General features: G+C 36.4%; 6 protein-coding genes across 10 annotated transcripts; 2 read left to right on the top strand and 4 right to left on the bottom strand.

The window, feature by feature from the left end:
* Nucleotides 1-46,618: 46,618 nt before the first annotated feature.
* RYR3 (ryanodine receptor 3) lies at nucleotides 46,619-301,010 on the top strand. Of its 2 annotated transcripts, XM_087746608.1 has the most exons (106): nucleotides 46,619-46,739; nucleotides 98,778-98,897; nucleotides 107,645-107,752; nucleotides 115,991-116,002; nucleotides 116,302-116,376; nucleotides 117,374-117,452; nucleotides 120,024-120,136; nucleotides 120,584-120,683; nucleotides 123,744-123,837; nucleotides 129,920-129,994; nucleotides 130,861-131,017; nucleotides 136,674-136,847; nucleotides 140,778-140,899; nucleotides 144,146-144,314; nucleotides 145,412-145,547; nucleotides 147,191-147,286; nucleotides 148,032-148,150; nucleotides 150,571-150,704; nucleotides 151,342-151,583; nucleotides 155,421-155,613; nucleotides 160,522-160,738; nucleotides 160,940-161,044; nucleotides 162,584-162,687; nucleotides 163,140-163,223; nucleotides 164,987-165,146; nucleotides 165,565-165,712; nucleotides 166,674-166,879; nucleotides 167,591-167,765; nucleotides 169,432-169,640; nucleotides 170,901-171,085; nucleotides 171,823-171,859; nucleotides 172,231-172,391; nucleotides 172,954-173,119; nucleotides 175,633-175,719; nucleotides 176,099-176,325; nucleotides 177,382-178,183; nucleotides 178,703-178,903; nucleotides 179,499-179,601; nucleotides 183,449-183,586; nucleotides 193,311-193,584; nucleotides 195,470-195,584; nucleotides 199,581-199,713; nucleotides 200,739-200,842; nucleotides 205,067-205,202; nucleotides 209,726-209,906; nucleotides 210,360-210,465; nucleotides 211,667-211,787; nucleotides 214,853-215,022; nucleotides 215,699-215,919; nucleotides 217,150-217,240; nucleotides 218,690-218,830; nucleotides 221,182-221,363; nucleotides 222,319-222,397; nucleotides 223,805-223,894; nucleotides 225,314-225,463; nucleotides 227,020-227,082; nucleotides 227,524-227,599; nucleotides 227,769-227,892; nucleotides 232,319-232,434; nucleotides 232,725-232,792; nucleotides 233,631-233,752; nucleotides 236,067-236,116; nucleotides 236,826-236,886; nucleotides 237,927-238,165; nucleotides 239,106-239,187; nucleotides 244,535-244,665; nucleotides 246,047-246,367; nucleotides 247,681-247,921; nucleotides 249,068-249,155; nucleotides 249,262-249,354; nucleotides 252,207-252,227; nucleotides 254,011-254,025; nucleotides 257,038-257,208; nucleotides 257,676-257,735; nucleotides 258,847-258,978; nucleotides 259,825-259,937; nucleotides 262,703-262,802; nucleotides 265,556-265,665; nucleotides 266,518-266,569; nucleotides 267,251-267,304; nucleotides 267,581-267,680; nucleotides 267,925-268,004; nucleotides 268,270-268,346; nucleotides 269,988-270,061; nucleotides 270,301-270,318; nucleotides 270,812-270,892; nucleotides 271,310-271,398; nucleotides 271,803-271,931; nucleotides 272,304-272,408; nucleotides 273,552-273,633; nucleotides 273,951-275,275; nucleotides 278,711-278,769; nucleotides 281,906-282,074; nucleotides 282,721-282,807; nucleotides 285,170-285,367; nucleotides 285,983-286,113; nucleotides 289,112-289,154; nucleotides 289,754-289,881; nucleotides 290,821-290,881; nucleotides 291,935-292,081; nucleotides 294,028-294,162; nucleotides 296,115-296,271; nucleotides 297,340-297,404; nucleotides 297,516-297,616; nucleotides 299,246-299,297; nucleotides 300,106-301,010. In XM_087746608.1, the coding sequence occupies exons 1-106, from the start codon at nucleotides 46,689-46,691 to the stop codon at nucleotides 300,199-300,201; spliced, it is 14,670 nt and encodes a 4,889-aa protein (XP_087602734.1). In that variant the 5' UTR covers nucleotides 46,619-46,688; the 3' UTR covers nucleotides 300,202-301,010. The 2 variants fall into 2 exon arrangements, with proteins under 2 accessions (XP_087602734.1, XP_087602732.1); XM_087746606.1 differs by lacking the exons at nucleotides 46,619-46,739; nucleotides 98,778-98,897; nucleotides 107,645-107,752; ... (18 more) ...; nucleotides 162,584-162,687; nucleotides 262,703-262,802 and adding an exon at nucleotides 263,884-263,980 and having other exon boundaries at nucleotides 160,958-161,044.
* A 114-nt stretch (nucleotides 301,011-301,124) lies between these two features.
* Nucleotides 301,125-404,057, bottom strand: AVEN (apoptosis and caspase activation inhibitor). Its single transcript, XM_087746610.1, has 6 exons — nucleotides 403,745-404,057; nucleotides 380,300-380,480; nucleotides 308,227-308,297; nucleotides 304,481-304,576; nucleotides 302,787-303,147; nucleotides 301,125-301,574 (listed from the first exon to the last, which is right to left on the bottom strand). The coding sequence occupies exons 1-6, from the start codon at nucleotides 404,003-404,005 to the stop codon at nucleotides 301,456-301,458; spliced, it is 1,089 nt and encodes a 362-aa protein (XP_087602736.1). The 5' UTR covers nucleotides 404,006-404,057; the 3' UTR covers nucleotides 301,125-301,455.
* On the top strand, nucleotides 361,675-415,653 carry CHRM5 (cholinergic receptor muscarinic 5). Its single transcript, XM_087746609.1, has 2 exons — nucleotides 361,675-361,797; nucleotides 409,632-415,653. The coding sequence occupies exon 2, from the start codon at nucleotides 409,703-409,705 to the stop codon at nucleotides 411,287-411,289; it is 1,587 nt and encodes a 528-aa protein (XP_087602735.1). The 5' UTR covers nucleotides 361,675-361,797; nucleotides 409,632-409,702; the 3' UTR covers nucleotides 411,290-415,653.
* Nucleotides 415,654-416,818: 1,165 nt separating this feature from the next.
* Nucleotides 416,819-430,432, bottom strand: LOC104020407 (fibrinogen-like protein 1-like protein). Of its 3 annotated transcripts, none has more exons than XR_015702029.1 (3): nucleotides 423,611-425,542; nucleotides 419,242-420,201; nucleotides 416,819-418,444 (listed from the first exon to the last, which is right to left on the bottom strand). XR_015702029.1 is itself a non-coding variant. In XM_087746605.1 (3 exons), exons 2-3 carry the CDS (start codon nucleotides 423,756-423,758, stop codon nucleotides 419,501-419,503), a joined length of 849 nt encoding a protein of 282 aa, XP_087602731.1. In that variant the 5' UTR covers nucleotides 423,759-423,779; nucleotides 426,093-430,432; the 3' UTR covers nucleotides 416,819-419,500. The 3 variants fall into 3 exon arrangements, 2 of the variants coding, with proteins under 2 accessions (XP_087602731.1, XP_087602730.1); XM_087746605.1 differs by adding an exon at nucleotides 426,093-430,432 and having other exon boundaries at nucleotides 416,819-420,201; nucleotides 423,611-423,779; XM_087746604.1 differs by having other exon boundaries at nucleotides 416,819-420,201.
* Nucleotides 430,433-444,158: 13,726 nt separating this feature from the next.
* Nucleotides 444,159-453,250, bottom strand: EMC7 (ER membrane protein complex subunit 7). Its single transcript, XM_087746603.1, has 5 exons — nucleotides 452,958-453,250; nucleotides 449,743-449,862; nucleotides 447,558-447,696; nucleotides 446,926-447,006; nucleotides 444,159-444,816 (listed from the first exon to the last, which is right to left on the bottom strand). The coding sequence occupies exons 1-5, from the start codon at nucleotides 453,191-453,193 to the stop codon at nucleotides 444,664-444,666; spliced, it is 729 nt and encodes a 242-aa protein (XP_087602729.1). The 5' UTR covers nucleotides 453,194-453,250; the 3' UTR covers nucleotides 444,159-444,663.
* A 15,747-nt stretch (nucleotides 453,251-468,997) lies between these two features.
* Nucleotides 468,998-487,391, bottom strand: KATNBL1 (katanin regulatory subunit B1 like 1). 2 transcript variants are annotated; one of them, XM_087746601.1, is made up of 10 exons: nucleotides 487,261-487,391; nucleotides 478,242-478,369; nucleotides 476,587-476,627; nucleotides 475,933-476,212; nucleotides 474,457-474,575; nucleotides 474,221-474,271; nucleotides 474,050-474,139; nucleotides 473,406-473,495; nucleotides 472,903-472,996; nucleotides 468,998-471,367 (listed from the first exon to the last, which is right to left on the bottom strand). In XM_087746601.1, exons 2-10 carry the CDS (start codon nucleotides 478,353-478,355, stop codon nucleotides 471,335-471,337), a joined length of 912 nt encoding a protein of 303 aa, XP_087602727.1. In that variant the 5' UTR covers nucleotides 478,356-478,369; nucleotides 487,261-487,391; the 3' UTR covers nucleotides 468,998-471,334. The 2 variants fall into 2 exon arrangements, with proteins under 2 accessions (XP_087602727.1, XP_087602728.1); XM_087746602.1 differs by lacking the exon at nucleotides 487,261-487,391 and adding an exon at nucleotides 483,661-483,804.
* Between the last annotated feature and the right edge of the window lie 44,242 nt (nucleotides 487,392-531,633).

Here is a 531,633-nt window from a genome sequence, read left to right as displayed (position 1 = left end):
ACAACATTTTGTCTGTTTTATCTGTCCTAAGTGCAAATCAATTAACATTAAAAAAAGTCTTGAAAATGGTTAACTGCTTATATGTAATTGTGATTTTCTTAGTCTGTGCCCTATCATGGAAGACTGTACATGGAATTTTTATTAAATTCAGCAAGTCTGTCAACAGGCAAAAGCACTTCTACCAATAATAATGTTTAAAAATAATCATAAAACTCAAAGTGTTTTAAGATTAAACAGGTTGCATAGATCCCCCAAGGGGATTCTATCTTTAGCAACAAGACAACCCTCATAGGAAAAAAGCAAGAAGATTAAAACATGAACACACAGTATTTCAGCGTAATAAGCTTAAAATACAGCAGGATAAAAAGAATGGCTTTGAGAAAAATATCAACTTAAATCTTGATGTAATAAATACCAATTTTACTTCAAGATTTCAGTAATACCATTTAAAATAATTGATAAGATCTAATGAGTTTTTAAATGGAGGACAGAAGCAATTCAACATTAAGAATTTACAGGTCTTATGTAATTTTCTAAGGGCCCAACTCAACAAAATATATATGGTCTTGTGGAGATACTAAGCCCTCCATTATCACCACATAGAACCAGATTTAAAAACAAGCTGAATGTCCAAACTAATTATTAGAGGTTCAGCCTTCCATGGAAAGGGAAGAAACGGGAGTATCTGCATGACTAGGAGACAGTTACTTGGATAAGAATTCATGCAGCATATTTTGTGCACTTTCTTTCCCTGTTCTCGGGCAGAAGAGCTGAGACTTGCTATACATACTGTATCTCTACTCTAGCGACACGTACAGGGAAGCAAAATCACAAACATTAATCTCGAAAGATGTTATGAAATTGCATAAGGCTTTAAATGATCATGGCAAAAAGAAAAAAAAAGCAACCCTCCGATTCCCTGTTGCAGATAGCTCTAGGCTCTACAGGCTCCACTGTCACAGAGCTGAACTAGACAGATCATTAGGCATACAATCAAAAAAAATCAACAAAAATCACAAGGACTGACTTGTTGTGCTTGGTCATTAAAATACTAATGCAGTCTTTGCTCCTACTGTCTGCAAGTATGTGCAAATAAACATGGATGGTCACAACTAGCAATGATATGTGAGATATGATTATTAATAAAAAGAGGGGTTGAGCATAAAGGAATAATGTATAAATATATAAAACATGCTGAAACAGTAGAAACAATTTATACTCAGTTAAGGTTCAGATTCCATTGAGTTATATCTATTTGATCACTCCATGATGGACAGTTTCCTGCCTTTTTGGTGCTCTTCATGACACCTAAAAGCTAATGGAATATACATTCAGATTATATATTTTAAAAGTCATATGAGATCAAAGCTAGAAGAAGAATTTATTTCCTGCCAAAATAGCTAAAGCAAAATTAAAAGCTGACAAACGTTCTCAGATGCCAGGAAGACTGGGTGGAGAAAGGGATGCAAACTAATTTTTGAAAACAGCAACACAGAGGCACATGGACATTTTTTTCTCATTCAGTTCTTAAATACTATAGTAAAGAGCAGAAGGCTGTCTCACCCTAGAGCCTTAATGAAGACCTCTATGTTCTTGCTTTCCTTTTCCTGCTCTTGAGCACTCTAGAGAATATCATTTGGGGTCATTTACAACGGCTGCCTTTAACTTTTGGTTGCACTTTCAAACATTTTATGTGTGCAAGTTAAAGCAGGATCAAAGCTTCAGAAAGGCTCACCTTGTTAAATGATATTGTAAAGGCCTAAGATTACGTGCTTCTTTACATAGACAAATCATCAAGAGTTGTTTTTATATAAAGTGGAAAAAAAAATCTTTTTTTTTCTGCCAGAGAAAAAGTGGGATATTAGTCTTTTCCTAGTTAAAAAACAAAAACACAACCAAAAAAAACCACTAAACAAACCTACAAAAAACCAGTAGTTCTTAATATCCCAGACAGAACTGGCTCTTCATCACATTTTTATTTCCTGACAAATGTCAGTATAAAGTTGACATTCATTACCTTGGCATTTATTTTGAAAAGCAGCCATTTCTCAATTTTCTATTTGATATTTGCCTATGGCTTCCACAAAAGGAAAAGGTCTTCAGTTTCTAGTTGCTAAGCTTTCTCAGAGTGAGATTTTCTCCAATTTGTTGTCATCTTCTAGTAACACATTATTTTCTTCTTTGAAAAGTATTAAGTTTATTTTAAATTAAGTGAACAAGGTTTAATAGATGGATCTGTACACTCTACAGATATGAAAAACTGAAAACAGAAATTGAAAGGAAAATTTCAATTTTTCTGGAAACACCTGTCTATGTAAGAAAACCTCTACAGAGATAATATACTTTTACCCATGCCTCTGCTTCAGTCTTATCCTAACAGGCTGCAAAATACTAGGGAAACGCTCACGTGTTGTTCACTGCTTACTACATGATTAAGTCATCTATACCCATGTAGCTGTATACCTTAGACATACATCTATAAAAAACCACAAAGGAACATGCATGTTCATGGCACTTGACTTTTAATGAGATAGGTTGCACTGAAGTCAAAACTGATTTCCATTGTTAAAAAGACACTTCACAAGATGGTTTAATTTCATAGCAAACTGCAGCTCTCTATCCCTAGACATTCTGTCTACAGTCCTTCAAATTAAGTTAATGATGTTATGGGTGGATAGTTTCTTTTTTTAGTAATACTAAAAGCATTTCTTCTTTCTCTCTTCCACTCTCCATTTAATCCAAAGTGGCTGAACTGTTTCTGCTGAAACTTACCAAAACAAGGCAATTCAACTGCAAGCACAGGACAAGCTACCTGAAAGGTGAAAGTTTCAGAACATTATGTGTAAGTGATTTACCTGAACTTCATAGTAATACTACTGATATACTTGTAGAAATATCTTTTAATGTGTACATAATGGTTTAATGATAACACTTGCACAAGACTTTTCTACAAGTAAAATGATCATTAAACCATCATGAACAATTCAAAGGATGGATGGAAATAACTACCTACAATTAGGAATGTAATCAAAACTTCTCTATAATTTCTCAGCAATTTTTTAATATTGATTAATTTTCTGTGAAGCTCCAAGAAAGTAAGGACCCATTATGATTCCTGCTACACTCTTGGGAAAACAAATATCACAAGACAAGACAGTGGGACAGCTGGGAGGACTAAGCATATACAGTTCCCAGACCAACTCTCTGTCAGTCGTATCATAATGTGATTTAATATTGCAGCTGAAGACAGGAGACTGCAAGACAGCAAGAGAAGGGTTTCTCCAGAATGTCAGTATGTGTCCTTTTCCTATGTGTAAAAGACATTTGCAAACGTCATTATACAAATGCATTCTAACTGAGTGTAACAGTTCAGTAGCCTTATCTGCAATGGTGACTTCCATAAGCTTTACAATATACAGATTGTCTGAACGCTGTAAATATTAATCACGTGTTTTCCACTCATCTGCCCTCCTGAGTGCATGAAGATATTTGCATCCATCAAATGCTACAGAATTATAACAATCTGCATTCCCCGCTTCACTGTACCTATCCCACACATTAGACTGGAAGAAAAAAAGCGTACAGTTTTAAGAGTCATTTTGGGGTGGGGGGAAGTCATCCAGAAACAACTTACATTAATAGCGCTGACAGGAAAGGGGGAGGGAGGAAAGCTACGGACTTTCTTAGTTCTGCAAGAGAAACTAAGAGATCCCAGCTTTTGTGATCCCGCAGAAGCTATCTATAAATAAACAGCGAGCGAGCAGACGAGATGCTAATGAGGACTAAATAGATCTCTTCTCTGCAGTCTTGAGTTAGTGGGGTTTTTTTTTTAATCCATTCGATTGCGACAGAAGCCACTGCGGGGAACCGAGCAGATGGGCAGAGCGGTCGACAAGCAAACGAAAGGGTATTACCTTGCGAGAAGCGGAGCCCTGGCTTCAGATGCTCCTGCTGCTGTTTCAGGTGCAGGGGAGGACACAGGATGCCGAGCGGCTGCGGGACCGCAGCCGCCCCGTGCTATTGCCGGCCGCCTCCGCCTTCGCCTCTCGGCTCATTCCCGGCGCAGGAGCCCCTCGCTGCGCGCCCGCCTCAGCGCTCCCTCCCGACGGGGGAGGTGACGGGGAAGGACTGACAGGGCGAGTGACCAATCCCCGGGCCGCGCAGCTCCCCGCCACGGCGGAGCCGGGCGCGCGGCGGCGGAGCGGGGCGCGCGGCCGCCCGGGCGGGAGGGCAGGCGGAGCCCCCCCGCAGCAGCGGCCCCCCGCGGGCCGGCCGAGGCCGCGGGCGGGCGGGCGAGCGGCGTCCCTCGGCTCCCGGCCCCCTGCGGAAGGGTGTCGCTGGGCTGGAGGTGTTTTCTGGCGCTCCGTAAGGGCTGTCGCCGTGCCACTTATTCTTGCTGCCCGATGGGTCAGAAAACAGACTCTCCAGCAAGGTGTGGGTTCATCGAGGCTTCAGCCGCCTTATTTTTGTCAGAAACTGCCTTTGTACAATCCATCAAATCTGTTCTCCTCCTGGAGGAGCATCGCTGCCAATCACGCAGCTACCGCTTACCACAGTAATTGCAGTAAGGCCCTTAAGCAAACCAGACATAACTCCCAACTGCAACATTAGAGGACAAGGAATCCTACCCTTTACTCCTAACGCTGCTTGAAGAGGCAGATCACAATACAAGCTGGTTTCCTAAACTACCTCATAAAATACCTGGCTATTTCAAGGGACAGAATTTTAGACGGAGCAAGAAAAGGACCTCGTTTATTGGTCTGAACGTTATTTTTCTACAAATAATCTTCCTGCTACTCTTCACTGAAAGTACTCCGTTCTGGAAGGCACCATAAAGGAAGCAAAAGGCCTTTGGTACAACTTAATTAGGTGAAAATAATAGAGACAGTTCAGAAGTAAGAGAGTTAAGTTTAAAATATTTCTAGTAACAGACACAGTTGGGAGAAAGAAATGGTCTTGTGATTCCCATTGGTGTTTAAGACCCTTCTCAATATTGAAACATTGCAATGAAATACCTTTTCTCACCATAACTTACAGCCTTCTGAAAATGTCACATTTGGTTCTACTGAGCTTCATTAATACATGGCACATTTATTAAATTCTTTATTAGCTCACTGTGCAGGTTTTTCATAAACAAATATGATCTTACTTCACTTAAACAGAAATCATCCACCTCTGTTTTAAACACTGGGGATCGTCAGAGTCCTATCACTTTAGGCCCCTCGCAGCATCATTTCCTTTTGAAATCTTAACAAATTGATTTTTCTCCTTTTTACCTGAAATTTTCTGACCATCAACCAATTTCCTATACATAAATACTAGCTCATACTCTGCATATTGCGACATGTTGGCAGACTAGGGAATGGAAGAAACCCTGGCTGAAAGTAAGGCTTTCTCTTCTGATGTTTAGTATTTTCAAAGAAAGATTAACAATTACTTTGTTAGTAACTTCCCTTTTTGCAAGCACGTGGTTTACATGGAGACGGAGTTCACAAAAAGCAACCAACATGAAATGATTATGTCAGGCTGCAATGTAGGGCACACTGAGAGCAAAACCTAATCTCCGAGAGGTTTCCACTTCATCTGCACTCATCTGCGTAATCAGCTTTTCATCTTGTCATAGGATAAATGCAACCTGCCTTCTGCTTCATTTACCCTATATAGAACACTAGTATAGATTTGTATGAAGCAAACGGTAAGAGCTTATGTAGAAATGTATTTGGAAAGGAACTTGAAACCATTCAGTTTTTAAAGGAACATTAAAGGTTGGAAGTCATCTCTTTGCTAAGTCGATACACTAATTAGAGTTGAAAGCTATTCAGTACATCTAGTATGCAAACTGACCCTGCTTTAGATGAAACAAACCTTACTTTCAGCTACCATTTAATTTCTTAATCTGTGACTTTGTGGATGGTAAGCAACGATAGCTGTTGCTTAAACCTTTCAGAAGCTTTTATAAAGTGTTAGATTCCAGTGAATAAGCCAAGCTGTTGAGTGGAACTAGTATGATTATCACTTGATTTAGTCTCAGTTCAACTGAGTGTGGAAGACTCATACAAGTGAAGACCTTCATGGAACAAAGGAATGAGTAAGAGCCTCCTGCTCAGGCTGCTCCTCTATTTGGAAAAGTATCACCAGAAATCATAGCTAATCATCAAATGAAACACTTCAACAAAAATGTTCTCAGAAGCAATGTCTGAATTGGAAAGGTACTGACTGACTTTGATGTCTGGAAACCTAAGTCTAAACTAAGTTCTAAGGGCTAACAATGAGGATACAGGCTGGCCAAGTGAATGTTTATGATTCTTTGTGATCTTCTCTCAAAGGATGAATATTTTTCTGTACTATTGTCAGAAAAATGTTCATAAAGATGTATGTGTAATCTCCCAGAAGTACATGAGAAAAACATGAACCGTATGATGCAAAAAGGGGAGTAGGAAAGGTATCTCAGCTTGCTGCCAAAGCAGTTGTTACCAGTCTATTTGAACTTGAAGAACTAAAAAGCAAAAAGCCATCCTGTATAAGCCAGCTCCATTTTCCTTTTTTTTTCATGCCTGAAGCAAATTCTCATTGCTGAACAGGTGTTTCCATCTTTTAATATGTTTATGTTCTTGTCTTAACACTGCACATCAGAGCTGACACTGCAGTATAACAGGGATACAAGAGTTCATATTTTCAACTTAAAATTAATACTTTTGATTTTCAGTAAATTCAGGTCCATAATTCAACAATTCATTGTCTACTCATATTTGCATGGCCAGTTTTGAACCCAAAATAATTAAATTCTTTCCTGACTTGTTTAGATACATGAATTGAATGGTTTATGGCATAGTATATATGCCCAGAACTCTGTATTCTTCAATTCCTCCTCCCGTACCCCCTCAAATCCGCCTTGTGTCATCATTCCATATTCTTTAATCCACACCATCCCATGCCTTGGAACAGCAGTATGAGCTTTGCTTATTTGCTTCATCATTCCAGGAATTCCATGCACTAACTACTACTTCAGATCGTGATCCCTTTTCTGTCCTCCCTGCCAGTTTTCTTTTCATGTCTAAAACTCAGCAGAGATTCTGCTAACAACACTGAGAATAAATTGTGAAATTCTACAGAGTCCTTAACAGGATCAATTACAATTCTGGCATAATTGATAGACAAAAGAAGAAATCATCTAGTTAAGTGTAAGACACCATCTGTTTTCTCAAAAACTCTTAAAATAAATAAAATTTTACTTGTAGGACTGAGATTACTCTGTATCTTCATACAGAAAAAGCAAAGCAATACCACCATTTATATGAACAACATAAATGCAAATATATTGGAATGCCCTTATAAAATGGATTGGATTGATTTTTTTTGAGCAGATTTTTTTTTTTGTCTCTGCAACATATATTGTACTGCACTGTATTAATTTGGTTTATTCATAAATTCTTGACCCCAAAACAGCTAATACAGAAATACTACAGTTTACATTAGCAATCCATTTGTCATGCATCAATATCAAAGATTTTATCCTAATGAGAAATACAGATTTGCCCATTTCAAATTATACCAAATCTAATTTTTCAGTTCACCCAAACGATGAAGTAACTTAGGCCAAAATGGCTTTCTGTCCAATTAATGAATATGGAACTTCAAAAGACAGCAGAGGAGAATCTTTGTAATTTTCAAAATCCTGAATGTATAAGACTTTGCAGTACTGCCAACTCTTGCTATTAAATGACCTGATTTTGGACAGGAGGGAAGCCAATCAAAAGCAAGTGTGTGTTTGCAAATTTCTGAGAGCAGGGTGAAAAATGACTTATCTTTAGGGGAAAGGAACATCATTGGGACTGCTGCAGAAAGCAGACAAGTTACAGAAAACTTAATGTGAAGGATCTCTCTGGAAATGAGCACCTATTTAAGTGACTAAACTATTGCTAATGGTAAGGGTGTTAGTAGGACCAATTTCATCAGTAAATTGATACTGATGTATTCTCTGCCAGGCTTGAGTACAAGAAGGAAATCAAAGAAATTGTGGCAATTTAAATTTAAAAATAAAGGAATAATACCACAAAAAAAATCACTTCGTTCATGTAGTATAGTCTGAAAACACATGCATGGAAATTTCAAACATTCTCTAATGATTATAAATACAGATTATTTGTCTGTTTTGATATTTTAAAAAGGAGGAATTTACTGTTCGGCGTATGCTACATACTAACAGATTTACATAAAGCTATTACACCATCAAATCCTTATGAAATCAATAAAATTGGCATGACTACTTCTCATGCAAACTAAACACTCAGATTGTGAGAAAAGTGTGTGTGTGTATGGTATTAAATACTTTCTGGGAAAGACTAACAGCAACTGTAGATACAGCCATTTATTTAAGTGAGGCTAGTAGTAGAGTGCTGTGCCAAAAAAAAAAAAAAAAAGGTAAAGAAGGTAGTATATAATGACATGATATACATATCAGTTATACTGGCTGAAAGACTGTGGAGACAAACTGCCCTCAGAAATGGTCTTAAGGAAAAAAAAGCCTTAGGACAGCAGAAACTGATCAGCACTCCTACCTCTCTCTCCCTCTCCTCCTCTCTTCCAGATCCATATGCTACTTTACAGCCACTAGTGAGTCGAGAATCAAACATGTAACATTACAGGTACATTTCCTGAAGCAGAAATGGATTCAGTTTGCACAGAGATGTTAAAAAAAAAAGTTATAACTAAAAGCCCAATTATTGTATACTGAAAGGTTACATTCAAAATAAAGACTAAATGAAGAACAGTGCAGAGCACTGATGGAGAGTCTCTTGGTTTCCACGTCACTCTCGGCACACTAAACTACATACTGATAAAAGCAGCTATAAAGCAGTTCAGACTTCTGTCTCCAGTATGCCACTGTAGCATTTTTTTACTCAATGTATATGCTAAAGTTTAATATTTAAAAAGTCAGGAGAGAAAATAATGAGACTAAAATAATAACAAAAGCTTACTCAACAGATACACTGTCCCTTACAAATGCTTACTTAAGAAAAATACCAAATCCAGTGAACCAATGTTTTTAATACAAAACAGCAGCTGGTTCTGCATAATAAATAAAAATATGGGAAAATAAGCCATATTCTTTCTACCTGTATCAAAGGCTTTAAACACATTTTAACCAGATGCAGTTTAGCAACAGTAACAATTAAGTAGAATTAATTAGATGCAAAATTAGAATTTCTCAGGGGTAGTAGTCTGAAAGAAAAGGTGGGGGAGAAGATGAAAAATAATATATGGATAAACAAAAAACAGTTGTGCCTTTTCTAAAATGTGTATGTTCAGCAGAGTTGTAAAAAAATAATTAGGAAATAAATGCAGAACCATACAATGGCTCTTGCAACCTCCCTGAAAATAGCTGAACTTAAATCAAACTGGTTTTGGTAATCTGAGGGTGATTTACAAAATGTAACTAAATTATTACCTTGTGAGAATCTCAGTTTCACACTTGGGAGAATCAAGGAACACACTAAGGGAAAGTTGCTGGTCTAGGGTCACCGCAAGTAAGTGGCTGAGATGAAAAACATCCAATTCTCTGCATATTTTGCAAAGATGCAGAACAAAAATGTTAGTCCAAACAGTGACAGGAGACAATAATACTTCCAGATCACAATTAGCTATGAAGTCTAGAAATTATATTCTTTACAAAAAAGCCTTTATTCCAAACAAATTTCTCCTTATGTCTCTGTTTTGTTCTTTTTCTCAATTTATTCAGATTAAAAAAAAAAAAAAGAAATCACACATTCAGCTGCTCTGCAAACACTATAAATATGTGGAAGGAGAAAAACACAGATAACTTTGCATGATTTAATCACATGAACTGCTTCATAAATTGATCATGTGAATTTCACATATTTCTCATAAGAACATTTAGCTTAGAACAAAAGTATCTTAATTTACTGAAAGTTACTAAGAAATATTTCATTTACAACAAATATTTATGTAAGCTCACCAAAACAAAATCCCAGTTCAAATGCTTCAGACATTTAACAACTATATTTCTTAAAATTCTGTCTCTATCTAATTCGAACTTCTTGTAACTGTCTGATGCTGGCCAGACTTGGCATGCACACTGTCTACAAAAAAGCAGAGCATGCCAAGTCTAAGGCAACAGAGAGGAAAGCAATTAATACTCCCAATTATTCCAGGAAGAGGACTGATAGTAGCAGTGGTACTAGAATCAGAAATAATACTTATTTTACCTTCAAATTCTAAGCAGTTGGAAGCTTTGTAATCCTAACATTGATCCTAACAGATTTGAATGCAGTGGTCACAATGTTAAATAGGATAATCAGCTGATCAGTCATCAGACTGACTTTGTTAAAAACGTAAATTTCACTTTAGCTTGTTGAATATTTTTGTTTTGCATATGAAAAATATGAATAAATGTAGAAAATAACAGTCATAACTGACTGGTTTGCTTGCTAGTGCTTTTATGAGTTATGGTGAGCCCCAGACCTCTGTAAATAGTAAAATCACCAACTGCACATTTCTTTTTTAATATACAGAGATTAATTGATGTTTTTTTTCTTAATTGAATAAATGCTGTAATTTTCACTTGGTGGTGAGAATTTTATTTTAAATTTCTGAAAGCATTACATAGGAGGAAGTTTATTATGGTTTCAGCAGTGCAATAACCTTTAAAGCTTCACCAATACTTACTGCTAGATTTCTAGCATAAACAAACGCAGAAAAATAGTTTATTCCTTTGCTTCATGAAATTGTCAGCATCAAGGAAGAAAAGGTGGAAAAAAGAAGGCAGGGAAGGAGAACAGGAGAAGAAACGTAAGAAAGCGAGGTCAAAATACTTATTAATAACAAAAAAATAGTTTGTTTCTGTGCTGGGAAAAAAATATATATAGCAGTAAGATGATTGGCCCTAAAATCTGACTCTCAATACTGAAGAGAAGAGTCCAAAAGCAAAAATATGGGTGAACTCAGCATATGAAAGCTGCAGAGATAAAAAGTTGCACTTAAAAATTTCCGTAAGGAATTCTTCCATTCAAACTGAAACAAAGCAACAATATATAAAGCTATCACTGCAGATGGATCAGTCATGTCACTTGTGCATAACTTTGCATCTGTTTACACTTACTGGCAAGCAGTTTTTAGAAGAAAAATCTTTGTACTTCTCCAAATCCACAGTTCACTGCCTATTCATCAGCACTGAAAACTCTATCTTTAGAACTGCAAGCTGGAGATACATAGAACTAAGAGACACGACTTTTTACTACAGCCCTTTTGCTGTCATATGGGCTGATACCATATGATCACTTTTCTGCTGATCATGGTAAACCTAGCTTTATTTTTACCATTTTAAACCTAGCTCAGTTTTTAGTTTGCCTCAAGGGAAAAGACCATCACTAGTGTCAAGGCTCAAATTATTCTTGGCTATGTCATACCACTTTGTTCTGGAGTGCACGCAAAATTTTACACATCCCAAGAACAGACAGCTTCATTTCTATTTTCAAGAAGAAACGTGGTGATACTTTATATTCACTAAACTTTCTTCTGTAGGAATGGGATTGCTCCTGATTTCAAAACATGCTGGTTTTGTGAAGTACTCAACATATTCAATTTTCTGGGACACTGCAAAGCAGTTGATTCTGAATCAGTAAGCGATCCAGACGTTTATCAAGATACCTAAAAAGATGTTGGATGTTTTCCAATAACATTAACTTAAAAGCTACCTAAATTTTTCACTGGCCAGGAAAGCCTATGTCTGAATGAATCAGTTTACAAGAAAGAAAGAAGAATATAATGGCTCAGTAAGCTGCAAAATTTCAATGTAAATATTCATTACACTCCATACTTTGCTGTAGTGTTTTCTTCCTCTTCGGTTTTGTAGAAATTACTTTTATCATAAAGAAGTGGAAAAAGTGTGGATTTTTTTAAGTCAAGGAAATTCTTTCCAAAAGAAGAATTCTTAACTATTACTACCTTTAATTACATACTGTTTGCTTGACAAATTTTCTGTCAGTCCATGCTAAAATAAATGCTAGAATCTAAAAGTGATTTGAACTGTTTAACAGTTCAAATGCTTCACAGATTAATTAGTCACTGAAGCTACTAATGAATCTTTTTCCTATAAATTTTTTTAAACACTGCTCTCCAATTGAATAACCCATTTCATTTCATTAGATCAGCTATTTCTACAATTCCTTCATCTGTATGCCAAGATGGATGCCAACAGCAGAGCATTTCAATTCAAATGAATATTTCTAATGAAATCTGAATTTGGTGGTGTTAGTACTTTCCTGATTACTACATGGAAGCATACAACATGTTTGGTAGCATTAATCAGAGATTTTAAAAGTAAGAAAATTTCTGATTTCCATTCTTTCAATGTAGACTCATTTTACAATATGTTTAAAGCTGAATAATATGCAGGTCTATGGCATATTTTCTAGATATTTTATAAACCCAGAAAAAGACAGCAAGCATATGTCTTCACAATGTCATTATTTCATTATGTTACTGTCAATTAAGTTGATCAAGAACAGACTAGCAGTTTCTTTGTAGCAAGTTCTTTGTATGTGTTGGACTTTTCAGTTTAAAAAGAAAATGGCAAAACTAGATCATTAGCTGACAATAACACACTAACTGCATGAAGATTAAAAGACTGGATACACAAATTGTCTGAACTATTAATATTCTTCTTCCAAAACATCCTCAGTTTTTCCTAAAGTAGTCTGAATTTGCAAACATTGTCACCAGCTCTTTAGTGTCAAAAACATGACAATTTAATATGAAAATTTTACTCTGCTCTCTACAGCCACTTGAGATACTTGTATGTAGATGGAGCAAGAGAAGTCTGCATTGACTTGTGTTTGAACACTACTTTTAAAATACTATCCTTATCCTGTGAAAAACAAAGTTCTGCAGAGATAGCGGTCTGGCCTCTCCATTCCATGGAAAGATTTCTGTTCCTCAATAGAAACTAAAAAAGTGGATTATCTCACACTCCCTGTGCTCTTTCATGCTGGACAATCCTAGAAAACTTTTCCACTTTATTATTTTCCATTCTCTTAGTTATTCCTTTACATCTCTCTTTGATGTTTTTCTTAAAAGCTTGTGCTATTTCTTACCCCATTATAAATCTCACTTATTATCTGCAACTACTAAGCTGTATCTGCTGTTCTTATTTCAGCTGAAATAACTATTTCAGAATTGTCTTTGTGTAAATAAATTGTTTTTCTCATCTTAAACACAGCCTTAGCCGTTTCTATGGTTTCCCCAGGGAAAATAATTTAAAATTGGGAATTTAGTGTAATGTTAATATATTTGTTAATACTATACATGATGCCAATGCCTTGATGTTCTATCATTATAAGGAGTTATGATCTGAACTATGTGTCATAATCAGATTTATGGAATTCACCTGCTACTTCTGTTGCATGTGGGACCTTTACTTTCCAACTAGTAGTGAATAAATGAAATAATTTAGTGGAAAACAGAAATGAAAAAATAAGAATCAGTTTAAAGTAAACTCCCTTTAAAAAAAGGCTGAGCATATGACTCAGATGATACACTGGGTTGTTAACACTTGTTGTGGTTTAACCCCAGCCAGCAACTAAGCACCACACAGCCGCTCGCTCACTCCCCCGCGGTGGGATGGGGGAGAGAATCGGAAGAGTAAAAGTGAGAAAACTCATGGGCTGAGATAAAGACAGTTTAATGGGTAAAGCAAAAGCCACGCGCACAAGCAAAGCAAAGCAAGGAATTCATTCACTACTTCCCGTCGGCAGGCAGGTGTTCAGCCATCCTCAGGAAAGCAGGGCTCCATCACGCGTAACGGTTACTTGGGAAGACAAACGCCATCACGCCCAATGTCCCCCCCTTCCTTCTTCTTCCCCCAGCTTATATACTGAGCATGACGTCATATGGTATGGAATAGCCCTTTGGCCAGTCTGGGTCAGCTGTCCTAGCTATGCTCCCTCCCAGCTTCTTGTGCACCTGGCAGAGCACAAGAAGCTGAAAAGTCCTTGACTAGTGTAAACTCTGCTCAGCAAGAACCAAAACATCAGTGCGTTATCAACATTATTCTCATCCTAAATCCAAAACACAGCGCTCTACCAGCTACTAAGAAGAAAACTAACTCTACCCCAGCTGAAACCAGGACAGTATCCACCCCTTATTCCATACCATTTACATCATGCTCAGGTCCCACATTATCCAATACATCCTCATTAACCACCACCCCACTTATTTTATGGACCACCCCTGTAAAATGTCTGTAAAATGTCCATAAACATCCACAAATGTCCACATAATGTCCATTGAATTCATTTAGTCCGAGACTTTGGGCTCCATCTGTGATGGTGGTCACTCAGGACAGGAGAGGTGGTGTGTTACGTGGAGTTATTGGGCACCAAAGCCAGCTCAGGTTGGGTCACTGCTGCACTTGCACTGCTTCTTGTAAGGCTTCTTCTCCATTGGTTCAGGTGGTTCCTGGTATGGTAATTCCTATAACATGCAACTCAGATCATGGGTTACAACAATTTAAAGGTATTTCCATTACAATCTCCACCCCTGGCCCCTTTGGGCCAGGATTAATATTGCAAGGAACTCCTCCCCTTGCTCCTAGCCTGGCTAGCAATAAGGGGTTCTTGCTATAGTAATTCCCATAACATGCAACTCAAATCCCAGGTTACAACAATTTAAAGGTATTTCCATTACAATCTCCACCCCTGGCCCCTTTGGACCAGACCATTGGGCTTAACACTGCAATGGACTCCTCCCCTTGCCCCTGCTCCGGCTTGGACTTATCCACAGACTGCAGTCCCTTAGGGGTTTACCTGCTCCAAGCGGAGCCTTGTCTATGAGCCACAGTCTCTCCAGGGGTATACCTGCTGCGGCATGGATTTATCCACAGCCACAGTCACTTAGAGGTGCACCTGTTCCCACATGGCCTTCTCCATGGGCCACAATGCTTTCAGAGATATACCTGCTCCAGCGTGGCCTTGCCCACAGCCACAGTCTCTTCAGAAGTAAACTTGCTCCACCGTGGCCTTACCCGCAGCCACAGTCTCTTCAGAAGTAAGCTTGTTCCACCATGGCCTTACCCATGGCCACACGCTTTGAGGTGCTCCAGCATGACCTCATGCACAGCCACTGATGCCTCAAGGTGTACCTGCTGCAGCATGGACTTATCCACAGCCACAGATGCTTCGAGGTGTACCTTCTCCAGCGTGGACTTATCCTTGGGCCACAATCCCTTCAAGAGGTATATCTGCTGCGGCACAGACATAACCATGGCCACAGATGCTTCGAGACATACCTGCTCTGGCATGGGCATATCCACGTCCACAGACGCTTCGGGGTGTCCTGCTCCCGCATGGACTCATCCACAGGTCACAGTCCCTTTGACTCGAGTTCACACTGGAGTTCCAGCCTGTCCAGTACAGCAGCACAGAAACAGCAGCGATGCCCTGGCCATCTGCCAGCCCAGGCGCATGGCTGTTGTTGTTATCAAAATGTTCCCAGGCACAGCAGAGTAAGATGATAAGCAGTTCAGCAAGCAGCAAAAGCAAAAAGCAGCCACTAACGAGCACTAGACTCTAATATACAGTAAGGCAAGCAAGCCCCATGGCAAGTACAGAAGCCTGCCGATTAATACCTAAACAGCAATACCTGCTATAACTTCCATCTAGCACATTCCAATTAAATCTGTCGTTATCTCGAACCCTTCGAGGCCCACCCAGGGACGCCAAAATGGACTGTTGTGGTTTAACCCCAGCCAGCAACTAAGCACCACACAGCCGCTCGCTCACTCCCCCGCGGTGGGATGGGGGAGAGAATCGGAAGAGTAAAAGTGAGAAAACTCATGGGCTGAGATAAAGACAGTTTAATGGGTAAAGCAAAAGCCACGCGCACAAGCAAAGCAAAGCAAGGAATTCATTCACTACTTCCCGTCGGCAGGCAGGTGTTCAGCCATCCTCAGGAAAGCAGGGCTCCATCACGCGTAACGGTTACTTGGGAAGACAAACGCCATCACGCCCAATGTCCCCCCCTTCCTTCTTCTTCCCCCAGCTTATATACTGAGCATGACGTCATATGGTATGGAATAGCCCTTTGGCCAGTCTGGGTCAGCTGTCCTAGCTATGCTCCCTCCCAGCTTCTTGTGCACCTGGCAGAGCACAAGAAGCTGAAAAGTCCTTGACTAGTGTAAACTCTGCTCAGCAAGAACCAAAACATCAGTGCGTTATCAACATTATTCTCATCCTAAATCCAAAACACAGCGCTCTACCAGCTACTAAGAAGAAAACTAACTCTACCCCAGCTGAAACCAGGACACACTTATTCCCATTCCCCCAGTTTTCTTGTAAGAAATATTTCTACTAAGTAGAAGATATATTGTTAAGTATAACCCATCTTCGAAAAGGAAGGAATAAAGCATACATCACAAACCTGCATGTACAAGGGATTTCAGCATTTGCTTAGAAAACTAACCTTAAGCCAGATCTAATCTATAATGGGACAGAAAAAATTCTCATGGAAGTTATATGTCCAGGTGTGACTTCCAATTACTGTTCTTAATATTTCCATGGCCTTAAATGCCATGTTACCTTTTTAACTATCCATTGCCCCATCTATAGACTTGGATAAACCTTGTATCTTTTAGAAGTAATATTAATCTTTGGAGGTAGAAAGCATTGAAAGTGTATAGTTACTGTGATTTAAATAACATTCTGATCTTAAAAAAAAAAGTCTTCTACATTTAAAATGTGAGCTTATGAACAATATTCCACCTGTCTATTCCAACTCTTGCTTATAAAACAAGATACTGACATCCCTTGTAATATGATCAGTGATCAACAGATTTAAAAAAAAAATTATTAAAAAGCTAAAAGGTTTATTTACACAATATTTGCATAGGGAAAAATATACTAAGAAGCCTTGCTTTGATGATTGGGGAAAGACAATCAGCGTAGAATTTATTCTCTGCAACAGGATTTAACTGTTGAGCTTTGAGGTAAGCTAAATCTGTAGATGGCTGGTAAGGGTATACTTTGTCTATGAGCAATTAAAATTGGTTATTAATACCTGATATTTTATCAGAGATGAAATAAAAATTATTTTCTTCTCCCTTCTCTATGCACAAACATATTTTTACATATCAGGACAGAGTCAGATGTCAAATAATGCTGTCTAGAAAAATGACTGAACTAAATAAGAGTTGGAAGACTAGAATAGACAAGATATGACTGAACATTATCAGAATTCACTTTTTTAAGGTTAGAAGAGGACAATCTTGAAATGAAAGACATCACCAGATCATCTTAGAGACTGAGAAATTGCTCTGTATGGAAACAGACCTGGGAGAACAGAAAGCAAACCAAACTGCATTGAAGTTGGTCAAAATGTATTAAAGGCAAAGCTGGGAATTCCTGTAATACCCCATTTTTTCAGTATAAAAGAGACCCTTTCATATCAAAGAACACTTTTAGAAATAGAACTCTCAATAAACTTATTAATACTAACATGAGACTGAAATACATTTACCTCACATCAATTTTGAAAGAACAAATGGTGCCTTTACCCTCTTCATCAAATGTTGATAAAATAGCGATAACCAATGGAGTCTTGTGTTTTTTTTGTTGGGGAGGTTGGTCTCAGTGGGTTGGGGAACATCAAACACCACCACCACCAGACAGATCTGGAGGGTGGGAAAAACCAGATAATTATTGCATCATCTCTTGTCTTTCCTTTGGTTTCTTTTTGCAAAGAGAAAAGATAGGTGTAAAATTAAAGACCAAACTGGAAGTGCTGGAAATTAATTGTCATGAGCAAATGGTCTCTCATTCAGAAACATTCCCAATACCTGCACTTTATTAAGAATTTGAAAAGTGCATAATGGATCATATGGATAAAAGGCACACACTGAAACAGAAAAAGGACCTATTTTACTTTTATGAGCCAGTTATTGCCTCAAATTTCACAGTGTAATATTTATGTACTCCAAAGCAGATCACAATGAGGGATTGGTCATTAGGTATATCTACTTAGCCATAGTTTAATCATCTAAAAATATTAGAATGGTAAAATTTTGGGCCAAGATGTTCAACTTAATGGCCATAACATACAACTTGGCCCCAGAAAATTTGATTTAAAACCAGCCTATGTAATACCAGCAATCTAACTTCTTATCTGAAGTCACTCTCCAGCATAAAGCACAAACATGTCAAAACCATGCATGTCATACAATCACTGGAAGACAGATCATATAGTACTTACGGAGTGACAAAACACATCTTCTGCTATTAAAATCTACTACATAGTAACTTGTTTTCACTAAAGTCAACTTGCCAGGGAATGCCAGGGTTAGCTATGGGCAAGCTTCCTAGATTAAGAAACAACTTGGAATATGTCCTCAAAAATGTACCATAAGCTTTTAGGAGAATAAGCTATTGAAATTTTGAATGTATTTTTTTCTGCTCTAAGACAAATACATGCACAAAAAAAAGTTCTTCATGCATGTTTCAAAATATTTTCATTTATTAATTGCATAGTTGCAGTTTGGTATTCTAGAAAATTCCACAAATTTGCCTCTGGGACAAAAATATTCAAATACTCATAGCAGAAGCAGCATGCCAAAGATGGTTATTTCTGCAAGCACATTTTATAGATGTAAGATATCACAGTATGCAAGAGAAAGATCTTTATACAAGGAAGTTCTGCATGGAATTAGACTGGCTGAATAAATAAAGTCCTTACAATTGACTGTGAGAATGGGACATGGCAGGAGGGCATTCAAGGAAGACTGCTGAGATGTTATTCACTGGTTTCTTGTTCTACTGACAGTTACACGTTCCCTGAAAATTAGTCAGTCACCATCCAAAGAAAACAGGTACCAATTTGGCTATGAAGTATGTCTCAGTGAATTACATTTTGCAGGCTTTGGACATTGCAGTAAACAAACCACCCAGAAAGCGAGCTACTACTTGGAGAAGACCACTACAAATGACCTTCAAAAAACTCTGACTGGTTGTTTAAAGACAGTGTCAGGAGAAGGAGTATGCCAACAGATTTTGGCATTATGGTGCTCAATTGCTCTAGTTACTGTTGAAATACACGTCATGGTCAACATAACATCAAACAATTTGGACAGCACCAAATACGACTTTGCTGAGGATGAAGCTACAGCTTGTAACTTATCTTAGTTAACAGAGAATCATCAACAATAATGAATGAAGGCTACATATGCTTTCAGTATTTGGTGATTGCTAGTTTTGTTGTGTTTTCCAGAGGTTTTCTGTTATTGAACTTCCACTGCTGTGTCCTTGATTTTTTTTTATTTTGTGGTTTTGAACACAAAATCAATGGTATTGGCATACTGCATGCATGGATTCTAAGCAGATTCTTTCCAGCAGCTAAGAGTCAGGGGGATACTGTGCAGTGAAACCATCTGGTTGGAGGCAGACACCCCAGACTGGTGTTGCTTGCACCCAGACAGTCTACTGGGCAGACTGAACAATCACAGTTTCATTTGGAACAATGGTAAAGACATGCTGTATGTTTTACACACCAGGTAAAAACGAATGGAAAAAATGCACTAATCCACTAATGCAAAATGAGGCAGGCTGTTGACAAGTCTGTAGAACAGCTGTACCTAAGTCAAAGGTGCAAAGAATGTAGGAGACTTCCTTTCTTTTTCTAAGTACTCTACACTTGGTATCATTTCCTTAAATTTTTCCTCACTCTCAGTTCAGATAAATTCCATGCTGCCCAGAGAGTTCGTACTATCTTAAATCATTAAACTTTCCAATTTCTTTTATTACTATTTTGCTTTCTAACCTATCTGTTAGCAGAAGCAAAAACACCAGCTAAAGACCAATTTCATTCCTACAGCTAGTGAACATAGAAGTGACAGTTGTTTGAATGAAACTGACACAGAGCCATTTTAAAATTATGAAAGTCCACCTATCTATTACCAAAAGATGTACAGAATATAATAATTTGGTAGAATCACTGAGAAGATTCTCATGCCTTGTACTCATGCCCACAAAGCTGGTCTACTATTGCAAAACCTTCTCTTCATCTAAAAGCATGAAAATCATACTTCAAAAGTTTCTCTTACCTATGCTTCTGAAAACTCTATATGGACACACTACAGAATAAGTATTCTTCTAATTAACATAGAAACTCTGTTCAAATATATTACATAGTACTCTTAATGGGCCTGGTACCTATTAGATGAGAGTGAAGAAAGGCAACTTGCACACACCTCAAATTACAATATCAACAAAAGACAGAACATGTAGGATAGCAAATGATAGTCATAAAGTACAGAACAGGACATGACTTCAGAAGAGGACATGACTTCCCTATAGAAAAATCCAAAATCTGGTCATTATTAATCAGTTTAAGTAGTTACAAATAAGCTTTATTTTACAGTTTATAGCAATAAATACATAATATCAGGTTAAAAATGCTTCTTCCTGCCCCAAATAACAATATGAGATAGCTCTATTCAAGCTACTAGAAACTTTACATGCTCTTTAGTGTATATGGGACACTGGAGGTATTAGGCGCTTACATGCACATTTCATGAGCTGCCTCAAAGCTAGAGAAGTTCTCCGAGCTTCATCACTCTCTCTGTAGCGCTTTTAAGTAGCTGGTAACAAACTGCATCTACTTGGTTTCTAGAGATCACACACTATGCCCTTCCCTTTTCTGTCTCCTCTCTTCCTTTTTCTCCCTCCCCCTCCAAAAAGAAAAGAAAAAGAAAAAAAGAAAAAAAAAAGAAAAAACGTTTGTCCTTTAATGAAAGTGAAACAACATAGTTTTGTTAAAATTTCAGCTGAAGTATGACAAAGATGAAATGTCAGTTTGATTTTGATCATAGGCTTCTTTCATTGTTTCTCTGCAAAGTACTCTGGACTCTTCAGTGTCAAGCTGACAGTATTCCTACTCTTCTTGTATATTGCATATAGAAGACAGTATCTATAACTGATCTCAGAAGTGTTACTGTCACATATTAAATCACCAATAGCACTAAATACAGCAGTCTTATCATAGGCCTGCAAGTTAAATGTTTCAAATTACATTATTCCATCTTTAGAACATGGTAACTCAAAAGTCATAGCCAGAAGTAGAACAGTGCTTAAAAAAAAAAAAATCAATCTTAAAGAAAGCTTTTTATTAGGAAAGAAGAAGTAAGATTTTTTTCCCCAGCTATTCATTTGAACAGACTTATAAATCTCTTCCCTGTTTGCACAATAGGTAGATTAACTGGATATCATGAAAAAGAAAGAGCATCTGAACACTTAAATTCCTAAATATCCCATTTGAATACAGAGCAAGAAGCATCAGTGTGTCTCAATTTACAGCAGCATACCAGCTCTTGTTGTAAAGGAGGGCAAATCACAACAAAAGAGAGGGTAGTTTAAATGTACATATAATTAAGATTTTGCCAATTTGAAATGGAAGTTCAAGACTAAAATTTTATTCTTGAAGGCTGCAAATGCAGCTGAATTATCTCTTCACCTTATTGCCTCCATTAAGTTGGAGTACCAATACATATAATGAAGACAGAATAGATAGAACTTCAAAATTTAAACCTGCATTGTAAAAGAGTTAGCAACTTTATAAAAATAAAGAGCTGAAAAAGATAGGTTACCTATACTCTTTCAGAAAATAGTAAGGTTATTCAGGCTTGTGTGATGTATTTCATCAGAAGAAGTACAGCTGAGACAATCTAAGAAGTGGAATAATTTAAACCTAAAGTTTTCATGCTCCCAGAACCAGTTCTCAACAAGTAGCTGGAGTACCTTCAGATTTATTGTTGAAGACCCATAATAGAACTACTCAAACAAAAATTCACCTTCTGCAGAGAGATGTATGCAAAATTGACAAATATTCAGGACCAAAAAATTTTGGAGCAGAAGGTGTGACTGAATATTTGAAGTTGAATTGTGGCTTAAGGAAGCACATTTCAAGGTTGAATTGATACAAGGTTCTGGAAATAATGCTTATCAATGGTATGAAAATACAGCTAAGAAATAAGAAAAATACACTTATAGCTTCTTCAGTCCATGATGTGGTTCATGGTTATGAAGCTTCAGATCAAGCTGTTTTGTAGCCACATTGAACTACAAATTAGTACTAGGTTTTAACATTATAAATTCCCAAGTCCCTTTTCTCTTCAAACCACAAAGAATGTATTTACACTTTTCGAAATCAAATGTTACACTAACCCTCTTTCTGACAGTCTTTTTCCTTCATATTCATCCTAATTCAGTTTGATTTGTGAATATTAATATGAAATGCAATCTCATTGCCAGAAACAATAAGTAAGTTAAACAAACGCACAACACCAGTTTTCATGCTTTCCCATTAGAAACTACTTCCAGCCTACTTGATATTTTACCAAACCCTTTTAAAAGACAGACCCATAATGTATATACAGATTTCTGGGGTGGTGAATGGGAAAGAAGTGTTTTTAATGTGACACTTTGTCCAGAAAAACATTGGCAGGATAATTTAAATACGGTTTTAATAATACTTATATGTATTAAGACAGAGAAATGTGTCCAGAAAACAAAGTGCTAGGGGAAAAAAAAAAAAGCAGCTGTGTTTTATGACAATACAGTTTAAAGCCATCAAATTATTTACGGAATAAATGGGAATATGGGAAACATAATAATAAATAATAACAAATAAATAAATAACAAAATAAATGGGAACAGAAGTCAGAACAAATTAACATACTGTAAGACATTCAAAAGTGCTATTTAAATGTCTGTAATAGTATGTACATCTTTATGTAATTTAAAATTTGTACACATTCACATTTAATTGTTTTATTTTGTTAATCTTATATTAGAAGTATAACTTCATCTGATATTTCTTTTAATATTTTAAATGTAGCAGAATATGTAGGGAATTAATTTTATGCAATTTGATAACACAAGCGGAGTACTCCTTTCCATTAATTAGAGGAAGATAAAAATGCTCTTAGTTACTCTCTTGGGTTTCTGAGATATGTTAGCCACCTGTTCACTCTTGTAACTCTCAATGTCTGTGCCTGCTGGGCTTTTCACCTACTTAACTGTTCCTTTTTCCTTCAAATCATTGACCCTTCTCTTTTCATCTCTTGGTATTTCTATTTCTCTATCTTTGTATGATGTACAGGTTGTTATTTGTAATCTGCTTAGCAAAAATGGTGTTCCTCATTGTTGTGTGTGCAGCTTGTTCTGAATTTTAGACAATATTACCAGTAATTAGTAAAAAGAGCATAGAGAGGATTACAGTGCATTACTTACAGCACACTATTGATAGACCTTTATTGATGGGAATTGAATAGTACTGAAAAAATAATGTCATTTATTTCAGTTTAAGATATTAGGTCATTATTGTTTTTCATCTGACATGCAAATCTGGATGTTAGACCTTTTACAGCATTGTCTCATATATTAAAAGGAAAAGTTACACAGGGAAAGTGTAGAAAGTGTAAGAACCTTCCAGTAGCCTTCTATTATATAAAATATGATGGATCTAATCCGAGTAGCACTGCTAATACTACTGAACAAGAAGTGACCACAAATATCTAGGTCTTCAGTCATTTAGGATTTTATGGATTAAAACTAGCTGCATAAGCTCAACCATAACCCAAGCAGGAAACAAGTACAGATGGTGTACTACTCAGGCTATAAACCTGTTTGAACGCGGGTGTTCTACCACAATATCTCTTATTCAAATGATCTACTGAAGGGTATATGTAAAGGAACTAGATCTACAGAGAGATAAATATCATTTAACACTTTCATTCATTGTCAGACAGATTTGTTAATAAATGGTATGCTGTAGCTAGAAATGAGGTATCTTGTTCATTTAAATATTTCTAATGATCCATGACCTTGGAAGAACTTAAACATGTGACAAAAGCAATACTAGGCAGGTGGTGTTATCGCTGTCTGAACAGAATAATTACAGTCAGTCAGTCTCTCGCTTTATCTCCTGCATTGCCTGGAAGCTAAAGAGAAGGACTTCTGCTGTAATAATGTTTTGCAAATTACCACTATAAATAAGCATTCTAGGGTCAAAGTTAAGAAATTCCAGAAAGTGAGGTGAGTATAGAATATGAGAGAAAGCAAAAGAGAGAAACAGAGAAACAACCATGATAGATTCGCATATGGTAGCTCGCGCAACTAACTACATTTTCCCAATTTGTTAATGTAGTATGGAATTTCTTAATAGGTAACCATGGAATGCAGATATTTTAAAATAATAATATTAATCTGTTAAAATAACTACTTAGTACGTCTTTATTCTTCTCTAAGCTATAAATTTTTCAGTGCAACTGGCTACCGAGATACAGATCCTACAAATAAAGATGTACTATAACAAAAATCTAAAAGACAAAATTATAATTGAAATTGAAACATTTTCAAATAACACTTCAAGTATCCTTGAGAAACACAGGATGCCAACCCTAAGACTTTTGAAGTAATTGATAATATTAAAAAAATATTGCAGTTTAAAAAGGTAATTTGATGGGGCCACAGTAGATTTTTTTGGTTGTTTTTAAATTGGGGAGAAGGATATTTTTACTGTAAAAGGTGCTAAAAATTTCAATCTTCTATAAAAATAAATTTGAAATTCTCATACAATATGAATCTGGAAACAGGGATATCAATCTAGAAATTGGGAAATTAAAGCAAATCAGTCTTAACCCCTTGATTAAAAAACATGTGATAATGCTAAAACTGAAATAGATATAAATCTAGCATCAGCATAACAAAGAAAAACAGCAAATATTAAGATTAGGATATATTAGACAAAGACAAAACAGAAATATAAATGTTATAGAGATCTTAATGTCCAAATTCACCGGGTCAGGTGTACGTGACCTTGCATATGTAACTATGGGAACTTGCCAAAAGTTCCCAAATGGTTTGTAAATTTAAAGAGATATGCATATTCAGGTCAAGAAGCAACAAGATAATGTCCACATCTTTGCAAATTCAAGTCTCTTGAACATATATTATTGAAAAAGGAATAATTAAAAACATTAGGACCAATACTGTGTGGCTCACTCTTTGACTGAGGACTTAAGTGGATTCAACATGACAGTTTACAGTATTTAGCCATGACTTTCATTAATTCAAGAACGCAATTAATGTTTAATGTCTAGGTGAAACATTATCCTTCTTTACTGCTGTTTTTTTCACTCATGAAGAAATCTGCTACTGATTCTCCTTTCTCAACTTCTATCCTTCTGTCGCAGTATGTTTTTAAACACCCACCGTACTTTAAATGGTATCACAAAACAATCCAACCTAATTGAACTACCATCTTTCTTCCCCATCTATAATTAGTGTGTGTGTGTGGGAAAGGCAATAGAACTAGAAAATTTTTTTCTAATATTTATGAAATAAGTAATTTTTAATAATAGATCTAACTATGCCTGCTATCAATTGACTACCATCAGTTTCCTAGTTGTTTGATTTTTGTTATTAACTTCCCTTTCACCAGAAAACAGGATTCTTGTTTGTAACTGCTTCATGAAACGTTAAAGTGCTAATTGCTTTGGAACTGATTCACAGTCGGGATGAATTTTTTTTTAGAATTTGCAATGACAGCCAGAAACAATAGTTTTTTTGAAAAAGCAGCGATAACATTAATGAAACGTTTCATGAATTTCATTGTAACTCCCTTCCTTTGTGAAGCTATACTTTGTTTACACTTGGGATACTTTTTTGCATTTTTATTAGAAGTATTTGTTGGAAACTCTGTCTAAGGAAGAAAAGATGTTTATTATAACGTTTTACCTACACTCTACAGCATCATGACTCACACACAATTCATGAGAAACCACAAAATTACCTCAGTATCGGTTTTCAGAACTCCGTGAAACTTCAGTACCTGCTACTTAAGGTACTGAGGAGATAAAAGGTAAACACAGAGCTATAAAATTAATTCCTCAATCCAAGTCACTCAATCACTCATCTTAAATACTTTCCTTATTTTGCATATGAAGGAGACCAGTCCATAATAACTTTAAAAAATGCAAACCAAGTTCAATCAAAGTTTACAATCATATTCTCATCCCTCAAATTCTGGTAAGCCTTACCACATTTTCAGGAAAAGAAGTTATAAAATATATTTTTGTTAATGAATGCTGTTATCTGCTATGTATATCCTTTACAAAGACTCTGCTTTGAAGACATACGAACAGCCTTACCAATATTCACAGCTTTACAGAAGTTATCTAAAAAGTGGTAGTTTACCTTTAATTTGCTCTTTCTCCTCAAGGTCCTCCTCTCTAAATGGGCTATTTAGCAGTGGAAAATACATTCTTGTGCCTGCATCATCCGCCTGTTTTATTTTCATCTAATAACAATAAATATTTATTGTCAGTGTTTAGTGGAACATTGAAAATCCAAGAAAGGTCAGCAAGAGCTTGTCATCTTTGGGTTTGTTTTTTTCACTTTCCTAATAAGAAGACACTCTGTACTAACAAGGTTTAATTCTTAAAGTGACACTTTACAATCACAATTTTCTGGACATGAAGGTCTGTATGAATAGTGGACATGAAGGTTTTATGCTAGCAGAAGGAAACAGTGTTTTTGCTAGTGCAGAGTACAAATATGTTTAGATTTCACAGTGACCAGACACCTTCTGCATATAATCAAGGACCTCACAACAGAAATATGTATTTATATTTTGCTTCTATTGCCTATGATATATTCACATAGAAAATTATTATGTATTTCTCAGTAATAGCACATGTTTTACAACAGGGTTCTTGGCAGGGCAAGACTGAACAAGAACAATTAGGTAAAAAGACCCTTTTTAAGAACAGTTCATACACAATTACATATTAAAGAGAAGCTTTCAAAACCAACTGGCTGAGAATTTGTTTTGGTTGTATCCAAAGCAAAGGGCAATTTGGCAAATCAAGTGGGCTACTTAAAACCCATTCATTTTTGGGGAAAAAAACCCAAACAAACCCACAAAACATAAAAAGCTTCTGCAGGATAAAAAAAAAACAATCAGACTCATAATGCTTGACAATGATCAATAAAATGTTTTCAGAGACCTCTTATTATAAATGTTTCTAAGATAGCCAGCAATAATGTATACTGCCTCTGTGTTTAAATTTGCTGGACTGGGACCTTAATATCGGTAATATTTATAATACACTTATCTTTTACAATGAAATTTTATATTTCTCCTCTTATTATACCAGCTAGTTGAAGTATTTTCCAGAGGCACAATTATCCTAGGCCTTCTTTTAAATAAAGAAAACTTCTTGCAAATATAATGTATGCTTCCTGCCCTGTAAACATTTATATATTTAATTTATTGACTATGGATGATCCCACTGTATGAATCTTTGAATGGCTGCCTCCTTTAAGTCATATGACCAGTATAATAATAAGAATTCCATTTTATTTTGAGATCTCTGTGGAATTATCTGGAGGACTGAGATAGAAACAACTAGCGGAGACTAATCCTCCAAGTTCCGGTGAGCAATAAATTCACATCAAATATTTAGAAATTTATGTGACTATCACAGGTTTTTTAACAATTGCTGAATCACAACTTTTTTTTTTTAATTAAAATCTCCAGTTTCAAGAACTCCATATTGAGAATTGTTTAAATTTTATTTTTGAACAGCACTTTAACTTGGGATACGTGTTATTTTAAACACTTGTTGTCAATACTAAACTTTCTGTGAGAAGATATATAAGGCCTCTGAGCCTTGGACTGGAGGATCACTCTGGGAAACTACTACCCCAGTAGCAATCATAGAATCATAGAATCATTAAGGTTGGAAAAGACCCTTAAGATCATCAAGTCCAACTGTAAACCTAACACTGCCACGTCCACCACTAAACCATGTCCTCGAGCACCACATCTACCCTTCTTTTAAATACCTCCAGGGATGGGGACTCAACCACTTCCCTGGGCAGCCTGTTCCAGTGCCTGACTACCCTTTCAGTGAAGAAGTTTTTTCTAATATCCAACCTAAACCTCCCCTGGCGCAGCTTGAGGCCGTTTCCTCTCGTCCTATCGCTTGTTACTAGGGAGAAGTAGACTGACCCCCACCTCACTACAACCTCCTTTCAGGTAGTTGTAAAGAGCAATAAGGTCTCCCCTCAGCCTCCTTTCCTCCAGACTAAACAACCCCAGCTCCCTCAGCCGCTCCTCATAAGACTTGTGCTCCAGACCCTTCACCAACTTCGTTGCCCTTCTTTGGACACGCTCCAGCACCTCGATGTCCTTCTTGTAGTGAGGGGCCCAAAACTGAACACAGTACTCAAGGTGCAGCCTCACCAGTGCCGACTACAGGGCCACTATCACCTCCCTGGTCCTGCTGGCCACACTATTCCTGATACAAGCCAGGATGCTGTTGGCCTTCTTGGCCACCTGACCACACTGCTGGCTCATGTTCAGGCGGCTGTCAACCAGCATCCCCAGGTCCTTTTCCGCCAGGCACTTCTCCAGCCACTCCTCCCCAAGCCTGTAGCGTTGCATGGGGTTGTTGTGACCGAAGTGCAGGAGCCGGCACTTGGCATTGTTGAATCTCATGCAGTTGGCCCTGGCCCAACGATCCAGCCTGTCCAGGTCCCTCTGCAGGGCCTTCCTACCCTCCAGCAGATTGACACTTCCACCCAACTTGGTGTCATCTGCAAACTTACTGAGGGTGCACTCAATCCCCTCATCCAGATCATCAATGAAGATGTTGAACAGGACCGGCCCCAACACTGAGCCCTGGGGAACACCACTCGTGACTGGCCGACAACCGATTTGACTCCGTTAACCACCACTCTCTGGGCTTGGCCGTTAATGATGAATTAGGGTATTTTAACTCTCCATTGTTATACCCAGTGTGCTAATAGAAAAAGAATACATATGATTAATTGCCAAGGGGAGATAAAGGGCAGTCTTGCACCGATAGCACGTGGTTAGGTTTACCTTTACAGTCTTTTACAGATTACAGCAACTGTCTTTATTTCATCTGCAAAAGCCATAACCTTTGTTTGGCTGCAGAGCTGATTCATGAGAGTCTGGGCCAAAGTTTGTGACATTTTGAAGACTCTTATTTCCCACCACCCTCTTTTATTTCAGTGTGCAGTGGTTTTGAACCTTTCTACACAGAGTTCAGAAGGAGCCTGAACCAAATTTGAGAAGAGTGAGGTCTCCTGTCCACTGAGGCAGCACAGCATCAGCTGCCTCAGATTTGCTTTCTCTGTTCCCTCAGGCAGCTCACTGGGGAAGGTGGTGTTTAACTACGCTCATAATCGTCAAGTAACCAAGAATTTACTTATTTTTTTATTATTAAACATTTGTAGATGGCAGGTCAAACTACCTCCCGTGAAGCCACAGTGCTCGGAACAGTCTGGCCTGGCGGTCTTTCCCTGAGCCAGCAGGGTGCTGCCCGGTGCCGTGGCTGGGTCACTCGCAAAACGGCACCCCCAGCACTGCTGCTGGGCCTCCGACAGCCTGGAACACCATTACTTTGAACATAACAGCAAGATCTCTCCGTGCAATTAGGACCAAGTTGCCAAGACCAACGCTGTCTAATAGCACAGCGAGTTCACAAACTTAAGTAAATCTAATTAAGCATATGCTTCTTAAGCGTTTCTTCAGGGACCTGTTTGGACCTGCCTGTGGCCAGCACAGCCACCACTGGCAGCCTCGGGTTGTGCTGGGCAGACAGAGCCGGTCCTGTGCCTTCCTCCGGGCCTGCCGGGCGCCCGGCGGGCGGCGGAGCCAGGGGAGAGCGGCGATCCGGCCTCCCTCAGGGCCCCCGCCGCTCCGGCCTGGGAAATAGCTGCGCTCTCGCTCCTGAGCCCTTCCCTCGAAACCCTTTCTGCTTGGGGGAGGGGATGAGATCTCTGTATGCTTGATCTAGGAACTGAAGTGGTTCTGCTTTCCTGGAAAGAAGGGGAGAAGAGGGAAAAAGAGCGGTTTCTTTCACCGGTGCCCCAAAGCTGGTTACTCTGTTCAGATCGCCGGAGCACCCGGGTTCCCTATGCCCGGCAACCGCAAAACCGGCTGGTTACGTTTGCTTGTAACTCACCACGGGATCTGCTGAAGGGGAGGGGGGCCTTAGGAAAGCGGAACAAGGTTCAGCTGTAGAAGCTGGGGGAGTCAAGGGGCTGCACTTTTTAATGTCTTCTTAAATAAATACTTATAAATATAAGCTCCTTAAAACAGGCTTCCTCAGGGGTCCTGTAAAGCACTATGTGGTTTCATGAAGAGAAACAAAAATGAACTGGAAAATGTAGCAGAGAAAGGTGCGTGCAGTCCTGAAACAGCAGCTGCAGTCTTGAGCAGAGCTCAGGGTCTCCAGGAATGCAATGAGTGAAAGGTGGGGGAAAAAGCAAACAAAGTTTGTCTGTGCTATTTAGAAAACAGCTTTTTGGTTGTTGTTGTTGTTTGTTTGTTTGTTTGTTTTTCTCTGATTTAGCTAATAATACTGTAAAGTTAGGTGAGATTATTTAACTTCTAAATAATTATAAAATTAAAAACAGTTTTGAGGTGTACCAATTTAAACTAAGAATTAAGAAATAGGAATAAACTTTGGAGACACTTTGAACATTTTGAATAGTTGAAGAAATCATGGACTGCTGGAATTTTGTGAACCCTATATGAGACTGGATTGTAATGGGAGTGAGATGCAAAACAAGAGAGTATTAGAATACCGTTTTAAAATTAATACAAATGCAGATCAGAGTGCAAATTTTGCCAGAGATGATGTAGTGATAGGTGTCCCTCTGAGAAAATAGACTGATTTGGTTCTAGCTATTAAGCAATAAAGGAATTTGGAGATCTCTCCCTTTCTTTTGCCTGTATATTGTTTAATCTGTTGGGGAAAAAAAAAAAAAACCACAAAAAAACCCAAACAAAACCCAAAACCTCTGACCTTATTTTATGACCTCTTAATTGGACATTCTTTTTAACTACTGTCCAGTATAATGGATCTCAAAACATTCTGTGGTCAAGTTGAGATACACTGAACCTAAGGGATTAACTTGACTTGGTAGAATAGCAAACTAATTGAAACAGGTCACAACATTTCCTTGTCCTATTTTTTTTTCTTTTGTCTCTTTATTAGATGCCTTAACATACATTTTGAACAGTTTTCTTTGTTGAAGCTAGTTAGACCATCTAAGAATCTGAGTGATGGTGGTCTTCTATACCTGGGCTGATACCTGTTCTTACCTAAGCTCTGGCTTTAGCTAGGCACTGCTTGATCTAGAGAGCAATGTCTCTTTGTAATTGTTAAAGTTAATATATTCCTTTCCTCATATCCCATATATGAATGCAAATGATTAAAGTACACATTTCTAGAAGAGCTCTTGAGCCTAAGTTAATCCAAAGTAGTAGATGAAAGCAGATTTTTTTTTTTTTTTAGCACCTTTCAGACTTTGACTCCTTGGGAATATTTGGAAGAGTTAATTGTATAATTGGTTTCTACATTTTCCCAAGAGATCATATCTAATACTTTCAGAATCTTGTTACAAAAGTTAATTAAAGCATCTCCAGCACATTTTCATTTGGTGCAACATAAGTAAGATTACTAAATGTAAAATGTCTAAGCTACAATTGAGAAAAAGCATTTATTGATAACTTGTGACAAAAGCCTTATATTTACCTATTTAATCACCTAGTTAAAGTTGTGGAAAATTAACAACAAAACTTGAAAGTAAAACCCAGTAAACAAAAGAGGCGACATAAATTGGAATATGCATAAAGGAGAAGTGAGAAAGACTACTTTTTTCTAAAGTACCCAGCAATTACTTATCAATAAGCTCATGCTGCACCAAAAGGCATGCAGTGCAGCACAAGTCACTTTCTCAATGGGAGAAACTTTTTAGGCTTCTTGGTTTTTAATCATTAAGAAGTAAGGGAGCACTTCCGTGAACTCTTTGCAGGTAATATAAGATTTACAATTGAACCAAAGGAAAGTATGAAAGAACCAGAGCAATTTTGGATGAAAATAGTTAGGAAATTTTGTTACAGTGATAGATATTTTTTAAGGAGAAAGAATGAGAGAAAGTAGAGATACAGATTAATTTGTGCTTAAAGGAGCTGTAAAACAGAATGTGGCCTTCTAATAGTTATTTAGAAGGGAGTTTAGTAGCTTAGAGAAATTGTTGAGAAGCTACCAGTTGGTAGAAATCTAGTTCAGGATATTCATATGATGCATATACTGATGAAAAAAGGGCCATTAGCAATTGGTCAAGCGAAGTCTTCTTAGGCCATTTCTCACAATATGACACATGCAGCATTTGTCTTGCATATCTCTGTCAGGTTTTCACATTCATTAGCAAATTGTTTCCCTACTACATATTTTTATTTTTTGTATTTACTGAGCAGAATCTATGAGACTTGCACAGATCACATAGTGTAACTGTTTTTTTAATACAACTGAAGTAATAATAAGAAGAATCTGTGCGGGCAGTTCAAGGCTTGCATGCACTTGTTGAACAAATGTTGCCAGCAGACAGATCCTTTCATATGTAATTATGGAAATACAATTAAAGACAGGTAGAGGAGGAGACCTCTAGTGGAGGAAAAATACTGAAGAACAGGTTTGTTGCACTGGAAAATTAGGAGATGAAAAACAGTAACGCAGAAGAAGCTGGATATTTTACAAGGCCTAGATATGGCTCATTTCAAAATACAGCTGTAAATCTTAGCTCCCATTACCATTCCTTGGACTTACCCCGTTTTTGTTGCTCTCTTGAAATAAGGCGGTCAAGATTTCTGATCCTGGAAGTCCAGAACAAGTTGAGACATGGAATAAAAAACATGCCTAGGAGACAAATTTGGTTTAGATAATGTTACTATAAGGCTTTATAATTCTGAGACCCAAATATGATTTCTCTTTAATTTCTGTGCCAGTATCATATTATTTGCAAATCTTTTTTTCTCAAATGCCAGGTCAGGTAGTCTGTTACATGGACGGCTGGCAATTTGATCAGTTTGGAGATTTGTAACAGAAGTAAATGAAAGTGTTTGAAGGCACCATAAGAAATGGCAAAACAAGGGTTAAAAGAATGTCCTGAAATAATAACAGCAATAATAACAACAATAATAACAACTATTCCCAGTGGTCCAATGATTTCAGAATAAAATTTTATATCAAGACCAGAAAGCCTGCTCTCTCATAAGAGGATAGCGCTTGTCAGCAGACCCTGCAGTCTAACAAGTGGGGCATGGTAACAAGGTTGCAGAATATGGCATGTGCTCTTCCTTGCCCTGTTTGCCTACCAGGAAAATAGACATTCAAACCTACTGTCTTGGTTAAACCCCAGTCAGCAACTAAGCACCATACAGTCACTCACTCACTCCCCCCCGGTGGGATGGGGGAGAGAATCGGAAGGGTAAAAGTAAGAAAACTCGTGGGCTGAGATAAAGACAGTTTAATAGGTAAGCAACAGCCATGCACGCAAGCAAAGCAAAACAAGGAATTCATTCACTGCTTCCCATCGGCAGGCAGGTGTTCAGCCATCTCCAGGAAAGCAGGGCTCCATCACTCGTAACAGTTACTTGGGAAGACAAATGCTATCACTCCAAACGTTCCCCCCCCATCCTTCTTCTTCTCCCAGCTTTATATGCTGAGCATGAGGTCATATGGTGTGGAATAGCCCTGTGCTCAGTTGGGGTCAGCTGTCCCAGCTGTGTTCCCTCCCAGCTTCTTGTGCACCCCCAGCCTCCTCGCTGGTGGGGCAGTGTGAGAAGCAGAAAAGGCCTTGACTCTGTGTAAGCACTGCTCAGCAGTAACGAAAACATTCCTGTGTAATCAACACCTTTTTCAGCACAAATCCCAAACATAGCCCCATACTAGCTACTGTGAAGAAAATTAACTATCCCAGACAAAACCTGCACACCTACTTTTCAGACAAACAGAAGAAAATACACAATGAACTGCAATCTTGCCTAAAAAGTCTGTTCATAACCTACTGCATTGTTGCTGATTAAGAACTTCAGGGGTGTGATAAAGACTTGATAGCTGGCATCCCTTGTACTCAGCAATATATATAAGTGATTCTGGCCAGGTTGCTTGGGCACATGTATCTTGGAGCTTGTATGTAAGTGTGTGGGAATGAAATCTACGAGAGAGTAAGTGTGTTTATAAAACAAACTTTAGAGATTTCTGTAAATAAATAATGCTAAGTAAAAACTTGCACTGAATATTATTACACAAATTTTTCTGTGAGGAAAACAACCTCAACCCGTTAGCAGAAACAGAAAGAATAGGCAATGATTAAAAAATTATGTGTGTCAAAACTAAATTTATTATCAAAGTTTTACGAAACATTACCTTTAGAAGCATTAAAGTTGGTAGGACTACTGAATGATGGTTTGTTGTGAAATTATTGTTAGGATTAATTCACACATAGCCATTTTCATCCTCATACCCAAATGGTCACCGCATTCAGATTCTTCAGTTAAGATCTTCCCAGTTAAGGTACAAATAAAAACAGGTTTTCTGTTAAACAAAGATGGAAGGAGTGTTGTGCAGAATGCCTAGTATTTCCAGCTGCATTTCCAGTCTCTGCTACTGCCTCACAAGCATGTAGAGTGCATTCCCAGAGTTAGAAAATAGCTTGTGGAAACATAATTCTGTTGAATGATCACGACAACTGGTGGTTGCAAACAGACTTCCACTCTGTAACTATATTTTTAGAATTTATTATGGACGCTTTATCTGATTAGCAAAGCCAGTGGGGTGTAATTTCTTTGATGGAGACTGGTCTCTAACTTGTAAAAATAACTAGGCTAGATGTTTATGCAAAGCTTTATAAAGAAATGCAAAGGTATATGTAAAAATACCCGTTACTTCTAAATGTAAAATTTTTACGAACAAGCATTAGATTAGCATATTCGAAGTGTGAAGTGGGCCTCTAAGTACCCGCAGAATTTTAGCCTAGCTCCCGTAGATAATACTGGGTCTGTGCATCCAGATCTGCTGCAGCTGGAGACAGACATTCCCTCAGCTCGAGCGGGTTTGCAGCTGAGCTTTCAGCTACGCTCGTTTGAAAACAGTGGCTTTGCTCAAGGCGTCATACTCCTCCACACAGGTACAAACCCGAGAATGCTCTCAGAAACAAACGCAAGATGAGGGATACCGAAAGTAAGTACTCCTGCAATACAGCATTGGGGTGGGATTTTTTGCCTTTCTCCTACGTAGAAGAGCTCGAAAGACACCATACCGAAAACGTGCGCAGAAGATGGCGGCCAGCCTTGCAGCGCCTCGCTCCGCCAGCAGGGGCCCTCGGCGCTCCTTGGCCGTAGCACAGGCCGGGGTAGGGGAGAGAGGACGCTCCGGAGCAGGTGGCGGTGTTGGGACGGGGCGGGAGAGTCGTGGAAAGTCTCCAAACACGATGGAAACTGAATTAGAAAAGAGAGGGAAGGTGCTCCGACGAGGAAGGTGAGCGATAGATGAGGTGATAGCTGAGGGGCGCGAGCAGGGAGACAATACAAAGCAAAGGGGGTGAGGGGAGGGAGGCTAAGGAGGGAGGCTGAGGGTGGCAAGGGCAAGTGGCAGAGGGGAGGTACACAGAAAGGCAGGTTTTCCCCATGAAAGTCACCCTAGCAAAGATGAAGTGTGGAAGGGAAGGGTGGTGCAGGCTCACAGGTGCTGCAAGCTTTCAAGTAGTTTTGGAACATAAAAAAAAAAAAATAGCAAAAGGAGGCTCTAAGAAGTATACATTAATGATGCCTCAGGAAAGAGACCCAGGCTTTCCTTCCCGCTCCCGCCAGTTAGCAGCTAGCAATTCAGTGCATCCTCTGAGAAGAGGACTCAGGACCTGCAAAACAAGGGCCCATGGAAATACAGAAGGAGCACAAATGAGATTTGTGGTAGAATTGCTGAGGTCTTAGGTAAGCCGGAGTAGGTAGCAAGTGAAAACCAAACAGGGTATTGGCAAATAGTTGTGTGAAGGTGGGGAGAGGAGAGTGGGTATCACACCTCACGCTAGCTTCCCGCTCCTTGTAACACGGGAGGGGCGCAAGGGTGGAAAGGTGGTAGTACTCCCTTGTGGGAATGAAGAGGTTGGATCAACAAAGGCTGTGACTGAGTTAATGGGAGCTAAAAGCCTCTGTTGTTCGTGGGCTGGGAAGTTAAGACTGAAAATGGAAAGTAAGCTGAAAGTATTTATGTTAGTATTTATGTTAGTTCACTTATGGGAGGGAATGATGCTTGAAAAATTACGGGAAGCTTCCACGTAAATGATGTTGAAGACCTGGTTATGTGAAGGTTGTATGTGTACTGTGTTACTATGTATAGTACTTTACACTGTTTCCTTAGAATGACTTCTGTAATACTTGAATTTAATTGTCGACCTATAGTAAGATTAAAAATACTGCACCATGGCTTTAGAAGAAAGCATTCACTACATTAAACTTAAAATTGCAATCCTTTAGTGCCCCATGTTTAAAGTGTTTTTTGATGTCACAATGGTGTTGCATAACATTTCCTTCATTTTTTTTATAGGCACTGCTATGTATAAATTCTTATTTATTACAGGTTCTTTTACTAGTGCATGTGAAGGAAAAGATGTGGGTTTTTTTTAATTTGGTGTCTTAAAAAGTAGAAGCTGGAATTCTTTATTGAATGAAATGCAAATCTTGTTTAATTGATTTTTTTTTTACATCTTTGTATTATTAGTAATGCCAAGTTTGTTTTTAGAAAAGACTATTTTCTACAACTGAATTGTAGTTACCACATACAACTGTGAGGTTTCGAAATCCCGTATTTGTTGGTTAGCAGGAGGTGGAAGGTTTTGTGAGTAGACCATTGCAGCAGATTTGCTCTGTTCTATTACTTTTTTTCTGAAGTATTCACAAATGGGCAGTGCCAGAAACAGGCAGCTGGGCTGAACGGGCCTTTATTTTGACTTAGCAGTCCTTATATAACTTTATAATTTTATTTGCAAATCTAATATGAATGCTTATCTACACTTTGAATTTATCTGGCTGTTCAATTTGAGTTAGGTCTAATTAGGACTGGCAAGATAAAGACCATTATGATTTGAATAAATAATGGTTGTATATTTGGTATACCCAGAAATTATACCTGGTTATATGATACACAGTCTAATTACTGTATATCTAATAAGCTAGAGTAAGGTTATGGACACTTAAACTTTGTAAGACTGTACTGTCAGCATGATATATAAGGCAATTTTGATTGTATAGCAATACTCGGGATCCTTCTGACATGAACAAAGTTCAATATACAGTATATTCAAAATTGTTTTTGACTGTTAATCCCTTCTTATGGCCTTTCTAAAGAACCATTGAACCAAGCTGGTAAAATGTCATTTGCAGACGTTTTTCTCTTTAACCACATGAGTGATTCTAATTCACTTTGGGACCTGATTCCAGAAAAGTGAATTGATCAGACTTTGGAATAATGGTACTTAGTATGTCAGTGTGGCCTTACTTTTCAATCACTGGTTTTAGCATCTGCTGTATATAAATGAACACTGAGAATGCAGTCCTGCAGCTGGCTGCTTTCTTAAATATGCTAATTCTTTTTTTTTTATTACTGACAATTTTTTTTCATATAATCTCCTTTAATGTTTTATGCATCAATTGCCGTAGTCAGTAGTCATAGCCATCAGTACTAGCTCATTATCATCCAAATCTATGATGATTTCATAGAATATGAAAATTGTCTAAACAGTAAGAATTCTGTTGTCACTTTCACTGAATTTTACTATTGATATCAAGGTTGTCATTCGTTACAGGAGGTGCTGTGCTTACTGAGTGTATCTGTGGCTTATTTCGGGCTTCTGTGTCTGTTGCACAGTTGTTTGCAATTGTGCTGGACTCAACTTCATAAGCGTAAGAGCTGACTTCTCTTTATATTTAAAACAACTTATCTAGCATGGTTTGTGTAACTTATCTGCTGTCATGTATGGTTTCAGAATCTTATGTGTGGGTGGGTAGGTGTGTTTTTTCTTTATTTTACAAGCCCCCACCCCATCTTCCCCTAGCAAAATTGACTGAATGTTTTCTCTGTACCACAAAAAAAATCTGGTGAATGCTACTGATGACAAGCTGTATAATTCATATTCTCCTTGTTTTAAAGACTTTCAAGGTAGGTTATTTTTGGGTTTTTTTTTTTGATACAAAATGATGTATTCTTTCTAGGCACTCTGGTTTATAGGATAAAGATACTTCTTTTCCATTAAATATCTTAAATTTTTTGTAAAATAAGATATTGTGTATAAGGAATAAATTTTTGGAACTGTCTTTCTTTGCAATTCCTGGAAAATTAAAACAGAAAAAGCTTCCTATGCTTTACAAATAATGGCTTGTGCATATTTTTCTACTGTACATAAGATTTTCTTCAGAAATGCCCTGCTTTAGTGTGTATTGCTATTTAAAAAAAAAAAAGTGAAAAATTTTGCACTTTATTTTGATTTCATAACTAATGGGAGATTTTTTTTTCATTCCTTTTGCTTTGTCCTTTATAGGTCTTACTGATTAAGAGCTCTGTGTTCTTTTTATAGTTGTAAAATATATCTAGGAGAATTCATGTTACCACTATGTCAGTTTAAGTCTTGTGCTTTATGGAAGTATGACATGGCATAAGACAGATCTGGAGTAAAGAGGTTAGAAACTCAGCCATGTATTGAATTGGAGTCAGCTCAAAAAACCAGACCTACTTGTGCACGTGGAATTTACAATCTGTAACCATGCTTCTGCATAGAGGGTCTATTCTTTTCCATGTAGTTTCAAAGATTGTATTCATATGTACTTTTTTTGAACAGAAAGTAGGTTTATATCAAAATATAATTATATTCCTTTAAAGTCTAATAGATATATTTCATTATTAGCATCTTTTGGGCTAAGCGCTTTCCCAAGCATGTGGATTACTCCACATAGTTTGTAAACTTTGCAATCTGAAATTTTTTGATGGTACAGAATAGATTAATAAAAGTGACGGTTGAGAGGTGGTTGAAATAACAGTAGAGACCCATCTGCTTGCATGAATTATTCACATCCATCTCAGTAGTCACAGCTTGTGAAATTGTACCCCATAATGTCAGATTATATACTATGACATACAAAACTCTTGGTTGGCTTTTGGTGAGGGGATGTTCTGAGAAAATTCAAACTAGGCAAGCCAGGAAAGCTACCAAGGGTTGGATCTGAAGCAAGCTGCCAGGGAATCAAGAGGACGTTCATGTTGTGCATCCTAAAGTTCATTTTATCATATTAGTAATGTTTATATAACAAGGAAGTGATTGGTGTATAATTTTGGTCACTAGGACCAACCAACCTAGCGTGGGGCATGGTGCTTCTCAGTTCTTAATTATTAATTGAAATACTTCAGGATTGTTAAAAGATATTATTTTAAGTTGCAATATTTGTAAGTGGAACTTAAAGTACATTCTCTGAGGCTCCTTGGAAAACCAAAAGAGAACTACATCGCTGACTATTCTTGTACAATATACAATTCATAAGAAAGCAAGCCAGCCATAAATACGAGCATCAATTAGTAAAAAGGGAGATGTATGAAATGGGCAGTAGGAGACCCAGAAACATAAGGGGTTAGAATGTAAGCCACAAAACAAAATACTACAGGTAAGTGTTAGTGTTGGGGAGTAGGGTACTATCAACTTACAATGTAAGTTTCTCTGGTTCCTGTCCCAGTCATAGCTGTCCTTTCTTCTGAGCATTTTTCTGGAATTGGTATTTGACTAGGATTAATTTGTGATACAGTAAAAATTACTTTCGATAGAAACTATGCATTTCTTAGACTCTAATGCTTTCTATGCTACTGTGAGATCTCAAGCTGAACTGGTTTTATGTGAAGTCACGACAGTGGAAAATATGAAAGGATTAAAGATGTTCAGTATTTTCAACAGACGACCGTTAAGTTGCTTTCTCTAAGTCAGAGTGTGTATTAACACACTGTTAATTCTCTTTAGAGGAGGAGTGAATATTGAAATATTCCATGGAGTTTAATAATACGGATTAATTTCTATATGATCATTTTATATATGGTAATTAAGCATTTATGTAGAAAAGCTGAGAAAAAGAAGGTAAATCAGAAACCACAGTAAATCCAATGGAGAGTGCTTGCACAATTTTCTCAGTGGAAGTCCAAAAACAATATTGGGAGATTTATTTTACCAGTCACAACTGAACAGCACAGGTGAATACAAAGCACTGTATATATAAAATCTATTCATATTTAGCTGTTCAGATTAGGAGAATTATAGTAAATGTATTGACAGCAATTACAATGGTCTTGCAGGTAGTTAGCAGCTACAAAGCATTAAGATTTGTAGCGAAATTAAAGTTAGTTTTATAGTTGCAGCCCTGTAATTTGCTGATACGGTCTTGGCATTTTATGGGGGTAATTCTTTAACTATGTGGTAGATGCAAAAGAAACTAACTACATGCTAACTCTTAATTCTGTCATGTTATATTTTGATAATTTATCATTTGACTTATGTCAGTACTCTGTGTTTCGGACAGCCAGCTACTCAACATTGCTACTTCAGAACTTTGTTTCTATCTCAGTTCTTTGGAAATGGTTAGTTGTGCTTTTATTGCAACCAATCTGAATTAGTGCAATTCTCTGATGGGCTGAAAATTTTTTGCATAAACTTCAGGTTGTTCGTAATGTGTTGCCGTAGGTACTTCTGTAAAATCATAATTTAGTTTCAATGAACTCTATTCAAAACATTGAAAATCCCTCATTAAAATTTCCTAATTGATCATTAAAACAGTCTCTATTCATGTGCTTATAGAAGATTAATGCTGAAACTGTCATGTTGATCTATGCCAGATGGATAAGATTTTGGGAATGCATGACAGGAAAATACAGACATTTAAAGAATAAAACAAGCTTAAAAATACAGGTTTGTCCATATTATATACACAAGAAACTTGGTAGTTTGGAGCAGAAACGTGAAATTTGGTATTGGTGTCATTTTGAGATCAGGAATGGGTTTTGTTTTCCCAGAGGTAATCTCATCATATCTTGTAACTTTTTATAAGACACAAAACCAGCATTCATACTTACTCAGTCTAATTAATTAAATTCTTATTCTGCTTAACCAAAATTCACAGTCCTAGTGTTTTACACTGTGTAAGCTCTAATTTATTTCCTATTCCAAGTGTTGGCTTTAAGGACTGTTGTGGTTTAACCCTAGCCAGCAACTAAGCATCACACAGCTGCTCACCCCTCCCCGCTGGGATGGGGGAGAGAATCAGAAAAGTGAGAAAACTTGCGGGTTGAGATAAGAACAGTTTAATAATTGAAATAAAATAAAATAGTAGTAGTAATAATAATATACAAAGCAAGTGATGCACGATGCAATTGCTCACCACCAGCCAACCAATGCCCATCCCATCCCCAAGCAGCGGTCACTGCCCCCTGGCCAACTTCTCACAGCTTATATACTGAGTGTGGTGTCATATGGTATGGAATAACCCTTTGGCTGGTTTGGGTCAGCTGTCCTGGCTGTGCTCCCTCCCAGCTTCTTGTGCACCTCGCACAGCACAGGAACCTGAAAAGTCCTTGACTTAGTGTAAGCACTACTTCGCAACAACTAAAACATCAGTGTGTTATCAACATCATTCTCCTACTAAATCCAAAACACTATACCAGCTACTAGGAAGAAAATTAACTCTATCCCAGCTGAAACCAGGACAAGAACCTAGCATGAATTAAATCTATCTGTGAAGTTCAAGTGAAATATATTTTCCTGTTCAGTCCTTGAGCCTCAGTTTCAAGGGGAAATATACTGAGCTGAATGAGTTTTTTAAAGTCTTGCTATTTGGTGTGGGAATAGTTCCTTATGTACAAGAATGTGGTGGTGTTGTATTGTGATGGGGAACTGGGGTGGAAATTATGGCCAAACAGTGAAGTATGTCTGCTAGTGTTTGTGAGCTCTGCTTGGGCCATCTAGAACTGGAGATTTTTGAGAGATGTAGAAAATCTTTGTTTTGGCAGACTTAAGTCAACTGGGATTGGAGTAACTGTGGTTTTGGAAGCAAGAGAAAGTCCTACTCATGTATTGGCATTTTAGGTTTAGGAAGAAACTTGTGAGTGTACTTCCCCCCTCCCCCCCCCCCCCTTCTTTTGAAGAAAAATGAAGAAGATGAAATGTCAAAGTTCATAGCACTATAGTCTATAGTAAAAAATGTGTTGCATAATCTATAATAAAATTGGAAATGAGACTCCCAATGTCTTAGGTTAGAATAATGTGAATGGTTATGCTTACCAAATTAAGTCATAGGCAACATTTTTTTTTAACTTTTACCACCAGATGGCAATCTAACATAAACTTTTGATCATTGGTGAAAGCATGAGTTTTGAGCATCTGTTCTGAGACACTGTCCTTTCCTCGTTTTGAATTAAGTAGTGGTGAAGTTGCTTTGAAAGTCACTGAATTAGGCCTTACAAGCAGTACTGATACTATACTATGGATTCTGTGACACTATAATACACTTTATTCTTTCTGTATTCATAAAGAATTGCATCAAAGATTGCCTCAACTTCTAAAAACAAAATGAAACTTTGTGCTATATAACAAAGCATTGACATAGGGTACACATAAAGCCCCAACAAAAGTAATTTTAAAAGGACAGGAAAAAATGTAGATGAAGTTTGGAAATACGTGTAAATTAATAAAACCATTCTCTCTTTAAATTACTCAAACTAGTAATCTTCTGATGAAGGTTTTCCTCAACTTGACTAAGATCCCACATTTTCCACTGTACATTGTAACTTATTTCCTCTAGAATAAATAAATATAAAACCCGAAGCAAACTAAAACTTGTTAAGTGCAAATTCACACTAGTTTTCTGTGAATGGAGTGTTAACTTGTATTAGGTGCCTAGTGGTTGTGAACTGGAGAAGTAGTTGACTGCCTTAATGCATAGGCTGAAAATAGCCAACATAAGGAATTTGAGTACTTTTGTGAAGTTTTTGTAAAGGAAGCAATGTGCTTCTTTTAATGGCTTTCTAAAAACTGTATTTATACATATTTTTGTACTTAAGTGGGGCATAAAGAATGCAGAGACATGCCGGTCTTTTAAGCAGCATCTAAATTTTAGCACTTAGGCCTGGAATTATCAGTGAATACCATTTTGACTCCTCACCCAACAGAAACTTAAGTAACTGATATTACCTATTAGCCTGCCAAAAGCTAACCTAGAATCAGGAACTCATGTGAAGAGTCAGTCACCCTGGATCCTTTAGTAAGCGGGAAGAGCTTATGTTGGAGAATAGGCAGGCAGCATGTTGTGTGCTGAAAACGGAAAGGAAGTTTTCCTTAAATTTGTTTTGTAGACAAGTTCTTTTGATAGCTTTAAAATACGATAAGAGTCTGTCCAGAATGTATTCAGCAGCAAAAGTGCTAAATTATAGATTTACAATTGATTGGCATGAATACAATATCATAAAATACACCGTGGTCCCCATTCAGATTATTTGACCTGTGTGGCTTTCACAGTGGAATGCCGTACCTTACTTACAGTCATGTCCCGTAAAGCAGAGTCACTGTATATATATATATACACGCTGTATGTGATATGTAATCATTTTGGATTGATTTACTGCAGTGACCTGATGTCATTTTCTTTCAATCATTACTTCAGTAATTTTTTTTCCAAAAAGAAAAAAAAAAGAAAAAGATTTTTCAAGACAAGTTAGTGTTAAGAAATTAGAAATGCAAGGCATTATACTTTGTGTAAATGAGACTTCTGATTAAGTGCGGTTCCATAAACAGCCAAATCTCAATGTCAGAGCAATGGGGAAGTCCTGGAAAAAAAAACTACCTATGTCTTGAGGAGATGTGCATTTCATTATGCTGTAGCAGCTGAATGTTTTTCTCATTAAACATATAGGCATAATATGAAGCAGAACAAAACTCTAAGGAATAGAAGTGCTATGAAATGGCTTTGCAGTTCGCTTGACAATTTTAAAAAGATGAAATCTAACCAAAGTATTTTGCTTATTGGCGCAGGAAATTGTTTCCCAAAACAATGCACAGGCTACTTTGTAAAGCTGAGTATCAAATAAAGGAAAATAGAGGGACTTACAAAGAGAAAAACAACCCTGCTGGTGAAATTTGACATGAGTCAGAATTTTAGATGTCTTATATGATCTCTGTTACAATGCTAGGGGTATTACTGATACCCCTTTTTCCATGTGCTTTGTCTGTTGTTTGAAAATGCAAAGTGAGATCCTGGTGTGTTGACGTCTGTTTAAAAAAAAATAAAAATTGGTAACTTCTGTAGCTGCTTTATTAGAAGTTCTGGACATAGGTGTCTATAGCTATATTAACTGATGTAAACATAATATTTTACTCAAGAAGTGTCTCAAAGTTTCGTAGGAAGTGTTTTGATGGAATACTCCAATATACGAAGAAAACACTTGAAAAGTTACTTCACCCCTGCCTTTCCGTTTGATTCAGATGGATTAATCTCAGCTCTGCATGTTCAGAACTTACTATCTGGAAGTCTTACTGCAGTAACTGAAATAAAACTTGGCCAACAGATGTACTGCATGACATTGATTTCTATTTGTGAAGGAAATAGAGCACTTGTACTTTTTATAAGTCTTATGACTTGCAGTTATTTTCTCAGGCTTTTAGGTATTTCTTGTTTACAATCTGTCAAAGTAAAGTAGTATGCTTGAAAGGTTGTTTCATATAAGACGTTGCAGAAAAGCTGTCCTTACACGTGTAGATTTTTCCATGCAATACATGTATCAGATCCATGCTAAATATAAACGTATGGATAAGCATGTATCATCAGTAGGCCTCTCTACCTGATCTGTTTTTCAGTAAAAACACTGAGTGGCATGCTTTGACTTCAGGCCAATTTTCCCCACTCCTCTGATTTTTTATCAGGAATAAGTATATTCCATAAGGAAGATCTGTTAAGTTTTGGTTTTTATATTGATGAGGAAAGAGATAAAACATTCATTCAAAGATGGCTGGAGTAAAAAAAGCCCACAAAACCCAAACACAAAACTGGATGTTCAAGACACCAACCAAATCAGTTTTCTGGCACTTAAGAGAAATATTTTTCTGCCACGTTGCCTTTGTCTTGCACAAAGCTCTCTTTTTCTTGCTCACAGCGGTGAACAAAAACAGGCCAACCTGTATGACTACGTCAGCTACAGGCTTCTGAGTTGCTTTTGGCCTGAAATTGCCTGTTGCTGAGTAATGGGATTGTCATTATTTTTTGGACAGTTTCTCAGGGTAGTAAGAAGGAGTGAAATAAAACATTTTTCAAAGCATTTTGCCCTTCAGGGAGAGAAGCTATTGGGCATTTCACGGTTTGGCTTGTGTCTATGTTTACTTCAGTTAGTGAAAAATCAGAATACTGTTGTTGGGGGTGGGGGGGTGGGTGGAGTGGAGGGCAGTGTGCATTGGGTTCCATGCCCAGAGGACAGTTGTGTATAAACGTATTAGCTTGTGCACATAGAGAATCTAGTTTCAGTTTTCACTGTGCTACACTTGTCCTTGTGACCCCAACAAAGTTATTCTTCCCTTACTCTCATGCCTATGTTTCTCATTTGTAAAACAAAAACATGCTTTTACTGAGAAAAAGACTGTATATATGTGGTACTCTGTGAGGGTATATTTCGATGTAAATATGGACAGCACAAAGTTTGGGTAATGCTTCTCAGGGGTGGAATGTATAGGTAGGCTGTGGTTGCAACCTTACCACAAAATGTGAGATCATATAGTGAATTGGCTGGCTAGAGCCTCCTTAGTGCTCTCTTCTGTTTCCTTGTGTCCTTTCTTTTTTCCTCCCTTCACTTAAGTAAATTTTGTTCTAGAGTTGATCTGTTTTTTCCTTTCTCATTTGCTATTATTGAAGTAATAACTAGCAATTTTCATTAATTACAAATTTCTTCATTATTTAACTAGAATTTAAAGTTATTTTATTTTAACATAACTGTGGTTTTTAGGTTTTGAAGTAAATTTGTACTATCCTCTATACTTATTCAGGTGCAGTTCTGAAAAGGTACAAATAAAAACCTTGCAGTCCTTAAGATATGTATAAAAATACCATTTAAAAGGGTAGCACAAATAACTACACGTAGTAGGTTCAGATCATTAAGTCATCTTGGAAATCAGGTTTGCAGCTGCTTATGCAGAGAAGCAAGAAATGGAAGTTATTGTAAGCAAGCTGAAAATATCTGCTGTCAAAATCAGCTTGTCCTGTAATCACCTGATTTACATCCTTCTGCTGCACAAATCAGTAGGTTCAGAGTTGCTGAATTTGATACATTTCAGTGCAAAATTGGGTACCTTGATCTGTGAAAATGGAAGCGCAAGCTCTCCTTTCATTAACACTTCACCATTATTGCTGTTTTGACCAGACAGTATCTAGGGGAAAAAAAATCAACACCTAGTGATGCATACAATGCTTCCTGCGATACCTTAACAGTAGGGTTTTTTTACCTCTAGGGTAGAGAGAAAAGGAAAAGAATTGCTTGCTATGAGCTGGGAAGGCAGAGCAGTTGGCTCTGGCAGTGAGGGGGTTGACTGACAGTCTGCACTGCAGTGGAGTTAGCTGAGCTCCCTATATGGCTGTGGATTAGCTATATGCTAATACTGATAGGAGAAGAGGAGCTGTACCGAGCGCAGTGAGCTGACGGTGGAGGCGATCAGAGTCTCAGCAGAGCTGACTCCTCAAGAGCCATGGCTGAAGGGGGTGAAGGAGGGGAAGATGAAATACAGTTCCTACGAACTGTAAGTATCTGCTTTTTATAGGTCATGTAGTACATGATTTTGTGTCTCGTGTCTGTTCCTTTTCTGTTGTATTAAAAATAAAGTGTTATGTCTGTGCTGGGCTTTGCCAAATGGGAGAATTGATTTAGTCAGTGGAAAAAAATAAAGCAAGAATATGAGCTTTAATAGCATCAGGCAGTCTCAGTGTGTTCTTCCTTGAATCTGCTCAATAGCCAGTTTGGTATAAGGAGACCTATTTCCGCTGTAATCCCCTGTGTTTGAGGCGTCCTCGTCAACTTTGTACTTGGGTTTCTAAATGTAGCATGCCAAATATCTGACCTCTGAAACTTCTGTCTGGGTTAGATTTCACTGACATTAACAGAAGCTTTGCAAATAGGAGAGCCTTAAAACGATGAATAAACCAAGCAAGCCCTTGATGACCTCTTCTGATAAACATGCATACAGAAGCACACTTGTGTGCAGGGAATACCAACAGATGTTGAAGTCGGGGCTCTGCAAATGTTTGGGGTCTTTTCTCTGCTTACAAGAAGCTTATTTTAAAAGGGGATAAGGATTTCTTTGGGAAAGGGTGTTAATTAGTGAAATAGCCTTCACTTGGTGTAATTTTCTATAAAGAGCCCTCACACCATTCTTTCCTAAAGCTTTACACAAATCTAGTATGACAACCAATTTGGACTTTTAAGAAAGTAGTGTTCATGCACTAATTTTGGGGAGGAGGAGAAGATCCTTTTCATGTGTCATCTTGTGTCTCTCATTATTTTTACCCTGCATGACTAAGAGTGTGTTGTTGTGTAACTAGCATGAAAAAACTGCTATTGATATGTGTATTCCCTCCTCTTTCCGTACTATCTTTACTTCACATTTATCACAAATAATGTTCCAGAAACAGTCTGCTCTAGAGTTGATACAACTTTAAAGGATGAGTCTCTAAAATAAAACATGCTAAGAGCCCCAAGTAGGAAATTATAATGCTGATTTCTGGGAGGCTGGGAATATTTTTTTCTGGCAAGTAAAGGTTGGAGAGTGGTGATGGCTGCTGCTGCTTATATAAATTGTTTAGGTGTGATGAAGTGTCATTAGCACTTTTAAGCCTGGGAGAATTTCATGGGGGGAGGGAAATGGGTAATCACAATGAAGTATCCTTTCCAACATCCCTTCCCTCCACTCCACTTTTTAGAGGTATCTATATTACATAGTTTAATAGATTACTCAGCCTTTAGGGGAAGGTGCTTTTATCCAAGACTGGAGCTTTAAATGAATGTCCTTCATCCTTCCACTTTCTAAGATGTTGCCTTGTTCCTCAGTGATGAAGTGAGAAGCTTTGCCTGTTCACAGATAGCCTGTGTGTGCTACATGAGATAGCAATTTCTGCTGCTGTGACCCGTTCTCATGCTAGTAGAACTCTATGCACTTCTTTCCAACAGGTAAAATAAAGCGCTAAATAGAGGTGAGGGCCAAAAATGGAAACAGCAAAAGTGAGATTATGCAGACGTGTTCCTTCTGCTTGGTGTTAGGAGATCTTTTACAGGGGAAAAAATGGACTACATTTCTGTCTTGGAAGCCGCAGCTTCTCTTTGCTGTGAACAATCATGTCAGTTGCTGCTGTCTCCTCTCCATTATAACTGCCTTCACCTTTGTGGAGAAGGGATCAATTGTTGTTTTGTAATACACTGAGGAAGGAACTGTTTATGAGGCACTGAGTGCTACAGTGATGTAAGCCTTCAGTGCTTATGACTTACAGCTTTTATTGCTGCCTAAGCACTGTTTGTACATACAAACGTGAAGTGCAGTAGCTCTTTAGAACTCTTCCAGTGAAATTGTTGATCAATCAGGATCTTCTCTAGGTCAAAATGTTTTCTGGGAATTTGGATTGCTAGTGAACGTTTTCCAGGCTTGTGAAGCTGAATCTTCCTTTGAAATTGTTGATCTCCGTATTCTTATTTTTGAGTCTGTAGACAGAAGTGCTCTAGGATGTTTTAGGCTCTCTAAGATAACTCTTTCTTGGTGAGATATAAAATAAGATTAGATCTCTTTTGATCCAAAAATATCCTACAGTATTTTTTGAAAGAGCAAAAGAATTAACTCTTAAAAGTATAGTAAGACTAATTTTTGCTTGCTTAAAGGGAAACTTTCCCTTTGTTCCCCATTTTTTGTTGGTATTATGGTTTTCTTCTTTCGGATCTAAGTTATTGTATGGTTTTGTGCATCGTTTTTAGGCTCTCAGCTCGCATAGAAGGGCTAGACGCTCAGTACTGCATAAAAATGATACCTGTGTTTATTTCTAGGGAGCAGCAAACTTGTGGGCATATTTATAAACTTTGTTGGAAAGCTTTTCACTATCACTTTCTGTTCCAAGACATTCCTTGTATTTGATTAATTTGGCAGCAATCGGAATAAGAAAGACCATAAAAACAAATTCCAGAGAGGAGAGGACAGGAACACTTTCATTGTCATCGTTGTTGTAGTAGCAGTAGTAGTATGTCTTCAGTACTCGTTTCAAGTAAGTCCCAGTTCTTGTGTGAAGTCTTTATGTGCAATGATAGCATTTAAAGGAAGGCGTTACTAATACAGTGTAATTTCCTTTCTTTTTCCCTGACTTGTAAGTTCATTATGAATATAAATAAACATATAAATACACACAGTTTTTTTCTTACACTGCTACCCTGCTGCTGCGTCTGTGTTTTTGTTTCTGTAATAATGCTTGGAATTGTTTCTCTAGTTTTCTAGTTGGTGGCTTTCATCTGGATTTGACTCTGGATATTTGGTGTATGTGTGCCTACTTGTGTGTCGTGTATGGAAAGGAGAAGCAAAGCACTTGTTACATGTGTGTAATGTGCAATACTGCTGTCTCTTAGTTTCCTGCCCTGGTAATGTTTGTTCTTTAGATGACTTCCCCCTATCGTTTCTTTGTTACCCCTTCCTAAGGTATGAATACATGAGAAATTAATGAAGGTAATGTTTATGCAACATTAGGTGAGAACAGATATGTTAACCTGTGTTGTTTTGAGATATCATGCTGAGGGACATAGCAGGAACCCTGTTGCCCTTGGCAATGTGGATAAGTGAGTGTAAAGCATTCTCGTTCGAGCCTTCACTAGCTGCTGGGACTTTACTACTGTGGCAAATTGACAAAGTCCTGTCCTCTCTGGAAATACTCCCAAGTTCTCTGTCATTCCCGCTGCTGCCGAATTAATCAAATATGAGGTGATGCCTTGGAGCAGATAGCTTTTGTCTTCCTGCATCAAAAATACCTGTATAGTCACTTGCTAACAGAGAGCATGATGCCCAAAGCATAAGGGCAGTTTAAATGTACTTGTAATGAAGTATGTCAAAGTTGTGCATAAGGGCAGTTTAAATGTACTTGTAATGAAGCATGTCAAAGTTGTTTGCCGTCTTAGAGTCCCAATTATGGTGGTAACTTTAGTTAATAGGTGTATTGCTTTGTTATTTTTCCTGAAATTCATCGTGTTAACAGAAGGTGTTTCCACTTATTTTAATAATTTTTTTTTTTTTTTTGAGATGGCTCATGACACGTTAGTCAAGAAAGTTTTGCCTTGTTTTCCGTGTATCTGAACAGAGTGTGTGTTGGTGTGTATGGATATTTGTGTGTGTATGCTTTTGTGCATGTCTCTCTGTATGTGTGACTCTTTCACCAACTAGTTACAAATTCTTCATTTCTCTGAGTGACAAAGGCCTTAACAATTGATTCTTCTTTGACTTTTGCTCCTTTAACAAATTATCTCAGTGACCTAATTTTAAGTATTCTGATAAACCTCTCCAAACACTACATAAAACTTTACAGATAGGAATGGGAAATTGTTTTCTGTCATAGACTGAGTGTAGTTGTCTGTTGTACTTAAATAGCAAAGTACTGTTTTTACAAAGACCTAGAATAGAATATTTGGATTTAATTTTTTTCAAGATCTAGTCCATGTACACAGATTTACACAGTGAGTTCACAGGTTTTTTTCAGGTGTGTTTTTGATCATTTGTATGTTAAATTGCTGCTCAGAATCAAGATAATTGAGTGTCTCATACACATTTATATGTGGATGCACTTTCCTATCTATATGGTTTGAAAAGGAGCTCTTCTACTGTTCAGATGTTAAAGATGAGATGGGAAGTTATCTCAGTTTTACAATATGAATTGTCAGGTATAGTACAAGTTAGATTTTCTTTTCTTCAATAATTTTCACTGTTGCCAAATATAAATATAAAAAGTTATTTTATCAAGCCTTTTTTTATTATTTTAGGAGTTGTACTAAAGCACTTCAGTTTGCCCAGGATTAGTATGGCATAAAACCAGTTCTTCTTTAGATACTTTTAATGCATGTTTTTTTATCAAATCTGTGTCCCTAGTAGTGTATCCCTAGTGACGTAACAAAGAATGTGTGAAGTGGAAACATTAAAATAATTCATCCTTAGTAATCCAACTTAATATCTAATAGTTATGCTACTAACTGAATGCTGATATTCTCTAGCACAGATCTCTGTGGCTTGATTCAGTAAAATATGAATATCTGCTATATAACGGTCACCAGATAAATGCTTGCAAACAAATATATTGGACAAATGTCCAAATGTCAGACAATAGTGGAAGATATTTCTAGGGAGAAGTTTTTGGTAGTGGTTAATTAAAAACTAGGAAAATATGGAAATTGTTCTCAGTGAGTTGTGTATGAGATTATATAAAAGCAATATAGAAATTTATATATAGTAAAAGTCACAAAGGTTAAGGAACACCTTAAGATCAAATCAGTGGAATTTTCTTGAAGCCCCTTTTAAGGGAGCTGGCGGAGCATGCTTCTTGAACAGCTGAGTGTGTTCCATGGTATTGTTTTCAAATTAGTTAGGACGTTTTGCCTGTTGTCACTGAAATGTACTGCAATTCATGACACAGTAGTTGTCTATTAGTCAGTCAATTCGTTTTAGGAAAAGGGTAAAAAGAAAGGAAGAATAATGTTGCGTAAAACTTGAGTTGCTTCTGAGAACTGGTAAGTATTAGGAGCTTAAGTGATTTTTGAATTAAATGTTTATGTATCTGTATATCTATTTATCTCTGTGCATTGTCTCCCCCTTCTGATCTTGTTGCCACAGTTTTTAACAATTGTATAGCAGTTCATACTTCTAAGTCTTCTAAGAAGAAGAACAAAAATTGTACAACAAAGAAAAACAAAAACTCCACCGTGTCTCTTCCGCTCCATTAAAAAAAAAATCTTTCAAATAGATTTCTTTTTGTTTCTTAAACTTCAGGCTATATAGTTGCTTGCAGTCACACTTCTTGGCTTATTATCCTTCAGTTTCTACTATGGAAATCATACTGTGGAAATCATACATAAAAATTTTATGAATTTTTTATTAATTTATCCTGAGTTAAGTTTCTTAGAACTTGTAGTGTCCTTCTTTGTAAATAATGTTGCTTTGTTTATTTTTACCTGTTGAATTGCCACTTTTACTCCCTGCATGTGTCCTCAACTTTGTGAATAGGTTTGCCCAGTTTGTCACTATATGCAAAACAGATAGCTTACGCCCATTTTTGCTTAGGACTATTTCTGTGCTGAAGGTCTGGGTAATATTATAAGATAGATTTACAATACAACAAATTTTCCAGTGCATTGTATGCTGTGATACGCTGTGAGTGTTTATTTTTGATGAAATGAAGATAAGATCTTCTGCAATTAATTGCAACCCCTTTTCAAGGGAGAATTTTAGGCAGATGCTCTACTATACTGTAAACACAACAGTCATGCCTTCAGACTGCATAGTGTGTCTGTTTTTTAGCTCTGAACACGCTGGAGTAGTGGCTTGATATCTATATCAGAGTTATTCAATTCATTTGTAACAATTTCTCTTTTGGAGTGAAATCATCTCATTTAAGTGGATATTTCAGGCTCCTGGTAAGGAATAGTTCTTTGGGAAGATTGCACCATGTTTAGATGAAAAGGGAAACAATGAAGTAGTTTGGTATGTTTAATATAATGGAAGTTCTTCAAAGTTTATTTAATGGTTGGAATATTATAGCTGCTCTTGAGGAAAAGAGGGGTAAGTCATACAGCCATAACTGCATTACAGTTTTGTAGAACTTCGCGTGATTTGTCTTGATATACTTGGGTCTTTCTCATTCTCTGAGTTAGGATCTTGAGGTCTGTTCCCAGCTTGTGGTACAAACGCAGAATGAGTGGAATGTTTATGCCACCAAAAGCTTGCAATTAAAATAAGAGGAGAGATAACAGAGGAAGGCAAAAACCCTTTTTTTATGAGAAGGCAATGAAATGATATCCAGCATGTTGTTAGGTAGTAATTTTTATCTTCTAGTTACAGAAACAATTATAAAGTAGATTTACTGGTGTCATGAGGAAAAAAAAACCATTAATCAATATTCTGGGGAAAATGCATTTGCTAGGTGATAGTGTATTGAAAGACTATATCAGGTAAAGGAGGGCAGAAAGGAGAAAAGGCAAATAGAGTTTTTGCAGGCATAACAGGTGGACAATGAAGACTTGCATCATGATTAGTCAGAGGTGAAGGCTGATTTCTCTCAATCAAATTGAAGGTGGTTGAGTTAGGGACATACTTCTAAAGGTCCAGACGTTACAGGCTGCTGTTGGAGATGCTACATTGTTTGGTCTGTTTCCCTGATACCTTTCTTACATTTTGTTTAGCGTGGATCTATCAAATAGACTGTAAACCTAGGTTTTCCTCCAAGGACGTAGAGTAGTAATGTTCAGAGATGCATTGTACAACATTGCAGGTTGTATTATGTGTAATGATAGTACAGGTATGAATGATATATGTATGTATACATATGTCATATGACATACATATATATGGCATATATACACATATATGGGATATATGTAATCATATGTAATGAGTTGTACTTTTGCAAGCTGCTTCATATTGGTCCAGTCTACACCAGGTAAAAACAAAGCAACATCACACCACATGAACTCAGCATCCTGCTTTACTACTGTTTCTTTCTACAGCTTAAATAAAAAAAAAAAAAAGCTAATTCAAAAAGAAATCAGTGCATGTATTACAATATTATAAATACAGTTTATTGTTACAAAATGCAAGATTGAATATAGTCATGATTGATTTAACTCCTAGGGTAGATCTAACTAACTCCTTGTCAGTTTCTTTTCCTTTTTTTCTTTTTTCTTTTTCAGTTTTACTTTTTTTGGGTATCAGTGTCAATGCAGGTGTGCTGAAATAACATCAAATTTGGTACAATCAAGCAAAACTCTTCAGTCTCACCTCAGAATGTTAGTGAATTAAAAGCCTTTTTGATAGGATTTGTGACCATTCAATAATCCTAAAGTAATACTCCAAGCAGATATTTTCCTATTTCTCCCTAGCCCCACTGATAGCTGTTGTGGAGATTAGTCTTCTGCTCAAGCTCTGCTTTTTGGTGTCTGAAGGCGGGATTAATATCTTCAGTAATAAACAGTGAGCTTGCTAGTGATGTTCCCACATTTTTTATAGAATGCAGCAAGTGGGTTGCCTGGTCTTTGTGCCTTTTTTCTAATCCCCTGCCATGCTAACTGGGTATGATTCATATTGAAATCCAGCTGTGAATATTGCTTCTTTCTCAGTTCCCATGGCAGTGCTGTGACCACACAGCCTAATGCTGCCAGGTGCATTAGATACAGATTCCAAAAATTAAAACAGAGTTGCGGGCAGGGAGGAGAAGAAAAATAAATTTGGCACGCAGTTATTTTGGGTATATTGAATTCAATCACAGGACACTAGTTTGAATTCATGTATTTCTTGACTTCATTCATGAAATATTTATCTTCCCAAATGGCACAGAACAACAGTGCAGATATATAATAAGCACAGACCTCTATAGGCAGTAAAATTATCATCTCAATTTAAGAAAACAATTGCTAACATAAACACACTTTAAAAGATTCAGAAAGAAAACATGAGGCATTAATATATGCCTCAATGAATATTTTGGTTTATTTGTTCAGTGTAGAAATTTTAAATTCAACATCCTGTCTTTAATGTCATTAAAAAGTCACCAGACCATTCCTTATGTCTATGAGTTAGTAGGATATAGTGGTTTTGGTGCTGGAAGATTTAAAATTTTGTCCCAGACATTACTTAAAAAGAACATATGTTATTCTAATTGCAGAAGACTTTTTCCTCCTAAATACTTAATTCGCTTGGGTAACTTTTGGAAACTTGTTTTCTGAAAATTACAGTAATGTTCTGAGGCACAATTGGCAAATACGTGACATCCTCAGAATGTGTCTAAAGTAGTTCAAGATTTGGGATATGCATAGAAATTATAAAAACCCACAGGAAAATTGATTCCCCCCCCCCCCCCCCCCCCAATCTGCTTTTGGTAGTGTCTCACGTGCAGTATGATGCATACATACATGTGTGTTTCAGCCATTGCACACCTGCTGTCAGTCAACTCTCAGTCTTAACAGATGTGGTTCAGCTGTTAATAGGAGCTAATGGCCAGTCTGTTGATAGGTAACCTGTCTTTTCCAGTTCCCTCTTCTGGCCCATCATGTCTATGGTGAGGAGTGGCAGCTTCAGTCAATAGAAGCAATGGCAGAGACAACAGCAACATAAGGTGAAAGATTCAGTAGTAGCATCAAGTTTGTTCCTTCTACTGGGCTTTTATCCAAATAAGCAAGTGCTAGTTCCTCAGTAAGGCGAGTAGTCAGCACACGCCTGAGCTGTTTTTAGTCTGCAGCAAACATCTCTGTCAATCTTGAGCATTTCAGCTACTTCAGCACTCAACCATGTTCTCCAATACGTTGTACCAGAAAACCAACTTCCCTTGACCCAATTGCAACAACTTGAGTTCTCTCGAATAACAGTATAATGCAAAAGAACTGCAACTTCAATAAAATCCTTTATAAATTACTTGTACAAACAATAGAATTTCAACTCGGAGACTTGAAACAGCTGTTTAGCAGCAGACACAGAACTAATTTAAAACATTGAAACTTAACATGCTTTCAGATTGCATCAGCAGTACCATGTACAAACGGGAGTACAAGGATCATCAAGCTTAGAATATATACTAAAATGCCTCAGATGATTCAGTAAAATGCTTAAGGCCAAATGACTTCCATCTCCCAAGACTCCTCTGAAGTTCATTGACTGCACTGTCTCATCTTTTTTGTATGTGGAAAATGCCTGGAAGACATATCCACCTGGTACATATTAAAGATACTTAATGTCAGTAGTTTGTAGAATTCGGAAGCTGTTTGATAATGTGTAGAAATGTGGATACAGTCAATGCACAGTCAGTTAACATTTTGATTAAAAAAAAAAATAATTAAACCCCCCAAACTATCAGTATTATACTCTAAGCTACTAGCATAGCCTTCTTCTAAAATGCATATCCATTTCTGTTGCACTATGTTCCTACGTAGTCAAAGCTGGGAAAGGTAGACTTTAGAATTTGGAAGACCTCAATCTGATCATGTATGTCATGCCTGCATTTGTTGTTACCAGGTAACCTTTTCATGAAGAACATTCATAGGACAAAAGATTCTTTGCCGCATACATGTTGACCATCGCAGGAAAAAGTGCTAATAGGGATTAATAAGATTTCATTTCCTGATCAGTAACTATCTGTGGGAAGTAAATAGTGATTGTATTAATATTGTGTACCAAACCTTCATTTAAAACTTTGCATTTTTTCCTTTATTTTATGTGCTGTTTACATACATTAGAATTACTAAGAAGTAAGGTTTTTAAAATGCATAGAACAATAGCAGCTTTCTAATTTGTGGACCCTAAACCTTTTCTGTAAGAGCTGTGAGTTACTGTAGATCGAATTTAAGACTCCATGCTTGCTTTCTTAGTAAGGTTTTGCAGATCTCTTGGAAATAGTCCCGCCTGAATAGTGTGGAATTCAGCCTTCATTATCTTTATTTATTTTAATTACTTTATTACCATGCCTGGAAATAGTTGTAAGTAGTCTGGTATAGGTGAAGTTACAGGGAGTGGCTGATGGTAACTAGTACTTTTGATGGCTGAATCACCTGGGTGTTTCAACTGGGATGTCAGATGCATTTTTATTTTTTTTTTTTTTTTTAACACAGCGTAACAAAAAATGTGAACTCAAAGCTTTCAAAAATGTCAAGAGTTTTCTCTACTTACTATACTGGATCTTAGGTGACTGTCTTTGGTAATATTAAATTGGCCCCATCTTTAACGTAGCTCCATCCCGTGAGTGGGTAAAATAGTTGTGTACTTGAATACTGAGTATTGAATACTAACACGTAAACAAAACCTCGATTCTAATGGACAGGTATTCTTACTGGAATCAGTGATCATTCATGATTAGTATAAAAGTTCCAATTAAGCCTGTTAAACTGAAATCTAGCAGTTTTAGTGAACCTTCTGCTATTACAACCCTTTAAAGAAATTCTATCAATCAATATAGATCTGTTCCATCAGTCACTGGGAATGCCGATTATTCATGTTTGCTTTAGGTGTTTGGTTTTATTAATGATTTATTTATTGTATGTATTGTGGTTTTGCTCAAGATATCCATAAACTTTTAAAAATTGCTTCCATAAAATGGAAATAAGGTAAAATTTTGGAACTTGTACAGATCCAAAATCTTTCCACCTGTACAATTAAGTGACATTGCATCTCATACTGTACCAGATAATATGAATGTAGAATATTTGGATTATAGGATTATCTTTGGATTTTTGTCTAATCAAACCCATAACATTTTTTTCCCCTCATATTTTTCTTTATCTTAATAAAGATGTTGATGTATTTTTGGTGTAATAATGACGTTGATGTATTTCTTGTAGTGTTTAAGACTTTCTTTTTTATTATTTCGATTTTTATAAAGATGGGAAAAAAATGGTTGCTTTGTACATATATAATGAAATCAACTATAATAGCACGTACCAAAAAAAGCTTCAATAGTAGAAGTGTGTTAATATAAATTTGTGTTTTACATAAGAAGGAAAATTCAGCAACTACTATAGGACTTTTTCCACCCTTACAGTTTTGAAGCAATTATTGTATGCAGCACTGAAAAGACAAACTTCCTGGTCAAAGTTTGTTTCATAGAAATGAATATAATGGTGTTACTGGAGAAGGGTATAGGATTATATTCTTCACCAGTGATGTGAACCTTCTTGCATTGTTACTTCAGTTAATGTGTGAAATAGTAAAAGCTTAATATATCAAACTTGGCTTGATGAAGAAGTACTTTGCTTTACTCACGCAAATCAGCCTGAGTTTCAGAACTGCTTCAGTTACGCATTTTACACCCGATCCCCTTTATGCACAAAATTAACTATGCTGTATGGTGTGTTCGTATGACTGTGAAAGTTAAGAGCAGCATATACCAGCTACTAAACAAGATAGACATAAACAAATGGTGAGGTCTAGAAGAAGAACTTGGTATGATATGTCATTCATTGTAAACATTTTTTGAATGGCCATATTGTTCTTCCACTACAGAATATATTCTAATTGCTAAGTTGTTACATAATAATGAGTTTCCTCAAGGAGGAAAAAAGTAGGTTATCGCCTGCATTTAAACTTTCCACTTATGAAAATATACTGATAATGTCAAATAATTTACTTTATTAAGGAAGACAATTCTATCAGAAGAGAAAATGTTTTTCTTACTCAGGCTTTTGCTCATTTTTGCTTTGAAATGCCACACTTTGATGACTCATTGTGAACGCCCTAGCTAGCCTAACTGCAGATAAGTTACAGAAGCTGTCGTTAATGACCTTTTACTGCTAACCAGAGTGTAGTTCCTATTTCTTGTCGTACTGCTGCACAAGCAATAGGCTGTAAAGTTGCATCCACTGGTGCCTTGTTATTGAAAAAACAGCAACTTTGAGAGAAACTGAATCAGGAAGTACAAACTCTCTGTGATTAATCTGAAATTTAGGAAGCTTGATGGTATGGAAGATTCTAGATTCTTTCTGAGCATGTAACTTTCATTTCATGACAGAAGTTTGGTTTTGTCAGAAAGACTTATCCGTTTTTATTTGCCAGAGATCTTCCCAAGTCAGCTTCTCTCAGGGTTGACCTTAGGCTTAAATAACATCATTAACTAAATAAGGGCCTGTATATAAGGCTTAACTTGCTAATTAGGGTGGTAATATGACCTTTCCTATCCTTGCCAATATGAAGAACATTCAGAGTCATAAATCACAGCATTCTAAAGGGTGAAATGCATTCACCACAACATAGAAAATGAGGGACAAAATCTTCAAGGAAAAAAATGATGGCCAAAAGATGATAGTGGTAATGTTATAAGTAATCTGGGACATCAGTAGAATGTTTCTAGCACTGTTGAGAAAATTAAACATGTAATTGCTTAGCTCTATCTTGTGTTCATGCAATCTAACTTTATTGTAATCCATTTACTACTTTTATCTTTCACATTTGTGTTTCTTTTCTTTGTTTATCTAAACAACCAGACAGTGGCAGTAATAACAGAAATCAGGAACATGGGAGCTGATGGAAGATTATCCTGACCTCGGGCTACTTCCAGGCAACATCAGTTAACAATATGCAACCTCTTTATTTTTGTGCATCCCTTAAATCTCCAGCACCCATTGCTGTAGGGAAACACCCTTTCAGCTAGCTGTGTAATTTAGCTATCTCAGAACACTAGATTCAGATACGAACTTCTGTGTACTCTGTTTTCTCTTCCAATTATTTCTTGAGCCAGGTGTTTTCACAGTAAACTGGAGCTTGCAGTTGTTACAATAGAAGTCACTGAGCTAGTCCTCTCAAGTGCAGCTGCAGAGGACAGAGGCAGAGACAGTTATTATTTACTGAAAAGTAGGTATATTGTATAAACATGGCAAAAGTAGCAAGCTTTCAGCAATGCTGAGTTAGCCCCCGTCAGACCATGTCACTGTCCAGGTGCTGTTTTCTTTGGTGGTTGAAGTGGTGTCTCAAAGGTAATTTCTGTCTCCTTTTGTTCAAGCAGAGATTTATGTAGTCAGCGTTCTTGGCACATGTGACCATCATTTGTTTTCTTTAAATGGTTGTGGGGTTTGTACTTTTTCATACTGATCGGATGCAAGCTTAGTGGTTTGATTGTAGGATAACTGCTCATTGATCATGTAAGCATTTTGGGGGGACACACAAGGTGAAGAGTTACAACGTTTGCAGAAACGTCACGTTAGACAATGTTGGGCGATGTGCTGCTGTCCTAAAATAGTGGTCTGAAGCAATGGCAACACCTGCTTCTTCCCAAGTATTTCTTCCCCTGTTACAATATTATATATGTATAGTAATTGCTGTTCACTCTTGTTACTTTCCGTCTAGTACATGCATAGTTTGCATGGCTCTTGTGATTACTAGCTATGCTTGGATCACTGGCTGTAGGCCTTGGCTTCAGTTTTTTGCAAGTTAGTGTAATGTTCGTATGTAGAACTTGATAAAATGTTACAGCTACGTGTAAGGGTCAGTCCTTGGTAGTTAGGTGTGATGAAAGTGTACTGTTGCTGAATAGTAATTAGTTGGAAGGCAAATGTGCTAAACGTGAAAGCGTACAGTTTCATTAAGGGAGATGTAATCCATATGTTGAACAACCAAAACTGATCAGAAATTTAATTTCTATGTTTATATAAAGATTTGCTTGTGAAACAATGATTCAACATTAAACAAGTAGAACAACCACTCCTTATGATACATGGAGCAATAGTAATTTCAGTCCAGTGATCTAATGATGGCCAAACTTGAGAGAATTATCTTAAATCATCTCAAGTGAACCATGATTAAAACCTGGGTTTTAGCCTAATTAATATACTCCAAAGGACTCTATTAATGTTTGCAGGTGTTCTTCTTCAAGCTGTGGTGTTAATGTAAGTAAGGAAAATAATGTCTAGTACCTGTGATTGAATACAAATATATAAACTATCTTGGCAAGCAATATTTTTTAAATATTTGAGTGGTTCTGATTTAAAAATTGGTAATATTGTTGCATCCAGATAAGGGCTAGGGTCTACTAGGTGCTGTACAAACACAAGAAAACAATACGTATTCTGATACAAAGAGCTTACCTTGATCTGTGGATGGACAGGCTGCAGATGAGCGCACTAGGAAAATGAGACTTTGGTCAGTATGAAAAGGAGTAAATCATAACACAATTGAAATGTTGTTACACTGCAAAATGAAGGTGTTAAATAAAATAAAGGAAAAAAAACAACAAAAAAGAGGGAAAAGAGGTAGTGGGTTATGTCTGCAGGGAAGTTCCATCTGCGGGAGATGGTAGATGACCCCAAACTTGAATATTTTGTAGATGGGCATTTATGATTAGTACCACAAATTTATCAGAAAAGTGAATTTGCCTGATTGAAGGGATGGCAGCTAAAGGAGGGACGCATTGTAAAAGACTTAATTATTTAAGGTGATAAGAAGGAAAAGTGAAAAGACTAAGGTGCATTATCCCACAGAGATGGATTTTCTTGGTGTGACAAGAAGGATAGTAATACCATAGTGAAGAAAAAAAAAAAAAAAGGAAGTATGGGGGTAGACTTGTCTAGGGAGACAAAGAATCTTTATATTCAGTTACTGAGTATGCATTAATAGCGAATAGTCACAAGGAGAAATTGGAAAGAGAGAGAGGCTGAGACACCAGTTCGTACACATTTCCCCTTCAGCTCTACCTGAGGATGTAAAAATCAGAGTGAGAACAACTGTCCTTTTGTCTCTTGTTGCTTGAGGTCATAAAAAATTCAAGAAATTATAAGAAATGGCAGGCTTTTTATTCATTTTTGACATGTGTAGCTTGCCGAAAATGAGAGTCTTAAAAGGAGTTTGCTTGCTCTTAATGGAAAATTACAAATAAGTAGATATTTTTTGTGGAAAAGAAAAACTTCAAAGTGGAATCTACATTAAAAAATGAGCAAGGCCCCATCTTTCTGAATACAGAAGGAATGCAACAAATAGATAAAGATACTTTGCTGAGAACACTGAAATTCTTCTGTCATTGCTCCTCAAAGTTCATCTTCATGGGTTCTTTTTCAGACTTGTAAAGTCACTGAGACTTTCCAGTCTTTCTGTTTGTTTGCTGTCTCTGCCTTATTTTTACCACACAGCATCCATATGAAGCATCCTTGCTTAGAGTAGTCTTGCATTTGCTTTTGTTTCATGTAGAAACATTTATTTACGTATCACAGGAACATAGAACTAGAAAGAACTTTTTAAGTCATTGAATCCATTTTGAACTGTTAAGTTAAATTTTAAAACTAATTATGTCTTTTCCCTGCTGCTTTTTTCAAGGTACCAATCCATTGATCTAGTAATCTTCCTTCAGTTTTTCAGCTTAAATGTATTTATATATTTCTAGATTTTTTTCATGTGCCAACAGTGTCACCTATCAATATATTTATAAAGAAGAATTCCGTTCCCTCTCCGGTTTTACTTTTCTGGAATAAGTAACCTGAGTTTGTTTAGCTTACTTTCATATGGCTGGATCTTTGGTTTCCTCACAATTTTGTTATCTCTTGTTTATACTCCTGCTGGCTGAGTATTCCTTAAACATAGGTGACAACCACTTCGTGAACAGTGACATAATACTTTCCTATTTCCTTTCATAGCAAGGCCGTATTGACATATTTTAAAGAATATAAATTCAACCTAGAGACCAATCTAAAAAGAGACAAGCTGCACTTTTAACCCTTTTCTGAAGGCTGCAAAGTCTCTGATTATGCTAGTAAATGAAATAGCCACAGTCAATTCTCTAGCCTTGAGGCGAAGTGGAAGTGCACAGCTTGCCTGCATATAGCTAAACTAATTCCTCAGGGTGACGTTATCTGTACTGCCTACTGGGAACAGTCCCTGGCCTGTTCGGTATCCCAAGTCATGCTAATGTATTTTCTGGCAAGGATCTGGTAGGTGCAGGGCAATATATTTCCCAGGTTTGTGCTGAGTTAAATGTGTGATCTTGTGTCAGTGCAGTCACTCTCTGTAATGTTTTAGAGAAAGTACTGAAATGTCAGGTACTCGAGTAGTCACTAGTCTGTATATTGGCATCGGTTAAAGAAGAGCTTCATACTGCTTTTGATACACTTAAGGGTATTCTTTTTTGGTTACATTTCTGTGCAGTATCACATTTTAGTTTTGAAGGAAATTTAACTTTACTTCAGAAAGAAGTCATTCCAGGAATATCCTTTCTCCTTACAGCATCATACGGAAGAATCATAGAGTCATTTAGGTTGGAAAAGACCTTTGAATCATCGAGTCCAACTGTAAACCTAACACTGCCACGTCCACCACTAAACCATGTCCTCGAGCACCACGTCTACCCTTCTTTTAAATACCTCCAGGGATGGGGACTCAACCACTTCCCTGGGCAGCCTGTTCCAGTGCTTGACAACCCTTTCAGTGAAGAAGTTTTTCCTAATATCCAATTTAAAGCTCTCCTGGTGCAATTTGAGGCCATTTCCTCTCATTCTATCACTTCTTACTTGGCAGAAGAGACCGACCCCTGCCTCGTTACAACCTCCTTTCAGGTAGTTGTAGAGAGCAATAAGGTCTCCCCTCAGCCTCCTTTCCTCCAGACTAAACAACCCCAGCTCCCTCAGCCACTCCTCATAAGACTTGCTCTCTAGACCCTTCAGCAACTTCGTTGCCCTTCTTTGGACACGCTCCAGCACCTCAATGTCCTTCTTGTAGTGAGGGGCCCAAAACTGAACACAGCCTCACCAGTGCTGACTGCAGGGGGATGATCAGTTCCCTAGCGCTGCTGGCCAGACTATTTCTGATACAAGCCAGGATGCTGTTGGCCTTCTTGGCCACCTGAGCACACTGCTGGCTCATATTCAGCCTGCTGTTCATCAGCATCTCCAGGTCCTTTTCTGCTGGGTAGCTTTCCAGACACCCTTCCCCAAGCCTGTAGCACTGCATGGGGTTGTTGTGACCCAAGTGCAGGACCCAGCACTTAGCCTTGTTGAATCTCATACAGTTGGCCTCAGCCCATCGATCCAGCCTGTCCAGATCCCTCTGTAGGGCCTTCCTACCCTCCAGCAGATCAACACTCCCAGCCAACTGGGTGTTGTCTGCAAACTTAGTGAGGGTGCACTTGATCCTCTCATCCAAATCATTGATAAAGGTATTAAACAGAACTGGTCCCAATACTGAGCCCTGGGGAACACCACTTGTGACCACCCACCAACTGGATTTAACTCCATTCACCACAACTCTTTGGGCCTGGCCATTCAGCCAGTTTTTACCCAGCAAAGAGTATGCCTGTCCAAGCCGTGAGCAGCCAGTTTCTGCAGAACGCTGTGGGAAATGGTGTCAAAGGCTTTACTGAAGTCTAGGCAGACAACATTCACAGCCTTTCCCTCCTCCACTAAGTGGGTCACCTTGTCAGAAGATGAAGAATTCTATGGATGAAAATCTCTGATGTTTCTTAGGCTGTTTGATAGGTATCCATTTTAGGACAACCACTTTCATAATTGTGTTCAGAAATGCCTGAAATCACATTCTTGAAATGTATAGCTATTTTTCACCATTAGTTATGAACTAATATCTTTTTTGAAGATGTGGATAGAACTTCTACAGACCTTCAGATTCTGAAATACTTTGAGGGGAGGTATGCTCTGCTGTCTCTGGCTGTCTTCAGTGCACCCTGTTTGGAGACTTTTCTCACGAGAACCTGGTAGAAAGTTTAAAATGGTTGAAATTTCTCCTTGGTTTGAGACAGTGTATGTTTCATCTTTGTTATTTTTCTAATTCTTTACAGAAATAATCCTGGTTCCTGACTCTGGAGGTGTAAGAGTTTTTACTTAAGAGAAAAATGACAGCTTGGCTTTGGCAAATTATTCTCTGGAACCACTGAGCTGCTTCATAACTCCGATACATATTTCATATGAAATATAAATAATTCTAGAATCTCATGTTTTCAGTATAGCGTCTTACTGTTTGCCTTTTCATTGTGATGGTAATAGATAAGAGATGAATAACATGAGAGGCAAAAGTGAGTTAACATGGATGGAGCAGTCTGTTAACAGGTTACTTCTTACCACTGACTGACCTAGTTCTTCTAACAGTGTTTACTCGCCCAGCTTTATATTGTACAAGGCACAAGACATTTCTGGAAGTGTACCCTCTGAGACAGAATAAAAAAAAAAAAAAGTCTTTAATGCCAAATCAGAAGGAATAATTTAGGAATAGCACTGTAGCTTATCTATAGGCCAAAACTCTCCCAATCAGGTTTACAGTCTTGGCTGAATTTCTGTCACTGAGAGAACCATCCTCAAATAGCAGCATGGGCATTTCTGACCATTGAGTGTTTATGAAGAATACGATGTTAAAAGAAAATGTAAGCAAGTCTCTCACTTCAGGGATGTCAGTCTTTTAATATGTGTATCCTTGCTATATGAGAGAGTGAAATATTTTTGCTCATGTATAGTGCAGATCAAGGGTAGCCCTAAGTTTAAATGGCTTGTGCTCGTGATACACATGGTGAAAACTTGTATCCAAGCTAGAACAGGCAATCAGGGGGCATTAGGGCAGAACTAGAGCTAACTGCTATACTATCCTTCTCCATGAGTGCATGATAGTTTACTTCTGCAGATTACAGAATAGTTTATGCTAAAAATTTCCCAGAAAACTTGACTATGCCCTTATCACCGTGCCTTTAGAGCTGGCAAATCCTCTTTTCTTGGAATATGTATTAATTAGGTCTGAGGCAAAAGACAAACACATTTCATGAAAGACAGTGTCTTGCCCAGCTACTGAGAGGTAATTTTTGTAGTTGTAATTCTTTCAGGCATGGAACACCATTTATATTATCAAATTCAACAGTAGAAATGCAGTTCCTAACAAAGAAGGGGAAAGATTGGTGTCAGCATTCTTTTGTCCTTTTTTTTTTTTTTTATTTTTTCCCCTTTTACAGTCACAGTTAAACCATACCCCTCAGTTTACTTGGAACCATTATTGATAATAAGTAATTATATTAATATGGTGGAGTCTTGCATTGCACAAGAAACTTATCTGCAGTTCTCAGGCAAAGATTTCTAAATTAGAAAGGCTATGGCTGAAATATTCGGTAAAAGCCTGTAAAAATCCATCCCCTGAGCTTCCACTTGCAGGTAGAATTTGTGTGACCTAATAAAGCCTGAAAGTGGTGCAGTGTCATTTATTTGGCTGCCTGTGTGCTTCCAACAAATGTTTCAAAATGCTGTAATTTTTTTTCTGTGGGAGTCTTAGCTCCATGGTAACCATATCCAGTTTAACTCTTAAGGAATCTTGTCACTGCAGAGAAACCCTCTTATCTAATAATTAAATCTACTCCAGTCTCCTTTTAACAGTTTGCCTTTCCTTCCTACCTCTTCCCCTAAGCAAGGTTTTGTCAAGTGTGAATGCAATTGATCCTCTGGTTTAGGATGTCATGACTTCAGAATAATTTTTTGTGTTTTCCTCCTGAAGAAGCAGAGAAAAACAGGGTAAGGACAAAGGAATGGTAAGATGATGAGTCAGACTGTAGTCTCACAATTTGCAGGAACAGTACCATTGCCACCTTTGGAGTTCAGGACGTGGGGAAAAAAGAGTATGATGAGTATGGAAATACTTTTGCATGAAATGATGCTGAAATAATTGTGACCTTTAGAAAAGAAACAGTGTGGTGACAGGGATAATCTATAAGTTACATAGGAGTGCCTTTCATTCTGTTTCATAGCACAAGATAAATTTTGAAGGTGAAAGGTTACAAATTCCTTTCTAAAGAATTGTATTGAAGTAAAAGCCTCACGTTCAGAAAGAATTAAACACACTAGAGGATATAGGTTTTATAATAAGAAACGTACAAGGGTTTTGCAAGGAGTTCTGCGCTCTAGTGCATGAGAAATAAAATAACCGCTGTACATTTGGAGATTTAGGAGGAAGTTTCCAGAAGAATATTTCAAGATAACTGACTTTTTCAGATTTGCATGGTAATTTGTGGAGTCTACAGGGAAGGGGAAGGTTGTGAATATTTTCTACTTTCCTCACAACAACAGTGTTCACTATGAATCACAGTGACATGTCAGTAGCTAGACCACTGATCTGAATACTTCTGAAATTATTTGATCGAAACCCTAATGATATATATTTTTGTCAATTTCAGTTATTTTCAGTCAGCTGTCTGTGTATAACCAAGATGAGACAGAACTTCCTCTCCTTGAAGTCTGATGCCTGGTGCATGCTGAATATAGATTGATTTTTTTTTTTTTTTTTCCCCCCCCTTCATATATACTTGTTCTCTTAAGCAGATACCATACCGGCAATCTACAAGGGCATTAAATGCAAATTATATTAGTCCTTCTGCCTACACTTCCATTTTACTATCATTGTACTATTGCTTAGTCATTATAATGAAGCCATACTGATAACTTGCCTGAGACCTTCCCATCATTCTGTGTTGAAATGAATCTGTATGATAGTATTCTGATAGGAGTCACAATAGATGGAATTTTTTTACTCTTTTTTTTTTCTAGTAATTATTCAGAATTACTGTTTTTTATACGTGGTAGAAGACACAGCTATAAAAATTTAGCACAGCTTGAAAACTATACACATTTTATTATAGCTGAAATTGTTTTGTTATTTGCTTGTATCGCCAGAGGCTTTAATGGTACTACAGGTAGTACTCTGGATACAGCGTTTTTAAAAAATGTCTCACTTCCGTGGACCTGAATCTTACTAAAACCAAAAATTTCTTTGAATTATTGGTTGTCTTTGTCCCACGTTGCTTACAAAATACTGTCAGAGAGCATGGAACCCCTTCTAGCTGAAACTCTAAGCTAGGAAAACATAGGATTAAATGCCCTCTAGAATGATAGCACCAACTATTTTGTTAGTAAAGTCAAATCTATTTCAAGTCCTACCAGACAAGCTGCATTAACTGATGAGCTCTCACTCCTCTCAGGTCTGTTTGCCAGGAATAACACATTTGAGGGAAGTTGTGGTTACAGGCCCAGGACAATGTGTATATATTTTTAACACTTAACATGTAAATTCAATTTATTTTATACTCTCTGTGGCCATCACTGACGAAAAATGTGCAGATTAACTTCACAGAATGAAGCCATACTTTTTTATTATTATTTTTTAAAATCTTTTAGGATCTTGCATTTCGAAGCCATGCCCTTATATTAACTAAAATGTTTTTGTGCTAAATACTCAGAGTATAGTCTCTTTTCTAAAACAGGAAAAGGCACAATTTTAAAGGCTCGTAGTAATTGGAAAGAGTGTGTTGTCGGGTGATCCAAGAGAGTCTTTTCCTTATTTTTAATATGCGGTTATATGATAAATGCTGATTGCTTATTTAAATAGTGTATTTTCAAACCAATATACAAATGACAATGAAAGTTTCACAGCTATGATCTTTATATTTTTGATGTGCTAATTTTTTTTTAAGCCATCCTTTCAGACCTTTTCAAAAACTTGGTCTCTGGATTAAAATTTCAGTGTGACATGAAAAATCAAATTATAAATATTTCCCCACCTCCTTTAGTCACCCTTACTGTTATTTCTACTGATTATATGCACTAGTTTGAGTTTAGTTTTCTCATTTCCTTTATATTTTTGGTGTAAACTTTTGCTAAGCAGAGCTTATTGGTTAAAAAATGAACATAATCAGAAATTGCTTCTATGCCACTGTGATTAGTCTTTATTCAGTCTTTTAACTGAGAGTGTGATGAGTTCTTCATGTCTTAATGTGTGTGACAACACATAACTACTACTGTTCAGTGAGGCAAATTATCTTTTGTAAATATTTTCAGGCTTACAGGGAGAAAAATGAGACCAGCCGTTTTATTACCTCCCTTTTTTGGGGAACTAACAAGTTGACTTGTTCTTTGTATCCTCAAATTGGGTATGTGTTACATTAGCATAGTAGAATAAATGATAAATGAACATTAGATTTATTGCAGTATTTTCTTAAGTTTGGTGAATGAAGCATCTTATTTAAAATTAAGATTATTAGAGCCTTAAAAAAGAGGAGGGAAGAAAAGGAGAATATTAAGTCTTCTGAGCAATAATTTTTGAATTCGCTTTAAAAAACCCCAAACATGCCTTTAAGAGATGCTGCTTAAGTAAGACAGCTTTGTTGATTTTTTTTTTTATTTTACAATAATTGAAGCACTAAGTAAATAATCTATCTAGCTACATCTCTATTTCTATAGAAAGGATTAGAATTAGATGGTTGTTTCTTCTATCTCAGATGACACATAATCCAAAATAGATTTGCAAATCGTATCACTTCCTGCCTCAACCTCAATTCACCAACTTCCTAATTCAGAACAGAAAATTCAGTTCTTATCCATATGTACTTTGTCAGCTGCTTATTTCTTTTTTTTTTTATTTTTGTTTTTCCATGTAATGATGTCAAAGGGTTATAGCCTTGGACCAATATTTGGTTATGTTTGGTGTGCTAGAATCTCAGACCACAAAGGTGGTCTTAGTTCAAAAAGTCAATAATCTTTCACATCTGTCTGGCAAATAGCTTTTGTAACATTAATCAAACGTCCCATGATAAAATTTCATATAATGCAAATACCATTATTATCTTGATTATGAAATCGATCATCTTGAATATTTATCATCAGTTTTGTGCTTTATTTATTGTTAAAAGTTGTCTGTGAAAGCCAAGAGGAGACTGAGGTCTAGGAAATATATTACTTGGAAGCTAGGAAGCAGAAAAGAGTAGAACATTAGCATGCTTGACCAGTTCCGATATAAAAAAGAGCTTTAGTAATAAAAAGCATTGAATAAAATAAAATACTCAAAAGCATTGGAATTAAAATATGAGATTAGCACTTAAACTGTGGAGAGATACAAAATTAGGTACTTTCTGTACAAAAAGCAGAAAAGTGCTAATTGAGTCACTGAATTTGTGCTCTTAGAGAAATAAAACAAATTTAAGTAGGATATATTGGGAAGTTTCTCTGCAAGGAAGAAGGCAAAGAGAAACAGAAGCTTGTAGGAACAAGGGATCCAGGAGTCGCTTCAAATGCAGACCAGTACAGGCCTCTGTCATTGCCAAGTTTGCTGGTCATATTGAGAACAGCCAGTTCAGTTCTGAGATGCTGAGGTTGAGATGTTTAATAAAAACTCTGAAGGGAAGCACTTTATTTGGGAGGTGGGCTTTATTTTAAATTCTCAGCATATGTTATCCAGTGCAGGGTGAAATCCATCTTGGAACAAAGTGTTTTATACTTTTTTTAAAATGAAGAAAGATTAACATGAAGGCTATCCTATGAAGGCTGCTGAAGTCCTGAACAGCTGATCGATCTGAATGTGTTAAGATTTGTGGAATACATGTTTTTCCCAGATGTGGGGTTTAGAATAGGTTCATGTGAACAAATTAGCTGTGACCATTTATCTTAATAATCATGTAATGTTCACTAGAGATACATACAGAATACTTGAACTGTAGATTGTACTTTTACTAATAGTGTAATCTCCCGGAAGCATGCTACACTGCTCCTGGTGTTTAAATAAAAATATAGTAAGATCTCTTAAGCAATTTCAGGCTTAGCAAACCTAAACGCCAGTTGTTCGTTGTGGTCCTAAACTATCTCCAGTTAATGCAATATATTTAAAAATAAAACCTATTTTAGGAATTTGAGTCCGTTATTTATATAAATGACATATAATCGCCATGAAATTATAGTGCTAGCCGTAAAAGATGACTCTGTAGTTACTTAAATATTTTTGTCTTTTATCAATAATGAGAGTTATTCCTTTAATTAGTTTTGCTTGGAGTTATTAAATAATTCTGAAATTATTGTATTCAGAAAATATTCTCTCACAACTCTTCTAGCATGCCGTAGAGCCATCAAAGAGTTTTTTACACTTGATGTTAAACAAGTGACAAGCCAGTCACGTGAAAAGAAATCTGATGTCCCAACTACCATGACATGGAATTGGAAAGTTCAGGAGGTCTCTGTAAGGGAGTTTTCTCAGGCTTGCATTAGAAGATTAGTCCAGATCTTTCCAACATTCACAGCTGTGTTATGTTCATGCTGATTTTACATGTTAATCCATGTCCAACCGTAATGGAACTTACAGAAATATTTACATATTCTTATTGTCTGGGTGATCATGTAACCCTTTTCAAATTTTTCTGTGTATAAAAAATAGTTTATGTAATTCACTTAGTAAAGCACACTGCATTTTGAATCGCAGTTAGCTGAAAAACTTTAGCAGCAATTTTATGTTAACAGTGATTATTCTCTGCAGTAAAAAACTTTTATTCATGCTTACTATATATTTTGGAGCTTCATTCACAGAACTGCTGCTTTCTGAACTCTGTTCTGATTTCTCTTGATGGCCTGTAAAAACTATTGCTAATAAATTTAGTTTGATATGAAAATAATGTAACAGCATATTGGCTAATGGATATCCCAGCTATTCTTGCAGCATAACCAGAAACGCTTGGAGGTTTTGCGTATATATGCTGTATAGGATTTCCACTAAGGGTAGGGGAAAGGCTCAGTTTTGCACCAAGTTATAATCATCAAGCCTGTGATTGATTTCAGTGTAAGTTAGCAATACCTGTCCTTCATCATATGATGAAGGTATAGGATGTCAGGTCATCATATACCATAGTGTTTGATGATCATATGGTGTATGGTGCAAAGTTGTTATCTACCATAGTGTTTCATAATGTCTCAACTCATCTATGGAGAAAAGACTAGGAACTAGGAGGTTCTAGTATAACACCCTCTTTAAAGTATTCCTTGTTTCTATTGGTGGCTACAAATCAAATCTGCTTTTTTAGAGAGCTAGATTTGTTAACGATTTCAAAGACTAGTATTTCAGTGCAGGCTATTTGTACAATTGTGTATAATCTTAAGTGTATTATAATGCTACATATAGCAGACTTCCTCAATTATTATTTAAATTAAATTTTAAATGAGCCTACTGTTAATTGGTGAAAGAACTAATACTGTATATAAGCTCTGCTCTTCACTGTTTTATGTGATTTGGGGAAAAATGTAAATGATATTTTGGGATTTTAATTTAGGTTTTTCAATAAGTTGATCTAATGCTTTTGAGGCAGAATTTTGATACTGCCCCTACAGTGGTTTTCTGTCATATTTCAGTAGTTTTTTCAGTTAGCAAGGTATTGCATATGTTATTCTATAATACGAGAGAAGCGTTTTATACTGTGTGGACCAGAAGACATTAGGAAGGGATAGTACCTTCTTACCTCTGAAATTAATGTACAGTGTCTTGCAAATATGCTAGAAGCTTTCTCAGGCTTAAGTTTTCACATTAAAAAAGTAAGTATGCAAACTGGTTTATTGTATAGGTGCTGCAAGTGCTTACGTTTTCTGATGTACTTCTTAAACTGGAAAAGAGATCTCAATTTTATCTCGATTATTTGTGCACTGGAAATGCATAGAGTGAAAAAGCTTGGTGATACAAGCCCTTCAAATGTAGTTGAACCCATTGCTTATCCTATACATTTAATGAAATAACTACTTAAGAATACTTTTGTTTGATCACATTGTGCCTTGCTGCCTGTTAGGATCTGTTATCTGCCTTTCTGTTTCTTTTTTATTTCTGATAAATTAAGATGGAATTTCATCTTTTTCTTCAATTTTCTTTAGGTGGAAGAAATTAGAATCACAGATTGTGTTGAGGCAGGAGCTAATATCTTGGTAAAGAAGGAGAGATAGTAGAAGGGTAGGAAGTGCCAGTGCGAGAAGTGACTCAGTGAGTAATGCGATAGATGCATAGCTTATGAGATACAAAAAAGAAGGGTGCTGCTCTCTTGCAAACAGATTATATTCACCCATTTGTGCTTCCCATGCACAACTGGGGAGATAAGAGGGGTAGAAATAAAGATCTTGCTAAGCAGTAAGGGACTATATGATAAGGCAGAAGGAGGCACAGTGACAGAAAAGCAGAGAAAACTGGGACATTCTGTTCCTCTTGGCATTTGGGCTGGAGAAGGGGGTATGGAAGAGGTGGTAAAAGCCACTGTCCCTGACCTTCTTTGTCACTGGTGACCATGAGAATACACAGGCTGTTTGTGTTTAGTTATGTTTGTATGACATAGAGGTCTTTCAATTGGTGTCTGCCTCTTAAACAGATGCTCCCAGACTCTCATAGACAAACTGAGAAAAGCTTGTGCTAGACAAGTCTCTAACCTGTTACATTTTGCAGATCCTGACAATCGGTGATCAAACAACTGTCTAGCATATGTGAAGTGAGCTTTGAACGGAATATATATGACGGCATACCTCAAAGAACAGACTTAGTGTAGGGATAAAGAGATCTGTGTCTTAGGTTTGGGTCTATTTACAGATAAGGAGCAGTTTAATGCAATTCATGGAGCCCTATTAGCACTACCCAATACAGCACATAGTTACATATTTTTCAGTAGAGGCTCAGTTTAGTAACAGACAGATCTGCATTTTCTCATGCTTAAAAAAAGTGTTTATAGCTCTGTTGTGTATTAAATTGGGCATACTTGTTTATATGCTCTGCTGGGTTTGGCTGGGAGATTTGGCAACTATCAAACCACAAAACTAACAGCGATTTAGAGTTTACAGCAACTTCTTTGATTGCATACTTTAAAACAATGTGTTTACTATTTTTTTTTTAGCTGGATATAAAATTGTCACACAAGATGTGTCTGTTTGCATTGTGAAAGACAAGTTTTAAAAACAGTAGTTGGGCATTTGGTATGCCCATGCACATGAGAAGTAGCCAGAACTCTCCTTTAACTGAAATAGAAACATCAGGTGTGGGGTCGAGAAGGCAGTCAGAATACACAAACAGAGAGAAGCAGTTATAAGACTGACATGGCAAATGAAGAGTGAAGAAAATCAATATATGACAAAGGTGAGGTGAGAGATGATGCAAGGAATGGACATGAGAGACGTGCAAAACTGAAAAAGAGGAATTGATAGCTAGGCTAGGTAGGTCCAACTTTTTGAAAGCATTCTTTTAGGATCTTCATGTAGAAGAGCAACTGTTAGAAACACACCTAAATTCATTAAGATTTTGCTGATTCTGTATAGAGTATAATTTATAATAATCCAGTGTCAGGTACGTTGCTGGGAATCTTTGGAGGCACTTTTTGAGTTCCCATTAAAACAAAGACCATGAGAAAATGATTGGTGCAGGCCTTAAGTTGATGTTCTGTGAACTTTGTAACTAGTGATGCAACCTTTTGAAAGAGAAAGAATGGCTGAAGTTAGTAGTGTTGCGGAAATCTTCATCTAGAAATAGGAGGATACTCCAGGTGTTTTAGTGTTCACATAAGCATATTTTCCTTTAGTGGACATGGCTGAAAATACAAGAATAAAATAATTGTCTTGGAGTTTCAGATGTCTTTGAGCCCTGTACTAATGAACAGATGCAGAACCAAGAATGTAGAACTGGAGATTTTGCTAAGTTTGGGTGTAGTAGATTTTAAGTTTTCTATTATTCTAGTCAATTTTAGTTTGAACTAATAAAACTGTGCTCTGTTGAAGAAGAAAACTGGAACATGGCAGAAAGCCCTTTTCCACTCTGATTGCCATATAAAACACGATAGTTAACATCATTATTTTCATACCTGCCTTTCTGCAAGTATATAACTCTCTTCATACTTTAGCGTATGACCTTTGTAGGGGACTAATTAACAATTAAGCTTCAAAAAGGTCTGAAATATTTGTCTGTATGTGGGACAGACAGTCTTATTTGAAATAGATTTTTCTCTCTTACTGGAATTAAAATCATGTCAGCAGTCTCATCTGAACATTTTGAAAAAAGATACTGAGTGGTGTCTTTGCAGTGTAATTCCTTTTTCCACAGTATAAGTGTATGTAAAATGTGTCTGTCTACAAATAATACATTATCTGACTGCATTAATAAACTGTAGATGTACATAAAGTATGAGGAATGAAATCTTGTAATTCCTGTCTTGCTTAGAAGAACTGTTAGTGGGAGACATGACTGATTCCAATCATGTCTCATTTAATCGTGCAGTAAATTTAAAAACTAACTCACCGCTTCACTGCAAAATCTGATTTTATAGATAACAGTATTTGGAAAATACTTTTAAAAAAAAATTCTTTTTTGCAGATACAGCTTTAAGTAAAGTCCCTTTTTTTTTTTTTTCAATTCTCCTACACAACTGCAGAGAAGTAATCATTAAGGATGGTTAGTATGTTTGTAATCTTTTTCATGAATGGAAGTGCAGAAGGGCTAATGTATTTCATTCACTTAATTGTCAAAAGTGTCTGTCTTCTAATTGTTTCTTTTGAGATTTTAGCATTCAGCCCTATATACTTATTATGCATTTGCCTGCTGTGTTTATGATTCAATTATTTGGCTTCTTGTCCCTGTGAAGGAAATATTCCTAGCAATTAACTCAGGCTTATCCTTGGGGTTTTATCATAACAACCACACTCAAGGGATTTCGTGCTGCTGAAGGTGACTAAAGATACTGTGTAGCCTACTATGGTGATCTGAAATTTCAGTTTTATTGGTAGATTTTTCTCATGTGAAATCTACCAGCTGACAGCTCGAACAGTCAGCATTTAGTAAATAACCGAAAAGTGAAAAGACTCCTTGTTATTGTATGCTCAATCATAACATGCTTAAGCACTGCATACTTACTTAAACAACTTAACAAAAGGTGTGTATGTGGGGGCTAAACAGCCCTGTGCATGCCTGTAATTTTCTTGGTGCATGTAATTATCTTGGTGCGGTCGTTTAAAGAGAACATGTCTTTTACATGTTCAATTAATTACTAAACAGTCAAATAAGGTTAGAAGTTTTTCTGTGTCCAGTTATCCTACTGTTTTCTATTTCTGCCTAAAAATCTTGTCTGAGGGGAAAGAGATGTTCCAAAAGATCTTCAACATACATCCAGTTTTCACCACCATGCATACACGTATACATATAAAATTTATCTAGAATTTATATGAAGACAAATAGGTTCAATTCTGTCCTTTTGTTGTGGCTTTAAAACAGTTTCTGGTGAATGTTGAAAAAATAATTTGTAAGGCAGAGTGCATTATTGAGTACAGAGAAGGAAGAATAATGTAAGGGTAATGTGGCTTGCTGGTGTTGTATCAAATAATTTCTACCTTATTAATATCTCTGTAATGTCTTCTGTGACTGTAGGCAGAATATGCTCTAACATAATTTGGGGGGTGTGTGTGTGTGTGGTTTTTTAGGTTTTATGTTTTGTTTTTTTAACATTTAAATACCCAGCCATTGTTGAGTCATGGTTATAATTTTGGCTGCCAAGAATGGCAGGGCTGTTGCCACTTGCCAAGTATTTTCCACCTGTTGCTGGTGATACTGTAAATCTTTTGTAATGTCCTCTGTATTGTAAGTAATAGTAGAATAAACTAATGCAAATCTTGTCAAATATGAATGAGCTGTGCTTTTCTGAAGGTACTGTTGACATTTAGCAACTTCTCTCTGACTAGCTTCTCGGGTATCAGCCAAAACTTTCACCATTAGAAAGAAATATACAGAGCGGTTCTCTGAAGTTCTTGTGTTAGGTGAAGTAAATGTTTACTTTTTGTTTTCCATGGAATATGATGTAAAACAAATTTTGTAACTTCTAGTGAATTTGATAACTACAGGAGCTGCCCTTTGCATTTGCTCTGAGTGGCAACTCGTATTTCTTACTGGAGGCCAGGTGACTAAAAATTAAATGTCAGTCTGAAAATATTTGGATTCTCTGTGGTAGTTTAAATTGATATCTCATCTCTTACTTTGTATTCATATTAGATTGAAATATCAGTGTTAACCAGTTAACATGAGATTCTGAATCTGGTTCAAGATCAACTCAGAGCCCACTGGGTCCCCAGATTATATTGAAGTCAAATATTCAGCCAAGCTTATCTTTAGGTTAAAATGCATTTTACAGATTTCACTATGTAAACAGAACTTTAAACTCCAAGTGTTTTCTGTCCAGAAGATTTCCTGCCCACCCCCAAATAATAATAGTGGAAAGTATCATGGCTCATTTTTCCATACAAATGGGCCAGAGGCAGGAAATTTAGATACAGATTCAGATTTTCAGTAACTTTGTCTCAGGGATACAAGTTAAGTGGACCTAAACAAGAGAGTTCAGGCACGAATCTGTCTTTGCTTCCTAATATTTGTGTCTGACACACATCATAGTGTGTACCTTCAGTCCTGTGTTTTTGAAACTTGAATGAATGAAATCAAGTCCATTAAAGAGTTTGTTTGTATTTTGTAATTTTCAGAAGATGAGTATGACTGTTCAATGAGTGAGACTTTTCTGGAATTTTATTGTGACTTCCAGGTCAAACTACTTGTATTTTCTAGACAAAAGCTACCAAGATGACAGTGTCAGAGAACATGTTAATAATAACTGTTGAAACATCTCTGTATTAGTTTACTTAGGAAGTCAAATTTTTGTGCCTTAGCACCAAAGCAAAGAAGTTGTATACTAATTTGGTTTTGAGACAGTGTGGGGTTTGAAATAAATAAATAAATAAGCCTATATTGTTTATTTAATCATGAATGAGCATCTAAAAAACAGCCAAAAATTCCATGGCTACAAAAATGTGGTGGTAAAGTGTAGGTCAGCATTGAATTGGTAGAACTGAGAACAGAAGGTAGATGTGCAGTAGCAGAACCAGAATATTTGTAAATCCAGGGTAAGGTATGAAAGGAAGTGAGTACCAGATTTTACAGGAGGGAGGAGGTGGTACCAGGTGTGTTAGTTCGAAAAGATTTTTCTCTGTACTAGTGTTGTAGAACTGTGTCTTCATTGTTTAAGTCAGTGGCTTGAATTCCTACTAGCTTGTTTGTGTTTAGGAAATTGCTGTTGTGTTCTTCCCATACAACTTCTCAACAAATGGATGATTTGTTTGTATTGAAGTTTTTGCCCTCAATTAACTGCCATTGAATAAGTTCTGTGACTGATATTTTAAAGCACACTAGTCTCTATATGAAATAGAAGGCATAGAAATAGAGAAACATAGTATCAGAGTATGTATAGAAACACTGAGGCTATAGCGGCTGTGATTTTTACAGATTCCTGGTCCTAGATTTAGTAGCATCTCAGTATTGCAAATGTGAGTCACAAATGATTTGGTGCTCACAAGAGTCACACTAGTTGCTCTAGTGGTTGTTTTTTTCCTAGCTTTTGATCTTGTCTGGAGTCAGTTGTACAAAAGTTGGTTCTCATCCATTCTCTAACTTCAGACATCTGATTTATAACTGAATTAATTTTCAGTCTGATCTGAGTAAAGTCATCATTTCTTCACCAACTTCCCTGATGTGAATCTTAAAAAAGACTAGTAACAAAACTGACTGTGCTAGTGTGGCTTTTTTAGAACATAAAGTTATTTCCTGAAAACTGTCTTTGATAGGCAATGTTTGTTCACAGTTATTTTCTCTTAGGAATGGCTGAGTTGGGACTGGACAGAATGGGAAGGGAGGGATTGTTCCTTTCCTGCTACTGAGCTTGGGAGCAGCGAAGGGTGGTGTAGAGTAACTTGGAAATAACATGCAAGTGGGATGCTGCAGCTCAGGTAGCAGCTTCTGAAAGGAACCTGGTGCAGCCATTGAGACCTCAGTGAAGACAGAAAGAACTTTCTTAGCACTTAGATTTGCAATCAGTCAAAAAAGTAATTGATCTTTGTAAAACCAAACTTTGAAGCAAGGACCTGCATGCAGGAGCAAAATGGGCAGGCAAAAGTTGTTTATGCTCCTCAGTTTATACTGTTGGGTCTTCCCTACTTTTTTTTTTTTTTTTTCTATTTAGAACAGAATAGAATAGTTCAGTTCGAAGGGACCTACCAACGATCATCTAGTCCAACTGCCTGACCACTTCAGGGCTGATCGAAAGTTAAAGTATGTTATTAAGGGCATTGTCCAAATGCCTCTTAAACACTGACAGGCTCGGGGCATCGACCACCTGTATAAGAAGCCTGTTTCAATGTTTGACTACCCTCTCCGTAAAGAAATGCTTCCTAATGTCCAGTCTAAACCTCCCCTGGTGCAGCTTTGAAACATTTCCACGCGTCCTGTCAGTGAGTACCAGGGAGAAGAGATCAGCACCTCCCTTCCCACTTCCTCTCCTCAGGAAGCTGTAGAGAGCAGTGAGGTCGCCCCTCAGTCTCCTTTTCTCCAAGCTAGACAAACCCAGAGTCCTTAGCCGCTCCTCATGGGACATGCCTTCCAGACCTTTCACCAGCTCTGTTGCCCTCCCCTGGATGCAAGTACCTTATTCAAGTACCTTAACATCCCTTTTATTTTGTGGGCCCCACGCATTTTTCACTACTTAAATTTTAGTATTTAAAATTATTCTATTACAATCTGAAATTTTATTTATCTGTCTATGTTTTGGTTTAAAGCCTCTCTGTTTTTCTTGTGAAAGTCACTATGAAGAGAAGGTCTAGCAGATACACTCCAAACCTCTGGCTGTCTCACCTCTACTTCCATTCGTTTTGAAGTATGAGTGGAACTGTTAAAGTAACTTCACTCACTGATCTACCCACTGGTTATAAAATTAGAACTAGAGGTTTAGATGAAGAAAAAGTTATAGATTCTATATGAAGCAAAATGTGGATCTAGATTTGGGGGGGTGAAGTCATAGAATACTTGAAGATTCGTAACTCTAAGTAATTTTCTTACCCCGGATGAGTTTCATATACATTAACATTTTGAAATCATGGATGTCAAGCAGTAATTTCTGTGGCAGAAATCCACAGTGGGAATATAACAGTTCCCCTGCAAGACAGCTTGAAGTGGTGATAGATTTTGTAATTTCCTTTTTCTTCATATGTCAAGAAAGATATGAATCCAACTTAGCACATGCAAGCATAAAATCAGCCTCAGTATCCCTGATTAGAAAATCTAATTTAGCTCTCCAGTGATAACTAAACTTTCATGGAAACAGACAGCACGATTGTGAATTTTGGAAGTTCAGGCACACAGTAACTTGTAAACTTGAGGAAGAAAATTTGTAACTCTCTGAAACAGAAACGTGACTGCATTTGAAATAGAATATCAAAAGTAAAACTTTTTCCTGTTTTATCACTTACACCTGTGTGCTGTGTTGTATCTGCACCAGCAATCAGTTGAACCAATGGTGTTTATGATGGTGCAGCATTAAAAAAATCACTAATGTTCTGTACATCCTGGGTCATGTATTTTGATCATATGTAAACCAAACATGCTGTGAAGTCTTTAGCTTTTTCTGCTGTAAAAAGTGCTCATCAAGGAGTGCACCTGTTGTAGCTGATTTTGAAATGACAAATTTCAAGCATTTTATGCGGTCTTTCCCAACTCATTTCCTTCCCCAAGTAGCATTAAAATCTTTGCTGAATCTTTTTCCCTTTCATTCTTAAACCAAGGACTAAGTGGAGAAGAAGGAGTGGAGGGTGGGACTGATAGATAAACAAAGCCACACAGATACAAACCTAGTAGACATGGGAAAATGGAGGCAATGACAAAGACCAAAACTCTTCAGCTATTAATTGATGGTCTATTAAGAAGCTACAGCCAGCACTTTGGAGAGGGCCAGTCTGGACTTTGGTAAGAAGGCAAACATGAAGATTTTGAATATTTGAGGGGAGTCTGTAGGACTCTGCAAAACTTAGGAAAAGATGTTTAGGGGAAGGGGATTGGGGAAGAGCAAGGAACGGTAGGGGATAGAGAGGAGGGGATATAAAAAAGGCTGGTTGTGTGTAAACCATGTCCAGTCATGCTTGCCTGACAGCCCTGTGCCTGATCACTGCAATTTACCTTCCTATTAAATACTTTCTTAACTATCTTGCATGTAATCTCGCTCTCTACCCTGTGCATGACTGCTGTAAGGAATGAGTGCTGGCAACTGGGGAAACTAGAGGGAGTGAATTTGGAGCCAGCAACTGGAGTCAGACCTCAGGTGAAGCAGCCCCTGTGTCTGTGGTGCCAGCAACTCCAGCAACTGGAGTATCTCCATCAGTAGCTGGAGGGGCCATGGATCTTAGAAGGATTGACAGCTACTGGACAGACTGGAGTGAGTGGATTTGAGCCAGCAACTGGAATCAGACTTTGGGTGAAGGGACACTTGTGTCTGTACCAGCAACTGGAGCAAACAAGGGTTTCAGTGTCAGCTGCTGGTGTGGGACCATGGGTCCTGTGTGTCCTAGGTGCAAGTTTTGGGGGTCTGGGGTGAGTGAAATGAAGTGAGGGTCTTAGCATGAGCAGCTGGAGTGGGAACCATGGCTCATAGGGCCTATGTGCCTAAGCACAAACTGCTAGGGGGAATTGGAGTTTATATTTTCCCCTAACCTGGGGTACGTGGGCACGTGTGTGTAACTTGCCTAGCAAACTACAAACTGGACTAGCCGGCAAGTATGAGGCCCAGGTATTAGACAGGTTAGAGGGTCTGTGCTGGTAGTTGAGGGAACTGCACATTTTTGTATGCTTGTGAGTTTAGAGAGTTTCACTAACAAACTTCAATCCTGGTCCTGAAAATAAAATCATTTTTGCTATGGTGATGATGGTCAAACACTGGAACAGGTTGTCCAGTAAGGCTGTGGAGTCTCTGTCTCAGGAGATGTTCAAAACTTCAGGATGTGGTCCTGAGCACCCCACTGCTGTTGACTGTGCTTTGAGCAGAGGGTAGAGACTAGACAGTCTCTAAAGGTCACTTCCAACTCAACATCATTTGATGTGATTCTGTGTGGTTAAAATTTGTAAAGTGCAAAGGATGTCAGTGATTATTAAATAGCAGTATAATTTTATGAGCTTCTCTGCTGAAAACTTATTAAGGTTTGGCTCTCTAATTTGCTAGTGAATGTGATGGCTGGTTTTTGGTAGAACAGATGCTACAGAGTTTGTAAGTGAAGCTTATGAAGTGATTTGCAAGTAAGCAAGCACTGCTAACATCTTATCTGGGATAGAAGCAGTGGGAAATACATTGATACTGACTTTTCTATAGGAATCAACTTAATTAAAAAATTAAGTGGACTTTCCTTTGGCAGGGTCCACCATCTAATTTATGAAAAAAACAAAGCAAATTAACATGTCTTTATTATGCTTTGTAACATCAATTAGGTAGACACTGAGAAATATCTGTCTTAATTTTATGGGAAATCGTTCTATTCCCATTAATTGTAGTTGTTCTCAATTACAGATCCAGTGTAATGAGAGCATGGTTGATATAAGACATCTGTGGCTGAACATGTAGTTAGCTCACATATTTCCACTCTGTTTGCTAGAGGGTACTGATTGATTTATCACTTTTTTTTTAAACACTGCTACTTCTTGCAGATTTGTAGGTATCTCCTACTGGAGTAGCAATAACTTTAAGACATCTGTAAAATCACTATGCAGGGAGAACTGCCATGCAGCTGGTTGTTGGCGGTTTATTTTTTTTATTTTTGAGGATATATACGATGGATATGATTTATTTATGCTCTTTCAATATCTTGTCCCTGCCAATTCTGTCTAACCTTGAGTATTCCACTTCTATAGTCTAGCTTGAGTAATATGTGTAAATACTTGACATGGGATGGACAGCAGTTGAATGTACTTCAATTTTTACATTTTATTTCTGTGCCATCTTTTCTACTTTATTCTGTCCTTTTTCATATATTTTGTACAAAGGCTGTTAAACTATCTGCTGTGTTTTTCAAATCCTGTTTGAAAGATTTCTGTTGGAATTTTGACTGCATCTGATGCCTTTTCTCTTTTAAACTGTAACAGATGTGGATGATTACGGAGTGTAGTGAGGTTTTTGTTTTAAAGAATTGCCAAAAATATCAGAGAGTGCACTTCTGAAATAAATTTCCAGGAAGTCATCATTCAGGATTGTAACAGATAGTTAAGTTTAAATATACATGACTGTAATTTATGGTTTTCAGAATTTTTTATCGAAATAAGAGTGTAATTCATCTTAGCAGACTTTTGTTTGAAAAGTTTTACTGATAGAAAACATGGTAAACTAACACGTATGTGCATATACATAGTGCAGTAGCAGCATAGTGGAGTATGGACTAAGAAATGGAAGATGTAGCTGGATTTCAAAGGTGTTATATCCTCATATTAAGCATATTATTTTAAAATAATTTATAGGTGCTATTGCTCACTTTAAAAAGATTCTTTTAATTCTGCAGTTTAACATTGGGGAAGTAATTTTGATTGATGATGAATAGTGTGTATATAGCCTCTAGGTCCACAAAATAGAATGTGCCATTGAAATGTATTAATTTTCTGGTAAATTTTAAAAGCTTTGCCCAGAATTTATTATTTTTTGCTATGTAATATACTACCATATATATGGTGGCATTATGTGCCATTCTGACATTCACTCAGTAAGGATATTATCAGAGAAGTTTAATTGTTTGAAGAGAAGCACTGTGTGTAAAATCTCTTTAACGTTCTTTGCATCTGTTAATATCTGTAGATTAACTGAATATACCCATATATGGCTGTACCTTAATATATCTGTATATTCACTAGTATAGAATAACCATAGGTATTGCAGTTCCTTTAGAATTGTTTCTCTGTATAATTTATGATCCTCCCTGTGCACATGTAAACATTTGAACCTCATTCATACCTATTCCATTCTTACCAACCCATGCAATCCTGGCAGCTTATTTGCTCTATATTCACAGCCATATTTCAGTCTTGTCTATAGAAAGTTCAGGAAAGAAGCCTGGGATTTACTCTAAATCTCTGCTTTCATGCTTGAAAACTCCTTTAAAACGTGTCATTGTTTTCCCCTACATATAAAATAGTTACAGTTAAAAAGATGGGCATCAAGTAATTCTAGAGCCTGTGGTCCCCTGCATTTCCACTTCAGACCTATCTTGCCTCATCATTGATGTCATTCCATCATTGTGTCCTGGGCAAAAAATTTTTATTTATACAGTGACATTCCAGCTCACATGTCTTGTTTTTTTTTTTTCTTCCTCCTAAAAATTGGATAAGTAGCATTTAACTACTTATTCGCTATTTGCAGGCTCGCTCTGGTTCTGAGACCTGGTGCAAAGACCTGGGTCTTGTAAACACTCTGTATGTGTTTAAATGCTACTGCCTATTTTTCTGTGGTTCTGCTGCCTACACCTGACAAGGACAGGACTTAAATTCAGGTAACTGTGACACTGTAAAATCCGAATACTATTTGAAAAAAATATTTAAAAAGGTTTCTCCTAGCTTCATGTAGAAAGCAGCTAGCCTATAACTTCATATACATACTGAGCAAATGTCTGCTTTGTTTCATCTTTTTGTAGAACCTTTTCCAATTTGTTTTGAGATCTTAAAATTTAAGATAGATAATAGTTTGTCCCACTGTAGGTCCCTGATTTTCAAAGCTGTACCCTAAGTATCCCTGTTGCCAACAGTTGGTATAGACAATAAGTAAAACCCTGATTGGTATTGGGTTCTTTCAAAAGATCCACAGGATTTTTGCCTCAAAGTCACCATTTAAGTTTCCTAGCAAAAACCGTTAGTCCAAAAGGGAAAGCTTACATTCTTTTACAAACTGTGATGTTAAATGAATATCTGTGATATTTATAGTTGATGGTTTAGAGATAACAGTGATCTTATATACAGAACACATAATTTAAAGTATATACTAAATACTGTGCACACCCATTCTCATTTGAAATAGATATGACCTAAATGTCTGTTGCTATTGGTATCTTTACTAATCTGGTAGTGGTCATGCACTAAGATTCCAAAAGGCTGACAGCTTCTTTTTGGATTCCTTCTTGCTGTTAGGTGCCAAGTTTTTTAAATTGGTTCATCTGTAATTGAGACAAGATGCTGGCTATTCCATTAATATTTCTGATCATCTGTTAAACAGTAAAAATTTGTAAGTTAAAACCTGCAGGGTGAGTTTGTTATGCCAAAATTTTTCTCTTATATTTGTGAACTCCAGTTACCAGTTAACTGCTGAAATGAAAATAAATTTGTTGTATAAAGGTGTCCTATGTTATATCTTTCTGTTGCTAACTGGTTGGTTTGCCAGTATATCACTTGCACCAGATGTAAAAGAAGTGGGGGAAATAAACAAAATATGTGCAAGTATGTATGTGCGCAATAATGTTTTTTGTATTCATTTCTGTCTCCAAAAGGATGCTCCAACAAAATGAACTATAGTACCCTCCTTTCCTAATAAATCTTGCCATTTCTTCATTTGCTCATATGATATTATGCCAGAGGTCACGAATGTCAGAGGTGCAAAGCATGCCAATACTGACACCACAATTCATAGAATCATAGAATGTTTTGGGTCGGAAGGGACCTTTAAAGATCATCTTGTCCAGCCCCCTCCCACAGGCAGGGACATTTTTCACTGGATCAGGTTGCTCAGAGCCCCGTCCAACCTGACTTGAACGGTTCCAATGATGGGGCATCCACAACTTCTCTGGACAACGTGTTCCAGTGTCCTACCACCCTCATCCTAAAAAAATTCTTCCTTGTGTCCAATCTAAATCTACCCTCTTTCAGTTTAAAACTGTCCCATCACTACAGACCCTGGTAAAAAGTCTCTCTCCATCTTTCTTATAAGCCCCCTTTAAGTATTGAAACGCCCCAATAAGGTCTCTCCGGAGCCTTCTCTTCTCTAGGCTAAACAGCCCCCAACTCTCTCAGCCTTTCTTGATAGCAGAGGTGTTCGAATGCTCTGATCATTTCCATGGCCCTCCTTGGGACCCGCTCTAACAGGTCCATCCAGTAGGTAATGATAAGGTATTTAAGCAGGCTACACCTTTCTTGGCTGATTCCACTTCCTTGATCAGCACAGAATATATCTTGATGCTTTTAGTCAATCTGCTGTTCTGAGAATTAACACGTGTACTTAAACTCACTTAATTTCTTAAAGCAAGACAGGACTCTGCCTGATAAGAAAGGACATATTTCTTTTGCCACTGATTTGCATCAAGCCAGTCTGCATGTCTAGTTCACCCCAGCTCTGTTAATAAGGCTTCTTTTTCTCCGGCCTTACAGTTTAAAATCAAAGGAGTGATTTTAAAGAATATTTAGTACTCAGCTTTTATGACAGATAATGAATAAATATTTCGGATGTTACTTTTGGTCTTGGTATTTGATGTGGTTGTTCCTTTGTTGTCACTATCTCATGCTATCTCTTTTCTATGAAGAACTGGGCGAAGGGAGAGGCGGGGAAAGCTGTGATACGAAGGATAGCAAACTATGTAAATGCTTCAATGGCAAGTCTACAACCTGGAAGTTGTATTGAAAAAAGAAGCAAAGTGGTCAATACTGAAATACTTAACTTTCTGAAGCACTTTTTCATTCAGAAGTATTAATTTTTGTGAAAAGGACTGACTATGTTTTATTGCTGTCTAATGATTTGCTTACTCTGCCTTGCTGATGACCTGTTATAAGATATGGAAGTATGTTCCAGAGTTGAGATTAGGTTTTGATCCAACCACTGCTGAAGGAGTAGACTGACAACGGAAACCCCAATTCTATTTTTAAAATCTTCTGAGAACTGTCAGATGGTGGTGCGTGAATTTCCATCAAATAACTCTGCTGTCATCGTAAGGATCCATTTGCAGTGAACTGGCTGTGTTTATTGGGAGAAATTTGTATACTTACTGGGGAAAGACAGGCCTTGTTATGTTACTACCAAACAAATAAAGGCTTTTAATTTATAAAAAGATGTTAAAAACAACTCATAACAAGTAATGGAAGTAAAGCTAAATCTGCTGAGAATACACCTCCCCACCACCACCACCACTGATTTAAGGTCTACTCTGGATATTGGTTTCCTTCATTTGTTTGTGGTTTTTGTGATGATTTACAACATGACAGTTGTGACTAAGCACACTTTTGTTTTAGAAATTAACACATACTGCTTGCCAGAAGATTTATTTATAGACATTTAAAGCAAAGGAAAGCCTAAGATGATATATTCATGTGACCTCTTTCTAATTCAATTGCATGACTCTGATGTCTGTATTTTGGGACCAAAATATTTGAGTAGTATGCACTTCTGTATGGAGGTCCTAAAATAAACTTTATCATATTGCAGCAGAGCTGTATAAACTTTTTAAATTACAGGAATGAAAAACATAACTTGAATCTTTTATGAACCTTTTTTTAGTTCATAAGCCTACTCTGATATTAAACTTTGATTTGGTACTTGGATACATGCTTTAGTAAACAATATTCCTAATATTAATTTAGGTAGTAAGTAAATTAGAATTTATTGAAAAATGGCATCTTCAATATTGTAAGTGTAAAGTGTGGGGAATAAAAGTGCTCTCGAGAGAAGTACAGAGGAGTCATGTCCTTTTGGCAGAATGGCAGAATGTAACTGTTGTGAGACAAAATTGGGAGTTTTGTAAACAGGAAACATCTCCTTTACTGGCATGTATGTGAGGCAAAAACCAATACAAATGTTTTCATGACTGGCAATGTAGAATTTTTTAAAAATATTGGTAATAATTTATCCTGATAACTTGATTATCTTTCTTAGCAGCTTATGGTTGATTTTTAATTTTTTCCGTTATTATATTTGATTTATGTATTTTTTTGATGACCAGTTTGATTCTCCCCCTGCTGCCTGGCAATATGACTGGAACTCTTAAACATAGAAAGACTGAATAAAATATAGCAGTATGAGTCCCTGTTATACAGCCTTTGAAGTTGAATAGAAATATAAAGTTACTTATAACAACATTTAAATTAGGTCAATTAAGTAGTTCCAAACATAAGGTTAAAACTAATTATTCAAATTTCAGAACTTTTTAAATGTTCACACCTTCAATATGGATCATGTGTTGCATATTACTTCCTTGTTCTGTTTGTTGCTATTTTTATAAGTATGGGATTAAAGTTCATATTATTTGAACTAACTTCCTTTCTTAAAGTAGCATTTTGTTTTAGCAGTAAAAGTGAAGCAGGGAAGGGTCAGCATCAACTATCAACAGATTTCTTTACGTAGCTTGTCTCCTAATTTCCAAAGGAAACAGAGTTCATACAAAATCTCTTTCTGCCCATCTATTTTTCAGTACTGTCTTGAACTTGTAAATGTTTCTGTTCAGTTTAGACTTCAGCCTGTGTAAGCTATATTGGCCAAAGGGGAAAAGAAATGGCAACCCTGATTTAAAAGCAAGGTATCAGGTCAAGACATATTACCAGTTTAAAAAACAAACAACAACCCCCCTGCCCCCAGCCACACACGCATGCAAACACACACACAAACTAGGGAAGATAAACTTAGAGTAAACTCAGTCTTCCTTTACTGGAGAATGTATTTGTAAATGAAATTGGGGTTAGTACTCCTCTAAGGAGGAGAGAAAAAAGAAAAGAAGAGAGACTTGACTTGTAATTGAACCAGATGACTTGTCATCATTTTGATCTGAAGAAGGAAAGAGAATAGAAGAATACACAAAAGAATCTGTCATGGAAGACGTAATAACTTCCTTTCCCTGTGTACATTCTTAGATTATGTCCAAAGAGGAGATTCAGATCACCCCCTCCATTTCCAAGTTGACAGACCAAGGGTAATGATTCCTGCTCCTTAACGTAACCATGTCAGTAATGTACCTTTTCTCATGTGCTTTATAAGGGAAAGCTTCTTCTAACAAGTAATCAGTATTCAGTGAATCTCAGGATCCCAGGGGCATCTGCAGTCATTTTTGGAGACTGCTGATCAATGTGGAGTCATCAGTAAGGACATACTATACCTCACCAATATGTTGCATTTATAGCTACTACAGCTAAGTCTGTAAGCTGAGTTGGGTGTGGTTATTTTTTGTTTGGTTTTGTGCATGTGTTTTGGCTTTGTATTTTTTGAGGCTTAAAAGCATTTTTTGAGGTTTTAGTTGGTTTCCTGTTTCTTCTTTTTCATAACTAGTCAAAAAAAAAATTAGTTTTTTAAGTTAAGAAAGAGTAAGAAAAGCAAAAAATCCATGTCATGCACTAGTTTTGTATCTATAATAAACAATTTTTTTCAAGTGAGTAATCTACAGTTTCAACAAAAACAATATGCAAAAATTAGTCAATTGTGTACTGCATACTATACATCAGTATCAATCATAACATTACAATAAACAATGTTTTTGTTTATTAAGAATGGAATTGCCCTTTGCACAATAAATAAATATATAGATAAATAATTACAGCAGAGCTTTTGGAAATTTCCCCCAAGGACTTTTTTGTTGAGAGTCAGACCTTGGGGGGATTTGGCAGAGGAAAACTGATAGGACTGTGCAGCAAGACTTCCGATGCAGATATATGCTTTGCTTTGAATCTAACTTCTGCATGGGCATGTGATACATAATTACCAAACTGTTGTTATTAATTTCAGGAAAACTCACTCTTTTCTCTGTACAGGAACCTAAACAAACTGAATTGTTTTAGCTAGATGGCAAGTGAATACATATAAGTTTATTTTTCTGGATCATAGCCTGAAAAACAAAACAATCCAAGTAAAATTTAATCAAAGAAGCTTTTCATTTTTATGAACTAGTTAATTAGGAAGCCTAAATAGTTAATACTGTCTTGCCTTGGTAAATAATAAATTCAATAGCCAGAATTTTCCACATCCTTCATCTGAAGTAGAAAGGCAGTAGCAGAAATAAAAAGCCGTACCAGACCTGTTTTCTGTAACAGTTATATGCAAATTAATTTTTCACAATGTACAAGAGAGAAAGTATACAAATCTTGACTTACCAAGTGTTGCAATAATAATTACTGAAGTAAGAAATCCTAATGGTAATGTATGAGATTATAGGTTTTGAAAAGTTTTGTTCTTTTCAAATGTGGAAGTGATGGAATCTTTTAAAGTAACATTGTATGAAGCTTCTGTTTTAGAATGAGTGGAATGATTGACTATATCCATTAAGAAGTTGGAAACTAAGTAAATTATGGACTTTTTTATTTAAAAAATGGATCATTTGTTCAACAGAAACACATAAGTAATTTTATTTTTATACTAGTATTTAGGAAGCCTTGGTATGCTTCATCAGCTTGCTAACTTGAGTCACGTTTCTTCATTTTTCTTCTTTAAAGTAGCAAACTAAGGGATGTGTGTCATAATTTCGTATACGTTGTTAGCCTTATACCAGAAGGTGTGAAATTCAACTACGGGAAAGTGATTTATCACTCTAAGAAAAAAGAAATAAATACTGTCAGATCAAGTGAAGAAGTACTTTGACTACTCACTTAATTCTATACTTTTCACTATCATCTGGTGCATTTAGATTTGCTTCCTGCAAAACACTGTTTAGAAGTTGAGAGGTCTAACATACAGGTTTTAGTAAAGCTGTTGTATTACCCATGATGAACGATGGATATTGACTGTATCTGATAAGCTATATGATCTTCCTTTTTCATAAAAGCTGGCTATGATACTTTGGGTTTTTTTGAAAATAATACTTAAATGCTTTATATAATTTTAATAGGCATCATTCATACAATTTTTTAACAGTTGTTTCCTGTATTTAACTGAATTTGCAATACATTTTCTAAAATAAAAAATCTGATTCCTCACATGAATTTTAGCATTTGTTATTCTACTGATTTACTAGTTCTACAAAGTTTACAGTACTATACATGAGAATAGAATTAGACTCAATTTCTGTTTTCCCAACTTTTTAGGGTCATACTAAACCTCTTTGCAACCAAATATTTTTTTAATCACAGTTATGCCTTCTTATATAGCCTTTTAGTATAGGTGAAAAGTGCTGGGCAAAAGGTATATATTTTGCCCTATAGATCTTGAAATCTGTAATCAGAAACAGAATTGCAAAACAGCAAGTACAAAATACTTGCACCTGGGAGCGTCAGAATTAAGTTATCAGCAAATGTTTTGGCATGGAATATCTCTATGAACACACATTGTTTTTAAATGCATATTGATTTTTCTTTAGTTTAATTGTGGTGTTGCATTTCATTCCCTTGTTGAAATGAACAATTATCTTGGTTTATTCTCCCAGTCTTTGTCTTGTTTTTTTTCTTCAAAGAAAAGTCATTGTCAGAGTAGGGCTAGGTTTTGCTGGGAGAACAACCCTATGAGTAACAGGGAGAGAAGAAAGAAAAGGAGTTCTGTTATCAAGATATTCAAACATTAGCATGACCAAAGTTTTAAAGTAGAAACTTTAGTTCTATATTCACATTTTGTAATAGAGTAAATAAAGCCAGGATGTTTGTTGTCTGGAATTCAACAGTAGGAAATTAGTGTGATTTCTGTTTTGTTAGCATCCTGACTGACGGTACATTTGGTAGAGAAGCTAATTGTGAGATGTATTATTAATCTTTTTAGAATATTTATTGTAATTTGATTTATAATACAATGTTCAAATGTTGGTGGATAGAGACCATGAGCACCAATGAGGAAATAATGCAGTTAGAAATTTAGGGTGCCTTGTTTCTTGCGTGCTCAAGTATTGTGGGAAGAAAATCGTATAAATAAAACATATTCCAAATAAGATAGGGAGAAGACAGAATAATAAAGTACATTTGCTATTCTAATGTCTTCCTTGAGGTTGTGCATTCCTTCTAATGAGACAAGATGAAAACATGCATATGTAGAAAACAGAGGGCAACATTACCTTTTTGAGTCAGGATCAACCCAGCATGAGGGTCTGTTGCAAAATTAAGTTGTGGATACTCTAATGTATATTATAAATCATGTTCTGGCATGCAGTAGCCATGAAGGATTATGTATCAATTATGGGATCTTGAAAAAACAGAGCTTTAAAAGATCTCATGGCACATATATTCCCTTACCTGAGAAAAGACTGACTACACCCATGCAACAGCATACCCACAGATGTTAACATAACATGTTTTTAAAGACCTGTGGTGACACAGGCTCTACAACATACCCAATTTTAGTGCCTTGCTATCCTTATCATGAGGAAAGAAGGAAGCCTTTTTTCTAATACACAGCCTGAATCTTGCTGCAGTTTGATTTATATTACTAGTTCTGTCTGTTATGCGTGGGAAACATAATATACCCTTCCATTTTAGAGCAGCTTCTTATATATGTTTTAAAACTGTTTATCATGGCCCTCATTAGTTTGTTTTTTGTTTTTTTTTTTTTAATTTATTTCACTAAACCACAGAGTCACTGAGATTGGAAGGGATCTCTGGAGCAGCTTGCTTATGACATTGTCCAGTTGGGTTTTGAGGTATCCAAAGATGGATACTCCACAACTAATCAGTGTGTTTGACCATGCTCATGGTGGGGGGAGTGGGGGTGAGGGACACAGGGATGACACGGGAGGGGAAGGGAAGGGGGGGGGCTGGGAAAAGGGATAAAAAGGTAGAGCACTCATGGTAGGAAGTTATTTAGGGTAGCAAGGATGTCAGCAAGCTGTGAACCATTCTAGAAGGACCTTCTGAAATTAAGTAAATGCAGTAAAATGGCAGATGAAATTCAAGCTAAATGTGAAATTACAGACATGAGGAAAAAAAATAGCAATCCAGCTTCATGTTTAAAATGATTGGCTCTGAACTGAAAGGAAGATTCTGGTGTTACAATAGTTCAATGAAAACATCAGCTTAATACTTGTTAATGGCCAAAAAAGGCAATCAAATATTAGAAATGACTAAGAACAGAATAAAGAACACAACAGAGAACATCTTTTGCTAAATATTTAAATTTTTCCATACTTTGTATAGTATTTGGAATTCTGGTTACCTCATTTTAAAAAGAAACAGTTAGAACTGGAAAATATTCAGGGAAAGGTCAGATGAGGATCAGGATGACTATCAGATGAGGAACAACTTATTAGGAGGCTAGGACTTTTCAGCCTTGAAAAGACAGGCTGGGTGTGACATGATGAGGATGGACAATAATCTTCATTGACTGTTGTGATGTGGTGGCTTGGTGATATTAAATGGATCTTGTAGGAACCAGGTTCAAAACAAACACAAGAATTTGATTTTCCTGTAGTGGAGCTGCAGAGCAAAGGAGGTTGTCAGTTAAAATTTTACATGGAAGGCATATTCATTTCATGTTCAAAAGCTATGTCTGGATCTGGAAATTTCCTGACCTGCAAATAATGGTGCTCAACCACCTTGAATCCTGGATAATTGAGAAGAAATCATAGGCAGCATAAGAAACTCTCTTCTGTACTCTGAAGTCAAGACCTTTGAAAAAACTAAGTTGCCAAACTCTAGCAAATGTAAAATTCTAGCAAGGATTTGTGTGTTCATCTATTGCGATTTCCACCATACCCTCCTCCCCCTCACTTCAAATTCTAATGGGGTCAAATTTAGGAAAGGTTTTTTTCCCTTAGGAAGAGGAAAGTCTAGTTCCATATCCTAGGGCAACACTGTTGTTCAAGCTCCAGCTTAGAAGTAGAAATACTCTTCTCTTTCTCAATTAAAAGACTATAAGATTGTTTTTAAAATGGGCCAAAGACTGTATGTTTCCTGTATGATATGTAGATTCCTGTATATATGACAAAATATTTTGTGATAGTTGCCATGGACTGAAGCTATGCATTTTGGACAAAGTTCTGCAAAAAAACCCCAAGTGTTGGAGACAGCTTTGCAGTGAGACCATTCATCCTTGTGAAAGGAAGTGATGGGCACCCACAAATTTACCAAATCCATCTTTGGTTAGAGCATTGTCAACTCTGCCTATAATTCCTTATTTTGTTAAGAGTGCAGCCACTGTAGATGGCAGTTTCTGGTGAATTTTACTTGTTCTCCAAGATTATTCCAGAAAATTTGAAAGGAATACAACCCTGTGGAAGAATCAGTTTGTAGCTAGTGTTGAAATGCTAATCAAGATGTTTGTTTGCTTATATCCTGTGCTTTGTGATACAGTAAGATACATGAGTAGGATGTTGTCTATCAAAGAGTGAAGGCGGCTGTGGATTTTTACTTTGTACATTTCTTTGCAACACTGATCTATAATCAGCAAGTGTCACAGTCTCACTTGTAATCAGGCCTGTAAAGACCATCAACTTGATATGCCTACTTGTTTTACAATAGAAAACAGGAGCTCTGAGTTTCTTTCTTTAATGGACATGGGGTTTTTTTTCAAAGTAATATACATTTCTTCATGGAAAGGATATATTATCAAATAACACTTTTCCATGGTGTTACAGAAGAACGTACTTTCAAAACAATTCCGTATCAGTTTACATTAGTCATTCATGTGCAAGCACCCACTTATATGTTTACGTGCAGCAGTTTTCAGTGTCACGTAATTTTATCTTATCAGTTCGTTTTCAGTACTGAATATAATAGAGAATATAGAGATTTGGTAGATCTTGAATCATTAGGTAACAAACTAAATCATTTTGCATCAAAATTTGAATGTTTTATATGTATATGTAAATGTGCATGTATATATTTAGTGTCTTAGTGTTTTGTGCTTCTTAGTATGAAACATGTGGAAGTGTGTCTGTTGTTGAATACAACCTCTATACAGAATTAAATGTATTGTATAAATGACTATAATTCTGGGATATATATGCAACATAGATGAAGAAGGAGTTTCATTAGCTGTTGGAATTTCTTTATTCTCACATCCTGAGTTTAAAAACTAGGGAACTGAGCAGAAGCAAGGTCATGCCTCCAATACATTGATTCACCTTGACCATTGACTCACTTTGCAGCAAGTCAAGTCATTGATTAATTAAAATCAATTTTGTTTATATTTTGACTCATTACTCCATCACAGGAATTTCAGTTTAAGTTCACCATCACTTTATTACGAAGCCTGAGGAGGAAGACAGCGTGAAGATCAAGACCAAATACTGTCTGGTAATGAACCACTGGACTGTGGTTCATTAAAAACTCTCTTTTAAAATTAGATAGTATGCTGCTTAATGCTGTATTGCTGAAGGCTAGGAATCACAGTTTTCAGTTAAAGAAATTGCTTAGTATTAGACATACTTTTGCGAAGAGACAAGTTCTATTTTGGTAACTTGTTCTGTCTTAAAAGCAGAAGATACTGAGTGAGTGACTCTCATTTAGAAATACCTTTGTTTCTCAGCCTATGCAGACATTACTATGTAGTGCAAATGCAAATTGCAGATTCAGCTCTGGCTAAAGCAAATATTTATGTTTTCAGTACGCACAGTTATGCAGTTGCCTACTTTCAAAAAAAACAAAACAAATTTCCAGATCTCTCTTTTTGCAAAAGTCATGCATTTGTGTGAATGGATGAATAATACTGGACAGAATTATGATACATTAGCTACCGGACACTTGGTAGATTCTGCAGGATTTCAGAGTACCTGAAATTTATTTTAGCAATATCAATGTGTTTCTATGTATAAACATTCTTAGAATTGGGGTTGGAGTTACTTGGTCTGTGTCCTTTTGCTAAAGAATTGATGGTTGAATCCTAACCAGATAAGAGATTTCTGGACAGAAGGGGAGAATTTTCACTTCCTCTTCATGAAGAAAAAAAAAGTTAAAAATTGCTATTCATCTCTAGTTGTGAATAGATGTTAATTATGGTAGCACAAAATGAATGTCATGGTTAACTTCATGTAATTATTGATGATACTACTGGTGGAAACCAGTTATTAGTAATTGACACTTAGAATGTGTGTACTTTTTGAGCAACAATGCTGAAGGCATTTTCTTGTGTGAGGCCTAGTGGTATGCAAATGTATTATTTTTCCGTGTGCTCAGTAAATCATAGAAGTTTTTTGATCAACCTGAAATTAATCCCCCGATTGCTCACTGAAGCAAAACCTTGAAAAATTTAGAGAACCGTGATATGACTGTTGCATGTTACAGTTTTGATCTGAAGAGGTGTAACATATGGTGGAGAGGTGTGAATCTGTAACAATACTTCAAGCTGATCAGAACTTTGAAGTGGACTTTTTTCTTAAATTAAGCACATTAGATTACCTGAGAAACTTGATCTAAATTAGCCCTTCTCTAGTGAGGTGTTGGATCATTGCTTTCAGAGGTCCTTTCCAGCCTGTGATTCCATGTACTCTAGGCCTGTTTTATTAAAAAAAAAACCAACAAAAAAACCCAAAAAACCCCACCAAACTAAAAGGACTAGAACAAATTAAATTTCTAAAATTAAATTTCTAAACATGGAAGTAAGAGCTGCTAGATGAGAAAGACTGCATTTAAATTCTTGGTTGACAAACTGGATCTCAAGGAAGTTGTGTGGGTGTTTTTTTTCTTTTGCTTTGCTTTTGGTTATCTTTGAGAATTGGCTGTATATAACTTAACTAACAACTCATCACTGCTCATCGAATGAGTCTTCGCATCTCATTGGGCATGCAGGCTTCTCCTTGTCTTACTGAAAAAGGTATATTGAAGTAAATGGATGAAATTCTGTATAAGAGAAGTGAAAATCAAGGTTAAATGGCTCTGGCACCATGTATATTTAAAAACTAATGGAAGAAGAAAATGAGTTTACCAGGAAAAAAGTTCTAGAATACCAGAATTTGTGTGACAGAAGACTCAAGAAAACATGATACTGCTGAGACATGGTCTGCAATTTCATTATAGGATAACAACTCCATAAAACTCATTTCTATTAGCTTCTTCAGGCCAGAAAAGCAATTTCAGACCTCAACTACAATGATCTTACTTCAGTAAGTACGCTATAATACTGGGTCATCCTAACAGCAGTCATTGTCTTATTTGCAGATTATATAGATTCTGCTAATTCCAGTCCACCTGCACCTGAATGATAAACCCTTTAAAACTCTGCTCCAAAACATTCTGAAATACACTATTATTGCCACTTTTTGGAAACACTATTAAAGTTGTTCATCCTATGTAGCAAATAAATAGTTTGTTAAACATTGTAGCACAAATGAAAAGGTACGTTGGAAATTTAGGGCAATAATGTAAACCATTGATGTTCAATGCTGCGTACAGTCCTTACTTAAGACATTATCACTGTTTATGTTTTGGGGTTATGGCATTTAATGATTGATAAAGACTTTGTGATACCAGTGTAAATTCTAAGAATAAATGCTTATTTTTTCAATTCTAAAAAATTTAAATATTCATTTCATTATGGTAGAAACTCTTGCTTTTTTATGTGGATGGATTTAAAAAGAAAAAAGTTCATTTATTTGTGTAATTCTCATTTTAACTAAGTTTTTATGTATGTTGTCTGAAGACATAATTTTATTTTTTAGAAAACTATGAATTACAATAGGTACTATATATATGCCTCTGTGGAATGATGAATACTTTAATGTACTAGGGAGAATAAATACAATTTCAGCTATATATAAGTAATTTAACATAATCCACTGATAAGTGCAAGCTAAGTGGCAAATCTCAATTTTATTCTAAATCTTGGTATTTATAAATTAATGTTTTAGTATTTTATTCTTTTTAAATCTCTGAAATATGTATGTTCAAAGATTGATAAAGGAATCAGCAGATGAAAAATATTTTAAATATCTTTCTTTTTATCTTATACATGTTCTGACTTTTCCCTGCAAATAGATATGCTTCTGATGCCAATTTTTAAAAATTCTCGAACAGAGGGATGTAGTAACGAGTGCTTAATTGTATTGTTTATGATTTGCAACTTATTACACCAAAGTTGAAAAAGCAGAAATGGTTTTACTAATGAGTTTGAAAGCTGAGAATTTCAGAGAGCGTTTTACAGAAATGGAAGCAAAAGCATCAGGGGAAAAAGAAAATGAATTTGTTTGGCATTAATTACCTAATTCTGCCTACCTCCTACTTGACTATACATCTTAGAATTGTTTATAAAAATTTCTTGAATGCCCATTCGGTGCTGTTAAAAATGCTATTGATTGTTATGCAAGCTGCATAAGGAAAACACTGTAACTGCTGATTAGACTGAAATATAATAACTGTCCGTTTTAGTAGTAGTAAGTAGGCAGTGAAGTGTCACCTAAAAGAAAGCCATATAACTTCCACACCCTTGCAAAATCACACAAGTGAAAAACCTGCTTTTGAATTCCCATTTTAAAGGGCGCGTCACTTAATTCCTTTGGCGAAAATCACTTTGTCACTCCCAGCTTTTATTTCAAGTATTATTCATAGTATTGCAGTTGGATAAGGGGACTGGAAAAAGCAGTGCTGCTTTTAGAACATAATTGTTCAAGTGATCTCTGAGTTCAGTACAGGCGGCTGTTGTGTATCTGCTTTGACAATAATAATTGACACCAGTATAACTTCATAGCTGGATGGGACACTGACATATCATATCGCTCGTGTTTTGTCAGTTTCCGCCCCCTTAAAAACTTCTAAGGCAGTGTCTTTTGGTGAACAGTTACATACCTGTATAAAAATAAGTTCTTCTATGTGCTAGTCTGCAAGTGGTGTTTTTCTTGGTTAGTGGACAAGTTTTGGAAAATAAAATTATTTTTAATTTTGTATATACCTTTGGCACAGTTGAACACTAAAAATAATCTGTTTTGGCTCGCTTATATCAGCTTATATCACATGTTAAGAGGTGAATAAGGGCTTGGCACTTTGTAAGTGTGTCTTTGGCATTGCATTATGTAACAATTTGTAAAAGACCTTTTAGAATAATTAGGATAACTAAACAATAGGGATATTTCATGTCACTTTTCCAGAGTGTTCTTGTTCTTGGAAAGTGTCTTTTGAGGAGCAAGTTCTTACAACTTATTTGAACTGTCACTTGAAAAGTGCTTCTTGGATCTTTGGTTGTACTCAGAGGTTTCTAAATTAAACGAGACCTTAAAAGTTATGATTGTGCATTTAGAGGACTTGTGTTGATGTTTTACTGTGCTAAAAAAATAAATTTGTTTATATTTAGGTTACTGTTCTTTGCAAAATCACAGTAACAGGTTTTTACTGTAAACATTGAACATGTTTTACTGAGTAAAACCGAGTAACAGTGTACTTACCGGTTTTTATGGCACCATAGCAAGCCACTGCTAAAGCAACAGAAGGACACAACACTTGTGAAAGCCCTGGAGACAGTATGTAGTCTTTGTCACTTTGATATAGTCTTGAATATAAATCCATACGTAAAATCTGTTGACATACGTATCAAAAGAACCTCTGCATATGTACATGATATCAGTTATAGGAGTATAATGTGTTCATTTTCAACAGATTCCATGTTCCAGGATTTCTTAGCATTATAATGTGTATGTAACTTCCAAATATTTACTTTTTCTTTCCTACCTTGTTTTGTGACAGGATGACGAAGTAGTACTTCAGTGTGTTGCCAGTATTCACAAAGAACAAAGGAAGTTTTGCTTGGCAGCTGAGGGACTTGGGAATCGCCTGTGCTTTTTGGAACCAACATCAGAAGCTAAAGTAAGACGTCAGTACTCTCAACTGGTGTAACTGATCAATGAATGTTAACCTACTTATTATCGGAATACATTTAATCACGGTTTCTTTAATGTGATGCAAGATGCACCTTTTATAAGCTTTTCTTTCTGTGACTGCAACATGAGATTCTAAATATACTTTGAGGCATACCTGTTAACAGTCAAAAGCCACTATTTCACTATCTAAAATAATTCCTGTAACTGAAATACTTCCTATTTTCAAGATTAAGTCTTCAGGCTGTTATTAAGATTTAAGTTCACTGAAAAACTTATTCCTATTACTGCTGTAGGTTCAAATATCTTGATATGCTGGACTGATAATTTTAGAAGCATTGTCACCTGCTAGTTATTGGTGTTAAGTGTTGCTTCTAACTGTGTTGATTAATCAGAAAGTTGAGAGTACAGGGAACAGAATTATTAACTAATTGAAAAGTTTTAAAGATAACAAGTGGCAAATGTAAAAACAAAGCTGAAGAGCTGTGAAGAAAAAATAAAAGAAAATAGAGTAGTAAGAGGAGCTTGAGAGGAGAAAGGAGAGAAGAGATGAAACTTTAGACCTGTACTATAGCAGAATGTTAAAAATAAAGGCAAACGGAGGAGGACCTCCTCCCTCTCTTATTTGTTCTCTCTTCATAATTTTCTTTTTCTTTGTTTTGTGTATTTATTTCTTTTCTCTTCTTCCTGATAATTTATTTCTCCCGTGATTTTTTTTAGTCGGGTCTTTGTATTTTTTCTCTTGAAACGTTGGTATGTGGTCCTATTTTTAGTCTAGGTATTACGACCATGTTACATCCACAGTGTTTATATATGCAGTATGAGAGGTCCTTGTTCATCTCTAAGGTGAAAAATTATGCTGCTTCTAAATTTGCATTTCTTTGCATTCCAAGAGTTCAGTCAGATAATTTATCTCCGGTGTCCTTTACAAATCACCAATAATCTTTTCACATGCTTAAGTAAAAGCAGTTAGTTTTCACGTATGTATTTTCAACTATTGTCTTAAAATATTCCACAGTGATTGGGAATTTTTTATTAATCAACAGCTCAACTGCAGTGTGGTCTATCTATTGACCATCTTAATCTGTAAGACAGCATGTTGCTCATCTTATTATAAGAAAAGCAAGAATGGTATGCATTATTGTAGAATGCCATAGATCTACTTTACATTTCCTAAGTGTCTTAGTAGCAGATAATAATACAGAAGCTTCTGAAGTTTGTTAAAATTAAGAGGTTCAGAAAACTTGTAGGTAACTGCTTTAAAAGAGCTTACTGAGGAGCTTTCTGAACTGCTGGTCTCTCATCACTGAGAACAGTGAAGAATTTTGGAAAGAGGCGTGTAAATACATCTGTTGGAAAAATAAGAAGTGTAGAAGGTTGATCTGGATGATCAGAGAGTACAGTACTTACCAACAACCCTTAGCAATGACACTTACTTTCCTTTACATTTGGACAAAATTTTGGCTATAAAATAAGAGAAAACCAAAATGGCACACATCCAGTGGATTAAAAAGTAGTTATTGAATAGATGTGTTTCTAATCAAATCCTATAGGGTTCTGTTCTCACTGCTATGCTGTTGAGTATTTTTATCAATTAAGACATTATTTAAATCAACATATGCAGTTTTTTCAGATGATAAAAACTTTGGGGAACTGGCAATTGATCAAGTCATGTCACACACAGGACGATCTGCAGTGCCTTGTATATTGATAGAAAGTAGAGGTCTGTTTCAGTGCTGCCGTTGTAAAGTCTAATAACTGACCGTGTAAATATGCTTACAAAATGGGAAACTATTCTTGTCACCTGTAAGGAATATGAAGGTCATGGTGGATGTTACACAGTCATAAGTTCCCGGAGTGATGATGTGCTCAAGGGAATCTAGCATAGTCTTTAGAGGTATAATCAAAAGAAACTTCACAGGAGATGGGAAGTTATACTATCTCTGCAAATTTGGGTTTTTTTTTATTACCTCTGTGGCAATGCTGCTGGAATACAGAGTACAGTCATAGCATTCAAATTCATAAGAAAGTCGATAAAATGGAGATTGCTCCAGGAAGTGCTATGAGAATCATGATTGGAGGAGGACACAGTCTGTTCAGTTTAAAAAAGGAAAGTATGGACACTGCCCATAAGCTTCTAAAATGGGAACGTTGATAACAGAAGGCCTTTTATTTTAGACAGCAGAAGACTGTCTTCCCTGTTAAAATGGTACTATTTACCTGAGATGGATTCCTTATCCCTTCCTTATCCCTGGAAATTACTTTATAAAGAAGCCAGCATTCTTCTGTGTATTAAGAAATTGCATTATAGAAAGTTCAAGGCATGTTTATCAACAGAAGTCCAGAGCAGAAAATCACAGTGATACCTTCTACTACCTTCTCTTCTTCGACTGACCACTTTACTAGAAGATAGACAGGAAAAAAATTCAGTGTATCTGTTAATTCCAGAATAAAAAGGTGTAACTTCATGATTAATTTTTTAATCTGAGTTGTAGTAAAAGTCAGAAGACAGAAGTAGCTAAAAGGAAAGGGAGGCAAGGAAAGAGAAAGTATATTTCTTAAAAAAAAATATCTTAGAAACTTAAAGAGGAAAGAAATGAAATTTCTATGGTTGGGCATTAGCTGTTTTGGTAATTTTTGTGACATGCTGAAGGGAATAACAATTATGAGATACTTCTGTTCAAATTTTACTATAAATTCATAAGCAACTTGCATGTTATTTCTCTACAATTTGTTAGTAAAGCTATTACAGTGTTGGTTCACTAATAATTTATATTATGGTGACTGGATTTTAAATACACTTTTTAAAAGCACTTTTGCATTAATTCAGCAGTATGAAATTATGTTCCTCCTATCTATATGGCTCCTTTTTGAATTATCAGATGTTTGCCTAAATAATGTCTGATATTTAAAATGTAAGGGGAAAAATTTCATTACCTAGAGGTTAAAAAATTACATTTTTATACTAAAAAAGACATAGCAGAATTGTTGAACGACGTGATCTAATTATATTACTTCACTGCTGTTTTCCTTGTTTTTAAAGCGATACTTTAAAAGATGATGTATTTCAAAGCTGATAGTCTAGTGCAGCAAGGCTAACTTCTACCAATACCTAAGAAAAATACACTTCAAAAGTAATTGCAATGTACTAGCATCTGTTTTAGTAGCAAAATTGTCAAGTAAACTTAAATGCCTGAAGGGAATTGTAATGAATTGAGATTTTTGTTCTAATGACAGAACATAATAGTTTACAGGTCTGGTAAAAGTAAACCTAGTAAATCAGTAACCTGTACCAGCTTATGTCTGTTTTTCACACTGCAGACCAGAAGCTGTGGGAAAGATTTGGTTAGTAAGCATATCACCTGCAAGAATTTAATGTTATGATAGTGCCTGGAGGAATCCAGAAGACTGAATTGCATTCAAAGCATAATGTGGGAGCTGGGTTTTCCTATTAGCTATTTTATGGGCCTCCATTTCCCCCTATGCAACCCAGCACAAACTTACCATAATTATATATAAAACGGTTGAAACTGCCCTACAGCTATTTGCACAGCTATTATTTTTATAATAAATAGTAATTATTGCATATGGAAATAATAGTAAGCTGACAAAATAGGCATAAAACTGAAGAGAAACAAATTTAAACTTCAGCATAAAACTTATCTCAGTGCTCCCTCCACTGCCACTTTGTACTTGCCTGGCTGTGTCTCTTTGATGTAGAAAATATTTCCTTGGAATCTTTTGATATGAAGCTCTATTCATCAGAATGTGCTTGTTAAGAATGTTTCAGCCAGCATTAACTATGTGCATTGAGTCAATCTGTTATCCACCTTGGGGTTGTATGTAGAAGCCTGGTGTTAGAAACTTCATTGCAGTTTACTCTTCACAGAATCACAGAATGGCTGAGGTTGGAAGGGACCTCTGGAGGTCATCTTGCCCAACCCCCCTGCTCAAGCAAGGCCAGCTAGAACAGGTTGCCCAGGACTATGTCCAGATGGCTTTTGAATATCTCCAAGGAGGGAGACTCCACAACCTCTCTGGGCAACCTGTGCCAGTGCTCAGGCACCCTCACAGTGAAAAAGTGTTTCCTGATGTTCAGATGGACCCTTCTGTGTTTCAGTATGTGCTCATTGCCTCTTGTCCTGTCACTGGGCACCACTGAGAAGAGTCTGGCTCCATCCTCTTTGTACCATCGCTTCAGTGATACACAATGATCATCATCTCATCTCTTCCTCTTATGAGAGACCCTTAATCCTCTTAGTGGCCCTTTACTGGACTCCCTTCAGTAACTTCATATTGCTTTTGTACTGAGGAGCCCAGATCTGGGCAAAGTACTCCAAGTGTGGCCTTACCAGTGGTTATTCTTGTGGCCTTATTTTTTGTCTTGCTGCATTTTGCTGTCTATTCTAAGAAACTACAAGTGAAAATTAGACTGGTGTGTGTTATTGGCTGGCTTAGGATGGGTAGCAATCCTTCACTACTGATAATTAGGTATGCACATACCTTTACAATGTTAATAAATAATAACAAATTGTGAAAATACTATGTTTTATCAGTAAATCACAGTGTACCTTACAGGAGAAAATTTTTCTCCGTTGTCTCCCTTTTAAATGGAAAAATAAGATAAGTGTATCTATGGTCAGTCAGAAGTCTGTGAAAATGGTGGCTTGCTGTTCTATTCTGTATTTTCTATAAAGTATTTTGAGCTGTTTGAGAGAGGAATCCTACATACTGATAGATTTTTTTTTTTTTTTTTAATTTATTACAAAGCGTGGCCCCTTTTCATTTCTGTAGGTCTTCAGTTTTTCTCTAACTGCTTGTGTCACTCCTCTCTAGCTACTATGTAGCTGGTATCTTTTTCTTCATGTCACCTCTCCTATCAGCTTTGACCTATTGATATACTTCACCTGCTCTCTGCTCTTCCTCCAGAAATCAATTTCGATGAAAATAAAGTAATTTGACCTGGTCTCCGATTCATTTCTGTGAGAAGACAGAGTTATTTTAAGACTCAAGTTTTTTACAGATCTATTGAACATTTCCAGTTCAGTAGCTAGTTTTATTTATCTTAACACCTCATTCAGAAAAATTAGATATATTCAGTGTTATGAGTGTGTTAATGGAAAACTGGTAACTCCACATGAAAGACCTATTTGGAAATAATCTCAGGAATAAACGTTTTCTTCTTATAAGAAGAGCAGTTCTCAGGGTAGAACTGTCAATTGTTTCTTCAGATTTACTTCGCAAATTTGTGTATGTTTCCTACATTAAATTTGTCTTTTTGTTTACCTTCCTATATGTATGGACAAAACTGCGCAGAGGTGTGCTGGAAGAACTCCCAAAAACTCTAACTGACTTTGAAGAACTACTTATTCCAAATTCCTGCTTTCTTTTATTGTATGTCTTACCAGTCTACTTATTCTGCTACACAAATTCACTTACAGTCATGCTTGCTGACCATATCTTTAAATGCCTGTAAAATAAAATACTTTATTCTCCACTTGAATTTTTTCCTTTATTCATGATTCTTGAAAATGATGTTGTATTGCTTCTGTATGTACATTCCAACTTCTATAGCCAGAAGGGTGATAAATACCTATGTTTATTGTTACTTTACAGCAGATTTCTAAAACCTTATCATAGTACCTGAACAGATTTTGTTTTTCATTTCAGCATTAAGATTCCTGACATGAATATTTCCCCATCTTCTCCCTGTAGCTCTCACCTCTCAGTATTCTTGTTTCACTGAACATCCCTTATTGGCACTTCTTTTTTTTTTTTTTGTGGAATTCCATTACAATACAACATTGCTCAGAGTTGGGGGGAAAAAGCATAGATTAGCAGGTGGTCGAGATTTTATTAGACCCTTTTTAGCTGTGTAGTTATTAGGAGTGTAAAATGGTCTGCCACACAGAGATTGTTGAATATCAAACTTACGAAACAGTAGCATTTGCAAAAAGACCAGAAAACAAATGAGCCTTGACAGACTCCATAGTTAATTTTTTAATAAGTTTTAATTTTTTTTTTTTGGAAGAAAGGAAGCAGTCTAGATTAATTAAGGAGGTCAGTTGCTACTTAGGTCATATACCATCCACATAAATTAACTTTCGCTGGTATTTCTCAGGTCAGTGGAATGTAAAAAAGAATTTCTTGCCATCCAACCACAGAAGTGGGGTATGTGATGCCATGTATGTTTTAGCTTATTGTGTAACACTGCAAGTTTGAAAGGGGAGTTAGCTGCTCAAGGTCATGGGTGGAAAAATCATTAATTTCGTAATTCTCAGTGTCAATATTTTTAAATAAAACTGAATGTTCCGTAAGTTATGAAAAAGAATAAGAAGTGAAAAATTAATTGCGTTAACCTAAGATGTACATTTTGTACAAACTGTGACTAGGAGTACATTGTTTAGAGTGTGTCTTTCATTAATACAGCACTAAAGTAAATGGCTGCAACAATTTTCAGATCAAAATGCAGCCTATGTTGCACAAGACCAGTGGCCAGCGAAACAGATGGGAGTTCCTTTGTTCAGTTGGTAGGTATTGGATCATACTGATTATGCCATATTCAGTTTGGAGTGAGATTAAGTGCCAGAGGTAGTCTTATGCTGATTAAAACCGTATTACCAGCTATGTAAATTTTTCCCAGAAAAAAATTCCAGTTCAGTTTCTGAATTTAAGTTCCATCTTGCAAATAGAAAGACGTTATAAAGATAGTTTTTGTTTCTTTTTTTAAAATTCAAATGTACTTCAAGGGCAGCATGGTTTAATACATACTCAAAACATCTTAATAAAATGGATGCTGCATAATCTGAAAGCTGCCACAGGATGACAACAGAAAAATATCTGGGGGTTTTGTTTCAGTTTTTTTTTGTTTGTTTTGGGTTTTTTTTTAGTAATGATGTGGCTTATTTACTTGCTAGGTGCAATTAAAGGCAGTAAAGTAATGGGTGAAGTATTACTCAGAGGTTTTGTTTACCTGTCTGGTTCATTGGGAAGTAGAGACTACTTAATGTTGTATAGGTTTTTATGTTCATAGCAATAAAATATTCTAAATAAGTCTTTCCAGACTTTTCTAACAAATAAGAGACACAAAAATCTAACCTAATTTCGTTTGTAATTCATTTCTCTGAGAAATGGCGTTATCTTTCTGTTTCTGGTTATATGAGAGGCCTTGAATATAACCTATTAAAGAGTAAACTTCCAATTACAGTCTGTGTGCATGTGTGCATGTATATGGATGCTACATACACATGCACACACACATATATATGTATAGTATGAGTTTATATAACAGGGTATGTTGTGTGTGCGTGTGTAATGAATGCTAAAAAAAATAGTACCCCATAGTGGAGATGAGTGACGACAAGTATTACAGTTTAAATTGTTCCTCTTAGAGTTAATGAAATTAATGAACTACTTACTATTTAAAATTATTTAGTCACATAAGAAAGATGCAGGACTTCACTTTACCTCAATAATATATGTAACAATTATATATGTATCTCTAATGTATGCAATTTCAATGTCAAGTCTTTGGCCTAAATGTCTTTTCCAAAATCTGTTTGAAAACACCAAAAAAAAAAAAAAAAATCAGTCTATAGTAGAGATCAAAAGGTGGCAACTCGAAGACTGTACTTGATTAGCTTGCTATAAAGACTTTACTTCAGCAAGTTTAGAAATCTCTTAATTGTACTATTTCCCTTTTCACCACCTTAAAACTCAGCATTATCAAGTATTTTATTCTGTCACACTGATTTAAAAAAGAAAAAGGAGTGTATATCCACTTTAAAGCTCATTCATAGCCATGATCTATGTCATAAGTCACAGAATACTGAATCGTTGAGGTTGGAAAGGACCTGCGGAGATCATCAAGTCCAACACCTCTGCTCAGAGTAGGTTCAGCCAGAGCAGATTGCTCAGGACACCATCCAGTCAGGGTTTGAATATCTCCAAGGATGGAGACTCCACAACCTCTCTGGGCAACCTGTTCCAGTGTTTACCATGCTCGCAGTAAAAAAGTTTTTTTTTCCTCACATTTAAACAGAATTTCCTGTATTTCAATTCCTGTCAATTTCCTCTTGTCCTCTTTGTACTTTGTACTTTCCTGTCACATATATATATTGATGATTCCCCTTGAGACTTTTTTTCTTGGACACGTCTTTCCTTGGACACATCAATGCCAATAAATTGAAAAAAGTCTGCTGTTCTTGAAGTGAATGTAATTTTCATATTTCAAAACTAGCAGACATATTGATCCAACAGTTGAGAAGATCTCCTAAAATAGTTCATATTATTATATCACAAGATTCTGAATCTTTGCCATTTAGTGACGGCTATAAATACGTTCGGAGCTTCAATGTTATACATCAAATAAGATCATATACCTTCTCTTCTGTTTTGTCAATGATGTTAGAGAACAAATACGATGTTCATGGTGTCATTCTAAAAGACAGGAAAGCAATAATACATAGAAAAGAACCTTTTGCTTTTGAACCTGAAGATGTTTCATTTTACTGTGACTAATACAGCTCTAGGAAAAGTAGTTACTGCACTGACAAGTTATGAAGAATGGATTTATATTATTTTCATACAGGGAAATAGCATGTATCTCAAAAACAAATTAGTAAACATTAAGTATGGATTTTTAAAGTTAAAATACATGTGTGTTCAAACACACTTTTCATCCTGTTTCACCTGCTTTGCTGATCTGTTCTTACACTGTTTAATTTGTTTTTACAGTATGTTCCTCCGGACCTTTGCATCTGTAATTTCGTCCTTGAACAGTCCCTATCTGTCAGAGCCCTTCAAGAAATGCTGGCCAACACAGGAGATAATGCTAGTGAAGGGGTAAGTAAATTGACATCAAAGAATACTGAATTTCTGAATGTGGATTGTTCTCATGTCTTTCCTTGCTCCAGGATTTTCTGGGAGAGGGGCCTCATGCCATAGCAGATTCTTCAGTTTTCCTCTTTTCCTGGGATGTTATTGCTCCACTACTATAATCATATTCATTTCTCTTTAGCATTGAGGAGCAGGTGCAGTTAGTCTTTTGAAAGATTTACAAAAAACAGAAACATCATCTTCAGAGATCATTTATTACCATCAGTCCAGAACTGGATACTGAAAAAGGAGTAAGAGGACCCTTGGACTGAGTCTGGCTTTTATGAACCTGAGGAGAGTATATGAAATAGGTTTTGTCTGAAACATAAATCATTGCCATAAAAGCACTATTGTATTATAGTGCTATTTATTAATGGGGAAAGCAAAATGATTTTCTCATCATGTAAATATTCTATCTCATTTCACTGAGCTAAGAAAGTATTTCAGGTATTTCGATTTAATTTGATTTATCCTCACATGAAGCTAGTAGCTAGCAATTAAGTCCTTTCAATGAAAAAAAGTGACAAATTTAGATCTATTTTAGTTCAGATATAAAAATACAATATTTTTCTTTGTAGTTGTGTAACTAAACTGTTTCAGTATAATTTCAAGTTATTTAATCAGTAGTAACAAGCAAGAACTGTTGGATAGAAATAGTTATTTCAGAATTCTCTTCTTTGCATTTCTTAATCTTTTACTATATTAGCACAAGCATACTTAGTGGAATGCTTACAGTATAGTGTAAAGTGACTTTGCAGTCAAGCGAAACGTTGTAACTATGCTTGCATTTCATATTACTAAAGTTTCAATTGAATTATCACTTCAAATCTAAGATATATTAAGAGTGACTGAAAGAGGAGCAATCAGGATGCCAAAAAATACCCTGTACTTTATTATACATTATTTATTATTGACAAAGTTATTTAAGAACTGTATTTTTCATAGAACTTCTAAGCTATTTGTTTGGCAAAAGGTGATGCTGTTATAAGTAAAAATTAAGCCTAATCCAAGCCCCAGATACAGATTTGCCTGTATTTTCAACCATCTGCATGAACAACAATCATTTTTCAATGATCAGCTGAACCTCATTGCTAGTTGTTGAGATGAGACAGACTTACCTCTCATCTACGCACTAATACTTCTGGAAATTTTAGAAGTTACACTTGCTGTTGCATCTGTGAATCACTTGTAAGTAGGTAATTTAGGTAAATTGTCTAGTTCTATGTACTTAGGTAGAGCTTGTACTCTGAAAGTAAATGAAATTGACCTACGGTCTCCACTCGCTTGGCTGCTGCTCTGTTATATGCATGTGTATAAGTTTTAGGAATTTAAAATAAAATGTGACATCACCTTTATTGTTTTCTTCTATTTGGTGAACAACTGAAATGTGAAAAAAACTGGAAATGCCACTTCTTAATGTATGGGGTGAAGTATTATTAACAAACAAATATTAAATAAGACTTTACAGTGTTTATTTGTTATGACAGATTCTGTAATTAAATTCTGGCACCCTGAAAACCACAAAACTTGTGTAAATAAAAATCTTCTGCATTTCACTCTCACTTAGAGTTACATTTGGTAGTAGTTGCATGTATGTCTCTTAAAGCTGACTAAACTTGAATTTGTTGTGTGCAACCTCAGTGAATTGATGTTTACCATACCTCTCAGATCTTTGCTGCCTGATCAGATCAGCTTGCTATTATCTTCTATGATGCTGTGCTTTAACTGATTTCCCAGCATAGTCCAGAAGCCTGGGTGGAAGACTTATCTTAATTTGATTGCTTTGACCCTAACTCTCCAATTTCAGCTGAATTGAATTGAATTTAACTTTTATTCTCTCACGAACAGAGCATGATAAAACTCTATGGCTTTACTTATTTTATGAGACTAAATGGCAACTAATTACAATGCAAATAATCTGCAGAGCTAGATAGTCTGTCAGTTTGCATTTTTATTTTATGTAGAACGAGAAAACTCATATTTTCTTTGAGTTGTAATTTTTCTTTTATTGTACTTACACACAGAGTTAAGACTCTGTCACATTAAGTAAAAGGAAAAATGGATGTCTGAGGAAGAAACAAAACATAAAAATACAAGTAATCTCAGTATTATCTAAAGAAATTTACTTAAAGATAACATTACACTAATTTTTTTTGTGAAATATAAATTTATGCTGAATTTGTTTCATGATGAGAGGGGTTTTTTTATTTCTTTCTGGGATTCATATACTGTGCATGCAGTTTTAGTGTTTTCTTCCTTTTTTAGTACAATCCTAGAAAAGAAAATGTGTGGGAGGAGGGGAATTTTATGATTTAAGTAAATATCCTAGAAGGGAGAATCAAAAGCATGTTTTATTTACTTGAGGCTAGTGTTTTGAATGTCATATCTATCTCTGCAGAAGTGATACATTCAAAATGCGTATTATTTTTCTAAAGATGAAAATGGCTATAGAAAAACTTTTTGATATTTCTTCTGTTGAATTATAAATTGCCATTCATTCTGCAATCTCTTCATTGTTGTGCAATAATTCACCATTTTAAAACACTTTTCAATTTTATCTATTTGTAAATCAGATGAATCAAAGTGCTACTTAAGCATTTGTTACTCAACAGTGAGTCATCTTTTTTGCAGGAAATGTAAGTGTAACTAGCTATGACTGGCTGTGCAATGATTGCTTATTGAAACTTTTAATGGTCTGTATACTCTAGGTAATAAGGAAGGAAAAAAAATTGTTTTTGAAAACATTTTTATTTTTCAAAAAGATAAAAGTAAAGTTGGTCAAATATATATCTTAATTTATAAAATTTTCATTTGAATTCAAACAATTTGCCAAAGCTTTATATCATCCCAAAGAAACTAACACTGATGATGGAACTTGCTTTTTTTAAATTAATTAATTGCTGCAAGCATTCAGGGTGAGCTGTGGAGTGTCTTATTTCTGAAGAAAGAAATCACACCTTTCAAGATGGCTTCTCAGTTATATAAAATTATAAAGATGTTTAGAATGCTTCTGGATTAAAATTCCTCATGATTTCATGCAGATCAGTAAATATTAAATGACTCAAAACTACGATTTCTTTTTATCTGAATAATGTGGCTGCAGAATTTAAATTTAAAAAAAGTAAGAGAAGGTTGCTATTTAAGAGTGATTGACAAGAAAGAGTGAAACTTCACAGTTGCATGCTTTCGCAATTTTATAATGCCGTCTTCATTACCTACCTTTCACTCTATTAAAGAATATTTTTTTTTTCTCTGTAAGCTTGTTTCTGTTGTGCTTTATGTGTGGAAATCATATCAGTTCAATTAGGATATATGTATTCAGGACATGTAGCACCAACGTATGTAAACCATATTCATATAGAAATGTATGTACTGTATGCATAGAGGGAGCATTCTTACTGTATGTTTTATGCTCTTTCAATCCTCTAAGGTAGGGGCAGTTCAGCAGGCTAAAATCACGGCATACTCATGACTGGTGAGGCTGCACCTGGAATACTGTGTTCAGTTTTGAGCGCCTCACTACAAGAAAGACACTGAGGTGCAGGAGCGTGCCCAAAGAAGGGCAATGAAGCTGGTGAAGGGTCTAGAGCGCAAGTCTTATGAGGAGCGGCTGAGGGAGCTGGGGTTGTTTAGTCTGGAGGAAAGGAGGCTGAGGGGAGACCTTGTTGCTCTCTACAGCTACCTGAACGGAGGTTGTAGCGAGGTGGGGGTTGGCCTCTTCTCCCTAGTAACAAGCGATAGGATGAGAGGAAATAACCTCAAGTTGCACCAGGGGAGGTTTAAATTGGATATTAGGAAAAACTTCTTCACTGAAAGGGTTGCCAGGCACTGGAACAGGCTGCCCAGGGAAGTGATTGAGTCGCCATCCCTGGAGGTATTGAAAAGGTGTGTAGATGTAGTGCTTAGGGACGTGGTTTAGTGGTGGACTTGGCAGTGCTAGGTTGACTGTTGGACTTGATGATCTTAAGCGTCTTTTCCAACCTAAATGATTCCATGATTCTATGTTGTATTATAATCAATGGATAGTGGCCATGAGTCTATAGGAGTGTAGTTTAGGATAAACTACAGAAAGTGTCTTAAAATGCCCTAAGATATTGTATACATTGTGAACGCTGTTTGCATAGTGTACATGGTGGAATAAAGTAATTTCTAATGAGAAATTTTCTTATGTGTTGAGAGAATTGTTGCAGATTCATACATTTAATACTCAAAACTTCAGTGATAGTCACCCAGTAGGTCTCCATCCGGTTGTTGTTTCATATGCATGAAACCAATGATTTATTATTTTATTTACTATTTTTAAAATTTCTTTCATAGTACAGTATTAAAATTAAGCTATGGTAGTAAGCGATACATAAGCATAAATAGCAAAATAGAGTAACTTTGTACAACTTGAACACATTTCAGGAATTAACTCTTTTGTACGAAATTGGGAAAGCATCTAAATAGCGTATAGACTAAATGATATAACCATGAAATTATCGGATACAAATTTTGGCCTTTAATATAATAAATAATTATTATTATAGTTTAGAAATCAAAATCCCTTAAATATTTTCTATCTTTTTATATCTTCCAAATTAAGAGAGAAATATGATAGTGAAATAACAAATATGGATTCTATATCAAAAATATGTCAACCTGAAAAGAGAAAGGGAAATAAATTGATGTCTTATAATCCCTTACTGTATTAATTCCATATTAATTTGTCATTCTTGTAGCCATCTTTCTTGTTTAGATTGCATGGGGATGAGACATATGCTGTAGAAAGATTGTGTATTGTATGTACTCAGAAAGACTTCAGTATTTCAGTTAACATTTTCTCATCACGTCCTGCTATTTGATTCACAGGTGTTAAATTCTTCCTTCATTTTTACTTTTTGAGAAGTAGAACCACCTTTATTTTTCTCTGTAACTTAGTGGCAGGATAACCACTACCTACTGGCTTATTCTGTACTCCAGATCTTTAACTGGCCTATGGCACAGCTCAGGGAAGCTCCGGTCTTGCAATGTCAGCCATTGCATACATGGTTTTCAGACCTCATTGTTATTGACCTCTTGTTTTCCACTGTTTTCTCCAGTTTAAAGTGTAATTTTTGATTTTTGCAATTACATTGCTTTCTAGAAAATGGAACTCTTGATGAAAAAACCATTTGCTTAGGGAAAGTAAGATTCATTTAAACACTTCTAGGGCTCCTAAGCAATAACACAATTTTTAGTATTTCAAAAATATTCACCCAAAACTTAGCCAAAAGATTTAATCTGAGATTACTAGTAATAGATGAATATTTATATTTGGGTTTGGCAGTAGAGGACAAATAATCTCTTCAGTAAAAATTATCATACTGTTGCTTTGGGGGCAGTGGACAATAAAAAAAGAACATGTAGTCTGTTGTACCGTATTTATCTCAAAACTACCCTGCCCTGCATTTATTTTGAAGCTGGGTGCCATCCATTGGGGAAATTGTAATAGGAAAACAGCAGTTCACATAAATAGCAAGGATGAAATAAAAAAATGAAAGCCTGAATAATAACGCAAAAAACTATTTTTCTGGACCACAAGGATTTGTTACGTTCAGAGAAGGTGGACTCTTAATTAGCTTCTGTCAACAAGCTCTTGGTAAAATGGATGGGTTATTTTTTAAGTTAAAATTAACTGATTCTGTTTGGAGACATATGTCAAATATTTTGTATTACGAGGCACTATGTTTAGCACCGTGAAAGCAAATTGATATGGTAATAAATAATTTCTAAACTAAATTTCAGAAAAAGCTGGTTTTGAGATGAATAATACAAAATGCTGTCTTTTAATAGTTTTTATATATGTAGATAAAAATGACAGCGTGAAATGTAGGAATGCACATCTTAAAATGTTCATTTACATTCTGTTCTCAATAAAAAGGCATTGCTAAGAATAGAATTTGGCCTCATATAATTAACCTTAATCTTTTATTGGTTCCACCAGTCTTGTCATTCCATTGAATGGTTTGCTTTCCATATTAAATTTAGTTTGGAATAGAGTCCTGCTGTTAGTTTCAGATTTTTCTAGAGGAAGAACATAGCTTATTCGATTTTGGGGTTTTGTTGTTTTGTTGTGCTTTTTTTTTTTTTTTTTAATGAGTCAGCCTTAAAATTACAAGTGATTCACTTAAAAGCTTTCAGTAAAAAAACCAGCTTGAGGTATTTTATTGCTTTTTCTCAGTATGCATATATTTCTTACAAACTGACTATGTGGAATTTTCTTCTGACAACTTGTCTGTAATTACAGTTGATTTTGCTGTTAAGATTTTCCTCGTTGATTTTAAAAAAAAGTTGTAATTTATAAAAGAGGTATTATATACACTGTTACATGATGTTTTTCTGGTTTTCTTCCTCAAGCAGTGATAAGTTCCTGCAGGATATATTGTTAAAACCATTTTTTATGGACGACATATTTTGGAGGAGCTTGTGGATTTTTTTTATTTATTGTTTCTGATCAGACTTTTATAATGATATCTAAAAATATGCTATGTTCTCTGAATGCCCAGCAATAACTGTGTAATATTTGTCACCAATTTTTTCCAATAATCTAACACATTTTTTATGTGGGTCCAAAAATCATTATCCAGGAGTTTGGGGTTTTTTTAGGTTGCTACTGGGTGTACTGAGAAATTTTACATAATTATATGGATCATATTGTGAAAGAGATTATACATAGTATCCATATAATTCTGAGAATTTTCTCAATAAAATTTACTACATAAAATTACATAAGATTTTCTACTGTCTGTTAACAGCATTAAGTTCCAGTGTAACCAGCTCCCAAATCCCTGTTTTTTAATGTCTTTGTTATTAGCTAGAAAAATAGAAGTAGGATTTTTATTTCATTGCAGTCGTAATAAAAGACCTCTGCTGAATTGCTTTTAGATTTTTATTCCTTCTGTTTGGACAAATAATATTTCATTTTTAATCCTTTGAATTAGTATTAAGTATTCTATATGTTGAGCTACAGAATGTAGTAGTTTCCTTGTCTTGATGTCTTCTAAGTTGGGATTCTGTAGAACACAAGTTGTACATAGCTTGTAAACCTATTGACCTAATTGGTAATTTAACTCGTGTATTGTTCATAGAGTGCAAAATCATTTGCCTACACATGTAGAACCATTATTTGAGTTCCTGGAACTACCTTTAATTGTCTTGGTCCCTTCCACGTGAATCCAAGGAAAAGAACTGCCCTTAAAGGCAGTCCTTTTTAGCAATATGTAACATACTAGAGACGATCCCCATTCTATTTTGGCAAATAATCTCATATTTAATGATTGCCCCTAAATATACCTGAAACAAGAAGGCTGTAAAGTAAATGCTCTTTTAAATGGAAAAAAAGCTCTGTGTGTGGGGGGGAACGGTTTCAAGCAGTTACATGAGAAGTTAGATATTCTTAAGTCAGCAATGTCTAGCTTGTTATCAGAACCCTGATGTTCGACCTTTTGTTATTACTCAAGACTTACTGGGTGCAAATGTTATGATCTGGACTGAGAGAAAAAAAAAGAAGTATCATGTTGCCCGCCATAATATAATTAGTATTAACATTAATCATGATATACATAATTCTGCAAAATTTGGAGATCACTTTCCTAAAAAAGTGCTTCATACAATCTGGGATCGAGGATCTAAAAAAAAAAAAATTTCTTAGTTTCAGTGGAAAGCACCACAATAAATCAAGAATTTAATTTCTTGGTCGTATTATTTATTTAAGTTTGAATAGGCTTGTTATTTATAAATAGCTAGGAAATAAGGCGGTAGATGCAGAAAAAGCCTGAGAGAGGCAGACTTGAAAACCTATAAAGGCTGTTGTCGTTCCATATGTAACCTTCTTGTTAAGATTCTTCTCTTGGAATTTATTGTCGTCTTGTCACCAAAAGGAGCTCAAAAGATGTGTGTTAAATTCTCTGAAGGAAGCTTATGGAAAATCCAGTTTTGCCTTGCCATGATCTTGTAATAAATTTCCATAGTTGAAATTAATAACTGTGCTTGGTTGAAATTATGAATGCAGTTGCTTTAATGAATCTGGAAAATGCTTAAGATAACATGAATCCTAGCAAGTAGATATCCTTAGTATGTGCTTAAACTATTCTGGGCAATAGCTACATTTTTCCTCTTTCAGATTTCAGTTTGTGTATGTGTATATATACTTATTTTATTATTTTTTTTAATGCCTCTGAGAAGTTTATAAGAAAGGTAAGTAGTATCTTATTTAATTTAAAACATTTGTTTTGAAAATGCTGTGGTTTTACTTAATTATAATAAAAATGGGGTTACAATGTCCTTTGACCAAGAACAACATTTGTTCCCTTGGCAGATATTTGGTTATTGCTGTAGCTACTTAATATAATTTTTCCCAGCATATACATTTCATAATTTACTTGAATATTTGCACTTATTACTTGAACTGTAGTAGCTCTTCATGTTGTTATGTAATTCTGCTCGTAGTCCACACAGTGCAGTGGAGTTCTGACCTTCTCTGTCATGTTCTGCAGGCAGCTCAAGGGGGTGGTCACAGAACCCTGCTGTATGGCCATGCTATACTACTTCGACATTCGTTCAGTGAAATGGTAAGTGAAAAAGCATTTGCACAGAATGAGTAACATGAAACTCAAATAAACGCCTTTTTATCAAAATAAAAAAAATTAAATTTGAAAAAATGTTCTTTCTAAGTTCTCTTCTGCACTACATAAAAATTTGAATAGCTTATGGTGTCTCAACATAATGGAAGTGGCCCTTATATTTTAAATTCAGATTCTTCAATCCATTTCACTCAGAAATGTAGCTGAAAAGCTCCTTTAGCCATGGATTATGTCTGTGTCCTTAAGGAATCCATTTTAATGATAATTCCATTAGGAAGTTGCTACTGTCGCAGATGCATTTGTTGTGATACGTGTTATTTTTTCCATCATATTCTATAAGATAAGGTGTTCCTTTTAACATCCCATAGTTCCCAGAGACTATGCCCACAAACATGCTATCTTCAGGCTACCTTGTATAAATTTTGTTTCACTACATTGTACAACTGGAAAATTTTAACTGTTCTGGCTCTTTGACTTATTAGGGCCCATGCAAATATACCTAATAGGAGGCTGAAGAAATGAGAAGTCAAGAAAACGTCTTTCTGCCTTTTTCCTGTACTAGAACACTCTACATTAGTCTTTAAACTCTGTTACTTATGTTTATGAACCATACAAATTGTAGTTGCATTGACATACCAGAGTTGCAAGTATGTTTACTGCCTTTTGGTATGTTTGCTATGTTTTCATGAAGCAAACTTATTAGACTAACACTGTAATAACATGTTTGCCTATTCCTATCTGATGAACTAACTGAAACTTTGGAAGGTAGGAGCTAAATTGCACAGAGAAATATGTGCTAAAGTGGAAAAGGATTTTGATGTTTTAGTCAGGAAGAGCTTGTATACAAATAACATCATGCTTAACTAATTTAAAAATATTAAGCACAAGCTGAGAGTAAGATGGAGTAATCTGTATGTATTAATTTGGCAGGTGTGTTAATGGATACTGTTGGTTTTTTGTTTTCAATAACTTCACTATTTTGCAGTATTTGACATGTTTAACATCATCAAGATCCCAGACAGATAAACTTGCATTTGATGTGGGACTACGAGAAAATGCAGCAGGTATCGCAAGTTATTTTTTGAAGGAAAATGTGTTACACATTTCTGGTTTTAAAAGAGGCATCGAGATTAATGAATGTCATGTTCATGTGTTCATTAGAAATAAGATGGTTGAAAGTAAATGATGACTGTCTATACTGATGACTTTCAGTAAATTTACTGACTTTGTAGAAGAATGTGAGAGTGTCCTGCAATTAAACTGAGTTACCACAACTGCAATAACACTGGTGATAATGGTGAAAGTAAAAAAAATCCCATTGAATAAAATAAATTTGATGCATTTGCTTTCTATTTGTATGGTTTGGCACTTTCAATAGAATTAGAGTACAAAAAAGCCATATACCGGTGCATTCACAATATGCATTGTAACAGTGCAACAAAAGAAGTATGCAACTTGTAATGCAGGAAAACAGAAAAAATGTAATGAGCACATTGCTAAAAGAGCTTAAGAAACATAAAAGCATAAAATGGAGCAAAATAATAATGCGTTGGAGTGGAAGAGATACGACACAAACAAGAAATGACAAGAAAGCTTTAAAATCTGATTAATAGATTTCCAGGGGTACTGCCAGTAACAGTGCTGCTGACAGAAATATAGTAAAAAACCCCTGTGCTTCCGTGAAATCACATATAAATTATGAGATACCACTGGGAGCTATGTTAAAAGAATTTAAAAGCAACTCAGCCACAAAGAGACACAAATAAGTTTACGTGCCGCTGTATTCATAGCATTAATGATTCCTGAAAGTGATGCGTACTCATCAGAAAGTAACAGGTGACCCTGTAGTACCCAGACCCAGACATATACCTTGAAGGGAAAATCTAGGTTCCTATACACACACCTCATTAATGTGAAGCTTCAAATAAAAAAATGCCAGTTGTATTACTATAAACCTGTGCTTTCTATTGTTTTTTCATTATTTTGAAAAGAAACTAAAATCAAAATAGACTAATTGATGATGGAGAGGAACTGCCAATGTAGATGTTAAAATGTTTGTCGGCCATGATCTTTGAAACTTCCTTTTCAGGTGACTCTGCCTACATGACCTTCTGTTTTGAATGAGTGAAGTTTGTCTTTCAGTTGTTTGTAGCCATACAGAAGATGGTCTCAGACAGATATTAGCAACCTGTTACTTGATTATATCTTTGGTTGCTGCCTTAAAGGGAGACTATTTTCTTTAGGCATGTTGATAAAAGGAATGTATGTGTTCTATCTCTCTGAAAATAGTTTCAGTGAAATCTGTCTTTATAATTTTATAGGTTTTTTTCAGAGTTGTTGTGCATGTGTCTGCTTGTGCCCATGAGGTTTTGCAATGAATATCTCTAGTTGTCTCATGGGTATTTGCTTAACTGTACATATACAACTGTACATATACAAAAAGACTGTTGTATACATAGGTAAGGTATAAAAAACAACACATAAAAGGAATGCTTAGTTGTATTTCTGCACAGAGGATTTTGATAACTACTGCATGCTTGTAAACCTCATAAACTCAACACCATAATATCACTTCCCCATGCCCTACTCCCCCACCCATGAAACTGTCCTACTGAATCAATTTCAGCTGCAGGAAATATTCTTCACCTAGCAGGTACTGAGTGAAAAGCCACTGGATATTTAAAAGTATTCTCTTTTAAAGATTTAGCACTTTACACTTTAGGGATGTAACTTTTATTTATTGTCTTCTTTATAATTAGTTTCATAACTTTCAAATTTTGTTTTAAGGAGGTTTTGCATGAAATTTTTTAGTTGGTTAAACGGATTTTTGTGCTTTCTGTTAAGCTACCAATTTTGCCTTTGTTTAATTTTCTCCCACTTTGCATTGCCCAGTGAGAAAGCTGTATTTAACTCATTTTCTTCAGGGTCTTAACTAAACCATGAAAGGTGTGAAATTGTGGAATGAGTTGGGTAATCTCAGAATCGTGTGTATGTGTGTGTGCAAAGTAATCTGGAACCTTATATTTAATGTGTAGGAAATATTCTATGGTTGTTACCCTTAGGCTTGGCTATCCTGTAATCATATGGTCTGTAGTGCTACTGGAACTGCTTCCAGAACTGATATTTGTAGTGTAGCAATGTTGTAAAGTTATGGAGTATTTGTTTCAAAATTCTGTATTCTACAAAATAAATGTGGCTTAGAGTGGAAATGATACAGAAGATTGTGAATTAAATATGAACATTAAGCAAAAAAGACACAAAAGGTGATAATTAAGGCTGAGGTAGTTGTCAGCAATTTACTGGAAGTGAAAGCCTCAAAGGGAGGGCAGTTCTGAACAGTGTTTTGTAAGTGATTAGTTGCTTTAAGAAAACAAACAAACAAACAAACAAACATGAAAAGAGAAATACCTGCTTCAGTGATGACAAAGATTGGTTGACAAAAATTTTCAAGGAAGTTTCAAGGAAAAAGAAAAAATTTAAATCGATTGAAAAGAGGAATGAGGTGGTTTTATAAGGTGAATGTCTTATAAGACACAATTCTTTGTTATGTTATTTCAATGTTGTATAAATATATCCTTACATTTCTTGGGAGTTGTCTGTTTTCTATACCCTTGATAAGTATCTCTGTCCTTTAGGTGAGGCATGCTGGTGGACAATACACCCTGCTTCTAAACAAAGATCAGAAGGAGAAAAAGTTCGAATAGGTGATGATCTTATCCTGGTCAGTGTGTCCTCTGAAAGATACCTGGTAGGTTTGTTTGTTTAGCAGGTGGACACGGTGGGAAAATACAAAGCGCTGTGAAGAGTTGGGGAAAATGGCTGCGGTTTCTTATGAATGAAATTTTTTCTAATCTAGGAAATAATTCCTGGTTGTAGTGCACTTTTATTCTCAGTGAAAGGTTTTCCCCCTGCCTAGAACAAGACTGTTTCCATGCCTTTATCTCAAGGTGTACTTCAGCATTCTTCATCTTGGGAAGTTTTTATTTCTGTAACTGTGGAAGATTTCTAAGCTGCAGCTGGAGTCTGCTGATTAGATTTAGAAGAGAGTTAATTTTAAAGCAAGTGACTACAAATTTTTAAAGAATATTCATATATTTACTTTATTATGCATTCTTATTTTGTTGAGAAATTAATATGCTAAATATTTTAAAGTGCATAAATTTCACTGCTTCCTGTTACTGTCATCTTATTGCAGCATCTCTCCATGTCAAATGGAAGTATTCAGGTGGATGCCTCCTTTATGCAGACGCTATGGAATGTACATCCTACATGCTCAGGAAGCAATATTACAGAAGGTTTGTCATTTTGTTTATTTAGAAATGTATATACTTTAGATGACTCTGTATTGCTTTTAATAAGAAGTGAAAATGGAAAAAAAAAACACCCTCAGAACATCAAACCGAAGAGCTTAATGAAAATAAAGAAAATGAGCATAGGCAAGAAGAATAACAGAAGGGAAGATGGGGAAATACAGATACATCAGCCGGATTAACTGAAGAAAATCTAAATAAGTGCTGTAACTTTAGAATAGCAAAGCGTAAAATGCTGCATAAGAAATGAAGACAGAGAGCAACAGAAGAGTTTATTGTCTTCAGTTTAGTTCTGGGGAGTAGGAGCTGCAAAATAACTAAAGCCAGTATACTTAGATTTTGCACAGGATTTTTAATCACCCTGTAACAGAGAGAACAGAAGAGAGATAAAGGTACATGCAAAATGGAAAGCAGGTTTCTGGTAGCTCCTATTTCAGTCTCTTAGTTGTGTTTTTTAAGGATATTTGCCAAATATCCTTTCTGGATCTCACAGCCATGCTTCCTTATTGTCTGTCTGTAATAGTCAATGAAAATGAGCTCTCTAAACGCATCCCCTTAGTCAGCCTTAAATCCCACACCACAGGGTCAGGATTTCTTTCTAGGTACTTGACTGCACTTCGCAACCGTGTTTGAGACGCATCACCTTATTCTGTTTGAGAAATGTCTTGTTCTGTAATGAAAGGCTCATCCACTCAATATTGCTTGTTATTTCAATGCCATACTCTGTCATTAACACTGTCATAACAAACATTGTACTTTACCTCTGCTGGTCTCTGTTTGAAGTATCAGCCCTCCACATTCATGAATAGTAAACGTCTGTAAGTCAGGATCATTTTGTATCACCTGGCCCTAAATCTAGTCACTTACGATATAATAATATACAGGATCATAGGAAAAAAAAGGAGCTATAAGGGACCTGAAAGAGACATTGCATTTCCCTGGGATCAGCTATACTAAGTCTTGATAGAAGTAGAGTACCCTTATTGCTAAAGACTAACAGTCACTAGGCTTACCTGAACTATGGTCGGGTCCTTCTAACCCCAAGTGGTTTAAATCAGCATCCCACAGTGCTTCTGTGCATTGACCCATAAAAATCTTGTCTCAGAGTGTTTGTAGGTTTTCATGGGATATGGATTTTCCTTGTAATACTTTCTGATTATTTTGTGTTGCAAGAAGTGTTTTATGTTGGAGCTGTGTATTTATAAATGGCTGTCTGGTCCCCTGCCATCATGGGTCATAAACAGAATAGAGGTTAACTCTGGAAAAGTCCCTGCATTCTCAGGTTTCACAGGTAAAACAAAACCAAGCAAGCAGAAAAGCCATCCTATAATAAAATTAAAAACTTGTAACAGATGACAAGCATAATGAGCTACACAGAGAGATCATGAAAGATCAGTGGTATATTTTAGATATCTGTAAGAGCAGGGATTTGACAGCTGAATTTCCTAAGTGCTTACAGAATCACAGAGTGGTTGAGGTTGGAAAGGACCTGGTCCAATCCTCTGCTCAAGCAGGGCCACCTAGAACAGGTTGCCCAGGACTATGTCTAGACAGCTTTTGACTATCTCCAAGGAGACTATCTCCACAACCTCTCTGGGCAACCTGTGCCAGTGCTCAGGCACCCTCACAGTGAAAAAGTGTTTCCTGATGTTCAGATGGGCCCTTCTGTGTTTCAGTTTGTGCCCGTTGCCTCTGGCCCTGTCACTGGGCACCACTAAAGAGACCCCGACTCTGTCTGCTTCACACTGATGAGATCCCCAGAGCCTTCTCTTTTCTAGGTCAAACAGTCCCAGTTCTCTCAGCCTTTCCTCATGTGTGAGGTGCACCAGTCTCAATCATCTTAGGGGCCCTTTGCTGTACTTGGAACCCTTGTACTGTGTAGCTCAGAATTGGACACATAATCCAATATTGCATAATCAAAAAAGAAAAAAAAAGAGGATAGGGTGAAGTAAGCAGAGAAGTGGGTTTTCTGTGTGTCAGTTTTTTCCCAATTACTTAGGCTTAGGTTTAGCTGTATATACACTTCTCAGAATGGTTTACAAGAGCGATGATCATATGTCAAAAGCCTTAGCAGCCTGGCTCAAGTTGAATGGACAGACTGAGAAAGTGGGATTTCCTGAGTCTAAAATTGGACTAGAAGTCAGACAACATACTTTTTGTGATGTTTGAAGCACTTTAGATGGAACATAAATAGCAGGAAAGTATATTTCTTTCACATCCTTTCTTTGCTTTGACCTTTGTATTAATTGGCAACAGGATAATTGCCAGTTACTGTTTTCCTAATTTATAAATTTATACTGAATCGGCTGCACAGTATGAAGGTTTCCTTCTACCCTTCCTTCTTTATGTGTGTTTGTTCTTTTAAAAGGCATTAATTTCACTTACAAGGTCAGAACAGTTTGGACTGAGGGTCTGATGAATCATTCTCCTCCTACACCATTTTTTTTCTTTTCTTTTTTTCTGTGAGGCAAAGTGCCTGGTTTTGACCTGTAGTCTTTGTGTTAAATGGGTTGGAAAGTTAGCTTCCATTAAACCTAATCTTCAGAACTGCTAAGTGTTTTTCTGTCTTCTGTCTCCTGCTGCTGCTGTGCAGTTTTGATTTTGACACAAGATATAAATGTCAGAACAAACTGATGAACTTACCAAATCATTTTGTATTGAGAACATTTAAATTGTATTAAGGGGGAGGAAACTATGGTATATATTTGATATGGCTTTTCCCTAAAGCATTCAATTTTCAAAACAGTAATTGTTGCAGGAGTTTTTATTTTCCTTTTCTGTCCTAGAATCCTAATTTAATTTTTAAATGTTAAGAAGTTGCTTTCTTTTTGTCTTCATTTTCAGAAGAAATATTTTTAACTGAAAAAGATACTAAAAAATAATATGTTGTCATACTAACTTTGTTCTTCTTGTTTAATTTCAGTTATGAGTGAAAATTTGGAAAACAGATTTCACCTGGGTCTTTTGAATTTTTTAATTTTTTTGAGGGTGTTATTTTCATATTGTCAGTGTTTAAGCTAATAAGTAAATGTGCTTCTTCTACAGGGTATCTTCTTGGTGGGCATGTAGTACGTTTTTTCCATGGCCATGATGAGTGTTTGACAATTCCATCTACAGATCAGAATGATTCACAGCACAAGTAAGTGGTGGTGCCTTTTTATACATTTTCTTCTCTCAAAAAAAGAAATAGGTTGTTGATTGTCAGTTGAATTTGAGGTTAGATAGGTTAAATACTCTTTACAGCAATTGTCAGTTGAATGTGAGGTTAGATAGGTTAAATACTCTTTACAGCAATCTTTAATTAGGCACTGACATTGTTACAAGAAGTTGAAACCTATGAAGAAAATCAGTCATGAGTTCTTTTATTGCTGAAATTCAAGTTGTTGATTTCCACTGAGATTTCAGCCTGTTACGTTGCATGTCTTTAATGTGTACTTTAATGTGTAATAAGCAGAGGTAAGCAAGCATTCACAGGGAAGATGGTAATTTAAAAAAAAAAAAAGGCCCTAAAAGATCTCTGAAAGTTCAGCCTCTACAATGACTTTCATATTTTATATATTTTGCACCTTTTTGCAAGTTCTTGCTCTCTCAAATTTGATTAATACATTAAGATAATTAAAGCATATTGGCTATATTAAGTCACTTGTGTATTAAATCTACAGTTGTTATATATTACGTTGATGTATTATTTGGATTTAACTTTGCATTTTGCTGATAATCAAAGGCACAGCAAGCTAATCATTTTGATACACAAACCCCCCAGCATTAAAAATCATATTCAACACATAAGATCTCTGTACCTGTTGTGGCAAATAAGTTATGCTTTAGGTAATATGATACCACAAGTAACAATCAGTTTTGTCAAGTAAACTTTTCAGCTCTAAATTTTCCATTTTTACATTTCTGTGGAGTAAAAATGTCTCCAAAGCCAAAAGGAAACCCAAACTGAATGTCAGAAAACTTCACTTGTTGGTGAATTTTTATTGCTGCCCTCTTAATACGTGCATAGAAAAAAAAGATGCAAGTTTGCACTGAGTGCGAAAATGTGCACACCTAGTATAAAAACACTAGCAAAGGTATTAGGATCTAGATACCTCGTGTGGAACAGGTGTCATATTCAGAATAATTTAATAAACAACCAGTCTTAATAAGGTTAGAATAGGTGTCGAGCCTTTTCAGTATGTTCAGAAATGCTGTACTTTGCTATTGCTTTTACTTATCTAGAAGTCAGATATAGTTAAAACCAAAAATAATTGTGGAGTCCTATTGCTCTGTATGTTCTTCTTCTTAATATATGTTTGGTGTGTAGTTACTGCTTTAAACTCTGCTTCCATTTTTTTACAACTATGTAAATAAAAGGGTAAAATTAAAAAAGGTTTATTTTTCTGAATGAAATCTATGTGTCTATATTCCTAAAATAGGAGAATAATGTGAAAGCTATATTGAACATTTTCAAATGTGTGATAGTGATACAGTGTGCTAAGATTGATGATATGGAGTTGTCCTATCTTTTGGATTCGTGAACTGCAAAATAGACATAAGGCCAAGTTTGTACTGTGTCATAGTTGTAGGAGTCACGTTTACATTATACAAAACAAAATGAATACCTGAAAAAAAACCAAAACAACCAAATAGCAATAGGAACAGGAGAAAGAGCTGTAGAAAATTGTTGTGTTCATTTCCATCTCTGTTTAATCAGTTCTATGCATTCCATTAGGACTATTAAATAAGCTAAGTTAGACAAGAGTGATAATTTCTCTTTTCATAGAACAGACATTTAATTTTCTGAAGGTTTCTATAGAGAATGCTCCTTAACAATTCACACAGTGACTATTCTCTGCCAAGAATCTTAAGTTCTTTTATTACAGGCCAAGTGAAAATACAAGGGGTGGACTTATTGAACATCAAAAAGGCAGGTTTGGCAAAAACTGAGAATAAGATGGATGGATGGATAGATGGGTGGGTGGAATCAAGGAGAAGATGAAGAAAATGTTATGTGGATGCTGTCGTGAAAAAGCAGCAATTCTCTTTTACTTGCAGTTGTTTTACTGTAAGAGCAGGTCACTAATGCTAGTACAGTGTTGCATATAGAAAAAGCTGGAAAAGGGATAGAGAATTTAAGTAGTATATGAATTTAAGAAATATAAAAGGTGAACAGAGACATATCTATAGTATTTCTTCAGTGAAGGAATGGTTGAGTTGGGCCAAGGAGAAATGAAGGAAGTCAAAGAGAATGGAAATGGATTATTAGGTTTGAGCTTAGTTAGGAAGAGGTCATTGGAGTCTGCCAAAAGCAGCATCAGTAAGGTGAATGGGACCAAAGAGGATCTAGGATGAAAACAGAAAAGAAAAACTCCAGACAGTTATTGTGTATTCAGTAGATTCATGGAATCATAGAGCAGCCCAGGTTGGAAGGGACCTCGAAAGATCGTATTCATAGAGTCTGGAAATGAAGATGAATTGATAGCTAGTTTTTTTGTTGTCATTTTGTATTTTGATTCTAGAGTATCAAAAGCATTATTGCAGAAGAAAAGATGTGTAGGAAATGCTACTACCTTTACTATGAGGAATATATATTCTTACTCTTATGGTGCACTATCATTTCAAAATTTTTGAAATTGCATGTGTGTTCTTAAATATGACTCCTAAGTAATGTACAGGTATAGATCTACAAATCCATCATCTTATAAAGATACTGGATGCAAATGGTTTGTCACACTACAGTATACTTCATATTAATATATAGATTCTTCCTGGAATTTATTGGTGGTGTTCAAGAAGCAGAATATCAGATAAATTAAAACCTTAAGTGTTCTCAATAAAAGAGAAGTTGTAGAAACACTTGCTCAGATAGAAACACAACTTCTATTTCACAAGTTGAGTTTCAGGTCCCATAGTTGCACAAAACAGTGCTAAACAGATATATTTTTTTTTCCTGTTCACTATTGAAAAAGGAAAAGAATTTGACAATCTGAAAAGCCAGTTAAAATTCTGCATTTCAAAATGCTACTTTAATTCGGAACAGACTGTATAACAGCTAGGTTGTTACATTTTATGTATGCATGTGCAGCATTCAGTCAAGTTTGCCAGAGCGGGAAGGCAGATTTTAAATTCCCTCTCTGCACATTTTTTGAGATATGTAAGTACGATAGAAGGTCCAGCTCCCAGAGGTATAAAGAGGTTGTGAGGTATAAACCAAATCCTTTCCCAACAAGCAGATCATCTTGAGTGCCATTAGGTGGCACGTGTGGGACAACCAGGGAATCAGGCTCAGCCAGCCTGGGTTTATGAAAGGGAGGTCCTGCTTCACTAACCTGATCTCCTTCTATGACAAGGTGACCCGCTTAGTGGATGAGGGGAAGGCTGTGGATGTTGTCTACTTGGACTTTAGTAAGGCCTTTGACACTGTCTCGCACAGCATTCTCCTGGAGAAGCTGGCTGCTCACGGCTTGGATAAGTGCACTCTGTGCTTGGTTAAAAACTGGCTGGACGGCCGAGCCCAGAGAGTGGGGGTGAATGGAGTCAAATCCAGTTGGCGGCCAGTCACGAGTGGTGTTCCCCAGGGCTCAGTGTTGGGGCCAGTCCTGTTCAACATCTTCATTGATGATCTGGATGAGGGGATCAAGTGCACCGTCAGTAAGTTTGCAGATGACACCAAGTTGGGTGGAAGTGTTGATCTGCTGGAGGGTAGGAAGGCCCTACAGAGGGACAGGACTGTTGGGAAGGAAGGCAGTACTGTTGTAGGAAGGCCCTATTGATTGTTGTAGGAAGGCCCTACAGGCTGGATTGTTGGCCCACGACCAACTGTATAAGATTCAACAAGGCTGAGTGCCAGGTCTTACACTTAGGTCACAACAACCCCATGCAACGCTGCAGGCTGGGAGAGGAGTGGCTAGAGAGCTGCCTGGTGGAAAAGGACCTGGGGGTGTTGGTTGACAGCCGCCTGAACATGAGCCAGCAGTGTGCCCAGGTGGCCAAGAGGGCCAATGGCATCCTGTTTAGGGGAAGTTTAGGTTGGATATTAGAAAAAACTTCTTCACCAGAAGGGTAGTCAGTTACTAGAACAGGCTGCCCAGGGCAGTGGTTGAGTCTCCATCCCTGGAGGTATTTAAAAGAAGGGTAGACATGGTGCTTGAGGACATGGTTTAGTGGTGGACTTGGCAGTGATAGGTTAATGGTTGGACTCGATGATCTTAAGGGTCTTTTCCAACCTTAATGATTCTATGATTCTAAGCAAATTACAAATTGAAGGGGTTTTTTTGTACCTTAATCACATTATGATGCAGTCATTTTTCACTCTGCATTACTCTCTGTTTTTCAGTTTGACTGTCTTTATGGTTTGGGGTCAGTTCCAGTTATTTTAATTAAACAAGGAACAGTGAAACTTTTCTTTATCCTTCTTCACCCCTTCTTTCATTTGGGAAGGGGAAGAACAGGTTATATGAATTACCATTCTTACCTCTGACAAAAGTACAACAAAATTTATCATTAGAAATTGATGACAACATTTAGGAATAAGCGTGAATCAAATAATCTTGCTGAAAGGTTCAACCAACCTCTCCTTTAGGTATCAATAAATAAATATATGAACAGAAAGAACCACTGCCAGAAAAGGTTAGAGATACAGAAAAGGCTATATGCTTATATTGCTCTAAGAAAAATAAAAGAACCCAACAAACTTCTGGAAGTTTGCTGCACTTTGAAAAGAAGTTTGTGAATCAGTTTGTTTTGCATCTAGAATAATTTTGCTTGTATGTCTGAAACCTTCTTTCTTGCTCAAATTATGGAGGAATGTACTGCAGTATATTACAGTTATTAAGAATATGATTTTCTTATTGGTATCTGCCTGGAGGGCTCAGTTTCTGACCACACTCACAGTTTTATACATAGATGTTGTAATGTCACTCTTTCAAATGAAGAAGTAGGCATAGAAAAAAATATTTGTGTCATCCTCTAGTACTGTTTTGCTGTGTGAACAGATTTCTGTTCAGTTAGAGTGTCCACTGAGCATTTGCTACCAGTAACAGAAATTTCAATTTATTGTATAATGATGATGCAATAAACTCTTACATAGTACGGTATGGAGGACTGCTTGGGAGTCACATTGTGAAAGCAAGGTCTTCACTCTAATACAGTTCCCAATAGCAGCAATATTGCAGATAGTAGCCTAAAAATGTGTAAAAGAAATTAAATTTACTTAGTTAAGAGATTCTTAAAGTATTTTAAAATAGATAAGGTGCACATCAAACTTCCTAAATTATTATTATAACTAAAGTAGTTGAAGTTTATTATTTCCTACATTTTTACTGTTGCAGAATGTAATAAATACAATTATTATTTAAAATTATTATTATTAAAAATATTATTTAAAAAAAAAGGTTCTACGTATCCTTAGTTTCAGACCAAGACCTTTCCTATTATCCATTGTATTTCCTATCTCCATTATATATGAGAAAGGTTATACAAATTCTGGTGCGTGGATGACAAGACATGAATGATTAGTGAAAGATGAAAAACTTTCTTACATGTAGTCCTGTGAAGAGGACTAATCCACCATAGTTTGTATTTGATTATTGAGAAGAATGTTAGTTTCAGCACTAAAACATGTCACTGACCCCCAGACATTATATATAAGATTACATTAAAGGCTGAATCCCTTCACTTCCTTTTTCTATTTCTCTGAGTTTCCTAAAACTAATATATAATTTTATCTGTGTTATTTCTTTTGTAAGGATTATAATACAAAATTTTTGTTTTATCAGCACCATTTTTGTCTTTTAATAAGAATTTTGGAAGTAATTCTAGGACTGAAGTCTCATGCAGATAATTAATATATGCAAATGTGTATACTTATTTTAATATTGTGTTTGTATGTGTTTAAGAGCATTAGTAACTTAGATTAATCTCTTGGGAACTGTATGAATAACATATTTTTATGACTGATAAAGTAACAGCAAAAACTTCTCAGCCACTTTGAAGGCAAAGTATTTTATCAACTCCTGAGAGAGAACAGACATAGAGAATGTAAATAGCCTAACTTACCTGGGACATTTGGATTGTTTATTGTGCTCTCACTGATGAACAGGAATTGTCTGTCTATTCCACTCCATCTGTTTAGCTGGAGAGAAGCAGCAAGTCCTATGCAGTTTACAGAGGAGTAAGATAAATACTGTGTAGCACAAATAAACACAAGAGGATGATCTTCTGAATCTTTTCTGTAGGAAAGTACTTTATGAAACTGGAGGAGCTGGTGTTCGAGCAAGGTCTTTGTGGAGAGTAGAACCGCTTCGAATAAGGTACTGATATTTTTTGAACTCTTTTTTTAGCAGCTCGTATTATGTTAACAACAATTTGATTGTTACAGACCCTTAAGGCAGAACACGAGTAATATATTTGTCTTACTATATGATATATGTTAGTACGTTCATTGTCAATAATAAAAAGTTATCTACCATGATGTAATCATACAGCGAATGTCAGTATTTTAAGATTTTTTTTTTTGTCTATGCCCCATATCAAAAGCAATGTTGCCTATGAGATATGTCTGCTTGAGACATTGCTTCTGTCCTAAAGTAAAATGCTTTCCTAGTTTCCACTTGGAATTTTAGAAGCATGAGTGGAAATCAGAACAGTAATATCCCTCATGGGTGTATGTCTTTTTTTTTGGACTCTTATATCCCTCCTGGGTTATTAGTTTTCTGTTAACTTGTTGCAAGTGAAATTTCAATATATACCATAAGGGTGTTTGTAATTGCAAATGAAATACTCTCATAACTAACAGAGATGTAGGATAGTTTTTTGGAATGTTGAGTCCTCACTTAGGTTTAATTTGTTTGTTTAGGCAGTCAACTGAAATACAGTAGTTAATTTACACTTTAGTATTTTTCAGAAACGTAGGATTTTTTTATGGACACCATAGGTAACACTCTAGTAAAACAGAGAGAGGGTGTAGAAACAAGAAAATTAAAGCTATACTCCTTTCCAAGGTTCCCTTTGCAAATTTATTAACAGTTTTGCATCTGTTTTAATGCAAGTATTGACATCAAAAGCAAAAATGAATATATACAGCACATTCTATTTTCTGAACATCCTTTAAAACCCAGAATAGAAATATTAGTTTTACTTACTTCATAAATTATTTTTTGATGTCTCATATGTTTAGCTGGAGTGGAAGTAACATCAGATGGGGACAGCCTTTCCGTCTTCGACATATTACAACAGGAAAGTACTTGGCTCTGAATGAAGATGAAGGACTTGCAATGTTAGACAGAGAGAAGTCGGACACAACATCTACTGCCTTCTGTTTTAGAGCATCAAAGGTAAATAGCATCAATGCAAATTTGTCTTAAATGTGGAGCACTCAAATACTAGATCTGAGTTGGTTCAGTGACTTTATAAATTATTTGTAATTTTCTAAATTGAAGCAATTGACAGGGATTATGCTTTTAAATACAAATGCAAACAGCCTTAGTTGAGATTAAGAAAGGTTTCCTTGAGGAAAAATAGGGAAGATTAATAAATTTTAGAGTAAACTAAACTGTTAACAGGTTAAAAAAGCAAGATTAAAAACTAATACAATGCAAGACACAGTGGTTTAATATGAATGCTTTAATCATTATAGAATCATTTTAGTTGGACAGAATCTCATTAGAATGTTATTCATTCCAGCTCTATCTGTCATAATTGAGTTCAATTGAATTCAGTTCAGATGGGCAAAATTCTGCCCTTGCTATTCTTTGTGCAGTGTGTTGATAGGTGAATTGCAAGGAAAATGTAGTCAGTGATTTCTAAACCATATGTTTTCAAACTGTGCTCTTTAGTGAGCTGCTAATTGCATGTTACTAGTGCGATCATTGTTTCCAGCTGAGAAAAACAGTACAAGAGAGAGAGAGTGAAGAATGGTTATGGAAGTGGGTGAAATTAGTAACTTTTTTTCCAGAAAGTGGTAGTTTTTTATACCAAAGATGAGGAAAAGTTTTTATGTGCTTTCATGATATTACTTAAGTAGTTGCCATAGCTGCTCCAATAGAGTTTTTTATTAAATATGAGAAGTTAAATGTTCCATGTAATTCTGAATGCTGTATGGTCCCTGAAGGGCAGTGAAAAAGAATCTTTAAAGTTAGATATATACTAGATAAAATCTAGCATTAAGGGTCTAGACAGATGCTAGACTTTTGTTAGTATAATAAAGCAAATAATTCTTTTTAGCATGTTTAAAATAACAATGTTCATTTTATTAGTGTGACTGCATAGGGTATGCTGAGAATTTTTATTTTAACCAATCAAAATAATTGAGAAACTATCAGGAAAATTCCTTAGATTGATAGATGCTCGCCAAATAGTTTTTGGTTCTTTCTTCAGTGCAAAGGCTATGCAGTGTGTATTGTACATATGATGTTGTGCAGGGGCATTTATTACAGCTGTATTTTTTTCCCATTTTGGCAAATCATGGCACCCTGGTAAGGATGGTGAGTATGCCAGGAATGCCGCAGTTACTGGTTTAACATTGTGTTCAAATTCCTATAACGTACTCACTGCCTAACTGGACACCAGCTGTCCTGCAATTTCTTAATATTCTAATCTATGCATATGAATGTGTACATTTTACGTATATAAATTTTATGTTTAGGTATGCATACTCATAAAGTAAGTAATTTCTGTTGTATTGAATAAACATACCCTATTTTCTTACTCCCTTTGTTGAGGTGTGCCTCAAAGGCACATTAGTGAAATTTGTTACAATCCCCAAAATGACTAAGGTGAAGTACAGTAGTAATTATGCAAAAGCCAATGATGACTGTGTAATGCATTCATCCCTTCTACTGTGTTTGTACATAATATGGTTGTTAATGTACATTTTTATATGGAATACAAGTTCAGTGTCTCATCATCCTAGGATTTGTGCTGTCCTATATAGAAAAGAATATTTTTATCTCACAGTAGGTTATAAATTTGCTTTTGCCTGTGCCAAGAATAAGAATAGTTGTTTATTGTCTGGGCAGGTGAGAGCTGCACTGACCCATGGGTAGAGACATTAGTGTTTCCAAAGGTGAGAGGAACAAGCAGTGATAACTCTTCCTGAAGAAAGAAAAGTGAGGTTTTGGAAGCAAATAAACCCCAAAGATTGATCTGGACTGTACGAAGGAAAGGACTCTTAAAGCCAAGTGCCTATTGCATACAGATTGAGGGGAAAAAGAACTGTAGAACTAATAGTTAGACTAGATACATCCAAGTGTGATTATCTTAATTTCTGCACCTATGTATTTGTAAAACTTTGTTTTCTCTTGTTCGTTTTCTCAATGAAGAAATATTTTCACTTGCTGGGACCTTAATATGGCATGAATTAAGGGAAATTTCAAGATAACTGTCTAATACTTTCCTATCCAGCTGTGTACAGATCCTTAAAAATAGGGTGCTGGAATACCTGGCTGTTTACAGCACTGCTGTCCCTTAGAATCATAGAATAATTCTGATTGGAAAGGACCTTGGGAAGTCATCTAGTCCAGCCTTCTGCTCCAGGTGGGGTCAACACTGAATTCAGACCAGATTGCTCAGAATATACATTGCTGTGGAGTATCCAAAAGGAAATAAAACATTTCTGCATTGAGGTATTCTTTCCAGTTTGGAAGTTAGCAAAAGGGGTTTTGTGGAAAAAAGATATTATCTTTGCCAGTAGACAGAGCTATGTGGAGTATATGAAATCCCCAAGGCTTCCCAGGAGCCTGTAACACATGACTTAAAGTCTTATTTTTCCAACAGTTGTTATCGAGAACCTTTTGTTGAAAAAAGCATCCTAGTATATATACTTCATCCTCAGTATTGTTACATACCACTTCAGCAGTCTTGTGTGTTCCATGCTTTTCAAAACCTGTTATTGCATTCATAATGTATTTACTTTCACTGTTTTGTTTCCTTTTGCTGGGTAACACTGGAAATCGAAACAAATTTTAAATTATAAAATTCAAATTAGAGTTTTCCTTAATATGCCCTTATATAAATAAGAATAGAAGGGAGCTTTTAAAAAAGTGAACGAATATGCTAAAGAACATTGTGATGCTGTTTTCAATGAAAACAGCACATGCAATATATGTCTATTTGCTGCCAGTTACTGCAAACTAAGCTGACAAGCATTGGAAATTGATGGCAACCCCCCAAATTATGCCTTTTCTTGGGTTTAATTTGGAGCTTACTTTTGACAAAGTTTTAAAATATCAACCTTTATATTTTAAGGCAATGGTTCTGTAATGCCTTGTGACCAGAGACAGCAGTTTCCCTGCAGCAGATGGAATCCTGTTTTGAAATGGGATGTTCTCATTCCAGCACAGTACTTGGCTCAGTATACTCTGCTGAGCAGAACCCTGATTCTGCTTATAAATTTCTTTGAGAATAAACACGGTGAAGAACAAGAGCAAATTTAAAAATATTTGTTTATTTAAAAATTGTTGTAGTCCAGAATTAATATTTGAGATTTCATATTTTATTTTCATGATGGTATATACAATTGACAATGAAGAAATTATTGGTGTAGTCTGAGTAAGTAACATTCTGACACATTCAAAAGTCACAGATGACTCATGCAGAAAGATCTGATATCATTTTAATATTACTGCCAGCATGTATCTATCTTAGGGGCTCAACATGGCATTAGGATGTCGTAATAGTTTAGTAGTAATCATAAAGTTTAATTTGTTTTTGGAACAAGATGATGGGTCCTTTACCTACAATTGTCTCTAAAAGTTCAAGTATTTATTTTTAAGTTCATATTTTACAATTATCATTTCCCAGTAAGCACTGTATTTCAAATACAGTATTAAGCTTTTTTTTTCTACTTATTTTATATGGGAGGAAAAAGTAGAAGGTGAAATTAAAATCACTTTTTTTTTTTTCTTGTCTACTGGAGTGTAGAAATGCATACAGCAAAGTATGTAAGTAAGCCCACTAGCAAGATAGGTAGGCTCAATGTGTCGATCCTCTGCTCTTATATTTGTAGGCCTTTTATCTTTTTCTTTTCTTAAATTGTGGTAGCCTATGGCAGTACTTTTAATGCAATAACACATGCAAAACCAAAAGATACAATTTTAATTAGCTCACGTAGGTTAGATTTAGTAAGAGTTCAGCAGTCAGGTTGTCTTACCATTCTTAGGGGTACATAAAGAAGCCCTTAAGTTATCAAGAGTTCTTTCCTTACTGTGTTTTTACAAAAAGACTGTTGAAAAATCATTGTAAAGACAGTTGGGTTCGTTTGTCCTGTTCACACTGCCATTCTTTACCTTCCTTCTATCACGTAGGAATCTATAATTCTATGAATTTTCCTGTTTTCTAAATCTTGTCCTTCTAGTACATGAAATGTCTTGTGAAAATTACATCCTTGACAGCTTTGCCCTCAAGTTCCTTTGTTCATTCCTTCTTTCTTTTTTTTTAATTTTTTGTTACTGTTATTTTTCCTTTGCCATCTTGCAGACCCATGGTGTGATTTGTTTTCTTCCTTGATTCATTCATGGCCTGAGGGAATTAAACTGAGAATAGGTTGTGAAGAGAGGGTTTTGAAGGAGAAAGTGTTTGGATATTTTGCTGCTAAGATATGTACAAATATCTAGATAAGAGATTTTTTTTTTGTCTCCTTCTCCCCGATAATCTTTATCTGACTATACTTTTCAGCTGTTAGAAAATACACCCTCTCTTTGCACACTGCTATCAAATGACTTGGCTGAAATCCTAGAGAAACTGGACAGAGCACAAAGAGCAAAACATCACGAAGAGGAATTTATGCTGTATTGCTTAAAGTGAGAACAGCCTTCAGGCCCCCAAAATCATTCTCAAGCTTTATTTCTTAAATACAAAAGATCTTGGTTTTTCTTTATACTTAGTGTCATCAAAAAGGATCAGTATTGCTCAATTTTTTTCAAACAGTAACTTAGTTAGCATCACTTGTTACCACATAATAATTTCTTTCATTGAAATTTTCTTTGATGCTTGATTCTTGATGCAGACATAACGTCTGAGGAAAATGTTTTAATCTTCAGGGTGCTACATAAAGTCAAATAATTAATTGCTGACAGTTAATGAATTTGTGTTATTTTATTGTATTTTTCATTTAATGGCCTCACTGTAAATGTGTATTGAAAGAGTTTGTCTTTATCTGTATGTTGATAGTGCAGTCCACATAAATATGATGTGACATGATCTCCCCATAGTCTTGATAATGTAATGGTATCCCCAAGGAATGTCTTGTGATTTCATTCTACTTCATCTTGGCATTATAATGCTATCTGTTTGAACTAAAATTATTGTTGAAATGTGACAGCTAAATCCCATATAAATGAAAGTAGATTAGCATAGTTAAAATAGAACTTCACTTTACTCCACAGATGTTGAACATGCAGTAAACTGAGATGAAATAAGAAAACCTCTTACACATATAATAATTTAAACTGTGTATCAATGTCTTAACGTATTTTCCTTACTTAGCAACAAATGAGCAACTGTCTACACTTAAGGTTAAGTCCATCAGCATTTGAAATCATAGAAAAATTATATAATCTAATTATGCTATTTACTTAGAGTTTTTTGTTTAATCACACACATGCACATGCATCCATAATTTGCTATTACAGAATTTGTTGCATAATTCTGTTCTTACTCCTGAATTCAGTTTTGAAAGGAAAACTTTTATTTTAAAGAAAACGATACTTACTTTTGTGCTGGAGACAAAATCCTCTGGTTGTGAATGAAGAATAATGGGATTTTTCTTGCTTCAGTGAAAATGATGCTTCAGATTTGAAATTATTTGTAATCAGAATCTGACTAATTAATTGGATAGAAACAGAAATTATTTGAAATGAAATTTAGCTGCATCTTAACAACATAAGTAACGTAAACATTGTTCACTGTTGGAATGTGTTTCAGTGAAGAATTCAATGGTTTATCCTGTTCCAGTACAGGGATTAAATGCCAGCTTTTATTTTCTCTTCTTAGGAGCTAAAAGAAAAGCAAGATTCTAGTCTTAAACGTGACATTGATGGAATGGGAGTCCCAGAAATAAAGTACGGTGATTCAATCTGTTTTGTCCAACATGTGGCCAGTGCCTTATGGTTGACTTACAAAGCACAAGATGCTAAATCAGCACGTTTAGGTCCCTTGAAAAGAAAGGTAATGTTTGAGGGTTTTTTTTTTAATTACTTGTAAAATTAATGTTAGTTGCATAACAGTTTTGGTCTGTCCTGTTTTTTGCCATTCTACCAATGTGGCAATTGTGGGTTTAATTGTTTTGTGCAGTTTTATTGAAAATGGTGTGAATGTTTCATTCTAAAAATGAAAACAATGGTGGATATTAACATAACTATGCAACTGAATAAAAACTTTGCCACTAAGAAATGTATTTAGCTATTTTTCTTGCCAGAAGAAATTATTAATTTGGGGTAATTTTTTTTTATTTTTGACACTTCAGTAAAATACAGAAATTCCTGATTTGGATTGTCAAATCACTTTTTTGAAAATCTGCATTTAACTGTTTAAGGGTGTAAACTTATAAGTCATCTTACATTCACTGGTGTTTTAGATTTTTTTAATTGAGTATATTGTATGAAATGGAAATTTAATTTGTTACTTAAGAAATGGCCCTAGAAAGTCTTCATGTTTCTTAAGGGATATTAATGAACAAGATCCTGCCAAAATGTTAGATGTGGTGTGGCATCAAGAAGGTCTTTCTCTCAGCCTTTTGGTAAGAGGGTACAAGTATATTCTTAATTAGGAGCATATGACCTGTTATCTCTTCAAATTATGTTTACATTTCATTCAGAATTAAGGGGTTTAGTACTAACTTCGCATAACTGCATCATTACTAAATGATTCTTTGATTCTGTATTCATAGGTTTTTACAACTTGAACCTATCATTAGAACATGAAAAAGGAAAAAAAAATTCATTACTGAACAGAAGTTGGAATTCTTCTGTAATTACTTGTATGTATGTACATTCACAAGAGGATACTCATACACAAGGACTGTAATATAAAAAATGAGGTCCTCAGCACACCCTTGGCACAATCTCATTTATTTATGCAACACACATGGTCATAAACGGGCAGTGAGTGCCCAACCCCTTCGATTCCCCGCAACCTGACTGTTCAAAGAAATTCTTTTTATGCCAGTCATTCAGTATTTTCTTTATAAGAGATTTAATCACACAATGATGGCCTCTTCCTTTCCCATGTCAGTATTGGCTATGGGATTCTGTTTCTTCAGAGGGTCCAATTTTGCTTCTTGAAAAGGCAACATGTAGATTCTTCCTCTGCATTCAATGAAGAATTTTGCAATAGCTTCCTGTGAAGTTCTGTATTTATTTTCCCCCAGTTTTCTGCTCAGCAGCAAAGGACTAAAAGAACCTCCGTAATTGCCTGTCACTTTTATTTCAGTCATGTTCAAAGACTCCAGAATCTTTTGTTGCCCTCTCACCTGGAGAATTCTCTCCTGTTAAGTGCATTCAATCAGAAGAAAACCCAAACTTTCTCACTTCCTGTAATTGATATTCCTGTGGAGACAAGAAACAGTTTTTCATCCTCTGCAAAATATGCTACTAGACTATAATTTTGTGAGCAAGTTTAGATATATACATCCCTTTAAATTTCATATAAAATTTATTTTTCTACAGTAAAAGTGAAGTCGTAGCTTTGTATGCATCCTCCACCATCATTTTGTCAGGAGATTTTTCACTTTCAGTCACTGTAATCATTCTCAAGCTGATCTGCACTTTTTGTAACATGCCCCAGTACCCCTAGGAGGATTGAGAAATACCTTATTTTTGCAAGAGACAAAGGGTGGGGTTTTTCACATAACCTAGCTATTATCACTGACAGCTGCTGCAAATCTATAGAGAGGAGAGAACAACTATGGGATTAATTCTGTTATAAAATACCCAAAATGCCAAGTAAAAATTTCTGTTGTTTGGCTTTGGTATAGTTTCACGTATCTAGTTATCATGCTGTCTTTGCAAGACACAAATATGTAAGAAATTCTGGCATCATTTATGAGGCTTCTGTTGCATGATTTCTGCCAGAATTTTGATCTGTTGTATCTCTCTGTCTCTGAGATCTTGGTAACCAAGGGTCCCAGACTTTGCCAGGTAGTGATTATGTTTACATCAATATTCTATTTGACATCCTTCCACTATCCAGCGTGAATGATGGATGCCTATCTTTTCAGCTTGAGAGCTTGCTTCTATGCAAGCTATGAACTCTTGCAGAGCTCCAGAATGCTAGAGCTTGGAGAACAGAGAAACATATGCTACATGTTTTGGATTCTTGTTGTGGAGACCATTGCTCAGGGTGTGGGTCAATACCAATGCCCTGCTGTATCTCAACAAGCAAGGCAGTGCCAAATGCCCCTGTATATGCAGGCAAGTGGTTTATGTGAGGAATTGGCGTAGGCAGTGCTGGATGCATCTGGCCACGATCTACTTACTGGAGTTCTAAATAGCACTTTCCTGTCATTGTGGTGTTTCTGGATGATTTAGGTGAGGTTTGGGGATTTTTTTTTTTTTTTGTCAGAGAAATAGGGAAGATTAGGTCCTTCTAAAAGACTTCTCTCTTCCCTGATCTACTGCATACTTGGGGAGAAGAGTGCATGTCGGCTACACAATGGTGAAGGTGCAATTACTTTGCAAGGCATGCCAGCTTTTATATCCTATCTGTTAAATGTTTTCATTGCTGTATCATTCCTGTAGCTCCAAAATCTGGAGTTAAATGCAATGGCCTGAGGAAACATTATCTGATTGTCAAATGTTTTCATACTAGTTTTGTGATGGGAAGAACGGTTCTTTAGTTATTGTTCAGTTAAGACACCCCAGAACCCTTCTTTATGGAAACAGTGATATTTCAGCTAACAAAGTCACCCACAGTGTGACTCAGTATGAAGTACTTGAACAAAGAGGAAAGATGACCAATATGTAAACTAGTCTCCTTTAAGATAATATTCTCAATATACTCATTCAAAAATGTCTTCCTAGTCTTCTCCATCACATTTCCATGGATTCTATGGTCCAGATAAACTCGTAGGGTGATGTTTGCCTCTTTTAAAAGCGCTTCCTCAGCATGTTGGGAGGAACAGAGCACATGTGTACTTTGGATCCTGCCAAGTATAGAAAAACATCACTTTCCAATGCTTTGGTATACCTATATGCCAGTATGTACAAAAAGCTATTGGTAAATAACTTTCCTGTTTGTGGCAGTAACCACTTGTATAACATTATTAATTTCTTTGTTAACTATTCAGTGCCTTCAGAATTACTCAGCTAACTGGGAATCTGGGCAGCAAATTTTTACTATCTCAGAGCTAAAAAAATACATTTTTTTAGTGGATAATTCAATAGCTTACATCTTGGGCAAAGAAGCAGGATAGCTCACATTTAATTCTTACAAAAGTGGTGTAGGATTTTAATGACTCAAAATGATCAAGACTTGTTTTTGTGACTGAAAATTATGCTGGCTTTTTGTGAAACTGGGTATTTTTTTAAAGGGAAAAAATAAAAACCCACCAAAGGATCTCTATTATTGCTTGAAGTTCATATGATGTTCATATCTGGTTCTGATAAGAATCCAACATAATGTGTAGAGAATAGTTAAATGAGTCAGAAGTTACTCATAAATGTTGTTGCTTCTTTAGCTGCATTGTAATTTTTATGATGTTTGTCACTCCAGCTTGATTTTCTTGTCAGTAGTCTTTTCATGTGTGAATCCTTTAGTAAATGATGCTTAAGATAGTGAAGATCTTCTTTCCCTGACAGCCAGAATATAGAAAGAGTGACATTTTTTGTTTCATTTGGAAAATATTTCATAAGCGTATATGTTTAATGAATTGTGGAGGAATAAATGTACATTAAAATGTCCTCTCTGTCTAACTTTTATGTGAGACTGACAAATTTGTAATTAATTAATAAACAGGTGTTCAGATAAAGTGATTAACAAGTAGTAGCTCAGTATATATGCAATTACTGTTTTCAGTGCAATATTAAAATAAGTTACAAAGTATTTAAAAGCACAAAGGTTTTTTAAGTACTCATTGTGATAATTACTGACTTTCAATAGGTTATATTACACCAAGAAGGCCATATGGATGATGGTCTAACGTTACAAAGATGTCAGCACGAGGAATCCCAGGCTGCTCGAATCATTCGCAATACTACAAGCTTATTCAGCCAGTTCATAAGGTAGTTGTTACCATCTTATATACGATCATGTTTTGTTTGTTTGTTTTTTAAAGTATTCTGAAATGATAAGAATTTGTCTAACGGAATTCTTATTTCCTGCTTTCAAGTATTTGTATTTAGAAGCTATTAGCAATATATTTTTACTGACTTAAGTTTGTAATTTTGATAAGTAATTCCGTTAAATAGATAAAACAGCTTATTTAAGATTATTTACATGAAATCTAATACCTTGATGCCAGAAGCAAACTGGATCATAATCCAGGTTGAAGAAAACATGCTAAATGATCTTAGTGTAACTCCATTAGGAAGTATTCTATAGTAGCTAGAATTTCACAATATTCATAAAAGGGTACTTATTTTTCTATTTTTCTTTGGTAGACCAAATATTATAGCTAACTCTATTGAAATTTGTCAAACTAATTGAAAGGAATATTGATGCCTAATACTGCTTAGATCAAAAATACAATGGGAAACCACAGCAGCCCCAAGTTCATGCAAATAAACAATAGAAGGAAGTACAAAATAGTTCTCTGCACGTCTGGGGGGAGAATACCAATTTATTGTCTTCAAAATTTGGGCTGAAACATTTTACCTATACCTTTTTAATCACCCATCCTGTTGATCCTCCTACTTCTCTTTCACCCCTCTCATCATATCTGGAAGATTTAAAGATTAAGAGCAAAGGCAATTCTCTCTGGTATATGCAGTATAACAGATTATATGCAGTAACAACAATTAGGGCAGAAGGCTAACTGTCAGCTGAGAAGGTAAAAGGAAAAACTTCTTAACTTCTCTCTGTCAGCTAAATTATTATGTGAGCATTCCTAAATCTCCTGTTTAAACCAACATGTTTATTTGCCGTGGAATGGGTTTACGGGTATTCAAAGTCAGAAACAGCATCTCAGCAGAGAGACAGTGACTATATCTGATTTTAAGAAATAATTCAAGTTGTGGTTCTAAGACTTTAGAATAGAATAAATAGAATTACCTTCTGAATAGTATTTATCTTCCAAATCTTTGCTGTACTAGAGGGCAATGCAGTTAGTACTTATACCTCAGTAAGAATTATCCAAGATTGGGCTGTTCCAGTAACTGTATACTAGAACTCAAAAACTAATGTGGAAACAGTGATGCCTATTTCCACAGATCAAAACACCAAAGCCCTTCGATACCTGGGCGTTGTGAAACATGCAATATATGAGTACCCTAAGCATGGAGTCAATACTACAATGGATATTAGAAAGTCAGGGAATTTGAACAATTTAATATGATACCAGACTTGCTCTGTCATAATCTTGATTTATTAAGAAGGTTATTTGAAGAGTTGTACTTTTTAAGTAGTTGCCTAATATCCTCGTGGCAACACAATACCTTTCTTTTAATGGAAAAATACAATCTTGGCCAATAGCAAAACAAATGTGTTGGACGTGAATATCATTTAAAGCAGTTTATCTGACTTTGTATGTTGCTGACTGAAGAGCCTTCGCATCCCCAGGAGATACTGAATCTTAATGAACCATTGACAAAATGAGCATGAAAAGATACTGTATTTATCACATTTCATCCCTAGTTTGGTTTTCTGGAATCAAGCCTGTATTTGAACAATATTATTTATGAAATAGATTTTCTGAATCAAAATTTGACTTGCTTTCACCATATTAATGCACTCACTTCAGTTTAAATTATTCCAGTCCTCTTGAAGCATATGTTGTGCTTGAAAAGGTTTGTTCTACTGCTTTATATCATCTGGCTTGTCAGTTTGTACAAAACTGGTCAGAATGTTTTCTGTCACTTACCAGTTTAGCTTAATTTTGACAGACCTAAGTTACCATTAAGTTTGAGACTTTGCATGGAAATAGATGTAAACTGATTGTTCTGATGAGGGATTTAGTATTCGGTAGTGAAGGGAAGTACCATGAAAACTGTCTATGTGGTTGTATTTGACTTTTTGAATGATACCTTTAGCTATGTTAGTTTGAAAATATGGGACAATTTGAAGCATAATTTTATTATGCTATTTCTTTTGTTACTTTTGTTCCCCTTCCCTCATTCTTTAGAGTAAATTATTCATGACATTTATCTTACATTACTAAATTTACACAATAATAGGTCTTTAACACAAGCAAGACAAAGATTTTCAATTCTGTGAAAGTTCCATATTTCCTTCACTATAGCTCTTCCATACGATAGGCTTTTGTCTGAAGATCTTTAGGGTAAAATACAATTCTGTGTAAATGCATATTCATTTATAATTGCTGAGTTCAATGCCTAAGAATACACAATGAAATCGGTAAGAATGTATGGAGTACTGAAGAAACTATTTTTTTATAGTGCTTGGCAGAAGTTTTAGTTATGATAATCAAGTGGTCATCCTTGTATTATTGCCTGATAGATGAAAAAATACAGAAAAATGAGTTTATAATTAAGAATTTGCTTCCACAGAACCCAGCATATGAGACTGCATTTAAAACATCACTTCTTCAGTATCACAAGGGACTACACTACTCCTTTGTGTTTCTTCTGCTGAGGATATAAAAAAACAGAGCTACCTCTGCCAGAAATTAGCTCCTCCTAGATTATACTTTTAAAAATAGTGAGTCAGACCCTGAAAAATTGGGTTGTCATCCAAGACAGACCAAATGCTTGAAGAGGAAAGAGACATTATTTTACTGGCAATGGAAATTCCTTGAAATGCTTCTTATTTTTAAATTCCACCCTTCTTTATCTCTTATATAGAGTTGACACAGAAGACCTAATTGATGGTTAGGATTACCTGTTATTTTTGTGTTCTTTGTCTAGAAGACTGGGCGTGTACAGCCTCAATAACTGGTACTATTTTAGTCCATCAGCATGTTACGCGTGTATCATCAATAGGATTTAAAGTATCTAAAGAAAAACAACTATTGTAAGAAAGAACTTCGGTACATCTTTCATCTCTGTTTCATCTTTTTGCTGATTTACATTGTTTCTTCTGCTCATTTTTTCAGTTTTTTTAATCATTATCTCTCTTTACATCAGTGCAGAAAGGGAAATGTGATTCTACTTCAGGAAGCTCTGAGTGCTGGGCACCCAAATGATATATGTCTGAATGATTTGCAATTCAGATCAGCTGTTGCTCGTGTACATATGTCATATGTATAACAAGACTTGATTTAGATACCAACAGAAAATAGGCTGCTATATGATACTCTAAATTACAGTGGGAAAATGAATAACGCTGCCAGTCTTTCTCATTGTTTTCCATAGTGGAAACAACAGAACACTATCACCCACTGCCCTGCCTATTGAGGAGATGGCTCAGACTCTGCAAGACCTGATAACTTACTTCCAGCTTCCCGAAGAAGACCTGGAACATGAAGATAAGCAAAGCAAGCTTCGGTCACTCAAAAACAGACAAAATCTATTCAAAGAAGAGGTACAGAGAGAAGAATTGTTACATTATTTTAATTTTAAGTGTATCGTGTTGCAAACATTGAGAAGACCCTAAACATTATCATCTGGATACACGCATATGATTTATAATGTAAAGTTCTGTAGCTGGAATATATAATAGACTGTAATACCGTATGATAACTTGCTGTTACGTATTTTTCACTTCCACACTTGTCACAGGCCACAAGCTCTCTCTCATAAAATTTAGTCTTAATACTTCTGAGCATCTTTAAATAGATGCCATTTTAAAAAGAAATGATTGTGACAAGAAATTTCTTTTTCTCTCTATGAAGTTATACAGTCTGGATACCCCAAATGAATAATAGAACTTGGATCAATGATAGATGTTATTTCTGATGTCTTTTCTGTCCACCAGGGTGTGAAACAGAAACTTTTTATCTCTAGAAACTGGAAGAATGCTAGTTTTAAAAAAGGATATGTATTACATAATTGTAGAATTGCTCCTCTCTGAAAATGGAATAATTACACTTCTGTATAAATAGGAAATATATTTTACAATGTTTTTAGACATGTTTGGATTGCTTGCAGGTTTTCAATACTATTTTAGTCTCCAATCGAACTGAAGTTAGAAATCTAGTCTAGTATTTGGACTTGTTTGTTTTACAGATATTTTATTGGATAGTAAAATTTCCACCTTTTTTAATCAACAAAAATTCCTTTGTATATAAATTTAAAGTGGTTTTTTTTTCCTATGTAAGGAAGCTTTTATGTAAAAAAGAGCCTGTTCACAAAAATTATAAAATCCTTTGTTGTCAGCTTTGTTTATTCCTGACTTTTATAATACTTAGCTGAGTAGTCAGCTTTGTTTATTCCTTGCTTTATTTATTCCTTACTTTTTATAGTACTTAGCTGAGTAAGGAACAGTATAGAATCATTCTCTACAATTCTGATATAGAAAAATACATATTCAAATCTTGTAAGCACAATAGTTTTGTTGTTTTTTTTTTTAATCTAAGATGATGCAACTTTTAAATGTGTACAGGAAAAAATCTTTCAAAAGGACAACAACAAATGCTTTTTCATGTACAGTTCCCTTTCCTCTCTGTCATATGCATTTAGGGAATGCTGGCACTAGTTTTGAATTGCATTGATCGCTTAAATGACTACAACAGCACAGCTCATTTTGCAGGAATTGCAAGAGAAGAACATGGTACAGCATGGAAAGAAATTTTGAATCTACTTTACAAATTATTAGGTAAGTTCTTCAATAATCTGCTAATGTAAAAAAAGAGGCTATGTATTTTTTTTATATTCTACTTGCTGTTTCACCACCAAATAATACTTTCTGTGTTATTCATTCTATCATGCAAATCACAGAATTTCTTTCATATACTTACTGATATTTATTACAGAGAACAGAGTTTATTGAGCAATGATACAGCAGAAAAATAAATCTCAGCTAGGAAAAAGACAGGTGCAGCATGTCAAATGCGTATCTTTTTTCTTTTTTTTCTTTTTTTTAATGTACCTGTGGTATGAAATAGGCGTGAATTATTATTTTAAAAATTAGAAGAACTGGAAAACAGTCTTTATATATGAAGCTGAAGAGAAGCCTAAAAGTCGTAGTCAGAACTTGTAGGTCTGCTGAATCTATGTTTGTCACTTGAGGCTTAGATTTAAATGATAATAAAAATAATTACATAAAACAGAAATTAAATTTTTTTTTCAATTTCAATGCCATGCTTTCTAGAGCTAACTGCTTCTGTGTTGTAGTAGAGCCAAAATGATAGAGTAGAAGTATGTATATGTGTATTTCTTTAAATCACTAATTTGATACCTTAGTTGCATAATTCCTCATACAGGAGAATCTTGTCTTCTGATGGAATTTAAATACATTCTAATTTCATTACAAAGAAAGTTAGTCCTGAACTATAGTAAAATATGCAAGTCGAGAGTTAGGACAAGAATAACAAAAAACAGGGGGAGTGCTTTGAAGCATGAGGTTATTCACATAGCACAGACATGCAGATGCTTCTGATGAAATCTTCTCATTGGTTTAGAAAGTAACGAGATACCATTGCCTGCATTTTACTACAGTCTTATGAGTTCAAAGAAAAGTAGGATGAAAAAAACCTCTTTAGTGTAGGCCTTTTCAGATTTTGTCTTGATTTTGTTCTGCAGGTATATCTTGAACACACTTGTTCTGTTGTAATAAATACGAAGTTAATGCTTCATAATAAAAATACTTGACAATTGTATACAAAAGGCTTTTTTTGTTTTTCTAAAATCAGTAACAACTTCTGGAAGAAAAAAAATCAGCATTGCTTGAAATACTTGAATGCTGATAAACTTTCAAAGTGCGGTCAAATAACATTGTGTTTTGCGCTGCTGAAGACTAAAAGCTATCCATTTAACATATTTTAATCAGAAAGTAGAGCTAAAGAGCAGTGCACCCAAGCTGCACTCGAGCTTAAACTTCTACATGTGATCTTCCCGCTCATTGGTGGGAAGAAATAGAAAAAGAATTCTCAGCTTCTTGATAATGACACTGCTTGACATTTGCATCAAACAAGGGCGGTGAATAATTTCTATTTAAATTTAACAATAAAATAAAACATAAATAAAACATATTTTTTGCTGAAATTCTTGCTTATCCCGTAGACCACTGCCAACTTCAAAAACTACATGCTCTTTAGAAGTTATGTCAGTTGCTGATATTCAAATTAATGAAAATCTTAATTCTTTATTACCTTAACATATATATATTTAGGATTTGTCTGTTTATTATTTTGTGCAGTTGTTACAAAAATTGTGTTAAAATATAATATGATTAACATTGGTGATTTTAAAAGGAAATGTCCTGTGTAAATTTATACCTTGTGTTTTTTTTTTTTCCAGCTGCTCTCATTCGTGGCAACAGAAACAATTGTACTCAGTTTTCCAGTAACCTGGATTGGCTAATAAGTAAATTGGACAGATTAGAATCTTCCTCAGGTGAGATTCACTTTTATCAAGGTAAATTAACTATCAATACACCATACACAGCTGTCTTACATTCTAAATATCAGAGCAGTTTTCCTTGAAAACAACATGCATTAGAAAACAAATACACTGCATTTTTTTATAATTGAGCAAAGCATTACATTTAAACAGACATTTTTGTGGCATTTTTTGGTTCCATACATTTGGTATGTGCAATACCACATCCAATCAGTGTTGAATGTGACTTCGGTGAATTAATGGATTGGGTCAGACAGTATCAAGACTACTGTCCCATTGCTAGCGAATAACACCAGGGCTGTTTGTGGGCACAAGTACAAATATATATATATATATATATATGTATGTATGTATGTATGTATGTATGTATATGAGAGAGAAGTTTTTTATACTATGGGGTGTTCAAGAAAATATCGAAATACTATACAATGCTCCCTACTAAAATCTTTATCTCTCTCATTGAAAAGAAGGAGCTAAACTTGCATTTTTCTCAAGTGGTTTTAAAATTGTGGCTATTTCCAAAAGAAAACAGAAATTAACAGCTTCGTAATGCATTTATGTCTAATGTGGTTCACATCATAGTCATATGAATACTCTTTAAAAAGTGTTTTCATTCTTTTTTTAAGGTTGGAGAAAAGATAGCATCTCTTAAGATACTCTGTTATTTACTGAGCTTTTAGATTGTGTTCAGTTGCACAGATGATTTAATGACAACATTATTTCTGTGGCCTTCATACAGGTATTTTGGAAGTGTTGCACTGCATCTTGATTGAAAGCCCAGAAGCTTTAAATATAATAGCTGAGGAGCACATCAAATCCATTATTTCATTGTTGGATAAACATGGGCGCAATTACAAGGTATGTTTGGAAAAACGAAGGATGTATTGATAATCTTACAATGATTTGTGGAAAAAAAACAGAGAAATGTCTACATGGAAATACCTTTAAAGGAATAAAATAACCTTGAAGTACATCTGCAAAATTGCTTTGTTGAGATTAAAAAATGTGCAGTATATAAATGCTTTTCAGTTTCAAATACAGCAAATATGTCTGACAAGCAAATAGTTAAGAAATATTGATAACCAGTCAGAACTTTGAATTTGCTGAGAAAATGAAGCATTCTGGTGGCTGTAAGCATGTGGACAGAGTAGCTTTCCTTGTGATGCAGGGCTCTGCAGAAGCAGAGTTGTACTTGCAACAAGACAGAACTAAATCCTGCAAAGTCATTCCTAACTTGAGTAATAATAATAGTAGCAGAAAAGAACAAAATAAAATGAGAAATGGGAAAAATAATCCAAATATCTGAAAACACAGGTGTTCAGAAGAAAGAAAAAAAACCTGAGTTATACCAGAAGAAATAATGGTGGAAATTAATTTAGACATCAATGTGCAATTTATTATGACAGAAGAAGGTGAACACAGTTTCTGGCTGCGATCAGGATGACTTCACAACACAGAGGAGGATATAGTTTTATGTGTGATTTTCTGATGTGAGTTTCCTTCCTCAATTAAAATTTTATATGAAAGACTGATAACCTGGAGGAAGAACAAATAAAGTCTTAGTGAGCTGAAACTACTGATTTACAAGAGAAGGTAATACAGAGAACCTAACCAACTACAGATATGGAAAAGGAGAGAAGTATTTTTAAACATGGTTAAGGAATATGTACTCATATAAGTAGGCATAAGAAAAAAGTTGAAATTACAGCAGTGAGGTTTGCTTACTATTTTTAGCTGTTAGGAAGATTATTGTGCTGTGCCAGTCACCTGCAAAGAGAATCTTTCAGCTGGAGTGTCTTAATGTAGACCTCATAGTTAGAACTTAAAGCAGAAAAGGAAAATGTTGTATACAGGAGAAGAATTAGACTGGGTAACAAATTTGTGCATTTCCATTTGTAATGTCTTTGACTAAACATCAGTAAGTAATGAAGTGATGTGAAGTAATGAATTTATTTGTTACTCTGAAAACAATGTATCTTGTTGTCCTGCCAGATTAGAAATCCTGTTGTGATTTAGGAAATAAGGAACAGTAATATTATTAACGAAAATTGTCTTGGAAATTATTGATTTGAAGGATTTTTTAAATGAAAAGCCTTGTGTCAGAAATATGGTCAGAGAGTGCATAGAGATTATTTAAACAGTTTATATGTAAATTCTGAGTTATTGGTAATCATTAATGATATTAAGACACTTTACAGCTGATTACTGATCAGAGTTTCTGTGGTTATTTAAGTTACTACCTCTGTCCTTCTGCTAGAGGTTTCTAATGGAGATGGTAGAAAGGAAACTGCATGGGCTGGGACAAGCGAAGTTCACAATATATTAGCTTAAACTGCTGTTGAGGGTGGGTTTGTGCTAATCCACTGGGCAGAGAACAGGAGCGGCTAAAATGAATGTTCTGTTCTGCTGCTCCTTGTGTTGTACAACAGTTTTGAAAATGGTAATCAACAGTGTGAAGATGGTTCTTTGTCTTGGAGATGGTCTGTAAGAGTTTAGACCATTTGGGCTCATTGCTCAATGATTGCTTGTCAGAGCTCAAGTGCATCTTTAAGCTTCTCTGTTTTTTCCAAAACTGTGCAGCTTTGTCCCTCAACATTAAACAACACTATGTTACTGTGTTCTCTCTTTCAAAACTTTTTGCTCCAGTAATCTGTAGGAGAATTATGTCAACCTCTTTTTCACTTTTCAGACTGTGACCAAAAAGAAGAAAGCTGAGATTTCAGAATAAGATCTTTCTGAAACTCTGTTTTGCTTTATAGTGAATTCTTTTAAATGTTTTTAATTTTAAGAATAAATGGATTACTTCTTATATTGAAAATATGCTTTCAGAACAGATTCATAAGCAGCCTGAGAATTGCAGTTGAGAATTGTCCACTAATTTTACTCAGAAAGTTTTTTGGGCTGCAGTAAATTTCATTTTACATTTCAAATTTTTAATGAGATTTAACTTAAAAAATTGTAAATAGTTGACATACAGCTGTTATAGCTTTGCTTTTTTCTAATCAAAATGAGAATAAGGAATCTCAAAGGAAGGGGTTTTGAGGCATTTTGCAAACCCTGTGTTCTGAATTTGTGTTCCACGAATATTTGATATCCTCTATCAGCAGTACAGACTACACTTGGTCCATATATGTGAAAAGTATTTAGAAAACAATAATGATAATGTGTATTATATTCCTTCCTTTACATCTATTCTGAATGTAAATTAAGCTAACAACTGATTAATAGTATATGCAGCTGCCTTTACTTGACTTTCTTCTGATTTTTTCTTTTTTAAGGTTCTCGATGTGCTTTGCTCTCTCTGTGTCTGTAATGGTGTTGCAGTTCGTGCCAATCAAAATTTGATCTGTGACAATCTATTGCCTAGAAGAGACTTACTCTTGCAAACACGTTTGATTAATGATGTGACAAGGTATAGTGACATGTTTTATTCTTATATTAGGAAAAAATGGAACTTGAATGTCTTCAGTAATTGATTGAAGAAAACACTGTAACCTAAGAGATGTTCCACAGCTTTCAATATTGAGACACACACTTTAGGAAGTGTTTATGTATTAACTTCTGAAAAAACCGTTTTTACTAACAATGCGGCAGTTCTGATGGAAACTGTGCTCAAATAGAAATTGCTAATTAATAGTAAGATCTGTTCTGAAATGGAGAGATGAAAGTTGCTTGTTTCTCATTCAAAACAGAGCATGGCTGCATGGCTTTACCTAATAATTATTACAGAGTATGTAAACATACTGTGAAGCACTTGTGTGTTTTAAGAGGGATTCGATTTCCTGGCAACCTCACTCCTGTTTTTTTTATTCATCTTGTTATTCCTCTTTTGACCATAAGTTTTTCAAAGCATGGAGCCTATACCTTAGAAGATGATTCTACAGCAGCTTTATAGTCATAAAATGGGTCACTATTTTAAATATTATAAGCAAAATGTGGACATCTACACTCTTATTGTATTTGCAAAGTGAATTTGACTATTATACAGTAATATAATTCATATGTTGCATTTTAGTTTTACACTAACTGGCTTACATTTTCTTTCTTAGCATAAGGCCAAACATATTTTTGGGTGTTGCTGAGGGCTCTGCACAATACAAGAAGTGGTACTTTGAGTTAATAATTGATCAGGTTGATCCATTCTTGACGGCAGAACCCACCCATTTACGAGTTGGATGGGCCTCTACTTCAGGTTATGCCCCCTATCCTGGAGGTGGAGAAGGATGGGGAGGCAATGGTGTTGGCGATGACCTGTACTCTTATGGTTTTGATGGCCTTCATCTGTGGTCTGGTAAGTACTTTGTTCACTTCCACTTAGTCTTACATGTAGGAGTTACATACCTTTACCTTCAGTACTTCTGCGTATACAGCATGCTGTTTTATAGTGAGCTACATTCAGAACTCCAGGATACCATGAAGTTATTTAGAACTTCAGATCAGACTTCTTGTCTGAGATTTTAGTCAATATTGAATTATACCAATTAGGCTTTTTAGCAGATAGCTTCTGTTTTCATAATTTTGGTCAAAAAATGGCGTTTTCCAGATCTAGATCAATACTGACTGAAGTCTATCTGTTCAAAATCAATGGATGTATTGATCTCAGACAAATTCATTGTATATGGATCTACATTTGCATTATTCTTTCACTTTGTATCTACAGTTAAAGTAAAATGACATTATTATGCTCACACCTATTGATAGATTTAATAAATTGAGTTTAAATTTTGATAGTTTCATAAAAGATAATTTCGGCAATTAGAAATAAGAATTGCTACACTATTACCAGCTTCAGTTGTTTTTAGAACCTAAATTTCCATAGTGTAATATCAAACTGAAAACTGTAGTTGCTACGCTGTTTCAAAAATTATTTTTCATATTATTATCGAAGATAGGCTTCGCAGAAAAAATAGAGGTTTTTCTAGGAATGCTTCTTAATGTGTGTAGTAATCTAGGAGACTCTCAATTAGTACTGCAGTGAAGTGGTTACAATTGCAGTTTATAAAGAAGAAAGTTAATGGATGCCAGCAAATGCATATTTTGTGGATACTTAAGAATCAGTGGCAGTAAAATTGTGGTCTTATTAGCCATTCTTTGTTAAAGCAAATTGAAGATGTTAGTGGGCTAAGTTAATGAAAAAGTGGAAGTCACCGCCCATGCAGTCAGGTATATTTGAGTAAGAGCTCTAGAAGAGTAAAAGGAGTTCACAGGAGGCTCATCTGAAGTGTTGCAGTTCAAATAATTTTTGTAATAATGAGTGTGTTATAAAGAATAACCACCGAGGAAAAAGGAGAAAACAGAAGAATCTGATTAGGATGCTTTGGAGAGGGATTAGTGAGAGCCCTCTGGGGCACTTAGCTGGAGAGCGGCTTTGGAGCTATGAGCAAGGCTGTTGTTTTTTGTGTGGTTATCCTTCCCCCAATACTATATCCAGGGAAAGCAAACTAGAATATACTTCTTGTAAACAGACAGACTTGTCACAGAAGAATACGTTTTGACTGTGTCAATGTAAGTTCCAATAGAAACAACCAGCAAAGTGCTATTGGCTAATTGTAGGAATTAAACGGCAACACAGGAAATACTGATGGTTGGTTTTGGTTTCTTAAAGTTCCTCAACACTCTCTAAACAAGGAATATTTCAGAGAAGAAATAAGGCATAAGGCTATAAAATAGGAAAATATTTAGGTAATTAGTTGTATACCCTTGATTACATCATCTACTATCTTTGTAACATCATTCTTAATCAAACTACCAACAAGTAGTGAAAGGAGAAAGAAAAGCAGTAGGAAGCGAAACAGTTGCTAAAATTTCTGGAAGATTTTACAAATGTATTCTACTTACATAAATATTTAAAACAGAGCTCTGGCGATTAGGTTTTGTACCTAAAATGTGTAACAATCTATCTTAATTGGTAAAGGTCTTTCATTCATGTAGAAGATTTTGTTAAGAATATAGATGAAACTGGAAGATCACCTTTTATTAACATTGTATTAATAAGGTCCAAAATTGCATTTTCTCTGGCTTATATCTTTGTTAATCATAAATTGTTTGAGAGCAAATTTTGTTGACTGGATCTCTGCCCCAAAATAGAATTGAGTTGAAAACTGAGTTCATTTTCCGGAATGAGGTGAGGATATTTTTTTCCAAAGTTAGACAGTTCGGGCCACCTTTTCTCGGAAATGTTCAAACACTGAGTTGGGAATGTAACATTTTGTTGTAAAGGACATTTTGTAACAATTCGTTTCACCAGGAATTTAGCTTTCTATGTTTCCTGTAAAAGTCTTTTTAAATTTGTTCAAAAGACTTAGAAAAATCTTCTCTATCAGCACACTCTCTAGATCTGTCTTAATTTAACAGTTTTGTTTCTCAAGTGTGTAGCCATCCATGAGCATTCAGAAGTTTGGGGGGAAAAAAAAACACATTATTTTAGTTCTTGTGTGTACAATCTTTAATTGTGAAGTAGCATGTTATTTTTTCCTTCCAGTTCTCTCTTGCATACAGTAAATGATGGTTATTTTTTAGCTTGTTCAATTTGTGGCTTGTGCTTTATTTACTGTACACTATTCAAGGCAGGTAAGCAAAATCACTAATTTCCCCAAATTTCTTAGTGCCTTGAAATGCCATATACAGCTAAGTACTCTTTAATTGCTCAGAAAAGAATAGTGTGGGGCCATGCAATTAAAAGGTGTGTTGTAAATAAGGCATACATAAACGCACTGAATTCGATTTTATGGCCTTAATTCTAACATTTCCTAATTTGTGCCTGTTTGACTTTTCAATTATATTAGCATTGTTCTAGCATAGGATTTTGTATATAAAATATCTCTGTGTGTGTGTGCACACACATAATTCAGTATTTTTTTTCAGCACTACTGAACAATTCTCAAATGACAGAAATAATGATTTTGGGGAGTAGGCTGGGAGACATCTGTAACATACTCGATTAGCAATGGCTGGATAAATCATAATACAAAACACTAACTGAACCTCAGAAATACAGTGCTGGAAAGTCTCTTAAATCTCATCTCCTGCAGTAAGGGAAAACGCTACTTAAACTGTCCTGAACAATTGTCTTGACTTGTTCTTGAGAAGTTCCAACACAATAATTTGGAACAGTGTTTAACTGCTTAATTAGACTTGCTTTACAGTTAAAATACAATGTTTGCAAGAGAATTGTTTTGAAAGAGATTTGAAAGAATATCTGAAGAGATATTCCTTGGCTAAAAATATACTCAGAAACTCAAGTGTGATTGAAAAACTGCAGTTATCTGTAAATGTGTATAGTTAGATTACTTCAGATATATTACCTCTGGTTAATTGTTATTATAATTGCTGAGTCCTGTGCCTTGCTGTAAAGTTCCATCTTCCAAGGTAGGGGAAATGAAGCTGCCTCTGTTTAGTGTATGTCTAGTTGATAAAGAAAACCTGGCCCGTTAAATTCTTGATCCATTTTTTGGTAACTCGGTATACCACTCTGCCTCTTGATACTGTAAACCTAGATATTGGTCATAATCACAGCTCCAGTAGAATCACAGAATGATAGAATGGTTTGGGTTGGAAGGGACCTTTAAAGGTCATCTGGTCCAACCTCCATGCCATGGGCAGGGACACCTTCCACTACATCAGGTTGCTCAAAGCCCCATCCATCCTGACCTTTAACACTTCCAGTGACGGGGCATCCACAGCTTCTCTGGGGAACCTGTTCCACTGTCTCACCACTGAATATTCAGAGATATGTGAATCTGGTATTTCACAAATAACTAAAGAAAAAAAAAAAGGATATATCAATGTTAGCGTCATAAAGAGGGCATCATTTACTGTGCCTCAGTGCTCTTGCATCAGACTACAGTGTGAACTTGTGTGATCTCAGCTGAGCATGTTCTGTCATGCAAACGGTGTCAGACGTCTCAAGTGATTTGCTCGGTTTATGCAATTCTCTGCCACATATCAGTTTGAAGAATGTTGACTCACTGTCTCTAAAAGCAGAACTGTTCATAAAACAGATGAACACAAGATCATGTCTTCATGATGATGAACAAAGAAGTTGATGATGCTTTTGAGGAAATAATTCCATTGTTAAATCTGTGAGAGTCTGCTTAAAGCTTCTGATTACAGAATACTTTTATCCTAGGTCGAGTACCCAGAGCTGTAGCATCTGTCAATCAGCATTTATTAGCATCTGATGATGTGGTTAGCTGCTGCTTGGATTTAGGTGTACCCAGCATTTCATTCCGCATTAATGGACAGCCTGTACAAGGAATGTTTGAGAACTTCAGTACAGAAGGGTTTTTCTTCCCTGTTGTAAGCTTATCAGCAGGTGTGAAGTAAGTAAAACTTAATTTTAATTGTTGTTTTCTTTGCTGTCTTGTCACACAAAATATTGTCCGAATTCATGTATGAATTTTCTTTTTTTGTTGTTTCAGTTCTGCCCAGCCAGCAGGTGGGAGGGATCGAGGCAGGAAAGTACAGATTTGTTTAGTGATTATTTCACTTAAGGGTGAAATGTGAGCCTGTTAGCAATTTGACCAAGTCACAGTGTCTGAAAACTATTATTTTATTGATATTTGGTGACCTAGGGGAAATTAATTTTGTCTCGTTCCAATTATCAGTGAAAAAAAGGCACATTAGAAACACAGCACCACGTTTGGCACTAATTAAAATTCTCACTGGCTTTCTCAGCAGGAAATAAAAAAACTAAATCATCATGAAAACCGTTACTATGTTCACAGTAGGAAACACAAAGAACTGATGAGAAGCAGTTTTGGAATCTTGTTCCTAATATTACCCATTTCTTACCTGTTTTGTAGCTAAAATACTGAAACTTGAACTTACCATTTTCAGGCTTCTATTGTTATCTTACCTTTAATTCATTCCAAAAATCTTCTGCAAATGTCAGTCTACTTAAGTGGCCAAAATACTTGTGTTAACTTTACAAAGCCGACACAACAACAAAAGAAAAGCTCTTGCACTGTTATAACATAACCAATCTCTGTTCAGTTCATCTTACAGCACCTTTATTGCTGGTATTGACAGGCAACAATTTTAGGAAGGAAACACATAAAGATAATTAAGGAGAATTCTTCAGTAAGAAAGGTTGGGATTTTTCTGTCTTTTGTAGACTGAGCATGATTTCTGCATAAAATATGGATAAGTTCTGAAAATTTTTCACTATGAAAAAATGCTAATAGTCTAGATGTCAGTAGGTGCCAGAAACTGCCAAACTTAGAAGAAATAATGAGGAGTGGAGTAAGAGATTGTGGTGAAGGAGTGAAAAAATGCAAAGGGCTGGCTTTTATTTGAAGGGGGGTTTCTCTTAAGTGAAGTTTTGGTATGGCCAGATTAGACAGTATATAGCTTTCATAAGTGAAAGAAAGATCAGGTTATAAATGGTTCATACATTTAGCAATTAAGAAAAAAGAAATCTTTGTTTCTCTGGGGTGAAGTAAATCAGATAACTAGTTCTCTGTGGGCTTTTCCTTCTGCGATCAATACATAAATGCTTTTAGCATCTCATGCTTAAGAGAACCTCCCAGATGAGAATACTAGCAGAGACCAAACAGAATAAAGGAGGCCTGGGAAGGTCTTAACAAATCAATTTTCATTTATTCTCTGGAAGTGACCCTACTATGTAGCTGCATTAGTACAAGAGCTTTTGAAAATGTTCATTACTTTTTTCTGTAAGAAATCTGCCTCAATTAGTGTAATTATTTTTCTTCATTCTTATTTGATGTTGTTTGTGTATTTTGTGAGGGCATAATAGTAGCTGATGGCAGTAGCACGTTATATGTCATCTTCTGTGTCTGTTAGTATCAGAGAAATGGTATTACATGGGAATCCTGAGTGGAGGATAGTGTTCTGCACTGGGCACAAACTCTTACAGAATCATAGAATCATAGAATCATCAAGGTTGGAAAAGACCCTTAAGATCATTGAGTCCAACCGTCAACTTATCACTGCCAAGTTCATCTATACCATGTCTTCAAGCACCGTATCTATCCATTCTTTAAATACCTCCAGGGATGGAGACTCAACCACTTCCCTGGGCAGCCTGTTCCAATGCTTGACCACCCTTTCGGTGAAGTTGTTTTTCCTAATATCTAACCTAAACCTGCCCTGGCGCAGCTTGAGGCCATTTCCTCTCATTCTATCACTCGTTACTAGGGAGAAGAGACCAACCCCCACCTCACTACAACCTCCTTTCAGGTAGTTGCAGAGAGCAATAAGGTCTCCCCTCAGCCTCCTCTTCTCCAGACTAAACAACCCCAGCTCCTTCAGCCACTCCTCATAAGACTTGTGCTCCAGACCCTTCACCAACTTCGTTGCCCTCCTCTGGACACGCTCCAGCACCTCGATGTCCTTCTTGTAGTGAGGGGCCCAACACTGAACACAGTACTCAAGGTGCGGCCTCACCAGTGCTGAGTACAGGGGCACTATCACCTCCCTGGTCCTGCTGGCCACACTATTCTTGATACAGGCCAGGATGCCATTGGCCCTCTTGGCCACCTGGGCACACTGCTGGCTCATGTTCAGGCAGCTGTCAACCAACACCCCCAGGTCCTTTTCTGCCAGACAGCACTCCAGCCCCTCCTCCCCCAGCCTGTAGCGTTCCCTGGGGTTGTTGTGACCGAAGTGCAGGAGCCGGCACTTGGCATTGTTGAATCTCATGCAGTTGGCCCCGGCCCATTGGTCCAGCCTGTCCAGGTCCCTCTGTAGGGCCTTCCTACCCTCCAGCAGATCAACACTTCCACCCAACTTGGTGTCATCTGCAAACTTACTGAGGGTGCACTCGATCCTCTTATCCAGATCATCAGTGAAGATATTGAACAGGACTGGCCCCAGTACTGAGCCTTGGGAAACACCACTCGTGACCAGCCGCCAACTGGATTTGACTTTTGTTTCTGCTTCTGTTGCGGCTTATCTGCTTTTTCTCTACTTTCTGTGACTTTCTCGGATTCTGGGTCTGCTTCATCATTCCATCATCAGTTTTTCCTCTAAACCCTTGTCAGCACCTGCTTGCCTGCTCTGTCTCTTATTCTGTTTTTTACTGTAGGCATTTTCTCCCTATCTATCCATTTTTTCCTCCTTCTGCTAATGGTGCTATGAGCTCTACTTGTAGTACTACAATATGGCCATTCAAATAATCAAGGAATTTAAACAGCAACTCTGTATTGAGAATTCATTTTCTTTTCTTCTATTTTTATTTTCTTCTCTTCAGATTTATTTAACCTATTCTCAAAAAGTGTGTAAATGCAGAGATAAAGAAATGAAATATGAGATTAACTTTAAAAGAGCCATCCAACATGTTTTTAGGGAAGTTAGGGGTCTGGATGTATTGACATGAAAAGTTAACATCTTAAAAGTAAATGCCTGGTGCTTTTAGTAATGAAACATGAGGTACATTAAATACTGTTATCATGGTGGTCTTGTCTTTCACAAACAGCCCTTGTAGTAAGCAAAAGACTATTTAGCATAGTCTTGTCGTTCATGCTATGAAAACTAAGTATAGATGCTAGCAAATTGCTAGAATGGTAGGCACAGTTGCCTATATACATCCCAACTCAAAAATGAAGCAAAAGGAGTAGTAATTAACCGAAATAAATCTCTTTAACTATTTCTAGCTGTCTTTTAGGACTTATATTGATTTTTCAGGAGGGTTCTTTTTAAGGTTAAGGTCAGACAAATTAAAACAAGTTTTTCAAGTCGAAAGATCTGAATATTTCTTTTAAAATGAGACAAAAAGCCACAGCTTCTTGGAGTGTTTGGGTTTTTAAAAGAGAGTGCGCAGCATTAGGAGGATATAGCCTGTGTAGATGTTTAGATACTGCAGTGAAGAGCAGGGAGAAAACAGGCCTCAGAAGGAATGAGAACATCATTAAGATCGGGTGAGGTTCAATGGCTTGCTACAACTCAGAAAACTTGACCAAGTTGGCAGGAAGCACGGAACTATTTACTGGGATGTGGTCAGCAAGGGAAGAACTGCATGAGAGTTTTTTCATTTTGATTCTTTCTTTGACTTTTGTCTATTTAGGAAGTTAGACTTCTATGTCTTAGAATAAAATTGACCTCCTTTTTATTTTTAAAGTATTTTGATCTGTATGGAGGCTTGCCGTAAAGAGAGGTCTAAGCTCAAAGTTGTCATCTCAAATATTTAGCTGCCTTGGGATCATTCAAATATTTTAAACAATGTATTTTTAAAAAGAAATTAGGAAGTTCAAGCTTAATAGAAGTAATCAATTATAATATATTTCCTGTGGACATTGAACAGTTTCAGATATTTGTGACTTGTGCTTACATACATCCTGTTTGAGAAAACTGTGTCCTAATTTTTCTCCTCTTTTTATATTATTAATGTCTCTTGCTGTCAATGAAATATATTGATCTGATAGTTCTACTATTTCTAGAAGTGTAAGTAAAAAGTGGTATAGGCTTCTTCTGGTCACCCTATCACAACAAATGTATGGGCTGTTTCCTAGAGATAACAATTGTTTTTAATCTTCTGTGGTTGTTTACCTCTAGAGTTTGCCTACATGGGGACCAAAGTATGCAGCTGGATAGTTTTTGTCTTTGTTGTTTTTCCTGGTACACTCTTAAATTTATATGAAAAATATATATCTGAGGAGAAACAGAAAACTTTAGGGGTTTAATAGGAATCTTAGTTACACTTCTGAAATTCATTCCCAGTTGTAGTATTTGGTATAATTTTGTTTGCTTGATTTATGCATTATGATTACAGTGGGATTTTTTCACCATATACTCTGGGTTTTTTCTCATGTGCCAACTGCCTGCATAGGCACACTGAGAAGTTACTTTAAAACTTTTAAGTGGTATATAAATAGTCCCTACGGGATTTTTTGAGACTAACAGTCCAATTTAAATTAGATTTGTGTTTCCATATCATTTAAATGCATTAAAAATGTGACAATTTACAACCATTTGATTTTAAGTAAGAAACATTTTTTTTTAAATACAGTACTGCATTGAATAATTAGTTTTTCTTTGGCCAAAACAAATTTTCAAAAAGTAGTGGGTAGAAGATGGTGTTATTGATAGTATCTGCTAGTAAGAATGCTTAGTAACTCTCTGGTGTTTATCAAAGCATGAAATACACCTGCATTTTTGTAAATCCTATTCAAATAAATGTTTCTAAATGAAAACTTTCTAAATGATTTATTTATAATGTTAGTATATGCTGACTATTTAAGAGTATAATTTCTTAATTGAAAATTGCACAGAGTTCGTTTCTTATTGGGTGGACGTCATGGAGAGTTTAAATTTCTGCCTCCTGCTGGCTATGCTCCTTGTTATGAAGCATTGCTTCCAAAAGAGAAGATGAAACTTGAACCAGTGAAAGAATATAAGAGAGATTCTGATGGAGTGAGGGATTTGCTGGGTACAACACAGTTCCTCTCCCAAGCTTCCTTTATCCCTTGTCCAATAGACACCAGTCAGGTATGTTAAGTATGCAATAATGGAATTGTAAAATATGTCTTAACAAAATTTAAATTCACAATATAAGAGCTTGTCCCCTTTCTTAGCAATTCATCATTTGTGTGTTGTGGTGTATTTAATTGAACTAGATGATCTTGGATCTACAAAGTGTGGTAACTGGAACCTTTTCTTATTTGTGGAATTGTTATGCTCTCTTCTTAGATTGCTCTTCCTTTTCATCTTGAAAAGATCAGGGACAAACTAGCTGAAAATATCCATGAACTGTGGGGAATGAATAAAATAGAACTGGGCTGGACATATGGCAAGGTATGTTTTGAATGACCTGTCTGGGTACAGTCACCTATATTAGGTTAAGTTTCCTACCAGAAAACCTGGACTTGGAAGTTGAATGGAGTATTAATGGTGGTCTGTACATTACTAACAATAGATGAATATGTGAGCTGGCAGGAGACAGTGATATTAACTAGTGATTAGAAGGCAAATTTGAAATATAAACCAGACACATATTTTAGCACTATAAGTAATTAACCATTTGAAAAAATATCTTAATTGAGAAACATACTAGCTATACCAAGATGGTATTCTACTGAAAATCATACCAATAGTGACTAACCCCTCAACTAACTCTTTTGTTGCTCTAGTATTGGGGATCAAAGAGATAACAAGCAAAAAGTCCATTGTGGAAATTTGCTTCTGTTGATAATGGAGAACGGGTTTTGGTGACTCTTGTAAACATTCAAATTCCTCAAAGCTCATTTTTTTTATTTAATTAGTTACAGTTAAAACTTATCATTATAATGATACTGTATAATGTGGTACAACCTAACAGCTTGAAGTGAGTAAGGCCATCTGGTCAACATTATTTAAATGCATATGACACAGCATTCTCTGCCCAATGGATGTCATCAAATGAAAAACAATTAAAAGGGTAGGCCAAGAATATTATACTCAGAATATTATATTAAATTCAACAATTATATTAAAATTGGTACCTTCCTGTAGTAATATAAAATTCTGAAGGCTGTATTCTGCCTTGAATTTAGATTATTTCATCTTGCTTCTTTTCAAATTCACATTTACTGGGGTAGTCCTCCATGTGCCCATCACAACTGTATCGTACCTCAGAAGAATCTTTTTCATTCTCTTATCTTCTGATGTTTTTACTTATGGACTTGATTTACCTTTTTCTTCAATAACTCTATCATACTATCTGCTAAAATGTTGTTGCTATTGAAATTCTGAGCTTTACTAACCTTTTTAATGTTTCTGAGCTTTGGCAACTGAAAAATGTTTTCGTATGTGAAATGTTGTGACTCTTAGTTGCCAACAGGATAGAAGCACTTGGCATTGAGTGAAAGAGCTTATTTAATTAAGAGTCAGATAAGTGTTCAGAGACCTATGTCGGTATCAGAAAAAGAAAGCTCTGCTTTATTATTCCAGTAGAATTTGGAAAACATTACCAAATGATTCTTTAAGGTTTTTAAATCGTAGTGGGTACAACTGATCAGATTATGCTCTATTGAGCATATATTGCTTTGGCATTCAGCAGAAATGTTCATTGATTTTACAGACTTGCTTTTTTGTGTTTCGTGTATTTATGCAGAACACATGAAATAGCTATATTTTTTTCTGATTTTACTGGTTATGAAGGAGTACTTACAGTGTACATTATAAATGAATCATGGGAAAGTTAATTTATATAATGATGAGTAACTGTCATTGAACAAAGATAAATGGTATTGTTTACAATGTCTTCATTATTGCAAAGAATTAACTGATTTTTTACTCTGATTCTGTCTTGAATCTGGTATCAGGAAAGTACTCTTTTCTGTTGCTTTGTTACAGATTCGGGATGATAATAAAAGGCATCATCCTTGTCTTGTGGAATTCTCAAAATTACCTGAGACAGAGAAGAATTATAATCTACAAATGTCAACTGAAACCCTCAAGTGAGCTTTAAATTTAAAGAAAATAAATTTTTTTTATTATTTTTATTCAAGCACTTCATACTGTTGTAAGATATAAATACATTAGAAATATCTCATTCAAAATGTGTTCTGCTAACTTTGCTAGAAGTTCCAGGAACACATTCAGAGCAATTTAGAAAAATCTTGTCTCTACAGAGATACAAAGAAAAAAACAACACAAAATCCTGTTGGTTTTAATAAAGTGGCATAACTTTCAAGCCACAGATTTGCACCTTTTTAGACTTCGAAGATTTTAATTATTATTTTTGATAAGTTAAAATCTTTGGGGTTTAAAATTCCATTATTTTGAATTACTTCCCTGGTTCTTAAATATCATTAGTTCTGCGTATTTATACTAAAACCAAAAGAAATGTATAAAATGGGTGAGCACTATAATGTTGTGTTTCACTACTGGCATTTTTTTATGTTGGCAGAACCCTTTTGGCCCTTGGATGTCACATTGTTCATGCTCATCCAGCAGCTGAGGAAGATCTTAAAAAAGTCAAACTTCCTAAAAAGTATGTATCTTATGATAACTATTATGTATTATTTGTAACTACAGTGTATTAATTAAACAAAAATATTGTAAGGTCATTTAAAAAATACTTGATATGAACCCCGTACCCGATATGGACTGACAGAGCACATGGTTGGTCCGTTACCTTGCTTGCAATGATAGTTGACTGTGAATACTGCTGCATTACATCCCTTTGTGGAGTGATTCACAGAGACACAGTCAGTCATATACTTAAACCACATGCAGTTATATCTGTGTAATATGATCGTAGAATAGATGCTCCAAAGTTAAAAGCAATATTTCAGTGCTTTTCTATCACATAGGGAAGAACAGTATATGTATATGATGGTAAATTGATCTACTTGAAAAAGGGTATACCATTTTCCCATAACTCCTGTTTCGATTTGCACCTCTCTTTCCCTCCCCTCAAAGAAAAGGTTTGTTCAACATACACACATTTCCAGAGACATTATTAATGCATTTCTTTAAAGAAGGTAAAAAATAGAAAATTACTGTTCTTATAATGTCGCACATTTCTAGGAAATGTACATATATAAATTATTGCATAAAATACAGTTGGGTTTTTGCTTTAATTTTTATTTAGTAGCTAAACTGTGGCAGTCAGAGCTAAAATAGTTGAATGATCTTTTTTATTTAGACATCTTTAAGCCATTGGTAGTAATCACCCCAAAAGTGGCAAAGATTAATCAAGGATTACATTTGTATTTTAGCCTTGTCTGTGGGGATTCTGTAGCGCTCCTGGGACAGATTAAAGCCCTGCCCTGCAACAAAACTTGAAGACAGAAATAGTATTTGGATACTTGCCACTTCACATCAGTTTATCAACCCACAAGATGTCTTTTATCCTGAAACAGTTTTATCCATGAGAAACAAAGTTAGGTTTTTAAAGAGAGCGGTAAAATAAATACGTTTATGATATGGGAGATGGTAATCTTGATCCAGTTGATGGCATTAATTAAAAAAAGGAAAAAAGAACCTTTCCCAAGGTTCATACTGCAGGCAGCCTATCATAATACTGTTTTCATACTATTGTCTTCAATAACAGAACAAATAAATCTTAGTTTCTGACTCTTGTTAAATTATCTGCTGCCTACATGAATCATCCTAACAAATGGAAATGATCTGATTTGAGCACAAGAGTGTCTGCATATGTCTAAAATAGCAGAGTAGTCTTTATACTATGTGGAAGGGTTGCAGAGGGTAATACCTGCTACTAAAAAACTACTAAACTTATTATTCAATGAAAAAGTGGGAAGAACAATAGTTAAAATATGTTTTCATCTGTTGGAAAAATGGTAACGCAATCTTTACAGGCTAGTATATAAAAAACCCCATACTTAATAATGCATAAAAAACAATTTCATAAGAAGTCATGATGAAGATCTTTAAAATAGAAATTACTTTAAAAATTTAAATGAAAAATATATATAAAAAATAAAGGGTGCTTATTTAATAACAATTTGTTTTTTTTCATAGCAACTATTTAGGGATGCATATACCGATCTGGGTCACATTTAATTAGACAGGATGGAAGTAGGTGGAAAATGAGACTCTCTGCTAGGATACAGTTTATATACTAGTCAATGACCAAATGCAATGCAGGATTTTTGCGAAGAAATGGGAGAGTAGGAGATTGAAAAGTGGAGAGAGAAAATGAACCCCACCCTATGAATGCCACATAGAAAACTTTAAATACCATCAGTGGGATATCTTGACTCTATGTTTTCCTATGTTGACTTACAGTTACATGATGTCAAATGGATATAAACCTGCCCCTCTTGATCTCTCTGAAGTGAAATTGTTACCCTCTCAAGAATTTCTAGTTGACAAACTAGCAGAAAATGCACATAATGTCTGGGCAAAAGACAGAATAAAGCAAGGATGGACCTATGGCATTCAGCAGGTAAGGACTTCTTTAGATGCATTTGGAATAAGTAAAGAACGTGAGATTTTGTTTTCTAGAACATCAGTTGTGACTGTTAAATAAGAGGATAAATACTGAATGCCGTGTAATGTCTGGAAAAGTTAGAGGGGGTGGGGAGCAGGAAAAGAAGCCTTGCCCATGCAAGTCTGAGTAGATTGTCAGACCTGCATGCCTGCAGCTGCAGGATGTTTGAGAATATATTTCCATACTTTTTTCATTCTTTTGAGGTTTTTAATATTATTAACAACTGGGCTTGCACTCATAGAACTGTTCTTCATCAATATTGTTTCTCTCCTGTCACCTTAACATTATTTCAGAATACACTCTCTCATTATGTAATATCTTTGTGGTGTTTAAACACAGTTTTCTTCTTGTTCTTTTTTATAACCCCTTTTAGGATCTTAAGAACAAGCGTAATCCTCGGCTAGTGCCATATGCATTATTAGATGAACGTACTAAAAAATCAAACAGAGATAGCCTCCGTGAAGCTGTTAGAACATTTGCAGGCTATGGTTATAGTATTGAGCCACCTGACCAAGAGATAGGTATGTACTTTCAATAAGAATCATAGCCTTTTTTTTCCCTAGTGCTGGGAGAAAAAACAACCATAAAACACTGAAATAGATAGGAAAAACATATGAGATGAATTAATAGTAGTGTATTTTTGCAGTGGACTTTAATGAAAGGTGCAAATATACTTTGTAAATGACGTATATTACTTAGATTTTTTTTTTTTTTTTAAAAAGATTGGTTGTAGTTAATTTTATGATAATTCTAATTTCCATGCTTTTTTGATTGGAGAAAGTCTGGAGTGTGAGTGGACATACCGGTTTCCTTTGGAAATAATGAAAGAAGGAAAATAATATGGGATTAATTTAAAAGATTTTTTTTTTTACATGGTATGCAGATTAGGTTTGACTACTTCAAGTCAAGCTCAGTTCTTCAGAAGTAGTCAAAGAAGTACGCCAAGTTCAATAATTTTTTTTGTATTGAAATCAGGAGCAGAAATTTGTTTAGAAGTTTTTCTTCATATTTGCTATACCACTGTAATTTTTTGACAAAAATCCAAACTGAAACAAAACTTATTTTATAATTTTTTAAAAATGTTCTAAATGTATGGACTTGTATAGGAAAGTATTTTGTTGTGTTGTAATACTGCATTATTGCATTGGATTGTATTGCATGTAGTAATCTTACACTTCTGAGGTTTCCTGTAGTCAGTTTTGTGTTTGAGGCTCTGCACTGAGTTGTACTTTGAAATATTCTCATTCTAAATAGTGGATAATAACTCATCCTGTATAGAATTAGAATCTGCTAGCCTCTGTATGCTGATTATTGTTCCTTCTTTTTTAACATTTACTATGAAGGTTCTTAAACATGCAATGGTAGATAATGGCTGTTTTCAGAGATAGAAAATACTAGGGACAGATGAAAAGCTAAACAGTGGCATTTGTAGTTTCATCTAATTATAAAAGGTGGGGTTTTTTTCTCTGTTTATTTTTACAGCTGACCAAACAGTGGAAAAAGTCAGCATCGACAAGATACGATTTTTCAGAGTAGAACAGTCTTATGCAGTGAAGTCTGGAAAGTGGTACTTTGAATTTGAAGCTGTGACAGGTGGAGATATGCGTGTTGGCTGGGCAAGGCCAGGCTGTCGACCTGACATAGAGTTGGGAGCTGATGACCAAGCATTTGTATTTGAAGGAAGCAAAGTCAGTACATCTTTATCTTTTTTTCACCTATGAACAGGCTAGGCAGAGAACTGCAGTATAGGTTTCCTCTGTATACTCCGGATCAACTACTAGAATATTTTTGATTCATATAAAGGTATCTCTGAGCTCTGTTTCATGCTGGATAGTATCTGCATTTCAGTTCTGGTCATTGAAATTATGCTAACAAAGGTGTATTGGTTTATACCTATCTTCCTAGAATATAGCCAACTGAGTAAAGAAATCTGTCGTAAGCATAAACAAAATACAGCATTCACTTCCTTTTTTTATAAGTGGTGTTTTACAAAAATAAAACAAAGTTTCTTACAATGACTGGAAGAGAGAACCACAGTTCTGTTTTCCCTTTTCTGTCTTTTCTGCTTTTTGCACATTCTTTCTTCCCAAACTTGACTCCTAAAAGACCGGAAGGATGATAATGACACTGCATGTGAGAAGTGGAATCCAGTGAACAGTGGTTATCATCCAGGTTCTAAATTGCTGTTTGCATATTACTGAAGTTAGGGTGCCTTAGTTTCTCTATGTGAAATAACTGACATAGTAATTTAGTTAATTACCTGAAAGCCATGATCCGTACTGTTTGGAAATTACTTTGAGATCCTGGAAGGTGAAATATTTGTTTGTTTCACTTTATTTATTGTATGTTTTATTTTTTAATTTTAGCATGGTGTTTATTTACTTTGTTTTTTTGTTTAGGGCCAGCGTTGGCATCAAGGCAGTGGATTCTTTGGACGAAGCTGGCAACCAGGAGATGTGGTTGGTTGTATGATAAACTTGGATGACAAATCAATTATCTTTACTCTGAATGGAGAGTTGCTTATAACCAGTAAAGGTTCAGAACTTGCATTTGCTGACTTTGGAATAGAAAGTGGTAATTTTCTTTTTACAGTTACATTGTTATGAGAAGACAAAACAAACCCCAGAAAAACTAGTCTGTCATAATGGCTTAGTGAGCTGAGAAATCATGTTTCGTTGATCAGAGCCTTCAGATAGTGCTACACATTAACTTCATAAAAAATTATTTTAAGAACACTTAGATGACACAACTTGATTTTCTCTTTTTTCCTTTAGCCACAAGTAGATATTAATGGGATTTCAGCAATCAGAATGGGGAAATTTTCTTTGAGCCTTGCTAGACTTACTCACAGGACTGAACTTCACTGTTAAGAAGAAGTGGTAATAATAATCACCTTGAAAAATTCTCCAAAGCTGAAAATGTAGTCTCTGATTATCTCACTGGAGCATACACATATTATGTTCTTGTCTGTGAAGGACAAAATGAGTACTATGTGGTGAAAGGCTGCACCAAAAGAACAAATCTTTGCAACATAAATTGAGTCTGATTTGTAATTTTTTTTTTTTCTCTTATTCATAGCTTATCTGCATTTCTCCTTTTCCTGGGCTGTTTTTCCTCTTCTGTTTTTGGCCTTTGCTTTTTTGAACAGTAGTATCTACATGACTGTATTAAAGGAGGCAGGGAATGCTTTCAGACTGTTTTGTTTTATTTTTTAGTTGACGTTTTCTTTGGAAGCATGTCTCCTCTGACCAGTAGTAGCTTCATGCATGTTAGTAATTGCAAGAAGACTCTGCAATTGCTCACTATCCCTCTTTGGTCTGACTGTTGATACAGTTTTTCTAACGGTGGAGAATGAGGGACTGCTTTAAGAGAGCTTTTCTGAAGGCTTAAAGTTGAAGTGTAGGAGAGAAAATTTCCCCTTTAGAGGCTGAACTGTTGGCTTTTCCCTGAAGTTGCTCCGAGTTCTGTTTCTTGAGAGATGGAGAAATAATTCAACAGCCTTTCATCCCTGTCAGTTGGCTGTTGCAGGTATATGGAGACCAAAGAAGTTCAGTCATAAAAAATGCCAGCATTAAAGAAGTGTGTATTTTTCCATCATGAATGATGGAGGGATGAAGGCTGGCAACAAATTTATAGCTACTGATGACAAACTAATTTTAAACATATGTACTGAGATACCTGAACCTCATCTCAAAGTGCTTTTGAAACTTCATTGCCCTCAGAGACCATACTTAATATTTATTAATAACTTTGATCTAGCCAAGGTTGTCTTGGTCAGTGTCCAACTCATTGTATAAAGGCATGTTTATTAGTCTAAAAATGATGAAGATAACTGATTCTTCTAATAAATGAATAACTGAGTTGAGCAAATCTTGGGTTTTAAATCTGATTGTCCACAAAACTACCTCTTGACTTGACATTTTTTGTTCATTTCTCACACAAATCTACTACTACTTACTAATAACAATTGTTAAACTGGTTTAATGTTTAAATAAATGGGATAGTGTGTGTAATGTCCATTCATTGCCTAAGTCTGCAGCGTTTTTGGTAGCAATTATATTGAACTTAGACATTAGTATTTAAGGTGGCTTTAAATCCTTGCTACTGTCATCACTTCGTGTGCCTTACTTATAGGAGCTAAAGTTTAGTTCACGTTAGATGGATCCAAAATAGAATGCATGTGTTCTCCAAATAAATTACTGTTGGTTTTTTTGTTGTTGTTGTTGTATCGTTTTCTTAGGTTTTGTTCCAATTTGTGCACTGGGTCTATCTCAGATTGGTCGTATGAACCTTGGAATGGATGCCAGTACATTCAAGTATTATACAATGTGTGGCCTTCAAGAAGGTTTTGAACCTTTTGCTGTCAACATGAACCGAGATGTTGCTATGTGGTTTAGTAAACGCTTACCAACATTTGTCAATGTGCCAAAAAATCATCCTCACATTGAGGTAACATTACATGTTAGGGAGACACCTGTTTATCAACTGTTTGTTTAGCAAGCTGAGACATTAAACCCTTACTAATACTTACTGTCATCAGATAGTTTGTCATATAAATCTATTAAGTCAGTCTTAGATAATTCCAGATGATCTTGTCTATCTCCAGCTTCATTTATGGTAGTATTACCATTCATATGGATATACCTATCTGTTCTACTATATGTCTTACTAATTTATGTTGTTGTGGTTAGCTACTTGAAACATGTCAGTTGTGATTTCTTAGAACCATTTTTTATATTCTATCTTACATTCGCTTTCATTTTTTTAAACCCCCTCTACTATGCATTTTTCTTAAATATCTAAAAATTGTTAAAATGAATTCAGCATCACTTAAGGTAATGGAAGTGTGAGCTGAACAGAGACTGATTTAGTCCACTTTGCTAATCCAACGGACATTTAAGTGTACCTGTGGTGTCGCTGAGTGATATCTGTTTCATTCATTTGTAGGATGCACCAGTGATAGGAATTCCACAACTGTCTAACTAATCTACTCTAGAACAGAATGATATATCCTATGTTTTGTATAAAATATTCCATGTTAATATATTCCACAATGATATATTTGAATTCCTGATCAATTTTTTTACTATAATCCGTAGGCCATTTACTTTAATTTAGGTGGTTAGCCAATTATTCCCTAATACTTGTCTTTGAACATTTTCTTTTTAAATAAAATACATTTCACTGAATTCCAGCTAAATGATCTGAGCATTTTTTTTCAGTTTATCAGGATCATTTCAACTGTATTCCTGTCTTTTTGAAATGTTCCTATCACTGAGTTTAAAAACATAGTCACTTTTTCAGCACAAGAGACAATAATAATATCAGGCTCAGACTTCATAATAGTCATCTGAAGGATTCTAATTGATGTTTCTTCTCATTGTGGTAGAAAACTACTGATTCTTATGAAGCAATTTTTCCATGATTTGTGCACTCAAAGTGAATTAATTTAATAAAATTTGTACTTTTTTTTTTTTTTAAATGCTGTATGGAACATGAAAATATTTACTGTAGTCAGGATATACTGAATCTGTTGCTTCCCTTGCTCTTTAGGCTAGGTTCCCTGTCAGAGAAGAAAGATGCATAGTTTTGAAATTTATTTTGAAAAATTTAAGTTGACTCTTTCAGTTATCCTCTGGTTGCTTAATGAAAGTTTTCAGCATTTTTCTTGGAATAGTATTATTTTAAAATTACTTCTATTTTTTTTAGATATGGAGAATTGATGGAACCATTGAGACTCCACCTCGGTTAAAAGTTACTCACAAAACATTTGGCACGCAGAACAGCAATTCAGACATGATATATTGTCGTTTGAGTATGCCCATTGAGTTCCGCTCATCATTCCACTTCGGCATGGGTATGGAAAATGCCTCATCTGATGTTTTCCAAAAAAGGTTAGGCTTGGTTTTAGTTATCCTATTTCATGCTCTCAATGTAAATGTAAGATGTTCTATTATTCTTTATTATTGTACACTCAAGATTTCATACTTGTTTTTGCACTGAGCACACACTAGCATAGGATGCATGTTACTGAGATTTTTTTGTTCTTGATGGTTTTAATAAATTTATAGCACAACTTTGCTGCAGAATGCTATACCCAGACAAGAGAACTGTTTCTGAAGACGTGCATCACGAGGTTTATAGTTATTCATTGCTAAGCAGCTGCCATCCTTTCAAAATCATTAGGATTTGCAAAGCTCTTCAGCCAGGCTGGAAAACCAGCTCAGAATCTTTTGCCCACTGGATTAATGCTCATCTATGTTATTGTTCAATAGCTCATTGTTATTGGAAAAGTGACTAATCCATGCAGAGAAAAAAACATTATGGGACAGATTTTTAAAGTTACCAGGTACTACTGAGTTCAGCACCTTCCGGCATTGCCTTTATCTTTAGTTAACGGCTGTAAATCTATCTCTTCCCCTCCTCTCCCCCTTAACTGCAATCAATTATTTTGGGTGTATATTTGTATCCTGTACAGTCTTTGCATACTTGATTTACTCATGCATACTCAGTACCCAGCAAACATGAGTTAGCTTGTTAAGTACACTTAGTTTAATAATGAGTACTTTTTCAACTACTTTTCTTTTTTTTTTTTTTTTACACTAATTTACTGATGTTCCTTTATCTTTAGAAAGCATAGCCAAGAAACTGCTGCTGCTTCTACAACGGTGAGTAAATACATTGAGATGCTTAGTTCTTCTTACTTTTTGAAGTAGATTTAGTCATGGCAGCATGTTCGTTAGAAATTGATGTGTTGAAAGAAGCCTTTTTAATCATTTGCTGTGATGTAATACTGCGTATAAATAATAATGTCCAGAGTAGTATGACTTGAGGCATAAACCTCACTATCTTAAGCCACTAGTCTGTGGTTTTTTTTTTTTTTTTAATTTATGAGCATTTCAAATGACTTATTAAGAGAATGTGAATTACTATTATTAACGTTTGATATATAGGAGATTTTTTTTTAATCACTAGTTGCGTATTCCTTGATAAAATAATTTAGATTTCTATTACTAACATGTTCTTTTCCTCTTTTCAGTATTTTTATTCACTACGGATATTTGCTGGCCAAGACCCATCCTCTGTCTGGGTTGGCTGGGTAACACCAGACTATCATTTTTACAGTGAGAATTTTGACCTAAATAAAAATTGTACAGTGACAGTTACTTTAGGTGATGAGAGAGGCAGGGTTCATGAAAGGTATGGATTTATTTATCAGTTATTAAAGACTGTATTTTAATAGTGTTGTTCAAAGGTGAATTATTCACAAGCTTGATGATATTTTAAACATTAATTTAAACTAATAAGAAAATGGATTCTGGAGTAGGCATGTTCTGTGCTCATTTATATATGAATGTGTTTTATATAGACTTGTTAAAGTGAGTATATTTATCATTAATGTTCTGTTTGAAAGAATGCTTTGTGATGCTTCTTTCTTTTAACATCCATATGTGGTCACTGTGGATGAACCTGTTATTTGTTTTAATGTATCTTACAGAAGCACGCAGAAGCATGTGAAATTGTTTTGTAATTATAAAAAAGGAAAAAAAAAATAAAGGTGCACTTAGTCTGATCCCTTACCCATGACGCTTACATTATTTTAAAAAGGGGGGTTGTTAATGAGAAAACAAAACTAATAGCACCACAAGCAGCTTTGAGGATCTCTAACTATTACTCGATTGAAAAGTACGTCTTCACCGAATTCTTAGTCCAGTTCACTGTGACCTATGATTTATTTTCTTTGTTCTTGCTGTTCTTACAGTGTGAAGCGCAGCAATTGCTATATGGTTTGGGGAGGAGATGTAATTGCTAATTCCCAGAGATCAGGTCGCAGTAATGTTGATTTAGAAATTGGATGCTTTGTTGACCTGGCTACTGGAATGTTGTCATTCACAGCCAATGGGAAAGAGCTTGGCACTTGTTATCAGGTATTATCAGATTTTCAGGAAGCTATCTAGTAGGCTGGTCATTTTGATGCTCTTATAAAATTGTTTTTTCTTGTTGTGAAATCTAACTGAACACTATTCATGTGACAATAACATGTTTTCCTATATTATTCTGTTTTATCCTGCTTTTTTTTTCTCTCTCTCTTGTATGCTACATTTTTCTAAATTCTTGCAGTTGTTTCAAATGTTGAAGTAGTACAATTGGTAGATATGTTCAGAAAAATATTTTTTTATCTCTCAATTCTTGTGGTTCAGAATCTTGATTTATAACATTAATTATTCTTTAAAATATTTTTTTGTCAACTAAATCTGTTATATGATATAGGGGAAATAATTATTTATATTAGCATAAGATAAAAATTAGACTTTAGATATATTAATTTTTGGTATGGATTGATAAAATAAATTTAGTCTATTATTACCAGGGTTTGTGTCTTCTGCAGATAGCTATGATTTGGAAAGTTTCAAAACACAAAATTCAAATATGCGTTAATGTGCAAAGCCAAAATAAATGGGGTGGGCCCTAAATGCTGTTAATGTTCTCTAAACGTGGAGTCATTATGCGAATAGATCAGTAGTTGACAGAAGTTTTCAGCACCAGATTGATGAGATTTGCTCTTATAAGATCAGTTATCCATAGTAGAGCATCCAGTGTGGAAGAGATTATCTCGGTGTCTCTGACCACTCTTACAAAATATACCAAAATCACAGCTGCTAGGTCATCTCCCACCCTCATTTACAGTCTGTGTGCAACCTGCCACATTAATTTTCAATGGAGTGAGTATACAAAGTTCCATTAAATTTAGTTCAATAACATTTAAGTTTTATCTATATTACAAATTTGTGGGGTTTTTGTTGACATAGAAGAAAGCAATGCATTGTTCCATGGTGATATTCAGAAAAAAACCCACTGTCTACAACAGAAAAGTAAATGAAAGATTTTGTGTGTGTGTGTATTTGAGATTTTGTCATTAATTGTTAGGCCAATATTAAGGTATTTGTAGTAGAAAGGAGATCTTAAATAGTGGTTTACAAGATGTTTTATTTTGTTCTGAGTTAGGAATGGTTTTCTGACCTTCAAACAAGATTAGAAATTACAAATTCAATTATTGTTACTAGGAAATATTTATCTTTGGCCAGAGTCTGAGAGTTATATTGTTACTTTCAAGCTTTAATGAAATAAAAGACAAATTCTATTAGTAGTGCCTTTCAGTCCAGGATACCTTTTGTTTCTGGATTTGGGTTTGTGGTTTTCTTCCTTATCAAAAATGTTAGAATATACATACCCGGCCCTACTTTGTTTTGTCTGTCCCAATAGTCATAGCTCTGAAATAACTTTATGCTGCATACAGAGTTTTCAGTATATGGTATTTTACATTTCATTTAAGTTCTATTGTGTTTTGGAGCAGTTTTCTCATCTAAAAGAATATGGATTTTTTTATTTCTGTTTTGTGACTCTCAGTTTATTGTTTTGCAATTTTTGATAGTTTGCTATCCTTAAAGTTCGGAGTTGCACTCCGTCACAGCACAAGTATTGTAATTGTACTTAGTATGTGTAATGTATATGCACAGTTCATGAAATACATGGTGATGTGATTAAAATATTTAATTGAACTCCTGAAACTTTGAATTGATTGTGTAGAGTGTACCTCTTCAGCCACCCTGGAGCACTGAAATCTTTTTAATAATATACTATTCTATAAGTACCTTTTAAATTCTTTTTTTCATAGCAGTAGGGGTGGGTGATCTTGTAGAGAATTCTTCAGAAAAAACTAGTATTTCTACTCTGACATGTGCTTTGAGTCCAGCTATAATGGGGAAATGAGGATAATGTAGCTGTCAGAAAAATCTCAAACACTTTAAACATCTCAAACACTCAGACACTTTAAAGCTGCAGCACTGTGATTCAGTGTGATTCACTGTGATTTTATAAGACTGGAAACAAATGCTAAGCCTGGAAATAAAGAGATCTTTGAGATTTACATTATTACATTCTTCTACTTTTGGAGTATGGATCAGAAAGTCACTAATCTTAATAGGAAATAAAGATTTGCTCTGTCCTGATCAAATGATGCGCTCTCACCCTCTTCTTATCCCCCTCTGGTTCCTTCTCTCTTAGAAATTTGTTTTTGAGCTTTTTTGGTAGTGAATTATTTTGTCCAGCATAAAATGTGAAAGAACTCTAAAAAATGTCTGGTGGTCTAAAAAGCTGTATTTTACCCTCAGTCTGTGTTGGGGGTGCTTTTCCAAGAGCAAGAGACAAAGTGTGTAGCTGAAAATGAGGTGGGCCTATAAAGATAACTCAGCAAAAGCTTTACTATACTAGAAATAAACTACAGGTAGACACTAATCAACACTTTAATAAGTGTCTGCAGTTATTTGATAATGAAGTGTAAGATATATAGTATTTATTTTATATCATATCATATGTTCTGGGAGGAGATTCTTGTTGCTTTTTTAGTTTTTTAAATTTTTTGATCTCATTTCTCTTCTAGGTTGAACCAAACACAAAGCTTTTTCCAGCAACTTTTGTACAGCCTACAAGCACTAACTTGGTTCAGTTTGAACTTGGTAAATTAAAGGTACAAAATATTTTCTATAAAGGTGCTCTTTTAAATCTGTCTATTTCCACAGAAATTCCTGCTCAGTTGAATTTGCTTAGGAAGATTGAATCAGTGTCATGGCTTTTTATTTGACTTCTACATTTACTTCTGTAAATGTACTTATTATATGAAGTTAATTGTTCAATAAATCTAAACTGCATTTCTCAACATAAACTAAAGTTATTTGGGGAGAACACCCTTAATGTTGGGGGTTTTTTTAATGGATTTTGTTCATTGCAATAACTTATATATTTCTATGAGTTCTTTGCTATCAATAAATTATACTTCCTTTTGGTATTATAGGTTTATTCATAATTAGATCTTACAAAAATAACTTTAATACACTTATTTGTTTCAGAATACCATGCCCTTATCAGCTGCAATTTTTAAAAGTGAAGAAAGAAATCCTGTTCCTCAGTGTCCTCCTCGCCTTGATGTGCAAACAATTACACCTGTTCTATGGAGCAGGATGCCAAACAGCTTTCTAAAAGTAGAAACTGAGCGTGTCAGTGAACGTCATGGCTGGGTTGTGCAGTGTTTGGAACCTCTGCAGATGATGGCACTTCATATCCCAGAAGAAAACAGGTACATTTGGAAGGAACTACAGTGACTTGATGTGGACAAAATATATTGAAAGCTGATATCTGGGTATTGGTTAAACCTGCCTTGGAGAATATTTACACTAGAGTTGTTTAGAATTTCTTATCTTATCTGCTATAATATCATATTTGTGAAACTTAAGTAGATACAAGAGGCTGAATAATTTTAATGCCATGTGATGACATTTGCATACATAAGAGAAAACATGACTATTTGATTTTATTTACATTATAAAATAATATCTCTTAAATCTCTAGGTCTTTAAATATAGAGATTTTCTCAGCTTGAAAAAAAACAAATATAAAGAACATGCAAGTACTATTTTGCTGATTTTTTTTTTTCTGTAATGAAAACATGTAATCCGTTCCTGTTTCATCTGCTCTGAATTTACATTAATTAGGTTTTTATGTTCTTATTGACAAGGTCCTGATTTTCTTAGATTTTCATTAGGTTTTATCTTCAGAGTGAGGATAGTAAAGATGTGTCCAAATATCAAATATCGTAACCAGTGATAAATCAAACTACAAGCAAAAGCGTAGCAGAAAGATAATTTAACTGCTGTACTTTTATCAGTTATTTTGCAGCTTCCTTTTATAATTCAATAACCAATTTTATTTATCATTAATAAAACTAAATTCAAGAAAAGAGTAAAAAATACTGTGTTTGTGAAAAAATTGAACAGTAATCCTCAATAAACTATAAAGGCACTGTTCAGTGACAGTATTACCGCAGAGTTTCAGCATTCCAAATACATTTCTTTTAAAAACAAGCTCTAATTTACCAGAGCTTCCAAAGAAGCTTCTCTATCTTAAATTTTTCCTTTTTTTTTCTATGGAGTACTAATTGTAAATAATCTCATCAAATTATTACCACCCTTTACTGTGGTTTAATGGTGCACATGTTAAGATTAGTCAGTATCAACCTTAATATTAATGGTTTAAAGTGGAACTGACCAAAATGTGCAGAGATTATAAAACTTCTCTTTTACAAAATTATTATTCATGAAATTGACTGGTGTTCTGTTTCTTTATTTCATAACAGATGCGTTGATATTTTGGAACTATGTGAACAAGAAGATTTGATGAAGTTTCACTACCACACTTTAAAACTCTATAGCTCAGTTAGTGCTCTGGGTAACACTAGAGTTGCTTATGCACTTTGTAGCCATGTGGACATATCTCAGCTATTTTATACAATAGATAATCAATACTTACCTGGACTCCTACGTTCTGGATTCTATGACTTGCTTATTAGTATTCATTTGGAGCATGCCAAGCAAGCCAAGCTCATGATGAACAATGAATTTATCATTCCAGTTACAGATGAAACTCGAACTATTAAATTATATCCTGATGAAACAAAGAAGCATGGTTTACCTGGAGTAGGGCTTAGCACTTGTCTAAAACCAGGCTTTAATTTTTCTACTCCATGCTTTATTGTGACCAGTGAAGAACGTCAGATATCCAGCCCAGAGATACCCCTTGATATACTTAAATCCAAGGCCATTAGTATGTTAACAGAGGCAGTACAGTGTAGTGGTACTCATATACGAGACCCTGTTGGAGGACAGGTTGCATTCCAGTTCGTTCCTGTTCTTAAACTGATAGCAACATTGCTCATAATGGGCGTTTTTGATGACGATGATGTGAAGCAGGTGTTACTCCTCATTGATCCTAATGTGTTTGGAGATCACAAGGAAGAAACAGAAGAGAGGACAGAGAAGGAAGAAGTTACACAAGTTGAAGAAAAAGCTGTGGAAGCTGGGGAGAAAGCAATAAAAGAAACGAAAGCTCCTGCAAAGGGCTTATTGCAGACAAAATTACCAGAATCTGTTAAGCTTCAGGTGACCATTTAATATATATGTATTACATATGTTCTACTATAGATGAAAGGAAGGTAGTGCTTTTTGTCTGTTTTCTAGTTTGTAAGATTTGAAATCCTGAAGATCTTTATTCCACTTTGCCTTGTAACCTCACATTAATAACCAAATTGATGACGATGCAGTTCTTTCTACATGTATCTACACTCAAAATAGACATGCAAATACTTACTTATTTCATAGGTGTATTTTACAAGAGGGAGGGTTGGACCAGGTGATCTTTAAAGGACCCTTCCAACCCGAACTATTCTATGATTCTATTATTTCTACATGTTTTGAGTGCATGGAGTGAAAGACAGTGAATGCAATATAGTATTATCGATCAGATAATAAAACTGTATAAATTTGTCACCTTTACAGTGTTAAAATGTGGGAAAAAAGTCTCTCATTTTTAGTCTGTTGCAGTATATAGTATCCACAGCAGTTCTTCCCCAACTAGAGTTGGTTAAACTGTTGAACTTAAGTCTGTCTTTTCTATCCTAGATGTGTCATTTACTCAATTATTTCTGTGACTGTGAGCTACAACATAGAGTGGAAGCAATTGTATCATTTGCAGACCGTTATGTATCAAAATTGCAATACAATCAGAAGTACAGGTACAATGAACTCATGCAAGCCTTGAACATGTCAGCTGCTTTGACTGCCAAGAAGACTAAAGAATTTCGGTCTCCTCCTCAAGAACAGGTAATATTAAACAAATGGTTGAATCTAAGGATAAAATTCTTTGTCATGATAAAATAGAGTTCTGACTTCTTAACTACCATTGGAACTGCTAGAGAACCAAAATTGAATTTGAAATAAAATTTATTAAGACGCCACAAAATACTGAATGTCAGAATGGTTATACCTGTATTCCAGAATTCAAGCTCTAAACCAAAGTTGACTTAGGATTTCTCAACGGTATAGAAAAATTGAACATTACTGCTGAATGCTGAGGAGCTGAGATTCAGCCAGTTCTGCAAGATGATGATAATTTCATAATTTTAGTTGCTAAAAGTTAGCATGAAGTTAGTGTTGTGCTGACATTTGTATGTTGTAAATAGTCTTTTCTTCCTCCAGGAAATAGCTTTATTATTAAGTGTAACTGTATTTTGATGTTAATCATAATTAAAGCTTACAAAGTACCATTGCTTTAGTATTTCCTTTAAGCTGTATTAGAAATCTATGTTTTATGTTAATTTGATTATAAATTCGATTATAAACATGTAAAGTATGGCTATATATTAGAATATGTATTAGGCTAGCTCAGTGTTTTAACTATGTTTTAATTCCATTAAAGATTAATATGTTGCTGAATTTTCAACTGGGAGAGGATTGTCCCTGTCCAGAGGAGATTCGGGATGAGTTATATGAATTTCATGATGATCTTCTAATTCACTGTGGTGAGTGGCAAGGTTTTCTTAAGTTTGTTTGTCTTTTTGACACTTCACATGAAAAAAGAACAGATCAGTTTAAAAAAATACAAGTATGAGGGGTTTTTTGTTAGATGTATTACTGTCTACATGGTGACTTTCCTGACAGCCTTTGGTGCGTATTACAAAAATACTGGAAACCTGCGCAAGGTTTTAAGTTTCGTTGTTATATATCTATTAAATATTATCCGTAATTTATTCTGTTTATATATCAATTTTAGACTTAATTAGAAAAAATAAAAATTATCCAAACAAGAAGATTGGATTACCTTAAAAGACTTATATAGGCGTGTGTATGTGTACAAGCAGATGAAAAGTATCGAAAGAACATTACTGCTGTGAAGCTGAGCAGTAGAAAATTTAATAAAAAACACTAGATGAGGGGTGCTGCTGCTTAGTTTAGTTTTTGATTTAGTTTTTTAAGCTTTAGCTTAGTTTCCTGGTGTATTCATAACTGCGATGGTCAGTCGTTATACAACACTATTGTACTGCAGATTACAGCTTGAGTTGCCCCAGTCATTGAATTTAAATTCCCTTAGGGTATCCTCAAGGGTGAGCTGTATCAGATACACTGTGGAATTTATGTGGGTCGAGGAATCACATTTTATATGCGATGCCAAAAATATTTTGTTAGTCTATTGAGATCTTAGTCTAATCAAGACAATCATGGAATTATTAGTCCATTTACAATGATACTAACATTTTTAGTCTGAGTCATCCAGTTATTACTGATCATTCCCAATAATCATGCAGTTAAAACTGATATACACAACCTTTTTCATATGTGCCTACTTGGTAAATATATTGGTAGTCACTCTTCCAGTGCATTTCTTGGTCCTGTGGTTGATGGCACCCATCTTGTTCAAGAAGAAGGGGACAGGGTCATTACAGTGAATTAGCAGCATCTCAAGTTATTCCCCAGGAAGAGCATGGTAATCTTAATAGTTTCTTCCTCCTCCTTCTGTTTGCTTGAGATCACTTTTAAATGTTTACTAACACAGTCTGCTAGTTCTTTCACTGGTTATCCCTAAAACCAGTTTTACCCAGTTCATGGAATTGCATTCCTTTAGTGACCTGTAATTAACAGTTTGTGATTTATGTTTGTAGCCATGGTGCCTCCCATACCATTCTGTGCTCGTATTGTTAAGGCTTCTGCTATTTCTGAGTACCCTATTAGAATCTCCAGCAACCATCAAGCTGTGATTTCATGATAAGCCAATTACCATTTTTCAACTGCCTCAGCCAAAGATGAATAGGTCAGTGGGTATCTAGGTTGTGTTTCATCAGCTTATTTCTGAGGATATTGTATAAGACAGTATTAGAAGTCCTTAAAATCAATATTTGTATCTGTAAGGTTAGCTACATTATAGGTGGAAATTTAGTTGGTTTAAAGTAATTTGGTTTTGACAATCCTATGTTGATTGTTATTCATCCTTGCTTTGAAGTGCTTACCAAAACCTGTTTCTTTCATTCCAGCATTTTTCTTCCAAGCGTTACAGTGAATAGTTAATATCCTCGTAGCTACTCCTCTTTCTCCCCATTTTTCTTAAGATAGATACCGTCATCTCTATTGTTCAGTCACTTAGCACTTGATCTGACCTCTGCTTTTCAAAGATTTGGCATCAGAGAGTTCTCTGAGACTCCAGGATGAAGATTATGGAAGACCCCGACTTTCTTGGAAATGTCTTAACTCTGCAATATGTTTATTTTACCTTGAAATCTTGTCGCTGGTATTATTATTGAGTTAGCTTAGTTCCTGATCAGTCTTCATCTTTTCATGAGGTGAAACCCTACTAATTGTGGGGTATTTTTCTTTTTAGAGGTGTGCTTTTATTATTGTTTACTACACTATAAATATGTATGTTGAATGAGAGAGAGAATTGAAGATAGAGAAAGCACAGTCTCATGATTAAAATAGTTTAATGATCCTCTGGATTCTAAACAAAACCATATACATTACTTTGTACAGATTTGTCATAGGTGGTCGCTGTGGATAAATGCTCCTCATTATGTGTCCTGACTTAGTCCTGAAAATCAGTACTAAGCAATCACAGCTGCAGATAAAATGAATAGGAGTCGTGCTTGGAATATTTAATCAGCTTTTTAATACTAAGTATATTTTGTGATCTAAGTGGAAAAATATGTATGCAATCAAGTAATTAAAGGCTGCTTCATAATGAATATACACAAATAGTCTGAATTAAAGTTACTCAGGCAGTCTTAATCCTAGCGTGTCCTAACTCTGAGTGGTTAATTTTTCTAGCAAAATAATAGTCCTCTATCGTAATTTTTGTGTGTAATGTCTTGGTTATAAACAAACCAAACAAATTTACAACAGATTTTATTGCATAATATGAAATTGACACTGATCTGGGTTGGAACCATCTGTGCCAGTGCATAGACCTGTGCCACTTGAATTAAGTGATTAGCCAGTAGGAACATGAGAGGGACAGCTTCTGAATGCAACTCTTAAGAGGATGCAGAATGAACAATTAATGATATGGAGCAGTGAATGAGACCCCGTCTGGAGCACTCACAGACCCCATCTCCTCCAGTTCAACACTGTCTTAACTCATCATCCCAGTGCCTTTCTTCTTTCTGTCCGCTTTTTTTTCAATGCCAGATAGTTTCTTGCTTTCTTTAATATCCTTGTCTGCTTTCTCTTTCCTCTCCTTATTGGCTACATTTCCTGTTTTTAGTTTTTCCACACTCTGAGTGTAGCCTTCTTTCATTCTTAGCTTTTCATTTTGCCCAGCCAGTCTCACTTTTCCCATTCTTTAAATGCTCTATGTAGTCTCCAATTTCAATTTCTAGTTCTCTCATTCTCTCCCACTGCCTCTGAATTTTTTTCTTCCTAGTCACTTAGTCACTCCTAGTCATAACTTTAACTCCTTCCCCTTAGTAGCTGCCAGCGGCAAAGTTTCTCCAACCTGATACCACATTTCAGTTCTTTTTTCCTTTCTTAGTTTCTTTTTTTAATACCAGTTTTACCCTCTGCAGTTTATTCTTTTTCCTCTGCGCCAGCTTGTATCTTTTTAGTATTCTGTCTGGAAATCTTTTCCTTTTCTCAATTTCACTTTGACCAGCAGCCAAACAGCAAAATCTTACATTTCAGCTCAGCACAATTAGCTCTGTCTGAAGGGAACCTGCTTAGATGTTCTGTGCTTCTGCACGTAACACATGTAGTATCTGGTCATCACTAAGAGGTGTGAAAGATCTGAAAATGCTTTGAATGGTTGTGAAGCAATGTAGTGAACTGAACTGCCTTAAACTACCTTGTAAAATGACATCCCATCTCATCGTAGACATTTTCATGATAAACATGTATCACCGGTATAATCTCTGAACATCTGCCTTCTTACACTTTTAAATTCAGTTGATATGTTTGTTTATGACTGCTAAATATCTCAACCGAAAAATTGTACTATATTGTGAGATACAGCCATACATTTCTATCTTTAACTTACATTCTGCAATATGAAACAAAGGATCGCATATTTAATCAAATATGACTCTGAGTCAAAATTAATTGACATAGTAGAATCTTCAAAAAATACCACCTCTTTGGTCATAATACTGAAAAAATAATACTATAAATCTGGATATAAGAAGTATGGGTACTGGAATAAATATAATCTGAGGGGTGCTACTGTAGCTAACATGTTAAAGCTGCTGGCCTTACTACATTGTTTTTTTCCTGTATGAAATTTGCTGGTTAAAAAGAATTCCTGTAGATATTTTGGTATTGTTTAAATATTGAAGGAGTTAATCTTGAAAGGTTAAGTTTTGTTTCTAACCAGTTTTATTATCTGCTAAGGTATTCCACTAGAAGAGGAGGAAGAGGAAGAGGAAGATTCCTCATTGACTGGCAAACTCTGTTCATTAATATACAAAATCAAAGGTCCACCAAAAGCAGAAAAAGTAGAACCTAAGGAGGAAGAAGAGAAATCTCCTAGTAAGTTTTCTTTCCACATAAATACTTCTGTGGAGCAAGCGTTAAAGGTGTACGCAGTCAACAAGAGTGTATTTTCTAATAAAACTTTATAGCAGACTGAAGAAGGCAACTACCTGTTCAAGTTCCTTCTGCCTCTTAGAACAATTATCCTACATACTGAACATCTTAGATGCATTGTTAAACAAGAAATTAAAACGGGTGGAAGATTTTGGATCCAGATCATTAACTCTGGGATTGAAAATTTGCATATTCTTTACAAAGAAATGTAGAAAGTTAATTAGGGTGCAATAATCTAGACTCAAGCATTTCAAACTTGAGAAGTTTCCATTTATATGTTGTTTTTTTTTTAAATACAAAAACTTTCTTCTTTACAGCTTAACTCCATTTCATTTTTTTTGCTGCATGAGAAGCTGTATGCATCTCAGTACCAAGATACATATGACAAAATGGTTTCACGGTTCTCGTTTTTTGCATAAAAAGGGATGGCTTTCACTTATTTCACTTGATGATGGTGAATACATGCATTCATTAAAAACTAATAACTTGTTCTGATTTATCCCAAGCATCGCATACATGCACATATATATCCATACCATATCCTTTCTGACCATATAATTTCTGAATTTAAAGAAATATTCAATTTATTTGACTAATTAAACAGAAGGAACGTCTGTCTTTTCACAGGTACAAATTCTGTATTCATAAATGCTTGAGTTAACAGAATTTTCCAGAATGTAGTATTTCTATTTTTTTATTCTGCTCTTTGCTTCTATAGGTCTTTAACATGTGTGTCTCAAATCAGAGGGCAGAGAAAAATACTGTCTAGATATCATCAGTTTGCCTGAAAAGTTTTCTCTGTAGTTTATAAATCTCATTGCCTTTACAGTGAGATTTCATGTTGCTTAAATATACATGAGAAGAACAGACATCATTTAGCAGAATTTTTTTTAATGTTTCTTTCTGCAGCAAAATATTATAGAGGAAAAGGACTGGGATATCCCTGTGTGTTTGCTGAGTAATATTAAGCTATTAACATTTCTTAAAAATAGAACTCAAAACACTTGAAAAGTGTGTGTATATGTTTTGAAACTAATGAGATAAGAGAGACAATTTAATCCACCGACCTAGGAAAAATATATATGGCAGAATGTATATTACATCACTGAAAACAGTCCTTCCTCCTAGCACAGCTGAATAGGCACAACAGAGAAATGAGAGTAACTGTTGAAACAATGCAATAATTTATTTAAAGTTAGTTAGTTTAATGGTGTTTAAGAGTAAGCCAATAGATAGTCTTTATTCCTCTGTGTTCAGATCTGTAATGTTCTGTGGCAGTGATTTATAGAACCACAGAATGGCTGAGGCTGGAAGGGACCTCTGGAGGTCATGTGGTCCAACCCCCCTGCTCAAGCAGGGCCACCTAGAACAGGCTGCCCAGGACCATGTCCAGATGGCTTTTGAATATCTCCAAGGATGGAGAATCCACAAGCTCCTTGGTCAATGTGTGCCAGTGCTCAGTCACCCTCACAGTAGAAGTGTTTCATTTTGTTCAGGTGGACCCTCCTGTGTTTCCATGTGTGCCCATTGCCTCTTGTCTTGCCACTGGGCTCAGAAAAGAGCCTGCCTCTGTTTTCTTTACATCCTCCCTTCAGGTATTTATATACATTGATGAGATTGCCCCTGAGGCTTCTCTTCTCGAGGCCAAACAGCCCAAGCTCTCTCTTGGTTGATGCTGAGCAGATAGGTTGATGAACTTTCTTCTTAAAAAGGCCTGACACTACATGTTGCAAGGCACTGCGGAGGTTGGTTGGACTTGATTCATATGATGTATATATCAGCTGATAACATATATATCCATTTTATATATTGTATTAAAAGAAAGCTGTGCAAAGCTTGACAGATGTTGATCAATGAAAGTTTTTACTCTTGAATTAAAGTTAGTTCTTGTAAGAAACACAAATGTAGTTGAATCAAGGTTATTCTACACACAGAGGAATGATGGATAAACTTAGCACTGTAATTCATAGTTTTTGTAATACAAAAAGATGGTAAGTTTGTCTTTTCTGTAGAAGAGTAAATTAAAATGACGTTGTTATTTATACGCAAATGCCACATGCTCACCATATTTCATATCTGTTTTCTTATTACTTTACCATGCCTAATGGCATAAAGCAAGCAGAAAAGAAGATTAAGAATTTGTTTGATCAAGTTTTCTTCATATTCCTACAACCAGATTCAGAAGCATTATCCAGCAACTATTTGAACACTTACAGGGTATAATATGGTTTTTTATATACCTCTATACAGCGGAAATAAATTAGTTTTTACTGCATTCAATCAATTTTAACTTGTAAATGCTGCCAGAGCTTATAGTAAGTGCTATACTCTATGTGAACTATTTCTGGTTCTCTGAAATGCTGGATTTTCAGAGAAACCAAGCATGTTCATAACCACAGAGGGCTGTCATATATAACAGCTGGTCATTTCTTTATAATGCTTTGAAGAATATTATTTAGTTGGTTAACCAATTTAAGAAATAATGCACGTGCATTAAGTAATTGATAACTGCATGCAGTCATTTTAGCAAAGGAAAGCTGAAAATAGACTATTGCGTGTATTACTGGTGTCTCAAAGATACGCTACTTTTAATTAAAGGAAGCACTGAAATAAAAAAATGTAACAGATACCTTCCTGTAATGTTCGTTACAGAGGTTAGTTCAACCTCTTTCCTACTTGAGAGCAACACAGAGCTTGTTTGTAAATGGAAGACAGGAAAGTCCTACACCCTGAAGTTATCTCAAGTCCTGTCTGCTTCAGTTGAGTAGCAATTTGTCATTATTATTTCATCTCTGCAATATTTCATGTTGCATTTTGAAGGTATATTGTTCTTTTGGCTCTACTTCCTCTAATAAATTATTTATTGTAGCTGGTTCTGTTACTGGCAGGGAAGGACTAGTAGCAAAACAAAGTGTTCATATTCCTTCCTACTACTACCTCTTCTTAGGGTACATATGCACACAAACATACATACATGCACATAAACACCCCGAAACACTTGAAATCACAGACTTTTTATTCTGAGCATTCCTGTACATGTACATTCTCATACCCTATTCCCTAACACAGGAGGAGTGTTCATGGTCTAAATAGGTGAGATGAGTTCTGTGCTTGCAGTTCCTCTACCATCTGCATGAGCATTTTGTTGAGTCTTTTTGAGCAACTCACCTGGTTTTCACTGCCATGTATTAGCCCCAGTGAGGCTGATGTTTAGTGTGAATCTCAGAAATTTTGTCTTTGCTGTCATACGATTGTGAGTTTTCAATCCTTAGTAGTGACTGTGGATGGTGAGGAATAAGTAAGGCAAAAAGCGAAATTCCTCCAGGTCTTCCTTTAGAACATAAATTTTTGCTGAGGTTTCTCATTGCCTTTGCAAATCAAGATTGGGTTTTGCCAGCTCTAAGTTTCTATAACACCATCCAAATATCACATGCAGAATTGTGCAAGTGGCTTGAGGCTAGTCTTCGAACCAATAATGGTAGTAAGTCCTACTCTTCTATTTCCAATTTGCTCAGCTTGGCAATACGTCCTTGTACAGACCCAGAACAGTTCATTTTATTTCAGACAATCATTTCATCAACAGTTGTGTGAGATTATACAGCAATGCTATTTTATAACTCAGGATACCTCTTACATGATCTGCTTGTTCTGTAAAGCACCGGAGAGGGTTTATCCTGCCATGAAAGCATATTTTGGTCTGTTAAGTTTGATACTAGGTTGTAAATACATTAAATCTTATAATAATCTCATGTGCTGCATGAAAAAGGGTTTTATTCTCCAGTGACTCATCTGTTAGCATCTGCTTTCTCTTTAATGGTAATAGGACCTACTCAGTATCTGGGAAGTATCATTTCTTCTTCAGGCTTCATGTGGATTTTGTTCTCATGAATCAGGAAGCATTCATGCCTAAAGCCTCAGGGCACATGGTGTTTTGTCCTTGGACCAGAGTAGTTTGTGTATTTCATATACTGGAGCTTTGGGTCAGAAGAAATGCAGGCTGGAAAGTGATTCTACAGTGTCTGTTTTTCTAGAAATTTCAGGTAATCACTCAGGCTTGGGCTTCTCCTTGGAGTGATGCATAGTACAAATATGCATATGGATGAAGTCATTCAAAGGACAATGAAAAATTATGTAATTATTATATTATATTATATTATATTATATTATATTATATTATATTATATTATATTATATTATATTATATTATATACTTGACTGATATGTAGTCCATGTGTGCACTTCCCCTTTACCCACCCACCCACCCCCAGGAAATTTGGAACTCAGAGAGTGAAAGGAAATGGGTGCCTGAGGTACCGCAGTCCTCATGTGCATGAAGAAGGGTGGTGGTGTGCATGGCGTGTACCTATTGCCAAGGCTAAAAGTCTCTGGCTTGAGCATCTGGTCATACATACTTGGGGTGTCAATATTCATAGGAAGGAACTATTTTCTACAAAGAAATCTTCCTTTCCTCTGAGCATGCATTTGTATCTACTCACAAATGGACTTTCATCTTAGGAGAGGAATGCCAGCAATTTAAACTAGTGTTAATGATGAATTAGTAAAATTTGTTTTTAAAAACAAGCTGGAACTCAGAGAATAAACACATTGAGGCAATAAATTAGTGTTAATTATGATGATAGGACTTTTGTAACTGTCAAGTAATAATTTAGATAAGGCATATATATGGGGGAGTCATCATGCAGCCTTGAAAGATTGTTAAGGCACTGCAATTTCTTGTTAAAATTTAAAAATTGGAAAAACATTAGCAACTATTTTAGCTGGTTATCAAGGTCACCATGCCCAGTATTCAGATTGCTCCCAGCTTCTGTTACAGGTTAATCTACTGGCCTGCCCTTCACGTCCTTCCCTAAGCCAGAGGCTTGTGGTGTGATAAAAGGGCTGGTACCCCTTACAAGAAATGGCAAAGATAGACTTTTTATTTAAGATACTGAGTGATATGTCTACTCTTTAGTTTTTCTGCAGGTAGAAATGAAAGGAGATCAATGATCTCATTCATGCATTTTGGGAATAGAAACTATGGCTGTCAGGCTCACTTAACTATGGCTCTTTGGGTTCCTCTAACTTAGGGAGGGTATCTGCTATTATAATATGAATCTTTCACATAGGACCATATATTCTGAAGGTATACACTCAACTACTGGTCCTAGAACAGAAATCAGGAAATAGAATTTACCGGCTTGAACAAATGCCCTAATTCAGTTTTCACATTAAAACAATGAACCATGGATCTTTCAAAGTGATCTTAGTGTGGATATATGAGAATGTTTGTGTGAAAAGGTTAAGTCTCTGTTGAACAATATCCACTGCATGTCCAAAGAAAAAAAAGAAGATGCAATTATAGCATTAAGTTGAAGAATCGTAGATGGTGTCCTTTGAGACTTTGTTCCTTAGAGTGCTACTTACACTGAAACCACAAAATGTTAACTTATTAGTTGTTACTTACAATAGACTTCCCACTGGCTGTTAGCTCAAATTTTTTTGTTGCTTGTTTTCTAAATTTTGGTTACAGAATGTTTGGTTGCAGTACAGTACATTTGTGATTTATTAGCAGTCAAAAAGAATATTGCTGACTATTATTGAGATCATGCTGGAGTCATCCCATTTGATTTTTTCTCATCTATTCTCATCTTTTGGCTGAGTTGGAAGGTCTTTTTCCTCAAGTGCAACAAACATAGCAGCTTCTCCATTTCAGTATAGGGCAAAAAGAGGGTAGAAAGGGTTAGAGGGGAGGAAATAACAGATCACTGTCACAATACATCAGGTTAGAAAAAGAGACTCTAAGATGCACAGAATGACCAAGAGCAGCCTATAAAGAGCTATATTCTTATTTCCTGAGAGTTTTAATTGTAATGCCTCTTAAGGGATTATTAATAAAGTGTTTGTTGAATTTTGCAAGTGTTTCTGGCTTTCCTCTTTGCAGGAGTTAAGCTAGAAGACCTGAGAGAGTACTGCTGTGCTTAGATGTGGGCAAGTATATGTAAGCGGCTGGGAGCCCCAACGTGGGAAGTCTCTAATTTTAGGCAGTAGAAACTGGACTGCAAAGTTCTGTATCTTTAAGAAATATTCAGATAAGAAATTAATCCTGGGCATGAGCTTTATACACTCGGAGCTAGAAGCAGATTACAGTTTTGGAATAATATAATGCGTAACACAGGCTATAATGATCCATCCAACCCAATACCTTGTTTCAAACAGTGACCACAAATGGTTATCTGGGGACAAGTAAGAATAAAACAATCAGATATGATACTTAGAACTTTAATGCTGTCCCAGTCTCCAGTTATCTTCAGCGCAGGAGATCTTCTGAGTCTAAAGAGGTTTATCTTTTTATATACCCATTGTATCTTTCTGACAGATACTTGTGTAGTCTCCACTTGAGCAAATGTGAACTTTTAGCATCTGCCACACTTTTGGCAGGGATTTTCAGGGTTCTGTTGTCCATTATGTGAAGAAACACCTTTCTTTTTGGTTTAGCTCCTGCCTTGTGAATGGGCTTCATTTGATGGCCTCTTGTGTTGGATGAAAAGGTGTGACTGAACACAAAGGTGTGGATTAACGCAATGGCATAATGTACTCTGCTTTAACCATTCCTTTCTTAATAAATCCTGGCTTTTGATTTTATCTTTTTGACTGCCAGAGGGTTTGAGTTGATACTGATAATTGAGCTGATATTTTTATAAGTTGATCAGGGAGCTCTCTCTTAGAGATACTCAGAAACCACCTAGGCACAGTCCTGTGCAACCTGTTTTAGGTGGCCCTGCTTGAGCATGGGGATTGGACCAGATGACCTCCAGAGGTCCCTTCCAACGTCAACTGTTCTGTGTTTCTGTGATTTTCATGGATCTATCTGCCAGATCTTATGTCTGTTAACTTTTCATTGTTCTATTTATAAATGGGGACTATATTTTCCTACCTCATTTTATTTACAGTGACTTATTTAAAGTGAATTTTATTGCCCAGTTTTGTCCTTTTAAGTTCTGCATTTTTTTTCAGTTACACTCATATTTGCTGTCCTTCATAACTTTGTATCATCAAACTTGTTTGCATCTGCTTATCCTCTTCTCAGGTCTTTTAGGGAAGGAATGTGCTTAACATCACAGAACACAGCACGGATATATGCAGAACTTCACTGCTGTTTCTCCCTCTTTGTGACCACTACCATTTAGTTCTACCCTCTATTTCTTATCTTTCGACCAAAAATTCATCCATGCAAGGACATGGCTAATCGATTTCTCCAAGGCTATTTGCCATACTGCCTAAAAATAATTGCATATGGCAATATGCTGTGTAAAAGCTTATCAGAAAAAAAACTGAAAACCTTCAAAGGTACTAAAACCTAAGAAACACTAACACTTGTTATGGAGAAACATTTTCAAAACTCCAGAGAGAAGCTCTAAAGAACACTTAGACATGGGAACGTCTGCATAGACAATTCAGTATCAGGGAAACAATTTGGCTTTCATTTGTTCATTTCATGAGAAATGTGGAATATTATGTTTGTACTAAAAATTGTAATAATCTTTTAGTTACATGTATAAATATCTGACAGCTAACTCAAGTGTATAAAATCGCCCTCATAATTGACTCAGTGCAAATAATATTTTTATTGCCAAAATGGAAAATATCTATTTGGAGTGAATCATATTGTATTTTCCCTCATCAAACAAAAAAACCTCAAAATATCACATTATTTTGAAAGTAATATTCCTTTCAATCCAACAAAAATTATGTATTTCTGACAGCACTAAGGAAATAAGGAACTAAATTTGTAAAACAAAAAGACAAAAATTTGTGCATATTTTGTCCTTTAGACTTGTAAGAGGGGCCATCACCTAAGCTATCAAAGACCTAACATAATTTCACAGGAGGAAACCTTTGCTCCTCCTTGAGTTTACCACTTCACGTTGCTCTTTATCCCATGTTTATCCCTTTCCCCCACAAGCAGAAAGCCAGGGTAAGTATATTCTTTAATACGATCATTGACTTTCTGACAGAAGAAGAGTGTGTTATAATTATGCAACCAGAAATCAGTGACACTCAATGAGTTGGAAAGTTATGGGAAATTATTAGTTATTCTAAGAAAGAAGAGTTTAGTGCAAGAGTCAAAGAAGAGGAGATTGCCTTGTTGCACTGAAAGAAGAAATTGTTTTGATTGAAGAAAGTTATACAGTGTTTTGGAACAAAGCTTGTTTAATGTTTTCATTCATAATATGCCCCTAAGAATAGGACTGTCTTAATGCAATACAGAATCTGTGCCCACAGAAAAGAGCCTGTTTATTGAACAAGATCTGAGAATTAATGATGGTTTTCTACAAATACATCATTAAGTACACTGTAAGGGAGAAGAGTTAGCAAGTGAAAGGATAGTGTAGACAGAAAAATAAATGGTTATACACTAGCTATAAACACTTTTGTGCTGGAAATTGGGAGGGGCCAGTTTTTACCATTGAAAGAACTTTGGGAAAGTCAAGAGGTAACTTTGCTGGAAATAGAGGAAAGAAACTTGTGTTGGTTTAAGAGGGAAGGTGATTATTCGTGTTCTACTTGATATCAAAAATGAACATTTGTTGGAGCAAGGACTTGAACATGTGTTTAGTTTTCAGGTAAGTTTACTAAACTCTGGGCTCAGAAAAAATTGTTTTCATGGTCATTGAACATGTAATGTATACAACAGAACCGCTTCGAGCAATATGCATTTTGTAGTTCCAAACAATACAATTTTTTTAGAAAGTGTATTCCCAAGTGATAGTGACTTTCCCAAAACAGATGGGAAATACAGATTAAATTCCCCTATTCTAAGCCAGTTTGCATCTCCTACTCCTTAGTATGTTTGCATCATCATAAAATTCTGAGATGTTTCCAGGTAGATCATCTTTTTGAAGACAATGTAGATCCTTTGTTTGAACAACAAAATAGCTAAATATTCATCAAGTGAATGAGCAGCAAAAGCTGCTCAAGCCACCCTGGCTAGGCCTTGAACTGGATGTTTGATTAAAAAGGCAGCTATCTCATCCTGCTTTCTGGCAGTTTTGTAAGTTCAGAACGGATTTTGTTTCCTCCTCCTCCCGGCAAAATTGATTGGCAAGCTGAGCTCACATTCATGAATATTTCTACTGTAACTGAACTTATACTTGTCAGCCAATAAACTGTTTACTGAAAACTTAATTACCAATTTCTGTATTCCAAACCTAGGCTGATGATCATCAAAAATACAATGTTTCTTTGGCATTATAAAATTAGATTTCAGTATTCTTAATGAAAAGGTGTTTGTGCTGCACTTAGTGCTATTTTATAAATCTTGATGTAGAAATGAAGGATAAATTAAAAGTTTAACTATAGCATTTAACTTACAAGGATGATTCTTAAAGTCATGATCAACTAAGAAGTTTTCATTACCAGCAATGCTGGTATTGACTTGAATGCTAAGTAGATGTTTGTTGTTTTCCATCTCTCAAGAGCATCACACTTAATCTTGAAAGATCCAAAAATTATTTTTCCAGTGAAAAATCCTGTTCAGTCTGCTTGTGTTCTGTTACTCTCTTACAACTGCCTCATTGTCTACTGTTATCTTTTACTATAATACATGTTTTTATCATTTTTCGTTGTTGTAATAGCTAGTAACATTTTATGTATCTTATTCTTTTAGCTACACTGAAAGAACTCATATCCCAGACTATGGTGCGCTGGTCCCAGGAAGATCAGATTCAAGATCCAGAATTAGTTCGGATTATGTACACCCTCCTTCGTAGGCAATATGACAGCATTGGTGAGCTACTGCAAGCTCTGAGGAAAGCATATACTATTAGTGCTGCCTCTGTGAAGGATACCATTAATCTGCTTGCAGCACTGGGCCAGATTCGCTCACTTCTCAGTGTCAGGATGGGAAAAGAGGAGGAATTGCTAATGATTAATGGATTAGGGTATGGAATTAACATAATTTTATTTTTAAGTTTGCGTAAAGCTTTTTGTTATTTTAGTAAATCCTTTCATTTTAGATCCTGGGTTAAAATTACTGCTGTACTAAAATGCAGATACGTACCAGAAATTTTCATTTTCACAGATATTTCCAAGATGGCTCCAGTTGATCTCTAGCAGTATCAAATGTGTCAAAGTTTCTGTGAACTAAGGTATTTTCTCATCTAAAGAAAATGAGCTCCTTTCACTATAGTTACGCCTAATGCTTAAAGCTTCATCAAAGTACATGTTTTAGCAGCTCTGGAGAAAACAGATAACTTAAATCTTTATTGGTGTCAATACTACATCTTTCCCAAACATAAAGCTCATGTTATATTTCATGCATGAGTGAATAAACTTGCTGGTGTCTTTTTAATTGGAAGGTTTGTGCAAGCAGTTAGGTAGAACCAGCAAAGTGTTGTTGTGATCTGAAATATTTCAAACTGGTTAGTATTTATTATGTCATCATCAGTGGCAACTTAAAGTATTTGAACATGGAAGGCTGCTTATTTTATCCTTTATAACATTAAAATTATAAGAAATTGCCTTTATGTAATGCCTGCTGATGTGAGAATATTTCTTCTGCGTCTTTGCTATGAAATTACCACTGTTAAGCAGTGGTATTATGGTGCATGCCTGCATGTCTGTTACTCCTCTTACATGAATAACTGCCGGATTAGGCCATTTAATGTTGGAAAGAAAAAAAAAATCACAGAAAATTAATTACTTCAATTAAAATGGTATATTTAAAAAGAGAGAAAATGATAGTACAATTACCTGAGAACTGTATTTATTTGCCCTTCATCAAGAACATTGAACAATTTCTCTCCTTTAGGGTTGAAAGGAACTTCCATTATTTCTACTATTTCACTGTAAAGTTTGCATTGTTTCTGTAAAAATTGTAAAGACTAATCTCTTCAATTGAATTGAGCAAGTCATGTTAACAACTCGTTAGTTAGTGTGTGACAGTATTACCTAATTTGTCCCAGATGCTGAGTTTGTAAAGTTGCCAAGAATTCTAGGAGGGATAAAGGGTAAATTTTGTCTAAACTCAGCATGTGTGTAGACCCCTTCCCAGAGGTGCTGTATTAGGAGTCATCTTCTCTTCCCAGTTTTCTGTATTTCTTTGAAGCAGGCATGGTGTGTTATTTGCCATTTGTTTTTAACAGGTTGACCTAAAATGTTAGAAATCCCTAGATTCCCTATCAAAACACATAAATTGTGTTCTGGATTATAAAACCAATACAGTGAATTCTAGAACATGTTGAGAGGATGGTGGGCAGAGTGAAAATGTTAAAATATTCCCATTTAAGGGGACTGTATGCCATTTTACATCTTCTGACAGATGGTCTTAATTTTGGAAATATTGATGAAACACATTTAACAGATAACCTTGAATATTAAGTCTATTTATTGTCTTCTGCTTTGTGAACTGAGAAAATTAATTAAGGGGTGTTACTGCAGAGGCAAGATTAGATTTAGATTTCTTGATCCCCATTCTCTATTTAAAATATAACAGAATATATTCTTTTCCACTTAGACCATCATAGAATATATTTTTTTTCTTTAAACAGACCAGATGGTAAAAGCAATTTAAAGATGAAGAAATGCCATTTTGAAATAATTTAAAAGTTTAGATACTTATTATATAGAATTCATGAAAATGAGAGGAATTACAGCATATATGTGAAGCATTAAGTTGTCAGGTGGTTTTGTGTTATGCTGAAATCTAAGAATTTAAAATGATGTTACTACAGTAAATGCATATTTCTGAAATCTCTAATAATGCATCATTGATTTAAATTAAAATGGTGTTTCTGAAAAACATTGCTGCCTTTTCTTCCATTTTAGGGATATAATGAACAACAAGGTGTTTTATCAGCATCCTAACTTAATGAGAGTCTTGGGTATGCATGAGACTGTTATGGATGTGATGGTGAATGTGCTTGGAGGAGACAAATCTCAGGTAAATTCACCATAATTTTATTATGTGTTTTGCATTTTGAACCTTTCCAAAAGTATACTAGGATGTTTAAGAAGAAGTATCCGAAGAAAAATAGATCTCCCTCATGTAAGATAGGTTTCCCTTGTCCGAATTGAAATACTGATTAATGTTAAAAATAGAATGGTTTTTTATAGTACTAGAGGGAGAAGCCCAGCATTCTAGGACTTCATTTTTAAAAAGTGAGTGAGGGGTTATAGGTGTTTCATTTGTCTTTTAATGGGACTTTTTTTTAAATTAAATATATACGTTAGCTGTATTTATAGGAGGTGTAGCTCTGCTAGGAAAATATTCCTCTTCATCTTAGATAAAGTGTTATTAGCAATAAATTATAATAAGAGACTAGCACCAACTTAATTTTGAATGCTCAAATTCAAATACTTGAATTGAGCAATAATTTTCTTGCAGTGTTGTATTTTCCCATTTCTTAGCGTTATGCTTGAATATATATGTGTTAGTTTAAAGGCAGAGTGGCATAAATTTTGAGAAGCCTAACTGGACATTTAGGCTACTAAAGACAGTCAGAAGTGAAGTGGGCTTATCTTCTTTATTCTCTTTGCTTATGCCTGATGTTTTTATCCTGTTGCCTCCCTCCCAAAAAGAGGGGTCTCTTCTGATCCCAGTACTGCTTATCTTGTTTTCTTTTGCCTGGCCACTCTTTCTTCTTATGTATTTGAAATGATTTTCAGCCCATTTTACTACTTGGTGCTTATCTTGTAGCTGTCTGGCAACTTTTCATTACTTGAATGCCTTCTGTGTGCAGCTGCACCCCTCTTTCTTTGCCTCTTTGGTCATGTAGCTCATACATTTCTGTAAAATACTTACCTATTGGGTCTGGCTATACCATCACAGTGTTACAAAGTATTCTCATACTGGGTTTAGTTAGTTATTCTGTTTTAATATGCCCACATTTGAGTTCAAGGCAATCTACAATTAAGTATAAGATGATTAATACTTTGCTAATTTATAGGTGTCACAACCCTCTGTTTTTGCTACAACGTGTACATAGTCACAGGGCTACAGTCGTGTCATGAAATAACACAGCAAGGCTTATTAACAAAGAGTTTTGCACACCATTAGCACAGATTTTAAATATTGCAGTGGGGAGATTTCACAGAACAAAGCATTGGGCAGGGAACCATACAGGCAGAGAAGTGTTGCTTCTGAGTTCCAAGCCTGAAGTTTCCTTCATAGGATCTGCAACCTTGCAGGGAGAGAAAGTACTGCTTTTAAAATTATTGTCATCTGCTGTTTGTTGATCTTCTGCTGGCATGCTTAACTTCTAATCTGGCAGAGAAGTCTCCCTTGAAAGGTTATTGACCCTAGGTAGAACCACTAGGCTGTAATCTGGAAAAGGTACATGTTTGTGCATGCTGTGGATCTTTCACTCTGCCAGGTAATGTATTCTTCGGAATAAAAAGGAGTAGGGCCAGAAACAGTGAGCATGACTTGGTTAGCTATGGTTTTATATACTCATTTGAAATTCTCTGGGGGTTTGTCCAGTGAGTCGCTTTTATACAGTTCAAGTATAGTAGTGGCATCAGGCACTAGAACACTGCTTTTCTTGCTCTCAAGCAAGTTCTTCACAGCTAGATTGTTAGTATGTTCCCTTTGGTTTTCTCTTTCCAGCTTCATGGACATTTCTTTCTGTTCAGTGTTATAGCTTCAAGAGATGGAATGAGCAACCATGCAATGTAGTCTCTGGTTTAGGGACTGGGCGTTTTCCTATGTTGTGGCAGCAGACGGTTTAAGCTAGATCTCCAGCTTCTTGGATTAAGTGATTTTATAATGAGTGATATTATTAATATATTATTAAGTGATTTTATCATTTTATCATATTTTATCATAAATTATCATTTATCATTTTATCGTTGAGACTTGTAGTGAGAGTGTTACTGCTCACGCTTCTCTGAAGGAATGGTGAGAAGGTAAAAACTTGTCAGTTCAAACTGAAGAAAATTTATGCCAGGCTTCTTTCCAGCTGTGCTATTAATAAATGAGTCAGAAACAGATGAAGAGGTCAGTGGAATATGGTGTGGCTGAAAGTATCTCAGTACCTTAGAAGTATTTTGCTAGTACTAGCTAACAAAACCCTGGAAAGGTACTTCATTGGTGAAATGTATATCTCAGAAAACACTTGGGCAAGCATTCAGCATTTCCATCACAGTTAGGTTTCAGTGTGTATCTTAATGCTTAAAATAGTTATTTTAAAGACTCTGTCTTTAGATCTTATAATTTTGGAATCTTTAATGTCATGTTCGTTTCTGCCATTGGTTGTTTATTCATTTTCAGAGAATCCTGCGCAACACCCTTTTTGGCTGTCGAAATTGAATCTTTTAACTTCAAAATTATTTCTTACTGATTGAAAGTTTTAGAATTCCATATTCATATGTATTCCTGTCAATAACGAGGAATTTCTAAAATGACAATTTTTAACCTTCTTTAGAAAATTACAGCAACACCACCACTGTTATGTCATACATTCTGTTAAAATCCCTGTAAATTTGGGGGGTGGAAGTTTTGTTGAATGTTTTAATGAATGAATGAATGTTTTTCATTCATTTTCATCTACCCTGCATTTAAGAACAGAAATCGTCTGTAATGCTGCTTGTACATAATATCTCCTTCATGACTGAAATAGACAAACGAGCCACATATATTAGCAAAAAAACTGTGCTGAAGTAAAACTACAGTTAATCAAGTCTCTGGAAGTTAGGAAGTGCACCTGATGTCTTGAAAAGATAATACATGTCATATAGCTTTTAATTACATAATCACTTTTTTTGCAAGATTGTTGTCTCATTAAGTGAAAAGGGTGCACTTTTCAGAATGAATTAGAGTTGTGTTGTAAAGAAGGGAAAATTTATTAGACTTCGTTGTAATAAAGTATAAGCAATATTATTTATAGTTGAAAGGTATGAAGTGAAGGAGGCAGGATGTCGTAGGAAGAAAAAAAACGTTATATTGTGATTAAAATGCTCAGATACCACCTTGGATATTAAAGAATATATATATAATATATAGAATATATTCCTGTTTGTGCCTAAAGGGTGCTAGTCAGATTATTTAAAAAGAAATTCTTCTTGATGGTAATGAATTTTCTCATTAATTTTGTGAGTATCCTTAGGACATAGATCTGCAACTGAACTTGACATTTGTTAAAAAGTGCTATATAATGGTCCATGTAATAAATCAGATAGAAAAACCTTTAAACAAATATAAAAAAATCTGTCCCATGATTTTTGATCTTGTTCTTTCAGCTCCTTTCAGTAAAATGTGAGAATGGCATAACTTGTTCATCTCAGAAGATGTTATGACTAATTGCAAATTGTGAAACAATTTTTCATGAGTGCTACAGATGAAATTATTTTATTTTCCGAGGAGAAATCCTTGCACATAATGTGCAGCAAGTAAAGCATTGGGGTTTTTTTGTTTGGTTTTGGTTTTAAAAGCATTGGATAGTTAATGCAATTTAATGTTTTGTTTTATCTTATCAAGCCTATGCGTTGAACAACATAGGAGTCTTGTAGAAAAGTTTTATATGAAGACTGTATATTCTTATTGTAATATGGGAGGATAAACTAAGTTTCTTAGATATTCTTTATTCTGCTATGACCTAGTATTGGGGGTTGAGCTTGTCATTGTAATGCTGCTAAGGTAGAGTTTTTGTATAATTACATTTGCTAGTCTGCAAATTGCTTTGATGAGAATCGTTTCTCTGTTTTTTCGCCTTATATAGTCCTCTGCAAAGTGATTTTTTAACATTTTAAACCTAATGGCCTAATGAATACAAAAGTTAAAAGGAATGTGTGTCCTTTCTTAAGTTAGAAGCAAAGCAACTGTCAGCTGCTTATCGCCTTGGTAACTTCACTATACTTTCCTTGTTAGGAGTGCAGGAAGAAGAATTGGAACAGATTGGTAATTAACATATTTCACTGCTTTGTCAACTTTCTTCTTCAGCAGATCGTTTTTCCTAAGATGGTGGCAAGCTGTTGTCGATTCCTGTGCTACTTCTGCCGAATTAGTCGTCAAAACCAAAAGGCCATGTTTGAGCATCTTAGTTACTTACTGGAAAACAGCAGTGTTGGACTGGGTACGTCATGTAGCTGTAAGAGCTAAAAGCAAGACCAGGAAGAACTGTGATATCACAAGACTAGTGTCTAATTTGTATAGCAAGTTGAAGCATGTGATGAAGCCTCTCTGCAGCTTAAACTACTTTGTGGTTTTGCCTCTAACTCATATTTTTTTTTCCATTTTCCTTTCACCCTTATGTGTCTGTGAATTGTATTAGAAACATAATAGTCTAAATCTGTGTTTTTAAATACCTTGAAAAATTTAGGATTAAATCCATACAGTTTGACATTTTTTCCATTCAAAATAGTTGTGATTGGAAATCTAAGATTAAATTAACCCCTTACGGTGCTTGTCTTTTTCATCTGATTTCATTTCCCTTCCCTCTAAAGTTCAGGCTACTGATGTGAATTTCATATTTTTCCATTGGAACACTTAATGTATGTTTTTTAATGTGTGTGCATTAGGTTTTATAACACATGGTTAATTGTTTTGGCTAGATAGATGGCTATATTAATAAGATATAGCAAGGCAAGATAGTGTGTGATGTCACAGTGCTTTAGCTGTTCATGGTGACCATTTCAATGCCTGCATTTGCCCATATTAAACACAGAAAATGGGATAAGACTAAAAGAAAGAAAACAGGTAGCACTGAAGCTTGAAAAGGTCTCTTTTAGCTGAATGTATTTTAAAATCTTGACTTGATAGGGTTGTGCAGAATTACATTGTTAACATGTTGCTCTGCTAAAGAAATGGTGTAATATTCCTCTGATTTGCTATGTTATTAATACCGATTTCTTCATCTGCATTTAACACCAGTGTGGTTGAGTATGTTTATAGATATGGATGTCAAGTCAGAAAAAAAATTCAGCATTTATTTTAACATTGTTCAAAACATATTAACCATGTTCTTCATTGAAGAACAGCCATACAACATACTAGTAATGTATTTATGTTCTAGATTCCAGTGTGATTGCTGCCCTCTGCTGCATGACTGTGATTGCTGCAAACTGAATTTAATTATTGTATATTAACTTTCTTCTGCAGCATTTCCTTCAATGAGAGGTTCGACACCACTAGATGTTGCAGCAGCCTCTGTAATGGACAACAATGAGCTTGCACTAGCATTGGAGGAGCCAGATCTTGATAAGGTAAGTGATCGCTCTGACCTATTTACCTATTTAGTAAATAGCGTACTTGTGCTAGAAGAGAAAAGGACAAGTTTGATCATAGTAATTTTTGGATATGATCTCCTCAGAAATACTTGCTCTAGGTATGTACTGTCTCAAGGTAAGATTGTCTGAGCAGTATTTTCCCGGATTCTGCTTTACGCTTAGTGGGAATCACAGCAAAAGAGATTTATTTCTATCTTCTGCATCCTTTCACTGCTGTTATCAGGTAGAAAGGATGGCAAGAAAAAAGGTGTGAAACAGGAGAAGGGCATATCAAGAAACATTGCTGGGGAGAAGTAAATTTGAGAATTAAGAGGAGAATGTGAAGAAAGGAAGCAGGTCTTTTGGCTTAAATAAATCATAGAGATTGATGGGGATGGAGGTAAGAGCTAAGAGAATGGAAGGGCAGATATTTGAAGAAGGGCAGTTGGAACAGGCTTTTAAGGGTAGTTGCAGTAGGAAACTGAATCCAGGACTCAGATCATTGGCAATTGTTAAGAATAAAGGGAAATGTGAGGAGTGGCAGGATGAACTAGAAATGGTGGGTAAAAGGATACAAAAAATGGCATGAAAGTTCTTTATATATCCAGGAAGGAAAACGGATTAAGAGATGGAAGATGGGTGCACAGTCAGAAGAGGAGGAAAGCAGGGAAAGGAAGTGATATGTGCTAGCACAGCACTGGGGAACAGAAAAGAGAAGACAGGGTTTAATATAAATGGAGGAGAAGAGTTAAGCACCTAAATGGTAGCTTAGCACAGGGAAAGCCTCTATGCAGTATGGAAGAATCCTCTGATGAGAGTAGAACTGGTTATGAGGGTGTTTGTGATCAGCATATGCTGTAGGAGAGGAAAAGCTGGGAAATGGAAATAAATGGACGTATGATGGGGATAGCTAGGAGAAGACAGATACAAGAATATGAACGAGAAGGGTGTGAGAACGCACAGGAATATACTAATTAGATAAAGGTAGCGTTGAGAACAATTACCAATTTTGTATCACCTGCAAAATTTCTGGGAATGCACTCTGTCCTGTCATTAATAAAGATACTAAACAGTATTGGCCCCAGTATCAACCCTTGGGATACACCACTCGTGACTGGAATGCTACCAGTGACTGCCTCGTATCTTCATGGAAAGTACTGTAGGGCAAGTCACTTACTTAAACTGAATTTCATTGTTGACCATTAACTGCATGTTCCTCATTTACTGATTGCGTACCTTGGAATACTTGACACTGTACAAGTGCTGAATGTTCAAACAGTAACAGTTATCAGCTGCAACATACACAGTATTTTATGCTGAAAAATCAAGCTTTGTGTCTCAGACTGCACTTCCCAAACTCATCAGTCATTTTAGCTGTAAGAATGGTAATGTATTGGCTGTAATATATTAACTTTGGTGAGTCAATAACTTTATCTAGTGCATTATGTGGATGTTATTCAGTAAATAAATCTATATACTGAAAAACACGAAAAAACAAATACTGTATGGCTATCAGTTTGATGAATGTGTCATAGAATGACAGTGTTTCTGTGTGAGAAAAGTTTGTACCATAAATCCTGTGTTCAAAGCAAATAAATTGCACATAGACAATTTAACTTGTGAGCTTTTGCCATTGCAAATTTGATCTCTTTTTACTGCAAATGTGTGAATGTGTGGAAGGAGGAGGATTGCACAAGAAAAGTATCCCATGGCCTGATGGCTTGCTGTAGTAAACAATAGATTAAAATTATGGGGTTTGGTGGTAGCATTACAAAATCGGAAAAGAGATGGGAGAAGAGATTTATTCTACTGGTTTTCTCACATTCTGTATGAGCTGCATCTGTAGACTCCTACAAGTGTGTATTCACTCATAGCTTCTGAATGGATACTAGAAAACTATCGAGTCCTGTTAGGAAATGCACGCTTTTTCCACTGAGTGCACTGAGTAACTTCCTTACTGCATACTGTAATAAGCAAATTTTTCACATCAGCCCATTTTTCCTCTGTTGCAGCCTTTTGGAGGTGTCCTGGTTTCGGCTGAAATAGAGTTAATTTTCCTCCTAGTAGCTGGCACAGTGCTGTGTTTTGGATTTAGTAGGAGAATAATGTTGATAACACACTGATGTTTTAGTTGTTGCTAAGTAGTGCTTACACTAGTCAAGGTCTTTTCAGCTTCCCATGCTCTGCCAGGTGCACAAGAAGCCGGGAGGGGGCACAGCCAGGACAGCTGATCCAAACTGGCCAAAGGGCTATTCCATACCGTATGACATCATGCTCAGTATATAAACTAGCGGGAGTTGGCCGGGGGCAGCGATTGCTGCTCGGGGACTGGCTGGGCATTGGTCAGCAGGTGGTGAGCGGTTGCATCACTTGTTTTTCCAGGGTTTTGTTTCTTTCTCTCTCTCTCTCTTGTTGTTTTCCTTTTCATTACAATTTTTTTATTATTTATTATTACTGTTGTTGTTGTTATTATTATATTTCAGTTATTAAACTGTTCTTATCTCAACCCTTGAGTTTTCTTACTTTTGCTCTTCCAATTCTCTCCCCTATCCCACTGGGCTGGGGAGGGTGAGCGAGCGGCTGTGTGGTGCTTGGTTGCCAGCTGGGGTTAAACCATGACAGGACACAACTTGTATACTGTATCAGCAGAGGTATAATTCTTCTTCCTGAATTCATAACTAGTTTCTCTATTAGGGCATTAGATAATGACAAAATATGATCTCATATAATCATTAAGGTTGGAAAAGACCTCTGAGATCATCGAGTCCAACCGTTAACCTAACTGCCAGGTCCACCTCTAAACCATGTCCCTAAGCACCACATCCACATGTTTTTTGAACGCTTCCAGGGGCTGTGATTGTGCCACTTCCCTGGGCAGTCTGTTCCGATGCCTAACCACTCTCTCAGTGAAGACATTTTTCCTAATATCTCATCTAAACCTCCCCTGGCACAACTTGAGGCCATTTCCTCTCGTCCTGTTGCTTGCTACCTGGGTGAAGACACCGACCCCTGCCTCGCTACAACCTCCTTTCAGGTAGTTGTAGAGAGTGATAAGGTCTCCCCTCAGCCTCCTTTTCTCCAAACTAAACAACCCCAGTTCCCTCAACCGCTCCTCATAAGACTTGCTCTCTAGACCCTTCACCAGCTTCGTTGTCCTTCTTTGGACACGCTGCAGCACCTCGATGTCCTTCTTGTGGTGAGGGGCCCAAAACTGAACAGAGTATTTGAGCTGCGGCCTCACCAGTGCCGAGGACAGGGATGGTGGAATTGCTATAGGGCACTTAAGAATAACAGAATAACATATCTCCCTTTTCCAAATAGAAAAACCTATCTCCCTTTTGCTACCTGTTTTTGGCTGCCTTCCATTGTAAGAAATGATAATTTGCATCTCTTTTTACAGGTTCATGAGAGGTTCCTAATGTTCATTACCTATTTCAAAATATATTTAAATACTATAATCATGTTCATATGTTGTCCTTTGTGTATTTTAAGTAAAAACAAAAATCACATTTGTGCAGTTATCTGCAAATTTCCTTTTAAATGATTGGGAAATAATTCTGTCCATGTTTCAGAAATTCAGTTTACTATAATTTATGAAATTTGTCATAATTTATCAAAGATTTCTCTTAAAGATATTCCTCTTGATAAGAAATGCTGTGTTAGGAATTTACATATTACCAAAAATTTTACTCTTTCTGGTTTCAAACTCTTAAAACCATTGACTGATATTTATCACTCTTCTGAAAAATGTAATTGTTTACATATCTATTAAAATTAGAATTACAGTAAATAAACTTCTGATGCAATATTTATTTTGCTATTGTAGCAAATTAGCCATACATGGTTATTGATGTAATTTTTAAAGTTGTTAAATAGTTTTTTAACTGTTGTTTATGTACTGTTAAAAAAGATCTGAATTCCACAATATTTTATTCTGCTTTCTACATTCTGCATTTGTTCATGTTGTTGTATTGTTGTGTCATCATATAATTAGGTAACTTCAAAAATAAAGAGTGCTTGACTTTTTTCATCATCATCAAAAGCAAGAATTAGAACCTAAGACTGATGCAATAATGAGCTATGTTGGTAGTTTCTCAGGTGAAACACCTAGTATATAAAAACCTTGTTATTAAAAAAAATGATTATGTTCATTTTGTTTCATACTTATTTTTAGAAATTTATTTCTAAACACATGAATAAATGATTGCTTCTGTATTGTAGGTTGTTACCTACCTGGCGGGTTGTGGCCTGCAGAGTTGTCCAGTATTGCTGGCTAAAGGATATCCAGACATTGGATGGAATCCAATAGAGGGTGAACGTTACCTGTCATTCTTAAGATTTGCAGTTTTTGTTAACAGTAAGTGTAATTTCCTGGCATTCAAATTCCATCAAAAAGTTCCCTTAAAATTGCTTTTCTAACCATAAAAATGTGTTAATGGATGAAGAGAGGTTAATGCATACTGTACTCGTTACAAATATAAGATTACTTGTATATGCTGCTTATTGTCATTTTTTGAATCTTCATAGTTAGTTGCATTTTTTCCGTACTCTTTTTGCAACCTGCATAATTTAATAAAGTAACCTGTTAAGGTTGCAAATGATGTTAGGAATTCTTTCAGTAAGTAAACTGTGGTATTTACATATACCACATATGCTGGTTATAAACATAACCAGTGAGCACTGATTTTAGACCTTTCTTGTCCGCTGTACCACTGGGAGATTTAGACATTTTTAATTAAGCTGTTTTGCATTACAAAAAGCAAATTTCCAATACGTCACATTTACGTAGTTCTGAGGGATCAGTGTTTGTAAAGCACGCTGACTGCGTACCTTAAATCTGATGTTCTAAAAAAAGAAAAAATCTTCTCCTTTGATAACTATCTTATACTTGCTTCTGTGGGCAATTTCCTTTTGGAATTTATGAAACAAATATGCTAAAATCAAATTTAGATTATCTGAATATCACTAAACTAAAAGCATCCTCCAGTTCATGTGGATTTTTTTCATCAAACTAGTAATTTAGATTAAAGATTAGATGAGATCAAAAGATTTGTCTGTTTACCACCTATCTGGTCTGCCAATATGGAATGTGTTTTAAAGGACAGCTAGGGACAACCAGAAGGGAAATAATTTTAAATTTAATTTTAATTTTTAGATTTTTGCTGTTCTATTCTCATACTGTTGGTCTGAAATTAGGAAATGATACCTGAAACAGAAACAATAAACATATTTACTGTTCAGTTCAGTAAAGATACCTGAAGTATGTTCATTAGTTATAAGCCTGTAGCTATTGAGCGAGCTGCTAAACTAACTTGACAAACTGCTATGATATAAGAAATGTAGAACAGGTAGTCGATGAGTTAATATAGTGTGTGTTTTTCATTGTTGATTTTATAAATAAATGTTAACAGTACTCTGTATAATTAGATGAAGATAACTTTGATTTTACTTGTGATAGTTTATTTGGCATGAAGAGTAAACTTTGCTGGATGGACTACCAATCAGTAGAATTAAGTTTTAGTTTCAAGTTTCAGCTGCTTTTTTCTGAAAAACAGTTATGGTTGGGGTTTTGAACCTTCTCATTATGACAGTTTTGGAGACAGCACTTTTGAAAATCAGATTACTAATGTCTCTGCATCCTCTGCTTGAGAGGACAATTACAAATATAAATTAGTAAAAAATTTGGGTTGTTGAGATAAAAGCAACAAACACACACTTGTAAACACATGCATGAATTTTGATTCTGGCTTTGCAATAAGCAAAACTTCTTTCTTCAATCAAAATTCTTCATTAACTTGTCCTGTGAGGTAAATTAGAGCAGGCTGCAAGATATTAAAGCTATTTTCAGCAGTTTGGTATCCCATCAGAAAGGGTGTGGAAAAGAAATGTATATACAAAGAAGGTCAGAATAAGACTCTAATGGCAAATGCAGTGCACAAAAAATTGTAAATTCAAAATATAGACTAATTCATTCTTGATAAACTTTTATTGACTTAAGTAGAGCAACATTAAAGATTAATTTTATCTCTGTGCTTAAAATAAGTTTCTTTCCTGCCTGTTCGAAATTAAAACTACCTGCAAGGGCCTTTGCTGATATGTGCTTCCTTTTACTGTAAATTGCACTCCTCACAAAGCTATCACTGGTGTGCTGAAAACTTCCCAAAGTAAGATAAGTTTTTAACATCTAGATTTAAACTGTATTGGAAATGAGCCACTCAAAACAATATTGGTAGTGCTTTTATTAAACTAAAAATTAATTACATTTTATAAGTTTATTTGTATTTGCTATTTGATTCTGTAATATGGATTCAAACAGCCCCTTACAATTTTTAAGGGGGTTTCATATTTGCCTCCTCAACAAATATATGAAACACGCAAGGATTGAGGAGCATCTGGTAACTGTAGCTGAATGTTGTGCATGTTTTGATGATCATTTTTATATCTATAGAGAGGTATGTAGTGAATTTTTTTGAGATTAGATTTCACTTAGTTATTTTTAAAATCTTCACTTAAAAGGTTTTAACCAAATGAAACTAAAATTGTTGACTTTAACATTTAAAATCCTGCTTTTTCCCTGCAGTGTGAAAATAAGGTGAATGAAAAGGAGAAAGAAAGGAAAAAAGAAAAGAAAAAGAATCTGCACAAAGTCAGTAATTAGGGTATAGAATCATAGAATCATTTAGTTTGGAAAAGACACTTAAGATCATTGAGTCCAACTGTAAACTTAATCCTGCCAAGTCCACCAATAAACCATGTCCCTAAGTGCTACATCTACACGTCTTGTAAATACCTCCAGGGATGGTGACTCCACCACTTCCCTGGGCAGCCTGTTCCAATGCTTGACAACCCTTTCAGTGAAGAAATTTTTCCTAGTATCTGATCTAAACCTCCCCTGGCGCAACTTAAGGCCATTTCCTCTCGTCCTGTGTTCCATATCAAGATCATACCGGTGTTTAAGTGGGAAAAATACAAGACTGCCATGTTTAACGTGTTTAGCTGCTCATTCTAGAGCCAGTCAGTCCAGGTATCTCACCTACTATTGCCTACCATTGACTCTGACTTCCTGGTAGCACCACTGTTGCTCTCACCTAAACCACAGTTTCTAATCCTACTTTTCTGGTGGCTGCTAAATCTGTAACATTCAGTTTAATATAAACTTGCTACTTGCATTTCTGTACTGGTTTAGTATTGTAGCTTGCATGTAAAATATAGATACTGATGATCCAAGCTGCAGACATCACAAGTTCAGTGACTGTGAACTGTTTCTTTTCCTGTAATTTGTTTTCTTTCTAGGTGTCCCATTAATTTCATATCTTCCTACAGATTATCAGTATTCTTATAAGGTAGCCACTGTGAATGTCTAAACAGTTGCATTTAATCATCAGCTGAGTTTTTTGACCCAATTATTATTCCTATCGTGCTTCCACGTGCTGCTAAGTGCAGTCCATGAAGCAGTTAGTTACATACAAAGAGTTCATTTATATAAGGTTCCTTTTCCCTAATGCCTTTATTCAGCAAGCATCTAGATCACAACCTGTCTGCCTGTACTGAATTTATACAATAGTTAAACCCATTCTTTTCCCTTTTCAAATATACATACATTTTTTCCACTCAAAGCTGTTATAAATAGGGTTGTTTCAGGCAAGCCATGACCTTTAAAACTGATTTTAATGTGATTTTTGAATACAGAAATGATGAAGTATTCAATTTTAGGCTTTAAATAGCAAGCAGAAGATTTAACAAATAGTTAAACATGCAGTAGAAAGAATCAGGAGATTTTACTTTAGGTATATTTAACGTAAAATACAATTTGTTATTCTTTAGCCATATTGAGAAGATTAAACTCTGAGATGAGTTTTCCACTGATGAAGTTCTAAGGATATAATGTTAAGCAACATTCCTTGCTTCAGTTGGCCCATTAATCAAATAACTCTCACGCCCTGTACTAAGTCTGGTGGGAATGGAGTTAACTTTCTTCATAGCAACCTGTATAGTGCTGCACTTTTCATTTATGGCTAAAACAATGTTGATAACATACCAATGTTTTGACTGTTGCTGAGCAGTGCTTGTGCAGCATGAAGGCTTTCTCATTTTTTTTTCCCCACTCTGCCCCTTCTCCTCCTTCCCCGGCCCCAGTGAGTAGGTTCAGGGTGGACAAGAGGTTGGGAGGGGACGCAGCTGGGACAGCTGACCCAGACTGACCAAAGGGATATTCCATACTACCATGTTGTGCTCAGCAATAAAAGCTTAGGGAAAGGAGGAGGAAGAAGGGGACGTTCGTGATTATGGTGCTTGTCTTCCCAAATAACCATTACGTGTGCTGAGGCCCTGCTTTCTAGGAAATGGCTAAACATCTGCCTGGGAAGCAGTGAATGAATTTGTCTTTTTGCTTTGCTTGCATGCATAGCTTTTGCTTTCTCTACTAGACAGTCGTTATCTCAATCCATGAGTCATCACACCTTCCTTCTATTTTCTCCCTGTCCAGCAGGAGAGGGGAGAGAGCGAGAGGCTGGAGATTTGGCTGAAGCCAAAACTTACTTCCCGCCCTCCCCAATAGCAGACTTCTTGCATCTTGGGACTGTTAGCCTTTATACCAGAGAGAGTAGTCTTTGCCGTAAAAAGAAAATTAATCTTGTAAAGTGAACCTTTCTAGATTGAGCGTAGTAAAACTTTTTCAAGGCCAGTCTACACTGTCACTTTTAAACCTCGGTATATTTTTGATAAAGCACATCCAATGCTGCCAACTTGATACATTTTTGTTTTCAAAAATAAGGATGAGGATTTGGTTTATATTTTGTAAAATTTAGGGGCAAATGCAGTTCTCTTCTGACTTAAGGATAGCTTCCAGGAGAAATACATATAGTGCTTTTTGGTCCTTAGGTGAAAGTGTTGAGGAAAATGCAAGTGTTGTTGTCAAGCTCCTTATTCGACGGCCAGAGTGCTTTGGGCCAGACCTTAGGGGAGAAGGAGGAAATGGTTTGCTGGCAGCTATGCAGGAAGCTATCAGGATCTCAGAGAATCCTGCTTGTGACCTTCCCTCCCAGGCATATAAAAGAGAAGGGTAAGTAAATGTGAATGCTAATGATGATTTAATAGCTCATTTAATCATGCTTGCAATATGTGGATCATAGGCCCTGTTGTGTAAGGCATTATACAAACATAGAGCATTAGAGATTCGCACCCACAGGCAGTTGTCATATGGAATTCATAAAGCATGAGCTAGATAAAAGTGGAATGAGAGTTACAGACGAGAAGAAGCCTGAAGGACAAAGCAAAGGAGAAGGCTGTTGTGGAATGAAGCTAAGGTAAAGTGAAGGCGGAAGATAGAAGGCTCATGTGAAGTCAGTTATTACTGTTCAATTGCATGCTTACTGTAGGGATAAAAACCCTTTAATCCAAAGCCAGAGGAAATTAATATATCTGATTAATAGTCTCTGGATCATGGATCTAGCTCCAGAGAGGAGCTATAAAATTACAATAGCAAAAATGCTCACTGTTATTGTTTACCTTTTAGTGATGAGGAGGAGGAGGAGGAAGAGATTGTGCACATGGGCAATGCAATTATGTCATTTTACTCAGCTCTCATAGATTTACTTGGACGCTGTGCACCAGAAATGCATGTAAGTTCATTTTGTCACTTTTGAGATTTGTAAGTAGAACTGTACATGTCTAACTAAACTGTTCTCTATTCAAAGGCTTCTTCCCTTCAGAAGGTGGACTTTATTGCATTTCTTGCTGTATCTAGACAGATGTGTTCCCTGCAAGCTGTTTATAAAGAATCATGGCCTTTGATTTCTTGTGCTTTTTATTTATCTAAAATTTTCAGAATTTTTATACGAATATGGAATCAAAGCAAAGATGCACTGCTAGTGTTGCACATTTATACTACCAATGAAACTTCTGAAACTGGCCCTTTACTGTTCTCTAGAAAGCCATAAAAATAATTTTCATAAGAACGTGATACAGAGCTGCTTTTGTGTGCACTGATGAAATATGGTACCTACACCACATGAATTCATGGAGAAATATGTAAAATAAATGTTTTGACTGTAATGCCTGTAACAGCCACCTGCAAGACTTGGTTTTAGTGAGACTGACTTTTGCTTGTCAGTATTTACAATTCTTTAGTAGCATAAATCCAGCTGAAAATGCAATATGTACCTCAATACAACAAGAAGCAAGAAATTTGGCTTGTAGCCTCCCTACTTACTATTACCAAAAGTATTAACTTTATTAGCTATAAGGCTGTATGTAACTGTCTGTTGCCAGAGATAGTAGTTTCACATTAAGAAAATTACTGGAAGAGATTTCAAAGACACAGGTTGTGAATACCTAATTTCTGCTAGAATTTGAAATTAGTTGGTCACCTTATTGTTGTTAGTGCCTTTTGAAATTTTTACTGCATAGAAATAATAGAAAAATGTGTAGATACATCAGACAGGTTTGCATCTGTTCATGGTATAAAGAGGCAAGCTCAAAACTTGGCACTGTAGGTTCTGTAAGTAACATGAGTCTCTCAGAAATTTTCAGTTTCATCACTTTATCTGATTGGTTTAAGAATCTTACCCATGGGGGGGGGGGGGTTGTGTTATTGGGAATTTATAATATTGTGAAATTATTGATATGATATCAGAATTAGGACAGATTCAAAAGTAGGATCAGCTGAAAATCGGCAACTCCATTAGAGTACTGGGATAAATTGAATCTCTGTGCACTTTTTCCAGTATTTGGATGAAAAACATATTAATATCGGTATTTTGAGGAAATTTTTCTTATGTCCTTCAGTACTAAACTTCTTAATTGATAAACTTTTTCTAACAGCTTATTCAAAGTGGAAAAGGGGAAGCTATTCGAATCAGATCAATCCTTCGATCTCTAGTGCCAACTGAAGATTTGGTTGGGATTATAAGTATACCACTAAAGCTGTCAACAGTTAACAAAGGTAACTTCAATACTTTCACTAGACCATCTTTTTATAAAAATCTTTTAGCACATAAGCCTTCAGGTGTAAAATAGGGCAGTTTTGTTAGAGTTGAGTGCAAGCAGAGAACTGTTCTTCAGATTTTAATTAGGGGAGTATCAATTAGAGCTGCTCCAGTAGAACAGATACTTCCTCCTATGGAGCAGAGGATGTAAGAACATAAGAAATGCTTTACAGGATCACACTAATGGGCCATCCATCCCAGTACTTTGTCTCCAGCAGTGGCCGTAGAGATGCTCTCTCTTTAGGTAGAATGTGTAAGCTTGGACTCAGTCCCTTTGTATTTCCACATCATCCAGTCATTTGTTTAGAAAGAGTAGAGCATACATCCCTGCCCATTAATATCTGTTTCTGGACCTGGTGTCCAAGACGTATCTAATCCCTTTGGAATAATGTCTATACTCAAAAACTCCTGTGGCAATAAATTCCAGAACTTCACTATGCTACATAAAGAAGCATTTTAAGCATATCTTTTTTTTTTTTTTTTTAATTTAAACTTATACTCTACTAATTTTAATTAACACTCTTGTATTGTAGTATTTTGGGATTTGGTGTATAGCAGTCTTCTTTCACCTTGTCAGCTACATTAATCATTGTCTAAATCTCAGTTATATCCTTTCTCAGTCCTCATTTTGCCAAATCGAAGAATCTCAGCTTTTCTTAGTCTCTCATCCTAAGATAACTGCTCCATTGCCTGAATCATTTTAGTTGCCCTTCTGTGTACCTTCACTATCTCTATTCTGCAGTCATGAGATAAGGGAAACAGCTGTTCTGATTGTACTGATAGTGTGGGCACACAGTAGTTTGGTTTATGTATTAATTTTCTATTTTATATAGCAGCAAAATGATGCCCTCTCTCATATTCTGAATACCTGTTTCTGATGGTGCCCAGTATCTTGTTGACTTATTTGGTCACTGCTACACATTGAGCTGATGGTTTCACAGAATTTCAGTGATGGCCTCAGGATTGCTTTGTAATGTCAGTTCCAAGCTCAGCATTGTGTAGGCATGTCTTATTTTTCTGCAGATGTGTTAGCTTAGAGTTGTCTGCATTGAAGTGCAGCTGTCTCTACTTTGCACACTCAGTTTTGTTAATGAATTAACCATACAGAAGAATTTAGTGTTGTATACAGAATTTTAGACTCCTTTGTTTGTTTTCTTCTCCAGGTCACTGATGACTCAGTATAGAGTCCTGTTTGTCCTTGCTCGATTAAAATGTTGCACATGCACACTGCATTTTAATTGCCTTTCCTATTTCTTGGAACTGCTGTTTACTTGTTCCATGTCCCTTTCAGAGCAAGTGAAAATCAGACATACTCACTTTGGAACTGTCCCAGTCTGAAGAAGGTGCTCCTCGACATCTATCGTCTTTTCCCCATTTGCTAGGTAGAATGTTCCACTCTGACTTCTAATGTTCAATCCTAGAAGGCTGATTTCTTTTTTATTAAGGTGCAGGCTATTTCTATACTTGTTCATCTTGTCCCAAAAGAATTCCCCCTTTTATAAGCAATCTTAGTAAACCCCTTTTCTCTACACCACTATCTCACCCATCCTTTGAGACCTGAGATCTCTGCCTGCCTCCCACAAGGTCCTCCCATAAGGTATAGCCAAGTTATCATGGAATCCTCTTACACATCATGAAGCCACCCAGCTCAGTGCCTCATACAGCAATCTCCCACTTCCACTGCCTGCTTCTTCATATCCGTGTAGATCCTGTTTACCATAGGAGAATCCTATGTGCAATAGGACATACTGACATAGGGTGGAGGAGTGATTCTTCTCTTAAGAGATTAGATCCTTCCTTCCCAGGTAGGTACACTCCTTCACTAAGACTTATGTCCTCCTCAGTACCTTAAGGGTTGCCACTGTGGAGTTGAGGCTAAGCTGCTGTGTTCCTGGAGGACCTATCTGTTTCTCTTACTACTCTGATTCATATATTCTCACCTCTGGGGAATAAGACTACTCTCTGAAGACCCAAACATTGTGTACTGTGTGTACACATAGAAAACCTGAACCCAGGGCGTGGCATGGACCTGCTCTGCTCTCTGCATCAAACTGCGTAGCTCCCTATCTGTGCCTGGCTCCTTACCTGTGATTGAGGTTGAAATTGAGTTTTTGTCGGTGGAACTAACAGCCTTCTTAACACTACCTGTTAAAGGGAAGTCAGTGAAGACTCTTGAGTTTTCACCCTCTTCACACTGGAACTCAAAAATAATTCAAAATCGGTGTTCAGATTGCAGAGGTGTATTGATGATGCTGTTCTTGCTTGTTATGCAACTGTTGATTCTTTCCTAGAAGTGGTCAATGTGGTTATCCAGAGTGGATTGATTTCGAAAAAATAACTTTCAAGACAGCCATACAAATGGAAATTTTCTATAAAGCATAAACTTAACAGAGGATGAGGTTTTTATTTCTTATGACATGTTTCCTATTAATTTCTCCATGTTCCATGGCCTATAAACTACCAGTCTGTCATTTTCTTCTATGGCAAAATAACTTTACTCTCCTTCTGCTCCTCCTGTTGTCCTTTCTGTTTCACAAGAATTGTCTATTCCCCTTGACAGTCAGAGGTGGTTTATCTGATACCCAGTTAACTTCTGTGTTATTGTTGTCTTCCCCTTGGATTCCATGTTCTTTCTAGTCTAGTTTACATAAGACAAAAATTAAAATTCTTAATCTTCTGTGACTTCACAGTTACTATATATTTTTAATATTTGCAGTGATATTTATCTTTAATTTTACCATATAAACATTCTCCGTAATAGTAATGAAAGTAGTAGCATACTATTAATTCTTAAGCTTTCATTTAAGAGTGAAAGATTAATAAATTTCAAAATAATAGGGGTTTTGAAATAATAAAAACTTAGTATTCTTTTTCAGCATACAAGAAAACTGAACAAGAATATAATTTTCATTGAGCATGTGATTTTACACATTAAATGTAATTACAGTGTCTTTCATTGTCTTGGTGTTTCGTGCTTTTATCAGTTATCTGCTATTAAAAATTGCATTATATATTTGTGTAGATGGCACAGTAAATGAGCCAGACATGTCTGCAACTTTCTGTCCTGATCATAAAGCACCCATGGTACTCTTCTTGGACCGTGTCTATGGTATTAAGGACCAAAGCTTTCTCCTTCACCTACTGGAAGTTGGATTTTTACCAGATTTAAGAGCCTCTGCCTCTTTGGATACAGTAAGTATTTCGCTAGGGAGTTTAGGTGCAGTGGCTGGATATAGTGGCTCTGTAAGTGTAAGAAATGGAACTTCAAGTCAAAACAGCTTTAAAAAAAAAAAAAAAAAGGTAGTATAGGCTCACTGTAAACTCAAACAGTAATAATTCAGTTGCTGTTAATTTCTAGTGCTTAAGTCTGATCATAAGCATTCAGTACCACCTTATGAAGCAACAGTGTAATGTAGTTTAAAAACTTTTAATACAGGCTTACATTAATTATACAGTAAGTACATTGGATATACTGTAATAGGCCTAATTACTTTTATTTCATGTGTTCTTCCAAGAATTACACTGAAAATTCATATATGTGTAGGTATGAAGAAATTAAGTGAGATGAAAAGTGCTGCTTAATGCTTTGTGGTTTTTGCTAACCTGTTTAAAGAAAGAAGCTGCATATTCTTTTTTGCTCCTGTTGGTTCAGAGTGCAGTGGGGCAAGAGAGAGGAGATAAGTGGATGACTTGGATTTTGTCAAGTTCAAAAAAAATAGCTTTTGTCCTCATGTGTATACTGGGAATATCATGTTAGTACCCAGTGCTAAGGGAACTTAAGGGGTATTTCATTATTATGTTTTATAGACTTCATATTTAGTAAGCTTTATTCCATATGATATTAACAATCGTTTACTACTTCATACAGGTTTCTCTAAGTACCACAGAGGCAGCTCTCGCACTAAATAGATATATTTGCTCAGCTGTGTTTCCATTACTCAAAAGATGTGCTCCCCTCTTTTCTGGAACAGAGCATCACGCCTCTCTGGTTGACTCCATGCTTCACACAATATATAGGTTATCCAAGGGACGTTCCCTTACAAAAGCACAAAGAGACACTATTGAAGAATGCCTGCTTGCTATTTGCCAGTATGTATGTTATCTGTGTACAAATTGATTTCTTTTGTGCAGTGTATGTATTTTAATAATTTCTTTCTTTGTGTATAATGTAGAACTAAGTTTATTTTATTCTTGCATGAAATAAATGACCAGAGTGTATGATAGGATTTTTTTTTCCTAAGAGAAAATAATTTGATTTTTCCATTATGGGTACTGCATTATACAAGCTGTCATGTTGATATGAGCTTTATGGTGATGCAGGATAAATTCTGATTATTTGTAAAAACAAGCCCCCAGTAATTACCAAAAATGGTCTGGCAAGGCTGACAGTGAGAATGTGTTGGGGATTTAAGGGATCGACGTGTTTGTATTTCTGATTTGGCTTTGAAGAACATTGGCTGTAGTTTAAAAAAACAAAACAAAACAAAACAAAAAAACTACTCCCCACTTTCCAAATGCTAAAACTGATCCTAAAACTGAACTGAATCATAATTCTTGATCTGTGTCATAAACAGTAGTGCTACTTGTCTGTGTGGTGGACTGTGAAATTAGTAATGCAGTGTGCATTTTCAGTTTGTGCATAGCACTGGACCCCTGCCAAAAAGGGCATATAGTAGAAATGGAAGAGATTTGGAAAAGCCTAAAAAGAGGGATCAACATAAATAATTTCACTCCTTTGGAACAGCTTAGTAGACCAGGAATCTTCAGCCTGAAAAAGTGATGACTGAGGGGGGAATATGAAAGGAGCATTTTTACATTGATTTTGAGTCTATAGATCACTGAAATTAAATAGCTAGAAAAGAAATGCTGACTAATTTATTCAGTCTTCCAGTTGAGATTTATTTCTTATAGAATAATCATAATGTATTTACCAGATAAGTTTTAGTTCGGAGTGTTTTGTTGCTTTTTCGTGTCATATCAGAAACCATTCTGTTAGGATAATATTCTGTTTCTTTTGCTTAGATTGTTCCCTCTGTGTATTCTGGAAAAAATGCAGCACCCTTCCCTCTGCTATCATATGGCACAATCATACATGTTGTCTATTCACTTAACAGAGTCCAGAAGTAGCACATCTTTCTATGCTATATCCTTCTATATGTAGATGAGGCATAGTGAGATTCCTTAAGCACTTACCATTGATTTTTCAAAATACTTTTAGTGAGTGATTTGAATTCCAATGTGCAAATTTATTTCAATTTTTATTTCATTTTCACTGGACTGTATGAATTTTACTAAGAACTTCTATTTTTTAAATTACAGCCACTTACGTCCCTCTATGCTACAACAGCTGTTGAGAAGGCTGGTTTTTGATGTGCCCCTACTCAATGAATACTGTAAAATGCCTCTCAAGGTAAATGCTTTGCTTTCTGTACATGCATTCAGCGTAAGACTTACTTCACAGTAATCTGTCATCGTCATGTTTTTAAAAACAGAACGGGGCAGGGTGAAGCAATGTGAAATGACTTCTGAATTGAAAATAATGTTACTATTTTATAAAGTCTTTTGAATGGAATATAATGATTAAGGGTTTTGTGAAAGCTTCCCTAATGCAAGTTGATACATAGTTGATTGTGCAATTTTGTTCAGTGAACTGTTGACTTTTTCATTGCTTCAGCAAGAATATTTGAAAGTATAAAATTAAATGTTAGCTTTATCTTGAAATTTCTTATTCTGCTATATGAGCTATAATAAGTCTTGGCAGTCAGGAGTAAATTTTGAGTGAAGTCTACAGAGAATAGGATACAGGCAACAGGATTCACCTTTTATTTTTGAGCAATCTTTAACTTGCTTATCTGAATTCTTTTCTGTCTTCTTGTTATATAAATAGAGAATTACAATTGTGAGATGATAAATAACTTTTATTTAGAATTTTTCTGTCAAGTTTGCCTCCTGTTCTTGTTGAGATAAAAGGGCCTGATCTTAGGTATGCAGGTCTTTTTATGACAGAATTGAAATTCTGTCATACTCTAAAGCAGAGCTGCCGGATTCACAGGCATATTCTGGAGCATCAGTAATTTTGGAGCAAAAGTGTGGTGAAGAGGGAGTGTTTGATGTGGGTTTTTTATTATTGTTTTCCCTTCCTAAACAGAATTGCAGGAAAAATTAAAATGTCAAGAGTCTAGTCTGATGCTACAAGAAATCTTAGAATTTCCCATGGGGTAGGAATTTTTAGTTCTAAAGAAGAGATCAGTAGAAATTTGAAATGATGTGGAAAGTGCACCAATAGTCATATATGCTAGCTCTTTAACTGGTGTTTTACAGGTTGTCTGTACAATAGTTCTTTCCATAGGTTTGTCCAGAGTTGAGCAGACACAGCTAAAAGGGTGTACTGCACGTGTCTTTTGCAGTGTTTTGAATAATACTGAGGCCATCAAATACAAATGACAGAAGTAAAATCAATTTGAATTTGTAAAACTTTTTACCAGAATCTGTCATGTCCTGTTTGACACCCATATCATTGTCTCTATTTTTATACTGTGAGCTACTCTGTACTCAGATGGTGACAGTCCTGAAATTTTGTAATTTTGCTACTCACTGTCATCACAGAGAATCCCACAGCAGCAGTTGGGGATAATACAGGCTTTATACTTTCACAGCATGGACTCTACTGCTCTCCTAGAAAGAAAAAGAAGAAAAAAAGATCGTTTTTATGAGCCATTAGAAATGAAGAGACAGAAATGAATAATAATATTCATGTAACTGTTTAAACAGATACTGGCAATTCAGACTTCGCTAACCAGTATGTTATTTTGTTAAATACCAGTGTTTTATGTGCATTTTTATTTTCCTGAAAATCTAGCTTCTGACAAATCACTATGAGCAGTGCTGGAAATATTATTGTCTGCCTTCAGGAATGGGAAGCTATGGAATTGCAGCAGAAGAAGAATTACATTTAACTGAAAAACTTTTCTGGGGAATATTTGATTCCTTGTCTCATAAGGTAATGACTGTAATTCACATTACAGTATGGGATGACTATAAAAGCCTTACAATGGTAATTTGCCATGCCAAGTGCAGAAAGTTACTATTTTAACAATTCTTTCACCTAATATGGAAGATATGGCAATGAGTGCTTTCAATGAAGTAACTTTCTAATGAAAAAGTGAATGCTGAATCTTGAAAGATTCTCTTCAAACTAATGAAATGTTAAATCTTTGTCTTGATATACCTATATAGCCTTACACTAGTAGTGAGGCAAAATCCTTGCTGCACTAACAAGTCAGTGGTGAATCCTCTCGTGTCTTAGCTCTACTAAACTTTCTAAAATACTTTTTACTGACATAAAATTAATTTTAAGAAATGTATGTATATGCTTGTCAGATTGGTGGTGCATGCACAGTAAATTTGCATTGTTTGTTTTCAAACATACACTTGCATTTTGTTAGTTTTGTGTTATTGCCTAGCTTAAGAAATATGATGCAACATTCTTAGAAATAAACATTTTTCCATTTTCCTGTTCCAAAGTGTGATCTTGGGATTTTTTCACTTACTCATTTTTTTTCTCTGAGTAAGAAAAAGTTATATTTCTGATAGGAGAAATGCCTTACTAAGTAAATACTTTCTGTACTTGATTGGGCTCTAAAATCAGGTTCTCTCTATGGGGATTTTTTTCATTTCATCTCACTGAATTTATGTTCCAGTTCTAATCAACAGATTTAGATGATTGCTTCTCTAGGCATTCTGATTTATAGCATGGAAATGAATATGGTCTCTGCAGTATTCTAAAATGGCTTTTTAAGCATTATTTGTATTTGGCTTCAGTGACATTTACCTCTCTCTAACTGCTGTCACAAGTGCAAAGAGTGTCAGGAGGGCCTGACACAATGAAATGTTTCCAATTAGTGCATCTTAGCTTTTTACAGATAAATGAAGATGAATGTTTCTGCCAATATTGGTGGCCCTTTATAATAGCATTTTCATTTATCTGTAAATGGTTGTTAGTCTATTGAAAGGAGAGTTGTGTAAGTCTGCTGAGCTACAGTATTCTCCATGGTTCTGTTTTGTACTGAGATATATACAGGTTTGGTATTTTCCTGGCTTCCAGCTGTTTAGTGGAAGCAATTTATCCTGTGATCTCAATTCTTTTGTTTGTGCCATACATACTAAAGAATGTTGCAAGAAAACTAGAGGAAGTTAAAGCCTCAAAATTTTAGGCATTCTGCTTGCTGCGATATAAACACATGATTTTATCACCAAGTATTTTCAATGGACCTTAAAATTGTTCTTCAGCATTTTCTTGACACAAAGTGGTCATTCAGATTTATAGAAGCATATAGTCTTTCTATTTCTAACAATGAAGCAAGAGAAATATTTTTGCTGTGTAAATATTTTTTCCTATAAATGCTTGATTGGTGCCTGAGTCGTAACATCAAAAAGATGCCTGTGCTACCTGAGTAAAACTTTATTTAAAAAATTATGATGGCATCAAACTCTTGCACTATAGTGTTCATCAGTAGATCCTAAAGCCTTGTAAAGCTATATGATTATGCCCATTTTACAGATGGGGAATCTGAAAGGTAGACAAGTGATTTTTTTTTTTTTTTTCCCCTAAGCATACTAAGAATGTTGTTTGAGATCTGGAAGGAGAACCTTGGCCTACAGTGATCTGCTGCTACTTCTTCTAGCACATGTTTTTTATAATCTAGTGTGTAACAATTGACCTCGAATGTGTTTCACAGCAAGTTACTAGAGATAGATTCTTCAAATGTAATTCCACCTTATATTTTTATATATCACGTATTTCTATGTTTTCTCCAGAGCTAAAATGACTATTTAGAAGAGCAAATGTGCTAGTTCACCTCTTTGCAGGACAATTTTGAAAAATAATGAACTGACTTTGCTACAGTAAAATACGATTTCCTTTAACAAGCATGATTTCAAATTAAATAGGTTAGGGGAAAGGAGGGAGAAATGACAATGGCTTCTGCAGTTAAGATAGGAATTAGTCATTTTAGAACTAAGGCAGTATTTTATAGGTGATCATACTTCTATAACTAGTCAAACAACCCTTGACCCTTCCTATGTAGGCCTTAATGGCCCTAAGAAAGCTTAAGAGCCATACTTCTATTGATATACTTACACAGGTGTCAGCATACTCTTATGTTAATTTGAGTAGTCTTAAAAATTTATCAAGTTGATATCAAGAAAAATAGATGTCATGCGTCAATAATTTTGCTCTGTGCTTAATTTTTAAATGTTTTGCTGTTTGTTTGCATCTTCTAATATTTGTACATATGGCTGCTTGGTTTTCACTAACATTTTGCATGTTTTTCTATTGAATTTTCCAACCAGTTCCTATCTCTCCTGCAGAAGTATGATCCAGAGCTCTTTCGAATGGCTTTGCCTTGTCTAAGTGCTATAGCTGGTGCCTTGCCCCCTGATTATTTAGATACACGAATTAGGTCAACTTTGGAAAAGCAGACTTCACTGGATCCAGAAGGAAATTTTGATCCCAAACCTGTCAGCACAGCAAAGTGAGTCACATAAATCATAGTGATTTCCTTTCCTTAAATATTTTTATGCTATTCCTTATTAACATTTTTTTCTTCTCTGTAGGGGAAGTTGGCTGGTGACTGACTTTTTAATGATATTAGTACCTTTCAGAAGTAGTGTATGGATTTTTGCTTCCTCCTGCCAAATACTTCACTGCAACATATCCTGTTTACCAGACATAAACCATATTTTTCTCAGAACTGCACAGATGTTAAATATTTTCTCATTATATCTGCAGAGTACATAGTAAATTCTATACTCATTATGTACCCTATTACCTAATAGTTCAAATGTTCGGGATATATACACCTGTAATACGTTTGATACTGTCATTAGTTAGAGTGTGCTTATAAAAAATGGTACAAGATCATCAAAATCTGGTAAGTGATTCAACTGGCCTATTGCCCAATTTTTATGAAGTCTTCACTTAGTTTTAAGAATTGATGTGTAGCAACCTGATATGGCAAAATAAGCAGATAGTAGAGACTTGGCCTTCCTAGTAATCTTGTGCTTTTAAAATACATATTTCTAATACTTTCATATCCAAGAACTGAGGATCACTAGTTGATTCTTGCTATTAAAGTGTTACGCCTCCATCATTATGCCGCGTGAAACATCCATACTAATATTATCCTTTATTAAGAATTACCAAGAAAAATACCTGTAGGTTTTGGTGAAGCAGGTTGTTTTTTTCTTGTGATTTCAGTTGCTAATAAGTGCAACTGTTATGTATTTGAAGATTCCCTGTAAATGCCACTATAGCTCTGCTTTGTTTTGTGGCATTTCTTCTAAAGAAAATGGACTTGCAAAGCCAAGTGTCTTGCCTTCATCTGGAGGTGAAGCATTTTGATTAGTGCTATATTATACTGACACTTTTTTCATAAATCAGACTGCAGTAACTTATGATTGAATGACCATACTCCCCTTTGTTTACAGCCTTGTACTTCCTGAAAAGTTGGAGTATATTGTCAGCAAGTATGCTGAACATTCCCATGATAAATGGGCCTTTGATAAGGTAGGAATTATTTTAAGACTGGCAACTGTCAGAAAAGGACTAGTAAATAATACCTGGGGTGAATATTGAAAGAAAAACTGGACAGTTTAACTGATAGGCCCTTGTTTGGAGTGCATTAATGTCTGCGTATTTCTTTAGGGATATGTGCAAGAAAACTTTTGCTCAAGAAAATGCATTGAAATTTGTCACTTTTTCAAAGTGGCCAGAATTTATTAGGACAAAGATTTGAGGAGAATGAAAAAGGGGCACTTGGTTTGGGCTTTCTTTTCTTTTTTTTTTTTTTTTTTAAGTAAGAATATATAGATCTTAGCTTCATTTTGCCTGTTAATGATGCTTTTTGACTGGGAGTCAGAGATTCAATTTTACTGCAGCAGCTCTGTGATCTAAGAGAGTACCTGGGAAGACTAATGTCCTTTTTTTCATTTCAGAAAATGTAGTTATAGCTTTTCTTTCTTCTTAGCTTTAAGGTGGCTGTTATTTGTTGATTTCCTCTAAAATGTTCCAAGTGCTCTGTCACTGTGTTGTGTTTCTGTTTCACTTCTTCAAAATAGCTATAAGACAATACATACTAAGTGATTTTTTTATATCTTTTTAGTGTTACAGTGAAACATTTAATCAAGGCCTTTTTAGTGTTGCATTTTGCAAATAGATTTTAATGTTAATAAATATAACTTTTAGAGTTAAATTTGAGCAAAATAAAGTTTGATGGAGTTGTTGCAGTTTTTGATAACCATGTTTGAAGTGTTTGGATATGAGCAACTCGTTCAACCCAAGTATGAATTTTAAACCTCTTTCACTCAAGGAAAAGAATAGAGGTGGAGTTAAGTGATTTATTATAACAATAAAAAATTAATAGCAATTTTATAGAACAGTTATATAGAAATAACAATTCTGTTAATGTGTGGGGCTATGTATGCAAATTTGTAGAGAAATGTATACATGTATATATGGATATGTAAATATACACACATTAATCTCAAACCATAAATTTCAGTTAATGTTGTTTAAGGTAAGGGATTCATTAAAGTTACATTCTTTAGTGCTTGATCTGTTAACGTTACGTTTTCTTGTCTGTGTTGCTGACTTTAGCATCCCAGGGAACAGAGACACTTTTTTTGCCTTAGCCAGTATTGTCTCAGTGCACGAGTGCATTTGAAAGGAGCCAATGTATATTAGGCTCAGAACTGGTTGCATGAGACCTACTACTCATAGATAGCATCTAATCTGTCTGGGTCACGCTTTGTTCCGGTGTATCCACAGATCAATGCATGTTCTTCTAACAGAAATTTCTGTGGCACTGAGTAGCTATTCAAGTAGTTTAGCAGTTCAATATGACAAACTAAACTGGCCAATTTGCCATTACTCATCTATGTTGTCATCTTATTTCAGTATACTTATTTTTTTCAGACTAATAGTGGATGGAAATACGGTGTTTCACTGGATGAAAATATGAAGACTCACCCATTAATAAGACCTTTTAAAACTTTAACTGAAAAGGTAATAGAGGAAATTTCATCTGCATTAATACAAAGTAGATTGATTTGCATACTTTTTAAAGTCCATTTCAAATATATGCTATAAAAGGAAGAGAGACAAACTAGAATTCTTACAGTTAAGAACAGCAACATCTATATGCTAAAGTGGTTGTTTAGTTAATCTTACACAGAGTCTTGTATAATTTGCTAGTTAGGCAGTCTTCATAGTCCTGGGCCAATTTGTATTCCAAGTATCAATACACAGGGTTTTCAGGCCCTCATGGATGGGGAATGACTGCCAGCAACTCCTGGGTTTTAGATGAAAGTGTAATTTAACATATCTGAAGGCGATTTTGTCTTCAAGAAAGATGGTAGAAAAATTTAAAGAAAGCGTAGGAGATGCTTCAGTTGAAAATGGGGAAAAACATTTAAACTACTTTGAATGCATTTTTTATTTTAATTTCATGACTAGGCATGAATGTCTTCTAGTTGTCAGAACAGTGAACTGAATTTGAATTCTGTTACATATTTTTACAATGATTCATTGGGTGATGCAGATAAGTCAATTACATTTGTCCCTCTTTACCACACTTTTCCTGTTCAGAAAATGGAGATGACAAAAATAAAGAGGTTTGATTTCCCAAGGTTTGTAAATTGCTTTGAAATCTTTGGAGAGGAGCTGAAGAATTGTTCGCTGAGTCGTTATTAAAGCAGTTCAAAGAGAATTTTCTGAATTGTCTCAGATTAGAACTTTTGAACCTAAAAATCAGGTTTTTCCATAAAAACTGTCATGTTAAGTAACTGTCATAAAAATTCTTATTTGTGGGTGAGAACTTAAATACTTTTATTAGATTGATTTGAGAAGTCTTAATATGACAGAATTTTCTTTGCCACAACTTTTCAGATTTTCTATAACACCTTTAATCTTCAAAGGAGTGTTGGAATACAGGCTGTTCCCTAATTTTTTATCGATGGCTGTATTTATATGAAGAGCTGTATAGATCAGTAATGTTCTATATCTGTGAATGGATATAAATATAGGAAGACTAAAAAAAGGCCTCATGCTCATGCATTCAAATGCACGTAGTTGCCTAGCTAATTTCATAGCACTTGTAGTGCCATCAATTTTTTATTATTTTGGGCTGGAGGAATCAATGAATAAGTTTCCAGATACAAACTACATTATTGCTCCAGAGCTCACTTGAGCGCTGTTAGTTTGTAACACATATCCCAGCAATAAATGCCACTAAGAATAAAAGCAAAAAAATTTAAGTATTTTGAAGCTTCTTTCTCATGTAAAAAGAACTATATCATGTCTTCAGATACACAAATTTTGTTTACTTTTGTGGAATGTGAGAATTTATAAAGAAGGACAGAATATTTCTATTGAGTTTTTGCTCCTTGCTAAATACAGAGAAATTTTACATTTTTTTCTTTAAAGGAAAAGGAAATTTATCGTTGGCCTGCCAGAGAATCACTGAAAACCATGTTGGCCATGGGATGGAGCCTAGAAAGGACCAAAGAAGGAGGAGAAGCAATAATACATCAGCGTGAAAATGAAAAGCTCCGCAGCATATCTCAGTCTAGCCAGGTAAGGTGGAATTACTTAAATTTAGACAACTATATTCTTCTTACTGAAAAAAACCTGTTAATGTTAGAGTTCTGAGATTGGAAGTCATGTTACTATAATAAAAACCATGCAGTGACACTAAAGAGGGGGTTGCAAAAAGACAACAACTTTTAAGACGATAAGGCTGTCAGAGACCATATCTATTCATTTTCTCAGAACACCTGAAGAGAGTTTTCATATAGTCATTCAAAGAATACATGGCAGAGTATTTAAAGCCTTTATTTTATAATAAGTAAATCTAGTAATTTTCTTTTTTGGTCAAATAGAGGAGCCTGAAATGGGCTTTTGTCAAGATTATTATTATGATTGACAAATAAGATTACGCATTTAATACTTTTTGTTAAATCTACAGGCAAAATTTGCAGATAATTATATAGTATCTAGCATTTTGATGTGATATAGACTATTTTTTTCATTTGTAGTTTTTGTAATAGCATACTGAGACTGCTGCTCAATATATCTGTGTCTTGGAGGGGAGAAAGCTGTTTAAAACTGTGACAAGTGTTGGGGAATTATTATTGTACCAATTGAAGTGAATTAAACACACATTTGTGCTTACATATAGTGAGATTTAATGAGCAATGCACTGGGCAGAGTCCTACCACCATAAGCAGTTCTGCAAGGAATGTACAAAGATGTGTCACGAGCTGATTCCTTATATACACTTGCACCAGCACTGATCCTGTGAGCATCAGCATCAGGCACCTTCAGCCTGTGTTGAGTTCATTCCCCAGCACCAGTTTTGCTTACCAAAAGTGGCCCCTGAGCACTATGTTACAAGGCAATACTTCAGCATTTCTTATCTCTTCAGCAAACTTCACTCCCTTACAGGGAGTCCTTCTGTCTCCGACATCTCTGCTTCCAGCCAGTTGAACCTGTTCTGCAGTTGGGCCTTCTTGCCCAAGAAGATGCACGATAAAGATGATTGAGTAGAGGATTTCAGCACATGTTTAACTTCAGTACGCAGTTGAAATCACTGATTTATATGTGACCGTTCACATTTAACATGTGCCTAATAGGTTTGTTGCACTGGAGCTTTCACACTTTAAACATTTAAAGACTGCATAAATATATCACACTCCTCTTTTTTCTTAGTCTGTAGATTCCATGAGACAATAACCTATTTTAACTTTTTGTTGTGATGTCTTTAGTATATTCATTCAGGCTGCTGACACACTGTTCTGTCATGTTTTGAAGGCACATATTGTATGCCTCATGATTGGTCTTCTCTCTTAGGCTGAAAAGCATAGTTCTTAGCAGCTTGCCATCTGTTGTGAATAGAGAGATCTAAGTATCTGCAGCAACCTTCTTATTTCCACATCAGCAGATGTATTCTGTTAATCATTCTGTGTGTCTTCAGCACGTTGCAAAACAAAAGGTGAACACAGTTTCTACAAGAAAGTTTGAAAATGTGAATGGTGCTACTCTAATCAGATCAACAACAGAGATGCAGTTGAATATTTGATTCTTTTATGTGAAATACTTCTATCTGAAAATAATTCTCTTTTTTCCCACAGGGAAATGGGTATAGCCCAGCACCACTTGATCTCTCTAATGTGGTGCTTTCTAGGGAGCTTCAGGTTTGTATTTGTGTTTTGCATATGTTGTGCTGAAAAGAATTAATAGATTTGATTTTTATTATTAATAAGTTGAATTTTGTCAGATTTTATGAGTGCATTTGTGACTGTGGTTGTAATATGCTGTTGTAGAAAGGTGCATACCCTACTATTTACATATTTAAAGAAGAGATTTCTACTGTTTATCCTGTTGATGCTTCCTGAGTTCCTAGAAAAAGTTATCATGAAGCTAGGGAAGGGGCTGTAAATAGCATGTGATATATATGCATCCTGTGCCTATGCTGACTTCAAAGAACGGCTGAACGTAGAAATGATGCTTACTTGTGACGTTTCTTTATCACAAGAGTGTAGACTTCACTCAAGACTGTAAAACTATGTAGAATTACAGAATTTTTAATTGTCAGCTTTTAATTTTGCGTCTTGTTTTTTCTGATGGTAATGTAGGGAATGGTTGAGGTAATGGCAGAAAACTACCATAATATATGGGCCAAAAAGAAGAAAATGGAGTTGGAAAGCAAAGGTAAGCCAGAGTCCTATGAACCACACAAAAAAGACAAGGAAAATGAGGGAGAAGAAACAGTCTGAAAGAAGAGACAGTGTGAGACTATCAAAATCAAATAGTTCCTTTTTGTACTTTAAGCAAAATAAACCTTACAGTAGAAACTTACAGTTCTTTCAACTTACTAAAGGTGGAGGTAGTCATCCTTTATTGGTACCTTACGACACATTGACAGCCAAGGAGAAATCACGAGACCGTGAAAAGGCACAAGAGCTGTTTAAATTCCTTCAAGTCAATGGTATAATCATATCTCGGTAAGTTGCACATTTTTTTTGAGATACTTGCGCACATTCAGTGCACAGACCATGATGACTGTCCTTATCTCACTGCAGTCTGTTATTTATTAACATAATTACCATTTGACATATCTTCTGTAAATCAGAGTCCTTGTTATTTTTATGTTCAGAAAGACCGTTCTGAAATAGTGTAGACAGGTTACATTTTTAGTAAGTATGTGATCATAGTAAATACAAAATGCATCAGTAGTGTAATTAAACAAGCAGATGATTCAAAACTTCTAAATTAGCAGCCAGCAGGGTCAGTAAGGATCATGGGAAAATAAATCTGATGTCCAATACTGAAACACCTCTATGTAAAAGTGCTTTTTAATCCCGTTTTTAAGAAAGATGTTGGTTTGAGTTCTGGGAAGCAGTAAGGCAAAGTGGCTCTTTTGTGGGCATTTTGGGCATTTCATCCGTAACTTCTCAAGCAGAAGCACAGATTTAATTAGTTGTACTCTAACTTGAATTGCTATGTCTGGAAGTAAACTGGCCTGTGGAGACTTACACTGTCAATGAAATTAAAATAACTTATTATACTGTATTTTTGGCTTTATATGATGGAATTGTGAGTTACTATACTATAAGTATCATCTTTTATTGTATGTGAAACAGCTGAGCACATAGGAAACTGCGATTTTGCTGGCTTTAAGCATTTTTGTAAAGTAAACTGTATTAGTGAACAAATTTTTCTGTACATGCAGAGTCAGATCTTATTTTCATTTATTTCTGCTTTTCAAGTCTGTGTCTCTAGTGAAAGTATACACTCAGAAATTTATACAAATTAATTATTAGGATCTGCAAAATGTAACTTTGTTGGCTTCAACAATTAATAACATTTCTTAAGATAGTAGAAGACGGCTCTAAATACACATTTCTGCATCACTGCAGAGAAAAATTCCTTCCTGCCATATATGTAGGCTCTCAGCCTGAAACCAAAATGTAGGTATGCCACCAACCATTTTTTGCTTAATAATCACTTAAGAGCCATGGAATAAGAAAAGCAGGTTTCGTTCCTGCAAATGAATGGTCCTTTGAAACACCAATGGAATTGCTCAAATATTAGTTTTAATATCTCTTTGTAGCTGCATCTGTTCAGGTTAGGAAAACAATGTTTTCGGTGTTAACTGATGGGACAAGCCAACTTGAAAATGCCTGTTCAAACTCTTCTGGTGGGGTATGGGCAAAGAGTTTGCAGTAACTGTCTATATCAGGGTGAATCAAGATTATCCTCTTCTCAGTGTTTTCTTCAGATGAATATGTGCATATTTTAAGTATATATAAAATCTTTTGAGGTACTGATTGCAATTATCACATTTCCAGAGTATCATTCTTAAAAACGTTGGACTAATCATTAAAACATAGAAATTCTTTGTAACTGGAAACATATAGGCGGCACAGTGTGTGTACTTTACATATACCATCTGCCTCTGTTTTGATTTTTGTTCCTCTTTCTTTGTTGAGAACACTTTTGAAGCATTTCTGAGTGTTTATGACATACAGATAAATCTCTTGGGCCTTCTCAAGTATATGTTAGAAACAACACGGTATTTTGTTAATCATCTTTAAACCTCTACAAGTTCTTTTGATGTTGCCTTTGTTATTTAACAGAACTACTAATGTCTTTCAATATTTAGGAAAGTACATGTAATCTTTTAGCAACCATGGCTTACTATAAACTCAAAAAGAGAATATTTACAGTGATCTCACTGAAAATACAGATAAATACTTGCATTATCCTCTGTGAGAGTGAGGCAGCAGGAGATGCCTGTCAACCATACATAGCTGTTAATACATACCGAATCATTTGATTACACGTGTGATATATCAATTAATAGGAGGTCATAAAAGTATATAAACTATGACTCTTCAAAAGGATTTTTTTTTTTCAAATGAAACTGTAAGATGGGAGGTTAGAGTCCTTTTATGTTTATGTGTAAAATGGGTTTGGAACGTAGTCCTTGGTTCGCTGGTTCTGTTCCCCCAGACTACAACTGTTCCTCTCCTCTTACCCATGTTCTGACATGGTCAGGAACATACACTTTAGTATTAGATGGTTTTGTTGTTAAAATTTCTGCTGCATCAGCCTTCTCCCACAGAATTACTTTTCTCCTTGGATTCACCTCATAGCTGTTTTTCAACTGTTAGTCTAATCTTCCATTTATTCTCCCTAATTTATTGCTACACCAGTGCTAAGGAATCTCAGGACAAATGATCATTTCCTCCATACCACAACAGTGAGTCCAGCAACTTTCCTGCTTTCTTGTTCCTTTCTTGCTTTTGCCTCTGTGCCACAAACTGCCCGTTCCTCACTTCTTCCCTACTTCTGACACACTGTTCAACCCCTCTGTAGACTCTGCATCTCCTTAAGCCAGGTCATTTTCTCTAAATGAGAAAGGGAGAGTCTTCCTATCTACTACTATTTGAAGAATTTGTACAGAAGCAAATGAAGTAGTTATGGGTAACCAGAGGTTTCCCCTAATATTACTCAGTTAATTCCTCACTTGGCAAGCCAGTTAGATGTCCTGGGTGTAGGCCACCATCTATCAACTGAAAATCTCAAGTATAGTTTAGTCCTCTTAATGTTGGAATAAAGAGAATGTGAAGATGCTGCAAACTAAATAAATGTACAAGAAAACCTCAAGGAAACAAAGGAGAAAGAATTAATGACTTGTAAAAACAACTATGTTTGAAAACAGAATAAATTAAAAATCTATAGAGTTATGTGACTTCAAAAAGAAAAAGAAAAAAAAATCACTGTTCACATCCTGGATGATGAGACAGAATGTGTCCTTAGCAATTTTGTGAAATGAACCCTTAGCAATAAATTGGAGAGTTTGGCTGCCTTTCAGAGGACCTTTGATGGGCTGGAGAAATGGGCTGACAGAACTCCTGTGAGGTTGAGCAAAGGTACATGCAAAGTCCTATACCTGGGATGGAATAACTCCAGGAATAGGGAAATGGAGCCTGACAGCATCTATGCAGAAAAGCACTTTGAATTCTGCAAGTTGAACATGAATCAGGAGTGTGTCCTTGTGATGATGAAGGCTGACTGCATACTAGGTTGTATTAGTAAGTGTAGTCTGCAAGGTTGATGGAGGTGATTTTTTTTCTCCTTCCATTTTGTGATCATGAGACTGTATCAGGAGTATGTTGTTCAGGTTTTAGTTCACTACTGCTAAGGAAGACATTGACAAAAGAGTTAAGCAAGTGGAAGGCCACCAAGATGCTGTGGGGATTGGCACACATATCATGCCAGGAGAGACTCTGAGGAGAGACTAGATTTTTTTCAGTATTAAAACAGAAGGCTACAATGGGATTTTACCACTGTCTTCAACTACTTAATGCAAGGTTATAGAGATGATGAGGTCAAACACGATCTCCTCAAAAGTAACAAGTAGTTACAAGGGAAATTCCAGTTAGATACATGAAAAAATTTCACCCTTATTTTTTCACAGTGAGGGTGGCCAAACATTATAGTAGGCTCTCTACAATCATTATGAGATGTCAATCCATGAAGATACTCAGTACATTATTGGACAAGGTTCTGAGCAATCTGATCTAACTTTGGATTTGGCTTTGCTTTGAGATGGGACTTGGATCAGATGACTTTCAGAGGTTTCTTCCAATATAAATTTTTCTGTGATCCTAAAGAATTTTAGAATTTCAGTGAGGTAGGTTTCATTTGTAGCTAAAATAAAATCTAATATTTTAAATCTAGGCACAGCCAACCACACACGTTTTTATTCCTCTTTAATATTGTGCATGCACCAGTCATGACTTAGGTCATGAATTTATCTCAAAGAATAAATAATATATGCCTCTTTAGAAAGTATCACATACTGTTGAAATTTTTCAAATACTTTGAATAGTATAGTAGTTTGTTACTTGCATTTAGGTTTTCATTTAGTAGCTTAAGTCATTTTGACTTCAGTCTTTCATAAAATTCAAGGGCAAAAATGAAGATGAATAGTGAGCAATGAAATGCAGTGTAGTACTTAGAATGATTTTGTAAAGCTGTAATTGCTGACTTCCTAAACATTTGGCTCTTTAATTTGCCAGCAGTAGAAACTGAGTGGCCAGTGCATTGCTTTGTTAGTTTTGAAGGTACCATGGCTTCATTTCTGCAGTAAGATAGCTCTCTGAAGTTCTTATCCTAAAATCCATATATTTTCGATACTTTAATCCAAAGCTATTATACCTCTTAAAGAAACATGAACTGGTTTTAACATTTCTTGCTGTGTAGTTGATAACTAAGAGTTGCTGTGGAAGGTCATTTTCTCCTTCTTATGAAAATTTACCATAATTAAAAGATAATAAGGAATAGAATGCTTCATAGTACTGTCATCATTTGTACTACTGTCATCATCAGTGCTATTTGTCTTAATGCTTTCTAAAACAGGGGTCTGAATGAGTTGGAGTTGGATGCTTCATCCATGGAAAAGAGGTTTGCCTTTAAGTTTCTGAAGAAAATTTTAAAATACGTTGATTCTGCTCAAGAGTTTATTGCGCATTTGGGTAAGCTGCAGATTTTATTTTGAAAATAATTAAAATTGTTGATACTTAAATATTTGGATTGATATGTTTAAATTTATAGCAGCCACTATTTTTATTGCATTTAAGAAACTTAAATTCTGTCTTTTAATTTGCAGATTGAATTCTTGGACATCTGTAACTAGCTAAACTGTTTCTGCTATTTCATTTGTGTTTCAACAAAACTAAGTTTGCAAGGCTATATCAAAGAGCTATTGTGTTATTTATTATTAGACAACTTATTATTCATGTCTACCTTGATTGTATCCTTGCAGAAGCCATTGTAACCAGTGGAAAAACTGAAAAATCTCCACATGACCAAGAAATAAAGTTCTTTGCCAAAGTGAGTGATTTAGTATTTCAACTAATGTACATATACATTCCATTATACAGAACAGGGAAATTTATAATGTTAGACTGCTTTTCAGGTAATAGAAATATATCTTTCCCATTTTTTTCATGGTAAGTAATCAATTAAATGTTGTTAACAAATATTTGAAAATATCTTCAAGAATATTTCAATATATTTGCTAGATTCAAATACTTCAAAATATTTCAATATATCTGCTTCTACATGAGAAGGTACATAGAAATTAAAAGGCAGCTTGTTTATTACATGAAATTAAATACTCTCACTGAATATATAAATTATTTCTGAAAATTTTTGCCTTGATACATCACTGAAGTGCATAGTATCGTTTAATTAACAGGAAGAAGTATTCCTGTGCATAGTAATGTCATACACATTTGTGTACCTAATAAGAAAAATGTTGTCAATAATCAGATTTGAAGAAAGGAACATTTAGGATTTAATTTAGGATCTTAAAAAAAAAAAAAGCCCTCTCCCTTCATATCTATACTGGACAGTTATGTAAATAGAGGAGAGGAAGAGTCCTCTTAGTTCAGTGATATTTATCACTGTTGAATGTGAGAAGAGTAAGCCTGCAATATTAGATCCAAAATAGATAGATCTATGTAACTCTGTTTATTATTTACGTAACTTTTAAGTAAAATTGTAAGACTTAAGGTTTTAATTTACATGACTTTGTGTCTGAAATGAGAAAATACAACTGTTACAGAACTTCTAAAATTCTTTGAGTGAACTTTGACCAATCAGAGCATTGTTGCTACAATTACCATTGTGCTCTGTGAAAAATACATTTTGTATCTGTATTTCTTAGGTTCTTTTACCATTAGTTGATCAGTACTTTACAAATCACTGCCTCTACTTCCTGTCTTCTCCAACAAAAACACTCAGTAGCAGTGGATATGCATCAAATAAGGAAAAGGAAATGGTAGCAAGGTAAGTAGAAAATTAAGATATACACAGGAGGGTTCTATATAGATAATCAAAGGTCTCTTCTTAGATTAAAAATAATTCAAAAGCTCAGTTTCCTCAGATGGAAAGTGAATAGTTTATTCTGTATCAGAATGGCAGTGAGTGAATAGAATTGCTCATTTGAGTATTCTTTAATACATAATTAAAGAATTAAGTATATACACTAATTATATGTATTACAATATATAATTGTGGATGATAAAATCAAAAACATTAATAAATGATTCTGTGAGCAATGGAACTAATAAAACTTAGTTTCTGATGGGTTTGTGTTTCATTGTTGATGGCAGTTTCTGGTTGAAGCTTATCCCACTGATGGGTCATTTAAATGGTCTCACATTTAAATTTTCAGACATCAAAAAATGTGAAAATACCATGATGCAGCTTTTTAGGGGCAATTATGGATTCTCCCTTCTCTACAAAATTACTTCTGCCCCTGCACAAAAATTGGTGGAATTTAATAATTTTAGATATCTGTACTGTTCCAGATTTGGTTGGAATCAGCTATTTGACTCAAAGTTATTCTAGAAAACTCAATTAAAAGAGACAGTTGCCTTTTAATTTATAATGTGTTGCCTTTACAAAAATATGAATTGCATTTTTCTGCAATTAACATTTAAAAATTAATATTTAATTTGTTTTTAACGATGACTGTCATCTAATATTTTTGTTGCCAATTTTTTTCTCCCTCTTAAAGGTGTGCTGCCAGTTATTTTCTTTGGGAAGTTTTTTATCATAATCTTTCAAACTGTATTTTACTCTCATGCTTTCTTACTTTAACTGTCTTTCTCAAATTTCTTTTGCTTTCCTTCACTATGTTGACCAGAGTCGACTACTTTTTCCAACAGAGGAGTAGATATAAAATTTGAAAATAAAGGTTACTTACTCATTGTTACATAAGATCAAGCCTAGCACTGAACTTCCTAGATTCCATTCTTCAGTTTATCTTCCAAAGTATTTTTGCATTTCTCTAAATTATTGTTACCCTTTGGTTTCCATCTTCTAGGCGGATGGTAGTCCTTATATAGTAGTTGCCCATAAGAGTGAGTGTTAAGTCCCTAAAAGTCTGCTTTATGAGCTTTCAGATATATTATATACAAATGTGCAAGGTGGTCCTCCAGTAGCTGGGGAAGTCAGCTCAGATTCAGGAGGACTGAAGTTTCTCTTCATTTCATTTCATTTCATTTCATTTCATTTCATTTCATTTCATTTCATTTCATTTCATTTCATTTCATTTCATTTCATTTCAATTTCATGCTTCCTCTCTGAATACTCCTATTACTTCCCTAAAGCCAGTCCAGTCAGCTTAATAAAGGTAGAAAGACGCTTACTAGGGTTGTACAAAACACCTTTATGAAGGCACATGAACGAAGTTAGATGTCTGGCCTGCATGTCTGCTATTATAAATTCAGAAATATCTTATACTTCATTGTCCATTCTTCATTGAGAAAAGTGACTGTCAGTTATTTTCATCTTATAGGAAGTATAGTATTTCCTTACTATTGTGAAGATAATAATGACAATCTGTTGTTAGTAAGAGACCATACCAATTACTAAGGTATATTTGCTTCATTGTGTTACATCCTAATTCCGTTTGTAAAGTACAGCACAGATGATAAACAAGTCTGCTGTGTTGTCTTTGCTTTCAGAAGTTAAAGTAGTCCCTTTAATCTTTAGAGAGTTCGTAATTTTTCCTTTTTCTTAATTATCCTATTATTTTGACAGATAGGTTAGATATGCAAGTTTCTGACATACGTGCTCTTCTAGTCTGTATACATTTCAGGATTCATCTTATCAGCAGTGGATAAACACAGATTTATTTATTTACAAAGGATATCTTCACAAATAGTTTTAAATAGTATGAAGATTTGTAACCTTAATTTCTTGCAGAATGCCAAGTAAAACACTACAATGTTACTCAGTTTTTCTTGTTACCAAAAAAATTTCCTATTCAGAAATAATAGCCATAAAGAATGACTCAACCATATAATATGCCATAGTTGGAAACCACTGTAATCAAAAGAAAGTTTCCCATTTCAAGTCATCTCTCAAGTAGTAAAGCTTTGAAAATGAGAGAATTCAGAAGCTTCAAAAAGTTATTCTGCTTAAAGCAGTTATTTGACTGACTGTTATAATCATGTATGATTCAAAATACACTTTCCAGAAACTATCTTGTGTTCTCTCTTTCATATTCCTACTACCGTTTACCTCATATTCTAAATAAATCTTTAATCTTTGTCTTGTCTTGTCTTGCTCTTTCTGTTCTTTTCTACTTTAGCCTGTTCTGCAAACTAGCTGCTCTTGTTAGACATAGGATCTCACTTTTTGGTAAGTCGCTAAGAAAGATCTTGATAAAGTTGAAAATATGAAGAGTGTATAACCATTGCTTCTATTTTACCTGAAGCTTTTCACAAGCTCTAGGCAAAATTCCATAAAATGATACATAAACTTCCAGTACAATTAGTGAGTCCATTGAACATGGCTCTGAAGCTAACAGTTTATTTACTAACAGAATATGTAAAGTGTTGGAGCAGGAAGAAATAGCAGCTTCTAGGATTTTCAGACACCTTTAAAAAAAATTTCATGCCTTTGCAGTTACTTTTAGCTTTTCCAAAGTCATCTTACACTAATTGTTTTGATTTATGTCATCCAGCTGTTGAATCCAATAGATTAATTTCTCAATAGGTTAGGGGATGTAGGCAAAAATAACATACCTTTTTCAAAGGTATTGGTAATAAAATGATAAAAGAAATGTAGGTACTACAAGATACAAAGTTCGGAATGTTGCAGGGCCAAGTGATGAAAATGAGGCATAAGTAGACACTAGTTATTCTGTTTAGTTCTTGTATGGAAATGGACTTAAGAAATTGAAAGTTAGTTCTAGAACCAGACCTAACTCTTCCGCCAGTGACCTAATGTGGGAGACTTATGTCATGTCTTGTTTAACCTGTGCGTCTCCAATAATGACATTTTGGATCATTAGATTATTCTGCATTTTCTATACTATTGTGCTCTCATAGTATCTCTTTCTAACCAGGTAGTGATTCTGCTACAATGGTGAACTGCCTGCACATCTTAGCTCAGTCTCTTGACACACGGTAAGTTTGCAACATTTATACCAACTACAAACTATGTAGGTGTTGCAGAGCTTTTCAGGAGCAGTTGGATTGTTTCTGTATTTTTTTTATTCCTTATTTGTAAGTAGTGATATTAGCAGTATCAATAATTCAGATATTGACCGCCATATTAGCAGATTTCATCTAAAGGGTTTCATCTACATTTTTCTGTTCAATGCCTGTCATTAAAACATTAAAAACTTTTGTCACCCTGCCCAAGGGCATTTGAAGACTTTATTGGGAGATATAAATGGCATAAACTTTGGGACTGCAAGTATTGATACCTGTAGATATTGAGACAGTTTAGTGTCTATTGGAAAATCTGGCATTAGAAGTATGCAAAATGTATTAATATATGGGCATAGTTACATTTGCTAACTTTTACTGTCTACCATTGAAATGCTTATGTAGATTAAAACACAGTCCAGGATAGTTTTCTAATTTGAGCTGTTTTCTGGCCTGGTTACGTTATGCAGCAGCCTGACAATGAACTCACTGTGAATAAGAACACTGGAAAGCTTCATTAAGGGGTTGGAGTGCACAAAATATTAAGGAATGGCACTGTGATGCTGGTATTGCAGTTGCATTTTCTAGTTTTAGGCTGCTTTGAAGATAAGTAAGCATGTATCCTGACTTGAATACGTAGTTACTGTCGCTCCCATAAAAATTTAGGGATTAAGAGTTCTTATTCTTGAGCATATTATACGGAGGAGCTTTCTCACCACCTATGACATTCACTGAGAAGGCATTATATTATTTGAAAGCAGATCACAAAAACTGGAAAGACAGACTAAGGAAGCAAGTTCTTTGTTGCCATTATTTTATATTAAATACTCCAAGCTATTTGTTGCTTATACTGCTCTGTGTAGATGTAACTGTCCTTTTCAGTTCATAATGTAAAGTTCACTGATACATCTGTGTATCATGAGAGACTGATAGAATGTAACTAACATGTACATATATATCTATACAACTACTAAAGATCAATGCAAAGTTAATATTTTTCCCCTACTATTTTTCAGAACTGTTATGAAATCAGGATCTGAGCTTGTTAAAGCTGGATTGCGTGCCTTTTTTGAAAATGCAGCTGAAGACCTGGAAAAAACTTCAGAAAATCTTAAACTTGGAAAATTTACCCATTCACGAACACAAATCAAAGGTGTTTCACAGAATATCAATTATACTACGGTAGCATTGTTACCGATCTTGACATCAATTTTTGAACATATTTCACAATATCAGTTTGGAATTGATTTACTATGTAAGTCTTCTATTTTATTTTTGAAGTTTACTGTGTTATAATAATACAAATGCTTTTTAGTAATGATTGCATGGATTCAAAGGATGAAATTCTGTTTTCAGTAACACACACTTTCCAGCATTAAATCTGAAATTAGCTGCATAGTACCCTATTTCTGTTACATGTTTGAAAATAATACTCAGTAAGTTTCAAGTTAATTATGTACAATATTTCTCCAAATATTGAGAGAGAGAAATTAAAATTTCCCCTTAAATACTCTCTTACCAACTGTGTGGATGAGACTAGTTTCCTATAGAAAATTAAATTATGCTTATTTTTGTTACGTATTTTAATGTTATTAGGTTAAAGGAGATAACTCATTATTAATTTCTTGTGGCTTTTTTCTTACATCTGAAAACCGCTTTATTTATTTTAAAATAAATTTTCCTTATTTTTAGCATCTTTTAGTTTAAAATTACTGAAATGCCTCCTTGAGATTCAGCAATATGCTGTTCCAAAATTTTGTATATATTTGGGTGATCATAGTTTCAAAGCAGAAGGTAATTAAAAGACTGATAGCCATGAAAAGACTTTCTTTAAAAAGCTGGGGAGCCTTCAGGTCATGTTCCTGGAGGTTAGACACACCAACTGATGTGTTTTAGCTTAAAATTATACTCTGCAAGTGTGATAACCTGCAATATGTTATTAGCAAGTATCTGCTGGCCTCTTGGAATTGTCTGATGATCTGTTAGGTTTTGGAATGAAGGTAGATGACAAACCAGGTATCAGAGAAATTGAAGATAAATAACACATGTGCAGTATTGACAGCCTAGAATCTTCAGTGATACATATGCTAAAAGTTTTAGACACCATTTGTCAGATTGCTTAAAACACGTGTAATATTTGGAAAGTAGTCTTTAGTTGAATAAATGCTGATAATCTGCTTCTTATTTTCCTCTAGTGGGTGATGTACAAGTTTCATGTTACAGAATTCTTTCTAGCCTCTATTCCCTTGGGACTGGGAAGAACATCTATGTTGAAAGGTATTGAGTGAAAAACTCAGCATGTAAAATTTTCTCCTCTTTAGGAGTGTGTTGTTTAGGTAATAAAGCAGTTTGAATGAAAGGTGAATCTGAAACAGTGTGAGCATATTTAAAATACACTTCAATTGAAATGGAGTTGCCTATATCTTAGAGTTCAATTCCACACAAAAAAACCCAACCCAAGACTAAATAAAAACACACAATTCATCCTGCATATGGCAGTGTATCTGCAGGGAGGTTATTTTTCCCATAGGGAAAGCTAAATTTTTCGATGGGTTGCCATTAAGGTTCCCAAAGTTTGGCTACTGCATGTTGCTGTGATAAGTAGGCTGAGTACTAAGTAGGCTGTGTCTGTCTCATACCTAAGTCTATGCAGAGTTCTCAAAATAGTTGTCCTGAGCATAAAATCCTGAGCATATGTAGAGCATTCTGACAGCCTTCAACTCTACAAAGGAAACCACTTTACCAGTTAATTGCATTTTAAAAAGAGTAGGATCTACAGTTCCTTTAAGGAATCTAGCTGCTATGATATGTTCCAAGCCCTGGCTTTTAGATCCTCTTCCATTAAAAGATGCTCAAATCCATATCTGCTACTTCAGAAAAGAGAACCCTAATTGTTGGTCTGTCTATCACAAGACAGGAGCCAAGGTAATCATAACACTTCCTTATGCTTCTGAAGGCTGTAGGTTAGGCACTTTTCATGATCTTTCTTATAATGAGAAGTTTAAGATCCAGAGGGCCTGAGAGACTAAACTGGAAGAAATACAACTCTGTAGTCTGGTTAGGAGACGCTTTGCCTAGTATGAGGAATTCCGGTCTCGACTGCCTTCCTTCCAGAGTTTGTTCAGTAATTCTTCCATGCAAAATGCAAGAGCAGTCTGGTGGACAGACTGCCTCTTTCCTCCCACTGTGCATGCATGTTCACACGTGCACAAGCTCATTCTTGTGTATGTCCATATTCAATCATTTATACATCCATCACTAAATTACAAAGCTATACTCTTTCTTCTCTTTCTGGGCTTGAAAATATTAAATACTCTTTGACACAGATCTGATAGGCAAAACAGAAAGTGCCTTGTGATTGTGTTTGAGTTGCCTTTCGATGAGAAGAGCTCATAGCACAAGCCTCCACTTGATTGGCAAGAGCTATAAGCACTGGACAGTTACATTAAACGTTGATGTTACCAGCATCACCTTTTCCTACTGCAGTTGTCTTCTTAGAAGGGAAGAGTGATCAGATCAGATATATCCAAGGAAATGAATTCGTCTCCTAAGGCTGTGTGAGAGGTTTCCAACTGTGTATTTCATTTAGTTTGGTTTCAATAGACTCACTGAGGCTCTTAAATTAAGGCTGTAGGCAGACATCAGTGTCTAGGTGGGAGGCAGGATTTTAAACACACTGCTCAGTATTTCAGCAAAACTTAAAAGTGAATGATTGAGCTGACTTGAACAGTTATTCAAGTTAAACAATGCTCAGATTTAGGATCAAAGTGCAGTTTTTCTCCTAGTGAATTTTGGCAGGGACATTAAGAAGTTTTACCTTCCATTGCAGGACCTGTCATAGTTCACTTTTCATAGGTGAGTATCACTTTTCATGGTTGAAATAGTTCAGGTGATTCTACAAGACTCCTGGCTGCTGGGGCTCAGAACTAATAATAAGTTGGATTGCTGCTGCTGCCTTGTTGTGACGAACTTCCACTGACAAGGGTTTTATCCTTTGTAGAAAGAGTGTTTAGCTTGTTTAGGATGTTGGAGATGTTTCCGATTTCTCTGTGGACCTTTCTTCTCTAAATGTCTCTGTGGTTCATAAATGTTGAGAACTGGATGCAAAATGCAGTAGTCCTTGACTACTTTGAGCCTAATGCTCTACTGGCAAGTGTAGTATTATTGCTATAGGCATTCTGACCATGAATTCTATACTCAGGTACCCATTTCTTTTCATTCACTGCATCAGAAATTTAGGTCCTAAATTTGGAGTTGAAAACTCCCTTTTCTTACCCAGTACCCAAAAGTTGTATCTCCCTTTATGGTGTCTTGGTCTTTGCCTGGTTAGTTTATAGCAACACACTTCCAAATGATTTTTAACACAAATGATGAAATATCTCTGTCAATAATAAGAAATACAAACTTCTGCATAAGTTAAGAAATTATAGCAGTTTTTTAAATGTATGTAATTAAATATGACAAAATTAACTGCTGTATTCAGTCATGCATACATATCCAGATTGTTCAGTTTAAGACTTCAATTTAACCTGTTAGTGGCTTCTCAAAATGAAGACTGCCAAAGATGCGAGAAAGTCTGTTGTAACAATGGCATAATAGGAAATGCTTGTTCATTACTACCATCAGTTGGTGGTCTTTTATCTTGCTTTGGGTTTTCAAGGTCTAGATTGATTTGATTACATTTCAAGTGTTTTCCACTTCCTCCAAGACTTGCACATCAGCCTCTGACAGTTCTTCCTCGTTCTTGGGAGCAAATGTTTCCAGTTAGTTGTCTTCCTAAAATATTGTCTAAAGGATTAATTTGGCTTTTCTTTAAGTACCTTTTACTCCATTAATTCTATTGAACCACTCAGTTCCCTGAGTGATTTATTTTACATTATTTGCTTTTTATGTCATTGACTATCTGCTCTGAAATTCTTTTTAACTTTTCTAATTTCTGTCCTGCAAAATTATAGTCTTTCCCTTGGTTTCTTGTATTTAGAACTTCCATATGACAGAAGATATCTGTGTACTTAGAGTAATTTTCTTAGCCTTGTTGTATAATTGTTCACCTTCTTTTGGCTTCTTGGTATCCTCCTTTCATATAGAAAGATGGGTATGCGTTGTGACATTGTCATGCATGCAATTAAATAGCCTCAATGCATTTGATCTTAGTCTTTTCAAATTACTTTTAAATATGTGTTTGTGTACATATATATACACACACACCGAGTTTTTCCTTTTTGATCCAACAGAATGCAAAGATGTAATAAAGTTTCCTTTTTAGGAAAATTTGTGAGATCTCCTATATATATAATATTGCATCTTTCATTACAATTTAAATTGGAAGAGAACATTGTTGTGCTCTAAAATATAGTAGGAATTCTAATATTATCAACAATTTGCTTTTAATGAAATATTCTGTGGTTGCTAACTGTGATACTAATATATCATGTATTCTGTTGCAAAATGTACACTATATGGATGGTCAGAATGTAAGGAAAATGACATAGTGATATGGGTGGAGCACATAGTTTCTTTTCTTAATTATGTAGTAATTGATTTCTGCATTTTCCATTTTTTTTGATGGCAGTGAAACAACAGTAAACTGTAGTAATTCTGTGCAGAGAACGAATGACCATTCACCCTTGAAATAGAATAATATTTCAAGGTCCTGCACCTGGGTCGGGGCAATCCTTGGTATCAGTACAGGCTGGGGGATGAAGGGGTTGAGAGCAGCCCTGAGGAGAAGGACTTGGGGGTACTGATAGATGAAAAGCTGGACATGAGCTGGCAATGTGCTCTTGCAGCCCAGAAAGCCAACCGTATCCTGCCCTGCATCAAAAGAAGTGTAGCCAGCAGGTCGAGGGAGGTGATTCTGCCCCTCTGCTCTGCTCTGGTGAGAACCCACCTGGAGTACTGCATCCAGCTCTGGGGTCCTCAGCACAGGAAGGACATGGACCTGTTGAAGCGGGTCCAGAGGAGGGCCACAAAAATGATCGGAGCGATGGAACTCCTCTGCTATGAGGAAAGGCTGAGAGAGCTGGGCTTGTTCAGCCTGGAGAAGAGAAGGCTGTGGGGAGACCTTATTGCAGCCTTTCAATACTTAAAGGGGGCCTACAAGAAAGATGGGGACAGTCTTTTTAATAAGGCCTGCTGCGACAGGACAAGGGCTAATGGTTTTAAACTAAAAAAGGGTAGATTTAGACTAGAAAAAAAATTTCACTATGTGGGTGGTGAAGCACTGGAACAGGTTGCCCAGAGAGGTGGTAGATGCTCCATCCTTGGAAACATTCCAGGACAGGCTGGATGGGGCTCTGAGCAGCCTGATCTAGTTGAAGATGTCCCTGCCAATTGCAGGGGGGTTGGACTAGATGATCTTTAAAGGTCCCTTCCATCTCAAAGCATTCTGTGATTCTATGATTCTATATTATGTGAATCATGTTACATGAAATACCCAAGTGAACAAAAATCCTTTTTTATAATGTTTTTCACTGTAAGGCCATTGCTTTTGCTAATTTCTTTTGTTTCTCCTGCAACAAAAGAAGTTGGAGGATATATAGTTGCATAGGAGAGGTGTTCCATCCCTCTGATCAATTTTTTTGGCCCTCCTCTGGACCCTCTCCAACAGGTCCATGCCCATTCCAACAAAAACGTGGAGCTTCAAAGGATGAAAGGTGTGTGCTATCTTTATCCAATATGTATGTCAAGTGTAACAAAATCTGTAAGGCATCTTGTATAAACAGTGCTTCAGAACTTCAAAAGGGTACCTTAGCTTTAGTTTTAAGCCAATGTGAGTCTGGACTTATGCTGAAAAGGACTGTCTCAGCATCTCTTACACCTTCATCTGTACATTTCCACCCCTTTCTTTTTTTCCGGTAAATAGTGTTTATGCAGCCAGATGATGAGCATCTTGTGTTGCTGTTGGTTTGGCTTCGTTAGTTTTGTTTTCATGGTGAGGTTTATTTTTAGGTGGACCAGTTCCTTCATCCAGCTTATCAAGATGCTATCTAGTGCTAGCACAGAACAGAAAAATAGGAACATGGGAAGGTTGTGTGGGGGAATGCAGAATTGCCCCTTTCAGAACACACCACAGAATGCTATAAAGTCATGAAATTAGTCTTTCATAAGTAGCAGTAGTGTTTCTCATCATTTGACTATGTAAATAGTATAATGTGTGAAGCAAAAGAAATATATATATATACAGAAAAGAAGTGAAATCTTGAAAAAGGATATGACTGCCAAAACAAATTCCTATTGATTATATGCATTTGCTCCTTGTTTAAGCAAACTGAAGGTATAATAAGAATATGCAGTTACTAATCTATTCTTTGTGCATATTCTAGACATGTTTTCTATAGTTTGTAGTCGCACAGTTGCACTGTGGAGCAGTTTACCTTTAATATACAATACGTGGTGGAGGTTGGTTTTTTTAAGAACTGTGTTTATTATACCACTGTAATTTACAGTAATTTTGTTCATGTGAGAAATACAATTTTTCAAAATTGTCAAATAGTTCCTAATGTATTAAAAAGATAAACTAAATCAGCAGTAAATGTTAATGCTGCTTTGTTATGCCTGCTAGACATTGAAAGCCTAGTGAAAGACTTCCTCTCAGGTAACTTTTAGTGTCTCTCATATACAGGCAGCGTCCTGCACTTGGTGAGTGCTTAGCATCTCTTGCAGCAGCCATTCCAGTAGCGTTCCTTGAACCTTCTCTCAACCATTACAACCCATTGTCTGTCTTCAACACAAAAAGTGCAAGAGAAAGAGCAAGTAAGTACTGTTCCTCATGCGAAAAAAAAAAAAGAAAAAAGAAAGGTGTTTGCTCCTCTCCAACTACTAGTAATAGGAAGAAATTATAATAATGGAAAAACCCCAGATGTATGCCCCAGTAGAGAACTCCCTACTATTGCTCTTTCATTACTTGTCATTTTAGTCTTGGTCTTCTTTGTTGAGACTGTGTTAACATTGTTCCCTTTCTCCTAGCACATTTGGGTATTTTTCTGAACATGATGTTTGAATTATTTTCTGAAGCTGCATGCTGTAATATTTGAAGCTTACTTGAAGATCATATCTACATTACAAAAATTTTTAACAAATTGTACAGTTGTGTTCTTACTAGCAATATGCAAAAGGTGTAATATCTTATTTATGTGAACAGGAAAATTATCTATATTTTTTTGTTGTCTTACCAGTACTCCAATGCAGTTTGGTATAGGGAACTCCTGACAGAATATGACTTTGATTCCATGAAACCTTAATCAAAGGAGCATGAGTCCTTCTACAAAGATTTTCTTTGCTTGCTTCTCTTCCGACTTACTCTTGATAGACTCTCCTATCTTAAAGTATTTCAGTATTTTCCTCATTGATCTGTGTAAGAGTCATTACCTGCCAAAACCATTCTTCCTTTAAACAAACAAACAAACAAAAATGTAGGTAGATTGATTCCATATGCTTCATGAGTTTTTCCATATAAAAGCAGTTATGGAAAAGCTTGTGCTAGCCCATCCTTCCTGTCAGCTCTACTTTATAGAAGCAGCACTGGTGGAAGAATTTTGCTAGAGTGACTGGCATTAGATTATGATGAGTTGTTAATTGCTGAATAAGCACCCTTCAGTTTCTAATACAATCATCTGACAACTGAAATTCTTTCCTGGCATTTTTGTTGGGAGATAGATGTGCAGCGTTCCTGAACTAGGTACAGTTTAATTTTAATCTCACCCATAATTATGAACTGTTTGTTTCCTTTTCCCTGAGGTGGATTTAATCTTTTGCAAATTGACGTGGAAGTTGTGAATGATTATGGAAACAATGGTTAGAATTTATCCAATATTGATAAAAGCTCTGTTCTGCACTTTAACATAGCTGGGCTGCTCACCAGATAATTGCAGGACACCTTATGGTAAAGCCATAGCTTTATGGTAGCTATTGTCTACATCAGTGCTATATGCACATAATCAGAAAGACATAATTTGTGAAATGAGAGACCCGTGTATACCCCAAAGTCTTACTATAGTTATGTCTGCCCAAGATGGTGACAGAAAAAAAACGTGAGTGACAATGTTATTTGTATTGAGGGTCTAAACATAGATGAACATAGATGTTCTCTTTTATTTTGTTAATTAATCTTTTGCTTTTCTACCCTTACTTGCAGTTTTAGGTATGCCTGATAGAGTAGAAGAGATGTGTCCAGAGATCCCTCAGTTGGATGGACTAATAAAGGAAATTAATGATTTAGCAGAGTCTGGAGCAAGGTATACTGAAATGCCTCATGTAATTGAGGTTATCTTACCCATGCTATGCAACTATTTGTCCTACTGGTGGGAAAAAGGGTCTGAGAGTGTTCCTCAAAGTGCTGGGCCTTGCTGTACAATGGTAACATCTGAGCATCTGAGCGTCATTCTTGGAAACATTCTGAAAATCATTAACAACAATCTGGGAATAGATGAAGCATCTTGGATGAAAAGAATTGCAGGTACCGTAAATATTTTTAAAGAGTAATTGTACCTAATAATATTTCATTACTTTGCTACACTTTAACATGTTTCCCAGTGATATAATAAATTGTAATTAAAAACAGCAGGAAAGAAAGATAAAGAGTAGATAAGTGACAGTAAGAGAAAGATATTTTCATTTTAAAAAAAAATTTATTATTATTTTTATCCATGCATTGTAGCATCACTGTATGCATATACAACATAATGGATTATATTCTATACAACATAATGTAAGAGCCTTAGCATTTAATTGGAGTTGTGAATTCTTGATCTTCAGGACACCTAAGAACTGAGTATAGCAGTAGAGGGTATAAGTCCTCTGAATTCTGTTCATGAAATATCAGGACAAAAGGGAAAGAAAGTGTATATGGTGAAATAATCCCAGGAGTAACCCGGGTTCATAATTAGTTGCTTTGCCTGAGCTAAAGATTTCTCAAAATGTCCTGTAACATTTAGTAGCTAGCTAGCTAGCTAAAGAAATTTACTGTATCCAAATTTTATCATTCATCTTTAACAGTGTAAGAGTATAATATGCAATGAAGTGGTTCAAGAAAATCTACGTAAAGGTAATAGCTTCCTGCTAAATTTTAATGCCCCATTGGTACTGGGTTTTCAGTACTATTTTAAATACTGGAAGGTCTTTAGTAATAATAATGATTCCATTAAAATTTATTAAGAAGTTTGCTGCTTAATTGTAGAGACCACTGCTTGCAGTTTTGTAGTGGCTGGTTATTTACATAAGGAGATAATGTACTAGTGTGGTTCTTGCAAGGATTTTTGACTCAGGTGGTCTGCATTTTATTACTAATGCTTGTACAAAATAGATCTATGATCTTGAACTAGTCATTCATTCTCTGCATTTTAGTTTGCCCAAGGCAAAAGAGGTAAAGGAATTCTTCCAGAACACTGTCTCCTGACTATTTTCTGACATTGTATACTAAAAAAACCACAGATGAAAAAAAACGCACCAGTATTTTTGTGAGGAGTTTGTGTCTCAATCCCTACTTTGTTCAGGTTCTAGAGACATGTGACTTGCCAAAACCATGGTAGTCTAATTGACATAAGACTGAAATATTTATAATCTGAATTCCCAGTAACTAATTTTTAGTCTCTCAATACACACAACTGTTACAAAGCTATATTCATAGTTTTATTAATAATTTTATGATGCTCCAGAAATATATGAAGCACTATGACCTTTATGTTTTCTAGAATTGCAGAGTTCATATTAATACGATCAAAAACATCAATTGTGCATTAATCATAGGATTATCTATATTTTTATGTATAGTTTATGCTCAACCCATCATCAGCAAAGCTAGGCCTGATCTGCTCAAAACTCACTTTATTCCAACTCTGGAGAAATTGAAGAAGAAAGCTATAAAGATTGTGATGGAAGAGGAGCAACTGAGAGCAGATAGTAAAACTGACACCCAAGAAGCTGAGCTACTCATTCTCGATGAGTTTGCTGTTCTTTGTAGAGACCTTTATGCCTTCTATCCAATGTTGATACGTTATGTAGACAACAACAGGTAAGTAAAAACTAATAATTAAACTCATATTTATTAGTTAATCTACTGGAGTCCATGATCAGATAATCAGAAAGAACACAATGCATTTAATGTTATGCTGAGAATCAAATCCTGAGTATTTCAAGATTCTTAACTTATAGAATGATTTACCTTTACTTCACACCTTTTTCTCACATGCATTTGGCTTATTTGGTTGTATTGTAACTGCACAATTATTGAGAACGCATATACTGACCAGACTTGTTATATATGCTACAGCAGCCCAATGACATTAGAAATGAATATGCCTTTCAAAAACTAAAAATGGCTAAAACCTGAACTGTTAATGAAGGGTTGAAAAACTACACTGAGAATTATTTGCTTTTTCTAGATGAACTCAAGGCTTTACTATGTCAGACCTTATTGGCAAAGAAACACATAAAATTTTTAAAAAACATAGATTTAGCTGGGCTGTGGAGAAATCCAACTAGAAAGATAGAGTTAATAAGTATAAATAATGTAATAATTCTGTCCATGTCTGCTGTGAGATGCCCACTTTATGTATGGTCATATTAATGCATTTTAATTTAGAGATATTTAAGAGGGGTGCATCTGTTAGTACATTTGCCCAAGTTTTCTGAGCATCCTTGTGCAGACAGACCCAGACAGAAGTTGTATTAGTTCCTGGATTACAAAAATAAACCAACCGAAGTAGTCAGCCCTTACAGCTCTATCCACTGATTAATCTCCGTGTACTCTTCCTCCTCTCCCCATTATAGTGTTCTCTTTTGGATCAACACAAAGTTTTGATAACAAAGTTTCATTATGGAAAAAAAAGAAGACAGAGAGAGCAGAAAGAGTTTTGCTTTTCAGCCAGGTCTGTTTTCTAGTCTGGTTCACAGAATAGGCACAAAAACATGTGTTGGCACCATGGGGAGGAGCAGCAGGCAGAAATAAGTAGCCAAGAATTAGGAATTTTGTTGGAGACAAGTTAAACTACCATGAAAAATGGTCTCTCTAACCATGGTCACGGAAAATTGAAGTGATTCTCATTAAGTTCCAAGATTAATTATACAAATGTAACCTGATCTATTAAATAAAGATTGTTATATTCAGTTATCTTATTTTAAATGTCTTATTTTAAATTTCTCTTGTTTTTGTAATTAGAGCCAACTGGCTAAAAAAACCAGATGCAGATTCTGATGAACTCTTTCGAATGGTAGCTGAAGTTTTTATCCTGTGGTGTAAATCACATGTAAGATAAGATGTATACTTTTTCTTCCATTTCATTCTGTCTTTAAATATGAATGTGGTACATGCAGATGAATTAACTTTCCGCTGATTTTTTTTTTCATCTTTAGAATTTCAAAAGAGAAGAACAAAATTTTGTGATTCAGAATGAAATCAACAATTTGGCATTTTTAACAGGAGACACCAAGAGCAAGATGTCTAAAGTAAGTTAATAAAAATTTGTGGATCAGTTAAATCTTCAGCATCTGTTTAGTATGTAATAAGGCTCTGAAAAATCTACTCAGATTGTAGCTGCTGTGCTGGTAGAAGACACAAAATATAGTTTTGCTTCTTGATGATAGACTTGGCAACTACTATGCAAAATATAGGCTATGTACCTTAGAGTTACTCATTAAATGTCTGCTAAGTAGTCAAAGACATAAGATTAAAATAAAGGTCTTGATTTGAAAAAGTTACACATGTAAGAGAATATGGGTTGTAACATATTATATGGGTTGTCAATCTTTCAGGAAGAAAAAAAAAAAGGTAGACTATTTTATAAAAGCAAGTGAAGAAACATTGGTTTCCAGATCTTGTTCTTGTGAACATCCATCAGTATTGTTCTGTCAACACTGATGGAGGAATGCTGTCTTTGCATATACCTCTTTATTCATACATATAGCGTGCCACATGTGCACTGTTTTTCTTGTTTCTTATTAATGACTACATTCATTTCTTTTTTGCTCATTTTCAATATGACAAGATGCTGACATGATGGCTGGAAAGTACATTTATTACCTGTATAATAGAGAAAATGCATGTTGTCAAGGTAAAAAAAGCCGCTTTGACGTTAGCTGAGGAAGATTGCCTTACTCAACTAAAGCCAGTTGAAGTCTAATTCCAAATTAGTGTTGGTAAATGCAGCAAAGAACTCTTCGTTTTATTCATATTTGTCATGTGTTTGGAGTAATCCTATTTTGCAAGTGTACCACCAGAGAAGTGGTGGGTTTACTGTTTTGTATTTCACTATATTTTGATTGTCTGTGACCTAGCTACTGTAAGTCCAACTTCAGACAATAGAGAGTCTGATAAAATGTGCCATTACATTTCTTAATTCTCTTGAAAAATGTTTGCTGCTTTTCTATTATAACTTTTTAAGTTCTGAAATTTGGTTAAGCCAAACCCTGATATTGGAAACTTTACAAGCAAAAATAACAGATTTTCTGCTCATCATTAGTTAATGACTGGCACTGAACAGCAATTCAAACTATATAGAGAATTCTGTATTTGGAGAAAAGGAAATTTTCAATGTGTGTTCTTGTTTTCAAGATGCAGCTCCTTGAAATTGTGTGATAGAATTGAAATGTTTGTATTATCCTCATTAGTGAGACGAGTACTGGGCACAGTCCAGGCTATTTAATGATCAATTGGACAATAACAGAGCCTAACACATAGCTCTGTACTTTTGTAATATGGCAATCACTATACATACATTTAATACGTATAGTTCAACATTTATATGTTAGAGTTGGCCTAAGGAGCCAAGAATTAGGTGTACTTTTTTTTAAAACATGATAGATTAGAATCAGGTGATTCATATTTAATCTAAATTGTGTCTCACTACTACAGTATTGATAATAGGATAATATGATGTAAACTGTTAATGTCGTATTATTTTAGTCAGTCTGGCATGGCAGGAATGACAAAACAAATCTTTACAAAATAAAGAACAGGTATCCCTCGTACTGCTCCAATTTGGATAAAATCACAGGAATTTAACATCGACAATCTGTATGTCCCAAGTTTGAAAGAGTTTGGTTTTGAGATCACATTTTCAAATGTTGGTTGTGTATATTTAAATATACAGATATATTATGTATAAATACTTGTATAAATATATTTATACATAACAGGGATGTAGATGCATACGTAAATGTGCTTTTCTTCATATGAGTATACAGTACAGGGAGATTATAATTTTTATATGCATACAATTTTTTTGCAAGCATATTAATATCAAATAATAGCATTCAAGGACACTGTGCATGGTTATTGTTAATATAGGAAGAAATAAAAGGTTGTGTTTTTCATGACTGAATATTTTATTCATATGGTACCATGTCTGCAGGAGTGATTGCAGAACAGCTGATCATTTAGATAGGCAGTTGTTTCGCGATGACTTAATTACTGTGATACAATACATGAGGCATCTTTTAGAAGTGTTGTATTGGTTTTCTGTATATAGTTTCTAAGCAGGAAATAGATAACATTTCATAATATATAATGCAAGTGCTCTAAAACCAGTGCATTCATTAAAGCATACATTTAGATCTGAATAATTTTTTTTAAGACTGCATAGTTCTGAATAAACAAGGAATTCTCTAAGTAACTGAATTTCAGGGTTTCTTACAAGTTTTGATACTTATTTATATCCTCAGAGAATAATCAGTAGAGGACATTACATTAGGGAACATTATTTTTATAATTTCTTGCTTTAATATTAAAATTCAGCTCAGGAAGCAGTATGCTAACAGAATAATTAGCACTTTCCTCTTTATCACCAGTTCCTCTTTATTCACATTATTTTCAGTGGAAGTAATCATATCCAGTATTTATCAAGCGTGAGAATGTGTAGATAACTGTGAATATGAACATTGGCTATTAACAGTTGGCCCAAGACAGAACTGTTTGGGGTCTCTTAAAGGAGTAAGGCCCCATGCTGATCTCAGACTGCTTTAGACAACTGTCTGTCTTACAACAGAGACTTAGTATTTTTCCTAAATACAAGATACTGTGACAGTACTGGTCTGTAAGGTGTGATATATCATGTATGGAAGGTTCTATATCTTTACATGCCATATGCAGAAAAAATATGCAGAGGATGGTGGATTAGGATTACATTATTTATCAGTAGCTAATAGCAGTGGTAACAAATGATTCATCATTACAATCAATAAATTGATTAAGTACCCATTGTATTTTGATTATACAATATTAACTTTGTTAATATTTTCTCAAATAAATGTATTAACAGCTGAGCAAGTTTTTTAATTTTTCTTTTCTAAAAAAATGGCAGCAGATTGCTCGGAGGGGAATGGTAAGTTAGAGAACTTTCAGTCTGAGAGAGACTGGTAACTTAGATTGCATTGAAATAACAGATTTGTGATAGAAGTGTTGAAATGGAGAATTTAAACACATTCAACTCCACTAATCTGTTATTTTTGAACCCTTCATAGGTTTGTTGATAAAATAGCATTTTGATTAAGATGCAATCATGTCCTATTGTGTTTTACAGTTAATTGGTATAAAAGACTAAATGTATACATTCACATGTACATAATAAATGTGTAATACATATATGGGCAATTTTTCTCTGTAAGTTTTGGAATCTAAATGACTGTGTGGCTGGATATATAACCTCAGTTGCTCAACACTTGCATATCCTACTGAAGTTTTATTTGACTGGCCTTCATTATTAATTTTTTTTTATCTATATTTTAAAAGCATTTGGATAGGCCTATTATAGAAGTTTGAGGCAGTCATGAAATTCAAGTTTGTATTACAAAACAACATTGTGGTTTGTGCCCATTTGTAATATGTAATACATATTATTTGCAAGCTTACAATAATTTGAGGATTTAATGTTAGTATTTTCTGCAAGAATTTTAGATCTCTCTTTGAGACTATTTCAATTGCATAGAATGCGTTTCCTTTAGATATACTATGGTAAATCATGAGTGGATTACTTTTATGGTCATCTCTAATAAATGAAATATAATTAACGTTTTGTCTTTACTTACCTTCAGTGTGTATCTGCTGAGCCATGTCTGTGCGGCATCTACATATTACATGCAATTGAAATTTTCAAATAAATTTACTATTAGTCTGAATAAGGTATTGAAGGTTCTAAGATGCTTACCGCAATTTGCTGATCAGTCTTTCAGTCTTTCTTGACTTGTAGCTGATTTTCTTCACTATGTTATATAAATGTAGTAGGATATAAAAAGAGTTTTTAATAATAGCTTGGTTTCAACATTTTGAGGCTAACTCAAGTATTACAAGAAAACAAAGATACTATTAGAGCTGTCACAGAAGGGGGGGCTTGTTTGTGTGTATGTTTTTCTGTTTGTTTTTAACCAACAGTTTTCTATAGTATTTTCCCGTGCCTGGTCAAGGATTCTTTTGAGTAACACTTGAAACTTTTTGCCGTTTTACAATAACTACATGGTTTTGTTGTTATCTTCTTAAGATTGCCTGACACAATGATAATATAGTGTTGACTGTAGAATACATGTTTGTTTAAGTGTATTTATGGTATTAACATAATAAACAGGAAAAAAACCTATGTATGTATGAGAGGTACAGTTGAGTTCATAATAGTGTTCTCAAAATGGGTGCTGCTGAGAGATATAAGCTTAAGTCAAGTTTTCTCTCAGGCTGTCTTCAAAACAGTGATGAGCTATGCAATGGGAAAATACATCTATAAATGAAATGCTGCATCTTCACAGTGATAGTTTGATTTCCTTTTCTAAACATAATTTTTCTTAATCGTATTTTGATGGGGAAAAGAGGTAGTAATTAGTATATTGATGTGCTTACTTACTAGATGTGCTTCCTTATGTGCTGAAGCAACAAATGGTAGTGCTGAATAGCAACAGATAAATTCAGAAGTTCAATCATTTAATAAGGATTAAGCAGAAAAAAAAATATTTCACTAAGATCTCATTTGATAATACACTTACAGTCTATTGTTTTAGCTACAAACTTGTAATATTTTTATTGTCCTGGTAAAACTGAATAAGTTTATTACTAACTTGTAAAATTATCACCTTTTCATCTCTTTTACTTATGTTTTTTCCCTTTATTTTTCTTTCATACAGGCCATGCAAGTAAAGGTACAGGTCAAAGTGCATGATGTGTCTTTGTTTTAGATTTAGAGATGATCAGGCTCCAAGCATTCTTTCCATTGATCATAGCAGTGGCGTCACAAAGTGGAAGCCCAGCTTCCACCTACTATAAATTTTCTCTGAGTTAAAGTGGCGGTATTTGACCAGAGCAGCTGAAATTCCCTTTGGCACTCCCACATGTTGCTTAATGTGAAAATGTAGTAAAGTTACCTTTTGTAATTATTTTGGATGTACATTCTGCCACTGCTGTCTTTCTGCATTCTGATTTTTTGCTAATCTATTGAAGCAGACATTATAAAAGCAATGCCTAAGTAGAGTCATCAGAAACATGTATTTGGCTTATGATATTCAATAAGAATGTATGGGAGAAATGTGCTATAACCTATACCCTCTCTGTAGATGAATAGAAGATTGTATTAGAACCAGTAAGTTTAAATAAGATATAGAGTTCAAATCCTACCTTTTTCCAAAATTAAAATGATCTTTACTAAAGGTGTGAGGTGTGACAAAGCTTTTGAATATTCCTTGTTTCTTTTATGTATTAGTGTATCCAAAGCTTTCTTTGTCTCCAGTGAACCATAGTTCACCTTCCTTTGCATCATTCATATTATCTTTTTTTAATATGAATTTCTAATATAGATGAGTACTTTTCAGCCTATGGTGTGTTCTTCGTTGGTGACACAGAATGAACAGCAAAATGGAGCATAAAACCCTGTCATCTTTTCCTTCACCCTGTGTGCTGAGAAGCACGCATGATGCTGTGAAGAGTTTTTAATCAATTAAATTGTAAGCATAAGTTTAAAAGTGAGCAGTTGTGTTAAACTAATAGACCTGATTTCATGCTTTGCTATTGTCAAACTTCCCCAGGTATATAAAGTAGAATTTAATGAATGCTCTCATGATAATCTCAGAGAATTGAAGGTTTAATGAGGGTTGGAAATACTAAAAATATTAATTCCATCATCTTAACCAGCTGTAGTTGATTTTTTTTTTAAATATAAATAAATTCTTTCTTCTTTTTGATTGTGTATTGAATTATTATGAATCTACTGGAGAATCTGTAATTCTTTTTCTACATATGTTGTTTGAAGGAATGTCCATTTGTGTGTTTAAATCCTCAGACAAGTAAGATCATTATGTGCTGTTAGGCAACAAGATTATATCATTCTTCTTGTTGAGGTCCTTTTAGCACGGTTAATTATTCAGGAAAAATATATCCAATTTAATGCTCTTTACATATGAAATGAAGGTATTGTGTTTACTTGTATAGGTGCATATTAGAACTGAAAGAGACATAATTTTCTTGTCATTTAGGTTTCTGTGACTCTACTTACACATTTATCAGCAGGAGTTGTGAATTCACAGATAGCAGAATTTGATGGCAAAGGCAGAATGGATCTTCTTTTCATGTTTTAAAAATGTTCAGGTTTTAAGGTTCATCTGTCTTGTTCATACATAGTTATTAATCTTAAATGAAAATAAAGAAAATTGGATGTTTAAAATGTCCTCAAGCATGAAGATACAGAAAAGTAAACCAGTACCTCTGCTTTTCCTTTTTTTTTTTTTTTTAATATATCTATTATATATTTTGTTATTCCTTATTTAAGATGCAGAGTGACGCCACTGGAATACAGTGATACATTGTGGGATTTGTTTGTCTGCTGTCAATGTAGAGTACAAATAATGTCATTATTATAGCCATTACATCACTGCTATTTCTAAGGCACTTCCAAAAGCAAAGCTTTGAGGCAAAGTACTCTCTTGCAATTGTTAGTTCCTTACGAAAGGAAGCCACATCCATTGTGTGTTCCCTCTGACCTGCAAAATGCTCAACACCAGCTACATGCACAGAGATTCACCATCTAGAAGACAGAATTTGCCAAAATTTACCACTGAGTAGAATATGTATGGCTACCTTTTTTTCTTCTAGTGATTACTGTGATAATAGTGTGGTAACAATTGGTAAATAATGAATTGCAATGGATTCTGCTGTATCCTTATGTGGAACTACACAATGTATTGTAAAAACAGTAGTCAGTAAAAATTGACAGAGGGAAAAGGATGTGGAGGGTTAAATGCAACCATTTGCTATTCTGTAGTGTTGTATAAGCCTGGAGGCCTAGTCCTGAAATCTCATCTTAGGCAAAACTCCCCTGGAGGGTAGTAGGAGTTTAATCTAGGTACAGAATTCAGAACTGGGCTATTTTTATGTTGTTTTTGTTTACCATATGTTCATTAAATATATGGATCTGTTCTAAAGATTTTGATTTGCTGTCTCATAAATGAAAAGTTGTGTGTGAAATATTGTTGTACAGTGTCTGTTTTAAGAAGATAGGGCAGATGTTATTCTGTTGTGCTGTTTTCTTCTCTGTCTCTTTGTTTTCCTATTACTCATGATCTTCAAAGATGCAAAAGACTGAATTTTTCATCCCAGACTTACCTATATTAGCCAAAGCCAAAGGCCAGTGATTTTCTCAGAGGCACAAATTCATTGGCATTTCCTTGCATTGAATCAAAGCCTTTTAGATACTGGTATTTTTCAGTTGAGACAAATCAGACAATATTCACTCATTCAGACCCTGGATAACTATCTTTATGTAAGCTTCTAACGAAAATGTAAACATCCTGAATTTGTCTCTGTAACATCGAGAACTAAGAGTGTCCCCTGAGACCGACTCACCTTTTAATTTTAGGGTTGTTTCTCATTTGAGAGGTAAGATCCAGAAAATACAGTTAGATTCATATGTATGAATGCACACAAAAGTATGTTAACTGCTATTAAAATATTACTGTTCTTGCAATTTCTGCCTTGGTGCACACCAAAAGTATTCCTTTACATTTCCTGCTCAAGACTGTACACCCCTCCTCTAATGCAGCATTTTTAATTAATTGTACTACATCAGGAACATAGTTTCCTTGGACCATTAGGGGAAGAGCGTGTTGGAAAAGTGTGTCATGAGAGAATTACAGTAATTTACTTTCCTATTTTCTTAATTATAGTCTGGAGGACAAGATCAAGAGAGAAAGAAATCAAAACGCAGAGGGGATTTGTACTCCATACAAACATCCTTGATTGTAGCTGCACTTAAAAAGATGCTTCCTATTGGTTTGAATATGTGTACTCCTGGAGATCAAGAGCTCATCTCTTTGGCTAAGACTAGATATAGCCATGTAAGTGTATACTTTGTAATAGTTTTTAATGCAAAAATAAACAGAACTTTATAAACTGAACTTTGAGGCATAGATATCTAAGCAGTCAATATAATTCAATATATCAATGTACTGTAAGCAATTATAGCTGCTAATTGTGCTTTCACGAGAAAAAGTGGTGTATATAGACAGCTGCCGTCATTTCCATGTCCTTTTCCATTTGTATACAATGTACATTTTTACATATGCATAATCATTTGGAGCAAATACTGAAATACTATTAGTTAGCTTTAATTCTCTTCAACGTTTAATCCTTGTTTTGTGGTCAAAATTAAAGAAAGCCTTTGTCCCATGCCCTTCTGGTAACTTACATACTTTGAAAACAAAAGTGGTTGTTTCAATATTAAAATAATAGCTATTCTATGTTGTACATGTTCTTATGAGATGAGTCATAATCTGAACTGAAAAATACTTCTATCTTTCTACAGAGGGACACTGATGATGAAGTCAAAGAACATTTACGTAACAACTTACATCTGCAGGAAAAGGTAATATAAAAAAAAATCTGTCTTAAAGATGCTGGTGTGCACTTTTAAAACACAGAAGCCACAACTGTTTTGTTCATCGTGATACATAAAAAACAAAAAGAAGAGTATGTGAAAAGCTATTAGAAAAATTACCATTTTAACATATTTCTTCATAATTTTTTCATGACAATAATTAGTTTATTTGTAGCTTTGGCTGGTATTTTCAAGTTTCAGGAAGTCCTGTAGAATGGGACAAGTGTAAGGAATTGAGATATTGGTAGTTTTAAAGCTATAATTACTTAGAATCAACTCGATCCTAGAAGAAAGTAAAATTTAAACTGTAGTATTTTAGCTTCTCTTCTTGAACTCAACTTGCACTAATGATCAAATAGTTTCTAAGAATATATGCATTTTAAAGTGACTATGATAAAATAAGAAAAGCTTGTGTCATCTTAACACTTAAAAGTTTTACAAGCATGTTTATATGCTGAATACAATGTCAAAGGTGATACCAAAATGGAGTCCTCATCATTCTGTAAATAATAAATTTAGATCATTGCCTACCATCTTTGAACATAATAGGAGTAACTCCCCTGTCATGGGAGATGATTGTCTGTTTGCTAGAAATTTGTGCTTACATAAATTTAAATTGGACACACTAAGTAATTCAAATGTGTTTTTTCTATTTCTGTCTTGCAAACAAACCAAAACCTTTGGCTGTAACTCTTCAGCTACTGAAATTCCAGCTGTCTTTTATAGACTCCATAAAACAGCTTTCCAGAAGTGGTACAGAAGTCTTGCAAGGAGTTAAACTCAATCCCAGTACTAAATGTGCTTCCTTAGTTTTAATGCAGTTAAATGGGATACAGAAGTTCCCAGGGTGCTTTATTTGGTTTCATGAAATAAGAATACAGAACCTTGCTTAAGAATTGAGTTCAGTTACCCAACAGTATACAGAATCTAATGCCGTTTCTCCGAGCAGCTAGCAGATGGTAATTTTCAGTAAAAGAGGACAGATGAAGTGGGAGTATCTATAACATTCTTTATTAGACTATGAGAATAATAGTGGTGGTAGTAGTCAAATTCAGTATCTTCATTCAGCAGCTTACGTACGAAATATGTTGGTTTTTAGTCTGATGACCCAGCTGTGAAATGGCAGTTAAATCTGTACAAAGACATTTTGAAGAGTGATGAACCTCCTGACCCTGAGAAAAATGTGGAACGTGTGCAGAGGATATCAGCTGCTCTGTATCATCTGGAACAGGTAAAAAGTTAAATGTCTATACTGTGTTTGCTTTAAATTAGTATGAGGTTTTTTCCTTGTAGAGATTATTTCGATGTCAGTGAGTGTCATTATTCAAGTTTCCAGATAAAAATTATTTTTGCACATGCATGAATGCGCACAAACGCACACAGAGATGTATATATATGCAATGTTTTTAATGTAAGCTGTTACAGTGCCTCAATTTAGCTTCAGGGAAAACTCGGAATGTATTTGCCTCTGCAGAACTTTGTGAACAGTTGCAAGAAATATAGTATACAAATCATCACCATTCAGTAGCTGAAAACTGTAATTTTAGGACAAGATGTTTGTACGTGCAGTTATTTTTAATATACTGGTTTCAGCCCGTCTCCTATTTCTACACCTGAGGATGCTGTAGCAACTTTTGAATTGGTTGCCTGTTCATTCAAATGATACAATTTGAATACAAAAAGGCATTTGTACTCTCCCCACCTAAAGTTAATCCATTTCATTCACAAGTGATATGGCACAGAAATTTGTTCATGTGAACAACTGAATATGCATAGTTAGAAACAGACAAAATAACCATTTTGGAATTCTACCAAGGAGTCCCACACATGAGATACTCTGGCATCTTGAGCTTTTCTGTATAAGAGGTACTATCTAAGGGCCCCAGTATTTTTTCTTACTAATTTAAAAACAAAAAAACAAAATAAAGCCCCGCCACAACATTTTTTTTTTCAGATGATGGGGAGCGTTTGTAACATTTTCTAATTTGATAACTACATTAACCACTAGCTAAAAAGAAAATTTTGAATAAAAGTTGAAGAGTTTCCATTGTATGTACTAGAAGATATTTTCCCATAGGTTGAACAACCACTGAGATCAAAGAAGGCTGTTTGGCATAAACTCCTGTCAAAACAACGCAAAAGGGCTGTTGTTGCATGTTTCAGAATGGCACCATTATACAACCTGCCAAGGTAAATGGCTTAAAGGTTTATTTTTTTGTAACTTTTGTTTACATTTCTGAGTGCAAATATTGCTTGTGTGTATACCTACAAGTTTGTTGATTGTTAGGCCTATGTAATTTTGTGTAAGAGACAAGAGAGTTGGTTAGTTATCTGCTAATTCCTCACAGTAGCAAAATACATGTCTCATGACAAATAACCAGAGGGGGAAAAGACCATAGGAATTACATTGCTTCAAAACCAAAATGCTTCATTTTTGTCAGCTGTTATTCTGTATAGTTCCTCAAGTTATCTGTGAAAATTGTTAAGATGTTGCTGTTTCTGTCCCTTTTTTGCCTCTGATTGGTTGCTCTTTTTACTCTTTATTCTCCTGTGTTTGTATTCTTTTCTCTTTTTTTAACTTTGTGTGGCTGTTCCTCTCCTATTGCATGAATGCTTCATGCTCTTTAGCCTGTCTGAGGCAATCCTTAGCTACTACATCAGAATGTTATATGCATTAAGGCAGCTATTGGGGCAGAGCAGTACAGAATGATATTTTGGACTTGTGTGTTGTTCTGCTGCTTATTCCAGTTGAATGTAGCTACCACAAAGTCTGAGATAAAGTACATCCTGTGCCTGGATCCATCTACTGCTTTAAAAAGAATATTAAGACCATGTGGCATTGGGGTCATTTCCTTTACCCTGTTCCTCCTCAACAAATCTGCTTTTTGTTCAGACACAGCCTAAGCACATCTTTGATTAAGTTTGCTTCTCGCCTTCTTCTGCACTTTTTCACCTTTCACGTTTAATATTTTTGTTCAAAGATTGTTTGCAAGGTATTTAACAGAAGAGTTGCGTTGCATTTTTAAATGCCTTTATTAAAGCCAGTCTACATGCTTGATGTCAGCTAAAGGTCTGTAGCTGTGCCACTAACATACTGGAAGAATATTAGGTTTACACAAGACAAATAAAAAGCCAGTTATACTGTAAAAAGCACACATCCTTCCTTTGCAAAAAGTAGAGTATAATAACTTCTCTAAGTTGTCACACTACCACCAGGCAATCTTTAAAGAACCAGAGAAATGAAAAGGTTTAAGTACAACATAAGAACAAACTGGGTAGTATCAACCATTTAATCTTCAAGAATTGTGTTTGGATAAACAAGACGAAGTGGTATGAAGAGCACCCATTTCAGTATAACATTTTTGGTAGCTTTTTTTTTCTTTACAACCATAGTCTTGATTTATAAATTCTTAAAATGTTTGGAATATATATGAGCACCCAAATGATAAAAATGGTTCATCTTATTTTTGCCTTTAAAAAAAACACTTTTATTAATTATTTTTGAGGTTGATGGAACACTTGCCAGGGGGCAAAATGGGTTACGAATCTGTATTTTCATTTTCAAGAAAGTATGGAGTAATACCCATTGAAGTAGAACATTTACATTATCTGTAATTTTCATTAAAATCTTTTCTGTGTTAAAAAGATTGAGGTTGGTTCTTCTCAAACTTTATGGTAGATTTTGTGGTGGAGTTTACTCCGAATTTAAATATGAATGTGAGGCAAATCTGTCCAGTTATTTTGTCTTGTAGATTCTAAAAATGAACTGCCGTAAAACTATTTCAGCCAATTAATTGTGGTGTCTGCACTTCCAAACAGGCAAGAGTGAAAAAACACTTTGGACTTAGAATCATAAAATCAGAGAATGGTTTGAGTTGGAAGGGACACTTAAAGGACATCTAGTCCAACTCCCCTGCAATGAGCAGGGACTTCTAGCTATATTGATAAGTGCAGAACAAAGTTTTAAAATTCATTAGTTTATAGACACACATTTTTTCTAGAAAAATCATAGGATTCTGACAGGAAAATAAGGCTATCACACTATTATACACCTATAACTATCTCCATCATTTAAATTGATTGTGTTGGTAAGACATCTCTGAACCCTAGGGAGATTATTTCAAGTGGGGTATGATTAACTGTAGGAGCCTTGTAAATCCCTTTGTACCAGAGTTCCAAATGCAGCTCTCCTTATCTTGTATATTTCCTCATTTTAGTTGCAGCTTTATATTAGGAGTGTTAGCTCTAAATTTGATGCTGGAATCAATTACTTTAAAGGGCAGTAAGTAAACATTATGGTGGTACTCTTTCATTTATTCTAGAAAAGATTGATATCTTCAGTGAATAATGAGCTCTTTCTTTTGAAATTTTTCTGGAGATTTCAGTGGCTTTCAACATAATTTAATGTTAATCTCATATTTTAATCTAATTTTCTTCAAAATACATTCTTATATGTATCAGTTTTTAGGAATTCCAGTAAGATATTTCAGAAATTGAAATGTCTGTTGATGTGCAGGTGTGTGTTAAATCATAGAAAAATTACTTTAACTTCTACCATAAATATTCCAAATACTCCCGTTTTTGACAAGTGCCTGGAGATACAAAAGAAATAGTTGTATTTTAAAATATTTTTATTTTTCAAAGAAAAAAACATCACTTAAGTTAGGAAATACTAATTCCTCATGTTCTGTGTTTAATGAATGTACATGGCTTTGAAAAAGTGTCTTATGTGATAAATGTTTTTTCCGAGATGTGTGTATTTATGTTTGATGTTTTAAGGAAATTAATTTGTAAAAAAATTTGTCTTATTGTCTGTCATCTGTATATGCACATAGATACGGCAAAGTTGTACATGGCATTTTTTCATACACAGTTTACGAATACATTCTTTCTGACTACTTTATTGAATTTAACTTGTGTCTTTCTTCAATGAAAACCTATATGCTTTTCTTCAGACACAAAATTAGCAATTTCTTCCTGAGCACCTTTCAACGTGTTTGGCTGGAAAAAGTACATGAAAAAACTCAGTATGACAGGCTTATACTCAAGTTAACGGTAATGTAACTTGTGGAGAGCCTCTTCCTTATGCACACACTTATTCCTTCCCAGCCATGATTTGATGTTATCATAAAACATGAATTTGTACAATTTTCAGAGGGCATTCTGATTGGTCAGTTTTTGAAATTTGATAATAAAATGGCACCAGTGCCAGCAGGAGAGCCTAGAAAGTTGTCTCAATAGCTACTCCATTATTAAATAATAATTCATGTTCACAGTGTATTTAAACAAGTCATAGTATATACAGACAATTTGTATAGCTTTTGTTAGTGGTGCAGGATAAAAGTAAATGAAAAGGCTGTGTGGAACAACCTTTGTAACCTCATGGAGTGCACCTCAAAATTTGCCCCCAAATATAATGTAAAGATGGAATGGTTTGTCCATTATTATGTGTAGTCTTATTGCCATGAGCTGTATTTTCTGTGGAAAGTGAAATTAATGAGTACTGTATAGTAGTAATTAATATGCCTAAGAGTTTTCTAAAATTGATCATTTTCTAGAGCAGGTTTTATGTATTTCTAATCCAGCTTCTTTGAGGACACATTAATACTGCCTTGATTCGGAACTCAAAGAAAAGAAGCTGAGGTTAGGCTTCTCTATGGGGAAGAAGGCAATGATTGTCTTCAGATAACATGCTGGAAAGCACTTGATAATTATTTTGGTGTTGATGGCCAGCTTCTGCTGTCTCAATGTCTCAATCTAGTAAACTAGATTTACATCTCATAGGGGTAAAGCCCACCCACTCATTCTCAGTCTGTTCAAGTATGTATTTTTCCTATGCTTGCATTAAGGTTCCAGTCCTGCAGTTTTGCGTATAATATATATTAGCACTCCCAAAGCCTTCAGAACAAAAAGTGTATACATAGGTGTATACATATGTGTATAAAAAAATTAGTAAGAATGTTCAAAAGTACATGCAGGTTTGTCACTGAATGTTAGTTATGTTTTGCATTTTGTTTCACTGACCAATCAGAGGATCAGAATTGTACAAATACGTATCCTTACTAATCATTAACCACCTGAGCTGTTATACTGTGTTCCGTTACCCCTCTTGATCTCACTTTCACAACCCCCCCAGGCACCGTTCTATTAACCTCTTCCTCCATGGCTATCAGAACTATTGGATAGAAACAGAGGAATATTCATTTGAGGAGAAACTAGTTCAGGATTTGGCTGTAAGTACTGACATAATTGGGCATATTTTTCAGTGCCCACTTTAGTGTCTATTTTATGTATCTATTATAACCTATATTTAATTTGTGTGCTGTATGCATATGCATAAACTTATAAAATACAATCCTTATGCTTCAGGGCATAAGGTAATTTTCTGCTGTGGTCAAAAAGATTTTCGTCCTGTGATGGACGCTGAAGTGCATTAAGGTGGTTTATGCCTTCAGGTGAACTACATGATACTCATTCTTGGGAAGAGAAATGGATTAGATGAACTGTCAGACTATTTTTGTCATTATGGTAATTCCTATGTTCCTATATTTTATTTACTGGTTTTTTAAAGCTTGACACAATTGATCCTTTTCCCCTTTTTAAAATTTTTGTTGATGCATAATATTTAATTTTAACATTTTCAGCTTTGATACAAATTAATTTTGCTGTTTTCTTGTTGATACATCATAAGGAGAAGTAACTATATGCAGCCATATTCAGCAAAAATTTGGTTTACATGTGTGCTTGATAAAAGTGATTGCTAAACTTCAGCATTTTGTTACTGAATATTGATTCAGAAAGCCTAGTGCTTTTTCTCTTCCCTCTCTGTAGTTAGTTTGTCTAAAATACTTCCAAGGGGCCTATCTCCATAGTATGTAAACACCATGAAAATGAATATATAGCTTCATGGATCACATGAAGATGTATCAGGAGATGCTTCAGTGTTAACAAAAGCAGTCATGTTGTGATTTTAAAGACCCACTGGTATAGAAGGTTGTATGATTTTTCAAAATTACAGCTAATATATTCTTCCCGTACTCTGGTCAATTATATGATCACAGTCTTTGTTTGACTTCATTGTGCCTTTCTAAAGGAAGGAATGAGGCCATTAATCAAAGCAGTGATTACAATTCTTTCAGATTTACTAGAGAAGTAAATTGAACTTCTGTAATTACAATTATTACTATAATTACAATAATTTTACAATAGTTACAAACCCTACAAAGGGGGTGATAACACAAGTAAGGTAAAGGTGATACACTGCTCTTTTGCCAGTGCTGGCTACGTTACATTTCAAACTGCCAAAAAAAGTTTGAAGTTAACAATAAGAGCAGTCCTTACATTTGTTGAATCAAGGTTACCTAGAAACGATATATGAAAATATTGTAGCAAACAGTAGTCCGAAGAGGAAGTATCTGATGATATTATTAAAAATAGTTCTGTTTACCAATAATTCTCCTGCTAAATAATTGAGCTGGGACTTTCTTTCAATTCTGGTCCACTGGAAACACATAATTTCTGCTGAATAAGGCTTCCCTAAGATTTTCACTGTCTCATTCTCAGTACTTTGCAAATGAGAAACTTCTAATGTTACTATCAAATATGAATAACAATCAGATACTCTTAACTCCTTCTGAGGCACATAATATTGCAGGTTATGCTGTAAGCTGCCAAATAAGATGTATACTGGAAGTTAATACAAATTGGACAGAATAAAATTACTGAGATCCTTTCCCAAGCTTAATTACTCAATTTTTTTCTTACTCATGAAGCTTAATTTGTATATTCTGATATAAATCTTGAGACAGACACCTCCAAAAAAAGATGAAGAAGAAGAGGAAGAGACTGAGAAAAAACAGCCTGATCCACTTCATCAGATTATCCTCTATTTTAGTCGCAGTGCTCTCACAGAGAGAAGGTAAAAAGAGCTGTGTTGAAAAGCACATTGAGTAAAAGCACACAGTAATTGAATTTCTAATAATATTACAGAAGTGATTTAACACAACTGCAGTTCATTATTGAGCATGGTGAATACTTTCTTGTTTCTCAGTTTCATTAGTGTTTTCATGTATTTAAATTCAGTATAACCTTTATATTGAGACAAATGTTGACTATTTTTGACATTTTAAAAGCTTGGTAAATACCTAATACAGAAATAACCGAGCATGAATTCTCATAGAAACATAAAGTCTACAGGAACTGCTGGTTCATTCAGAGTACCCTCCCCTGGTGTCTGCTGGTAATAGATGTGTGTTCTTGTTGTTGGTATTCATTAAATTTTATTCAATATGTCAGAAGAGGTTTCACTGATGATTAGCATGAATCTCAGTGCCAGTTTCTGTTTTGAATTTAGACTGTTAATTAGAATATGTATTTCATACGATTAGAGTACTCCAGTGCTTCATATACTTTTTCTGTATGACTAACATAATATTGCCATCTGACAGTTATAATTATTCTAACTTTTATCTCCATAATACTTTTCTGCACCTGCAACAGGCAGTGATCCTTACTTATCCAACATGACTAAGTTGAATGTCCAAATATTCCTTTAAATTGTTTTTAATTAAAAAGTTACAGAGACTTAGTTTGAGATAAGAAAATAGATTTATAATATGATTTTCAAGTGTAATAGCATTTCAAGTAGACATGTGTATCTACTTTAATAAAATACCCTTGAATAAAAATGGTATTTAAATATTAGTAGGGATATGACATCTTTTTATTACTACATCCTAAAATAAATTTAAATATTTTTTACTCTTTATAGCAAACTAGATGATGATCCGTTATATATTGCCTATTCCGCCATGATGGCAAAGGTAAATATATCATTTCAAGCTCCATCCTTCACTCCACTCGGGTCCTTCCCTTTAATTTTAGATGCTTTTTAAGCCTTTTCTTTCTGTTTCTTGCGTGGACTGCTTGGTACTAGTAATTTCTATATTTTTAATGAAGCAAATGCTGTTCAGAGTTATATATGTAATGAGAAATTTCCAACATTAAAATATTATTATAAAATTCCAGTATGTGCAATCCTGTTGATATCACTTGGCACAGGATTAACTCATGAGCAGTCTTAACATGTTAGTTATCTTTATTCTTGGGTAATTATTCTGGAGTTAATATTTGACGTCTGTCAAAAATGAGTTGACAATCAGTTCTTGCAACATATTGACTACACCTGACACATGTGAGGATAGTTTGACTGTGACGTTAAATATTATGGATATAAATAGAGATATGACACAAGAACACATAGCCTGCAGTTACAGGGCGTATATGTAGTTGGATGAATACCCTAAAGTCTCATACATTAGGGAATATCAGCTTCTTAGTGTGGATGAGCACAAATAGTTACAGGGATTTTAAATCTTCTTAATGCCTTTAATTATTGCTTGAAAAAATTTCTTTGGTCATTTTTGTAGAAATACTGTAGAAAAAATAGTCATTATGTTCCATAATAAGCAAAATCTTGTGATTTCTGTTTCTAACATAAAAAGAGCTGTCAGGAAGAAGAAGAGGAGGAAGAAGAAGAAAAAGAAAAGACATTTGAGGTGAGAGTTTAAGTAACATTTCTTTCTCATTGCCTAATGTGCAAGTATTTTAAATATGTCCACTAGAATAAATGCAAGAATAACACAGTGTGTATTGAGCTGTTTTACTCTATTATTCATATAAAAGAAAGACTGTGTGTTCTGAAGCTTTGGAATCAAACAACCTGTGAATTGTAGAGGCAGATGGCCTTCAACAACTTCAGATTTCTCATCTTCCTATTTTTCCTGAATCAGTTGCACTCTGTATTCTGTTCTCATTTTTGTTCCCAAACCCAGGAGAAAGAAATGGAAAAACAGAGAACTCTCTATCAGCAAGCTCGCTTACATGATCGTGGAGCTGCTGAGATGGTCCTTCAGATGATTAGTGCAAGCAAAGGTAATGTTCTGTGAAGTATTAAAAATATGCATGATATACATATCATAGGTATAATGCTATACGTATATATAGTGTACTATGTCATTATACCTATGATATGTGTATCATATAGAACTTATGTTAGGTATATAATGAGGTAAAATAAATGTCAATTACAACTACACTAGGTAAAATTTCCAGACTGCTTTTCTGATTGAATGGTTCATAATTGCAAGTTTTAATGACTGTACCCTTGTTTTGACAGGTCATACAGGACCCATGGTTGTTGAAACACTAAAACTTGGTATTGCTATTCTAAATGGTGGGAATACCATAGTTCAACAGGTAATGCTTTTCTAACTACTGTGAGTCTTGCTCATATAAATGAGGCAAGTAATTTTGAGAATATTAGTGTTCTGTCAAGTTTTTATTTTGGTGCATTTAATTTTAAGCTAAACAGTGAAGAAATATTAGTCTATTTTTGGTACAATAACAATGATATTATTGCTTGCCAGTGATTTGCATTTTGAATGGTAATTCAGGAAGTTGTTAATTCATGTAATTTTAATATAATGTTTGTTTTTTTCCTCCCAACACATATACCCTCTAGAAAATGCTAGACTACCTGAAGGAGAAAAAGGATGCTGGATTTTTTCAAAGTCTCTCTGGCTTGATGCAGTCCTGCAGGTAAAAGCATAAATCATATTATTACAGTTTTGTCTTTATTCAGGTTGTTGGCTTATTGCTCAGTGCAGGTGGATTTGTTAGATTTAAATTAGAGCAGTCACAGACTGTAGAACTCTTGTTGGAAATTTTTGTGAATCGGAGGAATAGTATGTTAATCTTTTAGAGTATTCTTCTAAAGGGGAAAATAAAGCAAAGACTGTGTATGCCTTTGAGGGCTTAGTTTGGAGAGGCAGAAAAGTAAAATGTAATGGCTCCTTTACTGGTCCTAGATCCCTCAAGTTTTCTGTCTGAGTGGTTCTAAGGATGGAGAAAAGCCATCACTGAAGGAGAGACAGGCCAGTGAAGCTTTACTAAGCTTTCAGTTTCTGCACATCTCTGACGAGTTACATAATCTCTGTCTCTTCATCTGACTCCTCTGCATGTGTATCAGGTTTGTTAGAGATGGCATGTGGCCAGTGAGACTATAGTAGTCCATTCCCTTGATAAACCAGAAGTTCAAATTAGTTAAGGTAAAGGACTCCCATAAAGAAGATGGAAAACTGTTGGTGTTTCTGATTACTCTTACAGTAGACAATCTCCTTTTCTCAGGCTTTTAAAGCAACAGAAGGGTTCTGAAAGAGTAGACTGGGAATTAGTAGTGGAGAAGCTGTATGAAGACAGGAAAAAATGTGGAAGGAATGGCGATCTGCACTGCAGAAATTATTGCTGAGTAGTTGCAGCCTAATTAAATAAGATGTATCATGTAATTTTTCCATTTATGTAGAACAATTCAGCAAGGACTTGCTCAAACAGGACCTGCAGCGATGATATTACCAGTTGTGTATGTGTATTGTTCAGGACTTCATTTAAAACGTTTTGATGGAATGACTTCAACACTGACAAGAAAATGATGCTTTAAAAGTGCTTTTGATTTTAATGATGTCACTAGATGGGAGAATATGTGACTGCATTGCTGTTTAACTGAAAAAAATTAGATAATCATAGAATTATATTTGGACTGTTTGAATGAAAATATTCTGACTGGATGGTGAGAAGAATCATCATCTGCTATTCCACATGCTGTGCTATGCCAAGGTAGCAAAAGAAAATTCAGGTATCAGTGTATTTTGACCTTGGAAGATATGGAATCTCTGATTCCATATATGTCTTCTGAATATGGAATCAGAATTTCCATACATCTTCTGGATAACATCATAATGCATAATATATACAGTAACAATGTAATAGAAATAATATTGATAACTTAGTGGAAAACAGTGTGACTGAGATATAACTGCAGTAATATCCTTTTGGCAGGCAGGTTTAAGTCAGTATAAAGAGTAATATTTCAGGTTCCTTTTCCACTTTTCATTTATACATGAAGCCATGAATGATGTTACTGAAAGTGAAGTTAGGTAAGTGGTGAGACCTGACCTGAGACTCATTTCTTTTCAGAAATGGACACTGGACCCTTATTTTCATCCCAAGCTTTTTTATTTAATATTCATATTAAATAAAATATGAGGCAATGCATGTCATAGTGGGTCAAGACTAGCTGTTGAAGGCCTCCAGAGATTTCCTAGAAGAAAATAATTTTCCATTGTGTACTATAGTACTTTTTCCTGTTTGTTTTTTTTTGTTTGTTTTTTTTTTCAATATAAGTGTTCTTGACTTGAATGCGTTTGAGAGACAAAATAAAGCAGAAGGCCTGGGAATGGTTACTGAAGAAGGAACTCGTAAGTAGAATGAAATTGATTCCAGTAGTGCTTAAAACATTTGTCCTTCCTTCTTCAACTAGAACTGTTATTTACTGTGGCTTGAGGTTTCTGTTGATAAACTTACTATAAGTAATTCTAGGCTTTGAGTTCTGAATATGCTTTATATTAACAAAATCTTTAGCAATAATTTTTAAGACAAACATTGTAACTTTCAATATTCTTATCCTGTATTCTTGTTATTTTTCTTTGATTCACAGTCATCGTTCGTGAGCGTGGTATGTTTGGGTTTACAGTTTTCAATAATATTGTTGCAAAAATGTGTTGCAAATACAGAGAGAAATCTTTCATTGCATCTTCCCAGCTACCTTTAGGTTTAGCTTTATGGTCTGCAGCAGGTTGTGTGTTCAGCTTGGATAAACAGTTTGATGCTTATTAAAGAAGTGTCATTCATATTTACGGCATGATTTTAGTTATGACTAACCATTTACTTATTAGATATATATCCTGTTGCTTTCTTTTTTTTGTTTGTTTTTTTGTTTTTTGTTTTTTTAACCATGGATGCATTGGAGTGCTAAATATTTTGGCTTTGCTTTTTCTGTCTCAGTTTTTCTTTTCATTATTACCAGTCTGGGTTTTTTAAATTGCTTTAATGCTTTTATAATACTGTTTTTATTAGAATTCCAGTTTAAAAGATTGCTGTAAGATTATGTGTTCTGCATATTTAATCATGACAGTTGTCACATAATCATTGTATTTATTATTTTAAAGGTGAAAAAGTGTTGCAGCATGATGAATTTACTCGAGATCTATTTAGATTTTTACAACTGCTCTGTGAAGGGCATAACAATGGTAAGTGAACTGAATTAATTTTGGGGAATATGCGTGATGAGTCTGCTCTTAAATAGAGTTGAATAGAACTGATTCTAATGGTTTTTTTCCTCTAATTCATTTAGTTTTCTGGGGGGAAACTGGCATGCCAACAACTTGAATTGTGGATTTCAATTCGAATTTTTAAATCTTAATGTAATTTCCGTTTTTATGCCAATCGTTAATAGTAAAGCTGATTGCGAGTCATGTGGGTATCAATTCTTCAGTTGTATTTACCTTGTGATCTACTGTAGTTCAATTTGCACCACATGAGCATCTGAACCCAGCAAGGTACTTAAAAAAGAGTGTATTCTCCACGTCTCCATGAAAATATGAAAATAACATTGTATTTTTTATTCCTATATATACTAAGCAAGCACAAATCACTTCTTATTTCAGATTTTCAAAATTATCTACGTACTCAGATGGGCAACACCACAACAGTGAATATTATCATTAGTACGGTTGACTATCTCTTGCGTCTTCAGGTGAGGAAAAAACAGAGGAATATGGAGTATAACATATTTGCCTTTCCTTCATTTTTATAAATTCAGATTTTACTGGACTTAAATGTGAAAATCCTCTCTTCAGGGATATCTAAAATAAAGAATTCTGGTTTAATTTATTTCATCTCTTCATTCCTTTTAAAATAGATGACCTTTCAGAATTCTGTGTGAAACTAGGTCTTTGTTAATTTATTTCGTTGTTCACTTCTGCAGGGAGCATAGTTAGATAAAAATGCAAAAAGTTATTGTCATGAGAAATAGATGGACACAGAAATACTAAATTTCATCTGCTGCTGATTCAACTTTCGGTGATACAAATGCAGCCAGTAAATACTGCATACAGAATCCAAAACTAGAAAATATAACATTGTTGGTTTTTTTCTTAGGAATCAATCAGTGACTTCTATTGGTACTATTCAGGAAAGGATGTCATTGATGAATCAGGACAACGTAACTTCTCTAAAGCTTTGGCTGTCACCAAACAAATATTCAATTCCCTTACAGAATATATCCAGGTAAACAAAATGTTTTGCTCAAGGTACTAACAGTGAAGTTCTATGATTACATAGCCTGACCATGTCCTATCATAAATTTGTAAATACTTTGGCTTTATTTTTCTTAATTTTGATAAAGTTTCATGGAATCACTGGCCCAGTGTAAAGTTAATACTAAAACATGTAAATGGCTGCATATTTAACATGGTATGATCTAGTATTTATGCACTAGATACCAAAGAGACCTCGGGAAGCTTTCTCATGTAGCTTCATGGAAGCCTGAAGTTTCTTTTTATTTTTTCAGGGACAAATCTTAGGAAAGCAAACTGGTTTATTTGTTTTGATTTATTTTACTTTATATAAATAAAAAAGGCATTTTTCTTAATTTTTTAGGGCCCTTGCATAGGTAATCAACAGAGTCTGGCTCATAGCAGGCTGTGGGATGCAGTTGTTGGCTTTCTTCATGTCTTTGCCAATATGCAGATGAAGCTTTCACAGGTATTTCCAGTAGTCAAGTAATCCTTCTTTGCATATGTTTATAAATTACAGTCAAGTGAATGTTGAAAGCTGTAAAGCAATTAATGTGCTGATACTCATTGGTTGTGCATGGGCCTATTGTCATGTAGAGGTCCAAGACTGAATCTCAGCACTGGCATTTTCATAGCACTCCTTTTAGCGTTAATCATCACTGTGCACTCACCTTTTCTAATATCAAACTCACTGCTTCCAGCTCAATTATACCTTTCTGATAATGAAGGTGGCAATTTGGTCCCTTCCTCCCATGTTGCCAAAACCTGATGATATGTCAGATCACAAGCACCATTAAAAGCATGGTTCCCATGCTACAGCTAAGTAGGGCAAGAGAAAAGCTAGGAAAAATTCAAAGAGGGAGGGAATGTGACAGTCAGTCAACTTGTCCAGTTAATTCATCACCAGCATTGAGCACGAGGGCAACAGGCAGTGTTTATTTCACTGTGCAGGGCATTGTGGAGTCCCACCCCTCTTCACAGTTTCGGGCTTCTATGTTCTTTTGCAACTTCTGCTTAATGTACCCGTACACTCAAGCCACTAGGCACTGAATGCAACAGTGCAGAGAGTCATTTCCTCACTCTTGTTCAGTGTTTCTGCTACCCTCTGACTTACTCGTAAGATTTCTTCCCACCCTACAGAAGTATATCAGAATTTTGAGGATACTTAACAGTTTTTAGGTCCTTAATGTTAGTCACAAATCCATGTTAGATTCATCATGTTCTGTAGTTTAACTAAACAGTTCTAGTTCTGTTTGAGTGGTAATGCATTATGCCATTAAGTATTCCCTGTGAAATGAGAAAGGATGGATTCTTTCTGAGACGAATATTGCCAGATCTGTGGAGTAGCCAATTTTGTGAGTTTCAGCTGTCCCTTATCTGCACTTCGGTAATCCTTAATGCTTTATTAAAGCTTATCTTTGTGGTATTAATACCTCTGCTGTAGTAAGTTACCCTCATATTGTGTGACTATCATAATAAAATGACAATGAAATGTTGCTGAAAATGCAAACTACATTTAGATGACCACCCTGCATACTGTTTTTTTCCAAATGTATTTAGTTTTCCAGATAAATACAAAGAAAAAACAACCTTATACTCCATTTTTTTCCAGGACTCTGCTCAGATTGAATTGCTTAAAGAACTGCTAGATCTGCTAAAGGATATGGTAGTGATGCTCTTGTCACTGCTTGAAGGTAGGACCTGATTTTCTTTATGGTCAAATATGATTATGTCAGCTTCATAATGTAAAGTATGATAATTATGTTAATCTTTCTAAACTGTTTTTAATTGCCTTTATGTAATGCCAGGAAAAAACCTATTTCATATTTATTTAACAATTATTCTGGAATATACATAGTCATGAGAAAGAGGGCTGCTACAGAAAAGCACATTGAAAGAAAAATTACAAAGATTTAAGAACATTTTTGTTCTGTTCTCAGCATGAATATGAAATTTATTTATTTAAAATGTAGTGATGCCAAATAACTTCCTGTTTTAACACACTACTTAGGTAACGTTGTGAATGGAACTATTGGAAAACAAATGGTAGACACACTTGTAGAATCATCTAGCAACGTAGAAATGATTTTGAAGTTCTTTGACATGTTCCTCAAGTTAAAAGATCTGACTAACTCAGATGCTTTCAAAGAGCATGACCCAGATGGTAAAGGCATCATTTCAAAGAAGGAATTCCAGAAATCAATGGAGGCTCAAAAACAATACATACAGTCAGAGATTGAATTCCTGCTGTCCTGTGCAGAAGCTGATGAAAATGACATGTTTAACTATGTTGACTTTGTGGAAAGGTTCCATGAACCAGCCAAAGACATTGGATTTAATGTAGCAGTATTGCTAACAAACCTTTCAGAGCACATGCCTAATGATTCACGCCTTCAGAGCTTACTTGAACCTGCGGAAAGTGTTCTTAATTACTTTGAACCATACCTTGGCCGTATTGAAATAATGGGTGGAGCCAAGAAAATAGAAAGAGTTTACTTTGAAATCAGTGAATCCAGTAGAATGCAGTGGGAGAAGCCACAGGTGAAGGAATCCAAAAGGCAGTTCATATTTGATGTTGTAAATGAAGGTGGAGAGCAAGAAAAAATGGAACTCTTTGTGAATTTCTGTGAAGACACGATCTTTGAAATGCAGTTAGCATCCCAGATCTCTGAAACAGATTCATCTGAGAGGCCTGAGGAAGAGGAAGAGGCAGAGCCTTGTTACGTAGTGGATATTGGAGATGATGAGGAAGAAGAAAAGTCCCTGGAATCTGCTTCAGCTTTTTCAATGGCCTGTGTTGCAGTGAAGAAGAATGTTGCAAACTTTTTTAAAATGATCACTGTGAAGAACCTAAGGAAACAATACAGGAAAGTTAGAAAGATGACAGTAAAAGAGATGGTGAAAGTGTTTTTCTCCTTTTTCTGGATCCTATTTGTAGGGATGTTCCAACTGTTCTTTACTATAGTGTGGGGAATTTTCCAGATTCTTTGGAGCACTGTATTTGGGGGTGGCCTGGTTGAAGGAGCCAAAAACATTAAAGTTACTAAAATATTAGGGGACATGCCTGACCCAACACAGTTTGGAATCCATGATGATGTTATGGAAGCAGAAAAAGCTGAAGGTGCTGAGCATGGCATCAGAGCTGAACTTGTGCAGTTTGTGAAGGGTGAAAAGGGAGAAACTGACATAATCTCAGACATTTTTGGCATTCATACAAAGAAAGAAGGTGGCTCAAAACATGGTCACGATGCTGGACTTGGAGATATTGCAGAAATCCTTGGTACTGATATCGAGTCGTCTTTGGAAAACACAGTTCGTAAGAAAAAAGGATTACAGGTATGTTAAAGAGATTTTGTATTTCTTTCCAGAAAATAATAATACAAATATATTACTCAATTTTCTATTAGTAACGGAATTATTTGCCAGTTAACTGATTAATAAATGTTCTCAATGAGAACATACTTTATAATCTGTACTCTTTTAAAAACAAACAGGAGAGTTTACATGGCAGAAAAATTCAGCCCAGTGTGTTTACATTTCACTGCAGTAAATTGTTGTTATTGTTCACTTGGACTTTATTCAAAACAAAAATTGCTAGCAGCCTTCTAGGCAGTTTTTGCTTTAAGTGGTTTACAGTCTTGTTTATTCTGCATGCCCCATTTTTTCACAGTATATTTCAATTACTTTTACAATCTACTTTCTTCATAATAATGCCATATCATTATTGTCTTTCTACATGCTTTACTGATCACATACAATAAAATATCCTTTTTTCTTATTATTTGAAATAATTTTGCCTGAATTTATTGTTACTTTGATGTTTATCATATAAACATTCTTTACTTTTATTCTGTTCTATGAACAATATATTTTGTTCCACTCAGCTGAGCTAAATATAGTTTATAATTCTGTTTAAAAATGGATTGAACTAAATATCAAAACCTAAATGCATTTTTCATATTTGGAAGGCATTATGTTTCACTCTACACTTCAGATCTGTTTCTACTTGTTATTCAAATATATCTTTCCTCTCGTCATTAATTCACCTCTTTATGGTATGCTTTTCCAGATATTTTCAAGATAAACCTCCATTGTACAACTTCTTCGTTCATTATTTCTTCTTCATTTGTATGTTTTTCTCCAAGATTTGTTTATTGCCTAGATCAAACTATATTTTTCCATTTATTTTTTTATTTATTTATTAGTTCTTTTTTATGTTTATACTTAAAAATGACAGTCTTTTAAAATCCTATCTCATTTAGCATAAATGTAATGTGGTTAGTATTTTTAAATACTATTTTAACTTAAGGATCTTAGCAGGTCTGAGTAAATATTTTAGAATTTTCTTCAACAATAGTTGAAGTAAATATTTTACTTCAGATCTGAGTAAATATTTTACAATTTTCTTTGCTTTACTTTCATTTATACATTTCTCTCAGATTTGTTACTGGTGATAAAAATGCTCAGTAATTTATGCAGATACTTTGAGTCATTAATGTGAAGTCAACCATGCAATTTATCCAGCTTTTACCTTTAATATGTTATCTAGTGAAACTTACCAAAATAACCTCTACACTAATTCTGTATTACAGAAATTGCTATTCACATTGTGTATATGAATGGCTCAAGTAATCCAGTTAGAGCACTGCATGTGACTTAAGTAGAGCTCAAAGAAGAAACAGCAATGTAAGAATCAAAAATTCCCTTTAGGAAGTCACTATGTCTTTCTTAAGCATTTACAACAATAAAACTTACACAAATGGATAGAAACAGAAATTCACCTCTATATACTGGAAAAGCAATTGTGTAGTGATAAGGTCAATGACATTACCATAGAGCCAGAGAAACTGCAAAATCGTCTTTATATGAAGAAGATTGTTAGGACTTAGTTTTTACTGTGAAGTTCCAAAAGAATCTGTGCTAAGAGCCATGTGGGTTCACAAACAAGAAAAGGAGTAGTGAGCTAACCAAGTTTGCTGATAAATCCAAATTATTCATAGCAGTAAAATCAAGATCTAACTGCAAATTTGCCTTAAAATAGCAGATGAAAATCAGTGAAGTGATGTATATGGGAGGAAAAGTTATAATTTTACATGTAAAATGTTGGATTTTGAGTTCATTGTTACTGCTTGGGTATGAAGTCTTGGGAATATAATAGAGTTGTACAGAAGTATCAGTTCAATGAAAATGTCAATCAACACAGATCAAAAAAGCAAACTGAAATGTTGAATTGTTGATAAAGGAACAGAGAGAGGAAAACCCCAGAATATTACTATGCTGCAGTATATGTGTATCTTGAAGACCAGGTTCCCCTGTTTCAAAAAGAATGTGATAAAACTGAAAAGGTTCAGTGAAGATCAAAAAGTTATCAAAACTCAATATGGAACAAATCTTGTGTATGGAATTAAGTAGGTTAAGTCTCTTCAGCCTGGAAAAGAGACAACTGAGGGAGCATATGATCGAGGGTTGGAGAGGATGGATAGGGATTTATTCATCCTTCTCCCACCCTACCCCTTAGAAGAACTATGCGTCGTCAAATGATCTCTTAATTACCCTCCACCAGCTTGAGATCTTAGGGGAGACTCTGTGGAAGAGTTACACATGTTTCCATCATGTGTACTAGATGAGGTTTCTTCCATCACATGTGCTAGATGAGGTTCCACAGATAAGAGGCGAGATAAGCAAGGCAAGATCGATTTAGGAAATTCTTTTATAAATTCTTTCACTACTTATGTGCGAGAGAGAGGCATCCAGGTGAGTAGTGGGGGAAAAGTTTAGATAACTGTATTTATGTATTAACCAGAAACGTAGAATACACCAATAGACAACTGGTATGTAAGCACTTTGAGAGAATACAGAAGAGGGTAAAGAGTTAAGATAGGTTTTTGCAAAAGTGAATGGTAGCAAATTTAGGCACTTTAGATTCCTTTGTGAATCTAGGACTTAGGAGCCTGCATCTCTGATTTCCAGTGGAGCTTAGATACTCAAATTGCATTTGAAATGAGTCTTGCAACACTGAGCCTAAAGGTGTTTGAATTCCAGGCCCCAGCTTCTTTGCTGCAGTTAGCCATCTGTAAAATTGTATATTGGTTTTTCCTTATCTCAAGGGAATGTTGTAAACACATACTTAGATGGTTGTGAGGTGTGCCAGTAAAGGTTTAATGAACCATCAACCCATTTAAGATAAATAGTTTGAAGAAAACATTGTGTAAGTAAAAGTTGTTTAAATATTTGTCTGTTTTCAACTGCATCAGTTGATCTTGACAAAGTAATTGGGTTTTGTAATATCTGATAATTACACAGACCTTTTTCAGATTTTTGATCCTTTCATTCGTATATTATTCCTCGTTTCGTATTTGAAATGTGGCAAACTGATGCTCATTTTCCATATAATCAACAACTGCACTGAGTTTTTGAGTGATTTTTGTATTAGGGTATGATCTGGATATAGTTACTTTCATCCTCAACTGGTCACATAATCTGTCTGATAACCATGTCTAATTACTTTAAGTTGTTCAATCAACTGGGCTAGTCGCAGTATTGATAACACTATACTGAAAAAGGCTGTCAGAAGAATTCCTGCAGTTTTCACTGTTAAAATCTAGTCTGAGCTGTCTATTTTTAAAAATCTAACACTTCAAAAATGCAAAGTGGTATAAATAATACAGTGTGGTAATTATTTTATTTGTTTCTTTAGTAAACAGTAACTAAAGTTAAAAAATTTTATTTGACTGACTGGATCCATTTTGACAGTTAAAATACTTTTTGCAGATATCTGAAATTGCAAAAGAAGCTGAAGCAGAAAGAAAAGCAGAAGCTGAGAAGGCTGAGTAAGTTATTTTTACACAATTCCTGTTTAATTCCTTGCTATTTCCTAATGCTAGATAATTTGGCCAGAAAGAATCCAAGCAATGCTCAGTATTCAAAGCACTTTGTGTACACTTTGTCTCATCAGTATTTTGACAAGCAGCACAGTCCTGAAGAGGTGGCAAACCATCTCAGTGGGCAACAAAATGGTAATCTGATTATTGTGGCCCTTGACAGTTCTGCATATATAAATCTGTGGCCATTGTCTTTTTAAAAATTCTCATAACTACCTTTAAAAATGAGCACCAGTCTTGAAAAAAAACTCTGCAACTTGTCATTACTGCTATGTACACTTTCCCTACTACCCATTGTAATTTTCAGGCAACAATAGTCAATCATTGAAACACAAGATTTGACTAATCCAATAATTTTTATTATTGCTGTTTTATCTGTTCTCAAATTGTGAAATTAACAGCAGATACATATGACTGCCTTATAAACAACTTTTTAAATGCTTACCTTGCTTTAGCTTGCTTACCTTGCTTTTCCCTACTTTTAAGGGGCATGCTGTCTTTCTGGACCTGCAGCCTGATGAATGCCCTTAAAATATTTGTAGACACACGCAAAAGATCTCCTAGAGATTCCTACATATTCAAAAGCTATACATCATTTTTTTCTTTGTTTTCTATTTTGTTTCATGTTTAAAATGTTTACTTCAGCCTCATTTATGTTTCTCCTCATATCTGCCAAAGTTAATTTTTTTGTGTGTGCCATTGGGGTCAATATTTTAGGACTGGATACACTTTGTATAGCTTCTCTGAAAAGTATCTTTTTTTTCCCTCTGTATATATATATATGTTTATATGTGTGTATGTATGCATACGTGTATGTGTATGTATGCATACATATATGTACATATCTATGTCTTACATGGACAAGAATGTGTACACATATACGTATGCTCGCACATGTGTTCATTTAAATATTTATTTTTTTTCTGTTCTTAAAGTATGCCATCACCACTATCTATGATGGTTCAGTATATTTTCATTTCTGTTATATCTGTTACCTTTCAGGCTGTGTCTAACATACTTCTTCAATTAAAAAGTCCTCTTCCTTCATTTTATTGTCACAGAATTATTTTGATACGATTTGTCTCTCTCTTCAATCCCTGCAGGGATGTTAAGCCTGGTATTTTCATTGTTTAGAGCACTTCCGGTAATTAAAAAGTGCAGTTAAACTCTTCGATGGTTTTTTTGGTACCATGTGTCCAAAGAACCTGTTGATGAGTGTTACTCAGTATGGAGACCGTAACTTCAAAATAAACAGTTTCAGAAACTGTTGTTTTATCTAGACCATGTTACAATATACTATTAAGTTGGTTAATATTTGGATTGGTCAAATTACCCCTTTTAAAAGTTTTGTTAAATCATATCACTGCTGGGCTTTTTTCTTTGTTGACTGGTTTTGGTCTCCTGATTTAGCCACTGGTAGCATATTCACCAGTGCTTCAGTGAAGCAATTTATAAATATCTAGGAATACACCCTGTCGTGGTTTAACCCCAGCCAGCAACTAAGCACCACACAGCCGCTCGCTCACTCCCCCGCGGTGGGATGGGGGAGAGAATCGGAAGAGTAAAAGTGAGTAAACTCATGGGTTGAGATAAAGACAGTTTAATGGGTAAAGCAAAAGCCGCGCACGCAAGCAAAGCAAAGCAAGGAATTCATTCACTACTTCCCATCGGCAGGCAGGTGTTCAGCCATCCTCAGGAAAGCAGGGCTCCATCACGCGTAACGGTTACTTGGGAAGACAAACGCCATCACGTCGAACGTCCCCCCCTTCCTTCGTCTTCCCCCAGCTTATATACTGAGCATGACGTCATATGGTATGGAATAGCCCTTTGGCCGGTCTGGGTCAGCTGTCCTAGCTATGCTCCCTCCCAGCTTCTTGTGCACCTGGCAGAGCACAAGAAGCTGAAAAGTCCTTGACTAGTGTAAACTCTGCTCAGCAAGAACCAAAACATCAGTGCGTTATCAACATTATTCTCATCCTAAATCCAAAACACAGCACTCTACCAGCTACTAAGAAGAAAATTAACTCTATCCCAGCTGAAACCAGGACACACCCAAAATCTCCTGTGCCACTCATACTCTTATTTTAGGCTTTTTCACCTCTTGCTTTCTATAAGCATGATCTGTTTCTACCTCTATTGTTTTATTGGACTTATTTTCCCTATTCCATGTTGTCTTCTCTTGTCTGCCATGCTTAATTCTCCTCTCAAGTACTTTCCAGCCTTCAGCTTAAAAATTTGAGTTTAAATGGCTTACATTTCTGAGGCTGCAACAGGGACTTTTTTTGGTAGAAGGCAAACACATTCTTAGACACCCATCATATGATTCCTACTGCAGTAGTAGTGTGATAAAGTGAGACACATACTGCATTTCTTTATCCTCATGCCTAAAACTTGCCACCACTTCGATGCCTCAACATTCTTTTACACATATGCAAATTTAGCTTTTTTTTTATTTTAGTAACTAAATTCCCCTATTACTACATACAGTCTTGATACTTAATTTTCATAAAGGGAGTTCAGTGTTGCAGGAGGAATGATTGTCATCATCTACATACTTTGTAAGGTGTGACCTTCTGAAGCAAACTTCCTTGTTATTACTCATTCATCTCTGTAACAACAGTGATTGCCTTGACTGAAATGAATTCATGTTATGATACTGAGATTCAATTATGATACTGCGTACCGAATCACAAAAGTTTTCTTTCTCTTCATCAGCCCCAGGCTCAAGAAAGTACACATGAACTCTTAAAATTTTTATGTTGCTTGTGTTGGGTATATATGTACATCACTGGTTTTGGCAAACATTATCCACGCTTGGTGCAGTAACTTTTGCCTGGTTTTTGGCTTTTTACCCTTTTGATCTCCCCTCAACAACTCTATTCTTGCATATCATTTGAAACTAAGGTCACTTTTTTTACTCTGGGTTTACTGTCTACCTCAAGTCTTTTACTTACAATCATTTTTCTCCCAGTGTCAAAACTAACTTTCAAAGCCAAACTTTCTGAATTAGAATTCCTCCTAAATTAATGCATTTACAATACAGAAGTTTGGCTAGGTATGTTTGTTTATATAACCTTTATTCTAGCATGGAAGATGGTGAGAAACAAGATAAAGCAAAGGAAGTACAATCTGAGCAGCTAGAAGAGGGAAAAACGAAGAAAAAGAAGAGAAGGCATGGACAAAAAATTGAGAAACCAGAGGCTGTTATGGCTAACTTCTTCAAAGCTTTGGAAATTTATCAAACAAAAATGCTTGTAAGTTTTTCTTAAATTCTTTTAGTAATTTAATTTTTTTAATGTAATATAGAACACTTCTTTGATATTTAAGAGAGAAATGTAATTATAAAAGGAACATTGGCATGAGTTTTTCAAATGACTGGCTGTATTCAGTCTTTCGTGATTTCATAGAGTTACATTAATAAAGTGTTTGTGTGTGCAATTTCTCCTATCTTGGTCTAACAGGACAGATTAACCTCTTGAGCTCCTTGTTAGGAGCTCCCTATTTTCCATAATCTAACATCTAGGATCTGTAATGCTATTTTCTATGAGATTTTTCTTTGTTCTTAAAAACATCAAATGATGAACGCTCTGAAACCTTCTCATGTAGTTTATTTCAGTATTCTAGCATTTCTTTTCCAGACTTCTTTCTAGAAAGTTTTCCTTAATATTCTCTTTCAGTCTTCCCTGTTGCAATTTTAAGCCCATTATTTTTAATCCTGCCTTCCACGAAATGGACGAATAGGCTGCCAAGAAATGCCCTTGCTCATTATAACTGGTGTATGAAGGCAACACAATTATGTATTTACTTTCTTAGAAACCTTGCTGTCTACTTTTCTTATCTTGCTATTAGCTACAGGCCACCTCTAATTTTTTTTATTTTTTTTTTTTTTTTTACTTTCAGCACTACTTGGCAAGAAATTTTTATAACTTAAGGTTTCTTGCTCTATTTGTTGCATTTGCCATCAACTTTATTCTTCTGTTTTACAAGGTAAGATTATGCATTGCTCTTTAAATGTTTTCGGTTACTTCCAGAGGAATATTTAATGATGGTTTCAAGGCTTGTTTAATAAAGCCATTATTACAAGCCCTTCTGACACGAACTAAAGCATTTAGATATGAAGTATTTAAAATAATATTTAAAATTTTATAACTAAACTTTGTGACATTAAACCTATTCTGTTTTTAGTTTACTTAGGCTGAATGAAAACAGATTTATTCCATTCGTCCTTTATAGATGAGCTTGTGTTTCTAGGCATTTTTTCATTTACTCACATAAGTTTGTTATTGTTTGGATTGTTAATCTTGTCATGGGAAATTTGAAATCCAGCTAAAATAACTCAAATGTCAAAACTATTGCATTTTTTTTCTCTCATTTGTTTTAAAAATACCGAGAGACTTCAATTCACCTGATTATTCTCAATGATTATATTTTTGCTTTTTCTAAAGAACCTTACTGACTACATTCATTTTTGACTGGGAAATAGTTTATACATAGTTTCAGAATCAGATTAATGTCTCAATTTAACTAGATGAGCTCATATGTTCTAGTTGTACTTAATTTATTCATAATTTTTTTCATGCCTTTCAGGTCTGGGTTTTGGTGTTTTGGGAGGAGTGCTTGCTTTATTTAATTTCTTTTTTCATATGTTTTCATGAATTTAGTAATCTCTAATGAACATCAAATGTATTTTTTTTTCCCATTTTGTGTTTCTATGTGAGAGTATAATTCAGTTTTCATACTTACTTGCTCCATTTTCTTTGTTGTCATTGCCAATATGGTTGTTAGCGACTGTTGTTATGAAGATATTTCTATACTGGGATTGGGACTTTAGTATGAGCAGGCAGAAGAAATACAAAGCAAGAGAAGCCTTTTCATAGTAGGCTACAGTTCCTTTTTTATATCATTGATGAAGAAGGTTATAAATTTATACTTTAAACTTAATCTTAGGATTTTACCTGAATCTAATGAGCTGTTTCAGGTTCTGGTATATAACCCAATCATACAAAGTAGAACATCTTCAGCAGCCTTCACTAATTTTATTCCTGAATCTTCACAACCTCTATCCATGAAAAGGAGTAGAATTCACTAAAGAGAACTCCCATCCATAAAAGCCTCATTTTTTTAACTTTCCTTACAGATCTGAAGTCCATAAGAAAAGTCCTCGTTTATCTCTATCCTAGAATCCGGCCCTTCTGATTTTCCCCTTCTAGATATAGGGTGCAAGTTGCAATAAGCTGATGAATCTTGTGTTTTCCAATATTACATTTTCTAGTTCTGTTGTTTACAACCAAAAACTTCAGAGAAGCCAAAGCAGCTGGCCAAACATTCAGTCTAGAAGTAACTGAATCCTGATCTCAAATATCTTGAAAAGCAACTCCTACAACACAGTTACAGTCTCAGAGACAGGGCAGGTAAAGACGCAACAGGCTCTTGAAAACTGGGTAGAATGTATGTGCACTATTCCAGGAGAAAGACCGGCAGGGCTATTTAAGGCTCCCTTCTTGCCTCTCTCTTTCCATGCCGTATGGTTAGAGAAGATGGTCTTCCAAGTATATGCAGAAGTCTGCTTTTGTCTATGCCAGTGCTTTTCTCCCCACTGTCTTCTGCTTTTCATTGGGTCTTGTGGGTCAGCCAACAACCCATTCTATTGCAGAGCGAGGACAGAAGTTTGTGTTTATCAGTACAAGTCCATCTGTCATAGATAGGAAAGGGTCAGTGGGAGCCAGACAGGACTGAACAGGACTTCGGCTTTCAGATAAAGCTGTCACAAGAAGGGCACTTAGGGCTTTTATTTTAAAGGCCAGGTTTTTAAAGTCACTGGAAGAATTTAGGGCAATATGTCAGCTTTATAGCTTGGGGTATTTACAATATACTGGTTAAATACTGTATTAATTTGTAATTCTAAACTAAGTCATGAAATAAAAATTTATGGACAATGTACAAGTTGATAACATGAGAACTTTGTTTCTTTCTAGACTCTAGTAATCAGGAACAACATAGATTACCAAATAATCCCAAAGTCAGTTATATTAGATAATCCTGTCATTGCTTGGTTCTTCCAAGAAAACATTTTTGCGTAACTTTTTCATTGTTTGTTTTGGTTTTGCTATGGCACTGTTAAAGGAGAAATTTGTAAACTGTCATATGCCTATACTTGCTTTTTCTAGATTCTCTTTCCAGTGACTTGAGATGATGTGGAGACTTCTGCTGTGAAAATGAAGGACATTACTGTTCAAAGCTAATGCTCTATCATCTTCCCATGAGCAGGCTTTGCAAACATCATTTGTCATTATAGTAAAGGAAAAGCTTTTTAGTTTGTGTGTTTTCAATGTACGCGAATTTCTCTCAGGTGACAGAAGAGCCACTTGATGATGTAGAGGAAGACTCTAATCTCTGGAACTCTTTTGATGAAGAGGAAGAGGACGACGGCATGGTGTTTTTTGTTTTAGAAGAAAGTACAGGTTACATGGCACCTGCTCTCAGAGCATTGGCAGTTATTCACACTATCATCTCCTTTGTCTGTGTGATTGGATACTATTGCTTAAAGGCAAGTTCAGAATCTTATTACCAATCTATTATTTGTTAAAGAACATGGGCTATGTCCCAAAGTGATTTTTGGAGCTAATACTGGAATACCTGTTTGTACCTAGTTGTTTACAGATTCTCACTATTCAATGTGTAGATGTTTTCCTCACGTACTCAGTCTGGCAGAGATGGAGTTAACTTTCTTCGTAGCAGCGTGTGTGTTTTGGATTTGTGGTTAAAGCAGTGTTGGTAACACACCTGCCTTTTGGTTATTGCTGAACAGTGCTTGCACAGTGCGAAGGCTTTCTCTTTGCTTTACCCACGCTGTGCATCCCTCAGCGAGTATGTTGGGAGGGGGTGGGGACGCAGCTGGAACAGCTGACCTGAACGGACCAAAGGGATATTCCATGCCATGTAACATCATGCTCAGCAATAAAAACTTGGTGGCGGGGGAGCGCTTGACTTCCAGGGTGGCCATTGCTCAGAGACTGGCTAGGCATTGAACTGCTTGTGGGAGGTGCTAGTGTGATGTTTGGTCTTATATAGTGTTATAAAGAGTACTTAATACTGTAGGTAGATATCATAGTTTCTAAAAATATATAAACCATGACAAAGATGTCCACTGTCATTTTCATAGGTCCCTCTGGTTGTATTCAAAAGAGAAAAGGAGGTAGCTAGAAAGCTGGAATTTGATGGACTATACATAACTGAACAGCCATCTGAAGATGATATTAAAGGACAATGGGATCGCCTGGTTATCAATACTCCGTATGTAAAATTAAATGGTTATATGTAAACTGTTTATAAATATTGTAGCTCATTAAGCCACCAATGCAGAACCTTCCCTGTCCAGCTGCCACCTAGTTCATCTAAAAGAAAGGCATTTTTCACCTTATATTGGATGCTACGTAGTAGATTCTAATGTGAAACCCTGCATTATCTGTTTATTTAATAAATACTATCATAACATGTATATTCCACTTCCTTTTCATTTTTCTAGGGTTTGCAAGGATTGTGCATCTTACCTCACAAGCTCTCTCCAAAACATTTCACATATTAGTCACTATTGAGAAAGTTTTAAAAAGATAACTTCCATCCTTTTCAGTGACTCAATTTCACATTTGTATTGTATAACAGTATTGTCCTACCTTTCTTTCCCACTTCTTGCTAACAAAATTTGTATATGACAAGAGAAGTAAATCTAGTGTAAAATAACAACCCCAGAATTTGAGTAGGTCTGACAGGAATTACTGTCAGGTTGTATGCATTAGCAAATACTGTAGTAGTCATACACTGATTCTGGGAGACTCACCTGCTGTTCTGTGAGTGAATGATACAAGTGTAGGAAGAAAAAGAAAAATATCAGTAAGCTGCAGTAGTCTGTAGGAGTGACACAGAGAAATATAGCAAGTCAATTCTTTTCTCTTGAAACAATGCCTTGTCGACAGGCTATTTTTCAGAATTTACTCTACCAAAACAGCTAGAATGATGTTTTGGTGCTAGTATACCTAGGTGTAGATTCCTGTCTTTCCCAATAGTATCATAATTTAAGGACGGTAACAGAAAGGTGGAAAAGAACAAAGTTATTTACAAGTCACAAAGTAGTTGTGGCTAGTAAGTGCAGGCATAAGTAAGTATTTGATAAAAACAAGCCAGCAAAAATAAACTAAATGCATCAGAGTGACAATATGCTGCCAAATACCCAAAATATCTACCTTATCAGTCACACTCAATTTTTGTACATTATAAATAGTGCCCTTAGTACTTTCATTAAAATTAGAATGTCTAAAATATCAGAAATTCTTGAAAGTTTTTTCTACACCTGAATTTTAAGAACTTTCCTTAATTTCAGTTAGAAATACAGACTAGCACATACTATTAAAGTTACAATAGGAGGTAATTGGGAAACTGGAGAGCTTGCTTAATTTCCAACTCATTTCTTTAACTATTGATAGCAAGCTATCTAGACATCCAGTAAGTTTATCCTCAGCAAAACCAAGCATGAATTAATGAGATATATTGTCAGCTTATCCCAAACGGCATGCTGTACAGCCTCTTCTCAGCATGTTGCACTATCTACTGAAGTTGAATGAAAGATTAAGGCTAATTTAAACAGACTAATCTTTCCCTCTGATGTGAACTATCGAGGTTTAGTGCAGGTATTGTACCATCAGAAAAACCACTGCTGGAGGGTACCCAGTGCTGTGTATATACTGAAATGTGCTTTGTATAAGTGAAAAAAAAAGTAATTAAAAACGCAAAAGAGGTACCCTGATAAATCCAGCACCGTTAGATGTTTGTGGTGAAAGACACAAGCTGGCTCCATTAGAGACAAACCTTGCTTAAAAGTCTGAGAAATCAAGGAAAGAAATAATATAGAGCATTGGACCAGAATATACCATCTGAGTCACTGGAACCATTTGCCTTTATCTGGAGAGCAATTTCATTCAGAACTTCAATTCAGAAAAATAAAAAATCGAGCACTTAATAGTAGTTGGGAAGTTTGCCTCACATCCCAGCAGAACAGTGTTCTGGAATCTCATTCTTCTGATGTTAACGCTTGCTTTATTTTACCAATACTGTCCTTTAGTTTAAGCAGTTTGTTTTGGTGTTTTTTTTACCTTCCTGCATATTTGCTCAACTCAGTGTTACACCCAGGAAATGGGGAGAGAAAAACCTTAAATTTTGTTGTGTTTCCTGCTAATTGGCATTCTTCAAAACTTGACATAATATACAGTACGACTGTCTGAGGAATTCCTGCGCACTGCTATTCATAAGACAGTTCAAGAACAATAGTTTTTATGATTAAGTTGAAGATCAGGGAAAAGTCACTGATAAGAGAGAACACTATCTTTTTCTTGCAGGTCAAAGCTGATCTATTTCCTTGTGTCTGTTGTAAGATCTCGCCTGGAAAAAACTGGTTGCTTATTGAAGCATCATGGTTGCTCACTACTCTCAAAAAAGCAGGGAATTTTCAATAAAAGATACCCTGACACCTCTTCAAGATTTAAGATTTACTGCTTCATTTCTTTCGCTTTTGTATACACAATAGCTTTGCTTTTAATTACCAGTGTGGGCATGGCTGCTCAGAGGCAGATGACGCAAAATGCTCTTTAGCTGAACTGTCTTGCAGCTTTAAAAGTTTTTACCTTGTCTTGTTCTGGGATGTCAGATCCAGTAACAACAATATGATACAGCTGAGAACAAGATTACCACTAACCCCTGCCAAGTGATCCTTGCAATTTTCTGTGTTTTTTTTTAATATTTTTTGAATTATAAATTTATGTTGGCAAACTGTCCACTGGTTCCCAAGTGTTCAGCCTCTATTTGAAATGTAATCCGGTGACATTAAAAATTATTTATGCTACAAGACTCTCTTTATTTTCCTCTGAAAATCATTGTCCGTATTGATTTTATGGTTAGGAGCAATAAAGTAGGAGATGAGTGATATTACAGTGACTACCCTGCTATTATTGTTAGGCTCATTAGGTGATAATATTTAGCCTGCTCTCCTTTTGTAGCCAATCGTATTTGTGGATGTGAAAAAGAAGGGGGAGGGGGGGAAGATGATATTGCAGCGAATGATGGTTAATAACAGCTGTTGTCCACATGAAAAGAAATTGTTCTTGTAATTCGAAGTGCAGTGAATGAAATTGTACCAGAATCTGCAGTGATCAGGAACATGGTATTTTCTTTTTTTTTGGTTGTTTTTTCTTTCCCCTAACAAGTTAAATAACTTGAAAATATCTTTGCTTTATCTATGTAGGTCCTTTCCTAACAATTACTGGGACAAATTTGTAAAACGGAAGGTAGGCTTTTTATATTTCTATTATGTTAGTCATAGCAATAATCTACTATTCAGTTAATTCAGATATCTATGTGTAATATACTTCTGGACACATAAACATACAAATAATTGAGAACTGAAATTTGTTTTATGGAAGTCATTGTTGTGGTAAATGTCTCGGCAAACAGGCAGCTGCAGCGTAGGTGGGAGGAGGGAGGAAGACAGAAGGCTGTGGTTTCCTTCCTAGACTCAGGCGTTCGAAATAACTTTGTGCTGTCAATCAGCCACACAGGTCTAATTTACAGTCATTGTCATCTTTAGGATACAAAGCCTCCTCATCCCCCTAAAAAAAGAAAAACATGCCAGCTTAAATGATGGCAAATTATACATAAGCTTTCAGATAATAGCCTTTAATGCTTCTATTTTTCTTTTTTATGCTCCCCCCACCTGGCTTCCTGGGAGTTCTGACTGTTCTAGTAGTGTTAATTGTGAAAGACTTTTTTTTCTTTTTTTTTTTCTTTTTTTTTTTTTTTTTAAGTTTCTGACAACTACTGACTTAAAGTAGGGTGAATGTCACCGAGGTCTTTCTCTGAGCAAAAGCTTCTCTTCTTCTATTTTTAGGTTATTAACAAGTACGGAGACTTATATGGAGCAGAGCGCATAGCAGAACTTTTGGGTTTGGACAAAAGTGCCCTTGATTTTAGTCCAGTGGAAGAGAGCGAACCAGAAGAGGCATCTCTTGTATCATGGTATGACTTTTGAGCTTCACAGACAAATTATGTGTTGGCATAACTTCACTGTCAAAGATAAAAATGGATTTTATATTGAAACTGTAGTGATGTTTTCCTCGGCATGGAAAATTCAAATGGACACATCTTCCTAGTGTGGAAGTAAAGTAAAAAAGGTCTTTGTTTGTTCTAAACCATACTTATACTTGTGTTATGAAAGTAAGAAGAAAAATGGCACAAATTGATGCTGACTCATATAGTTGGGTACTCTATTTTAAACAATAATCAATGCAGCATTTAAAAGTTCTTTAGGTGTTACAACAGAGTTAGTTTATAAACCAAAGGACAGAAAAAGTATTGGTAACAAATATCTAGATGCCAGGTATCTAGAAAAACTTCAGAGATGTTTTCCTGACTTAATCCATCAGTGAAGATGAGAGTTTGAAAGTATCCAAGTCCCAAATGATTTAGGCTCGTACAAGAGTTTGGTTTCCTTGATACTTAAGGCACGCAAGAAGAAAGATTTCCATTCTCATGTCATCTAATGGCTAATAAAATATTTAGAATCTTGCAGAAGGCATTACCTTTTCTCCTGATAATTTTGGCAACATTTTACACTAGATGGAACACTTCTCTCTTGAATTCAAGCAATTCAGGTTCCACATTTCACTACTTTTAACACACATTTTAATTTTTGCAAGCCTGGAATACGGCAGTATCACTCCTACTGAAATTGTTCCACCAGGTTCAATGGTTTAGAAACTGTGTATGGGTGCTCAGAGTTAATGAGTACTCTCTGAAAAATGAAGCACCTACATTAGCTGTTTATTTTTTGAGTGATGTATATCACCACCTTCAGCAAACAAATGTGAAGTGCGAAACCTAGTTTGTTGTTTATACTTACAGAATTCAATACTTAATTTTGACATTGATGCATTTCAAAAATTTTGTATTTCCTAGGTTAAGCTCCATTGATACAAAGTACCACATTTGGAAGCTCGGAGTTGTTTTCACTGATAATGTGAGTATGTTAGCCTTAGAAGAATATGCTTTGATTTACTCTAAACATGATTGTATGTCTTCTACCATCTGCTTTTATTTTAAACAAACATACAAAAATAATATTGCATTACAGAGCCATTTTAAAATAGTTTTTTCTGTCTTTTGTGGTAGCAAACTGCTTTAATTTATATTAGAATTTTCTTTTTGATTGTAAAGGGCAATATGCACCTCCTCACCATTAATACAATGTCAGCATTTTGGAAGTTAATGGTACATTAATTTAATTTTGTAGAAATCAATCTAGCAACCAAAGGTGTCTTTTCTAAAATCAAGCACAGTCTACAGAAAGTTATCCTTTTTTATTCTTGAATCATCTGTTTGACACGGTTGGTTAATTCTTTTCTTTCATACCTTCTCCTTTGAAAGGACCATGCTTATATTAAAATTCCTTTTTTTTGTGAATCCTCTTTTTGCATCCTCTTGAGCATTCCCAAAGAAACAAGGCGGCCAGGGTGAATCAAGTGAAGATGTATAAATTCATTGTGCACTAAAATCACACTGAGCCGTTGTTCTTCAATAAGAGCTTTCAGGTTCACTGCTTGTTAAAAGGATAAGCTGTATTATGTGCCTTAGGTTTTCTGGGTGTCCTGGTTGACTTGGTCTGAGACTTAAACAGAGTAGAGTGTCTCAAGAGTAGTACAATGCATTTTCTCTCCTCCAGAATCAGTATTAAAATTTAAAGTACTGTGTAACAAACTCCCCGGCCAAAACAGTTTTAAGGTAGGGGATTTTGATGTTAATAACATATATGCTGAAGACTGCATTTAAATATGTAAAGATAGAGGTCCCATTAGCATAACTAAGCAATAAACACTCCTTAAATGACCAGTGGAGAGATGGTAAGAGACAGAGTAATACAGTCTTTTTGAACATGTAAAAATTTGTGATTCAAATCAGATCCTGGTAGTATTACTTTGTTTCATAACGAGTGACTAAGAGAAAGCTATATTCTGGATGCAGTAACGTACATTAGCACCTGCTAACATTCTGCCACTTTTCACTTTCTCTTCAGTCGTTTTTATACTTAGCGTGGTACACGACTATGTCTATCCTTGGGCACTACAACAACTTCTTCTTTGCTGCTCATCTGCTGGATATTGCTATGGGTTTCAAGACATTGCGAACCATTTTGTCTTCAGTCACTCACAATGGCAAACAGGTTAGTGCTACATGCAAAGGTTTGAAAGTGAATGCGTTTTGTAACAGTACTGCAAAAAATCTTGTGGTACCTAGGAAATATTGGAATGCAATCCATTTTGGTCATGATTGGATTAAAGAATAGATCCCATTGTGTCTTCTGCAGCACATTTAATACATGTTAAAATCTATGAAATTATAATAATCTATAACCATGGAGTGCTGGTAGCTAAGGAAGTTTTGTATACAAAAGAAAAATACATCACCGTAGAAAAATACAAGAATATGAATTATGACCTAACCAGCTCCTTCTCTACACTCAATGATGAACTGATTGCTGGTAACTAATAAGAATTCACAATCTCTCCTTAGCTACAGCAGTAATAATGATCTGGGCGCTCAGATTTCAGTACTTAGCTAGTAAGAATGTGCTGACAGGTGTGGTCATTCTGCACTGTGGAATGTATTTATATATCACTTTGTCATGCTAAAATCACATTCATGAAATCTACTTCCAAAACTAATTGTTGAAACTTATACAGGGAATCATTCTCTGATCTCTAAAGGCTCTATGTTCCTAGCTAGCATACCAACAAAACCGAGCTTTTCACTAGCACTTTTTAACTTACATTTAAGAAATCTAACAGAACTTCCCCAAAATTTAATGTCAAACATACAGATTCCATTCCTTCTCAAATGCAGTAACATATATTCTAAGCCCACTCTTATGCCCTGTTAGACTTGTGAAAACATTTTAAACCACATAACGTTTTGGAAGAGGCACAAGAATATCCCCTTAGCTTAACTCTGATATATCCTTTGTGTTTGCATAATCTTTTCTTTCAGCAGAAATTCCCTAATGGAAGTTTCTTCCCTTATCAGGAAAGGAAGTTTCTAAAACAGTACATACGAGAATGTTTTCAGTATCATCACACAAACAAATGCAATCTCTGGTTTTATCCTCTTCATTTTCCTCCAGGATGACCAAAGTCATATTACTTCTAATTTAATGATTGATATATTTTCTTTATGAGGTTTTTCTAAATGTAATATTCAAAACTGAGCATAATTGACAGAACTGTTTCAACTCAACACCACAGCTTTTAGTATACATTCTTAACAAGTGAAGGTTAGTTTTTCTAATCCAGTTGCTTTTCTTGCTAGTAGATATGAACACTAAAAGACAGCTGCAGATTTTTCAGTTGAAATGTTCACTTTGGGAGCATACTTGCTGATAGGCAGAAAGTGATAAGCTGACGATCAGCTTGTTATTCAATACTCTTACATGTCTTTTAGAAGAGTAATACCAATTGTTGCACTTATTAAAATACGTAGCCTTCAGTAACTCCTCTCCAGACCTGCATCTTCTAATGCCAGCTCCAACAAACAATATAATCTAGTCTCATTAACTGCTAAAGTTTTTCACCTAAGGATTTTATTTGCTTAAAAGCAGGACCTGGAAATTACGTTTTGGTTATCTGAAAAATTTTCTATTCACTTTATTGATGGCTTTGCTAACCAGCTTTTGAACAGAGACTATGATAAGTCATAATAAGTCCCAGTTTAAATTATTTATCAAATTAACTAAAGGGGTTTATTTTTTATCATTTAATTTTCACTGTATATCCAGTTTTTCAAGTTACTAGAATTTAACTTTTAAATTAAATAGTGGAAACATTGCTTCAGTGATATATAGTTTGTATGCATATAGCTCGGAAAGATGGAAAAACTTCAGTTTCTTGATACTGTTTTTCCCTTTGATTTTCATGTGAGAGCAGGGTAAAGTAACACCTCTACACTGATCCAAGGGAGACCTCAAAGCTATCATAACTGCTGTCTTTAGTTTCCTTATTGGGAAAGGTACAACAGGATACATCTTCAATGTATTAAGGCAATACAGTGAGCTAGCGTATCTCTTCTGACAGAATCAAACTGAAACCTACTTTCATGTCATGTCTCCATACACAGCTTGTGCTTACTGTAGGACTCCTCGCTGTAGTAGTATATCTTTACACTGTTGTGGCGTTCAACTTCTTCCGCAAATTCTACAACAAAAGTGAAGATGAAGATGAACCAGACATGAAATGTGATGACATGATGACGGTAACTAAAACATCACTAGCATGCTTCAAATTTCATCCTGAATTTTGAAATGGATACTTAAAATGATAAGCAAGGAGGGATGTTTTTGTTGTTAAATCCATGGGTCTCTTCTTCTTGCTATATGTCATTTTGAAAATGTGAGTCGTCTTGAAATTCCCTCTGCATTCTCCAGTGGTCTAAACTCAACAGTAGATAGATGACACCAGTATAGGAAGATATTCTGGATTTTTCAACTGAATACTGTGGTATATGATTTGCTGCCACTCTTTTACATGTGAAGATGGCAAACCCTTAAAGTATATGGAAGAAATTTCATGGCAAACTGGTCAGCCCTGCAAAAAGAAGCTGTGTTGTCACAGTACAAATAAACCCAATTTGTTACCAATGTTTGCAAGTGTGCAAGCTCCTCCTATCCTTATTTAGGTTATATGAAGTATATGATGTTATTAGGACTAGTTGCTGCTTACAATTAGTAATTTAGTCATGAAGTAAGAAGTCAAGGGTGAGTAGAAAAGGGGGAAATTAAATCTTATTATGGGTGATAATCTAATGCTACTAATTTCCCTTCTGATTTCCACCTGTTGCGACAGAATGTTATGTCATATTTAAAGATACTCTACAGCTATGTATACAGAAAACAGCACAAATTCTGGTATTAAAAACATAATATTCCGAGTTTGTGACCAGCTCATTTCTTCTATGGAATAGTCACTCTCTGCCCTGTGTTATACGCCAAAGATAGAACAAAATACCTCAGAACAGAGGTGTGCTGTTCTTGAACTTGCTTTCAAACACTTGGTGCAAGTCAGATGTGCAAATGATAGAAATTATGAAAACTGCCCAAGCAGTGTTATTTAACTGGTCCCTCTGCAAGCTGGATACAATGGTCTGGTCATAAAATAGGAGCAATTGGAATAATGAAACTATATTATATTTTAAACCACTCTACCAAGTGAGGTAAATCAATTCCAAGTTACATTTTTAAGTATGATTAAACTAGTACCAGCATCTTACGTCAACAGTAAAGTTGCATTATAAAAATGGATGTATAGTTCTGTTTAGTGTTTGCTTATGAAACACCAGATTTGTTAGGTTTTATGCCTATTATTTAACACCAGCATTGCTGTCTAATGTGACTTCAGAACACTGGCTGGGCTTAGAGATTTCGGGTGTTTTTAACCCACGTTGTGTGACTGAAGGTGGTTTACAAGATTCTGCAGCTGATTCGTACAGGAATATCAGCAGTATATTGCTCCAGAACATTCCATTCTAATATACTTACATAGCTTAAATATCCAGATTTTTAAAGATTTTTTCACAAAGACTTACATGATCAAAAAATACAGCACACAGCAACATTTTTGTAAAGTGATTTCTTCTGCATCAAACTGAACACAGGCTATGTTTCCCTGATCATAAATAATTTACAATATACTAAACCAGACACCTTGTATTGCAAAATTAAATTATCCAGAAACCACCTGAACACAGATAGATCTACCTGTTGTGAATATGTCACTATTTATTTTATGGCAATATTTGCCAACATTTCTAAACTTCATTACAAGATTTGAAAAGAGGTCCTCTGCTTACTCAGAGCAAGCTAGAACCTTAGGAATTAATATAAGGGGTAGAATATAGTTGAATACAGTAACAAATACAAGAAAAATGTCCCCCACGTGGTCTTAGTCTGTAAGAGCTAGGGAGTAAGGAGAGGGTAACAGCTGATGCTGACTCCCCCTCTTAGTAAGCATACTTGAAGATGTAATCACCTTAGTTAAGACAGTAACAGATTTTTGGTGCAGTGTGTGTGACACATGAGGCATGATGTGTTCTTTGTTACTATAACTTGTGAAGAGAATTAGTTCAGCAGAATAATTTTAGAAAAAGAAAAAAAAACAAACAGAATAATTCATGGTAAATATAGCTGTGATTTTCCTTCTCTTTTTTAGTGTTACCTGTTCCACATGTATGTGGGTGTTAGAGCTGGTGGTGGCATTGGAGATGAAATTGAGGATCCTGCTGGAGACCCTTATGAAATGTATCGAATTGTTTTTGACATCACATTTTTCTTCTTCGTCATTGTTATCCTGCTGGCCATTATTCAAGGTACCGTCACTTACCTTAGTAGAGACTGTTAGAATTTTGTTTACTTAAGTTCTGCAATGTATTTAAACCATATTTTTGTTTGAGGTAAATTTAGCAGCACTGCTATAAAGACTTATTTCTGAGCTGGCAAAATCATTAATTCTGAAAGTAATAATTTTGTACTTAATGCATTGCCCCAGGTACTACCCAAAGACAAAGCACAAGAAACATAACTTACCTGGGTTACAGCATTTATGAACAGTTTGACAACTATCCAGCAATGACGCAGCAGGAGCGGGATCACTGTTCTTGCTATAATAACCATTTAAACTTGGAGAGCCTTGCTGGAGACACTCTTCACATCTTTAGTTTGGAACCACCACAGCTGGCTGGGGTGAAAGTCACCATGGCCACATACCCATTTCCTCCTTTCTTGAGAGGCTGATTTGCAGTTTTAATTGGTTTGCAGTTGTGGTTTACAGAGAACGAGCCCTCTCTTCAAAAACTGTCGGTATTCGACACTCATTGTATAAACCATCCTAAGGCTGTTAGGAAAAAACACCGTTTTATGGCAAGCTAGTGGCAAAGAAAAAATGTCATATATCTATACTGAGTAAAAGTTACGAATGTCACAGTCCCCAAAATGATCCAGCTCTATACTTAATATGTCGAAACTGGAGGAATAATGCTTCAAATGTGCAGCAGCACCAGAAACTGGCCGGGGGCCTGTGGGAGCAGAGTCGTCTTTGTTGAACAAAAGTTGGAATACAAGCGTTTCATGAGGAGAATGAAAATTAAATTCTTTCATGGGAACAAAAGAGATGAGATTATGGCAGCGTAAATTAACCAAAATATAAGTACAGAAAAGTCTTTCCACTCTCAAGATTGTACTTCTGTGTAAGAGAAATTCTAGGAGTGTAGTGTAAACAGATGTTAGATGTCTGGAAATTGATAGATTGTATCTTGAATTGTTCACCCTAGACGTAAGGACGCTAAACTGCAAAGACAGAGGAGGATGTCTGACAGACACTACTTGAGATATGAATATTGCTAAGTACTGAAATGTTGCTACTTTTCCTTTTGGAATAGGTCTTATTATTGATGCTTTTGGCGAATTAAGAGACCAGCAAGAACAAGTGAGAGAAGATATGGAGGTATGAGTCAGCACACCACATTTTTCATTACTCTTATTCATCTACATTGTCACCAGTTAAAACAGTGTCTTTGAGTTAAAATCCATTTGTAACCACAACTTGTGTTTCTAGACCAAATGTTTTATTTGTGGAATCGGCAATGACTATTTTGACACAACCCCTCATGGCTTTGAAACACATACTTTGCAAGAACACAACTTGGCAAACTATCTGTAAGTATATTTTACTACTGGAATTACAATAAAGAGGCCTTTCAGCTCCAGAGTAATGTAGGTGCACACACTGCTGACAATCCTAAGACAGAATTCTGTAGAACTGAGGAATATCTCCATTCCTTTCTGCTCTCTCCTCCTGTGCTCCACACTGCTGGTTATCTTTAAAGTGCTCACCTTACACACGAGCTACCTCAGTGGAATGAGACCTGAAGGCATGCCAGCTCCTTATTGCTCTGGAAGGAAACTCGGATATGTGGAATGACAGGGAACAACAGTTTAATAAGTTGCTGTAGTTTGGAAGTTTTGATTGTGACTGCTGGGGGCTTGGTAATGTTGGTAACATTGAAAATTAGCCTCACTTTGACAAAAAGAAAACCCAAAACAAAACAAAACAGCATTTCTGGAAGATTCCTGAAAGATAAGCTACAAAAAATAATGTACAAGTCTGATCCTGTAGTTCTTTAGTGACAGAGCAGCTTTCCAAAACCTCGAAGCAATCGGGAGTTGTAGGTGTTTAGACTATTGCCCAGACTCCCAAGACAGTGCTCTTCTACTTTCATTAGTAAATACAGAGCAGATCAAAGAGGATATTTAAAAAGTTAATTTGGTGGCATTAGTTACTCATACAACAATGATAATTATATGAGCGTTGTGCCAGCAGAACCAAAGGAGCTGAACTGGTGGTATCGTATAGAAGCCTGGCTTTGGAATACTGCACCTGAACTTTTTAAATTAAAAAAAAAAAAAAAAGTGCCTCCTGGAGTGGAGGCTGCATTATTCCTTGCACAGCAACTGACACTGCAAAATCAACGCACATTACTTTTGTGAGGGAAATTTCCATTAACATCCATAGTTTTACCAGTCTACAACCTCCAAGCTTTTCTTACTCTACTGAACTGCTTAAATGGGAACCTGTAATTCACAGTAAATGAAAAATTTAGGAATAAAAGATAAGGAAAGGCCATTTCCTTAATATTACAATATATAGTGAACAATCTTTCTAACCAGGTTGCCCTTTAATCAGACAAATGTTAAAGTCAGTATACATTCCTTTCTTTACACTGAAAGCACATACTAAATTTAATTCCAAATGCACTGCATAGGAAGTGGCTAACCAAGAGTTGTGTTAGATATAAACAGACCATTGTTAGTACTCTACAGCCTTCCTCATTAGTTCAAGCTCTTGACATTTGAGTGAGCACAGGTATCTGAGATAGACAGGCTCAGCTTATCAGCTGTATGGCATGAGTGTTTGGAAATCTTGGTGCAGCTGAATATTTGCCACACTTTTAACTTCTTGCATAGTAGCCATAGTAACTTCTTCCAAGGTGAGATGTTGGAGCATATGTATATAGGAGTTGGTATATGCCCAATTCAGGTATTGCTCCTAGCACTGAAGTGAAGAAAAATGTTAAACCGTGTTTTTCTGCTTCTACAGATTTTACAGCTGTTAGCACTTCCACAGGAGAAGTGCTGGAGGATAGGACAGAATTTTCTTCTTTAACATACGCAATAGCATTGCTTTGCTGGTTGGCACAATCCCCCTCACATATTCCAGTCTAGGAAAGGTTAGGCAGAGATGTTATGTTTTCTGCATTAATACCCAACTTTATGTGCTTGTTTCAGGTTCTTTTTAATGTATCTCATTAACAAGGATGAAACTGAGCATACTGGCCAGGTGAGTAGAAAATAAAACTTAATGGTTTTTTTTTCTTAAGATTATCTTTCAGCATATCTTCTCCGGCCTTGTAGTGGTGTACCACCAGGTGGAACTGGTGTACCACCAGGTGGAACTGATGTACCACCAAGGAGTGGAGATGATGCCACCCTCCCTGAGAGTCTTCTGCAAGTGAAAGAAAAGGAAGGGTTAAAAAAAACAGAGGGGGTGGGCTGCAGCAGTGTGCTATTCTGCCCAGCACTGAACTCTGTCAGAAGTCACCTACAGTAATCTTACTGGCATCTTGTCTCTAAAATGAAAGCCTGAAATATACCAGGTGTAGTTTATTCCCAAAAGATTAAGTAGTTAAGCTACTGTATTTATAGTCTAAATCCATATATACACACATATAGGTATATTGATCTGTGTATGTATGTTTAGTGTTGTTTAAATGTAAATAAATAAGAAAATAAATAGGATTTAATTCTGTCTTATCTCAAAGAAGAAGCTGTTTTGCAAAACACTTCAATGTTTTCCAAGCAAACTAAAACATGTTTTATATATACAGATTGTGTACAGGTTTGCTCTGATATCACTAGATTTACACTTACACAGTTTTTCTAATAGGGCTTAAATTTCAGCAGTACTGAGTCAAGAAAAGTGCAGAACAATACTTTTACAAATGTTCTTGAGTTACGATCTTTGAGTTTCAATGTCTTCACAGTTCTGCTCCATGGTAACGGGCACAGTACCTGGTTATTGTTAAAAGTTTATCTAGAGCAGTAACTGCAAGGTGTCTGCTAAAATAAATACTCTCTATCATTTGCAGGAGTCATTTGTGTGGAAGATGTACCAAGAAAGATGTTGGGATTTTTTCCCAGCAGGGGACTGCTTCCGGAAACAGTATGAGGATCAACTTGGCTAATATCACAAAAAGAAACTTGTTATGCACTGTTAAAAGATCCACTATACAAAAGAAAAATTCTTTTCTTTTCATGGTGTAATTTCACAGCTTGTGTTTGCTTTCAACGTCTTTAAACTTCAAGACATACATAAAATTTGACACTTTCATAGGCTTTTTGTACCTACCACTTACGAAACAGGTCTTTTGTTGGAATTTTCATTAGAAAAGAGAAAAGTATGCCAGATTAACTTAAACCTTCCAGTTCAAACATGGTCTGAAACTATAACAACTTTTTAACCACATCATTAACCTAGTGTTTGGCAGTACAGTTGAAAGGGCTAAAAGGTGTCTTAATTGCACAACATTTGACATTTAATAACTTGAACATCAGAGGCCACACCTCAGAAAAAATATTTTGACTAACTGCTGTCCACTTTTTCTCCCCAGTATTTGCTAGTGAATGTATTAAGATACAGCTTGAAAAGCTTTAAGCGGTTAAAAAGAAAACATTTTCAAACACTTTGTTGACCTTGAAACATTAAGTGCCTTAAAACCTCTGTAGACATAGCTATGCAAACTTTTTATTTATGTTAGTGTTCTAGATGAACAGATCCATTAACTGTATTGCTTTCCTGTCTTTCTGTATGAAATTGCACTTGAAGTTTGTTTATATACTACCTTCAATAACAGCTTATTAGATGCTGCTGTTAAAAGACATACACTGTATCAAAATGAATACAATTTAAATCTTAGGCCAAACTAAAACACTGCTCTATGGTCACCTGCAAGTAGAAGCTGCTAGGATTATGCATTTTTTTTTCTTCTAATAAAAAGTGCCCACTGCAATAAAGTATTAGAAACCAAATATTACCTTTGCTGTCGTCTTTCTCATTTTTCTACAATATGGAGATGCGGCGTGAGGATGGTGACTAAAAACACACGTATTCATTGTTCAGTCATAGCTTTATTTTAAGGACTACACAGAGCAAGTACAAGCTGAAATAACTGTTCTCTCAGTGGCTGTACCCTGCATCTTTAGCAAAGAAAATCCTAATTTCATCACAAATTTTAGACCTTTCTAAGAATATTAGCCGTAGACAATTTTCAGTTGCAGTTTTGGTTGCACAGAATTATAGGTGCCAGCAAAGAAAACGGAGCATTTGGCATACCAAATAAAGTGAAACAGATAAAGGAAATATCAAGGAGCTAAAGGAAGATTCAACTTTGTACTTAATGTTTGCTGTATTCAGTTATTCACATAAGCAAATTTGAGCTTCAGGAAATCATGCTGTCCAGCCAATCTTCAAGCTCTTCCTCAGTAACATTTTTAGATGTGCTTTGCTGTTGCTGTGACGCTGCACTCTTCTCTTCAGGCATGTCTAGTTTTAAAGGGTCTAAAAAGTGAAAAGAACAGACTTGAAAATCTGGAAACAATTCCGTACCAGCTCTTTGTCCCAGATCATTTTGCTTTTCAATGCACAACTGACTCTATTTGAACACAATCTATCTTTCTTGAAGAACAGCAAGTCATATTCCAAAAATAGTAGCAACAATAAAAAAAAAAAAAAAGAGGCAGCTTAATAAGCTCAACCAGAGCAGCGTGGCTTCCATCTGATTCAAGGGGGACAGGGCCTGTTCTACAGCAGAGAGATTAAAGTGATCCCCCTACTGTGATCTGTTCACAATCCTGTCCGATGCAGAGTTTACTTTAATGTAGGAGAGGAGTAGGAAGCCACAACAGCAGATCGCCCTGCGTGATGATTACAGCACGATGTGGTTCCATCTTCTGATGGCATTCTTTGCTTAAGGGACTTACACTGTGCTTTGGAGTGGAAAGCATGACACACCACTGAAATGAAAGAGCAGTTCAGGACTGTCTTCAATAACAAGGCTTGCTATGTTGCTTGTGGTGACATCTTACATGTTCAACCATCTTGGACTTAGTTTTTAAGATAGCAAGAAAATCATACACAAAAAATCAGAAAAGCTAAAAATTCTTTTACAGCGCTGTGGACTGGGGAGGAGCAGCAACCCGTCTCCATCAAAACTAACAAACAGTAGTATAACTTCTGGGACAGCAAACAAAAGGAAGCGTTTGCCAATTTTTCTGAAATACAAAGATTTTTGTATATGTTCTGTTTCCATACTAAACTTAATTTTGTAAAATCAATGCTAGTAAAGTTTGAAAATAGCATTTATAACAAGCCATCAGAAATAGCTGACAATTCTTCTGTATACTATTAGCACAGTGAACTGAGGACTGATAATATTACATAAAAACTTTATCTTCCTCTTACTAAAATTCTCTAGCAGTAATTTTTTTTTTATTTAAAATTTTGCTGAATCATAAGACCAATGCTGTTCTGCAGAAGAATTTCTCTTAATGCTTAAAATGAACTGACGATGGTGAAACTTTAGTTCAATGGGGAGTTAAAATTGAAAAGGAACAAATGGGTCAGAAGATAGCCCCAGATAAATGAAATGCAGTACGACAGAGATGATAACAGCAGTACTGTTGACTGGCTAATCAAGAGCTCAAAAACATCACCAAAACAGAGACCAATGGAAATTAAATAAGGGCACACTGGGGAGAAGAGAAATCTTACCATTTTCCTTACAATCCATTTTCAAATCTTTCTCAGTTGATATGTTGTAGGATAATGCACCTGACACGGGTCTGTTTTCTTTATCAATGGGAGCATCTAGATTTAGGAGACGATCTAGTTCTTCATCCAAGTGGTCAGTCTCTTGCTTTGATAGTGGATGGGCTCTATGAAATGGTTCTGCTGCACTTGCCCTAGGACCATTTTTACTTCCAGGCTCTGATGGAGCAACAGAATCACCAATGGGATGGGAGACCAACACCATTTCACTTTGAGCCGGAGACTGTCGGAACAGAAGCTCTCTCCTCTTACCATCTTCAGTAATTTTAGATTTCATCTGTGGGAGCTCTACAGGTGTTGATGCCTAAGAGTACAAGAAAGGACTTGAGTCTTTCTAAAGATTAATTCCATTTTTACTCTGTCTAATTTGAGAATATGAGATTGTATGCTAAATCAGCAAGTTCCATTGTTTCACAAATACTTCCTGGAGAGTTACTTTTCTTTAATTCTTCTGTAATGAAATCCCATCAATACTCTGAATTTTGGGATGACTGATGTCATTATTTGGCTAGAAACATTATCCCATGTTAGGCGTTCCCCCAAAATTCCAGTCTTGAAAGCAAACCATACTACAGGTCGCTGAAAATCATTTAGCAAAAGTTATAGTATATAGCTGTATATTTTGAAAAATGAAACCAAATTACAAACAAGAAATGGCAACTTATTATTTAACACAGCAGAACACAGATTCTGCTTTTATCAGAATGCCCTGGCATTAATAACACTGCAGCATATCTGATGACCACATCACCAGTCAGAATCACAAGACAAAGATTAAATGTCATAACCCACACACTTTATAACCCTGATAAAAGTTAAAGACCATGACTAGAACTCTTCAGAAGAAAATCGTATTTGAAAGTAACATTTACTTGCAGATTGCCTTAGACATCACATCTGCAGACATCTTTAAGCTCCCTTAAGAAAAGCAGAGCTGTGTCATCACAGAAGCACTTCACGCAACTCCAAACAGAAGTAAAATTTCTTCTGTAAGGGTCATGTTTCTTTTAGCTTGCTTGACCAGATGGATTTTTTTTAAGAATTTTGTTTTTATATTTGAGTCTCATTGGTTCTTTTGCCCTTACATTAATTTTTTTTTTCCACAGCCTAAAGAAACATTTTTTCCTAATATTCTGTTGTTTCTCACCAGAGCATAAATGACATTTTCTTCACCTGTTTGATTGACAGTTCTACCTGTTCTAACACAGATGTAAGTTTGATTCACGGAATAAACATGTATATTGATATTAGCTATGTAGAAGAGTAAATCACAATTAAAATGATTAACAGAAAAGAATGTGCAAGCACTTTCAAAATTTCGGTGCAAGCTTTTAACAGCTGCTAACAAGAGAAGCAAATACAAAACCAGTGCAATCATTCCGTGTCAAACACTCCAATATCTGCCTTCAAACTTAACGTGCTGCACATCGAAGCATTTTGTTTACAGCCAACAAAGCATAAAAAGTGCTGAGAGAGGGGTATCCTGCATTACATGCCATTTGACATGCTAGTCTCAATGTATTTACTTATAAAATACATTCTGCTTATGTTTGAAGACCAAGTTTAAAGTAATCATTCTTGCATACATTGTTTCACTTAAAATATTTGCGTTTTCTTGTGAAAATTCACAGCATTACCTGCACAAGTTCAGCAGCTATATTCAACCTCAGATGTAGAGGCAATTCCTGAAGGGCCTGGACCAAAGACTGGCAGTCAACAGAAAGTGCAGATAACTGAAACATAATTCAACACACAGTACACTTGTATTAAAAAAAAAAAAAAAATGAACTAATAATGACTTTCATTACATTCCCCTGTTCCACACATTCAAGGATTGTGAAGAACAGTCTAATGAAATACAGGAATTCATAGTTTTAAATTACACATGTACAAGTAGTTTGGCTAAATTACCCTATATACACCTACAATGCAAATAATCAAAGGTTTAAAAACAAGGTATAAATGGAATGTTACTTAGGCAATGCCTTGGAAATCCAAAGTAGGAAATAGTTCTGCAAGCTGACAAGGTCATAAGGGGCTTTTCCAACTGAAACATCTTTTAATCTGTGAAGCTTTCTATGCAGCGGGAATCACCATTCTTTAATGAGTTGCTACTATTTTCTAAGCAATCAAACCATGTAGCTTCTGTGTAGCCTAAACAACGTGGCCCTTTTTATACTTCCCTATCTTTTAAAATGTTGTTTTGATGCTTACAAAAGCAACAAACTACAGTTACATATACTTCTAAAATTATATTCAAGATACTCAAGAGAGAGACTCTACTGCTGCCTAGTCACTTAAAAGGTGTAACTGTCACTTGTTAACATGATGGGTATTGAAGTTTCCTTTTCTCTTGACCCCCTTTTTTGGGGGGGCTGTAAACTATTAAAAACAGATTTGCACAAAATGGACCAGCAATATTTGATGGTTTTACAGAACACCCTGGACTTTGGCAGACTTAAACAGATTTTGAGCTCACGGTACAGCAGAACATTCTGAGCACATTCACCATCAATGAAAAAGATAATTTGATATCCATCACATATTTTAAAATCTGACAACATAATGCATAAGTTCAGTCTGTACTCTCATTTTCATGGAAGCAGAGAAGGTGATTCTAAATCTAGCCTAAAGAGACAAAAATTTGTCCCTCTCAGTATGGTATAGACTGACAGAGACATTTAGAAGTCCAAATACTCATAAATTAGGAGAGAGTGTTTTGGGCCATATTGCAGGAGATTTGTCAAAGGAATTCACACTGCTCCCAAAAGCCAGTCAACAGGATGGCTTTTGACACCTGCACACACAGCAAGAATGAACATCAAAGACAGTGTGTTCCGATAGCATATTTACAAAACTAAAATAAATTAAAAAAAGAAACAATGTAGTTGGTTTAACAGTTTCTTGTATCCAAATTCTGGTTCTGGTATTCAGTAATGAGAGTAAAAGGACCAAACAACTTAAATATCTGATGGTTAGAATTTTGCTTCTTTACTAACAACTTTATTTTACAATGGATTAGTGATCACCATCAAAGATGATTCACTAGTACAAGTAACCTCAAAAAGTCTTCAATAAGCAATTCCTGTTGCTCCAGCAATGAACTACAACTTCAGAAAACCCAGTTCTTTTGACAGATACTGAAGATGAAATATGGCTTCTGCACATTTGCAAAGGACAGGGAAATTGTATGAATCCAGTAACATAAAAATTTGTAAAAAGTCAAGTATCATTGAATAACATTTAAGTGCATTTGTGTAGAGTTAAGTACACTTGCAAAAAGATTAACGTGAATGAACATTGCGAATGAAGGTGAAGATGGAGACAGGGAAGAGGAGGAAAGGCTGAGGTTGAAGGAAAAGAGGAATTTGGAGAAATAACATAATGGAAGATGGAATTCAATATCCAAGTAGAGATTTCACTAAAAGTGGGGTTTGAATAACAAACAAAGGGATCAAAGCAGTATTGAATAAATTATAAACATTTCATGGCATGTAGTTATTTGTTCAAGAAACTAAGTAGAGGCATACTTTGTTGCTGGAATTGCCATTTTTTTACTGAAAAATCCAAATAATTATTACCTGTTTGATTTTTAAATTGCAGGCCATGTTCTGAAACATTTTAATTGCATTTTATCAATACAATTTTATACAATAAGGCAAATCCAGATCTACTTTTTGTAACAATGAATGATAGCATTCTCAATAAACTGAAAATTCGTTATTGTTGATGTCGCTGTTACATTTCCATTCTACATTTGAAACTGATGCTTTGCCATTGCTTTCTACAAATAATAGGGAATGGGAAATATCTAGTCATTCTGCAACTATTTTTATGCCTTTTCTGATTTATTTTGTTCCATCGTAAATCACTCCAGTTTATAATTCTCTCATCTTGTACATAATGTACAGACAGGCAAAGTACTAGAAACAGGTGAGCTAAGAGGCAAAGACAAGGAATTTGGCAAAGTGGATCTAGGATGAAAATTAGACCCGGATGCAGCTTTCAGGGAAAAGAAAGATGGGCCAGAAACAAAAAGGAGATAGCAGGCTGAAGACCAGAGTCTATGTGAAAAATGAGATAATGCTACGAAACCATCTGGGCCAGGATTCTGGACTAAAATAAATAAGAAATCTAAGGAAGGGTAATGGTGACTAGTGCAGTAAACTATTTCAAACTGACTTAAGAACAGTGAAAGATGGGAAACAGTTTGAAACAATGAATTTGGATGGGGCAGGACGAATGACTACAGTTTGGCAGGGACAGAGGCAGAGGAATGTGCCCACCACAGCACACTTCACAATGAGTGAGAGCATGGGACTGGCTCCAGAACTGTGCAGTCTCATCACTGGTGGCCAGGAGAATATTTGTGAAATCCACTGGCAACGTGCAACTTCACTCTGCTCACAATGGCTTTAGCCAGTCAGAAATTAACTACTGTGTTCAAATCACCTGAATGCGATAATGAGAAGCCTATGAGGAAATAATGAAGAAATTAATATTCTGGATACTGACATCCTGCACACTAGGAGCGGGAGGAACTGATAAGAAAAAAAATACCCAGTCGTTGAAAGACTGTATCCCACTGAACAAACATATGATGGTTTAAACAAATGCTGCACTTGGCTTTATTTCCTCATTTTAATTTGACATTGCAACTTCTATGTACCTTTAAATATCACTTCCCAGGGAATAATTATTGTCAGTATTTTAGGAAACAAATAGCAAACTTTTAAAATTTGAATACATATGTATGTTTCAAGAAACACTCAAGCACAGTTTAGCAGCAATTTTAAGAAAAGCTTGGAAGACAAAAGCATTTATCTTGCCATAATTTAGGTGATTTACGTGAGGAAGACAGCTGCAGAGTTTAAGACACTTTCCAGTATCCTGATATAGAAAACAGCAGACTCCTATTGCTCTGCCCCTTTTTATTCCAGCGTAAAGAATCCACATACAAATAATCTAAGACGTAGTTGACCCCATAGTAATTTTTGGGGTGAAGTTTTAAGCAGAGGATATGAACTGTCAATTTGAAAGAACTAGAACAAGCTTCATAGTCAAATATATGAATACAATCATATAGAGTTTTTTATAGTCATTTTACTTAACTATTTTCTCTTGAATACAGCTGAAAAAGGAAGGCTAACTTGATATGTCAGTAAAGCAAAGTTACAGTCCCTTATTTTCCCTTCACTGGATGGATTTGCTTGGTTTTTTCTTCCAACATTACTTAAAAACCTAGCCTGCTACTTTGATTAGTCTTCAACAGAAAAAAAAGGACAAGACCCAAGAGCCTCCAGCATCAGAGACAAATTAATAAAAATATACAGAATAAAGAGTGCTATTATTGTCAAACTCATTTGAATGTTAATTCTGTTACCTGCTTATGGCATATGCTTTCTCTATCCCATTCTTTCTCGTCAGCAAATCGGAACTGTGTAAAGGAATCTCCTACAGAAAAGAAATAAAAAAATTATGTACTCTTCAAAAAAATAACAAGCTCTCTCCAAAGTTCCCAACCCTAGAGAAGTAAATTCAATCAATAAACGTCACGTCTTCAACAAATTTGCATTTAATTTTAATGCTGCTTGCATTCACAATATTAAACTTCTTTAAGCCAAAGTTCTATAGAAAGATCTTGTAATCTCTTATTTGCAAAACAGTACTGAAAAAGGCGCAACAAATTCAAGACTGAATGAGGAGGTGCTAGGTGCCATGTCAACAAGCAAGATTTTCATTGAAAAGTCCAATTTGGACAACATACTAGGAATACATACAGTATTCACAGAGTGCATTTTTTATGAACAGCTTTGAATGTGTGGCAGATAGACCTTCTCTTATCAACATGCAAATCTCTCTTATAATGCATTATAAATGTCCTAAAAATAAGTTTGTACAGGCCAAGTAAAGACTTCTTGTTGTCTGGTAGCTAAATTCTCCAGACTCTCTCTTCCTTGAACTAGTCCCTACTCTAAGCATGTCATCAAAAAAAAGACACTGAAGCCTGAACTCCAATTCATATGCATAAGGGACTGAATTTAAAAAATCCTTAAATAGGGCTAATTAAGCTACATATGTAACCTTAGTTATAGGATCTTCTAACGTCATACCACATTCCTCCAAGACAGAAGGAACTTCCTCTTACTATAGGGGGGCTTAGGTTATTATTTTGTTTTAGATGCAATATTTCTATTGCAGTACCATGCTGGGTTGTGAAAGACAGCCCTATAAATTTATTCACTGAAAAAACACACAAAAATTCCACGACTAAAAAAATTAGTAAGGTCTGTCACGGAGGAAACATGAAAGATTACGGTTGCAAGATGATGACCAAAGGTCTTGAGTAACAGAAAGCAAAGATGTTGCTGATGCAGAGTATGAGACACATGCCTTCTTAGACCATGCAGTTTGAGAACAAACAGCTGTTTCAGGAGTTCTGTTGGAAAAAAAACCCAACACCCTGTTGAATTATTGTGTGAAGGAGACAAAATTTGATCCCAAAAATTGCAGATCACCTATAAATCACCAGAATTTAGTCCAGAGTTGAGATGCAACAGCTTATTCTTTCCCAACCTCTAATAGAGAATGAATGTGCTAGAGGAAGTTTTCAATGGCACTACCAACAACTGAGCATCTAACTTCCATTTGGCTCTCAATACCCAAACTGGCATTCATACCTTTGACAATTCCTGAATCATGCCCTTAATCCTGCATATAAAATCCAAACCTATAATGTGCTGTTCCCAAAATTGGCTTCTTTTCCATTGTCTGCCTCTCCCAAAATGTAGGGGAGTTCAGCCTTTCAGCAATTTTACTCAATAGTGCAACCATCAGCCAGCTTCTGTTTTGCAAACAGAATGAATAAGCAGCAAAATGGCATAGTAATTGACATATTTCTTGCCAAACAATAAAAAAGGGAGACCTAACCATCTCCCAGCTGGAATGTAAAATTTATTGGCCAGGGCTTTTTTTGTTATATCTGAAGCACATTTCTAATTCATTGCACTTCATGTATGCTCATTGGGTATGCAATGTACTGATATACTAATCACAGTGCGTACCTGGCATGTCCATCATCGTCATCTTCAGAACCATTCTAGCAAGAAAGTGACCTCCTCAGCTGAGTATTTATACACATATTTATGAATGTTACCATGTCCAACCTGAATTTGCATCTCCCTGTTTTCATTAGCCTGTTTAGGAGCCTGATTGACAGAGTCCCTTGGGAGGCAGCCCTGAAGGGCAAAGGCATCCAGGAAGGCTGGACATTCTTCAAGAAGGAAGTCTTAAAGGCACAGAAGCAGGCTGTCCCCACGTGCTGAAAGACGAGCCGGCGGGGAAGAAGTCCGGCCTGGCTGAACAGAGAGCTTTGGCTGGAACTCAAGAAAAAAAGGAGAGTTTATGACCTTTGTAAGAAAGGGCAGGCAACTCAGGAGGACTACAAGGATGTCATGAGGTTATGCACGAAGAAAATCAGAAGGAACAAAGCCCAGCTAGAATTTAATCTGGCTACTGCAGTAAAAGACAACAAAAAATGTTTCTATAAATACATTAGCAACAAAAGAAGGGCTAAGGAGGACCTCCATCCTTTATTGGATGCGGGGGGAAACATAGTGACCAAGGACGAGGAAAAGGCTGAGGTACTTAATGCCTTCTTTGCCTTAGTCTTTAATAGTCAGACCAGTTGTTCTCAGGGTACCCAGCCCCCTGAGCTGGGAGACAGGGATGGGGAGCAGAAGGAAGCCCCCATAATCCAAGGGGAAATGGTCAGCAACCTGCTACACCACGTAGACACACACAAGTCTATGGGGCCAGGTGGAATCCACCCAAGGTTACTGAGAGAGCTGACGGAAGTGCTCACCAAGCCACTTTCCATCATTTATCAGCAGTCCTGGCTAACCGGGGAGGTCCCAGTTGACTGAAGGTTAGCAAATGTGACACCCATCTACAAGAAGGGTCAGAAGGAGGGTCCAGGGAACTACAGGCTTGTCAGTCTGACCTCAGTGCCAAGGAAGGTTATGGAGCAGATCATCCTGAGTGCCATCATGCAGCACGTACAGGACAACCAAGGGATCTGGCCCAGTCAGCATGGGTTTATGAAAGGCAGGTCCTCCTTCACCAACCTGGTCTCCTTCTGTGACAATGTGATCCACTTAGCAGATGAGCGAAAGGCTGTGGATGTTGTCTGCCTGGATTTTAGTAAGGCCTTTGATGCCATTTCCCATAGCATTCTCCTGAAGAAACTGGCTGCTCATGGCTTGGATAAGTGCACTCTTCACTAGGTAAAAAACCTGGCTGAATGGCCAGGCCCAAAGAGTTGTGGTGAATGGAGTTAAATCCAGTTGGTGGGTGGTCACAAGTGGTGTTCCCCAGGGCTCAGTATTGGGGCCAGTTCTGTTCAATATCTATATCAGTGATCTGGATGAGGGCATTGAGTGCACCCTCAGTAAGTTTGCAGATGACACCAAGTTGGGTGGAAGTGTCGATCTGCTGGAGGGTAGGAAGGCCCTACAGAGGGATCTGGACAGGCTGGATCAACGGGCCAAGGCCAGCTGTCTGAGGTACCACAAGGCCAAGTGCTGGGTCCTGCACTTGGGTCACAACAGCCCCATGCAACGCTACAGGCTTGGGGAGGAGTGGCTGGAAAGCTGTCGGGAGGAAAAGGACCTGGGGGTGTTGGCTGACAGCCGCCTGAACATGAGCCAGCAGTGTGCCCAGGTGGCCAAGAGGGCCAACAGCATCCTGGCTTGTGTCAGAAATAGTGTGGCCAGCAGGACCAGGGAAGTGACCGTCCTCCTGTACTCGGCACAGGTGAGGCTGCACCTCGAATACTGTGTTCAGTTTTGGGCCCCTCACTACAAGAAGGACATCGAGGTGCTGGAACGTGTCAAAAAAAGGACAACGAAGCTGGTGAAGGGTCTAGAGCACAAGTCTTATGAGGAGCAGCTGAGGGAGCTGGGGTTGTTTAGTCTGGAGGAAAGGAGGCTGAGGGGAGACCTTGTTGCTCTCTACAACTACCTGAAGGGAGGTTGTAGCGAGGTGGGGGTTGGCCTCTTCTCCCTAGTAACAAGCGATAGGATGAGAGGAAATAACCTCAAGTTGCGCCAGGGGAGGTTTAAATTGGATATTAGGAAAAACTTCTTCACTGATAGGGTTGTCAAGCACTGGAACAGGCTGCCCAGGGCAGTGGTTGAGTTCCCATCCCTGGGGGTATTTAAAAGACAGGCAGATGTGCTGGTTAGGGACATGGTTTAGTGGTGGACTTGGCAGTGCTAGGTTAATGGTTGGACTTGATGACCTTAAACATCTTTTCCAACCTAAACGATTCTATTCTATTAGAGTTATCCAACATTGTTCAGCATTACTGGGCTGACACAGAACCTTGCCTGATCAGCTAGGCTTTGGTTTACATTCAAAGTCTCCAGATATTACTATTTTGAAAACAACCAGTGCCAAACAGTACAAGTGCAAATAATTAAAATTAAGCACTGACATTAACATTTAGATATTTCAAAATATCTAGAATACTGCTAATAAGTAACAGCTAATGCTGAAAATTAAAGAAATCCAAATTCATTCTTCAGTCTCATGATTTTAAAATGGGTATGAAAATATGCAAATTAATATGTTTTAACAGCTCATATTTTAAAGGCTCAATTTAGTTACATATGTAAAGAAGTTTTATTGAAAAATAAGTAAACCAAATGATCCTCAAAGTCTTCATACTATTAGAACAAAGGCATAACTATTTTCTTGCAGTATCCCCAAGACTCCTTCAGTTATTTCTTATGCTGTGTCACAGAGGAAATAGTTTCCTCTGCTCTTATAAACGAGTAAAATTAAACTAAAGGATAAGTCGAATGCTTTCAGTATATGAGAATGACTAGATGTAAAGCAGCTAAACAAACCTACTTCATCAGGAAAATCCACTGGGATTAAGAACTGGTTTATGATTCTCCACAGTCACAAAGTTGGTGATAACAGATCCTCAGTTTGATATTGTATTGCTGAATTAAAGGGTATGACTTAAACTGTAGTTTAACTAGGCTCTTTAAATAAGTTAACAAAGCATGCCTTTCAAATGGAAAAGCAATAACTACAATTCAAAGTAGCATATTTAATGCAAATTAGGTTAATGAGAATGTTGGTCTAACCAATTATCTTTTCACAAATTCCTTCACCCTGAAAATAACTTCCCTTTATGCCATGAATACTAATCAAACGTCTTACAATGACTCCGACTTCCTTCCAACATAAAAAAACCACTTTTCTTCATGTGAATAGTTTTAATGTTACTTACAAATATCACTTGGCCTTCAGATACAGAGTAGCTAAAAATAATGCATTCAAGTAAACCTCACAGACTGTCTTTGGTAACATTCATAATAAGTCTTAATGTTCTTTATTGTGTAAAATATAACTTTATTATGAAAGAACAGCAGATCTAAACCACCATGCTTTCCTACCACTTGAACATATTTTAAAGTTAAATCAATCGATTTAAATAGAGCACGTTTCATAGTCTCATTAGCCCAATGATCTCTTCATATAAATATTCATTGAATAGCAGAATCAAACAAATCCTACCTGTAATCTGTAATAAATATTTTCCAATCTGTAAAATTATGAGTCTAAAAGTTGAAAAAAATGAAGAAAAAGAGTTTTCAGTAGGAAAACTGACATATCAGTGGAATGATGTTGTTCATTTTAACTCTAATTCATTAAAAACAAAAGACACAAAACATGACTGAAGACAGAGGAAAAATATTCTATAGTCTGAGAGATTTTCAAATTGGAAGGGAGGAACAAATAATGTAACAGGACCCTTCTAAGCCTACCATGACTGTAAAGAAGCACTGCAAGGGCAAATGTAAGACTCTCAACCCATTTTTTTAATCAGAATTTATCTTCTCCTAAATAAGCACCAATGATTTTGATAAACTTTTTGGGGTTTTCCAACCTTTGTTCATCTCCCGTTTATTTTATTTTGGGAATTCAAGCCTCTGCCTACAAGTCTGTTTAGTCAGCTAAATAATATGCAATAAATTTATGACAGCAGTATGCAGCTGAACCAAATAAACCACAAATGAAAACTACAACTTAGCTACATTAGAGAAATTAACGAGGCCTAAAATATCTCAAAAAGCACTACACTATCTACTACACTAGTCAAAGTTCTTCCTCAGTTACTAAATTGAGAAGATTCTCTCCACAGAAAGTCTATCTTTAGAATACATTTTCAGCAATTTTGCAAGTTTCACTTGCAAGAGACCCCTTTCTCTCCATATTGATCCCCAGTTCATCAATATTTATGAGGATTATAATATCAAAACAAGCTACCTGCCTGTTCCACCAGTCTTCTTCATGGGTTGCAATAATGCAGGAGGAAACAGATGTTATTTTAAAGGTGAAAAAAAGAACCAGATCCTCCAATCTAACACTTTTCTGCAGGGAAAAACAATCTGAATTGCAGAGTTTAGGCATAAATGATGCTTGAAATCTTATCCAACATCAATGGTTCACATAAGACTGACCAACTCTCTTGAGGAGTCGGGGGGAAGATAAGCAATATATTCTTTCCCTTTTAATAGTGCAAGACTTCATGTAGAAGGTCCAAGAGAAGACAAAATCTGTAGATCAACGAAAAGGTGAGCAACTACTAAGTCCTTAATTTTGAGCGAATTTATGAGCTCAAAGAGAAAACTAAAGCTTACCAGTCTTTTGGGATGAATTAGGTGTGAGTGAATCTTTCTCAAACTGGAGGAAATAGCATGAGGAAGAATTCCCATCCATCCACGCCATGGCTTGCTCTAACTACAAGATTTTGAAAACAGCATGGAAACAGCAAGAACCACAGCCTGGGAGCTTTGGAACATCATTGGAATGAAAAGATGTCTTTTCTCCTTACACAGTGTTTCCACGTAGTGCGATTTATATATATATTCTAGATATATAGCGATATTTATATATATAATATATATATTAATTAAACAATTAATGCTCATTTGATATAAAAATCTCTTCGGATAAATACTACCAAAGATTTTCTTTTATAGGACACCTAATGGTTTTCCTTTTTGTCTCCTACAAAAGGAGATTTACATATATACAAATTCATAATAAATATTCTTCCAACACTAGGAAATATATGTTCTGAAAAGGTTTTATATGAGTAATTTTATGCACATCATAAACAGATAATCACCCAGATACGGTAATTTTCCCACAATGAGGTAGCATATAATACTGAGAAACAGACTTCTGGAACACAGATAGCTTGAAAAGACTCTTCATGGCAATTCTAATAACATCACTAATTTCTATTTCTGCTTTTTTAATTTCTCTACTTCAGTAAAGTACACACTGTAACTATTATCTTTTACTATGACTAAGGCTGCAATGTACTACTTATGCAATTTGCCACGAGCATAGACTGAGTAATAGCAATTTTCAGAATGTGAGAATACAAAAACAACAGATAAAGACTCTGTAAGAACTCAACATCTATTAATTTTCTTCAGATACTATTAAGATCAGTAATATTGCAAGTCACTGCAAAGTCTGTCCTTTAGGAAGAACACGACAGGTATTTCCAGACAACATGCTTCACCACAAATACTTAGCACAATCTACATTTTTCCCTGTTCTGCTGCTCACCAGTAGGTTGCACAGCCATGTATTACAAACTCCAGAAGGCTTATGCAACAGCTCAGCATAAAAATTCTAACTACCAGCAAAATACACATCCCAAAGAAAGTATTTTAAATAACATTCTTCTACTGTTACCAGTAGAAGTTCTTGAGCTCTGTGCAAACGTACTGATGTCAAGGATATTTGTAGCCTGCACTGCAAACTATAAAGCTTATTTATAACCAGATTCAAAAAGAACAATCTAAATTAATTCCCTGGCACAACTACACAGCACTACTAGTCACAATTTAAAAAATAAATACATGAATTTCACCAAACAGCAAGATCATCCGATCAAGGCTAAATGATGTCCTCAAAATTTAAAACGTGTTGCAGATAAAGGAGTAAGAAGGAAGAATCTTTGGAAACTAGTGCTGCTTCTGGAACAAAGAATGTCTATTCAGGAAGAACAGAACTAATTTAACATATAGAGGAACCGCAGCATATTGACATCAAGGTCAGATGCCAGGTTTTCAAATGAGGAGAAGAGTAAAGCCAACAAGTGCCAAAGAACATAATGGTTTTTTTTAAAAAAAAAAAAGCCAAAAACAAAACCCCAAGATTTTATGTTTTTATTAAAAGCTAAAGCAGACGTTAACAAGAATCAAAACAGGAAAACAGAATAAAATTATATTCAAAGAGGTTTAGAAAAATAAACAGTAGTACACATGCTTCTGCATGAACACCACATGATTAAGAAATAAAACAGAAGAAACTGGAATGCTTTTAAGCCTTTAAAGCTTCAAAAAGCTAAATGGCAACACAGGAATACTGGGAGCAGTGAAAGGAAGACTGAGGAGGACAGTGCAATACCAGCTCGATGTGTTTGATGGACAAATTAGTAGAAACTGTAAGAAATTTAATGCGTATGTGGATAAACATAATATTTGGGGGAAAAGTTAACATGGCATTTGAAAAGGAAAGTTCTGCTGCATGATCTAAGACAATTTCTTGAAAGAAGCAAAAAAATCATGCACATAAGCAGGATCTAGTTCATATAATTTACATGTGTTTCCAAAAGCTCTCACTGACATCCCACTCCCTTTCCCACCCAAGACTTCAGAGCAGCAAAAAGAGGAGGCTTTGTATGAATAAATAATTGCCTGAAAGTAGGAAGAGAAAGAGGAAATTGTCAATTTTCACATTCAAAGAAACCACCAGTACAGTTCTCTGGGGTCGTGTCTGTTTACCTCTTCACTCAATTAAAATAGAAGAGAAAAAAAGATGAGAAAAATGAAGTAACATAGTTTGCTGATGATACTAAGCTTCTCATGTTAGTGCAGATAAAGGTAGGCTGTGGAGAATAACATAAGAGCTTCACAAGATTGAGAAAGTAGCTTTTAAAATGGCAGATGAAACTCAATACCAAAAATGCAAAATCCTGCAATTCTAACTTCACATACAAAATAAATTCAGAGTTGACCAACACCATTCAGAATGAGAATCTCAGTGCTCTGCAGTGCTCAAATAAACAAACTTTTTGGAATTATTAAAAAAGCAATAGTGAACCACACAGAGAACATCATTACACCCCTAGCATGTATTATCATCTTTAATACTGTGCACAGTCTTTGTTTCCCAAGACCAATCTCATAAAATAACATACATTAGAAAAGGCATGGAATAATTCCTGTATGAGAAACAATTTAGTAACTTAAGCCAAGGGAGGGGAACCAAGGGAACATGACAGAGATCTAAAAACCACAAAAGGCATAAAAAAGGCAGAATCACTCACTGCTCTTTATCTTCTCACAGAAGACCTAGAGGCATCAAATGAAGCCAGCAGGGAATGCACTCAAAACAAATAAAAAGTGGCAAATCTTTATGAGTTGAAGCTAGGTTGTGGGACTCGATGCCATCAGATAGTGCAGATGCCATAAGTTTCCATAGATGCAAGGAAGGATATAAGATAACTATTTTTACATACAAAGATTCCACACCTGGCTCAGGAAGTCCCTGGGACATAAATTGTTGCAGGTCAAGAAAGTATTTGGGAAAGTTGCATATCATATAGCATGTTCAGGTGCCTTACCTCAGGTGTCTGCAGATGGACCTTGGGTCTAATGCAATAGAACCAACCTTAAATTAAAGCAAATAGCTATTTTTTTTTTTTACTTGTAAAGCTCTACCTTTCTCTTAGTTTTCTTTCTGCAGGAAAAATAGGAAGGAAAAGTAGGTAATCAACAAATGTATTTTTAATCTGTAGCTAAGAGTTTTTTCAGTTCAATGCACATTTTACATCTTCAGGGTGTATAAGGAGACAACAGACAACACTACCATACGGGAAATTGTATAAACAGCATCAAGCAGATTCTCTCTGCTGTCTAATTAAGTTTTCCACATTTTCTTAAATGTAATACTATTTTTCATATGCAATTTTTATTAATTATTTAATTATTATAGGTCTTAGCATGCAGCAAAAATGCAAAATATTAAAACAACATGCATTGAACAAAAAAGTATAAAATTTCACCCAAATACAGTAGCCTGATGTGGTTATTCATAAGTACCAATCCCATCTTCTCCGTTATTCACTTTTTTACTGAATAAACAATAAAATGATATTTAAGCGTGAAGTTACTGATTTCCCCATAGGTTAAGCTTAAACCTTTCATTAAGTTTAAGCTAGTCACCTTAAATATTTACATTTTTCCTGATGCTTTATGACATTTCCTAGTGTCATTTTTTTCAGGTCACTAATTTATAACATACTTAGTGATTTTTAAATGTCACTGCAACCAGCTTGCAAGATTAGACAAAGTATAAAAATCCATAGAGCATACTGGTTTTTGAGCAATATCATTCAAGAGAAAGGCTGAAAAAAAAGGCAAGATTGCCACATAACTTCATGCATAAATACTCACAACCAAAGATTTTTTTTTTTTTTGGTAGCATCAGTTTGACATAGCAAGAAATGAAATTTGTGATTCTCCCTAGGGACAGGGACAGGGGCAGACAACTCTCCTTTGGGCAAAAGGGAGAGGACTCATGTATTTTCACAAACCTGGACCCAACAGAGGAAAAAGTAGCTTAATAGTAGAGTTTTTGATCCCTGCAGACCAACAGGCTAAGGAACCTAATTATCTGGCCCTTCGTGAAGACCCTGTTTTCTCCAAGACTATGTAAGCAGCTCATATCAGTACAGCACATGTCCATAGCAGGAAGTACTGCTGAAATTCAACACTGGAATAAATGAAAAAATGGCAAGGTTCCCACCCACAAAGGAAGATTTGCATAACGTCAAACTGCAGGACTCGAAAGAGGAATCCGTTTGCATGTGCTGGCACAAGGTACTCTTGTCAGATTCTGGCTTGTCAGTGAGGAAAGAAGAGACGGAATGAAAAGAAGAGAATCCAAAACAAGAGGAACAAGGTTCAAGCAGAATGGAAGCCCGTCATCCAAAAAGATCCCAGATTTGCCTTGACTATTGGCAGGAACCACTGTGCAGCAGCCACAGTGAATGGGCATCCGAGGATGAGGAAGAGGGGAGAAGGATGCATTCCTATGGATGCTACTAAGCAAAAATACTGCCTTGAGACTTTGGGGCACACGGTACCTCTAGGCTTACACAACCACTTTGAAGAGGAAATGAGAGCTTTGATGAACAGTTCAATTTTTTTACAGAAAAGAGACACATAACTCTGAGGTTAAAGCTGAAAACAGCACCCTTCATTCATACCTTAGACAGTACAGCTTGTAAGTAATTCAGCATCCGACACTTCTGAGCTCTGATATTGTAAGAAGTTAAAAAAATATTCCATAATGGATGAGATAACTTATGCAGTTTATTCAGGAAGTTTTCATTTTTTCTAAATTACACACAAAGACCAACTTTTACAATGTTTCCAAATCCAAATATAACAAATGTCCTACTGTATAAAACCAAATGAGATTTCAAACTTTGCCAAATGCTAGCTAGATCTCTCGTTATTAGAAAGCTCAGATTCAAAACTCAGTTGCTGGTCTAAACTTGGCAGAATGCTCTACCCACTAAACCACGGCTTTTTTTGTAGATGACTCTTTCTCAGTTCTGTTAGGAACCTGAAAGTTCTTCCCAATTAAAGTTTAAGTAAAACATATGTATTTCAAAAATGCAATAAAACTTCTGCTGTTGTTTAGATACTTCATGTCATGCTAGCTACAAGAAAGAACATCAGAAACGGCATGTTAATATATTCTGGTAAGTCATGGAACAGCACTCACTAGCCTAGGTTCTTTACCTTGTCCTGTTTAAGCAAAGTTCCTCCTAATTATTCTTTATTTAGATTATTGTTCATTCTACCTCCTGTGTAAACAGTGCATGCAAGGCTATTGCTGTATTGTATCTGGGAGGTGAGAAAGTCACACAATTAATTAGATCAGATTTATTCTTACAGCTTTTCATCTAAGAGAACTTTATATCTAACTGGTGTGCTTAACTAAGAGCAGTTGCATTGCATAAATTTACACTAGGATAACCAGTGTTTTCTGTAAGTAGGCTGTCAGAATATTTGGTCTGAAAACTTCAAAATTCTTGAAATATCTTTCTTATCCAGAAACAGCAGGAGTATACAAAATTAAGTCTCCTTTATTCTACATTGTACCTCCATCCAAAAAAACTTCTAGTGTAAAAAAAAAAGACAGCAATCTTAGAGCAAACAAACGGACAAACTTAAGATTATTTTAAGCAGCTTGCTATCTTTATTCCAATAATAGCCACTAACTTGACACAATTAGAGAAAAAAGTCTGCTATCTGTAGTTCTTACATGCCACACAAACACTGGAAAACTTCCCTTTCTCTCTCTCCCGCTTCCCTCCAATTTCTATAGCAGACAAGTCATGAAAGTTTACAATAGTTTTGACAGTTGACTATTCAAGCTTCCATTTTAAGCATTTAAAGCCAGACTTAATTTTTGATGATGATACACACATTATTTGACAGCCCTTGCATTATTAGAATTTCATAACCCAAAAAACCTATTCTAAATTTTTCTTAGTGTTATAGTTTCATTCCTTACTCTGTATTTGATAGAACACTTACAGCAAAAAATGCGATTATATAATCAATAAATATTCTTTATGCTGCTGTGCTGGATATTTTTAATATCATCACATCCAAATTAGTACCATTCTTCCCTAAAGCAGAATTCACTATTCATGCAAGTGGTACAGTATGCTGTGTCTATGTGACCATCTTTCAAAAGTATTCATAAATTATACATAAAGGTGCAGGCCTAAAAATATTTGAGCAGTTTGATATAGTGAGTACGAGGCCTGGCTTTCTTGCATTTATGAAAGGTTCTGCAGGATATGACAAGTCATAGTACCAACACAAGCTTGCAAGATTTTTTTGTTTAATGTAGTGAAAGTACCTTTAGCAAACAAGACAGGAGGATTTTCTTCTGATATGTTAATAAAATGACAAGGATTACAATAGGCAAAGAGTAAATCTAGTAAAGCTCCAGTTCTATAAGCATGCAAAAGCTTGGAAAGTATTTCTCTGCATATGCAAGTTACTCACAACTCTCTAAAGATAGTAGTGTAATGGCTTATTAGAGAGTTCTGAACATCAACTTAAAATCAGAGCAGTAAGCATTTACTTCACATCAAAAATACAAGCAAGCAGCATACTGTATTTGTCTTACCAAAGGCTTAGAAAGCCACTACATTCTTGGTCCAGCTTACACTTGTAAGAAAAATAATCTATCAGCTAGAAGCTCATGTTTCTTTTTCAAGAAATGTGCTTTTTAAAAAAAAGTTACAATTATCTACAGTGGAGTTTTCCCATTGCTACAGATGAATTGGTCAATGCAAAGTTTCAAAACTTGTATTAATAAATATTAAGAGTTCTTCTGTAAAGTGAAAAGGAGAAAAATAATTACTTACTGTCTGCAATTCTTTGGATCATGTTAAAAAGCAAGTTGTAGCCACATACAAGCTTGTGCTCATCTTTTGTATCAGGTACCTTAAGGGTTTTTCTAACAAATTTATCGTAAGTAAATAAAGCTTGTGTTAGCTCAAGAGAAAACACCAATACCCCCCGTGTTGACCCCTGTGCTTGCTCCTTTGCACTGAACACACAACAACATTCCACATTCTATAGCTTACAATACTTCTTAGCAACACATCCCATAGCCGCCTTACGCAAGTTCTCCTTGTATGGTAGTGACAAGAACTAGAGCTCTCCAACAAATTAAAAAACATGAAGAGATGATACAGAATGGAGAATTACAGTTTTCTGGATGACAAACACCATCTGGGCTACGTATTTACCACTCATACACAGCGGTATAATGACTAATGAAAAAGTATTGAATTTTATTTAATTATCTTCTGTATTCAAACAGCACAGAATTGAAATGTGCACTCTAGTGTTCATTTTTAAATATTCATTTGGAGAATTTATTTTCCATCACAGTATTGACATACTATTAAATATCATCATAGCAATATCAAAATTCAGGTTTTAAGATATTGAAGACAGTGACATATCTAGTAATAATAAGGCTAAAATGAAAAATCATCTGTATCATAGCTATTCACTAGACATATTTACTTTCTGTTGTTGTTTACTTGTAGATTTTTCTATGATCTAGTTCTATACAGTCCAAAAAAAGTGGCTCACACAACTTCATCCCTCAAGGACATTACTTCAGGATGTATTTTTATGTTGTGCCAAAGCCTTCCCTGCCTATTCTTTCATCCATCACCCTGCTTGTTCTAGCCCTGTTTATTAGGTTTATTTTAGCTTTTTACCTTGTTTAAATAAATTCTTCCAGATTTCTGACCATGATTATGGTACTGTAAGTCCCTCTAGCCTACTTAGAACATAATAAGCAGGTGCCGATCAATGAATTTTTTACTTTAGCAGCAAATGACCCGTGAATCATGTAGAAAGTACTGTCTCTGCTCTGCCTTTTCAAATTGCATTGCTTTGTGGTAAACATGTCACTGTGCACAGAAATATGCAAGGCATCTATCAAACATTATTCTCATTGCTTGTTTTCATTTTGAATGTGGTGAGAAAATAGTATTTCAAAACAAAAAGTTTTTCTTTTGTATACAGGAATATCGAAATGTGTTTTTCTTTTTTTTTTAAGAAAAAAGATCAGTACTGAGCATGTGTTTCTACTATTGAATATAAATATTTTTATTTTATTTAACCATCATAAGGAAATACTTTCAGTCAGCCTTGCCTTATTGGGCATATTAATTTTTATTGTCATTTAGCATGTCAACAGTGAAGTTACTCTGTAGTACATACCAAGTCAGTATAGAACTTGATTAAGGTTTAGCATTTAAGCGATGAAGGCACAGGACTCAGTGGAAAATTTCAATTTTTCAGAAACTGCATTCGTCATTGAAAAAAATAATTCAGGTAGAATTTTCCTGAGTAGCTCAAATTGTCTAATTCTTAATCTAATCAAAATTTATTTTAAAAAGCAGTATCAGGGATACTGAGATTTGCAGCAAGTTTTTGGATTACCAGTATTTTCTTCCACAAAATCATCAACTGACTCTCACTTTCCTTCAGCAATCACACAGGGAAAGATTTCACAACACATCTTTCCCACTGAATCAACTCAAACCTGCAATAACACAGAGCCAAAACTCATTCAGTAATCTGAGAACATGGATTAGCAGACAATGAAAATGTGCTTAGAACAAATAAAAGATGCTTGAGTTAAGTTATAAATCTTAGCCATATATATGTAAAAAGGAAAAATAATAGTCTTCATAGTATAAGAGAAAAAAGCTTTCACCAAGATGCTGCTCTCGTGCATGTGCTTCCCTACATACGAAAAATGAATGACCTTTTCTCTAAACACACAGTCACGGGTTTTTTAATACCTCTTCTGGTTTTGGTCAGCATTTTTTTTTTTTTTAAATTAACATTTGTAGAAGTACCTTTCTTCATTTTGTTTTTAAGCTTCAGAGACTAGGAAAGAAGTGGAATCTACAAAAAGTTTTAGGATGACAAGAAGGTCACTCATGACTCTACTGATAGCCTAATACACAACCTCAGAGATAACATCTCTCTCCCTGGGCCAGAGGATTTTTTCCACAGGCTTCAGTTAGCAAACAGTTTTGTTGCACATCTGAAGGTCAACCCAAAAATGGCAACAATCTTCTCAGCTGGGAAGGAATGTACTGGGAGAGGACGGAAGGGAAAAAAACCTCTCTCCATTACCAAGAAAACTATCCATGGTACTACAGTGCCAGTTCTCACATTTGTAAAATACAGCCCATTTACTGACTTAAACCGTTCTTTGTTACGCACAAGTGCTAAGATCTAACACCAGTATTTGTTGCCAGTCCTGCTAGCACCAAAATAGCATCTTCCTGCTGAGGCCTGATACTTAAGCAATCATTTCAATATCACTTAAAAATAAAGATTATGGCTACTGCAGAAGCAAAAAGAGATAAAATGCTTGGATGAATGACAGTCTGGTTAATGAATTACTAAAATTGTAACAAATCAAGCATCTGAGCTCAACTTTAAAAACATCTCTGCTTTACTACAATCCACAGCTCTCAAAGGGAGGAAGTCAGTTTTGCTTATGTTTTTCACATCACACAGCCTGCTTTTGCTAAGTGCAGATACACAATGCAGGCGTTCTACTAATGGTTCCCAATTTTTCCAAAATTGAGTTTGCTAGGCTTTTAACTCTTTCAGAAGTGAATTAAGAGATTGATCATATCTTCAGATAAATGACAAACCACAAAGTCTTCCAGAGTATTGCATACCCATTGAGTACCTTTCAGTTTTCAAGGGACAGGCTTCAAAGTATTCAGAGGTTCAACATAACTGTCCCGTAATACCATGGAGAGGTTTACAGGAGGAACAGTCACCTGATGTGCACTTTCCTTCCACAATACTTTTTTGTACATGTTTTCAAAGTCACAAAAGTGATAGTGAAATGAGTACTTCTCATAAAAACTTCTACAGATCCTTCAGTTTGAGAATACAGAACAGCACACACAGGAAACTGCAGAGTTAGGTATCTGAGCCTTCTCAGGAGACCATACTTCGTCAGACTGACTAGAAAATACTCAGAATACAGCAGAAGTTCAATCCATTAACAAAAAGTGACAAAACAAAGGTTAGAACAATGTATCAATCAAAATATATATAAAAAAATCAAGATTTAAGCTTAAGAAAACAAAAATGAAATTTCAAATTCGTGTTTCAATTCAAGTAAATGCATTTTTATCCATTCCCAATTTCTTTACTCAGAGAACTCTGTATCAGTGGTTTTCAACCATATGTCCTATGGACTACTCCTCAGGGAACCTGTAAAAGGTGACCAAAGCAACAAGAGACTGTGATACTTTCACCACAGGATTCCACACCCCATCAAAAAAAAAAACCCCAAAAACCAAAAAACAAACAAACAAAAACCAACACCAAAAAAACCAAACCACTAAAGGTCTGCAAGTACAAAAAACGATTAAAGTCTATTCAGGTCAGTTTAACTAATGCAATAATTGTATTTTATATTACATATGGGGTCATCTAGGGTTCTCTGAAAGTCGAATTAAAAATATACTTGAACTGTCAAAGCTCACTTGCACTTTATTCACGTACGGTTTTGAGACATGAACTGCTCTAACCTGCCAGCTGCAGTTTCCTTGCCTACATCAAATCCATGATGAGTCATTGCAGAAGCTAAATGTACTGCAAGGCCAGTTTTGCTGGATGACTCAGAACTAGGGATTAGCAACCATTGGAGGGAAAAGCAAAATCAAGGAGAACTTGGGAAGATCACATATTTCTTGTCAAATACACATTTCAAACTAAAACTTAACTATCCCTATACCCTCAGAGGTGGTGGTGGGGAACCTATCACAGGACTCCTGGATTAATGTCAGGAGGAAATAAGGTACAATGGGTTGTCATCCTATTGTGCTTAGTTATCAAAAACCAGATTCCTGTGCTTTTAGAAGTGTTTTTTATTACATTGTAGAGTAGCACAACATCCAAGATTAGTAATTTATCGGTACTGGACCTAAAAGAAAAAAAAAAAAAGGTAAATAAATGCAAACAAACACCCTTAAACACTGAAAAGCCATGCAACTGTCTGGTTCTAGAAAAATGAAGACACAACAGCTGAAAATGACTCACACTTAAAATATACTTATGAAAAATATTGTGAGGCTCAATTGAATTTATTAAGTTCAGAATACTAAAAAACGGTTTGGCAATTGATAATCTTAGAAACAAGCTCTCTTTCTATGACTGTCAAAATGCACACCAGGAAATTCTGGAAAATGCCACCTACTGAATTAACAAGCAATCTTTCTGTTTATCATGTCTGCATTTCACTGTAAGACTTTCCAAGCAGGGTAATAAAAAGGAGATAGAAGTCATCAGCCAAGTATAAAGCCAGACTTACCCTCACTATTGGTTGAACCTGCAAATGGGAAAGCAGCAGCCACATCCAGCAGCCTGAGCTGGAGAGACCCCAGGTGCTCTGGACTGAACAGAAGGAATCCCCAGGAGCTGCTGGAGGTGGTGGCTGCTTATAACACCCCTTAACAAAAAAAAACAATCAAGGAACTTGCTCTAAAATTTTTGTTCTGAATAAAAATGGCAAACCTCTTCGTAATCATCATAGAATGTATGGAAGAAAACTAAAGCTATATCTCAATAATTCAATTAACACCAATTTCTTTCAGTAGATGAGTTCACTGTGGTTGAGAAAGACTTTTTTTCCTCATGGCTATAAGGAAAGCATCCTTCATGAAAAGGTGTAGAAGTGAATATGGCTACCAGATGAATGAGATGTCATTAGAGAAGAGCCAGAATCATGACTCTCATCATTTTGGTATAATAAGTATAATGAGAAATGTTATATCCTCTGTACAATGTAAGTGAACATGATAATGTCAAGAGACTGTCAACTGGAGAGTACTATACATATATGCTAGATGCAGTCAAACTGTGGAAGACGTTTGCTAACTACATGGAGAAAGCATAATCCAATGTATTTGATAATGTTAAGTACAAAGGGAAATGTGACACTGATTACATTATCATTTAAATCTTTTCATTTGAAAACATGCCTTCTTGTGTGATTTCTTTCTACAATTAGAGAAGATGAGTTTAAAAGGTGTAATAAAATATTTCAAATTCAGACAGTCACTAACATTTTGTTGGGTAAAACTCAAATTACTTCCTCCAGCTTTTGTCATCAGGTGTGTCCTGAGAGTCAAGTATATAGATTTTACATGTTCCAAATAATTAGGAAAAACAAAATTGCTGGGCCTATTTTGAGTTATAAGTAGGTTACTTGACAGTAATAGCTCAAGGTAGAAAAGCATGTATCAGCTGATTCAATCATAAAAACATGACTCCACACTAAGCCTATCTTCCAAAATTCCAGAAAGTTTTGCTCTTTCAAAAAAAAAAACCCCTCTACGCAGTTTCTGCACTTATCTGGACTGTAGATTCATTTCGCTTCTTCCATGTCTATAAATAAATAATGAAAAAAGCCATCGCATGAGGTGCTGCATGTCTGTAAGAGGCCACATGACCTAAAAGGTGACCACATTCATACTGGAAACTGCAAACTTGATTTCACAATGCAGTCTGGCATCCATTAACAGTGCATTTACTCATGCTTCTGTGAGCCCAGAACTGTGTCCATAAATTTTATAGGGCAGACATAGTAAAAAGGGCTACTGTGTACTTTTTCAGGGGTACCTCTTCATAAGAGGCTACTCAAAAGAAGAAAAGAAGCCCTCTTCTTTAGCTACATATTGTTTGCAGGCTTCCTTTGATACCTTTTACATTCTTGTACCAGACCAATGACTGCATTTGGTAGCCTTTGAATTTGTTCACAAGAAATGTCTTTCGAAAGCCAGACTTCTTCATATATGAACAACTGCACAGCCTGGCAGCGTACCTAGGTCATTACCACTGCAGTGTTTTCCTAAATGTTCTCACTGCTACCGAAAGGTCCCTGCAGCACCCTGTACAGGTGCTTAATACAGGAATATAATATATTCTAAGTGAGGGTCTCAGAAGCTTTATGTTGGCTGGATGGATACTTACAAAAGGAGGTACCTTTGCTATTGCTTTTAATCTGGTAATGAAAATAAAAAAGTGACCAATGTGAATACAACACAGCAGCTGAAATCATTCAATTCCCTTAACTGAATTCACCTCCTTTCTTCTTTGGAAGCAGGAAGTAATAAAGTCTCCTCCTCTGAGATAAGAAGATACAAATCCCATGCCTCCAGCGATGATAAGAGCTTACTGTCTCTTTGAATAGTTTTTCAACGAGACACATTCCTGAGAGTAGAAGAAGAACAGCTGGAAACAGACAGCATGTGCATTTTGCGGATTGTTTACCTCTTTGATCTTCATCAGTGTTCTCTATGATACAAAAAATTAATAGAGGCACTTTTCTTATGAGTAGAGGATTATGAAGAACAGATATGGTGAAGATCAAACATCCAGTCAGAAAGTGTGCTTACTCTGCCAACTGATCTGCTGTGATCTTCCTGGGTTTCTTTGCAGGTTTTAAACACTGACAGAACGTAGTCCCAAAAATCTGATAATTAATATCCCTGTAGTAAAGGTTCATCAGATAATTTTATACTGATACATTTTAAATTTGTTTCTCTGGACAGGTACTGTTAAATTTTGGAGTTATGCAAGAGCAAGAAATACTGCTGTTTTATAAAACTTCCTACAAATTTGATGTTTAAGACTTTAATAGAAGTAGCTAATGTTTTATTCCATCAGCAGCCCAAATAAGACTGCTATATGTACAGATGTTATAGCTACCCAGAAATAAAAAGAACAGTGGGTTATATAAAAATTCTCAATGCATTTTTCATTCCATCTGTTGGTGAATGCAATATTCGTGGCTTCTGTTTTACCAAAAAAACAATAGTACAGGCTCTGTTTTACTGAAAAAAATGTTTCTGGTTGTTGAATAGATCCTGGTGGAATCAGAAGTTTTAATAGCATCTATTTCTACTTCTGAAGCATGTGACATCTAAGTATAAGCCATAATTTTCATCTAAAATCTAGCCATAACATAGAGAACTAGTGTATCTAGTAAAATGGGAGTTTTGATCTCAGGGTACTATGTCCTCAGAGAGGAACATGAAAAATGAATGAGGGATCAGAGAACTTAGTTCACATGCTGTTGTCACTGAAGTGACAGCCAAAGAGAAGTTAATTTTCAGAATAGAAATCTGAACTTCACAGTCTGAGAATATGACAACTAACCTTATGGTGACACTTGATTTCTTCTCCCTATGGGCCAGTAGCTCTTAGCTCCTAAGGCCAGACCCTCTAAGCAGCTCTAAAGGGTTTTTTATGTATGAAAAACATCATACGATACTCTAGTTCTTCCTTATAAGATTTTTGAAAATCATCTAAGACAAAATGCAAATACTTTTTTTTTAAAGCATGAAAAACAAACTGCTATATTACTGCATTCTCATTTTAAAATACCTCATATGTAAATCTACCACCAATAAGTAAGCATTACCCTACTTGGAAATATGTTTCTTCTTTGCATCTTTTTGCTGTAACCCACAACACTCCTCAGCAGATATTAAAAAAAAAAGGTATTCTTTAATTTATAAATAGACTAATGATGAAAGACTACATTAACTAGTCTTAATGAAAAACTTGAAGAAAAAAAAAAAAAACAGAAGCCGTTGTACTCTGATCTTTACTGCCAGAAAAGTACACACTTTCTCTTGCAAGTTTTCAGAGAAAAGGAAAGTAATAGTCATTATATGGTACATGTATGAAATTAAATCACAAGTTTTAAACTTTAGCTCCAACAAGAAGTTCCTTTAAAACAATACCTTAAAACAAGATTCGGTTATTACTGAAGACCTATGAAGTACTGCCAAAGCAAAAATATTTCCTGTAGCCAGAACTTAAGGACAGGAGTAAAATTGTCAGTTATGTGCCATCATCTCTCCCCTCTACTTTTTCAACTGCATATTTTGCAATACTTGGCTCAAGTTAATAGAAAAATGAAAACTTTTACTAATAATTTTTTTATATCTTTTGAAACACCTACTAAGCTGCAGAAATACAATGAAAGTTTCAATAAAGGTTAAAAAACAAACAAACAAAACCAGACAGCCAAACATACGTAAAGCAGAAATGCAAAAAGAAAATCTGGAATTAAGAGAGTCACATTCCAAACAAACACACTAGTTAAAAGTTAAAACAGACTGTTTCAGAAACTGCAATTAAAGAACAACATCAAAAAATAAAAAAATCTTATTTTAAAATGAGTGAGCTGTTTCTGCAAGGCAGCTGCATTTAAAAGTGCACAGAAATGTATAAGGATCTACTTCTACCAAAACAGTGTTCAATCAATCCAGAAGTTTCATTTCCACAACTAAACAAATCCCCAGCAACCTGTACTCTGACCAACCTCTACCCCTCCGCTCCAGTATCTTTAGATAACATTCTTAGGCAGATAAAATGGAAATTTTGTTTAGCAAAATATGAACAAAGCAATCAGGCAATACAAAATAATTAGGAAATTTTTACTTCAAGCTACCAGCAAAAAAATCAGACCACTTCATCCTCGGAAGTACACAGTCATATCTATGATCCTACATTTCCATTCTAAAAAAATACCAGGTAACTTCCCATATGACAAAGGTTTACTGTGCGAAGTTTATGGTAGAGGGCGTTTTATGCTAACGTGTGCTGTCATTCTTAACACCTAGCGTAAGTATATAGATTGCAGTGTTCAGCACAGCAGTGGCTAACATACGGGTAGTACTTGTAAGCACTGGGCTTCTGGCACAGAATCTACCACTCAGTCACGTCAGAAACAAGACAGTCCCACTCACCACTCCTTCCACCCACACCCTAGCTATATAATATACCTTCTCCCTTCCACTGGCTCTGGAGGCTCTTCCACTCACACCTCCTCTTGCTCAGGTCCTAGCTGTGTAGCTGTACATCCTCCCTTGTGCTGAATCCTTACTGAGCTGACTCACCTTGCTAAACCGTCAGAATAGTATTGCTTTTTTGTTTGTCCATTAAACCTTCTGCCATTTTAGCAAGCAGATTCCAAGAAGCATCAGAGCTGGCACAGCAGAAAAAATGGACACATGCTGTCAGGAGCAGTGAAGAGAAATGATAAACTAGGGTAAAGCAGGACTCTAGCTCCATTCAAGATCAGGGCATTACATGAGTCCCTACAACTGTGTGTCTACAATTGAAGAAATAAAATCGCAACAAGCTCAATTACTTAGAAATGAATGTCTGAAAATAACATTAACTGCTAATATTTAAAGAATCCATTCGCTTTGAAACTGAACATAATATTCAGAATGAAAATATTTTCCCAAGAAAGTATGTACAATGTTTACAAAGCTGAAGATGTAATATAAAGGCACAAGTAAGAAGTATCCTGCATTGTGATGAAGTCAGCATAACACAACAGCAGAACTAGTGGCAATCACTTCTCTCTTACTAACACTTTTTCCTCAGCCTTAGAGAAAAGCATTCAGTTGTGAATCCTCAGTGAGAGCGACATAAATATTTCAGACTATATTTTTCTGACAAAACTGGGGCAGAGTAGCCATGGACTGGAATTTGAACCGTTAAATAAAATTTCTTGACGTATGTTCAGGGATGAAGGGGAGGAAAAAGGAAACAAAAAATATTGTAAGGAGAGCTCAGCAACTGTAACAAAGAGCTTTAACAAGAATAGCTACTAAGCCTAAAGAAAACGCACCATTTTCATCAGCAAAGCATTATGCAAACCATGTTTTACTACATTCAAACTATAAATAACTATTTTTTTCTTCTGTAATCAGAACAAAAACTTCAGATGGGTGACCACGTTAATTTTAAAGATATTAAAGACAATTAAATGAAAAATCCAGCCCAGTAATTTTAACAAAAACAACTTATCTGGCTTTAGTTACAGGAAAGTTAAGCAACATGAAGTTTTCAGACGACACACGTTTTGCCTGAAGGACACTCACGCATTTTAGCATGAAAATGTAGCATGTCTGTACTAACAGAACTCTCAGGAAATGTCCTCCTGGGTAGAGCCATTTAATTTATTTGCAAACTAGGATTATATAGTCACAATATTTAGAGAGATATATATACATACGTATCTGTGGTATCAGTTTGCTACTAGAGACATTTATCCTGTAGAAAGAAAGAAAAAAAAAAAAAAACCCGACAACACAAACCTCTACCTTGGTCTCACTAATGCTAATTTTCAATTTAAATAATAAAACACTTTAATCTGTGAAAAAAATTACTTTTCATGTAAGTGCTGTTTTGGAAGATTTCGGATAAATGCACATAAAACCTTTGTTTTCAGCACATGCACAACTGATATGTAAATAGAGTTACTGTCTGGAATGTTATCTAACTTGTTTTGCTTGTTAATCCTCCATTCTGCAGAAACTGTTTTTCCTTTTTCAATTAAACTTGTTTCTCAACAGCTTTCTGTCCCCACAACTAAAGAAGCTCTGTGGCTCAGCCAAAACAATGAATTATTAAAAAACAACTATCTCATACTTCTTATAAATTAACCTAGAACACCCTCACTTTATTATTATTATTATTATTCTCCTATTAAAAATCAACATTGATGCAGTATTCCTTATCTTTTCACTTCAAAATACAGTAAAGATAAGATCTTCGTCTCAAAATGATTGCAACTTGCACAGAAAGTCCGCAAAGTCCCTAGTACACAGTTTAGAGCTGAAATGAAAGAGAAAACAACATAAAAAGTTTACTAAGAAGCTTGAAACCTTATGATAGATGGCAAGTAAAAATAATTTAAAATATCCTCCACCAATCAGTCTATATTCTTGTAATCATCTTTATGATGCCTCATACATTTCTGTGATGCCAAACTGCTTAATTTTTATTTTGTTTAATTTACAAGAATTTTCCATCATAAAATATGCTAATAAACTATCAGTCACTCACCCTGAAATTAAATAATAAATAAAACTATACAGGCAGGCATCCTATTATAGTCAAGAGAGTCTTGTTTTTAAAGCGAATCATCTTTTTTTAAAAAGACAGCTTGAGATGTCAACTAAGGTGAAAGTCCACTCCTAGAAAAAGAATAGATTTAAGCCAACTGTCTACATGTGGAAAAGGCAAGCAGCTTTGGTTTAAAAACGATGCGGCTCAAGAAAGTAAACATCACATCTCTGTGTAAGACACAACTAGATAACTAACAAAAGTTGCATAACTCTATAGATAAGTCTCATACAAAACCAAAACAAAGCACAAACTTCCTAAGATATGTAAACAAAATACAGTAAACCTGTTGAAATTAGTACATCCTGAAACCTAAAAGCAAGTACATCAGATTTGGGAACACCGTGCCTACACCAATTTTCCTCACAAATAGTTTCTATCTGTTAGGCTAAACACACTGGAAATATAAGCTTGATAACTTTCAAAACAATTTTAAGTTTTCTTCAGAAGTCTACAGTGAAGGGCTCTCTGTGAAGAGGGGAATATTTCTGAAGGGAAAAAAATTCATACTAACCAAACGATCATGTGTGGTATGAGCCAAACCACAGTAAGGTGGGATGACTGTAAGGTTCACTTCAAAGCTGCATTTCTTTACCCAAACTAAAGCGCCAGCATAGATGCATCCAGAGCATGCAAACAAGAGAGCTCAGAGATCTTTTTCTATACATATCTGCAGTAAGCATACTAGTATGTGATCATATGAACGATGTCCACCAAATGAAAAAGTAGGTTTATCCTGTAAATTGAAACCACGTAAGTAAAACCATCAACAAACATTCATTTAATGTGGCTTTGTTAACTGTTAAGTATTTTTTATTTCTCTGTTATTCCTCTGATTTATGCCTCAGATTAAAATAAACTATCAATTAGATTCAGTGTTATTTAAAGTAAAAATTCAGACGAAGCAGTCAGCTGACAAAAAAGTTGACAGAAAAGCAATAACACTCACACTGAACATGGGCTCAACATAATTCATTTCCTCACATGGCTTCGGGAGTGCAGCTGGCTACACCCAGACCACTTGGAACCTGTCCGTAGGCAACCACGTGCATGGATGTAACCACCTCCAACACCTGCCTTTTGTTACTGGTGCTTTAGTGAGATGCCTACAGTTTACACCTTTCCTATTTTGTACAACTAAGGAAGTAGGCTGCACTTCTGCTTCACAAGAAGCATTGCTCATGAAGTTACAAGACTTAGATTCATCAAAGTACTCACCCTTATTTTTGAGCACTTTACAGAAAAAGTATTTTAATTTTCAAAGTTTACGGGACAAATTTAAGATTTAAATTGACATCCAACAATAAGATGAAAGCTTAGATAGTCTGAGGAATATAAGGGTGAATAATTTGTGTATCAAGAAAAAACATGGCATTTCATACAATTTAATGACATGCAGAGTCTTTCTAGTCCATTAAATTACAGCAGCCTTTTAATAATTGAACATTTTTCTAAATAGCATGAAGCTGAATGATTAAAAAGAGGTCTTTCATTTTACTAAGAAATTAATCTATTTGTTTTAATGAGGGTTAACCATGCTGGTTCTTATTTCAGTGCCAAGGAGCCTCATGGGAGAAAGCAATTATTAAACAGCTCTAAGTATCTGTGTGTAGGCTGGCACAGACACTTGTTCTAAAAGGAAGACACATTCTAAAAACACTTTACCCTGAAGTCTTCCACTTCCATAGTACCAATACTCCACACCTGGAAAATCAAAGGCCTTATTACAATATTATGTTCTTTAGTAGGTAAATTAAATTGCATAATATCAGCTATGGTGCTGCAGAAGTCACATGGCTATGCATGGATAAAACTATTTATAACTGAAAGTACTATAAAGTGCTTGTGCTGTCACACAGTAGTCTTGCCCTAATATTTACAAAGCCTACCTAATAAAGTCTGTATTACAAGGCCTACCAACTCTTAAAATACCAGAAGCTCTATAAAATACTTGCTAAGGACAGCAGTGTTTCTGTAACTGTGGCAGGACTCTCCCTTAAAATTAACTTTTACCCTGAATTTTTAGTATTTTGTGGTTTTCATTCTCTGCACTGTCTGTAATTCCTCTCCTCAAAATACATGAGATGTGCATGTACAGTTTTAAGACAGTTTGTACAGTTCTAAGACAGTTAAATTGGAATTGTATCCTTTTTCTAGCTTGTTCCATGTTTAAAGGTCCAGTTACCTCATTGACCATAGTCAGGACTTCAAAGACATTATTTCATTAACTACACAGGTGTCCACTGACTCTGACATCCAAAACAAAGCCCCTGGAGAGATCGAGTATGCCTCTTCAACTTCAGTAGTAAGGGAAGCAGTCATAACTGGCTACACAGCACTGGATTAATTTTAAATTCTAATCCATACAAAACAAAGGTTGGAGGTGAGTAATCATCTCCAACGTCAAATTTGTCAAAACATGCAAAACAAGGATGTAAAGCTCATGTCCTCCAGAGAGGGACAGATATCGCAAACAATCCTGTTTCATCACTAAAAGAGTGCAAGATGTGCTGTCCACTTCTAAATAAACCTTTTGTTTCAGCTTTTTAGATTTCTCTCTCTTTAAAAATCCTAGATAGCACATCTCACTTTCACTACAGTAACACGAATTTCTTGTGCAGTTCCCTTGCCGCTCCCTGTTCTTCTAATTGCATTCTCAAACACAAATTGTCAAGACTGTGCTCCCCCCGGAATAACTCTCTCTCTTCATTTTCAACCATAGGAATAACTTTGTATTTTCCTCTGCACTGACATGGGTGTTAGCCTGGTCTCCCAAAGAAATGAAGCTTACAGTAGGAATATGCATATATGTGTGTCTATTTGTCACTATATAAGAACTGTATACAAAGTCCAATATCAACTGAATTTGAAAGGCAGATAGCAATCTATGCTCCTCTCTAATATAAATCTACTCAAAAAAAACCCAAACTCCCACTAAGAGTCAATGCATCAATGTATGTACAAACACATCAAGATTTTTTAAAAAACACCAAAACACCCTACAGCACCTGGGTAGGAGAAAAGGATTAAAATGCTATGCCTAACAAACAAACAAAAAAACCCAAAAGAAAACAAGCCCTTGGGACTGTTAGTATATAGCGGCAAATGTGATAGTTTTCTGTATCTGAATTGAAGAGCCCTCAGCCTTGCCATTTCTTGCACTGATAATCAGAAATCAAGCTCAACAGCAATTCTATCAAAAAAGAGGACAGCAATTAGTGAAAGTAACTAAGTGCTTCTGTTTTCATAAGTGATATAATGGCTGACTCAGAAGGACAGTTAACCAGCAAATTAGAATTGAACATGACAACAAGGTTGTTCTATATTGAAAAAAAAAAATCAGGATCATGATGTTTACAGTTTTCATTTGCACTGTCGTGCTATCCTTATTAGTTACCAGCATTCTGTATCTTTATACTAAGTACCAATGATCTAGTTTATTAACTGCTGGCAGAGGAAAACCTAAGGCAAAATGTAAACCTTCTTACGCCTTAATTTCTGTCGTACATCACAACAGCCTGAAAACAGAGTATTAAAAATCTAGAATTAAGTATTCCAGTATTTATTAATATATAATAATTTTTTTCAATTATTTTACAGTAATACAGGATTAGAGCTGGAAATAATATTTGCACTTTTAAATAGAAATTTATTGAATTGAGTCACCTATTTTTCATTTTACTCCACCAGCATATTGTGTCATGCCTATCCTCTCCCAAAATTCAAGTCCTGTTAAGTGGTTTCTTAAAAGCCGGCAAGAATCTAGCATTTTCAGTTGCTGGTACTAGCAAAGAAAGTAATTAAAGCATCCTTCACTGCTGTATCCTCATCCTTCTCTAGTAACATAACAACAAAAGCTTTCAGTAATTTATAAATGCTATTCTATTAAATCATAAAAAGGTGACCCTTCAAATGACATTCTAATCCAGACAGAAAAGTTCCAACATAGCCATTCTTCTGGGGCCTTTTTTAAAGTTGTGATTTCTTCCCTCCCTGCCCCTAAGCCCCATGTGTCTTCACTGGATGAATCAAGAGTAGTCAAAAATAAGAACATCTAACTACGCACTTGGAGGACAAAATAACTACAAAATATATTTAAGAACATTCTGTTGATATTAGTTCTGCATTTGAACAGAACAAGGCTATGGCATGCAGCTGCCTCATATAACGTGGCCATCTCGGTATCTCAGTCTTTGCAGAGAAATTATGATAGATGGGTTCTTTTCTCTCATCACGAGCCTGTGCATTATTTCTAGGATAACATTAGCTAATGAGTGTGAAAAATACATGTCCATAAACATGACTGACATCCTCCTAAGTTTATCCTCATACAAAAGAATGAAAACGACTTGGAATCTATAAACAATCAGAAGAGTTGAAATTATTACAGGACTGAAGTGAGATGTGAAAGAAAGGGAGGGTATTTTCTACCAATCCCACGTAAAAGGAAAGTATCTTTTTCTATAATTAACTGCATCCGTGTGTGGAATAGCTTGCTGTATTAATGATATGATTAGGACCATACTCCCTACTATTCCTAAAATACTTGTCGAGCATTTTCTTCCTTACAACTTTTGTGATAGTTTAAGTAACTAAAACAACTTACACTGCTTTCAATAAGCAATAACCAATTTATATAAAGACTTGTTTTCAGAGGACACTGATCTTCCAGCAAGAAATTATTTTAAAGAAATATGACAAATACCATATTAAAAATGTATGTGCAACATATTTAACGACCACACAAAAATGTAAGAATAAAAAACCCACCAAATGCATAAAAGAACACGCACTGAGTTAGTTCATTTTGGGGCATATTTAGTTACTCAAAAGAACAATTCTTATGGAAACATGGTTTATGAGATATACCATTTGACTACCTACCCATAACTTTTGGTCTATTTAGTAAATTTCAATTAAATATAACAGCAGGTGAAGCTTTTGAACATATGAAGGTCCAAGTTTTGTGACCAACATTCATCAGGTAAAGAAGAGCCCTTGAATGTATTTATCAAAGGATGACAATTAAAACTCAGCCTCTTATTCTTTCAAAAAAATGCAGCAACCAGCAGGGCAATCAGCAAATCTGTAACTCTAAACCAGTAACAGCATGGACTGACAATTGTCCAGACAAAAAAGCTAAGAACAGAGAAAAGAGCATGTAGAAACAAACTATAAAGAAAATAAACTTATTGGTTCTCTTGCCCATGGGAAAACCTGTTTTTAAGAACAGCTTTCAGAAAAGACCCTTTTTGTTATCAGGGTATTATCTCAGGGCATTATTAAAAAATTTCCTTGTCACTGTCAAATCTTGGGCTGACTACACAGTCTTCTGCTTACTTTGATTCATGTTAATGACTTTCCAAAATGAAATCATTAAGATATGAGAGACAGAAGGCTGCAACCTTCACAAAAATTTTCATTTAAATCACAGAACAACAACTGAATTTTTCTGACACCTTAATGCCCATTTACTTTCTAATTTAATTGTTATATATTGTGCTTCCTGGTTACTAGCTGAGTTTGGTAGGAACTTCAACATATTACATTTCTGAATACCTAGTTTATAAGGTCTTCAGGGAAAGGAATTTATCTTCCAGTGAATCTTACTGTGAAGCATATAGATGTTATTATAAAACAAACAATGAATAAAATACAGGAAGAAGGGCTAGAAAATGTGCTATTATTGCCTTTCTTGATTGATTTACGGTTCATACCTGACTGTTTAATAACCCTCTTTTACCTCTTTCAGATTCTTTTACTGTCAAGGCTTTTTGACACACATATTCTATTCCTCTACATGTAAATGAAGAAACAGAGTATCTACTGGGGAGAAAGACAGAGGATGGAAGCAAGCTGAAAGGCAATCTCAGAAAATGAGATTATTATATTTTCTAAGAAACTCACACTTCCATTAATTATAGACAGCTACTTATATGAGAGAGCATAAAACGGTACAATAAATTTAAAACTATACAACTAAATCCCAAGGGAAACAAACAGGTTCCACTTCAGTGGAATTCTACCCTTACGGTGGTCCTATTAAAACCAAAAGAATTGCTTGCAAAACAGGGCATAACATAATATGAATGAAGGCAGCAGAATCTGTCCTTTAAGCTATAATGCTATTTAAATGATTATTTGTACTACTGCATCTAGTAAATTAGTTTGCAAAATGCATTATACAAACAAATTAGTGACATAGATTTTTCTTAAGCTTGTAAAGGGGACAGAGGAAATGGCACTGATTATTTCCGCTATTACCATCATTAACATTGAAATTAAGGGCTGCAGAAGGGAACATTTAATTTTAAATCGCTCTACTTCAGTCTTTAAAGGGAGCCTTTAATATATAAACCATCTTAGAAATAGAAAACTCAATCTATACCAGGGGAATTTCACTGATACCCAGTTAGACACGTACAAAATACCAAGAGCAGGTAATACAAACTTAAACTCACCAGGAAACATTTTAAAAATAACAGAGTAGCATAGACAAGGCTTGTTCTACCTGGTCTTTAGGATACAGTCACTCATAAGCATGACCAGCCATGCAAAAATGTTCAAAAACCTCAAGATAAAGCTAGCATTAAAAATTAATACCAGAACTACAATGTGAATTTCCTATTTCTCCAGTTTCATTAAGATCAAAATTTCAGTCAACTGTTTACCCGAACACAGATGACAGCACTGAAACTAAACTGAGAACTGAAGAAAGAAGCCTTTATATTCACTTCAGCCTCTCCCCTGCCTTCAGGCTAACTGCTCTTCACTCTGCTGAGTTGGCATTTTTTAAAGCAACATTCTGCCTTCCACTGTTGCAAACCACTGGAGACAGCATTTCAAGACCTCTAAGAACTGCAAAGTAAGGAACTCTAAATAAAAGCTTAAATCATCTCAAGCTACTATTTTTGAGCGTTTTTTTTACCTTATTGCTTTTATTAAATAGGCTTAATTTAGTTCATTTAGAAAATCTGCACCACTTTCTTGAGCAAATTCCCCTCAAAATTTAATATGATAGAAATAGTATATTGGGATAGGATTAGTCATAAGCAATCATTTTGTTTGTAATTGAATAAACAACAGCAATTAAAGAACAGCAGATGTCAATACATGTTTAGGTAGCCATAAAGCTCCAAATCAATACCTGCCTCCAGCTCCATTAGTGAAGACACATTCCCATTCCTTAATAGGTACTGAAAGTGCCATAAGAGGACATATTTGCAATTTTTGTAGACACTTTCAAGTATTTGACTTTTTAGTACCAAACTAGTTTATGAAGGAAAAAGATTAAAAAAGACTAATGAAAGATTACTCATGTTTTAAGATTAAAAGTTACATAGCCTTTCAGGCACAATTTTTAAGTAGGCCATGCTCCTAGGAAAGAAGATGCTTCCCCACTGCTGCTTCTCCCGTTGGGCAGTGGTGGCCCATAGCGTCTCTTCAGGCCTGCACAGAACTGGGGATGGGGCACATCCTACCTGAACTGCTTCCAATCTCCTCTGGAAAAACATGCAAGTTAAATAATTTTTATTTTTTATACATCATCTTGAAGCAGTTTCCATGTCATTTGACATGCATACAAACAGACGTCATGGTTTGGAAACTTATTTAGACTACCGGAGAAACCATCAGAAGCTAGTAATAATGCTGGAAACCTCTCGTGTGGAGAGACTGGGCAGATGAGAGGATTAAAACTTGAAAGTGAAGGTTTCACCTCCAGATCTCTTATGACTGTATACACAAGACCAGACATCCCACAACTGTCACTACCTAAATTGTACAAGAACACATACTTAAATAAGCCACAGAGTCTCAGTCTAATTCACAAAAAGACAAATAACTCCAACATACAAACCACCAAGCAGTAGCTGTCTTAGTTTTGATTGACACAGACCCTGAGCAAAGAAACTTACCCAAAGTGAATAGTGCTAGGAAGGAGCCAAATAAGCTAACAAATAGTACTATTACATATGCTCCTGATTTTCAATACACTTCATTTAATACCATTTCATTTTATTGCAAGTTACTTTCATCCACTGGAGAGTCATCTGTCTTTGTTTTTATATACTACAAAAAGCAAGCAACAGATTTTTTTCTGTGCCCTTCGTTTTCATAGATCATAAAACCGTTCACGCTATTTGACACTATGGACAGCTTCTTAAGAAACAGTAAATAGACACATTCCACATGTGTTTGTATACAGTTTAGTTAGCACGATATACAAGAAGTCTACTGTGTGAATTAAATAATTTCAGAGTTTTACTACTGGTGTTATCTTTAGAATGTGAAGAGTTTAAACTGGATTTATTGAAACAGAGAGATAACTGAATTTCATTAAAAAGTAGAGACTGATATTTGTGTAGTTCAATTTAAAAATTTTTTTCTCCCTTTATTAAGGCAGTTAATTGCAATAATCCAAAAATCAGAATGATCCTGGTAGCTCCTAAAGAAGTTATCAGATTACAGGCACAGTTCATCTCTTATACACATAATCTTCCAGAAAAAAGGAAAAGAAGTCACTTTATAAAATAATTAACTACCTCACAAAGAAGCATTTTAAACTTTAACCTATACATTTATCTAGATCAGATTTTTCAATGCTAACATTTTCAGTGCTAACATTAAAGCTGATGCCTAAAATATGGGGGGGGAAAAAAGCAGAAGGAACCAGAATCAGACTTGACCTGCACTGAATACCTAAACTCACTTACTATATTTATTCTCTTTTTCTGAAAATATTATCTAAATCTAAAAATGTCATAGAGGTAGCACTACAATGAATTTTATTCTTGCCTCAGTAACAATACAAGTTATAGGAAGAGTATTTTTTATTCTATGTAAAGTTTTAACATGATGCAGTACGAATTCACAATATGAGTAGTATTTTTCACACTTTTGCAGAAGCCGTATTTCCTTTTCTCCAAAAACCATCCTACATTACTTTATCCTAGAAAGAATCTAGAAGGGAGTTTAAGCATTAAATGACAGCAGCTCCATTATGCTGGAGCGTGTTCAAAGAAGGGCAACGAAGCTGGTGAAGGGTCTAGAGCACAAGTCTTATGAGGAGTGACTGAGGGAACTGGGATTGTTTAGCCTGGAGGAAAGGAGGCTGAGAGGAGACCTAATCACTCTCTACAACTACCTGAAAGGAGGTTGTAGCGAGGTGCCTGTTGGTGTCTTCTCCCAAGTAACAAGAGATCCACTTGTGCATTCTGCAATGCTTTGGGTTCTTGAATGCATATCATTTTTCACTAAAGATAAGTAGAAAACCCAAGAAGATAAGTTTGTCCACTGGGCGAGTACTGCTTCATGCTTGTGACAAATTGTCTTCCACTCTGGAAGCCCTAAGTAGGGATTCTTTTTTATGGTCCTAGGCTACACATGTAACCATAAGAAAAGTAGAGCAGTAACAGTATAAGGTTTAGCCTAAGAAAAGTTCAACTTGTTTTAGCTGTTGAAGAAACACTTTTATAAAAAAGAGAGAGAAAGAAGAAAAATTAAGGAAAACAGAAGAAAATGCACTTAATAGAAACTTATTATATTCTGTTTCTCCTAAAACGATTAGTGACCTTTTGCGTACATTTTTTCAAGCACTTTACAAATGCAAATTTTTTACTGTGTAGTGTCTATTAAAGCATCTGGCAGATTTAGCAAGAAGCGTACCTTTTAAGAAGATATTTTGAGAGTCTGAAAAGTTGTTTTTCCTCCATTCGCTTTTCTACTGCCATTACTTCAGTATATCTAAGTTTTTAGGGGATGAAAGATGAGGGGGAGCACACCTTTAAAAATGGAATTGGAAAAGAACAGCAAGTTATCAGGTTTTTTGAAAGTCTCAAGAGGGGACATTTTTGAAAGCAGTGTCATAAACACATCTGCATTAAAACCTTCAAAATTGAAATAAGGGAGCTCTTAGAGTTTATCATTTGGAAAACATCACAGGTCTAAGAACTATTGGCAAGTAAAGTGTAGTTCAGCTTTTAAATATTTTTTACATATGCCCAGGTTCATGTACATAATTTAACCATATAAGGCCGATAAAACATTTACAGATTTCTATACACTTTTATAAGAGATGTACTAATACTCAATGACTTGTCAAAAATAGGTTGGAATATTAAGATCTACTACTCTTTCCTTTATACCAAAATACACTTTGACATTGCCTTTTTCAAATTACTAAAAAGTTTGTACTCTAAAGAGTTAAATATGCAATCTTATCTGAACATATTTTTCATTAGTGAACACCTATTTCAGAAAACATCACTATGGCATTACTCTTCCAACATCTGATACCTCAAGCCATACTCACTACAAAAATTACTGTAAAATGGCACATTTGTAACATGTATCAGTTAACATTCACAAAATTATAAAATGGCTACCTATATGTATAGAAAAAAATATTTTAAGAAAGCACAATGCAATGAATTGAAGACTGATTTTAAAAGTCTGGACTTCTCAAGTTAAAGAATTTTCTCAATTTGATTACATCTTTGCTTTTTTGACTCAGGTACACTATTTACAAATCAAATATGAATTTTTTTTTGGGGGGGGGAGTGGGGGGGATTGGGTGGAGACGAGATGAGGGGACATGACCATGCTTGTGTTCATCTGTTCAATGATGATCCATTAATTCAGTTTCCTACTTCCATGGCTACCCATGGATAATATGAGGAAAAAATTAAAAACAGGCAGTTAAATAATTAAATCTAATAACATATATTAACTTGCATTCTTTAGCCCCTTACTCCACTTCGTTGAACGCTAGAAAGCTACTAGGTACCATGGTGACAAATATGATAGAAATACCTAAAATACTACACGTCATTCTGTAGTTATCCTGACAACAACAATATACTGTGGATAAGTTAGAGGAGACATGGCAAAGACCACCATCATTGGGAAAGGTAATGATGACAGCTTACATTAAGCCATTCGGTTCTTTCATTGCACCTAGTAAAGAATGGCTATAGGTGAAATGAAAGAAGAGGGGTGCATAGGTTGCATATTGACAGTTACAAGAAATGTAGTTACATCTTTACCAAGGATAGAATTCCCAAAAGCAGAAAATCTCAGCGTAGATCTCAACATAGCTTTTGAAGGCTCTAGCACATGGGAAATTAGTCCAATATGGATGCACACCTTCTAGGCATGACCTGTCACACCAACAAAAATTCCTATCTAGGAAAGTAATGCAGTGTCTAGCCATCTTGTATGGATTCAATTGAACATGAAAAAATCTTTTCAAACAAGCACAGAGGTAAGAAACATGACTAAACCATTCATATTTTGCAGGATAGCACCAATTTCTTTCATCTATTTAACCATATCCAGAACAAAGACACACACTTTAAAAAAGGGAGGGAGAGGGGGTGATATAACAACATGGAGGGACGAAATTATTTGTCTGTTCTGGTCGGTGTGTAGGTCTGTCCACAAATTAACACACACACTTTAAAAAGGAAAGAAAACATTTTAAAGTATGGACACATCGTCAAATTGATAAAACTTAACAGCTATACCTTTGTCAATAAAAACTCTGCAAAAATTGTAGCAACTTCATTAAATGATATGCAAGAGTATTTTTTTTGTACCTAAGTCAGGAGGAATCTACAAATAGAAAAGCAACTATCCTGAAATTGTAATATTGTGAGAGATTAAAATCAGAAAGAACAGAATTCTCTTTTGACTGTGCAAGTGTAGAAAAAACAATTAGTAATTTTAAGACTTTATTCTAGTTTTACTCTTTCACCATCCCCAATGTATTTTATTATTTTTATGAACCATTAAAACACTGAAATGCCAGAAGTGATAATATGCAAAAGCCCTCATCCCTAAGGTTTTCTCTGATTTTTTTATATTAAAAAAAAACCACAACCCACAACAAAAGCCTGAAAGACTCATACATATATAGTGGAACATCCTATTCTTCCATACGAAGTCAATAAATTATGCATAATTACTTTTAAATCTTCTAGGACAATAAGCAGTTTAACCCTTAACAGCTAGATGCAGAGAAATAAAAACATAAATTTTGATCACGTATCTTCTCATTAAAGCTCAAAGTGTGAAGACAGAAGAATAAGCTAATATCTTGCATGTATGTGTGGCAAAGTACTGGTAACCAAGCAACCAGCAGGAAACATGTCAGAGAGAAAAAGCATATTTACAGTCCTAACAGTCTCTCATTTATACACAGCTATAGATACCAGTTGCAACAGGAAAGGATCAGAAAGCAGCAGAAAGCAATCATTGCACCTTTTTTTTTTTCCTTTTTGCTTTACTACAGATATTCTCTGGTTTTAATCAGATTAATCTCACATCACAATAGCTGCCTTAGTTCCATACTTTATCCTAATAAAATAAGTAATATGCCTAAATTCTGCATGAATAGATGCATAAATAGAGAATGCATCCTGAACTTATTTTCTACTTGTTTGGTTTTGTATTTTAATAAGATTCTGTATTAGTATTGGATGTGAATTATTTACTTTTTCTGTAACATCAACAGACACGCAGGTGAATAAATATATAACATTAAACAAACATATAGTATATCTATTCAGCAAGATTATTCATGCAAAGACAATTATTCACGTACTTAGGATGCTTATGGAGTTACACCTTTAGCCTTGAAGTTCTTAAGATTTAGTGCAAAGTACAGAAGTTTATTAAATCTCCAAAAGCAGAAATTATACTTTTTTTATTAATTTACTTGTCCCTTTTAAACATACAAATGGCAAATAGGAAAGTTTTCAGATATATTCATACTAAAGTGTTTCTGAAAACACAGTATAGCAGAAGCAATGTCGATCAATGTTTCTTCAAACTAAAGGATTCTCAAGACTTTGGAAAAAAAAAAAATCTTGTATTGATTAACTTGAATGATTTATTTGTGGAGCAGAGGAAGGAATGAGGTGTTAAATACATTTTTATTATTATGTTCCACTTTTATTATTTTGATATTGCTATCTAATGTTACCTAAACACAACCATAAATGCACGTATGTTGATCAAGCAGTGAAAGCAGTAGCAAGCCTGGTCCTCACTACACCTAACCCATACTTGCCAAACACACCACAACACATACACACATAGGACAGATGTCTTGATTTGGGTTTTGGTTGGGGCTACAGGGGGGAGAGAAGTCTTTCCAGGACAAATTTCTGCTTCCTCAGAGACAAACACCATGTTGAAGTATCACTCCTACATAGCATATATAATTTCTAGTTTTGATAAAAATATCAGTGCTAAATAATCTAAAGTCTATCGCTTAAATGGACACAAATGACAAGAGGGATTTCTCCTAATTTCTAATAAAGATTTCTAATAAAGTTTATTTATTGCTATGTAGTCAAAATTTAAAAATACAGTAATTACACAGTCATCTAGAAGCCCAGTATATAATTTAATTTTATTTGATCACCATGATACTTGTACTCTTTATTATAATCTTGTGTACAATTTAAATCATGCTCACTGCATTACAGATTATTAACTCAAAGAAGATTTAATAAGGTGACAATATAACCAATCTGATTCTGAAATAAATCTTTAAAAGGCAGATCATGAAGAGAAACAGCGAAGAAGTACAAGTGGTAATTTCTAGGACTGCCAGTGGCATCAGCCGTTTCTTCTTTCAACTGTCAGTGATACGGTAACACTTTCTATACCATAATCAAAGAACAATATATAAGAACAATTTAACAATAACCGAAGAAAAGACAGAAACAATATAATTAACTCTGAGAAATATAAAAGGGTACTGCTAAACAAATCTTGCATGAGAACTGAACTTTAATACTTCATCAGTTTAAGATACACAGATTGAAGTGGTATGTAGAAGAGAAATGGTGACACATATACTCACGTATTTTCCTCTGTTTTCATTTCTACAGCTTATGGTATGTAGGGCTATGTTCATTCATATAAACATGATTTTATTTCATGCAATGTTAGCTTACACAGCTACTAATACTTAGAAAGAAATGGGGCAGGGTTGTGTTCCTGTTCAGACTATTGTGAAATCACAGGACTTGAAGAAGCTTCATGTGATCATCTACAACTTTCTTCCTTCCCAAGCACGCTTATCTATTCCTACATCATTCCTGGAAGATGTTTTTCTAACTTGTCATAGAAGATCTACAGTAACAGATAATCCCCAGTGTCTTTAGAGAGTTTACTCAAAATGTTTGGCTGTTTTCATGAGAAATTTTTTTTTTCCACATTTAACCTAAAATGTATCTCACTGCAATGTACTTGCTACATTACTTTTGGTCTACACCACGAAGATGAGTCCAGGCTGCAACTGACTGGCTGCAGCTGGGGCCTCGCCAGGCAGCAAGCTGCACAGGAGCCAGCAGGGCTCCCTCAGAGCTTGTCGGATCACACCAAGAATACTGCACTCTGGTTTAGGCCCCCAGTACAGACACCGGTAAACTGCAGCAAGTTCAGCAGAGAGCCACCAAGATGGCTGGGGGCTGGAGCACTTGCCCTGCGAGGAGAGGCTGAGGGAACCAGGCTTATTCAGCCTGCACAAGAGATGGCTTTGGGGGAACCTAACAGCAGCCTGCCAGTACCTCCAGGGAGGTTGTCAAGATGATGGAGCCAGGCTGTCCAATGCGCATGGAGGAAGGACAAGAAATGACAGGGATCAATTGAAATGAGAGGTTCAGACTGGATATAAGGAAAAAACGTTTCACCATGAGTCAGACAGTGGAGCAGGTTGCACCATTGCCAACCTTTGAGATTCCTACTGGATAAAGCCCTGAGCAACTGCGTCTGACCACAGCTAACCTTGCTTTGTTCAAGAAGCTGGACTAGAAACCTCCTGAGGACTCTGCCAACCTGAATTATCCTGTGATCCTATAACATCCATACAGCTTTTCCTTTGCAACATAAGAATGGTTGTACTTATTCAGACTGATGGTCATCACACAGTATCTCACCTCCATGAGTGGTCACAAGCAGTTGCCATGGGCAAAGTAAAACAACAGAAGGAGGATACTCTCTCCTCCCTAACAGTTCAACCAAGTGGACTTTTGAACCTGAGGACATTTCCAGAATTCTCTAATAGACCCCTCTTCCAAGTGCTGTCAAATATGTTAGTTATCCAGTCAGAGGGGATCTAGTTAGTGTGGATTTATGAAAAAAAAAAAAAAAAAAAAACGACATTCAAAGTTTCCACTTTCAGGCTTTCACCTGTTGACAACTTTCCTCTCTGCTCAGCGGCAGGACAATTCCTTCCTTATTTTCTTTGCTCATATTTGTTCAAAAACCTACAGCACAACTAGTAGCAGAGATAATTAAAAAACAATGGCATCTTTAATTACTCGTATGCCAGAGCCTTCGCATGCTTTTACTCTGCTTCTTTGCCACAGCAAATTCTCGCTTTGTTCCTTGATGACACCCGGATCACCTCCTTCCTTCTACTCCTATCAAAAGTATCAAAAATGTATGTACATGGTTTACAAACTGCTGAGTGATCTCTTTTTACCAGGCCAAATTCAGAGTTTCTGTAGTTTGTTTTTTTGGTTTTTAAAAAGTGTCCATTTTCTTTTTCTATTTTTCTCCAGTCTTCACTTTATCAAATTATTTTCCTGGGTTTTCCACCAAAATGACAGCTACGGATCAGTAGTGCAAAAATGGGAAGATCAACATACTTATGGCAAAAACTCTCCTGTCATCTGATTTTTCGTCACGATAAACAGAATTACAATAAATGTCTACCTGGACAGTAAGTTAATACATCCCATTTTTAAAGACACAACCCCAACGAAATAATATCTTACAATTTAATACCAGCATTCTACAATAGCTCACTTTTCTGTGTTGAGTGCCAAAGTTTCTAAGTAAGAGATTTATTATTTAATCATAAATGTTGAGAAAACTCAGTGCCAAACTCACAAAAAAAATATAAATACATATTATATCTAGTTACAGTTTGTTAGAACAGTGTGTTCCAATATGGGCTTCAGTAAACCAAAATTATACAACTTGCAGTATCATTTGAAGCATTTATAACTTTTAGTGCACTGAACTTGCCAAGAAACCCTGAGAAGCAGATGGGCATTACTGCTGTTAAAATGCAACCAGTTACACCAGAAAAGAATTGGGTCTGTCATACTTATAGACAAAGTGTTTAATATTACAGCTTTGTATTATTTAATTTCTTATTTTTATTAACAAAAAGCATAAATGAACTTCATTTTAAGAAATCTGATATCCTTAGAAGATTCCACTAGTGGCTTCACTATTTCTATTCTATTTAAGAACATGATCATAAAAATAAAATAAATAAATAAATAAATAAATAAATAAATAAATAAATAAATAAATAAAATCTGGGCAACAGCCACATTCACAGAATTCCCAGCAGCAATCCACCTGAACCTCTGCCTGTATCTAAAGCTTTTCTTACTGAGTGCCATAAAACAAAGCTTGATTAAAATCTTAATTTGTTTAAAAAATAAAAAAAACCAACAGCTTCAAGACAAGAACTAAGTGATAGCATTTAATTCCAGCTTTCAAGACATTTCTTCTTTAATTTCTATTAAAAACATATCATCACTCATCATTATTCACTAAAGAAGCAGCCCTCACATCTACTACAAGGTTATAGTTCTTATGAAAGTATAAATTCAAGTACACGTTATAAAAATTTATGAGAAATTCCTATTTCAGATCAAAAATTATTATTTCAAAGTCACTATCAGTAATATAAAGTTAAGGTTTACCTGAGACAAGCCTTCTATGTTTGATTACTCCTGAATATCGTTCTCACCAAAGAAGGTGCTTGCTTACTCCAAGAACATCCAATAAAGGACTTTCAAATGGCCTTGATATTTTGTTTCCACTCTTTAATTGAGGTCTAATTTAACATTTTTGAATGTATATCCTATGGATTATCTCAAAATGCTACAATAAATGTTGAAGTTGTCCTACCAGCATGATCTGCATAAAAGATTACAGTGATTTGGAACCCACACAGAAAATCAAATGTCTAAATCAACACGCTCAACATACATCTTTAACGACTCTCATTCGAATTATAGAACTATATTCAGTTATACTAACAGAACATTCATCATCTCTTTTACTTCCAGAAGTAGATCACCTGATCAAAAGAAACCATGCTTTATAACAGAAGGTATGTTTTGTACTCAGCCATCCTCATTTGGACTAGCTTCAAAGCTGAGATTGCTCACCAAGGTGTTTCTACAGATAGCAGTATCTCTTAGGCTGTTGGAGGTAAATGTCACCTTTAATTAGTAAAACAAACAGCACTTCTTTTCTCCTAGGCAGAAAACACTGTCAGCCATAATATATTTAAGATAGTTTTTAATATATTTAAGATTCTTTTTGCAGGTTTGTTACTGAGATAACAGGAAAGTAGATGATGGAGAGGGAAGTCTCTGAAGCATGAACATCTCTCTATAGATCCAATGAATTATATTTAAAAGAAAAAAAAAAGGCACTCAAATGTCTTTTAACTGACTCAACTAATATACAAAATATTCTTAGTATCTCACTGATTGATAAAGTGCGTGAAATTGCTCTCGTTCCTCTGGTCTGTTCCTAAAGATGCTGAAAGTGCATGCAGCTGTCTCATAGGTCCCATTTGCTTCTAGAAGGTGGTTCTTTTACATTTCCTGGATCAGCCAAACAAAAGCTGAAGCACACAGATAGCATTCAACTTCTATATTCTAAGATTTAATTTCTTATTTTTATGTCTTTCTGTTAAACTGTGCTTTATGATACTGTAAAACCCTTCCCATTCCCCTAACCCCAGAGGAAAATAAAAAAGCCTCTCGGCTAGCTACCCCAAAAAAAGTAATTCCAATTGTAAAAACCAGGTGACTGGGAAGACGCACCATCCTGAAAAGGCAGGTCAAAGAAACCTCCTAGGGAGACAAAGGACGGAACAACAAAACTGCCACCTGCATACAGCCAGTTCCGTCTGAGGGCAGAGCTTCATGGAACCCTTCTCCATTCAAATACCCAGCAGGAAGCGAAGCCTGACAATTCTGAAGGTACTCGACGGCTCAGGATGAACAGAATCACAGCTTAACTTCCTGTTTCTTCTCATCACACAGTTGGTCACGTCTCCATCAGAGACATTTTAACCGAATAGACGTATTATTTTGCAAGTGTTGAATTTTAATGTTCGGCTCTATTTTAAAGTGGCAATCAACAAGACAGGCTTTCCCAAAAAGCAGTTCTCTGAAGCATACTAGAAACAAATGTAGAAAGGGTATGCATTAGGCAAAACAATGGGAATGGGCAATCCAGTTCAGTGATAATGCAGGCATACGTCTGTATCAGCTCGTGTAAGACACATGTCCCTGTCCTACAGGTACCACAACTGCAAGATGTGGCCTTCTCTGTCCCTTTTGCCTCTCACCCGGCTCTTGATGCCCATGCCTCTTTAGTCTGCAAACCTTCCGTTTTCTACCCAAGTATGCTTCACACGTGGGCTGACAGAACAGTACTGAGATAGCAGTCTTTTGCTGCCAGTATGCAGGATGCTTGCCGTGTGGCAGGAGATCATTTGATGAATAACAGAAGCATGAGTCTTGTGCTCCCCTCTGAGACTTGAGACTTGTGTAATTGAAAGAAAATACAAAGATTCCTTAAAAATAAGGCTGAGATAAGGCATAAAGCATGATATTCATAATCCAGCTGACAAATGCATTCATACATTGAGTCACTCAGAAAAGCACATAATGAAAAAAACAAAGTCTAATATTTTCATAATTCCCCAGTTGAATGGAAATAGAAGAGAATTACACTCAAGTACCATTTAATAACTAGATAACTATTAAAAATTATTGGGTCTTTCCTACTGTATTTCCCAGTCCAGACATAGAAAGGAGCACTGACCACTAATCAACAGCTAAAGGTATAAGGAACACTTTTTGACCTGTAGTTTCAGTGACAAAACCAGAGTTGCATGCCCAAATAGATGTCTGAAGATGCTATTTGCATTACCCCAGCACTATCACCAAGAGACTAATTCTGTTCTAGGACATCTTTATTGACAAACTTCTAAAAATGCAATTCAAAAAACTGTAACTGAGCATAATTAAAACACACAGCATGTAAACAGATAAGTAATGCATTATATATAGGTTAGTTTGTCCTTCTTTTGCTTACTCAAATGTTGAAGTGTAGACAGTTAGTTGATGGACTATGGTGCAAACAATGTCCATTATAATCTATTTTTCCTTCCTTCCCTTAGTTCCCGCAAACATAGCATCCTTAAAATCATAAAGATACATCTCGTACCAAAATACAATCTTTCTCAAAATTCTAAAAAAATTTTAAAACAGTTCATTAATTGAGAGTTACAATCTGGAATCTGTCTAGAAGAGGCATCTCTTCTATGTGTTTTTTTCCTCCTCCTGAGAAAGAATCCTGGTTCCTCCTCCACAAGTGGGCAAAGATGATGAAGCTCAACTCCCAGGATTCATTAATAAAATACTAAAGTGTTGATTAAAATGCAAAAGAACCAAGTTATCAACAAAGAACACCCCTTCATCCACACAAAACTGCACGACAATGTCCGTCATGATGCAGGGACACATGAAAGTTTCTCACCTTTTCTGATTTTTTGGCCTTTCAATATGCACTCTCAATGGTGCCTTATTCATTGATACTCCCCTTCCAAATGAGAACAGTTCTGGATTTCTTTCTCCTTTAGACTTCCTTGATCTATTGGTAGAACTGGTTTTTAACTAGCCTGTGAAAGCGAACTCATTATTTTATTCTTCTTACCTCTTGCAAAGGCTCCAGCAGCTGTTTTTAAACTGGCAAAATTGTAGGATTAAAATGTATAAACCAGAAAAGGTTGCTTAATAGACTGGAGAGTTACATACATGATTAGCAAGAGTAAACTAAAATGTCAATATTTTTTAATACTAATTTATGAATTCATTGCATAATGAGCTAGATTTTAAACTGTACCACTGCAGTAGTCCTTAATTGTTTCTGTCCTAATTATCAGACAGCCCAAATTATATTTTTTGTGCGCTGATTTCACTTCAAAATCGCCAAGCTTATAAAATGAGTCTTTAGAAAATCCTGCGTACAGTCTGAAAGCAAGAAGAAAGGTTTTCTTTTCCCACACAATACATATACGAAAGCAGACATAGAGCAGGAAGATTACAGAGGTTCTTGAACAAGACCTGTTTTTCTACCTCTGCTGGAAGACTTCAAGAAATCATTCCTTATTCACTGGGAAACTGGCAAATTTTGTTTGTGTCCTTTGCAGGATAACCCTGCTCATTTGCAGAATATAAACGTCTAGCCCATTTGTCACATCACAAGATAGAGAATGAGGACCACACAACACCACTATAAAACTACCTGAATTATGGGCATGTGTTTTTCAGGTGTATGACTATCTGCTGGGCCAGACCTACATGCATGGCTCACAGAGAACATTCTTAACACTAGAAAAAAAAAAAAATACAGGAAACTAATAACCTTTCAGATAAGGCTGAAACTTAACAAAATTTGAGCCTAAGCTCAACTGAAGGCTGAGCAATATCATTTCAGTGAAATGAATGTTTATCTATTAGAAAGCAAAGACATAAAATTTTACATTAGTGAATGTCCAAAAAGTTCTTTTAATCTCAGGAATTTTGCAACCATGCAGTATTTTTGAAGGGAATTGTTTTCAAAATTATATAAGACATGAAGTAAGAAGAGAAGGGATCTATAGCTGATTGCTTTCTGGAAACAAGCTGTGCCTAGGCATATATGGATAACTGTTTTTACAATTTGCAAAAAAAAAAAAAAAAACAACCCAATTACAATTTCTGTAATTCTATTTAATTCTTCCCTTCATAAATATATGATACTTCCACTACCTAATTTCAAATACTTCAAAGATCAACATAGCACATATCCTTGAAAAAAAATTTTATGAGCTTTTGGAACAACTTAGTCCAACAACTCAGACTTTACTAGTTCTATTAGTTCTATACCACTGTTCTAAAATGCAACTGACATCAAACCTCATCTTTTACCCCAATTTTCATTGACAGAAGAGAGAGATCTTTGGTACAGAGAATTTCTAGCAAACGTTTTTAACTAATGTAAGTTTAATAGCTCCCCAGAGTTGCATTACAAATTTCAAAATAAATGCAGACAGACTATAGTTTACCCACAGCCTGCAACATTAAGCTATTCCTTTCAATATTCCCTCTCATCCAAAGCGTACTATGAAGAAAAGTACTAAGCTAATATTAAGCTAGGATTCTCTTCGGATATTTACTCAAAAGAAGAAACTTGCAGGGATGAGACACTATCACTTCTGATAGCTATGAAATCTGCAGAGGATGCAAATGTTTCCATGAATTCTTACTTATTAGAGAGAGGCCAAAAGCTTTTAAAATTAAAATCAAAACAGAACACAGAACGTAGAAAACAACTAAGGTGAATAAACCTCATGCTAAGGTTTAAAATTAATCATCCCGGTAAAAGAACTCTCTGAAATTCAAAGCTCCATAAATTCACGGGGTGGGGAGGGAGTAAAAGTAGAAACTAAAAGAAGATGATAGGAGAACAAACGCAGACTTCTGTAAAACCTAGAAACAGAAATGCAATTTGCAACTACCATCATGATGTAGCTTTTTAAAAGTAATTTCTTTATTCAGGAGTTAAGTGTTTTTTCTTGCAACATTTATAGGTTTTTGGCTGTAAAATCAGTTGGAAACAAAACACTCCAAAATCAATTTTGTGAATATGATTTCAAAAACATAATATAAAATGGCTAAAAATTAATCAGATTCTTGGAGGGAAGGGGAAAATACATTAAAAAGTGAAGCAATAAAAGGACGGTTAAGTGTCTGGACATAGGAAATCCAGCTTGAGTATTTCACTTGTCTAGAATCAAACAGAAAGTCTGTGACAAAGACGTCAATGACCTTTTAAAAAACTATTTGTATTTTTCAGATGAGAAGTACCCACAATCTTTCTTCAGTGTAGGATATACTTAAGCAAATATTTTCTAAATAGGATGACTAAATTAGATTTAATATATTCAACGTTTAAACTAGATTTTCCTTTAAAAATAAAATCAAAGAAATTGGCCTTTGAAATAAATAGCTACGTTTACAATGTAAAATTTGATTAAAATCAAATCAAATGAGTCTTTCTTTTAAAGTTACATGTTGTTGCTGAAGTTTTTCAAACATCAGTCAACTGAAGGGATACAAATTACGGTGAAGAAGTTACACAGATGAATTAAAAAGAACATACATACTTCACATTTAAGTAATTTTATGTAAATGAAGACTTTAAGTGAAAGTAAAATAAAAACAATAAGGGATTAAAAAGCAGAAGAAAGTTTGTTCCCTTCTAATTTATGAGTGAAAATACTACAGAGCAGTTTCCAAAACTGTATGACATACTGTCATAGTGTTGTTTCCTACAGCAAAAGGCATCATTTTGTTTTAGGGGCAAGTGTCCTGCAGTACATTTGGCAATAAGATAAGTTAAAAAAAAAAAAGGCAAACAAAAACCCCATGAATCTTCACAAGCACACAATTTGTAATTATTCAGGGCAGCAAGTCTGTGTTGTGATTGTAAATTTGCCTGAAACTAATGTGTTTAAAAAAACCAAAATCCATTTGGGTGGAAGAAAGTTCTTGAACAATCCCTTTATCAAGCTCCTAGTGGAATCACTTGTTACAGAGCATGGAGCAGATCTTTGGCAAATTATGTAACTGCTTAGATGGGTTTTCCAGGTTAAACAATCTCCAGATTTCAGAAAGCTGCATTAAAGTTATGCACAATTCCTTGCTAAAACTCTACAACAGGAACTGTATCTACAATGAATAACTGACTTTTTTCAATACTAGCTTTTGTTCAGAGACCCCCCTCTACTTCTTGCATTTCAAAAATCATCCACCATCTAATATAGCTAGTCTTTATTTAACATAAAATTAATTATAGAAGTACTGAAGATGTCAAATGCTTATTTCTTCATGAGATATGAAATTCTCTTATTAAAAAGGTTATATTTTTCTTACTTCCCAGAAAAGCACCACGTTCACACTAACCTTTTAACTAACAGGAACAGATGGGTCTAACTGGATACGGGCGTGACGAAGCATTGTGGTAGAGCAAAAGAACATGTTGATTCTCATACCTCTGGCAGATGGGAACCAGTCAAAATTAGTTTTAGACTAAAAATATTTTGCTACTTCTTGGTAAAAAAGAAAAAAACACTTGAAACAATATGCTATTTTATGCATGCCATCAGAGACCAGACAATAGCAGCTTTCAAAAAGTTGGTACTGTACATTAAAACTAATTACATAGGCTTACTGTATGTCATTTTTAAGCCTGTGGATAAATTACAAATTCCTGAAAACAGTAGCTTATAATGGAAGTGCTGACACAACCTTAACTACAGTAGCAAATGTGCTGCTATTATGAAGTTGTTATGGCAACTAGAATGATCAAGTTGGGAGAGAAAGAGGAAGAATGCGCATAAGCAAAACTTAAAAATCTCGGACACCACCCCCCACAAACTCTTCTAAAATTTGTGGTCACAGTGTTATCACTCCTTACCTTTACAACAAAAAATTCAACTGCAAAACTTCCCTTTAACACAGGTGAGGGGGGAGAGGTTCCACATTAGTGTAAAACCTAAGACAAATTAAATTCAAGGTCATAATCCATGAGGTGCACGCACGTATCAATAGTCTACAAAAATAGAGTCAATGGAAAGATATCTGGACAGCATCTGCTGAGCACATATTAATCAGATATCACAAGTTAACAAACCACAATTATGCAAAACGGTTCAATCTTCAATACAGTTTCATAATTTGTCACTAATCTGAATAGTTTAGTAACAGCACCCTGCTGTAATCTGTCTAAATTAAACAGACAGCACATTCACAAATACTGATCCATTAATTAAAACGTGATTAAAAATATAATTGAAGCTCTTATATTTGTGAAACAGTCATTACTTATCCTTCCTAATACGGTGTTAGACAAAAGTAGAAATCTTTGGGTGTTTCCAATACTAAAATAATGGGAAAAAAAAACATAGCAAGGCAGTCAAATTTTAATACACAAAAATTCACAAAGTATATTTTATAAAACATATTAATTAAAACCTGTGCCAGCATGCTAGTTACCTTTCTCAAAAAAAAATTTTACAGTTTAATTGCAAGTATTATTCTAGTAAAATTTCACTGAATCAAATTTCCAACAAAATGTTAATAGCAATGAATAGTCCTAGATAAAATGTTAAGTCATCATTATTATATATTTTTATTAAAGCATTCTGTCCAAATACATCTACTAGCAACACTTCCACTAGAAAAGCAGAAAACAAATTATTTGTCTTTGTTCTCAAAGGATTTCATATTAAAGCCACTTTGTCTCCAGTCTAAACTTGACTGCCATAACTAAAATCTAGGAAACACAAAAGCCCTCAGATGTCTGACATGATAAGAGTTGTACTAAGTACTTATACTCACTCATTTCCTAGGTAACAAAAACTCCTTTTCTTCTAAGCTATCTCAATCCATTTCTCTTTTGAGTTTGCTGTTCTAAACCAGTTTTCACACTACAGGGAAGACCCATTTTATGAGGAGCAGTCTCATTTTAAGAAATGCAAAAGTGCCTATTTTCACTGAGAGCTAGCAGATATTCCTGTTAAATTCAAAATAATTTTAAGATTCAGGTTGTCATGTTTTTAAGCTTAAGTCAAAAATTACTCAGTCTTAATTATCTGATTGATTGCAAAATTTTAAAACTTTGAAGACTGTTTTCATTTATATAGACATTTATTGATTTTTTTTTTTTTTTTAGAAATGTACAATGTATTCTATATTGATCCCTGAAAATCACAGTTTTGCAGATGAATTTAATTTAGCCGGATGATAATCACATATTCTTCTGACAAAACAGAACTATTTTATCTGCAATAACAAATAATTATTGATATGAGATCACAACAACTCCCCTCAAAAAAAAAAAAGTGAAAAAAGAATAAGGTTGAAGAGCAAGTAGGAAAATAATTTTGTTCACAAAAGCAAGAGCTACTTGCAGGCAACAAAAGAAGCAGCAATAATGATGACATTTTCTTCAGAACATTAGCTCTTCAGCAATTTAAAAATTCTGATAAATACACCGCTTTTCTCTGAAAAGGAACTACTGCAGTTATCAACTCACTTGAAACAGGTAATCATACAGATCTATAAAACCTGAATGACAACATTTAGAAAAAAGGTAAAAATGGGATTTCCATGCGCACAGTTGTTTGTTAAGATAAATGATAAATACTTGATAAAATTCTCAAAAAGGAAAATGCTTAGACGTGTTCTCTAACACTATGTCTTCTTTTAATTTTTTTCAAATTTATTTGCAGTACTAACATTAGTGGTTACCACACACATTTATAATTTGTAGAAACATTTCATTGAGATATGGCTTCACTGATCACTCAGTTTTATTAGAAAAATGTTTTTCCCGATACATTTGACGAATTACTTTCATACAGTAGGGGGAACACTTGGCCTTTCAGACTTGAAGAATCCATAATTATTAATCATGAATGGACTAACACAGACAGTAGTACATAGTTTAATACTATTTGCAAAGCTATCAGCTTTGATATTGTAAATGTCAAATCTCACTGAGATTGCAATGAGCTTTCACCTCGAATGCTCATGCACTTAAAATGTAAAACATTTTTAAAGAAAGCTGACTTCTGTGCTCACTTCTTATGCAACTTTTAAAAAGCAATCTTCTTAAAACAGCTACGTGCATTGTTCACCCTAGATCTGATTTTCAGGTGCAGAGTTTCCATGCATTGTTAATCAAAGCTACATAGTAGTTATTTTGAGGTTTTTGGCTATAACATGTACATGCATAACACCACTCAAAAAACAGAGGGAACTGAAACAGAAGTCCATCCAAGCAGTACAGGACTTTTTCCTCACTACAAATTAACTTTTCTGTTATCAGAAAGTAATGCAGAAAACAACATGTCTGTGAACTAAATGAAACGAAGCAGAAGGATGTAGTCAGTCCCCTGCGATTCCTTACTCCTCATTCAAAGGTATGAATACTTCATGTCAACTGACGTTATTTAGGGACGTGGAATCCCTCATCACACCACTCAGAGTGCAAGATAACCAAACTCTGCAAGAATTAATCACAACTACAGAGCTGACTGTCACACAGTAGACATCCAGTCACAAGACTGACTATAGGCCCTACGGAGTTTACAGTTGTGCATGCTTGAAGCTTTTGCTACTTCAGACATACCAGCAGCATTCTTCACTGGAGATGTTATTTATCCCCTTTAGTTATGCAGCTTATATGTATAGCTTATTCCTGTTGTAGCTTGACTGAAGAGAAAGGGTTTTCAGAACACCATGCTAAAAATACAATTCCTCTTCTTTGTGCTACATTCAAGGTTGAAAATTTTAACCAGCTTCATCTTCAGTTTGAATTCTTAACATCAATCACGTCCTTATCTTAGACTCAGGTTGCACACCAAGATGTTGGGATCACTGTCATCCCCTAAACTTTAACATGCTGTTTTATCCAAGTTTACCCTCATCTCCAGGCTTGAGACAGCAGAATACTTCTGATACTAACATACAAATAGCTCAGCTTACCTAGTTCTGAAGAGGGAAAAAAGTGGGGTTTGTACATATACATGTATGTGTGTGCTCACGCACATGTGTGTATAAAAAAAAGGCTCAATTATTTTGCGCTTCAGGACTTCTTTTGGGGATAATCACAGAGTAGATATTTGAGTGCCCTGTTTTGGGATTTGCAAGGGGGAAGCAGACTGGGGCTAGTGTTTGTTCTTTGTCTCCTGAGAGATTATTTGAGACTACAAACTGTATAAAGTTATCTTATTGCTATACACAAAGATTGTGCCTTGTCAGATTCCAATTACTTGGTTTCGTAAGAATCAGCACCTTTATGAAATATCCTAATAAATTTAGGACACTTTCAGTTCAGGTTAGGCTATCAACTCCAGACATGCATTGTATGCTTGAGGACAGAAATCATGAGACAGAAAGTGTTAATATAATTTCAGAAAGTATGCCTCATTCCAGTACTTTCAGCATGGACTTTACATCATGTACCCATTGTATCCTTGGCAACTCAACTTCCTATCTAAAGAGACAAGATTGACAACTTAGATTTAAAGTTACAGCCATCGTATGCTACTAGGCTTGGATTTGGTTTGGAGCTAGATAGAATGCAAGCTAGAGGCTGAAGGTATTCCAAAATTTATTTGATGTGATATAAGGGCATAACTGTGCTCATCATTATTGACTGGATAAACCAAAAAAGCTTTATCCAGATGTTATCCATCGTTTCATAACAAGGAAGATGAAGATAACTTTGCTACTTCAATGAAACAAGATTAGGGCAAATTATGAGGTTCTTTATACTTATAGTAAACAAGTATAAACCTGTAGAAGTAGACCCTTCTCCCACCATCTTTTTGGTGTGGTTCATGTTTCACCCCAGTTCTAAAGTAAATAGTCTATTTTCTTTCTCTCATCATTTTATTTCTTCTTCACCTTCAACATACAGAAGACAAAAAAAGAAGTGAATTGATTGTAAACATTTTCTTATCAATAAATTAAAAGGAAAAGTTACAGTAAATAAGGTTCCAAGGGGAAAAAAATGAAACTATATTTTAAGGAAAAGTTCCCAATGTTGCATTATTTTCCCCACAATCAGTATACGTTGCCCCTAACAACATCGGTACAGTGAACCAAGATTTTACCCATCGTATTTTAGGACAGATTTATGAAGGGCTTATGGTACATTAAAGCTAGTTTTTCAATATATATTATTTCCTACATATTAACCTCAAGAGTGTGGTTAATTAACATTAAATCAGACAATTTAAATTTCTAAATTAGTTAGAAATGGATTTGTGAGTCAGAAAGCCTTTGTTTGATACAAAGTGTGTAATGAGTTTGAACACCAACTTCATACACAGAATCCTTTGAAAAACATTTTTTTAAAACATTAAGGTTTCTTTCTGCAGGGGAAAAAAGGAAAAAAAAAAAAAAAGGAAAAAAAAGATAAAAAGACAAAACCCCCATGAATGTGTAGGCTTAATCTGCACATTAAGTTATAAATGAAAAACCACAAGACTACGGCCAGGTTCCCCAAATGAAAGGCTACATGAAGCAAAACACAAAGCACGATTTTTCAAGCAAATCTTTTGGAACATCTTTTTGATCAAAAGCTAGCTATGAATAGACCTTAACCTGAACGGAGTTTTTAACCCTATACATGACATCTATTATGTCAAAACAACTCTGGTCCATTTTACCTGATTACATCCCAAAACAGCAGGTTTTTCGTGGATTCGTTTCTTGATGACAAGCTGTTCAAACACAGAGCACCTATCAAACCTACTATTATCATCTGCTGCTTTTTTCTTCTAGTAGACACTGCTGTCCATCAGAAGAAATAATTAATGGGTCTATTATGTATGAAAGCGTCATCCTGTCAGTTCAGTGACTGGTTTGAATAGCTCATATCTGCTACTCATTGATGCCATGCGTGCTCAGTGTCCTGAGAGATGACAAAACACTACACCCTTTGGGATTTTTTTCCCTCTGTTCTAAAGCAGCATTTCACATCTGTGTCTGACAGAAGCATAAGGAGCTGAGAGAGGCAGACCTTCATCATCCTTCACAGAATAATGTTGCATGGGTTAAAAGTTAAGACCTGATGTCTACTGATCCTGCATATTTCCTACGAAAATCTAAAACGTGGAGACTACCAAAATGTGTAGGAAAATAACTTTTCAGTGTTGGAATAGCTACAGAAAACAGATGGAATGTACTGGATACTAAATCTTTAAATAATTTTTTAAATAGGTGCTGAATACTTGAGTTAACTGTGGTCAGTGCTTTTGCCTTTTTTTTTTGCCTTTTTTGGGGGGGCAGGGGGGAAGATGCAAAGTTCACAGGTTCTTTTCTGTTACCTGATTAGGGCAGAATAAACAAAAATGCTGAATGTGGAAGAAATCAGATATTGGAGATACCTGGAAATAAACTGGAAACAACCAATACCACAAGACGAAGCAGCAGTGAACAACAAGACGCTGTGGAAAAAGAAATCACAAGACGAGAGTGCACAATGCATTTCAAATAGAAAAAAGCTTCCTATCTGCTGAGTGAATCTCAGTATATTCTGACAGAGCACAGATAAAGCTACAATCAAGTATCTCCTAGGTAAGTTTTTATTTCATATACTGCTTTAACTGTTTATCACATCAATATATACTTTAATGTATGGACAATAACCCAATGAATTTAAATTTCTTTATACTGATACTGAAGTTTAAATCCTTCTATGACAAATATTTGATGTTCTTAGATTTCCTGTACTGCTCAAATAACAGCTCTCTTTTGATATTAAGGTTATTCAAAGGAAAAATATTAAATACTTTCTCTCTTGACTTATACTAGAGTGAAATAATTCCTAAGATTTAAATCCTTCAAAATATTTTAATACATATTTCCATGCATGGCTGTTTAAGAAACAAGAAATTAATAAAAAGCCATGCTTCTGTTAATATTACCAAAAAACATTTACTTTACTTCATTATCTATTTAATATGGCAAAGCAAACAACATTTTGCACCACAGCAGTAAATGTAAAAGGATATCTTTTATTATAGGATAATGAATCTTTGTTTATATAAAAGGATATTAAATAAAGCTAAAGGTGTTGATTAGTTATTTATGAAAGGTAAACTACAGCACAGTAAGGAAACAGCATCATGTTAATACACTCCAAGGTACTGTGTACAGAGTTTCAATAAGAAGATTGGACATCAGTGCCCCAGTAAAACTATAAAAAAGAAGGTGCAGGTCACCTCAGTTATTTCACTCATTTGGAGCATCCACTACATAAGCCACATAGACATGAATTCTACATGGAAATAACATGCAAAAGATTTTAGAATGAGATTCTAATATCTAATAGGGCTTGAAAAATAAACACACTATCTGTTAGTCAAAAAAACTACACTTACAAGTTATGGAGAAAGGTACCTGTGCTCACACACACAAAAGACCCCACACCCCTTGAAAGTGAAAAAGCATAACTAGTCGTATACTATTTAATACACCATTTTACAGTATCACATTGGTCAATTTTGTATGTAATATTAGCTTTGAAAACCTACATCTTTTCTCCTACTGTCTTTTACTGATTTCACAACATTTTTTCTATTTACTAAGATGCAATATTTCTTTTTCCAGCATTGTTTTAAATACCTTTCCTTCTCTCTATATCACTTCCCTCATTTCTATTTAGCACGTCTTTCTTATTTAATGTATGCATCAATCCTTTTCCTGTTTTTTTTTCTTTTTGTTTTGCTGACTTACTAAAATAAGCTCTCTCTTGCCTGATGCTTGCTAAAGACAGACTAATTTGCCATTCACAAATACCACTTTTGAACCCTTCACTTGTGCACAAAGGGTTTATGAATTCTACCAAGTGCTAGAAGACTAAACTTACTTGCCAAAGACTAATAGAATACCATGAGATTAAAAACCAGAAGTTGATACTATGCTGAGCCTTGTCTCATATCAAGAGTCAACAACATACTCCCAAAATTATGGAATTCCTACCAGGAAAGATATGTGAAACAACTTCTGCAGGAGAGGGGTCATCTCATGCATATTACTGTAGAATACTTTATGTATCTGAAATTCCTCCTACAAGATCCCACTCTTGACTGCCATTAGAGGGGGGAAGAAAACCATTTCATATTCTCTAAACATTCATGCTTAAGACTCCTGCTTAATAGAGGCTAAGAAGCTTCCATTATTCTAACCCTTTTCCACTTTCCCACTTGCTGTATTTGATGAGAACTTGATGAGAATTTTTGCTAGAGGACCTATCACTCAGCCATTTTGACAGGTTCCAGCACACTCTACATTTCCCCAGTTTCTGTCCTTTTCTTTTATAAGTAGCTCCAACTGCTCTCTTCACAACTGTTCCATCAAACATCTCTCAATCTTTTTTTTCCTATGCCTCACTTCACATACTACATTGATCCAGTACAAATTCTTCCTGCCTCCTCACTGCTCCTATACAACACACACTGATACTTTGTCTCTGATCTAACAGACCGGGAAAAAAACATCAGTTAAGAAAAAGGTTCTGTACAATACAAAACAAAACAATATGGCTATAAGTTTCAATGGCACCAGTTCAAGATTTCCATAACTTAAACCATCAAAGCCTACTACAACTCGGTAACGCTTGTAACAAGCAGCACATGTAATACAGCTTTTGTCAGCTGATTTCAGAAGACAGCTTAGTATCTGTTGAATCTGGTTCAGAGTTGGAAGTAAAAGAGAGAAAAATAAGAACTGTAATTCAAGTTTTGACTCTCCAGTTACTGCTCTCAACTGGAGAAGTTTTCTTACCTTGGACGTGTGTGAGTTTTTTGCCTCCTCTTTTGTTAAAGGTATTGTTTCTCACGGCTTAAAAAAACAACAAAAAACCCACCCAAAACCCCAAACATAGCAGCTAGCCAACATGCCTATTTAAGAAAAATCAGGTTATTATTCAATGAAGCTCTCAAAAACCTTATTCAAAACTTAGTGCTTCAGAAACTTCTAAACTGAGAGTTGCAGTTAAGACTTTTTAAGCTCTGTTGAAAATATGAGAGGGCTAAGAACAAATGGAAAGCTTGCTTGTAGGAAGGAGAATTGGATACAACTAATATTTTTTAAAAGACTGGACACAACTATGTAATATTTTTAAAAGAAAAGGTAGATTTTTTTCATATATATTAATCAATAATTTTTAATTTAAGTCATCAAGATGTTATTTTTAAGTGCATTAATCCTCTCACTTATCTTCAAAGAATTCAGATGCATTAACGTACGTGAACAGTTCATTATCAAGTTCCAAAACTTAAACCTCTGTGCAACCAGAAATAAATATATCCCAGAATGTTTTCCAAAATGTGTAATTCTGTAAAATCACCTCACCTGAAAGCAACGAGTCGATATTTATTTTCCACCTTCATCGTAATCAGTTGTTCAAGGATCACTAAGCATCTGACAAGGCTATCTTGTCATTTCCTCTCTGTATTAAGTTGCTCATCTATGTGAAATGAGTAAACCACATCACAAAATAACTACAGTCAATTGCCTAAAGAGAGTACATCTGCTCAGCAAAACGGCATGCATGGTACATACAAATGGGACCCCCTTCCCAACTAATTCGGCAGGTAACAAACATTAAAGTGGCTCAGCATAGTTTAATGAGCCTTTTAGAAATGACGCGAATGAGACGCAGACCAAAAGCCCAAACTGCCCCTTCTGGGGCGGTTATCAGCTAAAAGAAATCAACAAGTAGCAGCACAGACTTGTAGGTATACATATTCCTAAACTGTTGGCCTATCTTCTGCATTCACTTCCATGGGTACTCAAGACTATTACGTTACAGGTAAAACATGAGATACTTTTACACTTCCATCTTTTTGTTAAGAGATATAACTTACAGAACCTAATAGAAAGCAAGGAGTGAAATGCAAAACTTCTGCTCCTGTAGTTAAATCACTGGCCCAATATGTCCATTTCACCTTGAATTACAGATGAACACAAAATTCACCACAGCCATTTGCACCTCTCTCAAGCCCCTTCATTAAATAAACCCCCACCTCCAAGAGTTACTGTAATGACAAAAAAAGGCACTAAAACAGTTCGGGACCATTTGCACTGTAAATAGATGCAGGTAATGTCATGCAGTATTTCCAACGACATGTAAAGAGACATCTCCTAGAAAGCCAAACTGACCAATATTAGTTATATTCATATCCTTTTGTTGTGGAATAAACAGGCAGAGCCAGGTCAGGCAAAACCAGTTTATAGCTACAGGAGAGAATGCACAGCGACAGATGTTCAGCCCTCTATCAATACGAACTCTGGCTTAAAAGCACAAGGGCTTATATACGTTTATGGCAGATATAAACTCCTTTGTGAAGGGACCTGATGTGGCACAGCAGCACCTGCACAGAAAGAAGCTTTGTTACAGCAGATGTAACTGTGTGCTCCTGGTAACTCAAAATCTGCAGCCCTACAGCCCCAACTTGCATCTGTTCAGCTCATCCCTCTCTTTTGCTTGTGATGCTGCTGGTCCTTGACCAACTTTTGGGTCCAGTGAAGCCTGCCTCCAAACTTTCAATCTTAATTAACCAAATCCTGTATCAGCTTTTCCAATCTTTTTTTCCAGGACTGATGCCAAGCACATAGGCCTATATTTACCCAACTCATTCCACTTGATAGCATTTTTTCAGTATTCAGGAAAGGCATTCTTTGGTCTTCTTCACTATTCCTGCAATTATGAGACATTAAAAATACCCGTTTGTATAGTCTGTCCTGTTGAGTGGTATTGATTCTTTACAAGGAATTCAACTTGCTACCCCCTACTATATACTTACATATTAGCGGTGAAGTCAGCAAGGCTGCTGAAAATATTAAAATTACAGAAAAGTGAATCTTTTACAGGACCTCAATACCTTTCAACAGTTTTGAACTGACACAACCTCAAACTTTAAATATTAATTTATTGATTCTGTTGATTACAAACAGGGAAGAAAGCAGCACATCACTTAGGAAAGGTCACACCGGATCAAATCAGAAGCTCCATATAGCCCCAAATTCTGCACAACAGTGCCCAAGAGCATAAGTCTAAGGAAGCCTGAGAACAGGGCACACACACAGGGACACTTCCCCAGAAATATTCTGCCAGCCTATCGCTATTTGTAGTTCAGGGCTTTCTTGAGCCAGAGATGATGCCTTGTTTGTAAGATAACCTTCAAAGTATTTTTCCAGTTGTTTTTTGAATCTGCACAAAATTTAAGCTTCCACAAGATCCTGTGACAAACTTCCATATTTATTTATGAGTTACATCAAAAAATACCTTCTTTCTTCGCTTTGAATTTGCTGCCAGCCAGCTTCATTCAATACTCCCTACTTCTTGCACTAGAAGAGACAACAAGAATTTCTTATTCACAATATCCATCCTTCCATGATTTTACAGACAGCTACACCATACTGTTCTCAGTCATCTGTCTTTGAGGCTGAAGACCTCTGTTCTACTCTACTGATACCATCCTCAGTCATACCTCTCATGTAGATTCTTCCATCATCCTGCTGCCCTTTGCTGTACCTTTTCAGTACTACTGTTTCCTTGTGGAACCTCTGGGATCCAAATCAGAAAAATATGCCTGTATCACTGATTTATATAGTAACACCATGACATGTTTTGTGATTTTTTCTCTGTTCTTTTCCTAATCTCTAGGGTTCATTTGCTTTCAATTAGTGTGTAGTAACAATCGCATCAGATGACTTTAAATGTGGTGGGGGACCATCTCCCCACACACACATCACGTACATCACTTAAGCTTCATCTGCACTGGGTTTAATCTGTCATTTGTGTGTTTTTTCTGCAACTCTCTGCAGTCCTCAGGCTATACAGAATTAGAGGGGAATTAAGATGAACACTTTTAACAGCATATCGGATGAATCCAAAAGCCCAGTGGGACAACCTTCCAAGAGCTCGGGGATTCTCTGTCACTGAAATTGTTTAAATAAAGACTGACAATAGCTTTTGACAGTACCTATACTATGAGGTATAACCTATTTCAACCAATAACTAGTTCACAACTTTCTTTGTTATGACTGCTCATGTTATCCAGAAAAGTTCACCTGATCACAAATGGTTTCTTTGGCTTTGTAATCTATGAATTTTACTGGCCATGCTGGGGTTAGCTTTCCATGTACAATTACTTACTAGAGAGAACCTGGTCCACTGTTCTTCAAGTCAGTAAGGGATTTGAGTTAAGGAAAGAAACAACCCCAAGTTTCACTTCCTCAAATTTTCCCCAAACCTTACTGAAATTCATTTTTTATGTTTGCTATTTCATACATTTTGCAAGTTAAAAAATGAAGGAACTGTAATTCAAAGATGTTTGTTGGTACTATTTTACCTCTACATCTAAAAGCAAATAACGGCAAATATTACGTCACCTAACTATTAAAATTATATATGTCTTTAAAAGTGTTGCAAGGAGAGGAGGAAATGTAACCATTTCCAAGTTCAGCAGTGCCAAGCTGTCAGAACTCAGATACAGAAAAAAAGAGTCTAGAAAAAGTCATTGTCTTAAACACCTATACATACTCTCCTTAATAGGCTGTTCAATAATTCTTTCACCTTTTGTAATGTAAATTAGATAAATCATCCCTAATGCCATTATGTGGACGTCATCTCCTCCTGACTGATATCGTAGGTGTACACTATCACTGTCACCAAAATATACATTGTCCGTGTTATATTCTCCCTGGATTAATCTACTGTGCTTTCCTTTCAAGATTAAATGAATTCCAGTCACATGAAATTACATTTTCAGTGCAGTTGTTCAATGCCTCAGTTCTCAAAAATGCATTACAGCAGCTTTTTATCATATAGTATAGCTTGCTCAGTGAGTTATTTTTGTAACAGAACAAACTTATTTCAGTAGTCTTTTTTGAATGAAATAATTTCAATTTACAACCAGTCTGGGAGATTGACAGACTTCAGGAATATAGCTCAGATTATTTTATTCTAGATACTTAGAAAAAAACATTGTCTATAGCATCTGACACCACCATAAAGCATTTGCAATTGTGAGGTAAAAATTATTACATCTCTCTGCAGCTTTTTTTAAATTAAAAAATGTCCTCCAGGGTTTTTTTATTCATGCTAAAATTTAGACCATAAATACTCTTTCTCTTCACCGAGCAAGTCTGTAAACACAGATCTTTAATTCATATTCCAATTTTGCTTCACAAAGGGGTTCCACTGTTTGCTTCCTCAGTTTCCTAAAATCACTGGAGCAGTCGAAAATGGTAGTATGTTAAAATACTTTAAATTAGAAAGGTTTGCAAAAAGACAACCCCCAAGAACTATTATAGGATGCTACTATTAATAAATGAAAAGCGAAAAGAAAATTGTTTAAGTTCAGATGAACAGATAAACTATTTAGAAGTACAGGCACTAAACACAAATAATCACTAGGGGTTTTTTTGCTGTTGTTTTGTTGTTGTTTTTTTTTTATAACAGAAAGATAACATGACCAAATCAAACACCTTGGAAATTTTAAATTGCTTTGTCTCCAGTTAAATGTTACACAGAGATATTTATAAAGATCAATTTTCTTTGACAAGTTAAAGTGTGCTCGTAAGTTACAGGTATGAGATCTGATGTTTTCAGATTACATTTCTACAAGTTAATTTAGTCATCTCATACTTGTAGGCAATTTTCCTCTAAGTGACTAGATTGTTCTTCTCGGAGATTTCTACTCCTCTTTTCTCTCCCTCCTCCTCTTCTTTCATATTCAAATACAACTCAGAGAAATAAAGTTGTCTGTGGGACAGAAAGAGGATGTATAAAAATAAGAGTAAGCAAACACTTAATATGGCATTATGAAATGAACAACAGAAAAAAGGTAAAAGAAGGGGCAGACAGAATCATGTGGAGTTACAGAATAGAAAATTTAAAGCAAGAGAGACCGTAGTCTCTTATTTGCATTAGAAAAAGTACTTGCTGTCAATATTCTAACTGCAAACGTATATTAAGATAAATCAGAAGTAGGCATTTGGATTTAATCCAATTTAATCCAATACACATGCATGCTACCACCAAAAAAGGAGCTCTTGCTTCTTCCCTTACTACTACCACCAATACCAATCCTAGTATTTCCCCAGTTCCCCAAGATCTTTCCCTTCTCACCAGCTGTTCCATTTCATGTTCCTGCCAACTCTTTTGCACCATTCATGCAGCAAATCAGGCAACTAGATCCGTATCTGGTGATGGGCCAAATCCATAATATCACTGACTTATCTTTCAAACTCATTTCTTCAGAAGAGGGGAGGTGATCTTAATTTATGATCAAGAGCAGAAGCAAAATATAAAGCAACTTCCAATTCATTACGTTTTTATTGAGAAGAATTCCACAGCTGCATAACAAACAGAACAAAACCAAACACTCCATAAAAGCAAGAGAAGTAGAGACATGCAGGAAACAAAACACAGACATCCACTAGGTTCCTTCTAAGAATGTACAAAAGGAAGAGAAAATCCAAAATAAATTATAGCCACTTTGATCAGAATTCATGTTTTAGTAGTGACTGACACGACAACTAAATCAATTAATAATTACATACACAATTACTTAGAGATTAAAAACGTCATCAAACAAAGCCAATTCACAAATGTGACTGGTAACAGCTACAGATTTTTTTTCCTCTGGTATTTAATGTATGGGAGCAGGGGAAGCCAATACGAGTCCACTTTTTGCAGCTGGAACAAGCAGTGTTAGCCAGCCCGTTTTTGCGCAAATGAAAGTATTTTGTTACTTGGGGTAACAGTCAGTTTTTCCACTTACACAGAAGTTACTTTTTGCACCTACTCCCATCTGAAGTGACAGGTGACACCATAAGATGAAAGGGAACGTGCAAACACCTTCCACTCTCGCTGTTGTGCCAGTGGCACCATGTCCCTTTCAAACACAGATTAAACAAAACCACTAGTAAGTGCTAGATACAGTTCCTTGTCAGTGTTTGTCCTAGGGGTAATGTAGTCCTGAAAAGAGCACCTGAAAGGTGCAGCAAACATATTGTTGTTTTCCTTAAAAGGAAAAGCATGCTTTTCAAGACAAGAAGGTAAAAGGAAAGCGTACAAAAATGAACCACATCCGAGACAGAAGAGAGAGAGAGTAAGAAATGGAGAGAGAATGAATGCTCCAGGCCTTAAGAAAGACTTCTGGAATAATTAACCAGCACGTATGACTTGCTCCCTGCATATAACAGAAGGTGACAAGGAGCAAGGTTCGTTGATTTTTCAGGAGAAAGATCAAGTTAGTAGTCTCTGAAATAACGTGCAGAGACCTGTGACAGTTGGCAACGCTGAAGGTCCCAGACTACAAGAACTATAAGGATCCTATTTGCATTTTCAATTTTTTTTCCAGGTTGATGGATGACTAATCCCCCCAAATGAAGCATAGTATTATGTGGAAAACCTGGATAATGAACAAAAGACAGTAATGATGTCTTTGGAATGACCTAGTATTATTGGGTTGGGTAAGCTGTTTCAATTCCCAATCAATCTTTTTCAAGCTAATTGCTCCTCCCACCCCTGGGCCCACAGACACATCGTGACAAAGCCCTGTGCAGACAGCAAGATAGTCAGGTGAGATGTAGTTACTGGCTTTCAGAATGAGTCTGTCTTCCAATTGGTCAGATAGGGTAGCAACATACATAAATATATCTACATGAGAAATTCAAAACCTCTTTTTTCAACGTTCTTTGCCTTTGAAGGCTGTTTGCCTCTTTGGTTAAGCGTAACTTCTGTCTTGCTAGTGTCACTCTTATTTCTGTGTCTAAGGATTTCAGTCAAGAAGTGGGTTAGCCCAAGGCAAATCTTATGTTATAAAAGCCAATCAGCATTTGTCATCTGTCATGCTGAACTCCTAACAACTTCAGAAACATAAAGTACACCTAGAGGAAAAAAAATAACTCTAACAAGACTCCATCAGTAAAGAAGCCAGGGCAAAATTGCTGTTTTCCATTATAACCACTTTGGTACACTTCCTTGGGCATCAGAAAGGTGACGATGAAGACGGCAAACAGGGTATCTTTTCCTGAAAGAGTACAAATTGTATAGACTTTCTCTCCGGGACTATTACTCTTGCACCCCTAGCACTTTATTTACTCATAAAAATCTAACGCAGTTTACCTCCTATTACCACTGAACTGTCAATTTAAAATACTTAGTTTTCCCATACTTCCATTCTGCCAGCTTTTTCCCAGCAGAAAGTTAATCAAGTGTCTCAAATGAAAATTTATTTGCTATAAATAGCTGCAATTATAGCCTCTAGCTTTTATGACACAAAAATCAGTAGAACGATATCATCCTATTAAAGCACTCCCATCTTGAATGAGTTCTTCCACCTTGCCCCCTTACATTTTGTAGATAGCTGATACACACTTCTCAGTGACACACTTTCTGCATGTTGAAGCACACACACATATTCAAGAAGAAAATACCACATTATCACAGGCTGTTTTCAATCAAGAGCTTAAAAAGAAATAGAGAGAGTATGATCAGTTTCACAATCCAAATTATCTGCAGCAGATTCAGAAATACCACGCTTTATAAACTGAGATGATGAGTATGTACTGTCAAAGGAAGGTCATCTGATTCACATTCCAGTAAAGGTTGAAAATGAGTCAGAACCAAAGAAAACATAATTCCTCCCCACTTGCATCCTATTCTGTCCCTCAAACGTGCATTTTATTAAAAGAGTTTCTATTTCACAATTTTACACATGCAGAGGGTTTGGTTTGCAAGAAATGACAACAACAGGACAGAAGAGTTCCATTGAGGGTGGAACAGACAGCTAATACAACTCTTGTTTTGAAACAAAGACTTTGGCAAGGCTCAATATGCCTTTGACATTCTTCAAGAAAATTACCCAAATCTAGAAAAAAAAATAAGCCCTTTGGGAAAAAAAAAAACAAATCTTTTAAGTGCTCAGAAGAGCCATCTTCCTATACAACAGCCAGAAATGCCAAAGATGCCACTCCCAGGAGAGCTGAGAGTGAACAACAGGCAAGAGAACACAAAACAGATGAGGAGCCAACATGTGATTTGGACAGGTACAAAAATGTGGGGCAGGAGAAGGATCAAGAGAAAGTGTAGACTAGAAGTTGGATGTAGGAACTGGGAGCTCTTGAGCAACAGGATGAGATCAGGAAAAGAACAACGGCAAAATGAATAGGTGTGACTCAGAAAGCATTAAAAGGAGAAAAGAAAAACTAGGAGAGCCCAAGCCATCAGTAGCAAATGTAAGGAGGAATTTCAGGACCACAAATGGGATAAGAAGAAAAGAGGAGCTGCAACTGAGATTAAGGAAGAAATAGGCACTCTGTGTCCTTTAGAGCACTGCCTACTTCACAGCCCTTCTTTCACTCCAAAACCAATATGTTTAGAAAAAGCACTGCGCCCTGCAAACAAATTTCTGAGAATCTTGCTAGAAGGACAGGTGTGTCAGCCTCTTCTGATGGTGGTTCACATGCAGTTTGATCACAACACTGCTTTGGAGCATCCGTCAATGAACAAGGAAACATTCCTATCACAGTTATTGTATTTGTAAACTAACATTAGGAATAAATTTATCCTTATGAGAAACAGAACATTAAATTAAGTCTGGCTTCTGCAATTAAACCAATCTGCTACATGTGATACTCTTATCATCCTTATCATAAACAAAAAATTCTGGTTTTATAGAATTTTACAAAATTTCTACTTCTATTCTTTATTTCTTTCTCTAATGGAGGCTGCTGAAAGATGGGACAAAAGTATTACAATTAAAACAAACACAGCTCCTCTGAATCAATCAACATCTTTTAATATTACCATAGAAGTATTATCTACTAACGTCATTATTGGAAAAGAACCAATACTTTATGGGCAAGCAAAAGAAAGTCCCTGCTTTAAAAAGATTACAGTCTAACTCAGGTGATTTAACAGTGGTTCAGAATCAGAAGTCTAAAGAGGAATCCAAAAGAAAACATTAAAATCAATCAAAAGTAATATACAGCAACAAGGAAAATCACAAAGTTCATGGAGTAAAAGGAAAATTCAAAGGAAGGGGGAAAGGCAGAAAAATAAGTAAAAAGAAGTAAAAATAGGAGAAAGGGAACAGGAATGTAGTGGCAATAACATACTGAATTTTGAAAACAAAGACTGGAATACTAAATCTACTGAGTACAAGAGTCGGAGTAATTCACTTTTGGTTAGGAAACTTCACTGGCAGGAAAGTTAGAGACGATGATGTGGCAGAAACCATGATGGCCAACATGAGGCCTGGTCAGACAGAACTGGTTTTAGGGGTATTATAAAAACAAAGGAACAATTAAACAAGAGAAACAGTGAACTGAGTGAGTAGACATTCTTATCTAGCTCTCAAGCCCACAAACTCAAGTAGTGGACATGACAACAGCAAGACAGGAATAAGGACAAATTGTTCCACATTTAAACTTACTGTTTTGTGATTTCATAACCAAAACATACTTAAACACAATTCAACAGAAATACCATCAATATATAGAAGCAGCAAAAGATTAAGGCCTAAGATTAGAGAAGGATTAGAAAAGGAAACTTTTTCAGTCCAGAAATCCGAAACTCAACAAATAAATGAGTGCATCAAGATGTGAAAAATTAAAAGAATGGGAAAAAGTGTACCACACTGATTTTAATGGGAACAAAATTTAACCTATTTAGTCTGTGAATCTTACTCTATTCAATTCTAAATCATAAAGCATACAAATCTCTCTGAAACATTGAAACTTTTCAGATTTTTCTTTTATTACTTACCATTAGTTTTGCAGTACTATCATTGACACATATATGGTCACATAGTTCTAAGACATCAGAATGTTAAAATGAAAATAAGAAATGTTATCCTACATTTATATGCATTCAAGTCATGGAATCACATCATACTTCTATACTTTGCTCATACAGTTTTGGTTACATTTTAGATAAAACTTACGAGGAAAAAAGGCATAGATATGAAAGCAGATATAATGAGCACAGACTACCTATTACAGGAGAATACATTTATCAAGAAAATGTAATTAATACTTAAAATCTGGCACTTCCTATTTTTAGTTCAGACCACAAAAAAAAAAAAAGGACAGCTTGTCTGATTAGAACAAAAAAGATGAATTTCTGTAATGTTCAGGAGGAAGCACTGAGCAGATGGAGAACCAGCTTCCACTGATGCCAAGTCCTGTGATTTTACTGCAAATCTTTATTGTGGAAGACTTTTTTTCTGTTTGTTTGGGAAAGTTACTTTGGCTAGGGAAGAGAGAGGGAGAGGGGGAGAGGCTGCATTTTTGTTGATTTCAGATACCTACAGGTATATAAAACAGCAGTATATCTCAGGTCTGTCAACAAGTCCACAGTTGCAGACTGCCCAGGGTATAACTGTCACAACGAAAACCTTTGTGAGAGGAAATGAGACCACTCAGATAAAGAGCCTCCACAGATGGGAAATGGTATCTACCACATAACCACCAAAAAGGAAAGGAAAGTTCTGATGTGCTGGAATGGGGTTAGGAGAAGCAGGAGAGGAGAGCATGTCAGAGAAGCTCAGAGAACGTTTATGGAATGAGGTAGCAAAAAAAGGAGAACACCAGGAAAGATGCAAGTAAAGCACATGCCCTTAACCGTTATATTTCAGGAGCACATGTTCTAGGAATACTCAAGTGACCTATTACCAATCCTTAGCTGCAACAGTGTAATCTTCTTTCAAGACCAGTAACCTGGTACTAATATCTTAAAGCTGTTGGTACATAATAAGTAACCAATACCTCTATGTTCTACACAGAGCTCATGTCATCTGATGAACAGCAAGGATATGAAGCTTTGCATCCGTTTAATTTCTGACCAAATAAGATGCACTAGCTGAAAACACATCTGTTCCACACACAGTCATAAAGACACGCAAAAAAGAATTAAAAAATACTTTTTGCTATTTTTTGCACAGAGCAATAATGCTTTCAGAGCTGATAGACAACAATTCTTCATTAGTCTAGATATCTCAATGGTACAGGAAACAGATGCAGAAACAGAGTTCTATGGAGACATATGGACATAAATAATTTCACAGAACAGACATACAAAACAAGAAGTAGTAGAAGTTGGCAATCAAATACCACTGGAAAGTGGGACACCTGATATACATCATAATCCAAATCAACAATGAGTTAAGCAGTTCTGTAAAGAAAACAGATTTTCAGCTATTCTCTACAATTTTAAAACTCAAAGGATTATTTTTTAGCATCTGAACCATGCCCTGCCATTGCCATTCTTTTTGTTTGAGCAGAATTAGCATCGAAAATAAGAAAACTCATTTACTCTTCACTCTACTTTTTTTTTTTTCCAAATCTCTGTCAGTATATACTTAAGATAGAAAATTTGAAAGAAAACCTATTTTTAACACAAGCCTTGCTCCACAAGTTTATCTGTTCAGCTTTTCCAAGACAGCCAATGGTCTTCTGTACACTGCTAATTCTCATGTATGTATCAACCACGAAAATGACAAAAATGCAGCAATATACTGCAATAGACGCGTCAAAATTAAACAGAGGGGGCCAAAAGCAAGAAGTTAAAAAACCAAAAGAACAGGGCTTTAGGGAACGGAAAGTAACTGCTACCTCACATTCCTATACTTACTGTTCATTACTATTATGCTCCAGTGACTGCTCTTCTGATTTTTATTCCATATTTCTTATTGTATTCAAGTGCTAGGTACCTACAGAAGTTATATATATTCTTACAAACAAAACCATTCTGCCAGTTTTGTTTGAACTACACAGCATTTCTCTTTCTTACCCTTTAAGGCCATCAGAATTATTTGGCCATGGCCAAAAAACTAAATGGGAAAAAAATTAATGTCCAAAATTATATTTTTTCATCTTCATAATCATCACATCCTGCAACTCAGCACACTGTTATTGAGGCATGTATGTTGGCAGCTTTTGGGTGCTGTACTGGTAATGCCTACCACGTTTAAAGGAAAGTGATCAGGTCCCTGGATACATTTTGATCAGCTCTGTAATGAGATTTTAAAAGCATATTTTTAAACCTAAAGCATCTATTCACAGCCAAAAACTTAATGAAGGACTTAAATGTATTTTGGGACACTTAACCCTCATCAGTCAAAAAATGAGGACAGCTCTTCAAACATGGCAAGATTCTTCTAGCAAAGTAAGGTTATCCTATCACTTCCACTTCTCTTGTTCTTTACGCTTCAACAGCATTTTTACTAAATTGATTCAAGACATATTCCCTGAAGGCTTCACAATGGACTTGTAGTTTACATCAGCTAGACATCAAAAGCAATACAGAAAAGTTTGCCTTGCTATATTCAAGGTTAATTAAAAAAAAAAAAAAATTGTAAAATGAAAAAAAGGAAAGAAACAGACTTAAAAACTAAAGTTATCACCCTACTTTACACACAAATATAATAAGCTCTAACAAAGAAGCTCTGTCAGGCTAGTGACATCAGCTGTTACCAAAACTACCTAGCAGTTCTTACTTAGGACTATTTTCAGCTGCTTTTTTAACTATTCAGTCTGAAATTTACCACGTCAATTGTCTGCTTCAGGTAGTTTTTCCTCACCTTCCCTTCACTACCACCTTTTAAAAAAAAGTCAGAAAATGGCTGGAACATTTTTCTACCATGAAAGGACCTGGGAAAAAAGCCCTTGTAAGCTCTTCCTTTGAAAAACTGTAACCACTTTCTTGCCCTGAATCAGTAACTTGAAATCAGGCTAGACAATGTTTTTGTATGAGAGAGAGGTACACTCTGCTCATTTTGTGAAAAATCTGATTTAGCCAAGCTACAAACTTCTACAAATCAGAGTTTGTACATATTTTTTGGCAAGATCTGCTGGAGCTTAACAACCCATCACCAAACAGTCCATCCCTCAGTGCCCTTCTGTATGTCATCTCGATGTGCAAGGCAACCGAATTAAGTTTCCTCTAACCTCTGGTTATGAGTGAAGAGACAGATTTTCACTGTAAGAGAAGCCTGCATTTAACAGGCATTAGGTAAAACAATGAACAAAAAGTGTTGTTTTGCATATTTCTGCAACCTCACCTGCGCCAATATCCCTACCATAGTTGAAAACAGTGGCCTGTCGCTTCATATTGTTGGGTAACTGTGTAGGATTTAGGGTATATTGACAGAGCGTGTGGAGGGAAGATGGAGAAAATAGCTTGTAGTGGAGACTAGAACCGGAAGCTTCAAAGAATAAACTGAGATTGACTAGACAAGGAAAGAAACTAAGAGGGATGTAAGAAGAAGATGTGGTAGTGGATGAGAGAAAAATTAAGCCAAATGAGCAAGCCCAGGCAGAATAACTCAGAACTGGGAATCACCAGGACTGGGTAGAGCGAGGGAGAGAATATATCTTACAGAGCTGGATTTTAGTGAATATAGGTGGAAGGGAGCTGGCTCACAACAAAAGAAAAGACTGACCACCAGGAATGAGAAACATAGACAAGAAGAAAAATCAACAGAAGCAAGGGAGAGTGAGAAGAATTAGTAGGCAGGCCAAGGGTGACAGCAGAGAGACAAGGTGCAGTCAGAGACAGCCTGGGACTAGTCAGGGCTGAACATCTGATTGAAAAGACAGAATCACTGCTGCACTGAGGATTGGCTTGAGGCAGGGACAAGCTGAAGTATAGGCAAAAAACTAAAAAAAGTGTGTGTCTTCAGAAGCTATTGAAAAATTTAAAATAAAATCCCCTAAAGACTTATCATCCTCTGCAAATATCTGCAAACCCTTTCCTCCCCCTCTCAGAAAAAATATCCCACTTTCCTCTACTACTGATAAAAACACAGTATAACAACCTGTAACTGTTACTTTCTTAATTTAAGCAACAGTAATGTTCATGTACTAGATTTAAAAGCTCCAATCCTGCTAATTATCAACATGACACCATGTCACAGAATATTAGTCGTCTCATTTTGCTATTTTTTTGTTGATTTAACTAGAAAATTACACATAGAAGCACGTTTACAAAATATCGAACAAATACCAAGCTTGGAATTTTAATTTCTTGTACGTCAGGAATTCCTCCATTTCAGTTTGTCTACTAGCATTAATTCTGTCTTTATTATTACATTATCCCAAACTATTTTTTCTACCCTATCTCATTCAATTAACAGGGTATTTTCTGGGAATAAATCCAAATTGTATCTTGAAGGATGGCACTCTTTAAAGACCTTGCTTTCAATATTATGGAACCTAAATGTTACATAGCAGGACAGGTTTTTAATCTGAGCTTTTGCCAGGGGGTTCTTAACTGGCTGCATTAATTACATTGTTGTGTGTTAATAGTAAATTGCAAGACGTTTCTAAGCTTTGGCATTCATGAAAAATGGCACTTTAACTCCATTCCCTCTCCTAACTGCTTATTGCAGTTGAATTGGATCCATTGTGCAACTTCAGAATGCTAAACAGCAATATACTAACAGAAGTCAAAATTATCAAATAAAGCAGAGATGCAAGCTTCTTCTCAGACCATTAGCAATAAAGATGACTGCATTCTCAGTTTTCACACGTAAGCCAAAGAAACCATACAAAGAAACACCCTGACACACACTGCTTTTTATGTGACTCCAAGAAATCTGCATTATTGTTTAGAAGGTATTTTCTTCTGCCCCTGAAAGTACTTTATTTCATTGCTGCTTCTTATCAATTTATTTTAATGTCAAGAACAGTCACAATATATCCTAAAATAAAGTAAAGTACTCTTTAAATGAAAGATTCAGAATTAATAACTAGTAAGAATACTAACTAACAAGATTTTAATTTTAGGCATTTAGAGACTCTACAGAGTAAAATAAATAGGCTGGTAATAACTGTATGGAATTATAACTTAGCAAAAATACAAATTAGTAGAAATATACAGTATTTCCTTATATCCTCAGTTCAAAAGTACTATTCATCAGAACATTTTAAAGACATTATGAAGGCTAAGTATAAAGTTAGAGATATTAAAGTTTGTTTTAAAAAGCTAAACCATGGCACCATGCAGCTCAGGGTAGGTCTCTTGATTTAAAAAGTTTTGAGTTGTGATATCTACTTTGCTCCCCAGGCTGTGTTACCTATTCAGCCCTGAGGTCGATACCAGGCATCTTGACTCCAACACTGTTTAACATGCAACATACCATTCAGAGAAGTCAATACTCATCACATGATCCTATGATTAAAACTGGCAACTTAGGCCCAATTCTGCAATGTTCATGCAAAACTGAACTTCAGAAATTCGTTCTGGCACGGACAAAGAAAGCTCTGGTCCTTGTTTCTTTACTGTAGGTAATTTCTAACTTACCCCTCCAAGCTGTGGCTAAAAAATCCATTTATTTAGATTTGAGACATTTCAGAGCTTCCAAGTTGCTCAAAAAAAGCCATAATACTTTGTTTGCAGCTTTTTACTGAATGGTAAACACAACAGCATATCAAGAGTTTCTAAAATAAATTTAGGTAACTGGTTTTTTGTACAACTGCCCATACTATTCATGTATAGCTAAAAAAAAAAAAAATGGGATCTAGTACAACCTGTCCCTCCACGTCATCCTTCTATTATCTCCTTTAAAGAGGGGAAAACAACTGATCTTTATTTTCAAGGAGGGTAACATTTGCTATTCATGCACACATCTGTACAGTGCTGATTACAAATCTTTGTCAAAACAAACAACAGCAAGCAGCTGCTTGACTGCTTTGCTGTGTTTAGTCATACCAGCAACCTTTTTTGTTTTCTGGAAAGCAACCCAATGACCAAGATCAGTAAGAAATTCATTGTCAGCAAGAATAGCTTCAAAGTAACTGGATGCTGCACACACTCAGGCCCCTACGTAATTTCATGAGAAGGCTGTAATTGCAGCAACCCTCTTTTACTCCCCATCTGCCATGGCTCAGTGCAGACTTTGAACACTCCTAAATACATCAATGGCAGACTTACTGAGGCAGATAGGAATGGTGTTCTAGGGTTCTGTTTCATCATGAAGGACAACAGCCAGAAAAGTAGTAACATTTCAAAATGCAAAACTAGAAAACTCTCTACAGAGTAGAAAATGCTTACCTGCTGAGCTAAGCAAAACACTGAAGTCTGCTCCTCTCTGTGATTCCCCATGTTCACTCTGTCCCTCTTTTTCTGTATCCTCATAGCGGCTCCAGTTGGAAAAAATCTTTCTTCTTGAATAGTTTTTCAGTTCTTCCTTCTCTTCTTCCTCTCGTGATTCAGTATCATCATCCTCCTCTACCTGTGACATTTAAATAGACAGTTAAGCCATTGCAACTCACTATCAGTCATTCATACAAACACCTCCAACCATAGAATTACAACCCAGAAAGACAAATCAGCCTGGGTCCCTGTCAAAATTTTAGATCAGGTGCTACCATCTTCCTGAACTGTATGTAATTTATCAACAGTATAACTAAAAGCACCTAGTGAAGCTTCAGTTCTTACAGGGGTCAAGCAGTGACACTGGCGCAAGTTCCACTGGTTTCCCTCCTATTCTGGAAGCCCATAACGGACAGCTTCCTTCCTGAAACTGAAAGCAATATGTAGGGAGCAGAACTAAGAATTTAATCACAGTATCTCTATCCAAGCACTGCAGTAATAAAGATGATAACTGAAAGAATTGGTATTTGTAGAGCAGAATAGGAAAAAGATAACATAACAAATACTGCAGAAAAACATCCAGAAAGGGTGATCTGTGTAAGAATTTCCATTATAACTAACTACAGGGTCTTAACTCAAGTAATATGGAATAATTAATCAAATTAATTTCTTTTCATTTTTATGGAAATACACACAGAAAAACTAAATAGACTGCTGGCAGTCAATCTACTAGCCAAACTCTTAGAAAGCTCTAGGGTCAAAATGAGAACTCATTGCAGAGTCAGCTTAAGATACAAGAAAAATAGGCATTTGCCACAAGTACTCAACAGCCATGGAAAACACTCCCCTCCCTTGAATCCTCTATATCAACAGAGCTCTCCTCTCCCAGAGCCTGCAGTTCAGCTGGAATGACTATCGGTTCACAAACAGAAAGGTTTGCTTCCTGGAGGAAGGAGCAGTCAACAGGCAAGAGGAGAACTGAGAGTAACCACAAAAGTTCTGTACAAGATACTTTCTGCAGAGGTCTCAAGCTCTGAAGAGGCAGAGTAAGGGAGTCAAGGAAGAAGAGATTCCCACCTTGTCTGCTCCCAAACATTCCTGCTGACAGCTCCACTCTCTCTTCTCTCCTTTACTTCATCTCTCCTTTCACAAATTTTGCTGTCCCAACAGTAAGTACATTCTTCATGACCAGGGCAGTGAAATTCAAGTTTATCTACACTGCTGTAAATCTTAACGCCATCTCCATTCAGTATAAAATAATTTAAAAAACAAGCTACCTTTTGGTAAGTCATCATATATCCATAAGCCAAAACACCCTTAGATCTCACCATCAAACACTGGCTTTAAGGACGACCTTGGCTTCGATAGTTTAAACCAAATGTAATCCTGAAATAAATGTGAAGAGCAATTATTTATGTTTAAAAAAAGCTCTTGTAAGTGAAGAGCTGCAACATCTTGTGCAGAGAGATTACTAAAATCTCTAGTAGTTACTGTGTTTCTAAAATTATATTAGGGTTTTTGTAAACACATTCTGTGGACTTACATACTGGTACAACATTGGACAACCTGGTAAAAACAACTGCACAAAGCCACTATCAGGAACAAACCACCATCACTTCAACTTGTTCTATAATCGATGAGTTACTTTCATAGCTCAAGAAAGGACACAGAGCAATGCAACACATGTTTTAGATTGATTTTAGAAATCCATCATGAAGAAGGCTTAACTACTCTACAGAAAATTTTTTAGTTACATTTTGGCTCAGCTAGACAAGGAGAAACTGAGATTTTTCATGTTCCTTTAGTGTCCAATTACACAACAGAAAAACCTCTATCAACACCAAATAAATCGCTGTTGCACACCAAATACTATATTTATATGCAAGTACATCATCATAAAAAGAAGAGTGACACACACAAAAAAGTTGGAAATAGCAGTTTGTGGACAGTGAGGCATTACTACTCCTTAGTTCTGAAAATATATTAAAAATGACCAAAAGTAGCAGTGAAGCTTGTTTCATGGCTTTTACACAAATGTCCACTGAAAGGCAAAGCATCTCCAAACACGATTGTGAGCATTTAGATTCGCCCATGTTTGATGTCTTAAAAATTACTGCCCAGCATATCATACAAGTAACAAAATCAGAACTAGAATAATGACTTCCCAAGAAAAACAATCCACCAGTCTTCATAAACAAGCTTCTTTCAAGCACTGTTTGAGAAATCTGGTTAGGAACAGCATGAAGGAATGGTAAAATCATCAAAGAGCTTAAGAACAGAGTAAAAGCTGTCATAATTATACAAATATATTCCCAGTTGTCAAACAGCTGACAAGAAGGAAAATATTCTGTGCATTGTCACTGGGTCTGTGCAATTTTTAGGTAAATTCTCTTTTCTTTCTATTCATCAGATAAATACACTAAAATGGTTGTTGTGGACAAACAGTTGCTTGCGTGAGCAAGGTGATGAAGTTGTAACTCTGTTTACCAGGGACTGATCCAGAGCTATAGTTTCCACAGAACAAAGGCCAAACCCACTTATATCGAGATAAGAATCAACTTATTTCTCTTCTGTTCTTCTCGTATAAATTGAAGATTTGCTATAATCCAGCAAACCTAGTGAAATTCAGTGCCCAAAGTAACTTGAAGTTGATACAATTCACGAATCAAAGCAAGAATAGTGCTACACAGATAGATGTGTTGTACTGTGGTTTTGTTTTCAAGAAAAGATCAGAATCACCTTAGGCAACTATGACATTATATGTAATTACTTACTATAGACCTGTTTAAAGGATTCACTCCTTTCAGCTGTCAACATAAACAGAGTATTACCTTCTTATTTTAACAAGCTTCCAGTAAATTAATATGGATTTAATGTTTTCTCTTAAACTGGACTAAATTCTTTTTCACATTCTGTTATTAGCTATGCTATACAGCACACCTCAAGGAAATTTCATTTCTCAGAATTGTTAACTTGACCTTTAAGAAATAAACCACTAATGTGGAGGTTAATAGCAGGAGTGTTAATACCAGTTGTGCAGCCTGGTTCCCCAAGTACTGTCCTGAGGTTTACTTTTGAAATGAGTAAACTTCAAATACAAACCTGCTTACATTTCCAATAAATATTTAACGGAAAATTTTACATTATGCACTGCCATGCTACAAGATAAAACTGCAAATAATCACATTTGAATATTCAACATTCAAACAACTTAAAGATGCATCTTCACCATTAAAATTATCAAATACATTAAAAAACTCTGATCAGTGAAGCTTCAGAAAATAATTTGCGTCTACCATCTCACATAAGACAGCTGTCATCTAAAGTAACAACCTCAGAAACACATAAACATAGATCTTTATTACTTTCCTCTTAGCTGCCTATTCAGCTAGACTATATGCTGCTACCATTGTCATCATACCTTACTGAAAATGAGTCTTAATCAATACAGAGCAAACATCTGTCCTGTGTGTATGAAATAAAGTAACTTCCCTCCTGCCGCATCCTCAAATAACAAATGATACAAGCTGAAACAAATTCTAGAAGCCAATTCAAATATAACCTTTACAACAGTATTACTCAGGTAAGGAGAAAAACTTATGCCTTTAAACAGTATTGAATACATTCACGCGTTCTTGCTCAGTGCTATAATGCACGGTGATACTACAGGATTTATCTGCTGTGCCTCTGTTTCAGATAGTATTACATGCAGTACCATTTGCACATTTCATTGAAATTTTGAAAATGGCGAAAGTATGCAAAAGCCCAGTTGAACAAAACCAGGAAACCTTCAGACTGTTTTGCATATCAGAAGAACAAAAAAATATACACAGTGTTCTGCCTAAACACTAAGTTCATAAAAGTCATTCAAACAACAGTGAAAAAGCCAAGCTCCCCTGCAGAGGATCTTACATGATTTGGAGTCTTCCGCCAAGGAATATATTTTCATCCTTTACCAGAGCCTACGACACCACTTTCCTTCTGAAGGAAGGCAAAATGCGTAGCACACATGACCCCAGTCTACAGTCTCTACCACAGCAAAAAGATATTTTAGTACACCTTCCTTTATACACTAATTTTGCAGACAGCGTTGGGGATGGTATGGTATTGACAAAAAATAGGAAAGCAGGCTTTCCGTTTGACTTTTCTTATGGACAAGAACATGTTGATGCACACGGTTCAGGAATGAAGGTGTCAAAATGAAGTAAACATTGCTCTGAACAGGCAGTTTCCCCTCGGGTCATCCTTCTGCACTTCTGTAGTTTGGAGCAAACCAAGGCTGAAGTACACAATGCAGGAAGTGCAACGGTGACCTCTTACACCCTGCTTCAATTACTCAACTGCTCTTCACTGTAAGTGCAGTCAGTCCTAGCATGTTAAGCACACGTGTGCAAACACTCAACAAGAATTGTTGAACTCACAGCCCTTTAAAAATCTAAAAGTGCATTAAAAGTCAGAGCTTCCATTAAGACTTTCTAAAACTGTATTTATTACCCTCAGGAAGCCACAGGAGTTAAGGCTTATAGCCCTCTTCCTGTTCAGTTTTATTAACTCTGTAAGAAAAGTTTAAAACATTTAATCTTTGTTAGTACTTAGAACATCCTACAGTGACTGGGAGGAACATAGAAACAACATGTTCAGCTTGCCTTTCTTTGAGCCAACTGCCCTTCCCCATTACATTAGGCATCACGCATTATTAGAGTTCCGTTCTCATTTATTTTGTAGTATTTCTCCCAATTCTCTTCCTGAGAACGTCGCTTTACAGAACGTATGAAAACATAGTTTGAGCTTTTTTGTTCATCTCTTAGAAAGAGCATAGCTATTTCTCTCCTTGACCTTCTTCCCAAATTTATACAATAACCTTTTCATTTTATCTTTAGAAACTCTTTACAATTACATTGATCAAGTGCTACTTTTCTCCTTTGTTACTGTAACTTCTGTATTACTGTTTTGAATGTTACACCTCTCAAAAACATACACATTTCCTTAATCCTTTCCATTCTTTGTTAGGGACATTTACCTACAACACCCCAGACTTCTTATATATCCACACAGAGTCTACGATAAATAGTTAGCCACTGCCATGCATGGACACTTGCATGTTCATGGACAGTGATAACCACTGTCTACTCCCTACATTTGCTGCTCTCTCGACCAGCAACAGCACACACCAATTCCTTGAATAAACTTCTGTCTTGATTTCCTCTTCCCTTCTTGGAAACTGCTGTAAGGCTGCGGACAAGTGTGATGCCATTCAGGCTTATCTGTCTCAACCCCAATTTCTCTTCCCGTCAGGGGAAAAGGCTAGCAAGACAAAATGAAAATACCCTATGGGTTGAATTTGACCTAGCCTATCATCTGCGTCATGAATGGGCATATCTCCTTTCCTCATTTGTATTTAAAATAGTAAGGGCTCTGCACAGAGACAATTTCTCCTCCCTTCATCCCAATGTGAGCAGCATCTGTTACAGTCAAATTCTCACAGATGGAACTTGTAAGTCATAGGGTCAAAAAAACATATCTAATTAAGCAACAAAGCAGTTCACAATCTCTACACTTTAAATTGTTTTGCAGAATAACAGTCTGTACACAGAGGCTTGTATGAGTGACAATAAGTAAGGTAGCTTGGCTGATATTACCTACTGAGTGGTTCCTCTAGGCAGACATAAGTGGAAATGTGAAAGACTTACAGTTACACTTCAATGACTTAAATTGCTCCTGGAAAGACATACCTGCTTTTAGTTTCATTGTTCAAAGTCATTGCTGGTGTAACCAAACAGGAGCAACGAGATTACACCAGGAATTATCTTAGCACAATATGAATACAATGCAATCTCAAAAAGATTTCAGTTTTTTGTAACAGTGCTCGTTAAATGCACCTTTTTTTACCTTGAATCCAGAAAGGTACAGGAGAATCCCCTGACAGCTTAATTTTCCCTATTACAATGATTGATAGGCTTATACCTTATGATAGTTATATATAGTATAATAATCTTCAAAAAAGTTGTTCTGATTTTCCACATTTACCTAATTACAACCCCTAGATATATGTCCCTCTTCTCTGTCTTGTAAGCAATTAGAGATTGATTAACATTAAATCTAAAGTTGGCAAAGGAATACATTACCTGATCTATTGTGGTGGAAATAAAATGGGCTCTCTAAAATACGAACTGTATAGTATATTAAAGAAAAACAGAATATATATTCAGAGTTATGGCAAACAAAAGCAGAACTGCATTTTTAAATGCAATTCTTAGATTAATTTTACAAAAATTATTATTGCTATTATTTTACAAAGGACAAAGTACTAGTGCAATTATTGATACTGATGCAAGTTTGTAGGTGTTTAGAATCAAGATGTCTTTGCCTACAAGAAATAACACAGAACATTGTCTTTATGAAGTTACCTAGACAGACGGCTGAAATTCAATGACAGAATTTGAAATGTAATTCACAATGATATACAGGAATTTAGTTTAAAAAAAAAAAAAAAAAATAGTGAACAAACAACGTAAACATGTCTGTCAGTATAGTATATACATACTCCACTATCTGGGATAATCCCATGGAGCATACCAACACATTGTTCTGTCTACCCAGGAATATTAATGATAAATTTCTGTACAGAGAAAAAAGAGCAAGTTAGAACAATATAAAAAGGTCAGTATGAAGTAGGAGTGGAATACAATCCCCCAAACTATTCTTATTTAGTACTCTTAATCCAGATTTTAGAAAAGTAAATGAAATATAAGATTTGCAAATTTACCTGAAAAATAAGATTTTCCTAATGCAGTGATACCATAAGATACCAAAGCTTCTTTCAGAGACAGAAAATAATATTTTGTAATAATACTCAGCAACACCTGCCAAAAACTGGTGAGCTGTTAGCTTATCTATACTGAATTGTTTTCAACAGACATCATATTCACAAGTCTGACCACAATAACAATGAAAAAGTAAATATAATAATCTTGTCCACCAAACTATTTAACTTCAAAGTTCCTGCTTATTCTATCTATGAGATGCAAATAACTGGAACTGATTAAAAACTTCAAATGAAAGAGACTGTTTTCTCATTACTGTTTAACTGAAAAAAACACCTCTAAAAATATTCTTTGCACTCAGTAAAGTTATAACATTATCAAGCGCCAGGAGGCTACAAGTCATACTTCATCTTTCTCACAGATCATTATTAATATTTCCACAAGCTATAGCCATATTTTGTACAAATCTTATGCCTCACTGAATTGGAACAACAGCTTCTATTAGGAGCTAAACCTCTCTCTTAGACTCACTGAGCCAGAAAAAAAAGAAAAAAAGCCCCACAGGCAAACAGCTTGGTTACTTTGTCTGTAACTACTGATTTAAATGGCACACTATCTTCCCTTTCAAAAAACTAGAAAAGAAACCATAAATTCTGATGTTCACTTTCCCCTTCTATCTCAGAAATACCTCTGTAACCTGGTAGCACATGGTTAGCTGCACGGTCCTTCAAATAGGTGGTTTACAGGGGCAAAATGAACCAACCTCTGCTACACACCGCTGAAGTTTTGCACTGCAGCTTCTAAAGACACAATTTGAAAACTATTGACTCATAGATAAAATAAACTTAATAACCATGCAATGTACGTTCATGGGAACAAAGCTGCAAAAGCTCTATTTTCTAACATTAGAAGTAGACTTGGGAACTTTGTAAAGCCTGTCAAGTAAATATTTATTTCAGAAACTGCATATTTCAAGACTTTGCTCATTAGATACAGAATTTTCCAAACTACAAAGCCATCAGCTAAAATTTAGCTCTACTCATTTAGATTAAAACTCCAAACTGAAGTATATTTGATGGGGTGTATTGCGAGAACGGTATCATTATAATTTCAGCACTCATTCTGCACTGATTGGGAAACTCAGTAGAGAATCAACAAGCTGCATTAACTGTAAAAGTAGTCCTTTGCCTCCCTTCCCCAAGGCTGAGCCATGCTGTGAGCAAAGAGCCTATAGGAAGCTTGTCCAGCTGCTGTCTATAGATAAAGAGACTTTTGATTTTCTAACCTTGCCAAGCCAATACATTTCCACCAACAGAAAATCAACTGCATTTTGTCTTTAATTCACCAGAAATGACTATATGAAAGTTACTGGCAACTACGCAAACTCATCAAGCAATTTATACAAAATTGCCACATGGACCTGCACAAAACCTGGCAGCTCTATTACTTTCAAATTGACAGTAACTTCAGAAAGCTGAATGTTTTTCTTACAAACATTCAGTCAAAAATACGAGTGCAAACATAAAATAGGAGCCTCTGCCTTGACAGAAATAACAGGTTTCAAGAAAACCTTACAAAGCAAGTATATTGCCACAAAGGTTATAGCATATGCATTTGCCAAAGTCAGGGGGTTTATATATTGCATACATATGGATCCACATATGTGCATGTTGTATGTCACATTCTAAAACTAAATTATACTTAGTATTCTGGATAGGTTAAGGAAAATTTCTACAGAAAGTTATTTGTTCTTACCAAATGTGCTGTTCCTAAATAGAAGTATCCTGAGCTGCATTAGAGATTGACTGTATTCAGAAATGGACTCAATTCCTATGTGTTAATGTCACAGTATTACAGATTAATCCAAGCTGAAAGGGATTGCAAGAGGTCATCTTGTCCAACCACCTACTCAAAAGAAGGTCAAAACTGAAATCAGACCAAGCAGGTTGGGACTTTGTCCATTCAGGGCTTGAAAACCTCCAATAGTATACCTAATTCTTAGTGTTTCATTTTGTTGTTTTATTCTAGCACTTCTAAAATTGCAAAAGCAGTTCTATTAACAGCTTTAACAGTAACTTGTAAAGAACAAGCATGAGGAGTTCTGTAACATCAAGGAATCAAAGCCTACTGAGGCTATATATTCACTTCAACAGTTCAATAGCAGACTTTTTAAAGGATATTGCTATTTTGCTAGTCTTCATGAGTCAATGAATAAGACAGCATCTCTCAATAAACATGTGTTATAAACCGATATGTATTGAAAAGCTTTGTACTTTTGCAACCATACCAATGATGAAGTAAAAGTATGACGAATTATGTAAAACGCTCCCTCAAAGCAGCATCCATCTGCAGAACAGAGAAAAATTTGAGTCTTCATCCTAACCCACAAAGGTTATTTTATGAACTTAACAAAGTCTGCTCAAATGAGTAAAGTTTAAAGAACACCTCAGTTATACAGACAAGTCTAATGTTTATTTAACACCCCCTACATGCACACAGTTTTAGAACAAAACCAACACAAATTCAGCAACTCTCTACCAAGATCAAAACCAACATGTTGAATAAGCTTCAGGGTTTTTCATGCAAGGAAAAAATATGTGACAAAGTTTCTCAATAAATAAATTTCTTGCCGCAATGAAAAAAAAGAAAAAAAACACCTTTCAAAAGATTTCAGCTGTGCTATATTAGGAACGAAAAGAGTTCTCCAAAACTTGTGTTACATTTGAATAACAAGATAACTATTTCCTACCTTTACATTCAAAAATATTTGATAATATTTAGTACCAAGTTAAAAGTTTAGGGTTTTTCTAAATGCATCTATTTTGTAAAAAAGAAAGCACATACGGAGTAAGACATTATTCTTCTACAGATTTCAAAACATGAAAATAACTAGTGATATTCACCCACACTGTTCTATTTTCAATTGGCACAGCACTAAAGAAGAAAAAATTCTGAAAGACACCAAGCAGAACAGTATTCTTTGAAATTGTACACCTAAACTGTCAGAAAAATAATCAATAGTTTTCCTCTCTTTCCTACTGTTAACCTTCTGCCAGCTTAAGTTCCTTCTATCAGTTCACAGCAGAATCAGACAAGCACAAATAATGGTTAGATAGGCTGGAAGCATGCTGTGAAACATGGGATCTGGGAAGCAGGTCCTTCCTTCATATCTGGCAGCAGTTATCTGCTAGATTGGCTAAGTGTACTGGTAAGCCATATCCTTGGCTTTAATTTCCTGCAATGTTAAACTTGTTTTTCTAAAGTCAATTTTGTACTCTCTTTCCATTAAAGACTTGCAGATTCTCCATTACTATTCCTGTTCCATGTGATACACATGGACCGACAGGTGTTCTTTGTCAAATTCACGTATTTTTAAAATAAAAATTAAAAAAAGATACTCTGCTACAAATATTTGTTGATTGGTAAAACTTTCAACATGAACTTTAGAACATTTGCAACTGTCTTTAGTCCCCTTTTTCAGTTACTGCTTTAAGATAGTCACTGAGACGTATAATGCATAATTTTAGAGTTTCAGTATACAAGTATTGACGTTTGGTTCACAGTGGGAAATTCTATCTTCAATTTAAATTAAAACACCCAACATCTGTCACTTTTTCAGACCAACTATCACATAATAACAGCATATTGGAAACACAAAAAATATTCACAGAATGAAAATTAAAGCTGTAAAAGGGGACACTACTAATTTGAAACCCTAAAAAGGCACTATATGAGACATTCAAAATGACAGCATTCTGCTTTCCTCTCCCCTTTCGCTATGTCTGCAACACTGTCAGTAGCATAGTCCCTAAGTTTTTCATCTTTCATTACTAATATACTGCCATTTCCTAATTACAATTTCACATGCTACTGAAAAACCTCACATCTCTACTACCCTTCTATCAACAAACTGGCAGATCCAGCCATCATGCATTTTTGAAATTAAGTTGCATTATTACATTTATGGTGTGGCACGACTAAGCAGTAAGACTTCAGTTACAAATAGCCTCGTTTGACAATATTTTCAGAAAGGGGGGGTCAAAAAGGGATAATTTTTAGGACCAATACACAGCCACATAGTAAATCAATGAACAATATGTAAAAGATACTAAGGATAAAATATAGATTGCCTAACATGCAAACAAAATGCATACCTATAAAGCTGAATGCAAAACCACGTATCAAGGAACAAGCAAGCAGGATATATATATTGAATGACACTGATTAAAAAAAGAATCAAGTCACACTAGACAAAATAACCACATACTACAGCAATGCTACATCAAAAAGATACTATCCTCAACTCCCAGGGCTTTAAACAGCATTTCTGAGACCAATACTAAAAGTAATTTCTTTCCTTAGATGGCAGAAAAACAGAAAAGACACAGAGAGTACTAACTATCCACTTGATAAACAGACACCAAAACCCTTCTTCTTCCTTGTCTTTTCAATGATGTGAGAAACGTATGGGCTGTCAGTGAGGAAGCCCAGTTTTTCTCCTTTCCATTTTCATAGATGTCTGCAAACCACACAGTCAACATAGTCATGCCAGGAAAGGGGAAATGAGCAAAGAAGTAATTCATCAAGGACACACTGCCAAACTCAGAGATTGCAAACCCTGCCTCATAAACAAGGCAGGATTTCTCTGACAGTATACCCAAGCGGTGCAAAAAAGCAGCCACTCACACCTTCCATTCTCAACTTTCCTTGTGCAAGTCAGTAACCCCCTTGCTAGCACAAACTCAGGAAAAAAGAGGAACTAATCAGCTGGAGCTCCCCCAGGCACCGTGCAATGTGCTGTCCCATAATGCAGCAAATTACTGCCAAACATCTGATTTGTGGTGGGTTTGCCTCCGAGAGAGACAGGCTTGTGTTGAATCCACATGCACTGTAATTCAAAATATAGCTGTATGATGGATAATGGGTCTCTATGATGCTCCTCCAAAACAAAAGGCAGCAACACACCACACTCCCCATTTCCAAGCTCTTTTAGTAGTACAACTCAAAGATAGTACAGGTAGTAGCATAGCTCCCAGAGCAGCATGTCTTCCAACTGCTACATTACAGATTGAGAATTAACGATGAACATGTTTGGGGATTCTGTCTATATCAAAATATCAGCATAACACAGATAAAAAAAAAGGTGTAGAGACATCACACTGTCCTGACTCAGGTAAGTCAGAAGCAGAATTTGATACCACCAATGTGTGGCATGCGCTTGGTCTCAGAGCAGTCACCCGCTGCAGTCAACAGATACATGAGAATTTACCAAAAACCTCTAACAGCTATGTCACCACTGTACACTTTTGACAGAAACATAAAACTTTCTCCAGCAAAAATAGTCCTGTTTGTCCTGAAATAACCTGAGAATAGATGGGGACTGGCGCATAAGAGAGGGGAGTGCCAAAACAAAGCATCTCAAAGAGATAGTGTAAATAAATACAATACATGTTTATTCGGCCACTGCAGAACTACAGCATTTTATCCAGAAAGTGGAAATAAATTCAATTCCCTTCTCTGCACAAATGCATTTCAAGTCGTATCTCCCACATCCCATGAGAATACAGCGACTCTACATACTCTGAAATGGGTGATCTAGCCTGTTTTCTCAGCCAGGCCTATTCTACTTAGTACAGCAACTGTGCACTCCCGGCAGGAGAACTCAAGAAGCTGGTGGCCTATGTACCATGCAGATGCCCAACCACTACACACACACAAGAAAAAAAAGAAACAAAAAAGCCGTAACACTTCACGTCATTCTTTCTTCCATTCCTGCTCTATCTTTATGACAATATCATGTTTTTACATGAAGTACAAAGGGACTGAAAAAAAGGATTTGAGAGAAATTAAATTCAAAAAGTATTTCAAGTCCAATGGCAGGTCACCTATCTGAGAAGTGAAAAAAAAATTGACTGCACTTTGTATTTGAAACCAGGAAGAAAACAGACCACAGTTTGAACTTGTTCCTTTTCTCCATATTCTCCAAATCCTTCACTTCATTACTTACTGCAGATTGAAACCTTGTCATCATGCACTCTCTGTATCTACAACAGGCTCTCTGTGTCCACTGACTGCCTTTTTACAAAAAAGCATCAGTGCTAATGGCTCTGTAACCTTATGCACAAGCTGTTTCTAATGTAAGCTGGCAGACACAAGGATGATTTTCCTATATATTTTGAGAAAGAGCTGAAAATAATACATTACTTCATTAAGAGACATTTTTTACCTGCATCATAAACAGCATTTTCAGTAGCTAACAGAGGATATAATAAGGCAAGAAAATAAACAATTATTATTGATAAGCGCATCAATCTGCGTTGCTGTCTCACGGAAAATAATGAAAACACTTTTCACTATACTTCCTCCTTCAGGGTTTCACATAATTTAGATAAGATTTTTTTCCCCTTCCAATTATTCAACAGAAAACAAGCATTTGTAAAAGTTGCTTAATTGCAATTCTTGGCAGCCAGCTTAGACAAGTCAGTACAGGTATTTGCAAATCCTTTTGCTTTTATGCTTTATTTTTTTCCAGACTACGCCTAATGAAATGCAAAGACAAAAAAAAAATCTTGATATTTAATATTTTGTGCATTGCACTTTATGATTTTTCAGCAGTATTAATAAGACTAAATAGTATTGCCAAATGTTAAATCTATTCCATGATTACGGTGACACACATGACAGAGTAAGTTAAAAATTATTTCTTCAAAAGTATTAATGGGGATGAGGTCATACACATATGTTCGTATGTCCACAGTCTTCTCATACTCGCCTGTTTACCTATTGATGAGTTTGTAGTGAGCTTCCAGTGATTTTTAAGCATTGCCTCTCATTAACAAAAACAATTTACTTCCTTATTGCTCACCTTCCTTATTGCTCTTCCAGTACAAGTTCAAGTTTCTATTATAAACCATTTTTTCAACTTGAGGGGAAAAGGAAAAAGCTAATGATTTTTTTTCCTTTAGACTAAGGAAGGAAGAGCCTCGAGAGAGGTTCTTTCATGAAAAGAGAAAAAATATCCCTGTAAAGAGTAATCCTCTTCACTAGTTTGCTCTATTGGTGACCTTTAGAGAGATCTACCAAAGCTAGAGAGAAGCTTAATTAGCAGAAAGGGCAGCTGGGAGAACAGGTAGCACGAAGAAAAAAAGCTTTTAGTCTTTATTGTACAGGATGAGAATTTTTGAAAGAGGGATGAAATCCTAAGACTGCTTCATAAATGTTGGATACTGGAACTCATCACTTTGGGTTAGCTAAAGATAGAATTAGCCAAGAGAGACATCCTATTCTGAAACCTATGTTTTGCATAACAGGAATGATGCTCCAGTTAAAGAGAAAAACATCTCATGAAGCACACAAGATAAGAGACTTGTTCTTGAAGTTTTTACATAAAACTGTTACTGCTCCAACGCTCGCCAAGTATGGTTCTAGAAGCTAACTAACTTCAGTAGCAAAAAATAATTCTCTCCCCTTGATTTTTAAAATGTTTTATGGGTAATTCAAACAGATTAGTCATGTGACTATGGCCTGGCGTGAACTATAGTCCTCAACAATATGTAGCTTGTAGATAAAGAATGGAACCAAAGTCTCCTTCCTGAGAAGCATCATTGTAGTTCCAGAAAACCAACCTGAAATAACAGAAAAAAAAAAGCCTAGATCCTGACAAGTTCTTATGTTCAAACCTATTTACAGCTGAAGAAAAAAACATGACTCCTATCTAGATAGAACATCTGTAAAAAGTCTGTCATTAAACAAGGCTCAAATAATTCTATACAAACAGATGTAAACCTATCAAGTGGTCATGAAAAACTCCACTGTGTTATCGTATCTCCATGTTTATTCTGTGACTATCAGCCTCTTGAAAGGCTCAGGAAGCAGTAATGTTGTTTCGCTTTTAAGTCATCTTTATGAAATTGTTTTAGAACTACACCAAGGCAGTATAGTACCATGGATGTTTTCAAATATCTGTCTTTGCATGCACTCAAAAAAACCCTTTGTTATTTGTATGTCAAATCTGAATGCAACTTAACTGCAGACATTTTAGAGATCACCACTCAAACCTCAGACACCCCTTCCTCGTTCATGTCCAATATTTTTTTGGAGGGGGGTGGGGAGGAAATCCTCTGAAAGATATTTTTCCAAATAGCCTTAAAGAATGTGCTTCCCTAAACCCAACATGCAACATGAGATAAAATAGCGAAGAATCATTGTCCAAGGTCCTCAATGCCCTAATGCCATACTTATAAAAGCAACATGTTAAAACGTCATTTTATTTTGCCATTGGTCTAGAGTATCAGTCTAAAGTAAGAGCTACTGCACAATGATGCTCTGATCCTGCAGTTAACACTACTGTGAAGAAGCTCTAAGAATCATTTAGAACTTGCTGCAAGTATCAGACACATCCAAATTACCAACAAGGTAAAGGAAGACTGGGCTGTACTTGTTGGGGTGCACTATGATCCCAGGATTTTATGTGCACATCACATCTTTACCTGCAACAGTTTGCACTGGTTGCCAGCCCTAGGTGCATACAGAACACTAACTGCAGGAGAACTTCGCACCCATTTTGCAGTGGTGAGCTCTAGACAGTGCTCAACTGTCTAGGCAACTGGCGGACAACTTCAACTGTGGTTTCATCAGGAGGGAAACCACTTTGAGTCCACCAGTATTACACTTGAGTGTATTCCACAAGGCAAATTTGCACAAAGAAACCCATCCTTGACAGTAACTTGAACTAAATACAAAGAGCCATGCCAAAAACACTGAAGGAACTAACGTTTCTCCTTAGCACAATTTTTTAATTTTCCCTCTACAAATAAATTTCCCTCTGAGACGATAATCTTTTAACATCCTTGCTAACAATTAGGGTGAAGTGGAAGGAAAAGAAATAAGGAGCATGGGATCATTGGAGCTTCTGTTGCTTCCATGGGCATGCCACTTACTGTTACAAATTCACAGGAACATGGTAAGTCAATGAAGCCAGCAAAGCAGCATAACCTAAGTAATACAGCCTGCAAGAGAACACAGAAAGGAAAAAAAAAAAAAAAAACAACACCAAAAAACAAACCCTTAGTTTGTCAGGCAATCAGAAAAAGCTCAAGGCCTCACAACATGCCAGTGATAGAGCAGTACCCTAGGAAGAGCTGTGGCCCAGGATCATCACTCTGTTCTCTACAAGACAGAGATCCTGGGTATTCCAGGGTTAAAGAGAGAGTCTGTACAGTCTGTAACTGTATGGATATCCTCTGGGAAAAATGAAGCAGGAATAGAAACAGGACCTTGAGGCAAGGTTCTCACACACTCCAGCAGAATTATGGGTTTTACCAGCAGGATGTATTATTAAGTCTACCTGCAGAAGAGTTAAAGCCTTATTTAAAAAAAAAAATAATGAAAATCCACATGCGCATAAAAATACAGAGGAATTGCACACATGAAAGAGAACAGTGGGAAATGGACCCCCTGTATGCCCTACCATAGAACACCAAATCACACAGGTTTGAAATCCTTTGATTATGAAAACCTGTAACAAATATTCCTCTTTACTTGTTATAAGGCTCTAAATCACCACTGAATCAATAATCAGCAATTTTTTGGTTCTTTAAAATACAGTGAAACCTTCTGATAGCTACAAAAGGCTATGGAGCACCGTTAGACTGGCTGGAAACCCGTAACAGGGCTCCTGAAACTACCCAGTTACTTTTGTGAGGAAAACAGAAGCAGTACTACATGGAATAATTTTTTAATCAAATTTCATCACTTCTACAAATTTTTTTATTCTTCAGCATAAATACCTACTATCTCTCACTTGATGTACCCATACAGGGTTTTGTATGATGTTCTCTGGGACCAACGACTCATCCCAGTAGCACAACAACATTTTTAGCTCAGAATTACTAAGTGTTCCCTTCCTACAAATAACTTTCTTTCAGAGTTGTGTTTGAAACAAACAGCCAGTAGCAAGTCCTAACAATTCATACGTACGTGTCATTTTCACACGTTCCGCTGTACGTTCAGAAAACATCACCCTGAGATGAGAAAAACGTTCCCACCCCATGATGTGCAGACAGACACCCTTACTCTTCGTCATTTAATCCGGGCGCGCTCTGTGCCCGAGGAAGCGCGGCTGTGCCGTGCAGCGGCACCGGGAGCGCCCGGGGCGAACGGGTAGGCTGCCTGCCCCACCTCCTGGTGGCTACCAGCATTGTGCCATCGCCAACCTGGATTTTAAGATGGATGGATAGGTGGGTGGGTGGATGATTAAATCCGTAGTTTTACCCCAAATTCGAAAATGTTTAGTTAAACATGACGGGTGAGTTCTTGGGAGACCTTCTCCAATATTCAAGGTATTACCAGTCTACATTTCCTCTGAATAAAATCCACTCCATTTTATGGGATAATTAAACCTAAATAAGGTAATGAATGAAAGTTGTGTTTCATACAATTAACAAAATATGGAGCTGATAAAGTTATTTGTTTAAGCTAGCAAATTTTTGGGACAGTTTTTGTTTGAAAGTTACCAAATTACTACGCCAGAGACTTGATGGAAAAAAGAGGAACAAAAGCATTTAAGTAGGTGAGGACAGAAACGCACAGCCATCCAAAGTATGAAAAACCCAAGCTCTTTCCAAGAAAGTTACAAAAAAAAAAAAAAAAAAGTCAGACATGAAGCTGTTATGCAGCAATGATGCTGCATGTTCACCTGTGTAATGAGATGCTTTCAGTGCAAGTGGCTCAAGTTAAATCAACAGGGAAATTGGTAAAATATGATGAAGGAATAACAATAAATATCACTAAACCATGCCACGCTAAACAATCAGGGATTATTATGAAACATTGCAGTCCCCAGTGCTGTGAAAAGCAGGTTTCTCTATAGTCTAGAAACTGAAAGAATAAATTAACTTTGACTGGATAAAAAGCATTTATCTTCTTCCATTGCAAAGACAGACTTGAAAAAATAAAAGAAAAAATTAGGGCTGTGACAAGTGGTTACACAGCAGCTCTACTGAGTAGGCTCAGTACCCTTCACCATACTCTTAAAACCTCTGACAATATTTTTCTGTACTGATCTCCATATACTTCCTACACAATGCATTACCCAATCTATCTACCCTTTCAGTCACAATTTTTATTCTCAATGCCCAAATTAAACCTCCTCCTTCTTAATAATGTTTTTCTTTTCGTCCTGCCTAAAATGGATCTGTTTGCAGCAACCTTTCTACTTAATGGAACATTGCTATCCAGGCTTCCCCAAAGTGTCCTCTTTGCCAGACCGGGGAAAAAAAAAAAAAAAAAAAAAAAGAAAAAAGAAGGGCGGGGGAAGGGAAGAGAACCAGGTCCTTCAACCCTTCCTCCTAGGTCATATCTTATAGACTTCACATCTTTCTTCATTCCTTCCCTCTGAACTTTCCCCAGCTGGTCCAAATCTTGCAGAAGTAGAACCAGTTCTTCAGTGTGACTGCATTGCTAATTGATACTTTCTCATCCATTAAGCTGCCAGTTCCCTTCTATAAAATTGCAGCTTAACCAGTCACACACCTCTGCAGATTTTTCCTACACAAATGTACTTGTGTTATATTTGACCTTGAATTACACCTTACTGCAGGCTGTTTCTTCCCATTTGTTGAGACTGTGTTCTGTGCTCCACCCTCCTGCCTACCCTTCCAGTTTAGCACTGTCTGCAAATTTTAACACTGTATATTTTACTCCTTCATCAGAATTATTAATAGAAACACCGAACAGGAGCAGATACAGAACGAAGCCTTGCAGAATCCCATTTAACAAACACCAGTTTGACACTAAACCAACCCTGAAGAAGTTTACAACCCCTTGTTGACACACTTTTCAAGAGGCTTAATCTAAATCAATACACTCAAAATAATCCACACTTCATTCACAATCAGTTAGTGCCTCTTCACACCTCATCACAGTAGATAAACTCCTCAAAAAGGAAGCTCTTCGCACCCCATTAGTAATTAAGTAAAGCTCACAAACTGATGTACATTAATCTAAGTTTTTTCCTGGTTGCTTTTGAGAACATTAACATAAAACGTCGAAAGATTTATTGTGTTCAATATCCAGAAATCTATTCTTCTCCTATCTGCACAAGCTCTGTTACAGTGTTCTAAAGGAAATCAAATGTATCTGTATTTGAAAAATCCAAGCTTTTGTTACCGTGCCTGCGAACAGATTGCTTTTTGCAGTTGCTTAGACTGTAAAGATTCAGCTTGTACTAATCAGGAAAAATTTATCTGATGGTGACAGCATTAGATGTTCTCTTAGATCAGTTGTACATGTGCATAGACCACAATAATGAAGATATAAGAAACACTAAATAAATGTGATGTCATCTTGAAACTAACCGTAAGTAAGAAAGACTGCACTAAAATAGGTCTGTTAACCTCCATTCTTTAACAATAAAATGTTTACTGCAACCAATGCCCAAAGCCAGAAAAGCAACACTGAAACAGACCTGCCAATTCCAAGGGCACTGAAGTAATAGCATGCATCAGTGTATCACTGAAAAGAAGAGTTAAAAGAATACTTTGTAAATTGCAAATGGAATAAACAGAGGACAAAAGAAAGTCCCCTTAAACCACCCACAAAAGGATGTGGTCAAGGACCATCAAAATAAAACCCGGTATCATGATCACAATTTCAGAAAGTTGTTTTTGTTTTAACAGATTATATTTCATAGAGAGAGCAATTTAAAAATTCTGACAGTACATAAAATATGAATTCCGAGCAAGTTAGAGGAGTTAGAATGAAAGTGGGAGATAATATTGGGCCAGTGTCAATCGGACCTTTTACTTTAAGCATTATAAGTCCGCATTATTTTACTAAAAATGAAGAATTGCAAATGTGTTCTATTTATTTAACATAGAACAGATGAGTTAAAGCAGATAGAAAGAACGGAAAATTATTCAAGATGACAGACCTACAAAGTAATCTGCCATTTGGTAAACCAGCTGGTCATAATTAGACTCAGATTCATTTTTGAAGGGAAAACACAAAATCTTCAGTAATCAAGCCAGTTAAATCAACATGCACACTAGTTACAAAAAGACCTAACAAGTGTAAGATCCTTTTTCCTCTTCACAAGGAATAAAAACACTTTTCCTCACAGTTTCTAAACCAATTCCATGTCAGAGAGGCAGCATCTTGTTTCAAGAGCAGAGCTGGGGAGCTCCTCAGAGAACTATCTCCTCAACAGCTGACAGAAATCATGAAAGCTTTCGTCTTTACGACTCTGACCCACAGCTGGATCTGCCATGCAGGGTATGAGTAAGTCAGTTATAAACAAATAGCTCCCTGATCTCCTCCTACATTAGCACCCAGCACAGGAGGAGAGAACTGACTCAGCAAGTATTGGGTTTTGACAGGCTTTGCAAGTAGCACAGCTGATCACCCATTACTAAAACCAAAGAATTGCAGTACGCTTACAGTAGTGTAAAACATGTAAAGTGGTGTCCAGCCTTCACTGGGCCACAAAAAGACCCTGAGAACCGAATGGGCCACCACTACACTTCCAACTGACCCTCTTGTACAGGTCAGACATAATGCCCTCCTGGAGCTTCAAACACAAACTTAGGAAACATTAAATTAAAACATCCAAACCACAAAAACTGAAGATGAATAGTGATTTTAAATGAATGCAATTGACTAAAAAATATTGCTGCCAAAATATTATGCAATTTAATGCCAATTTCTACTTCACTGTAAAAATTCTTAAGTATTTCCAAGAGTTTCTAATGAGGTTTGGTCTTATTAACACTCTTATTACACTTCACTGAACCCATTCACCTAGAATTTTACTTGCATTTTACTGCTCTGTCCATAGCAGGCTCCACAAATCCAAATCCACTTATTTTAATACAATTTGATGTAGATTTTGTCGTAAAGCTTTTCATAATTGAAGACACAATAAAGAAGAAACTTCTCAGGCAACAACTAAAGCTCCAGCAATAAACAATTACTTAAATATCAAGCTTAGCAGCAACAGTTTTATAAAAAAATGGGGTATAAACAAATACAATTATAAATTTAGCATAGCTGTAAAACTATAGAACTTAGACTTAAAATTATTTTCAGGAACTAATACCAGATCATCTAAATCCTGATTGTACAATGCTACAATGATCCCAATCTAGTAGGAAAATTCCTCCAAAATGCCAAGTTGACACCAGCAGTGTGGAAATGCAGAGTGTAATCCTCCACAATTTTTACCCTAGAAAGCAAAAGGGCTAGAATTGCCCTTGGCAATCCTATATATTACAAAATTACAGTGTTCCTAGCCTCCCTTGTCCAGGGGATTTCAAGGTCCATTTGAAAAAAAACAAAGGAGATTTTCAGAGAAGTCTCCAGCTTCTCAGCACACAGTAAGGGAAGTGATGTGGTAAGACCACTCACATCCCCCATAATACTACCCGGCTCTCCAGGTTTGCAATTTGCGCGTCACCACTTAAGAAGATCTGACCCCTGTTGCTGAAAAGGCAGCAGGGTCTCCCCTCACACAAACCACTTACTCTGGGCCAAGCACGCTCTCACTGAGCTGGTGCGCTTGTGTAAAACAAGACACTTTGCTGAACAGACGGAACAGTAAGGAACTGGGAATAAAAGGGGGTAATTTCCTGCCAGGTAAGAGCTGAATCTGTTCGGAAAATATGGTCTAGTACACATCAAAGACAGTACAAGGGAGCTTGTCTAACCACACAGACTGAAGAAAGAAGAGGAAGAAGGAGGTCCTCCCTGTTTCAGAAGTGGTAAATTACGAGATTGGCTCAAAGGTAACACTAGACATCAGCAGCTGCAGCCGGCACAGCTGTTGATGCTATGGCTGAATTGCTGGAAGCCAGTTCTCTCCCTGCTGCTAAAAACAAGATTTGTGGCAGGTGTGCTAAGAGACCATACCACGCTTAGTATCAAAAGCCTCCAGTGCAGGAAGAGCGTTACGCTTAAACACTCTTTAGTAGAGTTCTGGGAAAATCTTAGCTACTGCTTCACTTTTAAAGATGCGACCCATATTAGCCTTGGCCACAAACAAATGAAGTCACTGTCCTAGACTAAGATGAAGAGCATATCAAAGTCAATAACACAGTGATCAGGAAAAACATATTGTAAGCTGTCACAGAAGCAGATTTTTTTCACCTGCCTCGTGAAATACTTCGAACAACAATCCAGACAAAAACGCACACATATAACATGATTCCCTTTCTAAGTGCACCTTTTAAATTACGAAATGGGTCCTGCTGGGCCAACCGTACCAGAGAGAACACAGACATAAATGTATTTCAACTTAGTAAGAAATGGTTGAATGACTTGGGGAAAAAATCAGTCCAGGATAGAAGTTTCCTCAGCTAATACAGGTGCTGAATTTCTCCCCTGTGCCTCTGTGGCTTATGAGGGAGCACTATTGTTTCACATCCAGAATTCAAACCTGTCTGCACACATCAGTATGAACTCAGCAATTTAGATCGCTTACAAGTGAAATTACCGACCAGCGCTCTAGGTAACAGTACCAATCCAGCTGCATCTTTTATCTCCCAAAACACGAGTGCTAAAATGTATCTAAATACGACAAGAGGGATGAATATTTTACAGTTTTTAAATCCACCAGCAACCATGGGAGTTCTACTATAGATAAAACACTGGCTGGATCCAATTGAAGCCATGGCATCATAAAAGTCAAAATTAATCTAATCAGCATGATGCTGAAAATGGGGTAGCAGCTGGTCCATCTACATTAGGACTCCCAGTGCTGCCAACACCAATCAGTATTAGACCGTCATTGTAATCTTTTTGCCAATCCAGGGACAACCATGATTTCTATGTTGCAACAACGCTAACGGAAGCAAGACAATCTGAATGTAGTACTGTCAAAGCATTTATAAACGGAAACTGGTTTTAAAGGCACAGTGTTGATCTCATACCACGATGGGTTGTAGAAAGCATTTTAACATCTCCACAGGGAACCGAAGGTGTAGTTGTGGTACACTGAGGCATGTCTGTGCTACTTTTCATCTGCCAGAACACTTTGTAATTGGTCAAAGCACAACCATCAACTTGCGTTAATGACAAATACACGTTCCATCCACAAATGCCAATTCTGTAAGATGAGCTGTTACCATGTCTTCATTGCTAGTACCACAGGCTGGACAAGACACGTGCTCGTTTCAAAATCTAATCAACTGTGCCAAAATATTCAGCAATTCTTCATCTCTATTTGCAAACAGAGATGTATTTTTTTCAGACGCATTTTTCAAACGAGACTTGTATAAACGTATTTCGGCCAGAAAATCCCTATCCATGTTTCCACTAGAGCACGCAGGTGCCGGCTGCTGCTGTTTCAGGGGAGGAAGAGGGGGCAGAGGGCGGGCGCAGGTGCCGCGCTGACCCGGGAGGCAACGCCGCCGGCGCCCCCGCGCCTGCAGGCCGCGGCCCCCCACCCCCTCGGGCTCCCGGGAGAGGCCGCGGGGTGCAGCGGCCAGCCTGGCTCCACCTCGGGAAGGGGCGGAGCAGGGGAGGAGAGGGAAGGGTGGTGCCCCCGCCCCGACGGCCGCCCCGGGGCCCGGCCGCGCTCGGCCCCGCCGCGCTCAGCTCCGCCTCCCCCCCGCTCCGCCGGAGGGCGGGCTCTGCTCCTGCTTACCCGCCGCTGGTGGAGGGCGGCGGGCGGCGGCGCTGCCCCGCGACCTCGAGGCTCTCGCCTGCCCCGGCCCCCGCCTCCGCCTCCTCGGTGCCCGTGAGCGCCGCCTCTTCCCCGGCCCCCGCCTCCTCCGCGGCCGTGGCCGTCCCTGCCGCTTCCGCCGGTCGCCGCTTCGGCCGCCTTCTCCGCGCCGCCGGGCGGCCGCCGCCGGCCGTGGCGGCCACCTTCCCTGCGGGGCAGGCTGCCGCCCCGCTCAGGCTGCATGGCCGGGCTGCGCGCTTCCCCCGCGCCGCCTGTGGCCGGGCCGGCCTGTGCCGCGCCGGTCCCCGCCTACTCCCGGAAAGAGGCCGCCCGCCGAGGGCGACAGGGAAATGGCGGCGGCCGCGCCCTCAGCAGCCCCCCCTGCCTGCGGCGCCGGCGGCTCGCGCCGGGCCGCGCAGCGCAGCCCCCGCGGCCGGGCCGGGAGCGCAGCTGCGGGCGGCGGGGAGCCGCGGCCTGCCCCGCTCCTCCTGGGGAGAGCCCGGGCCGGCGCCCCGGCAGCCCTTGCCCGTGTACCCTCTGCAAATCTCAACGAGCAAGGAGTGAAAAACAAATAGCTTTCCACGTGTATTTCAAACAAACAAATGCATTTAATGTTTAGAAAAGCGTGCTCTTAGCTAAAGCCATATGAACCATAGAGTCATAGAATCGTTTAGGTTGGAAAAGACCTTTAAGATCACCGAGTTCAACCATAAACCTAGCACGGCCAAGTCCACCACTAAACCATGTCCTCGAGCACCACATCTACCTGTCTTTTCAATACCTCCAGGGATGGGGACTCAACCACTGCCCTGGGCAGCCTGTTCCAGTGCCTGACTACCCTTTCAGTGAAGAAGTTTTCCTAATATCCAACCTAAACCTCCCCTGGCGCAGCTTGAGGCCGTTTCTTCTCGTCCTGTCGCTTGTTACTAGGGAGAAGTAGACTGACCCCAACCTCACTACAACCTCCTTTCAGGTAGTTGTAGAGAGCAATAAGGTCTCCCCTCAGCCTCCTTTCCTCCAGGCTAAACAACCCCAGCTCCCTCAGCCGCTCCTCATAAGACTTGTGCTCTAGACCCTTCACCAGCTTCGTTGCCCTTCTTTGGACACGCTCCAGCACCTCGATGTCCTTCTCGTAGTGAGGGGCCCAACACTGAACACAGTATTTGAGCTGCAGCCTCACCAGTGCCGAGTACAGGGCCACTATCACCTCCCTGGTCCTGCTGGCCACACTATTTCTGCTACAAGCCAGGATGCCATTGGCCCTCTTGGCCACCTGGGCACACTGCTGGCTCATGTTCAGGCAGCTGTCAACCAACACCCCCAGGTCCTTTTCCTCCGGACAGCTCTCCAGCCACTCCTCCCTAAGCCTGTAGCGTTGCATGGGGTTGTGACCCACGTGCAGGACCTCAAGTTAGCTTTCTGTAGCAAATGAGGGAAAAAGCCACCGAGCCCTGGCTGACTGGGTGTTGCACAGAAGCCTGCGCTACGTGAAGCGCATGAGGTGACTCTGCAGCCTCTTGAGGAGCATCTTGCTCTGAGGACACAGAGCAGGGACACAGGAACAGCTTTGTGCCATAGATCTAGCTGGTTTGTCCTGCTCTGCTTGAACTAGGCAGGCACCCTTTCCTGAGGAAAGCTCACCGGTTATCTAACAGCAGGCTTGCCCGATCACACTTGAGCACACAGGCTGTCATTTGACAACACAGATTAAAACATCAATCTGGTTTTGAAGGGTTTTTAAACCCAGTAGTCCTTACAGCAAAATGTGACCAAAACTCCCATACCGTGAAATCATGGGCTGTAGTGTCTTTGCACTACTGCCTGTGGTAAGGGCTGCCTAGTTCTGGGGCATAGCGTGCAGCAAATCAGTAAATTAGCTTAGCATGACTCCAGTGCAACACAAGCAAATAAATCAAGTAACAGGGAGCAGCATTGGCCAGCTCGTTGCAAAGACATCTAAACAATTCCTTGTGCCGCCAGCACAGGTCTGGCAGACCCAGTGCTGAGCTAGAGCTAATAAAACCTGGCAAACCCAAGCTGTGCCTGCATCTGTGGTGCAATTAATCTGTGACACGAACAATCTGCCTGCAGATAACTGTAAGCTGACTATATGTACAAATTTAACAACTCACATTAATTAATACTTACAGCTAGATTGGAAAAAATATCACTAATATTTGGCAACAAATAGCAAATATCATTACAACTCACAAGTGTGAAGTTCATGCATCAATAATTATGAGACAGATAGCAAAGTCATGATACTGTACATGTGCATTTTGATTTTGTAATTTAATTTTGATCTCCCTATTATTATCATCTCTTATGATAGACAATTAACATAAATTATGTTACCATAGCACACAGAAGTCCCACTCACAGGCACTATTGCCTTGAGTGATACACAAATAGAGAACAAAAGGTACACCACAACGTGTTAACACAGACCTATGACACAAAAGATGATAGAGTATGAAGAGATGACAAGAATGGTCAACATGCCAAGGAGACATCTTTGCGTACTAGCAGCTTAGCTACTGTCAATTTTTATAGGCATCACCGTAAAACAGTCCATTAGGGATGGAAGGCTTTGCATGATTATAATGAGAGTGCTTTTTATTTATAAATTAATTATAGTTTCTATACCGTATTACCAGTGTTCCTCCTGCCCATTTCAGTTCAAACCGAGAACAACTGTGTCAGGACAACAATTTCTGCTTCTCCTGTTGCGCTGAAGTCTGCAATCCACACGGGATAGCTTCAGCAGTCTTTCCTCCTAAATCCTAATGTTAGGGAGGGTAAGTGACCTAAGAGGGGGACACACTTGCTAATTTTGGCAAAAGGCAAAGCGTTACAGGCCACAGCATCTAGGCAATTTCTCCCCTCTTCTGAGAAAAGTGTCATCTCCTGGCAAAAAAAGGCAGAAAGTTCAAACAATCTCCTATAATCATCCTAAGTGGCTGCTCAACCCCAGCTGTTAGGCAAATGTAGAAGTTAGTAGAGGTTTATCCATGTGCCTGACATTCATAGCTGGTGCCCTTTTAAGATCATCTCTAGCTTTTGCTGAAATCTTGCAACTTGCAAAAAAGTCATGAGCCCTGGCAATGTTTCAGGTACATTAGCTGTGAAGGCCCAGAGCGCAGCCCCCTTCTAGGAGTGCCGTTGCCTGTGTTGGAGTTTAGCTGTCTGAGTCCAAGGTCAGCTGCTCTGCTGATAAGACCTGTTTTGAAGAAACCTAGAAGCAAGGGCATCCCTCTCCTATCCCTTGGGAATGCTTTTAAGCTGAGGCTGTACTGCTGGCCCTCGCCTGTGCTACATCACAGCTGGGCAGCAGCTACATCTAGACCTGGTCTCCTACCTCCTCGATCCTGACTCTGATCCTGACTCGGACCTGCTGGCTGGGCTTCCTGGCTTGGTCTCGGACCTGCCTCATCACTACGGCCTTGCTGTGTGATCACCGGACTATGTCTGACCCTGATCACTGTCTCTGGCCCTGATCATGAACCAAAGATGCTGCTCCACATCCTGCTCCTTCTTGGTGAGGTCTCTGCTCCCACCTGCCTTGATATTGTGCTCCACCCGTGGGTCACCTTCCCTTGCAGAGCAGCCAGCCCCCTCTGCCCCTGACATTGCTGCACTAAGCCCATTACCACAGTGCCACACTTAAAAATTTAATCACATGGAGCTGTTGACGTGCAGAACAACTGTGCTGTCTGTCCACAGAAACAGAAGCATAACTGATGTGAGGTAGCAGAGACACACAGATTCATCTCTCACAGCTCAGCTACCTATCACAGCCATGCAGCTGCTCCACACACCTTTGTTTCATGTTAAATGAATTCCTGCACTTCAAGGTTGTGTAAAGATTTGTAAAGGCAGCGCACCCAGCCATCAGGATAGCTCTGATTTGGGGGAAGTCTGCAGAATGCAGAACCAGGATGAAATTTCTTTCCTTGCATGGGGCTCGTTAGGACTGCTGTGGCACTTCAGCTATTCTTGGCTAGACTGGCTCTGGAGGCTGTAGAAACCCAAGCGTACAGATGGTCAACGTGCATATATTGTAATTATTACTGGGCTGCAAGGCCGATACACGAACTAGAATCCTGTTGAGTTTCGGTTCAATATACGTTGTGTATAAACAGAATACAGATGCACAAGCACCTAAATATAAGACAGGAGATGACAGACACACACAGATGGAGGAGAACCATTTTTAGTACGACAGACTGTGGTCTCGGTACACCAGGAAACTTACCATTATCAAATTTCATCACAACAAGAGGTGATCATTAGGGAGGGTTTGAAGAAGAAAGATGATACACTTGTGTGGATATTTAGGAGAACTGGGACAAAAATGAAGGAAACAATGACAGCAAATAAGAGGACAATGAAAGAAAATAAGACGCTTTTCTGAAAACTCAACAAGTGGCTATAAAATATTGATGTATTCAGCTGACAAGAGAAAGGACCCAACTACTTGGTACAAAAGATAGATGATGACAAGTGGGAAAGGGATAGGCTGTGAAAGCTTTCAGTTAATAAAAGATACTTGCCAAGACCAATGAAAATAATGTTCTGAGAGTTAGGATGAAAGATGAAAACACAGAGAAGTGGTGTGGATGGACAGGGAGAACCATATAATAGAGATCTGACACAGAGAGAATCCTAAAGACTTAAGAGTTGGACTTTAATAGGTGATCTATGTGATAATTTTAGCTGAACCTGTGTCTGCTTTGAAAAAAGAGATCGTCTTACCGATTTTATACTGTCTAGATGCCCAATCAACAAACTGTTAATAATGTATCTTTCATTTGTGATTTAAAAAGCTAACTACTATTTGACTATTCCAAAATTACACAGTCTAGCAAGATTAAGCATCGAACAAGTGATTAGCCTCATCTGATGTGATGGAATGACTCAAAAATCACCAGGTATCTGTGAAAGAATCAAATTGCCTAATTCAGTCATGCATTTACTGGGACAAGAAAACAGCAGTGAAGAATGTGGGAAGGGATGGACATCAGAGGCATGTGTGCATTAATAGAGTGGCAGTGGTGCCATTTCCACCTTTTTCTGCTTATGCAAGTATTAAATTGGTTTTGTTGCATTGTTTGTCACTGTGGTCATCCATTGCTGCTTCCTCTTCAGTTTACTCCTTTCTATCCTCAGCCCTACCATTTACTCACCCAAACTACACAAACTGCACTTCCACGCCTCAACCAACCAGTCTGCTCTGTCCCGAGATCTCCCAATAGAAAAAAGTCTTTCCTGCCTAACTTATTTTTCCAAAAACATCTTCTTGGCTTTGCCTGCTTCCTTAACTCAAAGATTCCCCCTCAATTGCCCCGAGCACTTCTAACATCTAATTGTTTCCCGCTGCCACCATGCCAGCGTGGTTCCTAACTCCCCATGCATCCTCAGTTTCCTCTTACTCTCTTTCTGTTGCTGGTGACTTCTCCAAATTTTCCAAAGATAATTTCTGAAATCTTGATGTAATACTGTAGGAAACAACACAGTGACTCACTGTCTTATTGCACTGCAAAACTTTAAACGTCTGTCTTTAAAAATATGTAGAGCGTATCCTAAGGTATTCAAAATATAAGAGCTGCTGTGATTGACTGTCTTAAGAAACAATAGTTGTTTTGTTTGCATTTAGAAATGTCATAAGATGCCAGAGTACATTGTCCTAGAATGTACATTTGTGTGTTTTAGTTATGTTCACAATGGTAGAAACAATAATCAAAATGCAAACAGGGAGCACAAATAATTTGATAGATTGTTTTACAAGTATTTTATAGTAACTCTAATGCAAGTCTGTGCTATTTAATGAGCTGCTTTCTTTTTCTGTTTTTTCCTTTGATCTTTACAGCTGTCTCCAAAAGTACAGAAAACAATATGCAACAGTGCTGAGATCCTGATGACAATACACCAAGAACAAGAATGGAAGTAAATTTATTCAGCAATTCTACTGTTGTAAACAGTTCATCCATCAACCATAAGCAGTTAGAAGGGCATAGCCTCTGGGAAGTCATTACTATTGCCACTGTAACTGCAATTGTAAGCTTAATAACCATAGTGGGAAATATTCTTGTAATGATATCCTTCAAGGTTAACAGTCAGCTCAAAACTGTCAACAATTATTACTTGCTCAGCCTTGCTTGTGCAGATCTCATCATTGGAATATTTTCTATGAACCTTTATACATCCTATATACTCATAGGCCATTGGTCTCTTGGAAGCCTTGCCTGTGACCTGTGGCTAGCACTGGACTATGTAGCTAGCAATGCCTCAGTAATGAACCTCCTAGTCATCAGTTTTGACAGATATTTTTCCATCACAAGGCCTTTAACTTACAGGGCCAAACGCACACCCAAAAGAGCTGGTATCATGATTGGTCTGGCTTGGCTAATTTCCTTTGTGTTGTGGGCGCCCGTAATCTTGTGCTGGCAGTATTTTGTGGGTGAACGAACAGTACCACCTGAAGAGTGCCAGATACAGTTTTTATATGAGCCCATTATCACCTTTGGTACTGCAATTGCTGCTTTTTACATTCCAGTGTCTGTGATGACTATCCTGTATTGCCGCATCTATAAAGAGACGGAGAAACGTACCAAGGACCTTGCTGAACTGCAGGGTTCGGAGTCTGTGGCAGAGTTTGAGATGATAAAGCCTCAGAAAGCTCTCCTGAAGTCTTGCTTCAGTTGCAAGCAACAAAACTTAGTCAAAAGAGAGAGGTGTCAGGCTTCCTGGTCTTCATCTAGTCGAAGTACATCAGCTACGGTGAAAGCCTCTCAGGCAGCAAGTACTTGTAATGACTGGGCTAAGGCTGACCAGTTAACCACCTGCAGCAGCTACGCATCTTCAGAAGAGGAAGATAAACCTGCCGCTGTTTCAGTTTTCCAAGTAACTTACAAAAGTCCATCTAAAGGTAAGGCAGAAGAGTTTAATGAGAGTACGGATGTTGTTGTCAAAGACCAAGCTGAAGAAAATGATTTTGAGAACCAGAAATACTTTTTGTCACCTGCCAAAGGCCACGTACAAAAAAGTAAAAAATGTGTGGCCTATAAATTCAGGTTGGTGGTTAAAGCTGATGGCACCCAGGAAGCCAACAATGGTTGCCGTAAAGTAAAAATAACTCCTTGTTCTGCTGCTCTGTCAAAGGATCCTTCCATCAAAAGCATGGATCCAAATATAAATAACCAAATCACCAAAAGGAAACGGATGGTTCTTATAAAGGAACGCAAAGCAGCACAGACTTTAAGTGCTATTCTTTTGGCTTTTATCATCACATGGACTCCCTACAATATCATGGTTCTGATCTCCACATTCTGCTCTGACTGCATTCCCCTGACACTGTGGCACCTTGGATATTGGCTATGCTATGTGAACAGCACTGTTAACCCCATTTGTTATGCCCTCTGTAACAAAACTTTCAGGAAAACTTTTAAGATGCTGCTTTTCTGCCAGTGGAAAAAGAAAAAAGTGGAAGAGAAACTATACTGGCAGGGCAATACCAGACTGCCATAATTGCTCTTATATAAGGGATAAGGGGGAAAATAGATATTGATGTAACCTAGTAAATTGACTGTAATTCTGTCTTTTCAAAACTGTTGCTTTATAATGTCTAGGGGGTTAAAAAAATTCTGCAGAAAAGTAAAATTTTGCATTAAAGTAGTGTGCTTGGGATAAAGAAGTCAGTGGCTGCTGTGAGCAACACAGGGTGTTTTTGATTATGCAGTAGATCTGCATTAAAGTTGTTATGTTTGGGTCTTCTGTCCTTTCTTTCAGCCTGAGAATATGTAGAGTAAATTATAAACTACTAGAAATTAGAGTGGGATGGTCGTCCAGTCATCAGGTCAGGTCATCCCGTCTAATCTCCCTGTAGTGCAGAAGTGTTTCTTCCTATAGTTCCTTTCTAGTGTATTGTCTATTTAGTTTTCAATGTACCAAGCAATGGAGCTGGTACTATTTCTGTTTTGAGACTTTTCCACCTACTGTTGGAATGAAACAAGGACTATTTTAAGGGGGAAATGCTGTCATCCCCAATACTAAATGGTTAGGGAGATTCATAATACTCCAAATGAACACACATGTTATAGGAGAATGTAATACTGAGAAAATTTCCGCTTTAAGGATGACTTTTGTGGAGACATAGGAAGGGCTCATAGTGGAGGAAACAGTTAATGTATTTTGTGTATGAAGAAGCCAGTCCCAATCCCAGTTCCATCATGCAAGTCACTGTCTTGGTGATAGTTAGCAGATGCCTCCAAATTTCTCCATTTCCCAGTGCCTCTGAAGGAAATTTTAAAATTTTATGTGATAGTGACAATGGTAGAAATCAGAACTGACTGTAAAGCATAATGGACATAGTCTATCTACTTTACAACACAAGGAAGGTCTTTCTTGCAATCTCCTTTGTTGTTCTTCTCCTTGCCCCAAAAGTTTCCATTGCTGATGGAATGATGCAAAGCAAGAGAAAGATATGTATTGATGCCCTGTGCATTTACATATATATTATGAAATTATTATAAACAGTGACAGAATTGGCATCTCTGAAAAAAGAAAGACTTTTTAAGTAATTTTTGAATATTTCTATAAAGCTATTAAGGACACTTTGCACTTTCTTAGCACTTTTTTATCTTTAAATAGCTTTACAAATACTAGTCAGCGTCAGGTGTTTGGAAACATAAGTTATCTCCAGTCACTATCTTTTGGTCCAGCAGAACCATATCTGCTCCTGTAGTGGGGGCTGAAGTCAACCCCTCTGATGGCTCTGTCTTCTGGAACTGGGTTGTACTGGCGTAGTTACAGTGAGCTGAGACTCTGGCCACTAGCTGAGGTTTGCCAGGGCTTTGGGTTTGTGGGGAGGACACTTCTATGGCAGGGATGAACTGCATGTACCTGTCTGATGTCTGTGTTAGATTGGCAGGAGTCCTGCAGCATTGACCGAGTGCATAAGCGAGGGTCTGCCTTCAGTAGAAGGCCATTGGAATGGAGCTGGTGACCTGGCTCCTTGTGGTGGGAACAAACATGTAGCCTCAGAAGAGGCCACAAGAAAACAAACTTAATGGTGACAGGAGTCATACGGAATGAAGTCCTACAGTAAATGTTTATCAATAAATGAGAAAGAACTCCATGTACACAAAGTTCAGATCCAGTTCTAGCCTTTCTATCAAAATTCGGGGTGAGATGCTCTGGAATGTTAGTTTGGGCCAATCTTCATATTCTATCTACTATAGGCTTTAGTGGGGCATTGCAGTGGTGACATGATGCAGTTGCACATTTCAGGGATTGTATTAGTCATCTGGAATGTACATTGCTTTCAGTGAAATTGTTCATATAATTTATTAAATCATCATACCATCCAAATGTTTCCCTACAGATAAATAATTCCTCCACGTCAAGAACCACAGTACAAGTAATTAATATTTTTTATCCCCAATCTCCAGAGGGGAAAATTGTGTCAGTGAAAGATTAGCAGTGTAGTAATGTAAAAATATGTTCTCTAAATTCACATGATTGATTTTGTAACACACCATACAGTGCCTATTATTTTTTGTGCATTAGCATATGATTGCTTATTAAAGGAAAGTATGGGTCTTTATAAAGGCCCTTCCATCAACTTTCCTCTGTCACTATCCAGAGCTTTTCCTGTGTACAGTAGTTATGTACAAGTTGGTTATTATAGTGGGTTTATTTTATTTTACATTGGATCAGACATTCAGTAAACTGTGTTTGATTTTTAGCAAATGAATGTGTCCCTCTGCAGGACAAGCTGTAGTTAAAAGGCAAAATTTATGAGGTAGTAACAGTTCCTGCTAGCTGCACTGTTGTTGCTAAAGTAAAACATTGGCTTCTACTGAAATTAAATGGGATATTTTTTGTTGGTTTTGGCTTCTGTCGAACAAGAGTGTTCTGTAAATGTTTATGGACTCTGTGCTCAGTAAATGTATTAGAATACACGGTGATGGATGCAACAATGTTGGTTAAATGTAATTGTGAAATACGTGCTCAAACTATGCTGCTAGCACTTCACCATGTGAGACGTTACATGGCCAAACATGGGTACATTGTAAATACCTAGAATTATATAAAGAGGTGTGTGTTGCTTTATTGTTACATAGGATGTTTATTCTTAAAAAAAATCAAAACCACAAAAAGAAAAACGTGATCCTCATCAGCACATCAGTATATTTTGTTTTCAAATTATATTTCATACCTTTAAGAAGTGTTGTGGGGCTTTTACAGTGTAGAACAATCTTATTATCTGTATTTCTGTCCTTTTAATGAACCTTTTACTGATCCTATAATTGATTATGGTCATGGTCATGGACTGGTGAAAAGATCTTTTTTTGTAAAATTACATTTTATTTATACATAATTACATACACATACATATATATAGATATGTATGTACATATTATCAATATAGATGCATAAATATACATCCCTAACTAAGCTTGACACCCAGCACACTTTAATATTTTTTAATATTGAATTTTCCCACAAACTGGGGGTATCGTTTTTGTCTCTCCCTTTTCATACATACCAGCCTCCCTATATATTCCAGATCCCCATAAATCATGAAGTAACATTCATTTTCTGTAAAGATAATTTATGTTTGTAGATAAATACTTGGAAGAGTTCTCAGAATTTTTAAATGGGTATAGAAAACCTAGTTACAGTTGTGCACTTTCTGTGACTACTTAGCACAGAGTGAAGAGCCTTTCTTGATAGAAAAATCCTGTTGAATTGAGGAAGGATGAAATCAAAAGGGTTATAGAGAAAATACTGTAAGAACCTGTAAAATATGATAGAGCATATTTTGCCATTAATTATATAATTCAATTGCTAATCATGCTTATCCTGCTCAACTATGCATGTCAATTAGTAACTGCTATTAACTGTTGAAAGTTATTTTTATATCAATGTGGAAGATGCTGCTTTGTCATAGAACACAGTTGTTGTGAAACTGGATACCCAGTCTGAAACTGAAGTGAATATCTGCGGACTTTTTTCCAGATTCTGGATTTTGAATAGAATTTTGTAAGATGCTTCTTTTCCTGTGGTAGGAAACACAGTTTCCAAATCGCCCCTTCATAGTTTGGGATTTCCAAAATCTTCATACTGAAAGAGAATTTTTGGAAGCTTCTTTTTTAAAGTTACTCTGTAATTTTTAGGGGATGTGCGCTTCTGCCTTCTCTGGATTCTTTGCTCTAGGAAAACAGACAAAAAAATGGTGTAACTTTCCTCTGAAATTAGTTTTCTTTGCTTTCTATAGAGATAGAAATAATATGAAGGAATCACTTGGGCATAATGAGAAACAAATACCTGTTTCCTCAGTTGTACATAACAATCAAGCTGGAGTTACCGTTTCCTGTGACCTGTACATCTGGGTGCCCCTCTGTTGGAAAGGACGCTGTCCAAAAACTCCATACTGCTTACTCCTTTTTGAAGTTACAGAAGGTTTTTTTTTTAAAAAAAAAACAACACCCCACATTCACACTTTTATGAGCTACAGAACATTACAGGTCAGAACTTCCCTCTGAAAGGCTCCCCCACAGTGTTTGCCTTGGGGACTCCAAGGGCTCCGTCAGGTCCTGAAATGCTCCCGCAGCCGCTGGGTAGTCAGTGGCTTCTCGATTTTGAAATGCCCTTCCAAACCTGAACTTCAAAAACAGATACTATGTCTTTTCACTTAAATACTTGACTTTCCTTCTACCAAATCAGAAAGAGGCCATTTATTTCTTATGTGGTCATCCCAAATCTTCATTGCTGCCTTTTGTACCCACTAAGAAGTTTTCTTCCACATACAGTTGACAGCTGGGTGTCATAGGACCTTAAACTTTGATCATTCAAATAAACTTCTTGTTTATGATTTTATTAATAGTTACTCCATAGCTATATCTAGTTTAAAAAAAAAAAAAAAAAAAGAAAAATTGATAGCAGTGTGTTGTAAAACTAGAGATAATCTATGACTATTAGGGGTTTCAGAAAGAGATGGTGTTGCAATTGCTTTTTCCATCTTGGTAAATATATTTCTTCAGGTTTAATAGGCACTGCTGGGCTGTGTAGCAGATTAGGAACTTCAGTTTTCATTACACTCAGTAAAACCGCTGCCTTTTATTCAATACTTATGTCATTAGCTACTAAATGCCATTAGTTTCTTCATGTATCTGCTGATATATCAAACAAGTCAGTCTTCCTCAAACAACTAGACATTTAAAATCCTTCAAAAGTTTTCTTCTCAATAAGAACTTCTCCAAACCCTGGTCGCTGATGGCTCCTGTTTCAGTAAACCGCTGAAGTTTGGGGATTTTTACTGAATTCCTGGATTAAAATGCCAAGATATGAGCTGGAACATCTTTTACTCCTCACATGAGGCAGTCTTTGAGACATAGTGGAGGTCAGACAGTTGTTTTTACTGTATGCTATATATAAGGCCTCCTTAGCTGTGCAATTCATCAGGTAGCTATAAGAGGAAGAGTGGAGAGAGGGTACGGTGGAGGATACCAGCTGCGGGCTGTGGCTGGATTCAGCTCTGTACCCCACCACTCTGCCTGGGTCCTGATGCCTTCTGAAGTGCAGAAGATGTGAGTGACTAAAGGACTCTTTGTTTTGTTAATTATAGGAGAAAAAATGAGCCCAGGCAGGTAATGTTGCTAATTTATTGATGCACAGTATTCAATGCTTGGTCCTAAAATGACTTTGTCATGCTTTTAAGCCTATAGTTAAGATGTAAAAAAAGGTTATGTGGAGGTCTGGAAATTTATTGTTTAGGTTATGTATATGAAAATCAGAAACAAAAGCAAGCACTTTCTCATATGAAAGTTGAATGATTTTTAAAGACAAATAATAATAAATCAGTGTTTTTGCTAGAAAGAGGTCATCAGGCTCTCTTATTTTGTCAGTTAATGCTTTTTTAGGAAGAATTACTCCTTCTGCTAAATTCTGAGTTGATTAATGTGATATTGTATGTGAGAATGTGCTTACCTTTCCTGCAGTTGAGAAAACAGTATGGGGAGAAATACAAAGTAGCATAGAGATGAAGGAACCTATTTTTCTGCTTATTGTTAGGAGATTGCATGTTTAAAGTGGAACGTGCCTCCCATTCAGGGGTGCTTGGAGCTGGAAGTCAGCCATATACCTATTGCTCTAGACCTTGTCATGCTTCCTCATTTTGGAAAGATATTTATTTGACCATCAGATCTAATTTTTTCCATCAGATATTCTTGGGAGGACCCACCTCCTTTCTTCAGGTCTGTACAGGGCGGAGTATAATCAGGAAAGGCTAAGAGAGAGAGAGGATAGGAGAAGTGTGATAGGGAAAAGAAAACAGGAGTAGACAGAATAGAAACCCCCATGTTTCAGGCTGTGATTTTGCTGATTCAGTGTTGATGGCCAGCTGCTCTCAGCATTGTTTTGGATATCTGGTGATTAAGGTTCAGGGATGGAGAAAAGAAATCTGTTCAGTTAAGAAAGCCTTTTGCTAAGGAATCACGAAGCAGAATTTAGTCCACTTTCTAAGGCTCTATGTCCTTCTCTTCAAGAGCTCTAGAAAGAAGTGCTGGTGGGTGTATTGAATATTCTTACTTATTTTCATCCACTACTTAGTCCCAAATCCAGCTCCAGTAGTCATGTCCATCCATACTTTGTTTAGAAGTGTCAACATACCTCAGTCCCTGAGTTCCATTAAATGTCTGTCTTTGAACTGGATTAACCTTTCTGTCTTGTTTTTGCTTGGAGACTTGTTGTTACAAGCTATTATTACTTTTTAATCTAATTCAGTGTCAGCATAGGTTAGTAGGGCTCCAGTTAATACTAGAGAGTGTCTCTGAAACTGGGCAGCTGGATTTGGGCTGCTGGTGCCCGAGTCATTCATACAGCTTATTTGCACAGTCCTTTTCCCCAAAACCCTCCAAAACAGGCCAAGGGTGGGCTGCAGAGCAGGTTACCTGCCTTTGAGGATCAGGTGCAGCCTGCTGGCTTTCAGCTGTGCCCTTCCATGTAAAGATTATTCAAAACACATTTGTAGAAAGTGTGTGAGAGTCTGGCTGTATGGCCAGGAATTCGAACAAAAGCTATGGGAGGCTGGCAGCACTCAGGTGGTTTTCTTGTATCCTCACTACAACTTTGGAGGTGTTGTGGTAGAGTTACAGCAGAACCGACATTAAATTGACTCAATAACATAAACTCAATTCAGTTACTATCCATTTCTTCCCCTGTCACACTTCTGTCTTTGAACACAATTTCAGGGGAAAAAAAATCAGATGCTGCAAAATAGACGTCTGCTATGTTGGCCTCACCCACGTAACATAACTGTATCTCTTTCTGAAAATGTTGCACTGCATTGTAAAAACTAAAAATTACTTTCTTGGCTTTTTCACTTCCCAATTAATTTCTCTTCTTAAGTAATTCTGGCAGTCTTGGTCCTCCCAAAACACAATACAATTTATTTTCTGCAAAGTAATTTTCATGGAAATTATGAGATTCCATTTTTAAATTAAAAAGCAGGAGTTTGCCAGTATCTGTTGGTTGAGTTTCTGTAATTGAAATATCTAAGAAAACATACAAGGTATTCTAATTATTATCCTGACATTTTGTATAATGCAACAATGAAAACTCTGCAGTTGTCATTCAGCTATTCCAGTGATGTAGAAAAGCGTGAAGTAACCCAAACATCTGTAAAAGAAAACAAGGTCTTCAGAGTTATCAAAACTGAGATCCTTTTATTTATTATTTTAAAACAGATTAATTTATCATTAAATTTAAAGATTCTCTCTTTATTTCATAATCAGAAAAAGGCACTGTTTAAATAATGTCAAGGTTGAGTGCCAAAACAATTGAAGCTAGCAAATGTGAAATAAAGCCAACACTCTCTTTTTTTCTCTCAGTGGTATTAAAAAGAGAAATCTGAAGCACATCATGGAACAGGGAGAAGCAACAGTCAAAACATGGTAAACAAAGTGAAGTAGTATTCAGGAAAAAAATGGAGCAATAAGTAAACAATTGCAAAATCAATTTGATCATTTAAAAATGTGTTCACTGAGTTTCTTGGGGAAAAATTCAGAGGAGTTGATGATCCCATTAGTTCTGGATGCTCTAAAAAGAAGGAAGAAAAGAAAAGCCTATGCTGAATACTTAATTGTGTATGGGATCACTAAAAAGTAGAGATAAAAAGAAGACTCAGTGAAGGGGAAAAGAAGCTATGGGAGATGAGGTTAATTCCAATTTTATATATTAAAATACCTTTCACTAAAGGTAAAAAGGAAAGGCCTGATGCTGCCCTATGGTACACAATACTCTCCAATATGCATTTTGTAAATGTAGGTACTTCACTGGAAATTTCCTTCCTGCATAATATGTGAAGATGTGAAATTATAGATCAACCATGAACATTCATACTGGAGCAAAACCACCTGAAATGCATGTATTTTCATGTATATCTCGTACAAGACATCATGTCCTGGATTTCATACCTGACTCCTCTTACAGCTAAAATACTATAAAATTAATTATTTAAATCTTCTGGCAGAGGCCTCAGTTTCTGACAGTGACTTCTCACTTGTGTGGTTAGTAGAAGTCTATGTCCTGGTCCAGTCCTGGAAGATATGTTATCATAAAGCCCTTGCAGAGGCCCCAGTTAAATTTTCAATCGTGATTATTTAGTGTGATTATTCAGTCAAAGTTCACTTCAGTCACTGAATCCATGTTCCTTTCAACGTACACATAGCTTATCTACAGTTCAACTTTCTGACATGGACAGGACTTGGCTGGATATGACAGGCTGTGATCAATGGGTTTGATCATCATCCATGCAAACTTGCACATGTGTTTCTTGTTGCAGTCCTTTTGCCAGTATATCACATTCCTACGGTTTAGATTTGCTCCAGCACATGCATCGTACCACCAGCCTCCCCCGGGAACACCATTGTGTTCCAATTTAGCACAATTCTGAAAGTAATTATCATTGTCTCTGTCCTTGGTGGTGAACTTCTGGTTGTCATGGAGATAAGCTTCTGTGTCCAGGGTCAGAGCATCAGTGGCGTTGCCTTTGTACAGACCAACCCTGATTCGGTATTGAGACTCTTCATCTTCAATAAGGAATGGTTCGTACTGTCCCCATTTGATTTCAGCATTTAGGTTTACAAGTTTAACTCCAAGTATATATCGCACGGAGCTGCTAGTTAACTGATGCATATATTCGTTTCCTAACCAGTGGTTGTCATGAACGGAGCCAAATCCGTATTTGTAATCCTGCCAGGTCCTATCAAAATCAACAGTACTGTTGGCTGTAATGTGCTGGATTACAGTCCAGCCACCATCCTGCATGTTACAAGAGACAACAATTGGGTCATCCCGTGGCTGGATGATGTAAAGACCATCTCTGGAATTTCCTTTGGAGCGCTGCAAGATCTCAAAACAATCCCTTGGATAGTCTGAATAGGGAAAAAAAAAATTAAAGTAAATTTCTGTTCAAATAGTAAATTTTAGATATTGAACTCTGTCCTTTAGAGTGAGTGAATGATTGCCTTCTGACTGGAAGCTGACTCTGACTTCATCCCAGCTGTTGGGCACCTACTCAGCTAAAGGGGGAAGATTTCAGGGCAGAACATGCAGGAAACATTCAGAAATTCAAAAAAGGGTTTCTTACCCTGTCATACAACAGAAGTGTGATTTTGCATTTGTGACAGAAATATGGTTGAAAAGCCAAAATTTATGTACAGACCATTCATTTTCCTCCTGTGTTCTTCCAGTTTGAGTAGTCAGCAAGTTTGCAATTCCCTGTGCCATATCTTGGACCATTGTGTTTAATTACTAGAGCTAGCCTTATCCTCAACAAATAAATCTAATTTCTCTTTAACCAATTTATACTTCAGGCATGTGTAACATCCTTGCATTAAATTGCAATAAGTATTCCATGTGTTCATTGATAAAAGAGAGATTTTAAAGCACATTTGTTTCTAATACAAAACTTAAAAACATCTGAGGATTTTCTTAGGAACAGTTCTTGTCACACAAACTCCAGGCTAAATCTTACCACTGATTTGCAGGTAGAACTACAGTGCTGTGCAGTGCTGAACACCAATATCAGGAAAATAGGTGAAAGTGCTTTTCCACTTTATTGCTTATCCAGTAGGCTCAGAGGGTGATAAAAATGACATATAAGGCTTAGGATGACCCTCTCTATTGGGCTGAAATATATATACACTGCGATTTTAAATGTAACTTGCTTATAAGGTAACTTCTTGCTATAGTATAGTATCAAGCATCTCTGAGACTAAGGCACAATGCTCTGCTTTGTAGAGAAGGATGTTATTCAATGTCTGTTCCATTACTCAGAAACATGTTTATGAATTGAAATATCTCACTTCTCCATGGAGTTGAAAGGCGTGTCATTATGTCATTATACTATGGGATATTTGTAATTTATATTTAATAAAAACTTGACAATTTTAATATCTCTATGAGAAAAATTCCTACAGACCACCTGTGATGTAAATTGACAGTTCTTCAGACCTATGAAATCCTATGTTCTGTCCTGACAATCACTGATAGGAATTTAGATACTATATTTAGAACTTAATTTTTTCTTCTGGGAAGCTGGGATAATTCAGGAAAAGTAAGGCAAGATGTCCTAATTTTTTTTTCCAAAATTTGCAAAAAAACAATTAAGGAAAAATATTTCCAAAGATAAAAATTTGAAATAAAAGCTCAGAAAAAAACCTCTTATCTGCCAAAATCACTGACCAGAGAGCCCCTGCTGATCCTTTTATTGAACACATTGTTTTTCTTTTCCTGAACAGAAGAAGAGAGCCTGAAAAGAGTCAACCTCATTGTATGGTCTTGTGACCAACAGATCAAAAGTACACTGAACAGTTTGGTTAGTGTAAAAAAAAAAAAAAAAAAAGCCCCCAACATTCTGGAAAGAGAAAGGGACCATGAATGACTATTTTATCTACCTCTGGTCTTGCAGGGAATTATATCATGCAGTCGTCTTCACAGAATTATTAGATTTCTTCTCTTCCAACTGGAAAGCATTGTAGACTTCAATAACTGTCACTACTCTGTTAGAAATACTCATCTGGTTCCCAATCTAATTTTATTTATGTCCACTGTCCATCTTTTTCTTTCTTGTGTCATGTTGTCCTTTAGTTAAATAGTGCTTTTTCCTGGGTAATAAGCCCCAATGTACCATAAGGACAACTATATTTTTAATCAACCTTTGTTTTGTTAGGGTAAATCCTGTTAGGATAAATAAGTTCTTTTATTATTTAGTGTAAGATAAATCTTCTGTTCTTTCATTGTCTTAGTAGCTTTTCTGCACCTCTTCACTGCAAATAAATCTCCTAGAATGTGGGTAAAATTTGTATGCAGTATTGCAGGTGGCCTTATATAGTGCCACTGATTCTTCCAAGTCTTATTAAAAACATCTTTGCTGATCTATCCTAGGATTGCATTTGTATTGCTTAGTTTCTTTTAATCTAGAGTTTGGCCTTTGGATTTTTGTAACTGGTAAGGTCCTCACCTTGCAGTAAAACCTAGAATTTTGTACTTTATTTTTCATCCCAGTGGTATTACTTAAGAACATCTGATTTTTTTTCTGTGTAATATTCTGATTCTTTGTATTGGCACTTCTCTACTTCATGTTATCATTAAAATTTATCAGCATATTCCTATTTTTGCGTCAGTATACTTAGTAAGAATACTGAAAAGATCACTTATAAGCAAATACTTCCAGTCTTCCCTTGACTTTATGGTTTACTTTTCTACCCAAGTCATTGTCATTTTCTTTCCAATCTCTACTGAAATTATAATGTAACCCTACTTTCTCTGATTTAATATTGTATGAAGTACTGTATCATAGGCTTTGTAGAAATCCAGACGGACTAAACCTGTTAAATAGTATTATTCATAGCATCAGTATTGTGTTAAATATAGTCTTTTATATTTCATATTCAGAAGTTTATTGGTACTTCTAAGCCATTCAGGACAGATTTACAGGAGTATATAGGCTTTCCAAGGTCTTACTTTTATGCCTTTCATTGCCTAATAGAATCTACAGCCATGAATAGAATACTTTAAATCTCAATACTATCTGAATGACATTATTAAATAACCTGAAAGAGCAGACCTGCGTACATGACTCTGTACCCTAGTTGTTAGAACATTTGCCTGGTAGACATAGCCTGACTCCAAACCTGATCCCATGATTTTATAGATTGATTATTTAAGTGATTTATACAGTGATGTCCAAGCCAGCGATATATCCAGTGACACTTGTATTTGCCCTTCTCAGTGAGTACTATTCATGCAAAATAGAACAACTTCTATAGACAGATGAGAAAATCATTTAGGCTGATTGTTACAGGATTCACTTGGCAAGTGAATTTTATAAACCCTCAAGTGCCATCAGTCAGAGGAGGAAAATTAATCAATCCCACTACTCTTTTTGTGTACGTTTCTTGTGGGATCTGCTCGAGTAAATGTATTAGAAAAACCTACCAAGCTGGACCTTGCAAGCTAGATAGGCAGAAGGATGCCTCAGTTATAGGTACCAATGGGATTTAGGTACTGAGGTGTCAGATGTAATCTAGATATGATTGTCCTAAGAATAAGTCTTCAAATGCCACAAATATTTTTTTACAAAAATCCTGTTAATTTCTCTTGAATTAGATGGCAGCTGAGCAAGGGTTATAAAGAGTCTGGACTTCGGGGCAGGACGTGTTCACGTTGCAAAGTATTTTTGCAGGGCTAACTTTCAAATACATTGGCTGAAAATGTTACAGCAAAGCAATAAAGTAAAACACAGCATGCATCCAAATCACTCACTCTCTTCATGAGTACCTTTTTCATTGGTGTTACCCAGTCTCTCATAGCCTCTTTGGGGGAGGAGGTGGGCATTAGCCAAGACCACTGCCTCTTTGGTGCTCACTGACACAGTGCAATGAGAGACCAAGAACAGAATAAATCCCGCTGAGCTCGTCAACAGCATCTTCCTTCCGAGTCAGTCCTCCTGCAGCAATACAGAACTGTTACACAAACTGGAATTGAAAATGGAAAGATTTATGACTTTTAGTGTGAAAGTCCTGAAGGAGAAAGGTATTGAAATACCTAGCTTCAGTATAGTGAGCCTCTGCCAAAATTGGCTTCTCCCATCTTTCAAGGACCTCTCCTTTTCCTGATGTCTCACACCCTATTTCTGACTGGTCATTCCTCCGACACAGAGCACTGTGCTGTGACACTTAAAATGTCTCTCACCTCTGTCACCTTGTGCCATGCTGGGCAATGAAATATAATGTAATTTTGTGTGTGACAAAAAGCACATCTATATTAATCAGGATTGAATTTTGCTTATTCCCCGAGTCCAAACTGTAGTGAAACAGAGGCACCAGTTGTTGCACTGGCAGAAACAGTAACACTGACTCTGCTGACTGACTGTAGTTTAAACAGTACTCAAAGACATGGCTTTCTGAGTGCTGGGAATATTTCCATGCACTGGAGAACTCACTTCAGCACATCTGGACTATGCTTTTTATGAATTTCCATCTACAGCTTTAAATAATAGGTCACAGGTTTAAATCAGATAAAAAAAAAAAAAAAGCTTAATAAACAAAGCAGAAAGAACTTTTCTTCAGCCTCTTCAAAACTCACAAGGGTTCAGTATATTGAATCAAAACAGTTTTGAGCTTCATTTTGTCCTCCTTTTGGTGTTACACATCTAGTAACCCTCCATCCAACACAGCAAGAAGGCTTAGGCTATTACTGGACTAAATCCTGGGGTCCTCACTTAAGCAAATACTAGCTTGACTGTAGAGGAATTTCTATGTCAACGACAGCTTAGACTGAATCAGGATAACAAATGTTTCCCATACTTTCAAAGGACACATTTACTTAGACTCTAGCCAAACTCTTTTAATTTTTTTTTTTAAGGACTGAGCTCCCCACAGTGGCTTTGACGAAGAAAGAAAATAGATCTAGCCCGCAGCTCTTCAGTCAGAGCTTATTTCCTGCCAGCGTCAGCACAGAGTCTGCAGAGGCCAGGACCCTTCTCCACAGTGGTTGTGCTGATTTTGGCTGGGATAGAGTTATTTTTCTTCACAGTAGCTAGTATGGGGCTATGTTTGGGATTTGTGCTGAAAACAGTGATAATACAGGGATGTTTTAGTTACTGCTGAGCAGTGCTTACACAGGGTCAAGGCCTTTTCTGCTTCTCACCCCACCCCACCAGCGAGGAGGCTGGGGGTGCACAAGAAGCTGGGAGGGGACACAGCCAGGACAGCTGACCCCAGCTGACCAAAGGGCTATTCCATACCATATGACGTCATGCTCAGCATATAAAGCTGGGGGAAGAAGAGGGAAGGGGGGACATTCAGAATTATGGCATTTGTCTTCCCAAGTAACCGTTACGTGTGATGGAGCCCTGCTGTCCCGGACATGGCTGAACACCAGCAGTGAATGAATTCCTTGTTTTGTTTTGCTTGTGTGCGCGGCTTTTGCTTTGCCTATTAAACTGTCTTTATCTCAACCCATGAGTTTTCTCACTTTTACCCTTCCGATTCTCTCCCCCATCCCACCAGGGAGGGGAGTGAGCGAGTGGCTGTGTGGTGCTTAATTGCTGGCTGGGGTTAAAGCATGACAGTAGTTTATGTTGCAACAGAGCCACATTCATTATAAATCTAATGACTTAGCAGCAGAGTCAGCAAGAAGTATTCCAGAGTGAAAAAATATTCAGCACATTTTTTAAAAAAAGTCTAAAATAAATCATTGTAATAAAGTTCAGGTTTGAGAGTTAATTTTTATAACTACTATACAGAAAAGTAGCAAATCAGAATTTTCTACTCTACCTGAAACTATTCAGTAATAACTCTGATTTACTATTAACATACAATTTCCTATTTTATGCAAAGCTGGTCATTTGACATTGGGATCATAACAAACTGGAAGATTACATTCCATGAAATTTGGCAAAGGGTTTCCCTTAAAGCGTTTAAGTTCTGCTGTGCCTGCATTTCCCACTGCCATGTATCCTTTTCCCTGAAAGCTTCTATTATTTTTGCTATTGCTAATTATTACATTATAAATGACTTAAAATCAAAACCTAACCCACAAGCATCGCTAAACTTCAGGAAATCTGTACTTGGATCTGGAGTTATTTTTTTAGCTGTTTTGTTTTTCTTTTAGCATTTTTGAGTGAGTCAGTCTTTTTTCGTCCCTCATATTTACACATGAAAATGATTTACAGATCCATTTAATGCCAGAATAGAACTTGCTATTATAAATTATTAAGAAAGCAACTGAAGAAAACAGCGCTAGGCAGGCACCTTACCTTTTTCAAGTGAAGCTTGGCAAAGAACAGCGCACACAAATGAATGAGCTCATTCTCTACAGTTGTACTTTGCCTGCTACTTAAGTCCAGGTGAATAAATCAGCTCCAACATGCTATCTCAAATGCAGCAAAATTGCATCTTCATTATTTCACTTTATGTGCTTACTCTGGTGGACTTTGCTCTGACATATTACACTTGCAAGTGTGTATGAATTATAAAGTACAAAGTTCTTCCGTAAGTATTAAAACAACATAGTAACTAAATTAAATTTCCTTGATTAATAAATAGACACAGTGATGGAGAACCACGACGAGATTTTAGTTCAGAAAATTACCAATGTTGCTTAAATACACACAGGCAGATGCTCAAATTTACTATGTCATTTTGCATTGGTGAATTAACTAGATGCTATACTGCTATTCACATTTAAAATTGCATAGAGACAAATTGATTTTTAAATATTAGGACCAAACCAACCATAAACCTTGTTGTTACTTCAGGTTTTAATGTGAATGAACCAGAAGCAGTGTCTCAGAGCTATAAAAACAGAAAAAACCAAAAGCAGAACAGGCTGGTCAACAGGTTTCTATTTTAGTTTCTTTGGATTTACAAGAGTTAATTAACATTAATTCAGGTCAAAACTGTAATGAATTAGATGAATTAATTGTTGCTATATATCTGAAAGTTGTACTGTCTTATCTGCATGGCCTTTAGATGACGTCTCATCTAGCATTTACCCTTTTCAACATGACCCAACACTTAAGTTTTTGTGCTCCCTGATCCAGCCTGCAACCCACTTTGTCAGATTCCATTCCTGAAACAAGCCACAGTTAAAACTGATGGAGCATTTAAATCCTGTGCAAGCCCTACTTGAGGATTTGTACTATGCATAATTTCTGTTCTTCAATAATTCATCCTCAGTGAAAGCACAACACGAGTATTTGTATTTCATGCACAATTCATGCACATAATGAATGTTTTAGGGAAGATTTGCTTGTAACATTTAAAACTCAGTGATATTTCTCTCCATTTTTAAAGTACAAGCAACACTTTATTATACATGAGGATGGCCACAGGGCGTCAGAACAGTATCTTTTCCCTGACACTGGTCAGTAGCAGAGCTACAGGGAAAATTTTAAGAACACATTCTCTCTGCTTTTAGCATTATGCAGCTCAGGGAATTTCTGATATCTTTGTGTTTGACATATCTAATTTCTGGTTAGTAGCAAGCTTTATAATCCTTGGCTAAGGCATGAGAATACTGCATTGTAGCTTATGAAATAATAAAAGTGTTTTGAACAGATACAGATCTTGCTGAAATAGTATGCTAAGAAAAGGCAGGAGAAGGTACCTTTCCACTCTGTCCATATTGATACATCCTAGAAAACACCATTGACTTCAGTGGTATTTATTGATAGGTCTCATGTCACCCTGATATAAATTTGGGTACATCTTTGTTTTGTGCGTTTGATTCCTATATTTTCCATTACTGTTTATCTCCTCCCCCGTCTTTCCACTTCTCTTTACTTTCTTGCTGTTTGCTTCTCTTTGTTGAGTTCCAAAGTTTCATCTGAGCTGGCAGAGCAGAAGTGAAGTGGGAAGCATTTAATTAGAAGAGAGAAGAAAGTGCAACAGCATTCATTCACTCATGCTCAGAAAGACATCTGTTTCTGTAGATGATAACTTTGAGAAACAACAAAAATCATTACATGTCTCTCTCTGCTCTCGATCAAGTATTTTGAGAATAATTTTTCAGCCCTGAAAATTATATAATGATCTTAAGGTAGGACTACTTTACATTGGTATGGTATGGTCGTATACAGATTTCAAAATAATGCATTACTATAATGACTTATGTTAGCCATGTTTCCTCTCGTCCTTGTTACCTGGGAGAAGAGACCGACCCCCAGCTCGCTACAAGCTCCTTTCAGGTAGTTGTAGAGAGCGATATGGTCTCCCCTCAGCCTCCTTGTCTCCAGGCTAAACAACCCCAGTTCCCTCAGCCTCTCCTCATAAGACTTGTGCTCTAGACCCTTCAGCAACTTCGTTGCCCTTCTTTGGACACACTCCTGCACCTCAATGTCCTTCTTGCAGTGAGGGGCCCAAAACTGAACACAGTATTTGAGCTGTGGCCTCACCAGTGCCAAGTACAGGGCCACTATCACCTCCCTGGTCCTGCTGGCCACACTATTTCTGAGACAAGCCAGGATGCCATTGGCCCTCTTGGCCAGGCAGCTGTCAACCAACACCCCCAGGTCCTTTTCCGCCAGGCAGCTCTGCAGCCACTCTTCCCCAAGCCTGTAGCGTTGCATGGGGCTGTTGTGACCCACGTGCAGGACCCAGCACTTGGCCTTGTGGAACCTCAGACAATTGGCCTCAGCCCATTCATCCAGTCTGTCCAGATCCCTCTGTAGAGCCTTCCTACCTTCAGGGAGATCAGCACTTCCACCCAACTTGGTGTCATCTGCAAACTTACTGAGGGTGCACTCAACCCCCTCATCCAGGTCCTCGATAAAGATGTTAAACAGAACTGGCCCCAACACTGAGCCCTGGGGAACACCACTTGTGGCTGGCCGCCAACTGGATTTAACTCAATTCACCTCAACTCTTTGGGTGTGGCCATCCAGCCAGTTTTTTACCCAGCAAAGAGTATGCCTATCCAAGCCATGAGCAGCCAGTTTCTCCAGGAGAATACGGTGGGAAACGGTGTCAAAGGCTTTACTAAAGTCTAGGCAGACAATATCCACAGCCTTTTCCTCACTCTAGGTGAACCTTCTTTAGCAGGGGGGTTGGACTAGATGATCTCCAGAGGTTCCTTCCAACCCCAATCATTCTGTTATTCTATGATCCACTAAGCGGGTCACCTTGTCACAGAAGGAGACCAGGTTGGTGAAGCAGGACCTGCCTTTCATAAACCCATGCTGACTGGGCATGATGACCTGGTTGTCCTGCACGTGCTCCATGATGGCACTCAGGATGATCTGCTCCATGACCTTCCCCGGCACTGAGGTCAGACTGACAAGCCTGTAGTTCCCCGGATCCTCCTTCTGGCCCTTCTTGTAGATGGGTGTCACATTTGCTAACCTCCAGTCGAATGGGATGTCCCCAGTTATCCAAGACTGCTGATAAATGATTGAAGGTGGCTTGGTGAGCACTTCTTCCAGCTCCCTCAGTACCCTTGGGTGGATCCCACCCAGCCCCATAGACTTGTGTGTGTCTACGGAGCGTAGCAGGTCGCTAACCATTTCCCCTTGGATTATGGGGGCTTCCTTCTGCTCCCCGTCACTGCCTTCCAGCTCAGGGGGCTGGGTACCCCGAGAACAACTGGTCTGACTATTAAAGACTAAGGCAAAGAAGGCATTAAGTACCTCAGCCTTTTCCTCGTCCTTGGTCACTATGTTTCCCCCCGCATCCAATAAAGGATGGAGATTCTCCTTAGCCCTTCTTTTGTTGCTAATGTATTTATAGAAACATTTTTTATTGTCTTTTATGGCAGTAGCCAGATTAAGATCCAATTTTGCTTTGGCCCTTCTAATTTTCTCCCTGCATAACCTCACGACATCCTTGTAGTCCTCCTGAGTTGCCCACCCTTTCTTACAAAGGTCATAAACTCTCCTTTTTTTCCTGAGTTCCAGCCAAAGCTCCCTGTTCAGCCAGGCCGGTCTTCTTCCCCACCAGCTTGTCTTTCAGCACATGGGGACAGCCTGCTTCTGCGCCTAAGATTTCCTTCTTGAAGAATGTCCAGCCTTCCTGGACGCCTTTGCCCTTCAGGGCTGCCTCCCAAGGGACTCTGTCAACTAGGCTCCTAAACAGGCCAAAGTCTGCCCTCTGGAAGTCCAAGACAGCAGTTCTGCTGACCCCCCTCCTTACTTCTCTGAGAATCGTTTTGTGATTGCTATGCTCAAGATGGCCTCTGTCATTATGGGAAAGGCTTTGACACAGGCTGGCAACTTGCATACCCAGGGTCTTTAAAAGGCTTGAGATGGGTGATTTATGGCTTTGTATTGTTGCCAGAAACATGTAAAAATGCTAACTTTCATGCAATAATCTTGTTCAGCATACCAAGGAACTCAAGAGACACAGTTCTAACAAGGCAAAACACGTAAAACATATGAAAAAAGGCTCACAGTTTCTTTCCTGAATGGAGTTTTGTGGGTGCACAGCACAAGTGATTGCTTTGGGGGGAAAAAAAAAACAACAACACAACCAAAACCCACAAACAACAAAACCAGGCCACAGAAGTACTTCTGCAACTTTAAGTGACTTTGAATTGCTTTGCAGCCTTGGCTAAATGCACTTTGGTATCTTTGTATAAGATCGGTAACAAAAAAAAAATGTTCATAACAGTTTTCACTTGTTCTTGAACTTCTGAGCTGGCAATGGCATATGAAGTGTGTGTTTTGTCTGACAATGCAGAAGGCAGTTATTGACTGCTGAAACACATTGCACATGACTATTTTCAATACAGCTTCTAAATCTCTTTTTACACATTCATTATTTGTGAGATGAACCATTATGTGGGAAGTGAACCAAGGTATATATTTTTGACTGAATGTAAAACAAAACAAATGCTTCCCTCTTTGAAATATTTAACTTTTTAAATGTTCAACAACTTTTTTTTTCCAGATTTCCTTATGAAAATATTCCAAGGTCTGAAGTAAACACTAAAAACATATTCTTCATGTCTTCCTGTTGAACCATAGACTAAATTCTAAAGGTGTAGAAACTTAACTGAATTGAAAAGGGTTCATTTTCAACAAAAACACTGAAGTAGGACCTAACTTGGAAAAAAAAATCCAAATCCATCATCGTGGGAGTCATTGGAAAATAATTGGTTAGCTGACAGACAGGACTAGTGGTAATGAGAAACTTAAGTGACTCAGGTAGCTTTGCAAGAGAGTATGATAGGACATATCTTGTAAATGACTTTTTTATTCTAAAGGTGGCAGAAGTTACCAGATACAGTCATTGCAGGTGAAAACTGTTGGAGAGTATTTGTGTGGAATGCAATTTAGGTGACACCTATCTTAATATGGTTGAATTTGTGATTCTGAGGAAAGGAAAAGTACGTGCAGCACTGTAAAGACAATATATTTAAAAAAAAAAAAGGCAGACCAAGAAACTTAGGCAACCATTTTCTATCCTCTCTTGCTAAGAGTCCGAGAGAGAAAGGCTCTTTAAGGGGGCTGGCAATTAATAAAAGGTACTATAATGAAGGAGAAATGACAAACTATTTCTAATGAAGAAAGACAGGGACCATACTAAGAGCTCAAAAGGTCTGCTTCAAGAGTTCTTTAAAAATTTGAAAGTCAGAATGAAGCTGTGCAAACACATGGAATAAAAGAACAAATTCCTAAGAGGGACTATATAGGAATAACACAAAAACAGACTAGGATAAAATTAGAAGTTAAGATTAAAAAGGTTACCGTTAGCAAGGGACATAAAAACCAGACAAATATTCTGTAAATGCATTGGAAATTAAAAGAAGTCAAAACCAAAAATCCATTATTTAATGAGCAAGGAGGGCAAATGGCACAGATTTGATGCCTTTTTTTGTTGCAGACTTCATAAACAGTGATCAGATACTTAATGAAATTAACTTTAATGAAGGAGTAGGACTGGAAGCCAGAAAAACATCTCAAAGATACTGAAGAAGTTATGTATTTTCAAAGTGGCAAGGACAGATTAAATTCTACAGGCACCTTATGAACTAGCAAAAGTCCTCTCTGAACCATTTACAATTATCTTTTAGAAGTCACAGAGGTCCCAGAGGACTTCAGTGGGCATAGTAGACGCCTATCTTTTAAAAAGGAGAAAAACTAAGAGAAATAAAGTAAGCTACATTTCAAAACTCAGAAAATAAGAGAACTGAAAAAAACAGGGGATGATAAGGTGATGAAAAGCAGCCAGTGTAGACTGGTCAAGAAAGAAATCAAACCAGGCTCGTTCCTCCCTGCTACACGGATCCCTCCCTTTCTCAACATTTGGTCCTTCTTCTAAACATTCCATAGAAAGTTTCACACATTCCCACAGACCCATTAAAAGCTTCCCATAATAACCTTTAAACAATTCCAAAGTGCCCTTCCCCCTGCATCCCATAGCGAGTCCCCTGTAAGCAATACTTCACTCTCCAAGGAGTTGTGGGATAGTTTCCTGGGGTTTCACACCAGGGACAATGATCTAATCATTCTCCTTTGGTAGTCTTAGGAGCAGTCAAGTCTGTGTCTTCCAGTTTTCACTGATTAGGTTAACTAGGGTTCCTCTGCCTGTCACTATTCATCTGAACCTCACCAGGCTTTTGTGTTTACCATGATTAATCACATATAGTCTAGCAATAACATGGTGCAATGACCATAACCTGTGACTTGGGAGGTTCCAATTGGACATTAGGGAAAGCTTGTTCACCAGGAGTAGTGCAGCATGGGAACAGCTTTCCCAGATGGGTTGTGAAACCTCCATTCTTGGGGGTTTTTAATACTGGCTAGACACAGCATGACTGAACTAAACTAGTGTTGGTGATAATCCTGCTCAAAGTGAGGTTGACTAGAGACTACCAAAACAACCAACACTTCCACCATCAACTGTCTGGACTTCAGAGATAATAAACCTTGAAAGTATCTAGCATTTCAGGTTTGATCCAGATTTGACATATTGCAAAATATGATTCAAACCCAGAGTCATATTTTAAATACTACTTATCTAGATATCAATCAGATTTCAGTATAATTTCTAGTACAAAAAAGACATTTAGTAAAATCAGCAAGATGAAAATATTTTCCATCTCAATGTACCAGTTTTACCTCAAGGATCTCATCAAAAACAAATAGCAAAAAATATTTGATAAGTACCTGAACAAATATTTGATTCAACAATGTTAGCTGATTATCAGCCCGAAGATTTTTAACAAGCAATGTGTTGATCTTTGATTTGAATCAACTAGCTGTACTGTTTAGTTTAAAACATTGTAGCCTAACCTTGTAACATAGGAGTCTAAAAATGATTTTCTCATCTGGGACAAGAAGCAGCTGGCAGCATTGTCACGGCAACCATCTAATTTCCAAAGAGAGATTCTGTGACTTCTGTTGCTCTCTAGCAACCTCACAGCTGAAGTAGCATGCTAAAAAAAAACCCAAGAAAAAAAAGGGGCTTTTCATATAGAGCAATATACCATCACAAGAAGTGCTTGGAAGGATCATAAAAAGAATGCTTCAGAACATAAGGCAGGCTTTAAATAAACAAATTAAATTCTCAGTTTGATGATGAGCCCAGGGAAAAAACAAACCAGAAAACCAAACCCAAAACACATATATCCCACCACACTAACGTGTGTCTGTGCAGCTGACTGTGGAATCAGTCTCTCCTGGAAACGATGGTTCTCACACATCTCACTGTCTCACGCTAACTGCAAGACTTAGTTTCTTGATCCTGCTGTTGTTTAAGGAAAATGAATAGCAACGTGAATAGTACACAGGGGGTGGACAGGGTGGGAGCAGAAAAATTTCTACCAAAACAAGACATTTCACTGCCCACATTTCTCCCCAGGAGAGAGGCTGAGATCACATCATAAGAATTAGTCAGATTGCTCAATGACTACTGAAAGGTTTTAAGGAACTGTGGTGTTAAGAACCTATAGTCTAAGAACCTATACAGGCTAGAAAACCTGTAATACCTCTTTAACACACCAATTCTGAAACGTAACCTATAGAATTTAGAAATCAAGGGAAGTTCATGCACAGATCTCAGGGTTATGGTTTAAACTCTTGTTTATTTACCCTTGCTTCAGTTTGGTTAGCTTAATGACCCTTCCTGACTACTGCATTTTAAGCATTCCTGGTTATGGCATAGAATCATTAAGGTTGGAAAAGACCTCTGAGATCACTGAGTCCAACAATTAACCTAACTGCCAGGTCCACCTCTAAACCATGTCCCTAAGCACCACATCCACATGTTTTTTGAACACTTCCAGGGACTGTGATTGCACCACTTCCCTGGGCAGTCTGTTCCAATGCCTAATCACTCCCTCTGTGAATAAATTTTTCCTAATATCTCATCTAAATCTCCCCTGGCACAACTTGAGGCCATTTCCTCTCATCCTGTTGCTTGCTACCTGGGAGAAGAGACCGACCCCCAGCTCGCTACAACCTGCTTTCAGGTAGCTGTAGAGAGCAATAAGGTCTCCCCTCAGCCTCCTTTTCTCCAGACTAAACAACCCCAGCTCCCTCAGCTGCTCCTCATAAGACTTGCTCTCTAGACCCTTCACCAGCTTCGTTGTCCTTCTTTGGACATGCTCCAGCACCTCAATGTCCTTCTTGCAGTGAGGGGCCCAACACTGAACACAGTATTTGAGCTGCGGCCTCACCAGTGCCGAGTACGGGGGGACGATCACCTCCCTGGTCTTGCTGGCCACACTATTTCTGCTACAAGCCAGGATGCCGTTGGCCTTCTTGGCCACCTGAGCACACTGCTGGCTCATGTTCAGGCGGCTGTCAACCAACACCCCCAGGTCCTTTTCCGCCAGGCAGCTCTGCAGCCACTCTTCCCCAAGCCTGTAGCGTTGCATGGGGCTGTTGTGACCCACGTGCAGGACCCAGCACTTGGCCTTGTGGAACCTCAGACAGTTGGCCTTGGCCCATTGATCCAGCCTGTCCAGGTCCCTCTGTAGGGCCTTCCTACCCTCCAGCAGATCGACACTTCCACCCAACTTGGTGTCATCTGCAAACTTACTGAGGGTGCACTCAATGCCCTCATCCAGATCACTGATACAGATATTGAACAGAACTGGCCCCAATACTGAGCCCTGGGGAACACCACTTGTGACCACCCACCAACTGGATTTAACTCCATTCACCACAACTCTTTGGGCCTGGCCATTCAGCCAGGTTTTTTACCTAGTGAAGAGTGCACTTATCCAAGCCATGAGCAGCCAGTTTCTTCAGGAGAATGCTATGGGAAATGGCATCAAAGGCCTTACTAAAATCCAGGCAGACAACATCCACAGCCTTTCCCTCATCCACCAAGTGGGCCATCTTGTCATAGAAGATCAGGTTGGTCAAGCAGGACCTGCCCTTCATGAACCCATGTTGGCTCAGCCTGATCACCTGATTTTCCTGCACGTGCTGCATGATGGCACTCAGGATGATCTGCTCCATGCCCTTCCCCGGCACCGTGGTGAGGCTGACAGGCCTGTAGTTCCCTGGATCCTCCTTCCAGCCCTTCTTGTAGATGGGTGTCACGTTAGCTAACTTCCAGTCAGTTGGGACCTCACTGGTTAGCCAGGACTGCTGGTAAATGATGGAAAGTGGCTTGGCAAGCTCCTCCACCAGCACCCTCAGCATCCTTGGGTGGATCCCATCTGGCCCCATAGACTCGTGGGCATCCAGGTGGAGTAGCAGGTCGCTGTTACCTCTTGGATTATTGGGGCTTTATTCTGCTTCCCATCTCCGTCTCCCAGCTCAGGGGGCTGAATACCCTGAGGATAACTCATCTGATTATTAAAGACTGAGGCAAACAAGGCATTAAGTACCTCAGCCTTCTCATCCTTTGTAGCAATGTTTCCTTCCACATCCAATAAAGGGTGGAGATTCTCCTTGTCCCTTCTTTTGTTGCTGATATATTTGTAAAAACATTTTTTGTTATCTTTAACTGCAGTGGCCAATTTAAGTTCTAGCTGGGCCTTCGCCTTTCTAATGTCCCTGCATAACCTAACAATATCCTTGTAGCCTCCCTGAGTTGCCTGCCCCTTCTTCCAAAGATGGTACACTCGTTTTTTTCCTGAGTTCCAGCCAAAGCTCCCTGTTCAGCCAGGCCAGTCTTCTCCCCCACCTGGTCGTCTTTCGGCACATGGGGACAGCCTGCTCCTGTGCCTTTAAGATTTCCTTCTTGAAAAACGTCCAGCCTTCCTGGACTCCTTTGCCCTTCAGGACTGCCTCCCAAGGGACTCTCTCAACCAGACTCCTAAAAAGGCCAAAGTCTGCCTTTCTAAAGTCCAGGGTAGTGGTTTTGCTAACCCCCCTCTTCTTACTTCTCCAAGAATCAAAAACTCTCATGGTCGCTGTGCCCAAGATGGCCTCCGACCACCAGATCACCCACCAGGCCCTCTCTGTTCATAACAGCATACTTGGGCCACAGATGATGGTAAATCAGAGACTAACTGGAAGTGCTACAGCAGTACAAGGCCATAGACATATGAAAAGTACATTCCTACAGTGTAGGCTAGGAGTTTTTCATCATCTACTATCTGCAGTCATTATGTGGAATAGCCATAATGCCGTGTTCAACAGCTGAGACCAATACCCCTTCCACTGGTGGGAGAAAGAATACTAAACTTCCCTTCAAAAGTAACATTGTATGGCAGAGCAAGATCTTCAGATGCATTTACATATTTTTCCACAGGTATTCACATAACCTGGCTGCACTGCTAATTTTGGTCCATGTTTTGTTCATAAAGGAGTTAACTGAAGCAAGTAAGCATTGCTAAGAATAGAAAACACTGCAGAGCCCATTTCATGCTTTGGACTTCTGTTGATAAACTGTATTAATATTCTCAGTAACACATGTTGTTATTGCAGAAATACCTGCTTATTCAAATTCCTAACTTCGAACACAGAAGAATTATTAGGCAGTAAAAGTATGTAAACACAAACTATATGTGAAGTATTAAAAATACATGAAAAAAGGCATTGTGAGGACCATTTAAAGAAAAAAACCCAAGAAACAGTGCTTAAATCAAGTTAGAAATTTAAATCTTTATAGCCGTAATCACTTCTTACAAAGAAGCACATTTGAGAAAGTGGAAGTTTATCTGGTTTAAAAAAGGCTATCCAATTTGAACAATGTACAAAAGATTAAAAAAAAGCTAACAAGGTACTGCAAAGCTATAAAGGCACTTAATGCGCTTCAGAGGGCAAGTTTAGTCCATCATATATAAAAGGTGCATAAACAGCTACCATGGATGAAAGAGAGCATGCAGATTTTTTGTAATACAGATTTAAGATTGAAAGAGGCAGAATTCTTCCAAGTGTGTTTCTTTCCTACATGATACTGATGAAGTGGGCTGAAAGCAGCAGGTGACTTTCAGTGTTAGGTACTGGGATTTAGGTTGATATTTTTCATGAGGAGCTACCCAGGCCCTCTGGATATTTTCTTCATTTTTTTTTTCCCCAAAGGTAAAACTGTAAACAGTGCATTTTGTTAAACTCTTCTATTTTCAGTGAACTGTGGCTGACTCTGTACAATCTTTCCGATACTCTCCTCAGGGTACACTTAAAGGGTCTGAAAAAAATTCTACAATAAAATAAGCCTCAAACGTATTACAAAGAAAGCACAGCAATTTGATCAGATCTTTCCAGGACAAATGACCTCTCCACCATTAGCTAGCTACCTGGTGATAGAAATAATTGGTTCCTACCACTGAAACACTTGAAAGCACAAGTGATGTATACAATTATTTCTGCCAGCACCAGCTGAACAGATTTTGCTACAGCAATTCCAACAAGACCCTTATAGTCTTCATAAAAACAAAGGGCAAATGTAAATACCACGTGAATAGAATTAGCAGGAAAACAAACCAAAACAAAAAAGGGAGTATCAACTCTACAATTCAAATCCAAAAATGAGAGGATTACAAGATAAGGTTTCTCAAGGAATCTCTACCAACTGTCTATAGATTCACATGTCTAACATGTGGGGGACCCTTACAAAGCTACAGGTAGAAGTATTATTTTTTATGAAAAGACCATCTGGATCCTTTAACCACATACCTGGTAACACCACCATGGTTCAGTTCTCATCACTTTTGGTAAATATGAAGATGGATGCTGCACTTACTCCACTATAAGCCTGTCTTTTAGTAACTGCTCCACCTCTCATCTGAGCTCCTCCTCTTTGTAAGAGAGAACGTTTAGCACTGCAAAAATACATTTAGGAGGCTTAATCTTGATGTCCAATTTCTTTAGATACTTTTCCCCCTCAGGGTGTTCTACTACCACAGTCAAGAAATTAAATCTTTATTAATACAGCTTGTACATTTCCCATCTGCTAAGCTGAAGCAATATGAGCCACGTCTATGGATGGTTGAGAAAACCAACTGGTAGGAAGAAGAAACACTCCTCCCCACTCCCAAAGATTAGTTCAAAGGCTTATTCTGTTCTGAGCCCAGGAATGGGAAGTATTACTCTGAGTATTTAACTGGATTCTCTTTGCATCTGCACAGTAAACAGCAGTCCTGTGCCCTGCACGCCAGATTATGAGCTGGAGTGTCCTCTTCTCCATTCTGAAACACAACGGGAAATGGTACACCTGTGTGTACCAGACAGCAAGAAGATCCTTAAAGAAGCCAGAGAGCGTCTGAGAACATTCTAGTATTTCAAACCAAAAATATCCCTTTAAAAACTTTACTTTTTTACTTGCTTTGTTTTCAAATGAGTTTCACCACCTTTTATATTACTTTCTGATGTTTGTATTCAGCTGTAAAGAATCAGTTCAAGATCCAGTTTTTGTCAAAAAATGCCACAAAAGGTTTTCTTTCTGTTGTATATTCACTACCATATGCCCTTGACTGAATGACAGTCTTTAATTGATTTTTATTCTTATCAGCCATGCAGAACCAAATACATAATAAAAATGAGCTCAGCTGTAATCTGTTTTTGTGCATCATCAATAAAAGAGCTAACTAGCTAAGTTCCACTTGCACAGAAAATTATATTGTCATTAAATCTTCATAACCTTATTGGAAACAAAATATTACACAAGGGTCACTGTCAGCATAATTTGAAGGAATAACCTTGTAATTTCAAAAGTAGACAGGTTTTCCTGAAGAATCAATATTTATTATGACAGAGGATTCATAATCCTTTATGGATTTTGAAACAACAGGAATAAAAAAAAAAAAACAAAAAACAACCCTATTTGTGACCTCAAGAAGCTTTCACTAGCTTAACCTGAAAATAGACTAAAACTCAATACTATTCCTAGAGACAATTTTGTGACTAAAAGCTTCCTGAACGTTGTATTATTTTATGGTCCGAATCACCAGATTTCACACACAGCATCGAGTTCAAAATAGTCATGAAGATCTAAGGTCCTGTCTTTACAGATACTGAAATGATGAAAGCAGTAAGATTTTTGAAGTTCTATGTTTTTCACAATGGATACTGCTTGCTTTTTGGCACTCGAAGTGTAATAATGCTTTGTATTTAGTCAGTCCCTTGGCAGCCTATCACACAGAATGAAGCCTACACTAATAGTGGGGGAAAGGTGGATTGCTTGGCTAGATTGTACCATTTAGGGAAGAGCCTTAAATGGGTGCCCAGTTTTTATGCAGTGACTGAGGGAAAGACTGATGAGCTCAATCTCTTGAATGGCATAGCAATCTTAGCCAGCTGGAAAGAAACAGGGGATCACTGCTTTTTCTTCACTCACATGGGTAAATACATAAATAGCCAAATACAAAAGTGTCTGCTCTCCGAAAAGCTGGGACTACAGTTATGACATACAGACATGAGAGTCATGGAGTAGCCAGACATCTTCATTTGCTCTTTTATAATCATTTTGTCCATATATGCTAGCATTACTGCCAATGTTAAAATCACCTAGAAGAGAATGTCTATAGAACATCATGAAAACATTTTTTGTCTACTTTTTTTTTTGTTATTTTTTAAAAATCTTAGTATTTGGGTCAAATCTGCTGTGACAGCAATCCTTAAAATTTCTTCAGTTTTTTTCATGTCCTTACATTACCTCGGGGGCCTTTCTCCAAATTTTTCTCCTATCATCAGTAGCTTCAAGTATCTTCCCAAATGAAACACTGCCAGAGAACTTCACCAGATACGGGAATGTGCTGATTCACAGTATTAAGCTTGTGCAACAGTTGTCGATACGCTTTTGGATATGCCAAATAACAACACTCCCCCTCCACTCCCAGTAATTCCTGGGCACGGTAGGGAAGTTAGCATGGGCAAGGAACAACTCCTGAGACACAGTGTCTATGCACTCTGTTTTGCAGAGTACAGCATGCACAGTTGCTGTTCCAGGCAAGCTGCCCTCACTGTCAGTTGCCCCTTCAGTAACTGGTCTTTGGAGATATTGATCAGGATTAAGCCTATTAAATAGGATCTTCCCAATGCCCTGTGTACCACAGGTGGATCTTGTGCTTTTCCTGCCCAAGAATGTGCAAAACGGGCATATATATGTTTTTAACCTTTCAACAGACTTTCTTCAGTAAATCTGCTTTTCCGCTGATTTGAAGTTAAAAATTTTAAGTTCTTTCTGTATTCCTTAGCCCATCAACTGCAGATGTAAACACTTCTGTTCTCCTTCAGTTCAATAAATAAGCATAATATATAGCCATATATATATACCCATATTTCATTCTGACACATCAGAATGAAAAATATGCATTGCCACTAAGGATTTACTATTATTTATATTTTATATTGGCTGTTTTCCTAAAAGAATTAAGTTTCAAATGAAACAAAAAATTATAGGAATACAAATTCACTATCTACTAACTATCAGTAGCAACAGGATTAAGGTCAGACATGATGTCTTAAGAATGAAAGTGAAGCCCTTTTAGTACCTTAAGGTACTGCTATCACTGTTAGCCTGTAAAAATAGGGTCCTTTTATCAAACTGTAAAACAAACTTTGCCCTCTTTGAGCTACTGATCACACACAACCTTTATGGAATTAAAGGTCCATTAACACTCAAGTAGAGATATTTAAATGGATCTTAGTGATTTAATACACTTTTCGCTAAATTGGAAAAGAATATGTACTTAAATTGCTTGGATTGCTTTGGAAATCTTGACATGTGGTTACTTAAAAGGGTTGCTCTAATAAATATGTACAAAGAACTACATATAAATGCCTAATAAAGGTGCTCTTTAAGAAGATTACTTACTGGATTTTCTTCAGTAAGCTCGTAGCCATACTATTTGAGTACCTGATATTCATTACCAAATTTATCCTTACAATTACTTTTGTAGGACAAGCTTCTGGAAGTTAATTGAAACAGAAATCATAAATGATTTGCACAAAGCCCGACAGCTGCATCAGAACCCAAGGCACTTGATTCTAGAGTTTTAAGTCCTCTTCACAAATACAAATCTTAACCACAAGCCAACCTTTCTCTTTGAAGCGATACACACCCCATTTACAGAGCCATTATTATCCCCACTTCATCAAAAAGATAAAGAGCATCAACAAATATTTTCTTCATTTAAAACAGTAAGGTGAGATATCTATACATTAAATTTCTTCCTTACATTGAAGGAGAGAAGCACCTTTGATGAAGTAATTGATAAAATTATTTCAAACTATTGTAAACACCTTCTAGGCCACCTTAAATGACTAATAGTTGAAACAGACTTCAGCAAAATATGTCTCCTCTCCCTTCTACACAGCCTGTCATAAACTCAGTTGCCCACTCATTTAGAGCATGGCTAAATGAGCTCTCATGCTACAAATCCTTAAGATGCAGTGAGCCGATTGTATTACTCACGCTCACTGCCAGAAACAGAGAAGAGTTCCTGCTTCTGACTGCATGCCTCTGGTGCTTACTTTCTGCTGGCTCTGGTATTTCTTTGATCCTTCTGTGAGCTGATTTAACTCTCTAAAACATAACAGAAATCCAGCAGGAAAGATGGACAAATTTCTCTTGTTAAGTCAACGAATGGCAAAGCCGGAGAAGTACCAGAACTTGTAGGCAGAAGGCAGCAGGATTACCCGGTCCAAGCTGAAGGAGCAAGTCTTCCTCCTTTTGGCAATGAGGAAATCAGTTTGTCTATAGTCCAAGCAGATTCTGTACATCTTTAATTTCTGTTCTGAGGTATCAGCTGCTTCAACTTACTGTCTGCCTTATCTCAAGTAGCTTCACTAAAAGGCAGCTATGTTTTTTTGGGAGAATAGAGATGTCAGGCCTAACACAGAAGACAGACTACTAAAAATCTGTAAATAAGGACAAGGAATTAGAACTGAACTATAGAAAATATTTACTTTCTGCAGAAAGACAACCTTGCATTATACTAGTAACTGCAATAGGAAAGCTATCAAGTAAGCTTTGCCTAGTGGCATTTATGATAGCCCAAGACTAAGTGACCAAGTGACTTCAAATGACCAGGGCACTCTGGCTGGAACCTCTTTTCTCCAGGACACACAGATTCCAGCTCCAAATTTAAAAAAAAAAAAAAAAAGTTGCTACCATTGTAACTAGCATTAGTTCAGCAGCAGACCAATACACTTATACAAATCACTTTATCACAAAGGTGTCTGAAAAGGAGAGCAGTAACATACACGATTAAGAGAATAACATTAGGTAACAAGGTTTTTGGGCTTGGATTGTTCAGGTAACCGGCTTCTGAGGGTGGGACAGAGTTTTCTGTTGAGGAAGGTAGAGGAGTGGTACACTGCACCTGATCCTGATGCACAAAGAAATTGCCTGGACCTTGCTATCAGTTCTACGAAAAAGAGAAGTGTTGAATATTCCACATGCTCCTTCCAAAGTTTTATTTGGATCCTTACAATTCCTGTCAATTTTTTTACTCTGAACTCTTAACAAAGACTTTCATCTTTTCATGGCCTGAATTCTCCATTCTCCCTTAAAGACAGATCAAGACCGTGAACAGACACAATGAAAGAAGGCAGAAATAGAGCTGTTCTTACCTTTGTAACAAGGAAAAATGCATCAGTATGATTAATTACCAAACAAACTGTGATTAAAACAAGTTAATGCAATTTAATTGTCATTCCAATTACTGTTAAACAAAAGTAACTCGTGGCTTGTACTTTCCAGGACAGCACAGTAACAAAGCTAATTGCTCCATCTTCAAAGAACTGCTCCCTGATTTTGCTATGAATTTTTCAGTAAGATGCTGATGCTGCTGAAAGAGGATTTTTTTGAGGCTTTCGGGTGGGTTTTTTAGTTTGGTTGGTTGGTTTGTGTTTGTTTTTTTTTTAAACAAAGGCAACATGACACTCATTTCAGTAAATCCTTCCAGCAAGAATATCCAAATATCCTCTTGTCCCTATTGGATATATTTTACTTAATATACAAAACAAAAAGGCCATTCAAGCAAAACAAAAACAAGACCAAAAATGTGCAGCTTACTTTGCAAAAACCAAAATCTTTCATTGTCCAAAAAAATTGGTTTATTTCTTCTCCAACATCTTAAAAGCTCACTTAATCCTATGAGCAAGTAGTCTTTTGCAGCTTTTATGATTCACAGCATACTTCTAAGTATGTGTTCTAAAACAATTTATAGCCCTCCTAAGTGTTTGGTGTAACAAATAAATGCATTAGAATTGATTTTGCTTCAGGTGTACTTTAGGTGAATGTTAAATACCATTTCTGGAATCAGTTATCCATTACCCATACTGCATGGATATTGTTACCTAAGAAGCTAGCAATTGTAAAAATGGAAAAGAACAGCATTTATGCTAGCTAAAAAAAAAAAAAAAAAAGAAAAAAGGAAGATTTACAGACATTAGCTAATGGGGTTTGGCAGATATTGCTGTCATTTTAATTTGCAAATGTTCATCTAGTGGAAAGCAATAGTTTTTTTCAATTTTTCTCTTAAGTTACTGGGTGGCTTGAAAAGATACTGCAGTACAGACACACAGGCATGCTCAAAGAACAAAGTTTTGCCAGTGACTTAGCATACCTTGAGACAGCCATATACTTTGGAACATTATTTAAAAGATGAGTGGGATTTACCTTCCTACTATACTTTTAGGTGTTTTCTTTCATTTTAAAAATTTTGTTCTGTATTTGGCCTCAAATCATACCACTGATAAGATGAATGCACAGCACACAGAAAACAGTGAAAACCACAAGTGTTGCAGAATTGATGCATGTGATTTAGAAAGGACAGATCCAAGATAAATGTTCATCATGTTATATAGATACCTTGGATTCAAAATTAACTTGACAGAGCTTAGAAGACTTTCTGATACAGGATGCTTTGCTTTTTCCCCCCACCAAAGAGGTTTTAGCAGACAGTCGATCAGAATAAAATTGGGCAATAAAAAGTGGAAAGTCCTTAAACTAAAGCGTACAGACAGCAAACAATGTAAACCAAAATCATTTTATATGTAACACGTATGACAAGCTGATACAGCAAATTTCTTACTCAGTAAACCCACAACTCAATTTTGAAAGGAGGATTTGTTCACTTCAGAGCAAACAGCAAGTATAAAACATTAAAGCCATCTTAAGACTGAACTCCACTTCTATTATCTTTGAAAATTTTTTTGTACACTGTCTTATGATTAAGACATTTGTTACTGTTTAGCACATCATATAATTTATAATAATTCTCTACAGAACAATATAGTTAATTCAGTATCATTAATAACTTTATACAGATACAGTATTGAAGCCATGTCCTCTTTTGCTTACTGTCAAGTACAAAACAGCTTATATAGACTAAAAAAAGCTACACACCACAGTTGTAGCATACCATACTTTGTGTCTGATTAAAGTTTACAGTAGTGGCTTTTTGATCTTTCAAGACAAATAAACATGATACCACAAAACAAACAGTTGTGCAAACTCAGGCTTAGGAGGAAGACTTAACTACCTCCTTTTTCCAGAACTACTTTTCCCTGCTTTACTGCTGCTACTACCCGACTTGCTGGAAGATTTTGAAGAGAAAAGTCTTGTCATGAATTCAGAGACATCTGGCAGCTCGTGGTTGGAATTCAGCATGTTCATTGACTGCTCCATTTCCTGCATGCAAAGATTAGATAACCTTAATAGCTCGTAACAATTCTGGCTGTTTCTAAGGCATCAGTTGTAAGATCATATCAGGAAGATGTCAGATTTTCCCAAATACTGTTTTACTATTTGTAGTCTTCCAGGGTACATATTGCTACATTTTTATGCAACCACAGCCAAATGCCCAGCTACACACAGAAACATAAAACCCCAAAACTAAAAGCACTGGTGTATGGAAAAAGGTAACCATGTCTTAAGCAGCCTTACAGGGCAACCACCAGATTAAAAAAAAAAAAAAATCTAAAAGAAAAAATTGCCATTACTTATTTTAAGCATTACTTTCCTCCATTTTAAACTTCGAGCTTTTGTTTAGATTTTCAGAACTGTGTTCACAGAGATTTCACATACTTTTGTGTTTTCAAATTAGTATTATTTATGCTAAATCTAACACATTTTTGAAGCTGTTTCAAGGGATTAGGTATTTTTATTGCCCTACTTTGTAACATCAAGCTATTAGAGTATAGCAGCTAAGCTTTCTTTGTTTCATGAGAGGAAGGATTTTAATATGAGACCATATATCCAGCTAAGCTTAATGTAGCTTTAGAGTTTAGCATACTGGCTCTATGACACAAATTAGTACTGTTTAAAACAAACAAACCCTGAAGTACTTTTAATGCACACAGCAGCTGAACTGCACATCCGCAATGTGATAATGCTTATAGTAATTGCCAATCGTCACCTTGCTCTTCTAGTTACTATTCAGAATGATACAGCTTTAACTGTTTTTAAGGTACAAATGAAGCAAAAGCTGTTATGGCAGCCTTTGTTACTATTGCATCTATACTATGCCTGTACTTAATGCCTCTACAACAAGCACAGTTACTAATTCATTAACTTTCTCCACAAACTAGTACTGTGCTGATTCCCCAAATTAAAAACAAGCTAACTTGAAAAATGTAATACAAGCTCCATACCCTCAACAAGCAAACTAAAGCTGGCTATACACTTAAGAATTTAATACATTCTCATCTAGAGAATGCCATTACAATTGAGTTCTTAAAAACTACCTTCTCCTGTTCTTTAAAGATAATTTAAATTACAAGCAAGATTCCTTCAATTTAAAATTTCTCCTTAACAGGTCGTATTAGTCAGCTAATAAGAACTAAATCATCAGAAGTTCTGATGGTCTACCATCAAAACAGCCTGTCTGTAAGCAGTGTCAGATCAGTGAGAAAAGTAAGGATTAAGTGATCTTTTTAAAATTCAACTTCCAAAGTTCAGCTTGGTTTGAAGCACATGCCATGAATATCTAACATATCTTCATATCCTGTTTTTAATCAAAATTAAAGCCAAAAGAGCATTACATAGCTCTGATATGCTTTTTATAGGTATTACTTTAAAAAAAAAAAAAGACTCAGTCACCTATAAAGTACTACTGAAGACAGTGGTCATTTAGAGAAAAAGGGGTTTAAATCAACCAAACCCTCAAAAAGCCGCCACCCAAGACAGACAAGGCATATTTCTAAAAATAAGAAAAGATTTAGCAAACACCTTGAATCTCCATTTTGTCCTAGCCTTCTGCTATTCGGCATTTTGCATGATGAAAGGACAATAAATCAGATAATTTAATGACTACATTAAGACTCCATATCATATACACTGTTGTGACATCTGGATTTAACAGTCTTGTAAACTATGTGTTTTAGGCTGATGGATAAGAGAACCCCACGTTATACTCCACACACTTGACACTTATTAAATGATATCTAAAAATGAAGTGCTAGATTTAAACATAGTGCAGAAATACATTAGAAATTTATAGAAAAAAGAGCCTTTGAGAAATTATATTTATCACTCTAAAGAAACTCTGGAAAACACCAGTCATACTGTAATACTTTCAAAGCTGTGCCAAACAATTTAATTCTGTGTTGTGCTGCTCAACAGCAAATTCATGAGTTGGAAATGTTACAATTAATTGTTAGAACAGCAACACTGTATTAACTGAATAAACGATGCCCACTAAGACTTCTTCGAAAGTCCAGTTTTGTTTTTATTACTTTTCTGTACCTTAAAATCTCATTACCTTTGTTCTCTGTGTCTGCATCAATTGAACATACTTACTCGTCTCATATCAGGATCGCTGGTGTTGACAACTTTAGGCAAAAGCACAAATATCAGTAATGGAAGAACCATCATCATCACCTACACAGAAAACAGCAAATATTTCTTCAGCTTATTTGGTGTTCCAGACATTTTTAGACATACTGACATAAAGCTTTTAGCTAAACAGCCAGATTCTAGAACTACTACATTCTGAGTCAGTCACCCAGTAACAGTAATCCACTTGTCAGGAAAGAAACCTGATAGGGAAGTATTATGTTTTAAGCAACAGATTTCAAAGTTGGACCATTAAAGTAAATGCTTGTTATCTCTTTCAACTGTTAGAATTATAATCTTGCAACATGTTGATCTCCACACTACTTGACAACAACATGTTGTTCAAAGGAACAAAGGAACCAGACTATGGGCTATTTTCAGAGGACATACATTAACCGAGTGGCTATATAGGGGAGGAGAAGTCATAGAAAAACTTTCTATTTGTAAACAAGTAAAAACCAAAGAAATAAAACAACCCTCTCAGAAGAGCAAAGTGTGCACATCTTTTCTCAATTATTCTATTCTCAGTATGCTGAAGAATAGCTATATTTGGATCCTTAGCATACTTTTAACCTTTGTGTGTTGCTTGTACGTACCATAGGGTTCATGAGGAAATCTGTCCATCCCCAAGATTCTCTCTTTATAAAGTATGAAGGAGGTCCAGAAGACTTCATCTGGAGTGGGTATGGCAGCCTGACAACTTCAGAGGTTTTGATGTAATTCACATATCTTGCTCTAATAAGCAAAATGTAAATAGTTAAAAACATAAATACAATCTTTAACAACAACAAAAAAATTAATAATACTCCAAACAAAGTTTTAATAATAGACTACAAACAAAACTGTCTGCTAGGCAGTGTAAGGCTTCACTTTTCAGAAGCTAATTTCTCTCAGCAGCATACTTAGGGAATCAAATGATACTTTACCTTTTTTCCAGGCTAGCTATTAAGCATGCTGAAAAACTTGATATGGAAAACAGACCTGCAGATCAGAAACATCAGAACTATTTGCTCAAATGTGACTCCTGCAAAACATTTTTTCTCACCTTGGTAACAAGCAAGAAAAACTACAATGTTTAAAAAGAAGGTACAGCTTTGAACAGTGTAGTGTAGCTTAAACAGAGTTTGCTTGGGACAACAATTATTTATATATGAAGTTAATACTACCTTTTCCGTAAGTGCATTACTTTGCATTTATCAATACTGAATCTCAGTCTTTCTTACTTTATAAGGTTTTTCCATAGTTCTTCACTAGTATTCTTCACTTAGGCCTAGTATTTAGATAATTACTTGGTACTATCATCTAACTTTGTCACTCTTCCCCCGTTTTTCATGATTTATGAATATTTACCCGCCTTGTGCCAACTCCAAGGATGACTTCTGCCCATTACAAGACAAATCATTTATTCCTTCTGAATTTTTCACCAAATATTCATCCATAGAATGTCTTTCCCTCCTACCTTATGACTACACATTTTCTTCAAAAGCTTTGGAGATTTTCAAGTAGATCTTATCAAACATATCCGTTAGCCACATGCTGTTTCCTCTTTCTAAGAATTTCAGTATTTTTTTTTAAGGCAGAATTTCCCTTAGAAAAATCCAGTTGACATTTTCACCGTGTATCAAATTTTTTCATGCATCTCCCAACTGTATTCCTCATTATAGTTTCTACCTGTTTGACTGGTAGAGATGTCAAGCCTACTGGTACTTTGCTCTGCAGACATATCCTAGCAATTTACTTAATGTCAAATTTGTTACCTCTAGTCCTCAGATACCAAAACACTGCTAAGTGAGAGGTTATACACACTATTGTGTCTATTTCACCGAGTTCCTTCCATATTTATTACGTATTAATTATTGCCAATGAGATACTGCCTAATAAAGTACAAAAATAAAAATTTCATAAAGTTTGGAAAAAAATCTAAGCACAACTTGTGCTATTATATTATAAACAGACTGTTTACACTGTTTTCAGTTTGAGATTTCAATTTTCAGCCTCCCCGAAAAATACTGCTGCAGTGTTTATATTGATGTTTGTACTCCTAAAATGTAATGGCATCTTTTATAAGATACTGTAAAAGACAAACTTGAAGTTAAGATACTACATGTGTGCCTGTACAAAGAAAAATGAACTACAAACATGTTCACTTAAACAAAAATCACCTTATTAGATAGGAAAGCCATTTTTCTGTATTACCTACTGAATAGTGTGCAGTTACGCATGTACAATTATAGTTGTTAGGGATAACGTATCTGGCCATAACATAAAAAAAGCTAACGATGCTACAGAAATACTGCAGGCTGGCAACTACTAGCATTTGCCAGTAACTGTAAGGAGTATCTTATGGAGGTGTAAAAGAAATATTTTAGAATTTAGAGTTAGAATTTCATTGTACCAAGTCTTGACAGAACATTCACCAAAAAAGAAAGGAAAGAGGGAAGGGGGGGGCGGGGGAAGGTATTGGCAAAAGATAAAGCAGGTAAATGATTTATGTCTAGATTTTATTTCAGGATAGCTGCATAAGAAAATAACAAAAGTAAACAACTAGAAGGACTCTCTTTATCCATTTCCTCTTATTTAAGGCCATATATATGAAAGGAAAAAAAGAAATCAAGACTTTGGATTTTAAGAAATGTGCTCCTAGAAGTGATGTTAAAAGAAGCTGAAACACATGATCTGGATTGGAACATCAGATCTACAGTACTGTTTACATTACTCCTTATACTGTGCTGTCAGGCATACTCAATAGATCAATGCAGAAGCAAATCACGAAAGGCTCACCTCATTTTGCCTTTTGAAGTTATGTCAACTCGCACGGGCTCAAATTTATGAGCAGGGGATATAACTTCCACTACATAAGATCCCGAAGGTACATCATGAACCACAAAACTTCCATCTGTCCTGAAAAAACAGTAAATTCCACTACATTTCAATATGCTGCAGTACACAAGAGAGGGTGCTTTATTTTTTTTAAAGAAGAAACTGTAATAGTATCATTTTATATTATACATCTTAATATAACAATGACCAAAAGGAAAATTTCAATCATTCAGCACTCATAATATCAAGCCCCTTAAGGTCATCAATGTGTGTCACCACAGTAGCAGAAATTACCAGTTACGTTCAAGACTCTCTGATGCCCTCAAGCTATTGTCTTGTTGGAGGAATAGTTTAACAGCCCAAGTAAGATTTGAAATGGCTAGATTTCATGTACTCAAATGATGGCAGAATCAACTTACCCCTTCCTTCCTCCGTCCAAAATACATACCGTGAAGTTTACTTTGCTTCAGTACTTCTGCTGGAAGCAAAAAAAACAAAAACCTGACATCCTACATAGCGTGGGTAGATATTAGAGGTGACTTGCAACGCACAAAAAAATTGCTGTTTGTGCCTTTATTGCAAAATAGAGGTTTTTACTTTTAATTGCTCCCTTTAGGACTAGCCCACGCTGGAAAGCTCTATCACAACAATAAGGAAGCTAAGAGCTCTGAACATATACACAGAATGGATTTTTAGACAGACTGCTTTTATTTTAAAATATGAAACTTCAATATTCGGTGAAAATATTAGTAAAAGAATACTTGAAAGCTTCAGCACCAATTGCCATTAAACTAAAGTACAGAAGCTTGTCGTTTTCCTCCTACATGCTTCCAGAGGTTTCCAGGAAGAAAAACTTAAGTGTTCTCTACCCTTTTTGAAATTAATATAAAAGATAGCTCTCCTAAAAATAAGACCCAAATTTAAGACAAAAAAAGTGACTGAAAGGGGGAAAAAAAAAAAGTAGTAAAACCTGATACATTAGAAACTTGCATCAGGAAAACAAATAAATGAACCCTCTTCAAAGTGAACCCTCAAAAAGAATTTTGTCGTTATGCCCTTCACACAAGTTCTCTCTTTCAAAGACATACATCACTTAAGGACCTTCCCACCATGAAGACAGAAGCATATAAACAGTACTGTGTAGGTGGGTTTCACACTTTATGTGATGATTTGAACCCCTAAGAATGCTTACAGTATCTTATATTGCAACTGCTGTAAGGCTGTTTCCCTAGGAATTTCCTTTTAATTTTTCATTCTTTACAGTATTATTTTGATGAAGTTCAATTATAGTTTTTTCTAAAGATTTATTTATATGACAAAGCAAATTCTCTCTTCATATACTGGTATCCCATACTGCCTTTTTAGAAGAAAAAAAAGTTTCATTTTTATTACAGTGGGGAAACTAATCAGATTTATAAAAATGCTTGTACTAGAGAATGACTCTTGAAATACTAGAAAAAGCAGCTTTGCTATGTCAAGTATTTTCCTCTTTTTGATAACTGAAATGACATCCATGTAACATATAATCAAAACCTGCCTGAGAGATGGTGACAAATATATCTTCTGATATACCAAATACATTTAAATCTGTCACTGAAAGCGAAGGATCTTTCTACTGAGCCTGAAATACCACTGTTATTTAAGAAAACTGTTCTTTCTTCTAACACAGTTTTTACTAAAATTATACTGTCATCCAGTACCGTGCTCATTAAAAGTGACAAAAAAAATCCCAACCAACATTAAAGCATTATTGCTAAAATGTACCATGCTTATGGTAGCGCAACATCTACAAAAATGGTTATCAAACTGAATAACCTCTACAATGTTAATTGTTTGTCTTTAAGTTATATCAATATAATTTGATACATCTATAAAGTGATGTAAAGCAAATTAATGTAATCAATAGAGCTTGATATCTAGGTTACAGTGTCATAAATATGGTATGCTCTTAGCTAAGACTATTTCCTCATATTTCAGACAACTCCAGTTCCAAGCAAGCATTTGGAAACTTACCAACTCCATGGTATTTATTAAATCAGCTCCTAAATATGATGTCAGGTTCCCACAACTTGGTTGTACTGGCTTATCAGGTGCTACACTGACAAGATTCTGCAAGTTTTGCAGAGTAAAATCTGTTGTGTTAACCTATCAACAGTTCCCAGAGTCAAAGTTCAGTTCAACTTTTACTGCAGAGGGAATAATTAAAAATTATTGGTATTTATGAGATAGTGTATCTTAATTCCATATAAACTTTCTCATTTTAATACATAATTTTAAAAGCAATGTATTATACTGTATTAAAAATAAGAAAAAGGGCTTTAGAATTAGCTTCTACTCTAGAAACTATGAAATTAGTTCAATTCTTAATTCTGAGGACATTTTCTATGTCTTAATATCTCTAAATCCTTTGCTGACCTGAATACACCCGCTACCACCGGCGACTGAATAAGCTAATGTGATTCTTTACTGCTTCCAAACTCGTTTGCATGATCTTGTGTGAAGGAATAAAGCCATGTCCCTTGAAATGGCTTTCACTGTTACAGTGAAACAGCTTTTCACAGGTACTGTAATAGATAACTACAACTGTAACCTTCTGTGCCACAAACATACATTTCTCCAGAATGGGTAAATTCTTAGCTAAGGAGAGATTCTTAAAAAAGAAGCGACAGGATTTGCACCCACAAAAGCTTAGAACACACACTGTACTCCAGAATTCAATGCAAACGTGTTTGTTTGGTTGTTTTTTTTAATTAAAACTCAGTTGCAATTTTTTCATCGCTAAAAAGCCAGCAGCCTTAGTCATCAATGTGGTTACACCCGTAGGAGGCTGAGAACAACGCTACCTACAGCACTGCAGGCTCCCGCTACAGGCCTGGCCGTTTCTAACGCCTTACAGGGTAAGGTGCAAGTGCACCAGCAAGGCCACGGTCGGACGCGGGACGTTCATCACAGCTGCGCGCTGCGAACTGGGACAAGGCCGCTGACTTGCCGGGAGCTGCGCTGCTCTGCCACAGCTGGCCGCCATCTTACGGCCGCGGCCGGGAGGCCAGCCCTGCCAGGGGCGCGCAGGCTGCCTCCGAGCGCCGCCCGCGGCACAGGGCGACGGCGGCCCAAGCCCGGTGAGGGACGCTTACTTCCCCGCCGGGACCAAGCCCCCCGCCCCGCCCGCCGCTCACTTCAGGAAGCCGACGTGCTCCTCCCCGTCCACCAGCACCCGGGCCCCCGCGATCCAGTCCTGCGGCTTCACCCCGGGCACCACGGCCCGGCCCTCGATCTTAAACCGCTCCCCGGGGCCGGCGCCGCCCGGCGACTCCGCTGTCCCAACCGCCTCCGAGCCACGGGCGCCATCGGGCAGCGAGGACGCAGAAAGCCAGAGCAGCAGCAGCCACAGGACCCCGCTCCGCGCCGCCATCGCGCCGCCGCCTTCGCGGGACGGGGCCGTCGCCTTCGCGCATGCGCCGAGAGCCGGGCGTGCGCACGGGGCTGGCGGAAAGGGCTCGGGCGCCGTGCGCGTGCGCACCTGAGAGCGTGGAGCGCCGTCAGGTGACGTACAGAGCACTGGCGAATCGGAGCGAGGGAGCTGTTCGGCCATGACGCGTAGCGAGGCGGAAGCGCTCCGGCGGTTTCCCTCGGGTGAGGCGCCGCAGGGCCCGAGCGCCAGGGGGCGGTGGCTGCCCGGGTCGGGGAGGTGAGGCGCCGGGCGGACGGCGCTTCCTTCGGCGCTGGGCCGGCCGCTTCGGCCCGCGGCTGCACAGGGCAGGCTGCGGGGAAGCCCCTCACCTCGGGCCGGGCACCAGCAAGGCCGCGGCGGCACCTGCCCCTCGCTAGGGCCGATACGGATGCTGCGGGGGTGGCTGTTCGTGACATCTTTCAGACCTTGCAGCTGGTGCTCTTGGGCCCTAAAAGCGGTAGAGTTGCTAAAAATGTTTTGCGGAGCTTGCTCTGACTCTGTGGCATGGATAATCTGTCCCTGCACAAAATTTTTCAACACTTGGCTTATTATGAGAAATGGAGTGGGTGTTGGAAGGGCAGGGAAGGCTCCTTTGTTTTTCAGTTTGTGGGTAAAAACAAAGGATAAGATAATTTGCTACTTCAAATGTGGAAGGACACAAATGCAAACCTGAAGAACATAAATATGTAAGAAGTAGATGTATCTTCCTTGGTAACAGATCCATTTAGAATTAAGACAGTTTAACTTAAAATCCTAATAGTTACCATGCAAATAATAATAATCAAGCTTTTGCTAGAAAAAGTTACAAAAAAACTTAGAAAACAAATTAAAATTGGTCATTAAATGAAGGCCTAAGTGTCATCTTCTAACCCAATGATTTACAGTGCTGCAGTTTGTTTCTGATGAATAACTAGAACTTGTTGACAGTACAGTGGTATGAAAAGCTGTTAGTGGGCAGGCACAGAGTTACAGGAGAAACCAACGGGGCTGTAACACCTTCCCTACCCCTATTTTCCCTTTAAACAGCATGTCCTGTTATGTCATACGTGTTCATTGTCACGTTTTGGCTACACTTGCTTCCTTTTTACCTCTCTTACTCATGTCAGAGTTAATTACTGAACACGTTGAAAACATTTAATTATTAAGCATGATTATACTAGAGATGATGAACCTGGTCATCAGCTGATCTCAATAAAAACACTATATTATACTAGGCATGATTTTGAAAGCATATGTCACCCCATGTGAATGGGATAATGTGAATTATTTCTCTGATAGTATTTTTGAGATGTCTCTACTTTCCAGACAACCAGGAAGACAAACAATCAATGAGGTTCTTCTGTCACATAGACTCACAAAAGCAAGAAACTTCAGCAGTTTTGGGGGTGGAAACCTAAGAATGCTAGAACTGAAGAGTCTTAGAAAGTAGCTTCTCTGAATTGAACAACTTTGAGCATCACTTTTTTCAGTTTTTATTAATGAAGCAGGTACTTACCAATAGAATCTCTAAATAGTAGGATTTCTGTTAAAGCCAGAGATACAACACTGTTTCCAGTATAACACCACAGAAAGACATTGTCTTCATAGTGACGTCTCATGTTACTAGTTTTCATATGCAGTTAGTGTAAAAATGCTATTTATTTATTATTTAAATATCCTCAAAATAAATAAATAAATATTAGGATGCTGTCAGACCACATAGAATGGTCATGCCTTCCAGTTTTAAGGATTCCCTCAACCAAAGAATTTATTTTTATAACCTAGATAATACAGTTACTTGGTTTAAAGCCTTGTGAACCCAAAGAAAAGAAAACCTCATTTGTTCTTTCATACTCTAATCCAAGAAGCTTCTCTCTCTGTATCATCCTGCTAACAAACTGACAAGTTACTTAAACAGCCTCTTGGCTAGGATTCCATCCTCACGTAGAAACCCTGACTGTGGGTGCAGCTTTCATTGCAGAAACATATCTTTATATATGAGAAGTTTCTAATACCTCCATTGGCATGCAACCATTTTAATGTTAGGTAAATGGTTCCCTTCTCCTCTCACTGTGTAACTTCTTTACATATTAATAGCTGTACTTCATACAAACAGATAAGTCAGTTACCATATTTTTAAGTGTACACAACTGAGAATTAATTTGCTGATTATTGCCTTTTGATTAAGAGTAGCTATAACAGTATCTCATTTGAGTGTATTGCACAATGCTATTTGTGAGTTTTGATATCATGCTGGGGGTGTTGCCTTCTAGGTAAAAAGAACAAAACCCAAACCAAAAGTAGTACAAATGGAAACAAAGAAATAAAAATGTCCAGGTATAAATTTATCAAAATACAACCAAATACAAGCAACTACTCATTTTCTTAGTACATCATCTGGGAGATGCACCTGGTTTTTTCTGGAAGGAATTTCACTATTAGCAAAGTTATGTCTGCAGCTTGATGTCAAGTGAATCCCTGATCACAAAAGATGGAAAAAACTGCCAAGCAACAGTTTCAGTTCCATTGAAACAACCGAACAATTCCATCAACCTCCTGAAAGTGCAATCAAGGATGACCTCCATGTTTTATAGCTGTCTCCTCATTGATGGATTCATTCCCTGAGTAACAGCTACATAGAAACTGGCAAGTTTCTGAAAAGTCCTACCCTGCTCACAAGCAAATTCTCGGTTTTGTCTGAGTTACTTCAACCAGCTGTTACTTATGCTACAGAACTGTCAGCCAGATGGATGAGAGCTGACAGTCCCTAATGGGATGAACAAAGAGGAGGTCTAGACTAACGTAATGCCATCACACTGGTAACACTGAAATCTGTTGTCACTTTTGGTTTCACGTACAAACTGAAAAAGCAGAGGAGACCCATTAACTCCCCCTGAGCTCTCTGAATGCAAGATCAAAATCCATGAGCATCATAGCTGTTTACAGAGAATCAGGTAGTCTGGGAGACTGGTGGATACTCTTAAGTAGCAAGAGAGTTTTTTTTTTTTACCCTCAGCAGAGGGTAAAAGGAGCTAACAAAAATGTAGCAGAACTTATTTTTGTACTGAATCCTTTTCATGGTCTGAACGCTAGCAAAACTTGCTGTATACATTTTTTGCTTATAGCTCACCATTAGTAAAGCATTTTCATAAACTTTAATTCACCTTTGAACATATCAATGCAATTGCTCTGAAAACTTTTCTTTTATAGAAAGCTGTTAGTACTCTGGCTGGTATTTAAATATTTTGCTTTTGAAAATGTACATGATCCTGTCATTGATATTGATTTACTTTAATACACTAGACCACAAGCAACAGCAGCCCACAGTCTATTTCATGTGTGATTCAGGCTGCAATATGCAGAGCTGTTGACTTTCAGCAGACAAGCAGAGAGCAGCTTCAGCCATCTGCCTCTAATCTTAGTGTAGTCTTTGACTCAGTCCCCCGATATAGATACACAGGTAACACCCAGTGCGCCAGATGAGCAATGCAGGTTCACAAACGTTCAGTGGAAGCAAAGACACAGACCTGGCTGATATAAAGAACAAATAGGAATTAGATGTGCATCAGGATACTCATACCTACATCCCTTTTTTTTTTTTTTTGAGAAACTAATTAGAGGTGAGTAGAAATCAAAATGCCTACCCAAGCAAGCAGATCTATGAGAATACACAAACTAAAGGTAGATAGAAGAATTCAGCATAAAGGCACTGTGAAAGGCCACAGCCAGTTAACTCATTTACTGAGCGCTCTCCTTCACAAGGAGCTTTACTATGATTAAACATAGAATTAACAAAAATTGTTCAGCATATTTCTTTCAGCACTGATTTTCCTTTTTTTTAAAAAATAAATTTATTGTAGCATGGAATCATTATGCCATCTACTGGCAATTTACAGTGCTACACTAGAAACATTAACACACGAACATGGACGGAACAAGTCAGCATTGCAGCCTGGATTTTGTGACAGTCTTTGTGCTGTCCTGAATATAAGATGCCCTCAGAGGGTCCTGCTTCTGACTTGGGCAGAAAGGTACACAGGCCACCATCTTGACTTGCTCCAGAATACCAGTCTGCTTCAAAAAGATTGCCTGTCAGTACTCTGGATATTATCCTGCACTCCACCTCTGACAGACTGTTGCATGGCGGGGCAGAAAATCTCATCCTCTGTAAACTCAGTAGCTGTCAGAATAACCTTGTGCATCCATCCCCACAGTGTGGAGTCAGCATGTACAATTGAAGACTTTTCTGTCTCAGAGACCTAACCATCTACCCTCTTGTTTGCTTTCACCTTGAGTTAACCGGACAAACTTCATTGAAAATCATTGAGATTCAGATGCCTTCCTCAAGGTTTTCCTGCATGCTGAAGAGCATCCAACAACAGCTAAGTCATGAGACAGGTTTCTTGTACCCTGACACTCTGCATTATCAATTCCCACACTGTACAGCTTCAGGAAGAAATCTCTTTGCCTTTTCCTTAAAGATGTTACTGGGCAGGCGGGCACTGCAAGATCCAGTGTTCCAGTACTCAGGATTGTCCTGCCTTCTTGTTCCAACAGCAGTCATATTTGATACTTCTCTCTCAGGCTTACCTTACCTCCATTTTCCACCTCCAACTTCAGGACTTTTTTTTCCAGGAATGAGTTGTTTCTACCTTTCTGATAATATATGTCCAAAACCACAAACAGGATACTACTTTTAGTACACTCTTCATAGGAGTTAGCAAGTGATGACATTGAGATTGCCAGATGATAGCTAGTTTTGTCTGGTTGCAATTGACTGAAATGATCTTTACTGAACTCAAATTTCATTCTTTGGTGGAGGAAATATAATTATTAGTTTAAGTGCAGGGAAGAGTAGCATAATTTTCTTGCTGTAAAAATTTCCAGACCCCCTCTTGCACGCAGAAGAAATAAAAGAGTGTAACATGATGATAACCTGGAAGTTGGTTTTGAAGTTGGTTTTACAGTGCTTTGACTGCAATCCTCATCTGCTCCTTTTCACTGTAAAATTTGTTCCTACATCTCTGTTAAGCAGCAATTGTGCGTAAACCATGCAAGCAGCGTGTTTAAGAACTACAGCATCCATTAAGCTGACTATGTAAGAAGCAATGCCACACAGAATGGAGCTACACATGTCCTCAGATTCCTGTGTTGTTGCCTGTACAGCCACCACCTGTAATCATTCACTTAAGGCTAGAATGACACATCACTGTGACATTTGGTTTCCAAAAATATAAGCAGTTTAAAATCCTTATTTCTTTGTACGCAGTCTAAATGCTGTGTTGTTTTACATCTGGATTCTACTTCCATAATGCCACAAGGTGGCCTGCACATAATACAGCGTTATCACATCCTTTACAGAATGACATATGAAAGTATTTTTTTGCTTCACTGCAGTATTGGTAATAGACCACCACAAAACAACATTCCTTTCTTTGTATTTCAAGCTCAAGAAGTTCACGTGTGTAGAATTGGTTTGCATCAGACAGGAGGTCAGAGCAACACAAGGCAGCTGCAAGTGCTTTGGTAGGGTGTTCTACCAGAGTTCTACCTGTTAAGGAACTGAATGACACATTCACAGTCAGAGCAGGTCTGCAAGTTGTCCACCCTGCAGAGAGTCTGGGAAATCCTGCGTCCAACATGCAAAGGGCTGCTGTAATTCAGCCAGCCTTAAGCAGTTGCCTAAACTATGCTACAGTTGCTTCCGTGCTAGGAGAAGCCCAAGAAAGGCCAAAAGCAGCACAGACCCTTCTTCTGGCTGGAAGTTTAGGCATTTCTGGCATACCATGAAACTTTATGCTGGTTTTCAAGGGGGTGATTGACCAAAGGCCACTAAAGATTGATTTGCACCATTTCTAAGCCCACCTTTCCTTAATTTTTTTTTGGGGAGGGGGCGGGGGTGTGTGTGTCTTTATTTTACACAATTTATAGTGGGACTTAAAAGTAAAACAATGCAATTGTAACTGGAGCAGCATTTTCTAGACGATAAACATTCTCTTTGGTGTATTAAATATGTTGTTACAAAAATTATTACAGCTTGTACTATTAGCAAATCTGGATTCAGACCAAATATGAAAGGAGTAAAACCTGCGCACTTGTATTATTTGACAAAGCAAAAGAAACAAAGCTGGGCCTTCAACTCATTCTCTTATTTATAGAAAATTGCAGTGGCTCTGAACTCAGTTGGCTATTTCTTGATCTCAGAAATGAACAAATGTTTCTGCAGTGCTTTGTTTTTTTCTGAAGCTTTAGCAACTCCTACTGCTTGTCATCTTCAGCAGTAGCTGTAGAAACTTTTTTTTTTTTTTAAACAAACACATTCTGGCTGTTCTTGAGAAGCTGAGAACTGTAACTCTCCTTGGCTTTAAGTTCCTCTGTACATACCTTTCTTGTACAAGACTGGCATTTGATACATATAACCTTACACGTGCAGAGCTGATACCTGAGGGAGGTTACCACCTGCTGCTTCTTTGAAATTCAACACTTAGAAGAATAACTGCTGATAGCCTTTTCCTGTTGTCTTGTTTCACTGTATTGGCCTGTGATTCTTCTGTAACTATTTTCAAGCTATTATTGAAATAAGCCACTTTTGTGCTTCTACCCTTAAATCTTTGCCTTGTCTATCTGAATGAAATAATTTGGAGGTGCATTACACCTTTATTACACCGTAAGAAAGCTAAATATGAATCCCATTTTTATGTTTAATGTGCATTCCTATTTGTGTGGGCTTTTATGCTGAATCATCAGACTGTGCAAGTAAAGACTTGCCTTGATGAGCCCAACTTAGTACATCACAGAGAACTGCTCAAATGAACCACCATGGTGAATTGCACACATTATCTATCATTAATCAATGGCAAACAAGCTAATTTTCTATGCATTGTTACATTGCTATTCAATGTATTAAACACCTTCATTAAAGCAACATGATTAGCAGCTTTGCAATAAGTAGTAGTATTTCCTGTTTGACTCAAATACAATTTATGTCAACCTTAGACTAGAGGTAAATAAGAGTCCTATGGGAGTACAGTGATTCTTTCTGTATTAGTCATACTTTTTTTTTTTTTTTTACTTTATTAGTTCAGCCTGAAGCAGCATTTGCCATTTCTCAAATCAGCACTGTGAGATTAAATTAAGTAATTTTTACATTCATAATACAAGCTTTATCATATAAAAGCTCCCCAAATGCAGCATGAAGTCTTGTACTTGCCATATAGTTCATGAATTTGAACGCTTATGTTTTTTCCTCAATTTTTTGAGCTATGTAAGAATCGGTCATTTTTATATTTCTCATATAACAGTTTCATAGAATCATAGAATGTCCTGAGTTGGAAGGGACACACAAGGATCATCAAGTCCAACTCCCGTCCCTACAGACGACAACCCCAAAATTCACACCATATGTCTGAGGGCGTTGTCCAAATGCTTTTTAAATATTGTCAGGCTTGACACCATGACTGCCTCCTGGGGGACCTTGTTCCAATGCTCCACCACCCTCTGAGTGAAGAGCTTTTTCCTAATGTCCAACCTAAACCTCCCCTGGCATATCCTCCTGCCGTTCCCTCGGGTTCTATTGTTGGTCGCCAGGGAGAAGAGATCAGCACCTGCCCCTCCTCCTTCCCTTGTGAGGAAGCTGTAGACTGCAATGAGGTCTCCCCTCAGTCTCCTCTTCTCCAGGCTGAACAGACCAAGTGACTTCAGCTGCTCCTCGTACAGCTTCCCCTCTAAACCCTTCACCATCTTCCTGGCTCCCCTCTGGGCACTCTCTAGTAGCTTCGTATCCTTTCTGTACTGTGGGGCCCAGAACTGCACACAGCACTCAAGACGAGGCCGCACCAGTGCAGAGCAGAGCGGGACAATCCCCTCCCTCGACCGGCTACCCGTGCAGTGCTTGATGCACCCCAGGGCACGGTTGGCCCTCCTGGCTGCCAGGGCACGCTGTTGGCTCATGTTCAACTTGCTGTCGACCAGAACCCCAGACCCCTCTCCGCGGGGCTGCTCTCCAGCCTCTCATTCCCCAGTCTGTACGTACATCCAGGGTTGCCCTGTCCCAGGTGCAAAATCCAGCACTTGCCCTTGTTAAACTTCATCTGGTTGGTGATTGCCCAGCTCTCTAATTTGTCCAGATCTCTCTGCAGGGCCTCTCTGCCCTCGAGAGTGTCAACGGCTCCTCCCAGTTTTGTGTCATCAGCAAACTTAGATAGTAATCTTTCAAGCCCTGCATCCAAGTCATTTATGAAGATATTAAAGAGCACTCGCCTTAAGATGGATCCCTGCAGAACCCCACTGGTCACCAGTTTGTTAAGTTTTTGGAAAAAATAGTAGCATAAGTCAGCTTCAAATGCCTCTTCTCCACCTCTAGCTACTTGCTTTCATTATTTCTAAGTGTAGCTGACAGCAGGCTCCTCCGGGAAGCTCTGTATAATGCCTGGTGAAATCCAGGGCCCACTGGAAGCAGTATCTTTGCCATGGATAGCAGGAGTCCTGAATTTAATTTTGTGTTTTGCTTTTAGATCTTTTATTTTAGGGAAATGAAACAATGATCCACAGAAAAATTATTGCAGGATTTAATTTATAAGCTTTTACTGTCTCCTGCAAGCCTAAAGAATTCAGCAAAGCATCTTAAAAGTAGTGTTCGCTCCAGGTGACAGACTCGAGCGTCTAGTTTAGAATTACTTTTTGCAAGGATAAAGATGTGCCTTTAGATATTGACATATTTAAGTAAGAAGTATTGGAAAGGGAAAGCAAAATCAAATAACTGTCAGGGCTACTTCGCATTCATGCAAGAGTTGGGGGGCAGCAGGGGAAGAAATAAAGTGCATAAACTCTTAAAAATATACATGAACAAACTGAGGGCCCAGGTAATACCTGTTTAGGAAAGAAGGAAAAAAAACCCCAGCAAACCAAACCACACAAACTAAAAAAAACCACCAACCCGCTCATCTCTAGAACAGATAATCTTATTATACATTATATCCCTTTCTCCATAAAATAGCATGATGCTTGATGAAAAACCAACTGGACCTTTTAATGGCTGCAATGTAGGTATCTGGAATAGAAGGATTCTTCAGCAAGGCCACAGAGAGCTCGAGCTCAGATGGACCACCAGCAAGTCCCACTGCAGGCTTTTACACAGCCGATTATCTGGCTGGACAGTCTCTGTGGCAGACAAAAGATGGGGAGATTAAAAAATCTGAGCTTGTGCATTTAAAATGAGAAGATTCTCCTGGCATACAAAGCACACAGTGGCATCTTGACCTAGAAAAGGCACGTACAGGAAAGAAAAACAGGTACACTTTTAACTGAATCATGGACACATCTTTAGATAGGAGTTTGGAACATCTTCTAAGGGAAGTTCTGCTAGGAAAGAATCCTACTAAGGGCTCAGCAAAAGGGTATCCTCCTTTCTTAGCAGAGGCCATGCTGTGTCTGAAGCTCACACAGAGCAGCAGACCAGGGAGCAGTGCTGCAGCTGCTCCACACATGCCACAACTCTGCATGACTGACTGCTGGTGCTGCCATGAGGAGAAAAAGCAATATATAGAGACAGTGGCTGTGGTGAGACTGGGTTCAAATACTCCCTAAAGCAGTAATTACTGCTTATATTCCTTTTGCTCCCACATCCAGTGGTCAGATAAAAGGTAGGGCTTGCTGGAGCCATCCGACTCAAATTAGTTCTTCCTCTCACTCAAGTCTCTCATTGTGGAGATGGTAAAATTAAATTATATTACTGCAAAGCCACTGCAAATAATACTTTCATCAAAAGGTGCAATGCTCCTAAACACCTGTGAAGATACTATTTCAGACCATTAAAATCAGTTCAAGCCCTGAATTTGTTTCCTGGCTAAAAGACAACTTCAAATAAGTGCCTGAAAAATCTGACAGTTATGCTGGACACCAGGAAACACGTGGGCAGCAGTATCTTGGAGTTATGCCTCAGAGCTAACAGAGAGAACCTGCTCTATAAGGTATGAAAAATAGCATAAGGTTAATGATAACCAAATACTACAAAGGAACCACAGACCAATCCATTTTGTCAGAAAAAAAAAGTGTGAATGAGGATACCAAGAACCATGGATAAACAGAATCCTCAACACAGAAGCCTATTACGATAGGTGTTCAGATTTGGCGAGTTTATGGAAGAAGAGAGAAGGTCCTGCAGTTCCTTCCACATAAGCAGAATTCTTGGTATGAGAACTGTTTCATCCAAATCAGACTTGAGTGAGTCACCAGAGGCTAAATTCTCATTTCCCAGAGCTCACAGAGAACTATTAAATGAGGAAGCACGTATCAGCAGTATGTACACCAAAGCCTGCATACAGAAATGCTGAAATACGCCTCACTAGTCCCCAAGGTAAAGGCTGATGTTAGCAAGCTGCCAGTTGTGAAGAGAGCTCGAAGGGCGTTCTCCTATTTACAGCCCTTCTGAGCAAGGTGGCTGAGGTCATGTACCAAATATTCAGACAATTGAGAAAGTTAACTGCTAAAACATAATGCACTAATCCTAAAAATCCGTAACAGAGACTCCTCATTGAGAGAGGCATTCTTGTGTACCCTTTTTAGTGAAAAATGGGTGGCAGCATTTGTTGTCATCTTGCCACAGTACTACTTTACTCTGGAGACAAGTGAATTCTAGTTTTTTTGTTTGGGTGGTGTTTTTTTTTGTTTGGGGTGTGTGTGTGTGTGGGGACGTGTGTCTTTTTTTTCCTTCCTTCCACCCATCTCTAAGCAGCATGATTTCTCCCTAACTAGTCACTGGCCCACCATTTCTAAATGTTCAAAACTGTGGGCACTTTTAATTAATACTTGGTAGACTATTTATGTTTAAAAATCATTTATATACATCCACACACAAATGCACCTAATACAACAGCTTCACCTTAAACCTGGTAACTGAAATAGCCACTACATTGATGCACATCATTCTGTTTACCCCTTACATGAACGCTAGAGAAGCAAAGTGGTAGCATCCACAGTTGCCATGTGTTATTCATCAGAGGTATAAGCCTCTAAGTTTTCACAGTTCAACAACACTAAGCTAGCAATTTTGTTTGTAGTGAGAAGCTGGAAGACTTGAGATACAAAACATCACTTGGGAAACCAGGTGTGCCAAATATGAAGGCATTTTATTCTCACTTGGATAAGTGACAAGGTTGATGTGGAGCTGGGAACTCAGCCAAGCAGATGTGCTCCAACACGTCAGGGGGTGGAAAAGCAGCAACTGGGAGGAAACGTGACTGCTCTGCAAGCACCAAGTCTCTAACCTTCCTTTGCGAAGTGCCTCACTGTTGTGGATTTAGGCACACAGGACTGGAGAGGCTTCCTGCATCATCAAACCTGAATCTTCAGTTATCACAGGCACTTTTCTCAGGTGGTGGGAATTTTTGTACCATATCTAAAACAAATACTTCCCCTTCCCTTGTTTTAATTTTCTATAAGTCAACTCCCTACACCAACAGACAACTAAGGAGGCACACATCAGCCACAGTCCTGATGAGAGTTTGCCTGTGTTCAAGTCCTCAACCCTCTTTAAGGATTACTGATGGCACCACTCAGAAGGCAATATTTTTAGAGGGACCCCTTGCAGCACTACCCCCCCCCCCCAAAAAAAAAAAAGGCAAAAAGCAAATTGAGAGTTTTACTTCAAGTACTAAAAGGTTCTTACTAAGAAAATTTATTCCAGAGGACAGTTGCTCTGGTGGGCAGGGTTCACTTCACAACCAGCTACCAAGTTTATTCTTACGCTAATGCTGGCTGTTGGCATAGAATCACTCCAGAATTAACACTTCCATCGATCATCACTCATTTTGACTGATTAAAAAAAAGCCAAGCTTTTAGACCTATTAGAACACAAGGCTGAAAACAGAACCTACCAGTTATTTAGTCCTGTTTTGGTTCACTGCTTCACTAATAATAGCCAGAACCTTACAATGTTGAAAATAAAGTTTTACCACTAATTATACACCGGTGGTTAATTGTATTTTTATAATTTTATTTACTTTTTTCTGCAGCTGGAACATGGGGTGGCACAGTCATCCAGAAATGAACTAATGCAGCAAGGGTTTTTTTTCCCCCCTTTCAGTCAGAAACTTAATGTTAAACAAACACATAAATGTCTATGCCTTTTAGCTTCAAGACAAAGTACTGTTAGCAGACATAGAAAGAAGGAAGAAATTTCTGCTCTCCAAACCAAGCACACAGCAAATTGTTCCTTTCTACATTCATTGTAGCAGTTTTGTCAGCATGGAAATAGCATTTTTGGTTTCTTACAGCCAAGAGTTGTTAAGACTTCCAACTCCCCAATAATCCATCATTCCACTTTTATCTAGACTAAGGAGATAATAGCACAGCTAATTCACATGCGATAAGACAACTCGACAGTAATGAAATATGCATTCTCCTAACAGCTGACTGTACTTGTGCAGCTTCTCCATTTAGAGCCAATCACACCAAAGGCTTCTTGGATGTGGCAATCCTCCTCTGAAATAGTGTCTCTAAAAATGATTTAACTCTGGCAGAAAACAAGTTTGTCTCATGCAGGAGAGAGGTGTAACCAAAGCCTGTGTCACAAACCCCCAAAAGACAGGCTATTTTTCTGAAGCTGGAATGCTTATTGGATGAAGTCTTTCAATCCATGGAATATCTGAAACGAGTAAAAGTGGCAACTGCAAAATCCAAACATAATTCAGACTTTTTGAAAGTGAAGCTCAGTAGATTAAATAAAACTTGAAAAGGAGCTATCAACCTAAATTACAAGAGCTATTTGTCTGCAGGTCACTTTAAAGTATGATGCTAGGGTGTGTATGTATTCCAACACTTACACCCACAAGAGCAGGCAGTCTTGGAATGTAACATTATCTTAATATTTAGATTTGGTTTAGTTGTTTCACAATACACATACTGCTTACCTAAAAAAAAAAAAATCAGATAATGGTTGCAATCTAAGTAAAATCTACTAATTCTGTTTCTTTCAAGCCTATGCTTATAGAAAGCAGCCTCCTTCCCAAATTCACAGAACACTTATTTACAGAAGTATATTAAAGCAAGTCATAAGCATATTTGTAAAAGCATTTTTACCACATGTGTTTTGGCAGCTACCACTTCCCAAAGGGAATTTAAATGCTTTTAAGCACTGAAATTAAGGAATAAAGAAAAAAAAAGGTGGAAAACATCAACATGGCATCCTTGTATTTTGTTACAGCAAAGCACAGGTGTTCGAGACCCCAATAGTTAGTTTTTCATCTACATGACAGTGCTCCAATTAATGACTGACCGAATTGAAGCAGTGATCTGTACGAATCGGAAACAACTACATACCACATTCAACCTGAAAGTAGAAGATCTCATTTTATAGCAATATGATCAGCAGCTACAGTCTACATAAAGAGAGGTACTACAAAAATCTAGTCAGCATGGAGACAAAAATATTCTGTCTGCAACAGTTGAAGTCTGTGTGATTATTTCTATTCTATCCCATTAAGAGGCAGTGCTACGCCTCCTGCCTCCCATACAGCAGGTTAATACCAGAGTCCAGCTTAGTAAGCAATGAAAAAAATTAAAAAATACTGCAGCTATCGTTATTTAGAGTGAAAACATTTTATTTTTCTCCAGCCAAGTTCAAACTCAAACTTGTAGCCATGAGTGCCCACTTCAATTCATAAATATTAACAAAATTCGTGTGAGAAATTTTAAAGAGGGAAAGCTTTCACAATTGCTTCAAAATGAATAGTGTTAAATAGTTAGCCCTGCGTTTTATCTAGAATTTTCATCCTCCCCTCCCTGCTTCTAACAATAGATACTCACAGTATATTTAAACTAGAAGAGGAAGAAATAACATCATTAAGTGCTGAAGAATGAATGCAGGGGAGGGGAAGAAAATAGAATGAGACTAAATGCAACTATTTAAGACAGCAAACAAGCCATTTAACTAATATGGAATAAAACTAAATTGTTTAACGAAGTATAATATAAGCACTAACAACACAAGCATGCTCAATCTATTCCCTCAGTGAATCTTTATCTGTAGCCTACAATGATTACTGTGTGTAGGAAGGTAGACTGAAGACAAAAATTAAACTACACTGTCTGGCTTTTACCAAGGCTATTAAGAACTGCTTCATTTTTTTTCCTCCTCTAATGCAGCATCAGTTCAATATAAGCTCCTCATGCAAGAGCCAACTGCTTTCATAAACTAAAGAATTTGCATTGTACAAAAGTTGGAATAACTTCACACCAGTGGCATGATTTGCATGGTTTTGTATTCTGAAGTAGTTGACTATGAACCACCTGTTTCCCTTTGTACGAGAAAACTGGGCACAAAATATAGCTGCAGATCTCCACACGAAGATGGACATTCAGTCTCCTGTAAAGCTGGAAGATTTGGCAAGATGGACTGGCAAATGCAACTATTTGCTAGTTTCAAAACGTAAGCTTTGCACAAGATACTTTCAAGTTTCTACACACAAAAATGTCCACCCTTTCAAGAAAAAACCCAAAACACCACACAAATCAGCTGCAGCATCTGTCTTCAAAACTTTTATCTCTTCAATGCAAAACGCATAAAGACCTGTAACTCCACGCTTGCCGACTTCAGATACCAGAAAATGAAAATACAGCCTGCTTTAAGATGCATATGGTATAACGCAGTGGGGCTGATGTCACTCCACACAGGGCATGAGTACTCTTTTTTGTCCTTTCCTATTCTCCCATCCCTCCTGCACCCTAAGTGTTAAAACTGCAGCCTCTGATAAGAATAAGGCAACCTACAGAAAGGGAAAGATCAGTTTAATTATATCTTAACTGCAGAAGATAAGCTCCTGGAGGGCTGATGCTGATCTTTTTTTAATACCAGTAACAATTTGTAAGCACTATTAAGTAGCCTGGAACTGCAGTACCTGTGTGATACAAGGGTGTTCCACTGCAGAGTACTCTTTGCTAAGAAACAGGTGTAACTCCTTTAAAATGGAGCCATACACAATCATTAAGACATGCCAGCTTCTTTGTACCTAGTTAATTAATGGGGTAGCTTTTTCCATCTCCACTCTTCAGCAAGCTATCAGCAATACCTAAGCTTTGATTCTTCCATTAACAGAATATTGTGGGGTTTTTTAGCTCTGCAGAAAGAGGCAGTTTGCCAGAAGGCTTCTTTAATTTCAGTTTAGGGGATGCGTAAATCCTAGTTCACGCTTCAAATAAAAACCCTTTCAGCAAAACAGCCTCAAGTACTCTCAGGAAACATTGAGGCAAAAGACTACTGTTTTTTTCAACGACATTAATTTCATATCAAGTGGTATAACGTGAAGAACAGCTTTGCGGAGGCATCCTTCATCCTCAAGTACATACATGCTTCTGCATCACAAGAACATACAGGATAAAGGATTAATTCTGCCTGGATCTTTTGACGCATCCTAGAAACAACATTTTCAGAAAGTATCTATAAAGATTAGCATTTATACACGATTGTTCGTAAACTTAATTCTTAGATTCACTGAGACAACTACATGGATTCCATGGAGTTACACAGCTATTAAGACATTTTACTCATGTCACCTTTGAGCAGATACCATACATACACATTCTATTACAGCAAAACTGATTCCTAGCCATTTGAGAACTAAAGAGCATACAACAAGCTGAGCCTGAATGTCAGCATGAATACTTTAAATGAATTGTTTAAGATCATGATGGAAAAAATAATTTCACAATGGAGAGACCAGAATCCTGTTCTTAGTCTAGTAGCTGCCTGAAAACAGTAAAACATTTAAAATAAGGCACAGATACTAATGACAATGTTTAATACTGTATTATTGATGCTGTTAAAATACAACTTTTGGCAGTTAAAAATAATGCATTATTTTATTAGATATTTCTCAATAATGATCCTCAAGTCAATCTTACCTTGCCACTAGAACAAAAGCACCATCCACAGTTACGATTTGGTCGATCCATGGCCACATGCAAGATTCATTATAAGCCCATGTATTTACATCTACAGTCAAGCTAGATTTTTTGAATACCAGAGTATTTCACTTTAATCAATTACAATGATAACTTCTTGTATTACCAGAAACAAACGGCCATGAGTTACTTCATTTTGTCTATTAAAAAAAACCAGGAGAAAATAAGATCTGAGTTTCCATCACCTTTACAGTATTCTCATTGAGAAATAATCTAAGAGTTTCAGCAATTGCTACCCAAATTATCAAGCTAGTCTTTATGTTACTTTTACATTTAAGTGCTCAACAGAACAGTAAAGTAATAGAAGAGCGTCATCATACTGTAGTTCCTTTAAATTTTTAATTGACAGCAAGAACATTTGAAAAGTAGTAAGTTCTATCTCAAACTCTTTTGAGTGTGAAATATCTCTAATGGTACGTAACAATTCTATCAAGAAGCATTTGGCTATGTGCATATCTTGAGATTGTCCCACAGAGTTCTCAGTTTTGGGATGTCCCAGAAACTCTTCCCTGCAGCTGACTGCCCTGGGAAGTGCAAAACCTTTGGTGGTTTAAAAAAAAAAATATTCAAATAACCAAAAGCACCAAGTTCTGATGACAGATTTCTAGTTGGCCTTCAGAAGTCAGCAATAATGATATGTAAATTAAATACAAAATGAAGCAACAGGAAGCCTAAAGCTGTTGACCACTACAAGAGTTCAAAATTCATTTATTTCATCTCTAACGCAAAAACCACTTGGGGCTATCAAAAGACTCTTCTCCTGCACGTCAATAAAAGTGCATATACTTAGTGCTAGGTATGAAAACAACCCTTGTAAGTTTTCTAAGGAAGTAGACTACTCGGTGATACATGCTATGCATGTATATTTATTTTTTAAGTGAACAGCTGGCACTTTAAGTTTTAATTGGAAAAGCATGCTTCCTAAACACAAAATAAAAAAAGGCAATAGCAAGCCTAAAATCAGAACTCCCTCAGAGCTATTCAGCTATAGTCTTTCGATTAAAATAGTACAGGATCGCAATAGGACAGTAAAAGAGAGTCTATAGCTGCATTTTCAATGCTATTGTTGGTATAAATTTGCCATCATTGATCAGGCTAGAACTTGATTAATTTTGCAAAAGCTCTTTGTCAGTTTCTTAAAGGAGGTAGTATAAAAAGGGTGCGATTTGAATAACATGGCCTCATCTGGCTGTAAACATTTCAAACAACAGACATAAATATCTATGATAAAAAGTACTGTGTAAGAGATTATTCTAGAAATTATTTTTATGAACTTGAAAAGAAAAAAACAGTAGATACATTTAATATATTTACTTATTTGCATGTAGTTTAAATGATACAGAACAAGATTACTGTGTTAGAAATCCACATACAATATAAAAACATTTGTTAAACATAAATTCACCATTCTGCTGACATTTGCAATAACTGTTTCTCCAAGCTTAACTTCAGGTATTTATAATATTTTTCATACATGAATTTTTGTATATGTGCAATGTTTCATTAACTACACAATGTGAAACCCTGATTTTTGTAGTTTTTCATCACAATCTGAACATAATAGCTATTTGCATCTTAACACATTGGCTTTTTGAAACACTAGTAATTAAGGCATCTTTACTGTATAGTTTCTCAATAGTGCAAACAAAAACTGTCTTTAATAATTTGATTAAAACATAGAAGTAATTGAATATTCTGAAGGTGGTTTTAATGTAATTGGAAGATAGTTGTGCATTTTGGAGTTCTCTTGTGAAAGAAACATTTAAAAGCTCTTAATGCTGATTGCTTTTGTTGGTTCCTTATAACTGGTTCTGCTGTCTTGTCTTCATGACAGTGTAATTCATCTTCTTTTATGCGATGTTGTAGTAAAATACAGTAGCGTTTAAATGAATACCTAGTAACTGAGTGAATCCCAAATGCAGCAAAGGCATACAGTTTTCATAGTGCACTTTCACCTCACTGAAGTAAAAGTTGCTCCTACTAGACATTTTTCCACTTCAATGTGAAGTAGATTGTTAGGATTTTGTTAGTGGTTTCATTAAACAGCTTGACAGTTCAGTTCTCTTCTGCCAGTATTTCTCAAAAGGCTTTCAGAAATAGTACATATTTCAGGGATACTTTAGGGGATTGTTTCACCACATAAGCACACATAGTTTCCCAATCATGTCAGTGTAGCTGTAATAAATAAGCATTTACATCCTAGAAGGAAAAAAAGGATAAAGAGTTTGTCACATTACTTATAGCTGTAATATCGACTGTGTGTCTGAAGCAGGGTAACCAGTCAGGACATAATTATGTTTAGGCCAAGTTTCAGAACAAGTTATCTTCAACTTCAAGATTACTTTCAATTAATGCTTTCAAAGGCATTTCTTTATGTACTAAAGCCTGCAAGAACAGTGGGATTAGTTTCCAAAGCCATCAATTTAGTCTGTTTTCTCCTGTGCATGCAGGGAGCAGAGGAAAAATCATCATCATGAGATCATGTATTTTAAATATTTATTAAGAGTGACATTCCTTCACCCCATCCCTCCAACATTCTTATACTACTCCTTTTGCTCCTGACTTGTTCAGGTAGCCTTGGTCACAATCTATCCTGATACACATTAAGAAGTAGGTAAATTAACAGAAAGGGAACCTGAATCCTAGAGAAACAAACTGACACTGGCTATAACCACTATGCTGGTCTACCAGAAGAACTAGGCAGTCTATATTACAAGCTCCCATTTCTCTACCAGCTGGGAGTTAGAACTCTGTTCTTCTGCATCCCTGCTGACTGAAACTCTACAAGAAGTTTGTAACAATCCTTGTAGAGACATCAAAATTGAAGTTAGGGGTGCACAGCAGTCCCAGAAAAACAAGAAATAACTTGTTTGATATATCAAAGTGACAAATTCTGTAGCTATAGTTGTAGATTCCACAAAGCTCCTTCAGATATAAGTAAAGCATGCAATCTCCAACTTCTTTTCAAGTTCACTCAAATCCTGCACACAACCAAGGATCTGCTTTAAGTCCTTTCTCACTGTCTACCTTCATCAGGTCCTGCCACGTGGAGAGGTTTCTTACGCAGTGTAACTCTTGGTGCCCAACCCCAGAAAGCCATGTTTATGGAGATGAGTATCACGAGCAGCACATCATGCATTTACCAGACACCCTCATTATATTACTGATACCACAACGTACTAAGAAAGGCAAACAGGGATTCGCTTCAGATGGAGACACTCGTCTGCTCTCCACAAACTCATTATTTTCTAAGCATTAGGTCAGCAATAAGCTTCAGAATTGAGTATGTTGTCACTTGCCCCAGTCACCTGATGTGCATTGCCCACCACAACATTGCTGGGCTAAGATTCTCCATGCTGCATTACACTTAAAACAATGGGTACAGCAGATTTCAGAGAAAACATCTGTCCTTTCACAGTCTACCTATTCATCTGGGCCCTTTTTAACATCAATTTTAAGGCTTATTACTATTAGCTATTTTATTATTAAGGAAATGCTTTCTCTGTAAAGAAAGAAAAAAGGATAAAAAAAATGTTAGCATTCTAAACCACACTACTATTAGCATAGGGAATATACTCCAGACTCCTGTAAAAATTGTGCAATGTACTTGAGCATTAGTAGAAAATAAAGGTGTTTCTATCCATCAATAGTTTAGCGTAAATAACATCCAATTAGAGGAATACTGCACGTGATACAGCTATGTTCATTAGTAAACACAACCGGAACTAGATTACCTTAGCTATATTACCAGTATATCCTGGAACCAGAGTAAGATGATTCTCCTGTTCCCATAATCCACTTAATTGTTGTTTTAAAATATGAATATTTCTGAAAAAGAATGAACAACACTTTATAACATATATACTACGTTTCAGTAGACTTTTTGACTGAAACACGATTAATACTGCATATAGACTAGTCTATATGATAGATATTGCCACAATATCAGAAAAAAGTTTGATCTGACTTCTACAGTATTTGTACAACCCCTGATACAACCGTGTTCTACATGTATTAAAACTCCAGTTAAAAACCACAAAACCATGACAATCCTTAAAGTAATTTTCCAAACACCACCTGTGTCTTAAGAACAGAAGAACTTAAGTACTTTTAAGCTTTTACTTTCAAATTATATTTTTTTCTCTTGTAGATAAAGTGTACTCCTACTCAAAGTTAAAACAGATTTAGATGGAACAAGCTACAGAAAAATTTAAATATTTCCCAATACTATACTCACCCATCCTCTGCCTTTTCTGTATGTGCAGATAGTTCTGACCACCATCTTTTAATGACAGCCTGAAGCCAGTTTAAACCAACTATCACATATCTGTAACAACATATTTTACACATTATGCTTTTTTTCCCCCCCCTCCGATATCTACAGGTCAGCTAAAGTGTCAATACAAATTGGTAAGCAACTTAGAAAGCAACACTTATTCTATTCTGGAAGAAAAAATCTAGACAAATTGGCAAGTTCGAATACTTGCCTATGTTTTCATTTCAAAGTGGTAAACTGAAGCTCTTGTTGAAAAACTAGAAATTTTTTAGGTACTTTGCCTGAAAACTTTGCCTTGATTTCATGTTATAAAGAATACTAAAACCTCAGTGCTATTCCATTTTACTGTTTAGGATAAATAAATCTGCATAAGGGCAAAGCCAGTCCCTCCCCAGTCCTTAACCTTGCAGAAAAGTTTTTGCACCACTGGTTTGTTAAAGGAGGAAGGTTCACAGGAAAGCTCCCCTTCAGGTAGGTGTTCCCTGAGAAAGGCAGGGTTGGGAGAAGGAGCAGAGGGAACAAGAATCAGAGGAATGAACACCATAAATTTCTAGGGCACTACATAGCCAGGAAGTGTTTTGGAAACATCCAAAACTGATACTTACTCTTCATATTTGCTTTTAAGCAGCGATTTCACTAAAGGCAAAAGATCTACACAGCAGCCAACTGAGATATATGGTTTTTCTTCCTGTAAACTTAAAAAACAAGATGTTTCAGAAGTGCTTGAACTTCAGCGTGGTTATAGCAGATTCTTACCCCCCACTTTTTGTCTGTACCTGTTTGTAAGCACAGGAAGGCAGTCTACTACTACTCCAAGATCCTGTATCCTAGAAACATAAAGAATAAAATCAGAAATGTTACTAGTAGAGCATAGGTTGAAGTATACGCTTCCACTATGATTTAAAGAAGTAGTATAACAAAGTTACAACATTTAAGGAACCCCTAAAAATACTGCAACATATTTGGGATTGCTACCACTTTAAGAATATAAAAGAAGAGACACTCAGTTTACCTCACTAAGTAGGCTACCAGCTCACTTATACTTCTCCTTCTCCAAAAGGTTAAAGCTACGTTCAGCCTCAGATTCCTGCTGAAAAGAACCTGAGCCATAGTTTCATGGTCCTGAGAAACCTGTATATTTTTGAAAATATAAAAGAAATTTACCACAAGTTAAGTAGCCAGCAACAACACAATAAGCTGCTCTAATATAGTAATTTAGTATATGAAAAATATACTTTCCTACCTGTATGCTGATGAGTTTGTTTTAAAAATTTAGCTAACAATGGCCTTAAAACTACAAATTTCCCTTAGAAGGGAGCACAAATAGATTAAGACTAATTCTTGTAGGTTTTGGGTAAATAAGACCCCTGAAGAGAGGTATCTAATAATTAAATAGAGCATTTATGAGCATCAACCTATAATTCTCACCAACTTTTTACTTAGATGCTTATTGATTTTGAGAACCTTAACAATTTAGACACAAATAATTACATGTATGACTCTGAACTTTGACAGAAAAGGTTGATTTCTGAAAAAGCTTGTTCTTGGAATGAAGTTTAGGTATTTTATTAAAATCTTGGATTGGAATGAACACTGCAGAGCCACCTGCATCTCTCAAACCAGTTAAACAGTTATTGGTGGCCAGTGATCTGGTCTTTAGTTTCTCAGAAGATGAATCTTCCTCAGTCTTCATTTCTTTACCATTCTTCCCACAACCTCTTTATTCTAGCTAGTCTGCTGCTCCTTCCTTGAAACAATCAAGTTCAATGGAGTGCAAGAGTGCTACAGACTTGTACCTCCAGCCCACTGGACTCTCAGGGCTCTCTTTATAGCAGCCCACACAGAGTACCATGAAAAGACAGCACGGTGACAGCCTTCGGTCTTATCTTCCCTGCCATGCCTCACTTTAAACACCTGCAAGCCTCAATGGGTAACAAACATCTATGGTGACAGAAATGGAAACTTCAACATTAAGGGACTTAAATGGCCTTCACTGTCACAAAACCTGTTTCATTTAAATATCTGACCTTTTAGCCAGCTTCAGAAGCCCTGCAAGCATTCACTGGGTTTCATCAAGCAATCTTAAGAAATATAGTCTTCTAAGTAAGTTAGTTTCATGCACACAAAAATGGTCCTCTCCTACCTCATCAGCTTATTCCCATCCATATACTAACACTTTCACACTTCCATGAACATGCGTCATGCCAGACCATGAAACCTAACCAGGTCAAAGCAATGTTTTCCTTTGGTGCTGGTATAATTTTAACCCAGGTTAGCCTGGCAGATCTGAGCTTCTGTGCTGACACAAACATGGGGAAAACTGGCAGGACTATTACTGTTGACAACTGCATCACTGTAAATCACAAGACCTGAGCCAATCTATATGTTAAGAAAATTAATTTCTTTGAAAACTTTCACAGCTAACCACACAAAGAGACTACCAGGAATACTTTTTTTTTAAACTAAAGTTTCTTTAAACTCTACTTACCTCTGAAAAAAATCCACTGTATTTGGATGAGGGGCCTTCTGTTTGAGACGAGCCAGAGTCACTAGAATTCAGCAAGTGCGTACGACTGTCGTGCAGTTTTGCTGGCAGATTCCCTGCACAAGCCAGTTCATTTTCTTTATTTGCCATGTCACAGCCCCTAGATTTAGGGATCTGTTTCTTTCTGTAACAAGGCTTTGGAGTATAACAATGAACTTTTCTTTTACAATATACTACTTTGAAAAGAGAGACGGGACTGGTCACCGTTTTTCCAACTGTTATTCTGCAATAATAAAGCAGTATTTTAGTGAAGGTTGCTCTCAACCTAAGCAATACTTTATGTTATTAAGTTAAAATGTATCATAATGAATTCAGCAGTCAACTTGCAGGTTACTTAAAACATTTTATCCCTGAGATATACCCTCATGACATTTGGGTTATCAGAAGTAAGAGCTATCACCAATATTTTTCTCCTGCTTTTATTAATGCAGAGACTCATAATTATGAAAGCAGACACAAGAACCAAGTATTGTCAGTAAAATTAAGACCTATCTTTCATTTGTGTCTGCTTGGGTGTTGTAATAGATTTAAATTGCTTCTTCCTCCCTGCTTCCCTCTCACTTGAAACGCAGACTCTACACAGCACAGCCCTCTTACCTGTTTGTGTATGAAGCCAGCTGTTTTGGAGATTTCTTACCCTGGGAGAAAGGGTATAGAGAATAAAAAAGCTTTATTACTAAAAAGGCTCAAACACTCTCACAGTTTGTCAAAAAGAAGTCCTGCTTCACCATGGCCTAAGTTTACCACAGATTCCCTCCCTTCCACTCACTCTTCCTAATCTGCAGCTAAAGCACAGCTATGTTAACCTTCCTATAATCTTCAAGTATTTCACAGTGACCTATAGATGGACTAGCTCTGCCACAGCTGTCCTTGAAGCACCATAGTCAGCTATAGGCTCAGAGTATCTTTGGCAAGAGACAGGATTGTGACATCAGAGACAGATTCTTTAGTTACTAGCAAACTAAAAACTGTGACTAATATAAAAAGCCTACTGGAATCTGATGGCAAAATTGCATTACTTGTCTCACACATACATTTAAAGGCCCATAATACAGCAGATGTTAGTATTGGGAAGGATGACAGCAGAACATCTCCCCACCAAAGCCCGAAAACAAACAAACAAACAAAATATCAAGACTTCTGTAGACAACACCAGCTTGATTATCCTGAATTCATTCACATGAAACAGATTAGCACCCTGACACCAATTAGGCTGCATAGAACAGTGATATCCCAGAGGAATCACAAAATTCATTCAAGGTTGTGCCTCACAGGTTAGCAAAACCTTTGAAAATTAAGCAACACAATTTGAAGATTAATTTCTAAAGACTTTTTTTATATAGTAATCTTCAGTGTTTTAAAGCTTCACATAATGAAGATGAATTGAATTGTGACATTCTGGTCTACTTTTTTTCATTAGTAAACGGATTATTAAAAATAAAGCACCAAGATGCTTAAGTTGGAAATATATATTTTCATATAAACAGGTACTACGCTCATATACTGCAGGCATTTCAACTTAAAAATTTATACTACTGTTAACATTTACATTATGCACATCAGCAAAAAAATACTAATACCTTTTTTGGTAACACCGAGTCATAAAATCATGTGGGTTTTAATACATAATTTCAGTAAACAGATATAGAGGATATTGGCATCTTCATCACTTTCTGAAGTGATCTTACACTAAGTTTACCTCCATAGTACTTCCTCTGTACTCCATTACCTGCCTTACTCTTCAGCCAGTAACACAGGCAAGAGGTGATGAGAAAGTGTTTCTGACTAGCAAGAATCCAGTGAAACTACACGTTACTAGAAAATGTGGTAGATCAAGCTGTATGATAACAAGATGAGAGGTCCATTTTGATGCAGGTATTTCACTTACCCCACCTCTCACTTGTGCTATGTAGCTCTCTTAGCAAGAGAGAACTTTTTGATGATGGAATTCCTCTACTGAAACAGTTCTTGGCTAGACTGCAAAAAAGTAGGTGAGTAAAACCATATTGGTACCTACTGCTCACGTGGAAGATATGATGCACGTATCTGTGTAGTCACTGCCTGTACTTATTATAATGCATAGTCTTCATAATATAATCACTGTTCCAGCTAAAGTTCTACTGCACATCTAGACATGAAATACCCAGTAGGACTGTGCTTCTAGTTTTAGACTGCTCAGAACTATGAACCTGTTTGAATGTTTACTTCAGTTTCATCAGAGGACATGAAAAAATAAAACCCAAACAACTTACCTCCTTCATGATCTTTTTAGTGGAAGAAGAGATTCTTTTTCTGGGGAGATCAATGGGACAACCTTCAATATGCAATACTTTCTGTTTTCTAACATTGTGGGCTTCAGATGCCATAATCTCTCAAATCCCTGTTTTCAAGGGAAAGATATTTAGTTATATTTTCTAAAACATTCAGTCAACTTTCTTCAAATGCAGCTGGCAAAACCAGTTAAAACAGTTCAACTACTCAGAAGATGTTCTGTCATATAAATAAATCTAAGACATCATTCTTCAGCAAATGTTAGCTGGAGGCCTTATCATTAGTAACATGCTGATGAGCACTTCAAAATTCCCATTTAGTTTTCTAAAAAAAGGAACAAAAACAAGCCCTCCCAAAGAAACAGAGGGAGAGATCTTGTTTTCAGACCAGCTTAATACACCTGCACTGAGGGGTGCCATACAGACAAGAATAAGGCAATTTATGAGACTTTCCTCCACATCTCACACTATGGATTTCATCTGCCACCTAGAGAAAAATAATTGGTCCCACAACTGTTTCCAAGTGAGGAAAGGCAGCTAAATAAAAAAAAATAATCCCTGTTCTTCACGAAGACGGCAAACTTCATCAAAATAGCAAAGTTAAAAAAAAGGAAGTGAAAGATCTCCCCTTAATTTATTGGCAAATCCACCCCCACCCATTTTTCTCAGCATGTAACTTTGGCTATTTTTCATATTAAAAAAAAATAAAAATCTTTATTCCACAGTTAACCAGTAAGAAAATGTCAGAGTACTCTGTCTTGAAGTATGCCAATATTTCTACAAGAATCAAAACCAAGACTGAGACAATTGTACATATGGTTTTGCATTTTGTGTACGTGATTCAGAAAATCCATTGCTTAAGACTGGATTCACAAACTACATCATCATGGAGCACTATTCTTAAAATGCTTTAGCAAGACATCCTACCTTACTTTTAAAAACCAACCATTTGCTCTAATTTTATTATTTTTCCCCTAAATGGCAAAACTCTGGTCCCAACATAAGTGCCCCAATCTCTCCCGTCCACCTTTAGTACTAACAGTCCTGTCCATTTTCCTCTATGTAGCAGATTGATCCCACATTAAGAACTTCAGTATATGAAACACTAAGACACTGAGCACTGAAAAAGCCAGATGGGAAACAGCTTATTAGCCACAGAAGACCTTTCAATGCAGTAGCTAAAGGCCATCAAATAAAACAAACAGGTGGCAGGCTCAAAACAAAGTAGAAGGTGTATTCTCCACATAATGCATATTAAATTCCATATTGCAGGATACAGTAGAAGCAAAAAAAAAAATCTGCAAGTGCTTCAGTTTTCTTTAGCACAGGATCGGTAGGGAAGAATCTCATTTGAGATCTCTAGCTCAAAAAAAAAAAAAAGGGAATATTTACTGACAGAAACCCTTACCCTGAAAGATGGGAACATGGAGCCCTTAGACCAACAACTTCAGCAAGCATTGCAAATGGCAGCATTGTTTAGGACAAGATCTTTACCAGTTGGTGGTCCATACTTTTCCAGATACAAGGCTCGCTTAAGACTCATTCCTTAGCTGGACTCTTTCCCTGCATACTATGGGATGGTGACAGAGTAGTTGTCACCCTGTGAGCTCTCCATACTTGCAAGGGTTCCAGCCACCAAGCTTATAAATAAATAGTAAAAAAGTATTTTTCCCCTGAAGCTTAGAAGAAACCAGAAGAACAAACAACTTCCCCTCTGCTTATCAGAGTGGTTGAAACCACTATTTGGACTCAAAATGGGCTGTACATTTAAATTTGAACTTGGAGCACAACACAAAGGCAAACAACTGAACTTCTGAAGAGAAGCCCAACCCAAAAACCCTAAAATACAAACAAATCCAGCCTTATATTCAGGCTAATGACGAAGGCAGAAAGCTAAGAGGACTTGGAAAAAGCTTTGATTTTTTTTGCATCCCCGATTTGAGAATGTTGCCGAGGGAAAAGCAATAAACTCCAGAAGAATACCAAGGCCAACATGCAACCATCAGAGCTAAACCCCATAGAATCATCCCATCGGATGCTAAGAAAATCCATGATCTCTGTTCCTGAAGAATCACTTTTGTGACTGCTCCCGTGACACACTGACAGTTTACAACTCTTCATGCAGAAGTGACCCCTCCTTACTTGCTTGTTTAATAAATGATCTCAAACTACCCTCCTCTTTCAGGCTAAGGAGTTAGTGAAAATCTGATCGCCAACCTATAAGACAGCACTGTTAAAGTAGAATGCTTTTTACTTAACAGAAGTGTAAAATATCAGAAGGCTAGAAAGAAATGTCATACCAAGGAAACTCAATTAGCATATCAGTGTTTAATAGCAGGCTCTAAAGAGCCTAAGGTAACATCTCAAAATACCTGAACTGGAGATATCTGAACTGGAGAGAGATTATCCTGGAGGGAAAGAAGTTCCCTACAAAAAGTTGAACACGTCCAAGAGAAAAAAAAAAAAAAAGAGCATTACACACTGACAAATTTGATGTAAGAACATAATGCTCCCTAGCCTCCTAGTTGTAACAGGAAAAGACAACAAAACTATCAATTCTTTCTTTAAAAACTGGGAACAGAAATCCAAAAGGCCAACAAATGATCAGATATAAAGGAACATCTAATGAAATGAAGTAAAATTGAAGTAAAATCCTTACGTTTGTGTTCACTGTGCTACAGTTTAGAGAGGTTTCCATAGTTTAACCTGTTTTGTGAGGGTGTCTGATGATGCAGAAGCAGCAGTGAACATATAAATAGTAATGAAATAGCTGTGTTGTTAACGAAGATGCAGAACCTCTCCCTTAGAGCTGAAAAAGCACCTAAAGAAATCACAGGTAGAAAATACAGTCAGTATTTAAAGACAGCCTCAAGGAAGATCCAGACTGTTTACTAATCTGTGCAACAGAGATGTCAATGTAATGAAGAACAGAATTAGTGGACACAAACAAGTAATATATTGGTAAAGATTCAACCTGGCTGTTGTGAAGGCAAGTCCTGCCCTGCAAAATTAATAGAATTCTTTGAGAGTATGAAGTAGTACAACATGGATAAAGGACAGCTAAATGATAGAGCCTACCTGTGATACCTGCAAATATAGATAGAAGCTCCTGAACATTCTCCTTTACCAAGCAAAGGCAAATCTTTGTGAATAGGTAAGACACTTGTAAGATAAGAAGCTCCTGAATACTCCCCTTTAGACACCTAGGCCTTCGGAGAGCAGATACACGCAGCCATGAGGATAAGAAAGTTGCAAGATGACCATTAGACAAGAACAAATCAACCTTGAAAGACATAGTATACGTGATCCCAGAACTGAGTTTGCGCAGAAGTAAAGGTCAGTCAGTGAACACAGCGAAGAAGACTACGAGCCTTCACCTGAAGACCCCCAAAGACTACCTGAAGACCACCACAGAAGATGATTGCACATGCGGATTGAACATTATGTTAGTAAGTTCCAGGAAATCTCATGTTTATGTAGACGAATTCTCAGAAATCCTATGAACATGTGTATTTTCATAGTATATAATTACTGAAAGTCTATCAAACCTTCAGAGCACTTATGGTGGAATTATCCCCAGTGCTGCCCAGCGCCACAACAAAGAATGCCTGCTTTCTAGAACTCCAAAATTAAGTTTTAGAGACTGAATTATTTTGCTGCTTTCTGGTAACACCTGAGATTCCAAAAAGCTTCCAGAAGCCCCCCACTTAAATCTCTTGAAGAAACTAAGCAACCAAGTGACAAGAGGGAAAGTTTTTGCATGGGGAAATAGGTAAGAAAAAGTGATAAACTGTCTAAGCGGTTCCTACAGTGAAGAAGGCCACCACAGGAATCATGCAGAAAATCTGCTTATGCTGTTTGATATATTCGTAAATTACCTCACAAAGGAGATGAGTAGTTAAATGACAAAGACTGTTGACAACACAAAGTTATACCAGACACTGAAGATGAGGGCCAACTGATGAGTTAGAGGACTGTGATGTACAATAAGCAGAAGCAATGATTATAGATTAATGCAAAGCAAAGCATGTGTGTCTGCAGGCATGAGGAAATTTTGGGTTCCCACATCGAATCATAGGCTTAGAGCTAATAATTGCCACCCACAACAAGGTCTGGATATATGACAGTTTACTTTAGATCCTTTGGATTGCTCACATGGAGGAGTGTTCCACATGGATCAATAAACAGTTAGAAAAATAAACAGAACACTATTGTGACAGTGTATAGAACTAGTTTGTGCCTGTATTTCAAATACTGAGTGCAAGTTCAGCCTTCTTCCCTTCAAAAAAAAAAAAAACCCAAACCCAAAACCCAAAAAACCAAAACAAACCAAAAAACTCAAAAGACTTCTGAGTGAAAAAGAGCTCAGACAAAGACAAGTTAAAAAAAAAAGCATGGAGCACTTCCCATACAATAAGCAACTGAAGAGATCAGGCCTTTTCAGTCTGGAAAAGAGGCTACTTATAGCAGAGAGGGGAAATAAGACAAATGCCTACAAAACAAATAGCTTGGAGAAGTTGCATAGAGACTGTTCGCTGTCTTGCCCAAGATAAGAATGAAGGTGCAAAAGACACTAGCTGAAGGCAGGCTCAAAACTAACAAAAGAGGGTGACTCTTTGTGCAAATTATAATGAAGCTGAACTTGCCACAGGATGTTGTTAACCCAAATGTTGACATGGGTTCCAGGGTGGACTGTGCAAATTCATAAAGAGAGAAATACACTGAAAGTGATTAAATACAGAAACACAATCCAGATAGCATAGACAGAGCAGAACGCAAGCAGAAGAATCTGGTATGTCCAAACCTAATACTGCTACAATAAACAGTCCACATCTCAAGAAACCTGCTTCCAAAGGCTTAGTAACACATGATAAAATGCTAGCTGGGCACCAACTAAAACCACAAATGCTAGAGGATGAAAGGCACTTTACAGGGCTCTTTACACTTTCATTTCCTATCTGCTATCAGATGTCATCTAGGGATAGCTAATTAGATACTACCACCCACTGTTACTTTGGGATATACACAGAGGATTTTTAAACTGGCATCATTATCCAATTTATATGAGATCAAACAACTTCTACCTTAACTTCTTGAATTTTTTACTATTCCCTTGTGGTGCGTACAGCTAGTTGTATTTGTTCAGAACAATCTGTTATACCACTTCATTAAGGCCAATGCAACTCCTTTGCTTCACGAAATTTTGAAAATAAACTCAGGATAGAATGCAAGTCCCTTCAGCTCTGCCTTAGCCCTTCATCATACAAGCCTAAACTGTTTTACAACTGTAATAAAGTAGATTGCAAATCTGAACAGAGATACACGATTTCATTGAGATGATAGGCCCACAAGCCACCAGTTTCCCCCGTCCCATGGGTGACTTCTCATACCAGATACCAACCCTCCTTTCTCCCCCTTTTACTCTCCTCAGTTTTCAGGAAGCAGAAGGACGAGTAACAGCAGCCATATATCCTGGTAAGTCAGCTCATTTCTTCCCACAGTCAATAGACAGTACTGGTGCAAATTTTTCTTGATGGCTCTACTGCTGTTTTCTAACTCTGATCTCTCCTGGATGCAATATGACTCTTCAAGTCATACCAGAATCGAGCGAAAAAGTCAGCACTAAAACGCTTTCAAGTGCATATCTATCAAAGGCAAGTATTAACAAACTCTGCCACTCCCTCCCATCGTCCTGTGTTCTGGGCACGGCCCCCAGAGAGGGACAAACTTTTCTTCACATGTTATGTAATCTACACATGTATTAACATAACATTAATTTCTTACAGAACACAGACTGGACTACTTTGCATGACAGCAAAGCAAATGTAAAATAGCTAGATTTCTTAAGTCATCAGTAAATACCCTTTAAAACACTCTTCCTGTCCTACTCTTTGCCCAAATTCTTAACAGCTATTTTTTCCTGTAGCATTCCACATACACTATCCATCACAGATGTTCTTGTGATTCTCCCCCACTCCATATTAAATCAAGTGCAAGTTCAAGGATGACAATATTAGACTCCGATGAAAGAGTTAATTGTTACTCCCCAAAGAGGGGAGTTCATGCTTTGAAAGCATTCAAAGTAGGTATACATCAAGGAACCAGTAATGGGCAACTAATTTCACTGATTATTAACAGATTTAAACTGCTCATGAGAAACTTCCAAGAATGGTTATTCCAAATTTACTTCCAAAAGGGTAACTTGTCTACAAAAATAAATTAGCACTATCTTATGATGTAGAAGCAATTCTGTAAGCTTGGCATAATTTCCTTTCATTTTAGCTCTGACAAATGTTATAGAATCCATCTGTCTCAGCTTTAGATGGCTTCCACAGCCTGAATATGAAAGTTTGTTTTTTTTTTTAAATTCCTTTTTTTAGTAATTTATGCCCTGACAGCTCACCAGGTTTTAAATACTGAATTCTCTTAAAAAAAAGGAGAGTTCAAGATTTTAAGCAGTATGTTAATCCAAAATTTTTCTGCAACACTATAAAAAGTATGTCTTATATGCCAGCAAGACACAATTTTTTATTGTGCTATACCTGTCAGGCCATTTGTTCCAGTTTAAAGTTTCACGCGTGGACAAAAATTACACGAATTACATTAAATTTGCAGTAAAGACAAATACTATTTAAGTAACTAGTTAAGTAAATTAGCTTATTCCTACAATTTAAGCTCATTTTCCTATTACTCTTACAGATGGAATTTGTATGTGGCCCACTGGTACAAGCAGTCATAACGAATCTCCGAAAATGACCATACGTCAGAGTTTGGTTAAGTTTACTGAGGATGAATCCAGGTGTGAATTAGCTCTCCTTGTGGAGCTAACCTAAGGGTCTAATAGCTGAACCTTATTCACATTCTGGAAAAAAACATTTACTAGAAAAAAGTCAAATAAACAAGTGCCCAGTTTTCTGCATTTGGAGGGACCATTTTCAGCTATGTTAAGCTGCCATAAAGTAATATTACTTGTCAATGTTTTAGTTCCTTCCAAAGTCATCCTTCGCTAATGAAAACATGTTTTTACCTGTTGATTTTCACTTATGAACACTCCAGGAATAATAAGGTTGGAAAAAGTTGTATTATTAAAATTATCTGGAGTTGTTATATTGGAAATAAAATTCCAATACACTGAAGCTCCCACATTAATATTTTAAAAAAGCTTTAAGAAACTACTCACAAAATTAAATACAGTAAGTTTTTTTCTATTCATTGCTCAACCCAAAGAGCATCAAAAACCTGCAACAAGAATTTTAAATTCAAACCCAGAGAAAGACATATTGGAAAATGCCTCAAGCTCCAAACTTAGCAGAGGCATGGGAACCCACCTCATGCTCACTTGGCTGAACATAGTCTGTGACTACATTTCACGTAGCTTGGGATCACATGACTTATTTTATGTTATGCTTAAATACACTTCTATTATCGAATGTGGTCTGCCTATAGTATTTAAAAAGCCTTCTTAATTCATACTCAAGCTCCTTATCCTGGGACCAACATACAAAATTAAAAAAAAAAAAGCTTATTTAAATTACTCCAATGGAAATATATTGAAAAGAGAAGTTTCAAAACTGGGTGAGAGAGAGACAGCACAAGTGTATACACACTACTGTAATGATACATATATATCAGTATACTCACATTTTTTTTTAATATATACATACAAAATACATTAATAATATTATTTCTAAGATATTATAATGAAGTTCTGAGTTATAAAGTTTAGGAATTCAAACCAATGGTAACTTGAGTTCAATGAAGTCCTGTTACAGACATTTTAATCAAAACTGTATGCCCTGATAATAAGACATTAAAGTGACAGCTTTTGACTAGAACAATTTGTTCTTTCCAATCAGCAAGGCCAAAGAGGCACTAACTTGCCTTCTGTTATGCTTTAATTCTACTAAACATGTGTGACTATCTTTTTTTTCATTCCTTGATTACAGCCAGAGAATAGAAGGAACAAAAAAAAAAAAGGGGGGGGGGAAGTGGGAAAAGCAAAATTCATGTTCCAAGAAGAGATGGAAGAACACTGTTCTTAAGCAAACTGACTTAACGTTGCTCCAAAGGACAGCATGTTACAAAAACAGCAACAAAAAGTTTCTAAAACTACCTCCCAATCTCTCTCCTTAACAGATCTCACTATCCAGAATTTCTTTTATATCCACATTCATCAACATGCCAAACTACTCCAGCACAACAGCGGAAAAAAAATCTGAAGGCCTTTTAACAAAGTATTTAATACAGGATCTGATCTTCAAGCATCTGAAGATTCCCCGCCCCCCCCCGGTTTTCCCCAGTGGAATCTGTCACACCCAGGGAATAAAATCCCTCAGCAGGCCTCACACCCAGCTTGTTATCCTCCCTTTCGGTAGCACTAAAACCTTTTCTATTCTCCTTGCATTTATCTGCCACTGCACATGCTTGTTTTTGAGTTGTGCCCGATATCACTATTTTAGAAAAAGACAAAACTGCCAGAACTCGCTCGCTGGAGACTGCAAGCACTGAGACAGCTGTGCCGCGGGCCGGCCGGTGGGCGTGGGGGCGTCCCCGCACCGGCGCGGCCGAGCTCTCCGCGGTGCCGGGCGGCGCAGGCGGGGGTGCCGGCCGGGGAGGCTCGGCGGGGGCCGCCACGCAGCCCCACCGCACGGGGAGCGGGAAGGAGGCAGCCCCGCTCCCCCCCCGGCGGCGGCCCGCCCGCAGCCCCCGCCCCCCAGCACCCGGCCCCGGCCCACACGCCGGGCGGGGCGCCCCGCAGCCGTACCTGGCCCCAGCGAGGCAGAGCGCGGCCCGGAGGGCGCCGCCCGCCCCGCTCCCTCGGAGCCGGCAGCGAGGTGGGAGGCCTCCCCGAAGTCCCCTCCCGCCCCCCGTTTCCCAGCGGCCGGAGACGCTCCCCGGGCCAACAGGGGCCCCCCGGCCGCTAGGGACCCCACCCGCCACCGGCCCAGAGCGCCAGCTTCTCGGCCGCGGCCCAGGGAGCCTTCACTCTCCCATCACTCACCCGCTGCTCATGGTACCGGGCCGGGCCACGTCGAGTGGGAAGGAGGAGGAGGAGGCACGGAGACCTACCGCCGGGGCCCACCGCCCGGAGCCTGCGCCATTCAAACGGCGCCGCGCTGCATGCTGGGCCGCGCCGCGCCACGCCCCACCGGCCGCGCTCGCGGCGCGGGCACACGGCGCCCTCTGGCGGCCGCGCCGCCGGCACCTCCCAGCGGCCGAGAGCGCTCCGGCCGCGGCGGCGGCGGCGGCTGCTGCCTCAAGCCCCGCCCCGCTGCTCCCCGGCTGCCGGCTGCGGCGGGGCTGCGGGATAAGCCTCTTAGGGCCGCTGCCTCCCTGTGCAGCGAGGTCGCTCCTCAGGGCAGGTCTGCCTCCGCCCTGGCGCCCAGGCTGCCGCAGCCGCCCTGCCTCAGGCGTCCTCCGTCCTTGCCGCCTGGCGGCACGCTCCGGCCCTCTGCAGGGCCGAGTGCGCTCCGGGGCCGCCGGCCCCCTGGCCTGGCCGTGCCGTGCCTCACCTGTGCCGGTCGGGCCCAGCTTCTTGTCGGGAAAACCTCCTCGTCCTCCACCACCACCGCCCCGCCCGGAGCGGAGCCTGCTCAGGCCCAGGCTGGGTTCAGCCGGCCTCCTGGCCGCCCAGGTTGCGGCCAGCCTCGCAGGTCTCGAGCCCTCACGCTGCCCGAGCACCTGCAGAGCAGGCGCGAAGGCAGGTGACCTCGTAAGCCGGCTCAACGGGCGTCATTCCGAACCGCGTCAGAACTGCAGCGGTCGCTGCTGCCGGTGGCGCGGAGTGTGGCGTTGCATTCCGGCTTGGTGCTGCTCAGCGTAAAGGAAGCTGGCTGATGTCTAATTATCCTTGACTATTTATATCGTATCAGGAACCTCGCAGCCCTCGCTCTCCACTGTGTCTGCAGGCTACTAATGACAAAGCGTGGTCATGAGTGTGCAATGCTCGCGCTGGCTGAGAAATCCATGCTAGCTCCAGATTATAGCTGAGTATGAGTAGCTTTAGTATTCCTGAGGCTTGGGTGTTATTAAGACTCTCTCTTTGATCTCGTATAACATCTCAGAACATACCTAAAGCCAGTGAGAAAAATCGCTTGTTTTAGTGATGAATGGAGGGAAAGGTGAGATTTATTCCACATCTCTTGTTTTGGTCTTCCTTCGCATCATAAATTCTGACCTGAAGCGTGTTATTTTCTCAAGTAACCTCACAGCATTCCTGTAAAATAGAGACTTAATCTGTCCCTGTTATAAGCATAAAAGTTTTGGCTTGGCTGAAATTTTTTTACCTAGTGTACCTTAGTCTCAGTTTTGGGGGACGAGAGGGAAGGCTTTGATGAATTACATCCTTTCTTCAATAAGTTAATTGGGCATGACAATTTAAATTGTAATTTGGTTATTAAAGCATTTCCTCAGTGTCTGAACAACTCCAAGACTGTCTGGATTTAATCAGAGCCTACGTTACCACTTTTTGTGACCTGCTTTTCCTCTTATGATATCATTAGACTTTAAAACAAAGTGATCCATAAGATACCAACTTATGACATAAAACTGCTATACAAAAAAGGCATTTGACAGCATTAAAAATGAGCTTAGGTCAGGCAATGTTTCATCTCAAAAGTTTCATAACCGATCTTAAAAGGATAATGACCCTAACAGTCTTTCACCATCATCATTCTCCTTTTGACCCAAAATGTCCTGATGCTTAGGACTCCATTCTAATTTCCAGTCTAAATTTATTCATGTCCTCTTTATTCTTCTAGTGCCAATATTACCCTATAGTTTAAACAACTCTCACTTTCTATCATGTCTGTTTGCCATAAGAGAATAATTTTATTCTCTCAACGATTTCATTTTGCTAGCCTAACAGTCTTAGTCTCCTATTGCAGGATAGCCTTTCTCTTTGCTTAATCATCCTAATGTCACTTTTACCTTCATTCTTGCAGATGTTGCAGTTTCCGTTCAAGCTGTCCTGTGTGCGTAGTGTTTAATATGTACATGGTTCTCTTGCTCATCTGAGCACTTCAGCTGTGGATATCCAGGTACATATGGTCAATAAGGGTTTTTAAAAATTATTTTTTTTGAGCTGTCTGTGCTGACAAAAAAAAATTATCAAAGGGAACAGATAATATGTTGTTTTAGAGAAGGTGACAATTACCAGATGATGCACACTTAAAAATGCTTGGGCTTTCCAAAACAGACCTTTCTTGTGACGTTTCTCAGGAGCACATAGTTAGATACCAAATGGATTTTAGAAATTGCCAGCTAAATGTGGCTAAGTTGGATGCTGACGCTAGACAGTGGCAGAAATGGCAGAAGTGCTTCTTATGTGATGTGATCTTATGTTTAGCTTTTAAAGGGCAGAGCAACTGCTTTGTTCAGTCAAGGTTGCCAAACAGAATAATATTTTTGTTACTGGGCCTGGTTATTAAATACCTTTTCTGAAAAGAAGCTGTTCTGCAAGTCCACATAGGGGTCAAATTTTGTAATAGTAATGTAATTTCTGTCAAGGGCCTGGTTCTGTTTTCAGAAGCACACAAGCTATACCCTGTCTACTTAGCAATGACCATGGACCATCTAGCTGCTAGTATTAACAGGTTAACCATCCTAGGGCTCAGCTGCAATAATTTCCATTAAGAATTCCCACTTCTTTTATGTATCTTTCTTTGATTCTATTTTTGATATGCATACTCTCACCTGTTTTACATTGCTATCTGGGCCTGGAAAAACAGTCCTCTTAGCTAAGCATCCTTATACCTTTTCTAAATACCTTCCTTAGCCTATTTTCTTTTAATTTACTTTTTGCTGCTGTCTTCTCTAAATTAAAGAAAAAATCAGAGTTTCTTGTATTAACTGCAAGGTACTGAAAATTCATATTCTTTTTTGAAACTTTATTTTCCAGTTCCACGTTCCTTTTCATGGTTTTTTGATTTGTGCAAATTTGACAGGTAGACGAAGGATCTAATGTTGCTGCTTCTGCACAGTGCTAATAGAGGAGTGCCGGTATACCACACTTGCAGGATACTTTTAACATGTTTGAAGTTTGCATTAAGAAAATGGTACTCCGCTAACATTGCTTATTTTAATCCGCTTGAGCCAAATTTGCTACACTGGTATAAAGAGGGGATTTTGGCAGAAGAGCTACGTCAATCTTATTATTGAAGCTGAAGAAAGAAAATTTCATGCTTTTTAAATAATTATTTGCAATCAATTCAAACCTCAAACAATTTTCTCTGCAGTTATAATATAGAAAAATGTGTACTTGAGGAATTTTCAATATTTTAAAATTTTTGGCAAGGCCTAATTATGTATTTTCAAGGAAAATACTTACCTGTGGGAGACTCCAGTTTATGTAATCTACCTTGAACACTGCTTTTTACTACTATTACTATGACACATAGTGTGATGCGACAGGGCGGCTTTATGGACAAAAGATGGGGTATTTTCAGTCCTTGGAAACATCATAGTTGTAAATTAATTAAGCAGGTTATCATAAATAAAACTGAAGAAGCACTTATATGTACTGCACAACTTTCTGTACCTGCCATAAGTGAAGATGTATGGAACATGAAGTAAGAAATGAACACTAAGACATCTAAGATAGCACCAAGGAGCTATGCTTACCCTTTCCCTGCTCTCAAGGGCAGATTTTGTACAGTTACTTTCATGGGTCTCTTGTAGATGCATTCTTTGTGCACTGCTTGACAGGTTTGAATAGTCAAATCTTCCAGAAGGGTAAAAGAGTCTAACTAGATAAGGTAATTATGGTGTAATAGGATTTTATAAGATCATGATATGTAATCTGAGTCATGTTTTTCTGCAGGAGTGAAAGAATGTAGATCCAAATATATGCAGATCTAACATACAGAAATGTAAACATACCTACATATAAAAAATAACCTACTAGCTCCTTCCTCTTGTGTTCTCATATTTTCAAAATTTATATTGGCATTAAACACATTTGCATTTTTAAAGAATTTCAGTGATTGTGTCTGCATATAGACAGGAATTCTTTGAATTGTTTCCTTTGCAGTTATCTTGAACTCCAAATAATGTTTGGTGTCATCTTCACAAATGTAACAGTAGTTCCTCTGGCAATTTATGGTGGGAAATAGAAATTTTGGTAGCGATTTTGGATGCAACATAGAAGTCTAATGTATAAAAACTAAAAGCTTGAATGTGCAGCAGAGCAAAGTACTTGTGCAGAGGTAAAGAAAATTGTAAGGATGGGATGGATAATTTCACTGAAAAAATCTAGTTCTACTGTTCAGAACTGATTAAGGTGTTAAGACTGTGTAGTGTTATACTGATACTGTGATTTTTTTCTGAAACCTGCAAAAGGGAGCTGCATCTTAATATTTTCTGCCTTTTATTTGTTTGCATTTCCTTGTTATGATGCCCTTCCCCTTTGTTCGAGACTGCATTTCTCACAAACAGCCTACTTGTATTTTCTATTTTTCCTGATATTTTATCTGCAGTAAACTTTTCTTTCCAGCTGTTGCATAAGTAGTACTGTCCCAATTGATGCTGTTATTTTACCAGCCTGGCTTCTTTTTTATTCCTAGCATAGGTAGAATTTAAACTCAATAAAGTGTACTGACATTTATGGATCTCCTTTCAGATCTACCCAGTAGATGCCTGGCATGTGTAGTAGATGAGGTATTTGAGGGGGTGGTAGTTAATTCAAGACTATTAGCTGTTTAATCTTTAGCCTGCAGGTTGGAGACAGGATGGCTCAGGCAGTTGGTAATGGGATAAAGCTTTTCACCTCTGAATTGCCAAGTCTGGGCCAGATTAGTAGGAACAGAATATTTCCACCATCTGGTGTCTGGCCGGTGACCCATATGAGAGAAATCAGTAGTCATCCCTGCTACTGGTGAACAGGTATACAGTTAAAAAAACCCAACAAACCCACTGTGAGAGTGATTGCACCACAAACAGCTCCAAATGAACATGAGGACTAAAAATACCACTAGAAACCTAATGGTCAGGCCTCAGCACACTGAAAGGAGCATAGCAAAAATTGTCAGGGTGGGCTGTCAGGAGATGCTGTTTCACTGGGAATATTCAGTTTATAGAAAGCTAGTTTTTTAAAAAGCAAAAACCTGATAATTCTTGGATGAAAATGACAGCAGCTCATAAGAAAAGTGACTTGATTTTTCTGTAATGCGGAAAAGCAGATATCAACATCCTCCAGAATCCTACCAGTCTTCAAAATGCAAATATCCAATAATAATATTTCTGGTTGGCATATGATGGCAATACTCGAATAGGACATAGTTCAGGTGAAAGAGATGCTCTGTTCAAATGTCTAGAGTTTTTGCCTTATTGCAATCTGAGACAGGTTAGCTCAGGCTGACTTAATGAATAATAAGTTACGAATTAGTACGCCATGTTGGAATTCTTTGTAACATAGCACTTCTGAACACTGCATCCATTTCCTATTTTAGAAATAAAGCCAGATATAATTACAGAATCTGTGAACTGGGCTAGTGTCTGAATTTCTGTAATCTTCTGAAGCAATTTGCTATCTGAACAAAAAACCCAAGTTAAATAGCCACTTAAGAGAGAAAGAAAAAAACCCTACTGTAATATTCAAAAAAGGTTATATTGAAAATTATTATTTGTAACTATAATATTTTGTTTTAATATGGAAATCACGAACCAATACTAACCACTTTAGGGCTTCATTTAATTTTCCTGAAGCAAAACTATGCTTTTAGGGTGATAATTTTGAGAGCAACTAAACACTTAGGCCTTAATAAAGAGATTTAAGAAAATGTATGAAGAATTTAGGATCTGATTTTCTGGGTTGCTAACACAGTTTTTGTTTGAAGTCAGACTTCGGAATGACAATTATCATAGTTTCAGACCCATAATTAATAATACGATGAGATAGTAATACAGTATGCATTCATCTTCGCATAAAAATTACGCTGTTACATGCTGTGTCCGGTAAAAATGAATCAAAAATTAGTTCTAAACGCTCGTTTTTCCTGCTTTCCTGCCGCTGACCAGGAGGTGGTGCCAAGGCACCGGCCGTCCCCGCCCTGTCCCGCCTGGCCGGGGTGTATTTAGAAATTACACATTTTGTTCATTTGCTCTCTCTTGTTTTAGCTTTGTGTTTGCTTTCCTTTCTCCGGTTTCTTTTTGCGTCTACATGCTTAATACTTTCCTCTTGCTTCATTTGATTCTCTTGCTCAGTAACTGATTCTTTCTTCTGTCTGCTCCTCCTTATCGTTTCACCCTTTTTCTTAGTCTCTTGAACTTCTCTCAGACATCCTTACTGAGATGCCCAGATGCTATTTAAAGAGTATCAAAAAAAGAAGAAAAGAGAGGTGTCATTAAGATATGCTGATGTAACTCCAAATAAAAGCTGGTATCTATTTTTCAAACCTTATTCTCTTTGCATAGCTTTGCTGAAATTTATGTTCTCTTGCAATTGTGAGTGACAGTTTCATTAAAAAAAAAAACCTTTATTCATTTATGTTTAGCATTGTATACCTATGGGTATCTTGTCGTTGTTTTATCTTCTGGCAACTTCCTACCTCATGAGCTATGGATCACCCAGGCATCAAACCCTTGAATAATTTTTCTCATCCACAATATTTGAGAAACAGAGCCTGTAGATCTTCTTTGGAACAAATGTAGTGAGTTACTTCTCACTATTAATAGCTTACAAGGGCAGTAGGCTTTTAAAATAAACAAGATTTGCGAGCTTTGTAAAATGCTGTAACTCAGGGTGGCATAAGGAATTCATTTTCTGTGTGTATGGCAAGAATCTTCGGATTTCAAGAAAAGGCTGTGGTGGGTGTGATCTCACCTATGGTTTGTATACTGGGATTTCACTTTCATAGCAGCTACAGAGTACATAATGACTTTACATTCTGGGATACGAAGAAGTTGACTAAGGCATTTCACCTCAAATATGTGCTTGTTTTGTTAGGTCTTTAATCTCAGAAACATACAGATCTTTTTTTTAAAAATATTTGTCTCTGCAGAGTCAGTTACTGAGTAGCAAACAAATACAGCAAAATCATGTTGCCTTCAGTTGCAACTATTTTATTTAACAATTCTTGTTTCAAGAACTTTACAGAATGTAATACATTTTTTGTGCTGCCTTCTATACCTTCATTCTCCTCAATTTAATTTATTTATTTCTCCCTTTAATCCTTCCATGTCCTTAAATCTTTTGGTTCAGCCTAATCCTTCAAATCCTGTAATTACTCAAACAAAGCATTTTAACCTTGTGGCCTTCCTGGACTCTTGCCTGTTGCTTATGACGAGTAGGTCTTGCTTGACTAATGATGTTTACTGCTGCGTTTTCTTTCCTAGGATACTTATGGAAAATTTCATGCCACATAGGTCCCATTTATAGCAGGGCTCAGTGTCACAGTATTACTATGAACATTGTAAAAATTGTAGTGGCTGCTTTCTACTATTAGAACAATTGCATCTTTTAGTCAGAACTTATAGTTGACCTTGGTGTAATCCCAAATAATAGAAGTCCAAAGCCTAGATTTTAATTTCAAGTAACTATTCCCAAGTTCTTTGTGTCTCTTCAACAAGTACTTTTTAACGTACTGTGTAGGGCGTATAACCAGTTTAATTCAGGCATCTAAGAATGACAGCACTTTATAATACTGTGTTGGGTTGCCTGAATATTTTTCTAAACACTTGATAAACACATTATATTAATTTCCTTTAGGAAATTCTGAACACTAGGGTGAGGACACTGGTTTATGGTACTTATAATTTTTCATGTAAGGTATATTTGTAACAAGATAGTCAAACATTTACTTTTTTTTTTTTTTAATTTTTTGAAAGAGTAATGAGTAAGGCAGGCTCCGACTAAAATTCATCAGTGGTTTTGTTGATAGGAGTGATATTTAAATAGATGATGAAGAACAATTTTATATAATGCTATTAAGGGGAAAAAGGAAATAAAGGTATGGCAGGAATTTTAGAAAAAGGTTACAAATTTTAATGACATACAGTACTGAAAGAAAATGACTTGTTGACAATGGTAAAAGCAAATGTTAATGTCTTAAGGGACTGGGTGATAGTAAGGGCTAAAAGGTGCAGAGAAGAAAAGAATATAGAGACAGAAAGAGACTGGAAAGATATCAGAGAGATATCAAGAAGAGGGGTATCAAATTAAGCATGTGAAAGTACAGGAAAACAAATAACTGGAATGTGAGTAATAGAAACAAATTGGCCTGAAAGAATAAAGGAAGTATATATGTGTATCTATAAGTTTTGTATGTAGTTGAAAATGCTCTATTAAATTTCATGATTCTAACTAAAAAAAAAAAATCCTATTTTCAACACTAAGCATCTATGTTAGGGAAAAATTCTAAACTGTAATGAAAGTAATGAAATCTGCATCTGTATTCTGTGTTCAGCTGTTCAGAAGCTGTCATGGAGGGTATGTACACATGGTTATACAAAGATGTACATAGATAGTTTGAATCCTATAAGCTCAAATAGCAGGAGGCTGTGCTTGTTACTGTTTTTATGACCTGTGAGCAAAATTCTCTAACAAATGTTGGAGCCACAGCTTGTGGTCCTCAACTCTGTGCCTTTTATGTACAGTTTACACATCACATATTTACCAGATGTACATTGAGTGATTTTCTTGTAATGCACACGCATTATTTTAAACTGCCTAAACAAATCATGGAAGCATTTATAAAAATAAGCTGGGATAACTTTTAGGCACTAGAGCCTTGCACATCTGGACCTGACACAGATTTATGGCCTTACCTTTTCCAACATGGCTTTGAGAGAGGTTCTGCCTAAGAAAATATGAGTTCTCCTTATAAGGCACACTAAGCCCAGCTGGAAACAACAGAATGCCTGGAACTATTTTCTCAATACGATTTCTTGGGAGAATATTTTTTCTGTGCTTGAGTAACTGAGCCTAAGCTATTGAAAACGAAAGGTTTGTAAACCAGCTGTTCCTTTTTTCTCTTTCCTTTTTTCATATTTAGAATAACCAAACAGACTCCTAAATTCACTTTCCCATCCCATCCCAAAAAGGACATAATTGTAGGTACCAGAAGGGGGAACAAACATGATAAGAGATAGGATGTGGGAGAAAAGGCATTTCCAGGGAAGAGACATTAAAAAGACCTGCACTGTACAATCTGTGGAGGAGATGTATGAGCTCGGATTTCCTCCCAGTGAAGTCAATGAGAGCAGAGCTGTCTCATGAAAAAGCTTACTAATTAATGAAGAGCATTTAGAAAGACACAGTACCCAGCATACATTTCTTGTATTCCTAAATACAATGAGAAGATTAAAGAAACCATGAAGCAGCAACTAAAATGCAGATGCTGTGGCAAAATATGTAGGTAGAGATAATACAGTTTTTTAGACCAAGCTAATACTGTTGGAAAAATGGAGACCTTTTGGAACACACACAACTTTTGTGCATGTGAACCAAGCAAACAAACGTCTGTATCGGCACAGGTTAACTAAGCAGTTGAGTTCACCTCTGCAGGATGTTACTTAGACAAACAGCACAATGTGATGTGATATAATATAAATGAGAACAGGATTTCAGTTAGACTAAAGTTAAAATATTACAAATACTGATAATTTAAGGAATAAGATTGTAATTGGTAGGAACATGAAAAAAATGGCACCATTTTAATACTGCTGTCAGACCCATTATTTTCCTCTTTCCTTTAGCATTTGTCACTGCTGATAAAAATACCCTAGATTTACTGAAAATATCCTAGACTACTACATTGCATGACTGTTTAAGAGAACTCACGGTGACTGCAATATCTTTGAGCTTGCCATTGCTTGCATGAAATTATTACAGCTGTGAAGAGAAGCTATAAGTGAATTAAATGAATTTAAGGACCAGCCATACTTGTTCACAATAAGCAGTATTGAATCCCTGCAGCCTTTTTAGTAATAATCATAATAGGCATTATGCACGATGAACATCAGAAGTCTACCATTATTAGAGCAACAAAGCATCATCCTGGATTCTTCATTTTAGACCTGCTTCTTGCTGTTATTCAGGAGTAACTTGTTAAGTGAGCAACAAGTTCTAGGATATTTTCCTCTTTTCACTAAATGTTAGCCATGGTACCTTAACAAGCAAAATCCTCTGTGTCTGTTCTACAGCTTAATCTTGTACAGATCCTAGTCCTGTCTTCATAGCTTTTTCTTGTTGGTTAGTTACCATCTTCTTATTATCTTTGTTGAAGTCTGTCAAGACAAAAAACTGGTAATTCTTCAGGGAGTTTTGATTTGACCAGTTTTTAAACTTTTACTTGGTTTCTGCAAGTGTTGGCTATGATATGATGAATGTTTTGCCACTTTTCTAAATGGTAAGGAGATATTAGGTTCTATTTTTATCCTTTTGAATCTGGCTCCATTTTTATCCTTTCCGTGGCTGTTTACTCTTCTGTATCTGTATTTTGCAATATTTCCTTTTTTGACTACAGTTTTTCCAATTTGGCTTTAAAAAAATTGTATGGATAACTTGCAGGCTGAGCTTTTTTCTTTAAGTAAGGGAAATAAGTCTTTAAGCAATCTGATTTAGTATTTTTACATTGTAGGCTACATATTCTGTTCTTTGCATCGTTCACTTCCATGAGATATAGATTTGGAAGATCCATAAATAAAATTATTCTTCTTCCTGTCTCTTTTATTATCTTTTTTTTTTTTTTTCTGTGCACCTGCTCCTATGTATCTGCCATCCAGATTGTCCCTGCAAAAAGGGGAGGAAGAGCTGTGAAGGGGCTGTGTGGGAACCTCCAGACGTCATCTGCATCTTGTAGAATCCATCTATTTTGGTCTGTTTCTACGGGATTCTTGGCATCTCTCTGCACTTAATATGGAGAGTTGCCTCCTCCTCATTCACATTTTAGTAGTGTGTCTTATGGTGTATTTAATGGCAATGGCATTCTGACACTGTCACATTACTGGATCTCGGACGACATCTCCATTTTTATTTTGAATTATATTTTACAATGCTGTCATTCTTAGAGAGCTTTTTAAACATAAATTTTCTGGCTATTGATTGAAGAGAAGCTTTGTGGAGGCTTCTAGAACTATTTCTGTTATTTGCTGGTTTATTTAAAAACATAAGGATTCAAAGCAGATAGCTCCTGCCAATCTTTGTTAAAGATAAAGGGCTTGTTTCCATGCAGGGTTATCTACTTGATGCCCTGGGCTCTGTAGAAGACAATTTGTCATGACTTAAGTAAAACAGCTATTTTCAAAATCAGATTCAAATAGACTACGTAAGCTGTTTTTAAGCTGCAGTGGAATTAAAATGTGAAATACAACCTAAAATGCTGTGGTTGAGACAGTCCCCATCCAACAGTGAGCAAAAATAGTATGCAGCTGTTAGGCTCCAAATGTGTATCCAGGCCTGCAAAGAAAGAACAAGGTGAGGAAATGTCATTTTAACTGCAGTACTGCAGTACCATATCCTAACAATCTTATCTTATAACTCTCTGTTCTCCTGTGCCTGTACTGTCTTTGTTTCTCTCTTCCTTCAGAGTATAGAAAGTTTAATTCTGGGCCCAAATGATCTCAGACATGTCAAAAAGAAGCTGGTTATAACTCTAGTTTTGATCGTACTTTACTTCTAAGCCTGTTATTCTGCATCACTCCACATGGTGTCTTCATGGACTGTAAATCCTTAAAAATAATTCAGAAGCCAGTTCCCTTCGAATCCAGCCTTTCATTCTTCTTTCCTCTTCTCCCGTGCACATGTGCATTAACACACAACTCGTGTCTGACCCACTTATGCACTTTACAAGATTTAAAGCTGTTTACTTTGAAGGCTAGATTTTTTTTTCTGAAGGAAGGCGACCTAGTAAATGAATAATTTGAAATTGCTTTAGGGAGTTAAGACTGTTAGGAGAAGCTGATTCTATTTTTGAAGGCTTTGAAGGGATTCTTCTTTATTCTCCAAATACATACATTCAGAAGCAATGTTGCTCAATATGCTACTGTAGGTGAGCTTCCCAAGTAAGTTAGTGGAAGGCAGCAGGTGAAGAATTCCCCTAGAAGAAAAGTCAGAGGAATGGAGTTTGCCCAGCCTGGAGAGGAGAAGGCTTGGGGGGATCCAGTTGCAGTCTTCCACTACCTGAAAAGGTAGCTATGGTGGAGAAGGACGTGCTCTCTTCTCAGGCATGCACAGTGACAGGACAAGAGGCAACAGGCACAAGTTGCTTCAGCGGAAATTCCTTCTGGATATAGGAAAGATTTTCTTCACCATGAGAACAACTAAACTCTGGAATAGGTTTCTCAGAGAAGTAGCGGAATGTCCCTCACAGGAATTACTCAAGACTTGTTTTGGCAGAGCCCTGGATAACCTAATCTAGGTCCCTGCTTTCAGGAGAAGTTTAGACCAGATCATCTCGAGAGCCACCTTTCAACCTGGACTATTCTATGACTGCATAGTTCTTCTTGTTACCTAACTTGTAAATTCAAAGGTCTGAAATAATCTGCCTTTAGGGAGAAAAATCAAATATTACTTTTAGTGTGCTGGTGAATTATTGTGATGAGGACCCAAAGCATAGTGGTATACAATATATAGAAAGATGAAGAGACATACAGAAAGATGTGCAGAAAGACATAAGACATACAAAAAGAATATGATATATAAAAAAATCATCCAGTCAGGCAAAGTGCTTCACAGGCATCTTCTCCCATTTTGTGACAGCATCAGTTGCAGTGAATGTCTTAGTTGCTGAGACTGTGGTAGGACAGAAATAAGCTTCTCAGACACTTCCCAGACTTCAGAAAGCCAGAGTAGCCACTGTTCTCATTGGTACTGGAGAAAGTGTCAGAGTGCATGGGTCATCTCTTCTACTGAGAAAGCTGTGTCTTCCCACCTAATCTTATAATTCAAATATTTGCTGTTTATAAAGTAGTGACATCTTTTGGTTTTGCTTTATCAAGAATAAAATGATGATTTTCATAGATAAGAACTGCCTGGAGATCTGGGTCAGCTATTATAGAAGCCAAAAATTATTTTGGCAGTTTTGTGGGTTTTGGTTGGTTTTTTTTAATTTTTTTCCAGAAGAATTTTAGGATGGAAACAAAGAGAAGAGAGGAGTTTTTAAAGACAGGTAGCTAAAAGCATGACAGCTAGTATATGCAATTCTTTGTGTACACTGAGGTTAGAAAACCAGTATAAGAAAGCTTGGAAGTCCTCCAAAAATCAGGGTATAAAGGCAGTATTTCAAAAGATCAAGGTGAATGTAAATGAGAGGTTTCACTGAATTAGTATTCATTAATAGTAAATAAAGAGAAATGCCTACACTGCCTTTATTTGGTGTAGAGAAGGCTCTACGAAGCATGAAGCATAAAGCATAAAACTGTAAGTTAAAGGGAAATAGATACATTTAAGAAATTACATCACAGCAAATTGCCAAGGACAATAAAAGACTTGGAAGCCACAAAAAGCAGGTGTCACTATGCCTTTTATGTAGCCAGGCGTTGGTGTTCCAGATCCAGAACTGTGTGTTGTATACCTCGGCTCCCTCTCCAATGTATGGGAAAATCAGAACCTTTAAGAGATTACTTGAACATTTTTCATTCTCAATAGGGAGCCCACTCAGAAACAGTAAGTAGATGAATGTGCTTAAAATCCTGTGCCTTAGTGGAGCAAGAATACTTCATATATGTGGCAGGCGAGTTGTTCAGGTATTTATCTCCAGTTTCTGTCTGCTGCTGTGAGTGAGTACTGTGACTGTAATGGTGATAGTGGTAGTGGGTTGATACTACACAGCTTTCCCTGCTGCGATAGGGCTCTGTGTCTCAATGGGTAGGCTGGGTAGGGGCTAAAGCTCTGTTAGCTGTCTCCACATTCCCCCATTGTTTGCCCTGCCTGCATCTAAATATTAAAATACTAGAGCATCTTGCACTATTTTATTTCAAAACCCTACTGCAAGAAATGCCTATAATAGCTGCTAGTTCAGAGCATTTTTTCATCCAGAAAGTGCTAGACATAGATTTGGTGCACTTCTTATCTGAATGGAGTTGAAACCCACTTTACTGCTTTCCTGGAAAATGTCTTAGTCACCAAATTATTGGTTACGCTCTTGGAGGGCACTTTCTTGCTCCTCTGAAACTGTCCGACTGTGAAGAAAAAAGAAATTCCAAGCTCTGTTATAGAATGAGAAAGCCCAGAAGGAAATGCAATTATTTAGGGAGTATTCTGGCACTTGCAAAGTGTTGGGCCCTGTTTACATCAATGTTTCTGCTTTTTCTATTACGCACGCATTGACATTTAAAATACAAATAAAAAGGTTAGGGAGCAAAGCATGCAATCGTGCCCCCCGCCTCAACTGAACTCCCACTTTCCTGATAGTTTTCTCACCCTACAAGTATTACATTCCTTCCTGCATGGAATCATGCCACGGTTCCAGCAGGAAGGGAGGACATGGTAGCGTCTAACAGGGGAGGCAGAGCTCTGACTCAAAGCTTGTAAATATTCTTATTAAGCTTGTAAATAGTTTTATTATAATAAAGCATAAATTAACTTATATGCGAGAGAGCAACTTTTAAGGAGGGAGAGAGTTCTCTCTCCAGGTCTTTGTTGGGATGCAAAACTAGCTCCTGCTGCTTATAATGAAAATGTTCCAGTTTCTTTAGGGAAATAAGCCTACAGTTGTGCAAGATTCTTCCGCATGCTTCCTCCTTTCCAGGTGCTTGTGGGATAAACTCACAGCAAATGAAATGGTAATTTTGTCCATCAAGATCTTAAATCCCGCAGGGAGCTTGAATAAAACACTGTCCATGGTGAAATAAATGACAAATCTTTCACTGTTATTGTTCAATAGTAGATTAGGATTTCATGCCTGGCATCTTTCATATTATGTTTTTGAAGTTTGGTCATCAGCTGGTGCAAAAGTTTATGTACAGACATCTCTTGTTCCCTTTGTTTCATGAATTTTGATATTGTATGTCAATGTAAAGCCCTCTTAAAATCTTACCTGGTTATTTACCATTTTTAGTTCTCTTATCACTTCTTTATCACATGAGCAGACTTTTCTTCCAACTGCTTCAAGTAAAGTTCTTGAGGATCTATAATAGGATTTAAATGAAAGAAGATTTGAGGCTGAGACTCCCTTTTTCTCTATGGTTTTGAGAATTCCTAGGTCAACCTTGGTAATATAGCAATAAGGTGTAAAGGGTATGAGCCATTAATAGGTGCCACTTGTTCATAGCCATTATGTTTAAGTTAAAATAAGTTTGCAGATGCTCACAGAACCACCATGCCATGACTTCAGTCTCCAAAACAAGCTTATTCTTAAAAAGCTCCACTTTAGCAATATCAGAAAGAAAGAGAAGCTAAATCCCAAATTCTGTTAAATGAATAAGTAAGTAAAGTGAGTGAGTGACGAGTAAGGGTTTAAGTACTATAGTAGTCAATTTACATTTTAGTGAATTGCAAATGTGATCAGTTTTTAAGAGAATTTTCACAGAAGACAACTTCTTGTGAAGCATAATGTAAATAGTGCCCATTTCATTAGTCCTTGATAAAATACAAAAATTCTCATTCAGTGAGAATAAAACAGTCCAGCACCACATATATTTCACATTATTCAAATTCTGCTTTTCAGAGAAAGTGATTAATTCCCTCATCCACCTTTTCATTGCACCCATCAATAATACCTCAGAAGTGTACAGGTATGACTCATTTTCACCACAACTCTGCAAAAGAAGCAGACATTATTAACCTTATTTAATGAAGGGGAAACAAAGATTTAAAGGACTGTGTTCGCACTATCTACTGACATCTCAATTAAAGATAACAATTAGTGCTTTAAGCCAATCACTCTTCAGGGCTGCTAGACCCTGGCTACCAATTTTGCCAGCAAAGGGAATTTTATTTTATGTATTTTATGTAGCTTGGGACATTCCTGGTGTGATTTCTTCACTGAACTTGGCGTTAAACATTTCATACATTTAGACATGACTTACAATATATTTTAGGTATATTTGTGACTGATTGGTATTTTTGCACACCAGGTTGAAGGTAATAAGCTTGTCATCCAGAAGCATGCTCTACTGGCAGTCTGTGAAACATTCAGTTTAAATGACTTGTCAGCATTGCACAGGAATTCATAATGTGTGATATTGGACAAGGAAGAGCTGTGGAAAAAAGACTATGTAATTAAAGGCTATATCATAATGCAGCCAGAAACAATGATAATTTAAGCAGTTCCTAACTTTTAAGTGATTGATTCTACACGCAAATAATATTTTCTTAATGTATTTTTGTGTGGATAATTTCTTAGCTTAAAAAAAAGAGAACTCAAAGGCCCTAGAAACTCCCTAGTGCAACATCACAGTGAAGCACAGATTCAAAGAATAGAAACCCTGCAAACTACTACACAAATGTATTGAGGTAACAGAATAATCAACAGAAAGTTGCAGTTTTCTCTGTGGAGTAACACTGAACAAGAATGAGATATGTAGCCAGTGGGTTTCACAGATATTTATTGGTAGCAGATGCATAGACAAATTTGGGCACTTCTGTTTAATTCCAAGTTCTGGAGAGCATTCTTTTTGCGGACACAGACAATTTTGTTTGATTTTCTCAAACTGGTTTATTTTTAACAGAGTGACCAAATTTTGGTGAATTTTCCCAGAATGGTGAAGTTATCTTCCTGACAGAAAAACCAGTGTTTTGCTTCTTTCCTTTTTATAAAGCACAGAAGCATAAAGGTGACCAGCATTTAAGACTGAAAATCATGCATTTCTGCTTAGCTTTTTCTGAGAATGGATGAAATGCAATGGTTGAAATATAAAGAGAAACAACATGGAAAATTTGAGCTTAAGTGTCCAAAATTTGGCAAAACTTTAAGTAAATGTAAACATGTTTCTAAAAATCAGAAGTATTAGTTAATCTCAATACTAGCACAATCAGCCCTACATAAATTAAAATGCAGAAATGTAGATTTTTTAAAAGAATTTACACCTCTAATTCCTCTGAATTAGCAGAATTTATTTTATAGAAAATACTGGCTATCTATGTTCAGTTTGTGGCACTAAAAAAGTATCTTTTTTGTCTGTAAGTCCCTTTTCCTATATTTCTCCAAGTAACATTTGAACCCATTGGTAAATTTCATGAAGGTTTCTCACAGGTGTAGACGTCTTAAGGATATCAAATGATTTTCAAGTATTGTGAAAATTTGTAGCAGAATGGAGGAAAATGACCCACATCAGTGCTACTATGGAGAGATATGGTAGAGCAGAAACTCTTCTTGGCTTGCCATGTGTCCTACATGCGTATCAGAATGAAGTATATCTGCCAGATAATAAAAATAAATCCAAACAATTGGTGGATATAGTAAGTTGTTATTTTTAACAATTCCTTTATCTATGCAATCACATTTGCTAATCCAATTTTTATCTTTACTGATTGAAGCTTATATCTACTAATCCCATCTTTATCTTTACTAACCCAATCTTATCCGGTTTCTTTACTTATACTAGCATTTCTGCATTTATGACTTTTACAAAACATATATTGCTATTTATATTTTCTCCGTAATGATTTATCTGGTCGACTGTGAATGCCATTTTCTTAGAACGCGGGCATAAATCCACAACTAAAAGGAAAACGGAATTTCTTATGCTCAGTGGCATGTCCAATAGTAGTAGAAACATGAGACTGATCATTGCATTTACACTACCTCTGTCACCCATTAGTTTAGCTTTCTGCTGGTTTTAAGTAAGCAGAACATCCTGGGGAAGATCTCTCTTTTGAGTGATAAGAGGAATAAGTATTCCTAATGATTATTAGAGATGAAAGATTCTTCAGACAATACAAAACACCACAAGGCAACAATCTCTTAGGTCTGCTGCTTTTTCCTTTTCTTTTTGATTCATTGGTTGGAAAATACCCAGGACTTCTGAAACGCTTGTGGTCACTTTGGCATTTCCTTATAATTTGTGTTTTATAGATTACCTGTCCAACCCATATGACAGGTACCTCTTTGAATGACAACAGACATCTGTGTAACACTGTATTGTGGGAAGTCAATTGGGACTTAAAAAAATATAAAGTATATTATATTGATTTATAATGTTGTGCAAGTAAACTCATCTTTTCTTCCCAATAGTTTTTTATGCAGCTTAACACAAAACTGTTTGAAGTGGACCTAACTTCATACGCTCTGGAAAAATTTAAGAATCAGTATGGAGCTTTTCATGTAGTCATCAGAAAAGTAATATTTATACAGTCTTCCTGCGTACTTAAGTCCCCATTTCCTAATACATACACACACATTCTCAAGAAACAGTATGGTTTACAGAATAGAGAGAGAAAGTTTTGTTATGTAATTTTTTATGTTTTTGATGTTATAAAATGGTTTGAGTTTACAAAGAAGATACTGTAGTTTCAGCCTGCACAGCCTCTGAGCATAACCTGATGTCTTACATGGTACGTTCTTTGGAATAAAGCTTTAAATACTGTTTTCCTTTTATAAATACATATTGAGATTAAAGTACCACCAATTAATTGGTTTATTTGAATGCTTAGTTAGGAAAGAATCCATTTGAGGAGGATTTTATGTATTCTATGCATCCAATCAACTCTATGAGAGAAGAATTTAACATTTAATTTAAAGATTTCTGGTTCTTCCCTTTCTCTCTTCCATCTGCCTCGCTTTTCTATTGTTTCTTTTGTGCTGACTTGTTCTAACTTGTCTTTTAAATTAACAGCTGTTCCAAGTTGGGTTATTGGGATGTTTGGCCAAGCGATTGCACTTTGACCCCTCCCCTTATAACTTGATACAATGCTTCTGCAAAGTAGAATGCATATCTATGATACAATGAAGTGCACACAACATTTTAAAATTTGTTTAAATTCTGTAGCTTTTCTCATCTTTAAGTCTGCAAAATCCTTAAGGAATTTTTCTGTGCAAAACAAATCAAAGCAATGCTAAAGTCTTTTTTGATGACATTTACTTTGGAAATGAAGTCATAAACACTGTTGTTAAACTTGGCTGTTTTAACACATCAGTTCACATGGGATTTCATTTGGATTCCATGTGGCCAAAATAGTTTTTTTTTAATAACAATGCAAGTTGATTATAGGTTTCTTTTGTCTATCAAGTAGCTGGCAATTTTCAGTCATGTTTTGTAGTTCAAATAAACTCTAGTGACTTGCCTCAGAAATTTCGAACACCTCTTTTAAGGCTAAAACTGTAGCAAACCCCCTGAAATAGTCTTTGATGTAAGTGATTTTTCAAGCAGTGACAGGTCAAAGTGACAAAAGGGGACTTTCTTCTGAGAAGTTAACGAGTCTTTTCCCACTCTGCTCTCATTTACACTCTGCCTGAAATTCTAGGAATCTTACCTGTCCAGCTACTGCTTTTTCTGTAAGAAAGCCCCCATGGCTATAATCAGCATGGGTTTTATAAATCCCTTTCATAATGAGGTCTGTTGTGAAGTAGCAAAAATTTCTATTAGTTCTTAGTGAACTTCTCTGCCAAACCCAAAAGACAGCAAACACAGGGAAAAGGCCAATGCTTCTGACCTCATTAAATTTCTTAAAATTGGTATTCCACACAGGTTTTATGGGGATATGTTTTTTTCTACTCATTAAATAAATCTTAGTGAAAATAGGAGGCTGTGATAACTGTCCATTCAGACTTTCCAATATAATTTTAATTTCCCTAATTTGTACCTGCATGTAAGTCCATATACGTATAAAAGAATAAAGGTACTATTAATGAATTTCAGATTAGATTAGATATTAGGAAAAATTTCTTCATGGAGAGAGTGGTTAGGCATTGGAACAGGCTGCCCAGGGAAGTGGTGCAATCACAGTCCCTGGAAGTGTTCAAAAAACGTGTGGATGTGGTGCTTAGGGACATGGTTTAGAGGTGGACCTGGCAGTTACGTTAACAGTTGGACTCAATGATCTCAGAGGTCTTTTCCAACCTTAATGATTCTATGATTCTATTTCACAGCTCCTGGATACAAAAAAATTTTGATTTTTACAAAGGTAAGGACTGTTTTCCTCCCCTGTGTGTTTTCCTCTTGTGTGAAACATAGCAAAACAAGAGCACCTTTAACATCATCAGAGGGCTTGCACAAAGATCTAGGTTAGATTTTTCATTCATACTAAATGGCTTTCATGATGGGCCTGATATGGTCGTCTAGTTAGGTCTTCATTTATGTGGAAATTTTGAGTCAATACAGAAACCACCGGTAAAGTTGCTGTGAATGCTTTCGTCTGCATGTTTTGTGGTGGGTTTTGATACTTGATTTTGATGTGAAAGGATATTGTCCTTTAAAAATCCTTGTTGCTCTGCCCCTTTCGTGACCTTCAAAGAAATTCAAAAGCCCTCTTCTTCTATGCTAGTATTCTTCTCTACCACAAAACACAAATATTCTTTCCTGCAGTATTTCCTTCTAAGTAGCTGAGAGGGCTAGACTTCTTTCCTTTCTAATAGCATGTTTTATGGAGAATGCTTACAGGAAGGAACATGTCTTCTTTCCATTTGATTTTCATTCCTGAAGCAAAGATTTTAGCCTCTTTATCTACTTCACTGCATTTTCAGACAAGTAGAATGGTTCGTTCTTTGTCTAAGACCCCTTAACCTCATTTTTTTCAAGTGAAGTCAGCTTGTGTTTCGGCACTGAGGCTGAAGAATAGATTAAATCCTTTGTGATGTATGTACATCTTTTGTAATATGTATTGGAATTTGTGTTTATGTATTGTATGCATTATCCTCCAACTGGTTTGATAACTTACTGAAATATATGGTAGTTTTTAAAGGGAAGAGAAAAGCACAAGTTTTTTATTAAACTGAGAAAAGATGTATTCTTTATATAGACATTATAATAGCTGCCAAAACATAATCTGAGCAGAATTACACTTTACAATTAATTTTTGGGTAATTTTCAAGCACAAAGTGCTTGTCTTCTTCTACTGCTTTTGAAATTATCACTAAAACTGTCACACACATCGTTAGTACAGGAAACATGAAAATCATATCTTTACAGTTTATGTTTTAATATAGGAGCCTTTCATAAAAGCTCTCTGTATTTATTATGTGTATAAGGAGAAACTTGTGACGAAAAGAGTTCTTAGCATTTTCTGAAATGCTACATATAATTTTTATAACTGGAAAATGTTCTGTTTTGGAAACTCCTGAGGGACAAGTACTGCAATGGTCTTAATTTAGTTTTATAACACCTGCCCTTTGAACAGTTATGAAGTAAAACAGATGTTGTCCCCTAGCTTATCAGCATGAAACAGAATTCTAAGAAATTGTATATCTTTTCACATTCTTGTAGGCACCATGATTTTCAAATTTATATTCAAAGAAATTGCACGTATCATTTTGACATTCTAATTTACTGAAACTTTTCAGATAGTACCAAAACATCTTTTGTGAGCACACAGTTCTCATTTTGTACAGAACGATGAGTCATTTTAGCCTACTGCAATTGTAAACAAGAAGAAATTGTTCTAAGAGCACACATGCCTTCCTGCTACTGTTCATTTTAACATTTATGTAGGACAGGGTGGAGCAGCTACAGAATTTTCACTGATAAATCTTTTCAATTGTTGGACTTCTATCTTATTTTACATGTTTTTAATCCAAAATTTACACCTGTAAGATAAACTAAGTTTTAAAAAAAAATCATCCAAATATTTTTTGTTCCAAATATTTTGTTCATCTTTTGTCTTTCTTTTATTTAAAGAGATCAAGACTGACCTTAGGCAGGAAAGTATATCTGAGTCTGCACTAGCTCATTTAAGTACTAATTAATGCAGTTTTATTTCTATGCTGGCAATATCTCGATAATTTGCCTTTGATGTTTTTATTTGGTAATGAGAAAAAAAAGAAGTTAAAGGCCAGATTCAGTAAAGTTTGACACCATAACACTTAGACTTTTAGGCACTTTACCCCTGGATTAGACTTCAGAACCCAGTTTTTATTATTACACTCCCTCAACAGTGGGTTTGAAGTGGAAGATTTGTAAAGGTCAACTGCTAAGAAGGAATCTAGGCTGATAGTTAAACTGAAGTGAGGGGCAATCTCAATCCCATTCCTTAGACTCTTTGCTCCAGTCTACAGGGATATATCCACTTACACAGGATCTGCAGCACTAAATTACCTCCTGGAGGTAGTCGCTGATGTCCTTTTTTTCCTCAAAGCGCAAGTTAGGCTTATTCTTTCTTTTGTGAATACAGAGTGGTAGCTGGAGCATATTCTGAATTTAATTCTCAACTTTTCTGGAAGGTATTCACACCCACATCCAACAGAATTTCCTGATCAGTCGGCTAGAGATTCTGCCTGGGCACTTGCTACCTTTTCTGAAGAAGTTGTGCAAAAAATTATCTGAGGTTAGTCAGGGCCACCCAGCTGAGAGATGGGTGATTGCTGAATTCCTGATTCAAAGCATGCTTTCTGTTGTAGCTTGAAAGAGGATACAGAAACAGACACGACTGAGAGTATCACAAATGTACTTATTGCAGTTTATTCCTATTTGAATATCCCGCGTTGGTCACACAACACATTGCCACTTCGAAGGAACACAAACATCACCATTTTTTCCTATTTTTCAGAATAAAGTTATGAGACAGAGTTCCTCCAGAAATTTAGGGTAACAGCAATCTTTGCTTATGCTTGACTGGATTCAGTGCATTAGGTTGTAAGATTTTCTGTGGTGCAGGTACCATTCCAGCAGAAGAGGCAGAGCCATAATAGGCCAAAGGCATATGGAGTGTGAAGGCATATTTTTCTTGCTCTCCTCTAAAGAATGTCCCAAAAATATATCATGATTCCAAATGACATTGTCTTTCTCAGAAAATCTCATTCTGAGAATTATTAGAGAAGCCTTGTCCAAGGAAAAGTCCTGCTGCAAAGTCAGTGCTTGCTGTCAGGAGCCAGAACTATTGTGATGATTCAGTCTCTGCTCAGATGCAGTGTGATGGAGGGGACAGTCTGCTTTAGGTGATCTATGGATGTTTCTGGCTAGAGCCTCCTCCTGGAAATTTCACAGGTGTGGATCTACTCCTATTCCCTGGCTTCAGGAAAGGCTGGATTTTCACTGCTGTTATTAAGAACAATTTTTGGGCTTGTGACGGTAGCTATAATTACTTAGTGAGTAAGGTCAAGAGTTGTAGTGAGAATAACAATACAATGTTAGCCAAGCCTTTGATTTGTGATAAACCTGAGGTTGTTTTCATACTTCAGGTAAATCAAATTCAGAACTTAGTCCTTCTCCACTTGAAATTGAGAGCAAGATACCCATTGCCTTAATATGTGCATAATCAAGCCTTGAGGAAAGTAATAGGTGGCCCAAGGAATTGTAGCATAATATAGAAGGAACTGAGGACAGTGCCTGGAAAATGGTAAAAAACTTAGTATACATATTTTTTACTGTAAAGCTAGTTTACATTGCAGCTGATTTAGTCAGGACCTATTACACTAGCATGTATTCCAGTATCTGCCCGCCCAAAAGTCCAGACAAGTGATCAGTCATTTCAGGAGCAACTGGTTTTTGGTGTACTTGTTTTTCATGAAGTGTTCTTAATCTTGGGATATTTATTTCCTTCTCATTCATTTAAGAACAAAAGACAGTTTAGGTAACTGCCTGATTTTTCATAGCTTCCTATCTGCTTCTGGAATAAATGTTAGATTATTTAATTTACAGCTGAAAGCATCCAACTTCATATTCAAATGACCCTGTTAAGATGTGTGAGGAAGCTGGTTTAGTTCTTTCTTCAAAATACTTTTGTTTTGACACTTCCCACCGTAATAATGAAATGCACAAGCTTAGATCTTTTCAAGTATTTTGCTTTACAACGTCTGTGAGTTGTGTACAACTCAGAGAAAACATTCGTGAGTTTGAGAAGCACTACATAGATATTTGATAGTAATTTTTTTCTCAAGGAATATAGACTAAATCTCACCAATTGGAAAAGTGATAAATTTAGAAAACATTACTCATTTTAATAAGGAAGAAAACTGTTAATAAGCCAAATCTTACTAAATGTGAAGATCTAAATAGTTGTATTGGATTTTTTAATTATTGTTATGATTGCTTCTGGACTATAAGCAGTAATACTAAACAAGTACCACTCTGTTGGAACATGACATTTTTTATAGTATCATGTGAGTTGGAAGAGACTTCGGGAGGTCATCTAGTCCAGTCTCCTGCTCAAAGCCTCTCTAGGGTCAGCATTACCTCTCTTACTGCTTGCGGTGTGAGAAGTGGTAGAGGTTCTTGTGTGGAAAGTGTTACTTGTGAGCCACAGTTAGGACACCACTGGCTTGGTAATAAGAAGAGCACATTTGTTCTTTAATTAGTCTTTGCTTCTCTAGTTTCCATGATCCTTTGAAGCTCTGGTGAGTAACCTCATGCATACCTGTGATCTTGACCAAAGTCACACAGAAAATAACCAGTTGAGCTGCATATAAACTTCAGAAAGTTGACTCTAAATCCTTTGCTCAAACCCTGCTCTCTCCGGACTGCTTTGAAATTCTTATCTGAGAAGATCCTTATGGAATTGTGTCTGAGACTTATGCTGAGGCATCAAACAGGAAAAACTGCGTATCATGGAAATAATTGCTGCATGATGGCACTGCACCATATATAGCAACATGTTCAGCTCTGTATTTATCCATAGCATTCATAAAACATGAAGAAGAGATATTTTCTATTGTCGTCCTACCATTGTTAGTGATCTGGAAAAAATGAAGTCAAAGAAAAAATAGATGATCACATTTAGATAATGTTTTTTGATTTTGTTCCCAACACAGGCACCACAGTATTAATAAATGTTAATCTGAGCAAAGTTTTACATTGGCAGATGGTCAAAATGGAGGATTATTATTGCTCGCTCAACAGGTCTTAGTTAGAATTAGTTTTATCATGTAGTAATTGGATAAAACATAATTTTCTGATAGACTGAGGAAAGTTCAATTTTAGCACTTTCATTATATAAAAAAATTAATTTCCTAACTGCTGAACTTAATAGTTTGTTAGCTAATGGTTAGTTCAGCAATTTTATTGCTGTTTGCAATGTTTGGTCACAAAGCATCTCCTAAGGAAAGGACATTCAGATGTTTTTTTTTTCTGTTGACTCTGCAGAATGTGAGATGAGGTGTGAGTATGGATTAAGGGAGCAGCAGCTTTCTGTGAAGACTTTTGATGGGGTTGTGGGATGTGTAGCTTACAGGGTTCTGTTCCAGCTCCTGCGTGGTACCGGAAGAGCTGGCGTCCAGTGTGGGTTATTTACTCCTCAGGAATAATGCATACCATCACACTGTATCTCAAGTACTATCCTTATTAACTGTTTTGTGAGAGGATATTTATTAGAAAAAGCAAAGCGGAGATTCTAATGTACAAATTACTATTTTCATACAATCTTTATCCAGCACAAAATTTTACAGTGTTTATAAACAGGGATGACAATACAAGCTCCATGTAAGGAAAGGCTGAATTAAATGTGTTCCTCACCTGACTGTTGGGTACACAGTAGCAGGATTCAGGATAAAAGAAGATGGCATTGCAACTTTTGATTGCTATCTCCTTTTGATGTGAATGGCATGCCAGTAATGGCTGAAAAGCTGTATGATGCTCTTCCAGTTAGGAGGAGAAACTAATGGTGCAGTCCATGCCGTTAAAAGAAGGTTGAAATACAGTAAGAACTTTTGTTTCCCTCATTCAGACAGTAATAGATAAGAGGAAGAATGTGCTGGTTTTGGCTGGGATAGAGTTATTTTTCTTCATAGGAGCTAGTATGGGGCTATGTTTTGGATTTGTGCTGAAAAAGGTGTTGATAACACAGGGATGTTTTTGTTGTTGCTGAGCAGTGCTTACACAGAGTCAAGGCCTTTTCTGGTTCTCACCCCACCCCACCAGCGAGGAGGCTGGGGGAGCACAAGAAGCTGGGAGGGAACACAGCCGGGACAGCTGACCCCAACTGACCAAAGGGCTATTCCATACCATATGACGTCATGCTCAGCATATAAAGCTGGGGGAAGAAGAAGGACGGGAGGGACGTTCGGAGTGATGGCATTTGTCTTCCCAAGTAACTGTTATGCGTGATGGAGCCCTGCTTTCCTGGAGATGGCTGAACACCTGCCTGCCGATGGGAAGCAGTGAATGAATTCCTTTTGCTTTGCTTGCGTGCACGGCTTTTCCTTTACCTATTAAACTGTCTTTATCTCAACCCACAAGTTTTCTCACTTTTACCCTTCTGATTCTCTCCCCCATCCCACCAGGGAGGAGTGAGTGAGCAGCTGTGTGGTGCTTAGTAGCTGGCTGGGGTTAAACCACAACATTGCCCAAAGCTCTATAACCTTTTCAATCATCCTGAGCCACAAAAAACTCTTCCCATCTTTTTTCTTGGCACCTTACTAAAGGAGCCTGTCCCTGGGCTACCTTGCTGTTTTGGCTTTCAAGGCCATCTGCTTTGCTTTGCTAGATGCTTAAGCCTTCACAGTGTAGTTACCATCTGTTTAAATGTAGTTGTGTTTGAATTGGAGGCTTTACTTCTTTTGGCTATCTGGTTCCTTCCATAAAGGGATTTTGCTTTCTCTATGCTTATTTCCAAGGATGTGTGCTGAACATAATCTAATCCCCAGTCTCACTTAAGTTTCCTTGTTCACAATGGTATGAAAGAGAGAAGCTGGTGAAGAGTTGAGTTTTGAATCACTTCAAAAAAGTGGGTGGAATTAATTTTTGTTTGTTTGTGTTACAGTGATAATGCAGGTAGTCTTTGATGGGGTAGGAAGAGGAAGTCAGTCTGCTTGTATAAGTAAATAGGTACTGAGTTTGGTGGAACACATAGGATGTTCAGCTGGAGACTGTTAAAAGCCATCCCAAAAGAGACTTCCTTCACCATGTGAACCAGTGGAGATTGAGAAAAATGCAAGCAGTCCCTTTCCTTTATGAATATATGCATTCTACTAATCTTTACCAGGAAGGGTCTGTTTTTCTATTAGAATGTTTTCCCAAAATATCTTTTCAAGGTATTTCCCTCTTAGAATAACACATTCTTGCTTTTTTTTTTTTTAACCCCAATTGAGGAAGTGGGCAAAAACATTCACTGTCAGGATTCTTTGCACAATCAATCTAGACACCTGATACTAAATGTGTATTTTTTAACTGTTCTGTTTCCTTTGAGGAGCTTCTCATGTGAGGTATTGCAATGAAGAAAATTGTGAGGGCTCTACTTGATACGAAGAGCATGGTGAGCCCTTCACGTTTCCACACTTCATATTTTTAGAGTCTTTCATCTTTAGCCAAAGTCTGAAAGTTCTACTCACATCTCTTAAAAATCCTGGGAGGAGAGATGGGCACAATTCCAGCATCCCTTCTAATCATACCTCAATGTAATCTCTAGTAACATCAAAGCGGTTGGAGGATGATGACAGGAAAAAAAAAGAGTCAGCTAAAGTTCAGTCTCTGAATAGGCTGTGTTTGCCTTTAGACTTGTCTGTGAGGAGTAAAGGGGTGGTGGTGTCAAACTACTCACATCGAAGTTAGCTTTTCCTGGAATTAAGTCTGTATATGTCTGGATAATCAACTTTTCAATAATGATTTGCCTCCATTAATGTGAGGGGAAACAGTTCATGTAGGAATTCAAGCTAGTGGTTTTTATCCTTTAAATATTAGACACCTGAGTTTCATTTCTAGAAGCAATGTCTGACTTGCTATGTGGCAGTTTTAGACAAATTTGCAGTTGATAAATCACTTGAATTGCATTTCTAGTTATAGCACTTCCCTGCTTCTGCATGGAGCCAAGTATAGGCTGTATATGTTTAATTGATTTGCAGAACTAGAAAGAAGCTGATGCTGGATTGCACTTGCACTAACATTTTGAAAAACAGTCACAAACCATTTACTATATTCAGTTAGGGCAGGTAGGAGAGTACATTATCCCTTGCATAAAAGCAGTAAGCTTTAATAGAAGTCACTTTCAAGAAACAGCCAATGAATGCTGAGACTGTAAGAATATAGACTTCTCACCGTGTCTGTTTTATTCACTTTAACTCCTGGTGAATTATTTACACAAGTTCTGCTTGTTTTTGCAGAAGACTTGTTAACAAAGTTATCACTTCTAACTCTTCAGCTCCTGCAAAATATTTTCTCCTGATCATTTCTTGGGTTTTTGCTGCTTTCTTGGAAGGAACATACCTATTAAAACATCATCAATGATTGCCTTGTAGATCATAGCCCAACAAAGACCTTTCTAGCTTGGACTTTTCTTTTGTCAAATATCTCTTTCTTATCATGTCAGATGGTCTTCCTCCACTGAGGTATCCTGACCAATATCACAGTTAGTGTTCCTGGACATCTGGTTACTTAAAGAAATGTTATTTATCACAGGAGAAGGCTCAGGTTCAAAAGAAAGATATGTGAGGTGTCTTACTGCTGTGTTTTCTTCCCACTGTGATACTTGGCAAATTCTGATCCTCCTGATGATAGTTAAACTTACGAAAACTTTTTGCCCTTTTCTGTGTACAAATCTCAGACAGTGGAAAATATCAGGAATGTCTGAGTAAGAATCAGTTCCGATGCACTCAGAATGACTTATTTTGCTCTGTATAAGCCTATTACTGTAGAAATTCACAGAAAGATACAGTTTTCCACTACAATTTAACTGAAATTCATTGAAAAAATTGTGTCTGAACACCTTCACCAACTTTTTGTTTCTCTCTTGCATGTAGTATGTGTGACTGAGAAAAAGCTAATAATTTCCTATTTATCATCTGCACATTCATTTGCATGTATCCAAGTACCAGCTATGTAGGAATAAAGTTGTCTTATCACAGACATGACCTGAACACAGTATGTTTCCTTTCCTTCCTAATTGCTTCTTACGGCAATTCTTTTCTTCTAATTGTTGACTTTGTAATTGTTTTCCCTAAAAGTACAGTAATGATCTGTTTATGTCAATTGACATAGCTGTGATGGATTAAGACTAAGGAGAATTTAACTTTAGGCCAAATGAAGGGTCTTAGAACTTCAAGCAAATCAAATAGACTCGTATGTTGTCTAATACAATACATTCATGATTTCATAGGTCTCATTGTAGGTTAGTGTATGGCTCCCTTTGTCCTACCTCATCATATCCCTATACAAATCAGATGTCTCATTCAACTTGCTAATGCACAAGTGCATACAAATGTGAGGTGGCTCCAAGTGCAGTGTAAGCTTTTCACAGGGTAAAGTAGAGTTCTGTGAGGAAGCAGTTAGTGAAAAGTGACCAAACATTTTCAGAGCATAGATTTTTACTTATGTAGAAAAAGAAAAGGCCAAAAGGCAGCAAATGACCCATGACATGCAAAGGCTTTTACATAGAGAGAAATGTAAAAGATTAATGTTTAAAAACAGATTAATAAGGAATGTTGCAAAAATCTGAAATGAGAAATATGGAATAAACCCATTGAGCTCTCCCAATTATAATTTTTTAATAGCAGAACAATCCCACATTCAGTTAAACTAAAAGTTAGCTTATTAGAAAATTAAAGAGTAAATGAATGCATAGCATCTGAAACTTATTGCCAGGGTTTGTCATGGACACCGAGAGATTAATAGGCTGGCTACAAAACTAACAAGAATATGGAGTTTTAACAGAAAATAAAGGAAAATACAAGGAAAAAAGTACTGATGGTTATTAAGCTATTCAATGCTGAGATCTAGAAAGAAGTTTCTTTTTGGCCATACTAAATATTTGCTATTTATTTTATTACAATATTTAATGAATTTTATTAGAAATTGTAGGGGTTTGTCCCCTCCTAGCCATTGTTAGAGAAAAGCCACTGCTCTACCTACATTGTTTGTCTGACACCATGTGGCATTTCATATATCGATACATATGTGCATTGCGCTAAATTTTCTACATATCTTAAAAAATTGTTACAGGGTGGCTTTGAATTGTCTTGACTATTTATGCTTCCAATTTTAAGCTTGCGAAGGTGGTGTAACCTGAAGTAGAGAAGGTTTGCAAGAGAAAGCAAAGTTTCTCTTCTGTTTATTGCAATTTGAAAACATTTCAGCAAGCTTGGATTACTCTTAGGTGGTATGCATCGCATACGGAGCAAACCTGTGAAAACTGGTAGCTTACAGTGGATACCATAATGGCTGCAAGAATATGAATCAAATCCAAACAAACAATCAGATTGAACTCCTACTTGAACTATTGGTCAAACTATTTGATTTAGGTCCATAACAATGAATTGCCATGGCATTCTTTTAAGCAAACGTTAGTCCAATCAACAGTCATGGCTATAATGCGCGTTTAATGTTCTAAGTGTTCAGGGCTTGGCAGCTTCACTTGAAATAGATATTTGTGAAATAACAAGGCAATTCAGTACTTTCCTTTTGCAAATAGCTTTTCCACAAAGAAAACTGACCACAAGGAAATCAAGGTCTTCTGGAGCATTCCCTTATGGAAACATGCCTTTACATTTCAAGGGCATAAAGTAGACAAAGGATAGACTCTGAACCTACAGCTTCCATTGCTTGAAGACAATGCACTGTTTAGAAAAGCATATTGGGAGACAGTATCCCAGTTTTACATGGCGTTTAATAAGGCTTAGTGTGCATTCATAAATGTTTACACTTGGTCACATTCATGTAGACAACGTTAATAAAGTTGGACATGGCCATTTTTATCTTATTTTGTATACTCTGAGTAGTTTGAACTAAAATCCTTAGTTCTTTTCAGTGAACATTAACCAGTACTGGAATCGCTGGTATTCATCCTGGCATATGCAAGGAAAGTCTATTTCAGACTGACAAATATCTTTCTGAACTGATGTATTAAAAATAATAGCTATTTTTTGGCAAATTCTGCAGTTTGTGTTAGGAGAGTGCAAACTTCCAGGGCCAGCTGTTATAACATTTCTTAAGTGTTAGGGAAGTTGTAAACTTCTTGTATATACATCTGTATTTCTGGTTTGGTCAAATCTCCATGCTTGATATGTCCTGAAAATTGCAAATTTATTCTTAGGATAGTGGAACATTGCATTACATGTATCCCATTCCTCAACTATATAAAGCATTTATAAATTATGAGGAAGCATAATATTGGCATTTTTTGTTTTGTTTTATAAAAATTGTGTAGTTTACTAATAATGTTTCCTGTTTGAAAGGTAATAAGATCACTTGATCATAACACTCATCTTTGTGCAACTTTGGAGCTCATTGACCAAATTTGGTCAAAATAGATGAAAACCAGAGGTATCTGGTTTTAAAGGCACTTCAGAAACAGTGAAGTTCCTACAACTTTGTAAAAATATTGTAAGGTGTACCTCCTGCCTGTCTGGGAAGACTGTGAAGGAGTGCAGTAACTCCAGTACCTTGAAGTAACAAATGGTGGTAGGAAATCACCATGTTGTTACATAAAAATGTTTGAAAGTGCTATTGTTAAGTATTATTTTCTGATCTCTCATGTTCCAACAAACTACCGGAGGATCTTGTGATACAGTAGCATTAAGGGTTTATAACACATCCAAACAAATTTATGTTAGAGAAAAAGCTCCATCTTTTACCCATTTCCTTCTTCTTTACTGGAGTTTTTGTATCTTTTAATGTTTCCATTCTCCAAATATTTGCAGTAAAAATAAGATTAAATCAGCATTCATAGGTCACATAAACAAATGTTTTGCAATAACATAACATAACGTAACATAACATCTGTGCCACTGTACATATTGGATTTTAGTACCTTTTCTTACTTTTTTAAGAAAATGTTAAAAATAATTGAGTCACACAAAATAAAGTCATATACAGAGCAAGGACATTTGGTTCCAAATAAAGAATTTCTAGGATTTGCATAGTCTTTAAATAGTAGGAACTCTATCATAGCATGTGATATATATTGAACATGGCAACAATTAGAATGGCATTACGTCCCTCAGTATCATTTGCTTGCCTTTTGAATTTGTGGTATGCCTTTTATATTTCAGTCATTTGTTTTCTGAATCTAACGTTCATCAAATCATTCAATGTATGACTGAGAAACCATAATTGTTTCCAAGATCAGTACTCTTCAATGATTCATACTTTGTTATTGTTTTGTAAGGCAAGTGCAGAAAGATATGATTTCGTATGGAAGTTCTTCATACGGAAAAAGAATAAAATACAAAATGTCATTCCCAAGTGAAGTGTTGAAGAGAAAATTATTTTTTATATTCAATTTGTATGGCTATAAAAGCCTTCACAGATAATATGAAACGGAGAGTAATGGCAATTTACACTTCAGCAAAAGGAATGGATAAAATTTTTGAATTCTAACTTAGCCAGATGTCCACAGAATCAAGGGTCTGGTTTAATTAAAAAAATATTGTATTTTGATCCTATCAAAACCAGTTGGCCTTGTGGCTTATTGCATAAGAAATTGAATGAACATCAACCTTCTGAGCCAGAAGACAAATATAATCTTTTCTTCTTAATAATAGATTATAGGGGGCCATATCATTCTTAAGGAAATCAACAGTACTTCATCGACAATTTCCTATCATCTGCTAACAACACAGAGTAATAAAAACTTTGGAATTAAATGACCAGAGAGATTCATATGAGATTATGAGGATTTTTCACACTGTAGAGAGAGAGAATTCAACATCTGACCTCTTCATTGCCGCCTCACAAAAGTAATTTCCAGTATTCTCAGGCTTGTAACAAGGAGAGTTGAAAATCCAGGCTAGACAGATAGTTGTTACCTTGGCTGTGGATAGTATCTGTAGTCACTTTGATAATATGCCAGGTAGACAACCTCAGAAAAGAGGCATGATGTCAACCCCACTATTAATTCAAAATTTAAATGATGGATTAAAAATACTGGAGATTCATATTACATTTTGTAATTTTCTTTATATAACAACATTTGATTTCCTTTAGCAACATAAATATATTATTATTTTAATATCAACTCATATGAACTGTAGTTTGAGGTAAACCTTGAAATTAAAGAAACCCATCAAGATGAGTGAAACTAAGAATGTACGTAATAAAGTATTTATGAACGTGTAGTAGATTTTCATAGCCCTCACTCAGTTGAGAGAGGAAGAAACAGGAAAAGATTTCTGAGGAAAAGATCAATAAATTTGTTCACTCTGACTAGCTGTAAAAATTCGAGATCCTTTTGAAGGTTTGACACCATTTTTGAATGTGAAATCACTTGCATGTCCCAAAATTGCCTTTGTAGATGGAAATTGCTATTAAGTAATTCTGTAGTTTTCACAGCTTGTATATACTTTTGAGGTTCACTTGGGCTCAAAAGACCTCAAAGTTTGGTGAACTGTATGCCATTGCTGGCCATTCCACTTCAGCAAAGGAAAGTGAAATACTAGGTTAAGATGATGCTTTGGGCAATAATGACTATAAGTATAAAAGCACTCTTTGATATCAGACTTTAAAAAGTATCAGAGTTGCAAGCTTGCAATCCAAGTATCTGGATTTCAAGGTTTTAAAATGAACAGAAGACTGGGGGATAGAAAAACATTATTTGTTTACTACTCTATATTTGTCATTGTGGGAATATGATTAACTTCTAATACTATGAGTTTATTTCCTATAATAGTTAAATGTTGTAAAATAAACCTGATATTCCAGAGCTGTTAGACTTCAAAACTAAATTGTGTCCTTCCTTGTTGTTAAATCTTTAAATGGACCTTTGCCAAACAAAGCAGCATTTGCTAACTTCTATTTCAATATTTTTTAACAAAGATGCACTGAATCCAAAAATCCTGTCCTGACACAAGGAGATGGTGTGAAAGTTTGGAAATTCCTTAATAGAATTCAGAGGCCTAGTTTAAAAGTATAAACTCTTTTTTTCCTATGAGTCCTATTTAAATCAATGAGGAAAAAAGTTTAACACCTGGAAAGCTGAACTTATGCCTCACCAAATGTAATTTGTACACTATGATTTCTTAGTTTCTTTCCTCCTTTATGTACAACTAGATGATCATACCAGCTTGTTCCAATGTTCATATGAACTTGTTGATCTGGACTTTCTAGGATGTAGCATAGTCTTATTCATCCTCATGGGTAAACACGTAATGCTTGATAAGGCAGCATGCTTGAAGATACGGATTTATGAGGGAAGAATTTTTTTCATGTTAGACAGTTGAAGAAAAACAAACTCTGAGCCAATCTGGACAGTTGTCAAGCCCAATCAACATAGCTGCACATTATCCTCAAAATAAGTATCAAGAAAAGTGGCTCTGTGGCTTGGACAACGACATATTTTAATGCTGTGAGACTGCTTTGAGTATGAAAGCAAGTCTGTGGCTTTCACTCTATATGCATAGCTCTTGGGCATCTGTCCAGCCATTTAATTCATGAAGTGGCCTTCCCTCTGCTTCAGGTGAGGAGCTCTAATGCCTTGGTTGGCACAGGATGTGTGCAGTCCCAACAAAAAAATTCCAGTTGTCTGACACTTGATTTTTTGCCTTTGAATAGCAATTGAAACACATCTCCTGTTAAACAACCTTCTGTTCATTCCTCTTACCGCAGTGATGGGTTATTGAATAAACTAAACGAATGACATCACTTGATGAGTTAAAGGTACTCAGCACCAAACCATTCAGGAAATACTCAGATTATTGCAGAATCAGGCCCCTAATTACAAACTTATGTGCAGTGTTCTGGTTCCTTTCTGCTACTGATCTCCCATTTCAGTGGCAAATATTTTTTTTCTCAGTAATCCACCTCTGTGACTCTAAATATGCTCCAAGGATGAATAAGGCTCCTGCAGAATGTGGGCCAAGTTCCATAGTTGAATTTGAAGCACAACTTATATTATGAAGGTGTGGCAGAAAGAATGTCTGTCCTGTAAAATGCTGTTGTTGTCTCTGTGAATTAGGATCAATAGATTAAAAACTCATTTTTATGCTAGTCTGCAGAGTAATAGGCCCGGCAGTCTAGAGATCTGCAAGCAGCCTCTTGGGAATTATTACACAGAAAACAAATTTTTCGATAGTAAAACACAATATTATTTTCTTGATTAAAATTCTGGATTAAGCAATTCCCAAATTGTTGGTACTTTACCAGATAGTTTCTAAGAAGCATATAAGACTGATGCAAATTGATTTGCCACTGTACCTCTAGAATATCTACCCCAGAAGTTAGAAATGCTGTGTAACTAAATAGAATCATAGAATCATAGAATCATTAAGGTTGGAAAAGACCCTTAAGATCATCGAGTCCAACTGTTAACCTATCACTGCCAAGTCCAACCATGTCCTTGAGCACCATGTCTACCCTTCTTTTAAATACCTCCAGGGATGGAGACTCAACCACTTCCCTGGGCAGCCTGTAATAATACGAATTTTAAACTAGGTGACTGATGCCTTATAATCTTGATGTAGGAAGACAGAGGGTTGGTCAGCTATTACTATATTATTTTCAACTTCATAAACACATTTTCTCTAGGAGCAGCAGCAACAAGACTGTGACTTTTGTTTTGGCTTCCTTCAGAACTGTACTGGCCCTATCTCTTGCAGACTATGATTTCTGGCATAAGTCTGGTAGTCTGTGCACCAAGGAGAGGAATGAGCAATGGCTCTGTTAATTCTCCATAGAATCCTACTCCCATTTACTGACCACACGGAGTTCTGTCTAAAAGTGGGTGATCTGATTAGGGGTAAAGAATAGAACTGTGGCCTGGTGTAAAGTCTGCAGAAGTGAAAAAGAAAGAGGCTTGTCCTGGAATGCTATATTGGCCTCTACAGACCTGGCATTTACATACCTTTTAAGGCTTAATTAAGCAGCTGAAATCTCTAGGTATCACTGTAGAAAACTGTACACATGGATAGTCCATGCGTCTATATGATTGTACTCTGATATGTTTTAAACACCACCAAATTCTTTGTTATATCTTTTTTAAAGAGTTGCCCAGTTTTATCTATCTATCTATCTATCTATCTATCTATCTATCTATCTATCTGTCTACCTACCTATTTACTTATTTATTTATTTTTCAAGGCTTTGCGTAGTGTGGGCTTTATTCGTATTGAAGTTGCATTGGATTCTGTTAATGTGAATAGTAGAAACTGAAGGTTCTGCCAGTTAAAAGTAGTATTTGAAAACTACATATGCTCCTCTCTTTTTACTGTAATCATAGAATCATTGAATCCTTTAGGTTGGAAAAGACCTTTAAGATCATCGAGTCCAACCATAAACCTAACATTGCCAAGTCCTTCTGTAAACACATATTTGAAAGTAAAACTCCTAATAATATAAATATATATTCCTGATACCCATTTTCTACTTACAGTCAGAAGCCAGCAAGTACTTCAGCTAAAAACTTCAACTAAACTGGTGCAAATATGAATACTTCAGTTCCCATTACATGGTATTGAAGTACTGATGGCTCTACATATATATTGAAGTACAGATGGCTCTGCTACACGTCTTACAGCAGCTGAGGAACAGCATGGCTTCAGGAGTGCTGTATTTATTTATATATTTAGCTGTATTGCCCCTATATTCTTGAAGGATGCACAAAGAGAGTTTTTCAAGGAGTACGAGATACAAAATACTGCATGAAAATTTTGTCCTGAATCCTTTCCTTGACACTAATTCTTCAAGCTCCTGTTAGAAGCTGGTAGAAGGTCCAAAGTTTTATATTCTGTCTTTTGTGATGACATGTTATGTTGATAAAGAAATTTCTGTACACAAAGAGCAGAACACAGCTCTTCCTCTGGTTCAGTCTATCCCATGCTGCCTGTTTTGGGGAATGGAATGCCTGCAGTTGACAGTGTTATATATTTTTATCATGTTATTGCTTTATTAAGTATTGTTTAGGGATATCTTAAGCCTAATCATGTTCCTAAATCCAAGGAATTATTGTGCAAATGGGAAAACAAATTGCAGAAACAAAAACCTGTTTTATGAAGCAATCATCCTATTTTCATTCCAAAGTTCAAAGGACTGAAACTGTCAAGGAATAAAAATACAGAGAATATGTGATATATAAAAATTGCTTCTGAGCAGAATGTTTTTTAGGAGAGTTCATCTGTTTTTTTAAATGATTGAGCAAGGGACAGCTGTAGACGCTTAAGGGAAACACCAAAAATATCTCTGAAAGTAATTAAAAACATTATGTTTTGTCAACCTTTTCTTTAGAAAAATAGAAAATGTTTCAAAGGAACCTTCTAATTCATGAAGCAGATCCATCCTTTTTTGGTTTGTAGCCGTGAGTCTTGTCAGTTCCTACTACCGAAAGTAAACAGAGTAACTCATAACAGCTTTCTCATCTTCTGTTAGTTTTCTCAGAAAAAAGATCTGTCTGGCTTCTGCCTCTTTATTCTCTGAATTGTTTATCTGTCAGAGTGAAATGACTTCATTTAGCTATACGACATTTCAAATCAAATATTGTGCCCGGTTGTCTGGCGAGTATTAGGTCAATTATTTTCCAGTGCGCAGTGTCTACTTGATATGCATCTGTTCATTATCCTAGAAAAAGCTTTAATTTTAATTTGGAAAGTGTATCTAAAAATGTTACCCTGACCACTCACTTTCATTAAAATCGCTCATCACTGGGGGCATAGAATGGCCTGTTTTCTTCCACCATAGTTGCATTTCACTGGTGAGTGATCAGTAGGTATCACTTTGTATTTCTCACCTAAGCTTTAGAGTTTTTCAAAATGAGCCATTTTAAAAACATAATGGGAGTATGGGACAAGATCACACTTATACACATGTGAAGCTAAGCTTCTCGAGTTAGCTTTCTGCCCTAACAAATATTCCACCTATCTTCTCTATGAGGCTCTTGCTGTTACCTAGCTGCTTACAAGCAAAATTAGTCCAAAATTATCTCTTTTTTATTGCTGTAGAAGCCTTGCATTTCAGTGCCAGTAAAATGCCAATCTGTCTGTGATAGAGACTTCAGGTTTAGTCACCTCGATTATAAGCCCACAGGTTATTCTAAATAAACTTTCAGTTAAAAGCATTGAACGTGTATTTTTGTCTGATAATTTTGCCATTATTTGATGATTATAACTATATTACTATAAAGTATGATTGTAATTTAATACCATTAGACCTTGTTCCAGTTGCATGTCTCTGCTTTCTCCTACAAGAACATAAAAAGTCTTAATTTAAATTTTAAAGTTTCTGGTATTTGTCCGTTTTAAAGGGCTAGAGAAAAACTAAACCAGTAATTTTTATTTAACCTATTTGGGTCTTTATACACATAGACTGGCAAGTTAAAGGTAATTTCTTAAGTTCTGCAGTCACATATTAGTTCAAAAAAAACCCAGGACAAAACGGTATCGTTGTCAAATTTAAACCTTGTATAAGTCCTGCTAGCCTTTCTGGCTTGGTATTAAATAAATAGTGATAGGGTTTTGCATTTCTGCAGTGCTTTTCATCCCAGTGAATGGGGATGAACAAAAACCTGGGTGAATACACACAGCAAGCTCTTGAGTTTAGCAGGTGCTACTGAGAGCTTTGATAGCAGAGTCTGAGTTCTGCTACACTAGGACTAGGATTAGCTCTTGCACCAAATACAGCATCCCTTTACCGACTGAATGCACAAAGATCCTAACACATAAAGTGTAATTACAAATGCTGAAAGCCATAAGGCTAAAGGACTGAATTTACTGAGTATCCTGTGATGGGACTGTCGAGGTTTTATATATTTCATCCTGGATTGTATCCAGTGTCAAAGTGTGCTTATTTGGAACAGTGCATCTTCTAAGCGAGCTAAAACTCTTGATGTCCAAAATACAAATCAACAATATAAAATTCTGGAAAAAGCATAGTCAGATTAAGAAAGGATGTTTGAAAACGGAACGAACTGGAACACAGGAATGAACAGATTCAGCAGAACCAATGAGAAAGTTCAGCATTTTCCTGAAGTGATCATGCTGAAGGTCCAATGACCTCCCAAGCAGCTGGTTAAACTTTTTGTGTGCATATGCATGGTCCAGTTCACCTAAATGCAGATCTGGGCTGAAATTTTCCATTATGAATCTTGCCTGTTTTCCCCACTTGTGAAAATGGGCAGATCCTAACTATGTACAACTCTGTCTAGGAGGCTCCTAGGACACTTTAGAGCATAAATAATATTTTTATCTGAAAATGATTCAAGTTCAGACAGCTGTGTGTAGATGTTCCCAGCCTGTTCCTGAGCGAGGAATAAAAGTGAGAGGAGTTCCTTGTAAATTATTATTGCATACTGTTAATAAACTCCAGGCCACAGCAATCAAAGTTAGTATATATTTTAGCAGTTACGGGCTGGGGCACATGTATAAGAAAACCTTGTCCAGAGTGATACAGTAAACAGCTTTATTACAGCTCTGAATTCCACTCAATGATAGTTGATGTATGGCCACAGAAGTTGTTTTTAAGAGAGAGAGTGCTGGACAGGAGTGAGGAACGATCCTCGGCTATTTTCAAGAAATTCCATGGCTGTTTGATTTCCATGTAAACAACTATTAAAGATGAACTGCAAGACCGTAGCTTCTATAATACCTTCAAGACTGACAAAATTCAAAGCCTTTGATGTCTACAGTGCAGTTCTACTGGGACTAGCCATGGCAGAAACTGGATTAAAAACGTGGTATAGAAATAGATCAGGTAATATGCCTTAGCTTTACAGCAGTATCTCCTTTCCTGCAACCCCTGCAGAAGATGGTATCTGTTTATTTTCTGCTGTTACCCTTGTCTGACAGAGCAGAAACATCTAGCTTAGCACTGCAGGGCAACCCTAAAGGGTGCAAGGCTTCATTTTGAGCTTTGGGAATGAGTCCATACATTGTGATTGTCAGAGAAAAGTTGTGCCAATACATCTACAACAACAGACATTTTAGAAGAAACTCTACTAGTCCCTTTCCTTTATCTTCTAAATCTGATAGGAGTGTCACAGATAAGTGGAAGGACCATTTCCCACATTGCCTGGCCAACATGTCTGTAAAGTGACTTGGAAATAGCGCCTTTGAATGTATTTTAGTATTCCTTGTTCTCTCTGCAGAGGCTGCCAGCCAGTCTACCAGTAATGCCAGCTAAGGACACTACGTTTTTGACATTTTTTGCTTCTCTCTACAAACAAAACTAATTGTGCATTGATTTGTTTATATTTTGCTGTGTCAAATCTGTAACAAGCCACGCCATTGTAATGGAGTGGAGATACCACCTTTATTTTTCAGCGACAAGCAGTTGCTGCCTTAGGTAAACAAGGCTTTCTGTTCCTCCTGTTTAGTCCTAGATGGTCCTAGGTTGGAAGGTTGCAATGCAGGATGAAACCACAGAACCCTTGTTTTCTGTTAAGAAAACATTGCCATGAATAGATGAGACTCATGCCCTCAAGGTCACTATTTTGGCAAAGAACATTTTAAACTAAATACCTTAACGATTCTATGATTCTATGTGAGAAATTATGTTTATTCTAGAAGAAATGACAGGAAATGTATAACTTTATTATATTTCTTAAATACTGACATTTAAAAAACCATAGTATTTTAAAACTGGACTTTAGGAATATCCTGGACTGGAAGAGAACTTAACCATAGGTTTGGAAGAAACAAAAAGCAAAGAGATTTGAACCACTGAAGTAGCAAGACACAAAAGAAGGCAAAACTAAGAATAGCCCTGGCAGCACTCTGTGTGCGGATTTCGTGGGGCGTAAGGCCTTCTGAACACTCCTTTTGGAAGGCAGCTGAAGCTCTTGTCACTTTCCAGTATTCGTCGTTTTGCTCAGAGATACTACAGAGCAGTCAAGAATTTCCTTCAGGATGGCCACTGAGCCAATTTGTCCTCTTTGTCTGATGCTGAAAATGTTGTTATATCTAGTCTGTACTGCCGTGGTTTGGTATTACATTTTTGACTTCTGAACTAGATTTTTCAGTCTGCAGTCTGATCACTTTAGCAGAGTTTATTTTGTGAAACTGGCATTTTTATACCTCTTTTGGGCAGAAAAATTTTTCACTTCCGAGAGTCTGAAACTGCTCTCAAAGCTTCCTTCAAGTGTCTCTGGCAGTGAAAGCATAAGGATTAATTTATGAATTTTTGACTAATATTAAATACTCAACTTTACAGGGAACATTTCAAATATGTGAAAATTTTTCTCTCTGACAGACTATATGAAAAAATATTTATATCGTTTTCCTAACCTTTGTGTACTTGTCAGTTTGCCATGTAGTCACCTAAGGACAGGGACTGGCCGTTTGTGAATTTCTGGAAAGAGTCTAACATATCACAGTTGTCGCTCAAAACAAATGATCTAGCACTGTATAGCATTTATAGTGCTGCTTTATTTTTTGATTAGTATGTTAATCTCATATTCAAATTATTCAATCATTATAAAAGTAATCTAGATAATTTATCATTGACTTTTTGTTAGCTTGATATATGTGGGTTTTTTTAATATACGTGTGTGTGTCTATATATGTGTGTGTGCAAATGCATATTTTTGTCTTTACATCTGTATAAGTAATACAAATATATTTACCATCTCTCCTTATGGTAAATCTCAAAGTGCATTACAAACTATAGATCCTCTCCTTTTCTGCTGAAATCGCTGCCTCACTAAAATGTTTAACAACTAAAATGTTTAACAACGTTTACAGAAATAGAGTAAGGCAGAGCAGACAGTTTTGAGAGCACCACAAGATTATACTTAAAACACTGTCATATAACACGTATCTTTTATACAGCACGTGAATGCATATGCACTTCACATCTTACTGCAACGCAAATCATTTGGCAATACTACGTCTGTGGAGCAGAAATGTCTATGGAAGCTCTTGGAGATTCCTTTGGGACAACATTATTTATGATCTGTGGTTCATGTACATTTACTTCCAAGATTCTGCTTTTTAATTTCTTCAGAGATCATTCTTAGTGCTTCTGTCAGATGTTGAGATCAATTCTGTGCATGCTGGGAAGGCAAGATATTGGAACTGCAATCTACTGTTGCCCCTGAAAAGAGAATTTTACGTCAACTGAAGAACTTGTCAGTGCCAGTGAAGGGGAACAGATATTGTGAAATAACATAACTTGTACCTATAGCTATTCTTTCATAGTTAGAATGTAATTTAAGCTGAAAGCAATGGTCAGAAGGATCAGCAGCTTTTCTCTGCATCCATCAGCCAGGCACAGACTCATTCCCTGTAAGCAGCGTTCTCTGTTTTGTTGGCTTTATCCAGGTGTGTACGAAAGAGGTGTTCTTTGACCTTTTCCAGGTTGCATCTTGCAGCCTTATTTATGAATGGGGTAATTTTTCTCCAAGTCAATTCACTTGCACAAAGGCAGTGCATCCACAAAATCAGTGGAATTATTAATGTAGGAAATGCCCCTCTACTATGGCTACCTGCAATAGAGAAAAGATAGGTCAGTTCCAAGTCGTCCTTTGGATAAAGCTTAATGCTACCCCAGTCCCTTGTGTTATATCTTCACTGAATGCAAATAAGCTTTGCCAGAAGATCTTCACCAGAATGCAAGAGAAATTCTTTTGCAGAATACACTAGCTGTAATAGCTTTGCTGAAGTGACTGGCTGAAAATAATGAAGGGTTTTTTTTCTAATTAGAAGCATTTAAAATGATATTTTATATATATAAAATTAAAAAATTAAGATTCTTGGTCACACTAGACAGTTTACTTATGTCTACCAAGGTACAATCATACAAGGCACAAAGATTTATCTACGTGCATCTGTGCAAATTCAAGTACACAAATCCAGAGCCAGTTGTCATAACACTCCTTTCTGATAAGCCATGCACACCACCCTCTCTAGACCATTTCTTGCCAACAATAGATAGGCATTCAGCTTTCATTCTGCTTGCAAGTTCATTGCATGCTTGTTATTGGCCAGACTTGGGTCCCTAGGTGATTCTGCTCTCCCTAGGTGAGTCTCTTCGTAAAAATCAATCTCCACCATGACACGTGAGCTGTGTAGTAAAAAACACCCACTGGGAAACAATCTCTTTCCCTACTGCCTCCTTGAGAATTCAGCATTGTTCTGAATCCATCTGAGAAGCCGTGGTAATGGAAACATTAACAGAGACCAGACAGCAGTGTTTAGAGAGCTATTATGAAATTTAGCTTCAGTTCACAGAGTTCTCAGAAAAAACAAAACTTCCAGTTGCTGAAACTGAAGTCTGAAGGGGGTGAATGTTTACCAGATTCTTTGTTGCCAGCCAAAGAATCCATAGAAAGCATGTTCCATCATATGTTTACATAGCAAATCACATCCGCATACAAATGCTGCTTTCATCAGTTGAACTCCACTGGAGACACACAGCTGAAAAGGCTTGAACTAAAGTGTATTGAAGTCAGTGGAAATTTTCACATGGACTGCAGCAAGCTTTCTTTCAATCAAGGTTCTAGCTCCACCTTTACCAGTTAAGTTAAAGAAGTAACTCCATAAGCTATAAGCTCGTAGCAGGTTGCTATCTGTGCCAGACTCAGCCTCGTGACATGATTATCCATTATTATGCTGCAGTAAAACAATGGTGAATATCACGCATTTTCTGATGATAAAATCTTACGACTGCATTCACTGGAGAATAAGCCTTTGCATATTTAAACTACTCCATAGAGATGAAGGGTCCTCTTAATATGCACCAATTGTCCTGCTTAGAAAGGATGGTTTCATTGAGCTTCAAAGGACATATGGATTATTAACCAGGCCTGTGGCAATTTCTTTCATAAAGATACATTTTTTGGAGCTCTACTATACAAGGACAAACAATGTAAATGGTTAGGGTATGGCCTGCAGTTCAGCTCCTATGTCTATTCTGTATTTTTTTGGAGTCTGGTTTGGGATGGCAGTTTGAACAAGGAAATTACTTCAACTGATAGTGAAAAGCAGCCACTGTACAGTCGTGTGCTGAGTTCCTGTGATGTGTATTTCTTGCCTTTCCCTGTAGTGATCCTGGAAGTTTTTTTTTTTTTTTCCGTTTGAGCCATGAGTATTTTACTACATGAAGATAACAAAAGCCAAGCTTCCAGTAGTGAGTACTTTATTATTAGATGGGATTGCTGAGGACTGACATTGTAAGTCAACAAATCATAGAATCATAGAATGGTTTGGGTTGGAAGGGACCTTTAAAGATCATCTAGTCCAACCCCCGTACCATGGGCAGGGACATCTTTCACTGGACCAGATTGCTCAAAGCCCCATCCAACCTGACCTTGAACATTTCCAGGGATGGGGCATCCACAACTTCTCTGGGCAACCCCAGTGTATGTAATACATATCCTTCTCTCTGATGACTGAATGGGTAAATGGAGATTGCTTGGATACTAAGATCAATGAATCTGTGGCAGTGCAGACTTCAGGGAAAGTCAACAGAAAGCGCTGAGAGCTGTTGACTGACCCAAGCAGTTAGTGGTGTTACTGAGCTACCATCTATTCACTGATCCTGTTATTCAAACTTTCTTACTGTG

Source organism: Nipponia nippon, unplaced genomic scaffold (genome assembly GCF_047370975.1).
Source record: "Nipponia nippon isolate SJK-2023a ecotype South Korea unplaced genomic scaffold, ASM4737097v1 scaffold_10, whole genome shotgun sequence".
NCBI classification, from domain to species: domain Eukaryota; kingdom Metazoa; phylum Chordata; class Aves; order Pelecaniformes; family Threskiornithidae; genus Nipponia; species Nipponia nippon.
Note: the sequence above shows the minus strand (reverse complement) of the source record. Positions and strands in the feature narration are given on the sequence as shown.

Bases quoted from the DNA above. Each gene is read 5' to 3' on its own strand.
- RYR3 (XM_087746608.1), top strand. From the start codon at position 46,689: ATGGCTGAAGGGGGTGAAGGAGGGGAAGATGAAATACAGTTCCTACGA. The intron at 173,120-175,632 runs GTATTATCAGAT...TTTCTCTTCTAG, and splicing joins AGCTTGGCACTTGTTATCAG to GTTGAACCAAACACAAAGCT. The intron at 258,979-259,824 runs GTAAAAAGTTAA...ATTTTCCCATAG, and splicing joins CTCTGTATCATCTGGAACAG to GTTGAACAACCACTGAGATC.
- AVEN (XM_087746610.1), bottom strand. From the start codon at position 404,005: ATGCAGCCTGAGCGGGGCGGCAGCCTGCCCCGCAGGGAAGGTGGCCGC. The intron at 308,298-380,299 runs GTAAGCATTTTC...TCTTTTCTGTAG, and splicing joins TGTTTTGCTTAGCTCAGCAG to GAGATTCCTTTACACAGTTC. The intron at 303,148-304,480 runs GTAATGCTGTGA...TTGTACTCTTAG, and splicing joins TAGCTGCTGAACTTGTGCAG to GCATCAACACCTGTAGAGCT.
- CHRM5 (XM_087746609.1), top strand. From the start codon at position 409,703: ATGGAAGTAAATTTATTCAGCAATTCTACTGTTGTAAACAGTTCATCC.
- LOC104020407 (XM_087746605.1), bottom strand. From the start codon at position 423,758: ATGCTGTTGACGAGCTCAGCGGGATTTATTCTGTTCTTGGTCTCTCAT. The intron at 420,202-423,610 runs GTACTCATGAAG...TTCCCTATTCAG, and splicing joins GGGTAACACCAATGAAAAAG to ACTATCCAAGGGATTGTTTT.
- EMC7 (XM_087746603.1), bottom strand. From the start codon at position 453,193: ATGGCGGCGCGGAGCGGGGTCCTGTGGCTGCTGCTGCTCTGGCTTTCT. The intron at 449,863-452,957 runs GTGAGCGGCGGG...CTGTTTTTTCAG, and splicing joins GAGCACGTCGGCTTCCTGAA to GACAGATGGAAGTTTTGTGG. The intron at 447,697-449,742 runs GTGAGCCTTTCG...TTTGCTTATTAG, and splicing joins ACTTCAAAAGGCAAAATGAG to AGCAAGATATGTGAATTACA.
- KATNBL1 (XM_087746601.1), bottom strand. From the start codon at position 478,355: ATGGCATCTGAAGCCCACAATGTTAGAAAACAGAAAGTATTGCATATT. The intron at 476,628-478,241 runs GTAAGTTGTTTG...CCTTTCTCCCAG, and splicing joins CTAAAAAGATCATGAAGGAG to GGTAAGAAATCTCCAAAACA. The intron at 476,213-476,586 runs GTAAGAGGGCTG...TTATTATTGCAG, and splicing joins CTGGCTTCATACACAAACAG to AATAACAGTTGGAAAAACGG.